Source organism: Panthera onca, chromosome B1 (genome assembly GCF_046562875.1).
Source record: "Panthera onca isolate mPanOnc1 chromosome B1, mPanOnc1 haplotype 2, whole genome shotgun sequence".
In the NCBI taxonomy this organism is placed as follows: Eukaryota; Metazoa; Chordata; class Mammalia; order Carnivora; family Felidae; genus Panthera; species Panthera onca.
In genome coordinates, this window is record NC_138342.1 from 100,370,391 (window position 1) to 100,947,106 (window position 576,716).

General features: G+C 37.3%; 5 protein-coding genes, 1 long non-coding RNA gene and 1 other non-coding gene across 25 annotated transcripts; 5 read left to right on the top strand and 2 right to left on the bottom strand.

Moving 5' to 3' along the window:
- Positions 1–55,076: 55,076 nt before the first annotated feature.
- MYOZ2 (myozenin 2) lies at positions 55,077–96,205 on the top strand. Its single transcript, XM_060654289.3, has 6 exons — positions 55,077–55,241; positions 55,802–55,890; positions 71,114–71,283; positions 76,969–77,098; positions 82,306–82,489; positions 95,769–96,205. Exons 2-6 carry the CDS (start codon positions 55,815–55,817, stop codon positions 96,001–96,003), a joined length of 795 nt encoding a protein of 264 aa, XP_060510272.1. The 5' UTR covers positions 55,077–55,241; positions 55,802–55,814; the 3' UTR covers positions 96,004–96,205.
- Positions 96,206–112,240: 16,035 nt separating this feature from the next.
- Positions 112,241–176,780, top strand: USP53 (ubiquitin specific peptidase 53). Of its 2 annotated transcripts, XM_060654279.3 has the most exons (16): positions 112,242–112,509; positions 127,052–127,733; positions 138,547–138,639; positions 142,138–142,272; positions 143,615–143,728; positions 143,885–143,967; positions 146,801–146,906; positions 147,903–148,049; positions 148,839–148,988; positions 156,758–156,920; positions 158,007–158,159; positions 159,620–159,766; positions 160,877–161,612; positions 162,901–162,977; positions 171,186–171,282; positions 173,260–176,780. In XM_060654279.3, the coding sequence occupies exons 2-16, from the start codon at positions 127,590–127,592 to the stop codon at positions 174,245–174,247; spliced, it is 3,333 nt and encodes a 1,110-aa protein (XP_060510262.1). In that variant the 5' UTR covers positions 112,242–112,509; positions 127,052–127,589; the 3' UTR covers positions 174,248–176,780. The 2 variants fall into 2 exon arrangements, with proteins under 2 accessions (XP_078301915.1, XP_060510262.1); XM_078445789.2 differs by lacking the exon at positions 147,903–148,049 and having other exon boundaries at positions 112,241–112,509.
- On the top strand, positions 134,236–134,300 carry LOC132693471 (U7 small nuclear RNA). Its single transcript, XR_009616839.1, has one exon. It is a non-coding gene; the product is annotated as a U7 small nuclear RNA (small nuclear RNA).
- Positions 176,781–180,638: 3,858 nt separating the features above from the next.
- Positions 180,639–312,027, top strand: LOC144616142 (uncharacterized). 13 transcript variants are annotated; one of them, XM_078445790.2, is made up of 13 exons: positions 180,643–181,018; positions 187,891–188,031; positions 233,914–234,076; positions 239,285–239,363; positions 254,495–254,657; positions 266,579–266,675; positions 274,669–274,733; positions 284,963–285,089; positions 285,733–285,816; positions 285,981–286,073; positions 296,125–296,198; positions 297,667–297,901; positions 299,047–299,126. In XM_078445790.2, the coding sequence occupies exons 3-8, from the start codon at positions 234,035–234,037 to the stop codon at positions 285,024–285,026; spliced, it is 510 nt and encodes a 169-aa protein (XP_078301916.1). In that variant the 5' UTR covers positions 180,643–181,018; positions 187,891–188,031; positions 233,914–234,034; the 3' UTR covers positions 285,027–285,089; positions 285,733–285,816; positions 285,981–286,073; positions 296,125–296,198; positions 297,667–297,901; positions 299,047–299,126. The 13 variants fall into 13 exon arrangements, 4 of the variants coding, with proteins under 4 accessions (XP_078301916.1, XP_078301917.1, XP_078301918.1 ...); XR_013555167.2 differs by lacking the exons at positions 180,643–181,018; positions 187,891–188,031; positions 233,914–234,076 and adding exons at positions 237,040–238,229; positions 260,584–260,700; positions 300,199–300,248; positions 303,053–303,229 and having other exon boundaries at positions 285,981–296,198; XR_013555169.2 differs by lacking the exons at positions 254,495–254,657; positions 274,669–274,733 and adding exons at positions 300,199–300,248; positions 303,053–303,229 and having other exon boundaries at positions 180,639–181,018; positions 285,981–296,198.
- FABP2 (fatty acid binding protein 2) lies at positions 206,510–210,238 on the bottom strand. Its single transcript, XM_060654285.2, has 4 exons — positions 210,126–210,238; positions 208,726–208,898; positions 207,207–207,314; positions 206,510–206,825 (listed from the first exon to the last, which is right to left on the bottom strand). Exons 1-4 carry the CDS (start codon positions 210,190–210,192, stop codon positions 206,775–206,777), a joined length of 399 nt encoding a protein of 132 aa, XP_060510268.1. The 5' UTR covers positions 210,193–210,238; the 3' UTR covers positions 206,510–206,774.
- Positions 247,154–385,840, bottom strand: PDE5A (phosphodiesterase 5A). Of its 5 annotated transcripts, none has more exons than XM_060654283.3 (21): positions 385,674–385,840; positions 365,119–365,707; positions 353,445–353,534; positions 328,449–328,520; positions 326,720–326,809; positions 324,246–324,383; positions 322,158–322,225; positions 314,735–314,843; positions 313,687–313,774; positions 303,383–303,558; positions 299,986–300,045; positions 281,062–281,208; positions 275,873–275,998; positions 274,217–274,311; positions 265,509–265,596; positions 260,531–260,631; positions 258,791–258,868; positions 256,637–256,700; positions 251,415–251,489; positions 249,920–250,003; positions 247,154–248,312 (listed from the first exon to the last, which is right to left on the bottom strand). In XM_060654283.3, exons 2-21 carry the CDS (start codon positions 365,701–365,703, stop codon positions 248,175–248,177), a joined length of 2,472 nt encoding a protein of 823 aa, XP_060510266.1. In that variant the 5' UTR covers positions 365,704–365,707; positions 385,674–385,840; the 3' UTR covers positions 247,154–248,174. The 5 variants fall into 5 exon arrangements, with proteins under 5 accessions (XP_060510266.1, XP_060510263.1, XP_060510265.1 ...); XM_060654280.3 differs by lacking the exon at positions 385,674–385,840 and adding an exon at positions 385,362–385,667; XM_060654282.3 differs by lacking the exon at positions 385,674–385,840 and adding an exon at positions 384,788–385,004.
- A 48,580-nt stretch (positions 385,841–434,420) lies between these two features.
- LOC132675987 (uncharacterized) lies at positions 434,421–463,318 on the top strand. Of its 2 annotated transcripts, none has more exons than XR_013554893.2 (3): positions 434,421–434,511; positions 460,894–461,177; positions 462,051–463,318. It is a non-coding gene; the product is annotated as an uncharacterized LOC132675987 (long non-coding RNA). The 2 variants fall into 2 exon arrangements; XR_009608918.3 differs by lacking the exon at positions 434,421–434,511 and adding an exon at positions 459,318–459,604.
- Positions 463,319–576,716: the final 113,398 nt, after the last annotated feature.

Consider the following 576,716-nt stretch of genomic DNA (forward strand, 5'->3'; position numbering starts at 1 on the left):
AAATTAGTCATAAGCACAAGCACAGCCAATATAATATGACCTGATAACATGTTGGTTGTATTTGTAAAGTTGCTCTGGACTCACTCAGAGAATCTATCATGTTTGTCATTCCAAAAATGGCTCTTCCTATATAATATTAAAACTAATCAGCTGGAATGTGAGCTCTCTGGTCAATTGGTATCATACAGCACAGCTTTTTCATACTTTATTTCTTTTTTTTTCTGGTAAATTCTGAATAGAATGGCTGTTTTTGACATTCTGATTATATATATGTGTGTGTGTGTGTGTGTGTGTGTGTGTGTGTGTGTGTGTATATATATATATATATATATATATATATATATATATATTTAAAGGGCCAGCACAGGTAACATACTTCAAAAATGAGGACTGTTTTAAAGATTAAAATGACCTAAGAGTAGTAACACTATATTGTCTTAAGATACTAATGCCATAGAAAACTCCCCTTTTTTCTGAGGAATTCCTAGTGCTTTGTAGACTATACATTTCACTATACATTTCAAAACATACTTAGAAGTAGGTAATGTTATTTCCACATAGAGCCAATAGACAGCCTGAGGCAAGGAGAAAGAGAACACAAGAGAGCTGCTTCAAAACTAGTCAGTTTCCCCACTCTCTTACTACCAAAACTATTTAGTACAAACCACTCCCCTTTCTTCAGTGGTTCTGGAAAACAAGATTTGTGACTTCTGAAATTTAATCGGGCAGTGTTTTCCACGAAGGGGCATTTCATTATTTACAGCCTTATAAAATGTGACAGTTTATATTTCTGGAAAGGATCTGGCAATCTCTCTATAAAAATCAAGTAATTACGTAAAAGGCACTTAAAGAGGAAATGCCTCCAAAGAATCTCGCTGTGGTATTTTTCTTATTTCTAAAGTTATAGTGAAGATTTGCTATATGGTGACTTCTTTTTCTTTGACATTTCTGTCACCAGTCTTCATGAACTTTCCTCCACTCCCATCTCCCCCCAAGAGGAAAAAGCTTCATTTACCTCTTCAAGGATTTCAAAGTTTATGTTTCTTACTTGAGAGTTTGAAGAAGCTTTATAAAGCATGACGGCATTACCATGAAGATTTGAATATGTGTGAAGTTTGCCCTAAATTACCATATAAATTATAATGGGGTATGTTGTAAGGACCAAGGGCAGGCCATCCCCATGATGGGTCACTTTGGCATGAAGATTATTTTGAGTTAAAAGCCATAAAAACCCAGCAGATTCAGGAAAAGCTCTTTACCTCCCCTTCAACTGCCTAAAAAGAAATTAGACAGAGGACCAGCTCCAGGAAGAGATTGATCACCACAGATAACTACATTATAATATGAACTAGAGGTGGTAAACAAGAAGGAATTTAATAAAATCTGTTAAAACTCTTTTCTATGTCCTAAGTATGTGTTAATACTTATTGACTAAATATTTACTCTTTTTCATCTTCCTGTGAATTTCATTCCTTCCTTTCAAAGTCCCAACCCCCGGACCCCTTCTCCTAAGGTCAGAATGACAGAATACTTCATTTTACCTGTCTTTGGAATTTCATGCCTATGTGGCATGAATCATTTTGATTCTTAGTGCAACTAGAAGGACTTGGAAAGGCAGAGAAAATGTCTTCCTCTCCAACAATGTAGACAGAGGCAAAATCTTATTTAAGCCCAAATCGCCCTTGAAGAACCCTGTCTACATTACTATGAACTTTCAGAGGTAGAGATAGGATTCTCTCTAGCCTTTTCTTCAGCACCATCTTTTCTAGAAAAAAATATTTATTTAGACAAGTGAGCTATAGGTGAATTCTGCAGGGATATTTCTTCACCACAGCATGTATTGGAAGGTAAAAATCCATCCTAAACTAGGGAAGGTACATTGCAGTGTCCCTACTCCCTCTTCTATGGAGCAACCGTTTCAAAGCAGTATAGAAAACCAAAACGGAAGTTAGCAGAAGCTTTGCAGCTCCTGAGGCTAATCTTTGACCTATCAGGACTAACTTCATTTCAAGAGATTGACGTGGTAGTTGTTCCTATTGATCTACATGTTATTCATATCCCAGATTTCTGTCAGACTAGTACATAACACGGAGAAGAATAATATTTTTAAAATAAATAGAGGGGAGAGGATTGCATATTCTCCTATAACTTGGTATTATTTGGGCCTTTATGCCACTTAAATGTCTCTTTGTCCTTGATTTCGGATGATCTCTCTCTGATTTCCATCTACAGTGACTACAGCTCTATTATTAACAATACGAAATGCCTGTAATTTCTTGAAGTTGATAACTACTAGAGGGCTGATAAGAGGAAAAAGAACCCTGGTTTTGTGATAGAACAGCCAAACTTCAATGCTCAGCTAAGCCAATCCCCAGGTCCAACATGAACTTGAAAATAACCAAATAAGATGGCAGAGATTTCATGTCCTGTACTGTTCTCCAGTGGTGGTGTCTGAAAATCATTTCTAATGGAGACTCAACTGGTTCTTCCACAATATGTTTGCATAAGCAAAGTATCTGGGTTTCTCATCTTGCATAAAAAAGAAGACATTAAGAAAGAAATAAAAATTTACTGCCTAAGGTCTAAAATGCTATCATGTAAAAAATGTCCAGAGGTATGAACAAATTCTATATATATTTTGCCTGAGGAAGTTTCAAAAGAATTTGTAATGTTTTTATTTCACTGTTACCCTGCTATAAAAGTATTCTTAAAACAAAGCACATTAAAATTGGTCCATTCCAAGATTAAAAAAAAAAAAAAAAAGAAGGGATATATATGTGGGGTGGGAATTTTAGCCCTAAGTATGAAACAAATATTTTTACCACCACGAAGACATTGATATTTATGGCACAAATATTTCCATAAAACATGTGCATTGCATCCACCTTCAGAAATCTCCCTTTAGGCATTAAATTCCCCTTTTCCCTCAGTTATTGTTATTTGAAGTAATCAGTGATAAAATTAGAGCTTTCATGAAGACATCAGAATTAAAATCAACAGGCAATGCTTGTTCTGATTTTTAATTTCTCTGACAAAGGGAAACATTAAATTTTATCAGTGTGAGCAGCCAGTAAGTTTAATAACATTGAATGATATTTGTGTTCCTGTCTTGGCACAATGAATATACCTAGAATTGGATTTAAAGTGACAGCAATCTCAAAACCCCTCCCCAAGTGGAAAGCATATATAAATAGGCTCACCGCAGTCTAAGGCTTTTAGACTCTTTGCAGTTTAAGAATAAAGGCCTAGAAGGGAGACTGGTATATCCCAATCGGTGGACACTTAGTAATTTCTTAAGAAAGTACTACTTTTGACAGAGGCGCATAAAGCCCTTCTATTGGCAGATCCAGAAACTGCTGTCAAGGGGACATGGATTCATTCATCAATCAATCCGCAATCCTTTATCATTTATCTTTATTTTTTATCATTGTTCCCTACCCAATGTTTGATGTGGGATATATTAGTGAATAAAATGTTTCCAGGGAACTGATAGCTCTAAAGGAGGGTCCAGTGTAAGGAGACCAGAACACTGATAGGATTATACAGAGTATCATGAGAATAGCAAAAATAATCCAACCTTACGTGTGGGAGGATCCTCACAGAAAGCTTTCTGGAAGAACTTATGGCACAGTTATATCTTAAGGCTGAGTAGAAGTAACTGCTAGAGGTGAGTACAGCCAAGAGCAAGATTGTACTCCAGACAGAGGGGGTATACTCCAGGCAGTTCTGTGTTATCCCCAGATGCTAAGGTGAGAATCAGAAAGCAGTGGGTTTTATCTTACAGGGAAGGTTCAACTTTTTTTTTTTTTTTTTTTTTTTTTTTTAAAGGCCAGTTAGTAGCTACTTTAGGTTAGAGAACCATATGTTTTCAACTCAACTCTGCAAAAGCAGCCTGGCCAATATGAAATAAGTGAGCATGCCTTAATAAAATGTTAATTATGCACATTGGAATTGGAATTTCATATAATTTTCACAAGTCATGAAATATTCTTAAAAATTTTTTCAAGTGGTTAAAAATGGAAAAACTATTTGTAATTCACTGTCTGTACAAGAATAGGTGTTAGGCCAAATTTAGCCCTTTGGCCGCGGTTTGCTGATTCCTGCTCTAGGGCAACAATGGGGCACTACTAAAGGACTTTAAACAAGGAGTTGGCATGACCTAGCCTTCTTGGTAGGAAGTTTATTCTGGCAGCACTGAGGAAGATAGATTTGAGAGGGCAGGACAAGAGGAAAGTAGGACACAGAGCTGTCTGGTCTTCCCATGTGAAAAGGCAGGCACGGTCTGCCTGCTAGAACACTGTATAATAAATCGTCAACCCTAGTTTACCCCAAAGTGTCCCTTCCCTCCCCCATTACCACCTGCCCCTCTCTCTGTCACCATGCCTCCTCCTCCCACCCCCATCCCAAGCACACACCGTGGCTACCAGCTGGCCTCCTTCAAATTCTGCTAACAGAGCAGAGAATGGGGAACTTTGTCAAAAGAGTGACTCCCAGAAGCCCACTTCCCTAATTTCTGGGAAGGTGGTGATGGCTGAGTGAGTGCTAGGAAGACCCAACCTTCCTGCAAGCGATCAATATGTGCCACAGATGCAGTCGCAATCTTTGCCAACAGTTATTTTCTTGTTGACAGGAATAATAGTCTTTTTTTTTTTAATTTGCATTTGACAGATGAAGTGATGCCATCTCAGAAAACTGAAATGATTAGCTTCTTTTCCTGTAGCATAATTGAAAACTTTGTGCTTGCTAAATAATCTATATTTCAAAGTATTTAAAATTAAACATGTGACAAAAATGTTTTGGAACGAAAAATTCTTTTCAAGAGATTAAGAACTAAAATCGGAATATCTTAGGGAGGTTTTCAAAATTCACTGTTCAGTGAAAAGGACCTCCAAAACAACCTCCAAAGCTGAAAGAGCCATAGGACTGAAGAAAAAGGCCAACAAATCCAGCTTGACAAGAAATGGTTTAGGAAGGAGACTTATGGACAGAAGTCTGTCTTATGTGGCTGCAAGACTAGTAGATGTCCTTAATCCCAGTAGATCTCAACAACCTCACCTCCCATAGGACCTACTTTTATACCCCTAAAGACTGGGGAGTATGTGCTGGTAGACACCCTGGAAGAAGATGTTCGAGAATAGTTGCTTGTCATGGTCACATCTCCAGAGCACACCAAGGACATTATGCTCCAAGGATGGACTTAAGGGGTATGATTAAACAAAAAGAATGTGTGTGTGTTGAGTGGGGGGAGAGAGGAGAGGACTGTCCTCAAGAAGGCTTCATGTCATCAAGTACTCATCATGGCAGATTTGTCCAATATGGCATCAGTCTGGTTCACACACTCACAGATTATTAAAATTGGAAGGGGACCTAGTGACTGTGTAATGAAATACAGGAAGTATTTAAAAAGCCAAAATAGTGTCAGGTTTTTTTTTTTCCTTCAAAGATGTGTTCTTTCTTCAAAGAACAGATTACAGAGCTTTTTAAACTAGATTTATGATGGCAGTATTATCCTACCATTGGTACAATGCCATTTCCAAACATTAATGTTGCTGTATTATCAATTTCACTTTAAGATCTGAAGACACTTGATGTTTATGGACGAATGTTATGATGTTCCAGACATGGCCCATGTCAACATCCCCTTTTCCTTCCTGTCTTACAGACAGAGGTGATGTCATTGGCAATTGACGGGATAGTTTTATGTGGCACTATATCATTATCTCCATTCTGAAATCCTTCCAGAAGGAAGAAACATAAAGCAAAGAAGAACATAGTAATGGAAGATGTATAATAACATGTACTTCTAAAAGAGCTAAGCAGAAAAAGCCAGAGTTGACTACAATAGCAACTCATTCTAACTAAAGCAGCTATGTAATCTGGAAATTGCCAGCCTATTATATCCACACAAATAGTTCAAGCGCAAGAATGATGTAAAACCTTCCAACAGGATGATATGTGAAAAATTACGACAAACAGAAATTTGTAAGAATTTAATTATTGTTGATTTTCAAAAACAGAAAAAATATCAGAAAGAGTATCATAAAAACCAGACCATTCTGCCACGTAATCTCATCTATTCTGACTTCATCCTATATGTCACTCCAAATGAAACTTCCTGAATATAGCAAGGTGGAGATTTGCATGGGAGACTTAGTTTTGCTAATCCACTTTATAGAAATTATTACAAATCTTAGTTAAATAATTAAGGAAAAACTTAAGTAGAGATTTATTTCATATAATTTACCTGAACTGTTATTCTCATTTACTGCATTTATCCAATCACTCATCAGGAATGTACTATGTACTTTTTAGGTGTTAAGCATTCTATAGTAGTAAGAATGATGATGATGACGATAAGGGTAATGGTAATGACAGCGATGACGGCCACTCTTTATAGGCACTCGCAATGTACCAAACCCTATACTAAACACTTCAACTCTATTGTTTCACTTAATCTTCCTAACTTTTTGCAGTTGGTGCTGTTATTATCTATTTTACATTACCTGTTTTACAGATGAAGAAACTGAGACACAGACACATCAATAACTGTCAGAGTCCCACCAGTAGAAATTGGTGGATCTGGAATTTGAATTGAATTGTTCTACAGTCCATTCTATATATACTCCTCTATATGCACATGATAAAAAAGATGTAGACGGCATGGTGTCTCCATGTTTGGGCAACTGGATAGATAAATTTATAACAAAAGAAACATTCTAAGGCATATAAGGGATCATTATGCTGAAAGGGACCATAGAGATTATCTAGTCCAAACGCTCATTTTATAGAAAGGAACTTTTGTCCAAGCTAGGACAAAATGGCCAATGTCACCCAATGGAGTGTGGAAGTACTTTACTTTTTGTGTTACTCCCCAAGTCTAGGTCCTCATCACCTGTCACCTGAATGATTAAAATAGCATCAGTCCATGTCTCTCTCTGCCTCCAGTTCCATCTTTCTACTATCCTGATTATATTCCTAAAACTCATGTCTCTAATGTTGAAATAAAGTCTTCAAAGTGCTATTCTCTTCCTTCTTCTTGACATCCCAGCTTTGTCTTATCAGGCATCAGTCTACCCTCCCAGCTCCACCTCCCACCACTACTCCAGTTGCTCAACAATCCATTTCCACAATCCTGCCGTTCTTGTTCCTTTCCTTATTTGTTCGAGCATACCCTTACCTTTGTCTAAATACCCTTCTTTCCTATCCTATAAACCTGTTCGTCCCTCAAGAAGCAGCTCAGATATCACTCAAATAAGCATTTCATTCTCCAAATTACCAGTCACTCCCTCCTCTGCATTTCCATAATACTTCACTTACAATCAATGTTAGAGACAATGACTTGCTCACCTTTTAGTCTAACACCTAGTACATTTAAAAATGAGGGACATTGACTGAGGAAAGGCAAGGATAAAAGCAGGAAGACCAACTAGCAAGCTCTCACAGAAGTCCAGGTAAACAGCGGTTAAAGTGGAGTCACTAGAGTTGGAAGAAACACAGATAGATTTTAATTCTATTTGGGAGATAGGCTTACCAGGTGGAAATGTCTTGAATGTGGACGGTAAAAGAAAGGGAGGCATTACAGTTTATGTTTTAAATTTTATGGTTTGAACCGTTGCACGTTAGCATTATGTTTTACTGAGATGAAGAAAACTAAAGTGAAGATTTTAGGAGGGAAAAGTAAAAGTTCCATATTTAGACATATTGAATTGATCGTAAGTATGGACATTTGAAGCTTTACTGTGGAAAACTGTTCTTAAAGTAAAAGAACCACCGGATGACAATAATAATAGCCAAGAGTGATTGGGATTGCTTAACATGTGCCAGACTTTGTTTACATGTTAAGTTATATAATCTCCACAATCACTCTATAAGGAAGTTACTGCTGTGACTGCCGTTTTATAGATAAGGAAAGTAAGGTACAGAATGGTCAAGTTACCTCCCCAAGATCTCGCATTTGTAAGTGGCAGATTAGGATTCAAATCCAGGCAGTCTGACTCCAGAGTCTGGCCTTTTATTCTCTGCATCAAAAAAGCCCTAATGACCCAGTGCCAGGAAATCCTACTTATTTCTAAATAAAACCAACAGGAAGCAAACCCAGCTCTCCACACATTACATGACAGGATTGATTGACAGGATTGGTTTATTTATTTATTTATTTATTTATTTATTTATACATTTTGGTATTTTGGTATTTTGTAGCATTTTTAAAAATTTATTTACTTTTCATTTACATCCAAGTTAGTTAGCATATAGTGCAATAATGTTTTCAGGAGTAGATTCCAGTGATTCATCCCCTATGTATAACAGTGCTCATCCCAACAAGTGTCCTCTTTAATGCTCCTTACCCATTTATCCCATCTCCCCACCACAGCCACTCCAGCAACCCTCAGTTCGTCCTCTGTATTTAAGTCTCTTATGTTTCGTCCCCCTCCCTGTTTTTATATTCTTTTTTCTTCCCTTCCCTTATGTTCATCTATTTTGTATCTTAAATTCCTCATTTGAGTGAAGTCGTATGATATTTGTTTTTCTCTGACTAATTTCACTTAGTATAATACCCTCCAGTTCCATCCACATAGTGGCAAATGACAAGACTTCATTCTTTTTGATTGCCAAGTAATACTCCATTGTATATATATATATATATATATACCACATTTTCTTTATCCATTCATCCACTGATGGACATTTGGGCTCTTTCTTTATTTTGGCTATTGTCGATAATATTGTTGTATACATTGGGGTGCATGTGCCCCTCACTTGTCTCCCTTGGATATATACCTAGTAGTGCAATTGCTGGTACATGACAGGATTTATTAAACCCTGATTTTAAGAAATGACGGTTCTGTTGCTGAAGCACAAATAACTTTTCTTATCATGGATGGCATTATTGCTATCACATTATGTAGTAGGACTAAGTAGCGAACAGCACTGACTTCTCCCAGGGGAATTAAGTGGCTCTCCGTCTAGCTCTCTTGCCTGGAGGCAATCACCTGCAGACACCCACTTCCATCCACAGTTATCACTTCAGAAACTATTTACTGGCCATCAGTAGTGAGTCAGACACTGGAGTTAGCATGGGACTACCTCTCTCCGACTAGAGAGGGAGACAAAAATCAACCGATCAGTTAATGCACCAATTAAGATAAACTAGGATATGGGCTGGAGCACCCATTATGTGAGTATAGACTTGAAAAGGGAAGCTTTTAACCAGGAAGCAGCTCAATATTTCTTAGCCAGAGAAGAGAAGAAGCTGGTAGAATACTTTGGAAAAGGCACAGGAGCATTTGTGCCATTTGACACAGGTAGCAGTTTTCCAAAACTTCCAAGGGGGCAAATACAGAAATGGCCTTTGCCTGTTGTGAATGTCAGTGCTCCATCCCGGGCTGCCTGCTTTTCTCTCTCTGAAGGTTCTCCCAGTAATCCAATTGACAACCACCTAAATCATTACCACTTATACGGTGGTGACAGCTAATCCATATCCAAACCTGACTTTAATGATCTCTTTGGCCCCATCCCTGAGTCTATTTACTCATTGGATTTCACCACTTGAGTGATTCCAGAACACGGTGATTTGACACTTGCAGAAGAGACTTCACTCCCTCCCCACTCAGAGTCTGCTCCCTCTCCTCACTCCCTGTTGCCACCACCCTCCCACCCATCCAACTGCTTAAAGCAGGACTGAAAGCATTGCCCTAGTTTTCTTCCTCACCCTAATCCTCATTCAACACATCTATCATCAAATTCTATGAATTCCCTCTTCATAGCCTCTCTTGTTACCGGCCTGATCCTGTGGCATCGCCTCAGCATCTGATCAGGCCCTCATGACCTTTTACTTAGATGATTGCAGTAGGGTCCTAAGGTCTTGCTGCCTGCAGCCTCAATCGGTTCTTCATACAAGTGCCGGAATAATAGTACAAAATGCACATTGTCGTCTTGCCTTTGAAGCCATCAGTGGCTCCTCTGGTTCACAGGCTCAAGTCCAGGTGCCTGTGAACCCCCTCTAGTATTTCCTATTTCCCTGCCTTTCAGCCTTAACTCTTGCTAACAGTCCCTCTTCTTGCACTTCATACTCCATCCATAGCAAACTACTTACAATTCCTTCAACTCCTTATGTGGTTTCAAACCTCCACGCTTGGAATCACACTGCTCTCCGCTTGAAATGCCTTTCAACACCATCCCCACACCTTTCCTCATCTTTCTAGTCTCAATTCACAGATCGACCTGTCTCTGAAGCTTTTTGTGATCACTATGGCTCTGCCTCAAATAGAACTGACCTTTTCCTTCTTTCTGTTCCCGCTGCTTTCAGAGCAGACCATTTCCACAGCACTTTTGTTAGGGTAATCCCATCACTCTGGCACAATGCCTGCCTATCTGATTGTCTCTTGAACACAAACACAATTCATGGACCAGTACCTATTACCCACCATGAGCAGTGCCGTGGCCAAATGTTGGAGACATGGAAAAGTCAAATAAAACAATCTTTGCCCTCATAACTTACTTATGGTCATAAAATAAAAATCTTCCAGTCCCAACGCTCTCCCAGGATTTACACTGAAGCTAATATAGTTGTAGCTAGTTTAATGTAGTTTAAGGGACCTGATTTATAAAGCCTTCTTTTAAAGTCCTATGCTAATTTTTTTTTTTTAATTTTAGGTCATTTTTTTCTTAAAAGGGGTCCTAAAGTTGTATGTATTTCAGGCTCCACCCAATCTGCAGCCATCCCTCGTTCCAGGACTTGGACCATTATCTGTAGTCAGGAATTTTTGTAAACAAAGCTTAAAGAAAAGTCAATAGTGATTTGGAGAGGGTTGGTGGGAGGTGGCACAGGCTTCCTCCTGGGCTGGCCCTGACCCAGTGTTGAGTGGGAGTGACTCAATGCCTCCCCCTCAGAGTCCCCTGGAGTAAAGCAGGAGGGTGGCCAGCCTCTGACAGAGTCTCCTACAGTTGCCCTCCTCTCCTACCACCCACAACCCCTAAAAGAGGAGTGAATTAGAAAACAAGGAAAGAAAAGAAAGATAACACACACTTCAAGAACAGCAGAATACCATGGTTCTGAGCTCCTAACAGAAAATGTATCACTCAGGTTTACTCCACGTTATCAGGTTTATAGGGATCCTGTGACGTGACTGCGGTTTCAGAGTAAAGTATGTTTGTTGTGGTTGGGAAGTGAGGGGAAGAGGGAAGTTAGAGGCAAGAGAAAAAGAGAGGAAGGACATGTGACAAAGGCAAGGAACATGACTAACGAGCTCCATTCTTGCTTGTGTCACTTGTGGCTTCCTTGAGCATGGAGAAAGGAATAATGGGCCGCGATCCGTCACACACATTCCTTCTCTGTACCCCACCCCTCCTTGAGCATTTCCTTCAGAAGCAAGTCAGGCCCTGGCACAACAGCTCCATGTGGCAATAGGGGGAAGGAGGAATATATAGACTGGTAGTTGGGTGTGACGGATCTGAGTGCAATTCCTGGTCTGGCTTGAGCAGGATTCAGATTTCCAGGCCCAAGCACAGAGAAGCACAGACAAACCATCTGCTTTCATTCTGTAATTCATAAAACACTTTAATGTTTTTAAAAGACACATAACTTACTGGTATGCTGAAATTACACTTTTTTTTTTTTTTTTTTTAGATTTTGTGGTTTTTACATTTTGGACATGCTGAATACAGCCTGACTTTCTCCCCTCCCTCTCTCCCTCCCTCCCTGATAATGTGTTTGTTTGGCCAATTCTAACACCATCCTGGCCCCTAGTGATGGTGTGAACTTGGGAGAGTCCCTTACACTCTGGGTCTGGTTACTTATCTATAAAGTTGGTATGTCATGTTCCTTTAATTCCTGAGTCTATTAGAGTTCTCTTTAATCTTTCAAAACAAAACAATTTAAAATACTTCTGCTCTGGCTTGTGTGTCCTAATGACTTCTACAGAGTACAGAATTTTAGCATGGATCAGAGAGGACATCCTGTGTATGCAATGATAGATCTGATTTTACTCATTCTACAAATATTTACTGAATACCTACCATTTAACAGCTGCTGAGTGTACAGTGATGAGCAAAGCAGATATATGCCTTGTTTTGTCCAGTTTATTTCCAGCCAATTGAATACAGTCGTGGAGGCTGGGATCTGCCCAGGTGCCTGGTTTCCAGAACCCACCTCTTAATCACAATCTAGTATGGTGGTGAGGAACATGACTCTGTAGTCACATGACCTGGGTTCAAATCCCAGTTCTGTCACTTCTTGCTTGGTAAACTTGAGCAAGTTTCTTAACCTCTCTGTCCCGCCATTTCCTTGTCTTTTTCATTTATTTATTTTTTTAAGGTTATTTATTTTGAGAGAGAGAGAGAGAGCACACCAGCACGAGCAGGGGAGGGGCAGAGAGACAGTCTCAAGCAGGCTCCTCAAGCAGTGTGAGGTGGGGCTAGAACCCACAAACTGTGAGGTCATGATCTGGGCCAAAATCAAGAGTGAGACACTTAACCGTCCGAGCCACCCAGGTGCCCCAGCTGTTTCCTTATCTTTAAAACCAGGTTCACAATAGCGAGTCTACGTGCCCAAGATGTATCTCTTGACATACCCGAGTTATTGGCATAACTATTATGACAGAGCTTGTGCAGCCGGTCAGGAGCAGAGACTGTGGGCTCAGAGAGACTGCTGCAAGCTTGCTCCACAGCTCATGCCTTGATTTTGGCCAAAGAGGGAAGGAAGATTCTCTCCCCTGTTTGTGTCTTACGCTGGCATCTGGGTTAAGCCGTACTATCCTAATGTCATCCTGAGTTTTTAGAGAAAACAGCCTTTTTAATTTTTACGCAAGGCGCATTCGATCTTCCCACCCTCTCCTCTAGGGTTGAAAAAGTATCCCTGGGGGCTTAAAATAGGAGAACACGTGTAAATGTAACCCAGATTTCATCTGTTTCCTTGTCCTTCTCTTTGAGTTCCCCCACATCCTTCTCCATCAAAAAAAAAAAAAAAATCAATAAATCCACTTCACAAAAAGTATTGCTGAAAACTGTGGACCTTAAACAAGATTTCAGGGGAAGAAAAGGGAGAGGGAGTTAACTGCACATATTCTACAGCTGACCACTTGAAAATTCCTCATAGACATTTTTCCATTTCTTGTCTCCAGAATCCCCTTTCCTTCTAGGTTACCAGCAGCGGTGCCCCTTCCAGCAGGGCCCAGCTTCATTGTGTTTGTCTTCCATTACCAGTACCCACCCTCCTTAGAAGGTGGTGGAAGTTATAAACACCAACATTAACCAATGTCACCTCACATTCAAAGCACCCACTAGCCCATTACTACCAAAGCTTTGTCATTGGGTGAAATTCGTCTACTACCTGTCTCGATGTGGCAAAAGGGAGGAAGGGCCAGTCCTTTAGAATCAACCCTGCACTAAAGAGCACCTCTCCCTCTCAAGAAATAGCCCCCAGACAGGCCAGCTTTCCTTCCACAAGATGTGACCTGAACACTAGTGGGGACCAAGCTGTAACCCATGTTGAGACAAAGATGCTGGGTAATAGGTTACATTTTCTTCCCATCTTATCCCTTCAAAGCAACCTTACAGTTTACAACTCAAAGTTGTGCCAAGTGCATTTAATTTTCACCATTGTCCTTCAGAGTTCAAACTTTTGTGATCATTCTTTCCCACATCCCACCCCCAACAAAACTGTCTGCTACCTACATGTTTTCTTTGACATCTCAACTTGACTTTACCTATCACTCAATGTATTTCATTACAATTTCTTATTTTGCATGGCCTGTAGTAGAATATAAGTTCTGTGAAAGCAGGGGTTGGGGCTGTTGCATCCCCAGCATCCCATACAGTCCTTGACCCAATTAGGAGCTCAATGTGTATTTGTTGAATTAAGAAATGAATGAGCAACATAGACTTTACTATTGGCTATCCTCCTTAGAAAGTAATACAGGTCATGGACTTTGTAACCAATTTCAAATGTCAGAAAATTGGAATGCCAAATCTGTCAGTGCTAAGGATCCACTGTGCTTTATAAAAGTCAGTTAGGCGGGACTCAGTCAGTTAGGCGTCCACCTCTTGATTTCAGCTCAGGTCATGATCTCATGGTGGTTAGATCGAGTCCCAGGTTAGGCTCCATGCTGGCCAAGGAGCCTGCTTAAGATTCTCTCTCTCCCTCTGCCCCTCCCCTGCCTATGTGCACCCTCAATCAATCAATCAATCAATCAATAAAGTTCATCTAGGTCACAGTAACTTCAGAATTGTCTTCTTCCCAGTAACTCTGCCATGGACGCCTACAAGATGGCACTGTGGCTTTATTTCATTTTTCACTTGCTCTCTTCTTTCTCTGTCCCTTCTAACCATAAAGCAAAAAGCAAAACCCCCTACACACAAGCTCTGGAGGCCAGTGGACATGGGTGTGAAACTCACTTTCACCACTTACTAGCTATATGATCTTGAAAAATTAACGTCTTTCAGTTTCATTTTTCTTACTGTAAGAGGAGGATACCTGTATCGACATCATAGGACCATCAGAGAATTAAGTGGCACAACTAAGGTCTCATGGTTCACAGCAGAGCTTTGGTAAGTATGAAGCCTATTAAACCTCCCTACTCACCCCTTTCCCATAACTCACATTATTACTCTACCCTGGAAGTTCAAAAGCCTCAAAATGCTCATCACTTGATGTTTCTGTACTTTTTGCAATTTGCAATTTGCCATTTATGATTCTCTGCTGCCTCATCCCCCATCCCAATATCCCCCATCCCCAGAGCTGCTTTTAAGATTTTTAAAAAAATCTTACCATTTCATTATGATACATTTAGGTATAGATATCGTTTTATATATCCTGTTTGGGCTTCTTTAATTTTCCTGGTATCTCTTATCAGTTCTCAACCATTATCTTTTTGGAAACTGCTGCTGCTCCATTCTGTCTTCTCCTTCTGGGATGCTGATGAGATTTGTTTTGGATTAAGCCTCCATTATCCTCTCTTATCCTCATTAAGCTTCTCTTATCCTCTCCTTTTTACCTTCCTTCTTGTTTCCTCATTGAACTGATAATATCTTCAGTTCTAGAGTATTAATTCTCTTGTGAACTGTGCCTAACCCACAATTGAATTCATACATTTAATTCTTAATTTCACTATTATGTCTTATTTCTGTATGCTCTGGTTGATTTGATTCTGTTTTAATTGTGCTTGCTTCTTACTTATAATTTAAAAACTCTTCTTTATTTCTTAAAATCTATAATTCATACTTCTTTTAATATATGTGTCTATTAATTCCAAAATATTTTCAGACTTCTCTGTCTCTTGTCTGTTGGCTCTCACTCTTGGTATCTTGCTTCTTTACATGTAATTATCTATCCATCTATCTACATGTTTTGCTTTGCTTTTCTGAATGAGATGCTCCTGTCCCTTGGGCCTTTATCAATGGGGACTCTAAGGTGGAAAGAGATTCCTACTTGTTTCTGTCAAGTGCCTTAGCACTACCAGTCTAGGATCACTGGACTTGGTTTCAGGCCCAGGGCACCTTAAGCGTCCAACTCTTGATTTCAGCTCAGGTCATGATCTCACAGTTCGTGAGTTCGAGCCCTAGCACAGAGACTGCTTGGGATTCTTCCTCTCCCTCTCTCTCTGCCACTCCTCTGCTCATATGCACGCATGTGTGCTCATACGCGCTCTCTCTCTCTCTCAAAATAAATAAATAAACTGAAAAAAAAAAGATTTTTCAGGTCTGCTACTGGTAGTAGGAGTTCTGTCTTCACACACATATGAGGGTTAGTTTATGGTTAGAAATTCTCAGATTTTTTAAAATTCTGCTTATCATCAAGGTTTAATACAGATAGTTTTTCCTGAAATACCTAGGGAGGGGCAGTGTGCATGGTACACGCAGGTTTATTCTGGTTCACCCTTCTAATTAGAGTATATATAGTCCTTTGCTGTCCCAGTTTTATGGAAGGGGTGTGTCTCTTACTAAGCTTCCCATGTTAGGCAAGCCTTGGGCTTCCTTTCCTATCCCCATAAAACTTCAGAGATACAAAAATTAACCCTCAAGTTCATCCAGGGCAGGAAAAACACTCAAAAGATGTACTTTGCTTACCTCTCTGGATTCATTCCCACCTTCATTTAATTCACAGCTTGAGTATTCCAGCTTGTGAATACAATCAAAATTCTTTTTCAACCAACATTGTAAGTTGTTTTTAGCAACAGGCTCAGCCTGGGCACCCAAAACATCAGGTTGCCCTTCACAGTTTGTGCAGTCAACTTGATATTGAGTCAAGTTGCCTGATTGTCCTGCTTGGTGATCAGCCTAATAGAGTCACAGTGTTTAAACCATTATGCTGGGGTTTATATTTCAATGAATCAGTTGCATTGTCTTTCTCCACTCTTTTTGCCTTAAGCAATAAAAGATGTTTGTGGAAGAAACAGAGATGAAGAAGATACAGTTAACAAAGAAACTGAATTTTGGACCTCTTAAAGGAGTTCAAGCCAGGGTTTAGACTGTTTTCATTGCCTTGCCCTGTTTAACATTCTGCTGAGTTGGCCTTCGCATTAGGAAAGTTGATTGTTTACAAATGTTTGAACATTTTCTCATTGACCCCGTGGTTGGGTGTGCCTTGGAATAACAAAAGATGAATAAATTAAATAAGTTAAATTTTATCCTCATTTTGAAGGAAATATTGAAAATAAAAAATAAAAAATGGAAGAAGGAATATGTCCTTAGATTCCAGCTTGTGAATTTTTTTGCCACAACACAAAGCCCTTCCCAGAGGCCCTAAAATAGAATGTGAGACTACTAATCTGGAAGGGAAGACAGGATCACCTAATTCAACCCTCTCCCATTCCTGATGAGGAAACCAAATCCCAGTGAAGTTATGTGACCTGTTTAATATCACACAATAGAAACTATTCCAGGACTGGGTCTCCTGATTCCTAGGAACTGATTTAACCTGATCACACTGTCATATACTGTGTAGCTTCCTTTTCATCAGAAAATGATAAGCATGCTTAATAAACTTGGTAGATTTTATAGATTCAGTTAATTTGAGTACCCAATAACAGATTTATGAAAAAGAAGAAAAACAATCTATTGGAACTCAAAAACAAAGCGAAAAACAACAGTTTAAAAAAAACCTTTCCACTCCATTGGTATAGGCTAATCTTTTTATTTTCCAGTATCTTAGTTGTCCTTACCAGCTTGGTAATTAGAAAGCTAGGATACATCAAAGTTACTTAGCAATGCCATTCTCATTAAATACAAAACTTTTATTATTTTATTTACATATGTTACATTTTGAAATAAACAGAAATTTATTTAGATATTTGGAAATAAATATCTTTCATCAGGCGTCTCTGTCATTATCACAATTTATAAGACATATATTAAAGTATAACTAAGAAGCTAGAGCTATAGGTGAGGTTGAATGTGAACTGACAATCTGCCAGGAGTAAACCTCAGAACTCAAATAAGTGAGGTCAGAGGTTGACACAGAGAGAAGGATCAAGTATTCTCATCACTACTCATGACAAGACAGCAGTAAATCACCTTGACTGATGCACCATGAAAGTCTTTTGGGTATTAAAACCAAATCATAGAAGTGATCATGTCAGGACAGTTCTGATAGATTAGATTGATGCATCCATTCATAACACATGAATAATTGTATATTGACAGTCATATTTTTACCTTTATCAGATGTTATGCAATTATGAATTTCTCTCTAAGGGAGAAATAACTTACACTTGGGATTATTTTTGGGCACATTAGCATTTTAACTTCCTGTTTCAAAAACACAACCCAAGATTCCAATAGATAACCTAGCCTCTTTGCTGCCAGGACATTCCAGTCTCCACAGGTTCACAGAATTTTTAGTCACCTAGGAGTAATCAGATCCAGCAAAGACTTTTGTTTGTTTTTTTTTTGTTTTGTTTTAAGAATAGACATAGCAAGTTCACTTGCTTAGTACTGGTTTTCCTCCACATCTGCAAGAAATCAAAGTTAGTATGGAAAGTATCTCCGGCATGGATAAGTTGTAAAATCAAAAGAACTGCATGTCTCAGGAGTGTTTACTTTTTGGATAAAGTCTCATGAGCAAAAACTGAAGATAGAGTACACATAATGCACATTAATAATAACAAGTAAAGTGCTTAGTCAACAAAATAAAACAAGGATTACTCTACAGAAATTAAACTCCATAGGGGCACCTGGGTGGCTCAGTCAGTTAAGCGTCCGACTTCAGCTCAGGTCATGATCTCACGGTTCGTGAGTTTGAGCCCCGCATTAGGCTCTGTGATAACAACTTGGAGCCTGGAGCCTGCTTCAGATTCTGTGTCTCCCTGTCTCTCTGCCCCTCCCCAGCTTGCTCTCTGTCTGTCTCTCAAAAAATAAATAAAAAAAAAAAGAAATTAAACTCCATAAAATATGGAGTAAAATAGTGGTAAATAATGCCAACATTTTTAGCAAAAAAATGCCAACATTATTAGCAAACATTACGAAGAGTATCTGGCAGTATGCTAGGTAACTATTTGTGAAGAATAGCTGTTAAAAAAGAAATATTATTTCTTAATAACAGAGTTTCTGCTCCCAAATGGACACAGTGATATGGATGCTAGCAAAGAAACAATGGACACATTTTTAATACTATTGTCAAAAATAAAAAAGTCCCTGTAAGCAAACCTTTATTTCTAAAATTTGTTGATTTAGTTTTAGGATTTTTATTCCAAATGGAAATTTGATGAATATGAAGAAACAAATCAGAGGACAGAGTTTATGGAAAATGGAGAAGGATAATAAAAACAGAAGATTGAATCAGAGAGTGTGAAGGATAAGATGGTACCATAGAGGATCCGTCCATTCATTCCATCTTAGAGCCTCTGTTATTTATCGAGCCTCTGTTAAGTGCCAGGTATTTTTCTAGGCACCGGGATTAAGGCAGGGTATGAAACAAAATAGTTTCCTTTTGGGGTTTATATTCTATCACAGAGGTTGATCAACATTTTCTATAAAGGTCCAGATAATAAATATTTTAGGCCTTGCAGGTCTTACAGTCTCTGTCACGACCACTTAACTCTGCCATCGTATGTAGGAAAGCTGTCATAGAAAGACAAACAAGAGGCCATGGCTGTGTTCCACTAAAATTTTATTTGTTAAAACAGATGGCAGGCTGATTTGGCCCTCAAACCATAGTTTGCCAGTCTCCGTTCTAAGTGGAAGGAGACAGATAAATGTATAATATCATTTCAGGTCATTATAAATGCCTTGAAGAAAAGTAAAGCAGGGTGAGGGGACAGAAGGTAATGATGTGGAGAAGCTGCTGTTTTAGACTGTTACAGAAAGTCTTTCTAATGACAAAAAGCAGACAACCTGAACGAAGTCATGCTGTCAGCCAGGATGGGATCCAGTGCACAAGTGGAGGGCTTGACTCTAAATAATTAGAGTGTGGACAATTTCTTGTAATAGGAAAGGAGGCAAAAATATAATGCTGCAGAAGCCGTAAGTTGGCCTTTATGGTTGGGGGAATGTGGGTGTTTTTTCTGATCACTGATGGAAAGTGGTGAATAGGGCCACACTAACCACATTGTCACCAGCCACATGGCCCTTCTCTTATTTCTATTCTCTACTTGCTGAAGACAGTAAGTTCAATAAGTGTTGTGGGCAAATAAGAAATCTACAGAAGGACATTTTATAGAATTTTTAAAGGAGCAGAAGTTGGGGAGGAGGCGGAAGTACATTCCAAGAATGACTCGTGGATGGTGCAACAGCTTTGAGAAATACTATAGGACCTGGACACAGGAATCAAAGGGTACATGTATCCTGGTGTGCAGTGAGTGTTACTACATAAAGAAGGTAGGAAGCAATCAGAAGAATCTTAGAAACACTATTAAAATTGTTAATTTTTTTAACCAGCAATTTTGTTCCATGGGGGGCCTGCATGGTTCTGTGAAAGAGGAAGCGAAAGGTTGATACTTAAGGAAAGTGAAACTGTCTAGCAATGTCTCCTGTACTAAGAGACACCAACAAACAGGCCTGCTGTTCCAGTCCAGTTGGGGTCATCTCTGGCTTGCCTCATGAAACACATCAAAGTAGAAGTCGACAAGGCAAATTTTATGTAATCAAAGCTCATGACAAAAATTGTGATAAAGACGACTGCTATTCACGAAATGATATGATAGTATAAGATTGGGATCAGACATAGAGAAAAATAAACTGGATAATTAAGGATGATCAATACATATGTAGAACTAATTTCTAAGCTCTAAAGCACTATGAATAAAATCTTATTTCATGGGAAATGAATTACAGAAATCACTCATGCCCAGACAACAGTGATACCTGTGTGAGTCAGAGCTAACAGTGCCTTTCCTGAAATATTACATCATACCAGGTAGATACCTAGTGAGTGCAAACTATGTTTCAAAATAAAAGGGCAATGGGTCATACTATCTCATTCTTTAATGCCTACTTACAGCTTGACTCAAGACTGCCTGAAGTTCAAAACCTTTGTTCTCCATGAGCAATCAACTCTTAAGGTAAAGTTTGTACAAAGAAATTAACAAGTGACAAGGAATCTTCACTTGTAGATCTGACATCTCATAATAAAACCATGAAGTTTATATGGCAACCATAAGAAATAAACCCTAATTTGAGTTGATGTCATCTCAGAGAGCAGCAGTGGCAATCATACTCAAGAACAAGCCTCCTTGTCCTTCATGAAAAACCCATGGGTTTGAAGAAGGAACAATGGCAAAAAGGCAGATTGAGTTGACGGTATATAATACTTACAACCAGGAAGTTCCTTGTTCTCTTTTGGCTAACTCTGTTGGAATCTTGAGTAAGTTACTTAAGTTTCAAACACTCAATTTCTTTTTATCTAGAAACAATGATCTAATACTAAGAAATCCTAAAAATATGAGGCAAGGACAATTTCTTATTTATGATTACCAGGAGTAAACATAAATAGGTTACTAATTCAAAAAAGAAAAAAAGAGGAAAGATCCATAAAGCAAAAGCAATTCACTCTTTATCAGAGTATCTCTACCACTAAGTTACAAATATGTGCTCTAGAAATGTTCTTTTTGAGCAATTTCAACACAGGCACTGCAACAGTTAATTCCAGAGTTAGGGTTCAGTTTTGTCCACACAAACAGGTTTTCAAATTGTGACACTTTAGGTGGGAATAACTTCCAATGTCTTTTTTTGAACAGTTATGCTTATGAATTTATGTCCTAATCTGCTAGTTTAATTAAAGAACTCTCACCAAATATAACAAGTTTGTAGCTTTAGTTCAGGAAGAATGCCCTCACGAGGATGAAGACTAATGATGAGGAAGAATTAGGGCTGCAGGCAGGTCTCCTTTCCATAAGGTAGAATGTAAATTTTTAAATTTGTTTTATTATTTTTTATAAGCTCCTCAAAAAGGAAAGAGCATAACATAGGGGTTTAGTATGTAGATTTTAGACTCCAACAGTCCTGGCTTCCAGTTCTGGTTGTTGACTAGCTATAGGTGAGGGAAAGCTACTTAATTGTACAGTCCCAGACTTCTTTGCAAAATGGGGGCAGCTGTGCCTAATCTGTGCATATTGCTGTGACGGTTAAACAAGGAAAACACATGCATAAAAATTACATATATATAATATGAATATATACATGCAATTAATGCAGCATCTGATGAATAATTAAACTTGTTTTTTAAATATTTTTTAATGTTTATTTATTTTTGAGAGACAGAGACAGAGCAGGAACACAGGATGGGCAGAGAGAGAGGGAGACACAGAATCCTAAGTAGGTTCCAGGCTCCAAGCTGTTAGCACAGAGCCCGACGCAGGGCTCAAACCCACTGACCACGAGATTATGACCTGAGCTGAAGTTGGATGCTTAAATGAGCCACCCAGGTGCCTCAAACCTGGTTTTTATAAGTGAGAAAAACGTGGACCCATGTAATGTAGTAGTTGAGAGTAATAATTCTATTGTTGACTTTCCAGCTACTCAGAATCTTTAACAAATTCTTTAGAAAGAAGTGATTTCTTAAATTCTTCAAAATCATCCACCAAGTTTAGAGTAGGTATCACACACAGTGTTTTGTCTGTCTTTGGGGAAAAAACATAAATTCTACACCAAATTCTATAAGCTTACCTCTATGCATTATTTCAGATCTCCCAAATATTAACATTTCCTTTATTCTGGAGAGATTATTTGTACATCAGACATCAAAATGTCAATCATTGTTCTGGCAAATCATATCTTGGAATGTAAGAGTTTAACAAAGCAGAACTGCTATGGGAAAAATGGGAATTAAAAAAATAGAGGGACTAATTCTTTCCTTCTTTAACCTCAGATATAAATAATCAAGCCTTATACTTACATGGCACATTATGCTTTGTACAGTAAAAATACAACAAATGGCACTTGTAACAAACACAGTTTTCTGGGAGCCAATGGCATGCCTCCCTGCTCATCACATTTCCTAAGCCAGGACTTGAGAAATCAGGTGATTTGGCAATGAAAAATAAGTCACATACATATTCATAGAAAGTCCATAAACCAGGGTGATGAGTAACTTGAAAACCCAAGCAAAGGTCTACTTCCCTTTTATTGTTTTTGTCTCTTGTTTCTATTACCTTTTATTGCCTCTATTGATGGCAATAGAAGCTGTGAGTGTGGTAAGGAAAAAAGAGAGAGCTAAAACTGACTTGGCAGTGAATCCTGTCACACAGCATTGCAGGTCAGTGAGAACACAAGCAGAATTTGACTTGACCTTTTGAAAATCTTCACTGTAATCTTGGTCACTCTCTTAATTAAATTATGGATCTCAGGTTGGTTCTGTCTTTAATGTTCTTTATTGAATATTTATATTGAATCAGTATTTGCTGTTATTGTCATTGCTGTTGTGCCATTCAGTTCAATTAAAATGGCCGTATCTAAATGGCTAAGAACAACTAAGCAGAGATACTTTCTTGTCATAAAGGTATATCCAATGAATATATTAATTTGTGACTGCAGAGAGCATTATGTGGCCCTTTTAAATGAATTTCTTCACCTCTATGTTGAAATGAGTTAAAAAACTTATCAGTTATGAGGAGTTATTATGAAGAATAATGAGTCTTGAAAAAATAATTTAATTTAGGGTCATATTTCTATGCCCAATTATAATTATTAAAGATAAAGTTTATATTACTTATATATAATGCATGCATTATATGTATATAAATGCACATACTTTTTTCTGTTAAAAATATTTTATTTTATTATTTTTAAATATAATTTATTGTCAAATTGCCTTGCATACAACACCCAGTGCTCATCCCAACAAGTGCCCTCCTCAATGCCCATCACCCACATCACCGTCATTAACCCTCAGTTTGTTCTCTGTATTTAAGAGTCTCTTATGGTTTGCCTCCTTCCGTCTCTGTAACTTTTTTCCCCCTTCCCTTCCCCCATGGTCTTCTGTTTAGTTTCTCAAGATCCACATATGAGTGAAAACATATGGTATCTGTCTTTCTCTGACTGACTTATTTCACTTAGCATAATACCCTCCAGTTCCATCCACGTTGCTGCAAATCGCAGGATTTCATTCTTTCTCATGGCCAAGTAGTATTCCATTGTATATATAAACCACATCTTCTTTATCCATTCATCAGTTGATGGACATTTAGGCTTTTTCCGTAATTTGGCTATTGTTGAGAGCACTGTTACAAACTTTGGGGTACATGTGCCCCTATGCATCAGCACTCCTGTATCCCTTGGGTAAATTCCTAGCAGTGCTATTGCTGGGTCATAGGGTAGTTCTATTTTTAATTTTTTGAGGAAACTCCACACTGTTTTCCAGAGCAGCTGCACCAGTTTGCATTCCCACCAACAGGTAAATGCACATACTTTTTTAGTGTACATCTATGTTTATGTTATTTGAGAATAAAAATATGGGTCAAGGACTCCACGACATTCAAATAACTAAGATTTTCCTTAAAACAATTGCAATGGATCAGAGAAAATATTTTAAAGGACATTGGAATATGCAATAGTAATATGTATAATTCAGAAGAGTGAAGAACAGCTTCCTGTCATTCAGGAAGAATGGGCCATCTTATTCTAGTGAACACAATAAGCAAAACCATAGTTACATGTTCTGCCTATAGTTCTAAAACTAGTTCTTCTGGAAGACCATCACAATCTATATTGGAAAAAAAAATCCTTAATGTTTCCACTTCTTTGCCTTTTATTATTGGAAGGGGGGAAAATGGGTAGCAAAGAGTTCCAGGCAGTTCTAAATGTGCAAATCTGCACAACTTACTTTAGCCCAAAACTTAGCTTATCCTGAGTCCACCTCGCTGTTCAGCTTTGCTTACCAGGAATATCACTCTGGAATGTTCGGGAAGCATAAATCATAAAAGTCAAGAGAGAAAGCCAGAAACTTGCATCTGGTACAACTCATCTAGTATTGTCAGTATAAATGAATGTTAATTCCAGAAGGACCTGAGAACAGCAGAGTAGAGGCATGATAGATATTGTGATTTGGTGGAAATAGAATTGAGGTGGGAGTAAGAGAATCCATTTGAATTCTCGTTCTGCCTCTTTGTAGTTGCATGAGTCAGGACGCTTGTTGGAGGTTGCAAAAATCCAACTAGAACTAGCTTAGTCAAAGGAAAGGGAGGTATTTATTGGCTCAGGAAACCACACAGGCAACAGGTTAAAAACACAGTTGTCATGAAGGAAAACTGGATCAGGGATATGAGTGCTTCTGAGTGCCTCTCGATCTATATGTCAGCTTCCTTCTCTTAGACCACCACTCTCAATGAGCCTACCATGGCACCTTTCAGTGGCTTCTTCCGGCTCCCATATGAACAGCTTCCCAGACAGAGAAGAGGAATCTCTCTCCACACCACCTCCCTAAGTTTCCTCCATCCTCTCCTCATCCAGGTTAAAAAGAAAGAAAGAAAGAAAGAAAGAAAGAAAGAAAGAAAGAGAAAGAAAGAAAGAAAAGATTCTAATTGTCTAGGCTCCTTTCATGCATTCATGAGCTGGGTCAGTAGGGTTATTATTAGTCCAGTTTAGGTCAACTGGCCACTCCAAGGTCAGTTAGTGTAGCCCAGATGACTGAGGTCACAAGATGAGGCAGCTCCCAGTCAGAACACACGTGGAGATGAGGTTGGAGAAGTAGTTTTCCACAAGAAAGAGGCTAGAACAGACATGATCTCTACAAGCAAGGAAGCCCACATGACTTGGCTCTACCCCAGTGGCTCCTGGGTCTTAGGCCAAGCTCTTTAACCTCCTTACTTTCCTAAAGTATAATGCAGGTAAGATTATAATACTTAACTCACATAATTATTATGAGGAATTATTAAATTAGTATGTTAAAGTATCTTAAAAAACAAAATAATTTACAAATAAATATGTTTTCGGTTTTTCCCTCAAAAGTAGTAGATTTCTAATATCTATCAGGTTATTGGTAGCATGTACACCACATCTCATGTAAAAAAGACACAGTAGCAAGAAATAGGCCCAACAATTTAAAACATAAGCCTGAAGGAGCAAAAGGTTATTTTATTTCATCAGAAAAATACAGCTGTTTCTGCTCTATAACCTAATATCTAAATTACAGATTGGTACAAAGAAATGTGTTTTTCTGTAAATGTAGCTGAACATGCATTTTGAATAAGAAAATAAATTTTCTTAGAACTCCTTGCTCCAAGCAAGGAATCCTTTTTTGGTACTGACTAATATCACATGAGAGACAATACAAATTTCATGCTGCCTAAAAGGAAAGCAAGGTAGAAATATTCAACAGCTCCCCTACCGTGCTTAGCAACTGTACTCAAGTGATGATACCCAGCATAAAATCCTTGCCTTCCACCCCAAATTTGGGACTTTCACCACATCTTCGATCAACTGATCCTAACTTAGTGCAATTTGACTTTGATATTTATACATATGTTACTTGGTAAAGTATGTAAGATAGCGAACTGATTCACAATTAATATGTATAAGGCCTCTCTGGACTAGGAACTTCTGTTGGATTTTCCAGGCCTGAACAATTTTTCTCTGGTGGGAACGGTAAAGGAATTTATGGAAAGGGGTGAATTTCTGTGTCAGTTCTGCTTACTTCAGCCCACCTGGACTCATCCTTAGAAAAATAAAATGATTCTGCCCCATCTTTGACATGCTATACACAAATCTCATTCCCTCTGGGAACATGTCTCTGAACTCTCAAGACTGGGTCACATGGCCCTCCACTGTGTCCTAGAGAACACCGTGCTTGTCCCTGTATGATATATGTCTGTTTTAGTCCCAAAATGCCAAAAAATACAAATCAAACCAGTTTATACAAGAAAAGACTGCTTTCTTCAGTGATGTATATATCATGAGTGCCTAGTACAATATGCAGCAACTATTCACTCAACAAATATTTATTAAGCATCCACAACATGCTAGGTTTATTCTAGTAAGTATGGAGCTAATGCTTGTAACATGAATGAATAAGACCTCCATTCCCATTTGCAGGTGGGACTAAGAATCAATCTTACACCATAAACCTGGGCTCTTCCATCCCCATCAAGTGACAGTTGTTTCCTTTAACCACCACTGTTTTTGTCCAGCCATTTTAACTAGGCTTCTCCTTAGTTTCCACTGGTTTCCCAAGTCTCTTGCAATGGCTAGAACTCTGCCCTGCACTTTGTTCACTCGGCAAGAAATGAGCTCCTGCTATTTCTAGCGCAAACTTTATGAGCTCTCTGAATCATGATGCACCTGCTCCTTTAACTTCAAACACAGCTATTGCCCATTCTCTACAGTGGCTATTTCAGTTCCATTATTCTTTTTTTCTTAATTTTTTAAAGTTTAGTTATTTATTGTGAGAGAGAGAAAGAGAGAGAGAGGGAGAGACAGATGGAGAGAGATTGAACATGAGCAGGGGAGGGGCAGAAAGAGAGGGAGAGAGACAGAATCCCAACCAGGCTCTGCAATGTCAGCATGGAGCCCAATGCAGGGCTCAAACATGTGAACCAAGATATCATGACCTGAGCTGAAACCAAGAGTTGGATGCTTAACCAACTGAGCTACCCAGGTGCCCCTCAACTTCCATTATTCTTAAACCTCCTAGGTCTCCACTGCTACCTCCCTCTCTCCCAACAGATGACCTAAACTCCTATCTCACAGAGTGAATAGAACACATTTGATACAAACACATGGAAATTTATATCTGCACATCTTCAAAATTATCTGCACCTTTACCCATTGTTTCCTTCTTTCCTGCTTTCATTGTGGAAAAAGCTCCCCTCTCCTAGAAAAAAAAAACAACAAATTCTCAAGCTAGAGCTTGGTTCTCAATCTCGCTTTATGTCTCTTTGATTGAAGCACAACTTTTGTTTGAATGTATAAGTTCTCTTATAAATTAGACCTATTACCTTTTCCATACAGAGCAAAGCAATGTTCCCAATAAGAGTTTTTATAAGCTAGGTTTTTCATCCTCAGGACTGTTGACATTTTGGATGGGATAACTGGGGAGTGGGGAGGGGTCCTGTGGGTTAGAGGATGATTGGCCAGATCTCTGACCTCTACTCACTAAATGCCAGTAACACCCCAAGTCCCGACAGTTAAATATCTCAAGACATTTTCAAGTGCCCCTTGAGGGACAAAACTACCCATTTGAATATTGATATTGTATACAATCAGAAAACAAAATGTAGGATTTCAAAGCAAGATCAGGAACTTTACGTTTCTGGACTCAGAATCAATCTGAGTTATATTTCAGTTTGAACACCATTAATGACAAAACTTTCAGGGTTAAAATATATTGTAGAGCTTACCCTTGAACAACACAGGTTTGGACTGTGCAGGTCCACTTATATGCATATTTTTTACAATACAATGGTGTAAATGTATTTTCTTTTCATTATGATTTTCTTAATAACATTTTCTTTTTTCCATCTTACTTTATTATAAGAATACAGCATTTAATATATATATATATACATATATATATATATATATATATATAATACAAAATATGTGGTAATTGACTCTTTATGTTATTGGTAAGGCCTCTGGTCAACAATAAACTATTAACAGTTAAGCTTTGGGAGAGCCAAAAGTTATGCACAGATTTGCAACAGCATGGGGGTTGATGCCCCTAAGTCCTGCATTGTTCAAGGGTCAACTGTATAGTGAAATTGTGGTAAAGAATCAAATAATTAAAAATTCAGCTAGGTGTCCAAGATAACTTTATGAGTGATAATGAAGTAACGAGTCAAGAATAGAAAGATCTTCATTTTGAAAGATATATAATAATTAAGAATTTGATCTTCTGTAGGAAGCTTTGTTGAAAGAAAGGGAAAATTTCAAAGATCTATAAAGTGACCCAAGTATTCACAAAATCCTCTTTGAGAATGCTTATAAATATTCACACAAAGAAGCCCTTCTGAATTACATAGTTTTAATAAAAATTATTTCCTCTTCTGATTCTTAGAAAACAAGGCACAGATTAAGAAGATAAGAACTCTTCTAAACAGTATAATGAAATAGTATACATTTATTATAATTTAAAATGTTTCATTACTTAGTCACCCTGTTTAATTCACCTACATACACTGGTACTTGCTGTGTAATTAATTAATAGGTTAAATACACATTAATTAATAGGTTAAATACGTTAGTAGTCACTTCTAATAAAAATTAGGTAAAGGATCATTAAACATTTATAGAAAATAATCACCTATACTAATTTTATTTCCATGAGAAAATTCAATTTCCGTTTATCATTTCAATTCATTCTTTTTTTCCAGAAAGGGAAACTTGACAGGAACAGAATATGCCATGGTTAAGTGTAAGGGCTAGAGGCAAACTGTGGGCATTTGAATGCCAGGCTCTCTCATATGCTAATGTGTGATATTAGGATAATCACTTACCTTCTCTATGCCTACACCATAGGATTCAGTGAAATAATTCATGTGGAAAGTACAGCACCTACTATGTCCATAGCTATCGTCATCGCCATCAATAACCCCCCCAGTTGCCTAGCACAGCCTAGAGGCTAACCAACACGCCAGTCAAGAACAGGGCTTGCAGGACCTTACAAGAACAAGACCCGGACAAACCTTGTATGAAAGTGATAATCAACTGATGATGACTTTGCTTCCTAAAGTATATCTGGACTCACTAATACCTGCTCTGGTATGGTTCTAAAAATGTCTCAGGAGCTTGCTGTTAGCTGACTACTACACTGATCATCAAGAAAAGAATTATCTAGGATTTAGTACATTCTTCAAATAACAAAATCTAATTTTGTTTGCAAAAAAATAGAAGTGGAGAAAGTATATGGAAATATATGGAAAGAGACATCTCATCAATTAATTTCACAATTGTTAAATGTCTACTATGTACAAGGAGTAATGTTGCTGGGTGTTAGAGAACAACATAAAGATGAATATAATATGATGACTATTAGCAAGCAATAGAGACAAATACAAAACATACATATCAGATAGCAGATTCCATATCAGAAGCATGAGTTAAATACTGTAAGAACATAGGGGAGAAAGAGAAAATTAAACAAAATATAAGAAAGTGGAGAATTTCCTCGGTTTTTAGGAAGACATATATAAGACTACCTATAGGAGGACCGGGACATGGAATGGTGCATTTCTCATTACCCTCAGCTGTAATACCTCACTTTCCCCACCTGTAACAACCACAATTTTGGTATGGGAGATATGGCAAATACAAAAAATAGCCATCAGAATAAGATAGATTGCATTCTGAGAAGTATATGTGAAAAAGAGGATTGTCCTATTCACAATACAAAGTGAGGGAGTTTATGGAGTGATTATATGCATGGATACTACAGCACCAACTTAAAAAGCCACTGTCACCTTTTATGTCCATGTGCTGCGATGCCTGTCACTTGTCTATATGACTGAAACTCCAAACTCAGGAGCTCCAAACCCAGGGCTCAAAACTTTATTTCTTGTAAGACCATTGTGATTCTCGATACACCAGGAATAACTTCGGCCTAGTTAAAAAATAAATATTTCTCAGGATCCACATAAGAGTGAAACCATATGGTATCTGTCTTTCTCTGTATGGCTTATTTCACTTAGCATCACACTCTCCATAACAGAAACCCATGGGGGAGGGGAAGGAAAAAAAAAAAAAAAAAGAGGTTAGAGTGGGAGAGAGCCAAAGCATAAGAGACTGTTAAAAACTGAGAACAAACTGAGGGTTGATGGGGGGTGGGAGGGAGGGCAGGGTGGGTGATGGGTATTGAGGAGGGCACCTTTTGGGATGAGCACTGGGTGTTGTATGGAAACCAATTTGACAGTAAATTTCATATATTGAAAAATAAAAATAAAAATAAAAAAAAATAGGTAAAAAAAAAAATAAATAAATAAATAAATACACCAACTTTATGTTACTTCATTAACCAGCTTTTCTTTCATTATCAGTCTGCTTCACTGTAGACAAAATTTAACTCAAGGATGAAAAGCAGCAAATGTTTCTACAGTATGGCTCCTAGCCAAAAGGCATGCTCTTCTGGCCTCGAGAGCATAGTGATTAGACTTTTTCTTCAGGAAGATTAAACTAGCAAGAAAGAAGTTGTCCTAGTTTTTTAGCTACTACTACCACCTTGCTCTCTACCCTCATCCATTCCCTTAATTTATTTGCCTTTCTATATATGTCATTTATAGGTTTTCTCCCATAGTTAGTTCTCAGATTTGTAACAAACTCAGGGCATATCTATTGTTCTTGCTTTCAGAGTAAGTTCCAGAAAATCACTATGCCAGGAAGGAAACATAGTTCACTGAACTGGAGTAGCAACTTGGAAAGGATGGCTCTAGAATATTCTAAACACTATTGTTTTATTAATGCCCAATATATAGCAGAGCAAAGTGATTAACCTCCAAAGGGTATTGTGAATTTTAAAAACAAACAAAAGATCAAAAGGAATAAACTGTACTAATCTGCGATATAATCACAATTAATTATTTCAAAACTACTCTCAGTGAATAATAACATTGAGAGATTGGTTTTTAAAATGGCCTTAAATAAGATCAAATAAAAATTTTGATTTTTCTTAAAAACACTTTAGGCTTATTTAAGAAAAAAATTTAAAATAAAATTTGTTTTTAATTTTTTTCAGAGAGAGTGGGAGCAAGTGCACAAGCAGGAGAGAGGCAGAGGGAGAAGGAGAGAGAGAATATTAAGCAGCTCCATGGCCAGCACTCAGCCCAACACGGGGCTCGATCTCACTACCATGAGATCATGACCTGAGTCAAAATGAAGAGTCAGACACTTAACCTAGTAAGCCACCCAGGTGCCCCTCAAACTTCTTAAAACTATATCTATAACCCTTAAAAAATACTTTTATCATGATTTTTCATCAATTCTTTTAAAGTAACTAATATACACTAGACCATCAGGATTAAGCTCATAAACTTTTGAGTAAAACTGCTGCTTACTAGTTCAAATTGCTTAATCTATTTCTCAATTTTTTAATCTATAAAATGATATGTGATAATAGTACCTACCTTACCCTCAGAGCTGTTGTACACATTAAATTAATTAAAATATGCAAAGTACTTAGAACAATGACTCTTATGCAATATAAACCCCAAAATATTAGTTCTTCTAAGAATAAGAGTCTGAAAAGCTGGCAACTGTATCATTACAAAAGGTAGGTATTTAAATAATCAGACCAAGGGTGCCTGGGTGGCTCAGTTGGTTGGGTGCCGGACTTCGGCTCAGGTCATGATCTCGCAGTCCTTGAGTTCAAGTCCCGAGTTGGGCTCTGTGCTGACAGCTTGGAACCTGGAGCCTGCTTCGGATTCTGTGTCTCCCTCTCTCTCTGCCCCTCCCCTGCTCATGCTCTGTTTCTGTCTGTCTCAAAAATAAATTAAAACATTTTAAAAAATTAAAAAAAAAATCAGATCATATGACTCATTTATTCTTTCAGGGAAAAAAACTTAAAAATTTATCCACCTGTCTCTTTTTTCTTTATTTAATTTTTTTAACGTTTATTTTTTTGAGAGGGAGAGAGAGGCACAAGCGTGAGCAGGGGAGGGGCAGAGAGACAGGGGGACACAGAATCCGAAGTAGGCTCCACGCTCTGAGCTGTTAGCACAGAGCCAGACATGGGCCTCAAACCCGTGAGATCATGAGACTGAGATCAAGCCGTGAGATCATGACCTGAGCTGAAGTCAGACGCTCAACCAACTGAGCCACCCAGGCGCCCCCCACCTACCTTTCTTAAAATCCATTTATCACTCACATCTAAGAAGACAAGATTAATAAAACCTTGAAAGCCTGACTGCTCATTTTTTTGCAGGTTTTTTTTTTATATATAGTCAACAAAATATTGAACATCTGTGTTCCAGTCACTATGGGATGCATTGTTGAGGGAGAAAAAGATAAAACCCTTGTCTTCATGGGGCACCTCAGTTAAGTGGCTGGCTCCTGATTTCAGCTCAGGTAATGATCTCATTAGTTTGTGAGTTCGCACTCCGCATCAGGCTCCGCACTGGCAGTGTAGAGCCTGCTTGGGATTCTCTATCTCTGTCTCTCTCTACTTCTCCCCTGCTCGCTCTCCATCTCTCTCTCAAAATAAATAGATATGAACGAAACAAAAACCCTTGCCTTTGTGGATTTACAGTCTAGTGAGGGAGACAAACATGAATCAAATAACATACAAACAAAGGTATGCAACCTTTTCATTGCAGTTTTTCTTAAGAAACAAAAAGATATAATCAATATGATTCATACCAATTGAGAGGATATGACTAAACAGCATCATATTCCAGGCTTCCACTTCCGTTTGGTAGCTATCTTCTGCATCTGCAATACTTACTTATAAGAAAAAGGGAGCAGTGATCAAGGACATTAAATGAGAAGTGTGTCTTCAAACTACCCTGCCTGGAGGTCCAAAATGATCTACCATGCCTGGAAAAGAGCTAGAGAGCCTCATGGTCATGATGGACACAACAGAGTCCTGTCTTGAAGAACAACTACAAATTTGCTCTTTGTCTTATCATCTTCTATTTCTGAACTGCAAACTGAATATCAATTACTATTTCTATTGAAAACTCTACTTGTTTTGCATCATTTTGCTACATGGACCAAAATACAGATAGAAAGATTATCTTCTCTATGGCAACTACCCAACAAAGAATGTTTTCTTCATTCAAGAAGAGTTTCCATAGCTGCATTTTTCACCACTTAAGACCCAAATCCTTTCATTTGCCAAATAACAACTAACACTTATTCTCCAGATACTACTTCTAGTGCCTTCCACAAACTCTCATTTAATTCTTGCAATAACTATGAGTTAAGACTAATATTAATTCTATTATACAGATGAGGAACCTGAGCCACATGGAGGGTAAATAATTTATTCATGGGGATACATTCAGCAAGTGCTAGAGCTGGGATTTGAACCCAGGCAGTCTGGAGCATCATGAGAGTTCACATTTTAATAATCACTCAATAATTTATAACATGTCCAAGTTCAAACTCAGTATTTCATTCCTTTTAAATCTTTTCCACATTCTTTATCTTGTATTTGAGTATCTCACAACCATCCCCTCCAACTTCATATAGGGCAATCATCAAATCTTATTGACTTTTTACTTCTTTATCTCTTATCTAAATTCATATATACATCTGCCTGCTAAAATTTTCCATTTGGATATCCCACATGTACCTAACCTCACTCTAATTTTCCACCAGTTTCTTAATCATATATATCCTATTATGGTTAATAAAACCCTTATCCCCTCATTTGAGAGAAAAAAGGTAATTTGATAGACCTCATAAATTCTTTCTGCTCCTTTGACCATCTACCCACCAAACACATGTGTCACACATGCGCACGTGCACACACACACACACACACACACACTACCCAACCAATCCAATCACTACTGCCTGTCAAATATCACCTAAACTATCACAAGTGTTCCTTTACTGATTCCTGCCTGCCTCTAATTTTACCCCACAGTCCACATTAACTCAACCTAACTTTTGTACTGTTGCCATAATGGCATTCATGGCATGCACATTTGCTTGTCTTTTTCCTGCTTGTGTTTTCATAATGGAGTGTGAGATAAATTCTGAACACTTTTGCAAAAAATACAAGACTCTTCAGAATCTAACACCTGCCTATTCACTTAGATTAATCTTCCAATGTCATTCCCCTCGTCTGGAGTATCTCTTCTCTGGGACTCCCACAAATCCTGCAAGCTTCACTTGAAATGCTGCCTCCTTCATGAAGGTTCTGCCTCTTGAAGGCATGCTTAGATGCTAGTGCTCACATGCTTTCAATAATTTTTCAACATCTCTGTATTATAACAATCACCTTATAGCTATATAGTTGTTTGCTTACACGTCTATCTTCTCACTACTATTCTGGAAGGCAAAACAATATATACATTTTTAAATTATAAAATTTAAAAATGTGATAGTCTCATTGAAGGCACCTTGGAAAATTCAATAATGTCTAATAAAAAAGGAAAAATATTCATATTTCTTCCACAAAGAAAATATCATTACTTTAAAGATAGCTCTTCTATTCATACACATAAACGTGCACACGTGCACACACACATACACTACATATTTTTTATTTGTCCCAGAGCATAGTTTGTTTTCTTTTTTTAGCAGCTAGCATAAGGCCTACCACATATAAAATAGTCAACAAATATTTACTGAGTAAATGAATAATCCCAAATCTATGCCCCATTTCTCCATGTCCTTGGCTACTGCCTTATAATCACTTTTCTGAGCTACTCTAATAATCTGTAATTGGTCTCCAACTTCTTTTCCCTTGAATTTATCCTCCATATTGCTGCTATGATTATATTAGAAAATGAAAATCTTGCTACATAATTTTCATGTTTATGAATTTTTCGATGACTTTCATTGCCTCTAAAATAAAATTCAATTGTTTATCATTCAAGACTTTTCACAGTTTAGTCCTAATATACTTTACTTTCCTGGCTCATCTTCTGTTATTTTTACCTCTTGTATTGGCCATTGTTCTAGTTGCACTAGACAATTCACAGTTCTCAAAGATACGTCATGGAGTCTCACTCTTGACTATGCCATTCCTTCTGACCAAAATATTTTGCCCCAGTCTTCCTCATCAGGCAAATATTTGATACATCCTTCAAGGACAAATATATCTTATACAAAGTCCTTTTCAAACTTTCCTCCATTTTTCAGCCAAGTGATTTATTCTTTCAGCTGTTTCCAGAGAAGTAGTCCCAAAAGCTAAAACTAAAGTTTTGTAAAACTGAATTCTCTGACCCTCACTCATGGAGGTTCAGATTTGCTAGGTTTGGAGTGGAGACAGGAATCTGTTGTTTTAAAAACATGTTACATCTCAGTGTAAACAATGCCAGACTGAATGCAGTTCAGTTCTGGGCCAGACTGAACTCTGGGTTTCTGAGTGCTAAACATTCTTCTTACAGCATGACTCAGAATCATGCTGGAAGCATCCAGAAGTAGAGCATGTTGGGACCCATGCTTTGAGGTATTAATAAAACCAATCCTTATTTTTCATAGGTTTTATACATATGAGTCTTTGGGAAATTAAATCAGCCTCTGCTACTTCAAGCTGTTCAAAACACCAGGGAAACAGAGTGATTGAAAAAACAAAGTACAAACTACTTATTATAAACAAAAAAAAAGAAAAGAAAAGAAAAGAAAGGACATGAAGTCATGTAAGCTGTCTCTTTCCTCATGGGAAAACAAGTGAGGAGGTGAAGAAGCACAATTAAACTACTTATCCAAAAATATGATTTGTGTCCAAGGATCCATCAAGGGACTTTGTTTGTTCAAATCACCAGAACTATTATCCTAGAACGGCACTACTGGCTCTGAACAAGTCACTTAGCCCCAAATTCTTGGGATTTTCTTCATTCGAAAAAATATGCAACTCCTTTTGAAGATTTCAGTTCAAAGTAACTCTATGTAAAACCCACCCTCCCTTCTCTCTTGTATACAATACGCTCATTCACTGAGCAAGTGCCCAGAAAAGAAAAGTGCATTAATAGTTAATCACTTCCAAAAATTAACTTTAGAATCAAGAATTTTAGAGACAGAGACACTGTTAGAAGATTTTCTAGACCATACTTCTTAACCTTTTCCATAGCAGGGTGCACACAGAAAATGGTATTTGAGGGACAGACTGGGATAAAGAGATGTGACTTGTAGAGACTAAAGGGGACTGGCAAGGAGCTCCTGCTGCCAGTAGGTGGGTGTCCAAGAGCTCAGTATCTCCTAGAATCTCTGTAGCCCATACTGTTTGAGAAGATATCCTGGATAAAACAATGCAACTTAGAGATGAGGAAAATTAAGCCCCAAAGGGTGCCTTTACACCAGAGAGGTTAACAAAGTTAGTGGGAAAGTGAGCACTGGGTATTCACATGCCTCGTACGAACAGCAGTTCCAATCTATGTGCCATTCAGAATTCTCCAATTCTGGGGACGTCTGGGTGCCTCAGTCAGTTAAGCATTCGAGTCTTGATCTCAGCTCAGGTGTTGATCTCAGGGTCGTGAGTCTGAGCCCCACGTTGGGCTCCATGCTGGGTGTGGAGCCTACTTAAAAAAAGAAGTCATCAATTCTGATCACTGGTGGAGTCATATGAAGGGATCTGACAATTCACAGAGGCACCCAGCATTGGCAATAGATTGGGAAAATGGTGATCTCTCCCACAAATATCTGTACTATTTTCAGCTCTATTTAAATGTTTCTTAAAAAAATAACAAAGATATTCATTTAGAATTTTCTTAGTTCATTGAAAAAATGCTAGGTAAAATACTGAAAGCACTTTATAAATAAATGACAGAGGTTGCCAGGAATTAATCAGGAGTATGAGTCTAGGGAAGTAAGTGAGAAGTAGTTGGGCACCCTGGGAGAACCTATATATCCAGGATGCCTAGAATTTTGCATTTTCCCAGAGCAGAGAGCTCTATTAGATATCCTCCAGCATAACATCCATGCTCAGGAAAAGCCATGTACACAGGAAAATAGTTCACTAGAAATAATTAAATAGGGGCACCTGGGTGACTCAGTTGGTTCAGCATCCGGGGTCATGATCTCACAGTTGGGTTCGTGAGTCCTAGGCCTGCATCAGGCTCTGCACTGTGAGTGCACAGTGAGGAGCCTGCTTGGAATTCTCCCTCTCTGTCTCTCTCTCTCTCTCTCTCTCTGTCTCTCCCACTTCCTCTCCCTCTCCCTCTCCCTCTCCATTTCTCCCTCTTTTTCTCTGCTCCTAACCCACTTGCATGCATGTGCATATGCTCATGCTCTCTCTCTCAAAAAAAATCAAGAGAAAAAAATAATTGAATAAACAACTTTCACTGTGAAGCAGCAAAGAAAACTGTCTAAAAGATTTAAATATGGACAAAATCTCTACTGAGAACTTGTAGCCACTGGAAGTTTCAGCCATGGATTTAGGATTAAAATTTACAGTTTACAGGATATGGAAAATGGTAAGCTAAAAATTTTCACTTCTGAACCCGTTTAAACTACATCCAGGGCTATAATGTCCTCATACATGTGCCAGAAAGAAACACAGATCTTTACTGGAGGAATGAATTAGAAAAGTCCAAAGGATTGTGTTTTATCATGAAGAAAAGTTTACAATAAAAGAAAAATCACAAAACAGATGAGAAACAAAACCACTACAAGCAATGCCACAGAAGTTATAAACAATAGGAACTCGGATACTGGAAATATACAAACACAGAGAATATATTAGAAAATAAATTTATATGTTTAAATAAGTATTAAAGGGAGGAGGGAGAGGTAAAACCTGACTAATAAGCAAAATATTAGGTGGATTTGGGAAAAGAGGTCTAGAAATAAAAGTACAATAATTAAAAGCAAATGTTCACTGTAGGGATTGAACAGCTGATAGATACAAGAGTGGAAAGAATTAATAAAATGGAAGATTCTTAGTCAAAAGAAGAAATTACACAGAATAAAGCAATAGAAATACAAAGATGGGGAATACTTTTAAAAGAATTGAGGACACAAGGAAAACATAGGAAGCCCAAAGTATATCTAGTCAGAGTTTCAGGACAACCAGGTAAATTTAACCAAAAGAAAGTAATATAGGCATAATTAATATCAGACAAAATATTCTTTAAAGGAAAAAAATACTACCAATAGATAAGAAAACTATAAAAATAAAAATAACAGGATATAATCAAATGAATATCACATTTATAAATTTGTCATTTAATATCATAGCCTCAAAATAAATAACATATAAATAAAAAGAACTATAAAGAGAAATGGACAGACCCATCAAGATTGTGGGAAATATCTAGCACATATCTTTTAGTTATTAATACTTAGAGTAGATAAGAAAAACAACAAAGTTGCAGTCAGTAGGTAAATAAGTCCTAGAGATCTGTGTACTGAATATAGACAACAATACTGTATTATAATTGCCAAACTTGCTAACAGACTAGGTCTTATTTCCACACAAAAAAGAAGTGATAATTACATGACATGATAAAGATGTTATCACTGCAGTTGGGCAATCATATTGTAACACATAAATGTAAAAAATCAACATGTACACCTTAAAGCTACATGCTGTTGTATGTCAAATGTATTGCAATAAAAGATAAAATGGAGGTAATAAAAAATAATAAAAACCAATAAGGATGCAAATAATTTGAACAATAAAATTAACAAGGTGGATTTCAATGATATATAAAGAGGTCTGCATCCAATAAGTGGAAAGAATTGGTATCAAACAGAACACATTTTCTGACCATAATGTAATTACATTAGAAATTGTGGTGGGGATTCTGATTTTCCTATCAGTCCTGGGCATAGAGTTATAAACAGTTTTATAAACCCTTTTATATTTAGAAGACTTAGTTCTGTTCTCTGGAATGTAAGCAGAAGTGATGCATGTGTTTTCAGGCCTGAGCACAGAATATTCTGTGCAATCTTCTACACTCTTGCTCTGTATCCAAAACATATAAAGCTGCACGTTGAGAATGTGGGCAATTTAAAAAAGGGAAGAAGCTTACTCTCTGTGTCATATGTGGAAATATTCAGGATGGACTTTCAATGAACAAGAAATAAACTTGTACTGCGGTAAGCCCTTTGAAATTTGCAATTGTTTGTTGTAGCTGATAGCTTATCATAAGAACCCAGAAATTAAAAATAAAATGAGAACTAAAAATAATTCTCTCTGTTTGCAAAATTTTAAATACAATTCTGGGAACTCAAGAGTTAAAGAGAAGAGTGTATAATAGAAATGTTTAAATACTGGAATTAAATAATAAATAAACCCAAAGAAAGTTGGAAGAGGAAAATAATATGGAAATGCACAGAAATAGAAACAAGTATGTAACAGAAGAGAAACAAAATGCTGGTCTTTGAAAAGACTAATAAAATTAACAAACCTCCAGCAAAGTTGATTCAAAGAAAAAGAGGTAAAGTAAAATTCAACAATATTAGGAATGAAAAGGGGAAATACTGCAGATACAGCAGGAAGTTTAAAAATCAAAGAATGTGTTAAAAATTAAAAGCTAAGAGACACTGACGACCTTTTGTTCTGGATTTACTTATCAGGAATGTTTGTGGAGTGAATAGCCTTGGAATATACGGTGTCTTCTTCTGGACCAAAAAGTAGTCATACTTACTGCCAATTTATGGGGATCCTGGGTGGCTCAGTCGGGTTAAGTGTCTGACTTTGGCTCAGGCATGATCTCGTGGTCTGTGAGTTCAAGCCCCGCGTCTGGCTCTGTGCTGACAGCTTGGAGCCTGCTTCGGTTTTTATAACTCCCTCTCTCTCTGCTCCTCCCCCCCCCCCCATACTCTCTCTCTCTCTCTCTCTCTCTGTCAAAAATAAATAAACATTAAAATTTTTTTTTTTTTTTTAAGATTCAGGGGTGCCTTGGTGGCTCCATGGTTAAGCCTCCAACTCTTCATATCAGCTCAGGTCAGGATCTCGCAGTCATGAGACTGAGACCCAGTTGGGCTCTCCACTGAGTGCGGAGCCTGCTTCGGATTCTCTCTCTCTCTCTCTCTCTCTCTTTCAATCTCTCTCTCTCTCTCTCTCTGCCTTTCTCTCCCAAAATGAACAAATAAACATGTTTTTAAAAGATTCAAATTCCCTAAGCTCAGGGCGTCTCACCTATAATGCAACTCAGTGCATATGTGTACATCCATTTGAACCCATCCATGTTGCCCTGTGGGACCTGGAAACAAGAAGAATTGATGCAAACATGAAGCTCATGCTGCTTGCTGTGCCGTAAGTAAAGTCCTTTATGTCTGACTCAGGAGTTCGTATCTTCTGCCACTATGTATGAAACTGTGGTAAGATAATGTGTTGGCTTGCAAGTATGGCAAAATCTCACTGCTCTCATAGTTCTCGACATGAACAAGATAATTTGAAAATGTACGTGGAAGACCCACAATGAGCCAAAATCTTCTCAAAGAAGAACAAGGAGAGGGTACTTGCCCTACCAAATACGGATTCATTATAAAGTTATAAAATTTAAAAGACTGCAATATTGAAATGGAAATCGGTTAATGGACTAATGAAAAATAATGGTTGTCATAGAAACAGACCTAAACATATATAGAAACGTAATATGTGACAGTGTTGAATTTCTAGTTCAGCTAGGAAAGATGCACTATTCTACAGTTGAAGCTAGGACAAGTGTTATCCATTTGGGCATAAAATAAGATTGGATCATTACCTCATACCCCACACAAAGTTAGTCTCAGATGGAATAAGGTCTTAAATGTGAAAAAGCAAAAGTTTGTAAATTTTAGAAGAAAATAGATTTATGACTTCAGCTTAGAAAAGACAGAAGAAGCATAAACCATAAAGTAAAAGATTGATGCATTCATTGGTTTTGTTTAAACCAAAGCTATAAAAAAAAAAAAAAAAGATGTCAAAACAAAGTTGAAAAAACAAAGCAGAAAGGTAATTGCTATACAAGTAGCTAAGGAAGGATTAGTTGCCAGGCTATTTAACAATTTCTAAAAATCAAGATGAAAAAGGAAAAGAACTCAATAGAAAAAGAGACAAAGAGAAGACTAGACATTGCTCAAAGAGAAATATGAATGAATATCCAATAAACTTAGGATGAGCACAACATCACTTTACTAATCAGGGAAATAGAAATGAAACCACATTTTACACCTATTTGATGACCACGGTAAAGTCTAACCCGCCAGGTGCTGTGGAGGATGCAAAACGTAGTAGAACTCTTATAGGCTGTTAGTAAGAAGATAAATTTGCATAATCATTATAAGCTATGAGTTTAACTCCTGGCTTTATTCTCCAGAAAATCTCTTGCATAAGTGTTCCCAAGAGACATGTACAAGTGTTTGTACAAGTGGTATATTCATACAATGAATACTAAACAGTAGTGAAAAATCAGTAACCTGCAGCTATACCATAACATGAATGAATCTTAACAACTTTTTTCAGGGAAAAAAGAAAGTTGCAGAAGACTATGGATAATTATTAATAAAGTTCAAAAATAACCCAAAGCAAACTACATAGTTTAGCAATGCATATATCCTCACTGGAAAATGCATGAAGATGACCTAGGAAATGACTTAAAATATTTATTACTATGAGTGTTTTTGGGGAGGGGCAGGGAAGCAGGGAGAAGATAGAAGGGATAGATATGGGCATCAATAGCATTGATAGCATTCTATTTTTTTTTTTTTTTTTAATTTAGAGAGAGACAGAGACAGTGCATGTGCGAGCCGTGGAGATGAACAGAGGGGCAGAGAGAGAGTCAGAGAGAGAGAGAAAGAGAGAGAGAGATTTTCAAGCAGGCTCCATGTCCAGCATGGAGCCCAACATAGGGCTCAATCCCACAAACTTGGGATCATGACCTGTGTCAAAATCAAGACTGACTGAGCCCACCCAGGTACTCCAAAGCATTCTATTTCTTAACTTGGGTAATATATTCATAGGTATTCATTTTAAAGTTGTGTTCCATAACTTTTATATTAGTAATAAAATTGGGGGAAATAGACCATTGAAAGAAAAAGTGTTCTAAATACACAGAGTCACTCATATGCATAAATACATTAAGTAAATACATATTTACTAAAAAAATCATCTTTTTTCTGTAATTGTTTAGAAAACTTGGTAAAGAACAAATTATTAAGAAGTGAAATATTTCCGGGGCGCCTGGGTGGCTCAGTCGGTTAGGCGGCCGACTTCGGCTCAGGTCATGATCTTCGGTCCGTGAGTTCTAGCCCCGCGTCGGGCTCTGTGCTGACAGCTCAGAGCCTGGAGCCTGCCTCATATTCTGTGTCTCCCTCTCTCTGACCCTCCCCTGTTCATGCTCTGTCTCTCCCTGTCTCAAAATAAATAAACGTTAAAAAAAAATAAAAAAAAAAAGAAGTGAAATATTTCCTCATAGTCTGTTGCCTAACAGAAATAGTTAAATTTCTTCACACAGAGACACTTCAACTGCTGCAGTTCACTACAGGATTGACCATTGAAATGTACAAATGACCCTCAAACAACGTGGGTTTAGGGGCATCAACCCTCTCCGTCTCCTATAGTCGAGAATCTGCATATAGTTTTTACTCTCCAAAAAATTAACTACTAGTTACTGTTGACAAGAAGCCTTCCTGATAACATAAATAGTTGATTAACACATGTTTCGTATAAGTGTTATATAATGTAGTCTTACAATAAGATGAGCTAAAGAAAATGTTATTAAGAAAACCATAAGAGAAAATGCACTTATAGTACTGTACTGTATTTATCAGAAAAAGATCCACGTATATGTGGAGCCATGCAATTCAAACCCATGTTGTTCATGGCTCAAATGTGCAAGGAAAGACTTAGTGGTGTTATCCACATAAAGGAGCCTCCTAAAGGCAACCCTGTAACCCTGAGGCGGCACAGCAGCTGGAAAAGAGGGGAGTGTTCTATAGTCTTAGGAGGAATTCTTAGCTGTGCTCCCTTAACTTTTCCCCTGGAGCTCCCTTCTCCCCTCTAGATGAGTGCACTACTAGTGGGAAAAACTCCAACAGTGACAGAGTTCCCACAGATACTGTGCAGTATGAATAAGGCTGGAGGGGGGAAGTGGGGCTGAAAATTAGGTGGTGAGGGCTGCATCACCCCAAAGCAAAAAGCATGCTTTTGAAACCCATCTTCTATGAGAAGGGCCTTTTTGTGATTGAAACTTAGTGGTGCCTCTACTGTCTTCACGATGGCTCTTATTATAGTCCAGCATAGTGTAGTTATGAGATAACTAATCTCTATTCCTTTCTAGAATGTAATCTGTACCCTTGATTTGAAAAAAGAACAGAGATTATATTTTATTCACCTTTGTATACCCAGGTGTCTGGTGTTTGCCATAGAGCATGTAAAGGATTTTTGTTCCGAGGAGTGGAAAGATAATACCTATGGAATTTATGTTTGGCTCCTAGGTTTCCAAAATGACGGTTTCCAATTCATGACGGTTTTGTAAATTTTCTGCACATAGGAAGCAGAATCTGTCCCCGAATCAGCTAAATTAGTTATTCAGGTCTCTCTCTCTCCCTCCCTCTCTCCCTCTCTCTCTGTCTCTCTCTCTCTCTCTCTCTCTCTCTCTCGCTAATGGCTTTATACCTAAAGCATCAAGTTTTTTATAGCATCAAGTATACATAAGGCAACAAACATCTCACTAGGAGTAAAAGATATTCAAGATTTTAAATTTAATGAGGAGATATTAATTGTGATGGTTTGGAGCCTCATTACCATTAGAAACAATGAAGCCAGACAATCTGGGTTTGAGTCCTGGCAACATAGCTTCTGAGCTAGGGCAAGTTAATTAGTCTTCTATGTTTCTGTTTCTTTACCTGCAAAAAAGAGGTGATAATAATAGCACTTATCTAGGATGTTGTGAGGATTAAATGAGTTAATTTATACAAAACACCTAGAACAGTCTCTGATATGCCATAAAGAGTATAGAAGTGATAGTTCTTACAATGATAATGGTAGTGGTGGCGATAATGACAATGCTTCCCTCTATTTATGCTTCACCCTGTACTTAGAATTGCCTATAATCTTCTGACTATTCCCCCAATAGTCTCAGAGCCCCAGCGTTCTAGTCAATTCTCTTTAATAATGCTCAATTTGGAAATTATAAGAATGAATTGGGGAGATTTTTTCATAACACATCCTCACCCACCAATTGATCCAATAATCATCCACTTATGTGATACAGAAATCCCACACAGAGAACCCTTAACAGGGAAGGTAGAAAAGGGTCTTTCTAGCCCTTGTTTGGCCCAGTTCATCAATCAGTTAATAAGCCCCTGCATAAAAAGATGGGGGGGGGGGGACAGGAAAGATATTTAACATTAATAAAATTTTATAATTTTTATGGTGTAAAAATGACTTAACATAAAATTTCAGCCCCTCAAAAGAAGGAAAGTAACAAAAGAGGAAAAAAGAGGAAAGTATTCAAGAGAGTAACTAATGAAAGTACAAATGCAGTGCTTCTGAGATAAAAAGGAGTTTCCTATACATGTAGAGATTCATAGATTCCGACTGTACTTTTACAGATGCAATAGTTCCTCTAACAAATATTCTCCTCTGCACTGATGGCATGGTTTAATAAAAACCAAGAACAGCCTCTGAACTTCTTTGCTACTTGTAGTCAGAATGAGTTCCTGTAGAGTGATTAGGCAAAACTGAAATTACCATTTTGAAACAAGGTATTTTCCAAACCAAATAGCAATGTTAGATGAATTGATTCAGCTTCTTAGAGGTGCATTTGCAGCCAAGTCATTTGGGTGTTCTTACAAAGAAAAATTGGACATAAAACTGAAATATTCTAGAGGAAAGGACAGTTCCTTTGATTGACCCACAAATATCTAAAACTTTTCTTTATCCACTTGGTTCCTCCAAAGGATATTCCAAAGCTATTCCAAACTCTTTCTTTTCATTCCCCTCCCATGCACCCTACTGCCACAACCTCAACCCATACTACTGCTTGATCACACTCCATCTATCTTACGCTCACTATCCAATTCCTTCACTTCCAATTTGACCTTCCTTCTGATGAAGAAACATTTTCTTGAAGCACTGCTCTTCTTCTTTAACATAAATCAAGCAAGTTTCAAATCCCCTGCTCCCTGCTGCCTTATGCTCAAAAAATTCTTTGGGTATTGCCATCCAAAGGGAAAGTTGTGAGTATTTACATTACATTTTTTTTCTTTTTATACAAGTTGCATTATATACAACTTTATCCTCAATTGGACTATGAAATCCTTAAAAGCAAAAACCACATTTTACTCATTTTGTAAATGCCTACCATAGGTATGACCTAAATAAGCCCTCAATATGACTTGTGAGCCCCAACCACATGCACTTTCTACTGTACCCTCTATGGTTGTTTCAGCATTTCACTAAGGAGGGAATTTTGAGGGAAGAGAGTAGAGGAGACTGAAGCAACATTTGCATAGCAAGCAGATTTTTTGTTTAAATTGTATGCGTACTGCATTCATTCATCCATCCATCTATCCATTTATTAAAGTGGATTAAGTGCCAAAATGTGTTAGATACTATGCTTGGTGTTAGAAGCCCAGCAAAGAAAAAAACATAATAGTTTGTGCCTTCGTGGCATTTACATTAATATGGAAGACAGTGATTAGTATTATGGAGAAAATTAATCTGCAATCAAGGAGGTTGCAGAATTCTGGAGGGAAGTGTTATATATTTTTTAACAGAGTAGACAAGGAATGTTTTACTGAGAAGGTGGCACTGAGTAAAGACCTGAAGCGGTTTGGGCAAGAGACACACAGATATCTGGAAGAAAGTGTTCTTGGCAGAATGAACAACCTGGAATGTTTGAGCAAAGCAAAACAAAAAACAAAAAACAAAACAAAACAAAAAAAAACATAGAGGTCTAGAGCAGTAAGAGCAAGAGACAGAATAGAAGATGTGGTTAGAGAGTTATCAGATGGTAAGAATGTGGAGGATATTTTTAGGCTATTCTTAGGACTGGATTTTACTCTAAGATACAAAACCATTAGAGCATTTTGAGCAAAGGAGTTAAATTTGATTTTAACTTTTAAAGGGTCTAGCTACCTTTTGGGAAGACACTTAGTGATAGACATGTGGAAATAGAAGGCCATTCTACTGCTGACCAATCTCCCGACTTCTTTTTCCCTTTCTTTGCCTTTCACCTTAGCCTCTTCACTTTTCTCAAATATGCCAGGCATGTTAACACTTTGGGACCTTTTACTTGCTCCTTTACTTGCTCCTTCTGCCTGGAATTTTCTTCTCCTAACATATGCATATGACTTCCTTCTCCCTTTCCTTTGGATCTTTATTTGAATGTCACCTTTTCAATGAGGACTTTTTCGGTCATTCTGAAAAAATCCCTCCCACCAACAATGCTGCCTGACTTCTCTATTGTTTTTCTTGGTACTTATCATCTAGCATATGGTATATTTTACTTGTTTATCTTGTCCTATGCCTATCTCTCCCACTGGAATGTAAACTCCATGAAGATGGGAATTTTTAAAATTTTATTTACTACTCAGTGCCTAGAATAGTACCTAATACATGCTAGGTGCTCAATAAATATCTGATGAATGAAGAAACTAAGAAGGAACAGAGGAGGAAACCAGGAGTATATGGTTTTCTGGAATCAAGAAACAAAGCTTTTCATATTATAATAGTATTATATGGTGACAGGTGGTGGTACGCTTGTGGTGAACACAGCACAATGTATACAGTTGTCAAATAACTGTGCTGAACTAATGTAATATTGTGTGTCAACTATTACTTCAATTAAAAAAAAAGAAGAAGAAAAGCCTTTTAAGAAAGAGGTAATAATGAAGATGCATTTTTGACTGAAGATATACGTGCTTATTTGAGTTGTACTGAGGTCGTGTTTGCATGGCATGCACACTATTTCAGCTTCAAGAGCAATGATATGAAATAAAGGAGCTAAAGTTCTCCTGACCAACATCACTTCTTGACCTATCACTGCATATCGTGGAATCAGGAGATAAGAATGGAGAATGGACAGTTAAGCTATCAGTGGTGAAAGAAACTAATATTCCTTACATTCCTGCTACATGCCACGCATTATATGATGTTATCCAGTCAATATTTGCAGCCTGACTACCATATACCATCACTATCTTAAGCACTGGGATTACAAAGTGACTAGGGAATAAAACATTAGAGTCTTGTTAGAACAAAGAAATTGAATACATAATAGATACATTGCACATCTAAACACAACACAATATAAACCCAGAAGAGCAAGTAACCCAAGAACACGCACTAACTCCACTTGGAGAGGCCAGAAAAGATTACAAGGGGGTGAAACTATTTGTAGGTGGAGGCTATAGAAAAATCAGTGGAAACTTGCCAAGTAAGAGAGCTCGTCAGGTAGAGGAAACAACCTACTGTGAGCAAAATTTTGGGTTCCAAAACAATGAACGTGGGTAGAGACCTAAGAACCCATCAACCTCAAGCCCAAACATAACTTTAATATGATGATTTAGTATAATGATTTCATTTCGTATGAAATGAAAAAAGGAGAGTAGAACAAGGAAGCTAGGACTCAAGTTGCCTTACAACTGTTGCTGTGCGCTTGGAATAGAGAGCAAAACATGAAACAATGCCTGGTTGTATAACCTATCAGCACACCATGACTATAGTCAAAACCCAACCTGGCCAGATTTGTGTCTTGAGAGACAACACTCAGGTTATTATCTCCTTTCCTCCTTCAGGTGAGAGGGATGGAGGTTGAGGTAGACTTCCATTCCCCAACCTAAAAGTGATTTAAGTGCTTGGTTAGATTTTAAGCAGGAAAGGAAAAAAAGAGGATTCTATAATGATTCCTGGCTTGGTCTGCAGTGTAGGTAGGGATGTTGTCATTCCCTGTGTGTCTATATTGGGAATTCAGGATGAGGAGCTCATTTGAGAGGAAAGATGATGAGTCCAGTTTGGGATATGTTAGTGTTATGCAGTTTGTAGGACACCAAAATTGGGGTTCTGGTTGCAATTTGGAAATACAGGTGAAGGTGAGAAGGGCAGTCAGGATCAGCCAGCTAGGAGGTCACTTATGACTGTCTTAAACATAATTTCATAAACTGATGGGACACAGCCTTGCTAAGACTAATGAAACTGGGAAGCTGGCATGTCTGGACCTGCTCAGAACTGGTCCTTTGTAAATTTACCCTGGTGATGGCATGCTGGAAACTCTCCTGATGGCACAACCTGGCTCTGATACCAAACCTCACTGAACATTTCCTTTTTTTTTTTTAAGTAGGCTTCATGCCCAGCATGGAACCCAATGGACTCACGACCCTGAGATCAGGATCTGAGCTGCGATCAAAAGTTGGACACTTAATGACTGAGTCACCCAGGCTCTCCTGCACATTTCCTTTTAAACCTTGTATGTTACATATTTCTTTCCTTCTACCAGTATCTCTCTCCCAACAATCAACCATCAGAGACCTACCTCTACCATGATGTGAACAACTCCAAATCTCAAATTATCAGAATTTTTATTACTTTAAAAATGAGTATTCGTTTCTCTTTTATCTCCAGACATGTTCAGGTTTCTTCTTCCAAAGCATGCATGCATGTGCATTGTATCCACGTGCAACTTGCTTTTAGCAACTGATCTCTCTCTCCCTTTCAGTTCATGATCAGTCCTTTCAAATAAATAGTTTCCATTTGCAGCTTACACTTCCTAACCACTCATTATTGCCTTAAATCCTTTCTATTTGGGTTCTGTGACTACCACATTAAAAAGATGTCTCTATTCTGCCAAAGACCTACTTCTTGCCAAATCCAATGACCTTTTCTCATATGTCATTCTCTATGATCTCTTTGTAGAACTTGACAGTGCCTGGAAATTCTCTTTTGAACTTTGCTCTCCTGGTTCTTTTCCAATTCTTTAACTATTTCTTATTCATATTTTTATTCACTTATTCATTCAACAAATATTACTAGGCACTGAATTTTTTACTCCTAAAATGTGTCATAGTTTAATGAGAAAAAGTACTAGGTGGGTTTGGATTTAGGCAAACTACATGGGAAACCAGCAGATTACTGGACATTTGGATGGCGAGCAGATTCAGAATAGGGAGAGTTATTTATACAATTCAGGTTTTACTAATGACATTAGGTTCTGATACACTGATAAATCACTCTCACATGGAATATATATTTATCAAGTTCACCAGAACCCTCTCTGTTCATTTCTGGATACTTTATTTCTGAGCAATTCCTCTTCTGATCCACACATGCTTTACTTATGTGTATTAATACCACAGCTCAAGTCATATCCATCTTTCTCAGTTAAGGAACCATTCCATTTTTTCTATCTGTGTAAACTTCAGCATGTGATTTAACTTCTCTGTATCTCATTGGCAAATGAGGATTAAGCTATTGTTGTTTAAGGTGACTTCCCATATTTTGTTTGTCATCTTTTCACATGTTTATGCTACTTTTAAACTTTTGAGGGGGCACCTGGCTGGCTCAGTCGGTTAAGCACCGACTTGGGCTCAGGTCATGATCTTACTGTTCAAGCTCCGCATCAGGCTCTGTGCTGACAACTCACAGCCTGCTTCAGATTCTGTGTCTCCCTAACTCTTTGCCCTTCCCCTGCTCATACTCTGTCTCTCTCTGTCTCAAAAATAAACATTGAGGGGCGCCTGGGTGGCGCAGTCGGTTAAGCGTCCGACTTCAGCCAGGTCACGATCTCGCGGTCCGTGAGTTCGAGCCCCGCGTCCGGCTCTGGGCTGATGGCTCGGAGCCTGGAGCCTGTTTCCGATTCTGTGTCTCCCTCTCTCTCTGCCCCTCCCCCGTTCATGCTCTGTGTCTCTCTGTCCCAAAAATAAATAAAAATAAATAAATAAATAAACATTGAAAAAAATTTTAAAAACTTTTGATGATGATGATGATATTAACAATAGAAATAATAATAAATAATAATAATAATAATGGTTAGCACTTATTACACACTTAATATGAGCCAGGCATTGTGATAAGCACCATGCCTTGTAACAGCTTTATAACATTGATGCTATGATTGTCCTTATTTTATGGTCAATGCTGCTGATAACTCTAGCATGTGATACATGGCTGTGAAATCCAGGTTCTGTCACTACATTTGTTGACTCTATATTCTTTAAAAACCTTCATGTTTTCTTTAATAAACTTTTATTTAATTAGGTCATGCTAAATTTGTATATAAAAGCAGGGGTAAATTTTCCTGCAGGTGAGAGAACTGTCAAAGAAAATGCTTCCATAGACTGTAGGAAAAATACAGGCTGGCTAGAATCATGAAAGGAAATGTGACAAAGTTCTGGATAAATGCTGGGATTATGCAAGCAAAGGAAAAAAAATGATTTGCGGGTTTGCTTTGGCAACTTGTTTCTTAATATTCCTGTATATGAAACTTTATTTCTTTCCAAGTTCCCAGCCCTATTACGTTAGCTGTCCTTGACAAGCTGGTCATCGGGTTCTGTTTAACTCTCCTTTTCACCCCAGTTTACCTTAAGTCTTAATTTAAGAACCTAGAAGGAAATGCTTAAGCAAAAGAAATAAATTTTCAGAGGAAGACAGGTAAAACACTGGTTTGCCTATAAATGGACTATTTTCATAGAGGTGGATTTGATTCTTATTTTTGGCCCTAAAGGTGGTAAGTGTGTTTGAGTGTGTGGTTTACTGGCCAGGAAAGGAAGGAGAGGTCTACACAGCAAATGGCACATGTTTCCATTTGTTTATGTTCAGCATTTTAATAACTTTAGTATTTGCACAGCTGAAGGAAAGGAAAGCACCCTGAGAACAGACACCATGAGGAACTGTACAAGTTTGCAAATGAGAAAAACATGAGTTGGAAAAGAGCCACAAATGTTACAAGTAAAAAGTACCCTGGCCAAAATAAACCTAGTGTTGGGATGCTACATTCTAAAAGGAATCAATAAGGAGCACATTGAAATAATTAATCTGACAATTTTCAACTCTGCTTCTTTATTTTTGTTATGAGGATATCAACACAGAGATATCTTCCTCTGTCTTAGGAAGACAGAGATTTCTGCACAGTATAGTGAAAATACAGAAGCCTGTGGCTCAGACAGAACAAATTTTTAATTCCATCTCTATAATTTACAAAGATGATGTTGCGTGGGGGATTTTACTTAATCTCTCAGAATGTCCATTTCCTCATCTGTAAAACAGGAGCAATGCCTAGCAAATATTAACTAAATGGTGGCTGTAATAGTTCCGCTCAAATACTGTAAATGCCCTCAAGCTTATACTACAGTGAGACCAATTGCAAACTCATCTGTTTGTCTTGTACTGTCTCACCTTGGCCAGTGGGGTGATCAGCACAGCACTGCTTACAACTCTTCTGCCCTTGCTGTGGTTGGGTAATAAGATTGATTGTAAGCTGGACCTTCCTGGATGTAGGAAAATAGAAACTGTGAAAATATGGCAAACCAGTTAGCCATCGAGAATGGATAAGCCTTTCGCACAAACCAAAACACACGCGCCCATAGACGGCCCTACCAGCTGTAAGTTTTTATACATTTGTTATCCTTTCTTTCTTCTGAGGGTTAGCACCATATATGATGCCCTGAAGGCTGGTAAATAACTGATCATCCTATTGGATTTGTCATTTAAACACTAGCCTGGCAGCTGCCCTTTTTGAGTTATGTGTGCATCCAACCAGAACCTCAATAATGGTGATATGTTGTCTGCCCATCTAGCAGACAGTTCCCACATCCTGGGCACCCCCGGATCCTGCCCTAATCTCTAACTGCCCACAGTCACCTAATATAGACTGAAAATGGGACAAGGAGAAACACAGAACTAAAAAACAAGTGTTCAGTGAGAGGAAGATCAATGTAGACCTTGTTTACCACTTGGCTAAAGGGCTCATGTTTACTGCACTGGCTAAATAAGGTTGCCTTTCATGGGTCTTCATGGTGTGAATTTTTGTTAGGTGGTATATTGGCAGTGAAACTCACCTTATTTAATCTCTTTTTCTCTTTTAGCAAGTGGTGAAGGAGTTGGAAACACAACTGGAAGCCCAAGCAAAAGAAATAGTTTGATTACAGGGGCATTAAGAAGTTCTGCCAAAAACTTCTTTCTCACTAGTCTCCCAAGGCACCAGACTCTACCATTAGGATCCCATTATTTTGCTTACAAGAAAAGATCTCATCTGTCATTGTTAGCTCCAATTAATATAAAATACTTAGGGCCTTGATGGAAACTTAAAGACTACTCTGCTTATGTTAGGGTTAGGAAGAAGCATCAAAGACAAGAATAATTAGTAGGGCAAGGCAAGTGTAAGTACGGAGATCCTGGGGGTAGGAGAGGTAATTTTTTAGTATATGGTGTGTGTGTGTGTGTGTGTGTGTGTGTGTGTGTGTGTGGCAAGGGGACAGTCCTGGGTCTTGGGAATGGAAAAGTTGGAGTTGAGGACAAAGGGAGATCACAATATGACAAATTTGAGGGAAGTTTAATCTAGAGTCAGATCTCTGTGCAGATGACATTATGACTCAATTTAAAATTTAAATGCATTGGCTTTCAGAATGGACCATATTAAAATGCTTTAATATAACCCTTAATGTTCTTTTTTAAAATTTAGCCTTGTCAAGGGGCACATGGATAGCATACACTGCCTAAAAGTTACAATACCAGTGATTTGTTCTTTCTTCTTTTGAGAACAAACAATAACTCAGATACCAGAAAGCTGTCAAAGATATGTATAAATGAGCTTTAAAAATAAGGCAAAACAATGTTAAGTATAATTGGAAAATAAACAAAAATAAGTAAGTCATTATATTCTTTAAAACTTTAAAAATTGTTTAAAATACCTCCTTTCATTTTGGAAGCCAAAATTAACATAACAATTATTATCTACTGAGGGCACCAGTTCAACCTGTAGAACCACATAACAGAAAATTGGAAGCATATTAAGGTGACCAAATAGGAAAACTGGGGCTTTCTGAATATATTTTTTTTACTGAATAATGCAGTTGATTATTCTAATCCTTTCATATTGCAGGAATAATAATAGTAAAAGACAAAAATTAACATTCATTAAACTTTTATTAAGTATCAGAAGTTTCTGAAATTGTTGTTACATGTAAAATGTTCATGACACAATGTGGTAGAAACTGTAATCCCCGTTTTACAGATAAGAAAGCTAAGAGTTTAAGAGACTTAACTAATAGCATACTACAATAAATGCCAAAGCCAGGAATTTAAGGGCAATTGGAGAATCTTAGGAGGGAATTTAAACTGATTTGGCTCCAGCAAAATGGTTTCTCATTGGTGTCTAATTAAAATCTTCAATACAAACATTTGCTTAGAAGCAATTGCAATAGGTCAGTTTAAATCTACTACCTACTCCCTTGAACCATCGATCCCATGCTCAGTCACCAAAATGTATAACCTATTTCAATCTCATACAAAACAATTTCTTTTGTACGTGGCCACCATCATATATTCAAGTGACTGTTCATGTATTACAATTCTATTTTTTCCCCAAGTGTTTGACATAACAGGAAGGGAATTCCAAAATCATGCCAAACCTTTAATGCATTCCACAATTAATCTCCAGCCCACTCATTTTTTTCATACATTCAGTGAATATTGAGTGCCTGCCACACACTAGACACAATTCTTGATGCCCAAGCCCTTATGGAGTTCCTTGTATTTTTGGTAGGAAAAAGAGACACTAGATAGATAAAATAATGTTGACATGTTCTAGTGTCAAAATTTGAGAGTTGATATTATAACCATTTATCTCCCTTGCCAGTAAGTTAACCTCTAAATTTTAGTCAGGCAAATGGCCACACAGAAGAAAATCTACATTTCCCAACTTCTCTTGAAGTTCTCTGTATGGCTATTTGACTAAGTTCTGGATAGATGGATATAAGCAAAAGAGATCTGAGCAACATCAGGACATGTTCCGAAGAAGAGATAGTGTGCCTTTCTCATTACTTTTTCCTTTTTCTGCTAACAGAAATATGAACATGCTGGCTAGAGCTGAAGCAGCCACATAGGCCCAAAGGACCTGCATTTTAGGGAAAACGGAGCAAAAAATTAGAAGGTGATTGAGCCCTTGTTGATTATGTCAATCACATTAATCCTAGATGATCACCTCTGGACTAAGTTTACATGTGGGGAAAAACAAACTTCCATCTTTTTAAAATTTCTGTTTTAGGGGTTTTTCTTTCACTTCCATTCGACTTTAATTTTAATACAAAAATATAAAGAAAAATGAAGCCAAATTAGGGGAACAGAGAGTGGCACCATGTGATATTTTAGACATGGGGACTGGGGAAGAACTTTGTAAAGAATCAATAGTTGAGCAAAGTCCTGATTGCATGACAGAGTGAGCCATGTGCATAGACGAAGAGCATGTTACAGCAAGCAGGAAATAGTAAAAGCAAAAGCCCAGAAATGGGAACATGCTTCTTCTGTGTTCAAAGACCAGCAAGGAGGCCAACAAGGCCCACCTTCAAAATTTGTTATCCTGTCATTCTCCCAAACAGGATTCCTTGCCTCCAGACCTTGCAAAGATTAGTCAACTTTGTAGGCACTGTTCCTCACAGGGTTTCTTCCAAAAGTGTGACCCAGTTATGAGTCTAAGCTTTTACTCAAATAGCTTCATGGCTCAACTTTAACACCATTTCAAAGTGCTCACCTGCCTCAGCATTCAAATATTACCCATTTTTCTGAACCCAGCATCTGTTTTCACTCCTGCTTAAGGGATGACTCTGCTCCACATTCCTTTCTTTATTCTTAAAACTCTGTAGATATTATTGTCCAGACTTTCATTTTAATAGTTAATGATCATTCTGTTCTCATTCATGTTATGTGTCTCTTGCCGCCTCAATTAAGAGGTAGCATGAGATCTACATGTCAAGAAGTTTTCAAAATCCCTTTTGGCTACTATCTTCTCAAAGAGAAGGTGCTCCATAAAAACTTTCTGTATGTTCATTCAACCATCTCTCAAACTAGAAGCACAATGGAGAAAACCTAATCTTTCTCTGTTCCTCCCTTTCGCCAGGAAGATATGAGTAGCTGAAGTATTTGGTGCTATATATAGTCAGTTGATGTCAGCTGGATGCCAGTCTCTTCAGAAAGGCTCAGTCCCCAGTTTGAGTCAGAGCTAGGGACCATGCCGTCCCAGGCTCAGGGATAAAAACCATCGGGCCCAAGTGCCATCCATACTCCATCTCCACTCTTTCCTCCACAAATTGGGATTCAACCCTGCTGAAAAGCACAGTCTAAGAACAAGGTGAGTATATTGTTTCCTAAAATGTTTTATTAGTCAGTTGTCCAAGGAGGTTCAGAGTTGTGACTCATAAATGGGCATTCTTTGCTTTAAAGGGCAGCTGTTGATGTCAATATTAAAATGTCACCACCAAAGAGTCCTGGTTTAATCTAGTGTCCTTTCTTCATTCTTACAGTTTGCTGGAATTGATGTACTGTGATGCTGGTACAAGTGAAGGCCAATAAGGAAATAATGACAGATTAAAATAAACTGTGGAAAAGAGAGAGGGAGGGGAAAGGAGGCAGCTCTCTCATTGTTTCTCATTGCCTGGTGACCATTGTACAAGTGTATAGATAAGACTGGGCCTGAAACTCTGAGTATTATCCTCTGTACAGTGTGACTTTGCCTGTCAATGAGTAACATGCTCTGTCACTAGATAGAGAATACATATTAAAGTCACTCAGTAGGAAGCAATGATAAATTCCTAATACAGAACAAAGATGCTGTCTTTCAAAAGGATGATTATAAAACACTCCAGACAAGTTCTTCATGATGTTTCAATAATGTTCCTTTATTTTCTATAGGGAACAAAAAACCATGCTTTCACATAATACCATGGTGAAGCAGAGAAAACAGCAAGCATCAGCCATCATGAAGGAAATCCATGGAAATGGTATCAATAAAAATCCTTTGTAGCATTAACATAGCTCACCATTAACATAGATCCTTCCTGATGTTATTTAATATTCTATAGTTTACTTCCTTTAAATCCTTGCTATTCTGTCATAACAAACCTGGAGCTCTAGGGAGTGTAGAAAAGCCTATGGTAACTAATCCTTTTGTAGTCATCCTTTCTCATTTGAAAGCTATTTTCAGATGAACAACTGCTCTAAAGGAATGAAGCAATCTGACAGCTGATGTACATTCTGTTTGGCTTGCCTTTCACATTTCACATTATAAATTAATATCCCTCTCAATTCCTTTTTTTGGCCAGGTCTCATATTTATCTTGATGGTCCAACCTGCATGGCATATCTTGATTTCTTTTACCTCATACTGCATAAAACATTCAAAATATATTCTATTATCTTTTTTGTATGAAAGCTTTTAAGTTGGAATCCATGTTGTGAATTTCTCCAACCCTGAAACCAGTCTTTGTATTTAGTAATTGGTTTACTAAGACATTTTTCTGTAGAGATCTACTTTTATTTATAATTTTTAAGGAAATGTAAAGTTTATGTAGTCTCAAAGCATACGGCCCCCCAAAATTTAATATAAATTAGATACAAGATGATATTCTACTCTCCTTTTCCTTAAGTTCTAGCAAGTAACTCTGGAAAGCAATTCTTTATACATTGCATTTTGATTATTATAAAGGAAATTCAACTTTATGAGCAAAGGATAGTATCAATTAAAAGTGAATAGGTAAAGTATTCAGAGGCTTTTAAGGGCTGATTTGAGCCATTCCAGATATATCTATGGGGTTTTCAGAATGCCTCCTTATTTCCCCTCCATTGATAAGGAATGTAACCTTTCACCTGAACACTATCGAGACCTAAAGGCATGATATCTGGTGAGGGCAGCTGGGTACAGGGGTAAGTATAGTGTTTTCATATTTTACCTTCCATAACTCACACTGAATAGAATCAAAGATTTTTTTGAACTCCCCTCCCCACACAGTGTCATATCTAAACAGTCTTGTTAAGTTTCATTTTCTATCTTTTGCAATACACAATTACCATACTGGATTCAATTTAGTTTTACTATGATGTTAGACTAGCTTGGAATACAGTGAGAATAATTCTGAATCAGATTCCAGAACTAAACTTGTATCAGTTCAGTTCAAAAACTCATACTTCTTTTAAATTTTTGTGCTTCTTTATATTTCCTGCTTCAGGTAGTTTACTTGAAATTGTTTTTATAGTTTTCCTGATCAATAAGGAAAAAGGGGTGAACACTTGAATTTGAGAATAAATTATTTACCTTACAACTAGCTGAGATAAGTTATTTTCTAATTGCAGCACAATAATTAATCAATTGATCCATTTAATGTATTCCCAGTTTAAATCATGTGTTGGATTCTACTCTATGTTAGTCCTGCCATAGACCTACAAGGGTAAGAATATCTTTTTCTTTTTCTTACAACATAACTTTTATGTTTATGAAATATAAACAAAAAATACAACTATATCTCAAGGGAAAAAGACCCTCAAAACTATTATCTTACCACCAGTAGGTCCTGGCCATGAAAAGTCTGTGGAAGCCTCCTCCCAAGTCACGGGTAGATTTCCAGCCCCCTTAAGTGGAGTCACATGCTCTGCCTTTGTTTGGAGGTCAAGTATCCAGATAACACAGGATGATCACAGACTTTCCTAACTCATCTCAGATAAAATAGCTGTAGTACGTTAAGAAATAGCTTAAATAATTTCCCTATTTTATTTCCTCTCTTATTTCCTCTGATATCTTATGTGGAACTTTACTATTTGTATATGATACAGCGTCTAGAGATCTGGAGCTAGGAAAGTATCCTGGATACAGAGATGCGACATAGACTGCGGAGAATCTTTCTTGGGAATAATCCTCCAAATTTTCAAATACATCACAGCAGTAAAAATCTGGATAATTTAAGATAGAACATTCAACTGTTTTTATCTTAATAATAAGACTAAGTAAATCAAACTTGGATTGCATTTTCCTTTATAAAACTGAACAGAGAAAGATATTTTCAAGTCCTTCTCCCACCTCCTTTTCCCCTTGTGCATCAGGACCTTTTTCTGTTGTGTGTTATAACTTCTTTATTTTTTTACATCATTTTTCAAAAACATTTAGCCTGGAAGAGAATGAAACGTGGCAATGAGATGACTAAATGTGTTGTCTTTTAACATGAACTGGAAGTTCACTCCAGTTCTTGTTGTCTGGGAGAGACTATAGCTAGTGAGCCTTTGAGATTAAAACAGTAGAAAAATGTAAGAATCAAATAAGGAGAGTTTTATATCAGAGTACTCATTTCATCTGAAGAAGAATCAACCTCAAAGAATTGATGAGCAATCCTATCCCTGTAGACTAAAATACATAGAACTGGATAGAAGAAGTAAAAATGTAGATAGCTTCCAGCCTCTACTGGTTATGCCCTAAATTTTTACTCAGTATAAATCCATTACATTTGTGGTGTCAAATTATGCATGAGCAGCAAATCTACCACACTCCCAACAAATAATTAATAGAGAGTATTCCCTGACACTAAGGCTGTGTACTTTCACATTGACCATCCTTATCATTATATCATGACCATCATCATCAATGTTAGAAGGAGTAGAGTTGACAGTGGTAGTAGTCTTGTGTTACCGCTGTGATACAAAACTTCTGTGCTTCTTACAGGAGTATGAAGAGCCATGTTGCTGCCATCTAACAAATGCTATTCTAAAAGACAGACAAAAACGCAAAAATATTTTGCCATTATCTGTGCATGAATTAGTTGTGGGGGAAAGAAAACTTGGCTTATAAAAGTTTCATGGACAACAGCCCTGTGTTGTTTATCCCTAATTGGTCAATATTCTTCAGTATAAATCATGTTTTTCTCTCACTCAGGAACTCATTTGAGACTTGACTACTGGAGAGGAGAAAGAGAGATAGGGAAGCATGAAATGAGTTGTGAGTAATAAGGGAGTAATAAGTTGACAGAGAAAAGAGGAGGGGGAATAAGAATAAAAGAAGGGGAGGCTCTCTAGAATAACTGGCATCTGACCAGAAGTGGGAGGAGGGGTGGGGAAAGAATTGTAATTAAAATAGCCATAAGCAGAACTGCGCATATGCTGTGCCCTGGTCTTACACACAGATATAACAGACAGTTCAGAAGAACTTCAGAAACAGGGAAGACCACAGTGCCTCAGAAGGCTGCTTCAGTCACCCTACAGTTTTTTCACTGGGGTGCCATGAAGGCTTTTTTGGTATGTTTTCTGTTTATGTTCTTTATTTTTCCCCTCATGATTGGTGAATAGCTTTTCCTGGCACACAAAAGAGGACTGAGCAGACTGTTTTGGTGACTTCAGGAAAAGAGTTTAGCTTTGTGGTCTGAAAACAGGAAGCCCAGGTTCTAAAGGGAGTGCTGTTGTTGATAGGGTACCAGGAGCCCTGGGTTCCAGACTAGCCATTGGATTGCTCATCTGAACATGAGGAGGTTGGATTTGCTGATACATTTAATTCTTTTCTTTTAGCTTTTATTCATTTATTTTGAGAGAGAGAGAGTGAGAGAGAGTCCGGGGGGGGGGGGGGTCAGAGACAAAGGGAGAGAGATAATCCCAAGCAGGGTCTGTCAGCACAGAGCCTGATGTGGGGCTTGATCCCACAACTCTGAGATCATGACCTGAGCTGAAATCAAGAGTCGGACTCTCAACCAACTGAGCCATCCAGACGCCCCAACCAATACATCTAATTCTAAAATTCCATGATTCTAATTTACTGAACTTTGTGCCAAAGTCAAACATCAGTGTGTTTGAGTTTCTCCACCAATAACAAAGACGATGATAATATTGACATAAATTGTAAGGGCACTTTGAAAAGTACAGAGTGTAAAATCTAGAAATTCAGATAGAAGACTGTGAAGATTCTTTTTGCTTTTCCTGTATCAGCCTATCTTAAACTGTAATTAACCAAGTCATCAGTGTCAAAATAAGGACACCAAGAAGGCCTTAAATACCAGAGACAAAATACAAAAAGTATGCAGGAGAAAAAGATTTTAACCTAATGCTTCAGTGTACAAGTTTATTAGTTTTCTTTGGTTTCAATTTTGACATTGGCATTCCAAAACTCCAAGAAAAAAGCATGTTTTATTTTGAAAAGTTGTGTGCAGTAACATCTTGTAAATTCATAGATTTTCTGAGCATGCCATAGGTTCTTAATTTTCTAATAAGACCCTTCAGAGAAGTGGCTGCAGAGAGCTAGGCTAAATTTTAGCTAATACCCAAATTGAAATCATAGTGAATAAATCCAGCCACACTATATGTATACTATCATCTGAATTTCCTTCTTGTCTTTTTCATTCTAAAATGCTCTACAAGTACATCTCATAAACAGTCCTAAATGGTTGCATAATTCAAATTGTAGAATTCAATACATTGGTAATCTCATTTCTTAAATGTTTATAAATTTATAGTTATTAAACAATAATATTTTAATGGCAAGTTTTTGAAAACTTTACAAAATAGTCTTAGAACTCAAATCAAGGCAAAGAGATATAAAATAGGAAAGTAAAGAATCTCAGAGGTTTTAAAAATCAACTTTTTAATGTAAAGAAAATTATTACTGACATTATCAATTGCAGACTTTTCCAGCATTATTCAAAATCACAGTCTGGACTATTATCTTTCATGTAATATGTATATATGGTTGTTACATTTTAAAATAAAGTATATTTTATGGACTATATTCAATTAAAACAGGCCATCTATAAGCAGTCAGAAGAGACCTGTACAAGTGCAGAGAAAATATATGGCCTCAAGCTTCTTAGTAAATCAATAGGACCACCCTAAAGCAAGTCAATTTCCATTAACTTCCCTCCACTCTTTTTGTCTATTCCACCAGAATGGCAACTGCCAGGGAATCGTGGGGAAGTAGATTTTTAAAAGATCTTTTGTCTTACTACAACTATGTATAAGTGGTATCTTTATAGACTATGATCTAGATTCATGGGTCTAACTAAATATGTAGCTTTTGGTATGATCAAAATTTTGTCTTAAATATGTAGGACTACCTGTGCGCAATCAATCATTGTTGATGAAGTTTCAGAATGTCAACCTATGAAATAAATGTGGAAAAAAAAGAATGTTTCCCTTTGGAGGAACTGAAGTCCAGTTTTGTTCATAAGACTATGCACTGACAGAAGGTTTGAAAAAGGAACTGTTCATGTTTTCGAAGATTACATATTCTCTCAATAAAATGCAATTTTCCATTTGGTTTCTAATACTCACAGTAATGGAGCTCCTCAGTATGAAAAGTAGGAGAGTATACTCAAAAACCAAATATTTGAACTTATAAAAAATGTTTATTTTGAGAGAGAGAGAGCGCGTGTGCACCCGCAAGTAGGGGAGGGGAAAAGAGAGAAGAAGAGAGCGAGAGAATCCCTAGCAGGCTCTGCACTGTCAGCACAGAGCTCAATTTGGGGCTCAATCCCAGGAACAGTGAGATCATGACCAGAGCTGAAATCAAGAGTCGGATGCATAACTGACTGAACCACCCAGGTGCCCCAAAATATTTGAACTTTTTAATGTAAGATTTTGGATCTTAATTTAACCACAAAATATTTTACATTTGAGGACACTACTGAGGAAGAATATTAGTAACAATTATTTAATATTTCTAGCAGATTAAAACTTGTAGGATTTTTGTGGAAATTAATTTGATTATGGTGAAGACCCTCCAGTTATGTATCTATATCAAATTATAATTAAATAATCAACTATTCATAAATAATTGAAATAGTAGCAAAATACTATATTCCAAATCCTATAAAACCTTTAAAGAATGAAGGGAAAATTCTGGATGATTATAAATGACATCAATAGGAAAGTATGCCTAGTAATATTATTTTCAATAGATGATCTAATGCCACAAAGACAAGCTTCTAATCCATCAGGGCAAAGATATGTATCCTGAACAAGTTATATCATTTATCAGGCATCCAGATTAAACACACTGTTAAGACCCTGCAGACGGGTTTGCGATAAAGGGCAGAGAACAGCTGAACTTGAATTCTATGTGCTCAGTTGACAGTATTCTTCACTCTGAAAGTTTCAGTAATGAAAGTGTTCATATATTAGATTCCCCAACTCACAGATGGTCTGGAACTCCTGCTCCATTTAGCTAATAAATTTAGCTTTTGGAAGGGAAGGGAAGAAAACCTTGGAGAATTTAGATATGCCTTTCATTGTTTGTTTCTTTATGCAGAATGTGTTGACTTAACATATTCCTTTATCTAGGTCTTTGTTAGTAAATATTTAAAAACTGGTTCTTTAGGGGGTAGAATGCCTTGGTTTGTAGAGTTTGCCAATTTCTATGGTATAAATATTCCCACCATGGCCAATTTCAAGATACCATCAAGAAGACACTGAATGCAGAATTAGAAAAAGATGTGCAGTAATACATTATATAGTATTTCCACTATTCACATACAAATAGATATAAATAACATCAGGAGCACAGATAATAGCAAAAAGCAATAAAAGACAAAGGCAGAAAGTAATACTTTTTGAGTATTTATTGCTTTGTTTTAAATATACTTTATCTAAATACTATTTATATAAATTTTAATATGGTTGTGTTCGTTGAAGTTAACTACTGGCTCACAGAATTCTTGAAAGTTTATCGTTTGATTCTTCTGAGCCACATACAAGCTTGCTGTAGCACTGACTTATCACCTAGTACTTCTGGCTCCAGAGATCCTTAATATTGTCAGATGGTCACTCAAAGTCACAGATGGGTTCTCAAAGGGAGAAAATGTAGACTTAGAGGAAGTGGAATGGAGCATGAAGAATAAGAGGTTGGGCTATTATTTTGTGTGCCTTCTCCTCCTTTTTCCTTTTTGTCTCTTACTTCCCCTCTCTCGTGGTATAAATTTGCTAGTAATAACAGACTGTATCAGCTGGTTATTTCTTTGTACACCCTGACCCTGAAAGTTCCTCGTGGCTCTTACTGAACATCTATTCCTTGTAGCAGCTTGAATGATGGTTCTAGTGCTTTGCTAAAAAGGAGTGAATGCTTCTTAGAAACCAGATGAGTCTGTGGCCAGGGTATATCCATTTTTGTTATAGCTCTGCTCTCTGCTCTCTTTCCTCTTTGAGGCCCCCACTTCTGGGCTCTCTGGCTGGCCTTCCTCACTCATCCTTATGACCCCAATCCTAATATACTTTTTGGACCTACATCAGTGAGATGAAAATCTAGAGAGAATAACTACACCAGCAGGTTCTTAGTCAGAAGCCAACTAGCTTAAACAATAAAGGTAATTTATGGCTCACATATCTGAAAAGTTCAGAGGTGATCTGGTAGGGCTTCTTCATCTAGCAACTCAAGTATGCCACCAAGGATTCTCCTGTTTCTCTGTCTTTGTTTTGATTTCCTTGGGATAAGCTTCATCCCAAGCCTGGCTCAATACTCTACCATGTACCTGCCAAAAGTTTCCTGGATGATATACTTCCATGTTTTCATGCAGCAGGATACAGAAAGCATCTTTGGCATATTTACAGAGACAAGTCCTGATATTCACTCTCATTGGCCTGAGTCAGGTCACATACTTGCTTCTGAATCATTCACAAAGCGGATCAACTCCTGTCAAACCCACCCTAGAAGACTACCATCAAATACAGAGGCCAGCAGGATGGAATCTAATTTGTCATGTGGCTATTTCAGAAAGGTTGGTGGTATCAGCTAATATTAGGGGCCATTAGGAAAAGGGAAATAAGATAAAAAACATTTTCTCAAATTTGCGTCTGGAGTCACAAAATTAGACTTATGCCGTAGATTGAAATTTTAGAAGGTACAGAAGGTAATAATAATATGTCAGTCCTTTATCCTAACACCTCTATTTTCATTTAACTGTTTGTAATGACACAAATCAGTAACAGAAATGAGGAGGAAGAAAAAAGTTGCATTTCTGTTTTGGTTTCCTTATGGAAAAGCCTTGTGGTCTTAATTGTAAGGAGAAAGATTCCATTACTATTAAGATTGTCATCTCTGCATTTTCTAGTGGCTGCCTGCCTTGGAGCATTTTTCATTTCCTGAAAATGTCCCATTGAAAGTTTTTTCAGAAAAACCGAAATCTGTTTAAAAACATTATTTGGAATATATAATTATATCATGTGGAGTATGTATTTCTGGAAAAGGTTAATGGAAAAAAATCTGTGGATTTCAATTTTTTGTGTTATTATTTCATTCTCTCTCTGTCTCTCTCATTGCTAATTAAATTGTTTTGAGAAGCATTTAAAGGCGATTCCCCCCTCCCATAGTGATTGCACTATGTTAGTATAAGCAATACTGTTTCTTTTGTCTTTTGTGATCTAAAGGGAATTGCTGTTTTGATTATAGAAACAAAAAGTTGAAACAGCCCACCCTGTCACTCCCTCTAGAATATATTGAATATATATGAGTGAATATATATATTCAGTATATAATATGCATATATATATGTATATGTATACTGAAAAATACACTGAAAATTAACCCGGCTTCTCTTTCCATGTTCCAAGCACACAGTAACAAAGATTCCAAACACTTGTAAATAAATGAAGGTGAATATTCCCTGTAGAACTCAGCAGGGCTGGCAAACAAATCTTAGGAAACTGTTATAAAACACCATCATTTACTTTGCTCTGTTCTTCCTGTCTTCTGAAGTTCTGCCCTTTCCAGAATGTCATATAGTTGGAATCAGACAGTGTGTAGCTTTTACAGACTTTACAGCAATTTTTACTTAAGGATTATTCATGTCTTTTCATAGCTTGGTAGCTTTCTTTTTTTCTTTTTTCTTTTTTTTTTTTTGAGAAAATTGTAGTTCATATGCAAATATACAAAGTTCTCCCATCATGTACCTTTTCTCAATTTCTCCCAAGGTAACATCTTGCAAAGCTATAATACGCTGTCACAACCAGAATATTGTCATTAATACAGATAAGAGACTCTGACCAATCACTAATCTACTCCTTTTTTCTCTCTATTTTTTCATTTCAAGAATACTATATAAATTATATAGACACTATATGTGTATATACAGTATGTAACCTTTGAAGATTGGCTTTTTTCACTTACTATAATTTTCTACAGTTATGTATGTTTCAATAGTTTGTTTCTTTTTATTGCTGAGTACCATGGTATGAATGGACTGCAGTGTTTTTAACCATTTACCCATTGAGGTGCATCTGGATTGTTTCCATTTTGTTTTGAATTAAGAATTTGGCTACTATGAACATTTGTACATAGGTTTTTGTGTGAACATGAGCTTTCATTTCACTGGGATAAATGCCCATTATTACTGTTAGTTCTATGTTCATTTTTTAACAGATATTACTAAATTACTTTCTACAGTGGCTATACCATTCTACATTTTCAATAAGAATATATGAATGATCCAGTTTTTCCATACCCTCCCCAGAATTAGGAACTGTCACTATTTTTCATTTCAGCCATTCTGGTAGTGACATATTGTGGTCTTAATTTGAATTTCCTTAATTTGCATTGACTAATGAAGTTGCACATCTTTTTGTATGCTTATTTGCTATGTGTACATCCTCTTTGGTGAAATGTCTCTTCATGTCTTTTGCCCATGTTCTAATTGGATTGTTTGCATTTTACTGGCAAGTTTTGAGAGTTCTTTATATATTCTAACTTGTTGACAGATAGGTGTTTTGCAAATACTGTATCCCACTCTGTAGCTTGTCTTTTCATCCTCATAACAATCTTTCTCAGAGTACAAATTTTTAACTTTGATGAAGTCCAATTTATCAAATTTTCCTTTAATGAATTGTACCTGTGTCATCAAGTTTAACAGTGTTTTGCCGAGCCCTAGATCCCAAAGTTATGGTCGTGTGATTTTTCTTCTTTAGCATGTTAATATGATGGAATGCATTGATTTTTGAATATTGAACCAGCCAGTATCCATGAAATAAATCACACTTATTCATAGCATAGAATTCTTTTTATATATTAATTCTAATTACTAATATTTTGTTAAGGATTTTTGCTTCTATATGCATGAGGAAAATTGGTCTTTAGCTTTCTTTTTTATGTGTTGTCTTTGGTTTTGGTATGGGGGTAATATTAGCTTAATAATGAATTGGGAACTGTTCTCTCATCTTCTATTTCCAGATAGAGATTATGTAGCATAGGGTGTTAATTCTTTAAATGTTTGGTAGAATTCTCCAGTGAAATTATCTAGTTCTGAAGATTTCTTTTTTTTGGAGATTTTAAAATTATAAATTTGGCTGCCTTATAGTTATAGGATTAATGAGATTATCTACTTCATATTGAGTGAGATGGGATATTTTGTGCTTTTCAGAAATTGGTGAATTTTTTTAAGTTTTCAAATATATGTGAATTTATGTATAAAGTTTTTCATAGTGTTCTCTTAATATCCATTTGCTATCTGAGGTGTCTGTAGTGATATCCCTTGTTTTGTTCCTAACATTGGTAGTTTGTGTCTTTTATTTTTTTGTCTGTGTCAGTCTAGCTAGAGATTTGTCAATTTTATTGATCTTTCAAAAGCCAACTCCATGCTTAACAGGTTTTTAATTTCTGCTGTTATCTTTATGATTTGTTTCCTTCTGCTTGCTTTGGGTTTATTTTGCTCTTCTTTTTCTAGGTTTTTGAGGTGGAAGTTTAGGTTATTCATTTGAGACTTTTTTTAATGTATGCATTTAGTACTATAAATGTCCCTCTCTGCACTGCATTATCTGTGTCCCATAAATTTTGCCATACTCTATTTTTATTTTCATTCAGGTCTGTGAATTTTTTATTTCCCTTGAGACTTCCCCTTTGACACATAGATTATTTAAAAGTATGTTGTTTACTTTACAAATGTTTGGAAATTTTCCTATTATCTTTCTGTAACAGATTTCTGGTGTGATTCCATTGTAATCAGAGATCATGCTCTGTACAATTTTACTCTTTTACATTTGTTGAGGTTTGTTTAATGGCCCAAGATATGGTCTACCTTGGTATATGTTCCATGGGCACTTGAAAAGAACATGCTTTCTGTCGTTCAGTAAAATATTCTATAAGTGTCAGTTAGACCTTCCTGGTTAATGGTATTATTGAGTTGTTTTATATCCTTGCTGATTTTCTGTCTGTTGCTCCATCCTGTTAAGAGAGGGATGTTGAAGTCTCCAACTATAATTATGGATTTGTCTATTTCTCCTTTCACTTCTTTAGTTCTTTTTGTTGTTGTTGCTGCTGTTTGGTGCATACACATTTAGAATTTCTAGGTCATCTTGGTGGATTGATACTTTAATCATTATATAATGCCTTCTCTGTCTCTGGTAATTGTCTTTGCTCTGAAGTTCAATTTATTTGATATTAATATGACCACTCCTGATTTCCATTGATTAATATTTGATCTTGATATATATTTTTCTACCCTGTTACTTTCAATTTACCTGTAGTTTCAACTCACTTATTTGAAGTGAGTTTTTTGTAGACATCATATAGTCTGGTCATATTTTTTAATTCAATCTACTAGTCTTGTCCTTTGGTATATTTAGAGCATTTATATTTGATGTGATTATTGATGTGTTAGAGCTTAACTCTATCATTTTATTTTTTGTTGCCTCTGTTTTTCATTTCTGCTTTGTTTTTCCTATTTTTATATGGAATACTTAAACATTTTTTAATATTTCCATTTCTATTTATCTTTGTGATTTCAAGTCTATCTGTAATAGCTTTTTTAGTAGTTGCACTAAGAATTACATTACATATGCCTAACTTTTCAAAGTCTACAGATGTTGTTACTTTATCAGTTCAAGTATGAAAACTTTACTTACTTTCATGTCCCTTTATCCTCCTCTGTTTATAATATAATTGTCTTAACTTTTTCTTATGCATACATTTATAGTTATATCAGAGACTTTTATAGTTTTTGCTTCTAATATCAAGCATAATTTGGAAGACTCAAGAGGAGAAGGGAAGCTTATTGCATTCTTATTCTTATGTTGCTTACTGTATTCTTTGCTCCATCTTTTATTGTTTCCCTTCTGTTTAAAGAACTTTCCTTAGCTTCTTGCAATGGTCTGAATGTTTGGGTCCCCCACAAATTCATATACTGAAATCCTAATGCCCCTGTGATGGTATTACATGATGGTGATTAGGTTATGCAGTGGGGTCCTCATGAATGAGGTTAATGCCCTTATAAAAGAAGTACAAGAGAGCTACTTTGTCCCTTCCACCATGTAAGAACACAGCAAGAAATAATCAGTGTGTAACCCAGAAGGGGGCTTTCACCAGACTTCCAGCCTCTAGAACTGTGAGAAATAAATTTGTTGTTTAGAAACCACTAGTCTTGTATTTTGGTATAGCTGCCTGAACCATTGTTTAGGATAGGACTCCAGGAAACAAATTCTCCTAGTTTCCCCTCTTCTGAAGATGTCTCAATTTCTCCTTTATTTCTGAAGGATATTTTAACTGGGTATCAGATTCTGGGTTGACAACTTTTTCTTTCAGTACCTTTGTGCTACTTCCTTTTGGTTTCAATGGTTTCTGGTGAGAAATTCATTGTCATTCTCCTTTTTTTCCTCCTTAAAGGTAAGTTGTCATTTTTCCTGGCTGCTTTAGTTTTTAGAAGATTACATAATGTTGTGAAGTTCTATAAATTTATCTTGTATAGGATTCTCTTAGCTTCTTGAACCTGTAGATTTATGTCTCTTGCCTGATTTGGGGAATTTTTAACCATTATTTCTTTGGGTACTTTTCCAGCCCTACTTCCTTCTCCTCTCCTGGGACTTCAATGATACAAATGCTGTATCTTCTGTTCTAGCCCAATTAATACCTAAGGCTTTCTTTGTTTTCTTTTTTAGTCTATTTTTTTTTCTCTGTTGTTCTTATTGGGTGATTTACATTCTACCTCCCAGTTCACAGACTTTTTTTTCCATTCTCCCCTCCATTCTGTTACTGATTCCATCCACTGAACTTTTACTTTGGTTATTATATTTTCAGTTCTGAAGTTTCCATTTGGTTCTTTACATCTTTTATTTTGCTGCCATGACTTTTTATTTCTTTGCTGAAGCTTTCTATTTTTTCATTTGTTTCTAAGAGCTTTGTAATTGCTCTTTGAAGCATTTTAATCATGGCTGCTTTAAAATCTTTGTTGTGTAATCTTAACATCTCAGTCATCTCATGTTGGCATCTGTCTTTTTCATTTGGTTTGAGATCTTCCTGGTTCTTCGTATGATAAGAGATTTTTTTTATTTGAACTTAGAAAATTTCGTTTTATGTTCTAAGACCCTTGCTCTTATTTAAGCCTTCTTTTTCATTTATCTTAGTCTAACACTGCTTCAGCAGGAAAGGAGAGCGCCACCTCATCACCATCAGGTGGAAGTAGTAATACAGGTTTCCCGCTTGTCCTCCATTGAAACTTGAGGGGAAGAACTCTTTGTTACTGCTGGGGGGGAGTGGTCATTTGAAATCCCCACATGGTCTCCACTAACACTGCAGGGAGGGAAGGTTGTTACTGGCCAATAATAATGAAAGTCCCAGTTTCTTCCCTGGCTTCTCTGACAACACCCCAGTGGGAGTATTGTGGCACCTTTTTACAGCCTCAGAAGGGTAAAATTGTAGGCTCCCCACTTAGCTTTTGTTGATGTGGGTAGGACCAAAGTTTTTTCTTTGGTATTTTGCTGAGGTAGAATGGCTATCGTCTAAAAGTTTTCTTTTTTCTAGGCTGCTCCTTTCCTGGTCTTTTTGCCAATAACAGTCTTTTATTAGGGCTTTTTTTTTTTTTTTTTTTGTCTGCACTTGGTCTGTCTGGCTTGCTAGCATCTTAGCTCCAAGTCTGGGATTTTGTAGCTAAAAGAAAACTCAGAGAATTCACCACCATGTTGTTCCTTGAGTTGTGAGGTCCCTAGCTAGTTGCCTTCTTCTCCCCATCTTTCAGAGTCATCTCATGTTTGTTTTATACATAATGCTCAGGATTTTTAATTGTATTTAGCAGAGGTATAGGGAAAGTATATCCACTTTCTCAGAAACAGAAGTCTTTATATTATTAGTTTTATGATTAGTGGAGCTCTTCTTCATGTAACATCAAAATATGTAAACAAACTGATTTTTTTTCCAAAGTAAAATAAGGAGAAAATTTAAGTAATTCTGTTGTTTCATCCTTAAATACCACCAAAAGCCCAACTACTAAGGTTAATTTGTCCCATTGTCAAAGAATGTCATCCCAATCAATCAGCATAATTATTTATTTTACTAGTGGCCCAGTTTTTCTTCCTGTGCATTTACCAACAGTGTACAGTGGCAAGAGTATTCTGTGCGTGACACAGAAATATATTCTTGATTAAAGGAGAAAGTAGAGAGAAAAGTTTGATCTCTTTTGAGTTTTAAAAAAATCCAGTACTAGAAATAAAAAATAACAGGCATTTACTGGACATCTCCCATATTTAAGGCATGGAAGACACAAAGATTAAAACAAAACAAAACAAAAATTGCAAACTATTAAATCAGTAAAATGGAATCAAGTAATTGTGATTCAGTGTGATGGGAATACAGAAAAGGTATGAATAATTATGAACACAGATTTTAATGAAGGAATTCACATAAATAGCACTTAAGCTGGATTGGGAAGGATTCTTCACTCAATACTCACCACCTGCCTACTTTATACTAGGCTCCTTGGTGGTGGCTGCAGAATGAATGGTATTTTGACAGTGATGGGGAAATGGATGGCATGAGTGGAAGGGTAGGCCATCTAGTGATAGGGATAATTCAAACCAACACATAAAAATGTGGAGTGCCAAGTAAAACTTATTAAAACAACTATAAGCAGTGCTGTTTGAAAACTCATTAAATTTGGAAACACTAAATAATAACAGTGTTATTAGCTAACTTTCAGTCATTCTTTCTATGTGCCAGTTACCATTGCTAAGTGATTTATATGAAGCATTTTACTTAATACTATCAACCCTATTCAGTGGGTATTATTACCATTAGCCCTCCTTTACAGATGAGGAGACCAAGGCTTAGAAAAATAAGTAACATATCCATAATCATACAGTTAGAAAATAAGGGAGCCAGGATTCAACCTAAAGCAATTTGAATAAAGAGTCTTTATTTAAGCCACTACATAGCAGGCAATAAATTATGGAATTTAGCAAAGCACTTACAAATGCTTACCTTGGGGTTTTCATACACATGAATGTTGTTTTACAGATGTAGATGGCATGCACCTGGGCAAAAAAGTCAGCATCCCCAGAGACATCATGTTGGAAGAATTATCCCACCTCAGTAACCGTGGTGCCAGACTATTTAAGATGCGACAAAGAAGATCTGATAAATACACATTTGAAAATTTCCAGTATGAATCTAAAGCACAAATAAATGTAGGTATAACCTGATCGTGTGGTATCTAAATAAATGGGCAGCATTTCTAAGTGTATATGTATCACTAGATTCCCAAACAAGTGTTCTACATATTTATTTGACATATTTTCCCATTGATGCTGTTAGACTTTTTTTTTCTCATGATAATAAATAGTTGAGGTGAATAAACAAAAGAAGCATTGTATATGTTATAAGTATCTTTTTAGTTCAGTAGGGACACTGCAAACCTGTAAATTTGGCACTGAAAAGCTGGTCTGCTCACTAAGAGGAGGGAGAGGGAGAGGGAGTGGAGGTTGGTGTAACTAAAAGTTTCCATGGTCTTATCACTGCTAGTTAAATGCTTGGGATGGAAACACTTCCAAAGCACATAGCACTCCACAAAGTAAGTATAAGCATTTTATTGGCTGAATACATCCTGGCACTGAAACGCGCCTGAGGACTACAGACACAGTTGAGCTCCTCTCACTCAAAGCATTTATTCCACATTGTGTAGGGAAGTCTGATTCCTATTAACAACAAACCAAGGTAGACAAAGCTCTTCAGGCAAAAGTTTCCCTCAGCTTAAAGTTAATAAACAAATGAACAAACTAATGACTTAAATTATGTTTTATGTATTATATTAATATTACATTATTCCATATATTTATATTATGTGTATATATATATATACATATTTATTATATTATATATATTTTAAATGTCCTTATGAACACAATATATTCTATGGGGAGATTATAGAGGAAGAAGTTCATAGTAGGAAAACAACTAGCTTTGGGAAAATGGCTTTAAAAATAAAATACCAGTCATGAAGAATCAAAAAGGAATAAAGCATTGGTTCTAAATTTGAAGAAGTAGTGGAGACTACAATAAATACGTTTTATTTTCTAAAGGTTTCTTCCTGTAACTATGGGAAGTCTGTAAGTTTACTTGTGCATTTCAACCCAAACATTTGCCAGCTGCCCCCACTAATAAGTTGTTTTGAATGGACATCTCACATCTTTACAACAAATAGACTGGTTTCACTGAGATCTTTTATTATAATTACTAAAATACATTACAGAACTAACATCCACACCTACAAACACTAAAATTTTATTCATTCCTGAAATTTCTATTTCCCTGGTTAACAATAAATGTGAGGGGACTTCTTAAATAAAATAATTTCTTTTTCACATTAATGAGCATCATTTAACATCCATGGATTAAGTCTAGTTATAACTATGAATTTGGTTAGACATCAAATCTTACTGAACTATAATGTTTACATTAGTGAGGGATGATTTTTCACTTGAAGTCATGGATAAATATAATGTTATGTTACCCTATAATTATGTCCAGTATCTACATCCAAAAATGTGGATGTTATACAGTGTGAGCCTAAAATAATCCCTATCACAGCTGATGATGTCTAATTATATAATCATATTCTTTCATTAATGACTACAGAGGAGCAGCTTTAAAGAGTAGTATAAAATGAGGTGGCTTAAGGAAATTCTTTGAAAAGTCATCTACAAGTCTAAGCACCTGAATAAATGAATAAATCCAGTTTTCGTAACTTATACTTATATCTCTAAGTCCATGCCTTAACTACAATCCTGGAGGAAGGCACAATGAGTTTTTAAATGTCTTTATGAACACAATATAGTCTTTCATCACTAGTATCTCAAATTACTGACAACAGCCTGTAGCCAAATGTTTTGATTATACATAAAAGGTAAGAATATGCCTTGATAGTTTTTCAGTATTCCTAAAACGTTGAACATTAAATAAATAAAATAGTCTATAACAAGCATATTGAAATAAACAATCAAATGCCAATAAGTAACTTAGAGCAATAAACAATAATAACGTATGCAATGAACTAGTATGTCATTGAGTTACATAACCCACTCCAAAGTCTGTTGAAATCTACTCTCTCTTTTTTCTAAATGAGGAAAGTAATATTCAAGGAAGTATATTAATTTGTCTTAAGCAACACTATAATAAATAAGATTGAAATCCAGCTCTCAGAATTTTAGAATTCTTGGCACTGACACTTATCATGGTGTAATTAAAGGAAACTGGGCTAGAAACCAGAAGACCAGGGTTCCGTCCTGGCTGTCCCACAAGCTGTGCAATTTGGAGTCCACTTAAACGTTTTTTTAGCTTTCCTGGACCTCTTTTCTCATTTAGAAAATAAGAGAATGGACTAAAATGTTCTCTAAAGTGCCTTCTTTAATGATCTGTATTTAATTCTAAAAATGACCTGCATAATAAATCATTGAGGAAGAGAGAGTGAGCCACATTATATAATGATATATTTGCTTAATCAAGGCACTAAATTGCAACTTGGAGCAAGCCTTGTTCATATGATGGGAATTTAAAAACAATATTAGGCTCAGGTCTATTTCCATTCATTTATTTATACTTTGACAAATATTTAACGAATGTCTACTGTGTTCTAGATACTATGCTGGGAACTCATAGATAAATAAATACAGCCTTTGTGTAGTGAAGAAGAAACAAAGTAACATTGAAAGAAAACAGCTATTACTTATAATCTACTTCTTGAATCATCTTTATATGATTTATATCACATTTTCCTAATTTATTAACTACATTTTCTGGAATGAGCTTTTACTTTTACTGGTTCCCTCAAGCAATAAATATTGTCAAAATAATTGTTTAACTCTATATAAATGTCTTATTTTATTATAATCTTTAGGACATCATTAGATGAAAATATAAGCCAACTCCCTGGTAATTTATTGCCATTTGTCCAAATTCTAAGTACCATTTTAAAAATGAAAAAGCGAACGGCAGCTTTGAGCTTACTCTACTGCTAAGAAACCGTCAGAATTAAGCCACACAAACCTTATGACATAAATAACAGCAGAAAATGTGCTGTCTTGAAAAGAAATGAAAATACACTCCTTGCTACAAAGCCAATTTTGAAACCCTAGTTCATGAATTGATAAAATTCTTACACCAGTAGGCAAAAACTGAAATGGATGAAGAAAACAAGCATTTAAGGAAAAATAAAATAGAAGAATGATTCATGATAATTAAAATTAACTTCTATAAATCATTATAAAATGATATTGAGGAAAACAATCTCCATTTTATGGTGAAGACTACATATGGTTTTGGTAACTATGGACTTTTTTAAATCCTTAGAAATCTTAAATAATACTGGGGAAAGGGGAAGTGTACAATAAAAAATAATTCTGAAATAAGACCAAACTAAATATACTGAGATTCCTAACATATATTTATTTTGTGCAAAAAATAACTTCTATGTATTTGGCAAAAATTATAGAAACATGTTTTTTTAAAATACCTTTTATTTCTACTGATATTTCAACAGAAATCATGTAATAGACATTATCCATGTGTTTATAACTTCTATGTTTATGACCCGTAAGATGCTGCTCTAGTTTTACTTTGTTTAGGGTCAACTTAACTGAAATAAAAAGAAACAGATTTTCATTTATCTTTTCAACTTCTCCTGAAGGGAATCACACAGGATGGAACTCTGTAATTTAAGGCTTATATCATAACTAAAGTAAGTTGCTACTCAACTATTATTAGGCTTTCTTTGTATATTTAACGATGACAATAGAGGTACTGGATGTCACCTGATAATTAATGACTAGCTAGACATAGTTGATTTTCCTGTTCAATAATCCCCAGGAAGAAGTCTTCAAAGAACATCAGTATTATGATTCTTAAATTACTGTAGGTAGGGGCACCTGGGTGGCTCAGTCGGTTGAGCGTCCGACTTCGCTCGGGTCACGATCTCACCGTCCGTGAGTTCGAGCCCCGCGCCGGGCTCTGTGCTGACAGCTCAGAGCCTGGAGCCTGCTTCCGATTCTGTGTCTCCCTCTCTCTCTGGCCCTCCCGCCGTTCATGCTCTGTCTCTCTCTGTCTCAAAAATAAATAAAAATGTTAAAAAAAAAAAATTAAAAAAAAAATTACTGTAGGTAGAATGGTTTGCAAGTTTAGGTGAAATGTATCTCATGGACAAATTTCAGGTACTTAGAAAAAGAATTCTAAATTCGTGATGTTCCTATATTTATCTCAGTTGGCTTTTTATTTATAATTAAAGTTTTGAGAGGTGATGTAGGTTCAGAAGTGAGAAAAGATACCAGTCTAGTCTAGACTTAAATGTCTAACACTTAAGATAATTGCTACATTCAAAAAGCTAAATACTGATATTTCTGAGTATAACATTATTCTAGTCTTTAGAAATTGTTCCTTGTTGCCTATGGAATAAAATGCCAACTCTTCTGCTCAGTAATCAAGACACTGTGCTCACCTAATAAACATTATCTCTCATGTCTTTGCTCCTTTCCACAAGCCAGCTTCCCATTGCCAATATGTGCCCTATTCATTTCCACAGCAGCTTTATCCACGGTGTTGCAGAGAGTAAGGTGAATGTAAAAGGCACCTGGAGAGTGGCTGTGGGCAGGGAAAGCCTGAAAACGAAGATAAAATTTATTTAAGTACTAAAGTGTAAAATTATTTTTCACCAGATCATCTTAGAAATACATGTAAAAGTGAAAAAGCATTTAAAAAGGTTTTCTGCTTCTGTCACATAAAGTCAAAATTGGCTTTTATTTGCTATGCTCTTCACTAAATTTTTCTTTCTAAAGTTAAAAAAAATGACTAGGTACTTCTTAGATTGGCTTCTTCTTAAAACACACATATTTCTCATATCAAATTACAGCAATGCTTTATTATAGAGATAATGCCTAGCCTTGCTTCTGAAGACATCACCTATTACAATGTCTTTTTCTCTGTTAAAATGCAAATTAACTGTTTTTAAAGGTGCTATATTAGTGCCATAGAATAAATCCTAAATTATAATAGTAAAACAAATTCACCTAAAACTTAAAAGATGAACATCTCTTTTAAGCATTTTACTTCCTAGAAATCCCAGATTCTTCCTTTTATAAATCTATGCAGCTCCAAGTATATTTTTTATACACAACTAGAGTTCAAATTTTAGATTAAATTTTTAAACAAGACAAATTAAAGAATATAATTAAATCTCAGTATAAACAAAATAGTAATGTAACTGTGACTAAGCCAAATCTTTGGCCGGTATGCTCTATAATATTAGATTTGTAAAGACCTAAAAATGAAATAGATTCACCTTATAGGGACTTTGTGAATAGTACATTAAATAAGTGATACCAAGCCTTAGACACAGTGTCTGGCACATAGTGAGGCTCAATTAATTATTCAAAAAAATTATTTTAATGTTTATTTATTTTTGAGAGAGAGAGAGAGACAGAGGGCGAGCAGGGTAGGAGCAGAGAGAGGGAGACAGAGAATCTGAAGCAGGCTCCAGGTTCTAAGTTGTTAGCACAGAGCCCGAGGCCAGGCTCAAACCCACGAATCAGAGATCATGACCCAAGTGGTAGTCAGATGCTTAACCGACTGAGCCACCCAGGCACCCCTCAATTAATTATTATTAACTGAAGTGTTGTCATAAAACAGATCCTAGGTTAGTATCAGTCAAATTTCTCATTCAATAACTTAACCAACTACATATAAATTATTGAAGCCCCAAGAAACAAGAAAGTGGCACTGTATTTAAGTTTTAAATATACAAATGGAGTCTTGCACATACGGTATCTCCTATTAGTGTGTCCAACATTTTTGAGTTTTCAGCAGAGTTTACTTTTGATCAAATACAGCACAACATTGCCATGCAGAACGGGAAACTGGATGGAAGCAACTTGGAAGGTGGCTCACAACAAGCCCCATTTACTCCTCCCAACACCCCGGATCCACGAAGTCCCCCAAATCCAGAAAACATTGCACCAGGTAACTGTCCCCTTACAGACAATAAATCAAATAAATAGAATAAAATTGGTGTGTACTTAAATATATGACTCAGGTCATTTGGACCCTTCAATGAATGGTATCTAAATGACATGGCTTTGGTTATCATACGTCTATTTTTTGGTTAAGTTCAATATGAACATAAAGATTTAGTTCTAAGAAGTCATATAAAACATTTCCTATGTTCTTTCAAAAGTTTCATTGTATTTGTTGGCAATCATCTGTTATATTAAAAATTGAATCACTTGTAATGATATTGACATTCTATTTGTATAGGACTATAATTTATCAAGGGCTATGATATATATTGTCTTCTTTAATTTCAAAATAACTCTGACACATTTATTACAATCCTCATTGTACAAATTAAGAAACTGAGGTTATGAATGGCTATAAGCTCATATTGACTGATCAAGAATTAAATCCAGACACCAAATTTACAGATGCCTCCTGTAAGGTGACCTTGTGGAGATTGCTTTTATTATTCTCTGCTTTCTTAGAGGACTTTAAATGCAATTCTTTAAGATTGCATATTTGTTTAATATCTTAAAAGAGAACCAAATCCTTATCCAGTCAGTATATGTTATTTAGAAATTCTGTTAGATTTTGAAATACTAAATCTATCACAAAAATTATCTATTTAGACAACATCTTTTCAAAATAATTGATGGCAAGTACCTTCAAGTATTTCCTCAAGAGAATGTATAGATTTTTTAAAGGTTCAAATACCTTTATCTTGAAATTAGCAATACTTATGTCATATTTTTATAAACAGTAAATTTAGGAAAAGTAATTCTAGAATTCTCCTCAAACAATAGCAATAGTTTTTGAAAATATGTAAGTAAAGCAACTGTATCATATTTAATCTTACTTAAAAGTAAATTGAATGCCAGTCATTGATGACCTTAGATTTACTGACACTCTTATTGAACACCACAATGAGAAAAAGTATTGATATATACAATAAAATAACACTGAAGGAGACCAAATACACAATTAGAATGCATAGAATTCTGAAGTAAAGCATCGTGATAAAGTTCTTAGTTTTCCAGTAGCCTTTTTCATGGTAGGAAAGCAGGTAACAGATTTACATATACAGCATTAAGCACACAGGAGAAAAACAAGCTTTAGAATTGGACAGACCTGGGTTCAGCCTCCTAGCTCCTTCCATCCCCGCCTATTTTAAAATTGTGCTGGGAAATAAAGTAAATCTCTTTGAATCTCAGTTCCCTCAATCTGTAAAATAAGGAAAACAAATCTCACTGCACAGGGCTGTGAGAATTAAGTTTGATAAGTATAGTCCCAAGCATGTAATAAAGTATGGTAGTCCTCCTTTTCCACAGGAATATGCCCGAGACCCCAGTGGGTGCCTGAAACTGTGGACAGTAGTGAATTCTATGTATACAATGGTTTTTTCTATACGTACATACTTACTATAAAGTTGAATTTATAAATTAGGCACAGTCAGAGATTAACAACAACAATAATAAAGTAGAACAATTATAACAATATACTATAATGAAATATATGTGAATGTGGTCTCCGTCTCTCTTTCAAAATATCTTATTATTCTGTACTCTCCTGTCTTCTTGTGATGATGTGAGATAATAAAATGTTTGCATGGGGAGGTGTAGTGAGGTGAGTGAAGCAGGCCTTGTGTTAGGCTATTGACTTTCTGACCACGTATCAGAAGGAGGAGCACCCGCTTGGGGACAGGATAGGACCATGATAACTGCCTTTAGCTGACACCGCAGAAAGTGAAACAAAGGATAAGTGGGGTACCATAGTACTTAGCTAAAGTTAATCCTTTCCTTATCAACTTTATATCCCTAAAACATAATAGAATACATACATATTATTTTAGCTCCAACCACTATGTGGCAACTACTTGCCTTCTAATGTTTGGAGTGTTTTTTTGTTTATTTTTTTAAGTAGCAAAGAGAAGACATATAGAAAGGCTTATTATGTTGGTTCAATCCAGTACTCTCAGCACGAAGTTAGAACTTTTATTATGTGGTCATCTTTATAAACTATGTAATTACAAAGGGAATAAAAAAAAATTCATCTCTACTCTCAAGGAATTCATGCATAGGGAGACAGGAAAAAGTTCACATTATATTTGTGGTCTCACTTTGCCTCTGCATATATAATTCAATATCATATATGCATTTTATTTATTTCAAAATAAATGAAATATATATATGAATATATAAATATAAATAAATATAAAGAGAAAGTTTAAAAGTATAAACTCATAGAGCTCTTTAAATCTATATATCCAATTATTAAATATTAGGAAATGTCTATGTAACACAGACTAAGAAAAGGAGGATTTTGGAGGTTATCAGATAGTTTGTCCTGAAGCAAGAGTAATGGATCCTTCCTCCTTGGTTGATAATTGAGGAAGCAAACTTCAGTTTATCCTAATTTAGCAAAAAGATTTATTGGTTAACATGCCATGTATCTAAAATCTAACTTTTCTCAAACATGAATCAATGAGTATTACAGTGCCATAATACTGCAGGAATTAAGTTCCTTTGAACTGAAATGTTATCTTAAAGACATTATTTTAAAATCAAACAAGAAATTTTATCATGTAGCATTGCTGAAATGTAATGTATCTGAGAGCTTAAACATATGCACATTCTTTCCTATAAATCAGCACATCAGAAAAGAGTTATTAGTTAATTCTATTTATAAAAAGAAATTGGGAAACTTGGAATATTAAAAAAATGTGAAATGATTAGACCCCTTGTCATCCTTCAATGTAATAAAGGTTATAAAACCTTTAAAATTATTACAAACATGATGTAGAAACTTCAAAAGTATCCTGAGCAAAGTTGGTTAGGAATAAAATACACTAGAATGTACACTAGAATTATAGTTATGTGATCATTATGTTTATTGGTGGAAAAATACTGAGACAAAATACACACAGATAAAATAACTGTATTGGGGTAGTGGGATTTCAAGGAATTTTTAAAAATATAAAATTCTAAAATTTCCAGTTTCTAGATGGCTGACATTTGATCACTTTTAGGAAAGGAAGAGGACATTAAAATGTAATAGTTATGATAATGGAGTTATGTTTACAATACAAATGCAAAATGCCAGGAAAGTAACTCTCCTTTTCAGAGGGAGACAGGAAAGGCTAGATAGAAGAGGTAACTTCAAGCTAAGGCTTAAAATAGGAATTTGCAGGTGGCAAGAATTAGAAAAACATTCCAGGCACAGGGAACTAATGGAACAAGTAGGGAATCATAGGGGGACACAACAAGCTTCAGGTAGAGTGGACCCAAGTTCTGGAGCATTAAAGGGACAAGAGAATGGCAGGACATTACCCTGGATGGGGCTAGGGCCACATGTGCAATGCTGAGTAATTTAGACTTTTGTCATGGGGAGCCATCTTAGCACCCTGAGAAAGGGAAGTCAGTGACAGGATCAGGTTTTCCAGTTAGAAAGGTCAGTCAGGCAGCAGTGTGGGACATGGGGGAAGGGTTGAGATCTAAAGGATTAGTATGAAGGCTATTGTGAAAGCCCAGGCAAGAGATGGTCAAGGCTAAAACCAAGGCAGTGGTAACAAAAATGAAGAAGATAGAGGGAATTTTCTAGAGCAAGGTTTCCCAATGTTCTTTTTGCAAATCCCTTCCCTAAGACTTGTAAGCCATACTTGAGACTTACCGAAATCAAATCTCTGGAGGGAAGAGCCCACTCTCCACATTTTAAATATGTGCCCAAAGTTATTCAGCAACAAAGTTTAAGAGCCACTATTTTAAAAGTCCTTAAAAAGCACAGATGGTAATACTTAGTGATTTGTTGTGGGAATGAGGGAAAGTTTAGCATAATGCTTCTGTCTTGGGCATCTGAGGGTAGTGATAGCATTAAGGTAACCAGTATAGAAGAAGAAGCTAAATATATTAGAAACAGTCACATATAGGTCTAGACAGGTTATAAAGGATGGCAGGGGAATATTTGTTTGGACAAATGTAATGGGTGGTTGAACAGAAAGTCTTGGGGATTTAAAAATGTGCAATCATCAATATGTAAGCTACAAAGCCATGAATATAAATGGAATTTTTTTAGGCAGCATGTATAATATAAGAAAAGAGCTTTGAGTAACTAAGTGGCAAGCAGAAAAAAAGATTATTAGAAGAGATTATCATGAGATACTGAAGGCAATCAGAAGAAAATTAATAGTGCAAACAAATAACTGCAAGATTTGTTGGAGGAGATAAACTCTTTAGTGTAAAGAAAGGATAGGTGTGATTTGACAGAAGAAAATAGAAAACATTTTAGAGAAGAGAATCAGAGAAACTTAAAAAAGTAAGAGTGACCAAATGGTAAAGGGTTTTGACAGTGGAAAAGAGAATTATGCAAACGACACAATGAGGTAGTATGGTAGTGTAGATGGAGAGTACACAGCTGCCTTTGAATAACTTGAAGAATGTCACTTGATGCATGTGAACATGATTTAAAGTTTATGCCAGAAATTCGTGTGATTTTTAAACGGCACTTACAAAAAATTTCCAGCTCCCGCGAGAAGTTGAGGAAGTGAGACCGGAAGCAGAAAAGTTACGTAAGAAATCTTGAGGAACAAAGTAATCATGGGATGGACTCCTCAGGGAATAAGATCAGGGTCTGACTAAGATGGTGAAAACAAATTACTTCACCATTCTGAACCTTAAACGGTTTGCGGATCACTCAGCGATTTAAGATAGACAAGACCTAAGTATTACCTCTAATGAATCAGCTCCCAGAGGAGGGAGGTTTTTTCTTCATGGCTATTTCCCCAGCACTTGAACCACAGTAGGCACTCAATATATATAATTTTAACTTAATTCATTCACTGTGGTAACTAAAGCCTACTATAAATTAATGTAAGGGAAACAACTTTTTAAAATTAAATGAATAGTTTCATTGAACAAATACATACTAAAGATAAGAAAGAAATAACTGTATGATTTGGTATAATTAAATGTTGACAAAAGTGGTTTCTTCTGAAAATTCCACAAATTTAAAGGGGTTAAAAATGTCTTACAGTTTCAGACTGTTGTCTGAGAGATCATAAAAAGGACGCATTCTTCGTAAATTCACCCCCACTTGAAAAATTAAACATGGTAAAATGTTAGGTGGAGTTCTGTAATCCTAGGCACTCTGTGTTTATTTATTCTTGCTATATTTTTCCAAAGGATATTCTGGACCACTGAAGGAAATTCCTCCTGAAAAGTTCAACACCACGGCTGTCCCTAAGTACTATCAGTCTCCCTGGGAACAAGCCATTAGCGGTGATCCGGAGCTTTTAGAGGCTTTATACCCTAAATTTTTCAAGCCTGAAGGAAAGGCAGAACTGCCTGATTACAGGAGCTTTAACAGGTAATCCAATTATCCTGGGTGACGCTGTTGGCGTGTAACACCAAGGCTTTTATATCATGGTATGGAGAACTGAATTTTCTGGTAGAAAAAGAAAATTTCTTTTAAGAAGAGACTCAAAATGGCAATATATGGTAACTCCTAAGCCTAGGCAAGGACTCATTTTTGCAATATTATTAATATGGCAAATCTTGGTTTTTTAGTATAAAAATGAAGGCAGTGATTCAGAAACTATCACTGTTACAACATCAAGATTGTTTCCCACATTATAGAATGTTTTTAAAAAAATTTTTATTAACATAATTTTATTAAAAAGTTTTTCCAAAAACTAATAATTTCTCATTCAAAGGTTGATATTAGTGTTTATGTGTTGTTTCAAATGACAATGCTATTCAAGAATTTCAGAAATTACATATAGGACAATGAGAATTACTGTGTAACTCTAGGTCCCAACTTACATTTTTTAAACCAGATTAAAGGTAACTTAAGGATTTGTGGTTCAAAACTCCAGCACATGGATAAACCAAAATTTATGCTACCAAAATTATTGCCAAATAATATCTGCATGATAGTATTCACAATGGATATTTATTTCTCCCTGCTACCCAATTTTAATAATTCCCATGGCTATTTTAAACATATTTTTAATGGTATTATAATCCATTCTTTGATCATTTGAATTTTGTCTAAAATTTTTTTTTAATGTTTATTTTTGAGAGAGACAGATACAGAGTGTGATGGGGGAGGGGCAGAGAGAGAGGGAGACACAGAATCTGAAGCAGGCTCCAGGCTCTGAGCTGTCAGCACAGAGCCACACGCTGGGCTTGAACTCACAAACCGTGAGATCATGACCCGAGAGGAAGTCGGACACTTAATCGACTGAGCGTGCCCCTGATTTTCATTTTAGAGTAAAATATCTCCAGTATGCTGTTTTGGACCCACAGAAAAGTAGAACCAATTAATAGACTGCTTAATGACGATTCATTTGAAAATTAATAAATTAAGGAGTAACTTTTTTATTTACAAAAGAATACCACAAAGCCTGCATTTAATTAGTGACCTTCCTCAGTACTTATAAATTATACTTAGTTTTCACACACTACTATAATAATGGTGTTAATATTATGCCTATTATTAGTAATAGATCTACTAGGATTACACCTAACATTAGCATTATTACTACTATTACTATTATTACCATTATTAATACTTATTAGCATTATTAGTAATACTAATAGTATTATATATGTTACTAATAGTAGGTAGTATATTTCTGTTGCATAAATGAGGTATACCATAGAATTTAAGGAGGGATTGAGATGTATCAAGGAAAGGAGATTGGAGGCCCTTTCTAATCAATGATACAACTTTTTTCCAAAATGGGAGGGTAGAAAATTATAAAAAGTAAAACACTAAGGGAAAATGGAAAATAATGAAATAATTGAGGTTTGTTTTTGAGATTAGTGCTTTAGAGATGCTGTGTGACTTCTGGTGTATTTTGTGGCTTTACCACCCCATGCCTGCTGAACAATTTGTTTTCCAGTTTTACAAACACACTGGTACATTTGGGCTGGCTATAAACAGATGCTTACTGATTGTATAAATACCAAGTGAATGCTATTTCAGGGAACACAATACCATCCAATTAGGAACTGTGGTTTCCTGTGTTAAATCAAGGCTTTTGTAAATGTAACATTGTGTGTGTGTGCGTGTGTGTGTGTGTGTGTGTGTGTGTGTGTGTGTGTGAGAGAGAGAGAGAGAGAGAGAGAGAGAGAGAACCTCTTAATATTTCTCCTTTACTTGAGAAAATTTTATTTTGTTATATATACATCAATATAGAAATAAAAACTTTACAGCTTAATGTTAATATTACTGTATTCTTAGATTCTTTTATGAGCATAATTTGATATAAGTAAATGTGCATCTACATCATTTTAATGTGTACAAATGTCATTTCATACACATATGCCAATATTTATTTAGTCACTTTCACTGATTTTATGAGATAGCAAATAAGTAATGATAATTTTTTTTTTAATTTTAGCATGGTTGATACACAGTGTTATGTGAATTCCACATGTACAACATAGTGATTCAACAACTCTATACATTATTCTGTGCTCACCACAAGTATAGCTACCATCTGTCACCATGCAATGCTATTATAATACCATTGACTATATTCCCTATGCTGTACTTTTATTCACATGGCATTCATTACATAAACTGGAAGCCTGTATCTCCCACTCTCCTTCACTGATTTTGAGCATGCTCCCAACCTCCCTCCTCTCTGGCAACCATCAGTTTGCTCTCTGTATTTATATGTCTGATTCTGCTTTTTGTTTGTTTGTTTATTCATTTGTTTTGTTTTTTTTTAGATTCCAGATATAAGTGAATTTTCTCTGATTTATTTAATTTAGCACGATACCCTTTAGGCACATCCATGTTGTTGCAAATGACAAGATCTCATCCTTTTTATGACCGAGTAGTATTCCTTTGTGTATATTTTACTCCACATCTTCTTTATTCATTCATCTATTGAGGGACACTTGGGCTACTTCTATATCTTGGCTGTTGTAAATAATGCTGCAATATTCTTAGATTCTTTATTACTGTCAAATAATAGGTGAAACAAAATAGGATGATACGTAGGCAATCCCTAACGGGTAGCTTTAAGATTCTTTTTGTCCTTAAAGTATATGTAACTTGCTACACAAGTTTAAGGCCTTGTCTATTTCACACATTGTTTGAAAAGCCTACTTAAGAAACAAACAACATAATCATGATCTTTGTCTTAAATGTTTGCTAAATAAATGAGTATAAAAAGTTACATAGGTAGGAAGTGGAAATCTATTTCCAGCTATGGAAGACTAGTTTATATTAGAACAACTTCATAAAAATAAGTAGAAAAGCTAGTTATTATAAAGTGATTAAAAAGCTACCAAGAGGGGAGCCTGGGTGCCTCAGTCCGTTGGGCGTCTGACTTCGGCTCAGGTCACCATCTCACAGTTCATGGGTTTGAGCCCCACATCGGACTCTGTGCTGACAGCTCAGAGCCTGGAGCCTGCTTTGGATTCTGTGTCTCCTTCTCTCTCTGTCCCTCCCCTGCTCGCGCTCTGCCTCTCTCTCTCAAAAATAAATAAACAAACAAACAAACAAACAAACAAAAGGGCTACCAATGAAGTAAGGACTTGAAGGCCAAAATCCTAGATATGAGGGACATTTAGAGATATAAACCCAACATTTGGTACCACTTTTCCTCTTAAGGCATTTGCTGATTTATTGGCAACAACTAAGAAGAAGCAGAAATAGTGAGCAAACCTTTATCAATCTTGAATCTGGGAAGGCCAAAAACAGGAATATAGGGTCTGCTAGGGGGAGAGGCCTAGCAGATATAAGATATATATCCTATCCTAGATTGGATAAAAATCAATTCCTTTATGTCAAACTGCCTGCCATGGACAAAAGTAAATCATCTCTGGAGGGAAGAGAACACCATTCCAAGACTCAAATTATTTCTACAATTTTTGTACACATGCTTATCAGTCAATTAAAATTACTATGAGACATAGTATGAGACAAGCATACTATGAGACAAGACCAAATGACTAAAAATAAAGAGAAAGATAATAAACAAAAGAAACAGACACACAAAAGATCCAATTATTGGAATGTTGGATACTCTAAAATAATTGTGAATAATATGTTCAAGAAAATAGATAACAGGACAAAGAATATCAGCAGACTGGAAATGTTTTTAAAAAGAGAATCAAATGGAAGTTCTACAAAAGTGAAAATATACAGACATAACTTGGAGATATTGTGGGTTCAGTTCTAGAGCACTGTTAATAAAGCAAATTATCACAATAAAGCGAGTCAAATGAATTTTTTGTTTTCGCAGTGCATATAAAATTATATTTACACTATACTATGAAATATTAAGCATGCAATAGCATTATGTGTAAAACAACATGTACTACCTTAATTAAAATATACTTTATTGATAAAAAATGCTAACCATCATCTGAGGTTTCAGCAAGTCGTAATCACTGATCACAGATCACCACAAGTTTAATAATTATGAAAAGTTCGAAATATTGTGAGAATTACCAAAATGTAACACAGAAATATGAAATGAACAAATGCTGTTGGAAAAATACACTTTCTTGACACAGGGTTGCCACAAACCTGTAATTTGTAAAAATTCAATATTTGCAAAGCTCAGTAAAATGAAGCAAAATAAAATGAAGTATTCATATAATAACTGAAATGAGGAAGTCAAAGGACTGGGGTGCCTGAGTGGCTTAGTCAGTTAAGCGCCCAACTCTTGATTTCAGCGCAAGTCATGATATCAGAGTCATGAGATTGAGCCCTGAATCAGGCTCTGTGCTGAGCTCATAGCTTAAGATTGTCTCTCTCTCTCTCTCTCTCTCTCTCTCTCTCCCTCTCCCTCTCTCTTCCTCCCTCTGCCCCATATAAAAGTTATAGGAAATACAAAGAACAGACAAACATGTTAAAAATACCAAGGGAATATAATCAGTAAAATTCAGACTGTGGGAAACTCTATGGGACAAATGATCCAGTATTTTCAATAAATAAATGCAAGGAACAGATTAAAGGAAAATCCCATATGTAAAAATGATTTAAAAGACATTTTAAAAAGACAGGCAAAACTAAACCATGAGTATTTAGAGATACAGATGTGGGTTATTAACATATAAAGAAAGGTTTTTTTTTATATTTTATAAACTTATATTACCATAAAGTCAAAACATTTACTACTACTAGCATCAGGAGAGGATTGGGATTGAGCAGGCACATGTGGGCTTCTGGAGAAACTTTTCACATGTGTAGTAGTTACAAGGTTATTTGCTTTATAATAAGCTATTGTACATTTTAATCAGTTTTCTATATTTGCATTATATTTAATGATAAATTTTTTTAAAGATTAAACAAATAGACTTCATGGCAGATGAAACACAGCTGAAGAGTGGATTCATAAACTGATACAGAAAATGATCAAAAGGACTCAAAATGCAGTAAAATAGCAGAAGATGCACTTGGGACAGTAATAAAAAATGCCAATAGAGTCTTATGAGGGAATAAGAGAGAAAATAAGCGAGAACAATATCTGAGGAGTTAATAGCTAAGAAGTTTTCAAAATTGGGAAGCCTGGCTAGCTCAGTTGGTAGAGCATGCAGCTCTTAATCTCAAAATTGTGAGTTCAAGCCTCATATTGGGTGTAGAGATTACTTAAAAATAGAAAACATTGGGGGTGCCTGGGTGGTTCAGTTGTTTGAGTGTCTGACTTTGGCTCATGATCTCATGGCTCCTGGGTTCAAGCTCTACATCAGGCTTTGCACAGATAGTACAGATAGGGTAAAAATAAGGCAACTGGAATTATAAGAGACAATGGAATAACACCTTAAAAATGAAAAAAAAAAAAAAAAAACTGCCAGCCTATAATTCTATTTCCAGTGAACATATTCTTTAAAGGTAAAAGTTAAAATAAAAAACACACTTACACATTTTCAGACAGAGAAGTTGTTTTTTGACACTTTTTAGACAATGAAATTATAATAATAATAAACAAAAGGTGTAAGAATAGGAAAGGAAAAATAAAACTATCCTTATTCACAAATGGCAGGATTATGTCCATAGGAAATTCAAAAGCAGCAGATTAGTAATCAGAATTAGTAAATAAATTTAGTACAACCACAGAGTACAAGTCAACATAAAAATTATATTTTTATACTACTATCAAATAATTAGAAAATAAATAATATTCACTAAATTTTGCCTTATGATCTGTATACTTTTTTTTAGTGTATCTTACACTTCAACTAAATTTTAAAAATCACATAGGCAAAATAATCTCAATAGGTATCTATTATAAATTAGATGTGATAAAAGCCATTCATCAAATTAGTCTAGAACACATTCCAGCCATGTAATAGAGAGGTTAAAATAATTTCCAGGTACGAATTGGGTTAATACCTTTTCTGTTATAGGTTATTTACCAAGACTTTATTTTAACAAAACTCAAGATTATGAGAAAAAAAAAACATTTATTTAAAAATAAAATGTAATAAGATATATCATTTCCCTTCTATTTCTTAACTAAATGTTATTATAAGACTTCTAATATATCTTTTCTTTCACTTTTGCAAAAATAAAATAGAGCAACAGGAAGGAAGGGAAATAAGCAGTCTCCAAATATTCCCTAATTCCTTTGCAAAGAGTAAAATAATATTATTTGGTAACACCATATTATTATACATAATTGTTAGATATTGTGTGTGTGTGTGTGTGTGTGTGTGTGTGTTTGAGAGAGAGAGAGGGAGAGAGAGAGAGAGAGAGAGAGAGAGAGAGAGCAGGGAAGGGCCAGATGAAGGGAGAGGCTTAGCACAGAGCCCAATGTGGGGCTCGATCCCTGGATATTGTTAATAAAGCATATAAGGTTAAGACACAGTCTAACATCATTCAGCAGTGATAATGAACTGGGTAAGAATTGGCTCCAAAGTCTAATCATATATTCAAAATGGCCCATGGTTTAAAACAACTTTGTATTCTTGTACTCATTTTTAGTTTATTTAAATATTATGCTTTATTCAAGTAATACTATGTTAAGCCTTCTTAACATGTGAAGAAAAGTAAACTAGGAACAAGGAGCTTTCCAGCTCTTCTTAAAAAAGCTGTATGACTTTGAGTATGTCACTTAAACCCTCCTTATATTAGTTTCCTCATCTGTATATATCTATGATTATAGAAGTGGCTTTAAATGTATTACATGCATGTGTATTCAGTAGAATATTTATTTTAATTTCTATACAACCATTTTACATAATTCTTTACCTTATAGAATAATCAGTAATTACTATGGGCATATTATATGTCAAGCACTATTAGTCTTAACAAATGCAACCCTATTACTGATCGATCAAAATAATCAAGATAGCATCTATTAACTGTGAATCTGAGTGAAACATGCTTATTATTCACTGCACAGATGACAAAGTGTAAAAATCATTTTTAAGTCAGATCTATGTTTGAAGAATTTATGTTACAAGAATTATAGAGGTGCGCAGTCATCTTTTAATAGAACATTCCAAATCTTTAAGTGGAAATTTTTGCTTCACTACCTTTGACTAAAACTTGACACTATTTACAGATATCTTAAAAATCTTACAAATGATCTCTCACATTGACTCTTTAACATCTCTGTTGATAGACTTTTTTTACTTTGTATGCTGAGGGCAATAAACATTCAAACAAACAGGATACAGTCTCTCTGGTGCCAAAGAAAAGAAAACGCAGCTTTTCAAACAACAATCTTTCACTGGATCACTGGTAGGAGGTAGGAGATGGGTGGTGGACCAGAATGGAATGTTTTCATTTATAACAGAAGAAAATGACCTACAAATTGGGAAGGAAAAACAAAACTGAACTGAATAAAAAGGTAAAAAGTGATGCATTAAATGTCAAACTCAAATGTTAGATTTCAGTGGCAGAAGAACATTTATTCTTTGATTTAGAAAAATAAATAAATGAGCAAAATTCATTCTGAAATTAAGATTTGAAATTAAGATTTTTTTTAAGTTTATTCATTTTTGAGAAAGAGAGAGACAGAGTGTGAGCAGGGGAGGGGCAGAGAGAGAGAGGGAGACACAGAATGTGAAGCAGGCTCCAGGCTCTGAGTTGTCAGCACAGAGCTTGACATGGGGCTTGAACCCATGAACTGCAAGATTATGACGTGAGCCGAAGTCAGAGGCTTAATCGACTGAGCCACCCAGGTGCCCCTGAAATTAGGGTTTTTTAAGAATTGGCCAAATTCAGCCTAATTCTGGAAATGTTCAACTCCAGCCTCTTGCATCCAAAGGATAAACATATATATTTTTTTAAACAAACAAGCAAAACAACTTAGTAATGGGAAATATGCAACATATACAAAAGAAGAGAGGATGGTATAATGAACCTCTATGTAACAGCCATTCTGCTTAAACAGTCAACTCATGGCTAATCATTTTTTTTTCCTGAGATATAATTGACACATAACATTACATTAGTTTTAGGTGTACTACATAATGACTTGATATGTGTATATACTGTGAAATGATTACCCATTAAGTTTTGTGAGCATGTGCATATTCTTAAACTCCCAGGAATAGATGTGAAGCCTGTGCAGTCACCTGGGGTGCCCACACTTTGAAGGGCTCTGCTTGGGTTTCAGTACTTTGCTGTCTTTGCCTTGAAATTCTTAACAATTTTTTTTAATAAGAATCTCTAAGGTTTTATTTTGCATTGGACCATACAAATTAATGAAGCTGGTCCTTACCCTAGGCTTCTTAAGAAGTGGTTACTGGCCAACCAGGCAGACTAAGGTGCTTTTACCCTAAGCTTCTCTGCATAGATACTCTTCCCTTGGAGCAACTGTCATATTCAATGATGTGTTGTTTCTTCCCCGTGTTTCACTTTTTACTTGTCTGTAAGACCTACGGCAATCTTTCCATCCTTGAACTCCTAGCACAGATAGGGTGTTTAGACATAATAAACCATCAGTAATTTGTTGCATGAATAAATGAATGAATCTCAAATGAACAAACTATTGCTATATAATAGCCAGCTTCTAAAATGATAAAATATTGTTCTTGGACATCTTGGACATCCAAGAATAAGAAGTTTAAATCAAATCTGAGTCATAAAGACCCTTCAGTTCAGTAAATCAAATGACAAAATGTGGGATATTGAATCAGCTAGTTGCATCGTGAATGTGACAGCAACCTGGTTTTACATCACTTAGACAAAGCCCAGGTAGGTTGACATTCCTAAACACACATCTCTACTTAGAAAGTGATCTCAGAAGGCCCAATATTCCTTAAGAATTTTCTTGTCAAGGTGTGGTATAGGATAGTGACTAGAAAAGCAGGCCTCCCATGAGTCTGGCAGCCTGGGTATAAATCCTAGTTCTATAACTTAATAGGTAAGTGACTTTGAGCAAGTCATTTAGCTTAGCTGTGTCTCAGGCTTATTTATTAAATAGGGATAGAAGTAGAACCAATTTATAAGGTTGTGAGGATTTATGAAAAAATCATGTAAAGTCTTTGTACCCAAAGTATGATCCACAGACCAGTATCAATGGCATTACCTGGGAACTGGTTAGAGATGTGGAATCTCAGGATATACACTAGACTGACTGGATTAGTGGATGCACTGTAACAAGATCCCAATGTGACTCCCCTACCAAGAGAGTTTGAGAAGCACTTTAAAAAGTGTCTGGTATATAGTACTCAATCAATAAATATTAGCTTTCATCATCAGTATGCCTTCTGAAGTTCAATAATCATAAAGGACCTGAATGATAATCTAAGTTCTTCAAGTTCTTTCTAAACCGATCTCTCTTATACCTCCAGAGTAAGTTTTACTCTGGACATGAAAGTCTATACTGATATGATTGCTGAGTACTAACTTAGGCTGAGGTTACTGAACCAATCAGTGACCTGTTGTTATCCATATCTTCCACAGCAATTTGGGGAAAATATCATAAGGTGAGTCATCTTGAATATAGATGCAATAGAAAATAAAACATGCTGCTCTTCAGAGGAGAAAATTACTGGAAGACAAAATTATGGGAAACAAGACAGAGATTCTATACCATGTGACACCATGTACTATCTGTTCAGCCATTGTTGAGGTCATCTATTCATTTTTTTTTCAATATATGAAATTTATTGTCAAATTGGTTTCCATACAACACCCGGTGCTCATCCCAAAAGGTGCCCTCCTCAATACCCATCACCCACCCTCCCCTCCCTCCCACCCCACATCAACCCTCAGTTTGTTCTCAGTTTTTAAGAGTCTCTTATGCTTTGGCTCTCTCCCACTCTAACCTCTTTATTTTTTTCCTTCCCCTCCCCCATGGGTTTCTGTTAAGTTTCTCAGGATCCACATAAGAGTGAAAACATATGGTATCTGTCTTTCTCTGTATGGGTTATTTAACTTAGCATAACACTCTCCAGTTCCATCCACGTTGCTACAAAGGGCCATATTTCATTCTTTCTCATTGCCACGTAGTACTCCATTGTGTATATAAACCACAATTTCTTTATCCATTCATCAGTTGATGGACATTTAGGTTCTTTCCATAATTTGGCTATTGTTGAGAGTGCTGCTATAAACATTGGGGTACAAGTGCCCCTATGCATCAGTAATCCTGTATCCCTTGGGTAAATTCTTAGCAGTGCTATTGCTGGGTCATAGGGTAGGTCTATTCTTAATTTTGTGAGGAACCTCCACACTGTTTTCCAGAGTGGCTGCACCAATTTGCATTCCCACCAACAGTGCAAGAGGGTTCCCGTTTCTCCACATCCTCTCCAGCATCTATAGTCTCCTGATTTGTTCATTTTGGCCTCTCTGACTGGCGTGAGGTGATATCTGAGTGTGATCTATTCATTTTGTAGACATTCCCCTCACTGAAGATTTTAGCGTCTGGCTCCCTGTCTTCCTCCCCAGTACTATTCCTGTCTTACTTCTTTGTGGCTTTAGGATCCATGTACGAGCCACTGAACTCTCCACCCTTTCAAGACTTTGTTTCATTTTAAGGATAGCTTTCTCAATCCCACCTCAGTCACTCTTGGTTTTTCTTAAAGTTTGTCATCACCAATACCTGTGTCTCTTTCAAAATCTCAATTTCAAGCATTCCACTCTCTATCATATTGTAATTTTACCTTTCATTCCTTCATCTTTCCTTCAATAATACTTTAGCCCCACACGTTAAAGCCGTCCCATCTCTCAAAGTCCATCAATCACTTTCTCCTTACCTAACTAGAGTCCATGGCCCCTCACTATTGCCACACAGAAATTAAGATATTCAAGAAAGATCACAGAGTGACTGAGCTACAAAGAAAATCAGATCTCTTCCAGGCTTTAAAATAATTTCCACATTATTGGAGAATCTGTATAGTCTTGCCATTTGCACTGTCCAGATGTGTATGGGGATCTTCTAGGTACAATGCATTACACAAGTATATTGTAATGAGTTACAAAGATACATGAGAGAGAATTCCAGTCCTCCTGGAGTACAGTTTGGCAAAAAATAAAGCAGATATATCAATGGATATAATGGAAGATAGGAAATGGGGTGAGATGGGAGGTAAAGATAGAGTCCATGAAAACTTAGAGGGGAAAGAACTACTTTTGGCTGTGGGAGATCAGAGAAAGCTTCCAGAAGAAAGCTACGTATGTTACTTAAATAACATACTAAAGAACTAGATAATTTGGAAGTGCAGATTAGAACTTACGTTATAGGGGTGCCTGGGTGGCTCAGTCAGTTAAGCATCTGACTTCGGGTCAGGTCATGATCTCACGGTTCGTGAGTTTGAGCTCCACGTCAGGCTCTGTGCTGACAGCTCAGAGCCTGGAGCCTGCTTCAGATTCTGTGTCTTCCTCTCTCTCTGCCCCTCCCCCTCTTGCACTCTTTCTTTCTCTCTCTCTCTCAAAGATAAATAAATGTTAAAAAAGATTTAAAAAAAAAAAAAGAACTTACAGTTATAACCTAATGGAGATTTAGAAATGTAGCAAGAAGTGTAAGAGTATACCAACAAAGAAAAGGAGTATGAGTAAAGGTAGGAGAGAATAAGGTGAAGAGCAAGCCGTGCATTCAGTTTGGCTGGAACAAAGGGTGCATGAAAGAGAAGAGGGCAAACCAGCATGATTCACCTTCCACTAGGATGTCAACATTGTTTTCCACCCACACACCCAACCTGTTCCTCTCTGTATTCCACCAGCCAGTTGTTAAAACTCTAAACATAAAACCAATTCTTGGTTTCTTTATTTCCCCCACAATTTTTATCCATTTTATCAAAAAATCCTGTTGACTCTGCTCAACACATCCTGAAACCACCTGCTTCTTTACATCTTCATGGAAAACACTTGAAATCCAAGCCACCATCATGTCTCACTTGAATTGTCACAATGTCTTCTCTCCTTTCACTCTTGTCCTCCTATAATCTATTTGCAGAGAAAGAGCAGCCAGAGTAAACTTTACAAAAATGTAATCAGGTTACACTACTCCCTGTTTAACATTTTACGGTGTTTCCCTTCACACTGACAATGAAATTCATATTCCCTACTTGGACAAAGTCCCGTACAATACACCCCTCTGTCCTCTCTTCTCTCTACCAACCCCTTACCTACTGGTCTACCAATGTAGGCTTTCTTTCTTTTCCCGAACATTATTTCTGCCTTAGATTCTTTGCATTAACTACTCCCTCTTCCTGAAATGCTGATGTGCTTCAGCTGTACTGCCCATGGCTAACTTCTCATCCTCAGATGACAGTTTAAATGTCACCTCTTCGGAGAAGTCTTCCCTGACTATCTAGTCATTCATTTATGCTCTATTATATCATACTACTTTAATTTTCTGCATAGCTCTCATTAGTCTTGAATGTTTTGTCTATATGTTTATTTTTTTATTGTCTGTCTTCTTTGTTAGAATATAAGGGCTCAAACATTGACTACATTGTTCACTGCTATACCCCTAACACTGAAAATGTGCCTGGCACTAAATGAATAAATAAATTAATGGCTAAATCAAACACAGCTAGAATTTTATGTGGGACCTTGAATGCCAAGATAAGAAGTTGGTCTTTATTCAAAATAAAAACAGAATATTGAGAGTTTTGAGGTAGAGCTAGAAAGATACAAAAGACATACTATTTGTCTTCAAAGAGTTTATAATTCACAAATTATACCAAACCATATTATTAAAACCCAAACTCAAACCAAATCATATTATGAAAAAAAAAAGCTAACTATACAAAGTACCATATCATAAGCACCAAATAACTGACATAAAGCAATGGATGCTACAGGAATTTGGCTAAAGAAGGGTGTGTGGGCTAGAATAATTGGAGGGGAGTTGGAACTTAAAGGCCACAAGATGGACACAGGTGGAGAGAAGGCAAGGAAGAAATATCTTAAGCAGGGGAAACACTGATAGCAAAGGCACAAATGCAAGAAATGTTTTCAGGGAGTTCAGGGTGTAAGGAATAGATAATTTAGTCATCAACTAAAAGTACACACAAAGGAATTTACACCAATTTATTACCTTAAAAGCATAGTCCTTAAAAAAAAAATGCTTGCCTCAGAGGTCAAAACCTGAAAATTATACAAAGAGTATAACATAACGACATGCCCATAAAATCATGAATTAAATTGTTTTCTATTTATTGGCAAGTGAATTCGAAAATTAATTAACATATCCTTTTCTTTTCACTTCCCACAGAGTTGCTACCCCATTTGGAGGTTTTGAAAAAGCATCAAAGATGGTTAAATTCAAGGTTCCAGATTTTGAGCTACTACTCCTAACAGATCCCAGGTTTATGGGTTTTGCCAATCCTCTTTCTGGCAGACGGTCCTTTAATAGGACTCCTAAGGGATGGATATCTGAGAATATTCCTATAGTGATAACAACTGAACCTACAGAGGATACCACTGTACCAGAAACAGAAGACCTATGAAAAGAAAGTTGTATGTGCCACAAAAACTTCGAACCATAAATGTTGCTGTTTTATTATTCTACCTACTGACAAAGCCACTTACACTCTTCATTAGTAGCAATAATTTAATAGCAATTTAGCAATTTTCCTTTTATGACATTTAAATTCGATCTCATCTCAAACACTAATAAACAATTTGAAATCTTGTTTTAAAAACTTTCAACTCACTTGTCTTCATTCATAATGTTGTTTTCACTCGGTCTAAATAATCCGGCCTTTTCATTGAGAAAGTCCAGAAGAGTAACTGACAACAAAAGGTTTCATCTCTTTTTCCTTTAATATTTGCTATTCCTGAACAAATTTTCAAAATGATGTAGAATCAAAGTGCAGTGCAAGATATTTAGACTCATTTGGAGTTTTATTTAATGGATGAAAGCTATGGAAGACAATGCACAAACATTTTTTATGGAGGAAAGGGTTGGGTTCTTCCTTTCTGGTGACCAGGATAAAATAGCACATCTGGATGAAGTCTTTTCATTAGTCATTCTTAAAATTTCTAAACTACCTTGTAATTTTTGACTGGCTTTGAATCACCAGGTTACCTATACAACCTATATATATATACCTATATATACCTATATACATATACATATATGCCTATATATATACATATATATATATACACACATACATACAAAGGAAGAAAATATAATTAGAATTAGTGACTTTTTTTCCTTGAATCTTTAAATTCTACTCAGTCCTTAAGTACTAGGGAGTATATGCTATAAAACACAAATGAAAACAAGAAATGGATAAGCACAAAAGTATCTGAAAGCAATGTAGTAACGTATCAATCTTGATATATGTGAACATATTGGTATGAATGGCTCAAACTAATATGTAGATGTGTCTTAAATATTTTAGAGGGAGGGGTGCCTGGGTGGCTCAGTTGGTTAAGCATCCGACTTCAGCTCAGGTCATGATCTTGTGATTCATGAATTTGAGCCCTGCGTTGGGCTCTGTGCTGACAGCTCAGAGCCTGGAGCCTGCCTCAGATTCTGTCTCCCTTTCTCTCTGCCCCTTTGCTGCTCGCGCTCTGTCTCTGTCTCTGTCTCTGTCTCTCTCTCTCTCTCACACACACACACACACAAATAAACATTGAAAAAAATAAATAAACATAAAATTTTTTTTTTAAATATGATAGAGGAAGTGTATAAAACTGAGCTAGTAAGAAATAAAAATCAGGGGCATCTAGGTGGCTCAGTTGGTTGAGCATCTGACTTCAGCTTGGGTCATGATCTCATAGTCTGTAGGTTCAAGCCCTGCTTTGGGGTCTGTGCTGACAGCTCAGAGCCTGGAGCCTGCTTTGGATTCTGTGTCTCCCTCTCTCTCTGCCTCTCCCCTGCTCATGCTCTGTCTCTCTCTGTCTCAAAAATATAAAAACATTAAAAAATTAAAAATTAAAAAATTTTAAAAAGAAATAAAAATCAATTGTCATTTTAGTTTAGTTAAGAGTTCTGTAATAGATGTTTATACCAAAGAAGGAATGTCTCATCCACAGAAAACTATGCACCAGACTAAATTTAGGCAGGAGAGTGCATAGTCAAAGCAATGCCATCTAACAACATTACATATTTACAAAAGAATCTATGTATGCGGTGTTGGAATTGGTGCTTGTTTTAATCATCCTTTAGACTTGAAGGCAGAGAATTTTTTTTTGAATTGCTTATGAAAAAATGCAATCCCTAGAAAGTAGCAATATCAAAGTATTGTATTTACATATACCGAAGTTGTAGAGAATTTGTATAATTTAAAATATATCTTTAAATGTGTATTTAAAATATAACTTAGTTTTACTTATGTCTTGGTGTTTACCTGTTTTAAAATAGTAATGTTGGCATCTGTGATAAGCTAGATGTGAGGCTCCCACCATACCATTTTTTGTCCATTTTTAATGTTTTAAAAAATAAAAATGAGTCATATTCTATGATGCATTATGATGAAATGGTTTAATTTTTATTAGTAGTTTGAGATGAGTTACTATTTTTCATTAAATTGAAATTTTATTGCATGATTTCAGCTATGTCCAAATAACTAAACTCTATGTTCAGTATCCCCATTCTGTCAACCACCAAAAGGGGCCCAGCGATAACAGTACCGACCCCCCAGTACCATAAAGGAATATTTAAAAAGGGAAAATCCTAAATATTTTTTTTAGGATTGGATACAAAATGATGGAATAACTCTGTTCACTATTGTATTTCTTCCTTTCCTGGAAGTATCTGTTAATTCTAGTTCAGCTGTCTGACACCTTTAGAAATGCCAAAATTTCACACTCTGGTTGCTACACAATCGAGAATTTGAAAGCAATTTTGACTAGTTTCCACTGACCTGAAAAACAGCTAAATATTTCAAAGTCTGAAGAAACAGAATAGTCTTTTTAGAACAGCAAAAAGACTGTGGCATCTTTTCCAGCCAGATTTGTATACATGAAAAACGGAAGAAAGGAGAAAGAAAATTAAAAGAAAAAGTAAAAGAATAAAAATAACTTTTATTGATAGATTACTAAGTGCCAGGTACTATACTCATGGCTTTATAAAGACTTTTTAACATATATTCAAAATATTTTATTTGCATAATTATCCTGTGAGAAAGGTATTATAAGTAATCTTAATTGTATAGAAAAATTAAGTCTTAGAGAACTCAGATGATTTGCTTAATTCTAGCTCAAAAGGGAGAGAACTTGATAAGTCTGGCTCTAAAATATATGCTCTAAAAAGTCATTGTTCGTCTTGTCTTTCAGAATAAAATTCAGCCTTAAACTATTTTATTACATTAGATAAAATAATAATAAATCTCCATTATCTCAATTGGGGAAAATATAGCTATAAATTGAGCAATTTCCAAGTATCCCTCCAAAGTCCTTCAGGCACTCATGATCAGAGGAAGCTGAGCTTTCAGACTGTGTTGAAAGTGAACTAAATAAAACAAGCAACATGCATGTTTAATTCTGAAATTTGAGAAACACAAAAATGCATTCTGATTAAATTTGCTCATTTCTGCTTTTAATCTGTGTCATCTTCCTTTTCTTTCCCCTATAAAGGCAAAAAAAGGAGGAAAGAAAGAGGAAAGAAATGCAGGACACTAAGAAACCATAAGGTTGAAAGAAGTCATCTAGTGTGATAATACGCCAAAGCCATTCCTTTAAATGAAAATATTTTCTGCTTTTCAAAACTTTAGAAGGAACCCACTCAATTTCCATTATACTGTTCAACAGACTTCCGGATCATGAAATTATATCTCCTATTTTATGTAAGCCAATTTCCTGATGATCAGCTGGCCAATTGTTCTCTAGATAATAACTACAGCCACATTAATAACTAGAGTTATCGTTAAAAGGCCACTCTCTTCAATCATTTCTCAAAGTTAGGATTTTGTATTTCTTAACTCAATATTCAAAAGTACTTGATAATTTAAAATAACTAATTACTGGCTATTACAAAATCAAGGCAAATAAAAACAATCATTTTGAGTCAGAATGACCATTTATTGAATCCATTTAAACTTTTACATTTTCTAAATAGGCCCATTTATAAATGTTTTAGCAGCTTGGAAATGGAGAGAGCCAATTATTCTCACAAAGGCTAATGTGGAGCAAAATGTCCAGTCGTGAGTATGAAAAGAACATCCTGAACTTTCCAACTCAGGGCACAGCTGTACCAGCAGACTTATTAATTCTGGAATTTCCTCACTCTGCTGCTTATGCAAGATAAAACTTGCATGACATCATTGCAGTTTCTCAGCTACGACTGCTTTTTATTAAGCTTAGGAAAGTGTTGCTTTGAACGATTCTTTTCTTATGAAAAATACTTTCAACCTCCACATGCTCTACTCTGTAGGAAGAAGGGCACTTCGCTTTCTATGAAAGATGGAAGAGTGCCAGCTTTTGCCGAAAGAGCAAGCAAGGGGAATCGATTCTGAACTAACTGATCAGGGCACTTCATAAATATATCAAAGAATATTTAGAAAATTATAATACATAAAAAAGTTAAACTTTCAAAAACTAAGAAAAAAGTAAGTAAAACTGTGTCAAGATTTCCCTGGCTTAAGCTGGAGTGTTATTAGATAAATAAAAGGGTGTGTCTCTTAGAATTCCTTAGATGGAAGGGCTAGATTTTAACCTAGAATAGAAAGTTCTTCCGCTTTCTCAATATAATGTGACATCAATAGGAAGATTTGGCCCATATGGGCAAAAAGGGGGAATATGCTAATTTTAAGATGTTATATAGCTAAGATCCAAAAAGGATGTGCTTATTTTTCTAACTTGTGTTATATTTTGAAACACATTTCAGTGCCAACTTAGGCACTGAAGGAGATGGAGATGTTTCAGGAAACAAGACCGGAAAAAGAAGGAAAAAAGATAAACTCAATGTCATACCCTATTTTAAAACTGTTGATTGAAAAAACTAGTATAGAAGTTACAGCACTAGCAAAATAAATACAAAGGAACAGGGCAAAATGGGAACACCAGAATGAAGCAGGATGAAAGGAAATATGGGCTAGCCTGTACAGGAATTAATTGTGTTATGCTGTGGTTTCTGCAGGATTTTCCTCATATCTTTGGAAGTAGATTCTGATTCTGCATGTACCAATTGTGTAATGTGAAATGTCATCTAAACTGATGCTCCCATTACACTTTCTTTATCATCACTTACCTACAAATAACATACAAAAGCAGTTGTTTGAAGGTGCTAGCTATCTACTGATCTACCACCAATCAGTGATGTCATCTCAAGCAATTTACTTCACTCTGTGCATCAGTTTTCCCCAATTCTTTATGTGTTGAAGTGCAACCTCTCTGCCTGAGACCTTCCCTTGCCATCCTTATTTAAGAGCATCTATTTCTAACCCTTATTATTTTATTTTTTCTAATAGCACTTGTTACCCCCTAACATAACATGTTAGTCTGGGGCCTCAGAAAAGCAGATGCCAAGATGGGGTTATATCTGAAAGAATTTAATGGGAAAATGCCCTCAAAAGTGAAAATGGCAGGGGCACCTTGATGGCTCAGGCAGTTAAGCCTCAGACTCATTGGCTCAGGTCATGGGATTGAGCCCTGTATCAGGCTCTGCACTGAGTGTTAAGCCTACTTGAGATTCTCTCTCCCTCTCTCTTGTGCCCCTCCCCTGCTTGCACTCTCTCTCTCTCTTTTTCTCAAAAATAAATAAATAAACTTAAAAAAAAAAAAAAAGAGTGAAGAAGGGGAAGGAGTCTAGCAGGCTGGGAGAGCCAAGAGACTTCAAATGGAAGTGCATGGACTTGCCCCACACTGCCATACAGTCTAGGGAAGATGCAGCAAAGCTGTTGGAAGATCCTGGAGTCAAAGTCACCTGCAAGAGAGGCCCTGTGTTTCCCTGAAACAGTTCCACTTTAGTGTCACTGTGACAGTCAGTCATTGGCTGGCAGCCGACCATGGAAAGCAGCCTAGGCACAAATGTAGTGATGGGGGTTGCAGTGCACCAGAACTGGAACCCTTGGTCAGTAATGTTGTTGGAGATCTGCAAGGAGCGTTCTTATGGCCACCACATATAATATATGTATTTGTTCCTTTACTGTTTATCTCGTTCACCAGAATGAAAGTTCTCCAAGGGCAGAGACTTTCCTTTTTTTTTTTTAACTGCTCTACCCTCTATGCCTGGTGAGTAGTACAGAACAATAAAAATTTGTTAAATGAATAAATGTTTCTGAATTATGGGGATAATATTAGAATCTATATTAAAATAAATGCATTATAAAGTATACTACCACATACACAGTAAGTGCTCAATAAATGTTAGCTATTGTTATGAATATAAAAATTTATCAACATCATGCATTAAGAAATCAAAGGCATTTAGAACTAAGTTAGATTAGAGGTTACATTGAAACTTCTTTGGGATAAATAGAGTAGGCTCTGATTTGGAACTAATATATGTTGAAATAAGGAATTTATTAAATATAGACATAGTCAGAAACAGTAAATAGGCCTGACTACTTTTTAAGATAAGCATGAGCTTTAGCTCAATTCTCTAGACTCAAAATTGCAGATGAGATAGTTTTTTTTAGGATCTTGATAGAGTAGTCTTATTTCCTGTGATCCTTCACATATTTTGTATGTCAATTAAGATTTTTTTTTCACAGTGCTTGGGCTCTATTTAATATCACATCCGTAACCAAGAGGCAGCTTGGAATTCACAGTCAGCACACAGCCAGAAGGCCCACGGCTCACCAGGACCCACTTTCTCCCAGCCCACCCTTCACTGACATAAGACACAGGGCCTGCTTGACGAAAGTGTGGGGGTTACAGGTTTTCACAGATCACTTACAGGTTTTTAGAACCCTCATAATGTGAGTTCCTAAACCAGCTGCTTCTTGTGGAAACTCGGACACTGGATGGGTGGGTCAGGGTAGGCTCTGGTCTTCTTTTTTATTTCAATCTAAGCTTGTTCCAAATCACCTCCAGGGCTATTTTCCCCATGAAGAAGGTGATGGCAAAATTGGGCTGTACCAGTCTCAGTTATAATACATGTGCTTCTGAAAATTTTTACTTAAAAATTCCTGTAAAAGTCAGCCATTTCTCTCTCATTCAATGTCGCTGTTTGACCCGATTCTGCTTCAGTTCCCAGGCTTTAAGCTTTTAGTCTTGAGTGAACAAGTTCTTTTTTTCTTATGAAAAGTCAGATTTTGGTTTGCCCAGAACTTTTGGTTCCATCCTTCTGTTTCTTGTCTTAATTCTCTTAGCTTTTGCTTCAATGGTGATTCATTTTCAGGGATATCAGAGTGAACAGGTCGATGGTTTACATTTTTATCTGGGATTCCTATTCAATCATGGCAAAATGTTCTTGGTAGAATCTTGAGACTGCTCTGTGCTGCACTCCCACTCAGGGTGGGGGGTAAGCTGATAGCTGGGACCAGCAAATTTGCTGAAAAAAGAGGGAGAAAGGTCCTCATCCCAGGCAGCAAAGCCTCACTATGGCCCCAGGTTGCCTATTATTAATTTTTAAATATCAATATGGTGGATACTTTCTTACCTCTTCAGAAAACATATTATGTAATCAAAAAGGAGTTCCCATGGATCTGATGGCTACATAACCCTTCCTCCCCCCCCACCCCGCCCGCCCCCAACTAAAATGAGTTTTTCATTTAAATTCTTGTTTGGAATATTCAAAGAAAGAAGCATATTGCCCTTGGGGCACCTGGCTGGCTCAGTTGGTGGAGCCTGCAACTCGATCTCACCGTTCTGAGTTCTAGCCCCATGTTGGGTGTAGAGATTACCTAAAAATAAAAACAGAATTTAAAAAAAAAAAAAAAAGCCATATTGCCCCTGGATTCTAATGTTTTGGCACAATTATCTCTAGAATATAATTAATAAAAATAATCACTCCCAAGTCCCTTTGGGGGCTGAGACAGTCTGTCTTGCTCAAAGAAATTAGGCATCTGGAGGTCATAAATAGGGGAAGGAGTTAATTCCCCTATGAGCTGATGCTAAAATAATGAAAAATTCACCTCAATTCAATCTACCTGAAATAACCTTTTCTTCTTTTCCACCTTACCTTGAAAAAGCAAGCAGGAATACTTTCCAATTTCCACTGTCAAGCTTAATTTTAAAAGTCACTTTTTAATATCTATTTTACCTTAATTCCACCTATGTGAAAAATTGGGACTAATGAAGACTCTACAACATAGCTGATTTGCCTTAGGTCCCAGGCCTCCTCAGCAAAACTCTGTTCTGGGCCATACAGCACTCCAGGCTCAGCACTTACTTTGGAACATAGAGTCAAATGTGAACATGGGCCACATTTATTTAAGAAAAATATTCTTTACTTATGATATATAGAAAGAGATGTGAACACAGTATATGATTACAGTTTTCTTACAAACTGATCAAAATAATAAAAACACACCAAACTTAACATAAACTTACAAACCTATTAAGGTATAGACTGAATGTAAGTGTCTCCTTTAAAATTCATATGCTAATATCCTAACCCTCATTGTGATGGTATTGGGAGGTAGGGTCTTTGGCAGGTGATTGGATCATCTTAAGAGTGGAGCTCTCATGAATGGGATTAGTGCCCTTATAAAAGAGACCCCAGAGAGCTCCCTCACCTCTTCCCCTGTGTAAGTACATAGTGAGAAGACAGCCATCTGTGAATCAGGAAGCGGGTTCTTACCAGACACTGAATCTACTGGCATCTTGATCTTGGATTTCCCATTTTCCACAACTTGAAAGATAAATTTCTGTTGTTTATGAACTACCCAGTCTATGATATTCTGTTATAGTAGTCCAAACACACTAACACGTGTAGCAACACAGAAAAATTATCACATTTTCAGATGCATATATGTATAAATGTATCAATTATGATTAATGATCATAATTATCGGAATGTATTAGACTATGCCATTTGTATAATTCCATATCTTGATATTTACTTGTGTTCTCTTGTTAGCATAGCAAAGGAATATTAATATTTTAGATACAATAATAAGAATAAGCAATGAACAAGTTGTTATTTTGCCAAATTTAATCCACTAGTTCTATGTTAATAGCATAATAAAACACTCTTTGGTTTAAATAAACAACCATCAAAGAACTTTAGACACTGTCTTAAAATATTCTAGATCAATTCCCTCATTTACAGAATGGAAACTTAGATCAGAGAAGTTAAGAAACTAGCCCAATCTCACATTGCACATCTAAAATTAGGACCCAAGTGGCGCCTGGGTGGCTCAGTCAGTTAAGCGTCCAGTTTCGGCTCAGGTCATGATCTCATGGTTTGTGAGTTAAAGCCCCTGCATTGGGCTCTCTACTGTCAGTGAAGGGCCCATTTCGGATCCTCTGTCTCCCTCTCTCTCTTCCCCTCCCCCACTATCTCTCTCTCAAAAATAAATAAAAACATTAAAAAATGAATTTATTTAAAACAAACAAACAAACAAACAAACAAATAAATAAATAAAATTTGGACCCAAGAATCCTGCTTCTGATCTCACGTTCCTTCCACTATCATATTCTCTCTACTATCTCAGTTAAGAATACAATCCATAGACATCATCCACACACCTTCTGGCAGCATACTGTAAATAATTTCATGTTGATCTATAACTATATAGATACAGCCTTATATAATTTGTACATTTCATTTATTAACCACAGAGAATTAAAACTGTGAATAGGGGTAATGTTAGTAAAATGTGGAGCCAAAGAGTAACGGCCTTTTTACAATGTTAGGAAGTTTTTAATCAGTGAAAAATTGTTGATGTGGTAATATCAAACAAAAATGAATGTTTGTTCTAACCAGATGGGAGTAAATTTCCACACTATATTGAAGAATAAACTGTTCCTTCTACTAAAGCCCTCTTGGTTACAGCTTTCAAACTATAGTTGTGTCTGTTAGGCTGTCTGGGAATCAATTTAGTTGGTTATGATCAGAAGCTTTTCAAATGAAATAGAAGAGAATAAAATATCAGAGTGCGTCACTCATAGTAATAATCTTGTTTTAAAAGATTACTGGTTTTAGGCAACAACAGATATTGGCAAGGATGCAGAGAAAGAGGATCTCTTTTGCATTGTTGGTGGGAATACAAGCTGGTGCAACTACTCTGGAAAACAGTATGGAGGTTCCTCAAAAAACTAAAAATAGAACTACCCTACGACCCAACAATTGCACTACTAGGCATTTATCCAAGGGATACAGGTGTGCTGTTTTGAAGGGACACATGCACCCCCATGTTTATAGCAGCACTATCAACAATAGCCAAAGTATGGAAAGAGCCCAAATGTCCATTGATGGATGAATGGATAAAGAAGATGTGGTATATATATAAAATGGAGTATTACTTGGCAATCAAAAAGAATGAAATCTTGCCATTTGCAACTACGTGGATGGAATTGGAGGGTATTATGCTAAGTGAAATTAGTCAGTCAGAGGAAGACAAATATCATATGACTTCACTCATATGAGGACTTTAAGAGACAAAACAGATGAACATAAGGGAAGGGAAACAAAAAGAATATAAAAACAGGGAGGGGGACAAAACATAAGAGACTCTTAAATATGGAGAACAAACTGAGGGTTACTGGAGGGGTTGTGGGAGGGGGGATGGGCTAAATGGGTAAGGGACACTAAGGAATCTACTCCTGAAATCATTGTTGCACTGTATGCTAACTAATTTGGATGTAAATTTAAAAAAATAAAAAATAAATAAATAAATAAAAACTATTATTATTATCAAGATATATTAAAAAAAAACCTACTGGTTTTGTTTTCTATATATCCATGTGAACTGAATCATAGTGTAAAATATACTGCTTTCTCTCCGCTGCAGTCCACAGTGTTTGAGACCTACAGTTCTACTTCTTGCTAGCTGCCGTTTGAAACTGAAATGTCAGCACAGTTTTTGACAACTGAAATGACTTCTCTTTGTCATATTAAAACTATTATACTAATTTGATAAAGAGAGGTATTCTAATTAGATAAAGAGAGTTATTCAGAATTAAAAGAATTTGAAACAGTAATAGAACAAACGTGTAGAAAACAATTTAATCAGAAAACTTTGATTTTAAAATGTACAAAGTCTTTAACATACATTCCTGGGATATTATTTGCCAAGAGTTAGATTGTTTGTTTTTCCCCAGCACACTTTCAGTTTTAGGGCTTGTTTTAGAGATAAGAGAATGAAAGACTCAAGAACAATAATAGTTGAGAATTAGAAATTTCTGTTTTAGATATACCTATAATTCTTTGAAGTATTTCTATCACTGAATATTTTCCAACAATTTTTATTACTCTATTAAAAAATGTTTTATTTCCCTTTTTTCTTTTGACTGTGAAGTGAATTTCAATAAGGAAGTTCAACTTGAAAACACCGGTGCCCTGAATATTTTTGTCATCTTTACAAAGAAAAGTGTTCTCCAGGGCAACTTCCTTTGGGTTCAGTGCTTCAGCCAATATGCTATGAGCAAAAGACACAATGTTATTCTACTATTGTATTTCTTTAAGAACTACTTTAAACACAGTCAGTCCAAGATATAAAGTGTGTGTGTGTGTGTGGTGTGTGTGTGTATGTGTGTGTGTGTGTGTGTGTGTGTGTGTGTGTGTGTATACATGGCTTGGATTTCTCCCTGGGGTGAGAAAATAAATTTGGTAAATTTCCAAACATCTTAGTGTTTTTCATAAAGTCAGAGTACTAGCATAGATACCACAATTCAGAAAAGGAAAATCTTATGGAATGCTCTTGACTTCCTTCTTATATGCCCCTTCCCTTGTCTTTCAAAAGGGTACAAAGATGCCAAGTATATTTATCACCATACTTGAATTTAGAAGAAATTTCATTGCACTTTAAGAAACAAAAGAGTACTATCTCTTATGAAACCTCAGAATATTTCAGGGAAAATATTTCACACCAGGCCAATTCCAAGTGTTTAGGAATTGGGTTTCGGTTCTGGTTCTACCAGCATCTAGCGTGAGCTTGTGTAACTTTACTTCCCTGAGCTTAAGTTTTCTCATCTGTACAATGAGAGACTTTAACAAAGTAATCTCTAAGATCCTTTCCATTTCTTTTTTTTTTTTTAATGTTTATTTATTTATTTATTTATTTATTGGGTTATTGGCTTTTTTAAATATGAAATTTATTGTCAAATTGGTTTCCATACAACACCCAGTTCTCATCCAAAATGTGCCCTCCTCAATACCCATCACCCACCCTCCTCTCCCTCCCACCCCCCCATCAACCCTCAATTTGTTCTCAGTTTTTAAGAGTCTCTTATGTTTTGGGTCTCTCCCTCTCTGACCTTTTTTTTTTATTTTTTATTTTTTATTTGTTTTATTTTTGAGAGAGCCAGAGCGGAGTGGGGGAGGGGCATAGACAGAGGGAGACACAGAATCCAAAGCAGGCTCCAGGCTCTGAGCTGTCAGCACAGAGCCCGGAGTAGAGCTCGAACTCAAGGACCATGAGATCATGACCTGCCTGAGCTGAAGCCCGATGCTCAGCTGACTGAGCCACCCAAGTGCCCCAGATCCTTTCCATTTCTAAGAGACTTATTCTTTCCATCTAAAGAAACTTACAAGTAAAACATGTTATAAAACTTGTTTATTAAAAATTTTTAAAAATTATATTTACACACAAACCATGATTGGGCTAATTGAAAAAATCTGTTTTAATTTTTGGGCGTCACATTTTTTTTTTTTCAGAAGTTAACACCAAAAGTGCATCCTGAATTCAGTTTTATGGATGGTATATGAAATCTGTTACTGCATTTTCCAGGGACATGTTGATGAGTCCATTGCCCATGAACATAGATAAGAGCCTCCTTAGACGAAGGCCCACATGAGGGGAAAAACATTGCAGATGATGACAGAAAAATGTTTTCCTGTTACTGATAACTTCCATATCATACCCACTTTTGATTTTTAGATTGGAGCCAAACAAGTTTAAGGTACAGACTCATGCATATTTTTGTTCTTTTGCTCTCATTCTTTATGTTCTACTGGTATTACAATCTCATAGCTCTGATTCTTATTATTTATATTTGATCATTATGTTATATGTTTGAATTCATTTTATTATTATTATTTTTTAGAATTCATTTTAAATCCTTTGTAGGATGATATCAAATATTGTGAATGAATGAATTCATTAGCTTAATATTTACTAGGCCCTCAAAAAATTATTGAGAGAACTGAGTATATTTACCTTGAAATAACAAGTGTTTTCAAAGTTAAACAGTGTCTTATGGAAAAGATAATATAGATTTCTGTTGCTACAAAGGACAGATGTATGGAAATTACAGGTAGATTTCAATTACATTTAGATTTCAATTCCCTGTGATGAAAAGTTCTTAACAGTCTTAAAAAGGAATAGGCTGTCCCACAAAGCATCACATTTTTTATCATGTTACTATATTTGAACAGAACTTGGACAACCACTGGTGGGGATGATCCTTCAGTGAGTGGGAGGCTGGGCCAGATATAATCTAATGCCTCCCACATCTTTGAGATTGTAATGAAATACATAAGGCAGCAAGAAAAACAATATATAGGTTCTTATAGCATCACATTACATTGATGATAACAGTATTGGTAATCATAATAATAGCACTAATGGCCATAATAACACAGTACAGTACTTTACTTGCTTTTATCTGGGTCAGTATCAAAAGACATCGTATATAAGTATTATTTCTCATCACAGTTTTACAGATAAGAAAATTAGAATGTTTCAAGGTGAAATAATATACAAGGATAATGAAATTGCCTAAGCTGGTAGTAACTCAGCAAAAATTAAGGAGGCAAATGTTGACTCTGGTATAGCAGAGATCTAAAAGGATGGGGATGTAGGGCTAGTAAAGTTTTGGCTAAGGAAGAGCTGGCTGTGATACTAAGGATATTGAATTTGATCTTCTGATATTTAACAAAATGTCATGCTGCAGACCTTTGAGGAATCCAGTGAACACTTAACTCCTTAATTCCCTATTTTGGAAGAGGATAGAGGACCTTCAGGGACTCTCTTCTCTCTCTCCCATATTTACATTACATTATTTACATATTTACATTATTCTTTCAGACCAGCGACTCTAAAAGGCAACACACATTGTTACAAGCAGCTCTCAGCTCCCATCTTTACAGCTTTGCAACCAGAGAAAAGATCCAATTTGAAACTCCTGGAAAGGATGCTGATTAACCTGAACAACCCGTACACCAATCACTGGGCTAGAAAAGGCAAAATGCCCAACATGGAGCTATGCCCACCCTGTGGTTATTATTAAAACCTGTGGGTGTGTTATTATTAAAAGCAAGAGAAGACATTCCTAGCTACAAAGTTTTCTGGGTGCGATATGTGGTGCAATGTCAGTGTTCCTTTTTCTCATCTGTTTGCTTCAGACTGCTCTCTTGATGCTTAACTTGTGACCTATTACAAGCCTATAATTTAAAACTCAGTTCTTAGATATGCCAAGAACTGGTAGAAAGTTTGAACTTACAGGATTAAAAAAGTGTTCAGTCAGGATTTAGTCAAACTCTCAAGCAGGGTGAACTAAAGGGCATTCTTCTGTAATCTCTAAGTGAGGAAAGGAGATAGTATGAGACTTTATTATCCACAGTTCAAATTATTTTTTAAGAGTGGAGATAGGGGTTGCCCTGTCAGTTACATTTGCAAATAATGATAGTACAATATAATTGTTATCATAGAAGTAAGTCCAAAACGGGTGAAGGAAAGGCAAGTCTGTCTTAGAAAGTTATGAAAAATTCAATGGAGGAGGTAAGTGTTCAATTCAAATGAGACCTGAAGGATCTTGAAAGAACCTGGTAGGATCACAGAAAAGCAAGGAGTTCAGTGTGGCTAGTGTGGAGTAAATGGGCAAAAATGGCAGATGATGTTAACAGTCTGGAGCCAGATCATGAAAGGTCCCCATGGTGATGGGAAGTCCCTGAAAAAATCTTGGCAGAGGAATATTGTGATCATATTTTCATGTTAGAAAAACTATTAATAGCATGTAGGTTGGACTGGAGTGGGAAATAATGAGTGATTGCAATTGTCCAAGGAAGATGAGTCAGGAGAGGTGTTAATTACTTGATGGACTAAGACAGTGAGAGTGAAGATTGAAGAGGAGTGGATTTGAGAGATACTTAAGTAGATAAGAGTCAATAGAATTTGATGTTAGGATAGAGGAAGTGATGGAACTGTAATATAGGGGGGTATTCATGGATTTCTGTCTTGGGTAACTGGGTGCCATTATCTGAAATAGGGAATGAAATTGGGCTAGTTTCTAGATGGGTGGGGAAAGTCATGGCATCAGGAATAGGTAATGGTAAAGATACCAATGCCAATTTAGGACCTAATTAAGGTATCTGTGTGATATCCAAAGCAGATGCTGTTGCTTAAAATAGTCTAACCTGAAGATATACATCTGGGAATACTTGGTGTACTGGGAAAGCTGGTAGCCAAGTCCATGATGGCAAAGAGACTGCTCAAGGATACAAGAGGAGTAAGGTCAAATTAACAAAAGAAAATGGAGAGCTTGGGAACAGAGGGCCTTAAGAAAAATATTTAAAGTGTATCAGAGATACAGTTGCAGAACCAAGATTTACTGGGGCTGGGGAAACCAAAGGGAGAGTTAATGCTGTCATCATTTTTTAATGCAGAGGTTTTTTCCTCCTCCAGAAGTTTTACATTTCTTGAACGCAGGAACTGCCTTCACTTTCACTATTATTTCATGTTTAATTCAGTGAAAGGAATCTATACACGCTCAATACATTCTCATTCAGTCTTAAGCACAATGCACCCATATCAATGTAAAATGTTTCTTCATTCTAATTCTTCAAATAAACTTCTAGTTGCCCATGAGTTTACTTAAATCAATTTTTATAATCTGTATGTTCTGCCGGCACCAGCTTTGAAATGAGTTTCAAAATTTTATTTAATTCTTATTGAGGGATCTTTGATACTAAAGATGGTAGTGGTTTTTTTTTAACTTCTATTTTTAAAAAACAGTTTATTACAAAACAAAGTTTAGCCCAGTTCCCAAGCAGTAGCTTCTAACTTCAAACCTGTTCTAAAGCATAGTAAAGAGACAGCCAAATTTTTCTTAACACAATTAACCATTAACCGAGTCAACACGGTTATTACAGCTTTGATTTTATTAACAGTCACGAAACAACCAGTTAGGGAATATACATTCATGCCAATGGAAGCCATTTAACTGCAAACAGATCATAATGATTCACAGAAAGCTAAAGGAATTGCATATTCGCAAGTAGTTTCGGTGCCAGGCAGTACAGATTGTTCCCTCTCAGGTAACAATGCCTAACTAACCTAAAGCCCAGTCCTTGGTAGGTCCGCGTTCCTGAGCTTAGAAAATACCGAATATAATGACCAAGAGCACCGGAATAATCACCTCCACTTGAGGAGAACTAGCCCTCCTTCTACACCACAGAGCCAACCTGCACGCACCTTTCCCAACTGCTCAGCAAGCCCTCCCACACCGCCCCTGCCTTAGGGGAAATGTTCAAGCTCCCGCTCTCGCGGGATCTCGCGCCTTGGAGTAAGACAACTGGATCGCGCGCCCAATCGAACCCCCGCGGGAATACAGTTCGCCAGGTCCGGAAAGCCGGGAAATCGCGTGCGGGGCGGGGTTAACTCGGTGAGCGTGAAGGCGGAGCCTTTCCCAAGGAGGCGGGGCGGGCGCGAGGCGGAGATTGGGGCGGGTCTCCCGGGACCTGTTGATCGCAGGTGTCACTGTCCTGACTGGCCCTTGGGTGTTGGGGCGTGTGCGCATGCTCCGTGCTCCGGGTCGAGCTCTGGGCGGCGATACCAGACGCCACTGCTCCAGTTCCCGGTGAACCTCGGCTACGGTGGCAGCTGTTAGTATCAGCCGGGTGTTGGCGTGAGGCAGAGCTGGGCCAGCGGGAGGTAGCCCTGTGGAAGTGGAAGGCCCGTGTTTCTCTACCTGGACCGCACGCTCCTCTCGTTAGGAGGGCAGAGCTCAAGGTAAGTCTCCGAAACTAGTCTCTAGATAGAGATCCAACGACTGGAGACCCCGGGCCTGAGTGGGAGACCCCAGTTTCAGCGCCAGACCTTGTCTCTCCCCTAGCAGCAGCCCTGTGACATCCTCCGCTCCTGCTCCGCGGACTTTTCGCCCGGGTTCAGGCGCCCGAGGGCACGCAGCCTGCCCGCCTCCTGCCCGTCTTGTCCCGGCCTGGCGGAGATGCCTCTGGGCAGGCTGGAGGCGCGCGGGAGGCGAAAGGAGGTGCTCTGTTTACTGGGTCGTGGCTGTTCTTGCTGCTGGGTTTGAGGGCGGGCAAGAGGCAGAACCTGGAGTCCAGCTGGGTGCGTTGGGATTGTGAATATAGCTTACTTGGCCCCTGCGCCTTGCTTGCGAAGCCACTGCCACTCCCGAGCAGCAGCTCTATAAAGGGGTCCAGATGGTTATGTTGTCCTCCTTGGAGAAGAGAGATGACTGGATACGTAAGAATCTTTGGGCTGGTGGTTTCTGGTTGGTAGTAGTAATTTATGAAGTTAATGTTTAGCTTTTAGACAACAACTTATGGGACATTTACCAAATTACTTTTAAACATCGTTGGAGAACAGGAAGTACTTGTACAGGTGTACTAGGGAAGCCTTCTAAAGACTGCAATCTGAGCATGTTCTGAGGTTTTGTTATCTTGCTGCAAGGTTTTCTGTATCAATGCAAAGTCTGATTAATGCTTGCAAAATGTACTGGAAGGCTTTGTTAGACAGCAGAGTATGCCAGAATGTTTCCTTATCTGGAAAAATATATATACACTTTTGCACTGGATTTTCAAGGCTATTGTGAGGGATGTTTAAACTTCGGAAGTTCTTTGTAATTAGGGTCTGATTCGCTTTTAACTCTGTTCTTTAAAAGAACATTGCTAATTCTCAGTGTTTAAAGGAAGTAACAAGTACTAACACAAAATTCTGATTGAAATGAGCTTTTGGCTAAATGGGTACTTGTTAGTTTAATTTTCTATTTTTGGTTTCCTGATGATGGCCTAGGCAAAGCTCCTTCATCCTGTGAAGGAGAAATTAGAAAAATAAAACTTATTTTGTAAAAATAATACAGACTTATCTGCCATTGTCATAAGAATTCAAATAGACAAACTCAACTGTAAGTAAGAGTTAATTACAGTCTGGAAAAAACACAGGTTTTGTTTTTGTTTTACATTTTGGAGGCTCTTAAAATGAGCTTTTTTGGACAATTTGTCTACATTCGTGATTACTGGTAATAAACTATAAAGTGATTTATTTAAGTTTGTTCACAAATTAAACTCATAGGTAGTTATGTGTATTTTTTCCTGCAGTGTAGAAAATAAGTAATCAAGAACACCTTTATTTCTTTATTAGTTAAAAACTTTTTATAAACATATGTAGATTGTATATTGTTCATGAAACTTGACACTAGTTGTCAACCCATTAATATTCTCTAGAAGATACAAAAAGAAGTTTTTTAAAAGATAGCTATTTTAATATGGGAGGGGTACCGTTCTCCACCGTGTTTGTTCTCTTCCTTAAAAAAGAAAATTTCTTTTCAAAATTTTTTATGATTTTACAGTGTACTGTGATTCAAGATTTTTTTGTATTATATTTAGTGTCAAATAAATGTTTCTTTTAAACTGTAGTATCAAACACAATTTTAGAATTATGGTTTAGAAGTTTTAGCAAGACAAAGAGTTAAAAAATAAAAATTCTGATTTATTTTAAGGTGATATGCCCATTAAAGAGTCAAAATCAGAGTTATTTTTATTTTCCCTGTTGATACTGTTTGGAACTCACTCACCTACCATGCTAGGGAGGATGTTGCTGTACCCTACAATTTTCCAAAAGTATGTTTGAAATCTATAAAGTGGTAGATTAAGTTATCCTACAAAGACATTTAGTTACTACAATACTGAGCAGATCTTGTTATTTGACAGCTTTAACTATAAGGTGTTTCTTAATTATAGATCCCAAAGACAACCTACAGTGAGGTCGTTTATGTAGTGCATCTGAAAGTATTCTGAATACAGAGCGTGCTAGGTGTGCTGGGGCCCAGAAGATTGTCAGTCTAGCCTACTAGTACTCATGAGCTCTTGGATTAAGGGAGGAAGTGTACTAGATGTTGTGTTTGGAAAACTAGCTAGAGATTAGTGATGATACAAATATAGCATTAGTATATTCTTATTAATTTTGTACAGATGAAATGATGTTAGAAAATTTTGCATTACAACAGATGCACATAGTAGGAATAAGAAATGGAAGCAGCCTGTTCTACCACAAATAAAACCTTCAAAAGTTATTTAAACTTTAAATATTAACTTTATATAATATCCTAATCTTGGTAATTTATTATGAGCTTTTTTAAGATAATAGGAATATTACATATATATGGGGGGGTGCTCTTTAGGTAAGAAGTGTCTATTCTTTGCTTTTCCAAGTTAACTGATATCCTCTATCAAGAATTCTTAAAGGAGGGTCCATGATTAGAACTGTAGTCTGTGGTTAGAACTGAATTTTAACATAATTGATGAATTATATTATGAATTTTATTTTATGCATTTACAAACGTTTTCCCATGGAGTCCATAGGCCTCATTAGGCCACCAAAAGTGTCTCTGACATACACAAAAATGCTACAAACCATTGGATGTAGTTGAAGAATTTTTGTTTTATGAGTCACTTCAGAAAAGTTGCTGCTTATATTCATATTTGTAATTCATCAGAAACTAAAATATTATGCAACATAAACCATGTTTCAGTACCTAAACTATCATTTATCTGAATTGTGATTTTTTAAAATTAATTTGGTATTTTTGAACACATTTTGTAAATGTAACCTGTGTTTACTTCTATTTTGTAAATATTGACTTGCAGAAAGCCTTTTGAAGAAATACTTTTCCTTTGGAATTTGGAGCCTCCAAATTCCAAACTTTTTTTACTTGTTGTGATTTTCTGAGTTAGCAAATTTATTCAGTGAACATTTATTGACCTATTGTATGCTAGGCACTAGAGAATCAAAAATCAATGAGACAAAGGTAGTCAGAAATAGGAGGTCTTCCTTTTCTGAGCCTCATCTCAGCCTGTTCCCAGTCCTCCCCCAAACTGAAATGAGTTTCCAAAGATCCAATAGTTCATGTTTTCTTATACCTTACCTTTGTAAGATACCGCTTCTCCTCCTCCCATTACCCTTTCAACTTACTGGTCACCCATACCACACCTGTGAAGTATTTTCTAAGCCAGCAAAGGACAGTAGATTCCTTCATTTTTGTGTTACCACTGCACTTTGTACATTTCTTTTAAAACTCTGTACTGTGTTTCTGTAGAGGGAACGCGGAGTAAGAGAACCTGGAGATGACTGTGCTGTCATCTCAGGTGTACAGAGAGTACCATATGGACACCACGAAGGGTGGGAGGCAGGCAGAGGAGCTTTCTCCGGGACCCAGAGACATGATGAGAGCAGTGTCCAGATGCATTTTGGGTGCTCTAGTTATGTTTTATGGCTGGATGGATCATGTTATTTACGAATTAAAGTTCTCATTAAGGAAGTTTGTAGTTATTTTTCTGAAAAGTGGTACATAGGTTGAATTTTTCTAAATTAAACCTCTTTTGTTTGCATTGTTATTCCAGAGTTGCTTTCCATTTATTTCCGATGCATTGCCTTCTAATGTTTTAACTTAATTTCTCTTTCTCTAGTCCAAAAGGTTGTAATGAATGTTTAAAACAATACTGTGATGAGTCCATTTGTAAAGTGAAGCATTCCCAAACACTTTTTTTTGTAAATTAGAATTTTTCATGTTAAGTTTCTTACAGTAGGATAGCTCTGTAAATGAAATTGTTTTATTTTCTACTAAGAATAACTTATTCACAGATACTAAAATTTAGAAATTGATACTTTATTGTACAATTTATCTGACCTAACTAAGGCTATAGTCAAGATTGATACATCAGTGTAAGGAAATGGAGAAAGATAGCAAAATGAGATATATATAATACAGCTTTTACTTTCTTTTCAAATGTTTCTTTATATTATTAAAGACCATTTACCTCAAAGGTAGTGTTGCTGCTATCATTATAGTTAGCTTACATTTATTGAATGCCTGCTTATTTTGGGCACTTATTAGGTATTTTATACATGGTTTATGATATTTAACAACTACGAACCTTTTTATATCATTATGATTATAGATTATGTAACTGATATGATTTTAATGATTGAATAGTTGAGTAATTTTCTGTGATGCTAGAAGCTTTATCATTGGTGGAATAAATAATTGTGGGACACTTGAGGTCAGTATCAGACCATAGATTCTGTCCTTGTCAAGAACCTATCAGGGCATTCTTTGTCCACCAGATGTCTTCTAAACTTCTTGGCCTGCAAAGTAAAACTCTTGCCCCTCTCATGGTAGCCTTCCGTTTCAAGCAGGATGTTTGAATTCTGGAAGACTTTTCCTCCTATATAGTATGTTGTATAGGCCTGAAATAATCCTACCTCCTTGGCAATAGTACTGACAATGATGTAGCTGCCACTTGTTGGGAGATTGTCCTGAGTCCTGATTGCCTAGGTCATCTTTGTTATAGGAGCACTGATTTGTTGATTGAGGTTTCACTTTATTTCCTGAGCTTTCTTTAATAAATATTTAGTGAGTACTTACTGTGTACTGTGCACTGTTTTACATGCCTGGGATTCCCTTTACATTCTAAGATGATTGAGAGGAGAAACAATAATAATCCTAGTAAGTCAGTTATATAGTATATAAGATGGTGATAAATGCCAAGGAGAAAAGAAAGGTGGTAGAGCAGGGTAAGGGGAGTTGAGAGTGTGGAGTGGAGGTTGTGGTTGCAATTTTAAATCAATATAGGCCTCATTTAGAAGGTGTTTTTTGAACAGAGCAATCCCGAAGGGAGCCAGGGAGAAGTCATGTGGGTATCAAGGGGAAGTGTGTTCCAGGCCGAAGAATAGCCACTTTAAAGCAGGTGTTTGCATGGTGTGTTCAGAAACAAGGAGGGTGATACAACTGCAGTGGAGAAAGTATAGGAAAAGTATTTAGAGGTGAAGGTGAGGGGATGGGCAGGTGTGACATAGTAAGAAATACATACAGTATTTGATCTCTGGCACCATTTTCTGGCACACAGCTTCTAAAACCCTTGGAATCTCTGGAAGCAATAAATGTGTTTTTTTGCATGCTAATGAGATGACTGGTGGTTCAGAGCTCCTAGATAGCCTTAGGAGGGGGTGCTGGTTGCCAGGGGAACCAACTGTGTGATTAGAGGAATTGAACTTTCAGCCTGTCCACCTCCCTCCACTTCCAGGGAGGGGAGCGCGGTGGATTTCGAGCTAATCACTAATGGCTAGTGATTTAATCAGTTGTGCCCTGTGTAATGAAGCCTCCATAAAAAATCCTAACTGAAGGGATTTGGAGAGCTTTTGGATTGTTGAACATAGGGAGGTGCCGGGAGGGCGTATGTCTGGAGAGGGCATGGACATTCCATCCCCCTTCCCACATACCTTACCCTTTGCCTCTCTTCCATCTGGCTGTTTCCGAGTATCTTTTCATAATAAACCTCAAGTCTAGTCGGTAAGCTGTTTTCCTGAGTTCTGTGAGCCATGCTAGCAAATTAATTGGATCTATGGAGAATGTCATGGGAACCTCCAAATTATAGGCAATTAATCAGAAGTACAGGTAACAACTTGGGACATGTGATGAGCAGCTGAAGTGAGTGGGATGGTCTTTTGGGACTGAGCCCTTGTCTTGGGATTTGACACTGACTGCAGGTAGATAATGTCAAAATTGAGTTAAATTGTAGGTATTGTGTTGGTGTCCACTGAGAATTGGAGAATGGCTTGTGGAAGAACACATCTGGTCTCATTAGTGCAGTGAGAGTATAGAAAAAAGTGTTTTTTACTTTTGGCAGGTAGTATAGGGCCTTGCAGTCCATTGTAAAGACTTTTTGGGTTTTAATCTGAAGGTAATAAAGACCCATTGAAAGATTATAAGGAGGGGGATGACATTATGATTTAATTTTAGATGGTTCTTTTTGCCTGTTCTTGAGGGTAGGTTTTGTTGGGTAAGGGCAGCATCTAGGAGACAATTAGGCTATTCTAGCAATCCAGGCAAGATTTGATGATGGATACGTCGAGAATAGTAGAAGCGAGAATAGTAGAAGCAGAGGGGGTGAGAATTGGTCACATTCTGACAGAGGTAGGTGAGAAAGCAGAGTCAAAGATCATAGCAAGATACTTGTTCTCAGCAACTGGAAAGACAAAGTTACCATCAAATGAGATGAGGGGGAAGATATAGGCAAAGCAAGAGTTCCGTTTTGGCCTTTGTCAAGGCAAAGAAATGTTAGGTTATGCCTGCTTTGGCATAATTGGCTTCTGAAGTCGTATCTTAAAACAGATTGCTATAAGCCATTGTCTTTAATGTTCATACTCTATATTCTGGATACACATGAACTCATGTCTTTCTCTGGTTAGTTATCAGTGGGAACTAGTGAGTAGGTAAAAGCCATGAGAGATAAAGCATAGTTCTTTTTTAGATGAAAAGAAATAGTGCAAAAAAGTACAGAACATTGGGAATTACTTAAAATTTGCTGTTTTTGTTTGTGGTGGTACAGTATTTTCTTATGACTTTAATCTCATTTTCTGTCTTTGTTTTATAAATGTTCTAGTACACTCTTCTCCAATACCTCCATTTGTGGGGTGACAGTGGTTTTGTGTGTCAAAGGATATCTGTTCTTCAGTTGTATCTTCCTTACTCTAATCCTTCAATTTACAGAAGTCAAGATACCTCTATAATGAATTAGGCTTTTAATTGCTTCACCTTGCTATACCTCTTCACCTTGCTATCGAGTTATTGAAAATGAAACCTTGAATACTTTTACTAGTTAGGTGAACAGTTGTAGTGTACCAATAAAAAGTCTTCAGCGTGTCTTTGAGTTGCTGTATTGCTTATTAGTGAAAAGATGTTAAAATGAAATTTTACTGTATAGTTTGATGGTTAGGCCAGGATACTATTAAAAATATATTTCAGTAGCTTTATTAGCAGTGATTTTATGTAGGATTATGGGTATTCTATATTTTCCCTATGCAGTACTTCTATGTTATTTTAAAAATCTATGTAATATTTTATAATCAAAACAAATCCCAATAAACGTAAAAGAACAAAGGAATTTCATAGCTTTATTAGCGCTTTTATTAGTTTTCTAGGACCGCTGTAGCAAAGCAGAACAAAATGAATGACATAAAACAATAGAAATTTATTCTCTCACAGCTCCAGAGTCTGGAAGTCCAAAATCAAGGTTGGCAGAGTTGTTTTCTTTCAAGGGCTCTGAGCAGAAGCCTTCCTTTCCCCTTTTTGCTTCTGGTGGTGGCTGTCAATCCTTGGTGTTCCCTTACCTGTAGTTGTATCGCACCATTCTCTGCCTGTCATTAAACAGTATTCTCTCTGTGTGTTTCTGTCTCTTTTAATGATAACTGCTAGCCTTATTGGATAAGGGCCCACACTAATGACCTCATCTTAACCTCATTACATCTGCAAAAGCCCTATTTCCAAGTGTTCACAGGCACTGGAGGTTAGGACTCTAATATGCCATTTGGTGAATACAATTCAATTTGTTTTCTAGCTTAATATTCACTTTTAAATCAATTGAAGAAAAGGGAACACGTCCAAACTCCTTTTTATGAGGCCAGCTTTACCCTGATAACAAAGATAAATAAGGACACTACAAGGAAAGAAAATATAGGCCAATATCCCTGGCAAGTATAGATGGAAAAATTCTCAGCAAAATGTTAGGAAATCAAATTCAGTAGCATATTGTAAGGATCATGTACTATGATCAAGTGGGATTTATTCCTGACGTGCAAGGATGGTTCAATATTTGAAAATCAATAAATGTCATATACCACATTAAAGAAAGGAAAAATTACATGCAGAAAAGCATTTAACGAAATTTAATACCCTTCCAGTATAAAATTTCTCAACAAAGTGGGTATAGAGGGAATGTGCCTCAATATAATAAAAGCCATTTATGACAACTACACAGCTGACATCATTTTTAATTATGAAAAGGCAAAAGCTTTTCCTCTAAGATCAGAAACAAAACAGGGTGCCCATTCTCACCACACCTATTCAACATAGCACTGGAAGTCCTAGCCAGAGCAGTTAGTCAAGAAAAAGAAATAAATGGCATCCAAATAGGAAAAGAAGAAGTGAAACTATTAAGGCTCCAGCAGGAACTGTTAGAACTAATGCTCGAATTCGGTACAGTTACAGGATACAAAATCAATGTAGAGAGATCAGTTGTATTTTTATTCAGTCAATTTTATCTGAGCCTAAAATTGCAATATCAAATTTCTTTTCATTTGTTGTTTTCTGGTATGTCGTATTTATTTAAATTTTTTGTGTGTGTATACACGTACATAACTTATAATGTGTGAATGTAATTAAGATACATACTATAGGTTTTTTTCGTACAGGCTTTTTTTTTTTCACTTTTATTTTCAAGTTTGGCTGTCCATCCCCATTTTAATAAAACATATACACACTCTTCCTTGTTAAGAAGTTCATGTAAAGCATATATATTTTTTCACATATGTTTTACAAAAATGGGATTATATTACATTTCTGCATTTTGCCTTTGTCACTCAAAAACACCCTCTTATATAATTATGTTCCTGTTTATGGATATTCATTTTGATTCTTTCCTTATTTATTGCACCTACATAGTATAGCTCAAAAAGGTAATACTTTTGGGGGGGCATAGAATCTCAGTATTAGAGCTTTTAGATTGAAGGGTGTTTGTTTTGGGGTGCCTGGGTGGCTCAGTTGGCTGAGTGTCCAACTCTTGATTTTGGCTCAGGTCACGTTCCCAGGGTTGTAAGATCAAGCCTCGTGTCAGGTTCTGTGCTGAGTATGGAGCCTGCTTAAGATTCTCTCTCCCTTTCCCTCTGTCCTTTTCCCCTTCTCTCTCTCTCTCAAATGAAAAATAAATAAATAAATAAATAAATAAATAAATAAATAAATGTTTTTAAATTTAACAGTTGTTGCCAGGTTGATGTAATATTTCTGCAAGGGTAGTACAGTATAATCACATGTTTTATTAGTCAACAAGAAGAGAAAGCACTTCTTTCCATTTATCCCAACCAACAGTGTCTCTTTTAACTTTGCAAGCCTGGTAGAAACAAAGTACTTTCATAATGCCTCTGTGTTGAGGTCTCCAAGATCCCTCTCATTCCCAGGTTTGGTGATTTTATAAAACTCCGAGTACTCAGCATATAGTATTTCTTGGTATGCTTTATTAATTATGGCAAAAAGAAATAAAGCAAAATCAGCAAATGGGGAGCGATCATGGGGTGATGTCTGATGGAAATCAGGCACAAGTTTCTCACAATTTTATTCCAGCAGAGTTACAAAAAACACACGAATTCCTCCAGCACCAAATTGTGGTGACAAGTAGTGTTGTCTGTCAGAAAGCTGTTTAGAGACTCAGTGCGTAGGGTTTTATTGGAGTAGTCACATAGTTATCCTCTGCTTCATAGGTTATCAAAATTCCATACTTCCAGAAGGAAAACAGGTGTTCAGGATAAAACACAGTTCAGGCACAGTAACCAGCACTCACTAGTTATTGTGGTGGGAATCCTCTCAAAAATTTAAATTCCAAAAGCCTAAAACCTTGCAAACAGGCCTTTCTGAGATGGCAATCTCTGGTCTTGCTATGTTGTCTTTTTTCTTTTTTCTTACGTAGTTTTATTGAAATATAATTCACATATCATACAATTTACTCATTGAAAGTACAATTCAGTAGTTTTTAGGCAGACCTATCACCACAATTTTAGAACATTTTCATCATCTCGAGAAGAATCCTTGTATCCTTTAGCTGTTACTCTTCCCTTCTCATCTCTATAACCCCCATTTCTAGAGTCAAAGCAATCACTGACTGTCTCTAGATTTCTCTGTTCTGGACATTTTGTATCAATGGAAACATAACGTGTGGTCCTGCATGACTGACTTCTTTCACTTAGCAAAGTGTTTTCGGTGTTCATCCATATGGTAGTATGAAAAGTACTTCATTTCTTTTTTTTTTTTTAATTTTTTTTTTTAACATTTATTTATTTTTGGGACTGAGAGAGAGATAGAGCATGAACAGGGGAGGGTCAGAGAGAGAGGGAGACACAGAATCTGAAACAGGCTCCAGGCTCTGAGCTGTCAGCACAGAGCCCGACGTGTGGCTCGAACTCACTGACCGCGAGATCATGACCTGAGCCGAAGTCAGGCGCTTAACCCACTGAGCTACCCAGGCGCCCCAACTTCATTTCTTTTTATAGCTGAATAATATTCCACTGTTAGAGTATGTATACACATGTAACATGCTCATACCATATGTTGTTTATCCCTTCCGTTAGTTGATGAACATTTGGGTTTCCACCTTTTGGCTGTTGCAAACATTGCTTTGTTAGCTCTTTTCTGCATAACCTCCCGAATATTTATTGAAAGCATAAATATAGAATCACATTTGCATTCCTGGAATAAACCCTCCTTGACTATTCTTTTCAATAGTGTATATTATTCTTTGACACATTGATGCATTATGTTTGCTAGTGCTTTATTTATGAGTTTTATATCCAAGTCACATTAGTCTGAAATTTATCGTGTTTTGATATTCAGGTTATGTTAGCTTCATGAAATGATTTGGGATACTTTGTATATTATTTTTCCTGTGCCCTGCAATAATATACCATTAGAATTAACGGTTCTTTAACTTTTAGATAAAATTGAACTTTGAATCCATGTGATCCAGATGGCATTTGCAGTGGGAGAACTTTTGTTTCCACATTGTTCTAGGTTTCGAAAATATTTTCTACTTTTTCTTGGCTTGATTTTGTTAATTTGTATTTTTTGGGGAAATTACCCTTTCCTTTAGATTTTGGAAGTTATTGCCATAAAACTTAAGTGATATTCGTTTATAGTTCTTTTGGTTGCTTCTGTATCTGTGGTCATTTCTCATTTATCAATTTCCTTGGTGTTTATATATGTTTCTTTTTTTCCTTAATCAAGCTTGTGAAAATTTTGTCTGTTATATTAGTTTTTACAAAAGTTTATTTTTTGATTCATGTTTTCTTTCTTTTTAAAATGTTTATTTTGAGAGAGAGAGAGCAAGTGAGCAAGCTTGCGTGTTGGGGGGGGGGGGGCAGAGAGAGAGAGGGAGACAGAATCCCAAGCAGGCTGTACACTCAGCACAGAGCCTGACACAGGGCTCAATCCCACCACCCTGGGATCGTGACCTGAGCCAAAATAAAGAGTCAGAGGCTTAACTGAGCCACCCAGGTGTCTCCATTTCTATTGTTTGCCAATAAATGGGCTTGAAAATCTCTTTTTTCTCTCTCTTTTCAGTTTAAGCCTTCATAACTTTCATCCTACTTCCTTCCCCACATCATGTGTGGATTTTTTTGAGTTATGTATTCTCTGTCTGTGAGTTTTTTGGCTTTTAATTGTGGAAAAATCATAGTCATTTTTAAAAGTGTTCACTCAATTTAGTTTTTCTGGGAATTCTTTTAGATAGTATTGATAGTTTTAGATTTCACTCATGCCTTTTAGCTTTTTTGAAATGTTTATATTTTCCACTTCTTTACTCCTTTTTTAGTACTTGCAGGAAAATTTCCTGATCTGAGCTTATTGCTTCTTAATATGGTTTTCACTTCTATCCATTTTGCTAGTTAAGTCATTCTTTTGCAAAATTGCAGTATTTTAAAAAGCTGCCATATTCAGTTGGTGGATATTTATTGTTTATTTTAAATTTGTATTTCCTTCGGTCTGTTTATTCTGTTTCCTATGTTGTAAAATGTTCAGTTTGCTCCTACTCCTCAAGTGTCTGGTTGTCTTTTTCCTGGAGTACAACCAAATTACAAACTAATAATGTTTACATGAGACGGGTGAACTCTCATTTGTGTTTATTCAAATGATTTCAGTGAGTAGAGGTAGGATGTGAGTAGAGGGGCTTGATCTGGAGTGATGCAGCCTGAGACTGTTACCCAGCCTAGCGGCATGATTTTTTCCAGATCCTACTAATCTCTGTTCTATTTGTGAAGTAGGCATGAGAGAAGAACACACAGGGCCCTTGCAGGTCCCCGTACTTGTTACCAGTTCCCAAACTGGTAACCAAACTGGTTGTGCTCTAGTGCTTTCCTGTTGTTATAATGTTATAATCTCCCTTACACTCCAGATGGCACTAGCGGGGTAGCTGAACTTTCCTGTTTCATTGCATTGTGTGGGGTGGGAATTCTCTGCCGAGAGCAATGTGAAGAAAGGAAAAGGTCCTAACTCGAAAGCTCTTTTCCAGTCTGTAGCACTTGTCCCTCTCTATTTCTTGGCTGCTGTTTCCTTCCCACTTTAGAAGCCAGTTACTTTGGTGTCCTTAAGGTTTCTTCCTGTTTCTCATTTGGCTACCTATTCCTTTTGTATAATCTCCAGACTTGGGCTGGGGTTAGGGAGCAGAGGGCATATACTAGTTTGACATCTTGCACAAGAGTGGAAGCCACAGTATTTTAAAATTATCTGTTTGTGTGTTTGCCCTTCACCAAAGTAAGCTCATTAAAGGGAGGGGTTGTTTTATATACTTCAGCACAGTTCATGATGCAAACCTGGTGCCTAGTAAATGATGAAAGAGTATCATTTTAATAGGATTCTTTCATTAAAAATACAAATTTACTACCAATGTAGAGCTCCTTTAATGTTGTAATATTATGCATTTATTAAAAACTTAATTTATATTAAATATTTGGGGATCATTTAGATCACTTTAGGGAAGGTTGCAATCCACAGAGTTAAAAAGGAAACAACTAACATAGTATAGTGTTTTAGAATTCTTGAAACATTTAATCTATGTTAATTGGGGCTATTGTTATCTCCATTTTATAGATGAAGAAGCTGTAAATCAGAGAGGATAAGGATTTATCTAAGACCGAACAGCTAATAAGTGATGAGCTAATATGTTGGGCTGGAAGTAAGCCCTGGCTTTAATTCTTTAGATAAGATGCTTCTTTATTCCTCAATGCTTTCCTTAGTGGGCATTTGACCATTGGTATTGAACTGATCTATCTCATTCTTTCGTAGGTTTTTGTGCTTTGAAAAAGAGTTTAGAGCCAAAGTCCTCACAGAGGTTTTTCAGTGCCCCACATGATCTGTTCCCATCCCTCCTTTTCATCTTGTCTGTTCTTTGTTCACATTTCTTCTGCCACATTGAATAGCTTACCATTTTCCCAACATGGTAAGCATGCTATTCAAATTCACTCTGTTCGGGATGTCTTTTTCCCAGGTGGTATCTTCACCACCTTCAAACATTTGTGCAAAGGTAACAATTCGCAACTAAACTTTCCATGACTATCCTGTTTAAAAGTGCAAACTGTCTCACCTTATATGCATTTTCCACCCTCTTTCCTTGCATTGTTTTTCTGTTAGCACTCAGCACATAGCTCTTCTAGTACAAGTTACAAGTTGTTACTCATTGTATTATTGTCTGCCTTTCCTCATTATTAGTCCAGTGCCTGGCGGAATACCTGGCTCAGTAAATGTTTGTTGAGTGAATGAATATAGGAAGGAAGTTTAATTGATTAAACAAAACTTATTAATAATACTTGTTTTATTTTTAAAATTTTATTTATTTAACTAATCTCTACACTCAATTTGGGGCTTGAACTCATGACGCTGGGACCAAGAATTGCACGCTTTTTTGACTGAGCCAGCCAGGCACCTCAGTGATAATTGCTTTTAATTAAACTTAAAGTCCTTTTAGTCAAGAACATGCATTTGTGAATAATGTAGAAATTTACTTTAGTTCACCAAGATTTGTTTATCAATTTAAGGTTTCTTCTGAGTTATTTTATTTATTTTTTATTTAAAATTTTTTTTTCTTAATACTTATTTTTGAGAGACAGCATGAGTGGGAGAGGGGCAGGGAGAGAGGGAGACACAGAATCCAAAGCAGGCCCCAGGCTCCGAGTTGACAGCCCAGAGCCAACGCAGGGCTCAACCCCACGAACCGCGAGATCATGACCCGAGCCAAAGTCGGAAGCTTACCCGACTGAGCCACCCAGGCGCCCCTCTTCTGAGTTATTTAATGCATATCAATTTGTGTAAAATCTCCTGGGTTTCTTGGGAAAATGATATGATTCTGTGTAAGAAAGATAACATAGAATGTCTGTATAAGTATTTGTTTTAATAAACAAGGCAATTTAGTGTTGACAACAAAGTTAGTACTTTTGAAAATACTACCTGAGATCTAATTTAATTCTAGTTTTCTGTAAAATATTTGCCTTATGAAACCACTCACCATTGAAATGTTCAAGTAGGTTGTGATTGATGTCACATGGATATTTTTTAAAAGTTTTTAATGAAGAATAATGTTTTCATTTTTATATTTTAGAACATTATTAGTTATAATCCTCCTTGGGTATATATTCGGTATTTGTGTTCAAATAGTAAGGTAGCAATTTTCTTGATTAGCCTTTACTTTTATTTAAACATTTATTTTCTTTCTTGTAGATTTGCTTTGAAGTCACGTTGATAACAAATATGGAGTCACCTTTGATAACTTCACCTGGAAAAGAGAATCTTCTTATTAAAAAAACATAAGGAAAACAGATGACCAAAGGAATCGTGCCAAATGCGAACTCAACATCTTTTTGTATCATCTGGTTTTTAAATCATCAAGACAAATGGCTTGTACTTCAAAGAAAATTATTTGTTCATTGACATTGTTTTTAGCAGTTTAAAAAAAAAAATCTTTTTTTTACCGTAACTATACAACTCTCTTATAAAATTAAACACATATAAAAATTTTAAGGTCATGTTTAAAATAGCTTTCTTTTTTAGAACTTCAGTGTTTGTGTGCCCTATTTTTGCTTGACAAAGTCATCAAAAATTTACAGCAACAGGAAAGATATGGACTTGGAAACTTATGTTATTATAATTGACTGCATTGAATTTAGGTGGACAATTCAAGACATCATCCCTTTTATCATCAGAAATATCATGTAATATATATTATTCTTAGCTTTAATGTAAACAGAGTTTCTTGAAAATGGCATGGGTGAAATTCTTACGGAAACCTGGTGGCAATCTTGGAAAAGCTTATCAACCTGGAAGTATGCTGTCCCTAGCCCCTACCAAAGGCTTGTTAAATGAACCAGGACAAAACAGCTGCTTTCTTAATAGTGCTGTACAGGTGAGACCATAATTTCTTGTTTAATTTTCAAAAGTGCTTTTCAAGAAGTCCTTTGTTTAATGTTTCTTATACTGTAAATTAAGAGTAAAGTTATTATTGACTGGAAACCCTTTTTAATATTACTTTTAATTGTATCAAAAATATTTTGGCTTGGCATTTTGTTTTTTTATTATAAACAGAAGTGAATATTATTTGTTTAATATAAATGGGAATGTTTTTGCAACAGAATAATGCATATCTATGCTATAAAAACATCTTTTGACTTAAAATGTTTATTTAGTAAGTTAAAAATATGTTTCTGAAATACATAAAATAGTTTTTTTGAATCAACTAATCTCTTCCCCCCCTCCCCCTTTTCTTTTAAAAGGAATCTAGTGAAATCCCCATAGATAGCCTGGGTTGAGATGAGAATGCACAGTTAATTCTCAGGATTCAAACTCCCTTCGCCTTCCACTGCAGCCTTAAATCGTCTCTGTGGTATCATAATTTAGATACCACTATTTTAGTGGAATTGAAAATTAATCCATTTTGCTTCAGTCCTTGTTGAAATTCTTTTAATTAGCAAATATGTACTAACCTTGCTTTTCTATCAGCATTCTGATATACATTGGGACCCTTAAATGGCAGTCACTGTTCTTCCCTGGCCTAAAGATCCCACTGGCATTAAGTGCTATGAGAAGTGCAGGAAAATATTTATTGAATGGCACTGGATATAGGGAAATACTGTATACCAAAAAAACGTGGAATGAAATGCTTTTAATTAAATCAGCTGTGAGAAAGGGCTTCTATCACAAATATTTTTCTGTTAACCCTTTTCTAGGTCTTTTTTTTTTTTTTTTTTTAAACATATATGTATATATATTTCTCTCTATTTCTGTCCTTTTCTCTGGCTTCCAAAATGCAGTATGTAGTTGTGTAAAGCATACTTACATGGTACAGAAAATGGATAAATATTCCAGTGGCAATATATTTTTTTAAATGAACATTCCATTGCTCTTTACCATGAAGGTTATTTATACTCCTCTACATAGTTATTGCCGTTTCTGTTGCTCATCACTCCTTTGTGTAGATCCTGGTATCACTTATTCTCCTTGAAGGAAGTCTTTTAACATTTCTTGTAGGTCAGATCTGTTGTTAATGAGTTCTTTCAGCTTTTGTGTGTCTGGAAAAAAATGTTTCAATTTTGTTTTTGAAAGATATTTTTACTCATTAAAGAAGTCTATCTAAGTTGGCAGTTTTTCTCTTTCAGAACTTTAAAGATTTTGGCCCTTTATCTTCTGGCTTGCATTATTTCTAATGAAAAACTGTCATCCTCTGTACCTCTGTATGTAATGTGTCCTTGTTCTCTGGCTCCTTATAAAATTTTCTTTTTTTCACTAGCTTAAAGCAATTTGATATTGATGTGCCTCAACATAGTTTTCTTCATGTTTCTTGTGTTTGGGCTTATTGAGCATCTTAGATCTGTGGGTTTATGATTTTAATCAAACTTGGAAAGTTTTTGACCATTATTTCTGACTGTGTCAGAACAGAGCTCAACGCGGAGTTTGAACTCATGAACCATGAAGTCATGACCTGAGCCGAAGTTGGATGCTTAACTGACTGAGCTACCAGGCTCCCCAACCATTATTTCTTCAAACTTTTTTGTCTGTCTCTTCCTTTGGAGGATTCCAGTTATATATAAAAGTGGTTGCCTCAGGTTGTCCCACAGCCCACTGATGCTCTTTTCATTTTCACTCTCAATCTTTTTTTCTTTCTCTTGATTTCATTTTGTATGGTTTCTATTACTATGTTTTCAACTTCATTAATCCTTTCCTTTGCAGTGTCTAATCTATTAATCCCATCCAGCGTATTTTGATTTCAGACATTGTAATTTTACCTCTAGAAGTTTGATCTGGGTCTTTTAAAAATCTTTTTGAAGTCTATACTTAACATGTTCAGTCTTTTCTATAGCATCTTGAACATTTGAAATATAGTTATTGTTTTAATGTACTTGTCTACTAATTCTGTCATTCTGCAAATTACGGGTTTCAACTGATTTTTATCCTCATTTGGGAATATGTTTTCTTGTTTATTTTAATGTCTAGTAATTTTTTATTGGATGTAAGACATTTTGAGTTTTATCTTGTTGGGTGATGGATATTTTTATATTCCTAGAAATATTCTTGAACTTCGTTCTGGTATACTTTATTTGGAAACAGTTTGATCATTTTACTTTTAAGCTTTGTCAGGCAGTCCCAGAGTTGTGTTTAATCTAGGATTAATTTATCTACTACTGGACAAGACCCTTCTTTCTTTAATCAATTATCTGTGAATTATGAAGCACTCAACTTCGGCTGTTGGGAGCAGGCACTGTCCTGGGTGGGTTTGAGTTCTGGGGACTATCCCCTCTAATCTTTTGGAATACTTCTTTCCCCAGCCATAGGTGGTTTCCTCACAGTATTGCCTGAATACTCAAAGGGGACCCTCTGTAGAGCTCTGGTATTTGTTCTGTGCAGCTCTCTCCTCTGCAGTTCTCTGCCCTGCCAATTCTAGCTGCTTTGGTGTCCCTGAACTTCCACCTCTATCTCTTCAATTCAGGAGATCTGTTGTCCCGGATGTTAAAATGTGTGCCATGTAAACTAATTTTCAAAGCCAATCCTTACTAACAAAACAATTATTCAAATAGATTTTGTTAGAAAAAGCCTGACTTCATTTTTAAGAATTCAGAATGTAAATATTGTTATGCAGTTTGATGAATACTTTTAAAAACCACTGAGAAATAAATTGTGGAGTATGTCTTGTAAGAAATTACTAAAAGTAGACATTATTAAAATGTACTGTTTTCAGTAGTGACGCACTAATTTACATTCCCACCAGCAGTGCATGACGGTTATCTTTTCTCCACATCCTTACCAAAACTTGTTATTCTTTTGTCTTTTTTGATAATAGCCAATCTGATACTTGTGAAATGATATCTTATTGTTTTGATTTGCATTTCCATGTTGAACATCTTTTCATGTGTCTGTTGGCCATCTGTATGTCTTCTTTGGAAAAATATCTATTCAAGTCCTCTGCCCAATTTTTAATTGGGTTGTTGTTGATGTTGATATTAAGTTTTATGAGTTCCTTATATACTTTGGATAACAATCCCCTATCGTATGTATGATTTGAAAATCTCTTTTCCCATTAATTAGGTTGCCTTTTTGTTTTTGTTCTTTTTGTTTCTTTTTGTGTTTGTTTCTGAGCAAGAGAGAGAGAGAGAGAGAGACAGAACACGAGTGGGGGAGGGGCACAGAGAGAGGGAGACACAGAATCCTAAGTAGACCCCAGGCTCTGAGCTGTCAGCACAGAGACCTATGTGGGGCTTGAACTCACAGACTGTGAGATCCTGACCTGAGCCGAAGTTGGACGCCCAACTGACTGAGCCACCCAGGTGCCCCTGCCTTTTTGTTTTGTTTTTTAAATATTTTTTATTTTTAAGTAATCTCTACACCCAGTGTGGGGCTCAAACTTACAACCCTGAGATCAAGAGTCACATGATCTGCCAACTGAGCCAGTCAGGTGTCCTCCTTTTTTGGTTTGTTGATGGTTTCCTTTGCTCTGCAAAAGCTTTTAGTTTAATGCAATCCCATTTGTTTATTTTAGCTTTTTTGCCCTTGCCTAAAGAGATTGGTCCAAAAAAAACATATTACTGATATCAGATAGAGCTTAGTGCGTATCTTTTCTTCTAGGAATTTTATGGTTTCAGGTTTCACATTCAAGTCTCTAATCCATTTTGAAGTTATTTTTGTATGTTGTGTAAATGTGGTTCAGTTTCATTCTTTCACATGTAGCTGTTCAGTTTTCCCAACACTATTGAATAGACTGTTTTTTCTCCATTGTATGTTCTTCTTTTGTCATATATTAATTGACCGTATAAGCATGGGTTTATTTCTGGGCTCTTTGTTCCATTGACTTATGTGTCTCTGTATTCCTGTGTTTACCACACCATTTTGATTACTATAGCTTTGTAGTATAGTTTGAGATCAGGAGGCATAATGCCTCCAGCTGTGTTCTTCTTTCTCAAGATTGCTTTGGCTACTCAGGGTCTTTTGTGGTTCCATGTTCTATTTCTGTGAAGAATGTCATTGCTATTTTGATGAGCATTGCATTGAATCTGTAGATTGCTTTGGGTAGTATGGGTATTTTAAGAATATTAATTCTTCTAATCCATGAGCATGGAATATCTTTCCATTTGTGTCATCTTTGATTTCTTTCAACAAATGTCTTGCGGCTTTCAGAGTACAGTCATACCTTGCTCTATTGTGCTTCACTTTATTACACCTTGCAGGTACTGCCCTTTTTTTTTTTTTTTTTTTTTTTTTTTTTTACCAACTGAAGGTTTGTGCAACCCTACATCAAACACGTCTGTGGACACCATTTTTCCGATAGCATTTGCTCACTTTGTGTGGCTTAGTCACATTTTTTAAAATCTTGGAGTATTTCAGACTTCTTCATTATTATATTTGTGATGGTGATCTGTAATTACTAGCCTTGATATTACTATTGTAATTGTTTTGGGGCACCACAAACTGCACCCATATGGGATAGCAAACTTAATTGGTTAATGTTGTATGTGTTTTAACTGCTTCACTGACTGGCTGTTCCCTCATGTCTCTCCCTCTCTTTGGGCTTCCCTATTCCCTGAGACATAACAACATTGAACTTAGGCCAATTAATAAACCTACGGTGCCCTCTAAGTGTTCAAGTGAAAGGCAGCCTCATGTATCTCACTTTAAAGCAAAAGCTAGAAATGATTAAGTTTAGTGAGGAAGGCATTGCAAAAGTCGAGAGAGGCTGAAAGTGAGGCCTCTTGTGCCAAACAGCAAAGTTGTGAATACAAAGGAAAAGTTCTCAAAGGAAATTAAAAGTCCTACTCCAGTGAAAATACAAATGATAAGAAAGTGAAAAAACCTTCTTGCTGAAATGGAAAAAGTTTCAGAAGTCTGGATAGAAGATCAAATCAGCCACAACATCCCCCTAAGTCAAAACCTAATCCAGAGGTAAGCCCTAACTATCTTCAATTCTATGAAGGCTGAGAGAGGTGAGGAATCTGCAGAAGAGATGTTTGAAGCTAGTGGAGGTTGGTTCATGAGGTTTATGGAAAGAAGCCTTTTCTATAACAGAAAGTGCAAAATGAAGCAGCAAGTGCTGATGTAGAAGCTGCAGCAAGTTACCCAGAAGATCTAGCTAAGATAACTCATGAAGGTGGCTACGCTAAGCAACAGACTATCAGTGTAGACAAAACATCCTTCTATAGAAAGAAGATGCCACCTAGAACTTTCGTAGCTAGAAGAGAGAAGTCAAAGCCCAGCTTCAAAGCTTCAAAGGACAGGATATCTTGTTATGGGCTAATGTAGGTGGTGACTTTAAATTGAAGCCAGTACTTATTTACCATTTCAGAAATTCTAGGGCCCTTAAAAATTATGTTAAATCTACTCTGCCCATTCCCTCTAAATGGAACAGCAAAGATGACAGCACATTGTTTACAACATGGTTTATCAAATCATCCTGCTAATGAGACTTACTATTCAGAAAAAAAGAATCCTTTCAAAATATTACTGTTCATTGACAATGCACTTGGTTACCCAAGAGCTCTGATGGAGATGTACAGTGAGATTAGTGTTGTTTTCATGCCTGTTAACACAACATCCATTCTGCAAGGAGTAATTTTCACTTTCAAGTCTTGCTATTTAAGAAATACATTTCAGAGGCACCTGGGTGGCTCAATCATTTGAGCATTTGACTTTTGATTTTGGCTCAGGTCATGATCTCAGGGTGGTGAGATTGAGTCCTGCATCAGGCTCGTGCTGGGGATGGAGCTTGCTGAAGATTCTTTCTCTCCCTCTCTCTGTCCCTCCCCCTGCTTGGGCACTCCATCAAAAAAACAAACAAAAAAACATTTCATAAGGCTACAGCTTTCATAAGGCTATAGGCATAGGCATTGATTCCTCTGATGGATCTGGGCAAGGTAAATTAAAAATATTCTTGAAGACTAATGAATCTAGATGTTACTAAAAACATTCATGATTCATGGAAAGAGGTCAAAATATCAACATTAATAGGTTGGAAGAAGTACATGGATGACTTTGAGGGGTTTACAACTTTAGTAGAGGAGGTAACTGCAGATGTGGAAAAAGTAAGAGAACTAGAATTAGAAGTGGAGCTTGAAGATGTGAATTGCTGCAATCTCATAAAACTTCAGTGGATGAGAACATCTTACAGATGAGCAAAGAAAGTGGTTTCTTAAGATGGAATCTACTCTTGGAAGATGCTGTGAAGATTGTTGAAATGTCAACAAAGGATTTGGAATATTACATAAGCTTAGTTGATAAAGCAGCAGCAGAGTTTGAGAAGATTGAGTCCAATTTTGAAAGTTGTACTGTGGGTAAAATTCTGTCAAGCAGTATTGCATGCTACATAAAAATAGTTGGCGAAAGGAAGGCAATGTGGCAAGGTTTATGGTCTTATTTTAAGAAATTGTGAGTGTTACAGCTCTTTTAGAATTTGTCTAGCAGGGTTTCCAGTCCTTACTGGAAGACAACCCCACCCTACCACTGCCAAAAAAAAAAAAAAAAAAAAAGAATTGTACAACCACCCCAGCTTTATACAGCCACTACCCTGATCAGTGAGCAGCCATCAAGATTGAGGCAGGACCCTCCACCAATAGAATAATTACAACTTTCTGAAAGCTCAGATGATGGTTATCATTTTTGGCAATAAAATATTTTTAAATTAAGGTATGTACATCGTTTTTTAGTCCTAATGCTATTGCACATGTAATAGATGACAGTATAGGGTAAACATAGCTTTTGTATACACTGGGAAAATAAAAAGTTTATTTGACTGGTTTATTGCGGTATTAGCTTTATTGTGGTGGTCTAGAACTGAACCTGCAATATCTCAGAGGTATGCCTGTACAGGTCTTTCAACTCCTTTGTTAAATTTATTCCTAGGTATTTTATTTTTGTTGATGCAATTTAAATGGTATTGTTTTCTTAATTTCTCTTTCTGATAGCTCATTATTAGTGTATAGAAACAACTAATTTCCACATGTTAATTTTGTATTCTGTGACTTTACTAAATTCATTCTAAGTTTTTTGGTGGAGTCTTTAGGGTTTTCTATGTATATTATCACATCATTTGCAAATAGTGACAGTTTCACTTCCTTTCAACTTAGATGCCTTTTATTTCTTTTCTTATCTAATTGTAGTGGCTAGGACTTCTTGAATAACAATGACCAGAGTGGGTATTTTTGTCTTGTCCCTGATCTTAAAGGAAAAGCTGTCAGTTTTTCACTGTTGAGTATGTTATTCTATGTCATATATGGTCATTGTTATGTTGAGGTATGTTTCTTTTATTTTTAACTTTGTTGAGAGTTTTTATCATAAATGATGTTGAATTTTTGTCAGATGCTGTTTCTGTATATATTAAGATCATAAGATTTTTGTTTTGTTAATGTAGCATAATGTTGATTAATTTACAGATATTGAACCACCCTTGGATCCCTGGAATAAATCTCACTTGATAATGGTGTATGATCCTTTTCGTGTACTGTTGAATTTGGTTTGCTAGTATTTTGTTGAGGATTTTTGCATCTGTATTCATCAGAACTATAGGCCTGTTATTTTCTTTCTTTGTGTGCTGTATCTTTGTCTGGTTTTGATATGAGGGTAATGTTGGCTCTGTAGAATGAGTTTGGAAGTGTTTCTTCTTTGATTTTTGACAAAGATAATTACCAACTCTTTAAATGATTAGTAGAATTCACCTGTTAAACTAATTCTGGGGTTTGAGGTTTATTGTTTTTTTTTTTTCTTTTCAAAGAACCAGCTTTTTAGTTTCACTGGTCTTTTCTAAAAAAAATTTTTTTTAGTCTGTCTTTTATTTATTTCTACTCTGATCTTTATCATATTTCCTTCTACTAAGTTTGGGTTTCGTTCTTCTTTTTCTAGAGTCTTTACATGTAAAGTTTATTTATTTGGACTTTCGTTTCTTTAGGTAGGCCTGTATTGCTGTGAATGTCTTTAGAACTGCTTTTGCTGCATACCCTAGATTTGGGAACATTGTGTTTCCATTTTCATTTGTCTTAGGGGTTCCGCCCACTCCACATTTCTAAGCAGTCCCCCCCCTTTTTTTTTTTTAACTTTTTAAAAATGTTACTTATTTTTGAGAGAGACAGAGCACAAATGGGGCAGGGGCAGAGAGAGAGGGAGACACAGAATCTGAAGCAGGCTCCAGGCTCTGAGCTGTCAGCAGAGGGCCCGACGCGGGGCTTGAACTCACAAACCACAAGATCATGACCTGAGCTGAAATCAAGAATGGGCCACTTAAACTGAGCCACCCAGGTGCCCCATTCCCCTTGGTTTTTTATTCAAGTGTGATTAACTTGCATATTAGTTTCAGGGGTACAATATAAGAATTCAACAATTCAGTACATTTTTCAGTGCTCAAGATAAATATACTCTTAATCCCCTTTATCTATTTCACCCATCCCTGGCCCATTGACCTGGTAGCAACCATCAGTTTGTTCTCTGTATTTAAGAGTCTATTTTTTATTTTGGCTCTTTTTTTCCTTGTTTGTTTTGTTTCTTAAACTCCATATATGAGTGGAATCATATGGTATTTGTTGTTCTCTCCCTGACTTATTTCACTTAGCATTATTGCCCTCTAAGACCATCCATGTTGTTGCAGATGGCAAGATATCACTTAAATTTTTTTCTTTGATTTCTCCCTGGATCCATTGGTTGCTTGTAGTCAACATTTTAAAATGAAGTAGGATAAGGATTAACTACAATTAGAATAATTTTTGCTATTTTGTTAAAATAAGAGTTAAACTATTACACTGAATAATGTATAGAGAAGTCACACAAAGTATTTTTTCTATAGTTTAGATCTAGTGTAATTTAAACATTTTGCTAATCCGGAAAACATTCCAGTTACATTTTTTTTTTTTTTAATTTTTTTTTAACGTTTTATTTATTTTTGAGACAGGGAGAGACAGAGCATGAACAGGGGAGGGTCAGAGAGAGGGAGACACAGAATCTGAAACAGGCTCCAGGCTCTGAGTTGTCAGCACAGAGCCCGACGTGGGGCTCGAACTCACGGACCGTGAGATCATGACCTGAGCCGAAGTCGGCCGCTTAACCGACTGAGCCACCCAGGCGCCCCCATTCCAGTTACATTTAAAAGAATCACATCACTAGCCTTATAAGCAGATTATGGAAGCTATTCTCTTTTGGCTGAATATTTTAGAATTTTATCTGATGATGTAACTACAATTAAGTAGTTATGACATAGGGTATGGTTTTAAATTCTCTGAAAACAAAGTTATAATCTTTAATAGCTCACATTTATTGTGTTCTTACTGTGTGTTGGTACTTAACCTGAACACTGTATGTTCTCTCTTATCTAATTCCTCCAACAATCCTAAGAGGTAAATACTGCTTTTATCTTCATTTAACTGATGAGAAAATTGAGTTTCAGAAAATATTTTATTCAAGTCAGCCCAAGAGCTGGTAAGCAGTAAATCCAAAATTAATACCCAGGTAGCCTGCCTTCAGATGTTATATTATTAAGCAAAGTGCTGTGACACATCCCGAGGTTGTACTGTCATGGTCTTCATCTTGGTGGATGAATGAATGAATTCCAACACCATGTATTTTATGGTATGATTTGATACGTATGATATGCAAGAAAATTATTAAACATTTTCATGTGCTTTGTAAAACACCTAATTATTTATTATAGATAAATGGATTCTATTAGTTTTCTTTAAGAAAAAGCAACTGTCAAAGGGAAATTCTGAAATGACCTTTAGTTATTGAGTAATTGAAAATATAGGAACTCATTAAAATCATTTGTTTTTATTAATCTTTGTTTCTAGTTGGGAGAAATAAGTGCTCGTTAATGGGTTTTCTAAGTTCTATTATTTGAGAAAATGAAAGTTAAAGGGAAACTTGGAGATCTTATCTGTTTCTTGTAATAGTAATTATAGCAACAAATAGCAGCTGGCATTTGTGCCAGTTATGTACTGGGCAGTCCTCTAAATACTTTATGTATTATTACATATTATTTAATCCTTACAAGAACAGCAATGAAGCAGGCAAAATTATCCTCACTGTACATTTTTCAGATTTTTTTAGAATGATTTTAAGTACTGGATTGATTTATTGAAACAGTTACAGTGGTTTTTATTTGTCCTTGTCTTTTAGTAACAACTAACAAATGCATAATTGCAGCAAATATATTCATATTACTCCTTAATTGATGCTTTTTACTGTGCTGTCTCCGTTACCACACAGCTGGCCCTTTTTTCATTCAGTATGCAGTGACCAGAGGCCTCCTCATTTTTTTTCTTGCTGTTACATACTGACCCTTATTTGATACACCCTACCTTTCAACTCCAATTTTTTTCCTTGCTAAAGTTCAGTTTGTTCCAAGTATTATAATCACTTCCTTTTTAATGTCACTGCCAAGTTCTCCATTCAGTGTCGCTTGTTTCCTGTTCATATAAAATCCTTAACTGAGGAATTAGTTTTTTCTTATTCTGTGTCTGTCAGTTTTTGCATGTGAATCAACAGGAATGTCTTCTAAACCCATCTTATATATATTCACTACATGTATGTAGCAGTTTAATAGTTGCTGTTAGTTTTAGGGGTTGTATATATCTGTGCACAAGAGATTAAGTTATTAGCCTTCTACAATTAAAAAAATATTGAAATCTGTCTTTTATCTTAGTAAGAAAAATTTTATTATATTTCTTTCTTCACTGTTTTTTTTTCTTACAATTTTTTAGGTTTTATGGCAATTGGATATATTCCGAAGAAGCTTACGGGTTCTAACTGGACATGTTTGTCAGGGAGATGCCTGTATATTTTGTGCATTGAAGGTAACCTTTTAAAATTTAATTGTATTTGATAGCTTGTTTGGTTTAGTTGACAGATTTGGTTAGTTTATTTGAAATTAAAGTTCATTGTCAAGATGACTTAGAGCTTTGAAGGTGAATTCTTAAAATATGATTTATTCAGCTTTATGGTCCCCCCTTTTATGGAAGAACAGTGAAAATTAATATTCTAAATAGTATAAAATATTAGGAATGTTATATTTTTCACTATTTTGAAACAATTCTTTATTCATTTTATAAAACGTTTGAGCTACTGAATTTTGTGCACCTCTAGTTACTGAGGATACAGCAATGAACAATCTGATAAAGCGTCAGACCTCATGGAGCTTATATATTCTTGTAGGACAGGGGAAAATAAGTAAGCAAAATATAAAGTATGTTAGGTGGTAATAATTAAAAAAGGAGGGGAAGTAAATCAGGGAAAGGGAATAGAGAGTGTTAAGTAGCCAGGAAAGCCTCACTGAGAAAGTTTAAACTATAACCTGGAAGAGGTGACGGAATGGAATATTCCAGGGAAGTAGGGAAACAGTAACTGGAAAGGTCCTAAGGTGAGTATGTGTGACACATTCAAGGTAATCTGGGTGGTGGAAGCTTTCTGAGCAAGGGGGAGAATGATAGGAGGGGAGCTCAGAAGTAAGGTGAATTTTCGTGGCTTTAAAACATATCTTCAGATTCTTCTGCACTCTTCCTATCAAAAGGTGGAGTCTAATTCTTTGAATATGGGCTGGCCTTAAGGATTCATCCCCATCAAATAGAATGTAGCAGAAATGATGCTGCAGACATTTGAGATTAGATTAGAAAAGCTGGTAAAGTTTCTATCTGGCTCTGTCTGTTGGGGTGTCATTCTTGGGAGTGAGCCCCCATGCTGCGAGAAGGCCAAGCTGGCCACAGCTATATCAGAAGTCCCAAGCTGATTGGTAGTGCCAACAGCCACCATCAACTGCTCTATGTAATGAGCAACCTTCGGATGATTCTGGGTTCCAGCATTCAAACTGTCCTAGATAACTCCCAGTGGAGCAGAATCGAGCTGTTCTCACCCAAATTGATGATTTGTGATCAAAACAAATGTTATTTGTAGTATCTACATTTTGTGGTGGTTTGCTACGGAGCAATAAATAACTGGAACAGGAGTCCATATTGTGTACGTCCTTCTAGACCTTTGTGAGAACCTTGGCTTTCCTCTTGAGCGATTTAGGAAGTCTCAGGATTGTTTTGAGTGGAAGAGTGATATAATCTGTTTTAATTAGATGTAATATTTCAACTGGATCTGTTTGGCTACTTGGATGAAAATAGATAGAAGAGAGACAAAGACAGAAACAGGGAATCATGTATATAGTAGCATTTCATTTATGTCGTTGAGATTTTTACCTAAAAATTACTAAGATTATTATTAAGATTTTATTAACGTGTTTCAGAGATAAACATTTCATTCGTTTACATTCTTGAATATTTTTACACACACATACATACAAGAAAATAAAAAGTGATTTTCATGCTTTATTTTGATTTATATTCCTGAATATAAATCACCAAAGAAGGCAATTTTACACTCTCTTTTTTAGAACATGGCAAAATAGGGTTATTGTTAGGGGATGAAGAATTACCTTAGATCAAATTATAATACCGCATTTTATTTACGCCACAGTAAATTTTGGATATTTTGTCCAGTTGTAAAAACTAGTATAGTTAAAATGTCTAGACTAAATCTTTCATAGCCTTACATAATCACTTACCTGCCTCCAAAACTTACTCCCTGTCTCACATACTGCACTTTAGCCAAACTGGCTACCTCCTTCCAATTTCTCAGAGCTGGCTTCCATCTGAGTGTTTTCATTGTTACTCCTTTTGTCTAGAATGCTTTTCTTCTAGATGTTTTTGTAGCTTACACTCTTCTTTTTAAATCTTTTTTTAAATGTTTTTATTTATTTTTGAGAGAGAGCATGAATGGGGGAGGGACAGAGAGAGGGACAGAGGATCCGGAGCAGGCTCCGCGCTGACATCATGAACCGTGAGATCACGACCCGAGCCGAAGTCGGATGCTCAACTGACTGAGCCACCCAGACGCCCCCTGTCTTATTTCTTTTATGCCAGTCCTCAAATGAGGACATCAGTGAGGCCCTCCCTGACCACCCTAGGTAATAATTAACCTCCCTTTTCTCAGCATCCCTATTTCTATTATAATACTTTATTTTTCTCTCTTCTATTTTATGTCTTTATTTTTCTCTATTGTGTCTATCATATTCCAACATATAACTAGTTACTTGCCTTCCCCTTACTACAACCAGAATGTGTACTCCACGAAGGCAGTGTTTTTGTCTGTTTTCTAGTGAAGACGCCTCACATACACTAGGCAGTCAAAAAACAGATGACAAATAAATGACACTCTTGTGTAGGATTAATATCTTAAATATTACCTTGAAAAGTTTATTACTTACATAAGAAATGATATCTAAAATATTTTTTGCTTTTTCATATTTGTAATTATACCTAAAAATTATAATTCTAGATATCTAATATCATTTGGCATCTTTATTTTTCAATTTCTTATTTATTTATAAATTAGATTTTTCTTACAGTAGTGGAACAGGTTTTTGAAATATCTTCCTAGCCTATCAGATGTTGATCTGGAAAAAAAAAAATTGATTTTGAGGTGACATACCCCTTGAGCTAATTATTTAAGAACTTAATATGACCAATTCTTACTTGGTGGGGTTGTCACTGAAAACCTTTTTCCCCCCACTTTCTCTCACCTAAAGTGATTGTCATAAAATTGGAACTTATTAAATAGTTTTTCTTCCTTAAATTCAATAAGGAAAATGGAAAACCAGATTAATACCTAAATCATGTTTTTGTGAGTGTTTCCACCGTTTTTTAGGCTTAGGTTAGAAATAATGCTCCAAGTGAGGAAAACTGATAATTTGAAAATTAAAACATTTTTCAAAAAATTAAAAGTCATCATCTTTTGTCTGACTTCATACAAATTGTACAGTGTCAGTTTTTAAAGACAATTTTAATTGGTGGGAAGTTGTCATCCCATTGAACTTACCTAATTTTTGTTTCTCTTTAAACCAGCATTTGTCATTTTCTGAGGTTTATTTATTTTTGATTAACATAATTTTAATTCCTATAGCATACTTTTAGATTTATAGCAACTTAGAACTTTTCCTTAAACAACTTGGATCAGAATTAGCTGGGAACAGTTTAAAAATTGCCCTGACTTCTGACTTCAGCATACTCAATCAGAATCTCTGAGGATGGGAACTGAGAACTCATTTAATTCTGTGCACACTGACACTTAATTTAGAGACTGGGGCAACCATTTCTATACATTGTTGATAGAAATAAATTTTGTATGGAATTTTAGAGCAAAAGACTATGTCCATTTCTAGGTATAGTGTGAGTTTCACTCTGTTATAGTGAAATTACTGAAGTGTTTCTTTAGTTTTTGGCTTTAAGCTTACTGATGTACTTGTTGATCCCCAGACAATATTTGCACAGTTTCAACATAGTCGAGAAAAAGCACTTCCTTCGGATAATATAAGACACGCTCTAGCAGAAAGCTTCAAAGATGAGCAGCGATTTCAGCTGGGCCTTATGGATGATGCTGCAGAGTGCTTTGTAAGTATTTTTGATAATCCCTAAATCAGGATACTAGCTTGTTTTCCTTAAGTGATGTGAATTTTGAGAGGAATGAAACATAAATTTATAACAATAGAAAGGAATCCATACTGCTTAGTGCATCCTTGTCTTACCCGCCCTTCAAAACTCTGTGTGTTTCATGACTTTTGGTTTTGATTTGACATTTATATGTTATTATCATTTTTTTAATGAGTATCTTTACTATTTTCTCAGACAGGTGGAAAGCTCTTTGACTAATGCACTGCTTAACACACTTTCCATGTTGATTAAAGTGTGTCCGAAACAGCATACACAGTCCTAAAATATACTTTTCATAATTCTCATGTTCATAATAGATCCATTATTTAAAATATAAATATATTTTGTACAATACCAAATTTTATAGTTTATTTTCACTTAAGTGAAATGTCCTAGTACATGGTTTGATAATTCATAGAATATCTAGAAATTTAGGCTTAAATAATTGAATGGTTTTAAATTTCCTGGGGCAGAGGAGGCAGATGTTTAGCTAATTAAAAGAATCCATTGGAGGTGTCTGGATGGCTCAGTCGGTTTAACATCCGACTTCAGCTCAGGTCATGATCTCGCGATTTGTGGGTTCGAGCCCCAAGTCAGACTCTGTGCTGACAGCTCAGAGCCAGGAGCCTGCTTCAGATTCTTTGTCTCCCTTTCTCTCTGCCCCTCCCCTGCTCGTGCTTTGTCTCCCTCTGTCTCTCAATATTAACATTAGATAAAAATAAAGAATCTATTTGATAGGCTTTTGCTAAAAAGGATTGTTAAAGAAATAAATATTCCTTATTAATCTGTATTATAAACTTGAAATTTAATATGAAATTTGTTTGCAGAGCAGATTTCTTGCATTAGGATGTTAGTGTAGGTATTGCAAGCCTTTGTCATTGCTATTTGAATGTGAGTTATACAGACTATTAAAATATCCCAAGTAGGATTTTTAAAAGATCAACTGTTTTTTTCAATGTGAGAATGCTGCAAATATGGGAAACTTATGTTTTCTATTAAATTCTACATGTCAGCCACCATGAATTGATTTTTTAAAGGGTATTAAAGATATTTATTAAATTAATGTTTCTTTTATTTAATTTTTTTAAAAAAGCTAATACTACAAAAGGTGAATAACTGAACGGTATTTGAAGGGTTGATTAAAGAGGAAAGCTGAAAAGCTGACAATATATATGGTGCTGTTAAATTTAACACTTTGGAAAATCCTAAAAAGATTTTTAAATTTATAAAGTTAAAAATAGTTGTATTATGAAGTATCTTCTGTAAGATTCACAAGTCATTTGTCTTTTAATTTTTAAATTAGGAAAATATATTGGAGAGGATTCATTTTCATATAGTGCCAAGCAGAGATGCAGACATGTGTACCTCTAAATCTTGTATCACTCACCAGAAGTTTGCCATGACTCTGTATGAACAGGTGAGATGGCTTAACCACCTTATTAGATATTGTATTTGTTATATTTATTTCATTCATTTGTACTTTGGTATAATATATAACATAAATAAATATATGTAATATATGTATTACATTTATGTTTTATGATTGATAAATTAAACATGTTTTTACCTGTAGTGTGTGTGTCGTAGCTGTGGAGCATCATCAGATCCTCTACCTTTTACAGAATTTGTGCGGTACATTTCTACAACAGCCCTATGGTAAGAACCTTACCAGAGACGTTAATAATACATTTAAGCACATTGAGCATTTATTTTATAAAACCATAACATATGTGAATATCTACTCTCTGTCTTAAACTTAAAAAATATGCTGCCATCAGAAGTACTAAGTGACGTCTGTCTCAGTTGGATGTTTCTGTTTTAGCCTAAAATGTATACTTAATGAAATGTACCAAATATTAGTGAAAATTTGTATCTATTTATATTTATACCAAGTTTTTGGAATTGTGAAGCAGAGTTTAAAATGACAAGCTCAATGGTAAATGGAGCTGCACATTATTTCTTCATTTTTGCTAAGGTGCTATCTTTGTAGTGACCCATCAGCTCCATATCCCATCATGGTGATGGAAACTAGGGTAAGCAGAAAGGGGGTTGGGGGGATGGTGACATTAATTCTTCATTAGATTTATTGAGTTTAAGGCCTCAACATTAACCTGAAATAAAAATTTGCCTATGCTTGGCTGTCCCCTCCCTCCCTGTGCATGAAACATTACTAATTAGGGATCCATATGATCCCTAGACTTTACATAAGAATTGTTTGAACATTTTCTAACAGGTATTTGAGAATATAAATATTTGATATATGGTAAACATTGAATAAATGTTTATAGGTATTTTAATACAAAAAAATAAAGCATGTATCAATAATTATTAATCAGAATAAATCAGTTCAACAGTTAGTTACTAAATGCTATTGGGGCGCCTGGGTGGCTCAGTCGGTTGAGCATACAACTTTGGCTCAGATCATGATCTCCCACTTCGTGAGTTCGAGCCCTGTGTTGGGCTCTGTGCTGACAGCTCAGAGCCTGAAGCCTGCTTCAGATTCTGTGTCTCCCTCCCTCTCTGCCCCTCCCCTACTCACACTCTCTCTCTCTCAAAAATAAATAAACATTAAAAAAAATTTTTAAGGGGCACCTGGGTGGCTCAGTTGGTTAAGCGTCCAACTTTGGCTCAGGTCATGATCTCACAGTCTGTGAGTTCGAGCCCCGCATCAGGCTCTGTGCTGACAGCTCGGAGCCTGGAGCCTGTTTCAAATCCTGTGGCTCCCTCTCTCTCTGACCCTCCCCTGTTCATGCTCTCTCTCTGTCTCAAAAATATATAAACGTTAAAAAAAATTTTTTTTTAAATGCTATCAATATTTTAATCATTGTACAAAGTGAATATCAGGTGCTTATCTGTTTCATTATAATATTAAACTACCTGGCTTTTTTTGATATAACACAATATTACTTAAAGACTATTGAATAATATCAATTTGGTTATTTGAGTGTGTTTAGTATCTTTCTTAGCATATAGAGTTGGGGATATTGGTTTAAGGAAACATTCCCTAAACTTCAGTCAATTATAGGTTCATTTTTTTCACTTTGTATGAAAAGTAGGATGGTGTCTGAACAAGGATAGGCCACAAATTAAAAACTATAAAACTTTAAGTCTATTTTGAAACTCTTATATAATGACAATGCTCTGAGGCAGTATCTTATGTAACAGAGTTAGAGCTCCATCAGTCTCTCTGTAGAGATCTACACCACAAATTGTAAGAAACCAGACTTTAAATGGTAATTATGGTTGACCCTTCGGTAACACAGGTTTGAACTGCACAGGTCCACTTAGATGGAGATTTTTCAATAAATGTACGTGCAGTACTGTAAATGTATTACATCTTCCTTATGATTTTCTTAATAACATTTACTTTTTTCTAGCCTTTTTGTAAGAATACAGTATATACTACATATAACATAAAATATGTGTTAATCAACTGTTACTGGTAAGGCTTCCGGCCAACAATAGGCTATTAGTAGTTAAGTTGGGGGCAGGTCAGAAGTTAGTATGCGGATTTTGGACTGCATGAAGGTTAGCGCCCCTTACCTCCATGTTATTTAAGGTTTAACTGTAGTCACTTTCTTTTCATTGGTAATAAGTATTGAATACCAGTTACTGAATTCCAGGCTTAACAAAAATTGTCATTTTAAATGTTAACAAAAACACTATTTTAAATGTATAATTTGAATGAGCTTGTCAGATTTAGTGCATTTTAATACGTTTATGAAGTACTTTAGAAGAATGGGTGCTCTTAGTTGTTACTGAATATTGTACATTATTTAAATCATGAAACTGTAAAGTATATCCAACTCTAGGACAGTTCACATTACTAAGCAGAACCAGAACATCTAGAATGGAAACTAGTAAGGATATTTAAGGTTACATTGCATTTCTTTTTGGAAATATTTAAATGGTTGTTTAAAGATACTTAATATTTTGGTATATAAAAATTAGATTCTAAGAGAGACTACACAAAAAGTGGCATAGATATCCTGCCTACGTTCTAATGAAATGGTCAGCATTCATAAGGCACAAACCTGACCTAAGTAGTTTTGGTTTGGACTTCTGCATTAATCAGCAAAAGGCCCCTCTATTAGCTGAAAATTATAACTTCGTTTTTGAGAATTTGAGGCCAGAGAGGGAGCCTTTCCCACAATTTGTTGTTCTTGTTAGGTCAGAGTTTAAACTCAAGTCCCTACTTGTTAAACAATAATGTAAAAGAAACATTTGACTTAAAACTTGGAGCATCTTATTATCTTGTTCATGTAGTTCCAGACCATGGTAATAAATGTTTTTCATCATGCACCTGCCAAATTCCATAATTTTTCACTTTATGGAAATTTACTTTATGGTTAATTTTTCAGACAAAACCTGTCTTAAACAGAAAAAATGATCATACCCATATTGAGAACTTAATTTCTTTTCATGCATAGTTTGTTAGATCTTTTTAAAGTTCATAGGACACATTTGGGACTGCTTCTTTCTTTTGTAGCAATGAAGTGGAAAGAATGATGGAAAGGCATGAACGTTTTAAGCCTGAAATGTTTGCAGAGTTGCTACAAGCAGCAAATACAACTGATGACTATAGGAAATGTCCTGTAAGTATAATTTGGAGAAAGCTAGTATGCTTATATGTTTGCATACTTGAAAATAAACATTCAGAAATTACCATGTAAATAGTAATTCTACATGGAATTAATTTTAAGAGTTAATTTTTCAGGGGCAACTAGGTGGCTCAGTTGGTTAAGCGCCTGACTCTTGATTTTGGCTCAGGTCATTATCTCATTGTTGTGGGATCAAGCCGCACATTGGGCTCTGTGCTGATGGAGTGGAGCCTGATGGGGACTCTCTCTCCCTTCACTCTTTGCCCCTCTCCACCCCTCTCCCCAAAATAAATAAATAAACGTTTTTTAAAATGTTATTTTTTCAGTGTTATTTTAGGCAACTCTTTATACCATGTGAGCTATTTAAGCACTATTAAAAACTCTTTGTGAAGGATTTAGTGTATGCTGATTAATTTTTTTAAGTTCTGACATCTGTCATTTGACTAAAGAGAAAGTTAGTTTCTTTTTTTTCCCTGCGCCTGGGTGGCTCAGTTAAGTGTCCGACTTCGGCTCAGGTCATGATCTCGCGGTTTGTGGGTTTGAGCCCCGCGTCAGGCTCTGTGCTGACAACTCAGAGCCTGGAGCCTGCTTCGGATTCTGTGTCTCGCTCTCTCTGCCCCTCCCACTGTTCATGCTCTGTCTCTGTCTCTCTCTCTCAAAGATAAACATTAAAAAAAAAAATTAAACATTACAAGTGGCATCATTCTTTTTTCTAATGTAATATTACTTCAAGTGTTTTAGGGCTCATTTTTCTAGATTGATTTCTTGCTTTAAAATTACAAAGATACCAAAGTACTTTGATTTAAAATAAACTTCCTGTTTAATCAATAATTAAGACAACTAGTTTGATAAAAGTCCATTTTAGTATGCTGAAAAAATAGATTTCTGATGTATGTAAAGATTGTTAATGTATAGTACAAACTGTCAGGCATCACCTATGGTATATATGTTTCAGTAATTTCAAAATTTGCCTTTTGTGTTTTTCTTTAGAGTAACTGTGGCCAAAAAATAAAAATTCGCCGTGTTTTAATGAATTGCCCAGAAATTGTTACAATTGGTTTAGTCTGGGATTCTGAGCATTCTGACTTGACTGAAGATGTTGTTCGGAATCTAGCAACACATCTTTATCTTCCTGGGGTATCTCAACTGTTTTCATTCACTTCCTTTTTGTTTTTAAATTCTTTTAAAACATATTCATATATTATAATATACTTTGTTTTTCAGAATTAAATTATCTTTCTAAAGGAAAGATGTAGTGCTGATAAAGTTCATCAAATCAGGCTAAGTGGAATGCCTTTCTTGCGTAGACTAGGAACGGCTTTTAGTTATAAACAATCTTGTGTTCTAATTCGATATCACTCTAGAATGGTGATATTGCTGATAAATATGTGTGTGTGTAGGGTAATGACCAATATAAATATTAACCTAGAAAGGTTTAAGATACAAAATTCATCTATAGCACTGATCTCTTAATATGCATATTAACATCTTAATATATTTTGAATTGGTTTATATCACCATTAATCTTTTAGATAATTATCTTTTATAAATATGTTAATGTTTGTTCAAATATGTGATTCAGTAAAAAAATTATTAGGAATTGTGTAATTTATCCCCCATTTCCAGTTTATGTATATAAAGTGTCAGTTCTGTGTTATTGGAGACAATGTGTTACTGAACTAAATTGTAGTGATTTTATTGGACTAATAATATTAATAGTTATATAGTTAATAGTAATTAATAGTTAATAGTAATTCTGTTCAGTACAATGTCAGTGTACCTTCTGTACTAATATAATAGTGGATTGGGGAAGCTTATATAAGAAGTATTTTTCATAGATAGTCTAATATATGACTCACCAAATTATTATTCCTCATTTTTAAAAAGATACAGTATTAAATTACATGTTATTATTTTTTTAAACAGCTTTTTTATAGGGTTACTGATGAAAATGCCAAAAATAGTGAACTTCACCTCGTTGGTATGATCTGCTACACCAGCCGACATTATTGTGCCTTTGCTTTTCATACCAAGAGTTCCAAGTGGGTATTTTTTGATGATGCAACCGTGAAAGAGGTAAGTGATATTTTCACTAACTGGGATAATTGTTGTGATTTTTACTTTTTAGGAATAAATGAAGATAATGATATATACAATGTATATCACATAATACAATTATGTGAAGTAATGATTGTATGTAAACACTTATTACAAAATTATTATTATATAAAATAATAAATGACCTTTATAATAGCATTGTTAAGTTCATACTTTTAATTTTTGAAACCTGGTTTATTTTAAAGCCACCTTTTAAACCAGTCTATTTCCAGAATAATAAAAACGTGACTAATAAATGTTAGAATGCAAATACACAACTGTCAGTGGTCCATATGTATTCCCTTTTGTCTGATGCATAGTTGCTCTGTGTATTTCTTTGTGAATGATTCACAATTGCTTTGTATAATTAGTGATGAAAATTTGCTTGTTTTTTTAATTATTAGGACTCCCTTTTCAAACTTCGTGGTATTCAGAATTAGATATGCCTACTATTATCTTTGGTGAATTATTTATTCAAACATTATAATATCTACCAAACTAGTGAATAATAGTTTATAATAAGAAGTATGTATCAGAATCACCCTTGGAGCTTTTGAAAAAACGTACATGCCTGGATTCTTAAATTCTTGATTCAGTAGTATAGAGGCAGGTATCTTAATTTTTTACAAGTTCTACAGGAGATTCAGATTTTGCCACATTTGAAAACTTGATCTTGTGCATACTGTTTCTAGGCTTATGGGCTTTGAGAATCCTATTATTATGCAGTAAATGGACTTAAAAATGTAAGTTATTTCATTGTTATAGCAAATGGTGTACAGTTCCATTTGCTTTCATTTTAATATATAACAAAGGGCCATTTATCAGCATTATGAATTACTAAGTTAATAGAAGCTCATATATTTAGTATGTAGTGACTTTCTGTCTCTTTCTATGAACAATGAACTGCTATGGAAATTGCCCCTCTAGGGGCACCTGGGTGGCTCAGTTGGTTAAGCATCTGACTTGGGTTCAGGTCATGCTCTCACAGTTTGCGGTTCAAGCCCCCACGTTGGGCTCTGCACTGAGAACTCAGAATCTGGAGCCCACTTCAGATTCTGTGTCTCCTTCTCTCTCTCTGTCTCTCTCTCTCTCTCTCTCTCTCTCTCTCTGTCCCTCCCCCACTTGTGCATGTGCTCACTTGCGCGCTCTCTCTCAAAAATAAATAAATAAGCTGGAAAAAAAGTGGAAATAGACCCTCCAATATTAAAAATTAGAAAACCAAATAGATGAGACAACTTTTTAAGAAATTAAGTAGTAGGCAGTTGAACAGAAAAAAGGAAAACAAACAAGACGAGCCCTACAATTATTCCTGCTTACTGCCTATAGATTGTTTTTAGGTTGCAATTCAGGGAGGGGGACTCAAACAAAGCCTAGTAGTATCACAGAGTTGAGGAAACCAAAATTGGAATTCAGAGAGGTGAAGATGGCTAAAATCGCTGGACAGATTACCAGAAAAAAACACTGCACAGAGGGAAAGTGCTAGAGACTGTTAAAGGGGTCCCCTTTAATCTTTACCTGAATAGTGATCTGACATGTGTGGGGCAGATCTGCACAAGATGGGGTGGGGAGGAGAATTACTGGAAAACAGAAAGTCAGACAATTTTAAAAATTCATATATGGCTAGGACCAGTTTGCATCTATACCAGTAAGAGTAAAAAGATATTGTAATGCGGGGAGCATCAAGTAGAATCCTTAGAATAGTACCACCTGAATTATACCTAGACTGAATACTGCTCTGCACCTGACATAAAAAGCTTAAAATGAAGCCTTCAAAGGACAAAGATGATCCCACATAACTTAACAAATGCCAGAATGAAGTCCCAGCACTTTTTAAAGGAACACAACAAAATTCACTCAAAAATATAAATTTCAATTAAATTTCAATATGCTATTTCAAGATAGCATTCAATAAAAAGTTACCAGCTATGCAGAGAAGAAGAAAAATGTGACCCATCCCTGAAGGAATATTAATAAAAACAGACCTGTTCCACCACTCCCGTTTCTTCTGATCACATGGTAAGGGGTGAGAAAGCAAGGTAGGGAAATGGAGCACACCTTCTCTTCTGTCAGGAACTTCATCAGCTTCACTATTCCTACCCTCAAAAAAGAGGGTTCTGAATAATAGCCAGGTGATCTCCAAGGTCAGAAAGACTCAAAGTGACAGAGATGGAAATAATCAGACAAGAGTGTGATAATTGCTGTGTCAGTGTAGAGACATTGATTAGATACAGTCGATAAACATGGACCATAAAAATAAGCAATAAATTGGATTTCATCAAAACCTTTACTCTTCAGTAAGATACTGTTAGAATAAAAAGGCAAGACAGACTGGGACAAAATATTTGTCAAGCCTATATTTAATAAAGATTATATCCAGAATATATAAAGTCTCTTAAAACTCAATAATTAAAAGATAAATCAATAGATTTATAAGATAGATTTAAAAGATAAACTCAATAATTAAAAGATAATAGGGGAAGATGGTGGAGTAGGAGGACCCTAAGCTCAACTTGTCCCATGGATATAACTAGATAATACTCACATCAGTATAAATAACCAGAAAACTACCCAAAGACTGGCAGAACAAACTCCACAGCCAAAGATAGAGAGGAGGCCACATTGAATAGGGGAGGAAGGGCAGAGACATGGAGGTGAGGAGAAGGGAGAGAAATAAACTATCCCCATAACATTTGGCTTTGAAAATGAAAAGGCCAAATTTCACGAGTTCTTACAACCAGTAGGACTTAATACTAGCAAACTGAATCCAACAATATGTTAAAAATCATCCACGTGATCAAGTGGGATTTATTCCTGGGTTGCCAGGGTGGTTTAATAGTCTCAAATCAATCAACCTGATACACCACATTAATAAAAGAAAGGATAAGAACCTCCATGATCATTTCAATAGATGCAGAAAAAGCATTCGACAAAGTACAATATACATTCATGATAAAAGCCCTCAACAAAGTAGATTTAGAGGGAACAAACCTCAACATAATAAAGGCCATATATGAAAAACCCACAATTAACATCATGCTCAATGGGAAAAAAAACAGAGGTTTTCCTCTATGGTCAGCAGCAAGACAGGGATGTCCACTCTCACCATTACTATTTAACATAGTACTGGAAGTCCTAGCCACAGTAATAAGACACCAAGAAGAAAACGTCCAAATCAGCAATGAAGAAGTAGAACTTTCACTATTTGCAGATGACGTGATACTCTACATAGAAAACCCAAAGACTCCACCAAAAAATTGCCAGACACACAAATTCAGTAAAGTTGCAGGATACAAAATCAATGTACAGAAATCTGTTGCATTTCTATACACCAATAATGAAGCAACAGAAAGAGAAATCAGGGAATCAATCCTATTTACAATTGTACCAAAAACCATGAGATACCTATGAATAAACCTGACCAAAGAGGCGAAAGACCTGAAATTGAAGATGACACAAAGAAATGGAAAAACATCCTACGCTCATGGATTGGAAGAACAAATACTGTTAAATGTCTAGACTGCCTAAAGCAGTCTAAACATTTAATGCAATCCCTATCAAAAAACCGACAGCATTTTTCACAGAGCTAGGACAAACAATCCTAAAATTTATGTGGAACCACAAAAGACCCTGAATAGCCAACGCAACGTTGAAAAAGAAGCAAAGCTGAAGGCATCGTAATTCTAGAGTTCAAATTATATTACCAAGCTGCAGTGGTCAAAACAATATGGTACTGGCACAAAAGTAGACAAGTAGGTCAATGGAGCAGAATAGAAAACTCCAAAAGGAGTCCACAACTATGTGAGTAATTAATCTTCGACAAAGCAATAAAGAATATGCAATGGGAAATAGTCTCTTCAACAAATGGTGTTTGGAAATTGGAACAACAACATGCAGAAGAATCAAACTGGACTACTTTTTTATACTATACACAAAAATAAAATGGATTAAATGTGAGGCTTGAAAACATAAAAATCACACAGGAGAACACCCGAAACTAATATTACACTGTATGTTAGCTAACTGGAATTTAAACACTTAAAAAAATTAATTACATAAACTAAAGCACACACACATACACAAAATATGCTCACAATACACATGTGACTTGCCTAGCCTTTTACTTGTGATACTAATTCAGAAACAGAAGGACAGAAAAAGAAAAAATAAGCACTCTCAGACAAAGCTTTGACGTGTAAAATTTAGCTTGAAGACTTCAGCATCCCTTTTCTTCACTTTTTCCCCAACCATGATGTGTGCCTGTTCCTGAGAGCTCTTCTCCCCTATGACTCCAAAACTCTTGAGGCTTTGCTCCAGAAAGAATTTAACGGGTTTACTTGCAGGATTGGTTTTGTTTGTTTTTTGGCTCTATCAAAATATTTTTAGCAGCAAGATCAAATAAAAGGAAAATTTGTGGTCTGGGGAGCCCTACAGAGAGCTCCTGAGGGTCACACAGTATTGTAGTTACTCACCTTATTTACCTTTAAAGAAAATCATGAGAAAAGTAAATCTGACCAAGGTGTCTTAATGTCAGCAGAGGAAGTGTATAGTACTGTACAAGGACTGAGGAGGAGGACTGAAGAGCTCATTTAGCTGTGCGTGACTCTGCAACCCACAGTGACTCCTGGGTCTTTGAGTGTATCCATTGCGTAGTGCCCTGATGGCTCATGGGAATGCATTAGGGGCAATCTGGAAGGCTAGAGTGATAAGGTGAGAAGAGGGCTCACAGTATCTTTCTTGCCCCACAGTTAGGAGAATCCTCTCAGGGGCCTTCCTTCTCTCCTGTGACATGATGTGCATTCTGTTTTACCTCATCAGCTCCTGAACCTTTCTAATACATCAGGACCTGAGTAGCCAGAGAATGTAGTGGAAGGCAAAGAGGCACTGACTGTAGAAAGAGAACAGGAGTGGAAGGATGAGAAGGATGAGAGACCGGAGAGCCTTCCAGGTCTGAGTTTGTAAAACAGTGTCTTTTTGGAGTTTGGGATGAACGAGAATTTGGGGTCCCAGCCATAGGTATGAAGAAGGAAAGAGAGCAAAATGAAAAAAGGAATTGCAAGATTTTTGTGTGCATGAATTATTGGCTATAATTGCTTTTTGGGATAACCAAAATAAAGGTTTAATTTACTTTCCTATTTAAAAAATCCTGGAACTAAAAAAATCCATGGACTTGGTTCTAGAAGAGCCTGAGAGTGGAGAGTCATAGGAAGTTATGTCCTCGCCCTTAAAAAAAAAGTGGTATTCAGTAAATTATTAGGTACAAAGAAAATAGACCTTCAGTTCACAATGAGGTTGATTACTTACCTGTTTGAATAGCAAAAATTGAAAAGACTGACCATACCAAGAGTTGGTGATGATGTGATCTCTCACAGAAGAATGATGGAAATGGAAAATGAACACTTTAGAAAACAGCTTATCAGTTTCTTATAAACTTAAACATGTAGTTACCATACAAACTAGTAATTCCACTCCTTTGAAAACATGTCCGCACAAAACTTGTACTTTAATGTTTATAGTAGTTTTGTTCATAATAACCAAAACTGGAAACAACTCACATGTCCATCCATAGGTGAGTGGATAAACAAATTGTGGTATAAGCATTCAATGGAATATAATGCTCAACAGTAAAAAGTAATGAACTATTTATTGATAGATGCAACAATGTGAAATCTGAAAAGCTGTATGTTAGAGAATGAGACATAAACAACTATGAGTCTTCTTATGTAAAATTCATGAAAAGGAAAAACAGTGACAGAAAGTAAATCATCGGTTGCCAGTCACTGCAAAGAGGGTACAGGGAAGTTTTCTTTCTGGGGGGGGGGGAGATACATGATTGTATGTATACATTTGTCAGAATTCATTGGCTTATATACTGTAACTGGGTAGTTTTGTTTCATGTAAAGTATACTCAATAAAGCCAATGAAAAATTTTTGGTATTACTTTGCTCATATTAGTTAGTACTTTGATATAGCAGTTTATTAACCAGTTCCACCTTGAGTCCACGTGTAGCAACGTTTTGACACTCTTACGTTCCATCCACATAGTTTAACTGGTCAAAATTTGAAGGAAGAATTGGGTATATAGTTACCTGTGAGCTTTATGTTTGTTTGGTTTTCAAACAAGTTCCTAGTTCCTCAAGTATCTCAGAATCCAGGGTAAGGATGGTAAACAGCTAAATATGTGTAGTTTGAAAAAGCTCCTCAGGAGTTTTTTTTTAAAAGATCCCTTCCTTCTCTACAAAGCCAGTATTCTAGAATGCTTTTCTTTTTATTCGGTTGGTTTTATTTTTAAATGAAATTTATAGAGGTGTAATTTATAAACATTAAAATGCACCCATTTTAAGTGTATAGTTGGGGCTGGGACAAGTGTGTACATACTTATGTAACCTACACAGTCATTATATAGAGCACTTACATCACCCAGAAAATTCTGTTATGTCCCTTTACTGTCAATACCCTGGGCCCCAGAAGAACACTGATCTCACTATAGATTAGTTTTGCTCATTCTACAGTTTTGTAAGAATGGTGTCTTACAGTCTCTGTGTTTGGCTTTCTTTACCAAGCATAATGTCTTTTAAGATTCATTTGTGTTAAAAAAAAAGATTCATTCATGTTCTGTCTGTGCTTCATTTTTATTGTTGTGTTCCATTGTATGGCTATATAACACTTTATCTACTTACTGCTGAAGTATGAATAGTTTTTGTGTGAACATAATTTTTTACCCCATTGCTCTTAGCTAATGCTCAGAAGTGGAATTTCTGGTTGGTATAAGTGTGTGTTAAACTTTACAAGGAACTGGCAAATTGATCGTCAAAGTGATTGTACCAGTTTACCTTCCCATTAAGCAGTGTAAGCGTTCCAGTTGCTCTGCATTCTCAGTAGCATTTTACGTTGTTAATCTTTAATGTTAGCCCTTTTAATGAATGTATAATGTTAGCTCAGTGTGGTTTTAATTTGCATTTCCCTTATGATTAATAATGTTTTGAGTACATTTTTGTGTGCTTGTTGGCCATTCTTATATTTTTTTGGTGAAGTGTCTTCAGATGTTTTGCCCATTTTAAATGGGAGTATCTAACTAATTAAGGAATTGTAGAGATTCTTTGTGCTGCACAACAGTCCTTTATTAGGTGTATGTGGCTTGGTTATTTATTTATTTTTTTCATTTTCTTAATGGTATCTTTCAAAGAGCAGAAGTTGTTAATTTATTTTGATACGAAGCCCATTTTATCACTTTTCTTCTGTGGTATGTTTGATGTCCTAAGAAATCTTTAACTTCTCCAACATTGTTAAGATTTTATCTTTATTTTCTTCTGTAAGTTTTATGGTTTTTGTATGACTCATTCTGATTTAATTTTTGTCCTGTGTGTGTGTAGTGGTATCGAAGTTCATTTTTTCATATGACCATCCCTTTGTTCTAGCACCACTGTTGAATAGACTCTTGTATTTCTCCATTAAATTGCCTTTAAATCTTTGTCAAAAGTCAATCAACCATGTATGTGGAAAAGCTTTTTAAAATTTGATAGCCTAAATCTTGATATAGCAGGTGTACAATTTTACCCATCAATTTTTTAGTAATGTTTAAAAAATTTTTATTTAGACTAGTTTAAAATAAAAGTGATCAGATAACATGATGAATGACTGAATTCTTAAAAATTTTTTAATATACAAATTTATTCAGTCTCTGCTATTTATGTAACACATTGATTAAAAGATTTTGTTTTGTTTTTCTTCATTGTGGTTTTTTTTTGAAGGTTGGAACTAGATGGAAGGATGTGGTCTCCAAGTGTATCCGATGCCACTTCCAGCCACTGCTTTTGTTTTACGCAAACCCAGATGGCACAGCAGTTTCTACTGAAGATGCACTTAGGCAGGTCATCAACTGGTCACATTATAAATCTGTTGCAGAAAATATGGGTAATTTTCAAAAGTTCTTTTTAGTGTTTTTTTTAATAGTATCACAATCACACTAAGAATATTAATATACTGAAGATAAAATGAATTTTGAGGATAATTTCAAAATTTAGTTTCAGTAAAACAGAGTTCAGGAAAATTTTATTACTTTGAGTTAATCTTTATAAAGAAGGCTTTCCTCACCAATGGCCTCTAAAGCACCCTCAGGAGTTACCCACTTGTGTGGTCACACAAGCACGGAAGGGGATACTTGGCTGGAAGCTCTTTCTAACAGTGAATGTTGAGATTTAAAGTGAGTCATACACAGGAAAAGTCCAAAGGAGCTTACGCCCATTTTTGGATACATTACAAAACATACAGAAATCATTTAAAAATGTCTCCTGGGATGCCTGGGTGGCCTAGTCAGTTAAATGTCTGACTCTTGATTTCAGCTCAGGTTGTGATCTCACGGTAGTGAGATCAAGCCCCAAGTTGGGCTCATGCTGAGCATGCTGAGCTTGGAGCCTGCTTAGGATTCTTGCAGTCCCTCTCTCTCTCTCTCTGCCCCTCCCCCACGCACACATGTTCTCTCAAATAATAATAATAATAATATGGATGCCTGGGTGGCTCAGTTGATCCAGTGTCTGACTCTTGATTTCGGCTCAGGTCATGATCTCATCATTTGTAGGTTCAAGGCCCAAGTTGGGCTCCGTGCTATCAACACAGAGCCTACTTGGGACTCTCTTTCTCTCCCTCTCTCTCGCTGCCCTTACGCTCTCCCCTCTCAAAAATAAATAAAATTAAAAAAAAAAAAAAAGTCTGGCAAATGTTCTCTTTAAAAATGTATATATATCAATGTCAATCCTTTGAGTTTGTAAGTGATTGTCTACAGTATTAAAAATGATTCAGGGGGAAAAAAAAGAAAAAAAATGATTCAGGGGTGCGTGGTTCAGTCGGGAGCATGCACCTCTTGATCTCAGGGTTGTGAGTTCGAGCCCCACATTGAGTATAGAGATTACTTAAAAATAAAATCTATAAAAAAAGTTTCAAACTTCACTTCTTCTGGTGGGGAGGAGGATGGGAATAATACATTTTTGTTTGTCTTTTAAGGATGTGAAAAGCCCATAATTTATAAGTCAGATAATTCAAAAGAGAATGGATTTGGTGATCAGGCAAAACAGAAAGAAATTCAGAAATTTCCAACAGATAATATTTCATCATTTAGTCGGAACCACATTCAAACAAGTGGTGGTAGAGGGCCAGGTATGTGTTTAAGTTATCATTTTTATATTGTCCCTGAGTAATTATGCTTCCCCCTTTCTCATTTACTGAATCTGTAATTCCTGGTAAGTACCATACAGAAGGAGGGTGTTTAACTATTCTTGGCCATGAAGAGAAAATAACTAGATAACAACATTTTGTCTTTTAACTTAATGCATTTCTCTCAGACTTGTGGTTTTATCTGAACAATTGACTACTATTTGGGTTTCTCCATATATTGACCGCTGTAATAGGCTGGAGGCAATCTGGACTGTTACCAAAGAAAGTCATAATCTAGGAGTTAAATATTAACTTGGAGAGGAAAAACATGAGTTAATAATTTGGTTCATAGGCTAAAATTAAATTTACCATTAGTGAATATAGCAGTAGTTCAGAGTTATTATAGTTGTACTTTATATTTAACTTCATTTTTATTCAACTCTCTGTTGTTACATCATACCACAGATTTAATTTTCACAAACCAGGTTCTGTGACTTGGGTCCACAACGAGACATTGCCACATGGTGTGTGTAGTTATGGTTTAGAAATACATAAAACTTGAATTGGGTGGATGTTCAGGATGAATTTATAAGCAGCTTTAAAGTACATTAATGAAATAATGTCTAACTATAAAAGTAACCCATTTAATCAAGGGTGGTAGGATCCCGAATTAACAGTTGTCATCAAAGAATTACAGGGATGCCTGTGTGGCTTGGTTGGTTAAGCATACAACTCTTGATTTCTACTTAAGTCATGATGTCACGGCCATGGGATTGAGCCCTGTGTCGGGTTCAGTGTGGAGCCTGCCTGGAATATTCTCTCTCTCTCTCTCTCATAAATAAATTAAAAAAAACAAAAACAAGGAATTACAGTAAATGCTTTTAAAAGTTCTGAATGAGACCATCTTTTACCCTCTGTATTGGTCATACTCTTAGATTAAGCTGTTACCTATTTGTCAAAAGATAACTACTTGTAAGCCCCAAAACTGTATGTGATTACAAACACAAACATTGGACCAGACAACTTGGGTTCATAATCCTGGTTCTACATTTACAAGCTATGTGAACCTGGGAAAGTTTTTAACTTCTCTGTACCTCAGTTTCCTGATCCACAATGGAGATGGTAATTGTACCCACCTCAAAGAATTAAATGAGTTAAGACTTAGAATGGTGTCTGACACATAGTGATCACTCAGTTACCTTTAGCTTTTAGTATTTCAATATAAGATCTCTTTACACAAGTTTTTAGGAGCTATATAAGAAGTTCTTAAAGCCAACAGGCATCTCCAGTGTCAGGATAAAAGCACATTGAGTTTTTTGGCTAAGGATAAAAATGAGTTCATTGTATACTTATTTTCTTTTTAATATATAACATGTTAAAAATTTTATATAGTTCAATTTGTACTTTTATTGAGCAATTTGAAAAATGATCTGTATCATTTATAAGAATGGTTTATTTTACAGTTAAGTTAAGTCACAATGATCAAAGGGAAAAAATAAAAGACATTTCCAGAGAATGTGCTTTAAAGGCCATTGAACAGAGAAACTTACTTTCGTCACAAAGGAAGGATTTGGAGAGGGGACCAAGAAAAGATTTGGGCCGACATAGAGGTAAGCTAAGAGCTTATAGTGTTCATTTGAGAAAAGGGGTTGCTAAAATCTTACTTTTAAACTAAATTTTGTAACCTTAATACAAATTAATATAATTTCTTTATTATTTATCATATATACTTATGTACATATTATGTTATATATCTTAATATGATTTCTTTAATACACCTATTAAATCTATAAAAATAAATTCTGGAGTGTTCTTATTTAATTTTAGCCTGGAATACTTGTGGTTGTTTAGATGTTTTAACTTCCCTTGTAATTATAGATTCACTTCACTCATATGGTACATTCAAACAAGAAGGAAGGTTATAAAATTAAGTGAGGAGAGCTTCTTTTCTTGCAGCTCCTCACCTTTCTTCTGTTTCATCGTTAATAGTGTCCAGTTCATTATGAGCGTGCCTTACACTTTATGGTTTTATCCTCTTTTCGTTATGGACATGCCATTAACTTAAATGATACTGCTAGACTTTAAAACTTGATTTGAGATTTTTGCTGCAGTGATATCCTTTTACATACACTTTTGTATACTTTTTTTATGTATAGCAATAGCATAGAATTCTTTTAGGAGAATAGCTGGGTTAAGGTATGTATGTTTATTCTTAATTTTGCTGGATGTGGCTCAATTGCTCTCCTAAAAGCCTGAGCCATTCTGCACTCTCACTGACATTGTTTGGATGTCTGTTTTTTCACACCCTCAGCAGCAGTTGGTTTAACAAACTTTTAAACCTTTACCAATATAAGAAGTAGAAAATACTCTTGTTGTTATGATTTTCATTAATTATGAATGAGACAAAATGCTGTTTTTTAAAAAAAAATATTTAAATTACATTAAAGTATTTAAATTTTTTTTTAGATCTTATGATCTACCTTAGAGATCATTTTTTAAAATCAATATATAACCACTTATCTTATAAATGCCTCTCATGAAGGATAGAGAATGAAAAAAAACACTTTTTAACTTCAAACCTCTATGTGATATACTATAAATCTTATTGTTTACTTATTGCTGCTTAACATTTCTTTACAAACAAGGTGTTTGACTTGTGACTGAGAAATGTCTCTGAAGAGTACTCATTTGTATCTTCATTTGATTATTTATTTTTAAAGATTTGGTTGATGAAGACCTTCCACATTTCAAGTCTGGATCACCTCCTGCCCCAAATGGCTTTAGGCAATATGGAAATCCACATCTATATCATAGTCAAGGAAAAGGTCCATATAAGCATGACCGAGTTGCCCATCAGAGTCGAGCTTCTGCACAAATACTGAGTTCAAGTAAATCCCAGATTCTTGCCCCAGGAGAGAAAGTTACTGGCAAAGTTAAGAGTGACAGTGGCACTGGATATGATACAGACAGCAGCCAAGATTCTAGGGATAAAGGAAGCAGTTACAGTGGCAGCAGTAAAAGCCGGAACCGTGGTTGGAAACCCATGAGGGAAACATTAAATGTTGATAGTATTTTTAATGAAAGTGAAAAAAGGCAACATAGTCCAAGACATAAATCAAATATCAGTAACAAACCTAAATGTAGCAGAGATCAGAGTTTTAACAATTGGCCAAAGGAGAACCCAAAGCAGAAATGTTTAATGACCATATACGAAGATGAAATGAAGCAGGAAATAGGCAGGAGTTCCCTTGAATCAAATGGAAAAGGAGCAGAGAAAAATAAAGGCCTCAAAGAGACTAAAGTTTACGGTGACAATTGGCAGATGCAGAGGACTGAGTCTGGATATGAAAGTAGTGATCATGTCAGTAATGGATCTGCTAATTTGGATTCACCTGTTATCGATGGAAATGGTACAGTAATGGATATCAGTGGTGTTAAAGAAACAGCATCCTGCAGGTAATGCACAAATTAAATGAATGCCTTTCCCCCATAGTTATATGAAGTGATTTTCAAAGTCTGAGGTCAATAAAGTGTAATGGAAAGAGCTTGACTTTAGAATGAAGAAACCTGGGATATCACAAGTTATTTGATATTTCAGGTTTCTAATAGTTACCTCCTGATTCTGAAAATAACTTTATTTTTAGGAAATTTTAGAAGTGCAGAAATACATTATCATTGTTGCCACTGATAAGAATTAATATATACTACAGGTTTTTTCTTTTTTTTTTTTAATTTTTTAATGTTTTTATTTATTTTTGAGACAGAGAGAGACAGAGCATGAACAGGGGAGGGGCAGAGAGAGAGGGAGGCACAGAAGCCGAAGTAGACTCCAAGCTCTGAGCTGTCAGCACAGAGCCTGACGCGGGGCTCGAACTCACAGACTGTGAGATCATGACCTGAGCTGAGGTGGGATGCTTAACCGACTGAACCACCCAGGCGCCTCTATACTACAGATTTTCAAGTGTAGATTTAAATTGGTTGCATCTCTGTCATCAAGCTAATTATTTAATTCTTCAATCTATTTAATGTTCATTATCCCATTTCTAACATCTATAACTCAGAAGTAGGGATATTTTCTACTTTCATAGCCAATTCCATGGAAGAGATATTTTTCCTTTAGCAAGTATAAAAGAATACAGCCAAATAACTAAGTTTGTGTTCAATTAATTCTGAATACATTTTTATGTTTCTGTTAGAAGCACATTTGCCCTTTCCTGTGTAACCTCTAAAACACATCCACAGCTTAAATGGTGGATTTCTTACATCAGTCTAGCCACAATTTCTGCTTTTAATCCAAGTAAAACATCTTAATTTGTTATTAGCTGGTGTTTTACCACATTTATTATTAAAAAGCCAGATTCACAAAAATCAACTGCTTGTATTATATTAAATAATCATTGCCATAAAGACTTAGGATGGCAGGGCAATTTCATAACACTTCTTGGAAAGGGGTAGCCTAGGGTAGTAGAAAGGTCAGGACTTTGTAACCAGGTAGTCTTGGATTTTAAGTATTGGGCAAATTAATTTGACTTTGACAGCCTTAATCTTCTGTTGTAAAATGAGGATGATAGCTACTTTTAAGTGTTGCTGTGAGATGTAAATTAAATAATGTACATTAATCCCCTAGAACAGCACATGGCATATAATAATTCTTTAACAAGTATTATTTCCTTTTTCTTAGATTCTAACTGAAATAATCCACGATAGCTGATACACTTGGTGTGTGTTTTGTTCTGTTTTCTAGTGACCAGGTTAAAACAAGCAACCTAAATATAGAATATATCAACTGTTCCTCCCAACAGAGCAAAAACTACTTGGAAGGTAAAATTTTATTTAAATATATTGTAATAGTGGCTGTAAAGAATAAGTTGTGGTAATAAGAGTAAAGAAGCTAGGAACAGTGCTATTACTGGTAAGGTTATGAGTAATGAGCAAGTTGGGAGAATTCATGCTTGAAGGCTTTTAAAGGATGGGGATAGCTAGTTCAGGGACTGGGCCAAGAGGGGAATGTGTCAGTCAGGATAGGCTAAGCTCTAGGTTACACAGTGGTAACAACTTCAAGATCTCAGTGTGCCAGCACCCATTTGTGTTTTGCTCATGATACATGACCAGTGGAGGTCAGTATGGAGTCCTTCCTAGAAGTCACTCAGGGTCCCAGGTTAATGAGACTACATCTCCACAGATGCTTCTCTGATCCTTGCAGTATTGTGGGGAGAGGAGATTGAAGGAGGACACAAGAATCACGCCTGAGCTCTTAAAACTTCAACCCAGAAATGATGAATGTACTTTCACTCACATCTTGGCCAAGGCATGTCTTACAGCCAAGCCTAATTTCAAAGAGGGTGGAAAAAAGCAGTCTTACTAGTGCCTGGAAGGTGAACTGAAATATGCGTGAACAGTCCTGATGTCTACCACAGGAGTTAAGGACAGGATAGAAAAATGGATAAACACCCTGTTAGAAAAGTTCAGTTTGGAAACAGTAATTATATTCATGGTGTGGGGCATTATTATAGGTGATCTGTTACTCATACATAGCCCAGAAACAAAATTAGATGTTATGAATGTGTGTAGAATTCAGGTTGCTATTGAAAGGATATAGCTGAAGGATCTGGGGGAGAAGGATCAAGGAAAATGATAAGCAAGGGGATTATTGAGGTTGCAATCAAAGACCATATTTTCAAATGTTAGAATTCAGAGGATTAGAAAAGGTAATTTTTCACAATAAAAAATAGCCATGAAGAACAAATTTTTAGTTTGTTTTTTAATCTTTATCATTCTTAAGGCTTTTGTGGAGATTATTTTAAGGTTACAGACATTGAATATGATGAAATGTTAAATTATGTTGTTTTTATCAAATGGTATAATATCAGAAGGAAACACTTATATTAAGGAAATAACCTTCCTTTCCTATATAAAATGTCTCGCCTGTTTAAAAATCTGATAAAAGTCTGGTAACCAAGTATTACAGGAAGCAGTAAAGGGTTGGCCAGAAATCAACAGCAGAAGTCGGTGAAATTGAACAATAAGTGCAAGTTCAGTACTTTTTACAAAATTATGCTTGCTTCCTGATAGTAATAAAAACACAAGGTCATAGAGATTGTGATGGTCAAGAATGTATTGCTGTAAGAGCTTTGTAGTGGGTTTCCCCATTTAATATCAGAGTATGTATATAACCTACTTGAGAATATTTTTTTATTGTGGTAAAATACACATTACAGGTTTGCCATTCTAACCGTTTTGAAGTGGCAGTTGAGTGGTAGTGAGAACGTTCACACTGCTGTGCAGCCATCACCATCATCCATCTCCAGAACTCTTTCAACTTCTCAAACTTAAATTCTTGTACTCAGTAAAAAGCTCTCCATTTCCCCCTCCCTCCCAGCCCCCAGCAACCACCATTCTACTTTCTATCTCTATGAATTTGACTACTCTGGGTACCCCAGATAAGTGGAACCATACAGTATTTGTGTGTGTGTGTGTGTGTGTGTGTGTGTGTGTGTGTGTGTGTGTGACTGGCTTATTTCACTTAACATAATGTCTTTGAAGTTCATCCATGTTGTGGCACGTGTCAAAATTTTATTCCTTTTTAAAGGCTGAATAATAATACATTGTATAACACAACACATTTTGTTTATCCATTCATCTATTGATGGACATTTGGGTTGTTTCTATCTTTTGGGTATAGTGAGTAATGCTCCTGTGAACATTGGTGTACAAATATCTGAGAATTCCTGCTTTCAGTTCTTTTGAGTATGTACCAAGAAGTGCAATTGCTGGATTCTTTGGTAATTATGTGTTGTTGTTGTGGTTTGTTTTCTTTTTTTGAGGAACCACCACACTGTTTTCAACAGCAGCTGCACCATTTTACATTCCCACCAGCCATGCACAAGGGTCCCAACTTCTCTATATTTCACCAACATTTGTTGTTTTCTGGGGTTTTGTTTTGTTTTGATGATTACCATCACTAATGGGTATGAAGTAGGTTTCTTATTGTGGTTTTATGTAACCCACTTATTTAACTCATGAATTGTATTATGTTAAAATTATTTCTTATTTAACAAACTTCAGAGTCTACCAGAGTTCTCTCACCTGGTCTTTGCCTTGAGGATCTTTGTTAATGCCCCTGCCCATGGTGTCTCTATGGATTCCCCTTCCCTACTCTTTGAGAACATGTTAAAATAGTATAGGAGTTTTTTCCCCAAGCTAAACACATTCCCTGTGTGGATTTTTGTTTTAAGTAAGGCACAGTTTAATTTAATTCTTTGTGATTTGGTATGATTTCCTTGGCTTTGTCCTATTTCTTTATAAAATGGGGGCACACTTACAGTATCGACCTAAAGAATCGCTTTCTGTTATATGCTATAAGACTTAGAAAGTTAAGGAGCTTTAGAAAATTTTTACTTATTTATGATATTTAAGTCAGTTTTTAATATTAGCCTGTACAAGTTTATTTGATGTTAGAGAACCAAGAATCTACAGTAGTGCCATGCCATCGTAATTATTTCATTGATGTTTTTTCATTGACAAAGATACATAGATTTCTCTGCCTATGTCATGGTTTTTGCTGCCTAAAGCTATTATCCAGATACACTGTTGGAATTTCACAGTGCCATTTAGATTATTTTAGCTCCTCTTTTAAAATTGGTCACTAATCAGGAGAATTTCAAATGCCTTAAATTACATTCAAGACAGAAGAAATTATATGTTCACATGGTCAGGAGAAAGTATCGCATTGGAAGAATACAGGTAGTTTAGTGTATGCAAGGCTGAGTGCATGTGTGGAAGTTGTCAGATGACAGATAGAGGGTAGATAGAAGCCAAATCATGATGAAACTTTTATGCTATTTTTAAATTCTACAGTAAGTGGAAAGGCAGCAGAGGACAAGAAGAGTAATACACTCCAGTCTGCATTTTAGAAAACCTCTGGTGGCAATGTAGAGGGTGAGTTCGGAGCAGTGGGAGAAAAATTAGATGACTACTTTAATAGCCTGGAGTGAAAGGGTGAGGGCATAAACTAAGACAGTACCAGTGTCAGAAGAGAAGATTTGAGTTTGTAAGAATTTATAGACAATGGAGTCAGCTTTTATGACAGATATACAAAAGGGAGGAAAAGGAGGAAGCTGTATTTGGGACTTACATAAATAGTTACACCACTTACCAAATCAAAGAATATAGAAAGAAGAAACAACTTTCAGGGGATGAAAGGAGATGCCCAAAGTATTTTGGGATTGTTTTGTTTATCATCTGGGTTAAATAGATGTATTAGCCAGTTAGGGACATATGTCTACAATTTAGGAGAGATTATGTACTGGGTAACCAGCCACATATATGGGAGTTGACATCACTCAGGAAAACTGGAGATTTCAGAGCAAAAAGTAGAGGAAAAAAGTTGGGGTTTGCTAAGAGAGATGAACTAAGGATAGAGAGAAGGAGCAACTTTGGGAAAGTATGGGGAAGAGCTAAAGGTATGAGAAAATACAGGACATAAGATTATCACAGGGAAACCAGGAAAATGGGGAGCTTCAACAAGACAAGTGGTCACAAATTAAGCAGAATAAGGATTAAAAAGCACAGGTTTGATTTAGCGGTAAGTCATTAGTGAAAGAGTAAAAAGCAGTGTTAGAAGGACATTCGAAATAGAAGCAAGCTGAGGTAGGACTGAAGTATTATTGAGAAGTAAAGGGCCATGATGTTTCTAACTTAAAATGGCTCAGGGGCGCCTGGGTGGCTCAGTTGGTTAAGCATCTGATTTTGGCTCAGGTCATGATCTCGCGGTTTGTGAGTTCAAGCCCCACGTTGGGCTCTGTGCTGACAGCTCAGAGCCTAGAGCCTGCTTCAGATTCTGTGTCTCCCCCTCTCTCTGCCCTTACCCCACTTGTGCTCTATCTCTATCAAAAATAAATAAATGTAAAAAAAAAATTGCTCAGAAAAAAATGGAGCAAAATGTTAATAATAGGTGAATCTGGGTAAAGATATACAAGTATTCTTTGCACTAGTTTTAATCTTTCAATTTTTCTGGACTTTTTGACATTTTCAAATAAAACGTCTTAAGAAATTATAGTAGAATAATAAGTTAATAAAAGAGAAGTAAAGAAATGGATTTAGCGCATGTCTCTCCAGACCTTTGCTGTGAATAGCGAAGAAGCAGTACCTAGAGGAGAAAGATGAAACCAAGAGCTTAGTTTTGCATTTAGGTTATGGACGGTAAGGAACTAATGATGTACAGAGGAAGAAAAAGGTGTGAAGATAAGAATAGAACAGAACAGTAATTGGTGGAATAAGATCTCTGGAGGCAGAGTGGAAAAAGAAACAAAGAAGGTAAAGAAACAGGCCAGTTAAAGTTTTGTGATTTTTCCAAAGTATTCAAATTTTATTTACAAAATTTTTGTTTTATTGTAAATCAGATCATTGATTGGATTATTGCTCTTGAATGTGTTTAGGCTTTGTAATAGTAGTGCTCATGTTATATTTTGAAATCTCCCCATACAACAAGAGTGAAGATTACATTGTCTAGACCAGCAGTTTGGTTTTATTGCTACCTAAGCCTGTTTTAAACCAGGGTCATCTTTTCAGATGAAGTATATATTTTGATTTCTTGACTATTGGGCTTTTAAAAAATACAGTATCAAAATTAGCATTATTAGTTCAAACCTTGGTGTTGTCTTCTGTGCCAAGTATAAAAATTGAACTATTTTGGTTTGCAAAGGACCTGGAGCCAAAATTCCCAGTAAAGACACATGGATGTCTATGTCAGCAGAAGAGAAAAATAACACATCTATTTTTAAGTTAGTTGGAATTCTGAAGTCAAACCACTTGGTTGAATGCCTGCCATAGTGACATGAAAATTTCAAACATATTTATAAGACCTCTGCTGCCTCCTGCTGTCTGTTGTACATACTTTAATAATAGTAAAGAGTTCTTTAAGAATTAAGTATTTTTTCTGGTGTTTGTGAATAATAAACTTGAAATTAGGGTAAGAAGTAAACATTCTGAAGTTAAAATCAAAGTGAGTAGAAAATTGTAATGTAACTTCAACTTTCTAATTTTTCAAGTCCAAAAAATTATCAGTTCTTTTTGACATTACCTTTTTTTTTTTTTTAAATAATCATAAAGTAGCTGCTGAAGAGAGAGGCTGTTTTTGAGCCTCAGCAATCTGTCAGGCTTACAAGCAACTAACACTCCCTGGGATCAATGATACTGCCTTTTATTTTTAAGATTTTATTAGTGTGGCACTTGTTAAAGTTGAAATAGGTCAAGAGGAAAGGTAAGAAGAATTTGACTCAGTTTATACTTATCTAGTTCTGGTTCTGTGAGTTCGGAACGTTGTGGACAGGGTGGTGGTAATTTAAGAGAAGAAAAACAGTATGTTTTGCATGTAATTGTTTATTCATTTTCTAGACTTTCATTGAATGTATTTTATATGTTAGATATTATACTAAGGGAAACAATAACAAAAAGGGAATGTATCGTGTAATAATGAAGAGCTTACTGCAGTCTAGAGGACGTAGGAGTGTTAAGTCTTAAACAAATGAATGCCAGACTTGTAGTTCCTCTCATTCTACTATCTTAGGTTTTATTAGAAGCTAACATTTACTGTGTGAGCAATATTGCATATGGGGTATTAAATTCTCATATATATTACACAACTCTTTCTTAGAAATTGAAGATTTAATTTGCAAAGCCTGATGGTAATCAAATACAGATTTTTTTCCATAGGATAATAGTTAGATGTTTTGATCAACTATAGATTCCAGCTGAACTTTGAGTGACACCCAGAAGATCAACTTAGGGATAAAAAGCCATCTAAGATAAAGTTCTTTGTTATTGTTTAAAAAATAAAGTTGTTGCTTTAATAACTTGTTTTCTCTGAAATCTTTTTTTTTTTTTAATGTTTGTTTATTTTTGAGACAGAGAGAGCAGGAACAGGGGAGGGGCAGAGAGATAGGGAGACACAGAATCTGAAGCAGGCCCCAGGCTCCTAGCTGTCAGCACAGAGCCTGATGCAGGGCTCGAACTCACAAACCGTGAGGTCATGACCTGAAGGCAGATGCTTCACTGGCTGAGCCATCCAGGCGCCCCTTCTCTGTAATCTTCAATTCATAGGTTTGGAGTACAATTAAAAGCATGAGAATGAAAGAAAACATAAATGAATGTGATAACAATGCCATCTAAAAACAAGGGAGGATACAGGAAAAACTTAAGTAGAATTGTATAGAAGTATAGACAATCAATTGAAAATTCAAGCTAATGCCATATATTCTGATATCTTCTGTAGGCATCAGCACATTAAAGTGGATCATGTTATTTGATGTTCAAACTAGTGGCCTAGTTTCATCACAGGAGATTCTGTATGATGATCTCAGATTTTAGTAGCATATGTAAAAGAGAGCTTGCAGGTAGGGGAAAGGGCACTGACTTTGGAGTTAACCCTGGATTTGTTTGAATGCTGTCACCAGTTACATAGCATCAGTTGGGTCACCTAACTTCCTTGGGGTATAAAAAGGGAAATTTTGGGCACCTGGGTGGCTCAGTTGGTTGAGCCTCCGACTTCAGCCCAGATCATGATCTCACAGCTGGTAGGTTTGAGCCCTGCATCAGGCTCTATGTTGACAGCTCAGGGCCTGGAGCCTGCTTCAGATTCTGTGTCTCCTTCTCTGCCCCTCCCGCACTCATGCTCTGTCTGTCTCTCTCAAATAAACTTTAAAAAATAAAAATTTGAAAAGAAAAAAAAAGGGGAGGGAATCATTTCACAGAACAGTTGTGACTGAGATTTTAAAAGACAACTATTTTCAATCAATTGTAGCAGTAGTTTTCAAACGTTTTGATCTCAGGATATTTTTATACTATTAAAAAATATTAAGGACCTCAAAGAGCTTTGGTTTTTATGGGCAATATATATATATATATATATATTTTTTTTTTTTTTTTAATATATGAAATTTACTGTCAAATTGGTTTCCATACAACACCCAGTGCTCATCCCAAAAAGTGATGGGCAATATATATTAATAATTACTGTATTAGGCTTTAAAATGGAAAAATTTAAGTATTTAAAGAATGATTTACTTTACTCATGCATGATGTTTTTTACTAACCTCATTTGGAAAATATTGATTTGCTAAATTTGCAAGTCTTCCAAATGTTGACACATTTCTTTATATAATTTAAAAAAGCACATTTGTTAATATTGCCACAGATGTTAGCAGAAAGTCTTTATAATTATCGGGAAGCTACAAAACTCATGATGGTGGATTCCCGTTTTCCAAAATTCTAATTTTCATCCAAAAGCTTGAATTCTATCATTGGCAATAAATAATGCTAGTTGTTTTCTTGGGAATGATAGGTTCATGTCTTTAATTTTTAAGAAAATTTCTGCCAGGTACCCAACTCTGAGTAACCAGTGTTTGTTGTCTTTCAAGTAAAAATGGGGTTCACTTGTAAAGATTAAATGAAATAATTATTATCAACCTCTTAACAACTTAGCAGTCAGTAAATGGTAGCTAGTTAGTGATGATGACATAACATCTTACATGTTATCATAATACCTTCCCACATATTTAATTCAGTTCATGTTCCTAATGTTCATGTGAGGAAGGTAAAAGAGGTGTCATTATCTCATATAAATGAGGAAACAGATTGTAAGGGATTGAGAGGTTTGTTTAAAGTTACTAGCCCATAACTAGCAAATCTAAACTTCAACCCAAGCCATCTGTCTTCAGATGCACAATTTCCCTACCACTTTGTCGGCAAAGAATATGTCTTACGTAACTGGGGAAACAACATAGCTCCACGCAGTGTAGCCCCAATAACATTGCTAACATTTCCAAGTGGTAGTAGAAGTAGCCATTTATTTTGTATAAAGCATTCAGAAAAGAGGTATTATTTGAGCTGGGCCTTGAAGAATTAATTTCTGTTAGTTGTAAGAGAATTACCTATTTATAGGAAACCTTATGTAAATTATGGAGAAGTATAAGTGGAGTAAATTATAAAAGATCACTTAAATAATTTAATTTTTCTCTCTCCCCACCTCAGGCTTCAGAAAAGAACTCAAGAATTTGGAAGTAGGCTGTAAATCTCCTGAGTTCCACCCAGAGTCACATCTACAAATAAAAAATCCTTTGATAAAGAGGTAATCAAAAATATTTGGAAAAACTAAAATTTTCTGTACTAAATGCATGTATTATAGGAACTCTTTATCAGATAGGCTGTAAATTCATATTACTGCTCTGAAAACAATGGGTCTACAATTTTATTGATGCCTGTCTGTTCATTAAAAGTGATCATTAAAAGGACCTGAGAATAGAGAGCCTGGCCTACAAAGTACTTGGTACAATACATGATTGTTGTCATCCTCACAGCACTTTTAGGAGGTAGATGGTATTATACCAAAGAGAAAATTAAGGGCTTTTATTAAGTAATTTGCCTGAAGCAATGGAGCTGAAATTTGAATATAGCTCTTATCCTACAGAGCCTCTTTTCATCAATTCCATGCAATTCACATGAGAAAAATAATTTTCATATAGCAAAATAAAATTTACAATGTAATATCATTTATCTTCACCATAGAAGTTAATTACCTAGGGGCAGCTGGGTGGTTCAGTGAGGTAAGCATCTGACTCTTGATTTCAGCTCAGGTCATGGTCTCACTGTTGGTGGGTTCAAGTCCCACGTCAGGTTCCATGCTGACACTGACAGTAGCACAGACATCCGGCTTAGGATTCTCTTCCTCCCTCTCTCTGCCCCTCTCCTGCTCACACGCTCTCAAAATAAATAAACTTAAAAAAATCGTTACCTATAAGGTTATCACTCTAACAGTGGTCTTTGAAGGGTTCCTGAGGAGTGCTGAGGAGTTTCTGAATTATTCAAACCCCCGTCAAGGCCTAACCTCAGGAGAACACAAAAATTGAAAGCTGAAATCTATTTAGCCATATTATAGTTACCTGTCTGAAGGAAGACTGAGCTGCTAGATAGGGGCTGGTCAACATGAGGTCTAGAAAAGGGAGGCCAAGAGTTTGACAGTATTTGTCTAGTACTGACTCGGGGAGATGCTCTCTGGAATGTTGTGTCAGTTGTGTCTTACAGTTTTCTTGTAAAATTGGTAACTTGCCATTTAAATGATCTTTGAGTAGTGGCTGAGAACATGGCCTTTGGAGACAAACAGATCTGGGTTCAATTCCTAGTTCTTCTGTTTATCATCCAGGTGATTTTGGCCACATGCAGGTAAAGGGGGATAGTAGTCTTTACTTGAATAATCTTTACCTGAATACTGTTGTAGATCAAAGAAAGTAATAGAAAAGCTCTAGTATAGTGGCCAGCATGTAGTTAGTGCTTACTAAATAGTAACTATTATTTTTACTTACAGATTGCTTTTGTTATCTGTGCAACTTAAAATCTTAAGGGCTGATTAATAATTGAAACAAATTAGAGTCGAATGTATAGCATTTTGTCATTAGCAAAAAAACATGGCTTTGTAGACAGGGTCTCTTGGAAATTGAGAGAGGGCTCAGACCATTTTTTCTCTTTTGTTCCTCTATTTGTTTTTGAAGCTCTTGGTATTATATAATATATAATAACAGAATAACAGATATACATATATATTAAAAATTCTAAAACTGGTTTCCAAAAAAAATCATTACCTAAAGGTACTCCTGATCAAATTATTTTTAATTAGTATGCCAGCCTTTTATAGCATTACATGTCAAAATTAAAGTTGTCTCTATTGGTATAAACTTTGTGATGTTGGTTGAAAAGTGTTTTAGGGAATTGAAGTGTTTGCTTATAACATTTCTTTTTAAGTCTGTGCTACATTTTATCACAAATAAATGCAATTTCCATGCTTGTAAGTTGAAATGAGTTTTTTTAAATTATGCTTCTAATTATTAGAAATCTGATTTTGGTAATGATAGGTGTTTCTGGCATTCATATATTTTAGCATAAATTTCGGACTAAGAGAGTGTAAAATGTTAATGGTTATAAGTATCTTCCCACTTCTGTTACAAAAATAACAAAGTGTATATTGAGAAATTACACTGCAGGACAAATGTTTGTTTCTCCCCCAGTTTTGCCTATTTATATATGGTGTTTTAGCTTTGTTTTTATGTTTCAGGTCACATATTATACATGAAACGAATGGAAAGTTGTTCCCTTCGTCAGGTCCACAGATACTGAAGGACACTGCAGCAAGAGAGCATATCCACCAGTCAAATGAACAGAAACTTGAAACATCAAGTGAATGCAAATTTTCTGAGTGGCTTAATACAGAAAATTCTGAGAGAACAGGTTTACTTCTTCACATTGATGATAATTCTGCTTCTGGAAAGATAATGAACAGTAACGAAATAGTGTTACCATCTTCTTTGTGGTCCTCACACATGAGACCTGTTGGGTTAAAGCCAGAAACTGCTCCCCTCATCGAGCAGCAAACTATGATGGAACAGTGTTCCTCTGAGAAGTCTCTATCCAGGGAACATATAATTCAGTCAGCCTGCAGATCTGATGGTCAGATGCCAAACCTTGTTAGCCATAATCCGCCTCCTTTGCCACCAAAGAAATATGCTATAACCAGTGTGCCACAGTCAGAGAAAAATGGTTCCACACATAATGTCAAACTTACAGAGACATTTAAAGCGAATTCTTTTAGTCTTCCAAAGCACAGTTTAAGTCCGGATCCAGAACCAGGTTCAGAAGTGGGTACATACATGAATGATGAAAGACTTCAGGAAACATTTCAAGTAAAAGAGCATGTTGGCAACACACCAAACTACCTGTCCGGCTCTTCAACTAAAGATTTTCAGGCAGACTTGGGTACAGTTGTTGATGCGTTTTGCCAACCAGAAATAGACTCTAGTTCTACTTGTCCAAATGAGACCATTTCATTAACTACCTATTTTTCAGTTGATAGCTGCATGACTGATACATACAGACTGAAATACCATCAGAGACCCAAGCTCTATGTTCCGGAGAGCAGTGGTTTTTGTAATGATAATTCGCTATCCCAGAGTGAAAGAGGGCTAGGACCGGTGTTACACAATAGTCTTGGTTCAAACTGCCCTTCTGAGCAAAGATATAAACCTAGTATACATTGTAGTAGATAAATGATGAAACCGGTAAGCTTATACTTCTCAGAGGCCATTAAAAATAATAGGAATTGACTGACCAAACCTGGTAACACATGAAATTAAAACCATGGCATTTTTAAAGTCATTAATCGCTTTAACTTTCTATATATATTTTTTATTTTGTGATCAACTTATTGGATATTTTAGAAATTCCCTTTGAATAGCCTTGGCGTGCCTGCAAAATAGAAAATTGGGGGGTATGCAAAAAGTCACTGCTGCAATTGAATAAAAATGTACTTTGTTCCTTGTGTGGCTAACAGACCCATAAGTATTAAACTAACCAATATTCACATATGTAGATTGATAAAACTATGCTAATGGAAAAATACCAGGTGATACATAGTTTGTGTAGTCAAAGCAGTATTTGCTTTACTAAGAAGCACTTTCTAATGGGTAAGGAACCAAGAGGGCTTCACCCATTTGTTTTTGACTTCTGTGATAGTCTATTACATGCAATCCCTTTAAGTGTCTTAAAAAATATCAACCCATGAAATTGATAGCATTTGAAAAAGAAAAAAAAAGCCTTAATGATAAAGCAATTTTTAAATTAAATTCTTAAGGTCAGAAGAGAAGAAACTTAATTTTGCTCCTAGAACTTTTATCTACAGAATGCCTAGTTAACATAAATTAGGCCTTTGTTGTATGTATTCATAAACTGATTTCAGCCATGTAAGCTAAAAATAAATGAAATTCTTAACTTTAGTATATTTATTTGTTAACACTTTTTCTAACTTTATATGAAATGTGAAAGGTTTTATTTTGGTTTGGTTTACATTGGGCTGCTAATAACCAGTGTTAGGAATTAAGTTAGGGCCCTCTTATTGGGAATCTCACTGTGACTGCCTAAATTTCCCCTGCTGTAACCTTACATCTTTATAGATTGTCAACCCATTTTAGTGATCTTCAGATTCTTGAATCTGAAAATATTTTTGGGTTTCCAGATTCAATTGCTGCCTTTCATAGAGGGTTTAATTTTAATGAAATGTATTAATTTGAGCAGCTCTCCCATTTTTCTACTCTAAACGGATAGTCGTTTTACCCTAACTACTTTCATGGAGAGGGCTTTATTTTAAAAATAAAGATTTCCATTATCAGGATGACCTTATAAGTTACTTTAATTGCCTTATTTCATTAGTTGTCATTTTATTTTGTACTAAGTTGGTAAACTTATTGTGGTTTAGGAGTTTTTGTATTGTCCACTTAAGAAAATAAAGAATTACATAATTAAAATTTTTCTTACATTCATTAATAAACTTTATACATATAACTTAATTCTGTAAACTGATGAATAAATTTAACATTTTGACCAATTCCTTAAACTGTTAAAATATTGCAAAATGTAAATGATTTAAAATGAGTATTTCTAGATAAATATAAAATATTGCTTGTAAAAACATAACCGCACCCAGTTATCAAACCTAGAGAAGTTTTTAAATAGCTTAACTGTAAATGTAGGTGATTATTACTCTATATTCTCTTACTTTAGAAATACTTGAATATGAACTATGTTAAACTTTATCTTTTAAGAAAGCTTATTTTTAACATAACTTTTAGTATGGAGGGTTTGTAAATACTGTAAAGTTTTTGAAATTGTATTTGAAATGTCTGTATTTAATTACTGCTTTTATAACATTGTAAAATACTAGAAAATGGACTTCAAGTATTTTTAATATCTTTCAAAAACTTTGTGTAGCTTTTATTTTAAATGTATTATTTGAAACATAAACATATTTCTGATATTTAACAGCAGTCTCATAGATTTGTATTTTCAACTCAGATGAGTTACAACATCTAATTTTGGCTCTTTTTAAAGTACTGTTCAGTTGAAACCACCTGAATTGTCATAGTACTAACAAACTAGAACTGTTTTTGTTGATTCAACACTCCAAATATAGATTTGAATACATAATTACTAACTAATCATTCACATGTAAAATTTTTACTGCTAGGGTATCTAATTTTTATAGATGTTTTCTTCTGGTTATAAAATTATAACTTCTGAAATAATGCAACCAATAATTGTTATAATGTTCAAAATACGTATCTTCAGACTGTTCTATTTTTCTGTGAAATCAGTTTTTTTCTGGTTCAGCATTTTTTTTTTAAAGATAAACCGATTTTTAAGTTAACATGGTTGGACTTTTCTGTGCATTTATGAACATGTTGTGCATTCATGAACATTCTGTGCATTTCCCCCATGTTGATTATTATTTTATGAGAAATGTAAGTCAACTTAAAGTTCAGGGTACTTGGAATATCACTAATCATAAAGTGTTATCACTGGAGGCTCCTAAGACTGTAACTGTAGTGAAGTCTAAAATTGGGCTCCTATTGGAGTTGGCAAACTTTCTGTAAAGACCCAGATAGTAAATAATTTGGTCTTTGTGGACCATAGGGTCTTTGTAACAAACTACTCAACTCTGCCACTGGTTAAAGAAGTAAAGCAGCCCTAAATGGTATGTAAATGAATGGCATGTTTGTGTTCCAATAAAACTTTATTGATATTGAAGCTTGGATTTCATATAATTCTCATATGAAATTTTTTTATTTTTTTCAACCATTTTAAAATGTAAAAATCATTCTTAGCTCACAGGCCTGAGTAGTGGCCTAGATTTGGCCCATTGGCCATTGTTTGATGACCCTTGTCCTGGAACATAATTTACATTAAGTAACCTCAATGACTCTAAATATCCTGTAGTCTCTGAATGTATTCCCATGCCATTTAGGGACTAGATAGCGTGGAGAAGAAGTTTCTATTGCAAATTTTCAGGTTAATGGACTCCTAATGACTTCCTCACAACTGCTAGTCAGCTAGTTCATTTCAAATGATTATTAAAATAATCATTTGGTTTATATGAAATTAAGGTTTTGAAATTTATAAAGGAATCTATCAGATTAAAATCACATTAATGTTATTCTTTGAATGTCTTTGTTTTTGTCTTAGCAAGTTTGCCAACTTTTCTTGGTGCCCCATTCATCCTTTAGCCTTACCCGTTTCCCCTTTTACCCACTTAGCCTTCAGGTGTGGGTACTGTAAGCAGTCACTGTACTAGAGGTGGCACAGTTCAGTGGTAGGCATAATTTCTTATTCATCAGCTATAGAAAAGATTCAACCCTCACGCTGCCACCATTTTTGTATACCATTTAGAGTCATGTCACAACACTAGGACTTTACTGCCTTCCCTCTATCAGAATTTTCAGAGTATCTAATAGTTGTGGTACTGGGCTCAGATTTTAGGCTCAGAAAGGTAGTCAGGATCATAAATCTTTGTGTGTAACCTACCATTAAGCTACATGGTAACTGTTAATCCTCTCAAAATAATACTATCAAGTAATTTGTTTAAACAAATGCAAAATCCAAATCAGACCAAATTTAATTATGTAATAAACGTTTATTGGACAAAATTATTAGCAAGCAGCAGAAAAATCGTTCACACTTGGTATGCTCAATGAAATCCCAGTTCTATGTTTCTTTAGATGCTTCAACCTTTGCATAAAAGGTTCTCTCCATGCAGATGCAACAATATCCTGAAGGCATAATTATTAACCTCATAGTCAGCAACAGGCAATTAAAATCCCCCAAAACCAGTCCCAGATTTCACTCTTAACTGCCATCCTAAAAGGGAGAGGATGTAGAGTTTACCAGATCTATGCCTTGTTTCTAAGGGAAGGGAATATCCTCAAAATACTGAGGCAATACACATGTATCAGATGTCACCAATTTCAACAAGAGCCCATTTCTAACGTTACATAAAGGAGTATCTGTTAGATAATAGGAATTGTTTCTGAAGGGCTTTTAGTAGCTGTTTTGGGAGTGTGACTTTCTGATTAAATAAAATTCTGATCCTCCTAGAATGTACATTCTTGTTAACATTTAGATAAGTAAGAGAATGTAAGCTCCATGAAGGCAAGGATTTTTTTTTGTCTGTTTTGCTCACTGCTGTACCTGGCCCAGAGTTAAGTGCTCAAATATTTGTTGAAATGAGTAAATATGCTGACTTTGCGGACGTATTTAATGTACAAACATTTTTAAAAAACATGTTCAGGCCACAAGCATTCTTAATGCAACCACAACAACAAAAAATAGGTTGGAAACACAGTCTTATCTTAGGGAAGTTCAAAAGCCTAAAAGGGAATGAACGGCAGGAAGCATCCAGGTGAGAGGACATGCACTCCAGATTTCCAATGTTGGATATTACATACTTTCCCTGCACTTGTATCAAACTGGCAATCATAACAGAGGACCACTTAATCTAAAATTAAACTGGTACTTACAGCCAATATATCGTGGGCCTGCATTTTCTGTACAGCTCTTAACTCCTTTTTCTCAAAACCCTTCTTCCCTTGCTTTTCAGTAATTTATTTTTAAATACTTCACCTTAATATTTCATCATTTTTGCATCATATGAAACCCTAGCTAACCCTTAAGATGTTATAGGCTAGACAGTACTGTATTTCTTAATGGATACAATAAACCCTTACATATAAATATTTCAATATTCAGCCCCTGTAAAGCCATCAGATGTTTAAAAAGTTTTTAAACATCAATCAGAGTCTAGTTTAAGAACTTAGCTATATGAATGGGTGAGATCATCACCCATTTTATGTAGTCCCCAAAATGAAGAGTATGTAAAATGAAAGAAAAGTCGCTTAGAGTTTGAAGTTCTGTTGCACAATCCTTTCTTCTCCAAGAGGTTTGTAGTCGTTTTCAGAATTCACTCCAGGAACCAACTTCTTAATCTAGACATAGGCAAACCATTCTGTAAAAACCAAATACTTGTCAACAATGTCTCCTTCCCATTTTAATACTTACCCTAATATTTGAAAATCTAGGTTGTCTCAGTCACTTGCACATTCCTAAACGATTTACGTATTGATGAGACAGAGAAAAAAAAAAAAAAAAGGCCTGGACTATTTCTCCTAAGGCTTCCATTTTCTACCCAGGAATGAAAACTTAAAAAAAAAAAAAAAAATCACTATATTTGAGGTATCAGTCTCTACCCAAAACAGGAGGGGAAGTAGAGGAGAGTGGAAACTCTATAAATGGCTTGGAAGAGGATTTTATAGAAATACCCATCTCTTCCATTCACCCCACTCAAACCTCTGCCTTCTAATTTACCACACTATCCAGCAACTCAGCAGCGATAGGGCCTTAAATACAATGACCTTATGCCCAAATCTTTGCCACAATTTGGGGGTGGGGAAAGAAGATAAAATTGCCTATCAAGGCTTGCAAATTCATAAGCATGACTGAGAGAGGTTAACTCCTGGTGAGAAAACAACCCCAAACTCCAAGAAAGCTCCTCAATGTCTAAATGAGCTGCACTGCTTTTCTTCCACAGGCTCTATCTTCAGGTCACTGCTTCTCTCCTGAACTTTTCCCTCATCAACTCAATCCTGTGTCCTTTTCTTGTTCTGCTCCCCTACTCCTTCTCTACATTTCCTTTCCTTCTCCCCTTCCAAAATTGTCTTTTCAGACTGAGTGGCAAGGAAAATGCAGAGCAAGGATTTTGCAAGTGGAACCTACAGAATTTGGTGTTTCGGGCTGTGTGGGTGTGTATAAAAGAGAGAGGAGAGTCAAAGAGCCTCAGGGTTCTGGGAGGAGTACTGAGTGAAAAAAGTTACTTACTGAAATGGCGGCACAAAAGTGCATTTTTTGTAATAAGTTATTAAGAGTTCAGGTTTGGACCTGTTTGAGATACCTACGTGGCCTAATCATGGCCCAACTGTAGTATAGGAACAGTAGCTTCAGTCGAGCGCTTACTGCTGCCAAGGAAAATGCAAATCGCTTTTAGATAAATTACTATCTCATTTAATCTTCATTCCACACCTATGGTTCCAAATGGTAAATGGAAAAATAAAGCTCAGAGAAGCGAAATAACTTCTCTGATTTCTTTGTGGTGGTGCAGGCACTCAAACCCAGCTGGTTTCATTCCATAACATGAGAAAAAAAATCATGGAGCCAAGTTTCTACCTCTTTGAAGACCCTCACTGAGTGAGGTGCCAAGGAAGAACATTTTCATTCCAGCCTTATCCCAATCTCCCTACCCACCCACCGACCCTGCCACTCACCAGCTACGTTATTACCTTGGACATACCATACTCTCTGGAATTCAGTTACCTTGCCTACCCCCAAAAGGAGTAGTGGTAAGCTCCCTACCAGTTCAACGTTGTATTCAGAGTACTCACCAGGGTAAAAGATACACGAAGATAAACAACACCAGGTCAAAGAGGATGAAGAGCCAGAGATCCAACCAGTAGGAATGTTTTGGAAACCGTTCTGCCCTCGATTGAGACCGCATTTCATGATTCTGCTGCTGCCTCCCAGCTTCACCCAAGGCTAGCCGCTCCCGGGGACCGTCTCGACCATCTTCAGGCGCCGCGCCCGCCTGCATCTCGCACCCGTCACCCGGCCGCAGTCAGAAGAGCTGGAAAACACTCACGTACCGTACTTCCGCGTTCACCTGGCCTTAAACTGGCCGCAGTCTGGCTGCCTACGCATGCGCGCTCCCCGCCCCCGGAAAAGGGCCCCCGAGCACCCTCCTCTTCTAGCGCGCAGGCGCCGCCCGGCGGTCCGCTGTCTCCGTGACTGCTAGCAGGCAGCTCGGCCTCCAACCGGAAGCGGAGTAAGAGGGCCCGCCCGCTCCGCCCTGCTGCGCCCTCGGGGAAAGCTGGTGAAACAAGTTTCGCTATAAGAAAAACTCTCTGGCCGGACCGGAAGTCACCCTCACGTCCCATTCCTGTCAGGTGATGGATTCCGTCCTGGAACTGCCCACGGTCGCCTTTTCTTATCCCTGCATGGGTCCATATGCCAAGGTTTTGGGGCCCCCTCTGATGGGTTTTGTGTATATAGCACGTTCCACTTACTTTATTTAATCCTGAAACACTATACTGAGATGGAAGTCGTAATTACGAGCGTGAGTTTCTAAGGGGGCCAGAGAGCAAATCATGAGAATTTTGCATGTATCTCATGGGAGTGAATATAAGAATAACCCAAAGGTTTGGGAATGTGATCCCCTGCGAGATTACAGTGCTAGCAGAAAGAAAATTATTGACCATTGTCGGTGAGGAAAGATTCTCCAATACTTACCCTCTTTGGGTCTCCAGCAGGGCCTAAAAATTAAACTGACGTAAGACAGATTAACAGGAGAAAGGCATACAAGTTTTATTATTATTATTTTTTTACATGTACATGAGAACCTTCACAAGAGAATGAAGACTTGAAGAAGTGACCAGAACAGAACGCTTTTATATCTTTTAGACAAAGAACCAAGTAAGGCCAAGGAGTTTGGGCCAGGGGTAGTAAACTGTGGAGAAATGACTAGGAGGATAAGCATTAGTGTAACAAGTCTTGTTTGTACAGATTTCTCAGCCTGATTCCCCATGTCTGGTGAGGGGACTGATTTTCTTCCTCCTGGTAGAGGGAGGGGATCTTTCACATGGGAGTTTTATCTCCTGCCAGGAAGAATAAGGAAGGTCAGAGTGCCCCTCTTGTACCTGCTGTTTCTCAAGCTCCTTTAACTTAAAATAATCAATATGCTAAAACAGCATATTTTGGGGTGACATGCTCTGAACTCCTTCATTTCCTCTGAAAGTTTCTTAGAAGTTTCACATAAAAGCTGAATTTTTGGCACTGGAAGGAAGAATTGGATTAGCAACCAAGAGTCTATCTGCAAAGGGAAAGAAGAGCATAAATTAGAATAAGAATGAATAAACAAGAAATAACAAATCTAAGCACACTTCCCCATATCCTGTTAAATCAGTCTCCCATGTCTGGGAATAGGTCCCTCGTATAGAATGGCTGAACCTCATTTGTCTGACCGAGAGTGTGCAGCTCTGGACACTGTTTGTCTCAAGCAATTTACACAGAAGCAGCCTCCTTCGCCAGTGACGAAGCTCCTCCTTTTGGGCTGTCAGTGTGCATAGGGGAAGGCAACTTTGGAGTACAATAGAGCCTAAACTACTAACTTCTGGTAGAATGGCTTCCAGTGTTTGTGTAGTGATAACTAAACTCTTGTTCTGTTACTATGGAAAGATTTAGAACGATCTTTTCCAACTCAAGTTCCAAAGCCTGGGAAAAGGGAGCTCAGTATTGAGAAAAAACTTACAATTGTGATACACAAGCCAGTATTCTGTAACATCTTGTCTAGTATATTTATGTGGCACTACTTTATGACCAAAGGAACCCAAGTTTGTAATTTGGCTGGCATTTAAGGTGGAGTACCTGATGACAGAGGGCATCAGGAATCGGAGGCCCCATCATCTTGGCCGTCTAGGTGGAACTCTGTATATACCTTATCATCACATAAGATTAAAAAAAAAAACAACAGTATTGTTCACGGCTAAGGTCACAATGAAACTTGTGACTTACTAAGTTGGGGTTTGGTGTATCTTGTCACCTGTCATGTTGTTATCTGCACATCTTTGTCTTCCGTGTGTCCTTGTCAGTCCATAGGAGCAGAACAGGTTGTGAAATATCTGATGTAGGAGACCTGCAGTTAGGCCTTGGCCGCTGTAAGGCTTGGTCTTGTTACCTGACCAACTTAGTGCAATGTTTTGGTCTCCCCATATGTAATCTTTGGCCTTTGGCAGCTCAGCTGCTCCCAGGTCACGCAAGGGTGGCTTGTGAGCCAGCTGTAATATCTGGTGGTTTGGCAAGTGTCTGTACTGTAAGAGCCAGTAAGTATTGGGACCATTTCTGACCTTCACGAGAGGCTTGAGGATGCTACCTGTGGAAGTGCACCACGAGGTTTGATTGTAATATTGTCTTGGTATGTCAGGTGGGAAAAGCCCAGTACCATCACAGTTTTCAATGCTAAGGGGGGAGAGATCCCTTCTAATGTCTTTGAACAAAGGACGGTCCTTGAGCTTCTGTAGAGGTTTTCCCGTGTACAATTTACTCACCAAAAAGAGAAGTGATGTGTTTTTCTGGTCATGGATGCCATACCCTGTCATGCATCCATTTTCCAGAGTTGGTCCACCAGTTGGTCTTACTGGCAGGAATAAAAATTAATTTCAAGTTCTTTTGCATGATCTAGATGTTGATATAATCAGCAATCAGATTGATTAGTTAATGTGGCCAGGGTTTGAAAAGTGGTTTAGGGGGTGTCAGGTCTGTGCATAACTTGCTGAGAAAACAGTAAGGGTTAGTAAGTGAGATACCAGCTGGAAAGAGAGCCCATAATGGAGGATCAGGGTGAAAATGGGATAGATTGAGACAAGCAATCTCCAGCCAGCCTTTTAATAAATGGCTAAAGAAGGGGGAGGCTTTGTTAAAAGGAAGATCTTTTAAAATTTCCCTTTGGGAGTAGGGAGACCCATTGGGGGAGAAAATAGGTGGAAGTGAATGTTTCTTGATCTGTGACCTTGGGAAAAGCTGTGTACTTGGTGATTCTGTCTGTTTCTGGTGCCTGGGAATTTGCCTGGGAAATCCTTACTTTAAGGTCAACTTAAGGGGTGGTCTTCCAGTTGTCCTGGGAGTGCTAATCCTGGTCTAACTTGGCATGGTTTGTGTGAGTCTAGGAGGGTTTTTCTTTTATTTTGATAGCAGTGTGAGTGGTTAGCAGTACATCATAATGGTCTTCTCAGTGAGGTGACAATGCTTTCTTCTAAAAGCCTTGATGTACATCTAATCTTCTGGTCAAAAGGGATGGCCAGCCAGCAGAGGCCATGCCATTGTAACTTGCTGATGATATCCTCCAATTAAACTAGTTAGTTCTTGTATATAGCTAGTCATGGTGATGTGGAGAACAAAGGCAAAAGAAATGCAGATAAAATGAAATCTCCTTAGAACTTGCAGCCCATTGAAAATACTTGAGGCAGGCAGAGTATGACATTCCTCAGGAACTCACAGCTGCCTTAAGTTAATGCTTTGCTACAGGCAAAAAGCAACCTTAGCTTGACATTGGCCCGACCTGTACAATCCTATAAGTCTTTAAGATATGAAAATCCTTTTCGAAACTTCCTTTATCTCTGCCCCCTCCCCCCCAACTTAAAGTATAATCACTTCTCACAGTCACATTGCAGCTCTTCTGCCCCCAGGTCCTGTACCATGGTATAATAAAAACACTTTTTTTGTACCATCTCAAGAAATCTTTCTTGATCTTTCACTCCTGGCCCATATCACATCAATAGCATCGAATTTTTCACTTAAGCCCCTGTAATGTTCACTCAATCCAGGAATAGAAGGTTTAGGGATGCTAATAGGAATAAAGTGACCAAACATTATTTCTAAAGATGTTAATAATGTCTTTTCCCTTTGGAGTATTCCAGATTTTTATAAGGGCCAGAGGTAATGCTTCTGGCCATTAAGTCCAGTTTCTTAACAGACTTTTTCTAAAGTCCTTTTGACGTCTAGATTTTTATATTCACTTTGCCTTGAGGATTAAGAATGGCACAAAGTGTGAAATTTTAATGAGTACCCCAAAGTTTTTGCAAGAAAGTGGTTAATTTCTGCTGTAAAATTAGTCCCTTTATATGACCCAACCCATAAAGAATGCCAAAACAAGGAATACTCTCAGTTATTAATTCTTCACCATTGCTGTGGCATTGGTACTTCTAGCTGGATAGTATTCAGTCCGCCCACTAAGTATACAGACATAACCAAATAGTGGGAATAGCCTGACACTGGAGATAAATCTATGGTATCTATTGTGGGGTTTCACAAGGGACAATGTGGGTCTTGGAGGATTTCCTGAGGTACGTTGGTTAAATTTGGTGAGATTTGTAAGTAGTACAGTGGGAAATAATTTGGCCAGAAATTTTGTGGATGCCAGGGAAGAACGAATTCTCTTTTACTCCTTAAGTATCTCCCATCTACCCATATGTCCCATCTGATGGGAGATGAGTGCAAGCCAAAAGGTCAAAAGAAAGGGGACCACAGGAAGTCTGTTTGACCCAGTGTATAATCTAATTGTTTGGCACTCTTTTGTATCCATTTGTCTTTTTCAGATTGTGGGGTATTTGCCTGAATGGTTAATACTGTCAGGGATAAAAGCAGGGTTTTAAATTGGGTGGAAAAAGAAAAGGGGTTCTATTTGGGGCTGCACAGGTAGCAGCCTTGCCAGCCCTGCTATTCCCTAGAGATACAATATCTGTCTCCTTAGTATGGCTACACAGCAAACAATATCAATTTTAGCAGGGAAGTGAATAGCATGTATAGGGCAGCAATTGTATGCCCATTGGCGAGAGGAGTACCAGCAAGAGAGGTTAAGAATCCACAGGATTTCCAGATTGTGTCAACAGCCTGATGAGTTTAGCAGCTTGGGCTAACTAACTTTACAGTGGGCAGAGAGTGTGCCTCAGATGTTTTATGTGGGGAAACTATGGCACAGCCAGTTATTATGTTTCCCCAGAAATTTCCTCTGTAGGAACGATCACAAAATAGAACTTAAGTCTCGGTTGTGTAAAGGGGGTGGTATCTAAGAGATCCTCTCATGGCTTTCAGATAATTTTTGTTTTTGTTTTTTAGAGAGAGAGTGTGTGAGCATGTGAGTAGGGGAGAGGGGCATAGGGAAAGAGAGAAAATCTGAAGCAGGCTCCACACTCAGCACGGAGCCCAATGCTGGGCTTGATCTGCCAACACTGGGATCATGACCTGAGCCAAAAGCAATTGCCTGCTCAACCGACTGAGCCACCCAGGTACCCTGAGACAATTTCTATATTTGTAAAGTAATTCTGTGGAATGGAGTGATGTTCTCCATTATCAAGGAAGGGATAATAGAGTAGTCAGATTTAAAGTGTTACAGTGATGGAAGATGAAAGAAGGGTTGGATAATAGAGGCCACCACGTAGAGAGGTGTGGTGTCTTATGAACATAAAGGAACATAGAGGTGAATGGGGAGCCTGATCTCAGGGAACTGGCTTTGTCAGTTAGGGAGGCAGCTGTGGCTACCGCACACAGGCATGAGGGCATGCCTGCTGTCACAGGATCCAGCTGACAGGAAGGACTTCCCTGAGAGGCAAAGATTTTCCTGGAATTCCCACAGCAATCCTAGTATTTTTGTGGCACTATAGGAAAAAAAAAAAAAAAAAAAAAAGGTTGTCAAAATTAGGTGGCTGAGAATTGTGGGTGTTCACAGTGCTAATTTTAAGCCTTCCAAGGAGGTTAATGAGGGCCCGGAAATGAGCTCTGAAGTAGTATCCAGGAGTCTTCTAAAGATTTAGCCAGGGCAGCAAAGTTAGGAATTCATTTGTGGCAGTAGCCAGCTGCCTCTAGAAATTTATGTAGCTGTTTTTTCATTTGTGGGAGAGGGATGGGCAAAACTGACTCAAGGCATTTGAGAGTGAGCTTTTGGATGACTTGAGGTATCTCATGTCCTTAGTAGGTAACAGTTGTTTGTACCCCTATAAGTTTAGTTTAAGAGGATTTATGGCCTCTTTCAGCTACTATAAGAGCATGCTGCTTAGTTTGGTTACAAAGTAAAAGATCATAAACATACTGAACAAGAGTAGAGCCTTGGAATCTACCCTGGCTTTAGGGACTTGGGAAAATATTGAGGGAAACTTGCAACGTCCCTGAGGTATACCAGACTATGTTAATTGTCTCTCTCTCTAAATGTAAATACAAAGAGGAATTGTGAGTTAGGGTGCAATGGAGTTGAAAAGAAAGCCGAGCAGAGGTTAATTACTGTAAACCAGGCTGGGTCAGCAGGAATTGAGATAAGAATGGTAGCTGAATTAGGGACTATGGAGTGATGAGGAATTACAAAGGCATTAATGGCTCTCAGATGTTCTATAAATTAATAGATTTGAATCCAGTCTGAACCCAGTTTCCCTCTTTCTTTACTGGTAAGATTGTAGTGTTACAAAGCGAGGAAGTGAGAATATCCTGCTGTAAAAGAGAGTAGGTTCAGTGCCTCACTGCGCACTAACAAGGGCACTAACGAGGGCAGCACTGGGCTACACTGAGGCCTGGGTGCTAGTTGGGATATCTTTTAAGATTGCATCTTCTTCAGAAGATTTTCAGTTGAGATGGGTTTCCATTAGGGTAAAAAAGTTTGCTGTTTGGTCAGATGCAGGAAAATAAAAACACATTTCTCATTACACTGTATGGTGGCATTAAATTTACATAACAAATTTCTACCTGAGAGATTTGCTGGGGAGGAGTCAGAAAACAGTAAGGCATGATGGGTGTTAAGAGGGCCTAAAGGTATCCGGGAGGCCTAGGATATAGACAGTGAAATAGGTTGCCCAGAGACTGAAAGCTTGAATAGAATCAGAGGTGACAGGTAGAGATAAAATCCTCTGAACAGATGGTAAAGTCACATCAGTGTCAATTAAGAACCAGTTCCTGATCCTCTACTATGACGTTGATGGTGAGCTCTGGGGTGCACCTTGGGGTTAGTTGACCCTATCAGGAGGGTATTGCCCCACAGAAGGGGAGAAGGGAGTGAACCCTCTGAGGGTGCTGGGTCTAGAGAGATTGTTTCCTTTTTTTTTTTTTTTTTTTTTTTAATGGCTATTGGAAATCAAAAACAAGAATACTCATAACAGAAAATATCAAATCACTATGCCTAAAGAACTAGTTCACACCAGTGTTTTCTTCTGCTAATCTAAATTTGGAAAAGGTAAAACATGAGGAGAGACTCTTAATACTTTTGTTGGATTGGATCTTGCAGGCAGAGATCCAGGAGACTAACTGGTAAGAATTCTTACCTTGTGCTGGCTGTGTCAGAGATCCCAGGATCTCTCAGCTGCAGTGGCCCTGGAGTGAGCAGTGTACAACCAGTGACATCCCATCCTTGTCAGCAAAACTGTAGGTAAGGAAAAATGCTCCTCTACCTACCCTCTTTGTGTCTCCAGCAGGGCCTAAAAGTTAAACTGACATAAGAAAGTTTAACAGGAGGGGGGCACCTGGGTGGCTCAGTCAGTTGAGCATTGGACTCGATTTTGGCTCCAGTCATGATCTCATGGTCATGGGATCAAGCTTCAAGCTGGGCTCCAGGCTGACCTGAATGTGGAGCCTGCTTGGTTCTTTCTCTTTCCCTCTGCTCCTTTGCCCCTCTTGCATGCACTCTCTCTCTCTCTTTGTCTCTCTCTCTGTCTCTCTCTCTCAGAAAGGAAAGAAAGAAAGAAAGAAAGAAAGAAAGAAAGAAAGAAAGAAAGAAAAGAAAAGAAAAACAAGATTAACAGGAGAAAGGCATACAAGTTTTATTATTATTATTTTTTTTACATGTATATGAGAACCTTCACAAGAGAATGAAGACTTGAAGAAGTGACCAGAACAGAACGCTTTTATATCTTTTAGACAAAGAACCAAGTAAGGCCAAGGAGTTTGGGCCAGGGGTAGTAAACTGTGGAGAAATGACTAGGAGGATAAGCATTAGTGTAACAAGTCTTGTTTGTACAGATTTCTCAGCCTGATTCCCCATGTCTGGTGAGGGGACTGATTTTCTTCCTCCTGGTAGAGGGAGGGGATCTTTCACATGGGAGTTTTATCTCCTGCCAGGAAGAATAAGGAAGGTCAGAGTGCCCCTCTTGTACCTGCTGTTTCTCAAGCTCCTTTAACTTAAAATAATCAATATGCTAAAACAGCATATTTTGGGGTGACATGCTCTGAACTCCTTCACTATACTGCCTGGATTTTCCCTGGTGGCTCCCATTTTAAATATTTTCTCCCCTGTCATGTTATGAATCTTGGATTGTTCAGAAAATGCAGGTATGTATTAGTGGTTCTCTTCGTACAGTATGAATGAAGGTATGGCTGTGTGCCACTAAATCTTGATAAAACCTCTTTGAAGCTGTGATTACTCCATTTTACAGAATTAGAAAGTGAGACACAAAAGGGGTACAGAGTCTACAGTTACTAAAAAAAATTATAAAGCCTAAAAATGATTCCAAATCCAGCATTTTTTTTTGAACATTTGTTTTTGAGACAGAGACAGAGCATGAATGGGGGAAGGTCAGAGAGAGAGGGAGACACAGAATTTGAAACAGGCTTCAGGCTCTGAGCTGTCAGCACAGAGCCCGACGCGGGGTTTGAACTCACGGAGTGCGAGATCATGACCTGAGTCGGGCGCTCAACCGACTGAGCCACCCAGGCGCCCCACAAATCCAGCATTTTTAATGCTGTTCTACAGATGCCTACACTTGCTTTAATTTGCCTCCAAATCAATTATTCAGTAACAGAGACAAACATAGTCTGCTACCTTAAAGAAAAATACCATTGTCCTTTTGCTTTGTAGCTTTGGGGAATGAGAAGACTGTTATCTGAAAATTAGCTAGACTGTGTGATGTAGCCCAGATTATAGGCTGGTAATAGGTTGGAAAAGACCCTGATCATAGTGACACTGAGACTTTACAAAAATTAATGGAGGCAAGCGAACTATTACCCATATAATGATGGAAGCATTCTTTTCAGTGGCAAGATTGAATCAGCTACTTCTAATTATTGAAATAGGATTGATAAAAATCATTGAAATTGTAAATGTAGAAATAGCCTGACATAAACTGAACAAGTTCTGAAATGGTTTGAAACTTGTCCTTAGCAAAGAGTCACATGTTCATCTGTGAGAGGATGTTGGTACTAGGGTCTGATTTCTTGAGTAGGAAGGTCTGTCACATTTGGGAGAACAATTAATACAAACAGAGAGGGGTCATGTAGACTAAATTCATTGGAAAGAGTCTGTCACCTGTTCAGACTTCACCCCTGTAAAAATTCCAGTGATTCTTGATTATTCTACCTGATAGACAGAAATGAATATGGAGTATGGTGGTAGAATTCACTATGTTCCTTAAATTATAAGCAATTTAATTTCAAAGAAAGTACTTTACTGAAATTCAGATACATTGTTAGTGAGGTAGGAGCTTAGCATTTTCCCTTAAACCTTTCTGCCTGATATGTCCGTGAAAAATATGTACCAGAAACTACAGAATGAGTTATTATACTGCAACCATGATCCGTCATGTTCACAATACTGTCAACACAATTAATCTGATTGGAGCTAGGGTAGAGAAGATAGTGTATGAGCGTGCCATTACCATCAGGCCAAAGATAGGTATTTTTTAGGAAGACATTCCAAACTTCTGAAGTTCAAGTGTAGTAAGTTCTTAAGAGGGAGTGATAAATTATGCTTTAACCTAAGGTGATAATACAGATTTCTTCAGACAGCTGTTGAGTTAGTATGTCCGTATAATAAATCATCCTCATGATTATCCTAGGAGTTAAACTAATTTTATAGATAGAGTAACCTTTCCAACAGTAAATAAATAAATAAATGAATAAATAAATAAATAAATAAATAAATAAATACTTTGCTAATTGTCATCTGAAAACATGGATTTTTCTTAAGTTACCCCTTTCTTCATTGCATTTTTGTCTCCTTTCCAAATTGAATGAGTGTTCCAATAACTCTGTGGATTGGTACACCAAGTTATTTCTCTGTCTTCTGGGGAATTTTGTCTGTTTTTTTCTTTTCCACCATCATTGCTGTTCACTTCTATTATCATTTCCTTTGAGCATTGTATAGTCATCACAATTAATTGCTATTTGTTGCAGCTTCCCTTTTATCTTCATCTTGGCCTTCAGCAGCTCCCATCCATGTATCCCACCATTAGTCTGTCTCCACCCTACTCAGTTAAACTCGTGTCCAGCAAACACCTTTTGCCGTAGCCAGATTGCTATCTTCCTTCTTTCTCAGAGAAACTGTTCTCCTCTTGGCCTTTGATGTGTGTACTTATTAACCTGTAATACTTCCCCTTCTATCCTAATCCTCCGCATCCTTTTTCAATTCAAATGCCAACTTCATAAAGTTTCCCTCTAGAAATCACATTGATTTCTCCATTCTCAGTATTTCTAACATACCAATTGTGAAAACTTCACATTTAATTTGTCTCCACCTATTTCATATACCATGCTTTCTTCTTGGGGAGAGGGTTAACTTCTCAAGATCAAGGCAGTAAAGTATTTACTTCCATACTTTTCTTACCTTCCTTTTGCATTAGTTATTATCCTCTACATTGTATAGCAACCACCTGTTGATGAGACTATCCCCTGGGCTGATCATTTTTCCAAATTTTTTTTACCTTCAACTCAAAAAACGTCAAAATTTTCTTGACATATTGTCTGGCACACTGGCTTGCTCTATAACACAACGTTATATAAATTTTCTCCCCTATTAGAGTATTAAGTATCCTTTAGAGGGGAAACTATATTTTTTACCAGCTTTGTAGTTTCCACAGTCCTTCAACAGTACCTTGAACATAGAAAAATTAAATATTTATTCAATTATATTTTGTTGTGTTCTGCAACCACTGATACAATCCTGGTAAAAAAAAATACTTGTGGAATTAGCTCTGTTTTAACATAATAGTATAATGATACCACTAAGATATGTCACTACTGATCTACCACTCTCAGTGGGGATGCTTTCTGAGGTTTTTTTCCAGTGGTAGTAATGGATATGCACTAATCCATTCTCCCCTTTTGGATTTCTTGTCTTTAATTTCAGTAAATACTCTTTAAATAAATGCCTCCTGTGTGTCAGGCTCTGTCTGAGCAGCCAAAGGTTTAGGTGCAGTAGTCATTTAATTCATTAGCAGTACTGACTGAGGACATTTAGCAGAGCAATGTGATGTTCACTCTGTCCCAGAGTCCTGAGGTCCTGCATCATGGTTTTGGTGTTAGGAAGTCTGAGCAGGATTGGCTGTGATGAACAAACTACCTATCCTCTTCCACCTACCTTCTCATACAGGTGCACACTTCAACCACAGAAGCTCAGTTTTGTTTATTTAAATTTTAGAGTTTCATGAAAGATTTCATTTCAATATAAAGAAGGCATTCTGCTTCTTTTTAAAGTTTCAAAACAACTTCAGTAGGGCAAGGCTTAAATTGGTAGGCATAGATGACAAAGATGTTGAAACCTACAACCTAGAAATCTCATTATACTAATCAACTGAGTGATCAACCTGTTTTTGTTTCATTGAAAGGTGTAGGAGGGACAGGCATTTAATTGGAGATTGAAAGATTAGTCAATACTTGACAAGTCTTCTCTTATAAAATTATATAATAGGCTTCCAAGAGTAGAAATGGTGATATTAACATAGGCATGAATGGAATAACAGTGTTAAGTAAATGGATGCCAAGGTGATAACTGCTATATATATCCATTTATATATTATATATATAATGTTAACCATTATTAAACTTATTTTGTAAACATGAAAAATGTTGACATATTATCAGCAGTTATCTCTGGAAGATGGGATCACAGATCATTTTGTTCTCTGTGCTTTTTCGTATTTTCCAAATTTTCTCAATGAAAATGCACTAGAAGTTGGGAAGAAGGTTTTTTGAAAACAAGTAAGTTTAAAAATAAGCAAGAGATAACTTAGCCCCAAATTAATTATTATTTAACTGTTTCTAACATCAGATCATAAGCAACAGACACATAACTATGAAGGGGTATAATGGCTTATAATACTGCTTTTCAAACTACTTTTCATGGAGTTCTATGATTCCTCAGGGGCTGATATGAAATGGAAGAGATGGATGCAGGAATGACCCCTGCTAGAGAAGCCCCTACTAGAGAGGGTCAGTTTTTATGTTCATATATAAATATGTCCTGTTAGAAGACATATTTACTTTTTTTTTTTTTTTTTTTCTTTTCTGCTCTGGTGAGAGCTGTGTCAAAAAGTCACCTTGGGAGACCCGTGTTCAAATTGGTGGAGTAGGCAATGCCAAGCCTCCAGAAACATTTAAAAATAGGCAGAAACTATTTGAAACGAGTTTGTCAGAACTCTGGGAAATAGTCAGGGGTTTACAACAACCAAGCACATGTTTAATCAAAATATATGAAGAATACAAAGCCAGAATTAAAGGGAGAAATAGATGGTTCTACAATACTAGTTAGAAATTTCCATATCCCGGGGCACCTGGGTGGCTCAGTCGGTTAAGCGTCTGACTTCAGCTCAGGTCACGATCTCACACTCCGTGAGTTCGAGCCCCGCGTCGGGCTCTGGGCTGATGGCTCAGAGCCTGGAGCCTGCTTCCGATTCTGTGTCTCCCTCTCTCTCTGCCCCTCCCCCGTTCATGCTCTGTCTCTCTCTGTCTCAAAAATAAATAAACGTTAAAAAAAAAATTAAAAAAAAAAGAAATTTCCATATCCCACTTTCAATAATGGGTAAAAGATCTAGACAGATGATCAGTATGAAAATAGGGGTCTTGGGGCACCTGGGTGGCTCAGTCAGTTGAGTGTCTGACTCTTGATTTTGGCTCAGGTCAAGATTCCAGTGTCATGGGATCCAGCCCTGTGTTGGGCTCCGTGCTAAGCATGGGGCCTCCTTGAGATTCTCAATCTCTCTCTCTCTCTCTCTCTCTCTCTCTCTCTCTCTCCCTCCCCCCCCCCACCCCTCTCCCCTGCTCTCTCTCTCTTTTTTTAAAAAAATTTTTTTTTTTTTTAACGTTTATTTATTTTTGAGACAGAGAGAGACAGAGCATGAACGGGGGAGGGGCAGAGAGAGAGGGAGACACAGAATCCGAAGCAGGCTCCAGGCTCTGAGCCATCAACCCAGAGCCCGACGCGGGGCTCGAACTCACGGACCGCGAGATCGTGACCTGAGCTGAAGTCGGACGCTTAACTGACTGAGCCACCCAGGCGCCCCTCTCTCTCTCTCTTTTAATAAAAATTTAAAAAAAATAGACGTTTTGAGCAACTCTATAAATCAATTAGACCTAATAGACATATACGGGATACTCCACTCAACAGCTATAGAATATACTACATCAGTTCTAACCCAGGCAGAGTAGAATACTGTATCAACTTTAGAAACTGGGAAGAATAAAGTTCATGAAGTTTTCAACACTGCCAACTCACAAAGTAATCCTACACAAATTCCAGCTCAAAATAAATGCAGAGGCTGTTGGCTCTTTTAATAATGCCCAGTTTCATTATTCTGCTCTTCCTAAGCTAGCAACTTGGAGCCCTCATAGAATGTGCTAGTTAGGCCCTTTATATTGCAAATCCCAGAAAGTCACTAAATGTAACTCCAGGGCTATTTTAATACTGTCATGCATCCAAGGATCCAAACCCAGGACTCTTACTCTACCTAATATCATATAGGGCACACTTAGAATGGCACATTCCCTCACTTCTTTCAGTTATTGCTCAAACATCACCTATTCAGGTTATGGTCCTTGAACACCCTATTTAAAATTGTACCCACCATCTCACCCCTGGCACTCCTCCTCATCCCTCTTCCTGACTTTTTTTCTCCATAGCATTTATACCATCTAATATACCACATATTTTACTTCTTGTATATTATCTGTATCCCCTTCATGAAGACAGGGATTTTTGGGTTTTGTTGTTGTTGTTCACTGTTGTATCTCTAACAGCTAGATAAGCACCTACATATAATAAATGCTCAATAAATATTTGCTGAATGATATTTTGGAAGAAAATTTGCCTACATAATCACATCAAATTAAATTGAATCTGGATTCCAGAACCTCTAGACTCTAAAACCAGACTGCTTAGGTTCAAATCCTGGTATAGCCACTTACTGGCTATTAACCTTAGCCAAGTTATATAACCATTCTTTGCCTCAGTTTCTTCTTTTATAAGATGAGTATAGTAACACTAGCTCTTATTGTATAGAATTGTGAGGATTAATGTGAACTGATTTTTATAAAGCACTTTGAACAACATCTAGCATATTCTAAACACCATATGTGTTGACTTGTGGTAGTAAGAGTTGCATTGAACTGCATCTGAATGTATTCTGTGAATAAAACAATTGTTTAGATTTTACAGTTTCTTCTTTGTATTTTGGAGCAAATTTGTATTGTGAAGATTTTGTAGGCCCTGGGAACTAGCATTTTCATGTATGGTTACAAATGAAAATAAGAATGAAAAGAATCTCAAGTGTGTGTTAGGCCTCTTTGAATTCAGGAAGGCCTATATAACCAGTCATCTTGGCAAAAAATAGACCAATAGAAAATATAATCTAAGATGTTGCATGTTTCTATGAGAATCTACACTACTTCTTTATAACATGTATCACAGTTGTTTTTACTTGTTCAATGTCAGTATTCTACTTCTAGGTTCTAAGCTTCTAAGCTAGATTCAAAGCTCCATGGGAACAAAATAGATTTCTCTTGTTCACCACTGAAACGCATGTCATATTTGTCACATAGTAGGTGCGTAGTTCATATTTGGTTAAAGAAGTATGTATTCTTGGCCACCCAGGATCCAACGATGCTGTGGTGAACAAGTTATACTTTCATCCACCAGAAGCAAGAATTCATCATTTCTACCTCTAAAAACCTACTGTTTCACACTCTTTTCTTCTATCCAGTTTTTTATCGGAACTCGATCATGACCCTTTTTGCCTCATGGTCTCTGTTGTCTGCCTTTTCTTCTGTGCCTTTGAACTTTTGCCCATCATTACTAGCTGATGACTTTTTCCACATATTGAAGTCAGGTTTCCAAGAGAGACTCTAACTCGTTTAATTAATTAGTATTATTGATCTTGGACAAAATTCTCATATTATAGGCTGCTCTCAAGTATTATAGATTGACTGTCCTTGCATCAGCTAGCCTAATAAATGACCAGGGTACTGGTGACCTGGTTCAGAATAAGGTTATCTGGATATAAGGAATAACTAGAACTGGTTCCCTCTGTAGAGCTTCCATATATAAGTTCTCAGAACACAGGATGGTGAAGGCTGGCTTGCTGAGGCTGATTCTTTTTAGCAGGTCCCATTTATTTATTCAACTACAATTGTTGAAGTTTACTTTGTGTTAAAAGGGTGTGGTGGAGTATAGATGTAACTCTCTATCCTAGCCCTCCCAAACCTCACAGACTAGAAGAGACAGTCAAACAAATTTAATACAGAATAATGATATTGGTGAGCACATTGTGCTATGGAATCACAGAACCAACAGCCAGTGGGGATTGGGAACGTGAAATAAGCTCCGTCTTCACTCAGGTTTTTCTGTTCTAAGGATGTGTTGAAGAGAAGTCCTGTGTCATATTTATGTCCTTTGATACCCTTGCTAATCTTGATATATTGTATAAAAAATTATCTAAAGCAAACCAAGAAATGGCATTAAGCATAAACTCCTTCACTAAAAGGACTTTTGGGTTTTTTTGTTGTTTTAATTTTATTTTATGATCTCTACACCCCACATAGGACTCAAACTCAAGACCCCAAGATCAAGAGTTGCATGCTCTTCTGACTGAGCCAGCCAGGCTCAGCCAGGCCCTGGATTTTTGTTTGTTTTTGAGTGAAGAAACAGAGTCTTTGGCTCTCAGATATTTTCTCCAGTGAATGTAATGAGTGTATAAGAATTGTTTGAAAATAACCAGTTATACCCCTGTAGTCTGAGTGATGTGGCCTTAAACTGGACTGAGATCTGGGGAGAACTTCCTCCTCCTCCTCCAGATTTCAAATTCCTGTTTTTCTTCTCCCTTAACAGCAGCCCTCACCAGCAATTATTGGACAGGTATTTAAGCCCCCCCACCACCTCCCGCTTTTTTTTAATTTGAGTATAGATGACACACAGTGCTATATTAGCTTCAGGTATACACCTTGGTGACTTGACAAATTTATACATCATGCTAAATTCCCTTTTTTTCTTTCTGGTAATCTAGATATTGTAGAAGGGAGTGCTTCTGGTAATACTTTATTTTGATAGAATTCTTAGTGGGGGTAGATATTCTATGATGAGAACCTCCCTGGAACACTAATTTTTTTGGGTGACTATTAATTTGTTCCATGTCCCCTAACTTTCTTCATCTTCTGCCACTGCCTTGCTTACTCTTTTTTTCCCAGTCAATCCTCCAGGAATATCTGCTTTACCCAATAGGCTGAACGTAGGTCACTGGGCCTGAAGGTCATAGATATATATGATCTTGCATATTAGCATACACTGAATATAAAAGTATAACTCTACCCCTACAAGATGATGATGATATTCTAGGTGTTCTGATTCAGACCGAAGATGAACCTGAACATTTGAATTCATTCGATGAAGCTCTTAATGACCTAAATATCTCTACTGATGGGTGTTCATCATTGACCATTTGATGCCTGCTGCATAGTACTTTTTAAAAATTGTTTTTTGTTGAATAAAGAAAAGCAGGTGTAAGGGATTGTTCAAGTGGACAGGTCTTTGTTATTACTTTAGTTTGGAAGCTGTAACTGAGGAAGCCCTTAATAATTATTGTTTTAAACTGCAGAATATGTTAAATCTTTCTGGATTACCCTTTGGACACTGAAATGTAAAGACCCTGAATTGGAAGTCTTTCAAAGACTTTGTGTCATTGACCAGTAGATGGCAGTCTTATACTATAGTTCAGAGAAAGCAAGTAGTTGCAGAAGGTAAAGAAACATTTAGTTTGAAGTATTCATCCACAGTGAACTTCCTCCCTTTCTGATCCCCATAAAACCCCCTCCCATTCACATTCTACCCCAGACAACTATATTACTCACCTAGTCACTTCTCTTCAGGCTCCCAGGGATCTCTTGCTGCCAGTCTCTATTTGCTCACAGGAAATATCTTTTATACTTATTCATAGTCAGCTCATAGGAACAGGACCAGCTACATAATTTGCAGGACCCAATTTAATATGAAAATGTGAGCTTCTTGTTCAAAATTTATTGAGAATTTTAACACAGTAACAGCAGCACGTTAAACCAAACACAAGGCCCTTCTGAGCCCGCACGTGCACCTGCATGAAGCTAGCCATGCTTTTATGAGCTTAAGAGATATCTCCCTCTGCTCAGCCCACTCTCTGTTATTGCAGTGCCTTCTGATGACACATACCAGAGGGCTATTTAAAGAATCACTGAATGTTATTCAGATTTCATAGAATCTTAGTACTGTGAGAGAATTATTAAAGATCATCTAGTCCAATTGCCTTATTTTGAAGATGATTGGGCACCTGGCTGGTGTAGTGGGTAGATAGAGCATGTGACTCTTGATCTAGGGGTCATGATTGGACACAGAGCCTACAAAAAAAAAAAAAAAAGATGATTGAACTCAATTCTGAAGAAATGAAGTGGCTCACCCACAGTCCCTAGCTAGTTCTATCATAGACCGGACTAGAACTAAGAGTTCTCATCTGCCAGGCCAAGGCTTACTCTACCACATAGGCTTAGTGAGGGATATTTTGAGAAAAGAGTTTTCCTGTCTGTTCAATCAAGACTACTTTGTTCTGTTTTCTCTGTAAGAGAAGGGTACATGTTCTTACCTATGTTCTTATGTTATTACTTACTTTACTGAAATATCAGCTATATGCTAGGCACCATGTTAGATGGTTTACATATTTATCACACCTCAATTAAAAACAATTGCAGAAAATCATTACTATTTTCCCCATTTTTTAAGTAAGAAAAATTAAGGATCTGAATTTGACTTTTAGTAAGTGGGAAGACAAGAGTTTAAGCAAGTTTGTATGATTCCAAAACCCATTTTATTTTTACCACATCATTTCTGAGTTCTAGGAATGCTGAGTCAGCTTGTATTTCCTGAACATTGCTTCTATTTTTGGTCAGCTCTATAGAAGATTTGGGGGACTCATACTAGGTTTTCTGTGTTCTTCAGCTTTACCAAGCTTGCTCCTGTTTTAGGGCCTTTGCTGAAGGGTATTTTTTCCACTTGGAATTATTTCTCCCAGACAATCCATGAAAACAGGAATGCATGTCAGCTAAATAGGGGATCTGATTGTAGGCCACTGAGGATACAGGCTTTTTCTCTGAATGAAATGGGAGACCTTTCAGTGTTTTGTCAGAGTGACATGATCTGATTTAGATTTTAAAGGATCCTTCTGGCTGCTGTGTTGAAAAACACAGGGTAAGGAAGGGAAGGTAGATATTGGGAGGCTTTTTAAGGGAGTTATATTAATCCAAGGGAAAGATAATGGTGATTCAGTGGAAGTGACGGGAAGGGGTGGGTTTCTGGAGTTATATATGTATTTAAGTATTATATTTCTAACTTCTTTATGGAAAATTTCAAATACATACAAAAGTGGGAACAAATAAGATTAGAGAGATAAAAGTACTTTGAACATTTATTTTTTTAAAAAGTGAAAATCTAAGTAATTGCTATTTTCTTTTTATTTATTTATTTTTAATTTTTTAAAATGTTTTTATTTATTTTTGACACAGAGAGAGACACAGAGCATGAGTGGCGGATGGGCAGAGAGAGAGGGAGACACAGTATTTGAAGCAGGCTCCAGGCTCCGAGCTATTAGCACAGAGCCTGACGTGGGGCTCAAACTCTCGGACCGCGAGATCATAACCTGAGCTAAAGTTGGACGCTCAACCGACTGAGCCACCCAGGCACCCCAATAATTGCTATTTTCTATGTGAAGTTTTTCATGCAGTTATAAAATTAACAGTGGATTTAAGTTCTTATTTTTGCAAATGATTACATATACCCTAATCTATTTCTTTTCATCCCGTACTCAAATGGTTTTCTTCCCTCACTATAATGTATCTGCCATATGTATATATCATTTAGAACAGTGCCTGACACGTAGTAAGAATTATATAAATGTTAGCTGCTATTTTCATCATTGTGAAAAAGAATTAATCAAAACAAAAGTCCATAGTTAAATACTGAAAAAGTTGATTCCCCTCTCCACCCCCTAATACACACTTTCTTAAAATATAATTGCTTGAAGTGTATAAAATAGTACATCATGTGAGAATACGAGGAAAAGAAAACTTTTTGGGCCCTAGCCAGTTGTCAGAATCAATGTTTATGAAAAAAAAAAAAGGGAGGAGGAGGTGGCAGTTGAAGGTGACACTTTTGGTGTCTGACGGCCCAGGTGTTCTCAAAGACTGGTTAGTAGACCTGCTGCAGCAGAACTACTGGGAGCTTTCCAAGATCTCTGGTTCTGTTTTCAGAGATTCTATCCAGTAGGTTAACAGTAGAGATGAAGAATGCAAAAAATTTGGGGGTTCCTGGGTGGCTCAACTGGTTCAGCATCCAACTCTTGATTTCAGCTCAGGTCATGGTCTCATGGTTTGGGAGTTCAAGCCCCAGTTTGGGCTCTGCGCTGGCAGCATGAAGCCTGCTTGGGATTTTCTCTCTCTCTCCCTCTCTCTTTCTGCCCCTCCCCTGCTCAAGCTCTCTCTCTCTCAAAATAAATAAATCAACATTTAAAAAAATGCAAAAAATTTTTAGTTTCTCTGGTGATTCTGATTCTTAGCCAGATCTGAAAATCACTAGTGTAGAAAAATATAGTTCTTTGACTTAGTATTTCATTTATTTCCTATCATATTGTTCTGAGTGATATCAATGGGGAAATATACATATCTACACCAAGAGAAGGGAACTAGGAGGATATCTATCAAAATCAGAATGGTGATAATCTCTGGATTGTAGGTTTATGGAAATATTTATTTTGCAATTGCTTTTCTTATTTCTGACTTCTAATTGAATGTATATTATTTTTGTAATAATAGATGTTTCTAAAGAAAATATTTACAACCAGTGAAAGATTTGTTTTCATTGAGTCATAATTGGCATGTAATATCCTATTATTTTAAGGTATACATCATAGTGATGCCGTATTTTTTATACATTATGAAATGATCCCCATAATAAGTCTAGTTACTGACACCATACAAAGTATTACAGTAGTATTGACTATATTCCCTTTTCTGTATATTACATTCTTATGAAATTTATTTTATAACTTGAATTTATACCTCTTAATTCTCTTTACCTACTTTGCCCACCCCTCAATACCTTCCCATTCTGGTAACCAACAGTTTATTTCCTGTATCCATGACTGTTTCTGTTTGTTTTATATGTTTGTTTGTTTAATTTCTTAAATTGTACATTTGTGTAAAAGCATATAGTATTTGTCTTCCTCTGTCTGACTTACTTCGTTTAGCACACTGCCCTCCAGGTCCATCCATGTCACAAATGACAAGATTTCATTCTTTTTTATGGCTGAGTAATATTTCAGTGTGTGTGTGTGTGTGTGTGTGTGTGTGTGTGTGTGTGTATGAGTGTGTGTGTGTGTATGAGTGTGTGTGTGTGTATGTGTGTGTGTGTGTGTGTGTGTGTACATCACATTTTCTTTATCTACTCATCTATTAATAGACAGGTTATTTGGTTGTTTCCATATCTTGGTAATTGTAAATAATGCTGCATTTAACATGGAAGTGTATGTATCCCTTCAAATTGGTGTTTTTGTTTTCTTTGGATAAATACCATGAAGTAGAATTATTGGATCATATGGTAGTTCTGTTTTAATTTTTTAGGGGAACCTCCAGGCTGTTTTCTACAGTAGCTGCACCAATTTACATTCCCACCAACAATGTATGAGGGTTCCCTTTTCTCTACATCTTTGCTAACACTTATTTTTTGTCTTTTTAATAATAACCGATCTGACAGTTGTGAAGTAAAATTGTGGTTTTGGTTTGCATTTCCCTGATGTTGAGCATCTTTTCATATGACTATTGGCCATCTGTAAGTCTTCCCTGGAAAAATATCTATTTAAGTTCTCTTCCCATTTTTAAATCAGGTTATTTGGGTTTTTTTTGATATTAGGTTTGGCAAATTCTATATATTTTGAATATTAACCCCTTATCAGATGTCTGATTTGCAGGTTATCTCCTCCCATTCAACAGGTTGCCTTTTCATTTTGTTGGTTTTCTTCTCTCTGCTTTTTACTGTGATGTAATCCCATTTATTTATTTTAGCTTTTGTTACTTTTGCCTGAGGAGACTAGTCAAAAAAATATATATATTTCTAAGACTGATGTCAAAGGGTTTATGCCTATATTTTCTTCTAGGAGTTTTATGGCTTCAGGTCTTGCATTCAAGTCTTGAAAACATGGTGTGAGATAGTGGTCCAGTTTCATTCTTTTGCACGTAGCTATCCGGTTTTCCCAACAGCATTTATTGATGAGACTATCTTTTCCCTGTTGTGTATTCTTGCCTTCTTTGTCATAGATTACTTGACAATGTAAGCATCGGTTTATTTCTGAGCTCTCTATTCTATTCCATTAATCTATGTGTCTGTTTTTGTGGCAGCACCATATTGTTTTGGTTACTACAGCTTTGTAGTATAATTTGAAATCAGGGAGTATGATACCTCCAGCTTTGTTCTCCTTTCTCAAGATTGCTTTGGCTATTTGGAGTCTTTGTGGTTTCAAACAAATTTTAGGATATTTTGTTTTAGTTGTATGAAAAACGCAAAGGCATTTTTCATGGGGATTGCTTTGAATTTATAGATTTCTTTGGCTAATACCAACATTTAAACAATATTAATTCTTCTAGTCTTTGAGCACTGTATGTCTTTTCATTTGTTTGTGTCTGCTTCAATTTCTTTCATCAGTGTCTTACACTTTTCAGAGTACAGGTCTTTCACCTATTTGGTTAAATTTATTCCTAGGTATTTTATTCTTTTTGATGCAGTTGTAAATGGGATTATTTTCTTTATTTCTCTTTTCCGGTAGCTTGTTATTAGTGTATAGAAATGCAAACGATTTCTGTATGTTAATTTTGTATTCTACAAGTATACTAAATTGGTTTATTACCTCCAATAGTGTTTAGGATTTTCTGTATATAGTATCATGTCATCTGTAAAGAGTGATAGTTTTACTTCTTTCTTTACATTTATTTATGTATTTATGTATTTATTATCATTTTTGAGAGAGAGAGAGAGAGAGAGAGACAGAGCATGACTTGGGGATGAGCAAAGAGAGATGGAGACACAGAATCTGAAGCAGGCTCAAGGCTCCGAGCTGTCAGCACAGAGCCTGATGAGGGGCTCAAACCCACAAACTGCAAGATCACGACCTGAGCCGAAGTCAGATGCTTAACTGACTGAGCCACTCAGGTGCCCCTTTTTCTTTCAAATTTAGATGCCTTTTGTTTCTTTTTCTGGCCTAATTGCAGTGGCTAGGATTTTCAATACTATGTTGTATAAAAGTTGCAAGAGTAGGCATCCTTGTTTTTTTCCTGATCTTAGAGAAAAAGCGTTCAGCTTTTCTCTTTTGAGTATAATGTTAGCTGTGGGTTTGTCATATTTGGCCTTTGTCATTTTGAGATACATTTCTTCTATACCCACTTCAAGACTTTTTATCATAAATGGGTACTGAATTTTGTCAAATGCTCTTTCTGCATCTATTGAGATGATCATAGGATTTTTATGCTTTGTTTTGTTAATGTGATGTATCACGTTGATTGATATATAGAAGTTGAACCATTCTTATATCCCTGAAATAAATCCCAGTTGATTGTGGTATATGATCCTTTTAATGTATTGTTGAATTTAGTTTGTCAGTGTTTTGTTGAGGATTTTTGCGTATGTGTCATTCAGGAATATGGACCTGTAATTTTCTTCTTTTGTGGTGTCTGGTTCCAGTATTGAATAATATTACCCTTGTAAAATTAGTTTGGAAGCATTCCTTCATCTTCAGGTGTTTGGAATAATTTGAGAAGAAGAGGTATTAACTCTTTTTTAAATATTTGATAGAACTCATCTGTAACAGTTTTTGCTCCTGGACTTTTGTTTATTGGGAGTTTTTAAATTACTGATTCAATTTCATTACTTGTAAACAGTCCATTCAGGTTTTCTATTTCTTTGTGATTTGGTCTTGGAAGGTTCTGTGTTTCAAGGAATTTATCCATTTCTTCTAGGTTTTCCATTTTGTTGATTTATAATTGTTCATAGTATTCTCTTGGGATCCTTTAGATTTCCATGGTGTCAGTTGTAACTTCTCTTTCATTTGATTTTATTTGGGTCCTGTGTCGTTTTTCTTGATGGAACTAACAAAAGGTTTATTGATTTTACTTATTTTTTCAAAGAATCAGCTTTTAGTTTCATTGCTTTTCTTTTTTTTTTTTTTTTTTAGTCTCTATTTCATTTATTTCTACTCTGATCTTTATTATTTCCTTCTTCCTACTAACTTTGGGCTTTATTATTTTTATTTTTATTTTTTTTTAGTTTATTTAGGTTGTAAAGTTAGATTGTTTATATGGGATTTTTTGTTTGTTTCTCGAGGTAGGCCTGTATCATTATGAACTTCCTTCTTAGAACTGTTTTTGCTGTATCCCATGAATTTTGAAGCCTTGTGTTTCCATTTTCAAGGTATTTTTTTAGTTCCTTTTTAATTTCTTTATTGACCCATTGATTGTTTAGTAGCATGTTGTTTAGTCTACACATGTTTGTGGTTTTTCTAGTTTTCTTCTTGTAATTGATTTCTAGTTTCATGTTATGGCCAGAAAAGATGCTTGATATGATTTTTATCTTCTTGATTTTATTGAGACTTGTTTTGTGGTCTAACATGTGGTTGATCATGGAGAGTATTCCATGTATACTTGAAAATAATGTGTATTCTGTAGCTTTTAGATAAAATGTTATATATATGTATCTGTAAAGTCCATCTAGTCTAGTGTGTTGTTTTAGGCCACTGTTTCCCTACTGATTTTTTGTTTTTTGTTTTTTGTTTTGGCCTGGACCATCTATCTTTTGATGTAAGTGGGGTGTTAAAGTCCCCTACTGTTATTGTATTACTGTTAATTTCTCTATGTCTGTTAATATTTGCTTTATATATTTAGGTGCTCCAATGTTGGATGAATTAATATTTACAAATTAATTGATTCATGGATTGACCCCTTTGTCATTATGTAATGTCCTTTTTAGTCTTTTGTGGCAGTCTTTGTTTTAAAGTCTATTTGATATGAGTATTGCTACTCTAACTTACTTTTCATTTCCATTCGTATGTAAAATATTTTTCCATCTCTTCACTTTCCGCCTGTGTGTGTCTTTAGATAGAGCGTTTCTTGAGGCACCTGGGTGGCTCAGTCAGTCAAGCATCCAACTTTGGTTCATGTCATGATCTCAGGGTTTGTCAGTTTAAGCCCCGCATTCAGCTATCTACTATCAGCACAGAGCCTGCTTTGGATCTTCTGTCCCCCTCTCTCTCTGTTCCTCCTCCGCTCATTCTCTGTCTCTCTCTCTCTCAAAAATAAATAAACATTAAAAAAATAGAGTCTCTTATAGGCATCATATAGATGGTCTTCTATTTTTATCCATTCAGCAAATCTGTGTCTTTTTATTGGAGCATTTAGTCCATTTATATTTAAAGTAATTATTGATAGGTATGTACTTATTGCCATTTTGTTAATTGTTTTCTGGTTGTTTTTGTAGTTTTTCTGTTGTTTTTTTTTTCTTCCGTTCTTTGTCTTTTCCCCTGTGGTTTGATGATTTTCTTTAGTGTTATGTTTGGGTTCTTTTCTCTTTATTTTTTGTGTATCTATTATAGATTTTAGGCTTGTGGTTACCATGAGGTTTTTCCATATTGATCTATTTATATAGCAGTCTATTTTAAGCTGATAGTCACTTAAGTTTGAATGCATTTGAAAGCACTACATTTTAACCCCCTCCCCACGTTTTGTTTTTATGTCATATTTTATATCTTTTTATTTTGTGTATTTTAAAACTATTTATGTAGTTATAGGTGTTTTTACTATTTTTGTTTTTTAACCATCATACTAACTTTTAAGTAGCAAATGCACTTCCTTGATCATATATTTGCTTTACAATGGAGATTTTTTCTTTCATATATTTTATTTCTAGTTGTGGACTTTTCTTTTCCACTTGAAGAAGATCCTTTAACAGTTCCTGTACAGCTGGTTTAGTGATGATCTCCTTTAGTTTTTGCTTCTCTGGGAAACTATATCTCTCATTTAATTCTAAATGATAACCTTGCAGGGTAGAGTATTCTTGGTTATACATTTTTCCCTTTCAGCATTTTAAATATATCCTGCCACTCCCTTTTGGCCTGCAAAGTTTCTGCTGAAAAATCACAACCAGTGTAAGATTTTAAAGACCCCAATCCAGTCTGTGTTTTCAGTTTACCAAATGTGGGGGTGGGGGGAAGTATAGTCTATCAATGCATATGTTGCATAACTTTATTTATTTAATTATTTTTTAATCTTTATTTAAAAATTTTTTTTAAGTTTTATTTATTTATTTTGAGAGAGAGAGACCGAGAGACAGAGAGAGAGAGAGAGCAGGGGAGGGACAGAGAGAGGGAGAGGGAGAGTGAGAGAATCCCAAGCAGGCTCCACACTGTCAGCATAGAGCCAGATGTGGGGCTTGCTGTGGGGCTTGGACTCACGAGCCTTAAAATCATGACCCTGGCTGAAACCTAGAGTTGGATACTTAACTAACTAAGCCACCCAGGTGCCCCTCCTTTTTGTTCTTTTTTCTTTTTCTTTCTTTTTTTTTTTTTTTTTTAAAGGAAAAGCTACCTACAAAGCAATGTGGGAACAAAGTTTATTCATCTGTTTTAAAACATGTCACAAATTCTTTTCCAACAGGAATACAGCAATAAATGTACATCTTAGAGAATGTAAAACAAATTAAATCCTAATTAGCTTTTACTTCTTTTGCCTTGGCAAGACTAGAAATATAAGTCGCTGGTTATGTTTACAAAAGGACTAATCAGGGAGAGAAAAACAGTTTTAATACAATATAGATTTTCTATTCAATTTGTGTTCTGGGCTGTGCTCCAAAAACGAAGCTCATTCCTTTTTGAAGATCCTCTTGGCTTCTACTCCTTCATATGTGTAAGTCTGAAAGGTGTTAACAAACATAGAAGAATTTGCCATTAAGATTTAAGGCTAAATTAAGAAAAGTATTAGTATTATTATAGCTTTGAAATGATTATAATATTTTTTTTTCTTAGTCTTGATAGCAACATTTTATACAGGGACAGGATATGCCCACTTTAAAACACATTTTTTGGTTATCAATAGGCAATGATATATTTGGCATATATATAAGCTCTCTTCAATAAATAGGCATCAGAAAATATGTATCTTTTTAAAATAAGATTTATGAGAAAAGTATTAGTTTATTTATTGAAGCTATAACTCAGGAATCACAAAATAAAATTATTGTTATGTAATTATTTTTGTCTTTTAAGAAATAGCTGTAATATTTTTACAACTCACCTGGACCAGTTCACCACCTACAATTTCTCGGATAGCATTCAGTTCACATCCATTGTCTACCCGTTTGAATTTTCCAACAAGTTTATTTCCCTCTAGGCTCCAAGCACCCTACATATGTAAAATAACAATAATAATAATAATAATAATAATAATAATAAGTAAAATAATAATAGTAACCACAACAAATAATAATAATGATAATATTTTTTAGGGTCTTAAGTATGTCAAACACTGTTCTGAGGTGGGGTTTTTGGGGAGTTTATTGTTTATTTTTAAATGTTTATTTATTTTTGGGAGAGAGAGAGAGGCAGAGAATCCCAAACAGGCCGTGTGCTGTCAACACAGAGCCCTTCACGGGGCTCAAACTCATAAACAGATCATGACCTGAGCCTAAGAGTTGGATGCTTACCCTACTGAGACACCCAGGTGCCCTCTGTTCTGAATTTATAGATCTACTTTTTCAATCTTTACAATAACGTTGTGAAGTAGATATTATTATCTCCATTTTATGGTTGAGAAAACTGAGGCATAGTACTTCACCTAAAGTCACAGAGCCAGGATTCAGCCTAGGTTTTGGGGCTCTAGAGTATGTGTTGGTAACCATTATGCTTGTCTCACTCAATTGTTTCCAAATGCTAAACTTTAAGGTAGATGAACAGCATTTTTCTCAATGTTTCATGTTACGACGAGTGTTCTAAATTTAGTCATAGTTCAAGTTAGTTTCATGGAGAACCTAACAACCCTGTGTTTGTTTTAATTTTATAATTGTTGTAATAATTTTAAAATGGTCATAGGGGTGCCTGGCTGGCTCAGTCAGTGGAGCATCCAACTCTTGATCTTGGGTTGTGGGTTCCAGCCCCAAGCTGGGTGTAGAGATTGTTTGATAATAAAACCTTTAAAAAATAAATAATAAATAAAAATGACCATAAGTGATAAGATATTTCACAGTTTGTCATTACCAGCATATAACTTAACTACAAAATCCTGAGGACAAAAATGTTTTTAAAAAATCAGTTGAAAGTATGACTTTCTAAAATTTTTTATCTTAAACATTAAAAGGTATATTCCCAATGACCTACAATGTACCATTAGACTTTCCCATTTTGTCACTTATCCATTAACTAATTTATTCACTTGTTTTACTATTTTGGTATATTTATTAAATTACTATTATGTTTAAGTTAGAGAAATATGAAAGTTTTTATTGCTATCAGTTATATAATAAGTTGAAAACACTGAGCTATCATTTTCGTTATGAATAATAGGTCTATACTTAATCACCTGAAGGATGTTTTTCTAATTCTTATTGTTCAATCCAGACTATTTACAGATGTGTATGAAAATAAAAACATTATAGTTAAATATTCTGCCAATTTGTGCAAGATACAATGTGGATAAACTATTGGCTGCTTCAATAAATGAAGGAGACTTAATTAGACCACATCCAATGAAAGAAAACAGATTATTTTAGTATTGTGTAAAAAAATCAAGAATGCATTGCTTATAAAAAGTTTCTTACACTGAGTTCAGTTCCATCTGCTAGGCTGTAATTAAAAGTGACACCAAGCTCAAAAACAATATCAATGTTACGAAAATTGCTGGATTCTTTGACCGTGAATTTATTTCCTTCTTGTGTGATTGTCAGTTTCAGATTGTCATGAGCTGCAAGCTTCCTTTTCACCATATTAACACCTGCAAAGCAAAAGATGTTGGAGAAAAAGTCAAAATGCCATTGAAAGTGTTTATTTTAACAAGTCCTGTTTTACTTATTTGTTTATGTACGTTTTGAGGGTGGGGAAGAAAGCCTGATAGCATTGTCTTTGCACAAGAACATTCAAAATGCCTCTTGCCGAAAAAGTTCAAGCTTAGATCAAGAGTAGTGATTCAAGCTATTTTTCCAAAACTTAAGAAAAATTAAATGAAAACTAGAATTGTAGGATCTTAGAACTGAATAATTTTAATACAGTTATCAAACTTTTTGTTTCAGTGTTAAGTAAACTAAATTCCAGAAATGTCAAATGAAGGATTAAATATTTTCATATATTTATAAGGAACTTTAATTCTGCAAAAACAGTGTTTTTAAAACGTTTTTTCACTTTCCATAATAGCTTTCAAATTTTGAAGTTCATAATTCTCCTTGCTTTTTGTAGCATTTCTGACTGTCACAAAAATGAGAAAATTAGCAAATATTGCAGTCAAATTCATTAGTGTAAGAATGTGCAAATTCCATAAATTTCAACATGGAATTCTGGAACTATAAGACATAATTGATGCAGGTTTTATTTTTTGAGGAATGACACAAGTTTGTTTGCACATCTTGTACAATGTATGGACTTCCAGAGTATTGGAATAGATATTAAAGTTAGCTAAAACTCACACAGAAACCACATGGAACCATGAGATTATTCCCCCAATTTTACATGTCAGAGGAATGAGAATTAAGTCTAAGTTATTTAGAATTGTGAATTTTGATAGAACTTTTTTTTCCCATTGCTTTTCTATATGATCTTTGTTTTTCCATCCTCTAGAATTCAGTGTTTCAAAGTTTTGAGCTTTTCATTACACACTGCCCTTTTTTACTCTCTAAGCAAAAACAAACAAACAAACAAACAAAAAACAAAACAAAAAAAGTCAGTTTTCAATGGTATAAGCACAATCATTAGTTAAAGAGTGAATGAAACCTACCTGGATCTTTTTTGTTCCAGAGAACTCAAAGAATCTTTGCTTCTACTAGTGAGACAGTGTAGTCTTCCTAATATAAGAAGTGAAAATATTATTTTCCCTACTCTGAACCATCATACATTCTGGATCCTTACCACCAGAACAGGAGCCATTCCCTAAACCCTGAGGTTTAGACAGAATTAGAAACAAAAGTATCTGTGAGGAATAAAATAAGCCACTGAAGAATTAAGTCCTTACCCATTTTTTCCATGAACTTGTCATAGTTCTCATTCCGGTCTATCTTCCAAGTACCATCAAAAGCCATGATCTCCGGTTGAGTGAGCCTCTAGGCAGTCAGAGATTCAGGTCTGTCCTTAGGGGACAATTTATTCTATTTCTTATCTCAGAACCAACTTCATACTGTGATGTGGAAGTTTAAAGTTTAAAAGGTCACCTAACTACACTAATGCCAACCCATCATAGTTTATCTTTCTATAAATTTCTTGGTTCCTCTCCTGAAATTCAACTGAATTACAGTTGACCCTTGAACAACATGAGTTTGAACTATACAGAGCCACTTATATATGGATTTTTTTTTGATAAATACAGCACAGTATTTTAAATGTATTTTTAAAGTATTTTCTCTAGCTTACTAGAGAAATAAGAATTGTGTAAGAATACAGTATATAATACATGTGACATACAAAATATGTGATCGACTGTTTATGTTATCAGTAAAACTTCCAGTCAACAGTAGACTATTAATGGTTAAGTTTTTGAGGAATCAAAAGTTACACAAGGATTTCTGACTGCATGGGGCTGGTTGGTGGTCCTGACCCCCATGTTATTTAGGAGTCAACTGTAAAACATGATAAACAATGCCTACTCTGTCTTAAACTACAACTTGTGAGCACATTTATTTCAATAACTCGAATGCATACTCTTTGAAAATAGATTTTCTGCTTATAAGTTCAAAGTGCACACTGCATTGGAGGTAACACAATTCAGAACATATATCAAATAACATCTGAGAAATGAGACTATTAATGACCTATCCCTTTTTTACAATAGCAATTAACTTGTAAAGTAAGACTTTATGACCAAATTTAAATAAAAAGTTAAACTTAATATGATATTGAGACTGAAGATTTATTTATTTTACTAATATGTTCTTTCACATTGTGCTTTTGGGTTGGTAAATATCCTGGCACCTGGTACAGTGCATGACACAGAGTAAGTACTCACTAAGTTTTTGTTTTGGTCTTGAATGGTGATAGGCCACTGAGAAAAATTTTAAGAGGTAGAAATGTAGCTAGATTACATGAAAGCTTCTATAAGAGAAAGAATCAGTTTCAAACATCTGCCATGGGCAGAGAAAACAAAAGCAAGATGTTAGCTGTGCCATTAATTAAAACCATATCTTTGTTTTATTCCCCCTCATCCCCAATCCTGGTGCAATCAGAAGCTAAAACTCAGTATGTATGTAGGGCGAGGCCATGGAGGTCAGCTAAAAAGGAAAAAAGACAAGGAGGTCACCATATCTCTCCCTTCCCCCACTGTAGGCTTTCAGTCTGGAGCAGGACTGGGCTGGTAGAGGAAACCCATTAACTTACTATGAAGATCAGAGTTTTGTTTATTAACTAGCCTGAACTTATCACTTACTAAAAAGAGACTATTACTGTGAGTGAATGTGATCTGAGAACATTTTATTAACTAAAGGTCAATAGAGAAGCTACAGAGTATGTCCAAAATTTCATTCACAGTTAGAGGAAGGACATAACTAACACATTTGAACAGGAAATTGGGGAACAGAATTAAGTTTGTAATTTTGATTATATTCATTGGACACACTCTTTCAGTGGACTTGCCCACTTATTATTTGATCAAGTAAGCATGTTAAAAAGCAAACTACCTTCTACTAGCTCCATTGTTTCATTAAAAGAGAAAAAGACATCAGAACATAGAGACGGGGAGAGGAAGAGGGGTGTTGGGGGAGAGAGATTGTAGTTTTAGAATAATAGAAGTCTTTTACATTTGTAACTAGCTTTATGGAAAAAAGTTGATTACCTCAACTTTGTTTTTCTCCCTTTTGTCAAAGATACTGAAAACCTCATCATTTGGGATACTTTCAAGTTGAGAACAGTAGAAAAGTTCTAAAGCCAAGGACTAGTCTCTCAGGTAATTCACTGCTTATGGTCATTTGAGAATTTAGAAGGCCATGAATGATGGATCCAATATATCTTTCTAGGTTAGAAAAATAGATGTATCTGGTCACTGGAATAGAAATGTGGTACAGTAAAATGAAGATGTATTTTAGAAACAAAAAGACTTGGGTTTCAATACTGCCTACAAATCCCAGACTTTAGCCTCTATTACAAAGCTGTAATCATCAAGATAGCATGGTATTAACACAAAAACAGACATATAGACCAATGGAATAGAATAGAGACTCCAGAATTAGACCCACAAACGTATGGCCAACTCATCTTTGACAAAGCAGGAAAGAATATCCAATGGAAAAAAGACAGTCTCTTTAACAAATGGTGCTGGGAGAACTGGGCAGCAACATGCAGAAGAATGAAACTAGACCACTTTCTTACACCATTCACAAAAATAAACTCAAAATGGATAAAGGACCTGAATGTGCGATAGGAAACCATCAAAACCTAGAGTAGAAAGCAGGAAAACACCTCTCTGACCTCAGCCTCAGCAATTTCTTACTTGACATATCTCCAAAGGCAAGGGAATTAAAAGCAAAAATGAACTATTGGGACCTCATGAAGATAAAAAGCTTCTGCACTGCAAAGGAAACAATCAACAAAACTAAAAGGCAACCAATGTAATGGGAAAAGATATTTGCAAATGACATATTGGACAAAGGACTAGTATCCAAAATCTATAAAGAATTCACCAAACTCCACACCCGAAAAACAAATAATCCAGTGAAGAAATGGGCAGAAAACATGAATAGACACTTCTCTAAAGAAGACATCCAGATGGCCAACAGGCACATGAAAAGATGCTCAACGTCACTCCTCATCAGGGAAATACAAATCAAAACCACACTCACATACCATCTCACACCAGTCAGAATGACTAAAATGAACAAATCAGGAGACTATAGATGCTGGAGAGGATGTGGAGAAATGGGAACCCTCTTGCACTGATGGTGGGAATGCAAACTGGTGCAGCCGCTCTGGAAAACAGTGTGGAGGTTCCTCAAAAAATCAAAAATAGATCTACCCTATGACCCAGCAGTAGCACTGCTAGGAATTTACCCAAGGGACACAGGAGTGCTGATGCATAGGGGCACTTGTACCCCAATGTTTATAGCAGCACTTTCAACAATAGCCAAATTATGGAAAGAGCCTAAATGTCCATCAGCTGATGAATGGATAAAGAAATTGTGGTTTATATACACAATGGGAATACTACGTGGCATAGAGAAAGAATGAAATCTGGCCTTTTGTAGCAACGTGGATGGAACTGGGGAGTGTTATTCTAAGTGAAATAAGCCATACAGAGAAAGACAGATACCATATGTTTTCACTCTTCTGTGGATCCTGAGAAAGTTAACAGAAGACCATGGGGGAGGGGAAGGAAAAAAAAAAGGGAGGGAGGCAAACCATAAAAGACTCTTAAAAACAGAACAATCTGAGAGTTGATGGGGGGTGGGAGGGAGGGGAGGGTGGGTGATGGGTATTGAGGAGGGCATCTGTTGGGATGAGCACTGGGTGTTGCATGGAAACCAATTTGACAATAAATTTCATATTTAAAAAAAATACTGCCTAGAACACCCATTACTATATAGGACATTGGTGAAATTACTTAATCTGTTTAAGCCTCAGTTTCTTCATTTATAAAATGAAGATAATAATACCTAATACATGGGGTTGTGTGAACAAATTATATAAAACATACACCTGAGCAACTGGTAGACATCAAGTACTCAGTAAATCTTTCTCTCCTCATTCTCTGAGAAAGAAATTCCAACAGTATTAATAAACTTTTATATTTTTCCCAGGTCTCAAGCCACTTTAATTTTTTGTAAATAAAATCCTTGTCTTTCTGCTGTTTATTAGAAAGTCACCTTAAAGTTGTTTAAGTATTTAGTGACTTCACTGGTGACTAACTTGGGATTGGGTATGACTTGGATTTGCCTGTTAACGATAACATGATGCCATATAGCTCCCTCCAGGAATACATTTGTCTACTCTGTACTCTCATGGCTGAAATAAAAGTGTCTGACCCAGTTAAGAAGGTAGGCAGGAAAAAGCAAGAAGTGGCTTCTTACCGTTGTTCACCTAACAGTGCCTTCGGAACATGATCTTGTCTCCTGGCCACATTTGAGCTTTCCAGAAGGAGCAGAGTAGCATCAGGTAAGCAAATAGCACTTGGACTCAGGCCAACCTACTAACAGAATGAACATGTTAAACTTTTCAGTCTTCCATTTATCAGTGTTAGTATCCTAATTTAAAGTCAGTTAGGAGTCTCCTGTCTATAGATTGGAATCACTGGATTTTTTAAATGACTAGATCAAATTTTTAACGTTGTACTTTTCCTTCTCCAGCTTCCCAACTCTGTAGCTTCTCAATTCTTATCACTTACCTGACACCACCTAGGAAAGATTATACAGAACCTATAGACCAAGTTCCCTACAGACTTCTCCTACTGATGATATAATTGGACCCCCCAGCTGATGGCAGACCCAGTTCTTTATGTTCTTCTCTGATAATGCCAGAAGACTTAGGGTCTTGCAGCTTGGGAGAGTGGGTGGATTGGGTATGCATTGCATGTGGGTGCAGATGCTATGGAGGTAAAGCTGTGCTCTGTCTCTCTCTGGGTTTCATAGTCCACAACAGCTACTGAATGGTATGGAAGAAGAGGAAATCAGCAGAAGCTCCTGCTGATCCCTATCCCATTCCTTCAGGGGATTATGCAGACTGCATTCCTACTGTGGCTTATGAAGCCTCTACTCATATCTCCAGTCTCTTGACATTCCTTACTGTTTCCTCCAAGGTCCAAGCATACTAAACCTCTTTCAGTCTCCAGTCTCCTGGATGTGCATGCTTTCTGTTGCTTCAGGTCCCAGCTTGGCCACTGGGATAGGTCTAAGAAGCCTGTCCTGAACTACCAAGAGTGGGTCAGGTAAGCCTACTTCTCCCAAATGTAATGATCTTCTAAAGGTCTCATAAAAGTCATAACAGACAAAAACAGCTGATTCATGATAGCCAAGGAAATATTAGTATCATCATGAAGACCAGAGACATCATGAGGAAGGGCAGTACAGTGTTTCAAGCTCATCACAAAGGAATAGCTTTCTAGAGATCAGAGAAATCCTTTTATTCCATTGTATAGTAGGAGGGAACATTTTTCTAGAGTATTTAAAACATATGTATCATTTATGGAAAACAGCATTTTCAGGCCTTTTCTAATCACCTGAGGATTTCAATCCCAACTTGTGTAACTTTCACATGTCAGAGAAAAATAGTCATCTCTATCAGGCCCATATAAGAGAAGGATTTGAGGGACCTGTGGAAGGAGCAACAAGAAGTTTTAAGATTACTGTCCAATCCTGGGGCACCTGGGTGGCTCAGTCAGTTAAGCATCTGACTTCTGATTTTGGCTCAGGTCACGATCTCACTATTCGTGGGATTGAGCTCCATGTTGGGCTCTGCACTGACAGCGTGGAGCCTGCTTGGGATTCTCTCTCCCCCTCTCTCTCAGCCCTTCCTGTGCATGTGCCCACTCTCTCCAAAAAATAAATTAATTAAAAAAAGGAAAGACTTATGTCCAGCCCCAACCAGTGAATGGGGTATGAGAAAGAATTCTAATGTTTGCCTACAGAGACTACTTCATTTAACCATAATCTTCTAAATTTTAGAAATAATTAAGACCTGTTAAATTATGTCTTAGATTTTGCACTTGACACGGCTGGTTGGTTTTCTTCCAAAGACTGTAGAATTATAGCAGTGCATAGCAGGACATTTACCATATAATGGTGAGTGTGGCTTGCTGATTGTCCTTAATACCAGGACAGCCATTTTATGGGATCTACATGTGTCAGTTGAATGGTCTTGCATGAAGGATTTACAACTCCTTAATTGTCTGCCTTCTTTTTTTTTTAAGTTTGTTTATTTTGAGAGAGACAGTGTGAGCAGGGGACAGGCAGAGAGAGAGAGAGAGAGAGAGAGAGAGAGAGAGAGAGAATCCCAAGCAGGCTCTGCACTGTCAGCAAGGAGCCTGAGGCAGGACTCGAACTCACAAACTGTGAGACATGACCTGAGCTGAAATCAAGAGTTGGACATTTACCCGACTCAGCTACCCAGGCACCCCACATTTTCTGACTTATTTGTAATCTAGTTCTGTCCCCCAAATAATGAGTCTCCCTCAAGCACTTTGAATGGAAGATCATTCATCTATTATGCCCCTCATACCACAGACATTGGAAGATGGGTTTGCATTAATCTCAGCTCTCTACTTCCCCATCTAAACCATGTTTCTGCCTTTTTTTTTTTGTCTTTTCTTTTGAGTCCATTTCCTTTTGGCTATCACCTTCCAGCCTACTTCACCACAGTTATCTGTGTTTTACCCCATCTGTCGTTATCTACCATCTGTTCCCATGTAACATTGCTGTCTACCATCTACCACTGGAGATCTTGGCACCTGGCTCATCATCATCTCCTGTGTCCTGCCATCATCCTGAGTGACCTCAAAGTCCACACAGATAAGCCATTTGTCACTCTGGCCTCACGGTTCCTTAACTTCGTCATCTCTAGTAACCTTTACTTTGATTGCACTTTATCTCTTTACATCCAGGGCTATGACCTGTGTTTTGTCCTCACTAGAGTTGTTCTTCTGTAAAATTTAACATGCGACTCTCTGACCACAACTCTGTCCTCTCGGTTCCTTCATTTTCTCCCATCTCTTGGGAGAAAATGGCTTGGAGGGAACAGCAGTTTTCTTTATTTTCTCCAAATTGGAGTCCCTATCTGGTTTATTTACATTCTCTATCTAATCAATATCCTGTTACCAGTTAAAAGAAAAACTCTCTTGCACATTTTCCCTGCACTAGGCCAGGTGCTATTACACACATGGTTTCTAGTCTCAGCTGAATCTTCCGCACTGCCTGGCAAGACTTCTCTGTATCCCAATCAATTCCCTTCTCATTTCGTGATGGTAACTGTATCTTTAATCATTCTTTTTTTTTCTATTAAAAGTGGAGTTTTATCCTTTCTTAAAATTATTTTATTGAAGTATAGTTGAAATGCAAAGTTACATTAGTTTTAGGTGTACCACCTAGTGATTCAGCAACTCTATATGTTATGCTGTGCTCACCACAAGCATAACTACCATCCGTCACCATACAACACTATTACAATACCACTGACTGTATTCCCTATGCTATACCTTTTAGTCATGTGATTTATTCATTCTCTAACTGGAAGCTTATACCTCCCTTTCACCCATTTTTCCCATCCTTCTAACCTCTTCCTTCTGGAAACCACCTATTTGGTTTTTGTGTTTATGGGTCTGTTTCTGCTTTGTTCATTTATTTATTTTTTGGTTTCATTTTATTTATTTTTAAATTTTTTTTTAACATTTATTTATTTTTGAGACAGAGAGAGAGCATGAACAGGGGAGGGTCAGAGAAAGAGGGAGACGCAGGATCTGAAACAGGCTCCAGGCTCTGAGCTGTCAGCACAGAGCCCGATGCGGGGCTCAAACCCACGGACCGCGAGATCATGACCTGAGCCGAAGTTGGACACTTAACCGACTGAGCCACCCAGGCGCCCATTTTTTTTTTTTTTAACATTTATTTATTTTTGAGACAGAGAGAGAGAGAGAGCATGAACAGGGGAGGGTCAGAGAAAGAGTATTTTTTTTAGATTCCACATAGAGGTGAAATCATATGGTATTAGTCTTTCTCTGTCTTATTTCACTTAGCATAATACCACCTAGGTTTTTCCATGTCCTCTAATTGCAGGATCTCATTCTTTTTTATGGCTGAGTAGTATTCCATTGTATATATAAACACACCGCTGCCCCCCCCCCCCCCCCACCATCACCACCATCCTCACCACCACATCTTCTTTATCCGTTCATCACTTGGGCTGCTTCCATATCTTGGCTACTGTATGTAATGATGCAGTAAACATAGGGGTGCATAGATCTTTCCAAAGTAGTGTTTTTGTTTTCTTTGGGTAAATACCCAGTAGTGGAATTAACTGTATCATACAGTATTTCTATTTTTAATTTTTTGAGGATCCTCCATACTGTTTTCCACAGGGACCGCACCAATTTACATTCCCCCAACAGTGTGCAAGTGTTCTTTTTTTTTTTTTTTTTCCTCCATATCCTCACTAACACTTATTATTCCTTGTCTTTTTGATACTAGCCATTCTGACATGGGTGAGGTTGTATCTCACTGTGGTTTTGATTTGCATTTCCCTGATGATGAATGTTGTTGAACATGTTTTCATGTGTCTGGTGACCATCTGTATGTCTTCTTTTGGAAAAATGTCTATTCAGGTCCTCTGCCCATTTTAATCAGATTATTTTTGGGGTTTTTTTTTTTTTTTTGGTGTTGAGTTTAATCATTTTCCTATAGTTTTTCTTCCATTGCCTTCAGCAGATGACCTATATATTACTCCACAGAGGAAATAAACCATCAAATTATAATTCTCTCAATTTATGCCTTTTTATTTTCAATATTACCTGTTACTACTTTCTTTACTCCTCTAAGTTCTTTTACCAACTTATTCACTTAACAGATACTAGCATTTCTACTGTGACCTAAGCACTATGCTAAAGTAGAGAAGTAGAAGAATGAATACATACAGTTTCAGTCAAGAGGAAGCAAGACTTGAAAATATAATAGTAAGGTGCATGCAAAGATCAGCCCCCCCCCCCCCCCCCCCCGCCCCAGCACCTCTCTATTTCTCTTTTATTTATTTTGCTGAGGTGGAATCTTTTCTCCACATCAAGGCAGTCAAGTCTTTCTCGTCTTAAGATGTGAAAAAACTCTCTCTAGATTCTTTTGATGTTTCTAGAAACTAATCAGTCTTTCTCCTTCCCTTTATAGCCAGGCTTCTTGAGAAAACGACCTATACTTGTCTCTACATTATTTTCTTCTGTTACTGCCTCAATCTACTGCAATACCAGCTTTCATATTCGCCACTCCACTGAAACTACTGACTGAGGTTATAGATGACTTTTTTGTTGCCAAACACTATGCACACATCTTGGCCTTTATGTCACTGCAGCATTCCAGACCATTGACTCTTCCGCCTTTGGAATTTCTCCTTTTCTTTTCCTGACTTTATTCTCTCTTGATATTCATCTTACTAATCTGAATGCTCCTTTTTAGGCTCTTCCTTGGGCAATTCTCCCTCATTTGTCACCTTATATTAAGAGTTGCATCTTAGGGCACCCGGGTGGCTCAGTCGGTTAAGCGTCTGAATTCAGCTCAGGTCATGATCTCATGGTCTGTGAGTTTTAGCCCTGCGTCAGGCTCTGTGCTGACAGGTCAGAGCCTGGAACCTGCTTCAGATTCTATGTCTCATTCTCTCTCTGTCCCTCCCCAGTTTCTGCTCATCTCTGTCTCTCAAAAATAAATAAATGTAAAAAAAAAATTTTTTTTTTAAATGTTGCATCTTAAGATCTCTTTTCATTTCCATGTCTTGAGTTTCTATCTATGTGACTCCAAAATTTAGAGCTACAACCCAGATCTCTCTCCTACTGGGTACCTATTCCTGACAAGGTTTCTCTACCTGCATGCTTTATCAGCACCTCAAACTCCACACAACCAGAAAAGAGCTTAACTTTCCAATCACCCTTGTTTTCTCCTCTTATATTTCCTACGTGAGTGCTTGGTCCTGCCATCCTAGGGATAATTCTAAAGTCTTCCCTCTCCTCTATTCTTGGCTTTACATTTTATCAACAAATTAACTTTTACTCCCTATTATCACTTAAATGTATCCCCTCTTTGTATTTTCCAATAGCCACTATTTCTCACCTAGATTACTACAATAATCTAAATGGTGTTGCCCTCCTTCAGTCTCTCAGAATTTATTTTGTCCAGAGAATTATCTTCATAGAATGCACATTTGGCCATGTCCTGTCTTTGCCTATTACCATTCAGTGATTCTGTTTTGCCATCAGCATAAAATTCTATATTCCTTACTTCTGTTCACCCAGCTTTACTCTTCCCCCATCCAAAGGGCTATGATGTCTCACATCTCTGTATTTTGTACATCTTCCTAACTCTGCATGCAAATCCCACGTCTTACCCCATACTCTTTCTGCCTAACACCCACTTAGCATTGAAGAATCAGCTCAGTGTCACCGGTTTAACGAGCTGCCTTGCCTTCCTCCTTCCTGCTGGGCTCTTTGCCTGTGCTCGGTATTGCCATCATAATGACCCTTTTTCTTTACACTTACTGTACTGATTGTAGTATATATTAACTTGTTTCTTCTAAGAGATTTTCAGATTTGAGGGCAGAGACAATACAAAATGGGTACAAAATATGTACAAAATAACCATATGTATCCTAATTAAAGACTTTGTTGCCTATTTAGAAGTGTCATTTGTTTCCTAGCCTGGGTTCAGCATGTGAGTGTTTGACCAGCTAGCAGGTTGTTTAATAGTGAACCATACCCTACTGCCTTCTATTTTGGTACTAGGGTCATGGGTTTACCCAGTGTAATGTTTTGACTCCCTCCCTGTTTTTCAGCCTAATTAAGGAGCCTCCATTTGCAGGCTTTTCAGAGGAAAATTAATTGTAGATAATAGGCTTCAAAGCTCTCTGGTTGGCAGAATACTACAGGGACTTTGGCTCCTTGATGAAATGAAGCAAACTTATCTCAGAGTGAAAGAATAGTGTTGCCAAAGCACTACTTTTTAGGCGTGGCAGAAGTAATCCTCTAGAAATGAAGAAAATGTTACCAGTTTTAGGAAAAGCATCAGTTGGCTTTGCTATACCTTCTAGCATAGCTTTGCATCCTTGCCACAGAGACTCACTTACTGGGGAAACTATCATGACTGTATATATCACTATAGAAATTTTTGAAAATATAGCTAAGAACAAAGAAAAATAAAAATTACTCAAGGTCTCATCTCCCACGGTAGTCGGTACTAGCACACACGCACCATTCATTCATATGAAATATTCATTTTACACAAATACGTGGGCTTATACAAATCTTTAAAAATTAACAACCCTGTCAACATTTTTCAATTTCATTAAATGTTCCTTTACATCAGGGGTGGCTGGTTGGCTCAGTTGGTTGAGTGTCCAACCTCGGCTCAGGTCATGATTTCACGGTTCATGAGTTCAAGCCCAGCATCAGGCTCGCTGCTGTTGGCACAGAGCCCACTTAGGATCCTCTCCCCACCCCCGCCCCCCCCCCCCCCCCCCCCCGCTGCCGCCCCTTCCCTGCTCAGGCTCTCTCTCTCAAAAATAAATATTTTTAAAATTTTTAAAAACTTCTCTACATCCCTAAGAAAAAAATTTTAAATTATAGGTTAATGAGCAGTGAATGCTGATAACTTAGAAAATACAAAAAGGCATAAAGAAAAAATATTGATCAAGGACTTATAATTCTACCAACTGTACATAGTTAATGTAATATTTATGTATTATTCATCTAGTTTTTAGTTTATATGTATGTTTGTACACATACATATGTGTATGTATATATTTTTATACATTTCTAGTATACATATGTATGTGTATGTACACATAAGCATGGATATGTGTATACTCATATAAATTGCTGTGTGTGTAGATACCCATGCACGTATCTTCATTTGATCAAGATTTGTACTTTAGAAGGTTTCATCTGGCACCAAATGTGGGAGGGATTTGAGGGGCTCATCTGGGAGAAAAGGCTAATTAAATATTGTTGTAACCTTGCTGAGGAATGAGAACTGAAAATAAGGAAAGTGAGCCTGGAAAAAAGAGAACCACAGTGATGTGGGAACGCCCCAGGTGGCTGTCAGAGACTGATGAGCAAACAGCAGATGCCAGCTGTACCAGATGTGTATAGTATCTCACAAGGGCATCAGGGTACAGGCTTCTCTTTTCAGTGAGCTAATCTATCTGGAAGGCCAACCTTTGAAATACAGATAAAGTCCCTAAATAACATCAGGCAGTCAGACATTGAAATTTGCCCCCAATGAATGTTTATACCCTTTTCAATAGGAATTTGCTTCTTAAATCATCTCCCTGTTAAAGAAAGAGATTAATTTAAATAGAATCACGTTCTTCAATAACTTAAATTGGCCTTTTACAATCTGCTTGTTTATTCATCCATTCATTCCTCTATTCATCCTTCTGTAACCATAAGTTGAATGAGCACAATTTGCGGAGTTTAACTAAGATGCAAATTTATTTTTGTCTTTATCTTTCACTGGGAGAAGTTTTTTCCTGTGCTTGCTTAAAAACCCAGTCAGTCCCTTGTTTTTCCTGCCTATTCAAGTAATAAAATGTTCTATCACAGCCTCCAAGTCACACAACTCCAGGGGGCACCATTGGCACTGTAATTTTTGTAAATGAGTCTCCTGGAGTTTAGCTCCAATAGATTCTAATGGGAATAATGCTCCTGGAGTTTTGCAACAGGGCCTTGAGTCCTAAGGCCACTTTAATATCAAAATTATAGTTTTAATTCAGTTTTTAGGAATGTTTTGTCTAACATATTAAGAATACTTTACTCTTCGTTCAAAGTTAAGGCTTCTCTTCTACACCCTACCTTCGTTCTAGGGCTTGGCTGCAGGCAGGCCGGCAGTCTTCTGGGGAGAGTATGCCTTAAACCTTCTTGCTTTGTCACCTCTAGGGATAGAGGATAGAGTGGAGGGTAGAGAGGCAGACCTCAGTCTCACTCTCCAGATGTAGCAGTGCCTTACCTTCAGTTGGGTCACTCTTAGTGCCCCTCGGCTTCTGCCCTGCCAGCTCTGAGGTCGCCCTCAATTCTCTCAGACTATCCTCTTGGACAGGATACTTTTTTAAACGATCCCAGGTTACTATACCTACCATTAGTTTTCATCTAGTTCCTAGAATTCCCACACTTTTGACCCACTCTGAGAGGAGGGTACCTTCCTTGGCGAGCAACCTCTATCCTGCTGTAATAGGCTGCTTTAGAGGCACAGGTGAGGGTCAGACATCATCACCTGGTCCCCCTCAATCAGGACTGGGACTAGGGTGAAGCCAGTAAGGCACTCACCTTAAGAGCAAAAGTAAAGGGGATGCCAAAAAGCTCAGCAATCAAGATAAACAATATTTTAGTGAAACACTTAAAAAATAAATACTAATGCAAAAAATATGATGGGCAAGATCTCAAAGTTTTCGATGAAGACAGGGTTAGTGCAGGAGATCCTTACTGAATTCTGTGATTGTCATGAGGTACACCGCAAACAACTTGTATCATTGTTCACCCACAGTACATCTCTCTTTCCAATGAAATAATCCTCAAAAAATCTCTCCATTGCCATCATCTTTCATACCTATGTTTAAATTTAGGCTCTGGGGTCTAACAACTCCCTTTGAAATGTATTTTGTGTACTGTTGTATGGTCAAACCTTCCAACTTAAGTTAGTTATCCATCTGTCCATCTACCTACCCATCCACCCATCAATCCATCCACTTATTTACTGGGGTTGGATATGAAGGAGAATAAAGACAATCTTCAGGGAGGTTGGCTGGTTCAGTCAGAAGAGCATATGACTCTTGATCTCAGGGTCATGAGTTTGCATCCCATGTTGGGTGTAGAGATCACTTCAATAAATAAAACTTAAAAAAAAAAAAAAGACAGGGGCGCCTGGGTGGCTCAGTTGGTTGAGCGTCCGACTTCGGCTCAGGTCATGATCTCACAGTTCATGAGTTCAAGCCCCGCGTCGGCCTCTGTGCTGACAGCTCAGAGCCTGGAGCCTGCTTCAGATTCTGTGTCTCCCTCTCTCTGCCCCTTCCCCGCTCATGCTTTGTCTCTCTCTGTCTCTCAAAGATGAATAAACATTAAAAAATTTTTTTAAAATAATTTTTCAAAAACTAATGACTAATTCATTTTAAGAGATGCATTTACAGTTACAAAAGGAATACTAAATTGGTCTGCCTCACCAAGTAGGCCTTGAGGCTAGATTGATGTGTAAAATTAAAGGGAGTCACAGTGTATTTTACTTTCCTGTTAGAAATGTCCCCTAAAACATGTCATGTTACCAACTGCTCTCTTCTGCTTACATCTCCACCTCTATAGAGTCCATTTTTTATGAGCTGTTCTGAAACAGCTCATTCCATAATTTCTGATCAGTTTGTTGTCAGTGTAAATAGAGACTCGCTTTCAGAGGTAGACTGATGAGACTGTCTTGTTCAGAGAAAAACTAAGGACCTTCAAGCTAATAATTGTCACTTCCTTTGTAAAGAGTGTTTTTATTACCCTTCAACTGCCTTAGAGGAAATTGTTTTCACCTAGTGGATTAAGTCAAACTTTGTGCCACAGAATACAGTTATGCCTGTCATGGTAGGCACTGAGATTTTTTTAAACCTCTTTTCAGAGTTTTTTTTTTAAGCTGATGTATTAGAAGGGTAATTTAGTCAATAAATACTTTGTTGTCTCTGTAACTGACTTCATAGAGAGATGTTGGCTCCAATGATTTTGAGTTGTCAGAGATAATTCTCTAAAATCAGTTAAGCACCTTTGGCTTATTTGTGTAACCCAATACAAATTAGTAAGTTTCCCCCTTGAGTCCAACAGCAATGCATTATTCTATAAAACATCCAGTTGTTAGCTGTTATTGTCTTGGTCAGTTAAATGGCCCTGCTCCAGGGGCGCCTGGGTGGCTCAGTTGGTTAAGCGGCCGACTTCGGCTCAGGTCATGATCTCGCGGTCCGTGAGTTCGAGCCCCGCGTCAGGCTCTGTGCTGACAGCTCAGAGCCTGGAGCCTGTTTCAGATTCTGTGTCTCCCTCTCTCTGACCCTCCCCGTTCATGCTCTGTCTCTCTCTGTCTCAAAAATAAATAAACGTTTAAAAAAAATCATTAAAAAAAAAAAAATAAATGGCCCTGCTCCATAAGCACAGCCTAAAATGCATCTGGCTCAAGAAACTAAACTGTAATATTCTGGTCCCAGAAAAGAGGATTATAAAGAACCATTCTTGCTTGGAATAGCATAATTGGGATTTGAGTTAATTATAATCCAAAAACTTGTCTTAGCCCATGGTATACGAGTTCTAAAACCCCTAAAGCCAAAATCTTACTATGTAAAAATTATCCATATAATACAAAAACAGAGACATGAATTGAATTGAATTTCACACCATGTTGCTCTCCTAAAATATACTGTCTGAAGAGTTCTTGCAAATCAGTTCCTGCTGCTTTACAAATGACCATATTTACACTGAATTACAATGGCCCTCCTTCAGTGAAAGACCAGCTTGTTCAGAGAATGAATTAGGGCCCAATGACACCAGGGAATCTGTGGCCCCATTACTGCAAATGAGCAGAAGGTCAGTGAAAATGAAACATATTTTGAAGTTCACATTTCTAACAAACATTGCCCAAAGAAGAAAGTGGGAATTCAAGACATATGTAAAAGTTTACTTAATATTCTTAATTAACATTAGCATTGATATGAAAGAATACATTTCATATATATAGTATGAAGAATAACCAAATAAATCCCATTTTAGCCACTCCTAGTTGAAAAACTAGAATAGTACTGTGGCAGGCTTATCCCCTCAGTGCTCACTATTCCCAAAAAGCACTGATGGCTCTCTGTTTTAAGCACCTGAGATGCTTTGCCTGCAGGCTTTCCTCTGGTCAAGAAAGATGCTCAGCCCCAGAAGCAGGGCATGCTGGACATAGGGGGAGTTAAGACCATCAGGAGCATACCTCAACTAATAATGGGTGGGAGCTGGGAGCTAGATATCTAAACTTCTTTGTCCCGTAGGTAGGATGACTTTGACTTGTATTCTATACAGTCTTCAAGAGGTCCCCAGTGATACTGAGCCTCAGTTGTCCACAGTAAGAATCTGCTTATAACTTACCCTGTGTTCACTTCCTTTCTTTGCCTTTCCTTCCCTTCCCATCTTACTTCTCTACTCTCTTACCAGTATTTGCTGGGATAACCTTCCAAAATAAGCTACTTACACTTAAGTTCTCACATCAGGGTTTGCTTGTGGGGACTCTAACAATTGCCAATACTGTTGAAGCTCATTTTCATTCCCAACTTTAACTCTGTTTCTCTCCAACCAAGGGTAACTGCTTTGATTTTTTTATGTTTATCATTGCCTTGCTTTTTTAAATGGTTTTATTATATTAAAGATACTAGTGACTGACAATACATTTTTAGGATTTTTTAATGTTTTTCAACTGAACAAATTTATACTGTATATATGTTTCTGTAACTTTTAAACAACAAGCCATTATGTTTTTAAGATTCATCCATGAGTTACTTTTTATTGATATGTTAATACTGCTATGAATATTTCTGTACATCTCTCCTGGTACACATGTCAAGAGTTTACCCAGAAGTGAAATTACTGAGTAATAGACTCTGTGCATCTTCATTTTTTTTAAAGTCACATTTCCTAGTAAAGACAGTAGTCCTAATACATGTGTCTACTTTTATTTCCTTTTAAAATCTCACTAAAGCTTTTAGGAAGGCAAAAATCCACAGCGATGGGGAAAAGAGAAGACGAGACAGTATCAATAAAATTTTTAAATCGGGAAAGTAGATGGATGAATGGTAAATTACTTGGTAGAACTGAGAAAGCCAAACCTAAGATAGGGTGAGGGGTCAGACCAACTTAATGTATACTGCAGAATCTTCAAAAGACTCCATAATAGGTATCTCTGGAAGATGGGATAAAAAGAGCTAGCTGAAAGATGGTGAACTGATTGAAAGTGTTTTAAAAAGCAGTGAAATTCTCAAATCACCTTCTCTATACTAACCCATGAGTAATTATCCCTCACACCCAGCAGAATTATTCTCCAGAGAAGCTAAAACAGAACTTGACTGAGGAAAAGTAGATACAGTTGAGAACACAGATACTGTAAAGAAATAGGAAGATTAATTGAATGTGTGCCTTTTAAATATTGAGAGATCCACCTTATTCACTTTTTAGAACACTGGAAGCCAGGCCTTTGCTTTCTATACAAGATTTTGGAAGAGTCTTCTCTGGGGGATCTGACCAGTCCGTAGAAAGATGTAAAGAAAATGACATTGCACCTTCCCCAATATATGGCCCACCTAGGTCACACTACAGGGAAGTTCACAGTTGACAAGCTCACCAGGACTTTAGTCATAGACCTTTAAAAATGAACATTTAATCAAGGAGACATTTGAGAAAAGAAATCTCTAATATGAAAGAAAGAGTAAAATAAATGGATGAAATTATTTTATATATATGTGGGAGGGATAAAACCTCAAAAATAAAAATAGAGCTATACCTATCATTAATATTTTCAGAGATGTAAGAGAATATATGTTTTTCTGGAACAAAAACGATGCCGTGAAAATTAAACAGAACCAGAAACAGCTCTTAGAAATTAAAAATATGATGGAGGAAATGAAATACTTTTTTTTTTTTTTTTCAACGTTTTTTATTTATTTTTGGGACAGAGAGAGACAGAGCATGAACGGGGGAGGGGCAGAGAGAGAGAGAGGGAAACACAGAATCGGAAACAGGCTCCAGGCTCCGAGCCATCAGCCCAGAGCCTGACGCGGGGCTCGAACTCACGCACCGCGAGATCATGACCTGGCTGAAGTCGGACGCTTAACCGACTGCGCCACCCAGGCGCCCCAAGAAATGAAATACTTAATAAAAGAGTTGGATGGTAAAAGAACACCCCAGAAAACATTAAAAATACAAAGAAAAGATAAGGAAATTAGAGGAGTAGTCCAGGAGTTATGACATTTGAGAAACAGAAGTTCAGAATGTGAAAATGGAAAACAGAAGACAGGAAATCAATCATAAGGCAGGTAAGTCACAAGAAAATCCCCCAAATTGAAAGCTGATTATTTTCTACATTGAACAGGCTCACCAAGTGCTTAGTAGAGTGGGTGAAAATGGGACAACACTCAGGCACAAAATGAAATTTCATGTATGTGGGGAAAAAGAAAGAATTTTCTAAATTGCTGTGATTTTGGGGGATAGGGTGAGATGGCAAGCACAGGTGACATCCATATCACAGCCATAATGGGTTTACATTTCTCAACAGTATCCTGGAAGTTAGATGATCAAAGAGCATTGCCTTCCAAATATAAACAAGATTATTGCTTATTTTTCTAATTTTGAATTCTAGCCTATCCAAACTATCAACTGAATATTGGGATAAACTACAGATGTTTTCCTGTTATACACATCTCAAAAATTTTATTTCACAGGAAGAGAATCTGGAACACAGCTTGGTGACCTGTCTTAAAATGTGGTGGTCTTGAACCATCCTTTCTTTTGCGTTTCCTTCCCCTATTTCCTATTTTGGGCAAGATCTTCTATCCTAACAACTTGACTCCTACCCTATCCCCCTCCCCAAAAAGCCCTCCTCCCGGACACCTTTAAACCATGAAAAAGCTGTAAACACTCCATTTCTCGTTCCTAATATCCTGTGTCAAGACCATTCCTTGATGTGATTCATACTAATACACTTGTATTTGGATGGATCAACCCTACTTTAATCTCTAATCTTAGGGTAAAGAGAAGCAGAAGCAATGAGGGGAGCCTTCCATGTAGAAATAGGGTCTGGAGGCCAAGGAAGGGAAGATGAATGTATAATCCAAGTCACTCAGGAACTTTTATGCAGGTGCAAGAAACATATGTCAAAGTGGCCACAAGATTGTTTAATAGGAGATGAACTAATGAACTCCATGTTTACTGCTAGAAACCAAAGCTTTGTGTGAAATCTTGAACTTATGGGGGTGGGGTGGGGTAGGAAAGCTTGTACCTATCTGTTCTTTCCCTGATCCCTTCCCCTCATTTCTGAACTGCAGGAGACTGAGCCCCCTTGGTCTTTAGTGACTACATCTCTGGGGGGTGTTTATGTGGCTGATTTTGCTGTGCCGGGTACTTCCTTTCCCACTTGCTATTGTTTTGTAACACACATGCTGACCCTTTTCCCTTCTCTTTTTACCCTGGGAAAATCCAATGAATAAATAAAAAGTTATTGGTAAAAAAAAATTATTTCATAAACATCCTAAGAAGCTGTTGGAGGACCAAATGTGCATCTAAAACTTAGATTAAAACACACACACACACACACACCTTAAAATGGATTTAAAAAATGAGGGAAAATAATACCAAATACCTTTTTTGGAGTCGTGTATCTCCCTAAACCAGTGTATATAAGATTGCTGTAGACCTCATTTTCATCAATAATTATTTTTCTCTAAAAATTTGATGAGACTTATTGTAAACCTATCTAAGTCTGACAGATCTTTTTTTCTTCTTTATGGGAAAATTTTAAAAGAGCAATTTAATTCCTTCAATTATAAATGAAAATACAACAATCCAAACGCTCTGGGATGCAGCGAAGGCAGTCCTGAGAGGAAAATACATTGCAATCCAGGCCTATCTCAAGAAACAAGAAAAATCCCAAATACAAAATCTAACAGCACACCTAAAGGAAATAGAAGCAGAACAGCAAAGGCAGCCTAAACCCAGCAGAAGAAGAGAAATAATAAAGATCAGAGCAGAAATAAACAATATAGAATCTAAAAAAACTGTAGAGCAGATCAACGAAACCAAGAGTTGGTTTTTTGAAAAAATAAACAAAATTGACAAACCTCTAGCCAGGCTTCTCAAAAAGAAAAGGGAGATGACCCAAATAGATAAAATCATGAATGAAAATGGAATGATTACAACCAATCCCTCAGAGATACAAACAATTATCAGGGAATACTATGAAAAATTATATGCCAGCAAATTGGACAACCTGGAAGAAATGGACAAATTTCTAAACACCCACACTCTTCCAAAACTCAATCAGGAGGAAATAGAAAGCTTGAACAGACCCATAACCAGCGAAGAAATTGAATCGGTTATCAAAAATCTCCCAACAAATAAGAGTCCAGGACCAGATGGCTTCCCAGGGGAGTTCTACCAGACATTTAAAGCAGAGATAATACCTATCCTTCTCAAGCTATTCCAAGAAATAGAAAGGGAAGGAAAACTTCCAGACTCATTCTATGAAGCCAGTATTACTTTGATTCCTAAACCAGACAGAGACCCAGTAAAAAAAGAGAACTACAGGCCAATATCCCTGATGAATATGGATGCAAAAATTCTTAATAAGATACTAGCAAATCGAATTCAACAGCATATAAAAAGAATTATTCACCATGATCAAGTGGGATTCATTCCTGGGATGCAGGGCTGGTTCAACATTCGCAAATCGATAAACGTGATACATCACATTAACAAAAAAAAAGAGAAGAACCATATGATCCTGTCAATCGATGCAGAAAAGGCCTTTGACAAAATCCAGCACCCTTTCTTAATAAAAACCCTTGAGAAAGTCGGGATAGAAGGAACATACTTAAAGATCATAAAGGCCATTTATGAAAAGCCCACAGCTAACATCATCCTCAACGGGGAAAAACTGAGAGCTTTTTCCCTGAGATCAGGAACACGACAGGGATGCCCACTGTCACCGCTGCTGTTTAATATAGTGCTGGAAGTTCTAGCATCAGCAATCAGACAACAAAAGGAAATCAAAGGCATCAAAATTGGCAAAGATGAAGTCAAGCTTTCGCTTTTTGCAGATGACATGATATTATACATGGAAAATCCGATAGACTCCACCAAAAGTCTGCTAGAACTGATACATGAATTCAGCAAAGTTGCAGGATACAAAATCAATGTGCAGAAATCAGTTGCATTCTTATACACTAACAATGAAGCAACAGAAAGACAAATGAAGAAACTGATCCCATTCACAATTGCACCAAGAAGCATAAAATACCTAGGAATAAATCTAACCAAAGATGTAAAAGATCTGTATGCTGAAAACTATAGAAAGCTTATGCAGGTAATTGAAGAAGATATAAAGAAATGGAAAGACATTCCCTGCTCATGGATTGGAAGAATAAATATTGTCAAAATGTCAATACTACCCAAAGCTATCTACACATTCAACGCAATCCCTATCAAAATTGCACCAGCATTCTTCTCGAAACTAGAACAAGCAATCCTAAAATTCATATGGAACCACAAAAGGCCCCGAATAGCCAAAGTAATTTTGAAGAAGAAGACCAAAGCAGGAGGCATCACAATCCCAGACTTTAGCCTCTACTACAAAGCTGTCATCATCAAGACAGCATGGTATTGGCATAAAAACAGACACATAGACCAATGGAATAGAATAGAAACCCCAGAACTAGACCCACAAACGTATGGCCAACTCATCTTTGACAAAGCAGGAAAGAACATCCAATGGAAAAAAGACAGTCTCTTTAACAAATGGTGCTGGGAGAACTGGACAGCAACATGCAGAAGGTTGAAACTAGACCACTTTCTCACACCATTCACAAAAATAAACTCAAAATGGATAAAGGACCTGAATGTGAGACAGGAAACCATCAAAACCTTAGAGGAGAAAGCAGGAAAAGACCTCTCTGACCTCAGCCGTAGCAATCTCTTACTCGGCACATCCCCAAAGGCAAGGGAATTAAAAGCAAAAGTGAATTACTGGGACCTTATGAAGATAAAAAGCTTCTGCACAGCAAAGGAAACAACCAACAAAACTAAAAGGCAACCAACGGAATGGGAAAAGATATTTGCAAATGACACATCGGACAAAGGGCTAGTATCCAAAATCTATAAAGAGCTCATCAAACTCCACACCCGAAAAACAAATAACCCAGTGAAGAAATGGGCAGAAAACATGAATAGACACTTCTCTAAAGAAGACATCCGGATGGCCAACAGGCACATGAAAAGATGTTCAACGTCGCTCCTTATCAGGGAAATACAAATCAAAACCACACTCAGATACCACCTCACGCCAGTCAGAGTGGCCAAAATGAAGAAATCAGGAGACTATAGATGCTGGAGAGGATGTGGAGAAACAGGAACCCTCTTGCACTGTTGGTGGGAATGCAAATTGGTGCAGCCGCTCTGGAAAGCAGTGTGGAGGTTCCTCAGAAAATTAAAAATAGACCTACCCTATGACCCAGCAATAGCACTGCTAGGAATTTATCCAAGGGATACAGGAGTACTGATGCATAGGGGCACCTGTACCCCAATGTTTATAGCGGCACTCTCAACAATAGCCAAATTATGGAAAGAGCCTAAATGTCCATCAACTGATGAATGGATAAAGAAATTGTGGTTTATATACACAATGGAATACTACGTGGCAATGAGGAAAAATGAAATATGGCCTTTTGTAGCAACATGGATGGAACTGGAGAGTGTGATGCTAAGTGAAATAAGCCATACAGAGAAAGACAGATACCATATGGTTTCACTCTTATGTGGATCCTGAGAAACTTAACAGAAACCCATGGGGGAGGGGAAGGAAAAAAAAAAAAAAAAAAAGAGGTTAGAGTGGGAGAGAGCCAAAGCATTAGAGACTGTTAAAAACTGAGAACAAACTGAGGGTTGATGGGGGGTGGGAGGGAGGGCAGGGTGGGAGGGAGGGCAGGGTGGGTGATGGGTATTGAGGAGGGCACCTTTTGGGATGAGCACTGGGTGTTGTATGGAAACCAATTTGACAGTAAATTTCATATATTAAAAAATAAAATAAAATAAAATAAAAAATAATTCCTTCAATTATAATAATATATACAATATAGTGGTATAAATATAATGTCATATAGTATATATAGTAATATCATGTAATGTATATATTATATATAATACTATAATTTCTTTAATTATAATACTATACATATTTATATTTTGAATTAGTTTCAATGAATTATTTGTTTCTAGGGTGTTTTCCTTTTGTCTGTTACCAAGATTTTTTTCACTAATATATTTAATCTATTTGTATTGGTTTTGTCTCCTCTTCTTTTTTTTTTTTTTTCATTTTGGTCATTGAACATGAAATATTTATTCAAACACACCAATAACTAGAAAATTGCAAATTCAAATGACAATGTGATGAAATATTCTTCCCTCCAAATGTCTTCTCTTCATTTTGTATGTTGTAGGTCACACTTAAATGGCTGTTTTCCTCTTCACTTAGAGACTCTAAGAAACTTTATATATATGCAGTGTGTATGTATGCATATGTAACTCTTACTACAGATATAATTTATGTTTACTGTTGAAAATCTGAACATGCAGATATGCAAAAAGGAGGCAGTAACCTTCAATAATCCCTTCATTTAAGAATTGCCACTATTCACATTCATTTTAGGTTGGGTTCCCTGAAAAACAGACTTGAAGACAGATAATTCAGTGCAGTTTATTGGGGAGTGCTCTGTAACCACCTGTGAGTGAGTGAAGGCAGCAGGACTGGGTGGGTGGGTGGGTGGGGTGGGGGGTGGGGGAGGAACTTAGTCTGCTATGCAAAAGCAGGAAAGTCCTTGGCCAATCCTCTGAGGAAGTCTGGAACTGGAATAGCCCTTCAGAGTTGTACCTCACTCAGACAAGGGGGTTGGGTCTTTGTTCGAACCCTCATTGTCCAGTGATAGGATGCAGGCTGCCCCTGGAGAGAGAGTGTAACCTTGACCTTCAGCCTGAGACAATTTATTGGCCCAGCTGTGAGCTGACATTGTCAGCAGTCAACAGTCGGGACAGCCTGGACAGTGAGTGCCTTGTGCCTTGGTGTGTCATGTATAGGGTTCGGGTGGAGGTGGCTCTGGTAGGAGATGACTCTTGTCAGTACACCACAGTATCCACTAAAATCCACCTCTGCACTGCTTGGGTCAACTTGCTTAATATAATAAATTTACTTCATCTGGGACCAGCTCCTCTAGGATTCTGATTGGTCTCTTTTTCTGAGGAAAAATAGGTTAGTGGGATGAACTTTTAGCCCCAGGAAGGCAGCTATCCTTGGGGTCACAAATGAGAATTTACAATCTCTCTCTTCTGTTTCTCATTCTAGATTTGCCTTGCCTTAAGGGCTTTCTCTGAGAAGCCCAGGACTCTGGCTCACACTGTGGTGGCTGTACTTACCCACTTTCTTCTGAAATTTGGCAAAGAAATACTAAAAGATGCTCCAGTGAATGAATCTGGGTACCAAACATATTTCTTCCTGCTCCCACGGTGTAAGAGCAACCCTATCTTTTGTTACTGGCAGGGTTAATTATTCCTGCCGGGATGGTAACTTCTTTCCTTGCCTATTGGCCTCTTGGGAAATAAAATTTCCTAACTCATAGAGGCCAGAGTTGGAGTGGGAAGTGGTGGCAATAGGGCAACTTTTACCTTTACTCTTTATTTCTCAGACCCATATATTCTGCTCATTGAAGACAGAGCGCCATAGGATGGTTCTTAGTAAGTAGACATTGTATCCCGGAGGCTGATGCCTCACTCTTGCAGTGTATACCCATTTTTATTCCTTAGGCGAATTTCCGAATTTAGATTTGCTGACCAAATGGCCACAGTAAAATCAGCTTACAAAGATGAGAGTAAGTGTTCCTTCCTACATCTATCTAGGCCATGGCAAAAATACCCTGGGCTGTTTACAAATGCTTTTCTCCTATTCCATTCCAGATTGTTTGCTCTGCCTGGCAATTAGCACCCCTAAGTTAGTGCTTCCAAGGAACCTTGCCCTAGTATGGAGGAATGGATTCTGTCATGGAATTGTCCTGGCAAACAGCTTGTAAAATGAAGGATATAATTGTAGGTGGCGAATACAGAGTGAAGTATCAGTAAATACCGCACTATTCCATGATAGTTAAAATCTCCACTTGGGAATAATACATTATATATTTCAAGAAGAAAGCAGTCTGTTCTAAAAGAGGTCAGTTTGGCCAACCTGAAAATGGGAATACAAACTTCGCAGAAGACTGTTCTGACTTAGCCTAATGAATGATTAACTGGCTGAAATATCATTAAGGTTATGACTGTGTTGTATATCAAGCTTGTTTAGGGCAAATAAAACAGCACTTAGAAGATTGTGCTGAAATAAGCAGATTGCAGCAAATGCTGTTTGGCCTTTGCAATAAAATGTTTTTCTTAGCCTTTTTTTTCCTCTTGTAAGAGATAGCAAAAAAATTGATGATGGCTTTCTGTTTAATTGGGATGTATGGGGGTAACATGGAGGAAAGAGGTTTTTGGATGGAGAAAGAGGAATAGGTACAATAAATAGGGATCATCCGTGAGGACTCAGCTGTCCTTTGATCCCCATCTCCTTGTTCGATGGTAGGAAAAGTGCATAATGATCCTCCCTCAGGACAACATAATTAGGATGTATGTGTGTGGGCCAACAAAGATGTCACAGGTGATGTCTACACTGTGACCTCCATTGATCTGTTGGAAACAGCCACACGGGAAGGCCTGAAGTGCCCTTTGCTCAGAGACAGGTGGTGAGCTCATTGGGCTCCTTCTGCTGTGATAGCACTGTAGTGAGGAGAGCAGGGACTTTGAAGCCAGACCCGAGTTCATATTCTGGCTGTGCCACCTGCAAGCTGTGTGACTTTGAGTAAGTAACCTAACTTCCTCTGCCTTGTTTTCTGGTCTGAAAAATGGGGATAAAATTATCTACTAAATGAGACTGTTGTAAGAATAAAATGAGTTAGTGTATGGAAAAGGTCTAGCACATAGTTACTGCTCAATAAATGTTCGCCTCCTTCCCTCTACCCTGCTAGAAGGCCTTGCTATGCTGCAGGGAATTGACCTCTGGTGATTCTATAGAAAAGTCCTCTTTAGGCATGAAATCACCTGCCAATTGTGCCCAGGACACAGGCTTCGTGGCTCTTGGGGGCCAACTAAGGTGCAGGGCTCTGCAGAAAGATGTTTCACTGTACCTATGACAGGACGGATGCCAGGGTCTCTTCCCTGGCCATGGTAGAGTTCTTTCCCTGAAGAGTTGGAATAACCCCATTCTCATGTGGAGTATACCCCAGGTTTTGAAGAGGCTCCAAACTAGAGGGACAAGGAAAGCCTAAGGCTGAGCAGAGAACCAACCTTACCCTAGATCTGGGCTTCTGATGAAAGCACTGCTAGCCTCACCTTCTCTTCTAAATCTCCTTTGAAATGCTTACTCTCCATGGTAGACTTGGAGCAGACTGCTTTACCTGAGGGATGCTTTTTGCAAGTCTTCCCCAGGGCCTCTTTCAAAGCTTGATTGATCCCTAGCTTCTGCTAATAAACCTCTGGTGTGGCAACCTGCAGGGATCTTTGCCCTCCCAAATTGCTCCTGGATATTGATTCAACCCATCAGGACATAGATGGTAAATCAGAATGAGAGCCTTTGCCCTTACTCCCAGATCTAGAAACAATTTGATGAACTACGAGTAAGCAGTATTTATAACATATAAAATGTCAGCTCTCCCTTTGCCCCTCTCGGCCTGTGGCATGCCACATACGATTTGTCTTTGTTCCAACTGTGAGAGGACGTAATCTCGTCATTCTGGCCTGTTGCAATTAAGTGTTCTCAAAGCATATGATCAATGAGGAAGAGGAGGAGGACTGATAATAGACTAATCTTTCAAGGTCCTGCTTAAGCAATCATAGATAATATAGGAGAGGAAATTCTGGAAACCATCATTTTATGTATGTATGTATGCACCCCACAACATATTTAAAAAATTTTTAATTCCAGTGTAGTTAACATACAGAGTTACATTAGGTTCAGTATTAGTATAGTATGGTGATTCAGCAGTTCTGTATATTACTCAGTGCTCATCGAAATCGATGTATCTTAATCCCCTTCACCTATTTGACTCATCCCTCATACCACACTCCTTTCGTAACCATCTGCTTGTCTTCTACAGTTAAGAGTCTGTTTTTTTGGTTTGTCTCTTTTTCCCCTTTGTTCATTTGTTTTGTTTCTTAAATTCCACATATGAGTGAACTCATAAGGTATTTGTCTTTCTCTGACTGGCTTATTTTGCTTAGCATTATACTCTAGATCCATCCATGTTTTTGCAAATGGCAAGATTTCATTCTTTTTATGGTTGAATAAGATTCCATTGTATATATATATATATACCGCATCAAAATAAAAAGCTTCTGCACAGCAAAGGGAAACAAAAAACTAAACTAAAAGACAACCTACTGAAATAGGAGAAAATATTTGCAAATGACATATCCAATAAAGGAGAAGTAATCAAAATATCTAAAAACCTTATAAAACTCAACACCAAAAAAAGCAAATAGTCCAATTAAAAAATGATCAAGAGACATGAACAAACATATCTCCAAAGAAGAGCTACAGATTGCCAACAGATACATGAGAAGATGCTCTCAACATCACTCATCATCAGGGAAATGCAAATTATCACCTTACACCTGTCAGAATGGCTAAAATAAAAAACTCAAGAAACAAGTGTTGGTGAGGATGTGGAGAAAAAGGAACCCTTGTTCACTGCTGGGAGCACAAACCAGTACAGCCACTGTGGAAGACAGTATGGAGGTTCCTCAAAAGGTTAAAAATAGAACTACCCTAGGATACTTACTACTGGGTATTTACCCAAAGAACACAAAAACACTAATTTGAAGGGATACATGCACCCTGATGTTTATTGCATCATTATTTACAATAGCCAAACTATGGAAGCAGCCCAACTGTCCATCAATAGATTAATAAATGAATGGAAGCCATCATTATTATCCTACTTCTGTCCCTATTGAAATTCAATCTTAAAGCCCCCAGGTTTTTACTTTTCTCTTTCATACACAGACAGAATATGTTGTACTTTTGTTGAGGCGAAAAATCCAAATAATTAGAACAAAGTTTTCAATGAGTTTGCTCTTCAAACTTCTAGGATTCTCTCTAATAAAAGTGTCAGTTTAATCACTGAATCATATTTTACATGGGTTTGTGTGGCTTTAATCTCGGGGTTGTAAGCAGTTAGAAGAAGAGAGCAATATTTTAGATCAGTGGTTCTCAAGCTTTAGAGTACATCAGAATAACCTGGAGGGCTAATACAAAACTCATCTTGCCCATCCTGACCCTCAGCACTTCAGGCATGGTGCCTGAGCATCTGCATTTTTAACAGGTGATGCTGATGCTGATGCTGCTGGCCCAGAACCCGGCTTTGAAAATTACTGATATACATAATAAACACCTGAGAATTTGGAACTGTTAGAGAGCAGAACTATTTTGTAATGAAAAGTATAGCAGATTTGTTGGGGGGGTGTCTTGGGTTCAAGTGGCAAAATGCAGACTACAAGTGGTGAAGCAACTGAATTTTCAAGACTCAGTTTCATCATAAAATCAGGAATGAAAATAATGCCTGTGTCACAGAATTGCGGGTAAGATGAGATAAGATCATGTGTGTGAAACAGCTTGGTAAATGGCAAAGTACAATCTAAGTTTAACTCGTTCTGGATGTGCTTTCAGTAGTCAGTTTTTTCTTCTTAAAATTTTAACTTCTGGGATAGAAATCTTTCATCGTTATCATCATCATGAAAATAGTAACAATAACCATGTCTCCCAGTCTCCCACTTGTGTACTTTTTGTGCTAGGCACTTAACACATTTTGTTTACATCTTTCAAAAGCCCCATAAAATCTATTTTATCATATAAATGTTTGCTTTCCTAAAAGGAATAGAGTCAGAATTTACATTATTTTTTGAAGATGGAGGAAGAGGCTACGATATAAGCAATGCATGCAGTCTCTAAAAGCTCAAAAGGGCAGAGAAATGGCCTTTAGAAGGAATGCAGCGGTGCTAACACATTTTAGACTTCGGATCTCCTGAACTGTAAGATAAGTTTTAAGTGCATACATTTCTGGTAATTTCTTACACCAGCAATAGGAGGCTAACACAATTAAAATTTTCAATGAAAAATTTAGAAGATTGGGTACAGAAGTGATGTTTACATTTTTCATTGTCCAGGCAGTGCATGTGAAAATCAGTTCACACTAGCAGTGTCTAGGTACCATCTCTTCTTATTCAGGTTCAGGAACAATTTTCTTGTCTATTTCATTGTCAAATGTGCTCCTCCTCCCTAATTTCATAATTTCCACTGAGAGAAAAAAAGAGCAACTCTGTTATACTCACAATGTTGTGGCTCTTTAGAACCTGTTGGTGTGAAAATAGTATCTTCTTGCTTTTGCAGTTCCCTAATACCATTTATTTATATTGGTTATATTATTAGTTCTGACGATGCCACATCCATTGTGCTGCCTATGAATACTGGCTGCCAGTGAGCTGATGGTCATCAGGTGATGATCATCATAAATGCAAGTCTTAGAATAGGCAGAAGAAAAATATGAACGATAGTTTCTCGTCATGTTAAATTTACCTTTCAGAATTTTATAACACAAAATAGAACAACATACCTTACAACTATGCTTTTCTTCAAGTCTTTAGGCCGTAATCACTGCATTCCTGGGATCTCATTCAATGTTGGCTCGCTCCTGCCTTCTATACAGCCACTAGCACGTAAGTAAGAAGAATGCTCTGACTTGTACATTATGTCCCTCAAACAGCAGATGGACAGACTCAGGAAAGCGCAGATTTACATTGATCAGAAGCAGGAAAGGCCATTGATTGAAGTGGCCCACTGATATTGCAGAATGACAGTCTAGAAAGACCTTACAGGAGATAGGCATAGCACTCTGAGAAAACAATGTGATGCTGGCTGGTGTGGAGATTTGCAGAGATAGTTAGGTAAACACGTATAGGTTGGAGAACATGTTTTGGTTAAATGGGTTTGCTAAGTTACATTCCCTGCCTGAAACCCCACCCCTTTAGCAAGCTAGATCTTGAAACAGGCCACATAACCAGACACTTTTACCTAGGATTTCCAACTTACGTTGGATTATATTGGGTTCGAAAGGTAAGGAAAAGAAACAAATTTCCAGCATTCACTGCTTTTTATGAGATTTATTTCATCCACTTAAGGGGTGTGGACTGATGTCTATGACCCTCCAGCCGGGTATTTGACACTGAGTTGAGTTAGAGGTGGAACAAGAGGCTAAAAGTGTCATTTTAGAGGTGTTCCTTCATTTGGAAAGACAAGAGTAAAAAATTGATTCCTCCCAACAGCCTCAATCAAAGAACTCTATTGTCTGAATTTCATGGGGATCTGATGCTACTCTTGTGGCTTCTGACTTCAGGCATTGTGAATTGCTTCAATTCACTTCTTTCAAAAGTTTAAGCTTTTCTTGGAGAACCATTACCCATTTACCCTGTTTCCTGCTTGCGTGGGCATTAAATACCCTTCATTATATATATCTGCAAATATTCCTTGGTCTGACAAAGTATCAGTTCACATGCTTACTCATTTGATTTTTAATTGGCTTTATTTTGGCCTCTGGCGATTTCTCTTTCTTAAGAGTTCAAACATACATTTGTTGAAGCACATTTGCTTTATTTTATACATTTATAAAGATCTATACATCATATCAATACTTTATAAATAGTTTTAATCTTCATCATTCATAACTATAAAACCAGTAAGTATTTAAATAAATAAATAAATGACGGGAAAACTTTCAAGTTCCCTAGTCAGCTACCTCTAGGTCTGCACACATACTGTTTCTTCTGCCTGGAATGTTCTTCTCCCTTTTCACTTGGCTAAACCAGATATTATACTCTGAAGGAAGCCAACTGTGAACCCTCAAGTTTGAATTAAGTACCTCTACTTCCCACCCTCAATGCACAGACCGGAGATCATTGTCCCTTGTGTGTAGCTTCCATTGGACTAGAAGCTCTGTGAGGCCAGGCCTTTTAGTTTACCCCTGCTTGGGTTGAGAATGAAATGTTTGTGAGTGAATGAAGGAACATCTTTGGTTGACTTTTGTTTGCTTATTTATTTTTAAGTACAAATCCTTTCTCCTCCATAAGACCGTTGGCCTCTAGCCTTTATGACTTTAGCTTTGTAGCAATATGGTACAATTCCCACTGGGAGTAATGCCACCAATGGTTATCAATTTATTAATGAAAGTCTGGTAGCTAACTTATTTTTCACAGCAGGAAACAAGTGTTTTTTTCCTAAGATATTGTTTTATTCAGCTTGTTTTTTCATGTTAAATTTTAGCTCTTGTCCAGCTGAGAATGTCTAAAAGCACTATATTGATTTTTGTTTCCCTTCAGTGGAATTACCTTCCTGTTTCTTTATAAAATATCAATTTTATGTCAGATGGAAAATTATGGAAATCTGTTCTTTCACTCAGTATTTGTTGAGTACCTTCAAAGTACAAGGAAGATGCAGAGATGCTTGGTAGGTTAGGAGGGCTGTGTGATTCAAGGTGTCTTAGGGCACAGGAGAATCAAATATGTTTGAAGGCCAAGGGGATGGAGCTAGAATAGAAAAAAGAGAAAGAGAGGTTTCAAGAAAGAGGAAATAATGTAGGACATAATCGTCCCTTCATCTCCCAAGAAATCTGTAACTTATTCTAACAGACTCAGTAGAGCACTCTTAGAAACTACTCCTATTGGCTTGTGTGAATGAGGGGAGAGAGAGGGGGAGAGAGAGAGCATGAGCACATGTGAGCAGAGCAAGCAGTTGTAGCTGAAGCAGTCATTAACCATGTTTTATGCCTTTCTTCCTTGGGTTATGCAGATCAGTGAGACCAGAGAATTCCTGAACTTCAGAGAGCTAATTGGTAAAAGGAGAAGCTTATTTCTTACAGTAATATGCTAGATAGACATACAGGAATATGTCAGATAAAGCCCCAAAACACTCCTGTTGGGTAAGGGGAAACAGTGATATGAAGTGAAATATGGCTTTAAAAGTAATCAATGTTGGGGATATTAAGGTTGAAAGCTATTGTGGCAGTCTACGTTTATTGCTTCCCCTCCTGCTGCCCCCCACTGTCTGGCCATGCAATCTTGTCCCTTACATGGTGATTTAGAAAGAAGAATCCTAAAAAGTGCCATTGAGATTGCTGTTAGGTGATTGAGAAAGTCAACTTAGTTCCTGTATATTTTACATACACACACACACATACACTTAAAATAAGGCAAGCTAGAAAGAAATCATGCATACAATTAATTCGTCAGATTTCTTTTGGTTTCAAATAATCATTTAGATTCCATTCATACCTTTTGTGCATATTTATTTTGAGGAAGTGGTTTGTGAACAGGAAACATAGTTTTTGTTTGTTTGCCAAGGCTGAACATAGCTTAAAATCAGAGATTATTCTCTGCAAGTTCAAAGAGTTTCTGTGAATTTAATGTCATGTGCCTTAAAAATAAAAAATCATATTGTGACACTTGCATATATCAAACCTAGGAATCCCGGTTTGCTGAGAAGGCAGCACAGTTAATAGCAAGAATGTGAGTTGAAGAGAATTGTCATACAGCTTTCGTTTTCTGCAAAATGGGATGACTGTCTCCATGGATGGAATATTGAGTATCAGTCAGAGCCTTCAGATGATCAGTTATTGTTTGGAGGACATCTTGATGAAATGATCACTGAACAAAGAGCAGTAACCAAGAATTAATTCTCTATTATTTCCATTTTGTTTTTCTTTAGCTAGTAAAAATATTTTAAAAAGCAGTTTGGGTGGCTCAGTCTGTTAAGTGTTCGACTTCAGCTCAGGTCGTGATCTCACGGTTCATGAGTGAGTTTAAGCCCCACGTTGGGCTCTGTGCTGACAGCTCAGAGCCTAGAGCCTGCTTCAGATTCTGTGTCATCTCTCTGCCCCTTCTTGGCTCATGCTGTTTCTTCTCTCTCTCTCTCTCTCACAAATAAACATTAAAATAAAAAAATTTAGGGGCTCCTGGGTGGCTCAGTCGGTTAAGTGTCTGACTTGATTTCAGCTAAGGTCATGATCTCACACCCAATTTCAAGCTCTGCACTGTCAGTGTAGAGCCTGCTTGGGATTCTCTCTCTGCCCCTCTCCCTGCTCATGCTCTCTCTCTCAAAAATAAACATTTTTAAAAATTAAAAAAAAAAACCAGTTTTTTTCATTGTACCCAGTAGGGGAGGAGTACTTTAAATAAAACGGAAACTCTCATGCCTCCTACTGGTCAGAAAATCTAAACTATTATTTTACATGAGCTTTCATTTTATTTTTGTCTTTAGTTTTGTGAATTAGGTATAGCCTAGATATTATGTCCCACATGAAGAGGACTTGTCTAGGGCTTGTCATATTAGCAAAACTAAATAATGAATCAGATATTCTGAATTTAATTATACCCTCACACCTCTACATTAGCAGTACTGAAACAGGGTGGTATCTGGGATTTTGTGAAGGTGGGACATTAGCTATTCTGATGAACTATAGGAAAATTAACAGTAAAAACCCAAGCAAAACCAAACCTGCTGGGTGAGGTAAATCTTCTCTCTAAAGCTTGTAGATAGCCCATTTGATCCACTAAGAATGGATTTTGGAACTTTTACAATTAAAATTCAAAGAAAGAACTAAATGGAATAAATACCTGCTTTGAAACCAGACAGGTCTAGGCTCGAATCCAGCTCACGCCATTTGTCAAGTATTTAACTCCTAAGTCTTAGCTCCTTATGCAACAATAAGCAGGTAATCATCACCCTCCAGAGAGCTGTTACCGACTTGAAGCACAGGAAGTATGGAAAATGTTGCCTTCAAATTGGTAGCAAAGGATGTTAATAAAAAGAAGAGTATTACTGAGAGGAGTCTTGACTAAGGAAAGGGTTTGATTAAACCACATTTTCTCAGCTAATATGACCAAAGGCTAGCTTGCCTACAGTCTCTCAAAGCACTGGACCCATCCTCCCTGCCTAAAATTCCCCTAATAATCACACAGTAGTCATACCTACTTATTCATTCTTTTTATTCTTACAAAGCATAGCAAAATGAGTAAACAACTGACAGGTGAAGAGTTTGCACAACAGAAGATCACTCTGACCATCTCTTGATTTTATAGGGATCACAGGTAGGGAAGTGTTCCTTTAAAGTGATTTTGTCATGGAAGAGTCATCTGACATGGTTCTCATGGTGGGGGGAGAGGAAAGACAAGAAATCAACACTCACAATTATTTAAAATCACTTTAAAGCTAAACATAATATACACAGTAACTCCTTTATCCTAGTACAAAAATAGTGCCAGAAACTATATATTTGTTCAAATATATTGAAAAAGGTATAAGAATACAAATAGATATTAACAGTGGCTAGTGATGATCCATAAGGTTTTCTTTTCTTAAACCGTAATAGAAATTTATATTTTCAACTATTTACACTGCTTTCAATGACATTTATTAAGACATGTTTACACAGGCTTTTGAGAAGCATATGGAAGGGCCAAGTGAGCTTTAATACTTTCTTCCTTGCTCCCTGTGGTGGAGCAGAAGGGGTCCAAAACTGTGCACAATTTAACAATCTAAGAGAACTCTGAGTAAGCTCTACCTGGCTAGCAAATGGGAAAAAAACCTATATAGTAGAATACATGACTCCTTACTTAAGGTGTTCTTTAAGCTATCAACAGGCTAAATGATCCATACTTGTTAGAAGGCAGGATGTTCACGGACAGATTCTTAGTAAGTTCCAGGTAAAGAAGATCCTTGAGGGGGAGGGTGCAGGGGCGGGGCGGGAGAAGGTCCTCAGAAAACTGTATAATACGTATTTTATAGATGAAAATGAAAGTGATATAACGTACCCTATATTTTCATGTTCAATTGGCAGGATCAGAAGCTGGTAAGTCTCTTATCCAGCACTTCCTGCAGACTGTGAGCTCCTTGAGGTCACTGCTCTGTCTCCTTGGCTGAACACAGTGCCTGACATGTCGCAGGGACTCGATAAAAGGTGGACTGTTGCATGTCTAATACTGAGACATTAAATTATACCACCTCATTTTAACTACAGTTGTTCACAGGAGAGGACAGCAATTACACCTTTTCCTCCTCTCTTCTTAAAATCACTCTTGTAAACAAAACAAAGCAAAACAAAACAAGAGCACTGCTTGTGATGACCTATAAAGTGTTAGGAGTAAAATCTGGTGGAAAACACAGGAAAACTGAAAGTCAAACTGGAGTAGGTCTAACATTTGTGCTCTATGCTAAAAATAAAGGCACTTCCACTGCTAGGCAAGAATACATCTGTGACCGGTTTCCTCCCAGAACCAAGTATTTTGAGTATATTTTCATACACTTTCTTATCTCAGTACTCTTATTGAAGGAAACTATTCTTTATGATTAAGAGATCAGTGGTGACAACACCACTGTCCAGAGTTTGTACCTTGAGGCAAGGTGCTCAAAATCTCACAGTCACTGGTGATGCACATGAGAAGCCAAATAAATGTATTGTCTTGTTTTCAATCTTCAAAACAGGAAATGACATGTGGAATGAGATACCATGCTCTGTAGCCCAATATCCCACTTCTGACACTGGTCTCCAAGACCCGCTAGGGCTTACACAGTAGCTGCCCTCTGTGACATTCTCCTTGAAGACAAAGGCTTCACCCAAACATAACTCCTTTAACAGCCCAATGTGTTCAGGCACACAGAGGTTAAGTGACTTACACAAGTTCACACAGGACTGCGACTGGCAAGGGCCAGTCTTGTGAAAAATAGAAGGCCAGACAATTTTATAGAGATTTTTTAACAACTTAGTATAATAGTGGGGACTTTTGGAGCTAAAAATTGAAATGAAATGGTATGTCATTCAGTTATAACTATCACAAAATTACTTTAATCCAGAAAAAGAATAACTTCTTGCTAGTTATGGGTAACAGAAACATAGAGCAGGATGAGGGAGGACTATATATATATATATATATATATATATATATATTCCCACTATGTGTATATATATATATTCCCACTATATATATATATATATAGAGAGAGAGAGAGAGAGAGAGAGAGAGAGAAAGAAGATACTGGGAAAAATACTCACGTAAGAACTAAAGCTTTGATTTTGCCCCTGTACTAGATATTAATCTATGTATGGAATGATTTTCCTAAAAATTAAAAATTATTTGCACCAACTAACTGGTCCTAAAGAAGTACTCTTCGTATAAGAACTAAAACTTCCAACAACAAAATAGGCATGGTACTACCCAACTTCTTTTAATTGCTAAACTAGTAAAGTAAAATAAACCACTGTCTAAAGGTAAACCAAACAATTTCTAATCTAAATATATCTTCTTGCTTGTTAAAATGACACACATACAAAACCTCCATACATCTCAGTGGCATAGATTAGATGGAGCTAAACAAACTACTAAAGTATATGATTACAGATTTTAGCATAACTGCTAAATCACAATGTGTATGATGTAAAGGTCATTAAAGACTGCTATTCTTTAAACAATTTTTCTACACTAAGGAATTATGTATGCATGCATAGGGGGATACCAGTATATAGATATGTTATTTTAGTAACAGCCTGTGTAATTTACACACCAGTGCCACCAAGAGGCAATCTTATAGATCTCACCTGTATGACATCAAATAAAAATCGAATAACATCCTGAAAATACAAGTATTACAACAATAATACATATGGAAACAAACAGCTGATAACATTCTATACTAGCCTTTACCACTACAAAGTAATGGCAGTACAATTTGTTTTGCCCTTTTTTTTTTACCTGAATGGTAAGAAGTAAGTCACATTATGTAAGATACACTCTCAGAATTTTCAAAACTTAATGAATAAGTTGAATTTTAGGCAGTTTAGAGAAAAAAAAGGTGTTTCAGAATGCTGAACCATGGCCCCAAGAGATTTGCTATCCAATTTAGTGATAGCTAAAAACTCAGAACCTGTTTTTTGGGAAGGGGGGTGGTTAACAATTCAGACAAATATTTCTCTTCCTACTCTGCCCCAGTCCAAACATTTCCACGTATTTGGAACAGATTTTCCTTTCTTGAACCAGTTCAATTCATTATCTACTTCTCCAGTACTGAATAGATGTGTATTTATGGCACACGTGTTCAATGGGAATCCATTCAAAAGGGCTCAAATCTAAGACAATGTTAACATTTTCTAAATGTACTAAAAGCTAAATGAAGTGAATACCAACAACTATAATCTCAGTGTCAACAATTAGCATACATAGCCAAACTTCTGTGATTCTGACTAGTCCTATAAACTGAAATTGGGCAGTTTCTCAACTGCAAACTGAATACTCTTAAGTTTATTCAGGCCTAAGCTTTCTTACCTTACAGTGCTCCCTCAATTTAATTTTGACCCCAATATCAAGGATGGCCCTTTGCTGTTTATATAATTAAAAATATTCTCTATACTTCCTCTGACAAAGAAAAATAATGGTTCATTTTACCTTTTATCTGCAGTCATATCTCACCTCAGGTCAGTGTTCCAGTTATCACTTTTTTTTTCTCAATTTTCTGTTGAGACTTAAACTGTTCACTTATAAACTATGGTTTGTAAGAAAAACAATAAGTTATTTAAAAAAGGAAGTTCAATATTCAAAACACTCACTGACTCATAAGAGTCTTCCAACAGAATGTTTCCCTTCACTGACAGATACGGCCATTCCATTTCTCGATCACATTCATCCGTCAGTAAAGTCAGTGACCGTGAAGTCAGTGAAATTAGTGTCTTCTCCTAAGGTTTCCCCTGCTTTCCATCAGATGGGTCAGATTTTATGGGGAGTCCCTGGATAAAATGTACGTGAAATGAAAGAGTTCTCCCCTTCCTGCTTCCTGCTCACTAACAAAAACAGCAAATCAATTAAACAATACCTTTTCTTTACAATACTGCCTTCTAGTACTTTCCATCTGTTTCAGAGTTTTAGCTTTTTTTGTTAATGCAATACATTGCTGACAAATAGTATCCTTTCACCTTAAAATCCACTCAGCCAACAACACTTTATCTTTTGAAAGTTTTAAATGTCACAGAATACATTCAATTTTCTCCTAGCCTATTTTTGAGAAAAAAAGATTCCAAACATTCTTTACAAGATTGATAATTCAGAAAACACAAAAACAATTATTTAAAATCCCCAAGCAAAAAACCCCAAAAAACAAAAAACAAAACCCCCAAAACAACGAATAACAAAACAATCTCAGTGCAAGAATTCAACTTGCACTTTGCAGTACACAAAGTATCACAAACAGCGCTCTTATCCATGTGCTAAGAGTGGGTATCATTGATAATCTCAGATCAGTGGCATAAAACAAATATACAGAAAATATGTAATAGTCCCCTAAAAACATTTCATGCTATGTTCTTAAAAGTTGTGCAAAAATAAAAATACAGCAGTGGCAAAGTATACACTAAATCTGTACAGTGTGTGGCAAAACTAGACATACTGCAGAATACACCATCTGTAAACTTCAACTCTGCTTGAATAGGCCACTCAGTTCCGCTTGGCCTGGCTGCTTTCCCCATTAATCAGCATTTTCTCCTGCTGTTCTGCAAGAGCCTGCCATTTTTGCCTGTTCTTCCTGCAGCCATCCAGCAAAGGGAAACAGTCCTCAGAAACGTGGGTCAAGGCCTAAAGAAGAAAAAGAAAACAAACTAGAAAGCAGCGAGGAAATAAGCCCTCTACCCAGGCCTATTTCAAAGAGTCACATCTCACACTCATTTCAGAAGCAGACCCACTGCTGGGGTTTTCACAAGTGTGTGGACACAGCCTGAGCCACTCGGGCACCCTGTTTTGTGTTTTCTATAAAATAGTTTTATACAATGTATTTAAATAGACTTGTATTCAAGATTATAATAAAGATTGATTTATAATTCCGCATGGTATTATTCTTTACCAACTATAATGCCATACATATTTAGATACAAGAATGTTCACTGCAGTTTTCTTTGAAATAGAGAAACTCTGAAAATAACATAAATACTCAACAACAGGGTTAGGTATATTATGTTACTATTTTGCAGGCTTTAAAAGTACATTATGATGAAGGGGCACCTGGGTGGCTCAGTCAGTTAAGTGTCCGACTTCAGCTCAGGTCGTGATCTTACGGTTCCTGAGTTCAAGCCCCGCATTGGGCTCTCTGTTGACAGCTCAGAGCCTGGAGCCTGCTTCAGATTCTGTGTCTCCCTCTCTCTCTGCCTCTCCCCCACTCACGCTCTGTCCCTCAAAAATAAATAAATGTTAAAAAAATAAAAAATACATTATGATGTAATATGAATTACAAAAAGCAAATTTAAGTGAAAAATATGAAAATGTCATAAAGCATATACAGTGATATATTAACAGTAGTGTCTGAGTAGTAGAATTATAATTCTCTGACTTCTATGGTGAGAATATTATTACTTCTATAATATAATACTTATAAATAAATGTAGTAAAAGCACAAATCAATATTACATAGAATTTAACAGCAGATTCAAATGAAATAAATCCTTGCACACATATGAAATGTAAGATTAAACCATCACTGAATTGTGAAAATGTCTGGATTAGAAGATTCTAGGGTTGAGTTTCAGTATTCTATGATAACTTTATGATAAATGCTGTCTTCCCAAATAATTAAAACTGAAGACAGTTTCCTATTCAAACTTTTAAAAACAAGGATAGTGTCTGCTTTCTGTATTTTGGGCAAGAACATCTAAACTAGTAAACCAGATGTTTTTGGGAGAATATCTTTACCTAAAAAATAAAAATTCCAAGCCAGTAGGTGCAAGGAAATGGGACCCTGTAATAGTCTTCCAGCTACCTTCTTTTCATCATTATAAAACTTTCCTTGACAATATGAAAGCTATACTATATGATGAGAAAAAGTTGGATACTTTTTTTTCTTTATTGAGGCCTAAACTTAGAAGAATATGCTGACATAATGTATGCACAGTATACCTCCTTAAGGTAGCACTGGCATATAATTCTTTTAAGTGTTCCTACATCAATTTGCTAGTCTAGCACACAGTAGGCACTCAACAGATAGTTATGCATTGATGAATTAACGTTTTTGAAAAAAATCAAATATAAAATGTGTTCCTTGTTCAATGCAAACAGCATGTTCACCAGCCAAAAAAAAAAAAAGAAAAAAGAAAAAAAAGAAAAAGGCCTAGTGTTAATCGCTTCAATTTACTTGAGGTTTTAATTCATAACACGGTCTAAGTTTAGCAAGTCTAGCGTTTTTGTATAAATACCTCATATAGTTGCAAGCAGATGGCATCTATGAACCCAACTTGCATACTTGGGATTTTGTTTTTCTTCTCCCTGTTCATCAGATCCTGAAAACACAAACACAGAAACACACACACACACATAACACACATATCTGCATTTACTTAAAGAACACAATGCAAGTTGGCTCCGAAAACATGAATCACCAGGTTAGCTGATGAAGGCCTGATACCTGCTTGTCTCCTTCCTTTGTCAGCTTCTTGCATTCCCTGCCAGCACTGTGCTCAGAAAGGCCCTGATTCTGTCTTGTTCATCCTGGCTGACTTTTCCCACACTACCCTTGGAATTCATCACTACGCTAGAGTCAACCACTGACCTAGAGCTGACCACCGACCTAGAGTCAACCACTGCCCTAGAGTTGACCACTGACGTGTATTTGGAGAACACACAGGCTTTGAATTGTCTATTGATGTGGAATCAAACACCCTCAGCTTTGTGGGGGAAGCCACTCAGGCCACAGCTGATTACAATTCAATCCACACAGAGAGCCTTGTTAGTGACGATTATGCAGATGTCATTCTGCTTATTCCCAGGAGGTCATGGCTGGAGCACCAGACAAGCCCAGCACTCCCATGGGAAGCAATGAGTCTGTCACAGTACTTGTTTAAAATGAAGCAAATTCTCCATTAGCTGTTACCATTACTGTGCTACCCACGACTTTCTAAGAAGATTCTGAGCTTCTGAACGAGCCTACCATTACATTATAGGACACTGAGCTAATTGTGAAAGACTAGTGAGACAGAAGATGTGCCCAGCTGAGACTAAAGAGCAGAGTGGCTGAAACTGTACACACAGAAAGGGGGTCATAACCATGTCCCATTTAATATGGGCTCAATAAATGTCCATTTGAATTAAAAAAAAAATGGCTGTGCTTCATTTTTGGGAAAAACTCATTCCAAAAGCTAGAGATGGTTTGAGAAGGGTCTTTTTCTTGTCTGTGAGATCCAAACTCTATGTGAACAAGGCAGTATCAGAAACCTTTAAAATCTGTGCCCTTCAACACAGCGATTCTGGGAATTTATCCTAACAAGATAATGAAAAATGGCACAGAAACACTTAGCAACATAGATGTTTATCAAAGTGCTACTGGTAATAGTGAACACTGCAAACATTACCCCAAAGGTAGTGGATAGACTATGGCTGCATCTATTTCAGATAATCACTAGAAATAATATACATAAGACCATTTGTCAGAATGAAACGTAGCTTATGATTTAAATTTAAATAGAAAAAACAAATTACAAAAAAAGTAGGTACAATATGATGAACCAAAGAGTCTTCTTTTATTTGCTTATGTTTTCTGTAATAAACACGTAAAATTCTTTTAATAAGAAAAATGCTTTAAAAAATAAAATGAAAAGAAATTGTATTCTCAAGGAAAGATCTCATAAAAGTGTTAAGAAGTCCACACTCACAGATGTATTGAAATAATTCCTACCAACAAGGTCTCAGACTTACAGCAGGCTCTATGTTGAGTTCTTTTCTCTCTCTGTCTCCTTGGTCAAAAAATTCAGTTGCTACAAGTTCTGCTATCTGAAATAAATGACCGATTAAGTTTTGGCGGTTAAAAGCATATAACTCTAGAACAGAGAATAGAATAGAGACTTTGAGTAAAGATAATAAAATCTATCAAATCTAGCTTCAACCACATTAGCAAAATTGTAATAGAACAATAATGAGTAATGGAAATTATATTTTATTTGCTTTTAAATATGTATCTAATCACAAAGGCTAGAGTTTGTAATCTGAAATTAGGCAGAAAAAAGCAACATGTTATTTCAACTTCAGCAGTTAGTGGGGAAAAGGCCATGTATGTCCATCTGTATGCATAAGCAATGATATTTATTAAGCACCTGTTATACCAGCTGCTGTGAAAACCAGTTAACAAATAGCTGCATATATTGTGATTGATTGCTGTGCCTTTTAAATTAATTTTAATCTACACGTACATTCTCTTCTCTTTTAAAAAAATTTCCTTATAATTTTTTTTTTTGTTGTTGTTAAATAAACTGGTTGTTTATCCTGTAGTTTCCCACTATCTGGATTTTGCTGACTGCATTCCTATGATGACAATTACTGTTTCTCTGTGCCCTGTTTACACACAATGGTAATGAGATCTAGAGGCTTGATAAGACTGACCGAATTTTTTTTTTTTTTTTTTTTTTTTTTTTTTTTTTGACTACTTCATAGGCAATGCTGTGTACTTCCATTAAGAGCTATACAATGCCCGGCTGCCTCTCTTTTTGTGATATTAGAGACCATTAATGATCTTTGTCTAGTAGATCCACTACCTTAAGGGCTGCAAAAAGGTGATATTCAAAGCAGTCATTCCTTTTTGTTTTATTAGTTGAAATACAATAAAAAAGGAAGTTCCCCACATCAATTATTTAGTTACCCTAAAGTACAATTTGTATAAGAAAAGCAGGAGATTAAAAAAAAGCAAAGCAAAGCAGGAGAAATGTTTGATTTTCTCCACTTTAATTACCATTAAAAAAGTAACATGGCTACCAAGCAACTATCAAAGATGACCAGGGAAGGTTTTATTTTATTATTTTTATTATTATTTTGAACTTTTAAATTTAAACATATTTAATGTATTTCAATCCTTACTGATACTCAGATTGTTCCATTTTGGCCACTGGGAGGCTATAAAGTTGGCATCTCTGTTCTTTTGACAGAATCCTATCAGTCTTTGAAAGCTTCCCTGCTTTCTGATAGAATAAGATGCTCTAGGCTCATTTTATACATTTCCTGCTTTAAAACTGCTATCAGCCATTTCTTTGTTGGAGCCCTTGTTCCTTTAATGAGATACTTAGAAACCTCAGTATGGGCACTAGGTTTGTTCATTACTACCAGTATTTGTAAGCCCTTTTAGAGGATGGAGCTAGGACACAACAGAAGTTCATACAACATTTCAATTCAAATTCAGGACTACAGTGTTTTTGCATAACCTAATCCACCTTAGATCTTTATCTTTCCACTCACACTGACAGTCCTCAATGATATCAATACAATTTTTTTATTTGCTTTTATCCCACATCATCTACAATTGTGATTGAATATCTATATAAAGATACCACTAATAATAACATTATTGAAAACAGTTTTAAAGGCTTTTTAAAAGGATTTATAATTCCTTTTTGTTTTTAGAGTACATCCCACTAAGAGATACATGGTCAAATTACTGTTTTAATGTCACTTGGAATGAAATAGTCTCTGTCACTATGGTTTTGCAACTGAAATCAGGTTTGTTTCATTTTATTTTTAAGGTTTAATGCTGAGAATTCAATCTTATGATTTTAAACTATTTACATGGTTCCATGGTTCTGTTCACTAAATTCTGTTCCTTCCTTCTCTTATAGGGGATCATTAACTTTTTTGTGGTTAATCCTAGTTTTTTTAAATATTAAGCAAATATGTACATATATTCATATTTTACTTTTTTTTTTAAGTTTATTTATTTTTGAGAGAGAGCGCACGCACGTGTGAATGGGAGAGGGGCAGAGACAGATGGGGACAGAGGATCCAAAGCAGGCTCTGTGCTGACAGCACAAGGCTTGATGTGCGGCTCAAACTCACTCACTGTGAGATCATGACCTGAGCCGAAGCCAGATGCCTAACCAACTGAGCCCCCCAGGCACGCCCTTACCCTCTTCTTAGATAAATGGTAGAGTACGATATACATTTTCTCTACCTTGCTTTTTTTCCACTTAAAAATAGATCCTTGTAATCACTCCATAGTAGTATACAGATAATCTTCATTTCTTTATATACCTGCCTAGAACTCACTGTGTAAACGTACTACAAATTATTCAATCAGTAACCTACTGATGAGTATTTGGGTTACTTCCAGTCTTTGCTATTACAAATAGCACTAAAATGAGTAGCCTTGTATAAATATCTTTTTACATTCTTTCCCGTATATCTTTGGGATAAGATTCTTAGAAGTAATGGTAAATAATGAATATGTATATTTATAAACTTCTAAAGAGTTACAGTATTTTTCATTCCTTGTTTTCCCTCAACTTCCCCAATAGAGTATATCATAAAACCTTTGGATTTTGCCAAATGAGAAATGGTATTTTTTTTTAAATGAAGTAGAATTTATATACTGTGAATTGCATAGATCATGAGTTCAGTGTATTGACAAATGCATAGAACCATGTGACAAATACCCCATCCAAGATATAGAATATTTCTATTGCCCTTATGACCCTTCTCAGTCCATTCCTGCCCCTTCTTTCCTCCCTCTCCTCACAATCACTGTTTTATTTCTTTCACTGTAGTGCTTTAATTTTGCCTAGTCCAGAACTTCCTATAAATGAAATCACAGAACGTAGTCTTTTGTGTGGCTTCTTTTGCTCTGTATAGTGTTTATGAGACACATCCATGTGGTTACAGGTATCAATGGTTACTTCCTTCTTATTGTTGAGCAGTGCTCCACTGAATAAGGAATGGACCACAATATGTTTAGCTGTTCTGTTGACAAGACGTTTGGGTTGTTTCTAGTTCTGACTACAGTAGTCCCCCTTTTGCAGAGTTTTGCTTTCCATGGTTTCAGTTACCTGGAGTTAACTGTGGTCCAGAAGCAGGTGATCCTCCGTCTGATACATGGTCAGAAGGTCCTAACACTACATCACAACGCCTGTATCCTTCACCTCACTACCTCTCACGTTATCATCTCCCATCATCACAAGGAGGGTGAGTAAAATATAATAAGATGTTCTGAGAAAAAGACCCCACATTCACATACCTTTTATTACAGTATTGTTATAGTTGTTCTATTTTATTATTAGTTATTGTTGTTAATCTCTTACTGTGCCTAATTTATAAATTAAACTTAACCATAGTTATGCATGTAGAGGAAAAATCATAGTACATATAAGGGTTCAGTACTGTTCCTGGTTTCAGGCAACCACTGGGGGTCTTGGAATGTGTCTGCTGCAGATATTACTACTATATTAGGATTAAAGCTGTTATGAGATTCTATACAAGTTTTTTGCGTGTGTCAATGTAGTTTTAATTTGCATTTTTTCTTATGAATGAGGTTCTGAGAACCTTTGCAAATAGCAAGAGCCATTCACATTCCATCAACTTTTTGTTCAAATTTCTGGCCCATTTTTCTGTAGGGTTGTTGCCCTTTTCCTTCTCTATTTTTTACAATTTATTTAATATTTGGGGTATCTACCAAATATAAGTTGCAAATATCTTTACCAGTTTCTCACTGACTTTTACTTTGCTTATGGTGTCTTTTGCTATGCAAAAGTTTTATTTTTTTTTAATTTTCATGTAATCAAATTTACCAGTCTTTTCTATTGTTTCTTTCTATTGTTTGTTTCTATTGTTTCTATTGTTTCTTTCTGCAATAGGAAAGTTTTCTCACTCCTAAGTTATAGAAGAATCCACAAATGTTTTTATTTAGTACTTCTATGGTTTAATTCTCTAGACTGAACTGTATGTTCCATTTGGAATTTAAGTATGTGGAATAGATACAGTTGTGTCTTTTTCCATTTGGTTATAGAAGATGTGAAAGTCACCCTAACATTATTCAGTAAAAAGTCTCTCTTTTCCCCCAGTTATTTGAAATGCTACCTTTATTATATATATTAAACGTTCTATGTAATTCTCAAAGTTCTATTGTGTTCCCTTGGTCTGTCACCCATACCAAACTGTTTTAATTATAGAGGCTTTATAGTATTGCTTTTTATGTCTGGACTCTCACCTCATTGCTCAACCTTTTGGGGATCTGATTAAGAAGAAAGGATAAATGCAAAGACAAATTCTTCCCTCTTACATTCCCTTTCCTATTTGGAAATGGGCATACAGTCCCATTTATTATTACAGAGCAGCACACTCTGTAAAGACCACCTTTCCTGAGTGCTTACGGCATGTCAGCTTTGGCACATGGATAGCACACTTCTGATCTTGTTTTCTCAGCATGTATGTTTCATGAGATGAACCTGTCGTTGGGCTCCATGACTCTGCAGATCAGAGCCCTGACCAACAGCAGACTGTCATTAGTCTCAGGTAGTGCATTCAGGATTCAAAATGCAGTCTCAAAAAACAAAAGCACAATACACACATCATTGCATGTATAGCCATCTCTTTTCTGAGCCTAGGGCCTTTACTACCTCTGCAAAATGTTATGGCAGTTACTTATTTAGAGAGAAGGATATATTTCTAGCCTCCTAGCCACAGGTCCTGATTACATCCTTCCTGACACCTTATATCAACACTTCCTATATTTTTAAGACTCAGGAAATGTTTAAGTTCTACTCGCTAATGCCTACTTAGAGCTGAGTTATAGCATGGTAGGCTAACCATAAAGAAAAATCATAAGAAGAAAAATAATTCGCTTTTTCTGTTTTTCAAGGTTATTAAGGAAATGTGCTAAAAAGCATTCCTAAGTGAGCCAGAAGTAGTACTGGAATTAAAGACTATCAGCAGCTAGGTTTTGCTGTGTTACTATAGATGCTGTCTTTCTTAATACATTATAAATATTAGCAAATGCTAATGAATCTTCTAAGAAAGAAAACCTATTTATGTCCAATTCTGCTTTTAATGCTACTTAAAATTTGGATAAAAATTTCCACAAATACTTTAGAAGCTACCTTTAAGAATACAGACTTTTCTTACTTTGACTTTTTAATTACTACTTTTACTGTCAGCAAACAACATACCCGTTGTTGAATAGGCCAGGGTTTTGTAATTGCAGAGAGATCACAAGCTGTCATCAGCATCGCTCTGTTCAGGGAAAAAGAAGCCCAATACTACTGTTTACTTTTTATGTGAACATAAACTCTCAATAAATAGTTACTGGTAAAAAGGTTAAATTAAAGCTCCCTAAACTATGAAGATGGCAGTTTATAAAGACAAAAGAAACAGAAACAACTTATATGGAAGTGTGGCTGATTCAGGGATAGCAGAGTGTCACTGTTTTGGTTGCCCACTGAACTACTGGAATTTGCCCTAAAAACGCCTCATTTAGCTCCAGATTGGCACGAGAGAAATTATTAACCTCTGGGTAAAAACTTGCCTGCTGTTGCTATTTTTTTTCACCTTGGTATTCCATTCTCAGTGGTAGTAAGATGAAAACGCATTGATTACTAATAATTAACCATTAAAGGATAACATCAGATATTCTATTGATATAAGGCCTCTAAGAGCAAGAATTAAGGTGGGTCATCCTAATACACTCAACATGTGCAGTGACTTCTGTGTGAAAAGCTCTTACTTATACACAGTATGTGCCAGAGAAAGGGAGGGAGGGATATGAGAGGACAGAGCTCTTTAGTCTTTCTGTTGTTCAGAGAAGTAAAAACCATGCAGGACGGAATCTGGAGCCGGTGACAAGGTGCTCTATAGCTCGGTACCACAACTACAGTATGAAAATAGTTCTGTATTTAGCACCGTGTTTTCCCATGTTGGATCTGGATACCTGTTTGTAAGAATTTGTTTAGAGAAACAAAGTCCAGTCACTGTCATATAGAAACACTTATAGCAAAGGATGGTAACCCTCGTCCCTGCTGGGAAACCCAACCTAAAAGCACGTTCTCCGTAACTACGTAAGGCAAAAATAAAACGGTTTCCTGCCCCTACTCTACGTCTTACACCAACTCTCTCGGAAAAAGTGAGTGCACCAGAGATATTTTTAATCACTGTTTAAGCCCATTTTCATAAAAGATTTCAGTGCTTGCCAGTATAAACTGCCTCCCCCAAAGAAGACAATGCTCCTAAATGAGCTTCATTAAAATCAGACACATGAGTTCAAGTGGCAACACTGAGCACTAGAACTATGAGTACTTCTCTGCAAGAGGTTCATGGCTTAGGATGGATGGAGCAGCGGAAACTGGTGCAGACTTGGAGCCAAGGTTGGATTTCCTTTTTGTTACTGGGAAAAACTGTTCCCTAACTACAGTAGTTTGTCTATTCTTTCTTTCTTCTTTTTCTTTCTTTCTTTCTTTCTTTCTTTCTTTCTTTCTTTCTTTCTTTCTTCTTTCATATTTTTATTTTTAAGTAATCTCGACACCCAACATGGGGCTTGAACTTGAGGTCAAGAGTCGCATACTCCATCCACTGAGGCAGCCAGGTGCCCCTATCTGTCTATACGTTTCTAAGGGACCATTAAGAAAAACATGTTGAGGCTATGAAATAAAACATGATTACACAGAACAGACAGCCAGGCATTTGTGTACTGTTTTCTTATAATCTGCATCTTTGTTTGCATGCTAAGTAGTATCAATCCATTTAAAGAAATGTTGATTTCAGAAGTGTAATAGTGCTGTCCTTGGTGTTCTGTGTCATCCTTTTATTAAAATTATTGACCGCTTGTTCTTTTTTATGGATCCAGGTTCTAGCCATGGTAAAGGTAGGAATAGTAACAGCAAAGAGATGGCATCTACAGCTAGAAAGGAGGGACAGGCCTACAGGTGAGGAAAAGGGAAATCTTGAGGTTCTGATGGTGTTACTCTCCCATCACTCAAGAGAAGTAAACACTTCCCAACCACCTTCTTGCTCCCACAATCTTTGGGATGCTATTTTCAGCTATTCCAAAGTACTGGGAATATGAGCAGGGGGAACCCTAGAGCCTTGTATTCATATTCCACCACATTTTAAAGTTCCTTCTAAGACAAAGGAGTAATTTACTGACTTGAATTTGCAAATGCATTTCTTTTCAAATAAATATTCATATTCAGCCCTTTATACAACACTCCAGATAATTCTGACAGCCTCTAAGATCATCACATTGTAACAAATACTTGCAATAAAATCTGATAGTTATAAAATTAACTGGAGAGCAAAACATCAGTGTTAAGGACAGAAAACCTACTTACAAAAACAACTCTTTTTGATGAGGATCTTCCAAGTTGAATTGATTTTTTCTTATAAGTTCAAAAAATTCTCCTCGTCTCCTTGAAAGTAAAAGAAAAACATATGGTAGTTATGATGAGTCCCCAGGCTCTTATTTCTTCAGCTAACAAAGACCCATGGAGTAAATTTTTGGGAAAAAAAAATCTCTAATGGTTTTTCCCATCTTAGAATCCGATATAGAAACCATCATTTAAAAAGCTAAAAATACCTCACTTTTTTCCTTTGTGCCATTTTCTTTGGGTAAAACAACACCTCACCTAGTTTTTAACTACAGATCACAAATAATGGTAATTTCAATTCTTAAGCATGATTTTAAGAAAATAAAACAAATTTAAAATTTGATGCCAAGAATGACTTGAAAATTTAAGTGTATGGCATAATGAGATCTATATGGCTTCAGTTCAATTTCATATATCTTATTCATATACATTATGGTATAAGGTAAAAAGTATATACTATTATTCACTCAGTGCATAGTGAATGCCTCCTATGTGCCCAATACTGTTACGCATCTTGGGAAGTTATAAGACAGGAGTCCTTTTCACAATGTTTAAAATCTAGTCAGAGACACAAACCAAAGATAAGAAAAACTTATATAACAAAACTGAATGTATGTCACTTGAGTACCAAAAATGAAAAATACGTTGCCAAAGGGTTCAGAGGAGAGACCCATGTGGCCTGGAAAGGCTGGGAAGTCTTTGTGGTTACAGGTATTTTTAAATTCTTGGTAATCTGATCATCTTTATTCTGTAATCATTTTAAGTTAAACTGAAGTTTGCTGTGTTTTCTTTTATCCTAATTAAAGTGCTGCCAAATCCAATGGCACGGCACTTTTAGACCCAGACACTTTTAGGTGCAGCTATTTTTAGACGTACAACAGTAGGTACCTGGGGTATGTGTGTTTGTATATCCGTTCTACTTGGTTTTACTTCTCATAAGAGTGGTGAAAGCCACACATATGAATCCCTGTGCAGAAGGAGAGAGGCCTGTGCTTCAGGGAAATCCCACAAGTGTGACCGCCAGACTCCCCTCACTCCTACATGTGCAGCAAAAGATCTTGGTCTGTATGTGGGAAACTAATGCCTGCCCAAATGCAGCAAGGTCTTTTCTCTCTTTTAGAAAGGCAGTTTAATTACAGGGAAATGCATACATGCATGACAAACACTACTCTAATGCACACTCTAATTTCTGAGTCAATGACTTCACTAATTCAAGTTCTATATTAATACCCTTCTGCCAAAATCAAATAAAAAGAAACAAGACTTATGTGTCTGGCACTTAGCTCTTTTTCCTGCCCACTTAGGCTTAGATGATAGTATAAAGGGACTGTAATATGGTCAGAAGCTGGGGAGGGGGGTGAAGGAAAAGCAGATGGGCTCTATAACCTTCGGGCTGGACAACGCAGCCTTGGAATGACCTTGGCATGGTTATTTACCTTGTACACAACTTCAGAGGCACAGGAGTAGTCACACGTCAGAAATGACTCTGTATTCTGTAATTTCTAGCACTAAGTCATATGCCAAAGGAGTAGACTTTTCTGGCTTCCTTTAAGAAACTGCACCATAGTTTGAAAAACAAGACATTTGATTTGCCAGGACATCTGTCTTTATAATCTTAAAACCTCCCAAAGTGCATTTGAAAAGTTTGAAACAATGCAAACATTTCCAAGACCTACTGATCTCATAATATTTCTTAAAACTTACTTAATATACAGCGCTAGGTCTGTAGCTAAAATAGCTTGCTTGATTATTTTCAGCGTGGTCTTATATTCTTCGATGGAGAGGCCACTGAGAATCTGATTGCCCTTTATAAAAAAGAAAACCATCATTAGCACTCTGCCTGGAGAGGCTGCTGACAAGAACAAAATCTGAAGGTAAAGTGACATATCTTAAACACATGTCTAGTATTCTAAACTCGTGAATACAGAGGACAGCTGCTTACTTTAATGCCATGAAATGATGCTTCCCCTCTACATTCCACTTCCCACCACCCTGTCCTATAAGAAAATACGGCTTCATAATGGTGCACCTACCTACACATGCATGTTTTTCCACATCTTATACTCCCTAGGCCTTAGTCCAGGCCTAAAACCTAATAACTATATATATATATATATATATATATATATATATGTATATATAGTGCTCCCAAATCAAAGCCATATTAATGGAAATCTAGAATGGAGTAGCAAAACTTTTAACCATTGATTATTTAAAGAATCATTTCTCTATGGATTCTGTCATAAATCTAATAACACTTTTTGGGTGCAAATTTCTATAATTTAACTTAATCAACATGGCAGACAGTGTGTGTTCTTTAGGAACATGTGAATGTAGATGGTGGCCCTGTAGGGCATGAGCCAAAGGTGTACTTACTGGTCACAAAAAAGCAAGTATGGTTGAAACATCTATAAGGAATATTGGAAGGCGCCTGGGTGGCTCAGTTGGTTAAGCCTCCCCTCTTGATCTCAGCTCAGGTCATGATCTCATGGTTCATGCTCTCTGCTGTCAGCACAGAGCCTGCTTCAGATCCTCTGTCCCCCTCTCTTTCTGTACCTCCCCTGCTCGTGCTCTCTCTCTTTCTCAAAAATAAAAAATAAACATTAAAAAAAAAGAAATATTGAAAAGGTGCTATGTAACCGTTTTTTATTTGTCTGTAATTTAAGGCATAGTGGCCCTCTGATGTTGAGCTACATAAAACATTCCTTGGGTATTCAGCATACACTCAGGACAACATCTATAAATTGAATCAGATGTGCTTCCTAAATCTCAGGGCCAAGAAAAACCCAGAGGAGTGGGAATGAGATCTGGAGGCAGAGGATTTGTTCTGAACAAAGAGAAACTGCCGAGTGTGGTAGGCCAGTGCCAAAACACCGGTTAGAGAATAACTAGATGCCAAAATTGTGGCATGTATCTAATTAATGAATCTGTGATTACAACCATGAACATTGTTTTAAAATATGTAATCACTTTAGATTCTGGGCCAGAAAGGAAACTATTTAGAAAATAACTGATACTTCTATGTGTTTTAAGATAAAACAATTTCAAATGGAAAAGGAAATATCTTGGGGCGCCTGGGTGGCTCAGTCGGTTGAATGTCTGACTTTGGCTCAGGTCATGATCTCACGGCTCATGAGTTCGAGCCCTGCGTCGGGCTCTGTACTGACAGCTTGGAGCCTGGAGCCTGCTTCAGATTCTGTGTCTCCCTCTCTCTCTGCCCCTTTCCCACTCATGCTCTGTCTCTCTCTCTCAAAAATAAATAAACATTCAAAAAATATTTAAAAAAAAGAAAAGGAAATATCTTTTGGTGTTATATTTTTATTTTTGCTTTCAAAAACAGAGACTAAATTCTCTGTAAATGTTTTGGTGCTAATACTAAGTAATGTTTTGGTGCTTACAAAGACAGAATATTTATATGGTCTTATAATTTGAGACCAACCATCTATATGACCAAATTTCTTATAAGTAATAATGTATTACTTAGTAAGTTATGTTATTTAGTAACATAGGTATCTATGATAGGGATACTGTTAAATATGGGCTTCAGAAAAAGCTTAGCATATTTTCTTTCCTTAAAACTAAACAAGATATTAAAATGAAGGTTTTATAGTTTTTTTAAAAAAAATTTTTTTTAACGTTTATTTATTTTTGAGACAGAGAGAGACAGAGCATGAACAGGGGAGGGAGGGGCAGAGAGAGAGGGAGACACAGAATCTGAAACAGGCTCCAGGCTCTGAGCTGTCAGCACAGAGCCCGACGCGGGGCTCGAACTCACGGACCGCGAGATCATGACCTGAGCCAAAGTCAGACGCTTAACTGACCACGCCACCCAGGCGCCCCGAAGGTTTTATAGTTTTAAATGAGGCATATAGATAGCAAATCCCAAGGAAAGTACAGATTTCTCTACTACAAAACAGCATATAATTCCTGAGAAATCTCAGTTCTGAAAAACTACACACTAAAAATGACATGGTTTATGGGAAAAATTAGTGCTGGGGCAGATTGCACAAAGCCCATGAAACTTTATAACCAGAGCATAAACCAAACTGAAAACTGGTGCATCTGCAGGTAACCCAGTCATCTCAGGCTAGCCAGTCTGGAGGTCCTTTGAGAACAGTCAACACACAAAACGATGGCGTGGAAGCAATGGTTTGTGGGGCCCAGAGACAACGTGGATGGGACTGGATCACTGAGACATTGGGGCTGCTATTAAGGTGGGCACCGAAGGAGGAGCAACCTCCTAGGAGCCTAAAGCAAGCAGTCCAAAGCAAGGGAGCAAATGCCCATTTTCAATATTCTTGAAATAGAGCAGAAGGGGTGCCTGAGCAAAGCCAAGTAGAGGGATTTTTTTCTTTCTTGTATAAGGTCAAAAATTCAACTCTCATAATTCTTGTACCTTACCCAAGAGAACTTGTGGATGAAAGAATACAACTTGTACACTTACACTAACGTCATTCAATTACCAGTCACACATGAACTAATTCATACTAATCGCATACTTTATCAATCTAAAGTCAATTTAAGTATGCAGAACTTAAATTTTTTTAATGTTTATTATTTTTGAGAGTGGGAGAGACAGAGTGTGAGCAGGGGAAGGGCAGAGAGAGAGGGGACACAGAATCCGAAGCAGGCTCCAGGCTCTGTGCTGTCAGCACAGAGCCCGACATGGGGTCCGAACCCATGAACCATGAGATCATTACCTGAGCTGAAGTCATACACTTAACCAACTAAGCTACCCAGGCACCCACTGTGTACAGAATTTATAATGAGGTTACCAAATTGGCTGTATAACTCAACCCTTCATCCACACTGAGATGTTTAGGGAGAGGTGAGATTGTGTTCCCCTCCATCTCAAATAAGAGAGTGGGGCATGAAGTCCCTACATATGTCTCTTGTAGTGTAGTGAGAGTGGGAAGGGCCACAGTGGTCTCATGTCTAATTCCTGTCTGGAAAATCTAAAAGGCAAGACACAGGCTGACTAGCCACTCTGACTTTAGCACCAATGGGGAAGTTCCTACTATATGGGATGGCTTGCCCTCTCCAAGTTTTGGAGGCATGGGATTGATTTCAGTCCTGTCCTTTTCAAAGGGGATGACAAAGAAGGCCAAAGAACCTTAGCAGAAAGGAGCTGAAAGTGAACGATCAGATTTTCCTGAGCAGAGGAAGGAGCCATAAGTAAGGCAGGCAGAGATGATCATTAAAGGAACATCTGGTAGAAAAGCCCCACAATGAGGGCACTTGGCAGGCATCATGAACTTACCCACAAGAAAAGAACTTGGTTTAAACACCTGCCAGGCACAAAGAGTGAGACACTCTTTTTTTTTTTTTAATTTTTTTTTTAACGTTTATTTATTTTTGAGACAGAGAGAGAGAGACAGAGCATGAACGGGGGAGGGTCAGAGAGAGAGGGAGACACAGAATCTGAAACAGGCTCCAGGCTCTGAGCAGTCAGCACAGAGCCCGACGCGGGGCTCGAGCTCACATACCGCGAGACCGTGACCTGAGCCGAAGTCGGACGCTTAACCGACTGAGCCACCCAGGCGCCCCAAGAGTGAGACACTCTTAACAGTACCAGTGTGTTGAGAAATTTCTTGCCCCTCTTCTTAGCTATTCTCTCTTCCTACTCTCCAAGTCTGGAGGGGAAGGAAACTACATGCGGGGTTAGGGATGAGGAAGAAGTTAGAAGAAGCACAAGATAGGGTTGAGAGAAGCCAACCAGGCAGTAGGGGGAGAACGTGAAACTTTAAACCAAATCCAAAATCCAGAGTATTACACAGAACTGGACATTTTGGTTTCTAAATTGAGAATTGCATAGTCTATTTTGGGACTTGACGTAATTAGTACTTGACGTAATTTTTACTTATAAAAGAATAACCAGAAAAGTCATGGGCCTCCCAAGTTTTCTTCTAGAGCTCAGAGAAGACTAGCCACACGGGGCAAACATAAAAAGATGGGGGTAAAATTGCTTTAAGATTATATACCACGCATTGTGCTTGTTCCACATAGTAGTTACAACTTTGACTTTTTTCTTACTATAAAGGTAACACATGCATATAGCAGATATACTGTGAATAATGAACAAATCAAAATGAGAATGTAAAAGTATTCATAACTGGACAAAGAAAACCTTTGTTAATCTTTTGGCATACATTATTTTAATTTTATTTTCCTTAGCATTTATTTGTCTAGCATAGCATATCATATGTTTTCTTACACTGATGAATATTCATTTAACCAAACTATTGAATAGCTTTATTTCTTAACATAGCAGTTTGTTAATGGTCAGAAGTTTCCATGAAAAGAGGAACAGGCATGGTCTTGTGAAAGCAAACCTTTGAGCGCTATATAAACCATTTCATTTGACCAAAAGAAAAAAAAAGGGGGTGGGGGGAGAATTAACTAAGAGCCAAAAAATACTAGTTTTGTTTGTTTCCAGTTTGCCATAACCAAATAGAGGTGTGTAACCAGATATCCTTTATCAGGCAACATTTAGACAGTTTGGGCTGTCCAGAGAAGTGAGGCTGGGAAGATCCCAAATGTTTTGGCTTTGCCTTCCTTACCCAAAAAGGAATAAAGCATGCTCAAGAATTTATGATGCTGGGAATAAGTCCAAAACTTAAAAATAAAATTGAATTTATAAAGCTCTCTTTTAAAATTCCACAACCATAAAGTAGGTACTTACTGGACTATTAAGAATCATCAGGCACTGGTCAAAGTGATGATGCTCCATGATCGAATGGCAGTAGAGCTGAGCAAGTGGGTGTTCACTTCTGAAAAATATTTTGTGGAAGAGTGAAAAAAGGCTTAAAAATTACTAGTTTCCCCAATACATTAATTTGTTCTTCATATTAGTCAATGAAAAAACAGGCTACTTCACAAAATTAATCAGACTAACAATTTTCTCTCCTTTTGCTGAGGAAAAGAGTGAGATGATCTCTGAGAAAAAACAGTCAAATTATTTTCAAATACCAGGGTAACCACTGCCTGTTCAAAGTATGAACAATTTCATTGGTTTTAATATTGATAAAATAGTAGGAGTAAGCACAAAGGACTAATTTCTCTAACCATGAGAAAAAAATTCTCTGAAATACTTGTACCAATGATATTTTTCAATTTCAAAACTGCAATTAGTTTAAAATCTGAAACAAATTGCAATGCTAGTCTATTCCTCTGCAATAAGGCTGAGGGCCAGCATATTCACATGTGCCTGTATATCCAAGGAGAATGGACGGCGATGGAACGAATGGGTAGGAGGGACAAAAGGCAAAGAAAGGGGGCAGAGTTGGTGCCCACCCTCCTTTGAAGGGAAGAAGGAGACAGCTGAGTCAGAAAAAGTTCCCCATGCATGTGGGATCCAGAGTATTTCAGCGTAGGATGTCCTGGTAGCTCTTTTAACTTGAACTTGGGGACAAACAGAGGAGACTGTCTGGCTGAGTAAAGGGAATGGAAGGTGTGTTATACTCAGTTCACTGTATGTAACAGGCAGTCACAGATCAAGGTCCAAAGCATGTCAAGTACAGTCCTCCACCTCTTATTTCTCACAACCCTTCGCATGTGAATATAAAGCACAATTTTCACTAGTTTTTCTTTAAAAGAAAAAGAAAACGTGAGAGTTCCTGAAAGTCTCTGTTCCTAAAATTTGTAGGACAGGGATTTATGAATTGTAAAGCACAATACAAGTGTGGATAACACAGCTGACTTATTTCTTTGTACTACTATACGAGTCATTAATTGAGTTTTCATTTAATTTAGAGAAGCTGCCCAAGACTGGAGGAACATAACATGGGAAGAAAATGAGTGCAGTAAGAGAAGCTTAAGGGAAAACAAAAATAAAACAAGGGAAATAAAGGTAAGAGAATGGGCAATCTCATCTATTCCAGTTGTCTAATCTTCCACTGATAACTGCTGACCCCCAAACGGCCATTCTTTGTGTTGTAAACTTTCTCAAATTAACTCCTGCCTGTCTTCTTTGCTCCTCCATGTTTAGTAAGTTGTACAATGGACCAGATACTGTCCTTCCCATTGGACAATGGGAAAACAATGGATGGAGTAAAATGAGCAGATTTACAAAAAAAAAAAAAAAAAAGATAAATTTGCTGGAATCAAAACTGGAGATGCATGGAAAATACTGGAAAGTAGTTAGGAGACTACTGGGAAGCTCATAGTCCTAGTTCTAGTAATGTAGGCACGAGACAGCCTGGACCAGGGTGACAGAATCCCACATAAAGACAAGTAGAGTTGCCTCATAGCTGTTTAGGAGGTAAGAGTTGGCAAAGAATCTTGATGTTGGGACCTAGTGGGGATTTTCCTAGGGGAAAAGTATGAATGCCACATTTCTGCCTTGTCATTTACTGACATAGGAGAAAGGGAGAGGATTAAGGATGGGAGATAAAGGAGGCGAAGATGTGTAATTCAGTGTTGGATCTGTTGATTTTAAAGTGACTGAGGTCCACCAAGTGGATATAAAAGTTTGTATCAGGTCTGGGCTGGAGATGTAGACTTAGAACACAATAACCTGCAGATATCTGGTTATCTCCAAGCCACAGGAGCAGATGAGACGATGCAGGATAATGGAGGGCCCAGGGAAACAGAATGATGGCCTCCCTTCTGAATTCTGGCTTGCATTCTATATTCTCTATTTTCTCAACAGCATTTTCTCACCATTCAGACTAGCTATGCTAAGGTCAACTTCAACATGATAATTGCAACCTTCTTCATTCCCTTCACTTAGATAAGGAAAAGCATCTAGAGTATCTGTTATTTTCATTTACGTAAGAAATTCAAGGACAGGGAGCTTGGGTGGCTCAGCTAGTTAAGCATCCAACTTGGGCTCAGGTCATGATCTCACAGCTCATGAGTTCGAGCCCCGTGTCAGGCTCTGAGCTGACAGTTCAGAGCCTGGAGCCTACTTAGGATTCTGTGTCTCCCTCTCTCTGCCCCTCCCCTGCTCTCTCTCTCTCTCTCTCTCTCTGTCTCTCAAAAATAAATAAAACATTAAAAAAAAAAGAAATTCAAGGACCCATGGTATTAGTTTAATATCCATGTTGTTCTGCCAGTTGTTAGCTGTTTATAAGTCTATTACCTTGTTAGACTATAAACCTCTTGAGTTTGGCCAGATTTGTTTTCCCCAGTGATAATAATTACCATTTACTGAGAGCCTCTAACATGTCAGGCACTGCACTAAGTAGTTTATATTTCATTTTTATTTAATATGGGACATCTCTGTTCACCACATCAAAATCCTTGGCCCCACCTCGGACTCCAGCCACTGATGCAGCATCCAGTTTCACGCACAATTTAATAGACTCCCTGCAGGGCCCAATTAGAAGGTACTTTGCTGTGGCCCACCACGTCTGCCCTGCAGCTCTCTGCCCTCTGCTGGTGCCAACAAGACCTCTCTTGCTGCATTCACCCTTGTTGAGCCTGGGCTATGGAGGAGTCAAGGCACATGGAGGCCATCTTTGACCAAGATGAATGGGAACCTGTGGATCTCTGCCCCCCTCCCTACTTTGTCCCTGGCCATTTATGTACAATTCTGGGTCTCATTTCCTAAGACTTCTCTGAATCACCTGGCAGGACTGAGCACCAGGTGCCTGGATGGGTGGACTGCTGGTAACTCATCCTCTTCCTGGCTTCCCCTTCTTCCCTGTTTCCCACTCCCAGGCCTCCATTCCTGCTCCCAGGGATCACATGCACAAATAGGCTATGTGCACACCAGTGTTTGTCTCAGGCTGTGCCTCCAGAGTGACCCAGGCTGACACCTCTCTAAAATGGGCATTTTAGCATTTATTTTTTAGACAACCAAGAGTTCAGAGAGACTGTCTAACTTGTTCAAGGTCAACACAAATGGCGGGGCTGGGATTCAAACACATCCTCTCACTGCATCACACTGGCTCCTGACCCCACAGCACTTTGCACACAGCATCCACTTACTGACCTAGTTAGAGGCTGGACCGAGATGCAATTAGGTGCATACAACACAAACATGTTTAAAATTTCAGGCGCACATTACATTTTTAGACAATGCAGACAGGACGGTTTCCCATTAGAAAAACTTCTTGGCTTATGAGAGAGATGAATGCAAATTATGTGTGTTTGCCTTTACTTACATTCTAAAAATATGGATTTATGAATCCATAAAAGGGCATAAATACCCCAAGTTTCCTGTTTGCAGAAATATTAGTGGACACCAATGTGTTCTCCATTCTACTGCTTTTTACTGTTTCAAACACAAGGCTATTTCTTGCTTCTTTATATGAGAGCCTGTCAGAAGGGCCCACTTAAACCACCGCTTCCACTGAATCTTATTCCCACAATGATGTCTATTCGTATGGACCTTACACCCTCCCTACATTTTCCTATCGTCCTGCAGTAGTCTGTCCATCTCTTAGAGTGGTGTTAGGAGTCAGTGCCAAGGTCAGAACAACATTCTAGGGACAAGAAGCCTTAGAAATCAATAGAAAATGCAAGTTCTCTGAGAAAAACAATTCTTGCCACCCCAGGAATCCTTTTACAGACTCTTAACAACCATCCTTGATTTTGCTTCTCATACATGTATATTGCTCTGGGTTCACATCTCTTAACTACTCTTTGTAAGCATGTAAACCCCATTTGATTCTTCACTTGACCACTTCTCTCCAAATCATCACTGTTGTATTCTATCAGTCAGGGGTTATTTTACCCTGCATTCTCTGTAATCACATTAGATGCCACAGGTATTCAAGGTGATGATTCATTTGGCCTTTTGACCTTACTTCCTTAACCTCCTTGACTCTATGGATAGTCTCTTTTCATGTCAACAATGGATATTCCTCTAGGGATAGTCTCTTTTCATGTCAACAATGGATATTCCCTTCTTTGTTCCACAGCTTCTAGGTGCTACCAGGCACAGCATTTTTGCTACTCCCTGATCCATATCTCACCTTGGGACAAAGCAAGATCTTGAGTCCTTAATAGGATATCCTTAATATGTCCTTAATAGGACCCCCTTTGAAAAAGCTAAAACCTGGAGAGCATTTAATATATCTTGGGTATTGTTCCAAGTACTTCACATTTATTTATACTTTTTAATCCTTGTTAAAAAAAACCAAAACAAAGAAACAAACTACAAGATAGATACTGTCATTATTCCATTACACAAAGAAGAAAATAGAAAGAGGGGTGTTAAATGACTCATTCAAGGTCAGATGGTAAGAGGAGAAGCCAGTATTTGCTTTTGTACCCAGGCATCTGACTCAAGTTGGCCCTTAACCACCATAACTATCATAGCCACTGTGGCATGGTCAAAGGACTAGTTGAACTCATGTATATGAAGTACTAAAAAGAGTTCACAATGCCACATGGTAAGGGCTATATAAAGTGTTAACTTCTATTATTATTATTACTAGCTAGTGACTTTAGGACTCCTCGAACTTGTACTTTTTTCATATTTGGATCTCCAGTCTCTCAAGCCCTCCAAACTTATCAGGGATGATGTCATTCTTGGCTAATACAGACTCTACTCAGTTGAACTTCACAGATTGTGATTCCTCTACTGTCTTTACTGCCCTGTTGGGTCCCTCAGTGCCTGCTGACATTCTGTTGCCACCACGCCAGCCCATGACTATAGCTGTTCCTCTAACAGAGAGCAGAGAAGACCAAGGTACAGAATGAGTTTTCCCAGGACAAAGACACATGGTCTGAGTGTGATTACCAAGAAATTTCTTTTATTCTGATTTTATGGAACCTTAATCTTGGAAAAAAAAAATTCCTTTGATCATTTTACCTTTTCTAACTACCATCCTATTTATTATTTTCTCTTCTACCTCCTGTCCTTTTTGTCCCTCCTTCCCTAAGTACACACACAAGTGCATACACACTTCCCAGTTCTACTGTCATCAATGGCTCCATCAGTGTTGCAGTTTCTTGGACCAGGAGTCATGATTTCCCCCTTCCTTCATGTTCAATATTAACAATATTGAACAATAATATTAACAATATTGAACAATATTGAACAAAATCCCTTCCCCCTGTTCAATATTAAATTGAAAAACATTTCTCCTTCCATCTCTTCCTCTCTGTAGTCAGTATGTGTTATGAGCAAACTCAGCTTGCTGTAACAGCTTCCTAGCTGAACTCTGGGGTCCTATTTATTACCCATTATACCTTGTATCTTCCTTTTGGTGTTTCCTTCCTAAACAATGTCTTTATTACTCACTGTAATGGCTCCTTGTTTCTTCACTACACCAAATATGCTTAGTTTTATAGCTGTCTCTAAAGAGTCCTACAACTACTTGTTCACTCTCTTACTTTTCATCCCTGGTCAGTGAGCCTTCTGACTCTGCACAGGCCAGCCATCAGCATTGTTCCATGAGAATGCCCGCCTACCTCATTGTGTTTCTGGTATATCTTCATCCTCTCTCCTCTCCAAATCCTACCACTCTTTGGGATCCGCTTTGTCTCAGTTCTTCCATTAACAGTGCAGATGGGATTGCACTGGTCTTAACCAATCTCCTTCTCTGCTGAACATTTACAGTCCACATTACTAAACAATTCAGGACTTACTAAGTACCTTGTTGTATTGATCACCACTGTTTCATGAGGCTATGAAAATTCCTTAATAGCAGGGACCACATTTTATACTTTATAGCTCTCTTTCTGCCTAGCAAAATGCCAGGCCCTAGTAATTGCCTATTAGCCAGCTGTCCAAAATGTAGGACACTTTCACTCTATTTTATAAAACACCAAACTTGAATGAATCTAACCAAATAAATGCACTCATACAGTCTTCTTATACTGACTGCAGGCTGAATTGCAAGAGGTTTCTCTACTTAAGCCGAGTGTCACATTGTGCTTTCTTTAGTAGATGTCTGTACTTCAGTCATTTTGTCCTATTCTTGCCTGTTTTTAAAGTAATCATCTAAAATCTATCCGAAACCACTCCCTCTTTTACCCACCCACATGGGAGAAGAAAGCACAGCAGTGAACTCTTTCCCCAAATATTTCACTGGCATAGTAGCCGTACTCCTCATCATGGCAGTCTTCCTAATCAAGGAAGGAATCAAAAAATAACCAATAATGAATCAAAACATAGTCTGCTTTACATCTTACTCTAAATTAATTTTCTGAAAAGACATTCAAGAAGAATGAATGACAGGGGAAGTTTAGCATCTAACTTTGCTACCACATGAGGGCTTTTTTTCTCTTTTTGACGTATTAGTTTTGTTTCTGTGCCTTCTTTTATTGTGGTGGTTTTCTTTATGTAGTGTTTGAATACTGATGAAATTGGACACTGCACACCTTTTTGCAAGTTAGTTCTCTATACGGGAATGTTTATGGCACTCTGAATCTCCCGAGTCCCCTGGTGAAGAAATTCCTCCTTGAGATATAACTCATTTACCACTAAGGAAAGAAAAAAAAAGAAACATCCCTGGAAAATTCTTGGTTTCGTCTACTCAAACCACAGAGATGTAGGAAGAAATAAAAATCTCTGAAACTCCTTTAACTTTTTTTCTTAAAGTTATTATTACTTGGTGGAAGTCTGCTTTGTGGTATGTGTAAAGGCAAGATTCTGCAGTCTATGAATTTTTCCCAGGACTTTTTTTTTTTTTTTTGAAGAGAAGATGACGTTTCTCCAGATGTTTTTCCGGGTAATTGTTTTTAAATAAACAAAGTAAAATATAGCTGAGTGTTTTTTTCACTCTAAAGCAATGCAACATAGCATCTTAGAGCGACCACAATAATATGTTCAGCTTTGAGGTATGGAGGGAACATAGCACTGCTGGCTTGGATCTTTAGGCTGCTACGTCTGTGTTTATACACCTTTTCATGTCATTGTTCCCTTTCATAATTACTCCCATGTCAACGTCAGGCTCAGGAACACAATCATATGACAAAGCACAGAGGACAAAGGACATGTCATCCAATCTGTTCTCCAAAACGTTAGATCTTAAGAGAGGAAACAGCCAGTCTCTGACACTCAGGCAAGAGCTTGATATCTTTTCCCATCAAAGGTCAGCAGAGGACACAGTTGCTGCATCACTACAATTCTTTCTACATGAAGTTTTCCATTTATTTAGATAAAGGGAATGTGATTAGAGAGCTCTCTGAAATTCCCTCAAGATATCAGACATCTGGAATTTCCTTAAGAGATCTATCCATTAGTTGAATCACTTGCATACTTAGAAAAATGCTAAGTAGTAAGAGATCCTGCCATTAAGATGTAGGCTTTTCAACTAAGTTGCTACAAGAAAATAAACATGTCACAGGGGCTCAAAACTCTGATGAAAAGTGATGTCACCTTTATCATCTCATTTGTCATTGCAAATGTCACTTTAAGCATGGCCCATAAGGGAGCCTGAAACACTTGCGTCAAGGGTTAGTATCTACTTTCAAAACCAGCCAGAAAGCAGGCTTCTGATGGTGATAGGAGTATCACTAGCATCTGCTGCTAAGACTTAACACTTAAATATACACCACACAGGGTCCCCTGGGTGGCTCAGTCGCTTAAGCATCTGACTTCGGCTCAGGTCATGATCTTGCGGTTCGTGAGTTCGAGCCCCGCATCGGGCTCTGTGCTGACAGCTCAGAGCTTGCAGCCTGCTTTGGATTCTGTGTCTCCCTCTCTCTCTGCCCTCCCTTGCTCGCACTCTGTCTCTCTCTCTCTCTCTCTGTCTCTCAAAAATACATAAACATTAAAAGAAATAAAAAAAATGCACTGCACATTCCGCCTCATATTGATATGTGTTATCTCTTAAAACTTACATCAACCCTACGAGGTAGGTTCGCTATCATCTCCACTTTACAAATCAGGAAATCAAAGAGAGAAATAAGAGAGAATAGAGAATAATAGAGAAAACAAGAGAAAAATAGAGAAATAAGTTCCCTTGCCCAAGGTCACACGGGAACTGCATGGCAAAGGCAGGATTCGAATCCAGCCTGAATGCAGAGCCCCAAATTGCCAACATTGTGCTGCACTGTCTCCACTAACACCAAAATCCTCCTTCTACTGAGTGCTTACTAAGTACTTAGGACTGAGCTAAGCACTTTTCAGATATTATCTTTTCTAGTCCAGGATGAAATTCCACCTCTTTTGAACCAGACTTAGTTTTCTAATGAAGCTCCTAAGCTGGGTATGCATACACTAAAGCAAAACTCTTGGTAATTATCTAATGAAATAAGATTCTCAACAAACATACTTTCTAAGCTTTAGGCCAGAAATGTTACCAACACAACATTGGATTCACACTATTTTTTTTCCATTTCACTCGAATACAACCAGAGTATGTTGTAGGACCCCAATCAACTGAAGTGTGGTACCATCAAATTTTGCTGTTGCTCTTACTTTAAAAAAGACATCCCTACAATTTAAAAGAAACATTTTCTTCTTTTACTGGGGAAGACGCGCCTTACCGCTGTATGTAAGAGTTATTCACACCACGGTGGTCCAAGTCGTGGCTGAGAGCAGCAATCAGCAGGGCGAGTGTCTCTAGGTCGGTCAGCTTGTTCTGCATGACCAAAGACGTCAGAGGAAAGAAAGAGAAAGGCAATTTGGTGAAGTTCATTAGAATACCTCTTCTCACCAATCATGTATTTGTGTTTCCGACTAGCTTTTCATATATGCTTATTTATGGTTGCAAAGGACTCATGCTGGAATCCTAGTCTGCAGGCAGCAAGTGGTACTTTGTCTTTCGAATGGGATTATTACAAATGTCATTCTCACCAGAAGAAGCTGAAATGCCTCCAACAATCAATAATCTGTCCACCTCTAGTAAATACCATTAACTCTTAATTATCTACATGTATGTGGAATAATCAAAATAAACTAAATAATTGTTGTCTCTCTGCCTTCTGGTTCCCTGAAGATTCTGCTGCTCTCACTCTCTGCCAGCAGTTGTCGTATCCCTAAGGAACACAGACAATGTGAACAGTAAGCAAAACAATAGAAAGTAAGAGGATTGGGAATGAAAATCTGGCTTTAAAAAGTTGAACAATATATTCTAAAGTCAAACATAGGTTATTTTTGTAATATCTGCCATTTGTATTATTTACACTACTGTTCTTCATCAGTAAGAAAATAAGTTGAAATTATCAGCTCCACTGTGCTGGAAACTCTCAACTCGCCATGTTGTATGTTGATGACAGAGAAAAAGATCCTGATTTTGTTATTCTTCATAAAAAGCAAGGATAGTTTTCAGTGATATAATCCTGATGACCTTTCCATAGCTCAAAAGAAGTTTACCCTATTTCTTACAAACGTTGCTATGGCAGGAAAATACTACTATGGTATTGCATATGGCTTCTTGGACAACAATTCCTTCTCTTAGCTCTAGCCAGTGCGCACCCTAGGGAAGTAGAGACAGAGGATACCATTTTTAGAATTTACTTTAAAAAAAAAGAGCATGGAAGCTCTGAATTAAAAGCAGTGATATGATGGATGCCTGGAATCACTTACCTAGAATAACTAGTCAATTCCCACTGAAGTTAGAATCTAAGGACAGAGATATGGATAAAATTTGGCCTGGAAAGCAATGAATTACTTGAATGTTCCCTGCATTGATCTTCCTTGTAACAGCCTATGGTCAATGTATATGATATGAAAACCCTTTCCATGACATAGTACTTAGAAGATTTAACTGAGGGCTCCAGAGAAAATGCGATAGAGAACCCTGGACCTATCTATGAAGTCACGTGGGTGGATTTTGAGGAATTCTACTATGGAACAGGTTGAATGTGGACATGAGAAATCTGGTTATTTTTCTTATACGGTAGAAATTTCCTCTGGAGAATGTATTTCTTTGCCCGAAGACCATTAAATTTAACGTGAAGTAATTTTAAAGATTTAAAAAAATATGCCATGTAGGTTACATATGAAAGAAAATTAATAACTAAGTATTTTGCCACGCTAGTCTTCTTCAATTAATAAGATGTAATTTATTTTGTATCTGGCAATAAATATTCCAATCATCATTAGTGCACATTAAAAAAAAAAACTTGAAAGAATATGTTGTAAACTTTACCACTAAAGCAAGAAAAGGTCTTTAATATAAAAATGGCTCTCAAAAGTACCTGAATCTTGCCTGCTTTTAGAGCAGCAAACATGCACTGAGCTGTATTAAAGGCGTGTCTCCAATTATGATAGGCAACATTCTTCCGGTAATTCTTCTTAACACTTAAAATCCACCTGCAAAGAACCTTTAGGGAATAAAGCATAAGCAGTAACAATACTTGTTAACATCTATCACACATTTACTATGTTCCAAAGCATTTACATCTAACCCTCATAACTCCGAGGGAGGCACTACTACTTTGATCATTTTACAGGTGAGGAATCTGACTTTCAGAAAGGTAACTTGCCCAAGGTCACATTGCTCGCAAAGGGTGGGGCTAAAATTCAATTTTGAGCAATCTGACTTCAGAGCCCACCATGTTAACCACCATGCTAACTAAATGAGATGTAAAATGCAAGACAGCTCTAAGGTATTTTTGGCATGGGTAGGGAGGGCACTGACTAGCTTTTTAAAAGATATTGTGTTCAGGTGCCATCAATTAGGAGAGTCCAAATGGTCCGTTATGTATGAATTCACTTCTAGAGAGCCATGGAAACAGCTACTCTCAAGTTCTTTTCATGCTCCCAGTTTTTAATTCTGCAACAATTTTTAATTCTGCTCTGCAATTTCAATTCAGAGCAAGGCTGCCAGGGGTGGATTGGGGGCTAACATATACAGCACACGTCCAAGGACAAAATGGAGCTCCAAGTCCTGATGCAATCAGCAAGTCTTTTGTCCCTTTTAAACTACGCTTAAATATTCAGGCAGAGTTACTGCTTGGTTACCAAGAAGTAATGTTTAAATATATACGTAAAATAAAGCCCTGGGGTCCATATGAAAAAGACATATTTTAAAAGATGGAAAAAAAGGGACAGACCTCGGAAATCTCAAAAGCTGGGTTTAATTCAACTTCTAAGTAGTGTATTCATTAAGATCCCCAGGGACTCACGGGCCCTGAGCATGGTTATTTTTTGTTTGTGTTAGCATCAGAGTCTGCCTCTCTTCAATTCTGAATGATTTACTATACTTTGGGGGATCCGTAAAAATAAATATGTACTTCTTCCTACGTATATCCCTGGAGATACTTCAAACACAAAAAGCATTGCCCTGGGATATGGAAAAAGTACCAGGGAAAAGAATGTTGCTTTAACAATATTCAACACAGAATGACTGGCTGCAGAAGCAGGCCAAAAACAAGGTTTCTTCATTGTTGGTAGAAATTGCTTACATGGGATTTGGTAGAAAATCTGCGCTCTCATAACCTTCCTTTTCTTTTTTGGTCTTTTTGTTCCTGTTCTATAACACAGTTCACAGGGAATTCTGATAACAAGCAACCCGAATGTCCCATAGCTCTTGAACCTCCAAGTCACCATACTTAGCAGAGGATTTCTGTGTGACTACGACTGACATGTGTTAATACCAAGTATATTGCAGTTTCTTTCATGTGACCATTTCTGAACAAAATCAGCTAGAAAGATGATAGCTTCATCTTATTAGCAGAACTTTAAGTAAGAGCTCTAAACTTTCTTTCATATGCTTAGAAACTGTAAAGTGTTACAGAAAACTACTGGTGATTAATTAAATACTCAAGGAAAATATGCAGGAAAATGCAGAAATTTAACCTATGAACATATCTCTTTACTAATCATAAATCTGTAGATGCAACTAAATATGCACACATATCATATAATGTTAAATAATGACCAAAATGACTTTATGAAATACAATTCCTGATGGACTATTCAGTTATGCTTCTAACAAGAGGGGCCTAAGAGAACTGGGTCGTCCAATGGATATAATAGTTAGAAACTAGATTTAAATACAGTTTTAGATTCTGTTATCAGGAGATCTTTTAAAAACATTTTTTTTATTTGAGTATAGTTAACATAGAATGTTACATTAGTTTCAGGTACACAACATAGTACTTCTCTATATGTCATGCTATGTTCACAAGTGTAGCGACCATCTATCACCACACAATGCTATTACAACATTACTGACTGTATTCCCTATGATTTGCCATTCATTCCTGTGACTTATTCATTCCATACATTAAGTGGAGGCCTGTAGCTCCTACTCTTCCTCACCCATTTTGCCCATCCCCCCAATCCCTTTCCCTTTGGCAACCAGCAGTTTGCTCTCTATATTTATAGGCCTATCAGGATGTTCTTAACAGCATTTAGGAAAATTATGGTCAGATCGGCTCAGTGCTTGATGGATATGCTTGGCATGTTCAAATCTGAAATACAGTCTTTTGTACAGGACTACTGAATAATTATGTGCAATCTGGATGACTCTAGGGAGCATGCTCAATACCCTGAATCAGTCTCCAACAATTACAGAGGCTTCCTAAGTCCTGGGTGGCAGACTCAAAATGCTCTGGGAGAAAGAGAAGAAACAGAAAATAGCTCAGTTCCTGCCCTCAAGAAGCTCAATCGGTAGTGAAAATAATAGAAGTGCACATATAAAGGAAATAAATCCAATCGAGAAAACAAATTTTCAACAGTATTCCAAGTGGAGTGAAGTTAAACCTAAGGTTGAATCAGGCTCTGAGGAAGAGAAAAGCATGTTGTGGCAGGAAGTGGGGCAGACTTTCAAGTGGGACAGTCCATTTAGGAGGAATGACATGTAACAGACAGAATGTGAAAATAAGCACAGCACATGCAGATTTGTTCAAGTTGAGTCAAGAGTCCATTTCATAGATGAGCAAGAGCAATGGTTGTGATGTTAATAGGAGAGTGACTCAAGATCTGGAAGCCAAGAAGAGACATGAAGACTTGACATATCTTTCAGTAGGAAATATTCTTTGTCATGATGCTAACATCCTCACCAGCAATAACGTTTTAATTTTATCATCCTAAAACTATACTGACGAGAATATCTGAAATAAACATGACAGAAGAGTCACTAAGGCAGGAAGGTCAATCAGAATGACTGCTATTCAAATTGATGTTTGCCAGAATCAGAATAGTAGTTAATCAAACAGAAAAGGAGAGTAAATGAATGAGATACAGAGGAAAATTATCTGCCTAATAGTCAAAAATTGAAGGAAAGGTAAGAATAAAGATTGCTAAAGAAATTCTGAGTGACTATCTTCATATGCGACACTCAAATGCTATCTGAAAACGTATGGGTTTTTAAGAAATAAGTCAACTTATAAGAATTTCATAAACATGTAAAAGGATCACATTCCTTTGTTCTGGCCAGGCCCTTTAAACAGCATCATTGCTAGTTTAAAGTAAGGAAATCTGAGAATGGAAAGGGATTTGAAATGCTATCTTGCTTTTTAAGGTCCTGTAACTAGTAAGAAGCAGAACCGAGATTCACATTTAGAACTGGCCTTAAATGAGGTCTTTATTCCATTAATAGAAAAGGCTATTAAAAATGAGCCCTATAAGGGGCGCCTGGGAGGCTCAGTGGGTTGAGGGTCCGACTTGGGCTCAAGTCATGATCTCATGGTTGGTGGGTTCAAGCTCCACGTCGGGCTCTGTGCTGATGGCTTGGAGCCTGCTTTGGATTCTGTGTCTCCCTCTCTTTCTGCCCCTCCCCTGCTCTCTCTCTCTCTCTCAAAAATAAACATTAATTTTTTTTTAAATGAGCCTATAACCTATAGTAGAGAAATTGGATGGGGTGATACAACCATTGTCAAATTTGGCTGAAGGAAGGAAGAAGTGACATGTACTCTACAACTGTCTTAGGTACTGTGTTAAGCAGCAAAACACCATCTACACACATCCACATGTATACAAACAGACAATCACATCGATGCATGTGTCATTCTCACAAGACCCTCATAAGGAAGTCATACCATTATCCCCAACTAACAGACTGTGAAACTGAGGACTTGAGAGATTAAGTGCTTAAGGAAATAAGAGCTACTCACTAGTAGGGCTATAACTCAAAATTCATGACCTTTTTACTCTTATCATGCTATCTGAATTTCTTCATTTGAAAACAGAGACAATAACAACCAGAGAACCTTTCTTGAGGGCTTCTTGAAATAATCAAATGACATGATGTCCCTTAATCAACATGTTCTAGTAAGAGTGAAGTATTAATTAGACTTCACAGATAGTAGTTCTTTGTTTTCATCCAAGAGTAATAGAAACTTTGGCTAAATTTAAGAAAGAATACCCCAAGAATACCATAAATGACACTATATTACCGTTAGCTCTATTAGTCCTGAGTTTTCATTCCTAACTGTGTGAGGCTTTTGAGAGCAGGACAGCTCTTCGCTCAAATGAATACTTAGCACAGTGCTGGGTACACTGTTTATGTTAATAAATTTTCATTTTATGAATTAATGGATTGCTAAATAGTAGAGGCCTTCAAGGTATTTAAATTTCCAGACAGGAAATCTGTATAAGAAGACTAGAAATTCAACTGACCAGGGAAAGAACAAACCAAAAAAACCAACTTTAAAGGTAAATTACTACATTTTGTTTTCAAACAATCCTTTCTATTCTCCCTTATTCTTTGATGCTAATACACATAGCCATTATGAAGATTTTCCCTGCACTCTGCAGCTGGTATTAGAAGATTCTGCCTGAAGTCTTGCTGTTTTCTGAGAGGTGAATAAGTAATCAACAGGGGTTAAAATCGGTTTTCATCCACACCCCACAGAGGTAACCCCTCTTGTTCGAACCACAAGCTTGGCTTCACATCAAGCGCCTGTACTCCCTTATTTCCAAAGGAGTTCACTCTGTTTTGGTCCTTCCCTGGCCTGTGTGATCATAACCTCTGCAATGAGATCAAGTTACTTCCGTTTAAAATTCTTCAGTGACTCACCACTGTTTTTCAGAATAAAATCCAAATTCCTCTGAACAGCTCACAAGGTTACATATGATTTGCATCGTAACCTTCCTCTCCACTTGCTTCCCTTGCCACTCTCACTCCCCCTCCACTAAGGCTCCCAGCCCATCCCCACTCTGTCCTCCTGGCTTTGTACATCCTTCTCCCACTATTGGGGATAATGTCCCCTATTCTTCCACCTGGTGTTTGATGCATAGTAAAAATCCAATACGTGTCTTGTTAGGGTTGATCATTTTTCTTTGAAAATCTCAGGGATGCATTAGGTGACAGTATATTAATTGCTGAGACTTAAAAATCCCTATTCATACTAATTCTCTCTTAACACACACACACACACACACACACACACACACACACACACTTTTCACTTTTCCAAAGGACATGACTTATTCCTACCTCATGTTTCATCTGGAAGTTCTGCACAAGGTTGAGGTCAGTGAACATCCGAATTGTACACAGTGCCGTTTCTAGGTCAGACAGCTCAAAGTCACTGAAACTGAAGTCAGTAATTTTAAGTGTCTGAGCAGATGGTACAACAGCAACCTTAGGTGAAGAGAGAAGAACAAAATGAAATAAAGCTGTTAATTTTATAAAGCAGCAGTGGTTCACAAAGTTTTCTCACTTTACTACAGGGAAATAGTACATTTTGTTTATTTTTTCTTTCTAATGTGTACTCTAGAAATCTTTTGGTATAGGAGCTACTTCTGTTTTTTGGTTTTGTTTTTCAAATGAATCACTGGGGGAGGGGTGGGTAACTAATACGGTTCCAGGAAGATTAGGTAGAGGAGAGACGGTGACTACCCTGAGGTTGTACCTACAATAATAAGCAAAACTAAGGACTCCAGTGATCTGGCCCGTTTATACCCACTTAGTCTTAGTCATTCAGCAGATATTTACTGAGTAATTATTCTGGACCTGTCCCAGTACTATGGGCTGGGAATCAAGTGGTGAGCAGGATAACGATAATGTTCTAAGTATTGAATTCTCAAGACAATCTTATTAAGTTGACACTCTAGCTCTATTTTTCAGGTACAGAAGCTTTAAGCACAGAGAGGCTAACTGCCTTACCTATAATAGCCAGCTAGTTAAGGAATGGAGCCCAGCTTCGAATCCAGGCGAACTATCCTATTTTCAGATTTGACACCATCTCTACTTGAGAAGTCACCCAAGCCTGATCATGAGTCACCTAGAGTGCCTACTAAAAAATACCTCAGTGATTCTGACTCAGGAGATCTGGGATGGGTCTTGAGAAGCCAGTTTTGTTTTTTGAAGGAGGATCTGTTTTTTAATTAGTATCATTGGTTTTGATTCGATTATCATTTAATTGTAGTAAACACCCCTGAATTCTTCACATATACCTTGCTCTTTTTCACCTGCTTTTAGTACCTCCTGCTTCTCCGATAAAGTACCACTCTCTTTAACTGATGGACTCCTTTAAGACACAGCTCCCATCCAAAAAAGGACTGGATGCCCTTCAGAGCGGACCCACCTTGGGAATACCTGTTTAATTACAGGAAGTTCACTATAATGTAATTTCCCGTTTATCTGTCTCCTAAGTACAGTGGGATCTATAGGCAGGACTGTATCTTTGTACCCATCTTTGTATCCACTGTGACTACTGATGGATACAGCTTTGGTATTTGTTGACATGAACATTTATTAAATGAATGAGAGGGAAAAATTTTATTCCCTTCACTTTCTATGAGTCATAAGTTCCAGTTTTAAGGTCCCAAAACCTCCAAAGAGGGGGAAGCCCATTAACTTGAGTTGGAAAACTAGCCGACCTGGCAAATACATTCCAATCTGTTATACTATTTAAAAATTTGGGAGATTTTAACAAGACAGCAAAAAAGGATTTCTGGCTTCAGAAAAATCAGGCCATTCCGAGCCCCAATTCTCATGAAGCAACACTGGCCAAAGCCAGGGCACCTGGCTCCCTCAGACTGAGCAGAACTTTCAGGCTCGTCTCTTAGATTTCCTATCAGGCCCCTGTGGGCATCAGAACATGCAGGAACCCCATTCCTTCACCCCCTTGACCATTCCCTCCCAGCACTTCAACTGCTTTAGCCAGATTGGACTGCAATCTACCTGATGAAAAGAGGCTTTAACTTGGTGCCAGGCAGAGAGAAGACAAATTAGGAAATCTGAACCCGATTTCTTCCCCTTAATGTCTTTTCCTCATCTCCCTCCAAACCCCTTACTTTTCCTATGAGTATCTAGGATATCACTACTCCACTTTACCTCCATCTTTTGGGAAGTAAAAAGATCAAAATAATAAAATCTCATGAAGCAATCCACAGCTTTCCCCAACCAATCTTGGGGTGCTAGCCCATTCTCCTGCTCGCTTGACCTTTATATTGTACTCATGTATACCAGGCATGTTTAAACTTTAAGTTAATGCCCCCCTCTTCATATTCCAAACTAAGAGTTTTTTCCCAAGCCCAAAATTCACGAGAAAATATGCCTTCTGTTAAGTCAATTCCACAGGCTACTGCGTGGGCTGAAACAGGGGAAGAGAGGAGAATTTAAATGTTTAGATAAAGGGCTTCATTGTTTACACCGGCCTCCGCCTCCGACATCAGAGATTGGAGCAGGCAACTGGAGTGCAGCTCAGAAGTGTGGAGGTGGGAATAAGCCCACCTTTTAACTCGAGGCAGATTGCTGCTGTTTCCCTTAAACAGACTGCACTCAACAAGAGAACAGATGTTTTTTCCTTAGGGCACCATTATTCTTATGGAAGAAGTTTTCTTTCTCTCCTTCCACAAAGGATATTCTAAAAGCTATGGGACAAAGGCAGCCAACACAGCTTGTGCCTCTCCCCTTGACACTCTAATTCCCAAACCCTCTAGTGAGAGAAAAGAATCTTTTGCTTGTTCTATCACACCACACCACCGACTCAACCTTTCAGAGATGTTCCAGTGGGGATGTATAAACATTTTCCTTCAGAACCTGGTGGTCAGTGATACATGGGTTCAGAATTCTCAGAACTGATTGCTAACAAGCCATAAGAAAGTTGGATGTCATTTATAGCCCTTGTAAACTGCTTCTTTGACCATCATAAGACAATTCAACTTTCCGTTTTTCTCGAAAGGTCTTGGGATAAAGGTGACTTTAGATAAAACATATTACCTGTCAATATTACTTCCCATTTTATAAAACAAGATATTCTACAGTTTACTAATAGCAGAGAATAGGGTTTGTGGTATTTCTGGGATAGGCTACGTTATATATAATTCTGGATTTTCACAATCGCTTCTTTTAGTGACACCTTATTTTGTTAAGTGACTTTAGGGGATAATATAACTTATTGCATCGTGGTATTGAAGACTAGCAGAAATAACATTTTTAAAAAGATTTTATAAAGCACATTTTATAAACGTGTATGTGTCTTCTGGTTGCATAATCCAATTCAACTATCATACCATCTAATCCCAACAAATACCGGTTATTCCTCTACATGGAAGCATAATGCCTGTGACTCCCCAGGCAACAGTGTTTAGATATTTTATTGCTTAATTCAAATATCGTTGAGCTCTTCTAGAGTTGGGAGTTTAATCTGTGTCAAAAATAACCAAATATGGAATGCAAAAAGTACACGAAGCCCAGTGGGTTAAAGATTTAATCTGGTAAAAAGGTCAATAGTATAATATCTTTTTTCTTCTATAATTGGATCTGCCACTCAAACTAATGAAGAAACTAGGCTAGCTTTCATGACACTTTAGAGGGGATTCTTCATTTAAGTCACGTTTTTATGACCTCCTGTTTTTTATGACCCTCTTTCTAAAGCTGTGGCTCTTTTTCACCATTTTTGCAAAATTTTTAAAAAACACAACCAACTTTGGCAGTGAAATTCACTAAGGGTGGAATGAAACATATCCTTGGGAGTAGGGCTGGATTGGGTTAAAGGAAGTAGTAGTATTCAGAATTTTTAAAATACTTTAATTTCTCTGCCATCGTTACTCAAAAGCAGTTGTTCTGAACACCATCTTGACGGATATGGAGCTAAATGTTAAATTGACCACCAGCTAACAAAATCCTAGATTAGCTACCACATTTGCATTTCAGCATTATATAATGACCATGAAAAGCGGGACTTTTAAGTGAAGCACATGGTAAAACGGTATGTTTGCTATTAAGGGGTTCTAGTCCCGATGTTCCACAGACTTTATCACCCTCAACAAGATGTTCAACCACTCTGTCAAATTCTCACCTGTAAAATGAAGGGGCAGAGGTGGATTAGAGTGTCTCTAAGGTTTAATATTCTGAAATTATGGTATATTTATCTCTCTGGCCACAGGACTCCAGGACCTCTTATTGTCTTCTCTTTTGGAACCAGAAGCCACCCTGTATGGGGCACCTGAATCTTGCCACTGACCTTCCTGTACCAGGCTCAATCTCTCTCTCCGACCCTCTCATCATTTAAGGTAAACGGATGGATGCACCGTAGCTGTTGTGGCTCTGTTGTGTTTTTCTTCTTTTTTTTTTTTTTAATTTTTTTTTTTTAACGTTTATTTATTTTTGAGACAGAGAGACAGAGCATGAATGGGAGAGGGTCAGAGAGAGGGAGACACAGAATCTGAAACAGGCTCCAGGCTCTGAGCTGTCAGCACAGAGCCCGACGCGGGGCTCGAACTCACGGACCGTGAGATCATGACCTGAGCCGAAGTCGGCCGCCCAACCGACTGAGCCACCCAGGCGCCCCTCTGTTGTGTTTTTCATGCTCGATTCCACATTCGTGTCACTGTCAGGCTTCTTGACACATGAGAGAAAGGAATGCAGAGGACCACTCTCTGCATGAGTGTAGAGGAGGATTAGACTGGGTATGTGGCAGCCTCTTTACTTACTGTAGTAATGCTCTAAATGAAAATTTGAGTTTCCTGAAATCACCATGTTTTTTTTTTTTTGTTTTTTTTTTTGGTGGGGGGAGGAGGTCGATACTTTTGCCATTTGTTTTTAAGGTTGATTAATACTCTTTCTCACTTCCAGGCCTCTTTAACTGTTTTTCCTCCGCTTAGAATGCATCCCCCCAAGTTTTCATATAGCTAGTTCTTTTCTTATCCTTCCCAGCTGCACCAGGGAAACATTCACTGGTACATCCCTTTGGGAGATACTATACCGGACTCCATCAGCATCTATTTCAACCTTCTACTGGTGAGCCTTCATTTTTTTGAAGAGTTTAGAAAACTCAAAAATATACTTCTCTGCTCCCTTTGCGGCCAGGGTTCTAGCTTAGTTTTGGTTTCTTCAGTGAACTACAGGCATACTTTGTTTTACTGCATTTTGCAGACATTGTGTTTGTCTGTTTTTTTAAACAGTTGAAGATTAATGGCAACCCTGCATCGAGAAATCTGTCAGCACCATTTTTTCCTACAGCATCTGCTCTCTTCATGTCTCTGTGCCACATTTTGGTAATTTTCACAATATTTCAAACTTTCTCATTATTATTCTATGTGTTATAATGATCTGTGATAAGTGATCTTTGATATTACTACTGTAATTGCTTTGGGGTACCACAAACTGTGCTCACATAAGATGGTAAACTTAGTCGGTAAATGTGGTATGTGTTCTGACTGCTTCACCAGCCCGCTGTTCCACCATCTCTCTCTCTCTCCCTCTCCTCAGGCCTCCCTATTCCCTGAGACACAACAATATTGAAATGAGGTCAGTTAATAACCCTGCAGTGCCCTCTAAGTGTTCAAGTGAAAGGATGAGCTGCACATCTCTCGCTTGAATCGAAAGGTAGAAATGATTAAGCTTAGTGAGCAAGGTATGTCAAAAGCCACGGTAGGCCAAAAGCTAGGCCTCATGCTCTAGTTAGCCAAGTTGAGAATGAAAAGGAAAAGTTCTTGAAGGAAAGTAAAAGTGCTACTCCTGCGAAGGCACAAATGATAAGAAAGTGAAATAGCCTTCTTGTTGATATGGAGAAAGCGTTAGTAGTCTGGATGGAAGATCAAACCAGCCACAACATTACCTTAAATCAAATCCTAATCCCAGAGCAAGACCTTAACTCTCTTCAGATCTGTGAAGGCTGAGAGAGGTGAAGAAGCTGCAGAAGAAAAGTCTGAAGCTGGCAGAGGTTGGCTCATGAGGTTTAAAGAAAGAAAATTCTTCATAACATCAAGTGCAAGGTGAAGCAGCAAGTGCTGATGTGGAAGCTGCAGGAAGTTCTCCAGAAGATCTAGTGAAGATAAGTAATGAAGGTGGCTACACTAAACAACAGGTTTCCAATAGAGAAGAAGCACCTTCTATTGGAAGAAGATGCCATCTAGGACTTTCACAGCTAGAGACAAGTTATTTGCAAATATCTTCTTCCATTCAGTAGGCTGCCTTTTTGTTTTGGTTTTGTTATGTAAAACTGTTCTTGTTTGATATAGTCCCATTTGTTTATTTTTGCTTTTGTTGCCCTTGCCTGAGGAGACAGATGATGTCAGAGTTTATTGCCTATGTTTTCTTCTAAGAGTCTTATGGTTTCCACTATGACCTTTAAGTCTTTAATCCATTTTGAGTTTATTTTTGTATATAGTATAAGTGGCCCATTTTCATTCTTTTGCATGTAGCTGTCCAGTTTTCTCAACACCATTTACTGAAGAGACTGTCTTTTAACCGTTGTATATTCTTACCTTCTTTGTTGAAGACCAATTAACCATAGGTCAATACATTGATTGACCTCCTGACCTCAAACCTCCTGACCACAGATTTCTGCACTCTTTAGTCAGTTGCATTGGTCTATGTGTCTGTTTTTGTGCCAGTAGTAAACTGTTTTGATTACTCAGCTTTGTAGTATAGTCTGAAAACAGCAAGCGTGATTCCTCCAGCTTTGCTCTTCCTTCTCAAGGTTGCTTTGGTTATTGGGGGGCTTTTGTGGTACCATGCAAATGTTAGAATTAGTTGTTTGAGTTCTGTAAAAAATGCCATTGGGGGTGACTGGGTGTCTCAGTCAGTTAAGCGTCCGACTCTTTCACTCATCTCTAGGAATTTTTTTCTTTCCTCTTTGATTTGTTCACTGACCCATTGGTTGTTTAGTAGCATATTGTGTAGTCTCCATGTGTCTGTATTTTTTCCACTTTTCTTCTTGTAATTCATTTCTAGTTCATACAGTTGTGGTTGGAAAAGACACTTGATAACCCTCTTGTTGGAGTGATCCCTTCATTATGTCATGCCTTTCTTTTTCTTGTTACAATCTTTGTTTTAAAGTCTATTTTGCTTTTTTTTTTTTTTTTTTTGCTTCTATCTGCATGAAATATCTTTTTCCATTCCTTCATTTTCAGTCTATGTGTGCTTTTATTTTTTTAGAGAGAAAGAGCAGGGGAGGGGGCAGAGGGACAGAGAGAGAATCTTAAGCAGGCTCCACGCTCAGCAGAGAGCCTGATGCAGGGCTCAATCTCACCACCTTGGGATCGTGACCTGAGCTGAAATCAAGACTTGAATGCTTAACTGATTGAGCCACCCAGGCACCCCTATGTGTGTTTTTACATCTCAAGTGAGTCTCTGTAGGTAATGTATAAGTTGGTCTTTTTTTTTTTTAACCTATTCAGCCACCCTATTTCTTTTGATGGGAGCATTTAGTCTATTTACATTTAATTACTGACAGATATGTAGATATGTACTTATTGCCATTTTGTTGATTGTTTTCTGGTTGTTTTTCTAGTTCTCTGTTCCTTTTTCTCTTGCTTTCTTCCCGTATGATTTTGTGACTGTCTCTAGGGTTATGTTTTTATTCCTTATTCTCAATTTTTTGTATATCTATTGTAGGGATTTCATTTGTGGTTACCATAAAGTTCATATATAACTTCCTAGGTATATACCAGTCTGTATTAAGTTGATGGTCACTAAAGTTCAAGCACATTCTAAAGCATTAGATTTTCACTCTCCCCAATACATTTTTTGACATCATATTTTACACATATTTTGTGTATTCTTTGAATAATTATTGTAGATATAGAAAATTTTTATTACTTTTGTCTTTTAAACTCCATAATAGTTATATAAGTTGTTGACCTAGTACCTTTACTATATCTTTACCTATACCAGTGAGATTTTTTTTCTTTAATAATTTTCTTATTGCTAATTATGGCTTTTCCTTTTCCATTTAATGAAGTATCTTTTAAAGTTTCTTGTAAGGTCAGTTTAGTGGTGATAAACTCCTTTAGCTTTTGCTTATTAAGGAATCTCCTTATCTCACCTTCAATGCTGAATGATAACCTTGCCAGGTAGAATATTATTGTTGTTGTTGTTTTCCTTTCAGCAGTTTGAATATATCATACCACTCCCTCTGGCGTATAAAGTTTCTGCTGAAATATCAGCTGATAATTTTATAGGGGCTCCCTTGTATGTAACTAGTTGTTTTTCTCTTGCTGCTTTTAAAATTATCTCTTTATATTTAACTTCAGACATCTTGATTATAATGCGTCTTGGTATGGGTATCTTTGGGTTCATCTTTTTGGGGCTCTCTGTGCTTCCTGGAGTTGAGTGTTTTCTTCCTTCACCAGGTTAGGGAAGTTTTGTGGCATTATTTCTTCAAGCAGGTTTTCTGTCCCTCTCTCTCTCTCTTTGCCTTCTGGAACCCCTATAATGTGAGTGTTAGTATGCTTAATGTTGTCCCTTAAACTATTGTCACTTTTAAAAATTTTCTTTTCTTTTGGTTCTCATTGGGTGATTCTCCCCTACCCCTACTCTAATCTTAGAGAATCTGTACTTCTGAATCTGCTGTTGATTCTAGCTTTTCATTTCAGTTATTGTATTCTTCAGCTGATTGGCTCTCTTTTGTATTTTCTATCTCTCTGTTGAAGTTCTCATTGTATTCAACCATTCTTCTCCCAAGATCAATAAGCATCATTATGACCATTTCTTTGAACTTTTTAGCTGGTGGATTGTTTATTTCATTTATTTGTTCTCTGCAGTTTTGTCTTGTTCTTTCATTTGGAACATGTTTTTCTGTCTCTTCATTTTGCCCCCTGACTCTCTGTGTTTGCTTCTATATATTGAGTAGATCAGTTATGTCTCCTTGTCTCAAAGGAGTAGCTCTATATAGAAACTATCCTGTGGAGCCCTGTCGTGGAAACTCTCCTGGTTACCCATCCCACCCAACACCACCCTCTGGGTGTGGCAGGGTGGAGGGCCAATCACTGGTTGTGGTGGGGTGAGGTTACCTGGGGCAGTGCCACTGTCACCAAGGCCACCCATCAGGTGTGGTGGGGCAGACAGCCACTTGAGAGGAGCACTGGCCAGAGCTGATGGGTTGGGTGAGGCAATTTGCAGGGAAATGCCAGGGTAGGGCAAGCAGTGCTAGCACTGTAGATGGATAGTGTCAGAAACAGCACCTGCTAGGTAGGGCAGCTACTCAGAACAAGTAGGTAGAAGGGGAGTGAAAAAGAAAATGGCATTCACAGTACTTCTATCCCTGGATAAAGTTCCAACAGATCCCAAATTAGTTCTGTGCCCTAAATTTAGTCAATTAAATTAGTCAATGAATCTCATTCACATGTAACACAGGTACTTTTCAAATTCTTGCCTCTGCTCTGGGACTCAGAGCAAGTGAGACTGTGCACATGCCCTTTATGAGTGGAGTCTTGATTTCCTGCTGTCTTCTGGCTCTCCTGGACTTAAGCCCCACTGGTTTTCAAAGCCAGATGTTATGGGAGCTCATCTTCCCAGTGTAGGTTTCCTGGGTCAGAGAACCCAATGTGAGTACTGGATCCCTGTTCCTCAGAGAGGGCCTTTGCAGTCATGATATCCTCCCATTTGTTGCCATGCTGGGGAGGTGTGAGTCCTGAGTTTAGTAGACTGTCTCTGCCTCTTTGCCACTCCTGGTCATCTTGATGCGACTATTTCTTTATATCCTTAGTTGTGTAAAATCTTAGGTCTGCTAGTCTTCAAGTTGTTTTTGGAGATAGTTGTTTTTAAACAAAAACAATTTTTTAACATTTATTTTTTGAGAGACAGAATGTGAGCGGGAGAAGGGCAGAGAGAGGGAGTCACAGATTCCAAAGTGGGCTTCTGGCTCTGAGCTGTCAGCACAGAGCCTGACGTGGGGATTGAGCTCACAAACCATGAGATCATGACCTGAGCCGAAGTCAGACGCTTAATCGACTGAGCCACCCAGGCACCCTGATAAGTTGTTTTATATGTAGTTGTAGTTTTGGTGTGTCCATGGGAGGCAGTGAGCTCTGGATCTTAACTGCAAATCTAAACATTCTATTTCTTGAAGCATTAATGTAGCCAAAACCTAGATTCAATCTTACCTTGCAGGTTGCTGAATTACAGTGTAGTATGAAATCACAGACTTGCCACATCTCTTATGTGAATTACTACATATACCTCAGACCATTCTAGATATTCTAGAATGTCTCTATATTATATAATCTCACAATGCCCTACACTTTAAAGTTATAGCCTTTTTTCTGATTATAATCATATAATATTGTATAATTATGTTATACATACAGTCCTTCACTATTCAAGTTTGAAGAGGGTAGAGACTTATTTATTGTTATGTGGAGCCCACATAGAGTAGGAGGTAAATATAAATGTGTGAATGAAAATCTTTTTGGTATCATCAAGCACCTAACCAGTTCTCCATAATATTTAATTAATTTAATTTAATTTGGCAAAGAGTTATAATACAAATGTTAACATTAATAATGAACCATGCTGTGTCAGAAACAACAGATATATTATAGAATATGCTTTCCCTATAGTTTAATTATGAATTTTATTTGCTTTAAAAAATTTTTAAATGTAGTTGAATTCTTTTCGTCCGCACAATAAATATTTCATTACTATAGTTTTTTAACAATCAGCTTCAGCTTGTCTTAAGTCTCATTAAAGTTTGATTCATTCACTTCCAAGAACACTGGAAACTCATGATGGGAAAGCGATGACCAATATCCTACCAACTCTGGCAAGAAGTTACTCAAAATGGTCAATTCTAGATTACTGCCCTCGAGTAGAAAACTGGTTAAACTTTAAACAAAGGTTTACACTTGTTCTTACAACACATGGTACATTTTTCTTCCAGATAGTCCACCTACCTCTTCCACTTAGACTAATTTAAAAAATGAGTATATACTTCATTGAAGTGCACATTATTAGAAGGGCTCAGGCAAAAAGACTTGGAACATGACAAGGTACATCAAAATCTTGATGCTGCTACTACTAGACTGAGAACTGATTTTCCTCCCACTGTTAGCACTACTAACAACAAATACTTCCTGGGCACATAGGTACCAGGAACTCCAGTCACTACTCTGCAGGGTAAATTCTTCTATTATCCTCTTTTTATACATAAAGAATCTGAGACACGGAGAAGTCACAGATTTGCCTGAGATCATGGAGCTGGAAGTTGAACCTGGTTTCTCTCTAGCCCTATGCTTCTTTATGTATTTCATCAACTATAAAGTTGTTTCTAGTTTCATAATCATTTTAAGAAGAAAGAAAGCAAAATCTTATTGGATACTGAAGGAGTTTGGGTTATGTTATTTCAGGCTAGATTATAGGCTCTCTAAAACTCTAGATTTTCCAGAATCTACTGATTGATTCATTCACTCACTTAACAAGATATGTAAACCAGGTTCTTGTTCAGCAATCACTAGATGGTAGCTATGATGATGACGACTCAAGAACTAATAGCCTGATGGAGAGGATAGGCACATAAATAATTGAAATACATAGTTTTTAAAGTTTAATGACACAAGGATGTTAGTAGTTTGCACATGCTCCCTAATAACACAACGATAGATAATGAAAATACATACTTAACTACTTTTTTTAGTCACTTGTGATGGTTAATTTTATGTCTCACTTGACTAGACACACTAAACACTATTTCTGTGTATGTCTGTGAAAGTATTTCTGTATTTCTGGATGAGATGAGCACTGAATCAGTGGACTCAGTAGACTTCCCTCTTCACTGTGGGTGGACATCATGCATCTGTCCAGGGCCTGAATAGAACAAAAGGTAGAGGAAGGAAGAACATGCCTTTTTTGCTTCCTATGAAGTTGGAATATCTCATCTTATCTTCTCAGGCCCTTGGACTTGGATTTCAAGCATCAGCTCCTCTGTTCTCAGGCCTTTAGACTCAAACTGAATTATACCACTGGTTTTCCTGGGTCTCCAACCTTGCAGACATAACACTGCTGGAATTCTCAGCCCCCATAACTGTGTGAGCCAATTCTTCAGAATAAATCTCTCTCCTACTAGTTCTGTTTCCCTGGAGAACCTGAATATAGTCACCTATTTTTCTAAAGTCAAAGACAACCAACGGAATGGGAAAGGACATTTGTAAATGACATATCGGACAAAGGGCTAGTATGCAAAATCTATAAAGAACTCACCAAACTCCACACCCGAAAAAAAAATAATCCAGTAAAGAAATGGGCAGAAAACATGAATAGACACTTCTCTAAAGAAAACATCCAGATGGCCAACAGGCACATGAAAAGATGCTCAACGTCACTCCTCATCAGGGAAATACAAATCAAAACCACTCACACCAGTCGAGTGGCTAAAATGAACAAATCAGGAGACTATAGATGCTGGCGAGGATGTGGAGAAACGGGAACCCTCTTGCACTGTTGGTGGGAATGCAAACTGGTGCAGCTGCTCTGGAAAACAGTGTGGAGGTTCCTCAAAAAATTAAAAATAGACCTACCCTATGACCCAGCAGTAGCACTGCTAGGAATTTACCCAAGGGATACAGGAGTACTGAGGCACAGAGGCACTTGTACCCCAATGTTTATAGCAGCACTCTCAACAATAGCCAAATTATGGAAAGAGCCTAAATGTCCCTCAACTGATGAATGGATAAAGAAGTTGTGGTTTATATATACAATGGAAAACCACTTGGCAATGAGAAAGAATGAAATCTGGCCTTTTGTAGCAACGTGGATGGAACTGGACAGTGTTAGGCTAAGTGGAATAAGTCAGACAGAGAAAGACAGATACCATATGTTTTCACTCTTATGTGGATCCTGAGAAACTTAACAGAAGACCATGGGAGAGGGGAAGGGGAAAAAAAAAGAGAGGGAGGGAGGCAAACCATAAGAGACTCTTAAAAACTGAGAATAAACTGAGGGTTGATGGGGGGGTGGGAGGGAGGGGAAGTGGGTATGCGCATTGAGGAGGGCACCTGTTGGGCTGAGCACTGGGTGTTGTATGGAAACCAATTTGACAATAAATTTCATATTAAAATAAATAAATAAAGTCAAAGAGAATCTATCCTGAACTTCATATAAGACAAACAACCTTTTTTTTTTTTTTAAATTCAACTGTTTCTCATTATGAAGGCCTCTACACAAGTGTAGAGGGTGGGTGCCTCTTTGTTTACTTAATAGAGAAATAAAACTTTATAGGAAATAATCTATTTGTAAAGTGTATAGTCTCCTTGAAACCCAAAAAGCATGTGTCCATGGAAAATAATATACTTGGGTAAGGTAAATAAAAGGATCATTTAAAAATTATTGAGTTTCTTATTTTGGGTGGATGCCTCATGAAAAAGGTTTATATTTAGCCTGTGGCAAAGTCTCTGGTCACCTCAGAAGAAAATAAAGACATGTGGCCACATGGCTACACAACTTGCTTGACTGTATAACCTTAATACAAAAAAAGGTCACACTGCTATCAAAGGCATTCTACCCGCCTTAGGTCTGAAGTATCAAATCTCAAGAGCTAAAATAAAAATTACAAAATAACTCCTAACTGCCAACTGTTACGGCAAGGCTCCCTTATTCAGAAAGTCATTTCTTAAAATAAGTTTGAAAAGAAGAGCAGACACTGAACTTGGCCATCCATAAAATGTCAAATTCTTCCAATAAGCTTCAGTATTGTATAAAGGCATTTTGTTACATTACTCCTGACGTTTATTCATTATAAATGTTAGGATGAAAAGAGGTTTTCCTCAATGATCAATTATTGAAGGAAACTATTTTCAGGCATAAAATTAATGTAAGATATCTCATGGGTTCATTGGTAGCTACAAGCAGAGAGCCTCAGTTAGGTGTTTTAAGCCCTCCCTATCAGTCCCTGATCACTACCCCCACCTATTGGGGCACCATTTTATGCGGAGCAGTTTGTTTCTAGATCTTTGAATAAAGCCAGTTTGACAGCCATCACATTATACTTTACAGAAGGCTAATGTCTCTCTTCCCTACTTCTAACATGCACAGAAAACATGTTTTTAAAGAAAAAATCCATACCACTTACAAGCCTGTTAGAATTTATCTTTCTCTAAGAGGGAAGTGAATCCAAATACATATGAAAAAAAAATCTTACTTATACAAAGGGAAGTAAATAACCAACTTAGTATGTGGAACCGAATCTTACAGAGAATAAAGAAGTGAATAAGGCACAGCACGGCTGGATTAGCATATTTTCTTCAATAACGATATCAACATGTTTTATGATTTTTCCTTCTTTCTAACATTATATAAATGTGACTATTTATTTATTTATTTTCAAATGTTTTTATTTACTTTTGAGAGAGAAAGCATGAACTGGGGAGGGGTGGAGAGATTGGGGGATGGAGGATCCGAAGTGGGCTCTGCAGAGAGCAATGAGTCTGACACAGGGCTCGAACTCCACGAACTGTGAGATCATGACCTGAGCCAAAGTTGGATGCTCAACCAACTGAGACACCCAGGTGTCCCTAAATGTCATCTTTTAAATCTCAATGGCAAAGAGGCACAGAATATAAAAACTAATGAGCATACAGTTTTCAAAACCATGCAAAGATGGCACATGTTAATGTCAATATTCTGATAATATGTACATATGCTTATAAGTAAAACTCTCAGGGTAAATTTATGACTAAATGAGGAATTAGTCTGGTTAACATCTATTTAGTATATAAGAAGCTGAAGAATGGTGTCACTATATTCTGGAGCTAAGATTACCATTGGAAGTAATGTACTAGTGAATTCAAAGCAGAAAAGATAAGATTAGCTTGCTGAAGGAAAGCAGGAAGAATCAAACAGAATTTACTAAGTCTTGCCAATGTGGAAAAGACACAGCCCAGTTAATGTTATAGACATCTATAAAAACGAATGTATCAACGGATGGTATACAGGAAGTCCAAAGGACCCAGACAGTTTCAGGGTCATTCTAGCACTGTTTGAGGAAGAGTGTGCCTTCCTGGATGCCGTAGGTTACTACAGTTCAGCGACACTGGTTATCAAGATCATAACATCAACTCTTTGTTATTATTGGCTCAAAATTTTCTATTTATAATTTGACTATCCATATATAGATTTTCTCAAAAAGTGGGGGATGTGATGATCATCTTGATACAAGGAATTAGATCTATACTCTACCACTGACTTGGGCATCAGGGATTTGAGTCAGGAACATGGCTCTGCCCTTTGCTGCTGTCACCTGCAGAAGGAACACACTCCTGATCAAGAAAGTTCACATGACGTTTCTGGCTCTGAAAGATTAAGGTCAAGATGAAGTAAATTCTGTTCTAGGAAATCCCGCCTGAGAGGTCAGCTTCTCCCTATCTCACTATTTTGATGCAGAAACCTTTCAGGATCACAAAAGGGTGAGTTTGCTTTTATATACATTACATATGATTCAGAAATTGCTATAAAGCAGAAGCTATAGAGATAAACTGAATAAGCAGTGACCCCAGGACAAAACTGAGCTTATTTCAAAAAACTAAACTCTAATACATATTTATTCACTACTCTTCTAACAAAAGAGGAAAGCAGAAAAGGAAACCAGTCAATCAAATACTCAGTTACTGGTAATAAATACTGATTTCATTCTGATATCTTAACTAATAATTTTCTAATAACCATTGCCAGGTAGCTGGGGTTCATTTATTTTTATCTCAACAACTTGTGACTAAGGATCATTAAAGATATATGGTAAAATGCTTAGTTTAAGGCCTTATTTCTGCTATACCCAATTTTAAGTCAAGAGAAATTAGATTAAAAACTCAAGTAAAACAAAGGGGAAAAAATAAGGATTTTGAGTTTCCTATCAACTTGGTTATACTTTTGTTATAACTAGAGAACTTTTCTGGAAACAGGCATAAATATTTGGTATACTTAAATATATTATTTAATTCTCTCCAGAACTAACTTGTAAAAATAAAAGTGAAGAAAACATTAGGCAGCTTTTCAATTTATTTTAGGTCTTAAATTGAGATAAATAATCAGATACACGACAAAGCAACTTTGGTAGTCGCTGGATGATGCAGACACCTGTGCAGTCGGGGCTGTAAAGGAATTTTTATTAGGCTGATGGAAAACCAGTATTGAATTCAGTTGCTGAATTTCAACCAATTTAAATAAATTAGCTGACCTATAAGTGACGTAACCCTAAATTTCCCAGTGCAGCTGCCAGAAATCTATTTTCCAAATGAAACAACAGATGGTTTTGAACAATACTGCAATATAGCAATTTTCAGTTATTCCAAAGCGTTTTTCTCTTGCTAAAATTATAAAAATAATTGAGAAAATAATTTTCAGATTTTTTCTGAAAGATTGCTATTTTCAAAGTGAAAGCAAAGTTTAATATCCTAGTGATGTTTTTAGCATTATCTTTAGAAATTGCTCTATTTGCTAGTTTTTATTTATCTAAAACAACACATGGCAGAGTGTAACCTTGCCCTCATTTTAGAACTAATTTAGTACTCTTGCAGTGCTCGCAAGCACTTCAAGATGTATCTTTCCATGTGATAATGTCCAACTCACAGTATGCATTTAGTTAAAAACTTCATCATTCTGGAAGGATGAGACCAACAGGCCAATTAAGCCTGATGTGAAATATATTTATAACCTATAAACCTCTGTAAATAATTGAAGAACTGTTCGTTTCTTCAAATACCGCCATGAACAAAATAAATAAAGTCCATCCCAAATGAGGCTAACCCCAAAAGAAGCTTAACCTTTCAGGTGAAACATCCCAAGTTCCTTAAACTGTTCTTGGCAAATAAATGACTCTGCTTTCTACTCACTGATTTAACTGAGAACACCTGTAAGTCCTCAGCCTTCCTTTTCCAGCTCATTACCTCTCCAGTGCCACACAGGGGAGTCTGGGCTTTGGATCTGGGCTGCCCAGAGTTAGTACTGGCACCATCACTTACGACCGGGGAGATCCCGAGCAGGACAACCTAAAGCCTCTCAATCTCAAATTCCTCACATTCCACCTGCTAACCATACCGACCTGATGGGGCTGCTGTGGACTAAATACACTTAGTGAACACACACAAAGAACTTCCAACATGCCATGTATGAGGTAAGTGCTCAATAAATGTAGCTATTCTTATTATTATTACTATCATCGCTTCCCTCTTGTCTCGCTCAATGCCTAGGCTGCTCCAAGGTCCAGATCTCTTCCCTGCCTTGCACTCCCTCATTGCCGTACCTTTGCCCTCCATCCAACAACATGCTGGTTCTCTTCCTTGTGAGTGAGCCTTGTGCACAACACAAAGCAAACCAAAACAAAAACATCAGCCAGCATCCTTAATAACTACTTTTCCACTCCTTGCTTTATACAAAACTTATCTTTTAAAACTAGTCTATATTCATTCCTCCGTTTTGTCACCATTTACTCTTAACTCTCGCGGTTTTACTCCTAAAGCTGCCGTCTGAACAATCACATGATCACAGAATGCAGCAGCCTTCCTCAGTCCCACTTCTCAACCTTCTACAACCAACAGGACCTCCTTCCTTTTTGAAACTTCTGCCTTCTGCGCCACTGCCCCATCCTAAATCTTCCTCCCTGTTTAATGACCACATCTGTACCTCAGCCAGGTTCTTTTCCCACTCCTTCCACAGAAACCCAGATTCCCAAAAGTTCTGCCTTCAGTCTTTCAGGCCCCTCTCCCAACCGCTCTACCCCCATGGGACTGCCCCAAACCGCAAGGCTGGACCTCCAAATCGCCACCTCTGTTCAGCCCCTCCCCACTCCAGTCCTGCCTTTCATGATTACTGAAGACGTCCATTGAGTCCTTCCACCAGCACCTCACACTTACCACGTTCTAAGTCAAATCTGCCAAGTTTTCCTTCTTAATATTTCCACTTTAGTTAATTCATGGCACCATCATTTTTTTAATGGTGGAGGTCAAAACATTTCAATCATCTTTAATCTTCTCTGTCCCTAACAGCTCATAACGGACAGCACAGTGGTTGTATGCATGGGCTCTGGAACTAGATAGACCGTGTGAGTGTGTATCCTGACTTCCCCTCTTTCTGCCAGTGTGACCTTGAGCAAGTCACTTGGCTTCTCTAACTTCAGTGTGGCCCTCATAATATAGCTGTGCAGTTTTCGTGAGAAAATGTAGGTAAGGCCACAGAGGGTTGGCATTTGGCCAGCTATGATGATGAGGACAATGAAAAAGAATCTCAGTGATCCGTTCACACCCTTCTCATTCTTTACAGACTCCTGTCACATCTCACATAGACCTCATCCGTGTTGTCTCAAGTAAATTTCAACTCAGGCGAGCCTTTGCTGTAAATGTGTAAGTGCCTCAAATTTTCATTAATCTCAACCACGACCTAGAACATTTAACATTCTACTTACATTATCAGTGTGCTTTTTCTCTCATAGCATACTAAATAACGATGTAATAAGAATTCAGGAGCTGACCTTATTTGAACCCAATTTCAAGTAACATTCCATAGGCCATGTGGTCAGACATCAAAATCACTCTCAATTCTCAATAATGCAGAGCAGATTATTGATAACAAATTATAAAATCTTTGTTGTCGTTACCCTGACCAAACAACCACCTCACAGTCAGTCACCTGTTCACATTGTCCCCAGGAGCTGAAAAGTAAATTTAGTTTTGGCCTAAGAAAGATGTGACATTATTGAAAAAAAAATTCAGAATCATATAATGTACTACAAAGTCAGTATGTTATCTTTTGCTTTGGATCATCAGTGACTCTTTAGCCCTACAATAAAGTAGAACTGATTAAATATTTTTATGAATGTCCATCTAAATATTTACCACATTTAATTAAATGGGACCATTGCTGGGGTGCCTGGGTGGCTCAATCAGTTAAATGCCCAACTCTTGGTTTCGGCTCAGGTCATGATCTCATGGGATCTTCATGGGTTCTAGCTCTGCATTAAGCTCTGTGCTGATGGTGTGGAGCCTGCTTAGGATTCTCTCTCTCTCTCTCTCTCTCTCTCTCTCTCTCTCTCCCTCTCTCTTTGCCCCTTCCCTGCTCACTCTCTGTCTCTCAAAGTAAATAATAATAATACAATTAAAAAAATTGGGACCATTGCATTGGAAGTAGTTATCCTAAGAGAAGCATGTTTATGTATTAATTAAATGTCTGTAGTCAGTCACTTTTACAAAGAAAGAGAATTACCGCTAAGGATTGGAGCTCTCTTGTTTCTTCCTCTGCTGCTGAAGCGTGATACGACAGAACCTATAGGGTAAGAAACCAAAGAAAACAGGTTACCCAAGAGAAAACTACCAAATGTAGACTACAATCTCAAGCTCGAGATTCTGCTAAAACTTCCTGGAGAGAGAACTAGACACCTCAGAATGTCAAATCTTGTTTGCTGCTTTTCTTCAACAGAAAGAAAAATCCCAGATTTGACTCAATTGCTTGTTTCAGAAGACCAAAAGGTATACTCTCTCTGTGTTTAGAGAAAGTCTTGTCACTTTTATTCTGACACTGTTGATGTAATGAACACATTATTGATAAGCGATGCTACTGGCTCAAAGTTGGCAGAAAATTTATTTTGTGCTTTTTTCTTTTTGCACTGCTTTTTAGAAAATACTGACTTCAGTTATTTTTACTTGTGAGAATTACGAAAAAATCTTTTGCGTAAACTGACACTTAACATTGACATTTGGAAAGCAAGGAGTCTAGAAGAAGCTCTCAGGGGAGGGCTGTAACTACTCTAGAATTTCATAAAGAAAAATGGCATGGCTAGAACATGATGTCACACAGATCAAGACAGGCAGCGCTGCCCCATAAATCCATCCAGTAACATCTGGGGACGTGAGGCACTCAGTGAGGGGACAAGTGGGGCCTGGGACCCTGCTTTCAATACCTAACTAGTACACTTTCTCTTACCCTAGTAGAGTTAAACAGGCTTACTATTTTCTCGTCACTCAACAGAAGAATCATTAATTCCCATATTCAAAAGTAATGACTTCAAAGTAATAGGATAATATTTTAGACATTCTTTTGAATCAGGGCAGTGGTCATATTTAAAACATCTACCGTATTTTTTAAAAAATATTTTTTAAAGTTCATCTTTGACAGAGACAACATAGATTTACTAAAAACCCCACAGATATTAGCAGGATTGATAAAAAGGTAAGCCATTTTCAGACTTAAATTGATACAGGAATAACATACCATTCTAAGTTTTAAAAAATAAATTTTGTCACACTGGAGATAATAATAACACCTTACTCATACGGTTGTAATGATTAATTTTGTTAATACAGGCCTACCTCTGAGATATAGCGGGTTTATTTCCAGACTATTGCAATAAAGCCAATATTGTAATAAAGGGAGTCAAATGAACTTTTTGGTTTCCCAGTGTACATAAAAGTTATGCTGACACTATGCTATAGTCTATTAAGTGTGCAATAGCATTGCTTCTAAAAAAATATATGATACCTTATTTCAAAAACACTTTATTGCTAAAAAAATGGAACCCATCACCTGAGTTTTCAGCAGGCCCTAATGACTGATCACAGATTAGCATAACAAATATAATAATAATGAAAAAGCTTGAACTATTGTAAGAATTATCAAAATGTGACACAGAGACATGAAGTGGGCAAATGCTGTTGGAAAAATGATGCTGACAGATTTGCTCAACATAGGGTTGCTACAAACCTTTAATTTGTAAAAAATGCAGTATCTGTGACAAGCAATAAAACAAAGCACAATAAAATGAGGTATGTCTATACACGTGAGCATCAGAACACAGAGTAAACATTTGGCAAAGGTTAGCTATTATTATTGTTGTTTTGTTGGTCATTATAATGACCATGGCTTCCAGGTCAAAATAATTCACTGTCCTAAGAAAACCTGAGGGATTGGTGTCCCTAGCTTTTATACAATGCCTTGTAAGGAAAGGAAAATCTTTTTCAAGGTTAAACTTGTGAGCATCGATAGGACTTCCCATAATGAACTGAAATAAAATAAATGTTTAGACTAAGTAAAAGCCTAATTACTCATATATTTAACTGAAGTAAAACTATAGTGTTAAAATAGAAATAAATCTCAATCAGGAAAATACTCGAAGATTTTGAACAAAATTATATAATGTCTGGGATTTGCTTCAAAATAATCAATGGATTAAAGTGGAAGAGTGCAGAGCAGTGAGCAAGTGTATGAATGGAATGATATTGGCCAGGGGTCAATAATTATTAAAGATGGCTAATGAGTACATGGGCACTCACTAAGCTATTCTTAGTATACTTCTGTATATGCTTGCAATTTTCCATAAAAAAACATTTTTACAAGAAGAGATAATTTCTAATTGATAGCTGGCTTAGATTCAATTCAGTGCAAAACCAAGGGAACTATAAAAAATTTGATTAAAAATATATGTATATACACACATGCACACATGTATACATACATATGTATATACGTGTGACACTATATGTACATATATGTATGTGTATAGATGTAATTTGAGGTATATGTGTGCATATATATATACACACATACATATATTTGTGTGTATATATATATATATATATATATATATATATATGCACCTATATCTACGTGTGTGTATTTCAAAAAAAGATTTCCACTGGCTTATAATCCAAGGTCTCTTATATAATACCATGGCAAAACTATTCATGTTATATATTCATCATTACTAATACTATCTTGGTTGTTAGTAAATTTTTACTTATATATCTTTCTAGCTATTTAGGTTAGGAACTTATTAGAGGATTGGAGGAAACGTTACAGTTTCTAAACATGGATTCCCACTGATCTCAATTACATAGGAGTAGGCAAATATTCAAACATACTTCACGCCACTGTATGAATAAGTAGAGACGTTTGCCCTTTTGAAGTCTATTTCCTTAAACTGGGTCTCTGATGTAAGAAATTTCTGGGTTATGCAAAGTGAACATTTTCAGGCAGTTAGTGAAATACACCTGGAAAGGGCTGGCCCCACTTGGGTAGGGTAATCCTCCTCGGGAGGGAGCCTGCCGAAGGTCAGTGTCCCAGGCCAGTGGGTCACAAGCTGCCTGCACATTCAGAATCACCTGGGGGAAGCTCTGGAATAATGTAGATTCCCAGGCTCTACCCAAGACTTATGAATCAGGGTATTCAGAAGTGGGATCCATACATCTGTAATCTGAAAGAGTTTCCCTTTTCCTCACTTCTGGTTCTCTGAGTGCTTAGGGTTTCTATTTTTGTCTTTCAAAATGTATGAGTACAGCTGTTCACCAGGGGACAGGGATGCTCAGGCACTGGAGCTCGGACAGACAGGCTGCACGGGCAGCAGACATCTGTGTGAATGCATTCTTAAGATCAGAAGAGTGAAGGGACGAACAGCCTGAGTTTTGGTTTGGTCATGAGACCTTTGATTAGTCTCTAAAATATTCTGGGTCTCCGTTTCCTTAGCTGTTTCCATGAGGAACTAAGGATTCAGTCTGATTCTCGTGAGGAGACGCTGCTATCACACACAGACCCCACGAGTTGTTTTGGCGGGAAAGGCAGAAACTGAGTGTGGCTGCAGAGACCGAGAGTCCCACAGTTGTCAGCCCACCTCCAGTGTGACCATTTGCTTGGCCATGGCTCTCTCCACTGCTTCATACATCTGTGTGTTCTGGATCCCCAAGCCACAAAAGATGACAAAAGCCTCCAGAAACTGTTCGTCATTTCGGTTGAAAGGCTTAACCTTGCCAGTATTCTCCTCCATCTTATTTACAAGTTGGCAAACCCCTATAACAATCCAAGAAATTGAGTAAACATTATTATTAATTATTATACGTTTTATTGACTTGAACACCCAGCCCCCGCAAAAAAAGATTATCTTATGCTTTTATGAGTGCTTGGAATCTATCTCCAAAGAAGCAAACGGATCCTCACAAATATAAAAGCTAGAAAAGTAAACCGAGTTAATTTACATGAGAACTTGTTTCACACAGTATGTTGCCTGCGTTCAAAAAAATCCTAGAGTACTATTTTCTTCCAGACGCGGTCACGAATTTTAGATCAGCTGAGTCCCCAAAGACAATTTGTCCTTTGGAAACTAATTGGATTTTTGTACATTTGCCAAGAGAACAATTTTAATGCACATCAGAATTTTGGGTCACACAGATTGCCTTTCCTTACTGAGAAACCAGAAGTTAAAAACTACAGTAACATACAAAATAGAACGTAGAAAACAGGTTAATTCACATAGACCATCTCAAATTTCAAATAAGTACCTCTGTATCCAGGAGAATCATACTTGCAGACAACTTTTGATACTACAAATAAATGCAAATAAAAATGACCATTTAGAAATAAAGGCAGAACTAATCTTTGAAGAAAATCATAACCTCCCAAGTCCTGGCTTCTCTTAGAAAGTCAAACATATAGGGGCACCTGGATGGCTCAGTCAGCTGAGCCTTCGACTTTTGCTCAGGTTATGATTTCAAGGTTCGTGTGTTTGAGCCTTATATCGAGCTCTGTGCCTGGAGCCTGCTATGGATTCTGTCTTCCTCTCTCTGCCCTTCCCCCACTCATGCTCTGTGTCTCTGTCCCTCAAAAATAAATGTATGTTTAAAAAATTAAAAAAGAAAAAGAAGTCAAACATGTAGTCAATATAAATGGAAAATTACATCAACATTGTAAGTCTTTACTGAACTACTTCAATGGGATTCTGAGCCAGTGGCCTCTCTTTGAGGAGTTCAGTGACCTCCTACCTCTGGGTAAAACAAAGTGTTAAGTCCTTATTTCTTCCGTCTCTAAATATTTAATACCAGAGTTCCAGTGTGTGCCCACCATGGGATACGTACTATGCTAAATGCTTCAGTACACACACAATCTCTGGGCCTTAAAATTTACACTGCAAAGTAGATATGACCATCCCCATTTTACAGATGAAAAAACTGAGTCTCAGAAAAGTTAAGTCATTTGCTCAAGGCCACTTAGTTTCTATGCTCACGTCTAAAATTCAAAGCCCGGCTCTGCCTAGTCCCAAAGAGCACTTTTTACCACAGTCCTCTGCTCTGTGCTCTTTGACCTCCTTGAGATCACTGCTGGTGGTTCCCTGACTGTATCTTCTTGCTCACAACGTTGCCTGTGCTTTTCCACCCGCCTCCACTGCTCCCCACTGCTTTCCTTCCGATTAGCCAGCTGACACTCACATCTCCTTCACAGTAGCTCCTGGAGGCCTCCCACCTCCCAGGTGAGGCAGGCACTACTCTTTTCTATGCCCTTAATCCATTGCTTGGTGTATCACAGCCGATTTCATTTCTGTCCCTCTTTCTAGGCTGTAGAGATTTCTGGCCTTAGAGATTTTATTTTCTCAGATCCACTTCCTCAGTTAGCAAAATGCCTGGCATATAGCAGGAACTCGAAAAATGTTTACTGAGTTAATGAAAGAATGCAGGACTGCAGCTCTCACCCAAACTACTTTCCCATGAAGACTAGAGTGTGTTATCAGTTACTTTTCCCAGAGCACAAAAGGATTTCATAGAGTCCACAATGATCCATGGTTGCACATTAAGTCCTGTTATCGCCATTGATGTGCAATTTATTCTTAGCACTGCAAATTCACTGTACTCTCATTTTTGCTCGTTCTGGTTTGTTTGTGAGAGTTTTTCTACTTTAGACAGTAAAGACATCCTTATCTGTCTATTAGCACTGCAGGGAATACTTCTCTAACACTTATTCCACTATCAAGGAATACTTTAAGTGAAACATAATGAATTTGGACACTGCAAGAAAAATAGCATTCTCTTAAAAGAACACGTCCCGTATATGGTACAATGCAAGGGTTTGGTCCTCCAACCTTTGTGAATCCCCAAATTATAAATGTGGAACTGTTTATCTAGGTGCTGGCTGTCTCCCAAATCACATTTTCTTGAGAGTCACATGTCTCCCGCTTTATCCTCACATCACAACGTAACTGCCTTTCAATTTCTACTAAAGTTGTCTCCTGCTTGGCTGGCCACTTTCCATAAACAAGATTTCTCTTTTTACCAGTTTATAAGAATTACCGTATGTGTGGAAAGGAAAAGACAACAGGAAGGGGTTGAGATGTGGGTATCAGGCAAGCTGCTGGGCTTATGACCTAGCTAAGTAACTCTCCGGGACGTCAGTTCAAATCTATGCCTTAGTCAGAAGTCAATGAATGTGCATTAAGAAGTATTAATTAATTCATCTGGAATTCAAAGGTATAGAAATGAATGTCACATGTACAAACATCAAAAGCTGGCTGTACCAACCACAGCTCAGAGCGGAACAGCTAAAGTGTGTTTGCTTTACAAGCCACCACTATAGATAACAATGTGTAGACAGGGCTAAACTCAGTGCAAGGAAAGGGTAAAGACAAATTATCCGTTTAGGCATATAATCTAATTCCCCTTTGAAAGCACAATGGACAGTTATATTTTTATAGCATCCTTGATCATCCTGCTGATTCCTTTATATACTTCAGAAAATTTAATTCTATCAAACAAAAATACCCCAGTTTAAAAAAAAAAAACTATGAGGAAGAAAGTTTATAACAAACAGAGTCCTTCTTGAGGAGAAAATATAAAGCTCGGACACATTTACAGCTAGGGTTTTCAAAAGTTCATTAATGACTGGAAGACTGGATGAAGAGTATAATAATAAAATTTAAAACTGGTCATCTGAGATGCCACATCTACCAGTAATCTGTATGAAATCAGAATCATTTATATATAAAAACAAAGTACTTAATGCAGAGCCAAAAAGAAAAGAAAACCATTCAGCAAAAATCAATTAATATATACAATCATAACATAAAATATTCAAAAACATTAGGAGAAAACCAAGAAGGAGAACAGTTAGTAAAGTATCAGTTTACTTAATAATATTAGAGTTCACAAAGTACTTGTACTGACATTGTCAGTAGGGACTAGATGGTTTCTAAAATCACACAATCATATTTCCTTTTCTGTAACTCTAGGAATCAGATGTTGTCACTAACCACAGTTTACTTCCTGGTTTTTTGGCACAGCAGGATGTCAGCTCTTATATCCTGCTTATAGTCTCATGTACTCTCTACCACATAGTGTGGACTCCGAAATTAGCATCCTGTCTTGCTTAATATGTAAGACCTGCCCTTATTACCAATCTTGCAAATATATATATTTTTTGTACTTGTCATTTGTCAATTATCTTAATCAAAAGAGATTTTCTGAATAGTGTCTTGCTTTTAAAAGAAACTTCCCCATTTTAAGATTATATATAAACCTATATTTTCCTGTAGTATTTTTGTAGATTCACTGTATCACATTTAATTTTTTAATTCAACTTAATTTTTTCCCAAATTGCTACTAGATTTTTACAATAGTTGAATAGTTACCCCTTCTCTAATGATTTGAACTGCCACCTTAAACACTAAAGTCATACTTATTTCAACTACTAGGTACTTTTTCACATTTTAATAATTTAAAAAATATGTATTTATTTATTTTTGAGGGGGGGGGCACATGCAAACAGAGGAGGGCCAGAGAGAGGGAGAGAGAGAATCCCAAGCAGGCTCAGCCTGACTTGGGGCTCAATCTCAGGAATCTTGAGTTTGTGACCTGAGCTGAAATCAAGAGTCAGATGCTTAACTGACTGAACCATCCAGGTGCCCCACATTTTAATATTTTTGAAATCAGTTTGCACCGTAATCAATTGCTTGTCATAGTTTAATTGAAATTATTTTTTTTTTCTTTCTTGGAACTATAGAAAATGAAGTCTTTCAACCAATGGTACCTTAGAAACAATGAAATATACTCTACTATATACAATAACACTAATATATATGTAACAGATTGGGTGTGCATTTAGACTTTCTATTGCATTCCATTGATCTTGCCATCTTTTCTGGCACACATATGATACTTTTAATTATGTTACTTTTACAGCATTATTATTTTTTAATATTTATTTTTGAGAGAGAGCAAGACAGAGCATGAGTTGGGGAGGAGAGAGGGAGACACAGAATCAGAAGCAGGCTCCAGGCTCTGAGCTGTCAGCACAGAGCCCAATGTGGGGCTCAAACTCATGAACTGTGAGATCATGACCTGAGCCGAAGTTCGAGGCTCAACCGACTGAGCCACCCAGGCACCCCTTGCAACATTATTTTAATTTCTGATAGAGCAAATCTTTTTTTTTATTCTTTGATTCTTTTTATATGATATGCTTTCAGATGAGTTTTATAAATGTTGGTCAGGAATTCCCCTTCCCTCTGAAAAAAAAAAAAAAAAACAACAAAACCCTATGAGGATATGTATTAAAATTGATATAAATCTAATCTGGGGAAAGTTGACATCTTACAAAATAGATTCTTATCATCAGGAAATGTTATGTCAGTTCACTTACTAAAGATTTTTAAGTTATTCAGTAGACTATTACAGTTTTCCTCATAAAGACGCTACTACATATTTCTGGCTAAATTTATTCTTTGCTACTATTATCTATGGGATTTTTTTTCCATTATTACTTTTGAACAGATTTGTCTTGGGATATATTAAAGTTATTTCTCTTTAATAATCTGAAAACCAGGTGGGGTGCCTGAGTGGCTCACAGTTAAGCGTCCGACTTGGACTCAGGTCATAATCTCACAGTTTGTGACTTCAAGCCCCACACTGGGCTCTGTGCCGACATTTCAGAGCCTGGATCCTGCTTCCAATTCTGTGTCTCCCTCTCTCTCTCTCTGCCCCTCTCCCACTCACGCTCTGTCTCTTTCTCTCAAAAATAAAAAAAAGTTAAAAAAAATTTTTTAAATAATTTTAAAACCAGGAAGTTTTAGAACTCTCTGTAGAGAAATACTTTCAGCTGATTCTCTTGGGTTTTCCACTTCACAATCATATCATCTGGAAGTTGTTTTATTTTGCCTTTTCTTTTTCTGTATCTCACATTGTTTCATCTCCTCCCCTCTGCTTTGGCTAGAATTTCCTCTGGGCAATAGTTGTTATTTTTTATTCATTGTTACTTGTGTTTTTCTCTTATTATCCTCATTATATGTGCTGCAGGTTTGCTTATTATTATTGTTTCCCCATTATCTCTTTTTTTCATTATCCCTTCCCATTTCATAAATTTATCATTTCAATTACTTTTCTCTGCTTTCTATTTATTTCTTTATTGGGGGGCAGCATAGAAGGTGAGAAACAGAGGGTGCTGTTTTTCTAATTTCTTCAACTGAATTCTTAGTTCAAATGACTTTATTATTTCTTAATAATAACAAAATAGTTAAAGCTGTATCTCTCCTCTGAGCATAGCTTTGACCATATGCCTTGAGTTTTTATGTTATGTTGATACAACCATCAATTTTCTAAAATGAGGTACTCTCATTTTGGCTTTTGATTTCTCCATCATCACAAAGGAGAATACTTTGCAGTTTCCAAGTGAGAATTTTCCTTCCCACTTGTCCTTTTATTATGCATTTCCAATTCCAATGCATTGTGATTCATGAGAGTGGTCATCAATTCTGTTTTGGAAATGACCGAGTTTGTGTTATATATGTGTGTATCATTAATATTTGTAAGTTTCTGATGGATATTTGACAGGAATTTGTATTTTTAGATTATGAAATATAAAAGTAAATCTATATTTGCCTATTAAATCCACTTCATTTTTTTATAGTAATGCTAATGTTTCCTTATTTTTTCCTGGAGTTTAACTTTCTATAAGATGTGGTGTTCTAAAGACTTCCATTTTGTCCATTTCCCCCTCTATTTTTAATAGCTTTGGCTTTTATATATCAATGATGCTAGTTTATTAGAAATATTTATGACAATTACACTGTCTTGGTGGATTTTAAGTTTAATAAATTTCGAAGTGACCCTTTACAGTATGTTTTTACCTTAAATTTGACTTTGTCTGATATTATTATTGTCATCTCTATTCAAATTTTTCCCATTTTGTGTAAAATGCGTTCTTACAAATGATATATACCTCATATCTTCCAGAAATTCCCTCACTATTTCTAGTCCAGTAAAGGTAATCTTCTGTTTTCTAGTGCTACTATAAAGTTTTTCTTGCTGTTTTTTGCAATAATTTCTTAAAACTATAATCCTTTGATTTATTTATTTTTATTTTATATATTTTCACTTTTATAATTCTAACATACATTCTTAGTTTAATTTTTTCTCATTTTCTTCCAATTATTACTGTCCCTACAGTCTCATTGCCTGGAACTTATTATAACTAAGCATAATTTACAATTCTCTGAGAAAAAAACCACATAACTTTAAGCATTATAGGCAATGTGTACCATGGATGACACTGCACAGTTTCATTATACTTGCATTAGGAAAATCCTAGCAACTATTTCTATAAGCAAATGAGAAGTTAGTGATATTGCCAAATGGTAACACTTCATATGAAAAATAAAGTGAAGCAGTGTCAAATTTAAACATATAATTTTAGAATAGTTATCTATGCCTTAGAATCAAATTGCAACACAGACATGAGCAGAGGGTTAGGGTAGCAATCCGTTTAGAACACACATTCAGTTAAGAAATACAGTTGACCCTTGAACAGCATGGATTGGAATGGTGAGGTCCACTTATATGTGCATTTTTTTTGATAAATACAGTACAGAACTGTAAATGTATTTTCTCTTTCTTATGATTTTCTTAATGCATTTTCTTTTCCCTAGCTTACTTTATTGTAAGAATACAGTATATAAAACCTATAATAAATAAAATATGTGTTAATCAGCTATTTTTGTTACTGGGGAGACTTCCGGTCAACAGTAGGCTATTAGTAGTTAACTTTGGCGGGATTTAAAAGTCATACATGGATTTTAGACTGCATGCGAGGGGGTGTCAGTCCCCCCTAATTCCCTTGAAGAATCAACTGTACATATTTCCCATACTTCACAATCAAGAATGTGTAATATAACACTACAATATTTGTTATATTTTTCATTAACAAAGAGATGAAAATGTAAGTTATTTAAAGTGGAGATGTTCTAAACATTTTTTTTTGGGGGGGGGGGAATGGGAATGGGACTAATTTCTTCAAAATCTGTCCTGAAATAGGCATGGAAAATAGCAGTAACAATTCCTGGTAAATATGATTTGGGAAAAAGGCATATTTAGCCTAATAAATAGGGGAAATAATTGGTTAAAATAAATGAATATTGAATGAGAAAAATATTTCCTTAATAGCACTGGAAGCAAAACTCTAGAAACACTCTCTATTAGCCAGAGCACTAAGAAAACATTTGATATGAAACAATGCCTCAGGGAATGCAACAGGCCTCACACTGGTCTAATGTCTATAATTTCATCTAAATGTCAGTAACGGAAAAATATGAGGGGGAAGGAAGATTACAAAAAACACATGGTCCTGTCTGCCTTTCCGCATGAAACTCTATGGGGATTCTCTATTAGAATTACATAATAGAGGAATCTGGCCTGTGATATGCAAGAAAAATTATCTACAGCCATGACATTTTCCATGCCACATCTGTGGGCACAAAACACAGGCAAGAATTCAAATTTTCTGTTTTGTCACACTTTTAAGCAGCAGGGAGCACTGGAAATGTTCCTTCTCTTTCTTGGAATCAACTTGAGCCCCCACCAAAACCCCCATTTTTTTCTTTCTTTTTATTAATAGGGAATTTTTCCTCTCCAAAGATAACATTTGCTTGCTTTTGGCTCTGTTATCAAGTAGGGTGACACAAAATGTATGCCAAGTCTGATCACTTCAACTGGTATTTTTGATTTTTTTTTTTTTTTGCTCACTTGAAGGAAACGTGACAGAATCACAGAATGTGAACAGATCTGAAAGGTTCAACTTGGCAGAGGTGAATAATGTGCTCATGTTTTAAATGGTTAAAGGAAGAGTGGAGCCAAATGGATGCTGAGTGCCCTCCCCACCTGGGGCTGTTTGCACTTCACTGAACCAGCTCACATTTGTGTCAAGTGATGACAAAGCCTGATGGAGAACTTCCTCCAGCTACTCCCCATTCCCAATTATTATTCCAAAGAGATGCTGCTGAGGAAAAGCAAAGATCTGACCTGATGTAGCAAGTTGCCACTCAGTCCTCATTATGAAAACTTGCTAGTAAATAATGCATCCCTTCTGGAATTTCACTTCACATTTGCAAAGGTCAGAGGCAGCTTATATCAAAAAGCATTCTTTTAAAAAAGCGTAATATTTACAATGTAGTTTTCACCTTGCGCTCCCGACCAAATAAAATTTTTATAATATAACATTTACTTGGTATCATATTGTAAGGCACCCTTGTCAGTTTCCTTATTGCTTATGTTAGCAAACTCATGGATGATAATCTTGAAAAGAAAATGCCCATACTATGTATTCAGCAGCCTCTACTTTTCTCTCTGAGAACTGTGAAGAGTTCAGGTGACCAAACAGCTCGGCTGGGAGTCCCCAGGCTGTTTTACAGAGACTTTACTAGGCAATTCACACCACAGTCAGGATATGACTCCTGGCCTTGTAACCTTAGAAACTAGATTACCATGACTGAAGACAGAGCCATTTCTCTGGGGGTAGAGGCACTGTAACTAAGTTCACAAGACTGATATCTAACAGCAGAATATTCACGTACAGCAAGAAACAGATCTGTCCCAGGGAATAGGAGTATGTGCACCTGCGACTCCAGTCCATTGCCTCAAGTCCAATTCACTGATTTATAACTAGAAACAGCTGTCAAAGCCATCCATATATTTTCGAGTATATGAATAATGCATTCTCCTCCTATGAGTTAAGCTACCTTGGGAAAAAAATAATCAGAACAAGGGAAGTCTGATTGGTGGGATGCTTCATAGTATCCCCTGGTGTATCTGTCTCACAAGAAGGATGTGCACCAGCAAAGGCCCTGGAATTACTGATGGCTACAACCTGCTACATCCACTGCCCCCTAAGTGATGGCCTCGCCACTTGGTCAGAATACTCTACCCAGACTGACACAACTTACTACATCCATCTGCACTTGAGGGACAAAAATTCCCTGACTGCTGGACAGAATCTGGATAGGTATTTGTCTTTTTTTTTTTTTTCTATTTTCATTAATAATACCTCTCCTCCCCCATCTTTCTGATACCCTCTTTCAATAAAATTATAGTTAAGTCTTGCAACCTAGAAACTATTCAGACTTTTACTTTAAGGTAAATTGACATTTCTAAGCCTTACTTCATTAGGCTTTTGATTTAAAAGTTTAGCCTTTAGAAAGCCTTCATATTTCCTTTATTTCCAAGTTCTTGGGACAATGTTAACAGTTCAGACTATTTTCACGTGTCAGTCATGCACGGCTGACATAGAAAACCTCATATTTTCCGTACTACTCTTAATATAACTTGTAATGCTAAGAAATAAAAGTGTCAATAATAGGAAACATCATTCCATTTTGTTCTGAGGATGCATTCTTCCAGCATTCCTGAAGTAGACATTTTTCTATAATCTTAGAATGTAAGCTCCCTGAGGGCAGGGATTTCCACATTGCTTGCTGATTTATTCTAGATCACTAGAACAGCAGAGTGCTCAATAAATATTTTTGAACAAATGAATACCTTCTAAACTCTAAACCACATATTTAACACAAAATCAGAGCCATGAAGTGATAGCTAAAACAACACACATTGTTGACCTAATGTTTCTCAGTCTACAAACTTTCAACACATCATTTTTCAACAAATATTCTGTTGAAATAGCATTATAATAATTACAAAAATATGTTACAGTTAAGATATTTAACAATGTCTATCAACATTTATCAATGTAAAATTATTTCAAACGTCTTTCATTATTCCAATTTTTATCTTTTTTCACACATTTTATTTCTTAAATTTACACTTGAAGGAAAAAAGCTTCTGGAAATACATTTTTTTCTTTAATAAGTCCAGAGTATGGGTTAGTAAAAGGCTTTACCTATCACTTTATTCTTCTTTCCATTTTTTATAGGCGTACAAAGCAAACTTCTAATGAACTGTTGACTTATGCTTCCTGTGTTTTCATTCTAAACAAAAACAAAAATAAAACAAAACAGGTACAAATTATGAAGAGACTGATTTGCCCATTAGGTGTTATGTAAACTATACTGGACATCTGAAACCACTAATATATTCATCTTTTATTAGCTTGAGATAACATTGGAGTGCAGAAAATGTACAAATAACAATGAAGTTCACATAAATGCAATATAAACCAATTAGTCTTTACATTATTAAAAGTAATAAATATCCTATATTTCTTTTTTTTCATTGTAAACTTTCCAAGCAACTTATGGTAATATTAAGCAAATATTTATGCAGTTATTTACTATACTGGTGTAGCAGATATCTCAATAACTTAACAAGATGGGCAGAATCCAAAAAGCACTACACTATCTGGGATACCAATGCTACAAACTTGTGTTTCTTTAGGACTGCCACTGTTTCTATTGCCCATATTGGGTCTTCTAGATTTGCAAATAACAAAATCAAGGCAGCTGCCTCAAAGTGCAATGCTTTTCCAGAGACAGAAAACATGACAATTCAAAGTTTTCAGTGTCTGAGATACTACTGATCTTTGTAGCTTTGCTGTCAAAGAAAATATACTCATTTCTCCACAGAGCTGCTCACTGCAGTAGATTACCAGCTATATACGTTTGAGCCAAATGGAACTTAATTTTTTAGGATAAACTCAAGAACTATAGCAACACTATCTAAGGAATGTCACTGACATTAAGTAGGTAATAAATTGCCTCAAAATTAGTTGATAGTTCATTATTACACATTAAAAAACTGATCCAAGTAGAGGGAAAAATATGTGAGTACAGCTAACCATCCCTTAAGAGATGTTATGAACTATTTTATTTTCCTTCAGCAGATCACTCTGAAAGAGCCAGTTCTAAGACCTTCAGCTGAAGAGTCCTTGTAAGTGTGGATCTGATGGGAAAACAGTGTTCGAGCTCCAAGTTTAAAACTGGTTTACTTACTGTCCAGGGAAATCTTTTGTCTTTACTGACATCTGGGATATTAAGTGGTTCCATAGTATTTTTTACATACTGAGCATACATGTAATTGATTCTGTTTGCATCACGCTCCCTGTGGAAATAACAGATATGAGTTCTTTCCGTGAAGTGAAAAAACATGGGTAAAACAGAGTTAAATAAATGATAAGAGATATACACTAGTCTTAAATTATAGGGTAAAGTGTATGTCTTAATTGGAAATGCACTTTAAAAGTGATGATTCACAACTTTGGTAGTTATTACAATTTAAATGTTTTGAAAAGACAAAGACCCATAATTATTCAGATTTCTAAAACAAGTTTTAAAATGTCATAAGTAGTGCTATTACCACCGTTAAATGGGCAGGTTGATTTTTGTGCCATTTATGTAAAATCCATACAAATTTTCTTCCGTGTCTTATTTTTTCATCAGCTTATAGAATGACTGAGGTCCAGTCCCTGTCTGTTTTACTTCCTCAGTGATTTGCTTTATCCACCCCCATAATCGTTCACACATTTCAAACCAAGGGGAAAATCAAACATGCCTGAAATAATTTTATTAAGTTTTTCTCTCTTCCTTTTTTTCTGCTTTGAGATATTTTATGATACTTTTTTAAATTAAAAATTTATCTTCTTCAAAAAATTTTCTGAAAGTATAGTTGACACACAATGTTAACATTCCTTTCAGGTGTACAACACGGGATTCAGCAATTCTTTTTTTTTTTTTTTAATTTTTTTCAAATATTTACTTACTTTTGAGAAAGAGACAGAGTGCAAGCAAGGGAGAGGCAGAGAGAGAGAGAGAGACACACACACAGAATTCAAAGGAGGCCCCAGGATCTGAGATGTCATTACAGAACCCAGTGTGGGGCTCGAGCTCATGAACTGCAAGATCATGACCTGAGCCGAAGTTGGATGCTCAGCTGACTGATACACCCAGGTGCCCCAGGATTCAGCAATTCTGTATGTTATGCTGTGTACCACAAGTGTAGCTCACATCCGTCACCACACAGGTGGTTTTACAATACCATGGACCATATTCCCTAGGCTGTGTCTTTCATCCCCATGACTTACTCATTCATAACTGGAAGCCTGTACCTCCTACCCCTTCACCTCTTTTGCCCATCCCCCCGCATCCCTTCTTTCCCCTCTCTTTCACTCTAGGTTAGACTTGTGTGGAGGTCCACAGTTCTCCTAGCTCTGTCCCCTTTCAGCCTCACGGGGAGTTTCCCCTAATAAATTTCCTGCACATTTAATCTAGTCTTGGCATTTGCTTCTTGGAGAACTTGGGCTAACTGTGACATCCACTGCTTTTTGCACAGTGAGTATCAATGGATGTATATGAATAAATTATTGAGAAGACAGGAACATGGAGCTTGGACACAGTGAGAAATTTCTGTGCTTTAGAACTAAATGGGAATCACAGGCTATACAAGTCAAAGACAGAAAAATCCATCACAGAGACATGGAAACAACAGCTAACACTGACTTGGTACTTAACACGTGCCAAAAATTTTCTGAAGCATTTGTGTATATTATCTCATCTAGTCCTGACTATAATCCCGCTATCAGTATCCCCATTTTACAGATGAAGAAACTGAGGCTTTGAGGGGTTAAATCATTTACAAAAAGCCCTACAGCTAGTAAAAGATGGAACTTAAATTTCAATCAGTCTGACTTCAGAGTGTATGCTCTTCATCTACTCAGTATCCACAGGTTTTTAAATTGTAAAAACCTTTTTACTACTTTTTATAGTGTTACTGTATTTACTATAATTCTGTTTTCTAATACAAAAATCAATAACAAGTATTAACTAGTATATATATTCCAAGAAAGTGAGCTTAAAGAATTAATTCTATCCATTTTTCATTTTATGATAAAAATGTGCATTTATAAATTAACATCAAGTTAACTAACAATGAAACTATAGCACTAAAATACCATTTTTTCCCTTCTAATTGGATGGCTCTTATGAAACGAAGCACAGAAACTCCAAAACCTCCCACCACCTGGAGACGAGCTTCCCTTCCAAAATTCTTAGGCAACCCAACTCACAACAGCTTTACTGTGCTTTATCTCACTGATGATGTGATTCTAATAATTATGTATAATGTTCACCCTGGATATTTATTTTCATTTTACACTTAACATTTCAAAACTGTCTTCAATGTGTTATTTTAATTTATAAAAGATAATTAGTAGGTTGGTTGGACAAATACTAAGTCATGCTTTTCAACTGAAATGAACGCCTAAAAGAACGATTTGCTTACAGCTGACATCATAAAATTGCCTAGCATTTCATCTCATGGGAGAGAGTTTGGATTGGCAAAGTGTTTAAGGCTGAGAATTGGAGAGTCCTGCATTCTATCAATAAACAACTTTAGAAACATAATGAAGAGTCTGCTGGTGAAGTGTCAATATTGGTTTAGTCCTTTTTCAAAATGCTGAAGTCATTACACATCATTTTTAATTCAGAGGTTTGGCAAAATTAGGCCTAATATCTAATTTTTATAAAAATAAAGACGAGTTATATCACCAAAAGGCCTTTTACTGTATCATTAATTAAAGGCTAACTTTATTTTTTTGAGAGAGAGAGATTGCATGGAAGCGGGAAAGGGCAAAGGGCAGCATGGAGACCAAGGCGGGGCTCAATCTCACAACAGCAAAATCCGGACCTGAGCTGAAATCAAGAGTCTGACACCTAACCGACTGAGCCACCCAGGCACCGCTAAAAGGCTAACTTTAAGTGTTTAGCTGACATAAGGCATCAGTGAATACTTTCAAATGCTATACAATTAGTTAATGAATCAGTTAAAATGATCCATGAAATTACTCTCTTTTAAGGTAATCACACTGACCTATTTATTTATCCTTTATAGAAATATCTTTATACTAAGACTATCTTGGAATGATGACAAAAATAAATGGAAAAATGCCTTCCATTTTGCCTACAGAGAGGGAACACACTATTCAAAATAAATCAAATAAATAAGACTACACTTTTTTAAAATGCATATTTACCAGTAGAGGTCACTATCATACCAAATCACTGGGGTTGTTGAGCTTTCATTAGAACTTAGAGGACCAGGCTGAATTTGTAATAAAAATCAAAATGCCAATACATAAAATGTGATTATACAGACATATGCTGCTGTACATATATTCAAAGGTAAATGTATATAACTCATCATTTTATGCTCTTTTTTATTTTACTCTTTTTTTTTATTCAAGTATAATGAACATAGAGTGTTATATTAGTTTCAGGTGTACAATACAGTGATTCAAAAATTCTATATGCTTCTCAGTGCTCATCAAGATAAGTGAACTCTTTTTAAATTTTTTTTTTAAACGTTTATTTATTTTTGAGACAGAGAGAGACAGAGCATGAACGGGGGAGGGTCAGAGAGAGGGAGACACAGAATCTGAAACAGGCTCCAGGCTCTGAGCTGTCAGCACAGAGCCTGACGCGGGGCTCGAACTCACGGACCGCGAGATCATGACCCGAGCTGAAGTCAGCCGCTCAACCAACTGAGCCACCCAGGCGCCCAATGAACTCTTTTTAAAAAAAAAAAAAAACAAACTTTTATTTTGAGAGAGAGAGGGATAGAGAGAATCTCAAGCAGGCCCTGCACTGTCAGCACAGAGCCCAATACGGGCTCGCACTCACCAGCTGTGAGATCAAGACCTGAGCCAAAATCAAGGGTTGGACACTTAACTGACTCAGCGACCCACACGCCCCAAGATAAATGAACTCTTAATCCCCTTTATCTATTTCACCCACCTCCCCTCTGGCAACCACCAGTTTGTTTTCTGTATTAAAAAGTCTATTTTCTGGTTTGTCTCTTTGTTTGTTTCTTAAATTTCACATATGGTCATTATATCATTTATGTCATTTTCATATCATTTATATCATATCATTTCATCATTTTATACTGTTAATATAAAGTATCATACCTATGGATATATGTAAATACATTAAATGTATGTCTATATTTGCATATATAGCAATTCATTATGCAATCTGAAAAGTAAAAGAATCAAATATTTACATGTGTTTTATCTAGAAGCTTTCTAAAGCATTCTTTATAAAAAGCAGCAAAGAGGCACCTGGGTGGCTCAATCAGTTGGTTAAATGTCCAACTTCAGCTCAGGTCGTGATCTCGCAGTTTGTGAGTTTGAGTCCCACGTTGGGCTCTGTACCGAAGGCTTGGAGCCCAGGGCCTGCTTCAGATTCTGTGTGTGTCTCTCTCTCTGTCCCTCCCCTACTTGTGCTCTGTCTCTCTCTCTCTTTCTCTCTCAAAAATAAACATTAAAAAAATTTTAAAAAGCAACAAAAATGTCATAGCATCATAAAACCAAAATTATATTAATGCTCTTCCTAAGAATAAGAAACTTCATAACTGATCCAGGCAGTAGATACCAGCACTTATTAAAAGGGAAACACACATACTCACCAAGACATGGGCTTATTATCACACATTCAGAAAGGACCCAAAAGTTACTAAAACAATGTCAAATATGCCAGAAAATATAATGGCGCACAGAGGGGCTTAGGAAAAGAATACACATGGTAATAGGATATAAACTTGTCATGACCAGCAATGCCAAGAGGGAAGTGAAGGTCAGTTTTATCTTTGTGAACCAAAAACTCCAGGTAGCTGAAAAATCTCAGGTAGAGAGAGATACCATGGTTTATCTACTTTGACTACGCACTCCAGGCCCAAGTTAGCAATAAACGTTTAAGTCAGTTGTACCTTCTGAATCAGATGAATTCCCCAACTGCCCCTAAGTTACATCCGACCCTTTGCGAATTCCTCGAATTGTTTTAATGAGAGAAAAGGTCTTTCATTGTATCACACTGTTAAAAGTAATAGTCTAGAACTAATCAGTTTTGATATACATATAATCACTTAACCAACTAAACTTTAAGTCACCATGGTCAAAGGTGTCTCCATCTTGATGAGGGAAGACATAAGAGGATAGGAAACGTGAGAGAGCATGAGGGGCAGAAGAGAATGAAAGACAGGTCTTCAGACCTACCAGGGGTCAGTCGTAACAGGGTTTGAACAGAACCAGGCTGTGCACTGAAGTACTCTGTTCTTGAAGACAGCTGTAAACTCGGGCAATTCTGCTTTACATGATCTACAGAGATTTTCCGTTTCCAATTTTTTTTATTGCATTTATTACAAAAAATTTTTATTATAAACATTTTCTTCCAATTTTAATGAACTTTTTGAAAAATACAAAAAAGTTGAAAATAAAATGAATATCCTACTCTGGATTCCACAATTCATAATGTTTGCCACATTTGTTTTATCTACATATGTATGTGTGAATATATTTACTTGTTTAAATGTATTAAATTTAGATACAGTTACTTATTTATCTTTGGTTGAACCATTTTAAAGGAAGGTACAGACATTCTAATACCTCATCCTTAAATACACCAGGATGAATCTTACAAAAATAAAAAGTTTCCTGCTAACCCAATATCTTCCTAATTCCAGAGAAAAGTAACGATTATTCCCCCTATCAACATCCACAATCCAATCCACATTCAGATTTCCAATTTTTCTCAAAAACTTTCTTTTGATAGTTGTTTTCATCAAAATAACCAAAATTCATGCATTGCATTTGGCTATCACGTCCAAGATAGTACTTCCCTCCATTTTGTTCAATGACACTGACTTTTTGAAGAGACCAGGCCAGTTATCTTACAGAATGTTCTATAGTTTAGATTTGCACAGAGGTTATCTTCAAAGCACTCATGGTCAGTGAAGCTAATAGCACTTTTACTAATAACAATTTTACTTTTACTAATAGCAATACCATTCACTACATGAAATAATTCTCTAATAGGTTAACTGTAGTAAAAAATATCAAATATCAAATAGTAAAGTTTTAGTATCAAATAGTAAAGTTAGGACAATGTTCTATTTCCATGATCATATGAAGCTTTTATATATAACATCAACAATTAGGGATAAAATAATATTGAGATATTTGAGATAAGTTATTTAAGGGGGTGAAATAATTTGAAACAAATGAACAATGAAAACTGTGATAAATAACACTATACCTAAGAATTCCAGTCACTTTACCCTGCAGACTTGTATTCCTCAGAATAGCCTATCACTTAAGCAAACAACACCAGTTTTTTACTAAGGATGGAAAAGGGAATCTGAGAAAGAACATTTGGTAGTTTATTCTAAGTCCTTATCAAAATTCTTCAAAAAGCACAAATAAAATTGGAGCAATGATATCTCTAACCTCAATCTTATAAATATTTTCTATTATCCAAGTGATAATTAACCACAACAAAAAATTAATACAAATTTTTAAATTACAGAAAATATGACAAACACATGAGCTGCAATAGAGATCTGGTTTGATTCTAGCCTTTGGGTATATGTATTGGTGTGACAGAGATCGTAGGCTTCCTTCTGTTACTAGTTAAATCCCTGTGGCTGGTTACAAATCACAGCACACTTGAAGAGAAGTTTGTTCAGAAGCCTATCAAATTTCCAGTGAGCGTCCAATATTCAATGAAAAATATAACTGCAATATAAACTTGTGGGCCTTAAATGAGTCAGTCCACAAAAATATTGTACATAGGTCTATACTAATTTTGACACCATTCACTATATTGGGAATTCTCCTATAGGTCAACTGTAGGGGGAAAAAAACACTGGAACTTTGTCATCAAAGAGTAAAGTATTTTCAGGAATAAAATTATTGGTTGGTGGGGTGGGGAAAAGCATCCCATAGCTTCTATGTCTTAAACAGGTCACAAAATAACTATTTAGCCAGTATTATATATACAGTTAGCCTTTAAACGATGGGGGGGGGCGGTTAGGAGTGCCAATACCCCACATAATAAAAAATTCACATATAACTTTGGACTCCCCCAAAACTTAATAGACTACTCTTGACCAGAAGCCTCACTCGTAACATATACAATCGATTAACACACATTCTGTATGTTATATGTATTATATACTGTATTCATTTTTATGTTTATTTATTTCTCTTGAAAGTGAGCATGAGTGGGAGAAGGGCAGGGAGAGAGGGAGGGAGAGAGAGATCCCAAGCAGGCTCCACACTCAGTGTAGAGCCTAATGCAGGGCTCAATCCCACAACCCTGGAATCGTGACCTGAGCCAAAATCAAGAGTGGGATACTCAACCAACGAAGCCACCCAGGCACCCCTTTATACTGTATTCTTACAATAAAATAAGCTAGAGAAAAGAAAATGTTACTAAGGAAATCATAAGGAAGAGAAAATACATTTATAGTAGTATACTGTATTTATTGAAAAAAATCCATGTATAAGTGGACCCACACAGTTCCAATCATGTTGTTCAAGGGCCAGCTGGACTTTTGATAAAGACAGAGGAGAAGTTACCTTACCTTGTTAAAGTATCTGATGATTTTTCTAATTCTTCACACTCCATGTGAAACACACTAGAAAAAGAATCCTGAAAACAGAGGACAACATGGACTGAGAAATAAGTTTGACAATGTAATGAAATCTATCTAGATACACACATGTAAGTGTGTGCAACTGAGGAAAGATGACAATACTTGTGATATTTCTCAAGTTAGACTAAACTGACACAAGTACTCCGTTCCTGACAGCCTCAAGTTGCCTTCCCATATTCTTACCAGTTTCTGATATTCACTTGCAAAACGCTCATTTGCGTACTACTTGTTTTTTGTTTTTCTACTAGGTGTTAATGAATATGGTAGCTTCAAATTTTCTCCATAGTTATTCAAAATCCACGTTTTAGCTTTTATGCATATATTGATTGCTGTTGATAGGTCTTTTTAAAAGACATATTTTATGAGATCATTAAAATCATTGTGAAGATTAGCAACACAGAGAAATACTTTGGAAGTTACATTAAAAAACAGAATACATATTCATACCCATGCTACATTTGCAACTGAATAAAGAATTGGAGGGAAACACACAAATAAAACAATGATATTAGTTTAATTTGGGGAGAGAAGAACTGAATCCTTTCTTCCCTACATTTGGATTTTTGCTCATGTTGAAATCTTTTTAACAAAAAGTTATTGTATAAATGGACATCAAGCCACTTGATTCCCAAACTCAACAGATTAAGTTGGTTTAAAAAGTGAACAAAATACATTAATGTTCACATTGCTGAGCTATACTGCAAAGCACCAATGATCCAAGTCAGTTGCTGCCATGGCAGATGTTAACCGGTAGGCGCATGAGCTGAATGTTAATTAAAGTGATATTTAAGTTGTCTAAAAAAGCAGCGTTTTACGTATAACTTTCAAAAATTAAATGCTAAAGAACAGGTCAAGGAGCAAAAATTGTAAATTGACTTACTGCATTAATGAGTTCTGACCTGAACTTTAAAAGGATAGCTACTTACAATCATCTCCGTATTAAGGACTTTGTAACCCACTGAAACTATGAAATAGTATCTAAGAGAATGCTGACTACCTTACCACAGTAAATTCTCATTTGATATCCAGTTAATGAGACTTAGACACCCATACACCACAAAATGATTCAGAAAATGTTGAGTCATATAGTACAGTCTTATTATCTAAAACAATTTTTGAAATTTTAATATAAATATTATATATCTTTTATTATTCTACTTCCCAAAAACCCCATCAATTCAGATATCATATATGGATTACAGCAGACTACACAAGTGGTGACCCCCACTCTCTTTCCTAACCCACCAATGAAGAGCCTATTCTCAGGGTCTAAAGGAAAAAGAAAATAAATGACATAAAAAGATATATCCCAGAAGTAGTGGTTCATAGGTAAAAAGGGAAAGAAACTGCACAGAAGAAAACTGCTTTAGGCTAGGAGCTCTGATTCTAACCATGAATTCAACTGGCCTGTCTAGAAGCAACCAGCACTCGGTGAGAATACTCCATCTTTCCACACACATCTGTTTCTTTACATTATACATCAATGGATTGAAATATGCCAATTAGAACAGTTTAGCGGTTTTCCATTGCTGGTAAAGGATTTAGGACTAACAAGTACCTTTAATAATATTGCCTCTATTGGGCCATGCCCTTTGGTTTCTAGCCGATTTCTGATAAAAAGAAAATTTTATTCCCAACCCACTCAGAATGGGGGTCTACTTGTTCATCGCAACCAGGGCACCACTATTCCTGACCACAAAAGGTCTGCACACCATAATGACAATGTATTTCTCCATCAAGGTAGTGTAGTCATTGACAAAAGCAGCACACGGATATTCCCATGGTAACCACTTAGTGGAGGGACACAAAGGTGAAATGGTGCATGGAAGGCGTCCTCTTACCTCACCTCTATCCCTGTCCAACCAGAGCAGCTCATACTCTGATTGGCTTTGCATAAACAATAAACAGTTAGGTTTTAGCGAGAGATTTAAGGCTAACATGAGATTTAAAAGCTGTGCTTTAAGGAACATAGGTTTCTGTCTTTCTAAAAATAAAGAAGTCATACTCTGTACTCACGGAGCAATCTTCATCCACTATGAAAATGGTGCATTTCTGCACCTGCATGAAAGAGATAATAGTGGCAGCTATTTTCTTTAGAATTACTTCTAATGATTGCTGTTCTTCAAAAATTAAGCTAGCAAGGTCAAGCAGCACCTAGACAAGAAAATTTAGTTTATTATTTAGTAATTGTTTGTAATTATTAAAGCAATACAATGATTTATACAATTTATAAGTTGTTTATTTATAGTCTAACAAGTTGCAACCAAGTTTGCATTCAAGTATTAAATATGTAAGTCTCTATTTACTACCAGAGCTTCCATACTGATTGTTAGTACAGTTAGTATAGTGATTACAATCACAGACTCTGAAACAGGAGTCATCAGTTTTTAATCCTGCTTTCCCTCCCTGTGAGTTTTGTGACGTAGGGCCAGTTCTTTAAAAATGGGGATAACAGTAATAATAATATCAAATCATAGGATTATTGTAAGCAGTAAATAAGTGAACATTTCTAAAGCATTTTGAATACTATCTGATACATAAAACACACTGTCATTGCTGTTGTTCCAAACTTCTGAGATCAACATTTATCAGCATTTTCACATAGCACAGTTAATACTGTCCAAAACAGACAAAATTTGAAGAGCTCCTTTTGTGTTTTTTCCTGGAAATTTCTCTTTCCTTTGAATTCCATAGAATGTCTTCTAATCTCACGGAATATCTGTGTATAGAGGAGGAAGAAAGGGTGTCAAAGAAAATTTGAGGAGATGCTATGCTAGCTGACCCCTGAGAGATAAGCAGGCATCATTTGGGTGAAGTGGGAAAGGGAAATATTTCAGTCAAAAGCAACTAAATTGAGAGAGGGTAGCATACACTACAGGTCTTAATCAAGTTTTAAGAGAGGCTATGGAGTGTGAGGAGGAGAGTTGGGGAGATGAGATTGCAGACTCAAGTGGAGAAGGAATCTCAAAAGCCCTGTATGTTTTTGGAAGCAGTTTGGACTATGATGGACTGCAGGAAGAAAGTAACAGACTTGTATCTGTGTTTGTAAAAATGGGGACTAGATTAATGGGTGGCAAGAACAGAGCAGGGAGACCAGGTAGGAAGATACTGTAGGCGAAGGCAATGGAAGATCCAATACTTTATTAACACAAGATCTAAAAAGAGAAAATATAGGGTGGGAGAGAGGAATTATCAAAGAAGTAATGAAAAAGAATTACATAGAAAGGAAGGGTTTAAGCCTCCAGATGGAAAGGGATGACCAGGTACCAGTATGACAAATGAAAAAGAGTCATATTATAAACTTAACTTGTAAAAAGAAGATATAGAGAAATGATATGAAAAGCTTAGACAAAAAACAAAACAAAACACCTACACAGAGCCAAGGATCAGTACAACAGGGACGCTAGTTAGAAGACAAAAGCACCACCCCTAAATTCTGAGAAAGTGATTTTTCAGTTTATAATTTTATACCCAGCCAAACTGGTAGGATGATATAATAGGCATTTTCGAACATGCCAGGACTCAGAAAACTTACCCAATCAATACTCTTTCTAAAGAAATTAATTGAGAATATGTTGCGATAAAACAAGGGCATAAACTGAGAAAGAAGGAGTTACCGGATCCAGTGGACAACCAGTGGAGCCCTTCTGAGAAAGCAGTGAAGGAAAATTCTATGATGACACCTATACAGCAGGCAGGGGAGATATAGTTCAGCTTGGAAGAGAAATGGTGGAAAACCTCAACTTTGAGATCTCCAAGGAAAAGAACTCAACAGTATGCCTAAATAATGGGGAATATGGGGGAAAAACTAACAACATGAGGGCTACTCTATACTCAGGGGAAAAGTTCAAGGGGGAAAAAAAGGAATGGAATTCAGAAACATCATGAAAAACTGAAAGTTGTGTAACAAATGTAATATGAACATTTACATAGTCACGGTACTTATAAACACTTTATTTTAAATCACAACTTGAGAATTAAACTAAAGCTTACTAAAAGTTAACCATGGTTGTAGAACAACATATATGTTATCAATGTGGGCAACAGAAAAAGGTTTGATGAGAAAAGCAGAGGCAAGTCATGGCAGTTGGGAAGGAAAGATGAGGGATGCTAAGATCCTCATTTTACGAAGCATAGAATCAACAGATGATGTCTCTAGTTGATAGGGCAAGAACTAAAAGCCGTATCTAACATTATGAATGCAACCCATCCAGTAACATAAAACAGATGTAATGATACTAGTGGAACAGGATAATGGCAAGTATAGAGTGATGTAAATCAAATAAATCCACCTCTTTTAAGTTAATGAATATTTTCTAACAGTGATAAAGCAACAGAGCATGGAATACAGGAAATGGAAAAAAATTATTAGAAGATACAGCTAAAATATTAAGTGGATTTTTAATCATACACATATTTTACCTGGATAAAAATTTAACAATTTTTTAAAAAAAGAATTCCTATACGCTGTCTTTAGTAATCAGACTTGCCTGATTTCTCTTGTTCTCCAGCAGTGAAGTCTCATAGAGTTGAGCATTATGAAGAACAATACCACAAAATGCCAAATAGGCAGCAAAGTCCTAGAAAACAGGGAAGACAACAGCCAAATTAAGAACTGTCTACAAAACTGTATTGTTATATTGTCTGAAACACAGAAGGCATCCCAAAGTATTTATAGCTGAAATAAATATTAGAAAGCCCAAAGGGTCCATGTTGATTCTGCACAGAATTAAGAACTGATGCAGAGCAAGTGTTAGCTAACTGGTACAGTAAGTAGATGACCAGTATTAACACCATCTCCTAAAGTCATACACTAGTTACAAATTACCAAGGAGAAAACGGGAGGGAGTAGGACACAGATCTCTTTATGCCATTTGAAACTGAAATTCACCCTATGCAAAATTTGGTGTTGTCTCTGAATGATATTAAGAGCTGGATCTGTGCTGAGACTATATAAATAGCCTGTAACTTATTACTGGGGCTAATGAAAGCTAACATACTTATTGGGAGAATACTGGCAGCAACAGTCCCATAGGTTGTATAAAATATTAGCTTCAGTATGTTTTTTAACACGGATCGTCATCCACAGTACACTATTTTATAGTGGTATGCTCACAATTATATTAATTATTGACTAAAACAAGTCTGTCCATGGCATACTTTATTTACAATTATACTTATTTTGCCCAGAGATGATACAGCCTACAAATGCAACTCTTTCAAGAAGGGATCACCTTAATGCGAAAATGATGAAATATAAATATAAAGCCATTCTAGAACCATGTTCCCCACCAAATATTCTCAGGTGTCATTAACAGAATAGGAGACTAGATGTCTATTACACTGATTTTAAAAGGTACTTGCTATGTTCTGAAGAAATTAAAACATGGGGACCAACATAAGTGCCAGTACGGCCTACACCATGGAGACAAAAATAACTCTGTCTTGTTTGAATGTCTTCCAAACGTTCCTACTAATTTTCAGGGGAGGGACATAAATAGCGACAGTCTTGAATAAGAAGAATTCAGTAGGCTCCACGATATACATATAATTACATATTCAGGAAGAGAAATAATAAAACCTACTGACAGAATGAAGTTATAAACAAGTTTAGGGGCTTCCGTCCTTAAACGGGAAGCATGTCGATGTGGTGCATGGAATGTATTCCTTCAGAGTTGGATGGGAAGAGTAATAAAATAATGCTGACTGCCGCTCTTTCTGAAGCTAAATTCACATCATCCAGCCTGAATTCACACCTTGGCGCCCCACCGTCTGTGTGCAAAGCTTATAAAACATTCTGAAATTTGCTTCCCCAGGAGGCAATTCCAATTTTTAACTGACCTGGAGTTCTGAACTTGGAGCTTCAGGGATTTTTACTCAGCGTTGAATTTATTTATAGCAGTGATGAAAGGTAAATGAGATAGTTAAAATACCATGTCGCCCTCTGTATGGCCCCAACATGCACACAGCCCTTGGGGGGCAGGGGACTTGGTGACACAGTGAGGAGGTAGTTGGGGGTTTCTGAGGACTTACTACCCCTAGGACCTCAAAGTCAGCACTGTAGTTAGCTGTAGGAAAGAGACACTTTTGAACATTTCAGATCATTTTAAACCGTGATTTTTTTGTGATCAACAATTTCAGCAATAGCTAAGTCTATATACACTAAAAAGAGAAAACATCTTCCTACACTGACATCACAGCAGACATAAGTTTTGGTACCTTTTCATCTTTTTCAGTGAATGTCCCACCATTTCCCGATCTCTTGTTGATGGCCTGGGCTACACCAACAACCTGGTATAAGGACAAAAAAGTGGCAATTTCACTGACTGAAATTACTGGTATAAATTCACCGAAATGTGTTTATGGTGGGATTCTATGTGTGCTTTTTTTTTTTTTTTAACGTTTATTTATTTTTGAGACAGAGAGAGACAGAGCATGAACAGGGGAGGGGCAGAGAGAGAGGGAGACACAGAATCTGAAACAGGCTCCAGGCTCTGAGCTGTCAGCACAGAGCCCGACGCAGAGCTCGAACTCACGGACTGTGAGATCATGACCTGAGCCGAAGTCGGACGCTTAACCGACCAAGCCACCCAAGCGCCCCTACGTGTGCTTTAAAATAGCAATAAACTTTGAAACAAAAACAAAACCCCTCAGCTTTGAACTAGTTCTGTATCATTTGCTGCATCCTTTTTTTTTAATTTATATATTTTAAATGTTTATTTATTTATTTTGAGAGAGAGAGAGGGAAAGAAGAGAGAACGCAAGCCGGGAGAGTGGCACAGAGAAAGGGAGAGAGAATCCCAAGCAGGCTCCATGCTCAGCGTGAGTGAGCCGATGTGGGGCTCAATTCCACAATAATGAGATCATGACCTGAGCCGAAGTCAAGAGTCGGAGACTTAACTGACAGAGTTACCCAGGTGCCCCTGTCTTTTCTAATAAGAATTCAAATGTTGTCAGCTTTTTGGGTCCCACCATATTTGATTCTGTGACTTCACTCTGCATTGTGGGAAATATTGTTGGCCATCACATTTTAAGTGAATATTTTTCAAGATTTTTGGATGAAAAATAAACTGTAAATTTCTGTCACATCCAAATTAAATGTGTGATAAAATGAACATGTTATATTAGCTTTAAATATAATATTTCAAATGGTTTAGTTAAACACAGTCTTTTACTAAAAATGATACAGGATCCAGTGGCCAATTAGGGTGAAAAATAATTTCTAATGTAGGGGTGTAGTCCAACTTCCTTTGAAACTTCTGACCTTAAAAATTGTTTTACCCTCAATAGGCTTATTTTTGGGAAAAGAGGTTTTCTTGAAAACCCAACACAGGAATTAACAGGCTGAGTCTTACTTCCAATGAATCAAAGGTAAACTGTATCTTAAGAAGACTGAGCTCAAACTCTGGGAATATGTCTTAAGTTTCCATAAAAGGTGTAGCAACCTTCTCTTCCTTCTGCTTGAAAGTGTATTTTACTTACCTGTTTAGTTCCAAATTCAGTCTGAATAATTGCTTTAGTCTTTTAAAGACCTTCAAAACTTACCTTTTGTTTTTTTCCTCCTTCCTGTTATGAATTGTACTTTCTCCTTCCTTGTGTGATTTAATATCAGTGGAACAGCTATTATCCCCTAAATGGTTATACTTTAGGAATATAAAGCCCTTGGTTTTGTGTGTGTGGCTCACCCTTTTTTCCTCAGCTCCTTCTGGTCCCTTAGCTCTAAAAAACGATATAAAACTCTTGGCTAGGAGAGCAGAACAAGGAAGGGGAAATGCATTTTTATTTGATGTAGTTTTCCGATCTTCTCAACACCCTCCCTCCATGACCCATGACAGAGTAAAGGGATGTTAAAAAAAAAAAAAAAAAAAGCAGAATTCTCCAATTGTCCTGTACCTTTTTGTTGTCCTTAGTTCAACTTTCCCTTTTTTTGTGTGTACCCTTTAGCTCTTGAAAATGGCTAACAGATGTTCAGATGCTCCAATCTCAATGACTAAATGCATACAAAAACTTATGTCTATGGTCAAAAATGTCTGGATTGCAGATTAGCATGTTCACCTGAGTGTAACTGACAGGAGCCACTTGAGGGTCACTGGGGTCTAATACACAGTGCGATCAGTACAGCCTGGTTATTTCAAATACTGAGGTGCCTACTCTGTACTGAGGAGAGACAACAGTGGGGAGAAAGACTACTCTGAAGGAGCTCTGGGTCAAGAACGGGTGATGCACAAACATACACTTAAAGCACATAGGACGGTGTGATCAGTTCAATGATACAGATGCCCACAGACTGCTATGAGTACAGAAGGGGGCACATAATATGGGTAAAGAGGCAGTTTCTCAGACATGATAACATCTGAGTTTTCATTTGTCTTTAGTAAATGGCTTTATAAAAGAAAGACTTAAATTTTAAATCTTCATTTTAAGGAAGGGAAGTTTATAAACAGATACAAAGAGTCTTAGGCAAACCTTCTCAGATGATTACACAGTATAAAAAAGGATGCAGTAATGCACTACATGCATGTGGAGCTGTGTGAGGCAATGTACTCAAGCTAGAAAGTAAAGTTCCCACTCATTCAAAAATAGAAAGACACAAAAAGCTAGTTGTTTATTAAATGGTCACCAAACTGTATTAACGTTTTAGTCGATCATGATGTCACCATAAATTGACAGTGAAAGAACAGTTAATTCCCTAGTCTTAAAAAAGGCAAATCAGTGGCATAATGTATTTTCTGAAATCAAGACCAGTAAAACTGATAACATTGGTCAGTTTAGATCACTAGAGTCTCTTGAGAATGAGAACAAAGCCGGTGTGGGCTAATGAGCTCACTATGGTCCAAGGCTGCAGGCTACAGATAACCCTCAACCTGGTCAGTGATCTGCAGACTGACCTGGGGTGGTAGGCGAGAGCTGGGAGGGGCAGGGGGTAAATACTTTCGAATTGGGTCAGTGAGCATCAACCTCTACCAGAGAAGCAGGATCAAAGCATGGCCTGTTCCCAGTGTGTCTGCGGCAACTTCATTTAAGTAGAAGAGAACTTCAAACAAGGCTTCTTCAGTGCACTTGGAGATGATCCCTTCAGCTCTTCCTGTATTAAAATTTGTATGCCAATTTCAACCTCAGTTTCAATCCGCACATTTGATACTCAGAACTGTTTGTATGATAAACATTTTTCTAACCATGGGCTGAAAAGTTTTCTCGGTAGTTAAAACAACAGTGTCCTTGAAACCATACTATCAGTCATTATTCACAATTTTCAACCAACACAAGACTGTTCACACGGTTCAATAACTATTTTCCATGCTGGAATTTCTATCAGATTCACTTTTCAAATCTGTCTATTCCTCCTCCTCCTCCTTCTCTTATAAATACTAATACCTGCTGTCCATCTCTTTGCCTGAGAGTTCATCTTTAGCAAGGGCTGTTTTCCACAGGAGTCCCACCTTCCCTGAGTCATGAAGCATCTGTGCCCAGTAACTTCCTGTTTGTCTTGGCACTGCCTTGGGAGTGTGAATGTGAACTCCATACCTGTGTAGAGCACAGGCTCATGTTCTCATGGTTCACAGGTGCCTCTTCTTTCTCTCACAGCAGCAGGCAGGAGACAAGCTTCCTTGAGGCTTCTCCTGTCTGCTGGTGGAATTTGCCAGGCCCATTTTCATGCATGAAACCATCACTCATCTAGGCTTCCCCTCCCTGCCCTTCCATGCTATTCCTGCAGAGTGTATGCATTCCATAGCCTGCGGATGCTACCCCTGGACATTCGTCACTATCCTGAATCTCAGATCCTCGTGAGCCCATCTGGTCAGGACTCCATGCTCACGTTTCTTATCTTGGGTTCCCCTCTGTGTCTGACACCTGTGGGTTTTCCCTTTCTTGAGTGCATCTGTAATTTGTAAACTTGTTTTTGGTAAAATTTTATCTTCTACTTGTTTGCAGAATTGTGGAGGGGTATTCTTCTGCATCTGTACAGTCTGACCAACAGACCAGAAGTCTTGTTTATAGGCTTTAAAACCTACTTTGTATTCCTTCAACACCAGATCTTTACTATATTGAATTCCCCTGACCCACAATTTTTTTCCCCCTCTAATATTAGACAAGATATTTACTTTTAGGCAATGTCATGGAATGAGGATTTCCAATGATGAATTTTTCAACCTTTCTGGTAACCAATTACTTCTCTTACTAATAATTTTACAGATTCAGATATTAAGGTTAATTTAAGAGACAATTAATTAAATATAACTTGTATTAAAAACACAGGCATGTTCTTCAAAGAGTTATTAGACCAAGAACATATATCTAATACATACATGTGCCTCCATCCCCAGATGGATGACATTTTAAAAACAGCACTGATTAAAAAAAAAAAAAAAAAAAGGTAAAAATAGGAGAAAAAGCGTAGCATTTGTCCAAGATCACATAATTCAGTAAAAGACCAAAAAGAGTTTAATTCTCTGAATTTCAAGGATCCTAAGCAAAACTAGCACCTTCTGCCCTCCTTGTGTTGATTTCCTTCTTCGGTCATCTACTGCCCCTTTAAACAAATTAGCTCATTGTCTTCAAGCCAAGTAACTGCTAACCATAGGCTTTTTAAATGTCAGTTTCGAACGATCGCCTTTATGGCAAGTGTGTGTCAGACCTCATATCTGAGAGGCAAAGCCCCTTAAAAGTATTAGTTTCCACATCAGAAACCCCAATCACTGCCTACCTGCTGGCTACCTGGATCCTCAAATGGCAGTACTCTATGCTATTTTTTTTTTAAGCACAAAGAAACTTCTGTTTTCTATTTTACTGGCACTTTGCACAGCATAAATGGATATTATGTCCTCACAGGGTCAAGTGTTCTTTTAGGAATGCAAAGGGCAAGACTTGACTCTCACTGAGTGAACAGTGTGGAATGTGACAGCTGGTCAATTCAGGGGCAACTGATCATTGCCACAGTGAGCAATTTCTTCTTCAATTAGCAGCTGCCCCAGACACTTACTGAGGCCATACATCAATCTCAATACACTTCCTTATTCTCAATTCCAGGGGACACTCAGGATGGAAGCTAAAAATGCAAGGGAAGAAAGGAGCAGATTCTACAATTTTTAGCTATCCTTCTCTCCCATCCATGGAATGCCACTATCATAATGACAGGGCCCCTAGACCAGGTATAACCTGAGCCAAAACCTTATTTCACCAAGAAAATGTGAATTTAATACATACAGGAGCCAGTGGAGGAGTCTCCCCAGTGTTCTTTTCAAAAATTTACTTGACTCAGTCATTCATCCAACAAAAAATATTTTTATTCAAAAAATAATCTCTGAGTCTCTCATATATCAGTGATTGTTCTGGGCAATGAAGACCCAGCAGAGCACAAGACAGATAGAAACCCATGTCCTCATGGAGGTGACATTCTACTTAGAGCATTAGGCTTGGAAGAGAATCTCACCCATATACCACCTTCTCCTTCTGTTTTACAAGTAAGCAAACTGAAAGTGACAGAGTTGGTATGACCAATCCGGGCTTTCTCACCTCTCTTCCAAATCCTAGACAATCATCAAATTATGGCCATAGTCCATGTGGTAGGCAAAATAATGTCCCCCAAAGATGTTCTCCTTCTAATCCCCAGAACCTGTGATTATGTTACCTTAAATGGCAAACAGGAACTTTGCAGATGCAATTAACTTAAGGATCTAGAGATGGAGAGATTATCCTGACTCATCTGGGTGGGTCCTCCAACTGTAATCACAAGCATCCTTATGAGGGAAAGCAGGAGGCAGAAGAGTTGGAGTCAGAGATTTGAAGATGCTTCGCTTCAGGTTTTGAAGACAGAAGAAAGGGCCACAGGCCAAGGGATGTAAGCAGCTTGTAGAAGCTGGAAAAGGCAAGAGAACAGATTCTTCCCCTAGAGACTCTACACAGGAACACAATACTCTGACACCTTGATGTTAGCCCAGTGCGACCTGTTTTAGACTCAGACATCCAAAACTGTATGATAATACACTTGTGTGTTGTTTTAAGCCACTAAATTTCTGGTAGTTTTTTTTACAGAGGCAATAAGAAACTAACACATTCCATTAGAATCATTCTCCATTCCTTTTTCACTTTCCCTCACTCCATACTGTATCTTGTGCTTCACCATTTAAATCCTCACTCTCTTTGAGAGCCCTGACATATCATTGCTAATTGTTTTTCTGCCTTTAGTCGACCTTTGACACTCATGCCAAATTTATCTTCTTGGGACACTGCTCTGCACATACAAATCACCTTTTTACTCAAAACATTGTAATGTTCCATCCATCTAAAGGATGAAAACTGACGATGGATTCCACACCCTCAGCTTCAAACAAGATCACTTAAATGGGTCTTTGAATTAGAATGCTATGATGACCTTTGTTCACATCATTCCTTGAAATATTACCTTCCCCTTTCTCTACTGAGGCAGAGTCTACAGAAAGCTTCCCTTGAAACCCTTCTGAAATTCTGTGTGGCAGCTGGGTATGCCATACATTTCACAATGAGGTATTCTCATTTTTAACCTCGTTTTCTCTCCTCTCATCCCGGCTCTCCAACTAGATTGTTTTCTAAGGACATGATTTATATCTATGCCTTATTGTAGCATCGGTACTTTGCTTTGTCCCGAATGCACTCAATGCTTGATGGAGATTTGCTGTTGACGATAATGGGAAAGTGTCAGAGGGATCAAATACTTGTTAGGGTGATGTACTTACTCAACAATTCACATTCGAATAATAGTTAATTATATCTGCCCATTTTCTTTCTCTGCCTTTTCCTTGATATTAAGTGATCTCTCCACATCTGAGAACTGATGTGGCAGTAAGAAGTTTATGCTGTTAATAATCCTTTAGTTATGGAGCTGGAATTTAGGGCCTAGAAGGACTTCGGGAGAGTGGCAAAGAAAAGCTTAAGATTGTTCATTTTAACACTTAATTTTAAAAATACAGAAAATCACAGAATATAAGATAATAAACATCCATATCTCTGTCACCTAGAACAGTGGCAGTGTGGGGCTTGTTAAACACAGCTTGCTGGGCCCCACTCTACAGGTTCAGATTAGCAGATATCTGGGTTGGGGCTCGAGAATCTGTATTTCTCAGAGCTCTCAGGTGATGCCACATGCTACTGGTCCAAAGATAAAAGACACTTTGAGAATCACTGATAAAGAAGAATATCTTTATCACTGATAAAGAATATTAACACGAGGTGTTAATATTTGAGGATGTTTCCTTTTTTGAATTAATCTAAGAAAATTAAATTGGACTTTCTCCTTCCAGGGCCATTCTTCTTTCTCCTGTCTTTCCTTCCCAGAGTCAACCCCTAACATTGCATTCCTAAGAAATATATGAATCTATAACAAGACCTAGTACTTTCATCTTTCAAAAAGGTTACTCAAATAAAATAATAAGAAATGCATAATTTTGCAACCTATTATTATATTCAATGTTGTTTTTCAGTCAGTTCATATATAGATCTAGTTCATTCATTTTATATATAATGTTGTATTCCATACCAAATTTTATTCATCTAATCCCCAAATGATGGATGTTTGGGTTGTTTCCAATTTTTTGCTATTAGAATTCTAAAAAACATCTACGGTGAACATCTCTATATGGGTCTGCTTGTGCACATACCTAAGAGTTTCTTTGTTGAAATCTTCAGAGGGATTACAGAAGTTATACCTTTACGAGCAATGCTTAAGAATTTTTGTAAACCTTACATTCTAACCAGCCCCTAGTATTATCAGGCTTTTAAATTTTTGGCCATCTGACAGCTATACAAATGTGTTTCACTGTTGCTTTAATTTGCATCTTCCTGATTACTAGAGAGAATGAACAGCTTTAAAATTTTTATTATCTATTGGCTCTCCTGTGTTGCCTATGTGTAATTTTGTGAATTGTGACCATTCTGTTGTTGTTTGGCTTTTATTAATAAATTTGAGAACCAAGGTTTGATTTTTTTTAAATGACTAGCAAGACTGACTTTATTTGTTTGTGATCCATGTTATCCATTTATACGTATAAGCACCACTACACCTACCGTTTCTCTCAAGAATATGTTTATGGATCTTCCAGGGTTGCAGACAACACAAGTATGAATACAGGAGAAGTGGACGCTTTTACTTTATTCTCACGGCCCGAGAGGCTAGGAAGAGGCAGCCAAGTTGAAAAGAAACTTTGAGAAAGTTACAAGATATAAACAGCAATGCCCTTAGGATAACTGACATGAGAAATACATGATTAATGGCCAATATCTCTAATACAGTTAATAAATCTATCCCCAGCCAAAAAAATTCATAATCCTAAAAAGTCTGCTATTTGAAAAAGGGAGAAGGAAGGGCCTGCTATATGACAGGCACTTTGTATCTGTTAATTCATTTAACCTTTGCCACAACCCTTTCAGGTAGACACAATTATTCCCATTTTATCACAGAGGTAGCTGATGTTCGGAAAAGTTAAATAGGAGTCCAAGAATGTGCAGACCCAGATGCTCTGCAGGTGTGATCCCAAACCTAGTTCTTTCTACTACTCCTCCCAAAGGGAAAGCGAAACCTGCACTAATATAAAATACAGGTTCTTAAGTACTATTCTTCAAAGGAATCGTGAAGACCAAGGATTTTGGAAATTTGCTGTCTGCAAATCCTATACATATGCTTATCTTGTTAATGTGTATTTTCACCAAAGGGAATGGAACAATTTCAAAGTTATAACTTTAAGAAACAAATCCAAAATGGCAGACAAATCGAAAGTTGTTTTGACTTCCATTATAAATCTTATGTCATATCTTTATATCCAAGAACCTCTTATGCAACATAAAAAGGTCCTGTATTTCAGGGATATATAATACACTCTCAAAAATAAGTAGATTCTTCAAGAAAAACCAGAATTAATCTATGGTAACAGAAATCAGCACAGTGTTGTCCATAGTTTGTGAGATATCTTAATTGGGGTGTTAGCTTCACAGATGTATACACATTTGTCAAACTCATCAAATTGTACACTAAGATCTGTGTACTTCACTGTATATAAAACTTAACTCAGTTTTCAAAAGTCTTAAAGTAATTTTTTTTAATTGTAGACAGAAAGTATGAGCTGGGGACAGGGGCAGAGAGAGAGAGAGAGAGAGAGAGAGAGAGAATCTTAAGCAGGCTTCATGCTCAGTATGGAGCCTGAGCAAGGTTTGATCCCATGACCTTGGGATGACCTGAGCCAAAATCAAGAGTTGGACGCCCAACAGACTGAGCCACCCATGTGCCCCTTAAAAGTAAATTTATAATTGCTGATGGTATATGAAAGTGATGGTCCTTGAACCGAGTTCCCAGCTGTCTTGGTAATGGTGAAGCAGACAGAGGTTCTGACCACTTGCTCTGTGTTATTAGGCAGGATGGATGTTCCCCAGATAGGGCCAGAACAAATCCGGCCTCTGGGGGTCAGTAGCTGTCCTGCCCTAGGAACATCAAGTGGGAGTGGTGCCAACCCGAGACTGGGTTCCTTCCAGACAAGGGGATGCTGGGCATAATTCTTGATCCTAGTGTTTATTCTCATCCCTTTACACAAAAAATCCCTCTCCCCTGCCAAATACTAAACTCTCTGCCTCACTAGCTTTTAAGCAATGAGGTAAAAGTCTTAAATCTAGAACCACAGGAGCCTTTTGCCTTCTTATTAGACCTTTCTGTCCCTTGGGATACAGAGACTTAATCCTGAGACAGAGCAGCACATGGCCACTGTGCAAAGTCTCCTTACATGCCTTTAAAAATTGCCAGAGACACGAAAGTTACATGGCAGAGAAGAGCCTGCCGTCTTTCCCATGGCAGGGTATGTTCAGTGTTTACCGTTATTTAACTTTCCATTCCCCCATTTGTCTGGCCTGGCCACCCTTCATAAAGGGAGGAAACAGACATTTTTCTGAACCTTCACTAGGTGAAGAGCTCAGTGGTGGGCACTGTCACATTCCTTGTCTCACTAGGACCTTTAAAACCACCCTCTGTGTTTGTACTTCATGTTGAAACTTTACAGATGCGTCACCTAAGGCACAGAGAGGTGAAGAAACTTGCTCAAGGAATCGCTGATCAGAAGCCAGCACTCAAGACTAAATCATTTTTGCTACAAATTCAGAGCTCTCTCTTTCAAACTCTCTCTCCCTAATTGGGAACAAGTCCAAAATAACAAAAAATACTATATATTTGATGTATATTATATAACTGTACTTTGTATCAGAATAAATTTACCACTGTTTGTGCCCACCCTTATACATGATATTGCCAAAAATGCCTTCAGAGCCTGGGATCTATTTGATAACTAAGATTTATTTTCAGGGTGGTAATCTGCAATCTGCCAGCTGCTGGCCTGCACAGCACAGGCTTACCTCTGGATGGTGTTGTTGGATTTGGACTCTGTTAAACCAGGGTCAAGTCTGTTCCACCACTGCCTGCACTTGTAAGAGGTCCACGTCTCTACAGCCTGGTAAGATGCTGTACTAATAAACCTTCCTGATAATTACACAGTAAAGTGGTGTGCCCATAGTGTGCACTAAACACAAACAGAAGAGAAGTAACACAGCAAAAGTGGCAAAAAAAGAGCAAGTTTCATGCATCAAAACACAAAATAGGCTGAATCTCATTTACAAACTAGAGCTGGCATCAAAGATTTTGTGAGACCATCTTCTTTGTTAAAGCTGAACTGAGTATTCACATCCCTGCTCTCACCTGTACCAGTCCAGCTAATAGCTCCCGGCCATGAGAAACTAGATACCCATATCATTTAGCTTAAGAGATCCAGATCCATGGCAAAAAGAATGTATGTGCATATTTATGATCTTTATTTTTTTTTTTTACATTCAACAAATCCTTCACATAGAGAATATAGCCTTTTATGTCACCATAGCCAAAACATAATTTTATTTCTAGGTGTTTTTTCCTTCACATGGAAGAAGAGCCTGCGAAGGTAATCATACATGAAAGTTCATATGCAGACATCTGTCTCACTAGCAAAACTCCTAATTGTAGGTGCTGCTGGCAAAAAAAGACATGCCCTCCCCCACACAGCTGTGCCAGATAATATACAAAGAAGTTAACAGTATTTGGAATCATTGTTTGCAACTCTGCCTTTTATTATTATATTATCCCAGTCTGTAATTTGCATTTTCAAAAACTAAAATAGGAAAAGAGCTGGGTGGTAGCTTTTCAGGTACAACCATTAATAAAGATGAAAGAAGGTAATTACTTCATGGTAAGAAAAATGCAGCCTTAGAATAAAGATGATGTGGGTCTATATTCCAGTTCTGCCACAGAGAAGACACGTAATATTGGGAAATTTCCTGTATTTGACCAAGTCCACCTTTCCTCATCTAAAATGGAGATGGTACATCAGGGAAATACAAATCAAAACCACAATGAGATACCACCTTACACCTGTCAGAATGACTAACATTAACAACTCAAGCAACAACATATGTTGGCGAGGATGTGGAGAAAGAGGATCTCTTTTGCATTGTTGGTGGGAATGTAAGCTGGTGCAGCCACTCTGGAAAACAGTATGGAGGTTCCTCAAAAAACTAAAAATAGAACTACCCTACGACCCAGCAATTGCACTACTACGCATTTATCCAAGGGATACAGGTGTGCTGTTTCGAAGGGACACATGCACCCCCATGTTTATAGCAGCACTATCAACAATAGCCAAAGCATGGAAAGAGCCTAAATGTCTATCGATGGATGAATGGATAAAGATGATGTGGTATATATACACAATACAGTATTACTCGGCAATCAAAAAGAATGAAATCTTGCCATTTGCAACTATGCGGATGGAACTGGAGGGTATTAGGCAAGTGAAATTGGTTAGTCAGAGAAAGACAAAAATCATATGACTTCACTCATATGAGGACTTTAAGAGACAAAACAGATGAACATAAGGGAAGGGAAGCAAAAAGAATATAAAAACAGGGAGGGGGACAAAACAGAAGAGACTCAAAAATATGGAGAACAAACTGAGGGTTGCTGGAGGGGTTGTGGGAGGGGGGATGGGCTAAATGGGTAAGGGGCACTAAGGAATCTACTCCTGAAATCATTGTTGCACTATATGCTAACTAACTTGGATGTAAATTTTTAAAAATAAAAAAAATAAAATTAAAATAGAGATGGTAATATCAACAAAAAGTATTATTACTGAGCTCTTAAGAGTCAGCATGAAGCTCCCAGCCATAATGCCATTTAACACGTAGCCTTGATTAAATTTCTACTTGCCATCCTTTAACTTGTCAATCTGTTTTGGATACCATGCATCAAGCTGGCAGAGAAAAACTTCTACAAAAGAAGTTCTTAGGTAAACCAGATTACTGCATACCACAAACGCAGATTAAACATCACCTCCTCTGTGAAGCCTGCTCTGGTGGAGCGTACAGTTTAGTGAGGAGAAACAGAAACACACCAGTAAGTTAATATGTAGTGTGTCAGATAGTGATTAAGTGCTTAAGTATTATGGAGAAAACAGAACAGGGATGGAAGTAATGGTTTAAATTCAATAAGGATGGACAAGGAAAGTCTCACTGAGATGTCATTTGAGTAAAAGCCCAAAGGAGATGAGAGAGTGAACCATGAGGACAACTAGGGGAGACACTTCCAGACAGAGGGAACAGTATGTGCAAAGGCTCTGGGGCTGCAGCTTACCTGATTACTGAGACACAGCAAGACTGCCAGTGTGTTGGAGAGGATGGGGAGTGGAATAACAGGAGAGGAGATAAGAGGAGCATCAGGAGACAGGGCATGTGGAACTTTTCTTCTGGGATAAGGTGGTATGAGACAGTTTTGATGAGGGGAGTAATGGGCTCTAACAAGTTTTATAAAGTTTGTGTTCAGAATTGAGTGTAAGGACTCAAAGGCTTGAGGCAGGGACACTAGTTAAGGAGTTACAGTAGTAACTCAGGGGCTTACATATCAAGTGCCTTGAACCAGGGTGATGGAGGTGCAGGTGGAGAACAGTGATGGAAGGGAAAACCGACAGTGTTTACTGGTGAGTTAGATGTCTACTGTGCGAGAAAGAAAGAGGGCAGAGATGGCTTCAAGGAATTTAGCCAGAATGAGAGAAGTCGTTAAGTGTGGTGGGGATGATCATGGAGCAGGTTTGGTGGGAAGGGGGATCACGAGTTCGGTGTTCAATATGTTAAGTTCAAGATGCCTGTTAGACATGCAGAGGCAGAGAAGTAAGCAGTTGAACAGAAGACTTTATTTCATTGTTTTTTAAGTTTACTTACTTATTTTGAGAGAGAGAGAGCAAGTGGGGAAGGGGCAGAGAGAAAGGGAGACAGAATTTCAAGCAGGCTCTGCGCTGTCAATGCAGAGCCTGATGGGGCACTTGAAGTCATGAACCATGAGATCTTGACCTGAGCCAAACGAAAAACCAAGAGTGGGACGCTTAACCGCCTTAGCCACCCAGGCACCGGAACATATGAATTTAAACTGAAGAAACTGTACAGTTGCAGCATCTGTTTGGTTGGCATATAAATGGTATTTAAAGCCATGAGCGTAGATAAAATCACTGCAGGAGTGCATGTAGTTAGAGCAGAGACTAGGGTCCAGGGCTGAGCTGAGCAGCAGCAGTGTGATAAGCAGGCACCAGCCAAGGGGGCAGAGAGGCAGTCAGAGGCAGGAGGAAAACTAGGGATTCTGAGGTCCTAGAAAGTAGGTGAAAACAATCTGTCCTGGAGGAATGACTGGTCACCCAGTCACATGTCACATGTTGCAGATAGGCACAGCCAGGTGAGGACTGAGGAACGATCCCTGGCTCCCTCTGGAAGTCACAGGACATTGCCAAGCATGGTTTTCACAGAGTGGGACGGCAAAGGCATGGATGGAGTATGTTCAGGAGAGAATGGGAGGAAATGGAAATGGCAACTGGTTGTGGGCAGCTCTTTCCAAGACCTGCTCTGATACTGATCAGAGGAATGAGGTGGTCTCTGAAAGGAGATGTCCAGTAGGTGCTTTGCTTTTAAGATGAGGGAAATAACAGCATATATGCATACTGACAAACCAGTTTTGTAGAGAGGGAAAAACTGGTGATTCTGGGCATGGGCCACTGGGAAGGGGGAAACTGCCAAGATTTGTCCTTGAGTGGGCGATATGGAGAGAGATCTGGTGCACACGTGTGAGACTGACCCTTGCTATTTCACAGACAGTTTGTCCCTAGAAGTAAAAGGGAAAACAGAGTATGTGGACTCAGATGCAGGGGCGGGAAAGGGAGACAGAATAAGTTCTCTTACAGAAGTATGCTTCTAATTGCTTTTTTTCACTGAAATATTTAGCAACGCCATCGGCCGAAAGTGGGGTGGGGAGGCAGCCTTGAGTTTCAAGGAGAGAGAAGAAACTATTCAACAGTAAAATAACATATCCCAAAAAAGAGAGCTAATTGTTTTGATCCCCACAAACCAATACTTTCTGTTACATGTTTTTCTTTAGGGAATATCACAACTCTCCTCTGTTACATCCTATCTAAAAAACCTAAATCTATTATAGATTTTTCTGCTTGTTCCTCCATTTTATCAATCCCTCTATCTCTCAAACAGAAGTGCAACAAATCCACTTCTTGCTTCCTCTGCCTCAGCCTGGGTCCACTTCTAGGTTGGATTACTGCAAAAGCCTCCTTACCAACTTCCCTGCTTCTGGATACAAAACTTTATCCGTACATGAACAAATACGGAAATTATTTACTTATCAAGATCTATCAAGCGTCAACTTATGTGGCTCTGGGTTATATATTAAACAAGGAAACTGTCCATCATTAAGGCTGTGGCCATACAGATCTTTAAGTAATAGCAAATATATCCCGCCTTAAAAAAAAAAAATCAGCACCCCCTCTGCAGGGCATTGGATGGCTCTTCATGATCTTGCCTCTGCCTGCCTACACAGTCTTGTCTTTGCGCCCTTCCCTCCTTCCAGTTTATACTCAAGCAAACAATGTGCCAAAGGACTAGACACATTCCCTCTGCTTTTGATTCATCAACGGATGCAGAAAACAATGGTGCAGAGAGATAACGAGGATATTCCAGTGAGCACTTCCTGTGGATATTATGAAGCAGAACATTACATTTACATTACATGCAAACAGTGATCTCATATAGACCAGCATTTGTGACATAACATTTCAGAAGCCTCTTAATGCCTCAATCATTTGCCACAGCCCGAAGAAGCAGACATCTTCCTCGTTTCTCCTCAGTCTTCCTTTTTTTAAGTTTTCTGCTTCCTCTTTTCTCTTTCCCCCATGCCAACTGAGCCGTACACACCAACTCTCCATCTTTGTTTAAATGTTGCTTCTGGTGATTCGTGTCATTGTTTAGTACGTGAAAGGGTGAGAAATAATTTTAACTGACAAACAAAATTCCTCTTTTATCAGCTGGCCATTTTTAAGGAAAGAGAAAAAGCCTCAAAGCAGATCTAGTACTTCCGGTGGTTTCCATCTCCTCAAATTCTTTAATACGCCTCTCTTCAAGACGTGGAGCGTAATTCCTCTCCCCTCGAGTCTGGGCTGGACTTGATGCCCGGGCTTCTAAAGAAGAGAATACCTTGAAGCCAAGGTGCACAACTCTGGTGACTCGGCCAGACAGGGCTCTGGAGATTCCTTCTTGCCCACCCTCTGCTACATGGTGAGGAAACTGAGCAATTTACGGACAGCCCCACTTGGTGAGGAACTGAGGCCTCCTGCCAACAAGCAAGCATGTGAGTGAGCTCTCTGGGAAGTGGATCCTCAAGCATGAGCCAAACACCTCTGCCTGTATCCTGAGTGCAGCCCCCTGCAGGGAACCTGGGCCAGAACCACTCAGCCTGCTAAGCTGCTCCACAATCCCTGAACCATAGAAACTGTGACATAATCTATGTGTGTTGTTCAAAATTACTCAGCTTAGGGCAATTTGTTACATTGAAAAAGACCATGAATACAGTACTTATGACCATCAAATAATGTGTAATAATCAAACAGATCTGGAATCCTAAATCCAGGTTACTTTTCACTTTATTTCACTACCATGAAGTGATGCAAATAGAAAAATATGGTTCAAAAATTTTTAAAGATCTTTATCTCTCACTCTTTGTTTTTTAAATCTTAAATATTAAAAAATATTAAAAAATTTTTTTCTTAAGCCTGTATTATTCACTTCCACTCTGGTAGAAGTGAAATAAGTAGAGATTTTTAGATGAGGTATAATAAGAAAGAATATAGAGTATTTAACAATTTATAAAGCACTTTACCTATGTAATCGTAGCTTTTACTAAATGAATACAGATGTCTGCACATATATCTATGGAGAGTAGCAATATTATTGACGACCACCTTAATCTGTTAAGAGTGCATGAAAAACTGAAAATTATTTAATAAATAAAAATCCTAATTATGTAGTTCTGGGTTAGATATTATACAAAGGAATTGTTTATGCTTATCTGCAACATGTTCCAGACCTCTACTAGTCATTATTTCAGGGCCTATGTAAAACTTCTCAAAATTAAATTTGTAAATGATCTATTAGATTAAAATGTAATGCATTTGAACAAGTGCTGGAATGGGTATCCTGAAAGTACTAATGAAGATAAACTTCATATTGAATAAAACATAGTCTTCAGTCTGAACCAGATTTTCTGAGCATTAAAAATGAGATTTGGGGAAAGACAGCCTATCAGTCTCAAGCTTTCATTCACCCTTTCTTCTTCTCCTGGATAAGCAGTGTAGCCTCAGGAATTTAACCTATTAGCACCGTGTTTTTCATCTGCTGCTCTTAACAAGTGGTTTTTTTCTTTAGGAAAGTGTTTGCCATCTTCTCTGTAAAATACACTTGCTTATTATTTAAAAGGCAATATGGAAAAGCAATGAGAAAAGATCATCACCATCATGACATCAAGTCCAGAACAAACGGAAACTTTGTGGAGTACTTTTGTTTTGTTTCTAAAAGCAAGGCCACGAGAAAGAGTATCACTGGGGAACAAGTGCAATAAACAATTTATACGTTTTTTAAAAAGGCCACAAAACTAGCCAATTCTTTAAGACTAAAATAGATCTAGATCAACGGACAGTCTGCAATTAAACTCTGCTTTTTTTTTGTGGCTGTATTTTCATCTAGCCTGACTTAGAATTGAAGGATTATGCGTAAAGCCATAATGTTTATCTGTTCCAAGCTTACTTGTCAAATTTAAGACCCAGTCGGCACTCTAAGCACGAGATGGCTGGCAAGCGTCTCCCCTGCCTCCACCCTCTCATGTAAAGCTTGTATGTGCTTCTCTCGTAAGGCTGTGATATAAACAGCAGGAATCTGCTGCAGGAGACCACAGCTTACTTCTTTCCTCTTTAATTTCTCTAGGTCTCAAAATTCAGTCATTCCTTTGACCTAGTGAGTTGAATACTGAACTCATTTAACACCTGTCTTGTTACCACGTACTGATAGTTAACGTCTAGTGTACAAGATCTACATCTTGAAATTGAAACAAATTCCCAGCAAGTACCTTCCTTGCTTCATTGTTTAAATATCCTCACTGCCTAGACCAGTGCTCTGCATATTTTAGGGATTCAACAGTTATTTGTCCAAACAAGATAATTCAGAGGAAAAAAATGAGATTACTTTAAAATAAACAGATAAGGGGGCGCCTGGGTGGCTCAGTTGATTGAGCATCTGACTTCGGCTCAGGTCATGATCTCACAGTTCATGGGTTCGAGCCCCACGTCGGGCTCTGTGCTGACAGCTCGGAGCCTGGAGCCTGCTTCAGATTCTGTGTCTCCCTCTATCTCTGCTCCTCCCCTGCTCACACGCTGTCTCTCTCTCAAAAATAAATAAAGATTAAAAAAAATTTTTTAAATAAAAAATAAAATAAGCAGATAAGATCATAGAACCTAAATTCTAGAAAACTTTACGTTTGCAGCAGGAATACACATCTGATTCCATTAATGCTTTATTTTGTGATTTCTGCAGGCATGAAATTTCTTTGATTCATTAAAGTATTTATCTCATAAAAACATTCATAAAAATTAAGGTTTTTTTTAATTTTCAGTTTTTTTTAAAAGAAGATATAAATTTAGATAGTTAGCTAAAATAAAATGTTCCTTTACCACACTGGAAAAAAAGTTACCATGTATCTTCTCATAACTTATATTTGCATCGAAGAGTAGTAAGTACGTCATCAAGTGTGTTAAAATAAAATCAGTATGCTAAAATAAAAATAAAGGAGGAAAAAAAATTTGTGATTCCAAATTAGATTTCTATTTAGTAACTACAGTCGACAGAGAAAACAGGTATTTCAGACCAGCCTGAAAGACAATATTGGATATAATCTCCAGCTCAGATCAATAGGAAATTTTCAAAGAACTTGCATTATTTCACAACAATGACTTCCATAATGCCTATAAATACATTATGTATAAATACATAATGCCTATGACATCTCTACTATGTCATAACGAGCAATACTTCAGGGGAGGGCAGTATTTGAGAAATGGGTCATCTGAGATAGAAAGAGTTGAATTTCCCCTGCACTTCTTTACTAAACATAAAAGAATTGTCTGGTCATAGAAAAGACTAATGCCAAGCGACAAAAATAAAAACTGGTCCAAGTGCCAGGTCCAAAAAAATCCTGCAGTACGTCTGAAAGAAATCTGACAGCAGTCTTTAAAATTCATATGTTTGCTGCAATTTTTCTCATTATGCTTCATGTGCACATCATGGTTCTCCGCTGGAGCACGCTGGCCCAGATTAATATGAAACATGCTCCCGTAACTCTTTTATCCCTGGAGAAAATTTCCTCCGGGAGTCTGTCTGCAGAGTGGTTTAAACACTTGACATTAAAAGTCATCAGAATACAGCCAGATCTCCTTGTTTTCACCCTCAAGTCCTGCCTCTGCATGAGCGACACTAAATACACCAGTGTACCTCCCATCCCCCTCTCTTAGCCCTTTCACTGCGGTGGAAGAAAGTGGATGCAGTCATCACTTACAGCAGAATTATTTTTTTTAAGTTTATTCATTTTGAGAGAGACGGAGTGAGTAGGGGAGGGACAGAGAGAGGGGGGAGAGAGAGAAATTCCCAAGCAGGCTCCACCCTGCCAGTGCAGAGCCTGACGCAGGGCTCAAACCCATGGAACCGTGAGATCCTGACCTGAGCGGAAACTAAGACACGGATGCTTAACTGACTGAGCCAGCCAGGTATGCCCCATTCTCACAGCAGAATTTTAAGAAACCCTCTTTCCCATGTTATTACTCTATAGCCAGATTGTCTATTTGTGTTGTTGTTGAACAGTCAACAACATAGCTGACTTACAATATTATATTAGTTTTAGGTGCACAGCATAGTGATTCGACAATTACATACATTATGAAATGCTGACCACAGAAGTGTAGTCCATCTGCCACCATACAAAGTTATTACAATATTGCTGACTATATTCCCTAAGCCATACTTTTCACCTCCATGTCTTTTTTATTTTCAAACTGGAGGTTTGTAACCTCCTAATCCCCTGTTTCACCTTCCTCCCCTCTGGTGACAACCAGTTTGTTCTCTGTATTTATGATTCTATTTCTGATTTGTTTGTTTAATTTTGCTTTCTAGATTCCACATATAAGTGAAATCATCTGGTATTTGCCTTTTTCTGTCTGACTTACTTCACTTACACATTGCCTAGATTTGAATCTCAGCTTTGCCAGTTTTTAGTTATGTGACTTTGGGTAAGTTCCCTAAATGTTCCATGGCTGTTTTCTCATCTGTTAAGTAGGAACAAATAATGACCACCTTTTATGGCTGCTAGGAAGATTAAATGAATTAATATATGCCAGGTCCTTAGAATAGTTTCCACAGGATAGGCAGTTATTTCCAAGTTCCTACCCCACAGTCCTCAAACCACTCTAATATACAGCCTGGGCTGGCTATCTTTTCTCCCTTGACCCTTCCTCTTCTCATCTTCATTTATTTTCTCTAGCCAACAGCTCTTTGACCTTTCCAAAATAAATTGTTTTAATCTCTTCAAGCTTCTTCAGTAATACCCCCCCCCCCCCCGCCACTTTGTGCATTAACCCCATTCTCTTAGAAGGGAGCAGGACAGGGGAAGATTGCAAAAACTTACCCACTACAATTCTTTTCAAAAATTTCTGTCACAGAAGTTTAGCAATATCTATGATCCTGATTTCTAAAAAAAGCATTGCTCTATCACACATTAAGATTACATCATTAATGAAAAGAGCTCCAGAAAATTTTTAATTAGTTGAAATATTTCAAAGGAAGACAAGGCAAATAAGGAAATTAAATATTTTTCTGAATCATAAAACTCTTCCTGAATTTTCTGCATTCTGTTATAGTTCAGACTTTAGTATTCAATATTCAGCTTCTCCATTCAAGCAGCTTTCCAGCGTCAGTGTCTATGCCTTAAGACACTGGTCACTAACAAGTACCAGGACGTTTTGTGAACAATCAGTAAAATAAACTATTTACTGACTGTTTATAAAATCACACCTCATTTGAGGTTCCCTGGTAATTAGTTGGAATTGGCATTGGCTTACTCAATACAGTTGGACTAACAAAAGGGAAAACACCAAATTGATTTCACCTTATTTATGAGCACAAACAGTGAAAAGCATTTTTCTTTTAAGCTTAAAGTTAGGGGGCAACAGATCAGGTTAAGGCAGGGACTGCTCTGGTTATCACTTGGTCCTAGCTGGCTGGTTATACCATGTGGCTAATGACCTCTTCATATAATTATATCATTCCTTATCTCTCCTAAAAGTTCTGTTAGTTCTAGGTCTCCTTTTAAAACATAACATTTATTGATCACTTTCAGTGTGCCTGTAAGCCCTTAGCATGCATGAACCCATCTGTTCTTCACAGAAACCCTAGGAGTTAGGTCCTTTTATAACACCATTTTGCAGATAAGAAAACTGAAAAACAAAGGGATTAACTAATTGCAACCTGGGTACTTATCAAGTGAGTGGTAATGGGATTCAAGCCCAGAGCCAGCAGTCTTAACAACTACTCCCAGGAGCACCTTGGTGGCTCAGTTGGATAAGGGACCGACTCTTGATTTTGCTCGTCACGATTTCACGGTTCATGAGATTGAGCCCTGCATGAGGCTCTGTGCTGGCAGCATGCAGTCTGCTTGGGATTCTCTCTCTCCCTCTCTCTCTGCCCCTCTCCCACTCACACGGGCGCATTCTCGAACTCTTTCTCTCAAAATAACTAAATAAACTTAAAAAAAAAAAAAAAAAGGCAATTACTCCAAAAGCTTTACTTGTGCCTTCCACCTTAACTTCAAAAACTTTGTGAAAAAAGAGTACTTCTTTATGTACACAAAAGTAACATTGCCCTGAGTTTGTCTACATAGCTATAAATTTGAAGATAATTCTGAAAGTCATATACTGCATCTTCTTACTGGCCTTGGTTCTGTCAGCCAAATTTCTTTTTCTTTCTTTCTTTCTTTCTTTCTTTCTTTCTTTCTTTCTTTCTTTCTTTCTTTTGCATAGCAGAGGATTCTATTCTGTTTCTCTTCATTCCTTTTTCTCTGAAGAAATGATTCTCACAGGAAATAATTTTGAACTGCATGGTGCCAGTATGGGAGAGAGGGAGCAGGTGGGAGAAGGTAGAGAGTGGGGACAGTCAGCAAGACCTTTTAAAAGCTGTGTTTGGAAACCCTCCTTTTGATAACGTTACTAAGTCTCTAGTGAAGTTACTGAAGGTTTCTTTGTTCCATGAAATGCTTGGTGTGAGTGAACTTTTGTGAAGACCAGTGAAGAGCCCTGGCTTCCTATCTAGTCATTACAGGGTAAAGCAGAGACAGCAGGAGAGGATGAAGGGACATGGAGGCAGGCAGACTAAGGTTGCTCAGGAACCTAGCAGGAATCTGAGGAAGAGCTCTGGACAATCACAATCTGGGACCTGTAGCTGGACCCACTTTAATCAGATCTGGAAGTAAGCAGACAGCCCTAGTTGAAAGTGGGGTTATATATGTATATATGTATGTATGTATATATATATATATATATATATATATATATATATATATTTCATATAATATATATGTATAATATATATTCATATAATATATTCATGTATATATCATATGAATATATTATAGGAATATATTATAGGAATATATATATATATATATATATATATTCACGTAATCAAATTCAAATCATCCTTACTAAAACAGCTTAAGTTTTAAAAACTGATAATACCACATGTTGCCAAGGAGGTGAAGCAGCTGGAACTCTTATGTTGTTGGTAAGAACACATGTGGTAGCGCCACTTTGGGAAAGAGTCTGGAAGTTTCTTATAAAATTAAACATACACCTACCATATGACCTAGCAAGTCCCCTCCTATATATTTACCAAGGAGAAATGAAAGCATTATGTCCACACAAAGACCTGTATGCAAACACTCACAGTGGCTTCTTTCATAATAGTGGCTTTTTTCATAAAACTGGAAACAATTCAAGTGTCTATCAACCAGTGAATGAATAATCAAACTAGTATATTCACGCCATGGAATAAATCACTCATCAATAAAAAGGAATTGGGATGCCTTGATGGCTCAGTCAGTTGAGCACAGGACTCTTGACTTTGGCTCAGGTCATGATCTCACAGTCAGGCTCGGCGCTGACAGAGCACAAAGCCTGCTGAGGATTCCCTCTCCCTCTCTCCCTGCCCCTCCCCGACTCACACTCTGTCTCAAAACACATGAATAAACATTAAAAAAATAAAATAAAATAAAATAAAATAAAATAAAATAAAATAAAATAAATAAAATAAAATAAAATAAAATGGAACAAATTACTGATACTTGCAACAACATGGATGAATCTCATGAACATTATACTAAGTGAAAGAAACCAGGCACACAAGACTATATACTGTAGGAATCCATTTATATGACATTCTAAGAAAAGGCAAAGACAATAGTGACAAGAAACAGACTAGTGATTGTTAGGGGTTAGCGGTTGAGGGAGGGAGGGGGATGGGATCAACTGCAAGGGGTACAGGGAAATATCTGAGGTGACAGAAATGTTCTGTATCTGGATCGCAGTGATGATTACATGTCTGTATACACATTTGCCAAAACTCATCAAGCCATACACTTAAAATGGATGAATTTTATTGTGTTAAATTATACCTCAATACAGCCTTTTGCTTGTTTTAATTTAAGTCATCTTCCCAGGTAGTCATAAAGAGAGAAACACATGTATCCTGTGGTCCCACTCACTCTGCCCTGGTGGTTTTGTTGCACATTCTCATGGGTTCCCCCAATCCCCAATGTTGGTGAGATTGTTCACACTATTTAGAAAGAGAAGTTAATCAGAGAATGATTCAGGCTGAGTGTTTGGCCAGTACAAAGTTGTTTTCTGGATCACAATTTTCCCATATACTTAACTAACTGGAAGCTGAATACAGTCTTCTCAAGCGCACAGAATCCTAGCTCTTGGTTTACAACTACGGCTATCAGATAAAATACAGGAAAGCTAGTCAAATTTAATTTCAGATGAGTGACAACTAATTTTTAGTTTAACTACATCACAAATATTGCAAGGGACATACTTCTTAGTTGCTATATATGGCAACCCATCGTTAGTCCATGCATTTTTCCATTTTATTTATTCACCCACATAATTAACCAATTAATTAACCAACGAATTAATTAATCAATTGAGTAGTTAATTAATTAATTTCACATTCATGGTTTAACTGCAAGTACTTTTAGTGACTTTGGCTCTAACTATCCCCTTTAAAAAACCAGGTAGCAACTCTAAGACACTGAGAACTTATTTTAGACTACTGAAAAATAGTCTTGTTTAGGATCCTGTTAGTCAAATTGTGATCTGCAGACTTGGGGTGTCTGCATCAACTTGGTGCCTATTAGAAAAGAACCTCAGGTCCCACCTAGGCCTACAGAATTCAGAAACTGCATTTTAACAAAATCCCTATGTGATTTCATATGCACATTCATGTCTTAGAAGCACTGGTTTAGAATGCTGTGTTTTAGGAAAATTCCCAGGGCATATAGCAGGGAGGACTGAAGGGAAACTGAATGCAAGTACAGAAGCCTCTTATGAGAATATTTTAAAAGTTCAAGCACTGCTTCAATATCTGAATTATGGCAATAGGTATGAAAGGAAAGGAACTGAAGTGAGAAAAATTCCAACAGTGAAAATCAATGGAACTTGGTGAAGGACCGGATGGAGGAGAGAAAGGAAAGATGTCATAATTTGAATATATATCAAGCAGCAGCATCGAAGTGTTTTTAGTATCTTTGGTAGTGGTTCTCAAATCTAGCTGCATATTGTAATCACCTGGGAATGTCAAAATACTGATGCTTGTGCCCCAACTCCAGAGACTGATTTCTGGTGAAGCCTGGGCATTAAAGTTTCTCAATATTTCCCAAGTGATTCTAATGTGCAGCCAAGGTTAAGATGCCCCAGTGTGGGTGCTTCCAATCTATTTGTTTCCACTTCGAGTAGTGATTTTCAACCCTGGCAACACTTTAGAATGATTTGGAGAGCTTTAAAAACATATCAGTGTCTATACACTGCCCTTAGAGAGTCAGATTTAATTGGTAGTATTTTAGAGTTCCTCAGTTGATTGTGATGTGCAGTCAGGACTGAAAACGTTTAACTGAAACATACAATTTGACTGTTAATTTATTAACTTTTTTTTTTCAAATAAGTATGGGTGAAGAGGGAATTTAGTGCTAACAGAATCCAAACCTTCTAGGCAGATGAAATATAAACCAAAACATTTCATTTGCTTGTTATAATTTCACAATGAAATGTACTTGGAATTAGCTACAATTTTCATGTTTTCAAAACCTCACTTTGAATGCCTCCCCACAAAATCAGCTGATGACCATTACAATTGGATAACCATTTATGAAATGAACATTATTCAGATGCTTCCAATATAATATGAAATAAATTGATTCTAACCACAATCACAATTATGTATCGTAAAAGAGAATAAGGTCCTAGGGTGGTGGTGGGGTAGTGAGGTAAGGAAATAAAAAGTCTGAAGTCTATTTCTAAGTCAAAGTAAAGTCTCTATCAAGATTCAGCCCTATCTAAAGTCTAAATAAAAAAAATCTAGGAGAATATTTAAGCTCTTTGTAATTAACTTGTCACTACAGTATTATTTCATAAACATGCAAAGTAAAAGTTTTTTTCAAAAAGAAAAGTGTTTCCAAATGACCTTTTACAAAACGGAAAATTGGCTTACCTCTTCCCTATGATTCTTAATCGGCATACAAAGAATACTTTGTGTCCTGTAGCCTGTAATTTGGTCAACTTCTGCATTGAACCGAGGATCCTAGTAAAGAAAAAGAAATTCAATTTAATGACTGACCTGTTCAAGGACAGATTTGATTTTTCTGATTTATAAGATTAGAAAAATCTAACCTTCAACTTACCTTGTTGCTCTGAATGACAATTTTATCATTGGGTAAGACATCAAATCATCTAAGTACATATCATCTTTGACAAAGATAAATTTATATTTTTTAGTAGCTAGTGTTTATGAGAACCAAAAAAATACAGACTCAAACAAATGTTCAGAAATAATGGAAATTCAAAATATTAACTGATTTAGATAGCATTCCTTAGACTCACAAAAAAGCGGCAACTCTCCACCTCTGTAATACAATTTGCCTGTTCCCATTTCGCTATCTGATTCTTCTGTGCCATCCTAAAGAAAAGCATCTCTGCTCTGAAATTTTTCCTATAAAACCTACCAACTCCAAAGTGACCAGCTTAATATTGACTTTACTTCCCCTATAATGGTGTTTATATTTTACCTCAGTATTCTGTTCTTCTATCTCAGGTGTTCATAGGAATTTTAAATATTTTCATGTGTATGTGTACGTAAAACAAGCTGTAGGGCCTCAATCAGACTGTAAACAACTCCTTAATCTTTGTATTTTTTTTTCTTCTTACAAATTACATCATACACATCCAATAACCACAAAGGACTTCTGAGAGGTGTAAAAGTTCTAAATGTGGGTCAATGAAAGAAGGGTACAGGCTATTTTTGTTGAACTTTAGATTGGGAATATTAAAGTTAGGCTATAAACTCTATGAGGGGATTTTTTTGGGGGGGTTTGTCACTGTATTCCCAACACTAGCAAAAGAAGTCCAAAGCATTTGGTAAATAAATGAAGGACTTAATTAACAAATAATATCACCGTTATCAAATGTGATCATTTTTAGGTTATTATAGTTTAAAACAAACCTTGTAAGTGAGGGGGAAAACACACTAGGTGAAATGGACAGATACTACTATATGAGATAAGATTAGAATGGAAACAAACATACCAGAATGAGTGTTGTTCCCCTCAAAGCAATAGTCTTGGGAAGTTACATGCTCAACCTAATTATAGCAACATTGCTCTAAAAGCTCTGTTTTTGGAATTCCCTTCAGAGAACATGGAATAGCCACACTGGAAAATCCTCATCTTTGAAAGTCATTTATTTATTTTTTTAATTAGTCAAGTCATGTAAAGCCAAAGCTGTGAATGAAGTAAATGATTACACTAGATTCCATCAACTGGGGTCAGAAATGAGGCCAAATTTCCCAAGAAAGTCGAACTTGGCATTAAAGAGAATTTCAAGACAGAAGTTATAAAATAGTGGAAAATCAGTATAAATATTTTAGATTATAAATAAACAGTACTGCATTTTTGCCTTTTTTTGCAAACATGCTCAAAGTTATACTGAGACACAGGGAAAACTTTGGCTGAATATTTAAAAAAAATCTTTCTTAAATAACATACTATATTGGAATGTATCTAAAAAGGCAGACAGGATACTGATATTGATGAATTAAAGAGGTAAAAAATTATTAACTTATGTAGTGGGTTATTCTACAAGCTAATAATCAAAATATGAATAAAATGCATCCTCAGCAATTTTTGTTAATGAATATTTAAATTATAAGACCAATTTATAAAGAAGAGAACCAAACTCAACTATCTAATCAAAGCAATAGAGTTTGACAGACTGACAATAGGACTTTCACAGTTTTGGGGGCATACTAAGAGCTTAAAATCAACAGCAGCCTAAATTTCATTTCATTGAAGGAGGTGGGAATAATGTATGCTTCAAAATCATCTTAGGTGAATTTGGTCATCTCAAAGAATTTTCCTAACAATGCACTCAGGGCAAAGGCAATACACATAGAGAACTTTTAACTGCTCTAGCTCCAGCCAACACCAAAGAAAAAATGGAGCGGTACTATTATCATGATTATTCCTTTGACTGTTTATGAGAACAGTGTAAAAAAAAATAAGCCTTGGATATCCACTTGCTAAAATAAAGCAACTGGTACCAGACATGCCCTCCTACTGAAAAATATAAGACTAGACAAATATATGAGACAGCTAAACTACAGACCATGAAAATGGGGAATACACATGACAACCAGGCAATACTCTGGCTTTCTTCCAGGGGCATTTTCCTGCTGGCAAGAAGGTAGGTGGTACACAAGTGCAGTAACAGTTCCAAATGGAATTGAAAGGAATTCAGGGCTTCTAAAGTGGCTAAAATTTGCAAGGCAAAGTACCTAATAAGAGAGCTATGCTGGGGAATTAGGGGAAGGGGTAAAAGGAGTGGCAAAAGACTGAGTGGCTATTCACTTCAGACATGTATAGAGCAAGGCTCTAAGAGAACTAGCTAAAATTATGTGTTGAAGGCTGAAAGCAGAATGGTGATACCAATTAGGTAAATATGTGGAGGCACTGGAGCTCCAGCTCAAACAGAGGAGAGACCTCACTAAGCACCTCAGGCATTCAGCTGAGACACAGAAAGGCTACTCCTTAGGAGTAAGGACCATACCCTTGATTTGGGAAGGGGTGTAGAGACAGTATTCCAAACAAAAATAGATCTACCTTAACAATAACACCAAGTCTGGCAGGACCAAAAAGATCATTTGTAATTTCACCACCTACAAGAACAAATATCAGCCCTCTTTTAAAGAAGGATGATATGATCCAAATGCCCTGCAAGAAAACATCCACAATATCCAGCATACAATAAAAAATCGCAACACATGTGAAGAAAACTTGCAATTGCAACCCATAGTGAGGAGGAGAAAAAGTAGTCAATAGACAATGACTCAAAAATGATTCAGATGTTAGAATTAACAGACAAGGACTTAAAAGCTTCTATTATAAATGTACTTAAGGGCTTAAAGGAAAACATGGTAATAATGAACAGATGGGAAACTATAAAAAAAAACTTAAAAAAACAACAAATGGAAACTCTAGAGCTGAAAACTACAATGTCTAAAATGAAAAGTTCATCGATGCATTTAATAGCAGATGAAGAACAAAATAAGAGAGGGTCAGCGAACCTGAAGACAAATCAACAGAAAGTACTCAATCAGAAGGACTGAGAGGGGAAAAGCCTATAGAAAGTTAACAGAGCCTTGGTGTTTTCTGGGACATCATCAAGTGGTCCAGCATATATATCATTGGAGTCCCAAAGAGAAGAAAGAGGATGGAGTGGAAAAATACTTAAAGACATAGACCAAAATTTCTCCAAAGTTAGTGAAAATCTTAAACTTACACACATATTATGAAAATGATACATAAGAAACATAAGATGAAAATACAAAGGATAGCTGACTTCTCATGAGAAAAGTGAAGACCAAAAATATGGGAAAATTCTGTTAAAATGTTGAAAGAAAAATAATTATTAACTGAGTATTGTCTATCCAGTGAAAATATCTTTCAAGAATACAGGCAAAATAAAGGCATTTTCAGATAAACTAAAACTGAGACAATTTGTCACCACCAGACTTTTACTATAAGAAGTGCTAATGGAAATTGTTCAGCCTAAAGGGAGAGACACCAGATTCTACAGAAAGGAGTAAAGAGCTTGGGACTTGATTTGAACATGCATAAATATGTAAAGATAAGGAAGCCTGGGTCTTCATTTTTTGAGAAGGAAACACCCAATAGAAAAAGGAGGAAGAGAAACAAAATGCACCTTGAGGTGTTGAAGGTATCACTAACAATTCTTTGATATAAAAATAAATAAAATATAGGCATGTGTTGTATATTTACATATTTTTTTCCTAGCTCTGTCTACTGACATACTGGTAGCAACAAACACATACCAGAAGTAATGAACACATCTAGTGCTCACATCTTGGCTTCTATCTTGGTTATTTCCTCCAATGAAAGGAATCAGAGCTCCTTGGGAAATGAATGATTCTAGGGCTAGGACAGGGAAAGTATAAGATAAGCCTGGAACATATTGTTAAGCCAATTAGAACTTTCAGACCACAAGAAAGCAAGAAAACCCAGAGTGATGGCAACATAACAAAAAGATACAGAGCCTGGCGAATTGGATATAATTTGAGAATTTGAATAAATAAAGATAATAACAGATCATAACTCATTAAACAAAACAAAAATCTGTGAGTCCATAGTGAAATAAATAAAGGAATGTATGAATAAAGAAGGCAAACTCTTCGTTACATGAGAACTAAAAAATATAGAAGTTATGATGGAGTTAGCGAATCAATGGATACTAAAATTACCACATGTAGGTTCATGAAGAATAGAATATTTACACAATATCAAGGTACCTCATCATAAGATTTATTAATTACAATAGAAAAACTGTACCTTTATAGTGGAGAAACCTAGTAGACACCACTAACCAAGTTTTCAAAATTAACATCAACACTGGGATAAATCAAAATCACATGCTTCCTGGTAACATATGTTGAGAAGACTGTGGGTATTTAATAAAATATATATTTAGTCTTTGTCCCAGGTTCCGGCACAGAGCTCCTAAAATCCCTGTAATTCCCTGAGTAACAGGAAAGTCTTTTGATAGTCAACACAAGCCCCTTTCAACTGTACCTGTGTTCATGCTAATGAGATGAGTCATAAGTGAGTGGGCCCCAGAGAGCTTCCAGATGGGGACTGGCTACAGAAAAATCAATCAACTTATTATAGGGTTAGAACTCTGAGCCCCACCCCTGACCTCCAGAGAAGGGAGAGGGAGCTGGAGATTGAATTCAATCTAATGGCCAATGGATTTAATCAGTCATGCCTACATAATGAAACCTTGATTTAAAAAAACCTCAAAACAATGAAGTTTGGAGGAGTGTCCAGGTTGGTGAAGATATCTACGTGCTAGGATTGTGGTGCACCTCCTGGAAAAGGAATGGAATTTCTGTGTTCCCCCACCTCCTATTCTTTGCCCTAATGCATCTCTTCCATTTAGTTGTTCCTGAATTGTATACATTAAAATAAAACTATAATTGTAAATATAGTGCTTCCTTGAGTTATGTGATTCATTCCAGCAAATTATTGAACCTGAAAGAGGAATCACCTAATTTGTAGGTTGGCATAAATGTGGGTAGCTTGGGGGCCCTGTTTGTGGCTGGTATCTGAACTGGGAACTGTGGACAATCTAGTGGGATTGAGTCTTTAGACTGTGGGGTCTGTGCTAACTAGTAGCAGTATAGTGTCAGCAGTTAGTTACGAGTGGTAGTTAGTGCTAACTACTAGCAGTTAGCATCAGAATTGAATTGGGGTGTAGGATATCCACCTGGTATAGGAAAAGTGAAGAACTGACTGTTGTTTGGAAGCCCAAACAAGGTCTCATCATTGATATCTGTGGTTCTGTCCAAAATGCCTACTTTGAGTCTCCTCAAAAATTTGACAAAATAATTAGCCTGTACTCTCAAAATATATGTACAGATAGATAAAGAAACAGAGAATCTATTCCAGATTTAAAGAAGACTAAAGACACATGACAAGCATATTCATTATATAATTCTGGATCAGACCCTTGATCAGAGGAAAAAATAGCTATGAAGAACATTAATGGGACAATAGACTAAATTGAACTATGGACTATTAGGTAATAGCATTGTATCATAATCCTGATTTGGACAAATGTATTCAAATTATATAAAACATCCTAGTTAGAAAACATTCACTGAAAAATTTAGTAAAAATATTTCCAACTTTTTAAGTGGTTCAGAAAAATAGTATACACGTATTACTTACATGTATTATATATGAAAGAAAAAAATGATAAAGTAAATGTGGCAAAACATAAGCAGCTGGAGAATTTGGGTAGTATGTATATGGAAGTTTCTTCTACTAGACTTACAACTTTCCCTTAAGTTTGAAATTACATAAAAGTAAAAATAACAGAAAACAACATAGTAGACTTGCCAATTTATAAGCTATTTTTCTCTTACAGAGTGGCATTTTTAAGACAATGTCTAAAACTTATTAGAACATTAAACAAAGACAGATATAGTGGTTCCCACACTATGTTCCTTGGGGTACAATTAGATCATGACAGATTGGTAGATTTATCAAGATTAAAACAGTTGATATTGTTACTTCTTTCTTCTAAAATTCATTTTGGAAATCATTTTACTCATTAGAAATTCTTTGAGAGAGCTCATAGTTCTTTTTTTTTTAATTTTTTTTTACGTTTATTCATTTTTTTGATAGAGAGAGACAGAGCATGAGTGGGGGAGGGGCAGAGAGAGAGGGAGACACAGAATCCTAAGCAGGCTCCAGGCTCTGAACTGACAGCACAGGGCTCGATGCGGGGCTCAAACTCACGGACTGTGAGATCATGACCTGAGTCGAAGTCAGATGCCCAACCGACTGAGCCACCCAGGCTCCCCAGAGGGCTCATAGTTCTTTAGGAAAACTTCTTTTTTTTTTTTTTTTCCAACGTTTTTTATTTATTTTTTTGGGACAGAGAGAGACAGAGCATGAATGGGGTAGGGGCAGAGAGAGAGGGAGACACAGAATCGGAAACAGGCTCCAGGCTCTGAGCCATCAGCCCAGAGCCTGATGCGGGGCTCGAACTCACGGACCGCGAGATCGTGACCTGGCTGAAGTCGGACGCTTAACCGACTGCGCCACCCAGGCGCCCCTTTAGGAAAACTTCTTGATAAAGTGAGATGTGCAAAGTGAGAGATGGTAAAGACTTACTTATCTTGATAAGGAATGCAAAAGGAGGAATAAAGTTATCGGGGTGGGGAAGAACAGTAGCTACATGGTAAAGGCCATATGAACGGCAATGAGACCCTCCCCTAAAACTCTCCAAGTCTTCTTCCTAGAAATCATAGCATACCTGGAGTGGCTGTCCTATGGAAACAGGAGAAGAGTCTAAGTTTTGCATTCTGGTTGACTTAGGAGAAAAAGGAGTGTTTTGACAATACAAATCCTTTGACAGGAAATCTTGGGGAATCTTGAGGGTTCTGTAGGGCATGACACTAGGTGTTCAATGCAATCTGTGATGGTCAATTTTAAGTGTCAGCTTGACTCAGCTAAGGAATGCTCAAATAGCTGGTAAAACATTATTCTTGGATATGTCTGTAAGGATGTCTCTAGAAGAGATTAGCATTTGAATCAATAAACTGAGCAAAGAAGATCTTCACCAATGCAGGTTGGCACCATTTAAATCATTGAGGGCCTGAATAGAACAAAGAGGCAGAGGAAGGACAAATTCATCCTTTCTACTTAAGTTGAAACATCTACCTTCTTCTGCCCACCTGCTCTCCACTGAAGTTCCTGGTTCCCAGGCTTTTGGATTCGAACCCACAACAGACTTAGACTACGGGTTGCCCAATTCTCAGGCCTTCAGACTCTGAATTACACCACCGGCTTTCCTACTTGTCCAGCTTTCAGGCAGTGGGCAGACTGTGGAAATTCTATGCCTCTATAATCCAGTAAGCTAATTTCTGTAATAAACTTCTTCTCATATATATGTGTATCCTATTGAGTCAATTTCTCTGAAAAACCCTCACTATACACAATCTAATATAGATACTAGATGATACCTAGTTTTCATATAGAAGAATACCAAACGCATTTATACAGTTGTCCTGAGTTGTTCTGATGATTACGTTTTATTTATTTATTTATTTATTTTTAACGTTTATTTATTTTTGAGACAGAGAGAGACAGAGCATGAACGGGGGAGGGTCAGAGAGAGGGAGACACAGAATCTGAAACAGGCTCCAGGCTCTGAGCTGTCAGCACAGAGCCCGACGCGGGGCTCAAACTCACAGACCGCGAGATCATGACCTGAGCCGAAGTCGGCCACTCAACCGACTGAGCCACCCAGGCGCCCCGATGATTACGTTTTAATATCTTATTATCAATAAATGCTGTGCCACATTCAGGAAAGTCACACGAATGATGGGCTGATGCAGAAGGAGATGATGTGTGATTAAACATCTATCTATAGACAGCAAATACCCTCTCATTAGTATTTGCGGTCTGATTGAGAATCACTGGTTTAAGTTATGGATCTTGTTTTATATTTTAAATAAATGAATGTGTTATTTTATTAGTAATAAAATAAGATGACTTCTCACATTTATATCATTCTGTCACAAAGTTTTAAAAAACAAATCAAATGTTGACCACTTCTTATAACTGACTTATCCATGAGACTATTTTTTTGTTTTTAGCTTCAATCTGAGTATGATTATGTTTCATGGTCACCTCGGGGTTTTGCACAACTTTTCAAGGGTTCTATGGTCAAATAAGCTTTAAGAAATACTGCTTTTAGGGTGTAATTTTCACAGATGCATGTTTAAAGAGGTAGGACTTAGAAAACAGAATGCATTCTGACTACTTTCACAAAAGGCTATGAGACACTATTTTGATATGAATCATGGGTGGGGCTGAATTATGAATTATCCATTAGCCAACTGACTTCTACCGTCAACAGCAATGTAAACTGTGTGTCACAGATCAACCCCACAACTTCTAAATGAAATCCTTGGGACACAAATAACTTCTGCGGGGCCACTATAAACACGGATCAAGGGTGCCAAGGGTGATGCAGCAACATGAAGAATCCACAGGCTAAGACGCTTCACCCTGGAAGCACTGCAAATCAAGGACATGGACCCCTTTGAGACAGCAGTACAAGAATTGAATCATTACTAACTGCAAAATAAAACTGACACTGTCAAAAATGGTAAGCGTATTAAACAAAATGCATATAAGTGAAGAAATTCTCATGGCTGCAGAAACTTAGAACCACGCAGACAAATGAAGGCTTTCTCAGCAAAGCTGAAGCATATTTATGGTCCTACTGTACTTGGGACTATAGTGCCATTGAAAAGTGGAAACCCAGCTGTCACCTAAGACAGGAAGGGAATTCTGCAAATTTGGCAGCAATCCTTCAGCTGTGTCCTTAATACCCCGCTTGTAGTCTGCGACGGTGTGACGTTGCTCCAGAGCTCATAGAAGTTGCAGAGAGAGCTCCAAGAAGAATCAAAATTGAATAAACTCCTTGTATAGAATGGATTCTGGAAAATACCTCAGGATTTCACATCTTTCCCTAAATCCCTGCCCTCAATATTCCTCACTGGCTACCATATTTACTCACCCATCTTCAAACCCTCAGTCATCCTAACTCCTCCTTTCCCCTCACTTTCAACTCCTATTAGCAACCAACTCCAACAGATTCCACTTCTTTATCGGAAATCCACTCCTTTCTTTTACTCATAAGGCTAGTGTCCTGGTTCAGGTACTCACTGCCTCACACTATTCAATGATCTGTCCTCCCAGTTTCTAGAATTTTTCTAATTCATTTTATGACCACTGTAAAATTCATCCTGCTAAAGCACAGTATGAATCATAGCAATCCCCCTTTCAAACCACCTTTAATTATCCCTCGTGGTTCTAGTCCACATACACACCCCTCAGCCTGGCATTCAAGACCCCAGTAATCTCCAGGCTCTGCTCCCATAGCTCCTCAATGTCTACACTATTACCCACACGTCTATACGATGACATGTGGTGCACCTGCCCTGTTGCTTCTTTCAACTTCTCTTTGCATCTGGATTTCACCATGTACACAAACCAATCTATTCAAATCTTATCTGTTTTCTAGGGTCCATATCAAGCGGTGCTTCCTCAAAGAAACATTTCTTCATCTCCCCAACTAATGATATCTCCTGCTTCCCCGAACCTACCACATTTTCCTGGGCATCTATTATGACCTCCTTTCTATTCTACTTACCTATCCTATCTACTATATAATTTTAATTTAGTAAATATTTATTAAGACTTGACTGGGAGGATGCCTGGGTGGCTCAGTCGGTTAAGTGTCCGACTTTGGCTCAGGTCATGATCTCACGGTTTGTGGGTTTGAGCCCCGCATCGGGCTCTGTGCTGACAGCTCAGAGCCTGCAGCCTGCTTCAGATTCTGTCTCTGGCTCTCTCTCTGCCCCTCCCCCACTTGTGCTCTGTCTCTCTGTCTCTAAAATAAATACACATTAAAAATTTTTGGAAAAAAAAAGACTTTACTGGGGCACCTGAGTGGCTCAGTCAGTTAAGCGTCTGACTTCAGCTCAGGTCATGATCTCGCGGGTGGTGGATTCAAGCCCCCCATCTAGCTCTGTGCTGACAGCTCAGAGATTGCAGCTTACTTCTGATTCTGGGTCTTCCTTTCTCTCTGCCCTCCCCTACTCATGCTCTGTCTCTGTCTGTCGAAAATAAATAAATGTTAAAAAAAAAGACTTGACTATGTGCCAGGCATTGCATTAGCTCTCATGAATACAGGGATGAATAAAAAAAGCCATGACCCTTCAAATTACAGAGAGGAATTGCAAACCGGGATTGCCATGGAATATTTAGTGTACCACATGGTAGGTAGCTAGAACAATTGTTCTATTACAGTGCTTGAAAATACCTGATAAAGTGCCATTCAATTAAGATGTTTTATTTATTTATATTTTTTACTTAAGTTTCTTTATTTTGAGAGAAAGAGAGAGAGAGAGAGCGCGCACACATAATTGGATGAGGGGCAGAGAAGGAGAGAGAATCCTAAGCAGGCTCTGCACTGTCAGCACAGAGCCCCACATGGGGCTGGATCTCACAAACTGTGAGATTATGACCTAAGCCAAGATCAAGAGTCAGACACTTAACCGACTGAGCCACCCGGGTGTCCCTAAGATGCTTTATTTAAAAACCATAATTCTGGGGCACCTGGGTGGCTCAGTTGATGAGAGTCCAACTTTGGCTCAGGTCACAATCTCATGGTTGGTAAGTGCAAGCCCCACATCGGGCTCACTGCTGTCAGCGCGGAGCCTGCTTCAGATCGTCTGTCGCCTTCTCTCTCTGCCCCTTCCCTGCTTGTGCTCTCTCTCTCAAAAATAAATAAATCTTTAAAAAAACATAATTCTATTAATAAAAAAGATAATTTTAAATGAAAAATTTGAAGAATCATATAGTGTAATCTTTAAGACCATAATTAAAGACCTGTATATAATTGAAGCAAAGTAGAAGAAATACCAAATCTTTCTGCTGAACTATTTTAGAGCAACAATTTCTATTTTTTTGAAGACATAAATTCATTTGTTTAATAAAATAAATGAAAGAAAATATGGAAAGAAAGAAAGTCAGATTTTGGTGTCAACGGGACTTCAAATGAATGAATATAATTAATTAGAATAAATAGATAAATGAATGAACAAATGAATGAAAAAAGACTACTGGTTTCGTTTTTTGACAGGTTTTGGACCTAGCATTTTAGATTGTCAGTAAAATCCTTGGGAGATAAAATAGATAAGGATAATTATAGTCAAAAAGAGAATACAACTATGAGATGAGCTATGTTAAATTATCACCAAGAAGAAAACAAGACAAGCTTTCTCTAGGGCCCATATCCTTGACTCAACCACAAATAAAGAAACCCTGGCATTTAAAAAGATGGGAAAGTTCTTACCATACGTACCAATTTTAAGTAAGTATGCAAATTACTACATTCAGTAATCCTGTTACATCTCAGCTTGAAATATCCCTACCATTCCCAGCAGTTGTCCAATGTTCCATCCATGTTCCTCTCCTCATCCTGCTACCCCATCTCAATGATTCCCCACTTACCTCGTAAGCATCTTTGATGTTTAAGGGCTCACCAAATGCTGCCACGTGTCCCACAATGCCTTTGTTCCATTCTAAGCGGATACAGTTATTTGAAGCTTCTTCCAGTGTTGAACCTTCTGCAACATCAAACAGGCGGCTGATAAGAAACTTGTCGTTGGAGCTGTCCTCACAGACAAGGAACAGGGAATAGCGATCGGCAGAGATAAGTCCATGAATATGCAAGAAAATTTTGTGACATAAGGCTGTGACATCCAAATGACTAGAGATATCTTTCACTAATTCCAAGAGTCTTGAGCACTGGTCCCCTTCATCATTATCAAACCTTGGGGGGGTTAGAGGCATCTGTTCCTTCTTCTCTGAGTCAGAGAGGAAGCTCACGGTTCCCTCAGAATCCTTGACAACAATGGGTCTAAGAGGCCGGTCAAATTCGGAGGCAGAGATTTTCCTGGTTGGTGTTCCAGGTGCACTGCTATCTGCACGGGGACTCTGCTGCGAGGGGCAAGAGCAAGATTCTGTGTGGCTTCTGATACCTTCTTTGCACACAGGGATGGTGTGGACTCTCTCAGCAAACCAGGCATTGACCATTTCTCTGCAGAACAGAATGCAGACATATTACATATTTAAGAAAGAAAGGTGCTATCCCTGAAAACTGCTAAAAATTCTCTCACAGCAAACTGATCAGATAGTAATTCAATTTTTCACAGAAAATAAAAATAACGTGGTTTGTTTAAGACAGTTTCATTTTGAAAAACTGTAGAGAACAATTGGCACAATGAACATTTTAATAAAGTCTGATGCCTATATACATAGACTTTCAGATATCTGATTTATAACGCATCAAGCTTCAAGTCTGCTTCTCTCAAAAGCAGTTTGTGTTAGAGTAAAAGACACTAAATTTGACAAAGTCTGAGGAAAACATAAGTACAAAAATCAGTTCGCTGTTTAAAACATAACTTGTTCTGAAGTGAAACATTTTAAAATTTAAAACAAATGTTTAACTAAATTTGGCTAGCTAATATGTCTAATTTTAGGTAATTTTATCCATATTGCTATATACAGATTAGATTTAGAAGGGAAAAATATAAATAATTTGACCTGCTTTGTAGAAAAATTATAGACTTCTGTAAATATTATCCAAATAATGCTTGTTCATCAATGGTAAAAATGATCTCTTCTTCTAGATTATCTACTTCTGGTATAAAGGAAGAAAATTAAAAAGTATGCAATACCTAATTTTAAAAATTCTGCCCATGAAAATTTAAACTATTTGTTTTTAACGTACCTTTCTGTGAAAGAACCCCATTTGAGCTAAAGGCTTCACAGTGGGCGATTTGTTTTTAAACAAACTTCAGATCACACTATACATCCAAATGATTGTTCAATTCAAATGATTCCCCTTGGCAAAACGTAATCTTATACCATTTGATAGTGCCATTACTTTAGACATTTTTGGAGCTTTTCTTTTGAAACTTAGCTTCTAAGAAAATTTATAAGATAAATAAGAATATTAATTTTCTCTAAAAGTTAGATCTTGCTTTTCACTAAGCCCTCTTCTCAAAACTAACAAATAGAAGAAAAACCAACAAAATAAAACGAAACCAAACAAAACCTTAAAGTAACAACTAACTTAATATCTCTTACGCATAAGGCTTTCTTTTCCCAAACTCAAATTCCCTGTCAAAAGACAAAACCTTACTACCTCTGAGGATATTTAAAAGAATTTTCCATAATAAAAACAATGCAATCCCTACTCTACAATGACGTATTATTTTCACTAAAAGGCCAGGACAAAAAAAAAAGTTTGACAATGCACTATTTTGGAGAGTGTTGGTATATACTCTTCATTCTTCTTGGCAGTCGAAAGATTGTTACCACCACCTCCTTGGAAGGTAAATAGGCAATATCTAACAAATTTTAAAATGCATTTATCCTTTGTTCCAGAGATTTTACACAAAAGAAGTACCAGCATATTCACTATGGCACTGTTTGTTATAGCAAAGATAATAAGCTACCTATATCACCACTGGAAGGCTGTTTAAATACATTTATATAATGGATTACTAGGCAGACATTGAAAAATGGTCATATGTACTGCTGTGAATAATCTCCACAATTTATTAAGTGAAAAAAGAAGGACATGGAGGGAAAAAGAAAAGGTTGCCTTATTTCTGAATCTGTGTTGTTTTCCATTTATCAGATATTGCCTTAATTATTTTATTTTGAACAACAATGTATTATTTGGTAAATATACATTATTGTAAAATATGCCAGTCTAGAATGGAATGGGTAAGAAAAATAATAACACAGATATTACTAGGATGACCTCAGAATTTCAAGTGTTGGATACTATTATAAAAGCCTTTCAAAGATCCCTTTAAGAAGAAACACTTACATAACCCCCCAGAATTGCAGTAGTTGTGCCAAAGAAACTGATGTCAAAACTGCATGTGAAGCTGTCAAAAATGTACAGGAAGCTTTTGAATAAAATTGTTTTGTAAAATGTAGATAAAAAAAGCACTATGTCTAAATTAACATATTTTATGTGATTTAAAAATATGCACAGGTAACTTAACTTGTTAAATCAATATAAAAATAGGCATTTGAATTATTTCGGCTACCAACTTAAAATTTAGTACAATTTATTTCTTACCTTCTCACTGGAAAATGGTGATCAACTTTTTTTTTAATTCAAAATACTGACTTGACAACTCGAGGTGGATATCTAAACAGACAACTTACAATGGGTGAAAACACAATTCCTAACGCCCTACCTGTTGTGTTGCTCCAATCTCACTCCCTGCCAGTTTTCCTCATATTAATAAAGAACACCATCACCTCCCTAGTTACTCAAACCAACATCGAGGAATTTCTCGAAATTTCTGTTTCCTTCAAATCTCACATCCAGGCCGAGTCCTGTCAATGTGACTCCCAAATCTTGTATCCCAATCTGTTCATTTCTATCTCCTGCATTACGCCCTGGTCCAAGTTCCACCACCTCTCACTATGGACTATGATCACCTGCACCTAACTGGCCTTTCTATATTATACTTGCCCCCTTTCAAATCCATTCTCCCCAGAGCAGCCTGAGCAATCTTTGAACAAAGTATATCTTAACATCTTAATTATCCTACTTGGCTTCTCAGTGAATAGAGAATAAAAGTCAAGCTCTTTTAATCCCCTACCTGGCCTCCCTGGGGCTCCTCAAGCAACCAAGCTCTAACTGCCCCCAGTCTGGAATGCTCTCCCGGCACCTACATCTGGCTGATCACTCAGACAGGTCTTCACTGATCTGCCACCTAAAGTGGCATCTGATACATGATGTTCTCACCTCACAGCACCTGAATTCTTATTATCGGATATTTTTCTTGTTTATTAATCTGTTGTTTTGTTGTCTGTCTCCTCCGACCAGATGTAAATTTCATGAGAACTACTTGTCCAACTTGTTCCTGTACTCGGAAAATGCCTGTTACATACTCTGTCCTCAATAAATCCCCTATACTTGGAAAATGCCCGTCTCATAGTGTGTCTACAATAAATAATTCTTGAGTGCAGTGAATGAATCAATAAATAAGGTTCCTAAATTAACTACATCAAGAGAGACAACAGTCTTTTGAATATCTGAATGCTTGTATATTCATTACAGAAAATCAACATTGTGGTTTAACTATCAATATTTATGATCTCTTGGATATAAGCCTCATAACTGATCATGGTTAAGTTATCCTCATATACCCTGCAGGGCTTATGATATGTCTCATATAGAGTCAGCGCTTAAAAATTCTTTATTCATATGCTTTTTAATACTACATTTGTCACACGTGTTTTATTTCTAGTTATTTTCTTGGAGAGATGAACACAATATTAAATTATACAGGAAAAGCAGATCCAGTATATTCACTCATTCAATCAACAATTTTTATTAACCACGAGTGATGGGGAAGGGGTTTCTCATGACCACATTATTGATTATCTGAGTCCCTGTAGTTATATGCTTAGGTAGGAAAACATATCATATCATATCATAACATCCAAACACTCACTTAAGAACCAACCACAAAGAAAATTAAATCATTCCTCACACCTCTCTCTCTTCAGACATCCCTTAAAGTTCTGCAGTGCATGACCAATGTGGCTATATGAAGTGGGCCTTTCCTCTTGAAATCATCTATCCTTTCCCAATGATTTTTTAATATTTCAGTTTATACAAATACAAATCACCTGCAAATCAAAATGATAATTCTTTAAAATTTTTTTAAATGTTTATTTTTGAGAGAGAGAGACAGAGCATGAGGGGCGGGGGCAGAGAGAGAGGGAGACATAGAATCCGAAGCAGGCTCCAGGCTCTGAGCTGTCAGCACACAGCCCAATGCAGGACGCGTACTCACAAACCGAACCGTGAGATAATGACCTGAGCCGGAGTCGGATGCTTAACCGACAGAGCCACCAAGTGCCCCCAAAATTAAAATTCTTACATAAGATACAGAAAATCTACAAGTAGATCAAAGTAATGTTGGAGAACCATTACAATATTATACAAAGCCACTGACAGTTAAGGGCTATGCCCAATTAAAGACCAGCTAACAAATAATCAACAAGGGGAATGATATAACAGATACTTGAAAAGAGAAATTTATTTAAATAATTATATTCAAGATTAAGAAAGGTCCTTGGAGGGTGCCTGAGTGGCTCAGTCAGTTAAGCGTCCAACTTTGGCTCAGGTCATCATCTCGCAGTCTGTTAGTTCAAGCCCCATATCAGGCTCTGTGCTGACAGCTCAGAGCCTGGAGCTTGCTTCTGATTCTGATTCTGTTTCTCCCTCTCTCTCTCTCTCTGCCCTTCTCCCCACCTCTCTCTCTCTCTCTCTCACTCTCCTTCTCTCTCCCCCCACAAAAAATAAACATTAAAAAAAAAGAAACGTCCTCGGAAAAATGATGAAACCTTCACGGTTTCAAAAAGTGTTTTTTTGAAAAGAAAGTCTATATTCCTGTTGTAAAAGTCAAACATGAAAAAGTGAAGTTAATTGGCTGTAAAATAGTTTTGTCAAAAATAGTCCATTCTAAAATTTAGCATGGAATTTTCATTATAATCTACATTTTATTAAATCTAAGATTAATTTACTTTTATAATCTGTGGTTCCATATTCAAGATAAAGTTCCAATCAAAACCTTTTCACTGATTTATTTCCCCATTTTAATTGGATCCATGTTTACATGTCCTTTTATAGAATGAATTATTCTCATAAGGTAAAGATCTGAGTGTGTCAGGCACTATTCCAGCTAGGCCGGGCACCAGAGATATAGTAATGAACAACCCTAGACATATCATTCAGTGACCACTCCTCCAAAATTGAAGTTTATATGGTGTTCAGGAGTTTATTTCTGTACATACTGGATTTTGTGTTCTATAAAGTTAAATGCAAATGCATAAAATGAATAAAGATGGAAAAGATGCCTGTAAATATGTCAGATATAAGGGTAAAAAGTACCAGATGGAATTCAAGAAACCTAGATGGTACTTCTGACTGGGCAAATCACTTCTGTGGCCTACGATAGGATCTCTGTGTTCATGTCTCTTCTTTGATTTTGTAAGATTTTGAAAGTATTTATATGAAACATAATGAAAAGGGCAACAGTTTATTTAAACCTGGTGAGACAGGCATTAACAATCCTACTTTCTAAATTATGAAGCTAAATTAAATGGCTGAACCAAAGACATTCTATTTGGTGGCAAAATCTAGAGTCAAATCCAGGTCTCCTTTTCCAAGTCTTATGGCCAGTAAGAAGAAAAAAGTTCCCAGAACATCAATGCTTATCATGAAGGAAACACTCCCTAACTTCTAGCTGCATTTGAAAGTCAAACTCAAATTCACACATACAGGCATAGAGAGAATAAGACTGGAGTGCCTGCGTGGCTCAGTCAGTTAGGTTTCCAACTCTCGATTTTTGACTCAGGTCATGATCTCATGGTTCGTGAGTTTGCGTCCCTAATCGGGCTCTGTGCTGACAGTGTGGAACCTGTTTAGAATTCTCTCTCTCCCTCATTCTCTGTCCTTCCCTGGCTTGTGCACACATGCGCACTCTCTCTCTCAAAATAAATAAACTTAAAAAAAATCACTTACGATAACACATTCTTTAACTTAATTTTTTACACTCAGATCATAAAAGGACGGCATATTAAGCCACTGAGGCAAAAACTGTCTCAAATGACTCAGAGAATAAAGATTCTTAAGGATAGTGTCCTGAAAAATATCTGCCTGAATCCCATGTCTGTTTCTCTGAAACCAGGTCATGTTTTATAAATCTAAAACAGTGCACTGAAAAACCGTATAATGAATGTGTTCAAGGGAAGAGTCATTCTTACGGTTGCTAGATTTAGCAAATAAAAATACAGAGCACCCAGTTAAAATTGAGTTTCAGATAAACAATGAATAATTTTTTAGTGTAAGTAGTATCTGAAATTCAAATTTAATTGAGTATCCTGTAGTTTATGTGGTCACGCCAGTCCTCTATATTCTTTTTCCCCAACTGAAATTGTTGGCAGATAGACAACAAAGAAAAGGTGGGTTCTATACAGCATACTGATGAGCTCCAGACTATCAAATTACTAACACTAATTTTATCATCAAAAGAACACAAAGGACGACCGCACTGTGATCCTGCGTATAATAACTGAACCTTTTGAAAGCTTAGAGATAAATAATTAGTAGTATAAAATTCCTCTTTAAACTAAGTTCTTTCAGTTTACTCTCAAAACCACACCATGTATTTTTCATAGAGAAAAAACAAATTATAATTGACTCATAAAACAGAGACTGACTAGTTGCTAAAAATTCTTGGGACTATGAAGCATAAAGGGGCTATGTTTTTAGGAGACTTGAGTTCTAACCTAAGCACTTGCTACTAATGAGTTTTATGACCAGTGACAAACAATTTTCTTCCTCTGAGTTTCAATTTCATCTTCTATAAACCAGGGGAAACACCACCTGTTCTGATTACTTTATGTGAAGTGCAAGGTGCTGTCTTCAGCAAGGTATGAAATCAAGAATAGCAAACAGGCAATCAGAAGGTAATGCTAGTTCCAGCTATAAGACTACACAGATATGATGCCAAACCAGTCAAAACTTCTCTGGAGTTCAAGTTTTTCAGGTGTAAACATGGGCAGCTGTATTAACAAGCCACTAAGACCCCCTACAAAGTCTGACTTTATCAACAGGTCAACAGGTTATCATTAGGTCAGTCAACTCACTTAATGTCTTTCTGCACCTCAGCTTCCTCTTCTTTTAAACAGGAGAATGACCTCATGACTCCTTCACTCACCACACAAGGCTGATACATAAGTCAAATTAGAAAATGCTTGTAGGAGCATTTCAAAATCTCTTCCATATATTTAAGATTTTGCTATCTCCTGAACCCTTCATGCTCATTCCAATGGAGACACAGGGTTTGGGCTAAGGAGCAGTGGCTGTTCATTTCTTCATAAAGTCCCTCCAAGAGAATCAGAAAAGGGATGAGGGGAGAAAGGTGTTTCTGGTGTACAACATCAAAGGCTAAGTGGGCTAAATGGGGTCTGGAAACAGGCTGGCTACTGGCATCCTGACGACTGCTTGAGTCCTCAAGTCCTTGGCCAAAGCAGATACTGCAGAATGCCATTCTTTATAGAATCCCATGAAGTTCCTCCTCCTCCCCAAGAATAAGAGTTACATCATAATTCTATGCAAGTTGCATCCTAACCATCTGAGCAAAAAGGAAAGAGACACAAGTTCCACAAGTTCCACAAGTTTTACCCCGTGCTACAAGCACTAATAACTTAGAGACTTTGCTGTCATGGATAAGTATGTCCTTGCTAACTGCTTGGCAAACCTGGGAGCACTTAAAAGCAGGACAGCCCTCTTAGAGTCTTTTGGTTGATTTCACTTTACAAGGCTGTTAATGAAAGCTAACAGGGCCCAGAAACTTGAAGTAAAGCCATAGCCCAGGGAAATGCAGTGAAAATTGGTGCCAAGAGTTTATATTTGATGATAAGATCCTGATGTTTAACATCCCATCCAAATCATTCCCTCTCTCCTTACCAAAATCTGTTATCCTCCAGTCACTTATATCCTTCCTTATTTTGACACAAAACATTTCTTACTTCATAAATGAATTGTATTATATACCATTTTTAAATGGGTAGATTAAATTTAATTTTGTGTTTGTTTGTTTTTAATTTTTACAATATGTCTTAAAATAAGTAGATCCTGGAGGGTACCAAAATCAACATTGGGAGCTATTCCTCTCAGGTAACACAATGTGAACACCATCTGTGGTTTCAAACTTGTATACATCATAGATGCTGCTGAGGCGCACAGAGGGACCCTTTCCCCCACTGTGCATGTAAAGAGCCCAAATGACTGATATTAATTAGATAATAGGAAATAAAGCCAAATGGCAGCTGCCAAAAACTTGCCAAGAGCTGTCATACATGTGCCCTGAATTTTAAATTTCAAACCTTTTTAAATAATGAATTCAATTAGGAGTTTACGGTCTCCATATCCTACTTTAGGGAAGACTCTTGCAGCCCAAACTGCTCATGCAATGGCAATTTGATATAAAAAATCAGTGGCATGAAGAATATTGTTTAATGCATTTTGATTTCACTGGGGTTCTTTACAATACTGACAGCACCACACCCTTCAAAATGGTGTTACAAAGTAGGTGGAGCACCCTACAAAATTAAATGAGTTCATGCACTCAAAAGGCCAGGAAGCCAGGTTCCAGCAGCTGCAGCAGGAAAAGGCTGAGCTGCATATTTCCAGTGTTGAACATTTTGCATTTTTAGTAATACACAGAGGGATGACCAAATTAATTTGTGAATGATAAAAAAAAAGATAAAAAAAAATTCAGGGTGGGGGGGGGAAGAATAGAAGATGAATGGTCATTTTTTTATGATAGTTGTAACAGAGTTTATTTCCTCAAAATTATACACATGGCAGAACCCTGTGTACTTCTATTTTTTTAAGTAGATAAAAGTATACTTCTTAAAATGATAGACTCAACTAAGTTAATGATTTAACTTAATGTTTCAAATCTAGTAATACCTTTTTTATAGATATTTAAATAGGTTTAAGTTTATATATTAGGCATACCTCATCTTCTTTACAAAAATATTACAAGTTGATTAGCAATCCTCATTGAAAAAATGAAAGGTAACTTAAGGCATATACTCTGTTAGGAATCAAAACTTTCCTCCTTTTTCAATTTCTCATTTTCACACAAGATTATTATAGACCTATGACAGAAAAGAAAACTACAATTTATAGCTTATGTTCTAGAAATTTTCCACTCATCTAGACATGTCACACACAGCTTCTTCCAAATACCTTCTATCTAAAAGTATTAAATAGGAAATGCAAAACCTACTCACAGGACAGACAGATGTAAACTCTTGTAGAGATTTCAAATATGGTTAGCAAAAGACACACACACACACACACACACACACACACACACACACACACACAGATGCCTATGTCCATAAGGGCTCCATGCAGCAATATATTTACTTTCCACCAAAGTTGAAGTGCTCACTCATCTTACAAAATGAATCTTGAAAAAGACAGAAATGCTTTAAAATGCATATTTAATATTCCAGATGTCTTGAAAGGGAAAATGATTAAAATATTCTGTCTGGGTTTTATAGAATATTTCTTGGCATCTAGAAACCTAAGGGGAAAAAAAAGGAAAATTTACGAGGCAAAGTAAAATTGTGATATAAACACAGTAATTCTCATGAGTTAAAAATACAATTAGATGAAACCTAATTGTAGAGCAACTAGTTCAATGCATTTTGTACTCTTGCCTAAAAAAATGTACCAAAGGATGAAAATTTTTTGAAAATATATTGTATTCAGGGTATTTGTGTTCTAATACTAAAAATATAATTGTGATGGCCTAGTACCTAAATATTCAGCCACTCTATTTTAAAATGTCATTGGAGAGTTCCCACTTTTTAATACTCTAAAATTATAGATGGAAACTAAACCCACTTGGGCAAAGTCTCTAAGCAAATCATTTAGTAATGCGTATGCACGTTAAGGGGCCCTAGGAGAAACTTTAACCTCTTCCTGAGTTAGATTCCACATGATATTAAATCTATGAGCCTTTGCCTTGCTTCCTTTAACACTGACACTAAACTTCAGTAAAGCCTGGTGGGGAAGGGCCCTAAGTGGGACAGACTTGAGCTTCAACCCCACAGCTATTTCTTTCTAAGGGTGAAACCTTAGGTATATTATTCACTCCCTCAATAAAATGAATGAAGATAATGACATAACCTTTCTCAGGTTGTTAAGAAAATTAAAGGAAATAATGCATATAAAGTGACAGCATAGAGTCTGGGACATACAAATGTTATGTTTAATACAGTGTTAATACACAATAATTATTATTTTTAAGTTAATCAAACATTATTAAATAATGGAGTACATCTTCAAAAGTGTTTTTTTTTTTTTTTGGAAAAACAATTTATTCAGTGGGCTTGTACAGAGTAACTAGATGTTAGCCATTGCTTCTTCTGAAGCTCCTAGTTTTAAAACACTAATATCTCTACAGAAACACATGAAAAAAAATTAAGTTGCTTTAATGTTAGTATTTTCTCAAATTATAACTGAAAAAACATAAGACTCCCTAGACAAATAACTACACTTACATATGATGTAATTTTTTGAATAACATATAAAAATAAAGAACTTAACAGTTGAGAAAAATAATTGCAAGAACATAGTTTGTTTCTCCATTACTACTTAAAAAAAATTTTTTTTTGCAAAAATAAGTTAGAGATTTGGGGATGATTCTTTTTGAAAAAATTGAAAGATAAAATAAAACTGACAACACATGTGAGAAAACATAACTAATTACCTATAATGAACATTATAGCAATATTTCATAGTAACCATAATTCTAAACTGGAGAATGGTTTTAATACTAGACAAAAAAAATGCTTTAACACTCTGCTAGAGATTTGGGGACTAAAGTTGGTCTGTTTTAGCTCCTACCCAAGGGGCTCGCTTGAGGAAAGTCTGGAAGGCTGAAGCCTGGGCCTCAAGCATAGCTACGCAGCAAGTCCTTGAGCAGTGTAACATTTGGGGAGATTTGCAGGGTGCCTCAAACGAAACAGGGTAAAAAACTGCAGGCCCCGAATGATCCAGAAAAAACAATGCATTCCCATGCTTTTAAGTTTACTATTAAAACATCATCCCTTTTTCTTTCTCTCCAGTGCTTTTTTTATTTCTTAGGTCATGTGAATTAATCACTTTAAAACCAGAATTACAAAGAGTGTACTAATTTCCTGTCTGGAAAGCGATGGTTGATAACTTATATGGAAATCTGCTAAAATTATCCGTAGGAAAAACACAAAAGTAACTCACATAAAGTATAATGTTAGATATTTTTCCTGCTCTTTGATCCTGATTTTATACAGTTTTAGTTACACTGTTTGCATAATTTGACCTGGATCCACTACTCATTTCTGGAAAGCACTTAAAGAAGGAAACTATTCAATCTGAGAATCTGATAATCTGCTCTCCTTGTGAAAATAAAGAATGCTTAGGGTTGAAAGAGCTTTTTCAGCTCATTAATGAATTTTTCTGCCTTGATTCCTCCCCACCCCACCTCCACTCCCACTTTAAAACCCAGGGTTATTAACCTGAGCCAGTCCCAAAGCTGGGGACAACCCACCCCGGGAGGTCTGGACTCCCAGTCCAATTACCTTTCCAGTAGCACAACAATCCACAAATGGCTCTGTTCAAATCATTAATATTCATGTAAAATATAAGGACTTTTTTTAAGATTTTATTTATTCTTGAGCGAGAGAGACAGAGCATGGGCAGGGGAGGAGCAGAGCGAGAGAGGGACACAGAATCCAAAGCAGGCTCCAGGCTCTGAGCTGTCAGCACAGAGCCCGATATAGGGCTCAAACTCACAAGCTGTGAGATCATGACCTGAGCCGAAGTCGGACTCGGACACTCAACCAACTGAGGCACCCAGGCACCCCAAGGACTCTTAAAGTCTATAAAAATCGCTGTTTTATTGTTCTAATTCCCACTTACCAGAATAAAGAAATGACTATCAAAGTTTGTGATTATATGATTCTCAGGGTAAACTACTGAAATTCACTCTCCAAAAGGGAAGGAAATATGCATTATTTCCTTTAAATTTCTATGAAGTAAATGCTGCTTCCATTTTACAGAAAAGGCAAATAAAGCACCTAAGTTCATACTCTTTGAAAGAAAAAGTTCTAGGGTTGAAGCTTAGACTGCTCCTACCTAGGGCCCTTAACCAACATCAGTAAAAATCAATACTAAACAATTCAGAACAGTGGCTCCTAACCAAGTAATAGCACCAGTCCTTGGGGGCATTTGGAACTGTGGGTCACAATGATGGGAGTGCTCCTGGCATTTAGTTTCTGGGGTCCAGGGATGTTAAATAACCTGCAATTTGTTGAACAGTCTCTCACAACAACAAAAAAAGGTCACCACTGAATGCCAATAGCATCCCTTGTGAGAAGCACTGGCTCGGATGAAGAAAAGATGAATATACTATAATAATAGGCTGTTAAATGAAACTGGGGAGATTTGGAGCACCTCCAAGTGACATCCTCACATAATGTCTACTGTGATGTTACCGTGATCAGTTCTCTTGGATCTGGTATGAAAAGGAAATGAACGCTCTGCCTGAAGTTACTTAGTATTTCCAAGTTTTCTCCAGCTATGAAAACATCTGAGAAGTTGACTGGGACCAAATATAAATAAAATGCAGAATCGCTTCATATGGTTTCACATTCACATTTGATGGAGAGTTAAAAGAAACAGGTTTTGTAATTTTCCATGCATTTGCAATCACATGTATGAAAAACGTTCCTTAAAGGAAAACCTACTTATATCTGAAAGAACACATCATAACTGACATCTCTGCTGTAAATATGTAAATTGATTTGTTTTGCATATGGGAAAGACTGCACTAGATTGCCGTTTTTCAATCTGAGGTATGAGAAGGCCTGAGAATCCAAAACAAGTACGTTTTAAATATCTGTAATTTTTCTATGAAAATGTTCTAATTTTGTGTTTTCACACTGATGACAATTAAAACCCCTAAAAAAGGTGCAAGAAGTACACTTTAAAATACTGGGATGACCACCTTCAAACCAAGTGCTAGCCTACAATTTTAACACTCAGATTTATATCTGTGTTTACAACCATACGAACAGCTCAATTGTTCTAGGATAAAGAAAAAAATAAAAAAGAGACAAATTTAATCTGTAAGTGTGCTTTCAAACCAAGCAAAAAAAAAAAAAAAAAAAAAAAAAAAACACCACCACACAAAAGCTATGCTATAGCAATAAAAGCTTCATGACTGTTCGGACCCAGAGGGAGAAGTGAATCATCATTAGGGCAACTGTAGCAAAGGTGAACTGACCTCACCAAACTCTTTACTGAGCAGTCAGGGCCATATGCAGTCTGCAAGGGTGATGTAATAGATACTGTCAATCTGCATCTGGCTGGAGTTTTACCATTTTTATTCATAGTTAGCTTATAAATTTATTTTGGTATTACAATTGGAAAAATGCTGAAATTATGATTAAATTATACCTACTCTTAGGAATCCCATATTTAACCAACATTAAATAAAAGGAAGTCCAACACTAGGTATGGTAGATATCTAGAATTTCTGGCTATGCCTATATCACTTTCTTTTAGGAATTCCCTCTCCTTCAATGGGATATCACATTGTGGGTTACCTGCCCCAAGAAAGTAGTCGGACGACCCTATTCTTCTGGATACATTGACTGGACCAGAGCAGTCACATGACTCAAGCAAGGCCAGAGAAAGTTTGAGAGGACTGACACAGATGACTCGGTAGTTCTCTAACATCAGGATTTTAAGACCCACAGAAAGTTGCCATGAAAAAGCTTCCAGCACATAAAGAAAGCATACAGAATAAAGCCAACACAGCATAGGGCCAAAAAATGGATGGCAGGATGGGATGGATAGATGGATGGATGGATGGGCTGAAGGAAGGACAAACAGATTAAATAGATTTACATACAAACAGAATCCCGACAATATTTGATCAGATGAATTTCACAGACAAATCTATTTCCAGGCACTTAATTATGTAAGACAATTCTGTATAAATTCAAGTAGGGCTACTTATGACCAGAAGTTTTCTAACTAACATACCACAGATCAATAAGAATGTCTTTTTTATCAGGAGAACATTACTTAAGTTTGAGAAACACTGGATTAAAGATCTTTTCTAAATCTAAAGTTCAAAAATCCTGCGTGTGTGTATGTGTGTGTGTTTTAATTATTTCATCAGCTTAAAGGGTCAGGATTTTTTTCTCTTCTTTCAACCTCAGCATAGGTATTCAACAGAGAGTAGAAATAATGATTGCTATTTTTTTTATAATTATCACTAAGGATATATTAGATGGAGATCTTTTTTTCTCCCAAGTTTAGATTTAATAAAATTATTCACAGAATATAATTTGCTGATTTTAGAATTCAGAATCAAGGGGAAAGTCTTGAAGGACACAGAAGCTAATAATGGCACATGACACTTTAAAAAGCATGCTTAGTACAAACTATAAACCAGAGAAATAAATATCTTTAAAAGCTTTTTAATTATTTTATTTTTTTAATGTTTTTATTTATTTATTTTTGAGAGAGAGGGGAACGGGGGCAGACAGAGAGGGAGAGAGAGAGAGAATCCCAGGTAGGCTCCACGCTGTCAGTGCAGAGCCTGACACGGGGCTAGATCTCACAAATTGTGAGATCATGACCTGAGTCAAAATCAAGAATTGGATGCTTAACCAGCTGAGTGTCCCAAGTGTCTCAAAAAGCTTTTTAGAATACTTATCAAAATGATTCTTAAAAACCTAACACTCAGTTAGCTTTACCTGCCTGAAACATTTGGTTGGCCATAAGTATAAATTCCCACCAGTTAGAGAAAATGAATACAACATTTACATCATGAAAAAATATATATAATTCCAAACAAAATGAGAATACCAAGTCAGTAAATAAGATTACAGAGCTAAATATCAGATGAATGACTCATGTGGAAAGCTTTCTTCAATTTTTATGCCTAGGTATATAGCTCCCAGGCACTTTTTGCTGAGAACTTGATATAACAAATATTTCCAAAACCACATCAATCAGCTGTAAACACTGGTCAATGGAATCTACATCTGTCCAGCTAAACTAATTTCATAGGAAGTCCTGCAAAGTCAGTAGCTAGTCTGCATCCTAAATTCAGAAATTAGTCATTTTTCAACCCTCCACTATCAATCAACTCAGTGATTTATTTAATTGCCCTTAAGTCTTTACCAAAGGCTTTCATCCTAGGAAGAGGTTTTTATCCTACAATCAACTCTGAGAACAAAGAGCAAATCTAACTGAACCTAACAGTTATAGGTTTAATAAATTATTAATGTGAAAAATGTTTTGGGAATAAACTAATAAACATCAACCAGTTCTGCGTAACCTTTTCAACGACGGAAGAAATCTTTCCTGAGCATTATTAAAATGCACTGGGAAGTTCAAAATTCTAAGTTAATTTGTGTTTTCAAATTTAAAGGAAAGGAAGCATATTACTAAGACACATTCCCTGTAATCAGATAAGGATGAAACTTTACCTGTACAACTTGAAAGCCAGTTTCAGATATTTTAAATATTTAAATACTTAGGTGGAATTACTTAAAAAGAAAATTTTGTTGCACAACATATTCAAAATGTTAAATATTGCACGTCTTGAGATGTTGAAAACATGATCCTAGGAAAATACAGATCTGAAAAAAAGCTACTGAATTGTACTATATGCCTATTTCAGATTTTGTTAGCTAAGCAGATAGATTTATTTTGAGATACCATCTGTGACTAGTTGCCACTGCATTAATTCTACCACATTCTTAGGAATCATGACCTTGTACTGCAGGCTCTAGAATGGGTCTGATTTTGAAACCTTGAGAACACTAGAGATAGAAGGGGCCTTGAGAAACATCATTTCAGGGGCTCCTACAGCTTCTTCTAGGAGAAAGGAATTCTATGCATATGAGTACTCTTAGGGCACTAAAAAGCAGTTTAGAGCTGGCTATATGAACCCTGGTTATAAACAATACAAAAAGAAAAGGCTGTTATTGCATCAGATTTACCTTCATAAAAATATTATAAATAATATTAAAGTCAGACTGAGTCAACAATCACAGGGTTTTATTATATTCAACACTAGCGACAGCTTAATCAAATATGCTTAACAAATCAGTTGTCTGAAAATTGAAAATTATATTCCTATATAATTACAGACACAATAATTTTTAAAAGTAGATAGCAATATTTATTTTATATCCATCATCTGATTTTAAAATAAATATCTTGCAAATAAAAATGTTAAGCTTTTAGAGATGAGAAAAAATTATGAAGAAAAAAATGTCAAGTAATTCAGCACAGCTTTGCAGTGTCAAATAAAAGGTCTATCGCAGAAAGCTACTTGGGAGTGTAAAACTTCTGTTTCTGGACTTTGATCCAAGCGATCATAAAAACTTGTCCTCACTTAGTAACTCCTATTTTCATTATATGCCAAATATTCTCAAGCTTTAGCCTAGTACAAAACAAAGCAGTAAAGTCAATCATGTTACCCCTACCATGCTAAATAAACTATAACATCACCCACAATGGCAGAGCTGATTAGTAACTAATGAAAAGTAACATTATTTTAATATGCTGTCAAGAATAACAACAGATGTTTAAGTGGCATTAGCACCCAGAAGACTTCATTTGCAAATACATGAAGATTAGAGCCCTTGATTAACACAGTATCTCAGGCAGGTAGGACTGAGGAAGTTGTCTAGAATAGTGAGGGTGGAAATTTTCCATATGTTGTACTTTTACTAATCTCAAATTATTTTTTTATGCCAAAAGATTATGTTATGGATTGTTCAACCAACACTCTCAAATTCACATCAACAGTCTGTGATTACTAAAAAGCATCTGTGCTCCAAGCTTTTAGCTTTTAACTGGGTGCTTAGCTTTGTATTTGAAGATACAGGAAACAATCTAATACAGCGGCAGAATTGCTTTCGAGGTCAACCAAACCCATGGGTATTTAAATGAGAATTTAGGAATGCCAGAACCTTCATTCTGTTCGACGACTACTATTGAGTACAGATCATTCAGTCTGGAGATAGGATAAAGAGGCATGCATGAATGTCAAATGACAACAATCAAATCAAATAATGTAGAAACAGTTCCATTCACATGCCTGTCTACACTCACAGATGGCCAATCTAAGTGTATCCAAATTTCTTTTAAATTTTAAAACATGTTAAATGTTTCTACAGAACTGTTTCATGGGTTTTCTGAATCACTGACAGTATTCACTGTACACTTACAAAATGTAACAAAAGGAAAAAAGCAAAGTAATGTGAGCTTCTAGTTAAAAAAAAATCTTAGCTGTAAAGTTAAAATGTCTGCAAATAAATTTTTACTACAACCATAAGACTCACACTGGGTTTAGAAGTTTGGCATTTTTATAATCAACTACTGTCTAATCTCGCAATCTTAAATCTCCAGTTAATGCCACCAAATATAAGACCAAACTGGAACCTCTGACTACACACAAGCTCTTAGATTATATTCTTTAAACTGACAACTTTCAGCACTTCATAACTCTTAAAACTGAGGGCCTGTACTACTCTTAAACATTTTATACTTTCGTTTTCCAACTCCTATTCAACATAAGCTCTTATAAATACATAAGAATATATATACACAACACACACGTATCAGAGAAAGTGGTCAGCCTATGTCAATATAAACTATAATACAAAAACTAACTTAAAAAATCTTCATATAGAGTCTCAGATGATCTAAATTTTACACAGAGCAGTGTAATTTTGAGAAATTGGGATTTTAATCTTTTGCTACTTGGGAGAAGAAGTAATGTGAAAAGAAAAATAAATTTAATTCTTTCCATTTATTTTCCAGTAAAATGTTTTTCAAAGTTTTGGCAGGCTCTGAGTGAGGTGTTCTTACCTATGACTACTTAAAAAGAACCACCAAACAATCCCAAATTTCTGATTTTAAAGGGAGAGATGGGAAAAAAAGAAAAGGACAATTTATGTTGATTTATAAGACAAATCACTTTTTTCTTTCAACTGTTAATAATACGCCACCTCCCAAAAACACCTTGACACACTTAAAAAAAAATCAGCCCAGTTCTCCTGCTCATTCCCCGTTCAACGAGGGCAGTGGATGAGTGCAAGGGGGAAAGGAAACGAGGGGCAGATGGCCTCGGAGTAGCAGGTGACCGCTGAAAACTGTCGGCCACAGCAATCAGCAATTCCAGATCTAGATGGCCTTAGTGCCTTACCCTACACTCGCAGAAAAGTGTGTTTTGAAAAGAAACCACTTTCTTTCCAGGGTTTATCCTCCGCTTGCTCCAGATTTAAGATTCTGAAGGAAGAAGGCCAAAATGGGGAAGCCAACTTTAAAAGGAGGGCGGAGTAATTAAACAGAAGAGTTAAGATTTGCCCTAAGCAGTAGCCTCTATCAAAAAACCCCGAAAGTAATGAAATCGATACAAATTCGTTAGGAGAAACAGCCTTAAAAAAAGAGTCCCTTCTAAGATACCAAAGTAATACACCGCAAGAGAATAAAGGAAAACAAAAATGACAGTCCATTTTCAATGAAGATTCCTCCGCTGGTGTGACCCGGGAGCCACCACCCCAGCACCCGGCCCCGCGCCCCCAGGGAAAGTGGGAAGGGAGGGGATGCTGAAGGAACTACCTGGTTTTGTCTCCAAAGGGCAACATATCAAACATGGGAAGTTCGAAGTGCAGACCATGCGGGCTCCGCAGACCCTGGATTCCAGAAGGCGCCGGGGGGCGACGACGTGCCCAGGTGAGGCGGTGACTCCAAGCCCGCTCCCCTACCGACCCCGCCACCGCACCGCTGCCAGCCGCCGCCCGCTCGTCCCGCGCTGCGCCGCCCCCTGGCGGGGAGCGCCCGGCACAGCGGAGACGGAGCGCGGGCGGGTGGGACCCCAGCGCCGTGCCCCGGCTGGCCGCTCCACCATCACCGCCTCGAGTGCGTCTCCCTAGCGGCCGAGGCGGCCAGCGCCGGCTGCCCGACGGCCGCTGCCTGGATGTGGCGGCGGAGGACACGGGACCCTTCTCCGAAGAGGTGCGTCCTGGAATCAGCCCGAGTCGGCTTCCCACCAACTCCTCAGGCTTTGAGGGATCCGCCCGCCACACACTCCCCTCTCCACCTCCTCCTTCCTCGGCTTCAGCCCCAATGCCTTCTTAACTCAAGGCGAGCGTTTCCCACGCGCGCCCAACTGGCCCCCGGGCGGCCGCCTCCCAAAGGACAGGCGCCCTCCTCCCAGCCCTCCGCAGCGGCCGCCCGGAGCTTGGCTCTCGACCAGAAAGAGCTGGCCTCTGGGGTCGGCTGGGGCCGCGCGGGACCCGCCAGCCCCCAGCTGTCCGCTCCCGCCGCGCCTCCCCCGCGCCCTTTGTGTGCGCGCCGCGAACCCCTCTGCGGAGAGGTTTCAGCGGCGCCGCCTTGGGAGCAGGAGAGAGTGAAAGGAAACGCGCGGGCCAAACTAAGGACTGGAAGGGGGCAAAAGGCGACAGCACTTACTCTGGGAAGATTCCGGCATGTTGCAGCCTTTGGGCTCCTCGTGGTCTCGCCCCTACCCCGGCTTCCCCGCCCCGCCAAGGGCCGGGGCGAGGGGGGACGGGGGAGGAGCGGAGCCGCTAGGACCGAGTTGGAAATGGTGCTTCCGGAGCTGCAGGGAAGGGGCTCAAAAACTGTTTTGGTTTCGCTAAGGAGATTTGGGGGACCAGGAGGCTAGAGAAGGGCTGGAGGAAGGCCCATGAGCGCGGGTCTATGTAAATAATCTTGCTCTCAGGGAATACCAGGGCAGCCGGGGTGTATGTCTGGGGGGCGGGGGGGAGGGCCCATGTACATTTTTGTATTTGAACTTTGTGAGCAAGTTGGATCGAATCCCATGCTTGGGCTTTTCGACTGTACTTGCCATAAAGTCGAGGGCTCTATACCCTAACAGGACCAAGGACCTACTTAAAAAGCCAAGGGCCTGGGAACGGAGGTTGTTTAATGGTGAAGGCAGGGGAAAATTCAACAGGGGAGAGAGATGTGCCCCCAGGTCACTCTCAGCGACCCGACTGAGTCTTCCAGGGGGTCCTCTTCTTACCTGGTGGCTTTCCTAACAAAGTAAGAGAAGGTAAAGTCCCAGTGATCATCCAGCCACGCTTCCACCGAATCCTGGTCCCGCTGCAACTGCGACCCCCCGGGGCCCGGGCTGGCCCGCTCCATGATCCGCGCCCCAAGTCTCTGCAGCTGGTTTGTGCTGTTTTCCACCCCAGCTGGGGTCCCTCCCTCGGAGGAGCAGGACTCTGCCCCGAGACCCTCCCCCTCCGCCTTGCTCCAGTCCGGCTGGCTTTCGGCGAAGCTGCTCGGGCTCCTGGCCAGCCTCTTGCCGCGCCCCTCCTCTCCCGGTCCTCACCGCTCCCAGGTGTGGCGGGTGGGGCAGGCGCTGCAGCCGCGCGTCCTCCCTGGGGTCTGGTGGAAACCGGGTCTCGCAGTGTCTCAGGTCCCCAGATTCCAAGGCGGCGGCGGAGGCAACTGGCGAGCTCTCCGGAAGCTAAGTGGCCACGGCTGGAAGGAGGCCACGCCACCGCTGGGGTGCGCTGTGTGCTGAGCGGGATCCAGGGGAGCGCGCAAAGGTGACTGTGGGTGTGTTCGCAGATGCCCCGCTGTCAGAAAGGGAGAGTGGCGATGTGTGCGCCCATCCTAAATCCCGAAAGCTGGAGCTAGGGGAAGTTTCCACGCAAAGTAAGAGGTGCTGCTACCCTGGGCACTTTTTCCTCTGGGCTGACTGAACAATGACCGTCTGGCCTCGCTTTCCTCCAACCCAGGGCTTGGGTCTGGGAGAAACGGGGATCATCGAACTTCCTCGGAGCCCAGTCAGCCCCGGGGGTTCGAAGCACCCCAGCAACCGTGCGGGTTAAGGAGAGCTGGGGCGTGCGCCACAGATTTGCGGGTCCTGGTGGGTAACTTCCAACAAAGCCATTCCCGTGTTTAAAATGTTAATATTAACGACAATAATAGTTACAAATTAGGGGTCTGCATCAAACATTCCCTTTTCATGGCTGGAACAAGATTTCCTAGGAAAAGGAAAAGGTAAACTGAAATAATTATGATGGTTTGTGTATGAAGTCAGAGAACAAGGGCACCTCTGTACAATGAGGTTAACTTGAGAGCACAGGCACTACGCGAGTACAGTGCACAGCAGCCGATTAGCCCAAGTTTAAATTAATTCGTCGTATTTAAAAGGAATTAACACGGGCGCGCGCGCGCACACACACACACACACACACACACACACACACACACTACAAAAAAAAGTATCCGTTTAAAAGGGCTCAGCCTTCCTACTCTGTTTTGCCCTGTCCCAATCATGCTTTACAAGAAGGAAGTTGGTGTCTTCCTTTTGCTTTGTTCTCATCTCCATCTTCTTGTCCCGCAATTTGCAGTTTTAATATGGTATTTTGCAGTGACCTAATTTGGGGGTAGAATTAAATCAGGAGTTGTATGTTTCACTACGTGTGAAGGACACTATTATCAGTGATATACCCTAAGTGATCGAGCTGACATACTTTTAACAAAGTCCTTTCAAAATACTCTTGGCAAGAATGTAAGACATTACTCACTACATAGAAACGCATGATTAAATTGATAATGTAAGAACTTTAGAAAATGCCTTCCAATCCCCCCAATGCAATGGTTTATCCTTCCTGCATTAAATAGTTGTCTTTCTGTAACTTCAGTTTCTGACACTTCACTGTTGCATATAAGTAACCACAAGCCAATAAAAAGTAAGCAAAGCAGTAGAATGTGACATAATGCATGATAAATTATATCAGATTTTAAAATGTGAGCTCTAATTTGTTACTATGATCCTGATGTGTGATTACAGTGCTCATGAGCTAGAGACTGCCCTCGGTGCTCAGTTTTTCCCTGTAGAAATCCACGCATTTCTCCTAACAGGAGGTCAATTATGATTTAAAATTCTGCTTACCTACAAAAGATGGAGTGAATTTTTGGCTTGAAATATTTGCTTCTGTTGGTTGTCTTGATTAAATAAACTATCTAAATGTCCATTTTTTCTTTTAACCTGAAAGGGTCAAATTATTAGAAACCAGGAAGTTTTCTGAAAAGTTACTTGAAAACAAAACAAAATAAAACAGTTTATGGATTCTCCCATCAGTGGGTCTGAATTCTCTGTGATGTACATGGTAGATTGGGGGTTACTGTGAAGGCCTGTTATATGAAGTGAGCATATCACAAGGGATTGGGAGATGAGGTATTTCAGACTGTTCTAGTCTCCAGAAATCTCAGATAAAATTTGTAACAAAACCTCTATAATTGTAAAGTTCTTAAAGGGGAGCATATTTTGCATTGACCTCACCCTGACCTCTTGTTCCCCAGCTCCATTTTATTCTTTATCCCTATTTGCTAGATTATTTAATGTTTTAACTTACTGGTACAGACTGCACTAAGCATCTCCAATCTTGTTTTAGAATGAGTTGAAGATTGAGTAAATAACAAACATTACCAGGAAATAACTTCAAAAATGCTGTTACTGCTATTCACAACAAATAAATGTGCAATGATTTAACGGAAAGCCCTCCAGTTCCCAATATACTGGAATGAAGCCCAAACTCTCTAATGTGGCTTACAAAGTTCAACATGATTTGGCTTTTATCTACCTCTACTGTTGAAGGTTTTGATCATACAACCAGAAAAAAATAAATCTATGATCAAGCTCCTTTCAAAAAAAAAAAGAATATGAATTATAAAAGTCATGAAAAACTTTCCTGCTTTGCTTTTTCCCCCCCAAGTGCCACACAGTATATTCTGTCCCCTTGCAGCAATCCTGTATATTCCAGGCTTGAGAAAATTAATATATTTGCACTTATAATGATATCTAAGTTTCTAACTATTGAAGGGGGAAGACTAGAACATACATTGTAGTGTTGAAATAGAATTGGAGGTTAAAAATTAAATATGGGGGGGGTGTAGTTGTGTATCATGCAGGGAAATCCCACATGATGAAGAAGTACAGGCAGTTTCTGAGAACTGTGGGTATCCTCTAGCTGACAGCCTACAAGGAGCTCTAGTCAGCAAAAAAAAAAAATGAATCCCTCAGTCTTCACAATACAACAAAGAAAATTCTGCTACCAAACTTTTTGAGCACAAAAGCAGATATTTCCCCAGTCAAGCCTCAGATGTGACCACAATTCCAGCCAATATATAGACTTGCAACCTTCTAATATGCTAAGAAGACATCTTCATAATTGATATCTTAATAATGAGTCCTACAATCCACGAATATAGTATATTTATCCATTTATTCTGGTCTTTTAAAAGTTTTCCCGGTAATATCTTCTAGTTTTTAGTGCATTGGTCTTACACATATTTTGTTAAATATATCTCTGTATCTACTTCAGCTTTCTCACTGGGAGGTACTAGCAGCAATAACATTTCAATAGCAATGAGTACACTAAGTACCCAGACTTTGGCTTCTAAATGCCATTCTCCACTTTAAAAGGAACCAAGAGTCTTTGGAGAAAAAGTTCCAGGTCTAGGACAGGAAACGTATAAGATATGCCTGGAAAATCTTGTGCTAGAAAATTAGAAAGGCTTAAAATGATGGCAACATATCAGAAGGACAGAGGATGTAACTGAAGGGAGCTTCCAATGAACAAATCTGGATCAATTTGAATATCAAAATATAAAGTAATAGCAAATTGTAACCACTGACTAAAATAAGAAACTGTGATTTCACTCTGATATAAATAAATCGCTAGATAAGTAAGTCAATAGAAAGAAGAGAATGCCAGCTAATAAATACAAAAGGAACTATGTAGTTAGAAAATCATCAGTGGTTGCTAAAACTAATAAGTGAGAGTTTGATGATGAATGGGATGTTTACATAGTCTTAAAGTATCTCCTCACAAGTTTTTTTTTTTTTTTTATCAGTTATCATGGGAAAATCGTATCTTTACAATGAAAAAACTTGTGGATCTAACTACGTGATCAATTTAATATCACTTATGTATACAATAATACACTTATATGTATAAAGCATATACACCTTTTGATAGGATATGCTGAGAAGGATACAAGATCACTTCTGTTACTCCTGAATCTGAATCTAATCATGAGGATCAGATTGAGGGATTTCCAAACAAACATACCCAGATTGAGGGACTTTACAAAATAACTGGCCTGCATGCTCCCAAGTTTTCAAGGTCAAGAAAGACAGAGAAAGACAGAGGACCTAGTTACTTGTTACTTTGTAACAATATTACCACAACATTAGTGGCTTGAAGCAACACACATTTGTTATCTCCCAGTTTTTGTGAATAAGGAGTGTAGGCTCCGCCAAACCGTGTCTTCTGCTCAGGGGAGTTCTCACAGGCAATCAGGTGTCAGCCAGAGCTGCGTTCTCGTCTGAGGGTCAACAGGAGAAGGATCTGCTTCCAAGTACATTCAGGCCTTTGGCAGAATTCAGTTCATTGTGATTGTAGAACTGAGAGATTCTTTTTCTTGCTGAGTTCTGGCTGGAGACCCTTATAGGCTCTTGGCCGGAGGCCCCTCTCTGCCTCTAGAAGCCACCTTCATTTCCTTGCTTTCATTATCCAACATGCCTGCCTGCTTCCTAAAGCCAGCAAGGGAGAGACTCTAGCAAGATGGGCACTATAATCTTATGTATGTGATCACACAATCACATACACATAATCACATACACCCCATTACTTTTGCCATCTTCTGTTTGTTGGGACCAAGTCAAGGTTCTGCCTTTGTACAAGGGGAGGGGAATCACAACAGGGTATGAACACCAGGAGGGAGATCCATGGAGGCTACTGCAGGAATCCTTCTAGAATAATACTGTGTAATAAAGCATAGTGACTGTGACATAGCATGTATTCAGTAGATATTTGTGGGAGCAATTTGAAAAAAATAAGTTTTGTTAGAATTCTTTGGCTGCGCTTTTGTGCATTGTATGTAAATATGTTAGCAACTGATCTTTGAATAAGGATTATTTCTTTTAGTGGTCTTTGGAAGTCTTTTCATACCGAGTAAAATCACCATTTACTCTTAGTGCTAGGCTCATGTGAAATAGCAGTTTTCTGAGGACAGTTTTGGAGTACATGTTTCAAGTTGTTGCACAGCCTCGAACAGGGATCAGCCTATTCTCTTAAATGGGTGAATTTAAATTAGATCATAATTCTCCAATTCAAAGACAGAGCCAACTTATGAAGAATAAAGCTGTGTAATAGTGCAATCACTCCAATCAGTACATAGAATTTTCTTTCCCAAATCAAACATACAGTTTTCTACCCAAGGTTCTTGTAGCAGCCAAGAAGTTAGCTTGATATACGAAGGCCAATCCATGTGGAAAGATTATTACATACAAGATGGTGAGCAGCTGTTTTTTGTTTTTTGGTTTTTTTTGTTTTTGTATCAATGAAGGTCACACATAGAGCAAATGGACTTACATCAAAACCGGAGGGATTTTGGACAGATACTAGACACATTTTCCTGACAGAGGGATGCAATACAGATGGATTTATGATGAAAAACAACTGTGGAATTTTTCCCTGGAGACTTTTACAAAAGGAGTGGACAACCACCTGTTGATAATGCTTTGAAGTCCTATATCAGAGACAGATCGACCTCAGGAGGTCTTTCGGTTCCTCACCACCCTTTCACCTGCATATGGACAGTGCGTTAAACAGAGCAATTATGTGGTGTTCATTGGTAAATAATATTAACTGCTCACAGACGCAGAGCATATAACATAAAACACTCATGCCCAGAACAAATCTATGCTCTTCCCATCCACTTTCCTATTGAAAGAGATTCCTTTCTCTAGAGAAAATATCCCACACTAGTCAGAATGACTAAAAATAAAATAATTAGTTTAGAAAGAAATAGCAAAGAGTGAAACACTTTTAAGTCAACTACATCCAGGTATGACACACTTAACTAAAAAACCAGTTTAAAAGTAGGTCATTTAAAATAGACTTTTTAAAGGTTGAGGGAACAAAAACGTGTATTTTTAAAAGAAAATCTAGAGAAACAGGTTTATTGATCTTGAATTTCTAGAGAATCACTTGTCATTTTCTAAAATAAATTACAGGTAAATTTTTTTTTGTCGATGCTGAGAGTCTCATTTTAAGAATCTCAGACATCTTTGTAGACACCATTGTGGAGCCCATCTCCTCCCAAGTATTAAGAAAAAGTGTGATTTAATGATCAAGCCAGAGAAAAAGAAGGAGCCTCATGACTGGTGATAATTTTCATCTTTTAGGAGTAGCGTTTGGGTAAACGTCTTTGAGCTAATTCTTTTTTTTTTTTTTAAATCAATTTAATAAATTTTCAATTTAATAAAATCAATTTAACAAAACTCATGCAAGCCTCCAAAACTAGGTATAGTATAAATTGTGCAAAATTTTTCACTCAACTTCGATCCATGCCTTGAAAATGCTACATTTTTTTTAATGAACAAAGGTTGTATAGAGATCTAGACTAAACTAGGAGTTCATTCTGTACAGATACAGTCACAGTGATTCCATTTTCCCATTCCTTTCTTATAGGGAAATTAACAACATATTGAAAGGGAATTAACTTGCAGCCATTCAAATTTAGAAGCTCCAGAATAAAATTTTCCAGCTGCTCATAGAAAATGCTGTCTTTAAATGATAGCAGTCCCAAGACGTGTAATCAATAAATCAATACAAAGAAGGAACTACATCCATAGCACAGGCCCCAATTTCTTCAAGTTCATTTGTTTTCATTCTTCTCTGCCGATTAAATCACTGAGTGCATCAATTAGAATTACTAATTCTATAATTGTGCACTGTACAAGCTATTCCAGCCTGAGAGTAAGGCCTGCATAATCTTTCTTATGTTAGGGCTATGAATCTGAAAAACATTTCGATAATGTTTTAAAATTCAAGAATTTATCAATGCCAGTGATTTTCTCTTTGCAATAGTTTCCTTGGAAGGCTATATATTTTTATAAACTGTGTTGCCATTGCTGAAAACATTTTGGTGAATTTCTCTTTGGAATGCTTTCAGAGCCAGCATTAGTCATTTTGTGTCTCTTCACTAGTGACAATATTTTGGTTTGTTTATTTTATGATGAGAGGAAGTTAGTTTCTTTGTATATTTTAAACAGCCAAAAGTCTGGGCGCCTGGGTGGCTCATTTGGTTAAACCTCTGACTTCAACTCAGGTCATGATCTCACAGTGTATGGGTTCGAGCCCCACGTGTTGGGCTCTGTGCTGACAGCTCAGAGCCTGGAGCCTGCAGCCTGCTTCGGATTCCGTGTCTCCCTCTTTCTCTGCCCCTCCCCCACTCACATTGTGTCCCTCTCTGTCTCTCAAAAATGAACAAATGTTAAATAAAAAATCAAATGGCCAAAAGTCACTCCTCCTATGGTCTTGTGAGAAATACATTTTTCTCTTTTTTTGTAAAATGAGAAATGATTATAAAGTAATGGGACTGATATTTGTTCTTTAGATTGGAAGTTTGTATTATCTTTACATTTGCTAGCTATGTGACCAAAGACAATTTACTCAATTACTCGATACCTCAGTTTCCTTATCTGTAACAGGAATGACAATAGCCCACATAGATTTGTTGTGACTATTAAGTGATATAATAAATGTACAGTAGTAATTAGAGTGCCCGGTACAGAGAGCTCAATAATTCTTACTGAAGGAATAGCTATATGAAGGGACTCTTAGCCTCAACTCTGCATCAAACTCCTTTCTTCAAATCTAATACATTATCCAAACTTACTGCAAATCTATCCTTTGAAGTCAGCTCTCCCTCTTTAGTGTTACTAATTTGTAATTCTCTCTTTTCAACCAGTCATGGAGTCCTGAAGATTGACCTTACATCATGACTCTTAAATCCATCCCCTTTCCTTCACCCTACTTCTTGTCTTCAGTCCTTGAACCCGTGAATCCTTCATGTTGCAGGCAGAGTGATCTCTCTAAAGTATAAGGCTGAGGGGAGCCACTTCTCCCATTGTTGTCTGGGTATGGGATGATCTTGGTAAAACCTGTAAGGCCATTTGCAATCTGAACCTGGTTTATTGCAAAGGCATCAATTCCACATTTCTTTAACCTAGCATGCTCTTGCTTTTCCAGGACTTTGCATGTGGCTGAAATTTGCTATGTGACTCTGGCTTTTGGGTAACTCCCACTGTTTCCTCTGGATTTAATTTAGAGATCAGGTGCTCCCGAGTGCTCACATTCTCAGGCACCCGTGTGGACCCCACCTGCCACCCACAGCTTATTTATGTATCCCCCTTAAGTAAATTTACAGTGTCTGTACCCTCATTGCACTGTATTGTAATCCCCTTTCTTTGAAATTTATTTCTACATCAGAATATGTCTCCTTGGAGGGCATACACTGTGTCATTCCTGCTAATCTTAGTTGTGCCCTCCTAGGACCTCATGTTCATAGATTCCTCAGACCGTAACAGGACTCAGTAATTATTCATTGAATAAATGAATGAATGATATTTCTGATGCCTTATTTAGAGTTCTTGTGACTCATTAACAACTTTTATTGTTATTAGGAGTTGGTGTTGTAATTCCCAAATTTAGGTGTTCATGCCTACCCTCTCTGCTTGGAAAAACCTGTATCTTTCCCCATATAGTTACATAGCTCATCCTTTCACCTAGTGTGTCTCCAATTACATATTCCAGAGAGATTTTCTCAGACCGCCTGAGTAAATGGGACACACTCATCTCACTGGCAAACACATCTTTGTTTTTCTTCATAGCACTTGTCAATTCTGGACATTATATGCTATGTTTATTATTTAATTATTTATTTACTTGATCTCCATAAGCTCTATCAGGTTGAATTTGTGTTTTTTATTACTGAGTCCCAGCTTCCACCATCCCATCTGGCACATAGTGGGTACTTAATGTTGAGTAAAGTATTGAATTCCAACTTATAAGGTCCTTGAGAACAGTAAGTTGTGTATGCTCCCTATCATCTAACCTAAAACGTTACAATCAATCAATCAATCAAAAAATCAAGCTTGTACTCACTTAAAAAAGCTTATACCTACTTTTTTGGATCTTTTCAAAGGGGTTAACTTTATGCTTGAGTAACAGGGTACTTCTTGAAGCAGAGGATACTTACAGGTACCCACTGAAGGGGGTGGGGTTAAAAATTAAGTGAGCCTCTCCAACCTCTGGGAAAGGAGGCAGAAAGTTTCTTTGAAGCAGATCTTTGTTCTGCTAAGAATCAGGTGAAGTTCTGCCCTTATTTATGTAAATGTAGGATAAGAAGGTTTTTCCCGTTTGAAGCAGGAGATGATAGTTGAAACAAAAGACTGCCATTCCCCTGGATGCCCTGTGAGCAAACAAAGGTCTCCAGGATGAAATTAAGTGAATTTGCAGAAGGAGTCTGGAACTTCTGGAAGAGAAAAATTTAAATTTGTGTCATTATTCCCTGTGATTTAGCATGTGGTGGGCACGAGTCTGTCAGGGTGAATTGGGGTGTCCCTGATCTAGGCACAGAGACAGACAAGAGCAACAGCTCCCTCACCTCAAGGTAAAATCATCTGCCAAAAGGCAAGTGAATTTACCCCAAAGTTACATAGCTCCAGCATCCTTCATTTAAAGGGCCCTTTCTGAGTCTCTGAGTGGGTTCCTAACAATGTGTCCTCATGGTCATACATATTAACTGATGATTGTGACAACTGACTCTTTCCACCTCAACATCTCCTCCTTGGCCTTCTTCAGTAAAATCACTGGAGTGGCTGAAGACGTTTTTGGGATCCAACTAAGAGAAGTTGAGTTAGGGAAACATTTAGTTTGGTTTAAGGGGGATAGGTCAAAGTCAATTCTGTGTATCATTAAGTTTTTGCTAGCTGCCTTGTTATAGAAGTGACTTACACTCACTCTTCAGAATCACCTGGTCTCAGGACAGGAAGGGTCAGAAGTCTTATGACATGAATGTGCCCTAAATTACCTGTCATCAGAAGTATGTAGCTAGTTCAGGAGAAACAAGCTTTTTTCTGATTTCTGATCACCAGAAAAGTGTGATAAGACTTAGTTTAAAATGAGACTACAAAATGTTTGAAAATCTTTGGACAGATATTCACTGGTTAGCAGAAGATTCTGAAAGAAATATAAGACAAATCCTACTTTACTAGTATTTGGTGAAGAAGGTATTAACTATTTAATTTCTAAGATAAACTAAAGAGGATGTTGGGGTAAGATTTTTAAGGCCTTCACCTGAGACTCCACCATTCTCTGCCCTCTACACCGCCCCACCTTCAAATTTTTTTGAAAAGCAAACCTCAAAGCTTTGTCCTGGAAGAGGACAAACACAGCATGTAGTGTTGCTAGACTCTTGGAGTACAAGCACACAGCACCCCAAACCTCAGTATACCAGCACATACAGACTGGCTCGTTGCTAGCTGCCTTAGTGTAAGAATCACTTGCAAGAATATTTCAATGGGGAGATTCCAACCAGAGGTAAGGCTATTTTATCCATAGGTTTTGAAAAATTGATGTACCAGAAATGGAGGGTGTATTCTGGAAATGAAATTTTGGTCCAAGCGAAAACTTTCTGTGAACACTCATTAAAACTACAATTGTAAAATGTACCAGAGTGGGAGGTACAAATGTAGGTAATAGATAATTATACAGTTCTGTCTCCTTATAGTCGTTCCTATGTTCTCAAAAACAATACCCCTGCATAACTCTGGCACAGTGCTTAAGACCCTAACATCAGCAGTGAGGATTAGGAGAGTCATTGAACGTGCTGAATATCTTCTCTTTGTCCCTCCAGGGACTCTGTTCTCCAGCAGGCTGACCTATAAAGACTACATCAACAAGCATCTTTGCCCTCTGGCTAGTGGTTGCATCAGTAAGAAATGATGGGGCAGGAGGGGAATGAGCTCAGAATTTTTTACTAACCTGAAACAGTGGGCTAAACATGGTGGCAAATTCTTTGTGACCTCTCCCATTGAAAGGCAGAGTCTAATTCCCCTCTCCCTTTTCATCAGACTGGCCTAAGCGATTTGCTTAAAGAACTGAATGCAGTAGAATTGACATTTTGGGACTTCTGAGGCTGGGTCATTACAAGAAATCTTGCAGCTCCCATCTGCCCAGGTCTCTTGGAGCACTCAGTCTTGGAGCTCTGAGATGTATAAGAAATCTGATTACCCTGATGTTGCCCTGCTGGAGTGGCTGTCAGGAGAGATCCCATGGAAAGAGAGCAATGCCCACCATTGCTCAGCTGTTCCAGCTTTTCCAGGCAGATATGTGAGTGAAGAGTTGGAGTACATTGGAACCCCAGCAGATATATTGTGAAGAATCAGGAAACCCAGCCAATAGCAGAACTGAGACATTTCCAGCTGTTCAAACTACTCCAGCTGAGACTCCAGGCTTTGTGAAGTAAAAATAATCTATTTCTGGGGTGCCTGGGTATCTCAGTTGGTTAAGCCTCTGACTTTGGCTCAGCTCATGATCTCATGGTTCGTGGGTTCGAGCCCCACATTGGTCTCTGTGCTGACATCTGAGTCTGGAGCCTGCTTCAAATTCTGTGTCTCCCTCTCTTTCTCTGCCCCTCTCCCACGCATGCTCTGCCTCTCTTTCTCTCAAAAATACATTAAAAATATTTTCTCTCAAAAATAAACATTAAACATAATGTTTATTCTCTCAAAAATAAACATTAAAAATAATCTATCTCTGCTATGCCCTGCCATGATTCCTGACCCACAAAATTGTGAGCATAATACACACTTATTGTTTTACAGAATAATTGTCTGTGTACGTTTGGGGGTGTGCCATTACACAGCAGTAAATAATCAAACACCTGGTAATCTCCCAGCTGTGTCATCTCTGGTTGGCTGGGTTCTGCTGCCGGAGTCTCTTCATCACAGCCCTCTCCATATAGCTACTCATGCCTTCTAGCCTATAGGAGGTAATGGCACCCAGCCCTCGCTAGCTGTACTAGTCATTGTTATTGGCTTTCTTGAATCCTGTCCACCTTTTAAAAACAGTCCCTTAATTAACCTCTCCTGAATTACCCAGTTTAAGAGTGTCATCTGGGATTCCTTGGGGTCTTGGCTCATATGCCAAACTTGATACACATGTCTCAAGACATATTGAAGAACAGGGGAGAAAGCTACAGTGTGTAAAGAGGTTCAGAATTATGCTTCAGATAGCTGCAGAAAAATTTGCCTAGCAAAATGGTATGTTTATATACTTATATCAAGTACTTATATCAAGTAATTAGTGTGTTGCCATTAATGAAATACTTTAGGAAACAGTAAGCTTTTAAGGCCATCCTTGAAGTTTTCTGGATTCAGTAAGTCTTACTCATCCTTTTAATTTGTTTGTGAGAGAAATGGCCATTCTCTAGCATACTGCATTATTTTATTTAACAGTCATTATATATTATACTTTCTATATTCCAGCACTCTTCTAAGACCTTTACACAGAATGACTCATTTAATCCTCCTAATAACCCTATCAGCCCTGTGTTATTATCACCATTTTACAGACAAAGAAATCAGGGTATGTAGAAGTTACATAACTGGCCTAAGGGCTCACAGCTAGGAAGCGGAAGCACTAGCACTAGAAGCCACAATGTTCAGCTACAGAGTGCTGTCTTTACCAGTGTGTTTCGCTGTTAGGTCTTGCCAGGAATGATTTAGAAAACAGGAGAAATGAGTTGACTGGGTGGTCTACCGTGTGATTCAGTCAGTGATTGCGGGGGGCCTTCTCTTCTTGAAGGCATCTGAGATGACGGAGCATGAGAAAGAGAAACAGGTTGGAAGCTCCTGAGAGCATAAACACTAGAGAGGACAAGTGTAATAGTTATGCATTGCTGTGTAACAAATTACCTCAAAATGTAGTAGCTTAGAGCAACGATAAGTTTTTATGTCTCATGGCTAGTGTAGGTCAGGGATTCAGAGAGGGTCCAACAGCATGTATAATCCACTGTATCTGGAGTCTCAGGTAGAAGACATGGAGTCTCATCTGAAGACTTATTCAGTCCTGTATGGGCCTAGCTGAGTATTCAGTCTGGAATACTATTATCTTCCATCTGGTCCCAGGGGTGCTTAGAGGAAATGCCACCCACAAATGAAATACGGTTTCATGTGTGGGAGTTACTATTTTGGAAAACTTAGCTTAAATGATTTTTTGTTTCAGTCAGGCTTTCTGAAGAAAGCAGAGGGCAAGCTGGATCTGGGTAAAAGGATTATTATAAAAGGGTGAGGAGTGTTTAAAGAAATAAAAAATAAGGGATTATGTAGAAACCCAGGACTAGAAACAGCAGAGAGCCATTATCTCTCCCAGGACTGAAGGAAGGGGAGAAGTTACCAGAACTCTGAGGGTAGCTATTTGTAGAGTGTCTGACAAGAGCTGTGGCCTTCAAGGAGGAATTCAGATAACCAAGGATGAGTTGGTAGAGTAGGAAGAGGGTGAATAAATACTTTTGTGTCATTGTCCTCCTGCCCTCTGATCTCCTGCTTATCTAACCCACTGGATGACATATGGCCAGACCAGTTCATATAGGTCAGCCCCTCAGGACCACAGAGTAGAGTGACAGTAAGAAAGGTAGAGAATGGGCCTGGAAGGGCAAACAGGAGATACCCAACACACCAAAATATTTCTCCTGGTATGTGGGGAGTGATGCATGTGTTTTGGAAGGTCAACAGTTGTCCCTTATAGAGCCTGAGGTGAATTCTGCTGGAATTTGTAATGTCACCATTAACAGACTTTATAATATGTTGTATTGTTTGAAATGACCATTTTGTAGGTTAAAAAACTGGAAAATTTGATAATTTCATACAGTTCAACCCAATATTCTGGGTACTTTCCAGTTAAAGTTGCTAATGGAAAAATGCTCGTATTAGATAACTGAAAATGTTGCTTCTCATTGTTTTATTGTTGGCTATTTTCTGAGTTAGGACTACCTAAAAACTTAAGTGGAATAGGTGTTCTAATTGGACTGCATCAAACATTTTTTAGTTGTTCAGGGGTAAGACAAGATAAAAATATAAAGTCAGCAAAACTTTTGAGGTAGGCATGTTGCTTACTATAGGTCATGGCAGTCTCTACCTCAGTGCCCAACTGAAGTAGTTTAACCTACCTTGTGGTTTGTCCTTCAGTAGCAGACAGCCTTGAACCAAGCAGAGAACTATGAAGGGTATTCTGATGCCTGAATTTCAGGGAGGCCCAGCAGTAAATAGAAGAAACTCATGATAGACCATGGGAATGGCAAGTTTTGAGTTTCATTTTCAAATCATGCTTTTGACCATACTGACCTCTAATCACATATTATTTAGTAATTTATTGGATAAAGGAACTCTGGTGTTTTGATATGTTTTCTCACTGCCATGTAACTAAAAAGATGTGGGTCAGATGCTGGTTAATGTGGATCTTGAAAGGAATGTCTACTGAGGCCTCCTGGGTGTCTCAGTCAGTTGAGCATCTAACTTCAGCTTAGGTCATGATCTCACAGTTTGTGAGTTTGAGCCCTGTGTCAGCTCTGCACTGACAGCTCCAAGCCTGCTTCAGATTCTCTGTCTCCCTTTCTCTCTCTGTTCCTCCCTGGCTTGTGCTCTCTTTCTAAAAAAAAAAAAACAAAAAAACAAAAAAACAAAAACAAAAACAAAAACCAGGAATGTCTACTGAAACATATATATTTAAAAATCTTGCTACTTCTGTTAAACATAGAGGAAACAGAAAGAGCCCCTAAAGCAGATCTCTGTTGTCTAAGCAATTACTGCGTGGTATGGCAGAGTAATGAGTCCCCAAAGGTGCCCATCCCTAAGACCTGTGAAAATGTTGCCTTACATGATAAAGGGGACTTACCAGATGTGATTAACTTAAGCATTTAAGATAAGGAGATTATCCTGTATTATCCAGGTGGACCCAATGTAAACACAAGAACCCTTATAAGAGAAAGGCTAGAGACTTACAGTTAAGAGAAGGCAATGTAACAATGGAAGTAGAGATTGGAGGGATATGGCCATGAACCAAGAAATGCTGGCAGCCTCTGGAAGTTGGAAGAGGCAAGGAATAGATTCTCTTCCAAAAGGAACCAGCCCTGCAGACACATTTATTTTAGTCCCATAAGACTTGATTTAGACCTCTGAACCCCAAAATTGTAAAAGAATAAAATTGTGTTGCTTTAAGCCACTAAATTTGTCATATTTTTTTGCAGCAGCCATAGGAAACTAATAAAAGTGGTTTCCTTAGTTATGTGAATACAGGGTGAGGAGGCATCCAGCGCTCCATATTGTTACTCCTTAAAAACCCAGATATGAAATTTGCATGAAGAGTCTAGAAGCCTCAGGGAGATTGGGACCAAGACGTACACCCAGAAATTTGGAGTTTGAGTGATGTGTCAAGGTAGAGTAGGGTGGTATTGGGCAAGACATAATCACATAAAAGAGCAATGGGATGCCTGGAAACAAAGTTTCCTTAGGAAAGTGGGAAGGTCTTGGCTGACCCAGACTTAACATAAAATCCTAAGTACTGCAGAGAGGATGGGTTTGGCATGATTTAGTCTATAAGACCCTTAGGACCCAGCTCCCCTGACATGATGCCACATTTTTAGGGAATAATGGCTGAGTAAGGACAAACAATGAGGACAAACAATGTCATTGTGGACAAACAATGAGAACTCTACTCTAGGAACCCAAGTAAGAGGCATCCCTAAAGCCAGGACATGGGCTTGGACCAACTCATAGGCTTAAAAAGTATCTGAGGAACTCTTGGGACCAAGTTTCAACAGTGACATTGTGTGGCAGTGAGAAACATTGGTAGGCTGACTGGACTTCTGTTCTGTCTCTATCTGGCCTCTCTACAAGGATTGTCCAGGGGCACCTGGCTCAGTCAGTTAACTGTCTGACTTCGGCTAAGGTCCTGATCTCATAGTTTGTGGGTTCAAGCCCCACATCGGGCTCTGTGCTGACAGATCATAGCCTGGAGCCTGGTTCAGATTCTGTGTCTCCCTCTCTCTCTGCCCCTCTCCTGCTCACTCTCTCATTCTCTCTCTCTCTCAAAAGTAAACAAATATTACAAAAAAAAAAAGAAAGAAAAGAAAGAACGAGAGAAGAAAGAATACAAGGGTTGACCAGATAGGGACTGAATAATCACTATTACGTTCTTAGTAAATATGGTGGGGGAGAAGGGGATGGAGTTTAAAGGAATATACTGGGCTCTCCGCTAATAAGTTTTATTTTGACTGGATTAATTGGGACAAAATAACAGATATGCATACATTTTTATTCTCTAGGTTTGTGGAGCAGGTCACACTGGATATACATGTTTGTGTTCTGTTAGAAAACTAAAAGCATTTCTAGCTTCCTCCTTATGTATTTTTGGGAATCTGAAACTAAACTACATGAGTTTTTATATTCTTTCTTCCCCCAGTTTCTATATTCTTTACTCTTGCTCTCCATTTAAAAAAATGGAATAATCTTATGATTCTATAAAATTATAGGAGTTGCATTTATATGCCTCATCTTATAATCAGCTTCTTTAATTGGGTGCCTTCCTCACAAGTATTTTCCAGAAGTTGCTTAACCTTTAGGGGAAGGTCTACTTTATATCACACATTATGATTTTATATAGCTCATCTCATTTAAATCTTCCCACAGTTCAGTGAGGTAGATTTTCTTTCTATTTTATAAATGAAGAAATGTGTTCATAGGGTTTAGGAATTTCTTCTAGCTGGTTATAAAAGATGGATGTCTAACCATATTATTATGGTTCTATAAGCATTAATTAAGATCATACCTAAACCAAGTGGCAAGTGAGGCATGAATATTACTAAGCTGCTTAAATACATTTAGTGTAGCAACAAAATCAAGATATAAATTATAAACTGTGATATAACAAAGTTTACATATCTCGCATTTTGTTTCAATTAATCACTCCAAACAAATCCCATCAGCAACTAGCCAGTATATCCCCCTTAAACTTCATCTCTTTCACCAATTACCTGAAATATACATATGCTAATAACCTATAAAAGATGGATAAAGAGAACCTAGCATTGTACTTTAAATCAGGAAGTGCTCGTCAAAGTTTAGTTGAGTAGAAGGTTGACAAAAGCATCATCTGAAATGCACAGTAAAAATAAGAGAGGCAAAGAAAATTTCCAAAGTTACAGACTGATTTTTAAAATAATGGCTACAGAATGACCAACCTGGTATATAACTCCTTTTGGCAAAATGGTTGAAAATATACCGTAAATTTGAAAGACAGGATTATAAAAAAATCTCCCAACTGAATAATCCTAAAGCTACAAAACAAAAGTCCTCTCCATTTGAAAGAGTATTGCCCTCTGAATGTTTTTATTTGGTTTTGATTTTTGGAAGTCTGTGTTTCACCAATCACCCTTGGAAATGGACATTTCTGCTGCTGACAAGCATTCATTTCTCTTTTTTCCAGTAGTACTCAGATCTTACTCAAATGTCTTCCCCTTCCTCACATCTCACATGGGCCTCAGGAAAATCTGAACTCACTACTCACTCCAGAGGTGACTCTGTTACATCTAAGGCTAATTCCGTCCCTAGAGCAAGGGATGGGTGCAGGAGACGACATGTGGTCCAATTAACATGAGGAAAGTCTCTCCAAGGGCATCTGAGAAAGACCCACCATCACAAGGAGAGAGATGCTCAGAGTGGCTCTCCTCCAGACATTACCATTATTCTTCTGTGGCGATTTTGCTGCTGTGCTAGTACTCTGAAGATGAAACTTCAATTTAGAGCCAGGAAAAGAACTCTAGTGCGACAGGACTGTCACCTCGAAGGCCTCACCTCTTTCTCTTCTAGTTGATTGAGCCAATAAGTATCTAATTGCTTAAGCTAGTTTGAGTTTTCTGTCATTTATAGTTGAAAGTATTCGAACCTATACACCATCAGCATTGTATTCTAATCCACAGTTGTGCTATAAATAAAATTCTGGTTTTGAGTCAATAGAAGAAGTACGAAAGACAGTCTTTGCTCAGGGGATCAAAATGACGAGACTCTCGCAAACCCAGAGGTCTATACTTAGGGGTCTGCCATGCCATACACACACTCTCTAAACACTACATTAGTTAAAAAACTTGCCAGTTCAAGTATTCCCGTTCATCTGAAGTCATCAAGTTTCAGTTCTCTGACATTGTACATTGCATGTTTTGTGAAATTACATGTTTCCTGTGATAGCAAGAAACCCAAATAATAATTTACCTGGCCAAGAAAAATGAAGAGTAAAGATGGGTACATAATGTGGTTGTGGATTGCTGTAGAAACTTGGCATATTTTTATTTTTATTATTTATTTTTAATTTTTTAATATTTATTTACTTTTGAGAGAGAGAGAGACAGAGTGAGAGTGGGGGGAGGGGCAGAGAGAGAAGGAGACACAGAATCTGAAGCAGGCTCCAGGCTCTCAGCTGTCAGCACAGGGCCTGATGCAGGGTTCAAACCCACAAACCGTGAGATCATGACCTGAGCTGAAGTTGGATGCTTAACTGACTGAGCCACCCAGGTGCCCCTAAACTTAGCATATTTTTAACACCACATGAACTGATTAGAATAAAAAAAAGAAACTTAACAGCTTTTAAAACTCAAAAAAATTAAGAAAAGGCCATAAATAATTTTTAGGCACATTTAAAGAGAAGCACTAAAATCAAGAGCCATTACAATTTGTTTCAAGTTTGTAATGGTACTTTACACCTTAAAAAGAACATTTGACACTTGAGTAGATGATAGCAGTATACTTAAGTTCAATTTTTTTTAATGTTTATTTATTTTTGAGAGAGAGAAGGAGAGAGAGAGACACACACACACACACACACACACACACAGTCCAAAGCAGGCTCCAGGCTCTGAGCTGTCAGCACACAGCCCAACATGGGGCTCAAACTCACCAACCGGGAGATCATGAGCTGAGCTGAAGCCAGACACTTAACCAACTGAGCCACCCAGGCGTCCCAATAAGTTTTAAGAACCATTGTGAATTTAAATTATCACAGAACTATCAATGTAGGGTTTCAAACTGATACTATGTCAAAAAATTAACCTAAAATAATGTGTCCATTTGGCTTAAAGACCTAGAAGGAAAGAATAATTAGCGACGTATAAATGATCATTTTAGTCACACTCAAATTTCAAAAGTATGTTTGTGACTTGAATAAGTAAGCTCTTGAGTATAAAATAAAGCCCAAATTTACTTTGAAATTTTATTTTATTTTATTTATTTTAATTTTTTTAACTTTTATTCAGTTTTGAGAGACACAGTGTAAGTGTGGAAGAGCAGAGAGAGAGAGAGACAGGTTCCATATTCCTAGCAGTCAGGTGCCCCTAGTTTGAAATTTTAAATGATTGGGGTGCCTGGGTGTCTCATTTGGTTGAGTGCCTGGCTCTTGATTTCAGCTCAATCATGATCCCAGGGTAATGGGACCCAGCCCTGAGTCAGGCTCCATCCTGAGACTACTTAAGATCCTCTCTCTCTCTCTCTCTCTCTCTCTCTCTCAAATAAAAAAAATTAAAATAAATAAATAAAACAAAAATTTAAATGGTTTTATTTGTTAAGTAATTATTTATGGCCTAAGATCAAATTATAAACTTTAAAAAATTTACTCTTTATGTAATGAAAGAGTTATTTTTTAAGTTTGCTTGTTTTACACCTTCCCAAGTAGTATATATGGCACATTTATTTGGAGTAAAGTGGTAAAAACAAATCCAGCTCTTATGTAAGCTAGAGGATTGACTTTTGGAGTCTCAGATAGATTTCTTCTTTGTATTTTGCATTTGCTTTATCTTTATGTATTTTTCAAAAAAAACAGTGATTCTATTGTTTTTTAAAAATTGAATAAGTAGCAGGATATCTGCTTTGTTGTTCAGAATTTGTTTCTATATAAACACAGTATTGTCCCCAATTAATCTTATGGTTACAATTTTCTGACTGGTTCTTGGATCGATAGCTTATTATGTTGAATTTTTATTATTTCATATAAAATAGTTACAATCTTTAAGCCAAATTAGTATTTATTGACTATGGATGACCACTGTGTACAAAGTGCTATATTTAAATGTTATTATTTTCCCTGTTGCACATAAAAATCCAGTCGCATCATCACCTCATGAGGTGGACACAAGTATCCCAACTGCTTATATTTACAGTAAAGAAAATCTAATCACTAACTATAAAAAAATCTGGTTGCAAAACAAGTTAAAAACCAGGGATAGTGATAATGATTATCATCTCAAACATTCATTAAGTGTTAAATTTAGAAAAGACTATTTCCTAATGCCTTTTGAAATCTCTCTAACCTTGCCTGCTCAAGCCTTTCTACAATATCTAATTAAACCTGACTCTATTCAGATAAATGTATCCCTTATATTGTTTTTGTGTGTGTGCGCAAAAGCTAATTGATTTATAGCTTATAAAACTTTTTTTGTTTTGTTTTGTTGTTGCTTTAGGACCCACACTGGCAATATTCTAGCAAGGGGATGTTAAGTTGTGTACAGAAGAATAATTCAACTATTCATGGGATCCAGAAAACTCTTCACTGTTTCTTCAAGGTTTGTTCATCCATTTGTGTGTTCAATGACAAAAGATTTTTGAATGCCTCCTATGTAAAATAAATTGTAATTATTCAAAAGTGTTTTGTGAAAAGTATACCATTACCAGGAGGACAGCTACTAGGCCATTCATTTTCTGTTTATTTTGCAAGGAAATGTACCCCTTTGAGCTTGTTTGATTTGGATATGTATTCCTAAAGTAAATATTGCTATTGATGGCTTCCTGTTTAATGTTAAGCTAGTCAAGTGACCCTAGAAGTCTTCCGGTTGTGTTAGGGTTTCCTTTACATAGATTCCAATGCAATTGCTTTCATATTATTTAGGATATAAAAACAAACTATATTCAAACATTTATACCATTTGATTCTTACACTTCCTAAGAGACAAATTACTTTACAAAAATAATAGCATTATTTTTAAGTAATGATGCTATATCCCACTTAGGCCAACCTTTAACATGTCACATTAACTTTTAGACAGAAATTAAATTAACTATGCTGGCTTCCTGGTTCTTGGGAAGTTATTTATTACTCTTTTTCTCTTATCTGCGAAATTAAATTAAATTAAATTCCACCTAATCTATCAATGTTCCTACATCTGGACCCACATCGTCTGCTCTTCCTGCAGGAAGATGGCTCCAACCCCTTCACTTATGTGCCAGATCTTATTCCTCTTTAACTTCTACGAGGCCCTGTGGATCCTTTCTCTCTTCTGCATCATCTTTCCGTCTGCAAGAAATTATTCCCATCAGCATAAAAGCATGCTGTAATATCTTCCATCTTACTTTTATTTAAAAAGCCCTCTCTTGACTCCACATCCCACTGTAGTTCTGTCCATTTCTCTACTCCCTTTTGTGGAGCTCCATCCCTGCTTTTGTTTTCTTCATTTCCTCACTCTCTACTTGGATCTTTCACCCAAATCCACTTCTTTTACTCTTCCAAGGCACTGTCTCTTGAACTCATTTCAGTTATGCTTTCCTCGGTTTCGATTCAAGAAAAGAGTGCTTGTTGGGGTCACCAATGACCTCTATGCTATATCCAGTATAAAATTCTCAATCTTCATCCGACCTGACTTACCAGCAGCATTTGGCACAGGTGACCTTCCCTTCTCCATTTTCTTCATTGAGTTTTCAACACAGCTGTCTGATCTCCCCTTACCCCCTCTTACTGGCTGCTTGCTTGTCTCTCTTAGCTGTTGGATCTGCCTCCTCTTCCTAACTAGAATCAGTCTTCAGCCCCCATTTTATTCACACTCTTGTCTTCAGCCATCTCATTTCTGAGCTGAAAACTTCCAAAATTATATGCCCATCACTGCAGAAAAAGACTGCCTTTATTTCTAGTTGTGATATACAACTGGAAAAGAAGATTCTGTGGCATTCCTCTTTCTTCATTCTGTATTTGTCCCCTCATTCCTCCTGCTACCTTTTGGGATCAAATATGATGTTCATTTGTCCATTCATGTGATAAATACTATTGAGCAACATGTGCCAGACTCTGTGCTGACTTACCCATAACCTAGGCTTCTAATGGTTTCTGGTCCTTGCCTTCTTTTTCCCTTCTTACTCTATTTTATCCATTTCCCATCCTTCAGATATGTTCTAAGTCCCCTCCAAACTCATGTCCCCAGGCCCCCAAATACTTTCTCCCTAAAGCTGCAAACTCAAAATTCTAGAATCTAGATTTCTATATCTGGAACAAACACTTCAAATTCAACAATACAGTTTAAATGCAATTGTGTTAGAAATGCAAACAAACAACAGGGGGGGCCTCGGTGGCTCAGTTGCTTAATTGGGCTCAGGTCATCATCTCACAGTTGGTGGGATTGAACACTTCATCGGTCTCTGCACTGACAGTGTGGACCCTGCTTGGGATTCTGTCTCCCTTTCTCTCTGCCCCACCCCCCGCCTCAAAATAAGTAAAACCCATTTTTAAAAAATCGTTAAAGAAAATGCAAACAACACACATGCTGATGTTCTTCCTACCTAAGTCAGACATGACTCATTCTCAATTTTTCTTCTTCCTTTAGCTCACAGTAACTTTCTAAGTATCTCTGTAACTGGTCCCCTTATCTCTATTCCTACTAATAGTGCTTTGTGCCATTAGCATTTTTCTTTAAGGATCCCTATGCCTCCGTTCTTATATTTCTCCAATTCTTGCCCCACATTGCTGCCAGCATGATCTACCTAAATTGAAATCTGAATATTTCACTGCTCCGAATAATATCTTTGATGGCTTTCCATCTCCCATGGAACAGAGCTCACAGTATTATTCCTTGTAAGAACAAAACATATGAACCTCCTCAGCTTTTCTGCAAAAATTCAAAAGTTCTGGCCCCCAAAAATGACTTGCAGATCTATGAACGGAACGTGCTCTTTTAGACCTTTGGTCTCTGCATACATTTTCACACCCTGTGTGTCTGGTGAATATGCATCTTCCATCAAGACTCAGATCAACTTATACTGTCTTTGAAGCTCCTTAAGCCCCGACACCACATAATTAGGCCTTCTCTCCTCCGTGTTATGATACTTTATGTAGATATCTTTATTTTTTCCATGTATTTCATATAGTGTAATTATTTGTTTCTATGTCTGTGTACTTCAATGGACAGGGAAATCTATGCAGGCAGAGACCATGTATCATTAATCTTATAATTTCAATTTTTAAATTTTTGTTTCATCGTTTGCAAAAAACAGGAAAGAGCTGATACGCATTCTCATATAATGAATAAACTGCAGAAGTTTACATTATAAGACAGACTTTTTTTTTCTAAAACATAACAACTGTTTTCCTAATATGAGTTACTCATATAGGGTTTTTTAAAAATATTGAAATATAACCCACATACCACAAAATTCACCCTTTTAGAGTTTACAATTCAGTGGCTTTTAATATATTCACAAAGTTGTAAAATTATCACCACTATCTGATTCCAGAAAATTCCCAATTCTAGAACTTTTTCATTCTCCCCAAAAGAAACTCTGTCCCTCATTAGCAGTTATTCCCCATCCCTACTCCCTCTCTGGGCCAACTAATCTGCTTTCCACCTCTATAGGTTTGCCTATTCTGTGCATTTAATATAAATAGAATGATTTAATATGTGGCTTTGTATGCCTGGCTTCTTTCATGCAGCATAATGTTTTTAAGGTTCATCTACATACATTATAGCATGTTTTCTTCCTTTTCATGACTGAATAATATTCCATTGTATAGATATGCCATATTTTGTTTATCTATTCTTTGATTGATAGATATTTGGATTTTCTCCTTTTTGGCTATTAGGAATAATGCTTTTATGAACATTAATGTACAAATTTTTGTGTGGATGGACATATGTTTTCAATTCTCTTGGGTAAATGTTAGAGATGGAATAACTGGGTCATATAATTCTATGTTCTTTGAGGAACTCCCAAAATGTCTTCCAAAGTGACTGTACTATTTCACATTCCCATTAGCTATGTATAAGAGCTCTAATTTCTCTACAGCCTTGCCAACACTTGTCATTGTTCATCTTTTTTGATTATAGTCCTCTTGGTGGGTATGAAGTGGTATCTCATTGTAGTTATACAGGGTTTGATATCAGCCTCCCATAAAAGGGTTATCTAGATTTCCATTCTATTTAAAACCAATAAACGAATATTTTATTTTATATTACTCTGAAATAAATGGGAGGTGATCCTCTCAGAAGATGGAACTATTCATTTTTCTTAAATGTCCTAAAATGTTTTATAGGACTTAGCATATTTTAAATTCTTTCTTATTATTCCTAAGATACTTCCATGACTGAATAATATTCCATTGTGCAGATATGCCATTTTTTTGGCAATATAAGACCCCCAAATGTTGTTAATTAAGATTTAACTCATGTTAATTTTGAGGGGAAACACTTTCTAGCTCCTATCTATCCTATGTGTAAGCATTATATGACAATTAGGGATATTGAAAATTTAGCCCAGTTAATTTGTCTCCCTTGTGACTCTTTAGACTTTTTTCCCTTATTTTTCTCTTAACGATGATTTTCGGATAACTATTACTTTGTTTTTGTCTACATTTAACCCATTCAACTTAGTATTGTTTGAAATTTTTCATAAATGTACTATAAATTTCCTTTCTGCCACACAACATGATATTCAGCATAGATAGTGGGTTTCAGAAGTCAGGTAATTTGTTTGAACATGTAGTGGGGTGGAATGACATTTGTTAGAGTGGCTGTTTGTACCTTTACACACACATTCCTTTGGTTGAGGCTTACAAATGAGGTGACTGTGATTATGGCCAGCATTCCAGTCTCTAGTTGAAGAGAGACTATACAAAAAATAGTGACAATGATTTGCCCAGATAGATTCTCAAGCTCATAAGATGTGGCCAGATGCTGCAGGCCATTTTCTGCAGTGTTAGTGCTTTTGAGAGACTTCTGTTGACATGTCCCAAACATATTCTCATGGGGTTGTTGCTTTGTTTTTTTCAATGCTTATAAAAATATTCATCCAATGATCTTGGTTCATGGACTTTAAGCATTTCTCAATTTTGTTTGGAGGCTTTTAGCTTAGTCATTGAGTAAATGCTTTCTTCATTCATTCACAATTCATTCACCCTGGATCCTTAGTGTGTGATTTTCATTATATTATCACTAAAACATTACCTCCTCAAAGACTTCTCTGACTTTTTCTTGATCTACCATGTGTTTATATGGTTGTGAATAACCTCATCTACCCATTTCTTATAACCTTACCTTAAATATCCAGATCAAATATTTTAACTTCACTCTCATGTGAGTGCTTGGCAGAATATTTAACTTAAATAGTATCACTTCACACTCACAAATAGGCACAACAAATATCAATCACCATATAATTTATCTTACCAATTGTATAAATCCTTTATTTTATTTTAAACTAGAAGTCAAAAGTAATAAGCATTCATATTTCTGTTAATACCATTGATTTTAAAAAGGAAGCAAAGCAAATTATGTAGAATAATTCTCACCTGATAAATGCTTGAAAGTTACATTACCTTAAATAATGTCTCATCAATAATGGGTGGTCATGTCTCATTTCTACCTACTAATGCATTTTGAATATCAAATGCTTTATTTTGTGTCTTTCAATTTCTTTGTTACACTGACTTTTCCTAAGAAGAGGGTTAACATTTTTCATCGATTCTTTTTTTTTTTTTAATGTCTGCACTGTCAGCGCAGGCTTTGACATGGGGCTCGATCCCACAAACTGTGAAATCATGACTTTAGCTGAAATCAAGAGTCAAACATTTAACTGACTGAGTCACTCAGGTGCCCCATCATTTTTCATTGATTCTTAAGATAAGATTGATATTGGCAAGCGACTCACTTTCCCTATTCAAGTACATCTTTCTCACTGGTAAAATTTCTTTTTTTTATTGTTTGTGCCTATAACAAAATTACGTTTAATCTGTACCACTGGGAACTCAGAAGATGGGCCATAAAAAATTGTTCTCTCTTCCTCCTCCCCCAAGGATATAATGCTTATATAACTAAAAATTTGAAGCAGATTCATGAGCAGGGATGGACAAAGCCATGTTTTTAGCAACTGGAATTAAAAGAAGTTGAAGCTCAGAACATATCCCATTTATCATGAAGTTTGTATCATGAGGGAATTTATCACTGCTATAATGAGCTTGTGCACCTGCAAAGTCTAGGGCTTACAGGTATGTCTGTAAATGGAGGGTGTATCTGGAGTTCCCACAGGTACCACATCATTTGTTCCCATTTGAATGTGCAATCAGTCATATTCACAGTGCATAAATATGAATAAAGTGTAGCATTGAGCTTGGATGACATGATTTTATGGTTTCAGATGTTTTCAAATCTTTCAAATTTGCTTTGAACTAAATGATCCATCCATCTTTTTTAGAATTTTTTCTTTCATTGCCAGTTGCCTCCATTTTCTCTAAGGAAGAAGAGGCATCTTGATCCCCAAATAATAAATTCTTATTGAATTCTAGTGGGTCCTATTCTATATTATCATCACATTACTTTCAACAATCTTAAAAGTCAAGGATTTAAAATTTCTCTCTTCCATTTTGTTAACTTTGTTGGTCATATTCTTCTTCCTGGAATGATTTTAGAAAGCTAGTTTTAGTACCAACACTTTGTAGGACTGACACTGGATGTTGCACATTAGATGCTTGGGTGCATTACTGGTCAAGTTACAGAGTTATGTAAAGCCTCAGTTTTCCTATATATAAAATGGATTATAAAAAAATAGGAGAGCTTCCTTACCCAAGCAGAATTGATATTGGAAGAAAAACCTACTTAAAATGAATATACTTCAAATACCATAAATTTTATAGCAAATTATAAGAAGTTTGCAAATTCATCTTTAAAAATTCAAACTAAACTATCTGATAATGAATTCATTTTAATTCATAGTTAACATTGCAAAGATACGGTATTTTTAGCATAAATAAAAAATGAATCGTATTAATTTTTGACACAATTTTGGAGGGATAAAATGATGATAGCATGATAGACAATCTTCACTTCAGACTTGGCTTTTAAAACAGAATCATGTTTTGATATTTAAATCATTCTGTTTTGAAAAACATAACCTGGGAGTGCCTGGGAAGATGGTGGTGTAGGAGGACACTGGGCTCACTGAGCCCTGCTGATCGCTTAGATTCCACCCACATCTGCCTAATTTACCCAGAAAACCACCAGAAGAGGAGCAGAACGGAGTCTCCGGAGCCAAGCATTAGACAAGAGGCCCACGGAAGAGGCTAGGAAGGGCAGAGAGGTGGTGCACGCTCCACGGACAGGCGGGAGGGAGCCAGAGCGGAGGGGCGGCTCTCCCGCAAAGCAGAGCCCCTAAGTCTGGCTTGCAAAAGTGGAGGGGCCGGACTGTGTGAGTTCTGACAGCCAGCAGGACTTAACATCTGGAATGTTATAAGTCAACAGCTCTGCTCCCAGAGCGGGAAGTCTAGAGGACAACAGGAGGGAAAGGTGTTGAGCCCCGGAGGACAGAGCTCAGCTTGGCAGGGAACAAAGGCGCTGGGAAGCTCTGTCTCCCTTGCCCATCCCCCTCGCCCATCCCCCAGCCAAAATCCCAAAGGAAACCAGTTCCCATCACTGAAATTGCTTGCACAGAGCAAACACCCAATGCTGTGCTTCTGCAAATCCATCCCTCTGACGGGTCTGCCTCCCTCTGGGTGCTGCAGGGCCCCTCCCAAAGTGGACCACTGAAGGCAAGTGAGCTGAGCCTGCCCCTCCCGCCCCTGTGCACCTTGTGGGTCCACCCCGGCTAATACGCCAGATCCCATCCAAGCTGTACCACAAGACTGGCAGTGTGCAAGTAGCCCAGACAGAGGCCACACCACTCCACAGTGAGTCCTGCCCCTGGGAGAGGGGAAGATAAGGTACACACCAGTCTGGCTGTGGACCTAGCAGTGGGCTGGGGGCAGACATCAGGTCTGACTGAGGCCCACCCACCAATGCAAGTTACTCCAGACAGCACAGAGAAAGAGCCCTGCAGTTCCCCCCACTTCAGGCACTATCCAAAATGACGAAATGGAAGAATTCTCCTCAAAAGAAACTCCAGGAAGTAGCGACAGCTAGTGAACTGATCAAAAACGATTTAAGCAATATAGCAGAAAATGAATTTAAAATAATAGTCATAAAATTAACCACTGGGCTTGAAAAAAGTATAGAGGACAGCAGAGAATCTATTACTACAGAGATCAAGGGACTAAGAAACATTCAGGAGGAGCTAAAAAAAATGTTATAAATCAGCTGCAAAATAAAATGGAGGCAACCACAGCTCGGATTGAAGAGGCAGGGGAGAGAATAGGTGAATTAGAAGACAAAATTATGGAAAAAGAAGAAGCTGAGGAAAAGAGAGATAAAAAAATTCCAGGAGTATGAGGGGAGACTTAGAGAACTAAGTGACATAATTAAACGAAATAATATATGCATAATTGGGATTCCAGAGGAGGAAGAGTGAGGGAAAGGTCCTGAAGGTGTACTTGAAGAAATCATAGCTGAGAACTTCCCTAAACTGGAGAAGGAAGAAGGCATTGAAATCCAAGAGGCACAGAAAACTCCCTTTAGACGTAATTTGAATCGATCTTCTGCACGACATATCGTAGTGAAACTGGCAAAATACAAGGATAAAGAGAAAATTCTGAAAGCAGCTAGGGTTAAACATGCTCTAACATGTAAAGGGAGACCGATAAGACTCATGACGGATCTGTCTACTGAAACTTGGCAGGCCAGAAAAGAATGGCAGGAAATCTTCAGTGTGATGAACAGAAAAAAAAAAATGCAGCCGAGAATCCTTTATCCAGCAAATCTGTCATTTAGAATAGAAGGAGAGATAAAGGTCTTCCCAAACAAACAAAAACTGAAGGAATTCATCACCACTAAACCAGCCCTACAAGAGATCCTAAGGGGGATCCTGTGAGATAAAGTACCAGAGACATCACTGCAAGCATGAAACCTACAGACACCACAATGACTCTAAACCCATATCTTTCAATAATAACACTGAATGTAAATGGACTAGATGCTCCAACCAAAAGACATAGGGTATCAGAATAGGTAAAAAAACAAGATCCATCTATTTGTTGTATACAAGAGACTCATTTTAGACCTGAGGACACCTTCAGATTGAAAGTGAGGGGATGGAGAACTGTCTATCATGCTATGGGAAGTCAAAAGAAAGCCGGAGTAGCCATACTTATATCAGACAAACTAGACTTTAAATTAAAGGCTGTAACAAGAGATGAAGAAGGGCATTATATCATAATTACAGGGTCTATCCATCAGGAAGAGCTAACAATTATAAATGTCTATGCACTGAATATGGAATCCCCCAAATATATAAAACAACTACTCACAAACATAACCAACCTTATTGATAAGCATGTGGTAATTGAAGGCCTTTATATAGGGGAACTTTAATACTCCACTTACAACATTGGATAGATTATCTAGACACAGGATCAATAAAGAAACAAGGGCCCTGAATGATACACTGGATCATATGGACTTGACAGATATATTTAAAATTCTGTATCCCAAAGCAACAGAATATACTTTCTTCTCGAGTGCACATGGAACCTTCTCCAAGATAGATCACATACTGGGTCACAAAACAGCCCTTCATAAGTTTACAAGAATTGAAATTATACCATGCATACTTTCAGACCACAATGCTATGAAGCTTGAAATCAACCACAGGAAAAAGTCTGGAAAACCTCCAAAAGCATGGAGCTTAAAGAACACCCTACTAAAGAATGAATGGGCCAACCAGGCAATTAGAGAAGAAATTTAAAAATATATGGAAACAAACAAAAATGAAAATACAACAATCCAAATGCTTTGGGATGCAGCGAAGGCAGTCCTGAGAGGAAAATACGTTGCAATCCAGGCCTATCTCAAGAAACAAGAAAAATCCCAAATACAAAATCTAACAGCACACCTAAAGGAAATAGAAGCAGAACAGCAAAGACACCCCAAACCCAGCAGAAGAAGAGAAATAATAAAGATCAGAGCAGAAATAAACAATATAGAATCTAAAAAAACTATAGAGCAGATCAATGAAACCAAGAGTTGGTTTTTTGAAAAAATAAACAAAATTGATAAACCTCTAGCCAGGCTTCTCAAAAAGAAAAGGGAGATGACCCAAATAGATAAAATCATGAATGAAAATGGAATTATTACAACCAATCCCTCAGAAATACAAGCAATTATCAAGGAATACTATGAAAAATTATATGCCAACAAACTGGACAACATGGAAGAAATGGACAAATTCCTAAACACCCACACACTCCCAAAACTCAAACAGGAGGAAATAGAAAGCTTGAACAGACCCATAACCAGTGAAGAAATTGAATCAGTTATCAAAAATCTCCCAACAAATAAGAGTCCGGGACCAGATGGCTTCCCAGGGGAATTCTACCAGACATTTAAAGCAGAGATAATACCTATCCTTCTCAAGCTATTCCAAGAAATAGAAAGGGAAGGAAAACTTCCAGACTCATTCTATGAAGCCAGTATCACTTTGATTCCTAAACCAGGCAGAGACCAGGTAAAAAAAGAGAACTACAGGCCAATATCCCTGATGAATATGGATGCAAAAATTCTCAATAAGATACTAGCAAATCGAATTCAACAGCATATAAAAAGAATTATTCACCATGATCAAGTGGGATTCATTCCTGGGATGCAGGGCTGGTTCAACATTTGCAAATCAATCAATGTGATGCATCACATTAATAAAAGAAAAGATAAGAACCACATGATCCTGTCAATCGATGCAGAAAAAGCATTTGACAAAATTCAGTATCCTTTCTTAATAAAACCCTTGAGAAAGTCAGGATAGAAGGAACATACTTAAACATCATAAAAGCCATTTATGAAAGGCCCACAGTTAATATCATCCTCAATGGAGAAAAACTGAGAGCTTTTTCCCTGAGATCAGGAACACGACAGGGATGTCCACTCTCACTGCTGTGGTTTAACGTAGTGTTGGAAGTGCTAGCATCAGCAATCAGACAACAAAAGGAAATCAAAGGCATCAAAATTGGCAAAGATGAAGTTAAGCTTTCACTTTTTGCAGATAACATGATATTATACATGGAAAACACTGTAGACTCCATGAAAAGTCTGCTAGAACTGATACATGAATTCAGCAAAGTTGCAGGATATAAAATCAATGTACAGAAATCGGTTGCATTCTTATACACTAATAATGAAGCAACAGAAGACAAATAAAGAAACTGATCCCATTCACAATTGCACCAAGAAGCATAAAATACCTAGGAATAAACCAAAGATGTAAAAGATCTGTATGCTGAAAACTATAGAAAGCTTATGAAGGAAATTGAAGAAGATATAAAGAAATGGAAAAACATTCCATGCTCATGGATTGGAAGAATAAATATTGTTAAAATGTCAACACTACCCAAAGCTATCTACACATTCAATGCAATCCCAATCAAAATTGCATCAGCATTCTTCTTGAAACTAGAACAAGCAATCCTAAAATTTATATGGAACCACAAAAGGCCCCGAATAGCCAAAGTAATTTTGAAGAAGAAGACCAAAGCAGGAGGCATCACAATCCCAGACTTTAGCCTCTACTACAAAGCTGTAATCATCAAGACAGCATGGTATTGGCACAAAAACAGACACATAGACCAATGGAATAGAATAGAAACCCCAGAACTAGACCTACAAACATATGGCCAACTAATCTTTGACAAAGCAGGAAAGAATATCCAATGGAAAAAAGACAGTCTCTTTAACAAATGGTACTGGGAAAACTGGACAGCAACATGCAGAAGAATGAAACTAGACCGCTTTCTTACACCATTCACAAAAATAAACTCAAAATGGATAAAGGACCTGAATGTGAGACAGGAAACCATCAAAACCCTAGAGGAGAAAGCAGGAAAAAAACCTCTCTGACATCAGCCACAGCAATTTCTTACTTGCCACATCTCCAAAGGCAAGGGAATTAAAAGCAAAAATGAACTATTGGGACCTCATGAAGATAAAAAGCTTCTGCACTGCAAGGGAAACATCAACAAAACTAAAAGGCAACTGACAGAATGGGAAAATATATTTGCAAATGACATATCGGACAAAGGGCTACTATCCAAAATCTATAAAGAGCTCACCAAACTCCACACCCAAAAAACAAATAATCCAGTGAAGAAATGGGCAGAAAACATGAATAGACACTTCTCTAAAGAAGACATCCAGATGGCCAACAGGCACATGAAAAGATGCTCAATGCCCCTCCTCATCAGGGAAATACAAATCAAAACCACACTCAGATATCACCTCATGCCAGTCAGAGTGGCTAAAATGAACAAATCAGGTGACTATAGATGCTAGTGAGGATGTGGAGAAACGGGAACCCTCTTGCACTGTTGCTGGGAATGCAAACTGGTGCAGCCACTCTGGAAAACAGTGTGGAGGTTCCTCAAAAAATTAAATATAGACCTACCCTATGACCCAGCAATAGCACTGCTAAGAATTTACCCAAGGGATACAGGAGTACTGATGCATAGGGGCACTTGTACCCCAATGTTTATAGCAGCACTTTCAACAATAGCTAAATTATGGAAAGAGCCTAAATGTCCATCAACTGATGAATGGATAAGGAAGTTGTGGTTTATATATACAATGGAAAACCACTTGGCAATGAGAAAGAATGAAATCTGGCCTTTTGTAGCAACATGGATGGAACTGGAGAGTGTGATGCTAAGTGAAATAAGTCATACAGAGAAGGACAGATTCCATATGTTTTCACTCCTATGTGGATCCTGAGAAACTTAACAGAAACCCATGGGGGAGGGGAAGGAAAAAAAATGGTTAGAGAGGGAGGAAGCCAAAACATAAGAGACTCCTAAAAACTGAGAACAAACTGAGGGTTTATGGGGGGTGGGAGGGAGGGGTGGGTGGGTGATGGGTATGGAGGAGGGCACCTGTTGGGATGAGCACTGGGTGTTGTATGGAAATCAATTTGACAATAAATTTCATAATAAAAAAAATAAAAACATAACCTGCCAACAGTTTGTTAATTTTCTTTTTCAGTTGTTAGCTACTCTAAATTCTGCCAAGTCCTCATTTGTTAATGTCTTTTCAGTGTTCCAACATATTTTTTTATCGACTTCATGAAGTCTGCATCTTTTCCAAAATTTACAATTATGCTTTGTTGTTGGCTTTCACTATGTTTCTGGTTGTTTGACATAGTTAACAAGAAACTGAGGAACAGAAACTTTGGCTCTTGTATAGGGATGCTGGCATTAAATGGAAATGATTTTATTTGTGTGCAATTCATTCTATAAGTAGTCAACTAATTAGTGAATATTTTGTACTATAGTGACTTTTACTTTCTCTTAATATTTGGACTCAATAAATGAACACTTGTATAAGGGCCCCCTAACTCATCTAATTATATCATTAAGAAATCTAAATGTAGGGGGTGCCTGAGTGGCTCAGTTGATTAAGCATTCCACTCTTAGTATCGGCTCAAGTCATAATCTCATGGTTCATGGGTTTGAGCACCACATTCGTCTCTGCACTGACAGCATGGGGCCTGCTTGGGATTTGGTCTCTCTTTCGCCCTCTCTCTGTCCCTCCTCCCCTTGCCATCTCTCTCAAAAAAATAAATAAACTTAAAAAAAAATGTAGGAATATATCTAAGACACTTAGCACAGTGCCTGGCATATATTAATCAAACCATACATATTAGTGATTGTTACTAATATGATTATTTTACAACCATCTTCTACTGAAGATAGTTGATCATAAATGGTAAGTCTTTGGGATACCCACTTAACAGAATAAACTTAGCCATCTAGAAATTACCAAACTGTTAGGTTAACAGATCACTTCTGTGATCAGAACCACCCATCCCATTTATTTAACTCACCAGAGTTTACTTCCACAAACCAACTGACAAAACAAATAAACAAAAAACACAGTCTTTTAGAGACTCAGCAGCCCAATCCATTCATGCTGGTTTTTCTCTTCAAAGGGAGGACACAGAAAGTATAGATAGAGAGTTTAGGTTTCTAAGTCAGAAACTGAAAAGGCGAAAGACTTTTGGCTGAATTTGTGGCAGAGTGAGAAATCAAGACTGTATGTCAGGTGAGATTTCCTTTAAACACTTTGCCTCCCTCCTTTCCTCCCTTTCCTTCTTCCTTTGGTCTGCAGTTCTCTTTTCGCTAAGATTGAAATCAAAAGCAGAAGTGGGATCCAATCACTGTGATTTTTATTTGAGACAGTGGAGAAAATAAACAAAAACGGGATAAATGGAATGATAAATAACCTTGGCTAAGAGCACGCAGTGCCTAGTTCCCAAGATACGCAGTCAGAATGACCTTAGCAAATAACTTTAACCTTATGTAGGATGATTGCCATTTCTTCAGTCTGACTCCCCAAACCCCAACCTTTCTCTCCTCGCTTCCATTCCTACATTTATGTTTTAAATGTGGGTTATGAGATCAGTAAGCACTTTAACTGTCTGTATCAGTGCTTCTTAAAATTAAAATGCATAAGGATCTCCTGGAGACTTTACTAAAATGCAGGTTCTGACTCTGTAGGTCTGGGGAAGGGCCCAAGTCTGTTTCTAATAGCTCCTGGGTGATACTGCTGCCAGTCCAGGGCCAAGAACCGCACTTTGAGGAAGAAGAATCTAGTGTATTCCCAGGAATGTTTGGTGAGATGAAATGAAAGCCCTCACTGATGATTAAAGAGGTTAAATGTGCAGTTTTCTCTTTATCAATCTTGCTTTGCCATATATCAGGAAATTAAAGTGGTCTTTCTAACACTATTTGAGTTTACAAAGGCATGCTATTTACTCTATTTCTGGCCTTTCAAGGACATTTCAAAATGATGATGTTCTACTTCTTCTTGGGTGTCAACATTAAGCTGTCTCATCTAATTTTGTCTTGACAAAATCGTAAAGTAGATAGTCTCTGGTTTTCCGAGTTACCTCGTGATCTCTTGCCGCTTCCTCCTCAGCAAAGCTTCTAAATCTATTCTAATCAGAGTGTAAATAACTAATAATGATAGCGTAAGACTGATGAGAAGGCAGTATTAAGTTCCTACTACATGATACAAGCTGTTGGATGTGCTGAGACACAATGATGAACGAAATATGTATGGTATCTAATTGCCTCCACCCTTTAAGCCCGTGGCATGGGTGTGATTCTAATTGTGCAGCTGCGAACACACAGTGAGTTAAATACCTGGAGCAGTGACAGCAGGTAATGGCAGAACCGAAATGGAAGCCCAGTCCTTTTTGACTCCAAAGCCCTGGCTAAAGCTACTGAGCTATTCTGAATAGGAAGGTGCCTACTCCCTCAGCACTATGAATGACCAGGGGTTTTGTACTCTCGAGTGTCCAAAAAAAGTCACTCTATTTCTTTTTCTTATCCTTTCAGAAGAAAGCTTTTGACTTCATAGTGACAGCTGCCAATCTGTTTTATAAATAAGGATCCCACCTTCAAATCCAACCATTCCAAATGTCTATCGTATTCTGAGACTGCTTTACAACTAAATAGATTTTCTCATTTTAGTGCCATTTCCTATCTTTCTATCTCTTGTGCTAGATAATTGACAATAATTCATATTTTTTTTTAAAAAAGACAAAGGAAACTCCTACCATATATAGAAATCAATTTGAAGTGATACTGAGATCTAAGTGTGAATGAAAGATGTAACAATAAAATTTATATATAACCCAGGAGAATGTCTCCATGAACCTGGAGTAGGGAAAGTCTTTTTTTTTTTTTTAATATTTTAATGATTATTTGTTTTTGGGAGAGAGAAAGAGAGAGACAGAGCATGAGTGGGAAAAAGGGGCAAAGAGCGAGGGAGACACAGAATCTGAAGCAGCCTCCAGGCTCTGAGCTGTCAGCACAGAGCACAACACAGGGCTTGAACTCAGGAACCGTGAGATTATGACCTGAGCTGAAGTCGGGCGCTTAACCAACTGAGCCATCCAGGCACTCCCTGGGAAAGTCTTTTTAAGCAGGATACAGAAAACATTAATCATAAGGGAACTTACTGATAAATAATATTGTATTAACACTTTCATTGTTAAAAGTATATTAAGGAAGTAGAAAGGCAAGCCACAAAAGAGGACTCAGAATAAAAATATACACAAAAACATTCCAATAAATCATAAGAAACAGATGGAAAGCATATAAGAAAATGTTGCAGAAGACTTACAAGAGCACTTCGGAAAAAAGTGTATCCAAATTGCCAGTCACGTATGAAAATGTTCTCAACCTCATTTGAAATACAATTAAATTGCAATTTAAATAAATTAAAAGCACAATAAGATACCTCCACACCCTCTAGAAGATCTAAAATTAAAAAAAAAAGTCAATACCAAACTCAAAAAAAGCATAGAGCAACTGGAACTCTTATATACTATTAATGGGAGTGTAAATTAACACAGCAACTTTAGACAACCTTTTGGCAACAAATATTAAAACTGAGCCGATGCACAGGCAATGATTAAGCAATTCTACTTCTAGGTATATATGTAACAGATATATAAGCAACAGAAAGTCATGTTTATGAATATGCATTTTCCCAGTGGTCAAAACTGGGAACAATCCGAATATCTATAAACATAAAATGGATAGACAAATTGTGTTTTATTCATTCAATGACATACTATTTAGCAATGAACATGAATAAATAATTGACGCTTGCAACAATATGGGTGAAATCTTATAAACATAATGTTGAACAAAGACACAAGGACACATTGTATGATTCTGTTTACATGAAGATCAAAAACAGGCAAAACTGATACATGGTATTAGAAGGGGGACTTTTGAGGGGAGGGAGAAGCAAGTGGCCAGGGCAGGAAGATGAACTCCAGAGTTCTGGATGTACTATTTCTTGACCTGGGTGGTGGTTACCTATGTGTGTTCCGTTTATGAAAAAACACTGAGATGTGTATTTATGTATATGTAGGGCAATGCATACATGTTGTATACATTATGTGATTCAACAATATTTTCCTACATGTATGTTATTTTTTTGATAAGAAGTAAAGTGTATGAAGGAGTAAAATTATTTAGTCCCTGTGTTTTTAATGTCATCTCTTACTCATTTTTCTCCCTCTATAGCAAAGAAGACAAGTTTTTCTTAATTTGATTCCTTTGCCTTGCATGACTGAAATCTCCATTTTAAACAAATTTTTATGACTCTTGTACATTTAATACTGCTTTTTTTGTCTACAGGTTTTGCCTTTTCTACATCAAATCCATTCTGTATTATTTATTATTATTATTATTTTTATTATTATTTAGTTCTGACCCAAACCTCTGATTTTTGTCACTTTTCCATTTGTCTTTTACATTTCAGCAGGGTTCTGGTAATAATTCCATTTGACCTTAAGACAAATGCATTATCAAACATTAAACAAAGAGCAGCTGCCATGGGCCTGATGTGTGACCTCATTCCACCTAACATTTAAGGAAACAACAGTCTAAGAATGATGGGATACTTTCTTCCTGAGGATGTGAGGCTTATGACTAAATAGATGTTTTTTTAAAAAGAGTACAGAGGATGAGAGTATAAAGGCGCTTTATCCTGCCAGAAGTGGAAAATCGCCACCATACTGTGCAGGGGACAGCATCATGCACTGTCCACCACCACCACCCACTGCTGCCCAAGGCAGCACATGGCAGGAATGGTTTGGAAAAGACTTGGGTTCCGAGGTCATCAGGTCGGGATTCAAACTCTAGATCTTAACTAACAGTGTATTCTTGAGCACGTATTCAGCCTCTCCGTGACTTCTCTATAAAAATGGGAGTATAAAAAGTCTACATCACAAAACTGTTGAAAGGATTTCAATTGCATGAATGTATAAATGTCTCTGCCATAATATTTAACACCTCTAGGTGTTCAAAAGATGAACTACTTTCTCTTTTATATCCTTTTCCTTTCTTATGCAAAAATATATTGTTGGAATAGTTTGCGATTGTTGCAATTGCTGTTGTTTATTAAGTTTTTAAGTTTTAATTCCGGTATAATTACATACAGTGTTACATTACTTTCAGGTGTGCAATATAGTGACTCAGCAATTCTATACATTACTCAGTCCTCATCATGATAAGTAAGTGTGGTCTTTAATCCTTATCACCTATCTCACCCACTCCTCCCCCCACCTCTCCTTGGGGATCTGTTCTCTATAGTCAAGAGTCTGTTCTTTATTTGTCTTTCTCTCTTTTTTCTTTTGTTCATTTTTTTCTTAAATTCCACATGAGTGAAATCATATGGTATTTGTCTTTTTCTGATTTACTTCTCTTAGCATAATACTCTCTAGCTCCATGTTGTTGCAAATGGCAAGATTTCATTCTTTTTTATGGCTGAGTAATATTCCATTATATATACATTTTATATATATACTATATATGTATATATATATATATATAGTATATATATATGCCACATCTTTATCCATTCATCAGTTGATAGACACTTGGGCTTGGGCTGCTTCCATAATTTAGCTATTATTGATAATGCTGCTATAAACATTGGGTTGCATGTATCCCTTTGAATTAGTATTTTTGTATCCTTTGGATAAATACCTAGTAGTGAAATTACTACAACATAGGGTAGTTCTATTTTTAAGTTTTTGAGGAATCTCCACTGCTGTTTTCCAGAGTGGCTGCACCAGTTTGCATTCCCACCAACAGTGTATGAGGGCTCCTTTTTTTCTACATCCTTACCAACACTTGTTTCTTGTGTTGTTGATTTTAGCCATTCTGACAGGTATGAGGTGATATTTCATTGTGGTTTTGGTTTGCATTTCATTTCCCTCATAATGAGTGATGTTGAGCATCTTTTCATGTGTCTGTTGGCCATGTGGATGTCTTCTTTGGAGAAATTTGTGTTCACATATTCTGCCTATTTTTTAACTAGACTGTTTTATTTTGGGGTGGGGTGTACAATTATATTTGAGTTTTTTATTCACAGCAATCCAGCTTTGGACATGACAGGCTGTGGGATTTTTATTTCATGAATACGTACTGGATCCACATATCTTTTCATACAGCCTTTTTTTGAATTTTCCCTTTTGAATTTTCCAGATGAATCTGTACCTAGATGGGATAATAAAGTAATAATGATGTTAGTAAAATTCCTTTAATGGAAAGAAAATATTTGATCTACTATCTTTTTAAAATATTTTTTTCCTTTTAAGTTTATTTATTTATTTTAAGAGAGAGAGAGAGAGAGAGAACATGCACACACACATGAGTTGGGGAGGGGCACAGAAAGAAGGAGAGAGAGAGAGAATCCCAAACAGGCTCTGTGCTTGTCAGTGTAGAACCTGATGCGGGGCTCAATCTCATGACTGTGAAATCATGAACTGAGCTGATATCAAGAGTCAGATGCTTAACTGATGTTAAACCAATTGAGTCACCCCGGAGCCCCAATCTACTATCTATCTTAAAGGAGAAGAGAGAAATAGTATAAATGAGAAGTTTATTTTTAACCTCAGTTTTAAATTCTCACAAATTTGCACAATCTCTGTTGAAGACCTGGATATAATTTTAGTGTTTGGTTTTGTTTTTAATTTTTTTAATGTTTATTTATTTTTGAGAGACAGAGAGAGATAGAGAGGGAGTGGGGGGCAGAGAGAGAGGGAGACATAGAATCTGAAGCAGGCTCTAGGCTCTGAGCTGTCAGCACAGAGCCTGACATGGGGCTTGAACTCACCAACCATGAGATCATGACCTGAGCCAAGTCGGACGCTTAACCGACTGAGCCACTCAGGTGCCCCATTTTTAGTGTTTGTTTTTAAAGCAATGCACATTTGGCCAGTTTTGATTATAACCGGTTGAATTTGGATTTTAAAAAATGTGTTACCTAGGAAAGTTGTAAATGCAGTAGCTGGAAGCGATTCTAGTATTGAGCAATCTCTCATTTTACATATGAAAATGTAGGGAGGCAAAACAGTTTGCCTAAGGTGACCATTGAAAGTTAGGAGTCAATGAATCTTCTCTGAGTTCTAAGTGGTAGAAAGTGGACACACATACTGAAAACAAAAAACAAAAAACAAAAAACAAAACGATGAGAGTCAGTGTATTAATAGCTGGTAAAGCTGGATTTGAAAATCCAACTGGGAGGGGCCCCTGGGTGGCTTAGTCAGTTAAGTGTCTGACTTAGGCTCAGGTCATGATCTCATGGTTTGTGGGTTCCAGTCCCTCATTGGGATCTCTTGCTGTCAGCTTGGAGCAGGGAGCCTCCTTTGGGTTCTGTGTCTCCCTGTCTTTCTGCCCCTCCCCCGCTTGTGCGCGTGCTCTCTCTCTCTCTCTCTCTCTCTCTCTCAAAAATGAATAAACATTAAAAAAAAAAACTTAAAAAAAAAAAAGAAAAGCCAACTGGAAATGAGGTTAAAATGGCAGTGTTCTGAAACTGTGTCTCAAAATTGAGACCTCGGAGCCCTCTGCAAAGCTGACTCCATGTACACCTGCCAGCCCCAGGTCTGCCTGGCGAGCTCAGACACCACAGAGTGCAGTTTAAGGGAGAAAGCTGAGCCCTGGTGACTTCTTTGCATGACTTTTGTCAGACACACCCTTCAGTTCCCTCAAAGCAGCATCCCCTGTAGATCAGCAGCTGCTTTTAAAATGCCGAAAAATATTTATTTTAAAGAAATTTGCTCTGTAACCTTATGCAGAGTATTAATTTGTTTAGCCTGCTTTTTTGAACTACTTGTGTCATGTTGGGGAAGATGTCAACTTACAACCTTCCAAATTATTGTAATTCCAGATTATTATTATTCCTTTTTTTGTTATCACTTTCCATAATGTTTGGTAGATTTCCCCTTAGCATCAAGCAACTTAGTATAACATCTCACAAATGAAAATCCTTAGAAGACTATACAGAATGATGTCCTTTTTGCTTATTCAAATTCATGTGGGGTTAGTTGTCCAAATTCTTGAGGAGCTATTTTACGGTTTCAAACTGTAAAAAAGCTCCATAAAATTACAAAGCCCAAAGAGATAGAAAAAAATAAGCCACACAGGGGCTAAGGACTATATGCCATATGGCAGTCAAGATAAAAATTAGGTGAAAGAGTGAGTTTCTGTACACAAACAGCAGTTTATTCCCTAAAGTTAAGAACCTGGTAGTGAAATATAAGTAGGAACTATAACTACTACTTTATGAAGTCACTTCATTAGCAAATCAGTTTGATGTTAGTGCAAGAATAAGCATAAGCAGGCTTTGAGGGTGTATGATATTAATTTAATTTGTTAGATCCACTTGCCACAAAGGATCTGAGGCATCTGAACCATTATTGGGAAATGGACAACCTTTTTTTTTGGGGGGGGGGGGAACTTGGCTTTTTTTTTCAGGAGCCTAACACGACTGTACCCAGCAGTGTTGATGTGAATGAGATACACAATGAGGCATCCAGCGAGCAATTCACATATGTGGTTTTTGTAATTTGCTAAATCCTTTTTCCATCTGGGAAACTCCAGGAACTAAAATAATTGAAAAGGTTGAAAGGGAGGGTCGAAAGCACTGCATCATGTATGTGTCTGCATGTGAAATCAATACCTCTCAAGAAAAATACATGTTCGTTTAATTCATTGTTTGGTAATACTTTACTAAGCTTCTTTCACTTAATCTTTTTCTTGCTCCTTTTTTCGTGTTCTCTCTCCTCCAAATAAAGTCTCATTTTTGAGGACACAGTAAATTAACTTTCAATCTCTGTGATCTTCTATCAAAACCTAAAGTTGTTAAAGATATTTTGCATTGCTTTGGCCACAAAGCGTAGGTTACAAAGGACATTCTTTTTTATGCAGTGAAAATGGAGTAGGTGGCAGCTATACTTTTAACTGCAAGGGTGGCATTTTTACAATGGCATTTCTTCCCATCTCTGTTAATGGAAAGTGTAACCGGTATCTGCCTTCATTCATTCTGGACTTATATTTCTGCATTCTCTTGAATATAGGTAAATAACTCCCCACGGCTACAAATGTTGTCTTTTGTTGAAAGACGAGTGACAAGCTTAGGGTCTGTATGTGACTTGGTTTTTTGAAATCATGATTATTCTCATGACTGTTTTATCACTATGACACTGTGCTCGTTTTAATCCTTCCTCTATTCCAAATTTTTTGAAGAGACTGCTCAGAATACAGACTATCTCTTCAAAATTTTTGCTGCAGGGCACCTGGGTGGCTCAGTCAGTTAAGCATCCAACTTCTGACTTCAGCTCTGGTCATGATCTCAGGGTTCCTGGTTTGAGCACTGCATTGGGCTCTGTGCTAACAGCATGGAGCCTGCTTGGGATTCTCCATCTATATCTGCCCTTTTCCAACTCATGTTTTCTCTATCAAAGCTAAATACATTAAATAAAAAGGTCTTTCTTGCTCTTTAGTTTATAAAGTGAAGTTGATGGTTCATCCATTTCAGTAGTTCTTAACCCAGGTTGCAAGAAGAGAATCACCTATGGGTCTTTTAGAAAATATACATGATGAAGTTTGAGTGGGTCCCAGACATCCACATATGTTTTTAGCCTCCCATATTCCCTCCCCAAGGCGATGCTACTGAGTTTCCAGGGTTGGTAATCACAGAGCTATTCACACAATTGTTTTCTGCTATCTTGAGAACTAATGCCACATAATGGCATAATAGACCTTACAGCTAGACTGCCTGGCTTCAAATCCTGGCTGCCACTTTTTACCAATGTGAATTTAGGCAAGGCACTTAGCCACTCTGATCCTCAGTTTTTCAAATGAGGATTGTGGTAACAACAGAACACACATCATACGTGTGAAACAACCAGGCTAGTGTCTGGCACCTAGAATGTAGCATAAAAGTGTATTAATAAATATTTAATTCTACTTTCAGCACTTTTTTATTTCAAAGTTTCTCCTAAACGTTAAGGTGAGCCTTGTTTATCTGTATATGATTTATGCATTTTAAGTGGCTAACAAGTTGGTGTTCCTAAGCAATGCATTAGGATTTCGTACCGTTCCTTTGTTTCATCATCCCCATGACTAACTTGTGCGTGCTCAAGAAAATCCAACTGATTATACAATTTCAGTAAAATTGGATTAATTATACCCTCACTTTTTCTCTAAAAGGGTTTTGGGCAGATATCTTACAAAATTATTATTATTATATATATAATATTTAAAAAACATATATGTAATTATATATAATAAAATATAATATAACAAGTTAAGAGAGCTAAATACTAAAATCAGAGCAAAAGATAAACAAGGGTAGGAAGATAAATTAGCCTTTTAATTTTAGCTCTCAAGAAGGCACCCTATAAGGTCCTGTACTCTTCCAGCCCAGGCCCACATCATTCATTCAGGGCTAAATTCATAACAAAGTGATATTTTACATTATCTGTGCAATAGCTTTCCTGTTAACACAGGAACAAAAGCATGACTTTTATTATTGTTGTCTTCATAAGCAGGAAAATTTAGGTTCTAAAAATGAAGCAAGTTATTCTAGATGATTTTATGGGTTAGTGACAATGAAATACCAATATTCAGATGTTACTTGTTTTACCTAAGATGACTTAATTTTATATTATAAGATAAAACATAAATCCTTTAAAAATACCTGCTAGACATTACTACCCCATAAAAGACAACTGTTTACAACTGTTCAAAGAAACGAGTCTACAGGGCGTGCCAGATATGGCATTTATTTCCATTTCTATGATCCACTTTTATCAAAGCATGCAACCGCTTGTGGTTAGCTCTCAAGGCTATAAAAGGAGACTAATAGAAAGTTGAGCGGTCTGGCCTAGCATTCACCCAATCTCCTCCGGACATCCTTCCCCTGTGTTGCCAAACAGCTGTCACAAGGATACCGTACGACCTGGTGTGTAGGGCATCCATCCCAGAATGCAGGCAGATAGGTTCGTATGTATTCCCTCAGCTTGCAGTAAATGTGCCATGTTTCTGTGGACTGATCCACTAGGACAGGAGAAAGACACAATAACTGTCAAGTCTAAATTTGTTAGAAAGACACTTAGTGCTCCAACATTATTGCCTCTGACCTTGACTGTGGCAGCATTGTTTTCTCCGTGTCGGAGGAGGTAAGTTTGAGACGGTGCCCCTTAGTCACTGATGACATTAAACTCTTTAGGATTGATTTGTTTTGTGAATCTATTCCAAGACTAAAATTCTCCAAGGATCTTAAAAGTTACAGGGCCTTTTCCAGGGAAAAGTCACGTGTATTAGTATCTATGTGAAAGTTTTTCTCCCATAGAGCTAACACTTATCTTAATCTCACTGAAAATGATAAGTTGGCAGGTAAAGGGGAACTATGAGGTGAATGTCTCTTAATTACTCTAATTTTAGTTTTGGTCTTAAGTTTGGTAGTGTCTGTCATATTTCAGACTGGTCATTTTTACTCATATTCTCATTTTACTCATATTTAACTCATATTCTTAACCAATCCATTCTAAAAGGTGAAGAATATTAGAGTGTAGAAACTCCATCTGTACTTTTTACTCAGAACATAAACAATTACAGCTTTTAATTTCCTTCTTTGGCTGCAAAATTACTGCTTAAAAATATAATTATCCTTCTTTATATGCCACTCACTGCCTCCCTCATAGGATAGCTATTATCACCAGAAGCATATTTATTCACTCATTGGTTACTATGGAGTGTTTATTAGGTGCATGGTCCTGGGGTAGGGATTGTGGAGAATATAGACAGGAAAATCAACCAAGAAAACTTATGCGATAGTAAGAAAAACATAGGTTTTCATGTTTGATTTGTTTTTGAATCCTAGCTCCATCATTAATTTGTTGTGAAAATTCTCAACTATTTTCCTTAATCTATGTGTCTATCCTTAGGCTAGCTAGTTCCATACCCCTTGATTATAACCATGTACTATTGAAATAGGGAAGTGTGTTTTCTAGCTTTGTTCCTTTTCAAGAATGTTTTTCTATTTGGGGGTCCCTTGAATCTCCATAAGATTTTAAGATCAGCTTGTCAATTTCTGAAAAAAAAATGTCAACAGATATTTTGATAGGGATTGTGTTAAGTCTGTAGATCAATCTAGAGAGTAATTCCATCGTAACAACATTGATTCTTTCCATCCATGAATATATCTTGCCATTTATGTAAGTCTTCATTGATTTATCTTAATGATGCTTTGTAGTTTTCAGTATACGTACACTGCACTTCTTTTGTTAGATTTATTCCTTAGTATTATATTCTTTTTTGATGTTATTATCAATGAAATTGTTTTCTGGTTTGCTCATTTTTAAAGTACAGTAATATAACTGATTTTTGCACATTGGTTTTTATATCCAGCAGTGCTGAATTCATTTCATTAGCTCTAATAGTTTGTGTGTGTTTAACATAAAAATCACGTAGCCTATAAATAAAGATGTTTTTACTTCTTCCTTTCCAATCTGGAAGCTTCTACTTCTTTTTTCTTGTCTAACTGCCTGGGCTAGTATCTCCAGTTTAATGTTCTGTAAAAATAGTGAGAATGAACATTGTTTTCTGACTCCTGACCATAGGGGGGGAAACTTTCAATTTTTCACCACTGATGATGTAAGCTGTTATTCTTATTTTTCTCACGTTGAAGAAATTCCCTTCTACTCCTAATTTGGTTAAGTGTTTTTATCATGAAAAAAATTTGAATTTTGTCAAATGTTTGTCTGCATCTATTGAGATAATCACGTGGTTTTTATCTTTTATCTACTTAATATACTATATTACAATGATTGATTTTCACGTGTTGAGTCAAACTGTATTTCTGGGTTAAAACACATTTGGATATTATTATTTTTAAACCACTGGTCTAGAACAATGTTTCCCCAGTGTAAGCATGGAACAAAAACTCCATAGGATGCTAATAGCTGCCCTATGGAAAAAAGAGGTACATTAGGTAAATTTAGGAAATGCTGGATTAGATCAAACAGGTTTTTGTACAGCAAAGTATCTCAGAGACTATAATATAGTAACACACTTTGCAAATCCAACAAGTAGGTATGGTATGCCATATTTTATAAACTTATCTGCAAAAGTATTTTGTGAGATTAATTTTCCATCAAACACACTGTAAGCAATGTTTGTCCTAAGAATTTTGATTAAACTTCTCTATCATGTAGTAGTGACTGAGAAAAGCTTAAAACTTACAGGATCATCAACTGTAAATTATATGCTAATGTCTAGAAAAATTCTATCAATGTACAGTAAATATTTATAAATTGTCTATTATGTGCCAGGTATTCTTCTAGGCACTGGAAAGACAGCAATGGGAAAACATGACAAGAGAAATCTCTGCTTTTGTGGAGCTTACATTCTGGAAGAGAGGCAAACAATGAATATAAAACTCATGCAACTTTTAAAGTATGTTAGAAAGCATTACATATTACATAAAAAAGAAAAATCAGGTAAACTCTTTGACATTATTAGCAATGATTTCTTAGATTTGACACCAAAAGCAAAGGAAACAAAAGCAAAAATAAACAAGTGGGACCACATCGCTATGAAAGCTTCTACACAGCAAAGGAAACCACTAACAAAGTGAAAAGGCAATGTACTGAGTAGGAGAAAATATTTGCAAATCATTTATTGATAAGGGGTTAATATGTTAAAAGTATTTTAAAAAGCCCTCCACAACTCAATAGCAGAGAGAGAGAGAGAGAGAGAGAGAGAGAGAGAGAGTGAAAGAGGGAGAGAGCACATGTGCAAGCAGGGGAGGGGGGAGGAAAGGGAGAGAGAATTTTAAGGAAGCTCCATGCTCAGCACAGAGCTCAACACGGGGCTTGAACTTACAACCATGTATGCTCAACCGACAGAGCCACTGAGGTGCCCCAAGAAAGTAGATCTTGAAAGTCCTTAGGTGATGCATGTTAACTAGAATTACTGTAGTTTTATTTTTTATATTTTTATTTTATATCTTATTTATATTTATGTATTTTATTTGCTATATCATATTTTAAAATTTTAAATATATATGATATTTTATATATATGTTTAATTTTTATATTTTATTATATTATTTATATTTATATATTTTATATATTTTGTTTCATATCACAATATATGCAAATATCAAATCATTACATTGTACACCTGAAACTCATATAATGTTATATGTTGATTATACATCAATTTAAAAACAAAGAAAAAGGGAAATTGGTTTAAGAAGACTTAGAAATTCCGGGTGGGAAGATAGGTAACACATTGCAATATTTAAGAGGATGCTCGGGATAAGTCTTGTTTAGAAGAGAAATGTAAGAGAATATCTACCTTGTTCAAAAACAGCAATGAGGTCATTATGGTTGAAGCAGACTGAGTGAAAGGGAGAGTAGGAGCAGCATTATTATCTCTAACCTGGATTATTGCAATAGCATCCTAATTTCACTGCTTCTACCTTTAGCTCTTCCCCCTACCCCATGGGTTGAGAGTAGATTCTGTGTGTATAAGTAGAGGGGTATGGGGGTGGTTGTGGTGGTGCTGTTAGGTAAAAATAGAAGCAATAAAATTAGTTAGGCTCTTTTTCTTTTTCTTTTTTTTAAAGTTTATTTATTTTGAGAGAGAGAGAGAGACAGAGAGAGATACACATTTCATCCTTAGGGCAAAAATGGGCTTTTCCAGGGCAAGTTAAAAACAACAATAACAACAACAACAACAAAACCCTCTAGCAAGTGGAGGAGGGACAGAGAGAGAGGGAGAGACAGAATCCCAAGCAGGCTCCATGCTGTCAGTGATGCAGGGCTTCAACCCATAAACCATGAGATCATAACCTGAGGTGAAATCAAGAGTCAGACCCTTAACTGACTGAGCCACCCAGGTGCCCCAGTGATTTTTCAGTAATTCAGGGTCCAGAGGGTGGAGGCTTCAATACTGAGCAGTGAGGACGAGAAGAAGTGTTCATATTCTGAGCATTTTGAATATCCAATCAACAGTATTTCCTGGAAGCTTGGATAAGAGTTGTGAGAGGAGAAAAGTCAAAAATGACTCTAAAGTTTTAATTCTGTGCAAGTGTTAGGATAGAGTTGCATTAGCAGAGAAGAGAAAGTATGTGGGTGGAACAAGTTTGTGGAGGAAAGTCAACATTTTAACATTTTGGAACATGTTGCATCTGCAATTTCTATTAGATCTTTTATGCGTGCTAACTCAGTATAGGAATAAAGACACATACATCTTTTACCTAATACCAGTAGAGACACCAACCTGCCACTAGTTTACATTATGAATAACTAAAGAGATGAGGGGAAAAATCCAGAATTGAATGGATGCTATTTATAACATCTATTCTTTAATTTGTGTCCTCCCTTCCATTTTCCAGGAAGTTGACTCCTTTTTAGAATTTGCCTTATTTGTGGACTAAAGAGCTCTTGCTTATTTTTTGAACCTGTTTTACCAAGCCACCCACAAAACAACAAACAACAAAACATGAAAAGCAACAAAACTCCTCCCGTTGGTCTTCTACAGAGTGAATAATCATTCTCCAGGCTTCTGTTTTTAAAATGCACACTCGGGGCTGACACATAACTGTGAATTAATTAATGAGACTACTTCCCTCCAGCAAATGAAGAGGTCATGGAGGCAACAGGGAAAGCACTAGTGACTGTGGAGAGGAAACTATATAGCCTGCAGGCTGTAGATTATCAGGAAGGGTGTGGCACTGCTGCCTGTCATCCCTGGCGTATCTTGGGCTATGTTTCCCAGCTTCCTTTTCACATGACTGAGTTCCAGCCAGTGGACCGTGAGTAGAAGTGGTGTGTGTCTCTTTCCCAGGCCTGGCGCAGAAAACCTTTCCACCTCATGCTATTTATTCCTTCCCCTTGTCTTTGGTCGTAGACCAGCATGGTCATATTAGAAACATGTTGAAAACAATGGAGCCAAAACTAGAAGGAGCCTGGGTCTCTGAATCTCTGCTCAAAGGAGACCATCTGTCAAAAAAGAACTCTCATTTTGGACTTAACACGAGTAGGGAATAGATGTCTACTGTATGTGAGCTATCATACATCTGTAAGCTTATTTGTTATAGTAGCTAACGGTCACGAAGCTAATACAAAGAGAGAAATTGGGGTTCCAAAGCACACTTGTTTACTGCCCACATTTATCTATTTAGCTCTCCAGTTTGAAGCCAGTTATTCCCTTCAAATCTCCTAAAAGCAGTTGAGGAATCAACTGGGCAAGTGGGATCACAAGTGCATACCTTTAAAGGTAAGGTTTAAATTAAACTCATGAAGTATTTCATGTACTATACTACTAACTTCAGCATAAATTCAAAGATGTAAATCTTTGAGGCTTGAGAAATTGGCAGCATTACTGAGATATTCAGTTTTCCCAATTTGATTTGCACTGCCAGCTAAATCTGTTTACTCAGTGCATGGTGGCATTTAGAGATCTGATTCAATGCTATACTTGAAAATTTCTGATCATACTTTTGGATCAGAGCCTTTCTCAAATATTACATCTTTTGTAGGGCAGTATTCATTACAGAAATGTTTTCTTAGAAGTTTTTTTTCCATTTTTAATATATCCATTCTTAGGATTTATAGGCATAGAGAATAAAGGCCATTTTTTAAAATGAAATACACGTGTCTTTCAAAGAAAAATAAATTTGTTTTCAACATGAAGGACATCTTCTGCAATAGCTCTATGTCCAAAATATATTCTTCAAAACAAAGCACACAAATTACAAAAGGGTATAGATTTTCTAATCTTATACTGAGAGGAAAAAGACAAATTAATATTCTTTAAGGAAATAAAAATATTTGAACGTTTTATGTACAAATTCAGATACTTGTAATAAAAATCTTCCAGTATGTAAACTCTGGTTTAGTTTTCTGTGAAAATGGATACTATAATAATACGTGAACACTGTCAAGCTCCTCGTCAAATATCTCCTTTAAGTAGATGACATAAGATCCTAAATATATTTAGTTTACCTTGCAATATTCCTGATGATAGTAATAATATTGATAATAATAATAATAATGTTTTATTGAGCACTTACTATGTGTTAGGAACTACATAAAGTAATTTTCATGAATATTTTTATGTAACTCTCACAATGACCTTATGAAGAGACAAATATTATTTTCTGCTTTCCTAGTGAGGAAATTGAAGCACAGATGAGTTTAATGACTTGTTCAAAGTTATTTCTAGTGTGTGGAGAGCTGGGAATTGAACAGTCTTTGCAGCTTGGCTCTATAGACCATGCTCATTATTCTTGGAATATTGGGCTAACATATTAATATTGGACTAACATATTAAGTCCCTTTTATTATGTGCAAATCAATTCATTATTTTTATTAATGACATTACATATCAGGCATTAAAATAATACCTAATGCAAGAAATTTAAAAAAGAAACTATTAGTACTTATCTTTATATTAGTGCATATGCTTAAAGTTATTCTTATGGTTATATAAGTATTGTTAAACTTATAGTACTTATTATGAGAAATACAGTAGTTATTGTATTTATACATATATTAATACATTAGTGCTATCTACTATACATAAACTAAATCACAGTTTAAATACTGGGAAAATTTTTAACTTATTATTACCTAAAATGTAGCAAAAACTTTAAATATTTAATACAATACACATACATATACTATACCATATGCTAATATACTATACTAAAGAAACTTTCAATCATATAAATAATAATCACTATAAAGTACAATTAAATAAAATATTAAAAACCTCATTGTTTTGTGCTCATCTAAGGAAAATTCAATATTATTTATGTGGAAAGTATGAAATACATTAAATAAAGTGCTGGTGACATCTTTAAAAATAAAAGTAAGATTTGGGGGTATTAAATTGTTTAATGTCCTTGCATATCTTCAAGTTGGCAAATATATTAATATTTATGTTAATATTAAATTCTGCTGAGTGAAAGATACACATTTCATCTTTAGAGCAAAAATGGACCTCTTCAGGGCAAGTTAAAAAAAAAAAAAAACACCATTAGTCCACTGTCTGGCATAGTTTGAATAAATGCTAAAATACATAAATATTAAAGAGTTGTGTTAGGCAGCTTTCTCCAGAAAAACAGAACAAGTAGGATATATATGGATATATACATATAAGAGAAGATTTATTATAGGAATTGGTTCACATGTTTATGGAGGCCAAGAAGTCCCATGAGCTGCAGTCTGCAACATGAAGAGACAGGAAAACTGGTGATATAATTCAGTCCGGTTCCAAAGGCCTGAGAAGTAGGGGAGCTGATGGTGTAAGTCCCAAAGTTGTAAGGTCCCTAAACCTGGAGCTCTGATATCTGAGGGCAGGAGAAGATGGATATCGCAGCTTAAGAAGAGAGAGTGAGAATTTGCCCATCCTTCATCTTTTTGTTCTATTCAGGCCCTCTACTGATTGGAAAATGTCCGCCTGCATTGGCGAGGGCAGGTCTCTTTACTTAATCTAATTCAAATGGTAACCTTTTTCAGAAACACTCTCAGGGACTCACCCAGAAATAGTTCTACCAGCCATGTGGGCATCTCTTAGTCTAGTCAAGTTGACACAAAAACAGACAAACAAACAAACAAAACCCCCAAATATTGACACATAGAATTAACCATTTCCAGAGTGTTTCCAAGTAAAAAGGTCCATTTAGACCTAGTTCATATCAATGAGTAATAAAAGTGATTCATCATCTAACAAATTTATTATCTGTATTAATTTATAAATAGTTTTAATGGTGCTGAATTAGTTCTTATAATAAGTTTTTGCTCCTATGCAACTTTTGGTCTATAATGTTTTGCTTTGTTTTATTTTTTACATTTTTAATCTGATTATCAGCCATTTCTTCATAGTTCAAGAAGTCAATGATAGACTAATTCAATCCATGTCAAGTAATCATGGTTTATAAATTAGTAGTTTTGGAGTTAATGAAATGATATTGGAGTGCTAAACCTAGATAACTAGAAAGACATGTTCAAGAGCTGCATTGACCATTACAGTAGCTATTAGCTCCATGTGGCCATTTAAATTTAAAATGATTACAATGAAATACAATTAAAAGTTCAGTTACTCATTTTCACTAGTGGCAACTGAATTGAACAGCACAGGTACAGAACATTTCAATCATCACAAGACATTCTACCAGACAGTGTTGTTCTAAAGAAATTGAGCATTTTTTTAAATGAATCAATTAGGTTCATAGATAATTTACAAATGTCACTTTTGCTGGCAAATTTCTTATTTTCCATACACTTCTCCAAGCATACCTTTAATAACATGGCTGACCTAAGTTTGAAGTCTTACCTTCCTCTTGCTCAAGCCATAGAGAAGGTACTCAACATGGGAAAAGCATGCCTAAAGGAAGCAAGTAGGAAAGGAAAAAGCAAGAGGCAGGAAAATGCACAAATTGAACAATCAGCTTTTATGAGATCAAGAAGGTTGTCCATAACATACCATAGAGGAATTATTTAGTCTTATAACTTTTGGTGAATAAAAATTTCCTTAAATGAGATATAATAGAACTCTATTATATATAGTACTCTATATAGTAGAGTACTATATGACTCATCAGTTGGGTGATTAGCCTAACATCAAGTAGTACAAATAAAAAAAAAAAAAGAAATTAGAAACAGCTAATTTAAAAGGATATAGGTAAATTCCAAGCTATTCAATAACAGTGTCATCCAAACTGCTGCAGAGAGTAGCATTTTTCTGTGATGCATCCACACATACAAAGTTGGGGTTCCCAGTCCTTCCTTCCTTTCAGCAGTCAGCCCCCTTCAGTGGGCTCTTGGTGTCTAGGTTTCCAAACACAACCACTATGGCTTGTCTAGATACTAATCTCCTACTTTGAACTTTTCCATCTGGGATTTCTTTCTCAGACCTAACCAAAAAAAAAAAAAAAAAAAAAGGAAAAAAAATTCAAGTGGGGTCTCCAAGGCAATAGCATAATATCAGCTATTTAAATGTTCCAGAAAAGTTCCTAGGGGTGCCTGGGTGGCTCAGTCAGTTAAATGTCCAACTCTTGATTTTGGCTCAGGTAATGATCAGGTGAGATTGAGCCCTGTTGGGTTCATGCTGACATCATAGAGCCTGCTTGGGATTCTCTCTCTCCCTCTCTCTGCCCCTCCCCTGCTCACGCTTTCTCTCTTAAAATAAATAAATGAACATCAAAAAAAAAAAAAAAAAAGAAAGAAAAAAATGTTCCAGAAAAGTTCCTATTTCCATTACAAATGCATTCATTTGTAGCCTCTTGCTGACCCAATTATGGTATCTCACTGTAATTAGATCTGTTACAGTTACCATCTTTTCTTTTTCAAACTGCATGCTAACTTGTCTCTTTTTTAAACACAATGTAATAAATATTAGATTTCAAAAATTCACAAAGACAAGCAAAAAGAAAAAGGTGTTTGCACATAAGCGGAGAAATAATTCACCGCGGTATTTAATCTTTGTCTTTTTAAAACAAACTCTAGCTTTGGGAGGAATACTGCAGGAAATAGAAAAGGAAACAATGTCTCACATGATTCCAAAAGTAGTTGAGGCATTATAAATAAAATATTTAGCTGTTTAACCTAAATTTTTTTTTATCACCAAGCAATCCTGAGTTTTATGACTTACTATGATTGTTCATAGTAAGTCATCAATTTATGTAAGATACATCGATTTCATCTAGAGTAGAATTAACAGAATATTTATAGGAGTATTTCAGGAAGTCTTAAATCATTTTGGTGGCTTTTTTTTGACCTGAGAAGAAAATAAATACTAAAAATTGTAACATCTAATGGTACCTTCTTAGGCTACTGTGTGTAATCACCTGCTGGTTGTCCATTTGACATAAGACATGCACGTGCCATACTGGGCATATTCTAAAGAGCTTTGAGCCTCCTGGAGTTACAATTTCTAGCACATTTTTCTTTACTAGGAGGAGAACCACAGTATTTTCTGGAGGTAAGATTTACTGTGATATTAAGCTTGGGAGTATAATAACATTTCCAGAAAGTCAAGAAGTTACAGACTTGACTCCGAGCTAGAACATATTCAATATTTTTATTGAAATGGAGAAATGGATGAGATAATAAAATGACTGCTGATTGTCTACAGTATATTTATATGAAGAATTTAGGAACTTCCTTGGGGACATCAAATTAAAGGAAAGAGGAATTTAGATATGACAAATTTATCTCTGAAACAAAACCTTCATTATTGGAGTTGAGTTTCAATTTTGAGTACTGTCATGCTGGTCTGGCTCCAATTTGATTCCTGTAGGAAATAAGAGATCTGTTCTCTTCACCTCCAGTTTGCTCTTTTTTTTTTTTTTTTTTTTAAGTAATGAAAGTTTTATAAGGTAATTTGGTGCTAGATTAAGGTACTTTGTTGCTCTTTCAATTGAGGCCCATAGGGTCAGTGTTGTACATGGTCATAGGAGCAGACAGATTGACATTTACATGTAAATAATCATCCAATTCTTTGTTTTTTTAATGCTAAGTGATTCCCCTTCAATAAAATCAGACAGCATTCAAAGCCCTTACCCTGAAGATTAGGGATACAATGGGAAGCACAACGGACACAGTCTCTTCCATGAGAACAGTAACAGTTTCATGAAGGAGGCAGATCTCAAAAATAAGCACAACACTAATCATATAATTACAAGAGTGTGAGAACTTACAAAAGGAGGATCTAATCTATTGGGAGTCAGGCAGGGAAAGCCTCTTCCAGTAAGATTTAAGTTGACGTCTGCAGGACGGGTCAAGTTAATCAGGTAAATGGAGGGTAGAGAAAGCATTGCAAGCACAAAAAAGACCATGTGCAAAGACCATGGGGGCAAGGATGAATCTACTGTGTTTGAGGAACAGAAAAGCTAGTGTGGCTGTTGCAAATAGGTTGAAGAAAACAAAGGACGATGAAGCTATAGAAGTAGGCAAGGACCAAATCATAGAGGGCTTTGTCAACCGTGATAAGGGTTTTAATTTCATCATAAGAGTAATGGGAAGTCATAAAAGGGTTTTAAGGAGGGAGTGACATGACTAGAATTTCCTTATTGTTGGTGAATGGATTACAAAGTGGCCAGAATGGATGTGGGGAGCCTATTGCAATAACCAAAACCAAGAGACATTTGCAACTTTAGACTAGCAGGGTAGTTCTCAAAGTGTTGTCTGCAGACCCCTAGGGCACCCAGAGATCCTTTCACAGGGCCTACAAGGTTAAAAATTATTTTAATAATAACACTAAGGTATTATTTATTTGCCCTTTAAATTGTTTTGACATTTGCACTGATGGTACAAAGCAATAATGGGTAAACTGAAAATCTAGCTCCAGTAAAGGCTTAGAGTCACCAAATTTTTCATCTCAACATAGTTTCAATGAAAAACTGCACGTTTCATTTAAAAATTTCCTTGAAGAAGTAGAAATGTTTACAAATTTTATTAAATCTCAATCTTTGATGAAGTAGAAATATTGACTAATTTTATTAAATCTCCACACAACTTTTTATAATTTTTTTAATGTTTATTTATTTTTGAGAGAGACAGAGCATGAGCAGGAAAAGGGCAGAAAGAGAGGGAGACACAGAATCCAAAACAGGCTCCAGGCTCTGAGCTGTCAGCACAGAGCCCCACCTGGGGCTCAAACTCAGGAACCATGAGATCATGACATGAGCTGCAGTTAGACGCTTAACCGACTGAGCCACCCAGGCATTCCTCAACATGACCTTTTAATACTGTGTGATAAAATGGTAAACAATATTGCTGAAGTGGCTCAAAGTTATTGCCAGCTTTCCATAGTAAAAGTTGTTATTTCTCTTTGTAATAGCAGAGATCAGGTGCTCAATGTAGCAGAGGGCTAAAGAGAGACAACATATGAGAGTAGACACTCTAAAAGAGAAGACAAGAGATAAATATAGGAGCATATAAGAGATAAATATAAGACCATAGGTAAATATATCCATGTGCATTTTTGTGTCATTCTGCAAAGCTATTCAATCTCCCAGTTCTGCCTGTTTTGTAACCATAAATAGGTTCTCAGAATGAACCTGGAAAGCCATTGGTTGGTGGGTACTAAATTATGGCTACAGTGGGTTCAAGGTGAATCAGGAGAATGGATTGTGTGCATCTCTTCCCAACTCCGCATTTGGTGATGTAGCTTGAAATCAAACATGACAGTCATATTTATATCACATTAATTAGTGAACACTACAAATTGGACCTCCTTTTTTTGTTTGTTTGTTTTTTAAACCTGGAGAGCCAATTGTTAAACATATAGCAACACACCTCTGGTCTTAGCCAGGTCTCTAAATTCCTTCTCCCTTTCACGTTCCCCCAAGGCAAATCTTTGGTTATCTCCATTTACTTAATAATCTTTGTTTTTTTAAAAAAAAATTTGAGACAATAGTTGACATTGTTAAAATGTAACTATCTGGCATATAATACATACTCAATAAATATTTGTTGAATGTTGAATGTTAATTGAATACAATGTGGGTCCAAAAAAGGCTAAGAATACATATCTTAATTGCTATTGATATAATTTATGATCTGTTCTCCCATAGCACATATTTTGAATATAGCACTTACATCATATTAGAGTTATTTGTTTACATATAAATGCCAAAAATCTAGCCATTGAGACAAGGAATAGAATTCCTGAGCTCCCTTAATTCCAATTTACTTTCAAGAAAATGTATTCAGAGAAGGAACTAAAATCTTACTTAATTTCTTTTCTCAGTGATAATATATTACCTTAAATAATTCTAAGGTTGACATACATTAAGGGAAAAAATAGGGACTTGAGCATTTTCAGAGAGCCTCTATTCAATCATGCTTTATGATACTCTGTAAAGCCATCCTTCTCTAGTCAATAGAAACAAACAAAAAATGAACTCACTAATAATCAATTCTCAGTCATTCAAGGATTAATGATACAGTTTGTAGAGTCATTTGTTATCTCCATCTTTGCTTTTCTTTATTCTTTTTTTGGCTTCCTGCCACTGTATCTTTGCATTATTCATGAGAAACCACACTAGTGCCTGGCTGGGGAAATAAAGGGCTCTGAAATGCAAATCTTTCTTTTACTGTTTTTTAGCAGTTCTCCAAAAAGTGTTGTTGCAGGAGGAGCAGGTCAGGACAATTAACTTAAATGAGGTTTGTTAATATTTATAGGTTTCAAATATCCATTTAACATACTGGTAGATCTACTTAACTTTATACTAAAGTGGGGCTAGAAACACTGCCTAAAGTTGTTTAAAATCTCTAAGAATCTTATATTTTGTCCATTCCTACAAAGAATGAAAAAAAATTAAAAATTAGATAATAATCCCTGCTCCTCCAAAAAAGCCGTCAAGTTCCACAATTTAAAAATGTATCTCTACAGCAGGTACTTTGTCATGATGAGTGCATTTGAGTATGTTCCTTGGAAGATAAACACTGGAAGATAAACAAAATGTCGGGCTTCAGTTATAGCAGAGCCTTCCAAAAGAAATAAAGTGACTAGTTAATCCTTAGAGTACTGGAATTTGTTGGATGGTTAGCCAAACGAATATTTAGGAGATTGCCTATGTGTTTCTGTATACATGTGCTCAAATCTTCACTCTCTGGTTTGAGGAAAGAGCAGAATGAAGAAAAATACAGAATACAAAGTACTGACCTCAATACAGAAGGAGTTAAGGGTTGTAAAAAATACGTGCGTGTGTGTGTGTGTGTGTGTGTGTGTGTGTGTGTGTGGTGGCAGGTGTGTTCAACATCACTGTCCCCGTTGACACTTGGGGCTAAGCAGCCAGAATCTCTAAGAGATTTTTCCTGATTCTCTCCGTGATGAAAACTTCTGGCCTAAGTGATGTTTCAGGCAGTCTTACTCCAAAGAATTTTTTTTAATTGATGGTGATGCCATCTGTCTAGTTTGAAGATTAAACTAGGCTTCCCTACAACTCACTTGGTCTTTTTGCCTTGCTGCTGTGTGTGAGTGTGTATGAGTGTGTGTGTGTGTGTGTGTGTGTGTGTGTGTGTGTTTTCAGCAGTTTCTCAGGATATTGGAAAACACCCAGGCACATACACATAAATGTCCATTACATTTACCGTGTAGCATCTCAGAGCGCAAAACCATATTGTTCTGGGCACAGAAGAGAAATCTAACCCCCTATACCCCGTCACAAACCAGGTCTTGATAATCAGACTTTAAGTGAATCAACATCAACTGTATCTCTCAATTGCTTGTGTCTGTAGCAGCCACATTGCTGGTTGCATTGAAACCAGGCAAAGAGCCCCTGTGTTTGCATTGGTTGGCAGTGTGTAGAAAAATAGGAGTTGAAAGAACAAACCTAGACACTGTAGGTGCAGTTATCAAGAGACTTATAAATGCTGTGTGGTTCCCAGAAAAACCGTTTCCTGCCCTAGCCAGGTCAACCACTGGAGTGATGTCTGATTTCTCTTCCTGTGTCAATAAATGGTGAAGGTCAGCCCCCTACTGTGGAGTAGGGGTCAGGAGAAGAGAAGAAAATGAATCTTTTATACTGATAATAGTTGTGGGAATTTTAACTTCATTTTTAAATCTATGCTTTTTCAAATAGTTAATTCAAGGCACATGTTAGTGACAAATTTCAGGAAAGTACAATTTTTAATTCTTTTGGGTCCTTAGAAATTGTTATCCTTTGTTCCTGAAATTTCCCTTGAGGCCTTAGCATATTTCTGTTCTTTTTGTGTGCTCTTTAGTTTCTTAACGCTAGTTCTAGAGTTTGATTTTGTGATTCAAACAGATTCACACTAAATCAATAGAGATATGCATTTTGAAAACTTTCCTGTGAGCTGCTATTTTACCATGTTATTTTTCCTGCATCAACCAACATCCTCTAATAGAGAATTATTTCCCTTAATTTCACGACACAAAGTGTCTCAGAACATTTTTCAGAAAAATGCATGTATTACAGATTAAAAACTGACATGAGGCTGAAACATCCTTTGTGAAAATCAAAAGGAGGGACACATAAGTACAGTTTTTAGACCAAAGACCCTGAATTCAGAATCCAGAATCATGTAAATGGATGGCTTGGCTGGAATTATATGATCATACGTAGGTAAAAAGGACAACAAAAAAATTATGAATTGCAGTAATTTTGTTTACCTCCCAATAGTGCCATGATAAGACTAAACCACACCCTTAAATGCAACAAATCAGAAATAGTTCCTGCTCAATCAACAAATACGTTTCATTATCTATTATGTTAATTAAAGTGATAAAATACTTTTATTCTTATTTATTAGGATGAAGGATTTAAGCTTCATCTTCAAAATGGTAATTTTGTAATTACATAGATTTTATTAAAGATATTTAATAATCATACTAATTACTTATAAATGTTAATGACAGAATATGATTCCTAAATATTTAGTTTGAATACTACTTCATATCAATACATACAAATCAGCAATTGCATGACCACTCCTACTAAAGCTTTCTGGATAAGAAAACAATTTGCCATGTAGAATTGCATGAAAATTTTTTTTAATGTTTGTTCATTTTTATCAGAGAGAGAGAGAGAGAGAGAGACAGAGACAGAGCATGAGTGGAGGAGGGGCAGAGAGAGAGGGAGACAGAATTCCAAGCAGGCTCCAGGCTCTGAGCTGTCAGCACAGAGCTGGACAATGGGCTTGAATTCAAGAACCGAGAGATCATGACCTGAGTAGGATGCTTAACCAATTGAGCCACTCAGGTGCCCCATAGAATTGCATTTTAATAACTATTATCATAACTGGGTGTGTAGTTAATACTAAGAAGACTTGATGTGTTTTATCTGTCTTTCCCAGAGAGCACCTTTAAGTAAGGACCACCTCTTGTGCCTCATTCCAGCTGACCCATAGGTCACGCAACCCACGTTCCAGCTCCACAGCCGGTAATCCCAGGACTTGGCACGTGTTCCCATCCCCTTCCAGTTGCATTTGTTTGTTGCCCCTTGGATCAGACTTTCATGGTCAGCCTTGCTCCAGGCTGTGGTTCTGCTAGGCATACTTGGTTTTCTCAGCTATGACTCCTTGCGCTTCTTAAGAATGGTTTGCACTCTCCATTTTCTTTCTGGATGTTGGCTCCTTCTTGTTGAATTCCTAACCTAGTTTTAACATGTCAGGCTCTAGTTCCTAGGCTTTGTAGTGTCTGGCCAGTGCTCCAGTTGAGCCCATTCAAGTTACAATACAGTTACATTATAACTTATTTAGATTGATAGTGGTTGTGGTATATACATTTTTATACATAAATGAGAAACCACTTTTCTGACATATTTGTTCCAAACCTATATTAATTTCTTCTGCTAAAATGCTCCATTTCCTTATCGGAAAATGCCAATAAAAGTTCCTTGAAGTATGAACTTAGTTTTTTTCTGTATTTGACCTATCCAAAAAATTTGACATTTGTAACTATTTGTGATTAAATGATGAATGATAATGTATGTAAAAGCATTTAAAATAGTATTAAGTGTTCCAAAGGGGCATGTGGGTGTATTATCATTATGCATACCTAATAGTCTCAACATAAACCAGTGTTTTGGCTTATTACTAAATCTATAGTTGAGTCAGATTTCTATAGGAAGTAGCTTCTCCAGTATATGGAAATTTGTATGTTACTATCTCATTTAGGAAATTATTTTATGAATGCTCTACAAAAAATTGTATCAAAATGAATTATAAGAATAAATGTCACTCTCAAATATGCCTACCATTTTCAGTTTTACCAGTGTGTTGAAAATACCTGATTAAATACTGAAAATCTGGGTGAGGATATTTGTACTTTTAGAATCACTTTCCCCATACTTCATATGAAAACAATTTCTTTTCAAATAATACTGTTTCTTGGTGAGAACACAAGGTTAGCCAACTAATGCAGTCACATGACAATTATCTTGAAGAATAACATGGAATTTACTTAGCAGAGGAACCTGAATTTTTCTACATTTTAAAAGATAAGAAAGTTAGGTAAATGCCGGTTAGTGTGTGATTCATATTATTCCATGGGGAGAAAAGTGAATGCTCTTCAAAATATGGGTGAACTGATCTCACCAAACATTTTGAAAATTATATAACTTTCTGCCTTCTTAGGATATAAGGATCATGTCCCTGTCCAGAAATTTAATTTATAACCCATGCGGGAATGTATTCATTACATTTAGTCTTTGTTTTAAATAGTATACTCTAAAATGAAAATACTTCCCACTGGAAAAAAAATGTTCATAACTATGTATTTTCTAAACATAAGTGGACAAATATGCTGAAATCAAAGTCACATCACAAAAACGAACCCAAAATAATTTGCTGGAGGAAAGTTGATGTATACTCAGAACCCATGGAACTCCAGCTCTTGCTAAAGACTTTGTAAATAAATCTTGTACAGCATAGTGGACTGGGGGTTAGAGGCTATTTAGTATAAATAAGCAAAAACAGAGCTCGTATTTGACATACCCTATTACAGAAGACTTTCCCCTAAGGTTTTCAAGTATTGGAATTTATAATAGGAAGCCAGATATATCTTTGGAAGTTTAATGGATCTCATCAATTATATGGCATTTTAAAACACGTATATTCGGACGATGAGCTATGGACTATTTGAAAAAATCCTTATAATGATTGTTCTGGGGATATGCCTGAAATTTTAATTTCCAAACTTGGGATGTCATTGAGCTTTATTATAGGAAAAGATAACTCTGGAATCCGTGCCAAGCAGAACATAAGGTTTTTCATTTATAACTCTCAGTTTCTTATAACAACCAATAAGGTAGGCATTGTACCCACAATTTGTAGATGAAGACTCTGTGATTCATGCTGTAAGAACTAGCTTCATGGGCAGTTCTCAAACTCACTCACTCATTCATTCATTCATTCTTTCATTCATTTATCTTAAGCAAATAAAGTAATGCTCCATTCATTGAGAAAGATATATTTATCTACTACAGATTAAAAAGGAAACGGCACAATTCCCATGCCTGCAGGAACTCCAGGGATGAGTCAGTATGTGATGGGTCATTGATCCAAGAAGTTCTTTTCAAGAATGGGATGATGTGGCAGGAGTTTAGAATCTAGAAACGAGGGTTAAAGAAAGACTAGAACATAGACTTTTGCCTTTGGGATACTGTATACATACTTATAGATACAGGTTTCACATCTTCATTTTGAATCTCAAGGTGCTGAGGGACCATTTTCCTTCCATATTCTTTATTCTTGATCCTTCTCCCTTTCCTGGTCCTAACTCCACACTTAGGAACCAGCCTATTCTTCAGCTTTCATATACATACAGGTCCAGAAGACTTGAAATAGTTCTAGGAGCCAGAGGAAATACTATAAACTTCTCATTCCCCAGTGTTTTGACCCTCAGATTCTTGTGGAAGAGAACCCAGGAGGCTCCTTAAATTCAATTCAGTTCAAATCAATTCAAAAGTATTATCTTTCTCTAAAGACCATTGTTATGCCTCTCTCTGTTCCTTTCTCCCTTCTTCCAGGTTAACTTAAGAAACATGATCACTTCCACCTTTGGAATCTGTCTCGGTATCCCCACCCCCATTTGAGGCAAAGATGAGATGAATGGTGCTTAGATTAAATTTCTTATTTCAGTTTGTTTAATGTCTTGACTTACTTGAAGCACTGACTCTCTTCTTTTGACTCCCTAGCCTAAGCAATCTGTCAGCAGCCTATCACCCAACAGAAAAAAGGTGACAGAGCTGGGTTTGGCAACGTGCAGTATATACACAATAGTGGTTTTTATCACCTTTGACATAGCCTAATATGAGTCATATCCGGGTCCATCTGGTTCAGTATTTTATTAGTATTTTATTACTAACAGAATATCTAAAGAATATGGCATCCAGTTTAAAATTTAGGTTCATCCAACTTCTTTTGGTGACATACAATCATAACAGTTTAGAGCTAGAATAGACTTTTGTTTCTCCATTTAGTCCAATGTCCTCAGTTAACTTAGAAAAAAACAAGAATGATCTTTTGTCACATGCCAAGTAAAATATTATATAAGCTTTTTATATACATATTCTCTATACATATATTTTATACTCTTTCAAATTCTGATAATAACCATCAGTGGAGAAATCATTATTTTCAGTTTATAGTTGAAGGCCCTGACATTCAGAGGATTTAAGAAGATTTTAAGATTTCTAAGAGAAGCTGAAACAGACATCTAAAAAAAATACTCTGTACCATAGAAAACAATGTTCAGGGTACAAAAGTAGATGTGAAGAAATCAGTTGTGACTTATTGCATTAGTCTCAGTAAGTCATGATGTCAGCCCAGACTACAGACTGTCGGGATGCAGAGAAGGAGAGAATAGAATCAAGGGAAATTCAGAGTACAGAACCAATGGGATTTAGTGATAAATTTGCTGTAGGAGGTGAGAGGAAAAAGAAGAAAGAGCCAAGTTTAACAACCAGTTATTGGCTTGCAGAACTGGCTGAATGGTGGGGCCTCTTGCAAAGATGCAAAGCCCTGACAATAAGATTTAGAAAGTGGGGGTGAGGCAGAAAGCGGAGCAAGGGTGTGGGGAGCAAAGAGATCATGCAGTGCTGACATGATACAGGCAACTTCTTCAAGCAGTTTTTAAGGTTGGAGGTTTGAGGATACATTTTCTACCAAATGCCTTCTCACCCTTTCCCTTCCCCTTATCCATGTGGCAATCCAAATGGCATTTGGGCTTTGAGTTTGAAAATATAGATGTTAACGGCATTTTCTGGGCAACTCCAGAGGTTGGCATTTATCAATGCACTTGATGAAAGACCTTGTGGTCTCCTTGGATGTAGCTAGATATTACATAACTTGAGAGAGAGGAATATTGTTGTAGAAGAATTACTAATGTAATAGGGATCTCATCTCAACCTAAACCGGGATTTGAAATTTTGATGTGTGTTTGATGAAAATATTCAGCTAAAAGCTCAAAGAGGCTATTTCGGTGAAGTAGTTTACATAGTAGGAAAATGTCTCCAAAGAGGAAGATGTCTGGAGACAGATATGGAAAGGCACATGAGTGAGCAGGAGGCTGTCTCTTTTATTAATGAGTCCCATGGAATTATCCTGAACCCAGATGCAGAAGGGGCTGCAGGAAGAATGTTAGGGATCTGTTTTCACTGGCACAGAGGCACCTATCATGTGGCTTAGAAACCAGGGTGATGAAGCAGAAACATGTTAGGGAAGAGCATCATTTTTCTCTCAATACTGTAAACATTTTGCTCCACTATCTTTCTATTTTGCATGGCTTCTGAGAAGACAGATGTCATTCTTATCTTTGTTCTCCTGCAAGTAAGGTATTTTTTTTTCAGAATTTTTTTCCTTATCTTTAATTTTCTGTAACTTCAAAATGATACTGATAAGGTATAGATTTTTTTTTTTTTTTTTTTTTCATTTATCCTGCCTGGCATTCCCTAAGCTTCCTGGACCTGTGATCTGGCATCTGACATTAATTTGGGGGAAATTCTCAGTCTTTATTGTTTCAAATATATCTGTTTCTCTCTTTCTTTCTTCTCCTTCTGGTATTTCCATTATATTTCCACCATGCACCTTTTGTGATTGTCCCACAGTCCTTAGATATTCTGTTTTTTTCAGTCTTTGTTCTCTTCACTTTTTGGTTTTTGAAGATTCAGTTGTCATATCCTCAAACTCAGAGATCCTTTCCTTAGCTCTGTGCAGTCTATTAATAAACCCATCAAAGGCATTCTTCATTTCTGTTACAGTGCTTTTTATCTCAAGCAGTTTTGGTTCTTTCTTAGGATTTCCATTTCTATGCTTACATCGCCCATCTGTTCTTGTATGATTTCTGCTTTATCCATCAGGTCCCTTAGCATATTAATAGTTGTTTTAAATTCCCTGTCTGATAATTCCAATATTCCTACCCTGTCTGGTTCTGATGCTTGCTCTGTCTCTTCAAATTGTGTTTTTTATCTTTTGGTATGCCTTGCCAGTTTTTCTTGATAGTTGTACATGATATATCTAGTAAAAGCAATTGTTGTAAATAGGCTTTAGTAATGTGGTGGTGAGATGGGTGGGGGGGGGGGGGTGGGGAGGAAACGAGAAGCATTTTCTAGTCCTGAGATTAGGTCTCAGTCTTTTATGAGCCTGTGCTTTTGCGCTGTGAAGAAACATCATTTCACCATGTCTAGGCATACATAACACAGCCTGGCTCTGAGATGGCAAAGGCTACTTGGGTTTGAGGGTTTGCACTTTGGGAGAAGCAGAAAAGGGGTCTGCACTCTGAGAAGAGAGCCAGTGTTGAGTACCACTCTCACATGGTTCTGCTAACCAAGACCTTAACAAGGGATGACAAGCAGAGAAATCTGGGAGTTCTTTCAAACCCCATGCTCTGCATTTGGGGACTACAGAAATAAATGGATGAAACCATGCAATTACACATGGAGGACCATGAATTTTCAGCCATTGCTGTTACTGTGGCTTTGTAAGCACAGAGTGGCGAAGCCTGGAGGAAATGTGGATTGCACCAGAATAGTAGTTCTTAAGATGAAATGTGCTTCAGAATCACTGGTGGAACTTTTAAAGAGGATCCATGCCATGTCCCATTTTCAGGGTTTCTGATTTAGAAAGCCTAGGGTGGCATCTTGGCAACTGTGTAATGAAAAAGCTCAAGTAATTTTGATGCTTATGCCTGGTCAAGAACCCAGGGGGAGGGCGGGTGGGGAATCAAATTTTTGGGGGTATTTCACTTTTAGAATTCATTCTTTCATAACTTCATCTCTTTATGCTCAGCTTTCCCCATTGCCACTAAAAAAGTTTCCTTTCTCTGATATTGGTTTTCTTAATTCTTCACCGAAGGCTTTTCTGAAGGAGAATTACTAAAAGATTCAGCCAGCCTTAGACTCTTAGATTCTTTATACTTGGACTCAGATGAAAGGAAAAATTGAGAATGTAAACATCCTATTTTCTTCCTTAGAAGAAAATGGCTCATAATTTTATTTTGTTTGATCAGCTCCATGTTAAACAACTGTGTGAATATTTTTCTTGAAACATCCTCTCTCTTCCACTCCTATCTCCACAGCTCACTCTACTGTTAGTTTTGCTTAAAAGTTATTAATGGAATTTAGACATCAAAGCACTTTCAGCTTCATTTCTCCACTCTGGCTCCACAGGCTACAACCACCACCCTCAAGAGTTGTAAGCTACAGAAATCATCCCACATCTTACTTTTGTTCATTTATATCTGGGTGAGCTAGAGGAGATTGTCTTTCTTTTGTAGAATCTATAGTATTGAAAATGAACTAGATCAGTGACCTAATTCCTGGTTAATGAGTCCTTTATTCCCTAATGTTCCCATTAATTTTCAATCCAATGGAATTCTTGTCTTCTTGAAATACAGCTAAAATATAATAACTGTGTAGTAATTATTTTCTTCAGTGAAAAAATTCCAAATGTCCATTCTATTAACTGAGCAAATGGAGGTCATAGTTACATCAGCCGTTAAATGTCTTTACAGGAATTAAAGAAAACTGATAATGCTCCAGTTTGAAAGAGCCACAATTAAGCAGTATTTTTGTATTACTTCTCAGAGGAAGGAGCCTGAAGATTCTAAAGGGAGGGATGATGCATTAAGTGCTGGGAAAAAAAAAGAGAAAGAGAGAGAGAGTCTTCAGTCTTGGGAATGTAACAACTTAGTGGGGGGCTGAGTGCCCTGAGGCGGACTGACCCAATCAGCTGCTGGGAAAAGTAATACAGCTGTTCTGCTGGAGGGAGACACATTCTAAACCAGTATGGTCCACTATCGGGGAGCTTTTGGTATCATGAGAAAAGGAAGTGCTGTTCCTTTCAACTGAGAAACTGTAGAATGTCTCACTCATCCTTTTTTTTTTTTTTTAATGCTGACTCCTCTTTTTGTTTTTATTAGCTTTGTGATAAAATTTCCATTTGAAAATTGATGATACAAATCAGAAGTGCTTCAAATCATCTATTTAATATTTATAGATGAAATTTATCTCTTTCCTTAAAAAATGTTTAAAGAAAACATATCTGAGTTAGAACTTAGTGTTTACTGCACATAAGATGAAATGGAAACTAACCTCTTTGTTGCATGTGGGTTTTTTTGTTTTTGTTTTTTTATTCCTTGGCTTATTCAGTTAATTTGGATTTACTATTTGTAAGGTGAAAAGAAACACTTTTCCCCACAACTCTGTGGTCTATTGGGAGACTTTACACAGTAGGAAAAAAAATGTGAGCAACTACGTATCATTATTATAGAACGGATTTTCAGATGGAACACTAAGAATTTACTCAAACATATTCCTTGGAACTATTTCATCATAAAAACCAAAATATGATTAAATTAATACTGCTGATTCAATGAGCTCATTTGACAACCGTTGCAAGGTGCAATTTGAGGAGTTTTATGGGCCAATGTTAGGGTTAGGCATATACTTTCTACCCCCAAGCCCCTGTATTGTATTATTCAGAAAATATAGTGGAGTCAATGGATAGGTCCTTGAAAAAAAATAGAAAAAAGAAAAAGAAGAAATGCCTTCTATTTCCTAATGCTTATTAATTCAAAATTTATTTACATTTTTCAGTGGATGGATCATGTAGTTTAATACATAAGGTGGGATATAAATAGTGGCAACACCAAAGACAGGCTCAGGGGACCATCCTGCAGGGCCCTTCCCCTCGCCCCAGCTACCTCCACAAATTTAATAATGTTTTTTTCCATCTAGACCATTGCCATTTTCTCAATCATGTGAAAATCATCTCTCTTGAAAACATTTCTATTTTCATTGATCTGTGATTTATTTTATTTTATTTTTTTTGAAGTTTTTATTTTTTTTTAATTTTTTTTATTTTTATTTTTTTTCAATATATGAAATTTATTGTCAAATTGGTTTCCATACAACACCCAGTGCTCATCCCAAAAGGTGCCCTCCTCAATACCCATCACCCACCCTCCCCTCCCTCCCACCCCCCATCAACCCTCATTTTGTTCTCAGTTTTTTAAGAGTCTCTTATGCTTTGGCTCTCTCCCACTCTAACCTCTTTTTTCTTTTTTCCATCCCCTCCCCCATGGGTTTCTGTTAAGTTTCTCAGGATCCACATAAGAGTGAAAACATATGGTATCTGTCTTTCTCTGTATGGCTTATTTCACTTAGCATAACACTCTCCAGTCCCATCCACATTGCTACAAAAGGCCATATTTCATCCTTTCTCATTGCCAAGTAGTACTCCATTGTGTATATAAACCACAATGTCTTTATCCATTCATCAGTTGATGGACATTTAGGCTCTTTCCATAATTTGGCTATTGTTGAGAGTGCTGCTATAAACATTGGGGTACAAGTGCCCCTATGCATCAGTACGATCTGTGATTTATAATTTAAGTAAAAACAAATAAGACAAGTCCCTTAACTTTCTTCACCGCCACTTCCTGCTGCCCCTCAATTCCTCCATGTGAATATGCAGACCCCAGACAAAGAGACAAAGATGATTTTCTGGAGAGCAGAAAGACTCAAATTAAATGGCAATATAGCATATGCTCTATGAATGGTTTGGATGAAGTCATTAAAGCAGCTCTTATTCTACCATCTTTATGTAAGTATGTTTTACAGAAAATCTATACTGGAAAATAAAGAAATAATGGGGATTGTCTGTGGATTAAAAATTATTGAATTGGCTTGAACTTACTTTTTTGTTATTTTTTTAATATTTGTTTATTTTTGAGAGAGTCAGAGACAGAGTGTGAGCAGGGGAGGGGCAGAGAGAGAGGGAGACACAGAATCCAAAGCAGGCTCCAGGCTCTGAGCTGTCAGCACAGAGCCCAACATGGGGCTTGAACCCATGAGCCATGAGATCATAACCTGAGCTGAAATCAGATGCTCAATCAACTGAGTCACCCAGGTATCCCAAGCTTCCTTTTTGAGGGTTTCCATCTACCACCTACTTCTACTTACCTACATCCCACACAATATGGACAGGAAAAAAAGCAGAGTGCATTTTATAATTTCAGAGGATGGAAGACAGCAGCAATTAATTAATGAAGACTGAAGAAATACTTATTATAATGTTTCAAATGTTCTTTTGTACTTATTTGACAAAAATCCCAAGATTCATCAGTTTCTGGAAACTCAACGCAAGGTAAGAGCTGCAGCTGACTTTGAATCTGACATATGTGTGAAGTAAGAACGCAATCGACATTGAAATGCCAGTCTGTGATTTCCCTTGAGGTATTGCTTTAGTTTCTGTTCCATCAAAAGCACACCAGCTGTAACTATGTGTTAAATATTTATTTTGGAGATGGATAGAAAGAAAATTAGACACAGCCTCCACTTTCAAAGATTTTAATCTGGTAAGGGTGACAGACTGAAGGGAGTACACAAATCAGATTTAGGGAGTGAACAAGATAGTGGTTGTGGGGAAAATGTTGAAGGTGAGCTGCAAAAGGAATTTTGAAGCCCTGTGGTTCTGAGAACAGAAATGCTGTTGTTGGGATGTCTTTTAATTCCCATCTAGGTTGATAGGTAGAATTTTTTAATACATTCCACCCGAATGTGGAATCTGATAACACTCATTAGTTTGCCCATGGTATCTAGTAGTTTTATGACATCTACACCCTTAAACCTTGGAATGGTGTGTCCCTCATGGTGGAGGGGAGGCAAAGCACATAAATAATTTCAGGGACTTGTTTCTAAAGTCCTTAGGCAATCATCCAACCTCTGTGTGTCTCAGTTTCTCAATCTGTAAAGCAGTAATGCAATATCTATTCCACAAAATAGTTGTGAGAATTAAATGAGATAATCATATAAAGTATCTAGCACAGATCCTAGAGCAAATGTTCAATAAAAAGCAGTCATTATTTTATTCTTTCTTTCTTTTTTCTGTGAGACTGGCTTTCCTTCACTGTGACTGATGAGACACTAACCAAGCTGGGGGATCAAACAAGGGACGTTTCACCAAGATAGGTGCAGGACATAAAGGGGGACAGATGAGTTACATGCCCAGGCATAAAATATGAAACAGTAAAAATATCTGGGAACTTCACAGGAAGTTATCTGTGGGAATGTCTGGAAGACTTCTATAAAAACAACCTATAAAGATGTTGCTTTAGCTGCGAATATTTTGTGGATTTAACATAATAAAATTAATATTATTAATTTCAGTATCAAGGGCAAATGCACATATATGGAGAACCTATTATGTGCCAGGCATTGTGCTTAGCTTACCTTGCATATATCACCTCATTTAATTTTCTTACCAATATAAAATAATACAGTCCATTATGCCTCATTTGAAATTTTAAAATAAAAAATTTATGAAAATTAGAATATTGAAATAATTGCTTGAGCAACAAAATCTGACCTGAACTGACATGAGATTATTTTTAGTCTTTATTTATCTCACTTAAAATAAATATTCATGCAGTTTGCTATAGAAACCTTAATGTTTGGTCATGGGGTGTTTCTCAGACCCCACTAGTGTAATGTTCCATATTGTCATTATAAAATAGTCTCCAAATTTCAAAATTCACCTGGACTCTAGGATTTTAGATAAGTTAGGGTAGACTTTTTAAAAAAAGGTAACATTTATTGAGAGCTTGCATATGCCACGTTTGGGTCGAAGTCTCTACTGATCTTAATTCATTCATCCTCATAATAATCCTGGGACAATAATTTTGGAGGAAAGAGAAACACATGAGGTGATCTCTACCTTCATCTAGACTTTCTGCCTAGAAGTACTTTCCAGTGAAGTACAGGAAGGGGAAGCCAAACAAAACTTGGGTATGTCAATGAATTGAGGGGACCGAAATCATTACTTGGGGAAGGCAAGGCAACTAGAATTTGTGAGGCAGACTGCCTACGAAGAGGGAGCTATGCAGAAGTGCTCCAAGTATCTTCAAAGTAGCCCCATCAAATCTTTGGCTGAATATCAATCTACAAAGATCACTGGACATGAGCAATTTCAGGGGAAGGACAATTACCAGGGAGCTGTAAGCTGAACAATTCCTGGAGCTCATAAAGGTCTGAGAATCATTCAAGCTCCCATCAGCCAAAGTGAAGAGCCCTTCATGAATATATGATGCATTTAGTGGAGAGCCCAGAAAAGCCTCACCTTAAAAGTGGGGCTCAATGAGCATTAAAGGTAATCTAAATTCACCCCCAAACTATAACAAAATGCAACACTCAAGAACATAAATACATGATGTTCAGCATTCAACTAAAATCACTGTTTATGGGAAGAAGCAGAAAAATGTGACCCATAACTTAGAGAAAAGTCAGTCAATAAAACAGACCCCAAATTAAAAAGGTAGTCAAATTAATTAACAGACAGCAATATACATATTGCACAGTGATAGAAAGTATCCAGAATGAAGCACAGATTAAAAAAGGCTGAAAAAAATTAGTCTTTAGTGATCCAGGAGATAATAACAAATGCAATTGGGATTCCAGAGAAAGGAAGGAAGATAAAAAATGCTTGATGAAATAATGGCCAAACTTTTTAAAATTTGATTTGAAAAGTTATAAACTCTCAGAACCAAATGACAAAATGAAGCCCAAGTAAAACAAATATAAATCAAGCCTCTCCAAGACTTATTTTAATCAAATTGCTGGAAAGGTGTTAAAGAGGGAATCTTAAAAGCATCAAGAAAACAAACACACATTGCATACAGAGAAACAAAGATAAAAATAACAGCAGACATTTTGTCAGAAATTTATGCAAACCAAAGACAATGGACTTATTTCTTTAAAATGCTAACAGAAAAAGATGTCAACTCAAAATTCTATATTCAAATCTTTCATAAATAAGAATAAGGAGAAATTGACACATTTATTTTATAATTTATAGAGAAATTCAAAGAGCAAGTGATTAAAAAAAATAAATTTGGGAGGATTTATGCAATATGATTTCAAGATAATAAAGTATAGTACCGGGGCACCTGGATGGCTCAGTCAGTCGGGTTTCTGACTTTTAATTTAGCCTTAGGTCATGATCCCAAGGTGGCGGGATTGAGCCCTACATTGGGCTCTGGGCTGAGCATGGAGCCTACCTAAGATTCTCTCTCTCTCTCTCTCTCTCTCTCTCTCTCTCTCTCTCTCCCTCTGAGACCTCCCCCTCTTGTGCCCTCTCACTCTCTAAAAAAAAAAAAAAAAGTTATACTACCAAGGGAGTATAGTAACAGCAGAGACTAGACATACATAGATTAATGGAACAGAAATGACAATCCATAAATAGACCAACAATTATATAATCAATTCATTTTCTTTTTTTTTTTTTTAATTTTCTTTTTTTCAACGTTTTTTATTTATTTTTGGGACAGAGAGAGACAGAGCATGAATGGGGGAGGGGCAGAGAGAGAGGGAGACACAGAATCGGAAGCAGGCTCCAGGCTCCCAGCCTTCAGCCCAGAGCCTGACGCGGGGCTCGAACTCACAGACCGCGAGATCGTGACCTGGCTGAAGTCGGACGCTTAACATACTGCGCCACCCAGGCGCCCCATAATCAATTCATTTTCAACGAAGGTGTCAAAATTCAGTGGAAAGGATTGTATTTTCAGTAAACTGTGCTAGAATAACTGGATATATGTACATACAAAAAGGGGATCTCTGCCTCAGGCAGAGGTTTCTTAGATAAGACATAATCATAAACCATAAATGAAAATTTTGTTAACTTTACTTCACCAAAATCAAAACTTTTACCTGTCAAAAAACACTATTAAAAATGAAAAGCAAGCCACAAAATGGGAGAAAATATTTCCACAACATACATCTGTGTACCCACACACATAACTACAAAATATACAGAGAAGGTGTATAACACAATGATAAGAAAAGGGCAACATTTCAATTAAGAAATGAGCAAAAGAAAAAGAAGACACTTTGTGGCTAACAAGTTCATGGAAAGATACTCAACATCATCAATCGTTAGGAAAATGCAAACTAAAATCACCATAAAATACCACTATACATCCATTAAAATGGCTTATATTGAAAAGGCTGACAAACCCAATCGTTGACTAGGATGTCAAGAAAACTAGAACCCTCATGTATTTCTGGTAGGAATGTAAAACGCCCAATCACTTTGTGTAACAGTATGGCAGTTTCTTAAAAAGTTAAACATACACTTACCATAGGATCCACTTTGTCTGAAGGAACAATAGTAATGTCTCTTGGTGGTGTTTTTTTTTTTTTTTTTTTTTTTTTTGTTTTGTTTTTTTTTAACATGCAGACGTAAATTGTATGAAAAATTTAGCACAAAGAATGAGACAGGGAAATGGAAAATTCATGTATGTGAATTAGCATAATGCTATTTGAAGGAGCCGGTGATAATTTAAAAATTACTGCTCCTAAGGACCTGAGGGAAGAGGAAAGTATCCAAAAGTTTTTCCTTTCTGGCTCCAAAAATAGTTTCGTTTCTTGGATGAGAAAGCTTTTCATATGCTGGGGCCTCAGACTCCTTCATACACTTCTGCACCTCGGCAGCAAGCCCAAGCTGGGCAGGAGTTACCATCATCTTCCTCTTTCTAATGGCCTTCGAGGCTGGATGGTGTGGACTGTTTGCTGACCCCCCCCCCACCCCCCCACCCCCCACCTCCACTTTCCTAGAGCATGGCAGGGGGGGTGGGTATATAGATCTCTAGCTTCTTCCTCCTGTTCTCCTAAGGAGAGATTTCGTTACTCCCGGGCCCTTGTCCCTAGCTGCATCTCAGGGGGCTCACGGATAGACGGACAAGGCTTAAGAGGGGGAAGCCTGGCAGGGAGACAAGTGGATCCTAGAAGAGTTCTTCCCTGTGCTGTCGCCCACTGGGAGCCGGGATTGGGTTTGCAACAGTACAGTAAATTTCGCATCTAGGGCACTGGCCTCCACTAAACAGGTGTGTGCACACATATAGAGGGTTCTAGTTTCTGGCATGAAGGCGTCTGCCCAAGCTTTCTCTCTACCGCCCATCAAAGGGGAGCAGAGGTGAGGGCTTGTAGGGATGGGGCCTAGCGCCGGCCTGGTCCCACGGGCCTTGACTCCCCCACACTGGCGCAGGCCCGTTCTGACTGCGCATGCGCAAATCCAAAGGCTCCCGGCAGCCTCCAGGGGAGACTGGTGGGATGCAGGTGCCCATGCGCGAGTGCCAAGCAACAAGATCTCAGTGACAGAGAGGCAAGTGTTTCTAGCTGGTATCAGAAATTAAGGGGCTGTTGGAGGGGAACACTCTGAACCGGAGCCTGCTGAAAATACCCGGCGCTGTCTGCTTTTAGGGCTGCCGGCTCCTGACTCAGGCCACTGTTGTTAGTCTCCCCTGGCTCCCTCCAAACACCACCTGCCCCTGGGCTTCTGAGCTCACACAAACCACTGTCCCTGCCGCCCTCACCTGCTCAGTGCCTCCGGTGGCCAAGGTAGGTCTGGCATCCTAGCCTCGCCACCCCCTGGGTGGGTGGAATCAGACATGTCTTTGGAGTGTCACAGTGAGAGAGTTTTAATAAAAAATGGGTGATGGAATGTTTCGGGGAAGGTGGGTAAGGGTACGATGCTGGAGATTTGTTTTTTGCAGAAGGCATTTTAAAAAAGTTCAGGCTGTAATGAGATAAAACATTTTACCTTAGCAAATCCATCACGTTAAAAAAAATGTTAACGGTGTTTAGGAAAATAGAAGGGAAAACTGAATTTCTGGCAGAACACCAGTTGGTTATTACTGCTAAACTTCATCAAACAACTGTGCATTCTACTTAAGACTTCATTTTGGTGCCCTCAAATACAATCACAACTGCAGGGGGTAGGCTGCAGCTGTAAGACGACTGTCCCTAATGCTCCCTCATTCATTCAGGAATTTGATCTGTTTCAGAATTTTCCCTTTTGTCATTTGAAGTCACTCATGAAGTGGAAATGGGGGGATGAGGAAGGTGGGAAGGTCAGATTGGTGTGGGTAAACACAAAGAAAATTCGTAGAGACAGGAACAGCAACATCAACAAAAAAACCTGGTCCCGGAGTTTATTCAAAAGAGCAGCAATCAGAGGAGTTTCAGGAATTGAAATATACTTGAGTTAGGTGGAGGAGTGGGGAGTGGTTGAAGGGACAGGCTCACTCTCAGCAACGAGGAGGGTCATAGAAAGAGCAGAAGTCGTGCCTGGCAGAGTCAGTGAGAAAAAGACCTGGGTCATGAGAAGCGTATGGTTTTGGTTTAGCTCTTTATTACCTGCCACCATGTTGACACGGAGAACAGAGAAGGAGAAATAGCACTAAGGCAAAGAGTGAAATTTAGGAGTAGTTGTAAACTAGGTAAGATGAGGGGGATATTTTAAACAATGAATATGACTGAAATAGGGCTTATTTATATTAACTCTTGCTTGGCCCATAAATAAATAAGCTATTTATAAATAAACTATTATTTCCTGTCTTGCTTTCCATTTTTAGCTTCTAGAAATCTTATCAACAAATAAATAGGGCTATGTTCTTCCTATTGCTTTAGTGATAGATATAGCTTCATGTTTATCCTTTTCTCCCTTCCACTGGGCTTAAAGTCCTAGAACTAGATAGAAGAGAAATAGTTTCAGAAATAAACACAAAATAAGAGAATATGTCTTGACGTGTGGTTACCAGTGTAGATATTTGTGATTATTATTTTTTCTGTCACATGTTGATATTTGGAATCATAAAAATAATACAATTTTGTATTCTATATTCCAGAATTCCACATGAATGGTTTACGATGTTGGTGAAATGTTCTCTATGATACCACAAAATGTCTTCTTAAAACCAACCAAATAATGTTGATCAGTGAATTTCCTTCTTCAATGACCTCTGTGGACAGAAGAGTTTGAGGCACATGAACAAGGAATGCACAAGATTATTGGGATCTGGAAGGTACTTTGTGAACACATGAGGCTGCGCACCTGTACTCTATGATGGTAGTTGACATTGGTGGTGGGAAGATTTCAACTTTTCTCTAATTTAAGAAGATTTAAATAAAGGTACGTGAAACATTGGTTAATAGTATAGACAACAAGTCTTAGAATGAGATCTTGGAAAATTTTGTACCCTGCATTTTGTTTTTGATTAAAAGTCACATAGACTAAAAGTCACATTTATCTGAAGGGTGTATTATTATTGAACAATTTGAATTTGCTGTGGTCAGGGTCTGTGCAAGTCTTCATGGGATCATGGACTACACAGGACTGGAAGGGCCTTTAAGAAATGTGCTAGGTATTAGACTGGAATTATACTGGAATTAAAAGAAAAAGATGTTAGCTGGGTGAGATAAGGGTCTGATCTTTATTGAGATCTCACCTTCCATTCCAAAAAGCCAAAGTGGCTGCAAGACACCCTGTGCTCACTTTGGCAGCACATATACAAAAAGCCAAAGTAGCAAAAGTAACTGAGTAAAGCACACATATAGGGAATGCCTTTGCCCTACTTTTCCCTCATTTTTAAAAAGACCAAAATGATCTTTTGGATTCCAGGCTCTTGATACTTGATATAAATGTACATAAACCAACATTTTATCTGTTTGCAAAAGGTGATGACTATTAAATACCTTTTAGAGAGAAAGGATAAAAGTCAGAAGCTTGGCTGTGTCTTTAGCTGCTTTACCAATACTTAGTCTTTCCTATACAGGAAAAATCTAGGGCGATGTACTAAATCAAAGTAAATAATTGATTGCTTTAGCTAAGGGTAACTTGACAGTTTAGAGAGTTTGACTTATATGGTTATTGTTTGTATAAATGATGTGTTTTATGAACCATAATGATACGTGATAAAATTTCATAAACATCTATAGAAGTATTCAAATCACCTTAGATTAGATAGTGGACTTTTAATTAAAATTTCCCCACATTTTCTTGTAGACTTCCTGGTTGATATCTTGGAATCCTGGCAGCTTCTGAGCAACAGTTTTCCCAAGACTCTGAGGCAGTAGTTACATCTTTTAAGAATCCAGTTAGTAATTTTATCCTGGATACATTTTATTCTGGAGACATTTCCATTTTAAACAGTTTATGCAATTATACACACACATACACACACGTGTATATACGAACACACATACGGCCATGTGTAAAAGACATTTTCCCTATAAACTCTTTTGATCTTATTCATAAACTAAGACTGAGTACTATCGAGGAGCAGATAGTTGTCTAAAAATCTATTAAGGAAGAACTTTGGATTTAAGGGAAATATTATTCATTGAACCCTCAGACATTCTCAAGCTAGAATTTACCCTTAAGCATAAGGAATGGAGAAATTTATTACCACCAGTTTTTATCTTTACTTGTTTTTTTACTCTGTCCTATGTAAGAAAAACCAATTGAATTAATGTGGTGTTGGTGTTATTTTCATGTTCTAGTAAGCTTAATTTAAAAACATCACTTATGTTCCTCTTCTTTTATACTATGTTTCTGAGTTGCTCATGTACAATATATCTATGTTGTGATTTCTCAGTTTCTTCATGGAATGTGCTATTTTAGTTCTAGATATCTGATCATATTTAAATGACTTAGTCTTTTCTGGTCAAATAGTAACTTTTTCCCCCCCTTCAATATTCTGCAGGGGAATTAAGCAGATTCTCATAGGTAGAAATGTTTAAATGTGTCTTCAGAACACTCATGGGAAAAACAGAATAGCTCTGTCATGTTTTTAGCAGCAAAACACTTAAAAGAAATAGTTCTCCAACAAAATTTGTTATGAAGCCCACTAGAGATAATCCCATCCTAAATTACTCGCTGCATAATACATTCTTATAAAAAAGAGCAAAACATGGCAGGAAGGTAAGATAAAGAACTATCTCTGAAACACATTAAGTCCTGATATATATTAACAACTATCAGTCAGTTTCTAACTTGCACTTTCAAATTATAAAAGGAAATTTGTTTGATATGCTTTCTATCTTATATTTGGAAAACTTAAAATAATGTTAGAATAGGTTAGATTTAGAATAGGTTTTTGTTTCCTAGTTTGAAGAAATACAGTAAAATCTTGGGTTTGCGAGCATAATTCATGCTTGTAATCCAAAGCACTTGTATATCAAAGCAAATTTCCCCATAAGAAATACTGGAAACTTAGATGATTTGTTCCACAACCCAAAAATATTCATATAAAAATGATTACAATACTGTAATATAACACAAAATAATAAATAAAATACAAAATATAAAGAAAAATAAACAAATTAACCTCTATTGCCTTTGAAAACCTTTGTGGCTGCTGTGAGGGAGACAAGAGAGGGGGGTTATCGTGTAGGATGACTTTCACTACCACTAATGGAATCACTGCTGTTTATTGGCTCAACGGAATCTTTTTCTTTTTGTGCAACTTTTAACAAGGAACCTATACAAAGACATTTGCTTTTTGCCTCATTTTGAGGGTTTCATGGAAATGTGACATTGCATTGATGATCACCCACAATCCCGCAGTGAGAGAAGGAGAGTGAGAGAGCAAGACTGAGAGCGAGAGAGAGAAGAAAAATCATTGGCTCAGTTGTGATCATGTGACACTTGGCATTACATACTACTCATATCACAAGACAGCACTCCTTTATCAAGTTAAAATTTATTAGAAATGTTTGCTTGTCTTGCAGAACACTCACAGCAAAAGTTACTTATAACCCGAGGTTTTACTGTAGTTAAAAAAAAAGTAAATGGTAATTGTGTGTCATGGCTACTCCTCACCATCTGGGTTTCAGAAATAGTGTTCTGCTCTTCCTCTTGGCTTACAAAACTAAGTTTCTGTACTTCTGCTGCTGGGTAGACACTAAGGGTGGACAGGGAGGGACAGAAAGAACAGAATACACAACTTCTCTTTTAATTTCAGTCCTCTATCATCCATCAACCACTGAATGACCAAGCCTTGTTTGTACCCACTTGCAGCACCCTGAAATGAAGCTGTAAGAGACACGCCCCCCAAACCCCTGGCAGTCACAAACTGATAACCTGTAGATCATTTTAGAGGGTTTTTTTTTATAACTTGAATTTCTTTTTGTTTTGTTTTGTTTGCTTATTTTAAAGTGAACTTTGTATTCAAGTACATGTTATTCTTGAATACAGAATGATACACAAATCAACATGTGCAGCTCAAGGAATTTCATAAAATGAATACGTTTGTGTAATCAGTATCCAGTAACTAATTGCCCACATTAGCAAATTGGGACATGACTACATAAATATCTAGATTCCTGATTTATTTTGGAAAATTGGAAAATCTTACCTTATTGGGGTCACATTTTCACTAACATTAGTCAGCCAAACTGAGAAGCAGCTAATCTTTTAAGTAGAGCATATGCTTCTACAGTCCCTACCACTCCCGAGTACCTGCTTGTGAAGGCAAGTGTTGGTTGCTGTTGACAAATACAAATAGTGAAAATTAGAATGACTGTAAAGTTGTGATCAAAATCTAACAAAACAAAAAAATATGAGAGGAATATAAGAGTCAATGGAATGTTCTTAAAGTGGCAAGTATTTTGATTGAGCTGAACAAAAAAGAATGCAGATTCTAATTGGCCCATAATTATATTAATTAGAACTGATCATATCATGGGGAAAGTTGGCTGGGGCTTGAGTGAAGGTTACACATTACAACCACTTGAGTTACTTGATGGACATTGGTTTACTGAAAGGTGTTAGGGCTAGGTTTTGCCAAATTCTATAGCTATTCTTAGATTGTGGTATGTGCCTTTAATTTTATAATTACATTTAGGCTGCTTCAGATCTATATTACTTTAATCCAGTATTCATGTTATATAGTCACAGTCAGAATCTCCCAGTTACTATCTATTTCCTGCAAATTAGTTAGCTTTCTTCAACAGCTGATGAGTGGGATACCTCTTATTGGTTGTAGTGTTGACTGACTACTCAGTGATAAGTCCCACACCCCTCCCCACTTTTCTTCTTTCTAATGCTGATCTTTGTTCAGGTGATTTAATCTCTTCCACATGGCCATATACTTTTCTGATCCAATTATGGTAATCTCATTCTTCTTGGCTATTTATATTTTAGTAATAAGTTTGATACCTTTCTGGTCAATGAGCGATGAAGTGGAATCTTCTGGGGGCTTAGAGAAAAACTTGTTCAACATTAAAAAGAGACACAAAAAGACAGTATTTTTACTGGATATTACCTTGCCTGATTAAGATATAAGGTAGTTAGCCTAAGGACAAGCTTACATATTGAATAATGCAATATAGAAAAATGGAAAGGATCCTTGATGATATTGTTGAGGCATTGAACTAAGCAACCCTGAAGCTGCCTCACTTCAAAATTTCTCCTATAAAATGATAAATTTCATAAGGCTTAGGCTAGTTAAGCCAGGATTTTCTGTTTGCTATAGCTGAGATACTCTAATTAATACACTAGAGGAAATACTTCATTGGTGAATGATTTACAATTAAACGATGTGTTAGATTATGTAAAAAGGTTTTTATCTCAGTCTGTCCCACAGAATAAATTACCCTAGAAAGGAGATAGAAAATTGGATGATGGTAGAAAGGTAAAATAGAGTCAGTAAGTCAAAAAGGATGTGGCAGTAGCCTAGACCAGAAGTCAAAATCTATTCTAACACATTCATTCAGATTAAAAATGTAATATACTATATATGTGCATATATATATATATATATATATATGTGTGTGTATATATATATATACACACGCACATACATATATATCTATATGTAATAAATGAAATTGTGTATATGAATATTTCCTCTAAATGGTTCAGATAGTTCATATAGTTTGTGTTTCTGATGAATCTTGAGTACTTTTTTGTTTCTCAAATTGTTAAACCTAAATCATTAATGTTGAGATTAGTCAACAAAGTCCTCTTATCTACCCATTTATTGAGCTTGGCTTCAATAAACTTTGAACACAAATTAAAGGTTTCTATGAACTAAGCTTCTTTTATGAAACTGATTTGTTTATCATCTTAGTATAAGCAGGAACAAAGGGCACTGGCTTAAATGAAAGGGGGGAGTCCCCTCTCTAGCCATCTTTCTTCCTATCACCCATTACCACAGCAGCTTGGCCCAGGGCCCAGCAGGGAGGCTGGGGCAAAGCTGTTCCTCCCAGAAGGGACCCTCTGTGGCTGTTCCTTCCAGTTGCTTGTAACTCACTAGCCTCTGAAATAAGGAAGGACAAGATGTGAGGACTTCCTGTCACTTTCCAAAGACTTCAGCCCACTTCAAGGGCAAAGAAGGAGGATATTGTGTATCAAACAGATATGAATCCTGACTGCATATTTAGAAATGCTCAGTATGGTTGGTTAGAATTTAGGAGCAAAAGAGTTTTTCGTTGTGATCAGTTTCCTATTCTTTGGAGGAAGGTATCTATCTGCCCACCTGTCTGTCTGTCTGTCTATCTACCTATAGCTTCCTAGCTGAGCCTCTTGGTGCTATATTCTATTCTGCCAGTGAAAAGGATATAGTACACCATCACATCATTTGACAGGAACTTTATACTACAAGTTAAAAATTATATAGGAGGAACAGAAATGTATTTTAGGGTAAGTTAGATAAGTAACATACCCTTCTCTCTAGGGTAAGGGAGATAAGTAACATAAAGTCACATATGTTAGAAAATATAAGTAAGTGTTTAGAGTCTTGGGGGGAGCATGAGAGGAGGGACAGAGTGTTGGCTAAGCAGTGATATGGCATTAGCCTAGACCAAGACTGCTGACTCTGATCTGCAGGCCAGATCCCACCTGCTGCCTGTTTTTGTATGACCCACAAGCTAAGGAAGGTTATAACATTTATATTTAATTTGTTTTTTAAGTTTGTTTGTTTGTTTGTTTTGAGAGGGAGAGAGTTCAAGCAGGGTAGGGGCAGAGAGAGAGAGCAAAAGCAAAAGAATCCCAACCAGGCTCCACAGATGAAGGGCTCAAACTCGTGAACCATGAGATCATGACCTGAGCCGAAATCAAGAGTCGGACACATAACTGACTGAGCCATTCCAGGTGCCCCAAGGTTTCAACATTTTTAAATGGTTGAAAAAAATTAAAAGGATATTTTGTGATACATGAAAATTGTATGAAATTGAAATTTCAGGTTCCATACAGAGTTTTAAGGCATAGAACCATGCCTGTTTATTTACATATTTTCTGTGGCTACTTTTGAGTTAGAAGGCAGAGTTGAACAGGTATAATAGCCCTGCAACAAAGGTTTAAATATTTACTGTCTGGCCTTTTACAGAAAGCTTGCAAGCCCCTGGCCTAGACCAGTGCTCATCAACTCTTAATATACATGTGAATCATTTGGGGATTTTGTGAAAATGTGTAGTTTCTGATTCAGTAGGTCAAGGGAGCCTACATGTCTGCATTAATGAGCTGAGGACCACACAGTAAGTAGCAAGTTTCTAGCACAGGATTAGCAAACTTATTTTTTAAAGAGCCAAATAATAAATAGTCAGAATCTGCAGCCTATCCAGTCTTTTTTACAACTGCTTACATCTTCTGGGCAAAGTAGACATAGGCAACATATAAAAGAACAGGAGAGACTGTGTTCAAATAGTCATTTGAACAGAAGCAGGCATTGGACTGGATTTGGCACACAGACTTACTTTGACATTCGCTGCTTTCAGGTATTAGTATTGGGTGTCCATTAAGAAATAGGCACAGTCCTACCCTCAAGTTGCTTACTAGTTCCATAACACATCCCAGTAATAATGATGACATATAGCAGTTAACTTTTATTGGGTAATTACTATATGCTAGGCTCTATGTTAAGCATATTCTCTTATATAATCATCACAACAAATCCTAGGAAGCAGATACTGTCATTATCTTTGCTTACAAATGAGAATACTGAGCTTCAGAGAAAAATAACTTACCCAAAGCTGCCACAGCAAATCAGTGATGGGCCTAGGATCAGACATAACTCATGATTAATGAATGACTGTTGGATTATTAGATGACTGGATTAAATGTGTACACTCATAGGAGTTGCACAAGCTGGAGAAAAGACTGTGTTTCCTTCATTGTGAGTCCTGGTGCTTGAAGTCATAAACAATAAAAGCTGTGACATCTGTTTAGAGGCAACATTAAATGTAGGTGTCAGAAACTGGATGTTGGGCTCAGGGAGTGTAGGGCTTTCTTTTTCATGATAGATTTCGCACCTTTACTGCATGTTCTTGAAGTTAAGGCTCATAGAGATCTCAGAAAGCACATTTTTCATAGTCCTGAAGTTTCCATGATCCAAAAATGAAATTGCTTTACTTTATAATGTGTTATTTTAGGCACCAAATAGTATGGCATTCTGCCTTCCTTGTATACTTTGGAATTTTCAGTTGTACAATAAATGTCCCTTCTAACCACAGTGACTAGAATTACATTTCTCTTTCCAAATTCTTCTAGATTTTTTTCCCTTCTTTCTTAGCTACAGTTACTAAAGTAGAGAGTAGACCTTGACTCTAGCCTGAAATGTAAGATTACTTTTATCTGCCTTTACACTGTTATTTCCATGTAAATGAATGTTTCTAGGTAAGACACATATCAGCATAACTACATTCTGATAAATTAATAGATCACTAAGAGCAAACATGTTGTAAGTAAAAGTGCTTTGGAAAAAATTTTCTAAAGTCTCAGACACAATATCTTTAGATTATAGATAACATATAGAGATAAATAATTGTGTAATTTTTTAATGAATCGTCTGTTGAAAAATTTTCATATAATTGCTCTGATGATTAATAATAGTTTCCATTTTATAAACAATGTAGATGACAGGGCAAGGAGGAATATGGGAATGTTCGAAATCCTAGAACTGTATCATCTTAAATTTTTATTTTTTTATTTTTTATTTTTTTTAATATATGAAATTTACTGTCAAATTGGTTTCCATACAACACCCAGTGCTCATCCCAAAAGGTGCCCTCCTCAATACCCATCACCCACCCTGCCCTCCCTCCCACCCCCCATCAACCCTCAGTTTGTTCTTAGTTTTTAACAGTCTCTTATGCTTTGGCTCTCTCCCACTCTAACCTCTTTTTTTTTTTTTTTTTTTTCCTTCCCCTCCCCCATGGGTTTCTGTTACGTTTCTCAGGATCCACATAAGAGTGAAACCATATGGTATCTGTCTTTCTCTGTATGGCTTATTTCACTTAGCATCACACTCTCCAGTTCCATCCATGTTGCTACAAAAGGCCATATTTCATTTTTTCTCATTGCCACGTAGTATTCCATTGTGTATATAAACCACAATTTCTTTATCCATTCATCAGTTGATGGACATTTAGGCTCTTTCCATAATTTGGCTATTGTTGAGAGTGCTGCTATAAACATTGGGGTACAGGTGCCCCTATGCATCAGTACTCCTGTATCCCTTGGATAAATTCCTAGCAGTGCCATTGCTGGGTCATAGGATAGGTCTATTTTTAATTTTCTGAGGAACCTCCACACTGCTTTCCAGAGCGGCTGCACCAATTTGCATTCCCATCAACAGTGCAAGAGGGTTCCCGTTTCTCCACATCCTCTCCAGCATCTATAGTCTCCTGATTTCTTCATTTTGGCCACTCTGACTGGTGTGAGGTGGTATCTGAGTGTGGTTTTGATTTGTATTTCCCTGATAAGGAGCGACGTTGAACATCTTTTCATGTGCCTGTTGGCCATCTGGATGTCTTCTTTAGAGAAGTGTCTATTCATGTTTTCTGCCCATTTCTTCACTGGGTTATTTGTTTTTCGGGTGTGGAGTTTGATGAGCTCTTTATAGATTTTGGATACTAGCCCTTTGTCCGATGTGTCATTTGCAAATATCTTTTCCCATTCTGTTGGTTGCCTTTTAGTTTTGTTGGTTGTTTCCTTTGCTGTGCAGAAGCTTTTTATCTTCATAAGGTCCCAGTAATTCACTTTTGCTTTTAATTCCCTTGCCTTTGGGGATGTGCCGAGTAAGAGATTGCTACGGCTGAGGTCAGAGAGGTCTTTTCCTGCTTTCTCCTCTAAGGTTTTGATGGTTTCCTGTCTCACATTCAGGTCCTTTATCCATTTTGAGTTTATTTTTGTGAATGGTGTGAGAAAGTGGTCTAGTTTCAACGTTCTGCATGTTGCTGTCCAGTTCTCCCAGCACCATTTGTTAAAGAGACTGTCTTTTTTCCATTGGATGTTCTTTCCTGCTTTGTCAAAGATGAGTTGGCCATACGTTTGTGGGTCTAGTTCTGGGGTTTCTATTCTATTCCATTGGTCTATGTGTCTGTTTTTGTGCCAATACCATGCTGTCTTGATGATGACAGCTTTGTAGTAGAGGCTAAAGTCTGGGATTGTGATGCCTCCTGCTTTGGTCTTCTTCTTCAAAATTACTTTGGCTATTCGGGGCCTTTTGTGGTTCCATATGAATTTTAGGATTGCTTGTTCTAGTTTCGAGAAGAATGCTGGTGCAATTTTGATTGGGATTGCATTGAATGTGTAGATAGCTTTGGGTAGTATTGACATTTTGACAATATTTATTCTTCCAGTCCATGAGCAGGGAATGTTTTTCCATTTCTTTATATTTTCTTCAGTTACCTGCATAAGCTTTCTATAGTTTTCAGCATACAGATCTTTTACATCTTTGGTTAGATTTATTCCTAGGTATTTTATGCTTCTTGGTGCAATTGTGAATGGGATCAGTTTCTTTATTTGTCTTTCTGTTGCTTCATTGGTAGTGTATAAGAATGCAACTGATTTCTGTACATTGATTTTGTATCCTGCAACTTTGCTGAATTCATGTATCAGTTCTAGCAGACTTTTGGTGGAGTCTATCGGATTTTCCATGTATAATATCATGTCACCTGCAAAAAGCGAAAGCTTGACTTTATCTTTGCCAATTTTGATGCCTTTGATTTCCTTTTGTTGTCTGATTGCTGATGCTAGAACTTCCAGCACTATATTAAACAACAGCGGTGAGAGTGGGCATCCCTGTCGTGTTCCTGATCTCAGGGAAAAAGCTCTCAGTTTTTCCCCGTTGAGGATGATGTTAGCTGTGGGCTTTTCATAAGTGGCTTTTATGATCTTTAAGTATGTTCCTTCTATCCCGACTTTCTCAAGGGTTTTTATTAAGAAAGGGTGCTGGATTTTGTCAAAGGCCTTTTCTGCATCGATTGACAGGATCATATGGTTCTTCTCTTTTTTTTTGTTAATGTGATGTATCACGTTGATTGATTTGCGAATGTTGAACCAGCCCTGCATCCCAGGAATGAATCCCACTTGATCATGGTGAATAATTCTTTTTATATGCTGTTGAATTCGATTTGCTAGTATCTTATTGAGAATTTTTGCATCCATATTCATCAGAGATATTGGCCTGTAGTTCTCTTTTTTTGCTGGGTCTCTGTCTGGTTTAGGAATCAAAGTAATACTGGCTTCATAGAATGAGTCTGGAAGTTTTCCTTCCCTTTCTATTTCTTGGAATAGCTTGAGAAGGATAGGTATTATCTCTGCTTTAAATGTCTGGTAGAACTCCCCTGGGAAGCCATCTGGTCCTGGACTCTTATTTGTTGGGAGATTTTTGATAACCGATTCAATTTCTTCGCTGGTTATGGGTCTGTTCAAGCTTTCTATTTCCTCCTGATTGAGTTTTGGAAGAGTGTGGGTGTTTAGGAATTTGTCCATTTCTTCCAGGTTGTCCAATTTGTTGGCATATAATTTTTCATAGTATTCCCTGATAATTGTTTGTATCTCTGAGGGATTGGTTGTAATAATTCCATTTTCATTCATGATTTTATCTGTTTGGGTCATCTCCCTTTTCTTTTTGAGAAGCCTGGCTAGAGGTTTGTCAATTTTGTTTATTTTTTCAAAAAACCAACTCTTGGTTTCGTTGATCTGCTCTACAGTTTTTTTAGATTCTATATTGTTTATTTCTGCTCTGATCTTTATTATTTCTCTTCTTCTGCTGGGTTTGGGGTGTCTTTGCTGTTCTGCTTCTATTTCCTTTAGGTGTGCTGTTAGATTTTGTATTTGGGATTTTTCTTGTTTCTTGAGATAGGCCTGGATTGCAACGTATTTTCCTCTCAGGACTGCCTTCGCTGCATCCCAAAGCATTTGGATTGTTGTATTTTCATTTTCGTTTGTTTCCATATATTTTTTAATTTCTTCTCTAATTGCCTGGTTGACCCACTCATTCGTTAGTAGGGTGTTCTTTAACCTCCACGCTTTTGGAGGTTTTCCAGACTTTTTCCTGTGGTTGATTTCAAGCTTCATAGCATTGTGGTCTGAAAGTATGCATGGTATAATTTCAATTCTTGTAAACTTATGAAGGGCTGTTTTGTGACCCAGTATATGATCTATCTTGGAGAATGTTCCATGTGCACTCGAGAAGAAAGTATATTCTGTTGCTTTGGGATGCAGAGTTCTAAATATATCTGTCAAGTCCATCTGATCCAATGTATCATTCAGGGCCCTTGTTTCTTTATTGACCGTGTGTCTAGATGATCTATCCATTTCTGTAAGTGGGGTGTTAAAGTCCCCTGCAATGACCACATTCTTATCAATAAGGTTGCTTATGTTTATGAGTAATTGTTTTATGTATCTGGGGGCTCCGGTATTTGGCGCATAGACATTTATAATTGTTAGCTCTTCCTGATGGATAGACCCTGTAATTATTATATAATGCCCTTCTTCATCTCTTGTTACAGCCTTTAATTTAAAGTCTAGTTTGTCTGATATAAGTATGGCTACTCCAGCTTTCTTTTGGCTTCCAGGAGCATGATAAATAGTTCTCCATCCCCTCACTCTCAATCTAAAGGTGTCCTCAGATCTAAAATGAGTCTCTTGTAGACAGCAAATAGATGGGTCTTGTTTTTTTATCCATTCTGATACCCTATGTCTTTTGGTTGGCGCATTTAATCCATTTACATTCAGTGTTATTATAGAAAGATACGGGTTTAGAGTCACTGTGATGTTTGTATGTTTTATGCTTGTAGTGATGTCTCTGGTACTTTGTCTCACAGGATCCCCCTTAGGATCTCTTGTAGGGCTGGTTTCGTGGTGACAAATTCCTTCAGTTTTTGTTTGTTTGGGAAGACCTCTATCTCTCCTTCTATTCTAAATGACAGACTTGCTGGATAAAGGATTCTCGGCTGCATATTTTTTCTGTTTAGCACACTGAAGATATCGTGCCAAGTCTTTCTGGCCTGCCAAGTTTCAAAGGAGAGATCAGTCATGAGTCTTATAGGTCTCCCTTTATATGTGAGGGCACGTTTATCCCTTGCTGCTTTCAGAATTTTCTCTTTATCCTTGTATTTTGCCAGTTTCACTATATGTCGTGCAGAAGATCGATTCAAGTTACGTCTGAAGGGAGTTCTCTGTGCCTCTTGGATTTCAATGCCTTTTTCCTTCCCCAGTTCAGGGAAGTTCTCAGCTATAATTTCTTCAAGTACCCCTTCAGCACCTTTCCCTCTCTCTTCCTCCTCTGGGATACCAATTATGCGTATATTATTTCTTTTTAGTGTATCACTTAGTTCTCTAATTTTCCCCTCATACTCCTGGATTTTTTTATCTCTCTTTCTTTCAGCTTCCTCTTTCTCCATAACTTTATCTTCTAGTTCACCTATTCTCTCCTCTGCCTCTTCAATCCGAGCCGTCGTGGTTTCCATTTTGTTTTGCATTTCGTTTAAAGCGTTTTTCAGCTCCTCGTGACTGTTCCTTAGTCCCTCGATCTTTGTGGCAAGAGATTCTCTGCTGTCCTGTATACTGTTTTCAAGCCCAGCGATTAATTTTATGACTATTATTCTAAATTCACTTTCTGTTATATTATTTAAATCCTTTTTGATCAGTTCATTAGCTGTTGTTATTACCTGGAGATTCTTCTGAGGGGAATTCTTCCGTTTGGTCATTTTGGATAGTCCCTGGAGTGGTGAGGACCTGCAGGGCACTTCCCCCGTGCTGTGGTATATAACTGGAATTGGTGGGCGGGGCTGCAGTCCGACCTGATGTCTGCCCCCAGCCCACCGCTGGGGCCACAGTCAGACTGGTGTGTGCCTTCTCTTCCCCTCTCCTAGGGGCGGGATTCACTGTGGGGTGGCGTGGCCCGTCTGGGCTACTTGCACACTGCCAGGCTTGTGGTGCTGGGGATCTGGCGTATTAGCTGGGGTGGGTAGGCAAGGTGCCCGGAGGCAGGAGGGGCAGGCTTAGCTCGCTTCTCCTTAGGTGATCCACTTCAGGAGGGGCCCTGTGGCAGCAGGAGGGAGTCAGATCCGCTGCCGGAGGTTTGGCTCCGCAGAAGCACAGAGTTGGGTGTTTGCTCAGAGTGAGCAAGTTCCCTGGCAGGAACTGGTTCTCTTTGGGATTTTGGCTGGGGGATGGGCAGGGGAGATGGCGCTGGTGAGTGCCTTTGTTCCCCGCCAAGCTGAGCTCTGCCGTCCGGGGGCTCAGCAGCTCTCCCTCCCTTTGTCCTCCAGCCTTCCCGCTTTCTGAGCAGAGCTGTTAACTTATGACCTCCCAGACGCTAAGTCGCGCTTGCTGTCGGAACACAGTCCGTCCGGCCCCTCCCTCCGCTTTTGCCAGCCAGACTCGGGGGCTCTGCTTGGCCGGTGAGCCGCCCCTCCGCCCCGGCTCCCTCCCGCCAGTCCGTGGAGCGCGCACCGCCTCGCCGCCCTTCCTACCCTCTTCCGTGGGCCTCTCGTCTGCGCTTGGCTCCGGAGACTCCGTTCTGCTAATCCTCTGGCGGTTTTCTGGGTTCTTTAGGCAGTTGTAGGTGGACTCTAAGTGATCAGCAGGATGCGCGGTGAGCCCAGAGTCCTCCTACACCGCCATCTTCCGGAACCTAGCCCTCATCTTAAATTTTTAGATGGGGAATAAAGTTGAAATATGACACTAAAATATGAAATTGCATAGTTATAGATTTTTAAAGTGAGAACTTTTGATGTTCTAATATGGCCATCTGTATATATTCCTATTTTTCTATGTAAGTCCAAATTGATTAAGTGTAATCCTTGAAGTCATTTGCTTCTTCAACACAAATATATTAGTTTTTTTTCCCTGAATTTGGGGATATGTGTTGGTTTCCCAGAGCTGTTGTAACAAAGTACCACAAACCCAGTGGCTTAAAACAATAGAAATGTATTATCTTCTGGTTCTGGAGGCTAGAAGTCTGAAATCAATGTATTGGCAGGGTCATACTCCTTCTGAAGGCTGTGGGGCGAATCCTTCTTTGCCTCTTCATAGGTTCTTTTTTTTTTTTTTTTAAAGTTTATTTATTTATTTTGAGAGCGAGGGAGAGAGAGAATTCCAAGCAGGCTCTGTACTGTCAGTATAGAACCCCATGTGGGGCTTGAACTCATGAACCGTGAGATCATGACCTGAGCTGAAATCAAGACTCAGGCGCTTAACCAACTGAGCCACCCAGGCACCCCATCCTCTTCGTAGATTCTGATAAAGGCCACCAATTCTTGGCATTTCTTGGCTTATAGATGTATCACTCCAAAATCCACCTCCATCTTCATATGGTGTTTTCCCAGTGACTCTGTGTGTTCATACTGCTGCCTTCTTATAAGGACATCGTTCATATTGGATTGGGGCCCCATTCTACTCCAGTTTGATGCTGTCATAACTAATGACATCTGCAACAACCCTATTTTTAAATAAGGTCACATTTTGAGGTACTGGGTATTAAGAATTTACTGTACCTTTTTTTGGAGGACACAGTTCATCCATAACAATATAGGGATGCAAAGATATTATTGTTTTCCATGCAGATTTTACAGTATAGGGAGAAGGCTCATGAAGATGCAGGCTGTACTAGTGCAATATGCACAAAATGCTGTAAGTCCTGCAGTGGGGAAGGCTATTTTTTTTCCAAGTGAAATGTTAAAGGAAGGCTTTCAAAGGCAATTGCCATTTGAACCAGGCTTTGAGGGACAAATAGGAGTTCACAGAGAAAAGGATTCCAGGGAGGAGGAACCTATCAGCCACATAGCTTTAGGTAAAGGCATGGATGTAAGAATGAATTGTTTATTTGTGTGATTAATACTAGTTACTCTTTATTGAGTATCAATATGTGTCATTTAACATTAACAACAACCTTTTGATCCCCATTCTGCAGATGGGAAAACTGAAATTTCAAGAAATTAAGTATTTTGTCTCCAGCTAACACATCCAGAAGGTGGTACTGCTGCAATTAGAACCCTGCAGTCTGATTACACAGTCTGTATTTTAGCCATTGTGATAAAAATTACAGTTTAGGGTATTTGGGAGTACGTATGGGATTGGTTTGACATAAGGCTGAAGAAATAGGTTGGAGATAAATTGTGAAGAAATTGGTTTGTCATTTGTTTTGCTTGACAGAAAATTGGTTGACTTCTCAGAGTAAACTTTTAAGGACTATAGGCAATTGAACAATTTACAAAGCTTTAAGGACAGGTGTCAAATGGCCACCTTCCTGTGGATTGAGGTTGGATTGTAGGCCCAGAGGCTAGAGAGAAGGCTATTGTCATGGGCCATGTTAGAAATAATAAAGGTTGGGGCCCCTGGGTGGCTCAGTTGGTTAAGCTTCTGACTTCCGCTCAGGTCATGATCTCACAATTCATGAGTTCGAGCCCTGCGTCAGGCTCTGTGCTGACAACTCAGAGCCTGGAACCTGCTTCAGATCTGTGTCTCCCTCTTTCCCTGCCCCTCCCCCGCTCATGCTCAGTCTGTCTCTCTCTCTCTCAAAAATAAATAAAAACATTAAAAAAATAAATAATAAAGGTTGGAACTAAGCAGAGACAATGGAGTGGGAGGGGGGATGGAGTCAGAGATACTTGTCAATCGGCGTCAGTCACGTGTTGAACCTAAATCAGCACCTCTGTTGCATGGCCATTCCTGATCCGTTGACTCAAGTGCTGAAATTAAAGCTTTCTCAACTGAAGTAGTTAAAGCAATCATTTCAAGCCATAACCCTAACCTTAGAAAGAGTCTAGTAAATATGTGCTGATGTGATTTAAATGGTTATGTTATTGAAGATACTAAAATATCTTTAAAATTCCAAAAGCTGACTTAACATATTTTAAAACAAACTACATAAAACTGTCAGAAAATATTTTGCCAAATGCTCTGGTGCAATCTCTTCTGTTTTTATTAAGTTGTAACTCCTTTAGATTAAATTTGTCCAAATTGTTGTTGGAGGTATAGCTACACTTCTATAGCTCAGCTTATTCAACTAAAGCCTGATTATTGTAAAAAAAAATCTAATATTTCTTACCAATAGCTTAATTAATGTAACAACATTTAGCATTAATTTGAAAGCAAGGAATTATTCAATGGTCCAGGGTTGCCTTTGTGTGGGACAGAGGGAACCAAGACTGTATCTCCTTGTGACTTAGGACCCTTGTATGGGAAGCTGCCCAAACAATCATGAATACCTGGCAGGATATTTTTGGTATTTCCTAAAAAAGATATCAATTACTACAGGAAAGTTTGTTAAAATAAACTGCATTTCTGTTCAGTGAGTATCTTTTATTTTGAGAGATTATTTTATGCAGGTATCTGGTGCCACCACAGACCATGCATTGTGACTTGCTTATCTTTAGTGACTTTTGGCTTGTCTGCGTGTATTTGGCAGCTTTCCCCAAGCGTTGGCTAGGGCCCTTTGATACAACTACCATTAGTCAGGCAAAAGCAAATATAAACGATGTTTGTGAATCTTTTTCTCCACTTTTAGGCTACCGGTTAAAAGTATAATATCATAAATTTTGGGAAAATGAGACATAAGCTGACATGTTTAAATACACGCTATGTCTCATTAAATGAGAATCTAGCAAGAAATGAAAAGAATGCTAAAAATTCTTTCTTTTTAAAAAATCTTTTGAATTGATTATGTATTGCACAATGAAAAATGAAGTTACCTGAAAATGGCGTACATTCTTTCCCTGGTGTTCTTTCAGGCACCTGAACACAACACACAATAAACCCTAAATTGTCTGAAAATGTTATATCTTCTTGTGATTGATTTTCAACTTGATATTTTGCATCATTGCCAGGTTAAAAAATTTTTTCTTTGAATGTTAATTTAGAATGTTGAACACTAAGTTAGAATTCAGTTGTTGTCAGATTTGAAAAACATCTAGCAATTAAGGTGTTTAAAATTCTTGTACTTCATCATTTATGAGACACTATTCTTTTATAAATGAGAGTGTTTTGTAAAATAGCCCAAAGGACAGGGGGATGGAGAAGGAAAATAGAAAAACAGGAAGAATTTTCCTTCTTTGTTCAATTCAAATGCACATCCAGGAAGAATATTCAGTGTAAATAGTGATGCAAAATGCTGACAGTGCAAATTTACTAGCATTGACTAAGCAGCATAAATACGTTAACATTGTGATTTTCAGATTACTGATAAAATATGTAATACAATAGGAAGAAAAACCCACAACTTACTTTACAGCATCTGAAATGTTGCTGCCAACATGAAGAAAGGCTGTGTGTCTTACAATATTCTACTGGACTTACCGTAGATTAGTTCTTTGGGGATATCTGGAACTAGTGTACCTGCACGTAAAGGTAAGACCAAGTGTAAGGAGCTTCTTCCTCTGGTTAACAAAGCTCCTAGAACCTAACAGGGAACTGACTTGGAATCAGATGCTAAGTGGGATCTGTGATGCCTTTTTCATAGTGAAGAATCCAAACACATCCAGAAAAGGATCATATAAATATGCAGTTCATATTGCTATATAGTCTACCCACAGTTTCCTAGCAGTTTAAAAATGGGTCTGTAGGTAAAGGGATAGACCCAGAGCCTAGAAATAGAGCTGGAGCTGCAGCTGGAGTGCTTTCCAAAACCATCATTTCTCAGATCCCTGGGAAAGGGACAGAAAGGGCTGGTTCTGCTTGGCCCACTCAGAGATTCACTTGATTAGGATTCAGTCTGGACTGGACCACCTCATATTTATACAATCTGAGGTTCTAACTTTATAATACACAGTCTCAAATTGTTTTAGAATCAATGGCACCTGGCCAGGGAATCCTGGGCATTTCAGTCCCTCCTAGTCACCTACTGTTCACTGCAGAGAGAATTCAGCAGTGGTACCTGACATTTTGCTCAGTGCCCTCACAGACAATAAAAAATGGTGGACAGGGGTGCCTGGGTGGCTCTGTCAGTTGAGCCTCTGACTCTTAATTTGGGCTCAGGTCAGGATCCCAGGGTCATGGGACCAAGCCCCACCGAGTGTGGAGGCTGCTTTAGGATCCTCTCTCTCTCTCTCTCTCTCTCTCTCCCCCTCCCTTCCTCTGCTCCTCTCCCCCACTTGTGCTCTCGTGTTTTCTCTCTCTCAAATAAGAAAAAACAAAAGCAGACACAACCAGATCCACACCAACTGGCTCATATCCCATCTTAATGGATTCTTAAATGATTACACATTAATCAAATTCATGACTATCACTGGTGCAGAGACAGCGGCGATGTTTCTGGTATCTTGTGCATTCTAAGAAAAAGCCTTTTGGCATTTAACTTTTCAGACTTTAAGTCATTGAAGTAGGATTTTAACAAAGAAAATTAAGTGTGATAAGTCTACAATTTTACAAAGATACTTGATTTATTTTTAAATAATTAGAGAGAAATTGTAAATAACAGTGATGATGCAAATCAGAGAAGAGGTAACAATTCACTAATCTGGAGGGCTTGCCCTGCCTGACCTAGAAAATTTTGTTCTTATATGTGGAGTGTAGATCAGGTGTGCTGCAGGGCTGGAGCCTGAATCTGCTGCCATAAATTTGGTTCTGAGTTTATTTTTTAATGTTTCATGATTTTGAGAGAGTGAGAGCAGGAGAGGGGCAGAGGGAGAGGGAGAATACCAAACAGGCTCCACACTGTCCACTCACAGCCTGACGCGGGCCTCCAACTTGTGAGCCTGTGAGATCGTGACCTGAGCCAAAATCAAGAGTCAGACGCTTAACCGAGTGAGCCACCCAGATGCCACTGGTTCTGAGTTTAGACTATTTATTTAAAGCAGTTATTTAAAATGAGACAGCATTTACAAAGAGATATTAGGGCTGCCAGTTAAAGTTTCTGAAAAACCATAGAACAAGACAATTTAATGAACAGAATAAATAGTGGGGATTTGGAATGATTTTTCGAATCTATAACAAGTGGGAGAGAAAAAAGAATTACCAATTTTCCAGCTGTTTGGAATAAAACAGTACTTTCTGGGATTCCCATTTCATATCAGAGTTATTTAACCAGAAAAATGCTGAAGTGATTAAATATGAAACCATGAAGCCAAAGCTCAAGAAAACTGTTTGCTCAGAAATGTTTCTGGAATGAGTCTTCAGCTTTAGTTGTTATTTCTGTTCTGTTGGTCAGTGATGAAATGTGCTATAATCAGCCTGCTAAATTATCCACAGAGGAAGGTTTACTTTGGTGGTTTTAAGGTATCTTCTTTCAGAATTGTGATGTGACAGCATATCCCTTAACAGCCCATTTCCTGAAGGATACTAAGCAAGAGCCAAATCCAGGAAAAAAAGAAAAGTTTAAGATCTCTCTCCTTACTGTGAGCCCTTTCCATGTTTAAACACAGACGACACTCTTATAATCTGGCTTAAACTGAACGCTGCCACAAAGGCACTAAATATTTATTATGCAGAGACCCAGGGCCAGTTTCTCACCAGACAAATTAAGACATGTCTTTACCAGCATTTTGCTTGCCCAAATGTGAAACAGAGGCCAAAATGAATGAAATAGCCTTATTTTTCCTATGACAATTTAGTAGGAGAAAATTTTAATAAGTTGATGTATAAACAACATTAGTATCTTTTGATTGCCTATTAGGAATTGTCAAGAGTTTAAGTATTAATTACTACATAAAGTATGGTGTCTCTTTAGGTCTCAATCTGGTCCTTACTTTGTCCTGGAAGTCCTCCCTGGCCACCACTGTCACCAAATAATATTGGGCCTGAAAAGCTTTTTCCTCCTCAGGGGTTTTACATTTTATGTTAACTCTAATTTCTATAGATTTTTTTTTTTTTGTCTTCAACAGAGTAATGCCAAATGACTAATTATGTAAATGTGTGTGGTTTTTTTTTTTCAGATGTAAAGTTACTCGTAAGATAAATGTATTTTCAGGATGTCAGATTGCTGTTATCAGTAGAGCTAAATCCAGAGACTAGAGTGAATGGAGAAACTCATTAACTTACTGTAAAAGTGAACGTATGTCTTTGAAGGACATCATTTCTAACTTTAAATACAGATAAGCCCAATATAATGTGATTTAATTGGCCTATATTCTCTAAATTTAGTAGTACCAATTCCTGAGATTTTGAAATTATTTATAAAAAAATAAACATAACATATTTTAGAAGCCTTTTTGGTCAAAGCTGTATTATATAATAGGTTTTATTTTCCTTGGCATTTTATGAAAAAGTCAAAAAATAGCTCGACCAGTGGTGTACTTACTGGTAAATGTTTATTAATCAGCTCTGGAGATGAGATTAGGGAAGTCTTGATTCATAGCATTTGACAATTAACATGATGTAAATACTCCTACATGGCCAGTTTCAAACTACCACTGGGATGTCAACTAGCTTAAAAACCTCCTGAAAGTTTAATAAGTACCTCTTACAATACAGAATCAGTCAGCTCCAGCACACTGGCTAAGACTGAATTTGTACAAACCATAAAATGATCTTCAGAACTTAAGACTTTGTCAAATTAGTTACCTAATGTGGACAGGGAACCTCAGATACTCTGCCTTATGACCCTCCAAATACCCATAGAAGAAAGGAAAACATAATAAGAATAAGAATGGGAAAATTCTACTATCTTTGCCATATCCAAGATAGTACATCAAATATATTGAAAAAGTATATGGAATTTAATGAATAGTTCCTTAAGACTTTGAGATAAATGACTGCCTCTAAAATATCAAGATTTTAGTACTAATAGCATGTTGTTGGAAGTGTAATATCAATAAATAGCTGTGAATAAATAATTTGCTGACAGTTACCTTTTCTTGTATCACTTTTTAATTTGTATTCTTTGTTGTTTCCTCTTTGGTATCCTTTTTCCTCTCAAATCAGTTTCTGTGCATCAGTGCCAATTTAATTCACCAAAACAAATATCCTTATGAAAGCTCTTTGTCAGCTAGACTGTTTACAACGTATAAATAAAACCAGTGTTTTTTTTTTTTTTTCTCCTTCAAGATTGCTCTTTAAATGAAAAGAACATTATAGGGATGTTGCTAATCCTGTGCCAGAGTTTGGGGAATTTTTTGAAAAATATTCTCTGAATAACCCCACCCTACCTGGAAATATTTATAATTTAGAGAAAAGAGATTTAGTTATTTGTTTAATCTGCCAGAATTAAAAGCTATAAGTAAAAGCTTCTTAACTTTATTCATTCCTTTCAGCAGCTTAAGCCTGGGTCTGAGAAGGTCTGTGTTGACTAAATTCATTGCTCTTGAGATTTTTTTTAAATTTGTAGCTGATAAGGAGTGCTTTTACAATTAATGTATTCTAAGGTGGTCCTTGGGTGTGATTTTTCCTTTTTAGGTAAAACCAAGAAATAGATTTACCAAAAACATAATCAAATAATCTTTACTGAGTCATCTTTTTTTAAAAGGGCTTATATTTTTTTAACTTGCCTACTCCTCTCTCATCTATTCTTTGTTCAGACACAGAAGAGGCATAATAGTGATGCTTCTGAACAATGATGAGGAAAGGTAGTTCTAAAAATAGTAATTGGATCAGAGAAAGCTTAGAAAATGACACTTCTTTTCTGGGCTTCAAGAGGTACTCAGATAGGTAAAACAAGTGGAGTGCATTGATTTTTTTAAAATTTATTTTGTAAAGCACTAGGAACTTTCCCTTCCCTAAGGACTTAAGCCTGCAGAATGGCTGCCTTTAAACACACGGTGTTTTCTTTCCACCTACAAGGAAATTATTAATCCATGTTCTTCCTAATCCTTCTGCATTGGCTGTTTGTCAGTTGGAAACACTGATAACTCCTATTAGTGAGTAGGTGTTAAAATAGCGCATTTGTTTTAAAAGAAAAGCAAACAGATACACATCTTACAGAGGTCAGCCAGTCACACAATGTACTGTTTGGAAATTTCCATTCACTTATGTTTAGTTTCTATGTATGTTGAGATTAAACTCTGATTCTTCAGGGAACTGTTTTTCAAATTACCCTACTAAAAAAAATAAAGCACCTCCCAATCTGTAGCTACTTTGGTGAAAAAAAAAAAAAAGAAAGAAAAACAAAGCTTGTATCTCTTGATGGATGTTGGAGGGAGATCATGATGTACCTACAATATAAATTTGTTGAAAAAAAAGAAGGTAAGGTAAGCTGGTACACTAAACTAGTGAGTACTTCTCCTATTCTGAAAACTGAATCTATATTTTCTCCTGGATACAAACTTCCTGAGGACTTTCTTGTCTTTAAAGGCACAGGGACAAGTGTTAAGTGTTAAATGAGTTTATCTTTTTTCCTTGAGTTGAATACCTTGGGTGCTTAAAATTATAATCTCTCTACAGTCTGAAACCTTCCCAGCAAAACAAACAGTAAACAAATAAACAAAGTACCCATCCAGGGAGATTACTAATCTAGTGGGTGACGGGTTCTGTGATTATGTATGTGATTTTGTTCCCTTTAATTTTCTTCCCAGATTTCCTTCTGTAGCATCCCTCTGTATTCTATAAATTTTGAGTTTCTGCTTCTCTCTGAAGTATCATCAGTTAACTGAAATATTATGTCAGTTGGTAACAGTTAGATCCTTTCTATCCATATCTTCAACAGGATTCCTAAAGATGGAAAGATTTCCTAAAGATTTCCATTAAGGTATATAATAATATCAAGGGATGCTTGGGTGGCTCAGCCAGTTGGGCATCCAACTTCGGCCCAGGTCATGATGTCACAGCTCATCAGTTTGAGCCCTGTGTGAGGCTCTGTGCTGACGGCTGAGAGCCTGGAGCCTGCTTCAGATTCTGTGTCTCCTTCTCTCTCTGCCCCTCCCCTGCTTGCGCTCTGTCTCTCTCTCTCTCAAAAAAACAAACAAACAAAAACTTTAAAAAAAATTTTTAAAAAGGTAGATAACATCAAGATGGGTCTTCCATTACCCATCCCCCTGCTCACCATGAGTGAGAAGAAAAAGTATAAAAAGGACACTCATTTCTAAGAAATTGTTGGTTCTTGATCTGAGCCTTTACAGACCTCAAAAGAGAAAAACATAACTATAACTGACAATATTCATTTTGTTAAAGAAGAATGTTTCCCAGGGTTATCAATAAGGAGATTAAATAATAGAGAGGAAAGGTAACTCTAAGAAGAATGGTGGGGTCATGAGAAACAGAAAAAAGAAAGGCAAATGAATAGTTGTCTTTGTTCTTCTCTGCCTTTGCTTAAATATTGTGCAGTCCTGCATCTAGATTCATCACTGTTACAATCAGGACTACACAATTACTTCAGATTCTCCTGAAGCCAAACCTCTAGGCAGATCAACAGTTAAACTGTATTGAAAAACCACAGAAAGTAACATACAAAACCAAACCAAACCCAAATTACCCAAACAAAAAACTATTTAATCAAATGAAATTTTCTCAATTTCTGCTCTTTTGAGTAACTATGTCATTACTTAAACAGCATGCTCCTTTGTATCATTAGTGTGTCTTTGATTGCATCTTTCCATTGACCTTAATCTTCAAAGATGGTGTTTCCTTTAATTTAAAAAGGTTTCAATATTCCCATCCCCTTATTTTCTAACTGACTTGCTGCTGGGAGAGATTAACTGTTGCCCTAGAAACACTCAAAACATCAATTTCCCTGGAGCAGTATCTCACTAATCTCAGCACTCAAATCACAATGTTTAGTTAGAGCTTGTTCAGTGAGTACTTGAAGGTTGATTAAATGACTATTAAACTTCCCAGAGCAACCAAAGAAAAAGCTCAGAAGTAGCAGATCACCCATGTTGGAAGGCAGTTCCTTCCATTCAGAGATCATCAGTTTTGTCAAGACCACCTAGAAGATGCACAATTATCATTTACTAATGGTAACTGCAGAATTATAGTAATCCCATGCTTAACATAGATATAGCCTCTTTCAAATTTTCTAATATTTCCTAAATGTGGCATTTGGTCAAAACATATATAAGTATCCATGTGTACATGCATGTGTGTGTGTGTGTGTGTGTGTGTGCATGCGCTCCATATGTAGACTATCTTTTTTTATTTGCTTACTCTCTCCCTTGTTGAGGTACCTTCCTTCTGTTCTTTGTTTGGTAACTCTGCTGGTAGAGATTTGGCAATTTAGCTTATGTCTCCTGAGGAATGCAGAGAGGACACATAACGGATTTGAAACCTATTTCCAAGGTGTTTGATTTCACCAGGACAGGAATAAGATTGGGTATTTGTAATACAGTTTGACTTAGGGATTAGACTGTTTTCTGACAGAAAGAAAGTGGTAAGAAGGATGCAGTTTCAAGTATGCCTACAAATGAACATATCTGCTCATAATAATAGTTCCTGGGAGAGGGAAGACCAAAACAAAAATAAAACAAGACACATAACACTATCAACAGCAACAGAAACAAAAACTTGGTTATAAACCAGGAGTCCAAGATTTTGCAGGATGTCAGTAAAATTCACATGAGTTGCCAAGGGAAATGCCAGTTCATCAGTTTTGAAATGACTTTCCATTACACCATTAACAAATACTTCCAATCCCAGCTTCCAGTCTAGCTTAGTGGAACATATTGCCCTTCTATGAAGGTTTGGGGGACTATGTACAGCATTGCTGTTCGTATTCCCATTTCATGCGTGAAACTGAGGTATAATGGGTCAGTCTATTTCTCTGGGCTTGCACAGCGCCCTGAAGCAAGAGAAGTATAATTATATTAAAGTCTACTTTAAAAATTGTATAATATTTTGAAATATGAGTTCATTGGAAATTTGGGCTGTTATGAATTAAAATCTAACTTGAGTGTTTGAAAATAATTCATATTTGCTTTGCTTTCTATAATTGAAGTTTACATGTAAAATCCATTTTATTTATAACATACTGTGACTTATTTTTTCACGTGGTTGCTAACCATGCACCTTTTGGAATAGTTATGATTTTTAAAATGATAATCCTGAACGATCTGTTTCTAGGCCTAGGAAAATATTTGAATACTCTTGCTGTGTGATTTAATTTTGCATTGGCTCCAGCTGCTAATTGCAGTCTATTTTCTTCCAGCCAGTGGCCATCAAGATGCCTTTCTAAGATGCCTTAAACCCATGCTTTATTTAAAATGTATGCTTTCAAAGGTGATCATCCACTTTAAAAAAAAAAGACACCGAAAATAAATAAAGATACCACGTCGTTTATTCCATGGGATATTAACTAGGGGGAGTGTGTGGGGTCCTGCTGTGGGGCTCCTCATCCTTTCTTTTTTAAAGATAAGGATGCTAGGCCTAGTGAGATGGTGCGGCTTGCCAAGGCCACACAGCTAGTTAGCGGGGAGCCAGCACTGGGGCCCACATCTCTTGGCCTGCAGTTGAGACCTTCACTGCTGTATTTCAAAGACACCGTATTTAGAAAAGATTGAAATGCTGAAATTTTCTCTCCACATCTGTATTTTTCAGTAAATCAACCTCGGACATGAATCATACTCCCTATTTTCAGTGTTTATCTGAAAAGTCCTGGAATTCTGAACATTTTGAAGTTTGCCTTTCATTAACTACATTGAAAATAATGAAAGAGCCAATCCGACCTCCTGTCCTGAATGTACTGCTCACTCTGATGTATTGGGTTTACAGCTGCTTTGAGCCTCTCTCTTAAACAGCATCCTTTTTACCTTAATGCAGAGTTATTGGGAATTTGCAAATCAGCTGAAATATTTCATAGTTACAACAATGTTATTTAGTGTTCACTATTAAAAATCCACAAAGAGGGGCTCCTGGGTGGCTCAGTTGGGTAAGCGTCTGACTTCGGCTCAGGTCATGATCTCACGGTTGGTTCGTGTGTTTGAGCCCCACATTGGGCTCTATGCTAACAGCTCAGAGCCTGGAGCCTGCTTCAGATTCTGTGTCTCTCTCTCTCTCTGCCCCTCCCCTGCTAATGCTCTGTCTCTCTTTCAAAAATAATAAAAGAAACAAACAAAATTACAAAAGAAAATCCACAAAGAAAAAGATACTCATAGCCCCTCTTTCCTCTGGTTATTATAAATAATTTAAATAATGTTAAGATAATGTTCTAAAGTAACATTTCAATTTTCAACATGTGTGACATTTATCATTTTAATGCATAGAAAGGAACACTTGACTCATGAGGAATATTGCTTTTTCAACTAGTAGGAAGTGCATTACCTTAAGTATTTATACCTGCTTTGGTTCCCTTGAGGATGAGAACACAGTAATTATATTTTTCTTCAGTGCTTACAAGCTGCTAATCCCAGGAATAAACACTTTATGTGCCTCATTTTATTTAATTCTCATGGTTACCTTATAAGATAGTTATTACTATCCTCATTTTACAGATGAAATAATTAAGCTGAGGGATTAAGACCACAAAGTCGATAAATGGCAGAACCGTGATAAAATCCAAGCAGTCTCAGTTCTGTTCCTAGCTTTGTGCCAGAATGTAAAATTCTCTCAGGAGGTGACAGCTTCCTAGCCTCAACATTATTTGGTTGCCTCTGTGGTCAGGGAAGACTTCCTGGATGGATTAATGACGAGGTTGAGACCTGTGGAAACATCATGGGATAGTGGTTGAAAACCGAGGCTTTAGACACACAGTGCTAAGGCTGGTATCCCTGCTTTGCTACTTACTAGGCTTTAGTCTCCCTATCTGTATAATGAGGAATATATTACTACATATGTCTATAAGTTTGCTATGAGCATGGATAAGGTAATCCATGTGTTTTACACAGTGTTGGGCATGTAATGTGCACTCAGAAAAGCTTAGCTATATATATACTTGATTGGCAACAAAGACAAAAATGAATTTTTAAGCTCCTGGGTGGCTCAGTTAAGCATCCAATTCTTGATGTCAGCTTGGGGCTTGATCTCAAGGTTGTGAGTTCAAGCCCCACATTGGACTCCACGCTGGGGGTGAAGCCTACTTAAAAAAAAAAAAAAAAAAAAAAAAATTCCTAGCCCATTGTCCATATCTCCAAGCCATAAAAATATTCTATGAGAAAAGAAGAACTGAATGATGGTCTGGGGACTAGGGCTGAGAGAGGTTTCTTTCTTCTTTGAGTTGCTCAAATGTCAAACCTTGCTTCCAAGAAAATAAAGCAGCCAGTCAGGAGGTGATTATGATATAATAACAAACTAAAACACAGAACATAAACTGGACGTGGTCCTAACCTTCAAAAAGCCAAGGAAGAGACTATGTAGCCAGAGATCCCATGAACAGAGGTGCACACAATCATTACATAAATGCACTGTTGGGGGTGAGGTGTGGGATCCTGGGTAGAGACTAAGGAAGTACTGTAGGATAGTGTCCTGGAGATGATGAAACACTTGTTATGTGAAACAAATGGGGAAGACCTATTGTTGAGTCAAAGAAGCTGTTCTCTGTGCCTAGGATATTTATGGCAAAATTTCTGGGATAGGAGTTGCAAAATAAAAAAACACACAGATCTTTCCTAGCACAAATGAAATTTGTTGGCTAAAGTATTGGATGAAATGGCAGCAGTTGGGCAGAGTAGAAACATAAGGTGAAGAGTTCTAAAGGATATGGTTTAAGTATATGGCTCAGGGTCAAGTAATTAGAAAACTAGAGATCTAACCAGGAGGAGTTTTTTTTTTTTTTTTTTAATTTTGTTTTTTAACTTTTATTTATTATTGAGAGACAGAGCATGAGCATGGGAGGGGCAGAGAGAGAGGTAGACACAGAATCTGAAGCAGGCTCCAGGCTCTGAGTTATCAGCACAGAGCCTGACACGGGGCTCGAACCCACAAACCGTGAGACCATGACCTGAGCTAAGACCATGACCTGAGCTGAAGTCGGATGCTTAACTGACTGAACCACCCAGGTGCCCCTAAACAGGAGGAGTTTAGGGTCAGTCTGTGTTTCTCTTTCTCCTTCCTACCTTCCCTTTCTCCCTTCCCCCACCACACACACACTTCTTGGATTATTTATCATATGGAATATTTCTTTATCCCTCCTCTCCCCACTCCCCTTCTCCTTGCTTGACTAACCTATGCAGTCTTCAGATCTCAGCTTTATATCTTTCTTAAAAAAGTCATCCCTCACCACGGGCTGGGTTAAGTCTTTTCCTCTGTGTATCAGTGATATCCTCTGCTTAACCCTGTCAGATGTTTTCTTTATTGCTGTGTAACAAATTACCACAAATGTAATGGCCTGTGGGTCAGGTATTCTGGATGTTCTGCCCTGGATCTAAGGCTAAGATCAAGATGTTTGCCAGCTGTGTCTTCATCTGGAGGCTTGACTAGGCAAAATTAGGCTTCCAAGATCCCTTAGTTTGTTGGCAGAATTTATTTCCTTGCAGCTGTAGAACTAAGGTCTCTGGGTTTTTTTGTTTATGGTTTTTTTTTGTTTGTTTGTTTTTGTTTTTTGTTTTTTTAATAGCTATAGGCTGAGACCCACTCTCAAGTCAGGTCTTCGTCATGTGGGCTTCTCTATAACATGGCAGTTTGGTTCTTCAAGACCAGCAGGAAATATGCTTAGATAGGAGCTTATGTAACATTACATAATCACAGGAGTGACTACATATCACCTTTAACTTATCATGTAGCCTAATCAAGGGAGTGACTGTTCCTTCATATTCACTAATTCTGCCCAAGCTTAAGGTGATGGGATTATACCGGGTGTGTACACCAGGGGTAGGGGATTTAGGGAGCCATCTCGAATTCTGCTCACCAAAATATCCTTTATCACATTGAATTATAATTGCCAAATTGCTGAGATCCCAGAAAGACTATCTCTCGGTGACCCTGTAGCTTCTGCTTTGCATAGCTCTTGGCAGATATTGGACTCTCAATAGATACTTGTTCAGTCACTTAATAAATGTTGACAGTTCAGTTTGCAAGGTAGAAAGCATGGAGCCTGAAGAGAAAAGATCTTTGTAACCAATATGGTTAGTAGACTCATAGGTGAAAAGATGTTGCTGAATGGGAATAAAGGACAGAGAAATTTTGAACTAAATCCAGAATCTACAGAATCTATTAATGAGGTATTGGGGAGCAAGAATTTCCTGTGCCCTACTAGGTCCTTCTAGGTGGAGTAAGAAGCAAATTGACATGAGGCAGATTAATAGGAGAAAATCACATTCAATTTCCTATATATGGGGAATCCACACAGACATGGAAATTCCAAAGATAGTCAGACAAAATGAGGTATATATGTCATTCTGAACTAAGGAAAAGGAGTAGAGGTCTGGGACTTCAAAGGGAAGGAATGTAATTCACAGGAAGACATAAAAGAGTAAATGTTTGGTAAACTAATGTTTGCTGAGCCACTCAGAAACAATGGGACAGGGGCAACTCTTGATTTTGGCTCAGTTCGTGATCTCACGGTTCATGAGTCTGAACCCCCTGTTCGTTCGGCTCTGTGCTGACAGCAGGGAACCGGCTTGGGATCCTCTCTCTCTCTCTCTCTCTCTCTCTCTCTCTCTGCCCCTCCCCTGTTCTCTCTCTCTCAAAATAAATAAACTTTTAAAATATTAAAAGGAAATGATGAGATATAGAGGATTTTGATCAAACAGGCCCTGCTAAGTTCCTCCTTGTCTATCATATCTATAATAATGTCGTTAGCTCTAGTGATAGCTCTCTTCCTGGAGCAGGTCCTCTAATTAAATTATTTTTAGGCAGTTTTGGGGGAGATAAATAGCTTTTCCTGAATTTGCTGAGTTTTGCTTTTTAATTCAAAATAATGTTCATGCCAAAATGGCCCATCTTAGGATGGCCTGCCTATGGCCCCTACAGAGAATAGTACCATCACTGAAGTGATAGGGAAACTGGATGCTGTATTTTTGGAGGTGGTGATTAAGTGGTACTCAGCAATGTTTGGTTGATGATATTGCACGTGGTGTTGAATGAGTAAGAATAAACAGTTCCCACGAATTGTGCTAATGTTTGGAAGGCCATGATGATAATCATTGCTTAAAAAAATATTTATTCGAGCTTTTCCTCTGATTGAGGCACAAGGGTAAATACTGTTGAAGAGTGTATCAGAGCTGAACCAAGAAAATATAGGAAATTTAAAGCAGGGAATTGGTTTACTTAGATGATGGGAAAGCTGAAAAGCGAGAGAAGGGACAGTGAGGCTAACCAGAGATTAGCAACCCAGAAAGCCACTGCCCTCTAGGGTTCCAAAGGAGGAGATGATCATATAGGAGCTTGGGGGCCAGGGTTATGGAACTGGGATTATAGAGGAAAGTCAGATGCTGGTTGACTCAGAGAAGGAGGAGAAATGCACTGGCTTCTCCCTTCCTCTCACCCTTCAAACCTAGTGTCTCCTATTAATTGAACCCAACTGGAGACAGTAGATGAGGGAGCAGGGGAAATGCAGGCAGCAGGCATCAACCTTCTTTCCCCAGTGTCTCTGGGGGTGGGAAGGGGTGGGCATGAGAAATGGAACTGAGGGCAAAAAAGCTCAGGAGCAACACAGGGACATAATGATAAATGACACGAATCTGTCCTCAAGGGGCTTGCATTTTGCTAAAGAGCCACGCATTCAAACAACAACAATAAAGGAGGGAACCACACTTTCTGGAACAGCATGATAATTTTAAAACAACAAAAAACAAACAAAACACAAGTTCTGGTATTCAAAAATGGAATTTGTACAAGGAATTAAATCCAATATTGATTGGACTTGTATTTCACAGTGTAATTATCAAAAAGTAAATTTTTGAAGAAAATTTGGAATATATGTATGGCTAAGGGCAGATGATTTAAAGAAAACCAGGAAACCCAAAAGCTGTAAGATAGACATTATTGATTATGAGAAATATTTTTAGAATGGCAAAATACCATAAAACCATGAATAAAGTCAGAATATATATGATAAATTGAGAAATGGAACACAGAGTCAATACCTATAATGTACATGTATAATGTTTTCCTACAAAGTAAGAAAAGATAAATAACTAAATAGAAAGGTGAGCAAAAATATTAGCAATTCACACAACAAAGTTGTGAGACTATGATTCAATTTTTGTAAAGCAAGACATTACAAAAATCCTACATGTGTGATTTATGAAAATGGAGAGTAATGTGAAAGATTACATAAATGGCTGGCTTCTTACACTAGTTACTGGAAGGGAGGAGTATTGGGGTGTGGGTTGGAGGCCCAAGTAATGGGAAAATAAAAAGGAGTGTGTGAGAAAAATTTGAACAACACAATTCAGCATATACATGGTCCCATTCTGGTAAAATTATTGAAGTCTATGGCTGTACATGTATGTGTATATACTACTTCCACTGCTCCCACCCAAGTCCAGGCACCATCAGCTCTCACCTGAATTCCTGCCAGAATCCGTTTTCTGATTTCGTCTTCCATGCTTGCCTTCTTTTTTTTTTTTTTTTTTTAAGAAATTTATTGTCAAATTGGTTTCCATACAACACCCAGTGCTCATCCCAACAGGTGTCCTCCTCAATATCCATCACCCACCCCCCGTCAACCCTCCATTTGTTCTCAGTTTTTAAGAGTCTCTTATGTTTTGGCTCCCTCCCTCTCTAACCTTTTTTTTTTCCTTCCCCTCCCCCATGGTCTTCTGGTAAGTTTCTCAGGATCCACATAAGCGTGAAAACATGGTATCTGTCTTTCTCTGTATGACTTATTTCACTTAGCATAACACTTTCCAGTTCCATCCACGTTGCTACAAAAGGCCATATGTCATTCTTTCTCATTGCCATGTAGTATTCCATCAACTGATGAATGGATAAAGAAATTGTGGTTTATATACACAATGGAATACTACATGGCATGCTTGCCTTCTTAAGGCACATTGTCTGCACAGCAGCCAGAGTGGTTCTTTGGAATGCTAAATGAGATCAGGATCCTCCTGTTACCAGTACTCTCCTGAGGTTTTCCATCTCACTCAGCGTAGGATCTGGCCCCTGTAACTTCTCTAACCTCATGTCATTCTCTTTCCCTCAGGACATTCCAGCCACACTGGTCCTCACTGCTTCTCAGACGTCCTGAATGCCACCTCACCTCACAGCTTTAGTACTTGTGGTCCCCCTTTGCCCAGAGGTCTCCATCTTCCTGCCCTCACCTCCATGCTTCTGCTTAAATGTTGCTTCCTTAAAAAGGATTTTCCTGATGACCCTACCCAAAATAGCATCTTTACTCTCTGACACTAATACCTTTCTTTATTTTTCTTTATAGCATCTGTTAGCGCCCGGCATATGACTAGAATTTTGGCATCTTAGGACATAGTCTTTGTGTCACATGACACACAGTAAGCAGTCAAAGTTATTTGCTGAATGAATGAATAAATCAATGGCGATGTTTGGGCAAGGATAGTCACAATTATAGGTTTCAGGTGCTTTTTGTTTCTTCTTTATAATCTTCTCTATTGCTTAAGTAACAGGATTCTTAAACATTATTTTTCCTCATTGACAAATCAGGGGATTTGGCTTGTGTTTATAGGTGTCTGTGACAGGTTTAGAAGAAGTCTTAGGAAAAATGAATTTATTGCCTTTTCTCTTAGAAATGCAGGATTATTAATAATCTCTGTAGCTTTCATTTTTTCCACAGAACTTCAAGATGTTGTTTAGCTATTTCCTTGTTTATTTTTTAGACATGGGCAGAAAGTCGTATATCCAGGATCTTAGCTCCTACACCAAATATATGTGCCCTGCATCTTACTGTTCACTGCAGTGGAGATGAACGTATCTTGTCCATGTCAGAAAACTAATCACTAGTGTTTGCTGTAGTACTTAGGGAAAAGTAGGCTGATGTTTCAATTTACTTTGAAGTGCATGAAAAAAAGCAAGATGGATTAATGAATGGAGGGATGGATAGATATGGAATGAAACAAGGTAGTAAGAGATTATGTTAGAATCGAGGTAGTGAGGATATAAGTCTTCCCTGTGAAATTTTTTCAACTTCACAAATATTTGAGAAATTTCATAATAGAATTTTTGAAAAATTAAATAGAATATAAACAGTATAATATTCAAGGCTACTTATTTCTTTTTGATGAGAGAGAAAAAGGGGATTTGGGTATTCTGATGAAAGCATTGAATAATGTTCTTAGAGATAATAAATATTTTAGCCCATTTATTGTCTTACATAGATTTGTGGTTGTGTAAACCACATTTGTTTGATTGGAAAAAGTTCATTTTGATCATTTGGTAGTATGGTTTCATCAAACATCTTTTGTACTTCAAGCATGTATAGAAGAAGCAGTGAGAGTCTGGTCTTTTCCATTAATTAGGGCTTTCAGAAGCTTACTGAAAAACACCCTTCTAAACATGACAAGCCATTGAGAGCTGTTGCACTGAACTACAATTAGCACTGTTAATAATAGCTCTTCCAGGAAAAGAATTTAATGACTGTGCAGAACCAAAAAATCTAAATAAAGTATCATTGTGTATATCACTTTAGTGTGCTCTTTGTTTTTCATGAGGTAAATAGGCAGAAAAAAATGGTCTCAATGCTAAATACTATTCTAAAACACTAAAAACACATTCATTCATTTCAATGTTCATTACACAGAGGCCTTAGAGAGGCAGGGCCAGAATTTCAACGCATGGTCTCCACCTTTTCCTCCCCCTTTTCTTCTCCCTCTCCTCAGATCCTCTATCTCCATCTCCTTCTTGTTCTCTACCCTCTTTTCTCTCTTTTTGTCCCCGCCTCCTTGTCCTCCTCTTCCTTCTTTTCCCCTTCTTGCCTCTTTTTCTTTCTGTTCCCGTTCTCCTTCTGCCTTAGGCTGCCAGAGAGAGGTGCTAGGCCATTCCTACATGCTTATTTCTTCTAGTTATAAGATTATGCTGAGGTAGTGTGTGGAGGGTTATTAGATTCTCTATTTAAGATATATAAGCTACGTATTTTTAATTGTTGGTTATACTTTTCAATTTCTCCATTTTTTTCCTACTAGGTCTCTGATTTGACAAGAGATGTATTTAAATTTCATGATATAAATGTATTTTTAGTCAGGTTCCCCTTCCATTATAACAGTTTTTGCTTTATGTGGTTTAGCACCTATGTCGACTGGTACATTCATATAATGCATTCTTTTGTATCTTTTATGATAATATGACTTCCCTTCTTATCTAGCTCAGTGCTTTACCCTGCTTATCCAGTTTAAGACAATACCTTAAGTTCTGTGTTGTCTGATATTAACATTGCTATTCCTCTTTTTTGTTTTGCTTGAATTTGCCTGGTATTTTCTTACCTATTCCTTTATTTCCAGTTTTCTAATTATTTTATTTTAAATAATTTTCTCTAATTTTTTTTCTTCTTTTTTAATCCAAAATGACTGACTCTTTTAATGGACGTGTCCAATCCATTGACACTGAGCATATTGACTTATTTGATTATTTTCCTTTATTTTGCTCTTATTTTAATATTATGTTTAAATTATTCTCATTTCTCTGGTTTATTCAAGTTAGTATTCATTCCATTCCCTTTCACTTGACCTTATGGACCCCTCTTCTGCTGCTCAAAGCCAGATATACATTTCTCTTCTACTGTTTAAAAACAAGATACATTTTTTTAACCCAAAGTTAGAGGAACTATATTGACTCACAGAAGATGGAAGTCCAAGAGGCACAGAAGGATGAAGAAACTGAAATCTTCACTAGACTTTTGTTTTCTCTCCCTCTTGTTCCTCCCTGCTTTTTTCCATTTTTTTCAGTTTTATTGAAGCATAACTGACAAATAAAATTGTGATATATTTAAAATGTACAATGTGATGATTTGATGTACATATAATTGTGAAAGGAAATACCAGGTTTTTTTCCCCAAGGAGGCTTCCCTCCTAATTATCATCACCCTAACTTTAGCATACTTTCACTTGCTCCTTTTCTGTTTCATCCCACCAGATGAGATGTTTGGAATGTTTTTATTACCCAGTTTCTCCACCCTAATCCTACCCTGCCACTATCCTCAACTTCTAGGTTTTGGTGAGATAATTAAATACTTTTCTTCTAAACTGATTCAACTTTCATTTCAAGAATTCTTCTTTAGTACTTTTAAAAACACATTCCCAGACAGCCTACCAATATCTATTTAGACTTCAATATATATTTAGATTGTGTGTGTGTGTGTGTGTGTGTGTGTAGTCTACTAAAGTGCTTTTCAACTGTTTTTGTCCAACTTGTCATAGATCTCCTCAGCAGCTCTATTTGACTGGGTCCCTATATTCTTTTATCTTTCTCTTTCAGGTTGTTATTTTGTTATTCTCACAGGTTGTTATTTTTCTTTATGTAGACCTGGGTAGAGTATTGGAGGTTCCATGAATGATGGGAACCAAAGCATTACCTGCCTAACCCCCTGGGGAATTGTGTAGAAAGTACACAGCCAGACCATCTAGACAGCAGAGAGAATCTTACTGCTCCTTTTTCTACTCACACCATCCTACCTTCAGAAAGAGGGAAGTCTCAGCCTGCAAGATACGGTCCTTGGGCTCCATAGGGGTCAGACTGAGAACCCCCACATTGGACCACGTCATCCTCAGATGCTTGGGTTCACAGAACTTTGAAGCTATCCCTGGTGTTCATCAAGTGCAAACTTCATCTTGAGAGTCTCTGAGGTTGGTTTCAAACTCAGGCTTGCCCATGTTGGAAGAAGCTCCACATTTTCTCCTCTGCCAGGATCATTTCACAACTGAAAATCTTACTTACACTCAATGGCTCACCACCAACAACTGCTGCTTGGCTCAAGATAGACACATACGTTTAACCTAGAAATGGATAGGAAATAAGACATTCACATTTGACTTTTATTCTCCCAGAATTCTCTTAAAACAGAATTCTAGTTTTTAAACATTAATTTTATAAATCACTAGAATGTCCTTAAAATGGGGAAGTAGAAATGAAGAAGGTCAGGATTTGGTCATATATAGATTGTGATAAGAATTATTTTTATTGACTGTCCAAAATTCTTCCAGTATCCACTGTTCTTCCCTTCAACCAGGTCATGCAGTTTCAGCCTTGATAAATTGAACTTAAGAATTATTGAACTTAAGAATATTTCTTTTGCAAATAACAGAAAAATATAATAAGGCTTACATTAAAATGGTATTTGCTAGTATAACTGTCTTGAGCCAAAGAGACTTTGGGGAAAATAAGTAGAGGTATATCCAACTTTGGATAACTGGATGAGCAATTATGTCATTAGTGACTAGTTTCTACTTAGTTTCTATTACTTCTATGGCAAAACAGTTTCTTCTCAAGATTGTAAGATCTCTGCCAACAAATCCCAGAGATAAAGATCTTCATGGTCACATCCAGTGGCAGAAAGTATGTCTTTCCATTAGCTCTCTGAGAAAAGTATGTAAACTTCTTTCTCAGAAACCCCCAGCAAACGTCAACCACATATCATGTTCCTTATTTGGATCATACCCAGAAATGGACAAACATCTGCCCTCTTCAGTGACTTGCACGTAAGTGATCAAGGTCTCACACACACATTAACATAGGGACACAAACAGTGTCCACCTTGACAATCCTCTCTTGTTAAGGTCATCAAAGATTTTCATTTTTTTTCCTGCTACATCTAGTGATCAATTCTCAGTCCTCATTTTACTTGATTTATTAGTATCATTTGACTCATTAGTATCAATTGATCATTCCCTGAAACACTTTCTTTCCATATCCTCTATGACTCTGCTCTCCTAGTTTTCCTTCTACCTCACTGGCTGCTCCAATTTAGTCTCCTGCGCTGGTTCTTTCTTCACATCATATAGCCTTGGAAAAAGTCTTTAAACCTCTTTTCTGTATACACTCACTGCCTTCAAACTGGTCTCATCCAGTTTCATAGCTTTATATATGATCTTTATGAACTGTGTGTAATCAACATCATCATCTTCAGTAACAAAATACACCAAATCAACATTGTCATTCTTATCACTCAATGCCAGAGAAATGTTATCTCATTTACTTCTGACAGAACTTCATCATGTAGATTGGGTTATTGTCTCCATTTCACAGGTGAGAAGACAGACTGATGACAATGTAAGTAACTAGGGTGTGGTCACAGAGAAAGTGATAGAGCCAGACCTTGAACTGAGATAGGTGGATTCCAGAACCATTCTTAACCACCATGCATTACTGCCTCCACAGTGTCAATAGCTTCTTGATATGCAGCACCTCTGAAAGACATTCCTTTGCTTTTCATACCACTATCTGAATTTACTATGGTGCCGTGTTCTCAGAAGGTTGTTTCTCTGCTGGTAAGGATTTCCTACGATTTTAAAATTTCCGCTGTCTCAAATTATTTCAAAATTTTTAGTAGTGAATTTTCCTGCTACCAGGAAAATTTTGGAAGCCAAACTTCTAGTAATTCTATTTTCTTAAAGAAAGACTGTGAATTGACATTAAAAGGAGCCTATAATACTCTTTGAAGCTTTTCTTTCCCTGGCTAATGCCTTTTTTATTTCTGTCTTTCTCCATCATCTTCCTGGAATAATACCTTTATAAAATAAAACATAAAAAATCAATACAATATAATACATAAAATAATAAAAACATAACAGTATAAAATAAAATACCTTGTTTTATTGCCCTCCATTGGTAATCTGAATTCCAGCTTCCCAATTCCACTGAAATTACCACTGTATTACTTTTCACCTCAATCGCCAAATCTAAGTAACATTTTTCAGGCACTGTTTCACTCAGTTTTTCTGTGGCATTTAACAGTGTTGATTATTTCCTCCTTTAAATTACTTTCTCCCTTGACTTCCATGACAACATAAAGTGGATTTCTTCCTGTTTCTGTGACATTTTCTTTAGAGCACCCCTTACTTGAAATATGATTAACTTTGCTTTTCTCCAGGGTTGATTCTCTTCTCATTATATTCTCTCCCTCAATAATGTCATCTGTCTCTGAGTATAATTTAAAAACAGATAACCCTAAATAGGTATCTTTAGCTGGGAGTCTTCTAAGTCCTTCAGTCAACATGCCCAGAGCTGAGCAATGTGGCTCCCCTTTCTCCACTCCGAAACTGTTCCACTTTTCTTTTCCCTGTCTGCCTTACTGATAGGCCACCACTGCTATCCAAAGTCCAGCACATTCTAAGTTATCCAGTGCTTCCTCTGTTCTCTCACTTTCAAAACCAAGGTGGTCAATCATGTCATATATCAAGTCTGTCTTCTCTGCAGCATCACCAGTGGCCTTGTTAGTTTAAGCACTGTTCACTTGCAGCCTGAACTACTAAAATAGGTTGCTATTTGATCTTCCTGATTTCAGACTTGCCCCTGCAAATTTTTTCCCCATGTTGTTACCAAAGTGACCTTTCCAAATATCAAATCTGACCATGTCATTCTCCAGATGAGTTCCCTCAGTGACTACTTGATGCTTAAAAGAGGAGGTTCCAGCTCAATAAAATCCTTCCTAATCTGGTCCCAGCCTACTTCTCCACCCACATTTCTTTCAACTTCTCACTTCTTAACTTCTTCCTTTTCTTTTTTTCTTTCTCCTTTTTTCATGCTTCTTCCCCTTCCCGCCTTTATCTTCTTTTCCTCTCTATACCCTCCTCTTCTTCCTTTTCTTTCAGTATTACATTGTAGTTCTCTGAAGATGACAAGGTTGTTTTCTAGGTCTAGACCATTTGAAACACTTTTCCCATCCATTGAGCTCCTATTCATCCTGTGAAGGCCAGTTCACATATTATTCCTTCCAGTTTCTCCAAACTGAATTCATTATTGCCTTCCTTGTACCACTTTTGTAGTGTGCCCTATTTTATTATACATAAAGCTATCTAGTTACAACTTGTTTGGATTCTGAGGCTCTCATTGAATTGTAAATTTCCTAAAGATGGAAATTCTGTTTTTATTATCTTTTTATCTCCTATTTCAATGTTCAGCATATAACAGAAGGTCAGCATTTGTTGAGCTGGCTTAACTGAAACCATCAGGTAGACAGTTTCTTTTGGGATATTAATAGTTATTTTAGAAATGATATCATACACTTTAATATCACCTTACTGTGTATGGTGCATTCCTGAGCAACTTTCTATTAAGCCTAAGTAATTGTCACCATAAGTTAAGCATATAAGGAGTCACATTTATTATTCCATGGCATTGAGATGCCATTTAGCATTATTAACAAAATACATATGTTATTTGATGCTAATATCCTTAAAATTCTCCACATGGAAAATCATTTCTATTTTCTCATGGAAGTGACAGCAAAGGCAGTACCATCAGGGATAACATTAATAGCTGAATCCAAATAAACTTGATTACATCATTCTCAAGGAATCTAAATTTCATATTCTTGAGTCATTTATTTTTTCAGTTTCAGATTTATGGCACATATTGAGATAGATTATTTAATAATGACAAAATAATTATTCTGATTGTTATGAGAAAGAGCTCAGCTAAGTTTAGCTTTTAAAAACAAATTTAAGAGCTGTGGAACAATGAAACTTGCAAATTCATCTAATCTGTTTTATAGTTAGGGCATACCAAAAATTAATTGATTCAGACTTTGTCTCCCAATAGTTCTGTTCTTCAGTTTTGTCATGTCTGTCGAACCTTGAAAACTGGAAAGAAATAGAATATGGTCATGGAAATTTAGCTTTCCATAAATGAATAAGATTTTTATCACATGTTAATTTTTCTCCTCTTTTAAAGCTTGGTTTATGATGGGAAATATTTATAAAATTAACTCCTATGTAACTATTTCTGTATTATTTGTAAATCATAAATGCTTTTTTTAAAAATTGAGGTGAAATTCACATGACATAAAATTGACCTTGTTAAAGTGAACAAGTTAAGTGGCAACTAGTACCTTCATGGTGGTGTGCAACCACCACCTCTGTATAGTTTCAAAACATTTTTATCACGCCAAAAATAAATCCTGGATATATTAAGCAGTTGCTTTTCATTCTCCCCTGCCCCATATGCTGGTGACCACCAATCTGCTTTCTGTTTTTTATGGATTTACCTAGTCTAGCTATTTTGTATAAATGGAGCCATGCAGTGTGTGGCCTTCCATGCCTGGATTCTTTCATCTATGTTATAGCATGTATCAGTACTTCATTTTCTTTTCATGGCTGAATAATATTTCATTGTATGTACATACCACAATTTGTATATCCATGTATCCACATTTGGGTCATGTTCATCTTTTGGATATTGTGAATAGTACTGCTATGAACATTCATGTACAAGAAATTGTTTGAGTACCTATTTTCAATGGATTGTTGTATTTTTGATGAGGATATCAGAGCCAGTCTCCTGAAATTTGGGAAGCTGTTTGCAAATCTGACTGAATCTAGACAATATTTTACCTCAAGATGTATATTTAAAAACTAAATTCTAACGATTTGAGCTTTTATCTCTCAAAACTGACTACCCCTGTTCCTGGTTGGAGGGAGGGTGTTGTATATCTGGACTGACAGTCATGGGAAATTCAATTCAATTGTTCATATTTGTTGAATTTCTGGAATAGAACTGCAAAATACATCAGGTACATTCAGTTCGGAGTATAAAAATAAATTCCACTTTCAGAAAGCTTGTATATAGTGGGACAGATACTCAAATAACTCCTTGGGATGCTGCCATGCACTAGAGTTTGTCCAGGATGCTGTGGAGTAGGAAGGAGGAGCACCTAATCCAATATGGACAAGCCCATCAGACTTCCCAGAAGTGAAATATGAACTCTTTCCAGATGTTATGAAGGTGAAGTAAAGATTTCCTGAATCAATGCTTCTATCCCTAAAGGTCGATATTGTACCCTTCCTTGAATATTTTTGTGTAAAACTGTATACATTTGGATTGAAGGTACAGAGAAAAATGTACGTAAAGACAGAATCAAACTATACATTTGCTTTGTGAAATGCTTTTTGCACTTCACTCTTCTATGTCTTTCCTTAGACATACAAATCAGCTGAGACTGATGATGTATGAGTTATCCTGGTGAAGGAAAGAGAGAGGTTATTTTATGCAATGAATGGCAGCATAGGTAAAGTTATGGAGATGGGAAAGAGCATGGCATATCCTAAACCTCCAGATAATTTAGTTTTTCTGTGTAGGGAATCTGAAACTAGCATTGAAACTTGACAGAGTTGTAATAGAAAAGATTAATATGTCTAGACAATCTATAACTAGATTTGAATTATTTTAGGATTATCAAACTTACTTTATAAGGCCTTTGTACTTTACTTATTTACTTCTCATGTTTCCCTTTTAGGTTCTTAATGAAGCTTCATTTAAAACAAATTTTAACTTTCCCCAGGAGCTATCATTTCATTTTGTTTGTTTAACCAAGTATGGCTCTGAGTTGTGAGCAGTTATCCAAAACTTTGGTTCAACATTGATTATTCAGTGACTATAGTTGAAGCACTGTGATAAAGTGCTGGAGACAAACAGATGTATAAGACAACATTCATGTCCTAATGGGATCATAGTCTAGTGGAAGATCTACAGATATGTATATATAAATATATATATTACACAGATAATTTAGAACTGTACGTCAAGACTTTTAGCCTTTGGACTGATGAGGTCAGCGAAGATTTCTTGACATTTAAATGAATAAAAATTATCTAAGATAAAAAGTGTGGACAGAAAATTTCAGGCAAAGGATCAAGCAAAGGAAAGATTGTTGGCTTTACAAAACTGCATGTAATTTTGTCTTTTTGGAGAGTAATAGGGTGCATTGTGTTAGAAGAGAGAGAGGTGAAACAATGAGGGTCCTAGTGTGTGGTGTTAAAGGGCTTTTACTTGATCCTTTCCTAGATGAGAAGCCACTGAATGATATTTAAGGCAGACAGACATGGTCAGGGAGTGTATGTAGATTTGAGGAGGGCAGATTACAGTTGGGGAGGCCAGTTAACGAGCCATTACGATAGTACAGTTGTGAGAGATCCTGGAGCCTCAACAAGAGCAATAGATGCAGAAGGGTTTGGGAGGGAGGGTACTGAATTAATAAATATTTTAGGAGTAAAATGAGAAGAACTTAATGGTAAGAGGAAATAATGCCGAGGAAAGAGGAGAAACAATGGATATGCCAAAACTGCCAATGCCATTTGGTGAAATGCCTGTGCTACTAGTTAAAAGAGCTAAGATAAAGTAAGAAAATTCGGAGGTGGGGGCAAAACGATCAATGCATTTCATCCATTAGGAGCACCCAAATCATCTCTTAATGGACATGTGGTTCACAGTTTGAGGGCAGGTTAAAGCTGGAAAGGAAGATTAGGAAATGATGTTGAAAACATTACTCAGAGAAAATATAGAAAATTAGAAGAGTGATGATCTGAGGATGGAATCATGGGGCAATAGAGTAGTTAGCTTATGAAAAAGGAAATATAATTATGTAAGAATTACATAATGACCAGAATTTTCAAAATAGAAACAGGAGTGAGTGTCGAAGAGTCAAGTAGGGGCAATTAAGTGGCATGGGGGAAGTTCACTTAAGACTGAAGACCTGGGCATGGGTGGTTCGGTCAGTTAAGTGTGGACTCTTGATTTCAGCTCAGGTCATGATCTTGTGGGTTGTGAGTTCGAGTCCCACATTGCGCTCTGCACTGACAGTGGGGAACCCGCTTGGTATCCTCTCTCTCCCTCCCCACTCTCAAAATAAATAAATAAAAATTAAAAAAAAAATAGCGAAGACCAAAAACATCCTTTGGAAATACCCCAGTAGCTGAGAATTCTTACGTGAAGTCCAAATAGGCTAAGGCCATTGGTAATGATAATGACGTGATAAAATCATAAATAAGGGTGGCTAATATTTATGAAGACTTGCCATACACTAGGCACAATTATAAACGTTTTATGTGATTTATCTCTAAGATTCCTCATTTGGTCTTGAGTTTATTTTAGACCTAGTTTTCCAATGTCACCTGGAATTCTCTATGGTATGAAGTCCTCTTTTGTTCTAACACATTTTGTTCTGTTTGGCTAGACTGAAGCATATGGTGACTAGTGTGGTTCTGCTTCCTACATTGTTTTGTTTCTCATTTTGAGTCAGGGGTTAAAGGATATCTCTCATTCATGAAATAAACACATAATGTTTTAGGTTCTGGAAATACAATGATGTACTGCAATGTTTTCAAATTTGAGGACCTCTTGTTTAACTGTCAGAATTTTTACATTGTTTCTTTTCTCCTGAAACACATAATTCTGTTCCATTTCCTCCACACAATTTTATCCTAATGTAATATATTTTTTGCTTGAAAATCTTTTATTGATCAGCCTATTATACTTTACTCCAAAAAAATGTATTAAAAAGACACTTCAGGGGCGTCTGGGTGGCTCAGTCGGTTAAGCGGCCGACTTCAGCTCAGGTCATGATCTTGCGGTCCGTGAGTTCGAGCCCCGCGTCGGGCTCTGTGCTGACAGCTCAGAGCCTGGAGCCTGTTTCAGATTCTGTGTCTCCCTCTCTCTGACCCTCCCCTGTTCATGCTCTGTCTCTCCCTGTCTCAAAAATAAATAAAACGTTAAAAAAAAAAATTAAAAAAAAAGACGCTTCAAATGTCAATGTTTCTGTTCTGTATTATGTTGCGTTATAATTATTGTTTTTACACAATTGATTAGTGCAAAATAATTACATTATAAATTTTGATAAATTATTAAACACAGAAAAGCTTTATTGAGAATAGATATCTTAACATAGATTTGTGTATTTTTTCAATTATTAAATTATTAATGATAAATATCATATATTGCTCTATTGAGGCTGGTTTAAACATCAGTTTATTCTTATATAGATCAGCATTTTTTCAAACTTGTTGAACTTAGGATGCTTTTACACTCTTAAAAATTATTATTTAAAAATTTTTTAAAATGTTTACTCATTTTTGAAAGAGAGAGAGAGACAGAGCATGAGCAAGGGAGGGACAGAGAGAGGGAGAAACAGAACTTGAAGCAGGCTTCAGGCTCTCAGCTGTCAGCTCAGAGTCTGATGCGGGGCTTGAATTCAAGAACCTCGAGATCATGACCTGAGCCGAAGTCAGACACTTAACCCACTGAGCCACCCAGGTGCCTCTATGCTCTTAAAAATCATTGGAGCCTCATGGGCAGGGGTGGTAGAGGCAGCAGGAGGACCTGCTGGTGACCTTCACTCTCTTGAATCACTTCCCTAGTCACCTGCCTGCCCCAGGAACCAGGGTGGACCCCTCACACCCAATACTGAGCTTTGATCCATTTTCTGATCCATTTTCTCAAGGGCTCCTTCCCCAAACAGGGCAGCCCTCTGATTTCCCCCTCATACCCTTTCCTCACACTCTCTTTTTAAGGCCACCTGGAATTTTAAAAAAGCAGCAGTGTTAGTTAGGATTGGGGGGCAGGATGGGCTTCTGATTTCCCAGAAGGCAGAGTAGGAATAAAGCTGGGGTGGCAGTCCTCTACCTACCTAACTTTCCCACCCCAGGAATTCCTGAGTGTTCAGGGCCTGAGTCAGAGGGAAGCCTCCCAGCCCATCACCATCCTGCAGGAAGACTAAGATGGAAAGACAGGGAAATAAAGAAGCATGTTGCTTTGCTGAAAAAAAATTATTGAGACCCTCAAAGAGCTTTTGTTTATGTGGGTTTTATCAATATTTTCTGAATTAGAAATTAAAATTGAGAAATTAAAAATATTTATTTACTAATTAAAAAATAAAAGTCAGAAACCCATTACATATAACCATAAGTAACATTTTTAAAGACATATTTTAAAAAAATAGTGAAAATATTGGCATTATTTTTCGTATTTGCAAATCTGATGCCTTACTTTACAAAGGCAACTGGGGAAGAGGGGTGGTGCCTGGGTGGCTTATTCAGTTAAGCATCCAGCTCTTGATTTTGGCTCAGGTCATGATCTCACAGTTGTGTGAGATCAAGTCCTGTGTTGGGCTCTATGCTGACAGTGTGGAGCCTGATTGGGATTGTCTCTCTCTCTCTCTCTTTCTCTCTCTCTCTCTCTCTCTTTCTGTCTCTCTCCCTCTGCTCCTCCCCTGCTTGTGCTTACATGCATGTGCATACCCTGTCTCTCTCAGAATAAATAAATAAACATTAAAAAAATAAAATGATTAAAAAACAGAAAGGCAACTGGGTTCTCATATCTACTTATGCATCTTTTGCAGTATGTTGTTCTGATTGAAACCTGTGAAGAAAATCTAGCTGCTGGAAAAGGGAGAATTTGACGGACACCTGAAAGAATCTCAAGGACTCGTAGGTGTTTTTGGACTGCATTTTGAAAATGACTGATATAGACGTAAGTGCTAAAAAAGCTTTGTTCCCATAAAAGTAGGTGAAAATGGAAAGAATAGTGATAACAGCTACACACTTAAAAATATCCATTATACATGTTCCTGTTGTCAAATGCTATTTTCAATTGCTAACAATCAAGTCCTCTTCCAATTTTGTTGAAAAGTGATTTGAATTTGCAAACGAATTTGTTACTTGATCTTAGAGTCATTTATTTTCTCAATATTTGGGAAATACACCAAAAGGATCTTTTGAAGAATTAACAAGTGGCAATTAATCAGGGATATTACTCTTTCTCTTAGACATACCCTATTTGGGTTTTTAACATAGAAAGCATTGGAAAAATGGAAGTGTTGTCAATTTCAATACAGCTTTAATAATAGAGTGTGCTAATGTAAAATGTTTGTATGCAGTGACAATAGCATATGTGTGTGTGTGTGTGTGTGTGTATCCCACCCCGCCCTACTCCCACTACTTAATTGTTGGGAGTTCCAATTAGTTTATTCAATTCATTGAAAATGTCAAGTCAGGTCTCCTGGGTGGCTCAGTCGGTTAAGCGTCCAACTCTTGGTTTCAGTTCAGGTCATGATCTCACAGTTTGTGGGTTTGAGACCCATATCAGGCTCTGTACTGACAGCACGGAGACTGCTTGGGATTCTCTCTCTCCCCTCTTTTTCTGCCTCTACCCCATTCATGTGCACTCTCCCACTCTCCAAATAAATAAACTTTAAAAAAAGAAGAAAAAGAAAATGTCAAGTCAATCATTTACATCAGATTTAGTCTTTTAGTCATTAAAAAAAAAAGTAAGCTCAAATAAATGTGTTAATATTCATGCTCTTGACAAGCATCTCATGTAGGAATTCTAATTCTCAACTAGGCAAATGAATAGTTTGAGAACCAGAGATGAATCCTTGTGTAGGGTCACATATGGATGAGTTTATAACTTGGACATGAGCTTTCCTTCTTCAATATTTGTCTCCAAAGCTCCTTTTGCTTCACTTCCACAGGGCTCTCTTTTGAAAGTATGAATTCTTAGAAAAAAGTTGGCAAGTAGGTAGAGCCATTATGGAAAATAGAGTAGCAGTTCCTCAAAAAATTAAAGATAGAACTACCATTTAATTCAGCAGTTCCACTTCTGGGTATGTATGCAAAGGAAATGAAATCAGTAGTCTAAGAGATAGCTGCACCCTCATCGTTCATTGCAGCATTGTTCACAATAGCCAAGATATGGAAACAACCTAAGTGTCCACTGATGAGTGGATAATGGATAAAGAAAAGTATATATACAGAGTGCAATATTATTCATCCATAAAATGAAGGAAATCCTGCCATTAGCAACAATATGAATGCACTTGGAGGACATTATGCTAAGTGAAATAAGCCAGATACAAAAAGACAAATACCATATGATTTCATTTATATGTATAATCTAAGAAAGTTCAACTTAGAGAGCTCGAGAATAGAACAATGGTTTCCAGGGCTTTGAGGAGATATTGGTCAACGGGTACCATTTTCAGTTATAAGACGAATAAGTTCTGGGAATCAAATTTACAGCCTGGTGATTATAGTTAATAACACTGTATTGTTTACTTGAAATTTGCTAAGAGAGAGGATTTTGCATTCTCAACCTCCCCCCTTCCCCACACACACACACAGAAGGTAACTGAGCTGATGGATGTGTTAACTTGATTGTGGTAATTCTTTCACAATGTGTACATATGTGAAATCATCATGTTGTATGCCCCAAATATGTAAAATTTTTGTTTGTCAATTACATCTCAGTAAATGTGGGGGAAAAAAGAAAACAGTTGATGGGGAGAATAAAAATGACCATCACTGTGACTGTGTCCAGAATAAATTTGAATTCAGATATTTTGGCCAAATAGCACAAGTTCCTGCCCACATTTTACATTAACAGAAATATCTAAAAGATAGGGAAGATGCTAAACTCATGCTGTGGGTTGATGGTGATTCAATTAAAGGAGGCTGCACTAACACTGATATTCAATTTTTGCTTTGAAGAGTTTGTCTTCTTGATGGTTTTTATATCCTATGAAACTCTCCATATTAAGATTTGGCATCAGTGAGAGGTAGGCTTTTCTTTCATGAAGTGAGAAAAGGGTAATTTTGAAAAGAGAGTGAGAAATGAGGACTGGCATTTATGCCTGATCTTAGGCAGGTTTTCAGGCAGATCTGTTTTGGGAAAGGAGACGTGGAATTGGAAGTTCTGGTATCTGAGTCCCTAAAGACTACTTTTACTCATGTACTTCTTTGGAAATTGTTTGCGTACACCCAGGAATACATCTGCCCTAGTTTGAAGAATGCTATTACACTGTACAGACATGGTCCCTGACCCTACTGAATTATATACGACGTTATGGAAAATGCAGACAAGTAAAACAGACACAGAAAAACAGACCCACCATTACAATAGTGTGTGAAGAGGGAAGTTTGGGCACTATGAGAACATCAGTGAGGTGCTCCCAAGCTGGGCTGGGGGTCAAGAAAGTCTTTTGCAAGAAGATGACATTCAAACTGAGACGAGGGAGTTAAGGGTAATATATCCAGGTGAAAAAGGTGGAAAAGAGGGAAAGAAGGAAGAGTGTGCACAAAACACAAAGGCCAGGAAAAGGAGCTCAGTGTGGCCGGAGCAGAGAGGGATGGGGTGGGAGCAGGTGGATACACAGCAGGCAGGCGAGGAGGAAGGTGGAAGATGAGGCAGAGGCCAGCCTTGAGAGGATCTGAAAGTCATATGCAGGACTTGGAATTTCACCAGGGGTAAATGGGAGCCCCTGGAGGTTAGGCAGGTAAAGAAAATCATCATATTTGTGCATTTTTACTTGTTAAACAGGGAGAGTGACAAATCCTGAGAACAGCCGCTACTCAATACGTTCTTGTTTGAGGTTTTCAGCTTTTCTGACTTCTTGGGAGTTTTCCGTGGTTTTCCTTAGGAGAATTTTTTTTAATAGAAAGCATTCCAATCATGATTTCACAATATCACATACTTTAAACGCATAGCAAAAAATAGCAGCCACAGAACAGAAGATCATTCTTTTGTCTCCTGTGTGGGCTGCAAAACTAATTTCCCTTTTCCTTTAGGCCACAGAATTCTTCTATTCTCTTTTGAAGCATTGATCTAGGGGAAAACTGAGTATGCTACATATTTTACTGAACTTCAGGACAGTCTTCATACGGATTATCTCTCAGTTATGGAGACTGGATCCACAACATTGCGTGCGAAACACCATCCCAGGCACTGCGGTAACTTTTAATCCTGACATCACAGATGCAAATACTTGCCATCTGGACAAAACTGATACTTTCATTAATGATTCTTTAAACTTTCTATTACCCTTACTTAAAATGACTTTCAGGGTGCCTGGGTGGATCAGTAGGTTTAGCGTCTGACTTCGGCTCAGGTCATGATTTCGCGGTTCGTGAGTTCAAGCCTCACAGGGGCTTTGTGCTTTCAGTGTGGAACCTGCTTTGGATCCTGTGTCCTCCCCTCTCTGCACCCCGCTCCCCACTCACACTCTGTCTCAAAAATAAATAAACATTAAAAAAAATAAAATTATTTTCAATAAAACTGTTTAGAGCAAACCCAAAAACTAATAATGCTCTAGTCAGGATTAACTCATTTATGATGTGCATATTGTGAAGGATTTTTAAATTTTTTAAATGTTTACTTTTTGAGAAAGAGAGAGACAGAGCATGAGCAGGGGAGGGGCAGAGAGAGAGAGGAGGACACAGAATCTGAAGCAGGCTCCAGGCTCTGAGCTGTCACCACAGGGCCCGACACGGGGGTCCAACTCTAGAACCGTGAGATCATGACCTCAGCTGAAGTTGAATGCTCCAGATTGAAGGGCAAATGAATTGGAATATTTTTCCTTGAATTGATACCAAAGAAGAAGGAACTTCCATGCTTTTTTGAGATATTGAAAGCGTATGTGAAGAAATTCTAGTTGATTAGATAAAAATGGCTTTACTAAAGCCATGTTTGCAAGAATTTAGAACCTGAGATAAAGGCAGTAAGTAAATGGCCTTTCACCACACAACATGTGCATCCATGTGAAATCTGTATTCATAGTAAAATATGAGAAAAATGAGGAGAGATATTTTATAGAGTGGTAACAAATTGCTTGAAACTGTATCCGACCTGGTAGTCAGACCCACTCCTATCTATGCTGATTTTGTTAACAGTATTTGTGTCATAGGTCATTTTTTGGCATCATCTGGTGAAACCACCTCCATTGACCCTCACTGGGTTTGTAATTCTTGGTGTCTACTTTCATATAGTGGCATTGGATCCTTCAAATTTTGGGACAGGGAAGTTATGTCTCCTGGAGATGTAGCCCTGAGGTTTAGTTTGATGTTCTCATAACTGGAAATGAATTCTGCCAGAAGGTATATAGTCTTGATGTCTGTAGTTAAATATGTAGTCTCTTCATTCTGCAACCTTATCTCTTACTTATCTTATTGGTAGATTATCCCTATAGACCTAGGATTAGCTAAGGGCTTTTTTCCTACATCCTGTTTTTTACTGGAAATAGTCAGATCAGTTCCATTGCACAAATATTTACTAAGCTAGATTCAAGACACTGTGTGGAGTGCCACAGAAATCCTGAGATGGGAAAACAAGATAATTGGCATCAAATATTCCATAATTTGATAAATAATTTTTTTTTGGTAAATGATTTTAATACAGAGTAAAGTTAATGCCCTAAGACTCATACAAATTACTGAAAAATAAGGCAGAGGTCACATCTGGGTTAGAAGATGAAGAAAGCTTAATGGAGTGAGAACACAATGTTTGAGATTTGTCTACATGAAGGAAAAAAGAACAGTAATGTGTACTGAGTTCCTTTGCTGGATTATCTCATTTAAAGCTCAAGCTATAGCTTTGAGGTAAGAATTATGTACATTTTAAAGATTATGAAACAGGATTTGAAAACTTAAATAATTTGCCCACAATTACACATTTGATGAGTAGGAATTTGAATGCAGTGAGTCCAAAGATCAAAGCTTGTCTTTCCACTATGCTGAGCTGTTTTTAAGTGGCAGGAAGGAAAGAAAGCCTTAGAAGGAAGAAGGCACAGATCCTATTTAGAGAGGCAACCAAGTTTGGAACATGTGGAACATTAGGGAAAGTAGTAGGAAGTAAGATTGGGAATGTGCGCCAGGCCTGTTATTAGTAGGATCCTATATAATATAGTAGCCTATATTAGTAGGATCTTGAATACCAGGGTGAAAATGCTAATATGATGGGCAAAGATGAGACTTTAAAGATTTTAGAGCCACGGAGTTGAGAGCTGCAGATAAGGAAGAAAAATCTGTCAGCTGTGCTGAGGATGGACAGGAAAAGAGAAGATCCTTTCCCTCTTCTGTTATGGAACTTCAGTTAAAAGTAATAAGGGCATAAACAAAATGGAGGAAATGAGGATCAGAGGAGAGAGAGAGAACACAGAAATTTTTTACTTGATGACCGCTAGAATTTAAGGGAAGAAGAAAGAAGAGTTGAAAATGACGCAGTAGTTATGAACATGAAAGTAAGAAAAAAATGGAATTCCTATTACCTGAAAACCAAAGAAGAATCTCTTTTGGGGAAGAAAGTTGTTAAATTGGTTTAGGATAAGCTGAATTTATGGTTCAGATAGGAAAGCTGGGGGATAACAGCCAACAAACAGCTGAGAGTGCGAGTCTGAAGCTCCAGAAAGAAGCCTGGGCAGGGATGTAGATTTAGGGACATCTGTGTGGAAATGATGAGTGAGGTTGGGAAGTGAATACGATCCTTGAGGAAAGATCCAGAGAAAAGAGGAACCTGGAAAATAAAGACAGGAGGCAGTTGATTATTAAGCTCTCTCAAACATAATAGAAAACACTGTATCTGAATTATTCGTGTAGATCCTGCAAAGGCAAAAATTTTCTTCCATACTTACGGATTTCAGCCATTTGCTAAAAATACAGGCTCCAAAGAACATATTTCAACTGATAATTCCCCTTTGTGATTTAGTCCTCTTCTGAGCCTCATCTTTTGCTATTGCTTTAATAAAGATTTGTGATGTCAAGGATAAAAATGAATCCTTTTGAGAGAGTAGAGCATGTTTAATATATATTTAATACTGAAGTTCATTAGAGATGTTTTGACGTATGTTTTGACTCCTTAGGTACTGACTTCAAAACACCTTAAACTTGTTTCAGCTTCATGTTAGATTAAAAGCTTGAATATATATATATATACACATTACTTACTAACAGTGATGAGCAAAGTATGTGGTAGAAATGATATAAAAGGGAACATTAGAGGACCATAGTAAAAACAGGATAATAATAAAAATATAGTTGAGATAACTTTTTCTCCATTTTCTTTTTTTCCTCTTAAATATGCTATTCTTTTAAAATATTAGGACTCAGTGATGTGTGTTTTAAGAAACACAACTTGGTGGAAATATATATTAAACATATGACTTAGAAGTGTTAATTTATATTTAAAGAAAAATATTTGCTTTATAAATTTATTTAACATTTAAGTATTTATTGGCAGATCCTTAATTATTTTATAGGGACAGATGGGGTTCTGAGGCTTAAAACAACACTAACACTGGGCGCCTGGATGGCTCAGTCAGTTAAGCGTCTGACTGTTGATTTCAGCTCAGGTCGCAATCTCGCAGTTCATGAGTTCGAGCCCCGTGTTGGGCTCCGTGCTGATAGTGCAGAGCCTGCTTGGGATTCTCTCTCTCTCCCTTTCTCTCTGCCCTTCCCCTGTTCACTTTCCAACTCTCTCTCAAAAGTAAATAAACATTTAAAAATAAAATTAAAACAAAATAAAATAAAATAAACCAACACTAACACAAAACAGCTTCAGTGGAAGCTATTCTGGCTGCCAGTGTGTGGCCTCATGTTTCCAAAACCCATGCTAACTGTACTGCCACGGCTTGTGTCTCTCTCCCTGATCTGTTCTCCAGCTTCTTCTCCCACCCTTGGATTGTTTGGCTTGTCAGCTAGATCCCTTTCAGCATCTCCTCCTGTTTCTATAATGAACGTCTTTCTGAATAGCCTTTATATTTGGCTCTGGTTGTTGAAATCTAGGTTATTTTTTTTCTTTCTAGGTTATTATTCAGCTTTCTCTATGGTTAGATCTTAGCTGCTCAAATTCTGACTTCTGTGTTGGCCCCCATTCAGAATGACCGCACACAAGGAATTTAACTTCCCTCATTCCAAATGTAGGGGAGGGGAAAAATCTTTTCCTTTACCCATCTTGGGTTCTCTGACTGCAGCCATATGAATTAGACTAATAAAAGACAGATTAACAGGAGAAAAACAACACAGAAGTGTATTGACATGTGCATTGTGCATACACAGGGGAGCACTTAACAATGAGTAACTCAAAGGGTGGTTAGAACTTGGGCTTTTATAGCATCTTAACAATAGGAGGATACATTTTTAGAGAAGCAACAAGACAAAGGAAAAGGACTGTGGCAAATTGTGGGAAGGAAAATACATGGAGAAACTAATGGTGTGTGTAAGGGATAGTTTTAGATTTGTTGTATAGATTCCTCTGGTGCCATTTCTGGACTGAAAAGGGTCTAGAGTTATCTTCAGTAATTAGCTTTCTGTCCTTGCTAGTAGAGAATTTATGTCCTGCTTTTAGACAAATAGGGGGAGGGAAAGTAGCTTTTCTTGTATCTGCTTCTCAATTGTTTTCAACATATCTTGGGGGCAGCATATTCTGCTACCCTTCACAAGCTTTCAGCTGGGGCTTAAAAGTTACTGTTAGTTGAACATGAATCATTAAATTTATCTGGAATTAGATGTAAGTTAATGAGAAGTTCAGGTTTGATTACATTATTTTTACTTTCAACTTTTCAAGTTATAACTACTCCTGGTCTTAAAAAGAATCATCTGGGGTGTTTGGTAACTTAAACCAGGTCTCTTCCTGGAGATTCTAATTCAGTGGGTCTCAAATGGGGCCTTGGATTTTATATTTTTAGCTGGAACCCCAGATCCTTGGTATTCAAAATGTGGACCAGGTACCAGCAGCATTGCTATTATCTGGGAACTTAGTTGAAATGCAGACTCTGGGAACCCACCTCTATCTCAATTCAAATCAGAATTTGAATTTAATAATGATCTCAGGTATTCATACAAGTTTGAAAAGCATTACTTTAAATCAGTGGTTTTCAAAGAATGGCTCCAGACCAACAGCATCAGCATCACCAGGGAACTTATTGGAATTACAAATTCTCAGGCCCCACCCTATACCTACTAAATCAGAAACTATGGGATTGGAGCCTAGCAATCTGTGTTTTAGAGCCTTTCATGTAATTCTTATGCTTGCTAAAGTTTGAGAACCATTTTTGTACGTGATCCTTATCATTGGGGAAGATGGAGACACACAATCTAATCCCACATAGACTATTTAAATCAAGAGTCGCAACTTCATACATTAGAATCACTTTTTAAAAAATGCTCATGGTGGGGCGCCTGAGGCTCAGTTGGTTAAGTGTCCAACTTTTGATTTTGGCTCAGGTCATGCTCTCATTGTTTGTGAGTTCAAGCCCCACATCGGGCTCTGTGCTGAAAGTGCAGAGCCTGCTTAAGATTCTCTCTCTCCTTCTCTCTCTGCCCCTCCCCTTCTCTCTCTCTCTCTCTCTCTCTCTAAATAAATAAATAAGTACACTTAAAAAAAATTAAAAAAAAAAAAACCCATGCATGGCAAGCTACATGATATACCAGTTGAATCAGAATCTCTGGGATGTGGATGTTTTTTAATGTTTATGTATTTATTTTTGAGAGAGAGAAAGAGAGGAAGGGCACACCTGTACATGAGCATGTGTGTCTGTGCATGTGTGAGCAGGGGAGGGTCAGAGAGAAAGAGAATGAGGGACAGAGAATCCCCAGTCAGGCTTTGTGCTGTCAGCACAAAGCCCCACACAGGACTCAAACTCATGAAACAAACTCACGACCGGAGTGCAAATCAAGAGTCAGATGCTTAACAAACTGAGCCACCCAGGTACCCATTGGGATGTGATTTTTTAAATATCCCAATTGTAATATCCAGGTTGGGTTGAAAGATGTCTGCTTTAAATTGTCAGTAAATCTATTAGCCAGTGTTGCAGATAAATGGAATTCTAGCATCCTTTCACTCTGTACTGTCAGATCTGACACATTTGCCTGGTGTGCTCTAGTACTTGTTAGGAGATATGCCTCATGACTCTCTCACTCGTTCACATCTTGCTGGGTATACCAAGAATGCAAAGCCATGACTACGTTTTCCATGGGCCATTATTTTCAGGGAACATCCTTGAGGAATGAAGTAATGTTTCCTTCTTGCTGTGCCATAAGAAATAGTCTTGTATTTCTGACCCACAAGTCTCATATCTTCTTCCAATACTTATGAAATAGTTTCAGGCAAACTTACTAGCTTGTGAGTAGGGTAAGATCAAATCCCAGATCTGTAGTAATCCGTACCAACCTATTCCCAGTACTCTGGGCTCTTCTGTTACATCTTGATCTTTAGACCATAATGGGGCATAGATGCCTGGCTTAGTCATATATTTCATTCTTGCCTACATCTGGGACTGTCCCTCTTGTTGCTGTTGTCTTCAGTCTACTCAGGATAGGGCTCTCCTAATGGCAGTTTTACTCCAGAGACTTTCTGCCTGTCATTGTCTGCCTTTGGCTACAAACTAGACCAGTCTAGGCCCCAGAAGAGGACAAAAATGTATTGTTTTAAAGCATATAAATTTTTTTGTATTAATAATAATAATATCATACATATATATGTAACATGGTAGAACTATCACTGTACTTTCATAAAGATCTTGTTTGATCTATTTTTAGTCCATATTTCATAACTAGCCTGGCATCTTGCATATAATAGGCATTCATTATTTATTTCTTTGAACAAATGAATGAAAACATTCATGAACTTAGATATGATGAATAGAGGAAAAAGAAAATTCTGTGTTTGTGGACATAGGTAATGTAATGTACCTTACCTCTTTGATGAAAGTACCTGAACTGTATTAATTGTTCTTTGTCATCATTCTTTTTGTAATTATCATCATCATCATCATTTATGTTGAGTTCATATATTGTGTTGTTTCATTAGATTGATTTTATTTTCCTTAAAGAACATCCATACTGCAAGACAAATGTATGTTATCAAGTCAATCAATAGCCTTTATTGATTATCTACCTTAATTCATGCCTTGCTTGTTGTCTTGTCCTTTTGGATTGTCTTCTCATCTTGTCTCTTTGGAATACGTAAAGTTAATCCTTCTAGTAACTTGCTGATAACATGTCCTGAGAAGAAATGAGGGGAGATTTATAATTGCAGGGCAGCACATCTGCTGTTCGGGCTTATTGGTGCTTCCAGACAAATCAATTCCATCCCTCTTGCCACTCAGGGAGACCCTGCTGGGCTTCGTTACTCTCATGATAGGTCCATCCCTTAAATCATATCTAGGAGTGGCTTTCTGATGCTTGGGGGCAGCTAGGGAAGGGAGATTTTCGGAAATGGGAATATTCAATTAACCTACAATGGTAGATTAGTTTGAAGAGAATGGAAGACTTAAAGACGACCTGGCTTTAGCCTGGCTCTCTTTGATTATTCTCCACCTCTCAGTTCTGCCCTTAGGTGAGTTTGGGTATCCTAGAGGGGCACTACAATTATAGGATTATTATTAAAAATAAAAATGGGAGTAGAGCAATGAAAGAAAATTTGATTCATAAACATAGTCTTAAGTCTCCCTTAATTGTCAGTAGTAGAATTTTGCTTTCCATGAATAGCCTGAATAAATATGTCAGATCTCCCCTTTATGTTTTCATATCAGAGAGAAAAGCAGTAGGCATTGAATGGGCTTATGAGGAGTCCAGCTAGGTATCCTGTCATCAGCTTCCTCCTGCAGAAGTTTGCTTCTACTCAGGAAATAAAGATTATGCCCAATGACTTCTAAGAACATCTCACAGATTTAAATTAAAGACGACAAAATCTTTGGCAATTTTCAGATAATATACTTTGCTCTTTTGTTGTTGTTACACATGGAAATAGACAAGGGTTCAGATTTCTTTAAAAGTTGCTTTAAGAAAGGGTGCCTGGATGGCTCAGTCAGTTAAGCATCCAACTTTGGCTCAGGTCGTGATCTTGCAGTTTGTGAGTTAGAGCCCCACATCAGGTTCTGTGCTGACAGCTCGGAGCCTGGAGTCTACATCAGATTCTGTCTTCCTCTCTCTCTGCCCCTACCCCCCTCACACTCTGTCTCTCTCTCTCTCTCTCTCTCAAATATAAATAAACATTAGGAAAAGAATTTAAACGTCCTTTAAGTTGCCATTGGGAACATGAGTATTTTTGAAAAGTGTAAAAAAGTGCATTTTGGATATATGGATTCCATACTGTGAAGGGGAAGGATAAAAAAGGGCTAAGTATTGTTTACACTAGCCATATTTGCCTGTGTTTGAAAGGCTGTTCTCAGCATGCTCTTTCTTCATATCTCATCTAATTGCCATTTTAAGTGATCAGTTTCCAATTTCACATGATATTGTGTTACAACAATACCTTTGTGTTTCAGATATGTTAAACACTTCTCATGTTCTCAGTGCATAATTAAGCATGACTTCCTGTTCAGTTTTGATGGTTTCTGATATATTTTCATTAGAACTGAGATAAGGTGTTTGTAATAGTTCTGTTTAAAGTTTTTGTGTAAAAACATTTATAACTTTTTGTAGTTAAAAAAAAAAGGTATTCAGAATGTGTTGGTAAAATATGCTAACTTAAAAAAAAAGAGTTTGTATCAAAGGTAATTTACAGGGCATCAAGGCCGTATTTACCATCAAAATTCTATTATTAAATTTTAATTTCAAAAAAAGTGACAAACTAGAATTTTAGAAAAAAAAGTGCTGAGAACTGATGTCTGAGAAAGAAGATATATGATATCTGTGAACTTTATTATAACTGGATGTTAGGAGGAAATTTAGAGATATTTTGTGACCAAAACTTGACATTTTAAGGTTATGTACAGGAAGGTAATTCTAACATGTGAAAAATCTTTAAAAATTTGAACCTTGGAGATAAGACAAATGTATTCATAATACAGTGAAAGACTAGTGAGGAAATGAACCAAATTGTAATTGGTTTAAGCTTTTATATGAAGACTTCTATTTGAATCAAATATTTGATTATTTAATTTTAATGGCTAAACTTAAAACGATGTGTTTCCATTAATACTTGTTTCATTCTAGTAACACCTTCCAGTTATCAGCACATCTGTACTGAGTGTCTAGTATCCATGGTTAGTGCTAGGTTCTCTATGGGATTGGATCTAGAGGTAAGTATGAGAAGAACACTGTCCTCAGGAGAAATAGAAAAATACATCAACATTTAAGTAGAACTGATTAACTAATTAGAGTAGTACTTCTCAAGTTATTTTGATATCAGGACTCCTTGAGACTCTTAAAAATTATTGAAGATCTCAAAGAACTTTAGTTTGTATAGCTCATATCTACCAATATTTACACATTGGAAATTAAAACTGAGAAAATTTAAAATGCAAACATACAACAATAATACATTTCTTAACAGAATGACAGTTTTATCCATGTCATGTAGCCTCTGGAAAACTCGACTATTTGTACACTTGTGAAAAAATTAGAGTGAACAAGGCAAATAATGTCTTAGCATTGTTAAGAAAATATTCTTTACTTTATGAAGTCTCCAAAAGGATCATGAGGACCCCGGCAGACCATACATCGGCAATCACTGAACTAGAGATCAAGATGTTTGGATTTCTAGTGGATATGTAATCAAAATGCCACGGGGATTACAGAGAGGGAGAGCAATTTATATCAGTTAGTACTGAAAATGATCAATACCACATTGTTACTATTACTCTCCAATGAAGTCTAGATTATGATAAAAAGCAAGTAGTTAAAATAAATAGCAGTACTAGTTTTTGCCAAACAAGTTCATGAAATGAAAGCATTCCCCTGCCACCTGGTGGCAATGTATCCTAATTAGGGATTGAATAAGTTTTTTAATGGTGCACAATTAACAATGCATTTTAAGTGCAGATTTAGAATTGAATGTGGAATCTGTTCATCAAACAGTATAAAATCAAACTTGGAACCTCTGAAACATGCCAACTTACACTAAACAGTTCCCTAATGCAATAAAAGCAACAAGATTAAAAACCAACCGTGTTTTTAAGAACCAGTACTTCTGCAAGATTTTCTCACTGCTTTGAATATAGTTGGAGCTCAGTATTTCAGAGTGGCAAGAAAGGAGCTTTCCTTGTTTGTCTCTAATGCATTTTCTCACTGCCTAGAAAAAAGGAGACAGAAAGAGGGGTCTGCAACTCTGACCACAATCATATTTGTAGATTCAGTCTGAGGGGTTGAGAATATACCTCACAAAAAGTCAGGAAAATTAGCTCACTGATTCACACTCCATTTAGGAATGCATGTTGCTGTAGTAAATGAAGCTCTCTGGTACATGGATACCTGGATAGGGAAGTATGGGAGTTGATGGAAGGCCAAAAGAACTTTGATCCTGAGAAGTATGTTAGGATTATATGGATTTACCTAAGACTACTCCCCTCCACTCCCTTTTTTATACATTGTGTCCACATATCTATACTTTTCAATAGGACAGTAAAATAGATTTTATCCTTCTACTGGTTAGTTTTGGGTTTTTGTGAATCAGTAACTCATTATTTGCGTAAGCTTTTAACATACTTCCCAATATTTGGAAATATGATATGGCATAGTACAGTGATCATCAACTTGGGGGTATATGACTTTCCAAGATACCTAAGCATGAATGGTTTGAAGACAATAAATTTCCCGATACTTTACTTCCATATGTAGTTTCTCCCCAAAATTGGTCTGCTAGGAAACAAGCCTATATTTACAAAAGCTCCAGTTCCACTTTATTAAAGGATATACAAAGGAGCATTGCCTGAAGGTTGAACCTGTCTGGGTGCCTTTCAAAGGGGAAGCCTCCTGCAATGATTAATCACAGCACCATGAACCTACAGGGCTTCGAGTCTTTCCTGAATTTATATATATTTCTGTTAAAGATAAAGCCTGGGGTGGAAGCTAGTACTTTTGGTAGTTAAGAATGGGGTGAATTCAGATATATGGTATATAGACGGTAAGGGAATAATATCAATTTCTATTTAAACAACTTTGTTTCTTTCATCTCCTGACCATTTTTTAAAAAAACTGATGGCTTCTGAGGAAGAGTCCATTGAGGAAAAAGTAGATAGGCCATCAGTAACAAGTTTTAAATGCTTAAAGGTGGTCTTTTCTATGCATTTGAATAATGGAAATCCTTTTCTACTCTTCTCAGTATTATTCTCTAGTACCTGAAAGCACCCAAGAATGGCCAAAGAATATAGAGTAGGAAAACTTTTTGCTAAGTTCATTTATTTATTTTGAGAGAGAGAGAGAGAGAGGGAGAGAAAGCGTATGTGCATGTGCACGCACGGGTAGGGGAGGAGCAGAGAGAGAGAGGGAGAGAGAATCCCAAATAGGCTCCAAGCTGACAACACAGAGCCCAATGTGGGACTTAAACTCATGAACTGTGAGCTCATGACCTGAACCAAAATCAAGAGTCAGACACTCAACTGAGCTACCCAGGCACCCCATGAGGAGGAAAACTTTTAAAAAATACATAATTTGATGTATTCTGAAAATACCAACATTTTCAAAATATATTAGAAAAAACTCTGAATAAAACTTCAATGTGATTTCTTTCAGATTTAATGTACTGTACGTTGTTCAGTAAAGTAATTAAAATTTGCTTTTTAAAGTTACATCACGTAAGATTTATTCTCATTACCATCAATTCTCATCTTATTTGATAAAAGAGTTAAACATTTTATGTGTGTTATTAAGAAAATGTAAAATTAGGGGCACCTGGGTGGCTCAGTGGGTTGAGAGCCTAACTTCAGCTCAGGTGGTGATCTGGTGGTACATGAGTTTGAGCCCCCCACTGGGCTCTGTGCTGACAGCTCAGAGCCTGGAGCCTGCTTCAGATTCTGTGTCTTCCTCTCTCTCTGCCCCTTCCAGCTTGCACTCTGTCTCTCTATCTCTCAAAAATAAATAAAAATTTTTTAAAAAAAGAAAAGATAAAATTTGACACTAGCTGTCAGAACAGCTGCCACTTGAAAGAAGCCAACACCGTGACCTAGCAGGGAGGGTGCAGGGGAAAAAACTACTCTGACCTCACTCACCACCCTCAGATCTGATGATAGTGCCTCTCATTGGCTAAGCACAAGTAAAGCCAGAACATTGAATAGAGTGAAAAAGAGTGAAATGAGGATCCAGAAGAAGATCTGGGAAATATCCAAAAATTGAGAAAATGCATGACTCTGATAAATGTTTATCTTAGCTTCAGTCTTTTAGAAAGTGGATCTGAAGGCAAAGATTAAAGACTTGTTGGGGGGCAAGTCTCCATGGTGTTTCTGCACATCTGTGATAGATTTTGTCCAAGATTCTTTTCTGAAGGATGTTTGTGTAGCGAACAGCCTCAAAACATAGGGATAGTGTCAACCCTGGGAGCAAAGTGAGGATTTTTTCTCTGACCAAGATAGTGAAGATAATATGCCCCTGTGGGAAAAAGTTGGACAGGTTTCCTAGAAGCCCCTTTAAAATATTGGGAGTTTCCAAAGTTTGTTGTTTCTCGGCAGTAACACAAATCTGCTGTATGCACTATACCGTCATGTTAGTGTGCAAGGAGAGCCAACATAAACACAAAGCACACACTGCCTGCTGTGCCATGATTAACAAAATCCTTCATCTCACTTGTGTCTTCTCCCAGCATCTATGAGACTGTGGCAGGCTCACTTGTTAGCTCAGAAGCAGGGATAAAGTCTCAAGCCTTTCACAGTTCTTGATAGGACACTTTATTTGCGGGGTACAAGCCTCAGGCCGTGAAGGTAAGGGAAAAGAAGGGAGGCAAGTAAATATGTGTTGTTGTACTGGCTACCACAATGAACTGCAAAGAGACATTAGCAGTCACAATTCACTCTGCATTTTGGACTTTCCTAGAAGGACCAAAAAGAGGAACTTCAACTCTGAGCAGTCCATGAGAAAGCGAGAAAGGAGGGGGACATTTTCTCCTTGTCTCCCTCTTATCTGCTCTTCCCCTCCATCAAGGTTTACCTCCATAAAGATCTAGCTCCCCCATACTTCTTGGTTGCATCTTGGTGGCTGCTCAGGAAACCAGACCCTGTGTCTTTTTTAAAAAAAATTTTTTTTTTTTTGCATTTATTTATTTTTGACAGACAGAGAGCACAAGCGGGGGAGGGGCAGAGAGAGAAGGAGATAGAGAATCCAAAGCAGGATCCAGGCTCCTCACTGTCAGCACAGAGCCCAATGCAGGGCTTGAACTCACAAACCATGAGATCATGACCTGAGCTGAAGTCAGATGCCTAATGGACTGAGCCACCCAGGCGCCCCCCCACCCCCACCCCATGTCTTGAAGTATGGTGTTTCATCCAAAGATGAAAGTGGAGGGTTGGTTTTGTGTAAGTTCATGACATCCTGACAAAGACCATAAAAGAAGGTGGGCAAGAGAGTTTGAGAAAGTATGGAAGATTTATATTTTAGTGTAATGAGCAAAAATACTTTTGCATGTCAAATAGTTCCTAATTTTTTGCTTTACATAAAGTTGAATGGGAACCTGAGTTTTCAGCTGATTACTAAAAAAAAAAAATACTTAGTAATAGATCATTATGTGATTTTTTAATTTGTCATGAAACTGGAAGAGTTAAAAGAAATGGTGCCAACATTCTAACAAAACCCCTTCCATTTCTATCTACTTAATTTGTGTGAATTTATTTACTTAGTGTTTACAAAAAGAGAAAATAGGCATGGATCCATTCATAATCTTGTTCATTTATTTATAAATAGTTGAACTAATTGGGAAAAAATAGCCCCATCAGCTTATTAAGATGTATACTTCCAATAAGATGTTTAAATTTAATGACTCTTTACTAAAATTTGTAACATTATATATATATATATATATATATATATATATATATATATTCTTTTGATTAATTATGAACTAATAATAGAAGAAACCTGTCTTTTGGTCTTAAGAAAAAAAAACAAATTTTAAAATGATCAATAAAAGGCTTATAAGTATAAAATAGTACTAGGGTAAAAATCTATGGAATGGAATTGCATTGTCAAATAAAAAAATAAATACATCAATTTTCATAGTTTAACAACTATTCATGTATTTTTAAAAAGTGGGTATCACATATAATATATATGTGAAATATGTATATTAATACTATACTATATTATTTTTTATTAAAGCATAATTTACATATATTAAAATTCATCCTGTTTGTGTATAGTTCTGTGAGTTTTGACAAAAGTAAAGAGTCATGTAACCACTCCACCAGCAAAAGTATGATGTAGAATAGTTCCATCATCCTGTCAAATTCCCCCATGCTCCTTTTTAGTCAGTCTCTACCCGTACCACCAGGCCCTAGAAACTACTGATATGTTCTATATCAGATAATTTTGTCCTTCCCAGAATGCCATTTAATGCAGTAATGTAGTATGTAGCCTTTTGAGTCTAGTTTCGTTCACTTAGCAGAATAAATGTGAGATTTATCTATGGTCTTGTGTATGTCCACAGTTCATTTCTTTTTATTGCTGAATAGTATTCCATTGTATGGATGGACTATAGTTGGCTTATTCACTCACCAGTTACAGAACATTTAAGTTGGTTTGAGTTTTTAGAGATCATGAATAAAGCTTCTATAATCATTTATCTATAGTTTTTTGCCTGAATATTGTTTTTATTTCACTTGGGTAAATGTTGAGCAGTGACGTTGCTGGGCCATATGCTAAGTGCATTTTTAACCTTATAAGAAGCTGACAAACTTCTTTCCAAAATGTCTGCACCATTTTGCATTCCCACTGGCAATATATAGGATTTTCAGTTGCTCCACATTTTTGCCAGCAGCACTAAGTATTGTCAGGATTTGTTGTTGTTATTCTTTCTATTCTAAGAGTTTATATAATGATAGCTCAGGGTGACTAGTTAGGTTGAACATCTGTTCACATGCTTATTTGCCATTTGTATATTTTCATTGGTGAAATGTCTGCTCAAATCTTTTGCAAAAGAAAATATTGGTTGTTTATCATTGAGCTTTCAGAATCCTTTATATATTTAGGATACAAGTCTTTTATGGTTATTACTTGCATTTCCAGTAAGCTCCCAGGTGCTGCTAATACTGCTGTGCTGTTGGAAGTAGGTCTGAGCTAGCATACTGCTTCTGAAACTGTAATATCCATAAAAATCACCTGGAGTGGGACCCAGTAGGTTGAGGTAGAACTGAGATTCTGCATTTCTTTTTTTTTTTTTTTTTTTTAATTTTTTTTTTTTTTCAACGTTTATTTACTTTTGGGACAGAGAGAGACAGAGCATGAACGGGGGAGGGACAGAGAGAGGGAGACACAGAATCGGAAACAGGCTCCAGGCTCTGAGCCATCAGCCCAGAGCCTGACGCGGGGCTCGAACTCACGGACCGTGAGATCGTGACCTGGCTGAAGTCGGACGCTTAACCGACTGCGCCACCCAGGCGCCCCAGATTCTGCATTTCTAACCAGCTTCCAGAAGAGTCTGAGGTTTCTGTGATCACAGTTTAAAAAAAAATTTTTTTTACATTTATTTATTTTTGATAGGCAGAGATAGAGCACAAGTGGGGGTGGGGAAGAGAGAGAAGGAGACACAGAATCCCAAGCAGGCGCCAGGCTCTGAGCTGTCAGCACAGAGCCCGACGTGGGGTCCGAACTCACAAACCTCAAGATTATGACTTGGGCTGAAGTCGGATGCTCAACCGACTGAGCCACCCAGGTGCCCCTCTGTGATCACAGTTTGAACAGGAAGGACTTAGAAAAATCACAGAAAGATTACAAGAAAGAATTAAACTTCAGCTGATGTTGAAGGATGGGAAATTTTTTTCCAGAAATAATGAGTAGAGAAAAATAGAAGGTGAAGAAGGGAGAAAAGAGAAGAATAATTTTGCAGAGGAAATAATATAAGCAAATATATAGAGGATGAGCCCTGTAAGGTTGAAGGAAAAAGGCAATTAAAGATGTTGAGGATAGTTGGTGAGACAGGAGAGGTAAGTCAGAATCATATTACAAGAGACATCTTTGGATTTTCTTTCCTGTGAGTGGATGTGCATAGAAATATTTCAATCAGAAGAGTAATGTGATCAGATTGTCAGTGTGGAAATATGCCTGTGGCAGCAGAATAAAGCAGTGATTTTAGAAGAGAGTGGAGGCTGGAAAATTGGTTATTGCAAGTGCAGTGAGAGATAAAGAGTACTTGAATTAAGGCAGTTACAATCAGATGGAAGAGGAGGAGCCATATTAAGAGATGTACACTCAACAGAGTCATGGTAAAAATTGGGTGTAAGAGATGGGGCACCTGTGTGGCTCAGTTGGTTGAGCATCCGACTCTCCATTTCCACTCAGGTCATGATCTCATGGTTTATCGAGCCCCACATTGGGCTCCGCACTGACAGCACAAAGCCTGCTTGGGATTCTTTCTCTCTCTCTCTCTGTCCCTACCCTGCTCAGGTTCGTTCTCTCTCTCTCTCTCTCTCTCTCTCTCTCTCTCTCTCTTTATAAAAAATAAATAAACATTAAAAAAAAATTGGATGTAGAGGAGAGAGAATAGGACGGCAACTGGGTGGGGCCACTTACCAGTATAAGGAATGTGCATAAGGACTAAGTTTTGTGTAAAATATCATGAGGTTGATTAGGTGTGCTGAGGCTAAGGAACTTGTAATATATCCATTTGATGTGACTGGAAGGCATTTAAAAAAACATTGCAGTAGAGTTGACATACAATGTTACATTCATCTCAGGTGCACAACATAGTGATTTGGCAATTCTACCATGCTCACCATGGTAAGTGTAGTTACCATCTGTCACCACACATTATTAAAACATTACTATTATTTTTTAATTTGAGTATAGTTGATATACAATGTTACATTAGTTTCAGGTGTACATTATGGTGATTTGACAAGTTTATACATTATGCTGTGTTCACCACAAGTGTAGCTACCATCTGTCACTATACAATGCTATTATAGTATCATTGACTATATTCCTTATTCCTTATCTTTTATTCCCATGACTTATTTATTCCATAACTGGAAGCCTGTATCTCCCACTTCCCTTCACTCATTTTTCCCAATCCACCCCCACCCTTCTCCCCTCTGGCGACCATCAGTTCTCTGTATTTATGTTAGGTAGAGAAGCTAGACACAAGCAATGGAAGAATGCCTCTCGAGGCAGAGTCCCAAGTCCTTGGGGAGGAGAAAGATAGAGACATTAACTAGAGGCAAGGATGGTGATAAATAAGCTACACATTAAAAGCCCGGGAGCACAACTCCTGACCTTGTGGCTTCCAAGACCTTGGGGTGAACAGATCAAAGCCACAGGTGCAGAGCATGAGTTCTCCTCTTCTACCTCTGCCCCTGGGTAGCCCCTAGACTCATTGTAATGCCTTTGCATTAATGGTAAAGCACCCTTCCCTCTGGCCCCAAAGGCTGCCCTGATGGTTCTGGTACAAACCTTGTACAAAAACTCCCCCTCCCTGTGGGAGGAGTTTCCCAAATGAAACAAAGCAGCCTCCATTAGAGGCTCCATTAGAGCCTCCACCTCACTGTACTTCACAGTTCCTTTCAGCAGAGAGATCCAATGTCCACTCTCACCAGTTTTATTTAATATAGTACTAGAAGTCCTAGAAGCAGCAATCAAACAAGAAAAACAAATGAAAAGGAATCCAACTTGGTAAGGAAGATGTCTATATTAAGTTGATGATTATTTATATTTGAGTACATTCTAAAAAGCACTAAATTTTTTCTCTCCTCTCCATACAATTATGTATGTGATATTACATTTTACAGCTTTTTGTTTCATGTATGTCTTGACTAATTTTTGTAGATACTTACTACTTTGGTGTTTTGATCTCCATACTGACTTGTGAATAATCAATCTACTACCTTAACTCTATGTTTGCTTTTATCTGTGAATTTTTTCCTTTCATAATTTTCTTCTGGTTATGAACTTTTATTTCCACTTAAGTAAGTCCCTTTAACATTTCTTGTCAGGCTTGTTTGGTGGTGATGAACTCCTTTAACTTTTGTTTATCTGGGGAACTCTTTATCTCTCTTTCAATTCTGAATGATAACCTTGCTGAATATTCTTGGTTGTATTTTTCCTTTCAGCACTCTGAATATATCATGCCATTTTCTTCTGACCTAGAAAGTTTCTGCTGAAAAATCAGCTGATAGCCTTATGGGATTTTTTGCTGCTTTCTTTCTTGTTTTTTCTTGTTGCTTTAAAAAAAATTTTTTTTAATGTTTATTTTTGAGAGAGAGAGACAGAGTGCAAAGTAGGAAGGGGAAGAGAAAGAGGGAGACAAAGAATCCGAAGCATGCTCCAGACTCTAAGCCATCAGCACAGAGCCTGACACGGGGCTTGAACTCATGAACTGTGAGATCACGACCTGGGCTGAAGTTGGACGCTTAACTGACTGAGCTACCCAGGAGCCCTTTTTCTTGCTGCTTTTAAGATTCTCTCTTTCTCATTTGTTTTTTCCATTTTAATTATTGTGTCTTGGGGTGGGCATCCTTAGGTTCATGTTGTTAGGGGCTCTCTGTGCATCCTGGACCTGGATGTCTGTTTTCTTCCTCAGGTTGGGGAAGTTTTCTGCTATTACTTTCTCAAGTAAATTTTCTTTAAAAAAAATTATTTATTTATTTTAAGAGACAGAGAGAGAGAGAGAGAGAGCGCACGAGGGATAGGCAGAGAGAGAGGGAGAGAGAAAATCCTAAGCAGGCTCCATGTTGTCAACACAAAGCCCAAAGTGGAAGTTGATCTCATGAATCAAGAGATCATGACCTGAACTGAAATCAAGAGCCGGTTGCTTAACCAACTGAGCCACCCAAGAGCATCTCAAGTAAATTTTCTGTCCCCTTCTCTGTCTTCTCTTTCTTGGATTCTTATAATGCAAATGTTATTGTGTTTGATAATGTCACAGAATTCCCTTAACTTATTTTCATTTTTATTGTTCTTTTTTCTTTTTGATGTTTAGCTTGGGTGCTTTCTAGTAACCTGTCTTCCAGATTAGTGAGCCATTTTTTGCATCTTCTAATTTGCTGTTGCTTCCCTCTAGTATATTTTTTATTCTTTTATTGTATTCTTCAGCTATTATTGGTTCTTTTTTATATTTTCTTTTTTTTAATTTTTTTTAACGTTTATTTATTTTTGAGACAGAGAGAGACAGAGCATGAACGGGGGAGGGTCAGAGAGAGAGGGAGACACAGAATCTGAAACAGGCTCCAGGCTCTGAGCGGTCAGCACAGAGCCCGACGCGGGGCTCGAACTCACGGACCACGAGATCATGACCTGAGCCGAAGTCAGATGCTTAACCGACTGAGCCACCCAGGCGCCCCTATATTTTCTATATCTTTGTTGAAGTTCTCATTGAACTCATCCATTTCTTTTTCTTAAGTCCAGTAAGTATCTTTATGACCATTACTTTTAACTCTTTATCAGGTAGATTGCATATCTTCATTTCATTTAGTTCTTTTTCTATGATTAGTGTTATTCTTTCATTCGTGACATATTCCTCTGTCTCCTGATTTTGTCTAATTCTCTGTGTTTGTTTCTATGTATTAGGTAGGTAAGCTACATCTCTCAGTCTTGAAAGTAGTGGCCTTGTACAGAAGAGATCCTGTGGTGCTTTATAGCTAAATCCTCCCTTGTCACCAGAACCCAAGTGCTCTGGGGGCATCTTCTATGTGGGCTGTGTGCACCCTCCTGTTGTGGCTGAGCTGTGATTACCCTTAGACCAAAGAGCTACAATAACCCACTTTGTCTGCCGAGGTACATTGGGCAGGGTTTGCTCCTCAAGCTATTGAGAGGCTCAGCTGTGACCACTGTAGGCTCATTGGTGGGCAAGGCTGACACTCATCCTAGCTGTCTGCAGTTAGGTCTGTCATACACCTGCAGGCACACCCTAAGGCAGGGCTTGCTCCCTGAACAGCCAGCTAAGAGGCCTGATGGTAGGAACTGTGGACATGCTGGTGTGGGGTGTTATCTCCCCTGCTCTCCAGGGCAGGAGTCACTTTGGAATGGTACAGGTCTTCTGGGGCTGCCTGGTGGGTGTAGTGGGGCAGGAGCTGGTTTGGAGGGATGCCAGCCAACGTGGGTTGGTTGGGTGGGATGGGTCTGCAGGGGGCACTGGGGTTTGACATACAGTGCTAGCAAGGTAAATAGAGAATGTTAGAACTGGCTCCCACAAACATTAAGCTATCTAGGCTGGGGGAGGACAAGAAAAATGGTGCCCAGTAGCACTTTTGTTCCCAGAGAAATCTTCTGCAGGTCCCTGCCCCACTGGCACACATTCTAAGATTAGTCAGTAAATTTCCTTCATGTATACTCCAGGTGATTTTCAAACTGCTGTTTTGTGCCGTGTCTTAGGCAAGTTATTTAGCATGCTGGCTTTTTTAATGGTGAGGACTTGGTTTCCTATCACCCTCCTGCTTCCCCAGAGTTAAACCCCACTGATTTTTAAAGCTCCTAGAGTTAAGCCCCACTGATTTTCAAAGCCAGATGTTATGAGGACTCTTCCCAGTGTGGGTCCCCAGGGCAGGGTCTTATTCTTCCATACTTGGGATATCCCTCCCATACATGATTAGTCACATTTGGGGGTAGGGGTGGGTTGGTTCTAGATGGTGCCTCCACCCCACCTACCCTTTTTGATGTGGCCTTCTATGACTGGTTGTGGAAAAGCTATTCAGTCAGTCTTATGGTTGTTTTCAGAGTTAGTTGTATAGATGTAGCTGTTGCTTCAATGTGTCCATGGGATGAGGTGAGCTCAGGATCTTCCCACTATGCCTTATCCCTCTCTCTGACCTGGAAGGCATTTGTAAGAGTATGGAGAACCAGGAGTGATAAATGGATTGAAATCATAAACTGGGAGTAGTCTGATTCTTTCTTTTTTTAAAATTGTGGTAAGAACATTTAACATGAGATCTACCCGCTTAACAAATTTTTAAGTGTATAATACAATATAGTTAACTGTAGGCACTATGTTGTACAGCAGGTCTCTAGAACTTACTCATTTTGAGTAACCAAAAGTTTATACTTGTTGAATAACAACTCCCTATTTCCCTCTTCATTCAGCCCCTGGAAACTACCATTCAATTTTCTGTTTCTATTTAAGTTTGACTTTTAAATTTTTTTAATATTTATTTTTATTTTTTTTTTTTGAGACAGAGAGAGCGCAAGATGGGGGGGGGGGGCGCGGTGCAGAGAGAGAGGGAGACACAGAATCCAAAGCAGGCTCTAGGCTCTGAGCTTTCAGCAAAGAGCCTGACACGGGGCTTGAACTCCCCAACCTCTAGATCATTACCTGAGCCAAAGTCGACACTTAACCATATGAGTTAAGTTTGCTAAGTTGGACCATTTTAGATAATTCATATAAATGGACTTGTAGTATTTGTCCTTCGGTGACAGGCTTATTTCACAGCATAATATTCTTCAGGTTCATCCATGTTGTAGCATATAGCAGGATTTCTTTTCTTTCTTAAGGCTGAATAATATTCCATTGTCTCCATATACCACATTTTTTTTTAACCATTCATTTGTTGCTGGATATTTAAGTTGGGATATTTAAGTTGTCTCCAAAGCTTGGCTATTGTGAATAATGCTACCATGAACATAGGAATATAGCTATTGCTTTAGGTATTTATATATCAGCTACATCTCCTGATTTTAGTTCTTTGGATATATACCCAGAAGGGAGAAGTGGGATTGCTGGATCATATGGTAGTTCTATTTTTAATTTTTTGAGAAACCTTCATACTATTTTCCATAGCAGCTGCACCATTTTACGTTTGTATCAACACTGTACAAAGGTGCCTATTTCTACATGAGCTCTCCAGTGCTTGTTATTTTTCCTATTGTTGATAATAGCCATCCTGATACGTATGAGGTGATTATGGTTTTGATTTGCATTTTCCTAATGATTAGTGATGTTGGGCACCTTTTTGTATACCTGTTGGCCATTTGCATGTTTTCTTTTGAGAAATGTCTGTTTAAATCCTTTGCCCATTTTAAAATTCAGTTTATTTGTATTTTTGCTATTGAGTTGTAGGAGTGGAACAATCTCATTCTCAATGGTAGTTAAAATGGAGTTCCTGTATGAAATCCCCAGGGAGTGCAAAAGGGAGAAGAAAAGAGCCAAGGGCAGTATCCAGGAGGCACTCACATTTCAAAGAGAGACTAAGGAGGGAATCTAGTGTAGGAAACTGAGGCATTTCCCCCAATAGGCAAACTATTTTAATTTGAAATCCAGCAAGGAAACACTATCAGACTGAAGAAGCTGATTTAAAATTATTTCTTTCAATATTTAATATATGTGTTCATACCTTGCAGGTAGTAGATAAACAAAATATTTTTTCATTTTTCTAATTCTAAGGTAAAATGTAATATTCATTTAATGTATGTTTAACTGTTTCGTCTAGGGAGGGTTTTTCATGCTTTGTCTTTTAAGTAAGTCTTTATTTCTAGATTGAGAGCCTACCAGAAAAATTATGATTTCCTCCATTACTTCTGGATCTGTATTTAATAACTGACTGTCTATAAATAGTATCAGGCAATACAGTAATTATGCAATTACTAAAGGTCATTGTTGATATAAATATATTTCATTTAGATGCAAACTTTTCCTACCATATTATAAACTTCATAAATACACTGATCCATGCTTGAAATTGGTACAGATTTATAACATATTGACACTAATAGTTTAGAAGTTGCCTAAAAATATTTCTCTGTCATTTGCTTCCAAGATGACAGTATTTGCAGGCATATGGTGAGCACTTGATCTAGCTCTTCTGCCCCAGCAGATTTCAAGATTATGTCTGTGCAGTATAATTCGTTATCACATAGATGTGTTTACTTTCGTATGTAGCAGAACACTGGACCCAGCCTCAGAAGACCTGAAGTTGAAGTCCTGCTTCTTCTGTCTTAAATGTTATACCCGGGGAAGTCAGTTCAGTTTATTTCAATGAATCCTTTACTGAATTGCTGGTATTACCAAGCACCGGAGAAACCAATCTAAATAAAATACAGTCTCAAGAGAGATACAGACATATGAAAAACATTCCAAAATAATGTGTGAGAAGTATGTGTGGGGCACTATGAATTTGACAGAGATCCTCCTTTTTCAGCTTGAGGCATAAAGGGTAGGCAGCTGTTTCTGGAGATGTCTGGGATGATTCTTAAGAGGTAAACATGTGTGGCAGGTTTGGGGGTTAGGGGGAAGTTGGGGACTGAAAAATCAGAAGATTGTTCAGCCACAGAGAGTATAATAGCAATGCCAAATGAAGAGCAGGGTATGCTGGGGGAATTCTGGGTAGTTTTGTATTACTTGAAAGTAAAATATGAGATGTGAGGCCAGCTTCTGAGGGCTTCATAGACCAAATGGAGTCTTAGGCTTTGGTATGTACTTGAAGGGACTTGTTGAAGTCTGTTAAGAATAGCAATCCCAGGGGCGCCTGGGTGGCGCAGTCGGTTAAGCGTCCGACTTCAGCCAGGTCACGATCTCGCGGTCCGTGAGTTCGAGCCCCGCGTCAGGCTCTGGGCTGATGGCTCAGAGCCTGGAGCCTGTTTCAGATTCTGTGTCTCCCTCTCTCTGCCCCTCCCCCGTTCATGCTCTGTCTCTCTCTGTCCCCAAAAAAATAAATAAAAAACGTTGAAAAAAAAAATTAAAAAAAAAAAAAAAAGAATAGCAATCCCAGTCAAATATGCACTGCCGTTACTTATATAACTCTGGTGGGAGTGTGCAGGGTGCATTTGAAGGAAGCAATCCAGAGGCATTTGTGATGCTTCAGTGAAGCATGATAAGGGATTGAATTTGGGTGGTGATAGAGTCAGAGAAAGGGAGAGCACAATTAAGAAAGAGTAAGGAAGTATCTATGTATTTATGACAGTGCTTGTTGAACCAGAAAAAAACACAGCTTGAAGAGTGAAAGACCTGAACTTGAACCTCGCTTCATCACTTAAGGGTTTGAGCGTTGTGCAAGTTACTGTATTTTCTGACTTTCTGCATTTCTGAAAGTGAGGGTGACACTTCCTTTTGTTATCATGGGGATTAGATATAACCTAAAGCACCTGAAATAATACTTAAATAGAGTGTCTTTAAATGGTTACTAGTATTACTATTTACATGACATCACTTAACATCTCCAAAACCCTGACTCCACTCCTGCATTTTAGATTTGTTGTCATATTACAGTAAGGTAAGTATTTGTTGATGGTGAATAATCTTTGGATAAGCAATCATTTCAGAAAATAAAATGTTTCATGTGCTACATTTTCCCTACTTGAAAGAAAAGTAGCTTTGGACCTCATTTTTAAAAAGTATATTATTATAAATAATGCAGTTTATTGGTTTTTTAAGCTTTTTTAAAAAAGCCTTCTTCATTTACCTAGTTGGGGGGGGGGGGGCGGGCAGAGGCAGAGAGAAAGAGAGAGAGAGAGAGAGAGAGGAGAGAGAGAATCCTAAGCAAGCTCTGTGCTGTCAGTGCAGAGCCTGGCACAGGGCTCAATCTCACAAACGGTGATATCATTATCTGAGCTGAAACCAAGAGTCAGATGCTTAACTTGTTTTATTGAATAAAAAAAAAAATCAGTGAGAATATTGGCTACTGAAATGCTAATAATGAACACATTTGGGAATTAGCTGTGAGGAGTTGATACATTATAGTGGTTAAGGTCACAGGAGAGCTGGGGTCAGATAGATGGCTTATTGTATGTCTCTGAGTAAGTTAATTTACCTCTCTATGCCTCAGTTTCTTGATTTCTAAGTGGCTGAACCTCCTAAGGTATTTGTGAGGATTAAATGAGAAAATTACATATGTAACTGCTCAGCTGTTCATGCCAAGGACTTACTAAATAGGACCAATATTTTTTGGAGGGCAGTGTTCAGAAGAGTGACTTTATAGGCACTAACTCATTTAATTAAAACAAAAGAAAAAAGAGAAAACAAACAACATCCAAAGATGGGCATTAATGTTAAGCCCCATTTGCAGACTTGGGCATGTAGACTGAGAGGTGGGATTATGCTGTTCAAAATCACATAACAAGGAAGCAGTAGAACTAAAGCAAGACTAGTTCATTATATTCAGTGTTGCATTTCCTGAGTCTGATGTATACTCATACCAGGACCTGTGCCGGTGGCTTTCTCCCCTCACACCAACCCAGCCTGAGTCTTCCTCTCCCCCAGAGTTGTAGGACAGTCTCTGCTGAAGCACAATGGCGACCAACGGCTACAACACAGACTGTGGTTTTATGGCAGAGCTGGATGCCACTGCACCCTGTACTGAGCTCTGGATGGCCCTGTCTGCTGAGGGTTTCAGCTCTAGTTTGGCTCCTCTTCCCATGAATGATACTCCCTGCCAATTCCCTACCTCCCATTTGCACCAGGAGCTGCCCAACTGGGGTGCATATTCCTGGAGTGAAGGAATTTTACTGATGCTCCTTTCAGAGTCCTAGGTTCCTCTCTTCCACCACCTAGAACAGCCTCAGCCTCTCTGTTTTATGTGAGCTGATAGGCTGTAGACTTAATTACTACATGAGTAAGGTCATGGTTTTTTTATTGCAGATAGACACTATGAACAAGCCCTTTTCAAAATAAGCGATAGGTATCTTTGTTATAAATGATAATAACAATACCAATGAGCTCAGTAGAGGTAATGGCTGGAAGAATCTCATTTGTGACTGAACATGCTTGTTTATGGGAAGGCTCTGTTTTTCATGTGTCAGCTCTACCCTCTTTTACAGATAAGGACAAGCAGATAAAACCATGGAATTTGATTTGCTTTCCAGATAGATATATTCTCCCCCAACTCAAATTCAAAGATAAGATTTTGGTTGACTGTTGAGGGCTTCAATGAAATAGAAGTTAACAATTTCCTGATCTCAACTTCTCAAATGCCTTTGGAGCTCTTCTTTCTCATGTCCCCATGATTACATAACAGGCCTTATATTATAGTCTGAAGTTATTTTTAGCCTTGGGGGACTCTACTCTTAAGACGAATCACTGTCAAGATTTGCATAGTCATAATTGCCATTTTGGTTTTATCTACTTTTCCCTGCTCATTTTTATGTAGATACACTGGTGAGACTACAAATAAGTGTCTCTAATTGAGAAAGAAAACTTAAATCAATCGTAAAGAGAATTGTTCTGTATATCTAATTCTGCCTTCACTTGTGGTGCCAAAGAGGTAGTTCATAATCACAGTGGCTGCAGTGGTGTTCGTTATAGAAGTTATCTGCCCATTGGAATAGAAAGGGAAGTAGCTTTCAACTTTTTAAAATCCAACAGAACTATGCTAATTCATGAATAAACAATATCATGTGTTTTGTAAAAACATTAGCTATCATGTCCATATGTGTTTTCCTGAAAATTTTTTTAAATTTTTAATTTATTTTTACTTAGTTTTTAATATGAAATTTATTGTCAAGTTGGTTTCCATACAATACCCAGTGCTCCTCTCAACAGGTGCCCTCCTCAATACCCATCACCCACCCTCCCCCTCCCACCTCCCATCAACCCTCAGTTTGTTCTTAGTTTTTAAGAGTCTCTTATGTTTTGGCTCCCTCCCTCTCTAACCTTTTTGTGTTTTCACTTCCCCTCCCCCATGGACTTCTGTTAAGTTTCTCAGGATCCACATAAGAGTGAAAACATATGGTATCTGTCTTTCTCTGTATGACTTATTTCACTTAGCATAACACTCTCCAGTTCCATCCACATTGCTACAAAAGGCCATATTTCATCCTTTCTCATTGCCAAGTAGTACTCCATTGTGTATATAAACCACAATTTCTTTATCCATTCATCAGTTGATGGACATTTAGGCTCTTTCCATAATTTGGCTATTGTTGAAAGTGCTGCTATAAACATTGGGGTACAAGTGCCCCGATGCTTCAGCACTCCTGTGTCCCTTCGGTAAATTCCTAGCTGTGCTACTGCTGGGTCATAGGATAGATCTATTTTTAATTTTTTGAGGAAATTCCACACTGTTTTCCAGAGAGGCTGCACCAGTTTGCATTCCCAGCAACAGTGCAAGAGGGTTCCCGTTTCTCCACATCCTCGCCAACATCTATATTCTCCTGATTTGTTCATTTTAGCCACTCTGACTGGCATGAGGTGGTATCTGAGTGTGGTTTTGATTTGTATTTCCCTGATGAGGAGCGACGTTGAACATCTTTTCATGTGCCTGTTGGCCATCCGGATGTCTTCTTTAGAGAAGTGTCTATTCATGTTTTCTGCCCATTTCTTCACTGGATTATTTGGTTTTTTTGGGTGTGGAGTTTGGTGAGTTCTTTATAGATTTTGGATACTAGCCCTTTGTCCAATATGTCATTTGCAAATATCTTTTCCCATTCCATTGGTTGCCTTTTAGTTTTGTTGATTGTTTCCTTTGCAGTGCAGAAGCTTTTTATCTTGATGAGGTCCCAATAGTTCATTTTTGCTTTTAATTCCCTTGCCTTTGGGCATGTGTCAAGTAAGAAATTGCTACGGCTGAGGTCAGAGAGGTTTTGTCCTGCTTTCTCCCGTAAGGTTTTGATGGTTTCCTGTCTCACATTCAGATTCAGGTCCTTTATCCATTTTGAGTTTATTTTTGTGAATGATGTAAGAAAGTGGTCTAGTTCCATATTTCTGCATGTTGCTTCCCAGTTCTCCCAGCACCATTTGTTAAAGAGACTGTCTTTTTTCCATTGGATATTCTTTCCTGCTTTGTCAAAGATTAGTTGGCCATATGTTTGTGGGTCTAGTTCTGGGGTTTCTATTCTATTCCATTGGTCTATGTGTCTGTTTTTGTGCCAATACCATGCTGTCTTGATGATGACAGCTTTGTAGTAGAGGCTAAAGTCTGGGATTGTGATGCCTCCCGCTTTGGTCTTCTTCTTCAATATTATTTTGGCTATTCAGGGTCTTTTGTGGTTCCATAGAAATTTTAGGATTGCTTGTTCTAGCTTCGAGAAGAATGCTGGTGCAATTTTGATTGGGATTGCACTGAATGTGTAGATAGCTTTGGGTAGTATTGACATTTTAACAATGTTTATTCTTTAATTTTTTTTAATGTTTATTTATTTTTTTTTTTGAGAGAGCATGAACGGGGGAGGGGCAGAGAGAGGGGGAGATACAGAATCCAAAGCAGGCTCCAGGCTCTGAGCTGTCAGCACAGAGCTCAATGCGGGGCTTGAACATACAAACTGTGAGATCGTGACCTTAGCTGACGTCCAATACTTAACCAACTGAGCCACCCAGGCACCCAATGAAAGTTTTTATGTAGTGGTTTTGATTCTTATCTCCATGTCAGTTGCAACATTTATCAAATAACTGCCACAGGCCCCCTTCTTAAGCATAGCAATTTTGGTGACTGTGTTTCTAATAAGCAAGATTTAAAAACCAAAGCAAACCAAACCAAATACTAGCCATCAGTCAAGTTTGTCACCTGTCTACTCTTTGAAGGGGCAGCAAATAAGTTGCAGATGGGTCACTACTTACAGTTCTTCGACATGTCTTGTGGGCTTTGCAGATGTTTTCTACAGTGTCACCACTACACAGCATTTAAAATTTCCACTTAGAAGGAGCTCTTGCTACTTCTTCTTAGCAGACGGCCCAGAGTCATAGGAGTATGAGTGGTTGATCACATTTTTCTTCAGTCCAGGGGCGCTACTCTTTGTTATAAAGGGTGGACTCAGAGGAAGAAAAAGATGTGTGCCTGTATGCTGGGCTGCCACACTGAATTCCTTTCAGTTCTTTTTTCTTCTCAGAGCCTGGTCCTGCTAGTGATACTCTGAACTTGAGTTCTAGGTGGCCACCATCTTCCCATTCCAGGGGGATTGGCCCAGATGTCACCTTTTTTTCCTGGCCATCCTCTCCAGGAAGGTCCTCCTTACTACTTTTTACCACTGCACTCAGTTATTTTCTTCATATCACCTCCCACAAGCTTGTGTACGCATACTTTGAAAAAACTGATCTGTCACACCTTTGGGATTATAACCTCCAGAGTCCACATATGTCTGGCTTATTGCTATTCATACACAATAGAACACTGCACAGAGCAAGCACTCAGTAAAAGTTATTCGAACAAGTGTGAAATGAGGAGTTTTATAGAACTGACATATCCCATCTTGGGTCTTTCTTTATCTGCCTTACTAATGTCACTGTTCATAATAACTTCAAAAAATTAACTAAATTTAGCAAAATTATTGTTACTTTAGTGGGCAAAATTATTTTTTCAGCTTTTTTTTTTGTTTTTTGTTTTTTGTTTTTTGGGTTTTTTTTTTTTTTTTGGTAACAGCTGGCATAGAGTTCCTTTTAGAAAGAGAACTCCTCAAGAAAAATATCTGTGTAGTCTACTCTGGTTGGGATAGGTGAGACACCAAGGCATGGTTTACATACTAAGATGAGACAAGTTGCTAGATAAAATGCTTGGCATAAGATGTTCCTAGTAATTAGAGGTTGGAGCAGGGAGCCATGCAGCACAATGAGACTCTGGAGCCTTTTTAAAAAAGTGCTTAACAGTTAAGAGGTGAGCAGTTTTTCATGGCAGGATAGCCACAGTCTTTAGAAAGCACAATTGTCTAATATCTGGTTTTAAGTTATTAACTTCCTCTGACATAAATCACTTTTATATAACACCAAACTTTGGAAAAGACTGCTACATACACACATTTTGGGGAGAGGTTTGGGGAAACCAGTGGAAAGCAGCTGTACCCAGCGTTTGTCACTGTGGAACTAAGACTTGGATTGGCTGCAGAGATGACAGGTAGCTATAACTTAAATATAAGTGGCCTCATTCTTTTCTTCTTAATTTCATTTATTTATTAATTGTGAAAGAGTGAGAGAGAGAGCTCAAGGGGAGAGGCAGAGAGAGAGTAGAGAGAGAGAGCATCCCAAGCAGGCTCTGTACCATCAGCATGGAGCCTGACAAGATGCTCTAACCCACAAACCATGAGATCGTGACCTGAGCCGAAATTAAGAGACAGTAACTTACTGTGCTGTCCAGATGCCCCTAAGTGGCCTCATTCTCTCAAGTGGTACTTTAAGTGGTACCACTTAAACATTTTCGGTTGGTGAGTTATGGGCTTACAGGAATCTCGGACTGCATTGAATGATGCATAAAGTTTCAGAACCATATTTATACATAGAATATAGTCATTGGTTAAAAACAAAGTGTTTGATATTTTTAGTGTCATGTGAAAAAAAGCCAAAGTGTGAGTTATTAGTGATTTCTGTTTTTAATGGTAGGAATTCTATATCTTCTCTGTCCACTGCCTGTAGAAATTTCTGGTTACCACAATCAATTTCTGAACAGAATGCTGGGGAATCCTAAGCTATGCACCTTGTGAAAGAACTGGCTTCCTGCTCTGGCTGTGGGGTGGGATGGGGGGAAGTTAGGCCCTGAGACATTGGGGTCCTTCATGCAGCCCAGGACCCACCCATGATTCCTCTTGAAGAAGGAGAGTTCTTGGGTGATTTGGGGGTTCTCTTGGGGCTTTAATCTCTTGAGTATTGGTTTTTTATTTTGGTTGTCATTGAGAACGTTACTCATAGGTCTGCACGTTTTTCAAAGTCAGCCAAGTTGGGGGGAAACACCTGCTAAATATAAAATCCACATGCTTAAGGGCATTTACTTTTTCTCACTATACCAGACACGCAATTAAGAAGTGAATATTATGTGATGGACTTCTGAAAGAATCATTGATCATCCCTCCTTGGGATGTAAAAGTCAGTAATGAAAACCCAAATTTGTTTTACATTTTTGCTTTAAAAATTATAGGATGGTAATACCTTATTAAAATATATAAATCCATAAATTACCATTTATTGCAAAGCCACAAGTAAAATTATGCCATCATACCCAGTTCTGTGGGTATGATGGCTTGTTGGCTTTCCCTCTTAAACCTCAGAAGGGAAAAAATTCTCTGACTACCGCTGTGCATGAAAAAGTGTTTTTCTTTGAGATGCCTCTAGAATGTGGGTATAGCATAGATTCAGGGAGGCCTTTCCAAATGGCTTTAGAACAGGTTCATATCTGGTTCTTCAACTGAGTTTATATTTATGTATTTTTCTCTTGAATTACTCAGTACTATTTCAGTGGTCCAGTGCCCTTAGATGTGTTTCTGTACCAGGATGATGTTTGTGTTCAGTGATCTTCAAGGAAAACAATGTGTGGGGAGGTGGCAATGCTTAGAGATAAAAAGCATAGGCTTCTAATGTTGGAGTCAGACACAACTGGGTTGCCTTAGTCATGCCACTGAACATCTATGAAGATCATTTTGTGAGAATGTAGAATTAGATTTGTTTAGGATGACTTCTGCTACATCAGGTCTTGTGGTTTAAATGGCACTTTGAGGATACATTTGGGAAGTTGAACAGTTAAATATGCAAATTGGCTTTTAAGATATCAGTTTGTTCGTATTTGTTTATTGCAGCTCTCTCTGCATAAAACCTCTGTCTCTTCCTTGTTTATTTGTTTAGTTAATCTCGAGTCCTTGAAGGTATATTTCCACATTGTGGTTTGCAGGGGGCCTGTCCTGACTTCCTGGTCTCTATTACATATTTTTTCTTTCATGTGCAGTTTCTTGCCCTAACACATGATGCTGAAATTCTTCCTCAACTTGCCCATTTCCTCCAGTTGTCTCTGAGTTCTGAAGGCAGTAATATTCTTTTTTATCACTGCATCCTCCATATCAATCACAGACACAGTTCTGGCACATAGCCCCCCCTCAATAAGTATTAATTAAAGGATTACTTGTTTTATTGATTTTCCAAGTATTATTTACTTTTCCGAGGGAAATAACCACCTGTGTTAAAAAAAAAAAAACAAAACTTTTCAGTACAATCACATGCTTTATTTCTGGCTTTATTATATGCTTTTAACAGAGGAATGATGGATTGTTATATTATATAAAAAAGAGAACTTGGAATCCATGTCCTCAGAGAATTTCACATAGGAGGAAATTAATCATTTTATCTGATTCCATAAACTTATTAATGACAGAACCAGTATTTCAGAGAGAGAAGCATTGTTCCAAGGTGAATGTTTATGGGTTTCAGGTTACTCTGTGTTGAACTCTAGTTTAGCTGTTTGGCTCTATTGCACTGGCTCAGATGTTGACTTCTCCAGTCCTCCCTCCCTTCACCTCTGATTTGAAGAGCGAGTTCAGGAAAGAGGGTGAGGACAGAAGATGGTTTGTCTAATGATTAAACAAGTTAATATATGAGCACATTTTGTATAGTTGTAGCCATGGCTACTTAGTGTTAATGATTTTTATTTAAGAGCTCTTTTATTCATTTATTTTATGTAGAAAACTGAGTTTTCTTTTTTTTTTTCAGTTTTATTGAGATATAAGTGACATGTAACATTGTATCAATTTAAGGTGTGCAGCATAATGATTTGATATATGCATATGTTGAGAAATTACGACCACAATAAGTTTAGTGAAGTCTTTTTTAAAATTTTTTTTTTTCAACGTTTTTTATTTATTTTTGGGACAGAGAGAGATAGAGCATGAACGGTGGAGGGGCAGAGAGAGAGGGAGACACAGAATCGGAAGCAGGCTCCAGGCTCCGAGCCATCAGCCCAGAGCCTGACGCGGGGCTCGAACTCACGGAGTGCGAGATCGTGACCTGGCTGAAGTCGGACGCTTAACCAACCGCGCCACCCAGGCACCCCTAAGTTTAGTGAAGTCTTGATGGTACTTCTGACTCCAAGGGAAAACACTTAACCAAATCTCTGAATTATTATTTATTCCATGACAGGTAGGTGTGAAACTTTTCTTGCTTTAATGAGGACTTTTGCTATTTAGTTATTAAATGCCCCTTGCAAACACCTCATAAAGAAAACTACTACCATGTTGATTTGTATCTGGTTTCTCTCTCCTTTCCATCCATTTAATTTTCCAACCTTCTGATTGTTAAATAGCACATACTGTCTTGATTTTGACCTGCAAATAACAAGCTGTCATTTATGAATTCCTTCTTAAAGATAATTATAAATGCTTATTTTCTTGTGATGTCTAGAAGAGAACTGGGACAGAATATTTTTGGACCGTTGTTTGGCCATACAATGTCAAACAATGCTGACATTTGATTATCATAAGCTGTTCTGAACACTTCTTAGCCATTAGGACTCCAATACATGGGAGCTTGTGCTAACATATACATTTCTAGGGCTGACATGCAGAATGAAGACTTGGTTTTGCTCATTGGTAAGCATCATACTAAAGGGAAGAATAAAAGAAGGTGTGAAGACAGTGGAAAGTCTGGCATGAGGTAAAGTTATAAATCAGACCTGTTTTCCCAGGTCCTATCACTCTTCTGTCCATGCTTTCTTTTCTTGAACACCCTCCCTGAGAAACCTTTTCTACTGGATCTTAAAGCCATGCTATTCTGGTTATCTAGAGCTGGTTACAGCTAAGCCTCCCTCTTTACTATAAAAGGTTTTGCCAGGGGAAGGCTGCCCCTCCACAGTGGGCTCACCTTCACTTTTGAGGTAATGTATTTAGTTTAAGTTTTCCTTCTGCATACGTGCAGCAACTTTTGCTAGTAAGTCCAAAGCAAAGCAGAGGGATTAACAATTCACAGGATTTCTTCTTTTTTTTTTTTTTTTAATGTTTATTTTTTGAGAGAGAGAGTGTGAGCAGGGGAGGGGCCGAGAGAGAGAGAGAGACACACACACAGAATCTGCAGTAGGCTCCAGGCTCTGAGCTGTCAGCACAGAGCTCAACGCGGGGCTTAAACCCACGAACTGTGAGGTCATGTCCTGAGCTGAAGTCGGATGCTTAACCGACTGAGCCACCCAGGCGCCCCATTTCTTCTTCTTTTTTTAAAATTAATTTATTATTTTTTAATGTTTATTTATTTTGAGAGACAGAGAGACAGAGCATGAGTAGGGGAGGGGCAGAGAGAGAGGGAGGCACAGAATCTGAAGCAGGCTCCTGGCTTTGACCTGTCAGTACAGAGCCCTATGCAGGGCTCGAACCCATGAACTGAGTGATCATGACTTGAGCCCAAGTCAGATGTTTGACTGAGCCATGCAGGTACCCCAATTCACAAAACTTCCGACTCTTTACTTCTTAGGGATATCTAGGTTTGTTTTTTACTTAATATATATAATTTTAAGGAAACATCAGAGAATATAAAATCTGCTTCCTTCTAATTGACTCTTGAGTTTTAATTCTTTGCTCTAGATGCAAATATTAAGCTTGATTGTTTTGCCATTTGATGAATTTTTCACTTATTTGCAGGCTGCTGCAGTCTTTCACCAGGCTTCTGATCTTGTGTTGAAATATGAGCTTGTCATTTTTCCTTAGCGAATATGGATCCCTGTTCCTTAACTTGCCTGCTTGTCTCTTTTTGGTTAAACACCAATTTTTCAGTGTTTTATTTTATTTTATTTTATTTTATTTTATTATTTTATTTTATGTTTATTTATTTCTGAGAGACAGAAAGAGACAGCATGAGTGGGATAGGGGCAAATAGAGAGGGAGACAGAATCTGAAGCAGGCTCCAGGCTCTGAGCTGTCAGCACAGAGCAAGACGCGGTGCTGGAACCCACCAACTGTGGGATCATGACCTGAGCTGAAGTTGACCTGAGCTGAAGTTGGAGGCTTCACCGACTGAGCCACCCAGGCACCCCCAGTGTTTTCTAATAGTACGTTGGCCATAGACACATTATTTGAAGCCCTGGACCTCATATTATTTGTACAAGAAATTGATGTTTCCTTTTCCTTATTGCTGACTCTGTTTTTGTGGTTCCTTGTGTCTTTCTTACCTTCTTCATTGGTTTCCTTTCCTATTGAACCCTCATTTTCTTCTGTGTCATCATCATAGAACTGAATAAAATTTGCATTAAATAATTTATTAACATATATTTTGTGTGTGTGATGGTGCTCCCTGTTAATTAACTATATTTTTATAAAGATAATATATACTTCACTAAAAAATAAAATTCCAAAAATACATGAATATTATAGAAGTTTCTGAGAGAAAAGTAGTTCTTATTCCTCCCCACTGACTTCCTATGCTATTTCCTAGAGATAAACTCTCTTAACAGTTTCTTGTGTGTTCTTTTAGACATTTTTAATTTTTTTTAATGTTTATTTTTGAGAGAGAGAGAGTGCGTGCATGCACGTGAATGGGGGAGGGGCAGAGACAGAGCTGCCAGCGCAGAGCCTGACATGACACCCGAACCGTGTGATCATGACCTGAGCCTAAGTTAGACGCTTAACTGACTGAGCCACCCAGGTGCCCCTAAATGTTTTTATATAAATCCTGTCAATACGTGGTTGTGGAAATATGTAACTTTAAATTTTTTTTGTAACTCTAATTTTTGTACCTGAACTTAATTTCTTTATGGAGCTTCCATTATCCTGATTATCTCTGAGTACTTGGAGACTGAATAGTGTCAAGGGCATCTGGACTGGACCACAGTCATCTCTATGTACCAGACCTCTCTTTTTCATCTTTTCTGTTACTTTGGTTGTCACTGTGGCCCTGCCTGGTCATTTCTTCTCCCCAAATTTTGGCTTTGTGTTTGTGCTTTTGCTACTGAACACCAAAAGCTAAAAACTTTTTTTTTTTTTTTTAATCCTGTAGATTCTTCTCTATTATCCTCTTCTGGAGACGTGGGACACACTGGGGCACATTCCTGCCTGAATGGGGATACCTGTCAGACAATAATAGCAAGTATAAGACAAAAATGAAATATTTATCTAATATATATGTTAACTGAACATTCAATAGGGATTTTCCTGTTTTCTTAGTATTTTGACTGAGCCTGAAAGATGAGGATAACAAATCGTGAAGTCTCCTACACGTTCTCAAGACAGTTGGACACTTGAAGGCCTTGTAGAGAGGAGGCCATACTGATCTGTAGACCTCATCCTTACCATCCAATCTATGTATACCGAAAATCAGAAACATTTAAGAGAATTTATTGAAGAGGGGGAATTTATAGGTGTAAAGAGTGCTTAGGCTTACCTATAGAGGTAAAGTGTTTTTGTTCTCTGGCTTCTTCAAGATTTTCTCTTTGTCTTTGATTTTCTGTACTTTGAATATATATGCCTTGAAGTAGATTTCTTTTCCTTAGTGTTCATCCTGCTTGATATTCTCTGAGCTTTCTGGGTGTGTGGTGCATAGTGTATGTTATTCGTTTGGGAATATTTTTAGCCATTATGACTTCAAATATTTCTTCTGTTTCTTTTTCACTTTCTTCTCCTTCTAGTACTATCATTATGTATATATTACAACTTTTAGAATTGTCCCACAGTTCTTGGACATACTCTTCTGTATATACTTTTTTTTCCATTTATTTTTCTGTTTGCATTTCTGTTTGGGAAGTTTCATTGATACATCTTTAAGCTCATCAGTTCTCTCACCAGTTTCTGACAAGCCCATCCATGTATTGCAAAGGCATTCCTTATTTCTCTTACAATGTGTTTGATTTCTAGCATTTTAGACATTCTGTTTCTCTACTTACATTATTTCTCTGTTCTTACATTTGTCTATTTTTTCTTTCAGAGACCTTAGCATATTAATCATAGTATGTTAAATGATTTCCCATCTGATACTTACAAAACCTGTGTCCCATCTAAGCCTAGTTCTGATGCTTGCTCTGTCTCTTATAGCTGTGTTTTCTTCTTGCCTTTAGCATACCTTATAATTTTTATTGAAAGTGCACATGATATACCAGGGACTAGGAACTAAGGCATTTAGGCCTTTAAGTGTGAGATTTTATATTAATCTGGGTAGGAGCTGGCTGTGTTTAAATGTTTGCTGTAGCTGTAAGTGCCAGAAGTTTCAGTTTTCTCTGGTTTATTTTTTTCTTCTGTGTTTTCTTTGGATTTTAGTAAGAACTTCTTAAATAGACTCTGTGTTTTGCAGCTGTCTCCTTTATAATTCACGGTTATTATACTGAAGCCCTATGGATGTGGTGGCAAGGTATTAGGGAAAGGCAGTCTTCTATAATCTTAATTTGACTAAATCTCATTTTTATTAATGGACTTGAGTCCCTTGGATGTGACCTTTAGGAGCATTTCTTAGCCTTTTTTGGCTAGCGAGGCCTGGAGTTGACTAATTGCCCTTTCCTCAGATCCCCTGAGGCTCTGGTAATCTCTGGAGGGAGGATCTTTGTTATGGAGAGTGCTCTGGGCATATTTCACCAGAATGGTATTGTGCTCCCCTCCTAGCCCAAAACAGGAGGGGATTGTCTTTGATCTTCAAGGTGAGAACTGCTGGAGTTCTTGGAGGTAAAATCCATGAAAATGTAGTGAATCTTCTAAGACTGGGCCCCTCACTCAAGCTTGTCCACATTCAGCCTCCTGCTGTCCACCAGTCCACCAGTCCACTAATGTTGTCATTTACGTGTTTCTACCAGTTAGTGGCTCCATGGCTTCTGCTTCAAGTAAGCCCATCTCAGCTGTGAGTCTCTGTATTTGTCTATCTCTCTAGTTTCTGAGGTGGTGGTTTGCCCTGTAATCTCAGTTCTCTGTCTGATCTGAGAAGTCACTGATTTGCAGTTTGTACAACTTTTCTCTTGTGAGGATGACAGTGACAACTTCCAGGCTCTTTACATATTGGAAGCTGCAGTGGAATTCTCACTTCCTTTTAAGACTCTTCATGATATCTTGGAAATCCCCCAGTCTGGGAGCTCCACCTCCCTGCTCCTCTCCAGACTTACTGCTCTTTAATCTTCCACACATAAGTGTCCTCTCAGCGCTTGATGCTTCCTTTCTTGCTTTTCTGGATTCATTCCAACATATTTTTTTGGTTTACATCTTCATTTTGCTGCAGTTTATTCTCATAGCTCCATAAGAGAGGGAATATGGGAAATAAATTTTTTTATGGGAAATAAATTTTGAATCTGTATCAGAAAATGTCTTCTAGCACCCAGTGTTACTGATTTTTACTAATGTGATTTTGCTCTCAAAGTTTACACTCCTATGTCTAATTCTTTGCCTGGGGGCAGAAACATATGTGTGATATGTCTGTGTCTGGGATATGTATGTGTGTATATGAGGAGTAGAGGGGCAGAGTTGGGAGTTGATTGTTCTGTACATATGTTATGCCCAGAATTCGTGATCCCCAAAGACCGCCAGGGAGCCGAGTCTGATGTGAAAGCAAAAGAGCCTTTATTCGAGCTAGCTCGAGCTCAATCCCTTACCTGCACCGATGCAGCGATGAGATACTGGGGAGAGAGAGCAAATTTCAAAAGGACAAAGGTTTTATTGGGGCCTAGGGGCAGTTGGTGAGGTAATGGCTGTGGCCTCAGCCGATTGGCTGGGGAAGGGTCCGAGTCCTGTTAGGCAGGTGAGCAGGAGGTTACTCAAGGGGAGGAGGCGTGGTCAAGGTGAAGGACACAGAACAAGATGGAGTTGGCCGGCGTAGGCCCGCCCTTTCACATAGCAACTTTCAACTAATCTGTTTATTTTCAGTGCCACATCTCACTCCTACCCAATGCAGGACCTGACATTTCCAAGTACCACATGTTTATGTGGTTCTGTTCTCCTGATAGGCTCCACCTCAACTAGGCCCCCTCAGTGCATCTTGTAACCATCTGAACCCACATTCCCAGATGGATTACAGATATATATATATATATATATATATATATATAGCAAAGATAGTGATAATTATACAGGTTTTATTGTGACAAAAATTTAGAAGCATTTTTACTATCTTTACAAAAATTTAGCAGTTAAGTTTTTAGTTAACATGACTTACTGACTTCAGTAATTGTTATTTTAATGCACAAGACTGCGCAAAGCACCTATGGTTAGAGAACAACAATAGAGTTTCCCATTTTTTCATTTACTTCTATTGAGATTTTTTGTGTGTATCTTCAATGATATTCTTTGCTTTGAGTGTGAGTAAAAAATATTTAATGCTTCAGTAGACCAGTTTGGCATGTGTGGTGTGTATCATGCAAACCAGCCTCAGATTTTCCCGTTCTCCATCAACTGGCCCTGGGGAAATCCCTAGGTACTGTAAGTGGTATTACTGAAAGGAGAAGTGATAGCACAACAGGAACAGGCAGGGGCCATATGTTCAACTTCCTTGTGCCTTTGGATCCTGCTAGAGTCCAGTCTTATATATGTCATTTACACATGCAAACTTTATGGCTTCCTGGGTTAGATAATAATTAATGATGAATAGTCACATTTCATGTTAATGGTATCACAAGGTTAAGTCTCAGTCTCTACCAAGAAGACTGGTAGCAAGAGAACAAGTGTTTTATTAAAAGGGAATATTTATCTTTTAAAAATGGTATGGCATATCTGCAGAATCCTAGAGGTCTATCTATGAATCCCAGTCAGGGTTTGTTGTTGGGTTCATGCAATAGTCTGTTTTGCCAAAGACCTTTGGATCAATAATAGATCCTCTGGATTCCCACTTACGTTGCTGGATTACTAAGATGCTTGAACTGTCTTATTGTGATCTGGCTCTCACTTAATGTTGGCAGCCTTACAAATTATTTATTTAATGAGTTGAAGGAAGAAACACATCCATTTTTTTTTATAAAATCCGAAAAGCTCACCAAGAGTTGTTATCTCTATCTTTGTGATGAGGAAGCAAAGTATAGTACCTTGTCTTTCATTTTGGAGGGGATATCCTGGTATGTCTTGAACTCCCTGGAGTGTCAAAAAGTTGGAAAGACATTAGGTTTTCCTGGAAATTATCTCTCTATGTGTCTAGAGTTCCTGTTGCTACTGAATATCCTCTAAGATACCTGATAGTTTTTGCTGACTAGATTCTACCAGCATTATTTTACCATGTGGAGGATCACCATGATGGCCTATGGAATGGTAAGATGGCACAAGTATTAACAGACTAAACTCTAGCACAGAGCCAAGAGCTGTAGAGGAGTAATGACGACCTAACCTTCTATCCTTGCTGGCTGAAGGTAAATGTATGTGTGTGTGTGTGTGTGTGTGTGTGTCTGAGAGAGAGAGACAGAGAGAGAGAGAGACAGAGAGAGAGAGACAGAGAGAGAGAGAAAATTGGAGCATTCAGGGTATCAGGGGCCATGTTGCCTTTTCCATTAAAGAGTCTGCATATGGATCACTATGATTGAGTCACCACATGGTTAAGTTAACAATAATCTTTTGATTTTTTTTTTAAACCAATTTGTTTTTCACAGGGGCTGATAGGCCAGTTAAATGAGGATGGAGGAGGATTTATAATTCTAGTATTTTTCATGTTCTTGATGGAGGTACTAATGTATGAAATCCCCTTAAAAGTGAAGAAATTGATTTTGACCTACTATTTTGGTAGAGAGGAGTTATCCTTGAGACTTTCATTTTGCTGTTTCTATCATAATCTCCTTTACTTTACAGGAGACTAATGTGATCTTGTCTGTAACAGTATGTCTATTCCAACTGAGCACTCAAGAACCAAGGAAATAACCACAAACATGTTTTTAGATGCACTAGGCCTCTGCTGAAATGGAATTGAGCCAAAGCTCCAGTTATAACTCTCCCTAGGTACATATTTTCTAATTCTTAGAAAACAATGGCATTCTGGGCCCTCCATGGGTTTATGTCATCTCAGAATCAGTATCCAATTTTTTTTGGGAAGTATGGATAGTTCCTTTTCTCAACACATAGTTACCTTGTGTGTTAGGATTTTCCAGAGTAACAGAACCAATAGGATAGATAAATAAATAGATAGATAGACAGGTAGATAGATAGAAGGAGATTTGTTATGGACATTGGTTTACACAATTAATGGGGGCTGAGATATGTTACAATCTGCTGTCTGCAAGCTGGAAAACTAGGAAAGCCAGTGGTATAATTCAGTTTCAAGTCCAAAGGCCTAAAAACCAGCATTGCTAATGGTACAACTCCTAGTATGAAGATGAAGGCCTGAGAACTAGGGATACAATGGTCTAAGTCCTAGAGTTCGAAAGCTCCTGGGAACCAAGAACTTCAGTGTCTAAGGGCAGGAGAAGATAGATGTTCCAACTCAAAAAAAAAGTGGGAGAATTCACCCTTCCTCTTCCTTTTTTGGTTTTGTTTGGGCCTTCAACAGATTGGAAAATGTCTGCCTACATTGGTGAGGGTGGATGTTCTTTACTCATTTGACTGATTCAAATGTTAAACTGTTCTGAAAACATGCTCAGAAATACACCCAGAAATACTTTTTTGCCAGCATCTGGCCATCCCTTAGCTTAGTCAAGTTGACACATAAAATTAACCATCACATCCTGACAAATGACCTTAGTCCCTTTGAGTAGGATTCTAGGAATCTTCTGGGGAAATTTATACTTGTGGTATTATTGTAAGGTCCTCCTGAAATCTCTGTAATCTCATCTTCAGGTGAGTATGTTTGTTGACCCAGGCCTATAAATTGGATGAGGAGCCTTAACTCCTTTATGTTGACTCAAATTGGGCCTCTGTTTATCAGACGTAAAAGGTTTTTATTAGTGTTATACAAATCAAGTAGAACCTCAGTTCTGTTCATATGTCTTAGCCCTTCATAAATTAGCTCATACCAAAGATCTTTGCCAGTCACATCATTTTGATAATTGCTCTGGTCCTCCTGTCCATCATGGTCCTCTTGCCCATCTTGCTCCTCCTGGTTAAGTGATGCTCTATTAGGGCTTACTGAAATCAGGGAGACTGGTTAAAAAACATTTTTCAGTCTGGAAGGATAGCCACTATGGAGCCTCAGAGCTTTACAGGGAAGGTGGTGCTTCAGTTTTCCTTGACAGGATATTGACTAAAACAATGTATTTCTTAGTGCTTTGGGGTAGACAGTATACTCTGAGCCCTCTTAGGAGATTTAGTTAGGAGACTGTTATACTTGATTATCTATTCCAATATTTCTATTTTCTTAAATCTTGGGATTTTCACATCTATATTTTCATCATGGTCTATAATTTTGTTCCTTCCTCCATGGTCTTAGAATCCAGTCAATTTCCATGATACTCTTCTTGGCTAACCACCAAGTAAAAATAACACAAAATATTTTATTTTGTTTTTATTTATTTATTTATTTATTTATTTATTTACTTATTTATTTGAGAGAGAAAGAGAGAGAGAGCATGAGCGGTGGAGGAGCAGTGAGGGAAGGGGATGGAGTATTCAAAGCAGCTCTGAGTGGACAGCAGAGAGTCCAATGCAGGGCTCAAACCCATGAACCGTGAGATCATGACCTGAGCTGAAGGCAGACACTTAACCGACTGAGCCACCCAGGCACCCCAACAACTAAATATTTTAATTATTTTGGTTTGTAAGCTGTTTATTTTCTAAATTAGACTTTGTACCATCCTCGCCATGACACGTTTGGATTTGATTTTATTTATTGATTTTGAGGCAATGAAAGATGGATGAAGCACAACATGAGAAAACTTGTCATTCTCTTGAAAGTTATCCTGGTCAGGTGAAGCCATTAGAGGATTTCTGGTCTGAAAAGTCTCTACTCATCAGACAGAGAAGGAGGATCTTCTGCTCACCATGGTGGCCCTTTATGGACTTAGGAATTTGGGGGTACTCAAAGTTATCCGAGTCAAATGGAGCCAAATGTATCCATTCAAATCATTAGGCTACCAGTCTTTCCCAATTAATGTCCTAAATTTTCCAGAAAGACCTGATGAAGTTGAGAATTGACTTATAATCATTGTAACTTAAGCTGGGAATTAAAAATCTTGAACTGGCTATTTCATTTTTTATTGGCCTCAGTAAGTACTTAGAAGACATTATTGACAGTCGCAAACTTTACATTCTTCATTTTTATCATAATACTTTATTGTAGCAGCTACCTGGGCTGTCAAAGCATTGACTCCAAAAGGCACTTCATTTCAGGTGATCACCGGTGATTATTTAAATAACTATTTTACCAATGCATACATGGATTTTCCTGGATCCCACCATTTAGTTTTAGCAGGACCTTTATCTATTGAAAAAAATTTAGATCAGATAGAAAATCCTAGATTGCCTTTTTTTTTTTTGATATTGAGTTGTGAGGGCAGAATCTAACTTGTTTAATAAATAGAATTACTATATACATACTATATGGGTTACAAAAATATTGGAAGTGTTAAAGAAACATGTTCAGGATGATCATCTGGAATCACAGAGCCACAGAACAGAACTGGTTGCCTGTGTAGTTGACATTCCTGTCAAAATTAGGAAAGTGCCCTCGAAATTGGGAAGCTATCACTGTAGTTGCTATTTCCAGAACCCCACTGCAGCTTGTATGACCCACACCAGGAAAAGTGATGTTTAATTCCAAGATTGTCTTCTCACTTTCTAAGTTCTTGAATTCAAGTTTCACACACACACACACACACACACACACACACACACGAAATAAAAAGAAAAAAAAGACATCAATTAGTGGAATCTAAACTCACTGCAACTCTGCCTTTAAGTTCATCTGGAAAATGTAGTTTCTATTTTCAGTCTCTGTAGTACAGATTCTTTTATTTTTTTATAATTTTTTTAAACATTTTACATTTAACATTTTTGTAATTCATTTTTGAGAGACAGAGAGAGATGGAGTGTGAGTGAGGGAGGGGCAGAGAGAGAGAGAGGGAGACACAGAATCCGAAGCAGGCTCCAGGCTTCAGTTGTCAGCACAGAGCCTGACAGTGGTAGAAGGGTGGCTTGAACTCAGGGAGCCTGAGATCATGACCTGAGCCGAAGTCGGGCACCCAACCAACTGATCCACCCAGGCGCCCCTCATCAGATTCTTAATTGCTACATATTTTTCTTTTTCCCTTTTTTGCTTTTTCCTTTTTGTTTTGTTTTGTTTTGTTTGTATTTATGTTTAAGTTCTGTTCTAGTTTCTTTTTGGCTATTACTCTTTTGAATGTGTAAGCTATTTACTCAAAAAAAAAAAAATAAATGAAATGTTTGGAGAGAAACAGACAGCATGATCTAGGGCAGCTGCCAGCATCAGTTTGTGAGCATTATCTCTGAATGTTCTTCACTTACTCGCTGTGTCTTCTCTTGGGGCACATTGTCCTTCATTTGGACAAATAGGCAGTGAAGTGCTGTATATCAGTGATTTTCCAAATTGTGAATGTGTGTTTATGTAGTTCCCTTATTAACAGACTCTGGCATCTACTGCAAATATGATTATACTTTTTCCTCATCCCCACTCTAATTGCTGAGTTAGGAAGCTATGTCTCAGAGAGTAAAGGTAACAAGTATAAATAGTTTTTCCCTTGGTCCTTTCTATTTTTCCATTCTTTGCGGGTGGCACTGGGCACTTAGAGAACTCATGGATGCAAGTGAACAATAGTTGCTGAGCCTTCCTGGACTGTGCCATTTACTTTTTGAGAACTCCATTCCCTGCAGGGATTCTGGAACAGTGTCTATCAGTTTGTGGCATCCTTTCTGGATTTGACAGATACTCTTTACAGTTTATAGTTTAGGATTATGACTCTTTTTAGTTTTATTAGTTTTCTTTTTTTCTGCCTCTTATTCCTTGTCATTTTGTAGGCTGAGATAGTAGAGTGTAATAAAAACAGCTTTATCGTGACGTATTTGTCAGAAATATGGAAATAGGAAAGCTATTGAAAGAAATATTTAAGATTTTTGTCTTTCAGAATATTTATAATAAAACAAAAGTCAAGTTCCTTTTTACTCATGTGGCTTTTAACCCTTTTCTGCACATCAGTAAGGCTTAATAGCAACAACAAAAAGAGAATGAATTCAGTAAATTTAGTTGGATGATGATCTCGTTTGGGATCTAACTAATGGGAAATGCAAATGACAACTTGAACCTCCACATTGTTTGTTATTAAACATGTGATAAGTACAGCCTTTCCCTAGTGAGTTCCTCTTGAGGAAACTTTTCATCTGGGAATCTACAGAAAATTATGAGGCGATTTTGCCTCCTCCCAGACCAATCTTCCTTTTAAAGCACTCGTGGATGCTTAACAGAGTCAACAGTATATTAAGAATAAATGGCTTCCCTAGGGCTATGGAGGGGAAATGGAAGAATGATAGGTATTAGGGCCAGAGTAAGACTAGTAATATTTAGGTCATAAATGGAAATGTCACTTTGTCTGGGGACTGTTTGCTTTGCATATTTACAATTTTAGTAATTTAAACCCTACTTTGTTTTAAAAAATATTTTAGACAATATATAAAAATATACAAAATAAAAACAAACAAGTGAAGAGACTGAGGTAAAAGGAAAATATGAAAAAACAAGATAAAGCAGGAAGTAAAGAATTTAACAAATGCTTGCTTCAAGATTCTGTCTGCTTGCTAAAAGTGAGTTGGTGATTTTCTCAGAGCTTTCTAGAAGCCATTGTGGAGAGGAAAGTGTAATTAGTTGCAAGATTCACAGACTCATTAAGATATAAACAAGGCCAGTGCTCAGGAGACCTGCACAATATTCTGGGTACTAAAATACAGGGTTAAAATGTGACTTGTTTTCTTAACAATATTCATAGGGTAAATAAAACAACAAATTTTACAGAGACATTTTTTTTGAACATTTTCTTAATAAAGTCAGTGGCATAACACCAAAAAGTAACTCATTTAAAACGTATTCCAGTGGAGGTTAGAGTGGGACAGTTCAGGTGCAGACTCCTGCTGGTATGTAGGTTTGAGTATTCAGAAATGTATTCATTGCAAAAACTTAATTCTTTCAGTTCTAATAATTGTTTTAAATTTAAATAGGATACCTGTGTGTAAAAAATTCAAGTAATAAGAATAAATACAATAAAAAAGCAAAATGCACTTCTACTTTTCAAGATTTTTAAAAACTTGAATTTTTTTTAAATTTTATTTAACGTTTAATTTATTTTTGAGACAGAGAGAGACAGAGCATGAATGCAGGAGGGTCAGAGAGAAGGAGACACAGAATCTGCAACAGGCTCCAGGCTCCAAGCTGTCAGCACAGAGCCTGATGCAGGGCTCGAACTCATGGACTGCGAGATCATGACCTGAGCCGAAGTCGGCCACTTAACTGACTGAGCCACCCAGGTGCCCCTGAATTTTTTCTCTATATAAACAAATGCATAAAGTACATGTGTGTACATACGTGTGCACGTGCTCACACACACACACCCCCCCCCCCCCCACACACACACACAGTAGAGCTACATTTTGGCATCCACCACTCATACATAGCTCCAGAGCTATCATTTTTAAATCATATACTTTGGTTCATATGAATATAATGAGGGATCCAGCCACTAGTCCATGTGGACTAATGGAATAACTTTGTTTGGGGAGAGTGCTCTTCATGCTGCCAAGAGCAGAAGCCAGGAGCAGATGAGTCCTAACAGACATCTGCCAGGACATTTACTCAGAGATTCTGCGGTAGAGCAGTCAACTGGGTCACGTTCTGGGTCTCTGCCCCTCATCGCCCTTTCTTCAGCCAGAAAGCATATGTCACATATCTGCTTTTAGGCCAGAGATGTGTGAGTGACAACTCAAGTAGAAAGAAAGGCCCTTGCCCTTGTTTCTGCGAAGATCATCCTGGCACAGAGATAGCCAGATCTAAAAGACCATTGGACACTCTACCTGGTCATGAAAAAGAGGTCACAAACTCAACAAAAGGAACCAGACTTAACAGAAACACCAGTACAGGGAATTAAAATAGATATCACGTATGTCCTAAGACTTAGAAGCAAAGATATCACAAACAAGGAATAAGATAAAGAATTTATGAAACAAGAATAGATAGTAATGGCAAAAATTAGAGAATGTGAATATAGCGTAATTATTAACATTAAACTCTGACTCTGTTTCCAGAAGAAAACTACAAAAACAGTTGAAGAAGAAATTAATGGGCTAGAAATGTGAGAAGGGACATAAAATGACACAGGACAAAAAGGGATAAGCAAAGAGTTAAAAGTGGAGACATGGCTGATAGCATTAGGAGTCCCAACATCTACCAAAATGATGCCAGATGGAGAAAACAATGAGAGTGGAAGTGATATTTAGAGGAAAGAAAAGATAGGGAATTTCCAGAAATAGAGATATGGTTAAAAATCCCCAAATCCTGAGTGCACTGTATTCGGAGCACATACATGCACTCCTGGAAGCATGGTAGAAAGATTTTAGAGCATGAAGGATGAAGGGAAAAGTTCTAAAGTTTCTGTAAAGACAACAGAGTACTTACAAAAAAACCAGAGTTTTTTAAATATGAATTTTAGAAGCAACATCAAGTTGTAGAAGTTGATAAAATCAAAGATGAATGGATATTAGAAAAAAAGAAAGTTAAAGTTAGAAATAAATAGATCTCAAATCCTAAGGATAATTTATTTTTAAAGGAAATGAACAGGAAAATGAAGGTTAAACAAGTAAACTACACAGTTTAACAATAGGTTACTAGACTAAAAATAGAAAGATAACAATTATTATTTTCCAAGGAAAAGTCACATCAAATAATGTCAAGTAAACAATCTTAAGGGAAATAAAACAACACTGATTTTTAATCTGGGTAGAAAATTTTCAAACAGGAAAGGATAAAGAAAGAGGAAAGGAGAGGACAGACAGATGACTATAGGTAGGGAACTTGTGTCTTAAAATCTTGAAGTTCCTCTCCTATTAGCATTTCATGGGGAGAAAACCAAGATACTGACTCTAATACCACACCCTTTTAAAACTCCAGTCCCTTACTTTAAGAGCAAGAACCTACAGGCACTGTCTTGTGTCTATCCTTAAAATCTCAGGGGTAGTGTTTTTTATTTCAAACAGGTGGTAGTTGGGTATGGTATTCTTGTATGGCCATGCAGCTGTTAACATCAACTCTAAACATTGGAATATTGGAGTATGTAGGAAGTTGGAGAAAATCACAAGTCCTCATAGAATTTATAGGCTGTTGAGTAATAAAAGACAAAGGATGTTACCTCACCATTGAGTATAATCGCATTTTAGCTGGAGTTGTCTCTAAAGCAGGCACTAGAACAATATGCTTTATATTTCTCGCTCTAAAAATGGTTCATTTATTAAAAAAAGAAAAGAGACAAAAGAAAGCATTGGTAAATACCTCTTTAAGGCTGTGGTTCAAATCAGTGGACATCTCTATAGATAACAAAGACCATTTTTCCATCGTTGATCTTTCTATTTGGAGACAACATTCTTGAAGATGTGGTTACAATAGTAAGCAGGTGTTACTGCAGAATTCGGTAAACCCTTCTCTGTGCCCGCTTCTCTGAGATGCTGCTTCTTCCATTGTCTTAAGAAATGCATAAAATACCATGTGAGAGAAGACAACACAAAAGCTACTCATCCTGGACTTGACTGCCATAAAACTAGGCGAATAGTTTCAGAGAAATTTGTTGTAAACTAGGCAAATCTAATTCAATTGCATCTCTAGTTCAAAAGGATGCTTGGTCTATGGTGTGATCACACATGTGTGTGGAGGTCCCACCTGGGTCTGATCATGTTTTACAGTCTTTTGGACTTTTGGCAACAAGTGTTATTATATCTACTTTCCCATAGCTTTCCCCTACTGTTAATGGAGTGAGAAATGAAATATGCTTTCTTAACTTCCCTTGGGCTTTAGTAAAGTTAGACTATGACTAGGCAACCAGCAATGGGAAACAGTGAGAAACAAATGGCAAATTCTCACAAATCAAGTCCTTCCTTAACGTCAGCTATGGCACATACACTGCACTGTAGCTAATAATAATAAAAAAAGAAATAAACAAAGACTTGTAACCTTATTGCTGTTTACTCCTCACCCTGCCCTCCATTCCTCCAGCTCTGTATCCCTAGGAGACAGGTGACTGTCAACATTAATCTTGTAGTAGCTACAAACATGAAAACTAACATCGACATGAATGGACTTACTTGACTGTGAGTTCCTTAAGGACAGAGAATTGTATCCTGTTGGTACTTTAAATCCCCAGACAGAGAACATAATGCCATTTCACATATATTTGTAGCACCCACTATACAGTTCTGCCAACTGCCTATCTATAGTGGAAAAGATAAAAAAAAGTAGTGCTGTGAGCACAGAACTCTGGACCTTCCACAAAACATATGGCTTTGTTGGGATGATCTCCTCTCTACTCCACACTGATCTTTTGTAGAGGGTAGGTAAACCCGTACTCATTTTATCCCTGGGGTATTGAAACATCTTGGTTTTCAAGTATTACTTGAAAGATTTGTATGAGAAACAGTAATATAAGACTATAAAGTATCTAGCAGGGACATTTTGTTATTATTTTATCTTTAACATCTTTTCATTTTGGGAATTAATAAACAAAACAGTTTTCACGAGAATTAATGGCTCATGGCAGGCAATGTCGTGAGTGAAAAAAGCCAGAAGTCATTTAGAATCAACTAATATTTACTGAGTTTTCTACTATATGGCAAGCCTTTGCTAACCTTTGGCTATCCTGAAGTGAGTAAGACAGATATGGTCCCTGTCCTTACTGAGTGGACATTTTAGGCAATAGGCAAAATGCCAACTGGCTAAACAAATACATTAAACAAACAACCAAGTAAACAGATATTTCGGTGCTTCATAGGAAAGAAACAAGGTGCTGAGAGTTGAGATGGGGTCAGGTGGTGAAATGGGGAGGGGAATACAGAGGGACTTTGGAGAGGGCACTGACAAGGTAAGAGGCTGAGGAAAGAAGGAGAGCCAGAGCCTAAACACTGGAGAGTATTCTAGACCAATAAACCAAAGGCAGAAATTTGAGGTGGGAAAAATTTGCATGTTTGATCTAGATTTGAATGTAAACATGGTCATTTATGAGCCTAAGTAGGCAAGTTCTTTTACCTAGGACTAGACTCTTATTTTCATTACCTAGAATTATTCTTTTGATTTGTAAAATCAAAATAATAATGCCTATTATTATTATGTTGAAAATTGGTGTAGAAGTTAAAGTTCTCTATGACAAAGTGCCCAAGGCACTGTAGATCTTCAGAAAATGTTGTTTCTCTTTTCTGCCAACATTTTGTAGCTTTACGTGAATTCCTTACAGTCAGAGCGATAACAGCAACAAAAAAAATGTTATACTTCCTTAGGACAAGTGTCATTCTGTTCCAAGAAGCACTTACTGTAAAAAAAAATCTTTTGGAAGCTTTAAACAGGATTCAGCTGCACCCTAACAACTGTGACAGTCACAGATTACCATACCTATTTTTTAATGCAAGTGTATTTCAGTGACAGCAAAAACAAAACAAACAAACAAAATCCCAAGATCGAAATACAACAGATTGAAACTCTTACTTGGTGAGTTTTCAGTAATAGATTAGTGTGTATTTAATCGCCTTTTCAGCATGAATTTGTTTAATCTCTTTTACATTAAACAGACTGTTAAACAAGACTTCACAATGCTGCTCTATCACCACCAGAATTATCTTACTATCTATAGACATTTTGCATTTTAAAAAGCCCTACAAAAACATGTGCCTGTTTATATGACCTTTCATAACTAATTCCAGTTGGGTTTTGTCAACCAGTTGTAATGCTTGTTTTCTTAACAAGCAAGTAACTTGCTCTTTCTTGGAGCAAGAACATTTGATACATTAAATGATTAGAGCAGTTTAAGTCCTGAGAAAGTTCTGTTCACTAAAACATACTCCTCCGAGGTTTGCCACAGCCATAAAATGAGCCACAATAAAATAATCCCTGGTATTATTAACTCAATAACCGCTGTGTGTTCTGGTGAAGAATAAGTGGCTGAACATAAGCTCTGTCTGTAACACACACACACGCGCACACACACACACACACACACACACACCCTCAGATGGCATAAACCAGAACCTATATTGTGGCTGTCATGATTGCAGAGAGGTCTGAATATGGAAGGCCAGGTTTGGATTCACAGTGGCCCAGGTCTCTTAAGATGTAGAAAAAGACCTGCTTTTCCCAGCTATGGTCCTTTCTTCTTTAAATGTGAATAGCAGGTGACTTACTTTTTCCCACTGCCACCAAGACCTCTAGTTAGCAAGGTTGAGGTGGCTAGGAAAAGCTAATGGAGGGAGAAGATGTTTCTACTCCATAAAGATTTTCAGAGAGATGGAAAGAGCCATTTGGAGTTTGTGGTGGTGCTGATGAGGAGAAAAGGGAAAAAAAAGTTTTCCTGAAGAGAGTGAATGGAAATCTTATAGAAAACCAAATTATGACACAGGTGAAGTGAAACAAATTGAAATAACTTATTTTAGACAAAGCCAGGGTGAGTCATTTGAGTCAAAAATCTAAACCAAAGAAAACCCCACTAAAATTTCCTTTTTAAGAGAATGGGAAAGGAATATTTGTTGTCTAAATAATTCCCAGGAATATAGACATTCTTTCTGGGAATAAGAGACAGTGAAGGGAGATTTATGTAGGTTTGAATTAAAGATGATTTCTTCTACTGGATACCTGTGAAGAACTGTAATGACTAATGAAACGAACTGTACTTTTAACTTTGTTCAGCCGAATGTATGTCTCTTATTTTCTCTTTACTAGTGGCCTAGAATGCCTTTTTTTCTCTCCATTTATTTAAATCCCACAGTTTAATGTTAAAAATATTACCTCCTCTGGAGACAAACCAAGAAACAGACTCTTAACTATGGACAACAATCTGATGGCTGCTAGAGGGGAGGTGGGTGGGGGATGGGTGAAATGGGTGATGGGGATGAAGGAGGGCACTTGTCATGATAAGCACCAGGTGTTGTACAGAAGTGTTGAGTCACTATATTGTACACCTGAAACTAATATTACACTGTATATCAACTATAGTGGAATTAAATTAAAAAAATAAGTAAAAGTCTTACCTTCTTTCTTAAATTTCTTTTACTGACCCCCTTCTCAGTAAGCTCCCCTTTCTCTGACTTTCCTTAGCTACTCTTTTATTATGGAGCTGGAAATCCTAGTTCAACACAGAAGGGGAAATAGAAAAAGGCTGTTTGTGGAATGGATAGATGGATGATCTCTTTAGGGATCTATATGCAAGAATTGTCAGTCTTTTGTTTTGGAAAGAGGCAAGTGTTTTGTGGAAGTTCGGTGGTGAAGACATGATGCCAACATGGAGAGGATGAGATTGAACTTTTCCTCTCCTTGCCTTTAGGGTGGGTTTTGAGCCTCAAAGGAGAGAGAGGTGAAGGCTGGAGGAATTATAATCATGAAAGACTCAGTGAAACGTCAGATACAAGCAGTGTTTCTTTAGGGCCCATCAGAGCATTTATACCATAGATTTGGTAAGACGATCATCACAATCCTGTCTCTTTCTCCTCCCCTAGCCACATAGCTGGTGTGTTGTCACCTTATGACTCAGGAGGCCACTGGTGTTGGACTCTTGAGCATTCCATATGGTGCTCCCACAGAAGGCCCCGGAGCAGAGGCAATGGAAGGGTACCTAGATGAAGAAGCCAGAGCAGAGGGACACAAAGAGGAAATTGGTTATAAGAAAATGAAAGACCTCAAACAAGAGTCTCAGAAATGTAGGGGGGGAATTCTGAGGTTGAGAAGGAGGTGGGAAGGGGCTTAATTTCTGCATGAGCAAATATAGATTCAGAATCCTAGTAATTTGGCATAAATATTAATATGATTTTATTATGGAGCTGGAAATCCTAGTTGAACCCAGAATGGGAAATAGAAAAAGGCTGTTTTGTGGAATGGATAGACTGATGATCTCTTTAGGCTATATGCTCATAGCCTGGCATAGTCCCTTCCAGCGATTTCCCTTACAACTGTCATAGGTGATACTTTTTTTTTTTTTCAGCCACTGGTTATGCTCAGAAGTAGCCAAATATACAAATTGGGTGCCACCACAATTGGGTGGATTAAACAACACAAATTTATCATCTCATAGTTCTGGAAGCTACAAGTCCAAGATGAAGTGTGGGTAAGATTGCTTTTTCTGAGGGCTATAAAAGAGAATCCATTCCATGCGTCTCCCTAACTTCTGGTGGTTTGCTGAAAATCTTTGATATTTTTTGGTTTGTAGATCTCTGCTCTCATTTTCACATGATGTTCTCCCTGTGTGTCTTTGTTCAGATTTCTCCTTTTTATAAGAATATCAGTCACATTGGAGAGGGACTCACACTTTACTCCAGTATGGCCTCATCTTAACCAAATGTATATACAACAACTCTGTTTCCAAATAAGGTTATGTTCTGAGGTATTGGGAATTACGACTTGAACATAAGAATTTTAGGGAAGACACAATTTCAATCCGAAGTAGTTGGACATGTTTAAAACCTATATAGATGAATCAGAATTCTTGGTTTGAGAATCTGAGGCTGGTGGTGGGGGTGACAGAGTGCTTTCTTTGAAGAAGAAATGCTCTTGGATAGTTAAGTTACTGGTTATTCCTTTGCCCTATCTAGTGGTGAGGAGAGAGAGTGATCATGAATTGAACAGATGCTATTCCCTAGTTATAACCATCATATTTTTTCAAACCCAAATGAGAGCACACAGTATAACACACAGGCTGGCAATTGATAAAATGTATAAAATTGGGGCCAATTTGAATTTATGACTACAAGTTTGTGGTAATATGTTCAGGGGAAGGGATTGGATATAAAACATATGATTCCAGGTACGATAGGTGGCCACCCCCAAATATCCACACCTTAATTCCTGGGATTTGTGAATATGTCATATTTTATGACACAAGGAATTTTCCAGATATAATTAGGAGTAGAGACCTTAAACACGATTATCTTGGATTATTCAAGTGGGCCCAATTAGGCAGAGAACTTTCTCTGGCTGGAGGTGGTAGAGATGAACCAGAGAATAAGATCAGAAAGATTCAAAATATGAGAAGGAAGCAACCCGCTATAGCTGACTGTAGACACTGAGAATAACCCCTGGTTTACAGACAGCAAGGACATAGGAACTCAGTCATACAACCACAAGGAACTAGAAACTATCAATGACCTAAATGAACTTGGAAGTGGATTTTTCCTAAAACTTCCTAGAACTCAGCTAGCTGACACTTTAACTTTGCTCTTGTGAAACCAGAACTGAGCAACCGGTGGAGCCAACCCAGACTTCTGACCTACAGAACTGTGATGTAATAAGTTTGTGTTGTTTTATACTCCTGAATTCATGGTAACTCATTATAGCAGTAACAGAAAATGAATACAGTAGGTGTCAGTTGGTTTCTCTTTTAAAATCAACAGGGCGCCTGGGTGGCTCAGTTGGTTGAATGTCTGACTTCAGCTCAGGTCATGATCTTACAGTTTGTGAGTTTGAGCCCCACGTCGGGCTCTGTGCTGACAGCTCAGAGCCTGGAGCCTGCCTCAGATTCTGTGTCTCCCTCTCTCTCTCCCCCACCCCTGCTCATGCTCTCTGTCACTCTCAAAAATGAATAAATGTTAAAAAAAATTAAATCAAGATAATATTGGCTTTAGTCTCCCCTTCCAGTGTCCTCACCAAGATTTCTGCAAAGCTTCGGGTCATGTACGATGATGTATACACTCATGAACTTCTCTGGCACCCAGCTTCTGTTTCTACTGGAGAGTCCTATAAAGCACATGTGCAGCTGAGTTTGCCTTGCCCTGGCCTGCTGGAAAATGAGCGACCTGATATGCAATCCAAGTTGTCCCAGATGAGGCAGCCAAAGTTATTCTAGGTCAGCTGACGGCCAGCTCATCTTCAGTTAACTTGTGAGCAAACCTAAGGAAAATTACAACTGAACTGCCTGATCACATTTGTGCAAGCAGTAAACTCTCATTGTAGGTCACCAACGTTTTGTGATTATTTGTTACAAATTACTTCTGTCTTATTAGATTACTCAGATTGACCTGTTATTAGATAACTCACAGAGAACTTTTGCTACCTTATTAGTACCAGCCCTTCCACTCTTACAGCTCTTTCTCATGCCTTAGCCCCACCATTTCTAGCCTATTTTAGCATTCTTTTTCTCTGTGTTTTCTATATCTCCCACTTATTCCTATTGATGTTAATTTCCTAGTTTTTAAATAATAGCTTCTTTCAATGACCTGTTTATCAAAAACAACTCTTTGTGCAGTAGTCCTCTGGGGAATTAGAGAAGAGGACTCATCCATAAATAGTGAATCATAGCAGAAGGTTAATTCTGAAGATGTCTTGAGTGATGTCCCTAGGAGTTGGGATGACCAGAGGGAATGGTCAAGGTACCAGAACAGTTCCCCAAAAGGGAGAAGTAATGTCTTTGGTCATGATGTCTTAGATTAGAGAATATCATTCAGGTTCAACTGTATTCAAGGGACATACATCTGTCCTTCTGACATCCAGTCCCAAACTACCTTGTAATGTTATTTAAATATATATGTCACAGATTCTCAACAAGATTGTAAATGCTTTGAGTGTAGACTTTGTTTTCTGTATCTTTTTGAAACCATGATGTTTCTTACTGAGCCCTGCATATAGTGGGTAAATCAGTGTGTATTAATAATGATGATGAAGAAAAACAAGAGGCTGAAGGAAGAAGAGAGATAACGTGAAGAATATCTTTAATTAGTTTCTGTTTCTCTTAATTGTTTATCTTAATCTGTGAAGTTACAATATGGATTTAAAAAGGAATACCTTCAAATAAAATTTATTTAAAAAATAATTCTCAGATTCTTAGTGTGGAATGTACAAATCAAATGAATAGTAGATTGCAAACTGGGACTTTGAAACCATTGAAGTCAAGAAGTAGGAATCCAATAGCCACTCACTGATTATTAAGTCAATGAAGATTGTAATTCATTGAAAAAAGTACTAGCTCCATATGCCTAAGACATAAAGCTTGCTGGAAGGCAGCTATTGATGTGAAAATCATTGCTTAATGTTAAATTTGCTTTTAATAACTCCTTGGCAGAATCCTACTCGCAATTATAACACAAAGCAAAGTACATTGCAACATGTGTGAAAATATCAAGTCTGAAACTTATTTTATTTAGAACATTCATCCTTTGCCTTACATTTGGAATTTCCACTGATTCCTACATTCATTTACATAACTTCCTCAGAGTATTAATAAAGATTAGCTGTAGAGTCAGAGAATCTTACTTTTAAAAATAGCCTTTATTATTTTTCTTAATACAAAAGAAACAGATAGTAGCAATCCACATGACCTGTTTTAAATTCCTAACATGTACACATGGAAGCTTGACATTTGTCATTTTTAAATAATTAGCATAACACTCTGACCTTAATATAATGGCCTTTGAAACTATAAAACAGTAACATTTGGTTGAGTGTCCAGATAGCTGTTGAAGAGTGTATCTCGGCCTAAAGATAGAGGAAAGGGATGTACTGTTACCTTTAAAGTCTCAATCTTAACATCCTAACTCCTCATGCTCATGTATCATTCTTGTGATACCAAGTATAGAAGACTCACTATGGCTACAAATTGGTTGCTACTCTTCCAATTGAGAGGTAGAGTCCAATGCCTCTATTCTAGAATCCAAGCTGGCTTTAGTTACTTGCTTAACTGCAAGTAAAACATGGTGGAAAACAATTTCTAGGACTTTTAAGGCTAGGTCCTAAGAAGTTTTGCAAGTTTTACTGGGGCCTACGAGAACACTGTATGCAAGCTGTGAGCTGCCCGATAAGAAATCTGCCTAACCTGAGCCTGCCATGATGGAGAAATGCTTCAAATGGCAGTCCTCACGAGCCCCAGTTTCCAGCCATAGCCTTCTGGATGCAGACAGGAGAGTGAAGCTATCTTCAACTGTTCATAGCAGTCTGTTGGCCAGTTGACCACCACTAAGTAGCTTCAGTCAGTGCAGTGAGGAACAGAAGAATCACCAGCCAAAGTCAGCATGAATTCTTGGTCCATAAAACTGACAGCTGTGTCAGGATGGTCTTTTTCTTTTTTTTTGAATCACCAAGTTTTGGGAAAGTGTGTTAGTTATCTATTCCTGAATAGCAAATCACACCCATACTTAGTGACTTAAAACAGTAACAACCATCATCTTTCAGTGTTTGTGTGGGTACAGAAGTCAGACAAGACAGGAGGGCAGGGTTATCTTCATGTCACAATGTCTGAACTGGGAGTACTTGAAAGCTGGGGGTGACTTGATGGCTGAGGTCTTGAGTCACATGGAGACATCTCTCCTTTGATTTATGGTTGTAGATTCTGGCTGTTAGCTAGGACCTCAGCTGGACTGTTGGCTGGAATATCACATGGCTTTGTGGCCTCTCCATATGGTCTCTTCGCATGGCCTAGTTTGCGCTTCCTCAGAACTTGGCTCTAGGTTCTAAGAGAAGTGAATGCTCTGTTGCTTCTTATGACCTAGTCTTGGAAGTCACATATGTTCTTTCCAATGTAGTCATAAACCACCTAGATTTAGGGAAGGGAAAATAAATTTCAGGTGACCAAGTCTTTCCTGGGACTGAAGAGTTTCCTGGGACACAGGACTTGCAGTGTTAAAACCAGAAACGTTCTAGGCAAACCAGGACGAGTTGGTCACTCTACTAAACCCCATGTTCTGAAGGTGTGTCAGAGTCAGACTGTATTTAGAGCATGTTGGATGGGAGATAGTATTGGGGCCATCTTTGAATAAATTCCCCCACAGGTGTTTTCTTTATGCAAGAATGTATAACTGGAATACCAACTAATGGTGCAAGGGCAACAAGCAATTCATAGGAATGTAGATTCTGTGAGAAAAGAGACTTTTGTTGTTCTTGTTATTCATTACCAAGTCTCAGGACCTAGAGTAGTGGCTGGTGCATAGTTAATGTTAATAAATATTTATGAAATGACTGAATAAATAAACAGCAAGTCTTACAACATCCCTTTCCATAAAATCCTGCCAATACCTGTCTTCACCACACTTTTTTGCTTACTAATAACCAGAGGAGAAATTGCTTTCAGTGTCTGTTTAAAATAAAATGGCAGCCTTCCAGGGCAGCAGAAACTAGAAAACTAATCAAAACCAATAAACCTTAGAGAATATCACTTCATCCTCATGAGACAAGCCTTAGCATTCTCTTTCTTACATGCACTTCACAGGCAGAATCTTAGATGACTGTAGCAAGGACAAGAAGAGGGTCCTTATATTTGCCTAATACTTAGGGTGTTCCTGTTATGACAGGGTCCTTTTGGTTAAAAGTTATACTCTCCAAGTAAGTGGTGGTTGGGAATCTGCTTCTGGTTTATAAAACCCATAAAGAGAAGAGAGAATAGGATAAATTATAAAACCATAACCTAAGGCTTTTATAGAGAAATAAAAATTAGGAAAAGTTAGCAGAGGAAGTCCATGCTTTAAATCAGATCCTTTAAAGACAAGATATAAACCACTGTAGAAAATAAAAGGGAATAGAATCATTGGGAGGCCATGTTGGCAGCTGGCTGTACTCTGTATTTATTTCCTCATATTTCATATTAGGGAATTTATTGTCCAAAGTTGAAATATGGAGTTACAGTATTTAACAACTCCAAATTCTTTTTATTTTATTAAAAAAATTTTTTTTAAGTTTATTTATTTTTGACAGAGACAGAGTGCAAGGGGCTGGGGAGCTGGGGAGGGGCAGAGAGAGAGAGGGAGACACAGAATCCGAAGCAGGCTCCAGCCTCCAAGCTGTCAGCACAGAGCCTGACGTGGGGAACTGACTCAAGAACTGTGAGATCATGACCTGGGCTGAAGTCAGACACTTAACCAGCTGAGCCACCCAGGTGCCCCAACAACTCCAAATTCTTGATAGTTTTTAAATAGCACATTTCTGACAGGAAGACATTGACAAGTCCTCTTTTGGGAAAAAAATGAAAATGAGATGGGATAATAAGATCAAGATAGAGAAAGGAGAAGCTCAAAGGTCAGACCAAAGGAATTTTTTTCCATATGCAAGAGAGTGACTTTTCTCTATTTTTACCTTAACATGTCAGTGCTTTTGTAATGTTTCTGTTTCTCCATAATTCTGTGAGTTTCTTAATCCTGAAGTTTGTAAAATAGACTTTATAAAGGTATAAAAACCTACATCCCTTTAGTATTTTTCACATTGTGGCACAAATCTCACAAAATGAGAGATTAGATATTAAATTATATTTCCAAAATAAAATAAAATTAATTTCCATAGAGAAATTCTATGATTAAATATAGCATCATTCAATACAAGCTATAAACTTTATTAAGATAATTTGTTATGATATTGGATAATTCTGGTGTAAATTATTGGCAAATGACAGAAAAAATTCTAATGTAATTGTCAAAATGAATTAAAGCCATTTGAAAATAAATCTCTTTAATAGTTTCATGCTATTTTAAAACTATTGAAAGTTTGGAGTTGTTATAATGTAATCTCATGTTTCAACTTTGGACAACATTAATGGTCATAAAAGTTGAAGAAATGAGCACATGGTGTTGCCAGCTGCCAAGATGGCTTCCAATGATTCTCACCTTGTGACATTCACACCCTTGTGCAGGTCCCTTCCTCACTGATTAGGGCTGACCTGTGTGACCCACTGAAACTGTGTGAGATAATAAATGTGTGCAGCTAACTTTTCAGGTTTTGTTACATAGCAATAATTGATTCACACACCTACACTAATTCCCACTTTCTCATTTGCTCCAAAATATTTGTTACTCATTCTGATTTTAATATTTGATGTTAATATTTGGTATTAATTGTGATATCACCAGGATTTATAATATTATATTTCTTTTTTTGTCAAAAATTTTTAAAACTTTTTATTTAGTTTTGTGAGACAGAGAGAGACAGAATGGGAGCAGGGGAGGAGCAGAGGGAGACACAGGATCCAAAGCAGGCTCTAGGTTCTGAGCTGTCAGCACAGAGCCCGATGTGGGGCTCAAACTCACAAACCCTGAGATCATGACCTGAGCCAAAGTCGAGGACTTAACCAACTGAGCAACCCAGGTGCCCCTATAATATTACACTTCAGTTTGGGACCATAATATCCAATTTTTTAGCCTTACCTCTTTATTTCTATAGAAGTATAAAAATTTCAGACCTTGTGAACAGTCCTTTTTAATATGGGTTTTTCCCTTCTGAGTACTTAAGTTTTGAACTGTATTTAGTTGGCTGGATTTCAAGTAGTTTTTTTTTAAATTGTTTACATGTATTTTACTCCCAGCTGTATACTAGTTGAAAGCCAGTCTAATATTTTCTAACTTGCTTATGAATTACTTTTTCATTTGGCTATCCTTACTTTCTTTTATTGTGTGCATGAAATTTAGTAACTTCACCAGATACAGACAGTGGTAATCATTATCAGTTTTTTCTCCGTTTCTTTTATTCTATGCATACATATTTCTTTGTTCCATATTTTCAGTTTGCTGTTCAGGAGTTCAGAGATACCAAATCAATGTATGTGCCAAGCTATACACTCAAAGCAGGGCCTCCAGAATCAGACTGGTGGGTTCAAATCATACATTCACACACCTACACTAATTCCCACTTTCTCATTTGCTTCCAAATATAGATTGGTCATCAAATCATAGATTGGTCATTTAATAGCTTGAAGACATCATATATGTATATATTTTAACCTTTTTTTCTTTGTGCTTATCAGTTTTCTAATCTAAACATGAAGATACTAATATTACCTATCTTTTGAAGATTTTATAAAGGTTAAATAATTAATACATGTTAGATATAAGAAGCATACGCAAGGGTTTCCTTGTGTTTACTCTGATGTTCATGTAGCATCATTAAGTATCTGTAAGTTCTTTGTTTCATCAAACTTGGGATGTTTTCAGCCCTTACTAGTGCAAATAATTTTTCAATTCCATTCTCTCTTCTCCTTCTGGGATTCCCATTACATATATTTTAGATGATTTGATATTTAACAAGTCCCTGACTGTCTGTTCTGTTTTTACAATATCATTTATTTCTGTTTTTCATATTTGATAATTACTATTGACCTATATTCAAGTTTGTTTACTTGTTCCTGTTATCTTTTCTTCTAGGCTTAGGTTGTTAAATTCATTCTGTGAAATTTTTAGTTCAGCTATTGTAGATTTCAGTTCCAAAGTTCTCATTTTGTTTGTTTTAACTTCTGTGTCTCTGCTGAGATTTCTTATCATTTTATTCATTATGAGCATATTTTGTTTTACTTCATTCAGAATAGTTCCAGAAATTTTCCTCCGAGTTTTAATATCTGTTTCATCTCAGGATTGATCTTGTTTGATTTTTTTGGTTGTTGTTGAAATGTCTTCCGCTTTGTGTGTGTGGTTTTCTAAGTTATTTTTTGGTGTGTTAAGCATACCAAAAATTGGATTCCAGGTACTTATGACTATGAAATTGTGGAGATTTTAGATTCTGTTATTTTTCTCCAATGAGTGTTGTTTCTTTGTTTTATTGGGCTATTATTTTGGCTAAAATTCACATGTGCACTCTATTTCTTTGATGGAAACTCTTGTGCCAGTTCCATTTTCTTTTCTTCTCTTTTTTCCTTTTTCTTTCTTTCTTTCTTTTGCTTTTGTTAATCTGCTTTGATTCTGTGCCACAAATACATGTTTCAGGAGCCAGTGAAAGATATGGGTAGATAGCACTTAGGATTCAATCTCCAAATGGCTCTTTCCCTTCAGGAGTTTTCCTACATTCTTTAGCATCCATGGTATACATGACTTTAGTTTTATTGTTCCCTTGGTCAGAAAGACTGTAATCTTTCCACTGGCACCTATCCTGTGTGTGAAATGCGAATACCACATAACCTCTTGTTAACAACCATGAAAATGGGAATTGTCTTGGCATAGCTCCTCTGTTCACTTGCGGGTGTTTACGCAGTGCAGAACTGTCCACAGTTCACCAGTGCCTTCAGGTAATTGCTTTTTGTATTATGTCTGGATTTTACAGTTATTTTCTGTGTGTGGAGCGGGGGAACTGTCTGGTATAGTATTTATTCTGTTCATACTAAAATCAGAAATCCCTCCCTTATTTCTAAAAAAAAAATGTGTTCCTTTCTTTTAACTGTGCTTTGAGTCAAAGTAATAGTAAGTAGGTGCTTTTTTATTCCACCAGCTCTAACTAAAATGTCTTCCAATTTTAATCAAGGACTGAAACTTATCTAGTTTTACAGTTCTTCCTCTCTCTTTGTAAATCTCTTTAAAGCAAACTAAGCGTTAAGAGACAAGGTTGTTTTTGTTGAACCTGTATTTAAAAGCATAGTCTTTCCACTATCATATGTTTCAAAGCACATCTCCAAGAACAAGCGAGGAGTTGCATAATTAGGCAGAACTGGGCTGCTTTTTAACTGGTAACATTGGGTGAGCTGCTTAATCATTGTGTACTTAAGTTTGACTGTGTGTTTGGACAAAAAATATCTACTCCAAAGGACAGTGTTGAGAATTGAATGAGGTGATGAATGTAAAGTCTCTAGAAGAGAGTAAGAAATAAGAAAATGGTTTTTTTCCTGTTGAACTCATCATTTCATATTCTGCTGATTTCTAAATCATATCTGGACTCTCTTAATTACTTGTAATCTATCCCTTCTTTTTTATAATCTATACTCTCTATAGTTATTTGCAAATTTAGTTTATACTTCCCATTATGTTTAAACTCCCCTGGGGGGCAGCTTTTGCTTATTTGTGTGTCTCCATAGTGCATACACTAGAAATATTCTATTCTATGAGTATTTGCAGAATTGAATTTGTTTTCTTGAGTTGCCATTTCATCAACGTTATAGAAGCTTCCTCATAAGATGTTGTAAAACTCAATATATGTTCTTAAAATGCATGAAAAACTCTTAGTTTCATTGACTTTTCCATTCCTTTGATCCTTTTTTGTTATTTGAAAATAAATGTAAAGTTTTGACCTAAACCTTTGAGATTCGGAAAGCACATACAAATCAGTTTTATGCTGAATTCATGGCAGCTGTCTCCATCTTAACTTCAAATGTGGGAGGCTTATAATCAAGGACTAAAAATGTCAGCAGAGCACCTCTTTTTCTTTAATCAAATAGTTTTAATGATTGACTAGGTGGCATGACTATGAATTCATACTTTTTTTATTCCACAGATATACTTAAATTTATGCATGTGTACAAATGTTGTTTTTCTCTGCTTCACTGTATGGTAGCTTTTTTTTTTTTTTTTTTGTCTACCCAGTACAAAGCATGCTGTATTCTCATATGATTCAAGTGGGCAAATGATCTCAGCAATGCCAAAATGATTCTTTATCCTAACAGTATGAATCTCTAGTGGATATACATGAGGACAGAAACCATTAAAACAGAGTAATTTATGGCAGAGTGACTCTATAGAGGCTATCAACACCTTCTATTATGTCTCTTTTTTTGTCTTGAAGTTTTATTGTTGAGCTGTACCTATGGGGCAGTAAGACACTAAGGATCTTTCCAGTTATCTATTATTATTATTGTTATTATTATTATTATATTTGTAGTACAAGTTAATCAGAATTCATTCCTTTTGCTTTCAACCAAAAACAGATACAGAAAATCTCGTTTTGGAATTGCTTTCAATTTTAGCCTCTTGATATAAAAGAAAATAATCAAAATTGGAATTTTTCTTGGTTCTGGTACTTGGAGAAAAGTCCTGTTCTTCTTTTCCTCTGTTCCATGTCTTGTTTCTGCCAATAGACTTATGCCAATTGCTCAAACACCACTAAATACTTTGTGAAACACAGACAACCTAAGAGGGAAGGGGACCAGAGAGAAATCACAATCTGGAGACCAGGTGATACTGGGAGCTTGGAGGAAAATGTTCAGGTACTGTGTCATGTCAGGGAACAGAATGCTCAGTGTAGGTTGTGTGTTAATGGCCTTTTTTTTTTTTTTTTTTTTTTTTATATTTTTTTATTTTTTAATATATGAAATTTACTGTCAAATTGGTTTCCATACAACACCCAGTGCTCATCCCAAAAGGTGCCCTCCTCAATACCCATCACCCACCCTGCCCTCCCTCCCACCCTGCCCTCCCTCCCACCCCCCATCAACCCTCAGTTTGTTCTCAGTTTTTAACAGTCTCTTATGCTTTGGCTCTCTCCCACTCTAACCTCTTTTTTTTTTTTTTTTCCTTCCCCTCCCCCATGGGTTTCTGTTACGTTTCTCAGGATCCACATAAGAGTGAAACCATATGGTATCTGTCTTTCTCTGTATGGCTTATTTCACTTAGCATCACACTCTCCAGTTCCATCCATGTTGCTACAAAAGGCCATATTTCATTTTTTCTCATTGCCACGTAGTATTCCATTGTGTATATAAACCACAATTTCTTTATCCATTCATCAGTTGATGGACATTTAGGCTCTTTCCATAATTTGGCTATTGTTGAGAGTGCTGCTATAAACATTGGGGTACAGGTGCCCCTATGCATCAGTACTCCTGTATCCCTTGGATAAATTCCTAGCAGTGCTATTGCTGGGTCATAGGGTAGGTCTATTTTTAATTTTCTGAGGAACCTCCACACTGCTTTCCAGAGCGGCTGCACCAATTTGCATTCCCACCAACAGTGCAAGAGGGTTCCTGTTTCTCCACATCCTCTCCAGCATCTATAGTCTCCTGATTTCTTCATTTTGGCCACTCTGACTGGCGTGAGGTGGTATCTGAGTGTGGTTTTGATTTGTATTTCCCTGATAAGGAGCGACGTTGAACATCTTTTCATGTGCCTGTTGGCCATCCGGATGTCTTCTTTAGAGAAGTGTCTATTCATGTTTTCTGCCCATTTCTTCACTGGGTTATTTGTTTTTCGGGTGTGGAGTTTGATGAGCTCTTTATAGATTTTGGATACTAGCCCTTTGTCCGATGTGTCATTTGCAAATATCTTTTCCCATTCCGTTGGTTGCCTTTTAGTTTTGTTGGTTGTTTCCTTTGCTGTGCAGAAGCTTTTTATCTTCATAAGGTCCCAGTAATTCACTTTTGCTTTTAATTCCCTTGCCTTTGGGGATGTGCCGAGTAAGAGATTGCTACGGCTGAGGTCAGAGAGGTCTTTTCCTGCTTTCTCCTCTAAGGTTTTGATGGTTTCCTGTCTCACATTCAGGTCCTTTATCCATTTTGAGTTTATTTTTGTGAATGGTGTGAGAAAGTGGTCTAGTTTCAACCTTCTGCATGTTGCTGTCCAGTTCTCCCAGCACCATTTGTTAAAGAGACTGTCTTTTTTCCATTGGATGTTCTTTCCTGCTTTGTCAAAGATGAGTTGGCCATACGTTTGTGGGTCTAGTTCTGGGGTTTCTATTCTATTCCATTGGTCTATGTGTCTGTTTTTATGCCAATACCATGCTGTCTTGATGATGACAGCTTTGTAGTAGAGGCTAAAGTCTGGGATTGTGATGCCTCCTGCTTTGGTCTTCTTCTTCAAAATTACTTTGGCTATTCGGGGCCTTTTGTGGTTCCATATGAATTTTAGGATTGCTTGTTCTAGTTTCGAGAAGAATGCTGGTGCAATTTTGATTGGGATTGCGTTGAATGTGTAGATAGCTTTGGGTAGTATTGACATTTTGACAATATTTATTCTTCCAATCCATGAGCAGGGAATGTCTTTCCATTTCTTTATATCTTCTTCAATTACCTGCATAAGCTTTCTATAGTTTGCAGCATACAGATCTTTTACATCTTTGGTTAGATTTATTCCTAGGTATTTTATGCTTCTTGGTGCAATTGTGAATGGGATCAGTTTCTTCATTTGTCTTTCTGTTGCTTCATTGTTAGTGTATAAGAATGCAACTGATTTCTGCACATTGATTTTGTATCCTGCAACTTTGCTGAATTCATGTATCAGTTCTAGCAGACTTTTGGTGGAGTCTATCGGATTTTCCATGTATAATATCATGTCATCTGCAAAAAGCGAAAGCTTGACTTCATCTTTGCCAATTTTGATGCCTTTGATTTCCTTTTGTTGTCTGATTGCTGAGGCTAGAACTTCCAGCACTATGTTAAACAGCAGCGGTGACAGTGGGCATCCCTGTCGTGTTCCTGATCTCAGGGAAAAAGCTCTCAGTTTTTCCCCGTTGAGGATGATGTTAGCTGTGGGCTTTTCATAAATGGCCTTTATGATCTTTAAGTATGTTCCTTCTATCCCGACTTTCTCAAGAGTTTTTATTAAGAAAGGGTGCTGGATTTTGTCAAAGGCCTTTTCTGCATCGATTGACAGGATCATATGGTTCTTCTCTTTTTTTTTGTTAATGTGATGTATCACGTTGATTGATTTGCGAATGTTGAACCAGCCCTGCATCCCAGGAATGAATCCCACTTGATCATGGTGAATAATTCTTTTTATATGCTGTTGAATTCGATTAGCTAGTATCTTATTAAGAATTTTTGCATCCATATTCATCAGGGATATTGGCCTGTAGTTCTCTTTTTTTACTGGGTCTCTGTCTGGTTTAGGAATCAAAGTAATACTGGCTTCATAGAATGAGTCTGGAAGTTTTCCTTCCCTTTCTATTTCTTGGAATAGCTTGAGAAGGATAGGTATTATCTCTGCTTTAAATGTCTGGTAGAACTCCCCTGGGAAGCCATCTGGTCCTGGACTCTTATTTGTTGGGAGATTTTTGATAACCGATTCAATTTCTTCGCTGGTTATGAGTCTGTTCAAGCTTTCTATTTCCTCCTGATTGAGTTTTGGAAGAGTGTGGGTGTTTAGAAATTTGTCCATTTCTTCCAGGTTGTCCAATTTGCTGGCATATAATTTTTCATAGTATTCCCTGATAATTGTTTGTATCTCTGAGGGATTGGTTGTAATCATTCCATTTTCATTCATGATTTTATCTATTTGGGTCATCTCCCTTTTCTTTTTGAGAAGCCTGGCTAGAGGTTTGTCAATTTTGTTTATTTTTTCAAAAAACCAACTCTTGGTTTCGTTGATCTGCTCTACAGTTTTTTTAGATTCTATATTGTTTATTTCTGCTCTGATCTTTATTATTTCTCTTCTTCTGCTGGGTTTAGGCTGCCTTTGCTGTTCTGCTTCTATTTCCTTTAGGTGTGCTGTTAGATTTTGTATTTGGGATTTTTCTTGTTTCTTGAGATAGGCCTGGATTGCAATGTATTTTCCTCTCAGGACTGCCTTCGCTGCATCCCAAAGCGTTTGGATTGTTGTATTTTCATTTTCGTTTGTTTCCATATATGTTTTAATTTCTTCTCTAATTGCCTGGTTGACCCACTCATTCGTTAGTAGGGTGTTCTTTAACCTCCATGCTTTTGGAGGTTTTCCAGACTTTTTCCTGTGGTTGATTTCAAGCTTCATAGCATTGTGGTCTGAAAGTATGCATGGTATAATTTCAATTCTTGTAAACTTATGAAGGGCTGTTTTGTGACCCAGTATATGATCTATCTTGGAGAATGTTCCATGTGCACTCGAGAAGAAAGTATATTCTGTTGCTTTGGGATGCAGAGTTCTAAATATATCTGTCAAGTCCATCTGATCCAATGTATCATTCAGGGCCCTTGTTTCT

What these genes read in the sequence shown, in the direction of transcription:
- USP53 (XM_060654279.3), top strand. Translation starts at nt 127,590, where the DNA reads ATGGCATGGGTGAAATTCTTACGGAAACCTGGTGGCAATCTTGGAAAA. An exon ending in GTATATTTTGTGCATTGAAG is followed by an intron (nt 138,640 to 142,137) that starts GTAACCTTTTAA and finishes GTTGATCCCCAG; the next exon opens with ACAATATTTGCACAGTTTCA. An exon ending in AAGTGGTGGTAGAGGGCCAG is followed by an intron (nt 158,160 to 159,619) that starts GTATGTGTTTAA and finishes TTTATTTTACAG; the next exon opens with TTAAGTTAAGTCACAATGAT.
- FABP2 (XM_060654285.2), bottom strand. Translation starts at nt 210,192, where the DNA reads ATGGCTTTTGATGGTACTTGGAAGATAGACCGGAATGAGAACTATGAC. An exon ending in CAAGTTCATGGAAAAAATGG is followed by an intron (nt 208,899 to 210,125) that starts GTAAGGACTTAA and finishes TTTGCTTTGCAG; the next exon opens with GTGTTAATATGGTGAAAAGG. An exon ending in TAGGTGGTGAACTGGTCCAG is followed by an intron (nt 206,826 to 207,206) that starts GTGAGTTGTAAA and finishes AACACCTTTCAG; the next exon opens with ACTTACACATATGAAGGAGT.
- PDE5A (XM_060654280.3), bottom strand. Translation starts at nt 385,483, where the DNA reads ATGGAGCGGGCCAGCCCGGGCCCCGGGGGGTCGCAGTTGCAGCGGGAC. An exon ending in GACCTAGCGCTGTATATTAA is followed by an intron (nt 258,869 to 260,530) that starts GTAAGTTTTAAG and finishes TTTACTTTCAAG; the next exon opens with GAGACGAGGAGAATTTTTTG. An exon ending in CCTGGCCTATTCAACAACGG is followed by an intron (nt 251,490 to 256,636) that starts GTATGTTGTTTG and finishes CATTTATTTCAG; the next exon opens with ATAGCAGAACTTGTAGCAAC.
- LOC144616142 (XM_078445790.2), top strand. Translation starts at nt 234,035, where the DNA reads ATGAATCTGGGTACCAAACATATTTCTTCCTGCTCCCACGGT. An exon ending in ATAAAACAAGGGAAATAAAG is followed by an intron (nt 266,676 to 274,668) that starts GTAAGAGAATGG and finishes GGTTCCCTGAAG; the next exon opens with ATTCTGCTGCTCTCACTCTC. An exon ending in GAACACAGACAATGTGAACA is followed by an intron (nt 274,734 to 284,962) that starts GTAAGCAAAACA and finishes CTCTGGCCACAG; the next exon opens with GACTCCAGGACCTCTTATTG.
- MYOZ2 (XM_060654289.3), top strand. Translation starts at nt 55,815, where the DNA reads ATGCTTTCACATAATACCATGGTGAAGCAGAGAAAACAGCAAGCATCA. An exon ending in TCCAGAAAACATTGCACCAG is followed by an intron (nt 77,099 to 82,305) that starts GTAACTGTCCCC and finishes ATTTTTCCAAAG; the next exon opens with GATATTCTGGACCACTGAAG. An exon ending in GATTACAGGAGCTTTAACAG is followed by an intron (nt 82,490 to 95,768) that starts GTAATCCAATTA and finishes CACTTCCCACAG; the next exon opens with AGTTGCTACCCCATTTGGAG.